General features: G+C 37.8%; 1 protein-coding gene across 1 annotated transcript; it reads right to left on the bottom strand.

Moving 5' to 3' along the window:
• Positions 1 to 102,413: 102,413 nt before the first annotated feature.
• TRHDE (thyrotropin releasing hormone degrading enzyme) lies at positions 102,414 to 366,230 on the bottom strand (the record flags this gene model as incomplete). Its single annotated transcript, XM_081330257.1, is given in 20 exon segments — positions 102,414 to 102,557; positions 106,767 to 106,848; positions 107,391 to 107,531; positions 108,036 to 108,203; positions 116,166 to 116,273; positions 116,881 to 116,978; positions 119,364 to 119,511; positions 126,097 to 126,152; positions 126,249 to 126,382; positions 154,906 to 154,994; positions 165,405 to 165,583; positions 168,547 to 168,612; positions 209,245 to 209,310; positions 232,897 to 233,034; positions 244,883 to 244,996; positions 249,703 to 249,857; positions 304,545 to 304,671; positions 358,469 to 358,742; positions 365,389 to 366,197; positions 366,201 to 366,230. Coding segments are annotated over 20 exon segments (3,126 nt in total).
• Between the last annotated feature and the right edge of the window lie 99,196 nt (positions 366,231 to 465,426).

Below are 465,426 nucleotides of genomic sequence, written 5' to 3'. Positions count from 1 at the left end.
GGACTAAAAGACTTTTTATTCTTATTGAAGATTTGGGTTTTTACTTATAAAAAAAGAAGTAAAATTGGAAAAGGACTATAAAAATCTTGGACTTAAAAAGAAATCCTAAATGGTATGGGTGACATCTTGTGGATAAACCTGATACTACATCCTGTTATTGTCTAAAAGAGACTTGGCTTGATGCCCAGACTATAGATAAGACTTTTGTAATGTTGGCTATCAGCTGTGAGAAGCCCAGCTGTGTTCTATACTCAGTGATACAATTATTCTCATTTTCTGATTGTAAAGCTTTTAATTCACACCATTAAGAGAATATGCAAGAAGATGAGGAACAGATTTTATTTATGTTAAAAGCAATTCATGAAACTATTCTTAAAGCCACTGATGAAATAAGAAACTACAGAAAAGAGCAAGATGTCAGCCCAGAGATACATAGCCAAACTTTGATTACAACCAAAGAATCAACTACACTAAATATAAGAAGTGGAGGAACCAAATATTATGATAAAATATTTAACTGATCAATAAACACAGTTAATGGAAAACCCAGAAAATAGATCAACAACACTGAAACTGGAAAAAAACTTTCTATACAAATCAGAAGAAACCTGAGGATCAAGAAGAAGAACAGCCTGAAGTGAAGACAAACATTTCAGGACAACTATGCCAAGAGAGAAAAATAGAGAGATGATTATTTATTTATTTATTTATTTATTTATTTATTTATTTATTTATTTATTTGTTTGTTTTTATATACCGCCCTTCTCCCGAGGGACTCGGGGCGGTGTACAGAGCAAGGTAAGTATACAGTTAACAATAGTAAAAAACAAATGAAACCCCAAGATCTATCAGGCCAGGCCGGCCTGCTGGAACAGGTAGGTTTTTAAGTCACGCCGGAAGGTGCGAAGGTCAGGGGCCATCCGGATTTCGGTAGACAAGCAGTTCCAGAGGGTTGGCGCACCCACTGAGAATGCTCTCCCCCTGGGGGCCACCAGCCGGCATTCTCTGACCGGTGGCACCCTGAGGAGGCCTTCTCTGTGGGAGCGCACAGGACGGAGGGGTGTTGACGCTGGCAGTAGGTGCTCCCGTAGGTAATCCGGACCCATGCCATGTGGGGCTTTGTATGTCATCACTAGCACCTTGAATTTCACTCGGAAGGCAACTGGAAGCCAATGCAGCTCACGGAGGAGAGGTGTGATATGGGAGTATCGGGAAGCCCCCAAAAGTGTTCGTGCAGCTGCACTCTGCACCAGCTGAAGCTTCCGAGTGGCTCTCAAGGGCAGCCCCATGTAGAGAGCGTTGCAGTAGTCAAGGCGAGAGGTCACAAGTGCATGGGTGACTGTACGTAAGGCATCCAGGTCCAGATAGGGTCGTAGTTGGCGCACCAGGCGAACCCGAGTGAAGGCCCCCCTGGTCACAGCTCCTATGTGATCTTCCAAGGATAGCTGTGAATCTAGGAGGACACCGAGGTTGCGGGCCCTATCAACAGGGGATAATAACTCACCCCCGATGTTGAGGGATGGAATGCTCTGAGTATCCTGGCATGCCGGTATGTACAGCCATTCAGTCTTGTCCGGGTTGAGTTGAAGCCTGTTCCTCCCCATCCATTCCCGAACCGCTTCCAGGCAATGGGACATTACGTCGAGGGCATCACTGATGCAGTTTGGAGTCGAGATGAAAAGCTGGGTGTCATCAGCATACTGATGGTACCCTACTCCAAAGCCACGAATGATCTCACCTAGCGGTTTAGTTAGTTCTTCCAAACAAATGGGGACTGGATAGCCTTTCTTACTTCAAACAATATATATAACAACAGAGGGAGATCTATTTGATGATTTGAAAGCACGTACATGGAAGGCAAGTTGGCAAAGAAAGAAAGCTAGAATAAGGCTGAAGAAAATTGGAGTTTTGATTTATAGTGAGGATTAAAATAGAATATACTCTATTTGACAAGATATGTATTTTGAATACTAGACTTTGTTACAAACTGAGATAAAGAAAGCTTTGGTTATTTTAAAAATTTGGAAGTATAAATATTAAAAGTTAAATTTGAATATTGATTTGTTTATAAAGGTTGAATGCAAAACTAATTTATATATATATATATATATATATATATATATATATATATATATATATATATATATATATATATATATATATATATATATATAAGTTTCCTCCGCACATGCATGCTAATCGTTTCCAACTCTAGGAGCCGGTGCTCATCTCCGTTTCAAAGCCGAAGAGCCAGCTCTTGTCCGAGGATGTCTCCGTGGTCATGTGGCTGACCTGACTAAATGCCAGAGGTGCACGGAACGCTTTTACCTTCCCACCGTAGTGGTCCCTATTTTTCTACTTGCATTTTTACGTGCTTTCAAACTGCTAGGTTGGCAGAAGCTGGGACGAGTAACAGGCGCTCACTCTGTTACGCGGCACTCAGGATTCAACCCGCCAAACTGCTGACCTTCTGATCGAAAAGCTCAGCATCCTAACCCACTAAGCCACCGCATCATATATATATATATATATATATATATATATATATATATATATATATATATATCCTAAAATATATTGATAAATGTAATAAACATATTTTACTTAGCTGATATAAATAAAAACTGTATTAGCTTAAATATGATATAGTAGACATTAAGAGAAAAAAGAGGAAGTATTTGATGTTGAAACAAGAGAAAATTTGGTTACTAAATTTAAGACATTTAAATTAATAGAAAATGAATGTTATATTGTATTATTAATTAGTTGATGTAAGATGGTTACAAATAGAATATATTCAAATAGGTCAGATGTGTATTCTGAATAATAGACTTTGTGATGAATTGTGATAAAGGGAACTTAGGTTACTTAAAACTTGGAAATTATAAATATTAAATGTTAAAGTTAAATATTAATGGGAAACTAAAAATTGGGGAAAACTAATTACGACATTGATTGTCTATAAAGACTGAATGTTAAAATAACAAGAATATGTATAAGCCAAAAAATATTGATAAATGTAAGAATGTCACTTTTAGAGACAGTAAATATTAAGGGGAAAAGAGAGGAAATATTCAGTGTAGTAGCTTGAGACTTGTACTAAAGATACTTGTATGCCGTAGTATTATTGATTAACTCAGCCGCCACGTTGCCTTTTTTTTTTACTTAAATGTAGAAATGGAAAATCAATAAAACATTTATAAAAAAATAAAACTAAAATGCATTCTTGGTAATCTACTCACCTAATAAAAATAAATAGAAATTGTCACTACAACAAAGATTGAAAGCATAGGAATGAAAGGGGGAGAAGAAAAACAATTATGGCACAGCTTCATAGTCCTTGCAGGCTAATTTGCAGCAACACATTTTGGCATCACTGAGGTTAGAGACAGATGTCTATAACTGAAAATCGTATATGAATTGTAGTTTACTTAAATATAATACTTGGGATAAAGTAAAATCTCCTCTCAAACTTAATTCTTGTCAATTCGATATCTCCCTATAGATTATTGGTAACAGTAGAGAAATATTTGCCAGGGTCTTAAAGGATGTTTTTTTGCAATTTAAACACCAAGGAAACCCTAGTTTGGACTAAAGGCAGAAAAAACAATTGGTATCCTTCAATTTTTGGATTTATTTTGGATTCCACAAATATACATGGAATTTCACACTTTACAGATATTGCATTACTTTCATATCACTAAGAATGAAAAAGAGCCCAAATCCTCATCTAACAGTAGGGCTTCAATTCTTTTTGCATCAATGGCTGCTATTGCAATAATGTGTAGTCATATCAAAAAATGTTATGACCTCATTTCCTTAGTTTTAAAAAATGCTAAAGCAAACTATAAATATGAGGAATTCTGGCATGTATTATTTTCCCATGTCTCCTATTGTTTGCAGCATTTGAAACAAGAGGAAGTCAGATTGAAAAGGAAGATATCCCTTCCTGTCTTTTTATCATCATACTGTGCTTAATTGATTTACAGTTGTCTGACTGCTTCTAAGTTATCCATGGGTGTTTTGCTTTATTCCATTATTGTTGGGGGGTTTAAAAGCAAAATATTGTATATCACTATTGGAACAATTTTTGCATAACTTGAAAATATGTTCAAGAAAGATCAATAAAGCACCAACATGCACACTGAGTTCCTAATTCACAGTAAGCTTTGCCTTGCCTAGCCATGGTTTGTTAATTAAGCCACAATTGGTTTATTCACAGACTGCATTGTGCCATAAACAAGATTTACAAACACAGTGATTGTATTTTATTTTATTTTATTTTATTTTATTTTATTTTAATTCCATTTATATCCCGCCCTTCTCCGAAGACTCAGGGCGGCTTACAAGCTTAGCAGTAGCCTTCATTCTATGTATATGCCTGCTTGATAGGGCTTCGCCCCCCCCAAGCGGCATTTTTACAAAGTCAGCTTAATTGCCCCCAACAATCTGGGTCCTCATTTTACCTACCTTGGAAGGATGGAAGGCTGAGTCAACCTTGAGCCTGGTGGGACTCGAACCTGCACTGATTGCAGGCAGCTGGTGTTACTTAAGGAGGCATCAGCCCACTGCTCCACCAAGGCTCTTAATGGAACATGCTATGCCAAACTAAGTGGTTTATTGCAATGTTTGAACTTATCCACGTAATTATTCATTGCTGTTTTTATTTTTTTTCTTAGATGTTCTGCTGAATATGTCCTACTTGTGTCTCTAGGGAAAAAGTACATAGATATAGCTATAGGAAAACTACTATTCAAATGTTATTATTTTGTCTTGTTTAGGTGAAATGCTTGTGTGTTCATTTAGTGCAGGGGTGTCAAACTGCCGGCCTGTGGGCCGGATGCGTCATGCGGAAGCCGTGCCCATCCCATTGCCGGCAATGGCAAAACCGTCCTGATACATTGTGCGATGTCATGTGACGTCACGAGTTTGACATGTCTGATTTAGTACATGAGTATTTTGTTTGAAAATACATTTTGCATCTGAGAGATGTAGCAAAAAATATTTTAAACTTTTTTGATGGGGGGAAAACAGCATTCTTTATTTATTCATGTCTACATTTTAGAGATGAACAACATAAGAAGGTAGGTCAATACTCACTGATTTTAACATGGAAGGAAGTTGTAACCTAATTAGATGCATTCTGATGAGTCTAGAAAATCCTGCAATGTGTGCAATTAATTTGTTCAATTTGTGTCTGGAGACTTTAAAATATACATGACTGAACAAAAGTTTAACCTTTTACATTGCATATTAAATGGAAATAATTAAGCCTTCTAGTAAATCACCATTTCTTTCTGCTTAATACAAATAATGTTTCTGATATTCAGCTCATGTATCTTACCGATTATCTGAGCCTGCTGCATTACTGAAAGCATTAAAGCAGTTCACCCCCTTTTATTTAGCAATTTGCACACCGTAATGGATATAGTTTAAATCACTATGTGGAAACATGAAAGGACCCGGAACTAAAAAGGAAGGTATTGTAATATTTTGCTATCTCACCTTATCATTTGCTAAAATGTTTATTTCTACTACAACTTTGCCCAGTAAGAAAACCACATATAGGGAGGCAATAGAAGCAGTGATAGTTGGAGAGTTATAATATAAAGCAGGGGTCTCCAAACTTGCCAACTTTAAGACTTGTGAACTTCAACTGCTAGATATTGCTGGCTGGGGAATTCTGGAAGTTGAAGTCCATAAGTCGTAATGTTACCAAGTTTGGAGACCCCAGATTTAAAGGATAGAAATGTTAAGACAGCTGAAAAGTTGCTGGACAATACTATACATTATCTTTGTCCTAACCCAGTTCAGATTGTTAACTTGCAGGATATTCAGCCATAACTCTTTGAAAAGTCTGCTGCTCCCCAAGCAGACATTGAGTTCCTTCAGGAAAATGATTTCAACCTCAGGATGGAAAGTATTGCATATGATTGAAGAGATTCAGGTAGAACAATTAGCCTTAAAATTTGCAATAAAGATATTGAAGTGGTGGATATTTCTGCTTTTAGGATCAGCCATCTACAGTAAAGAAACAAGCAGTCAAAAATACACCACAGACTAGCACTAGGTAGAGCAGATATGAAGTCCCTGGAAAAGATATTTAAATGTCATGAAGTATCTATATCTACAAAGATAAGAATCATGTAAGTCATGGAATTCCCTGTGATACTGTATGGGAGGAAAAATTGGATTTTAAAGCAAGATAGAAAGTACTGACATTTCTGAACTTTGGTGTTGGCAAAGACTCCTGAGAATACTATGGACAGCAAAGGAAACAAACAAATGGATCATCAAACAAATCAACCAAGAGTCCTCACTCAAGACACAAATGACCAGGTTCAGATTTTCCTACTTTAGCCACATCATTTGAAGACGTAGGCCTCTGGAGAAGGTTCTGATGCTGGAAAAACTGGAAGGAAATAGGGGAAGAGGACAAGCAGCAGCAAAGTGGACAGACTCAGTTACAGTAACAAGAATGTTGGAAGACGCAGTTAGGAATAAGAACATCATAAAAATAAAACCTATCTATGTTGTTGATAGGAGTTGAAAATATCTTGATGGTACATAATCATTATCGCATGACTCTAACTGTCCATTTAAATAATAATGATAATCAATTCCTATAAGACTAATGATTCTTCTTCATCATCATCCTAACATTTCCACAGATGCAAGAGAAAATTTGCTTTTCAGGTCAACAAATACCATTGCACATGATTGAACACAACAACTAAGTAAAACAATATAATTTTCATGTTGAATTAACTATATCCTGCCACCTTTGCTTTGGTCTTCTGTGTGGTGATTGCCATTAATGTTAAAGTGATAGGGACTGAAAGTGTGAGATGCTACTCATAAAACAGATTAATGAATAGTGAATTATTTAATAGCCTAAAATATAGTCAAGGTTTCTATTGGAATTGGACATTTTACTGCTTGAGCAATGTTTAATGTTCTGGGCACATATGTCTAGATATATAATCAAGTATGTTTTTAATGCAGATAGATAAATTATTTGCAGCATTAACACCCCAGATCTGATATTCATTTTGATTAAAAGGAAATATTACAAATGCTGTGTGATCATTGTCTTTGTTATTGTTAATACACATGGCAAACACATTTAAGAACAGAGTTCTGTTATGTGTCTGAGAAATATTGTGAAAGTGGAAGATAAAGAGATTCAATTTATCTAAGAAAAGGCAACCCACTCCAGGTATGAAAGACATTTCATCTCAACTAATCACTATTAATGAGACTGGGAAGTTATTCTTGGGATTTCTCCCTGACTAGCATTAAAGAAACTAAAATCTGTGTCATTCTTGTTTATTTGGTTTTGCCAGCTGTCTGAGGCCTAAATTATCAAACTAGAGCTAAATGTAGAAGCATCCTATTTCTCACTGTTATTAATGCATGGACCAATAAAGGAGACCTATTCAAGTAGGACATACAGGCCATAGCCATCTATGCTTTCCTGTTACCGATATTTCAAATTCATTATTAGTTCTGAATTCACTAATGGCTGTTTTAGCACCCAACACACTAAACTTGGAAAAAAGTTTTCTGATGATAAGTGTGGTAGGTTCTGGACACAGCAATTTAAGAAAGATGTTGATGAATAATACTGGATGGAATTACTATAAAGATAATAAAGGACCTAGAAAACAACTTGAGTTCATTTTTTCTCTTCTGTAAATATAAAATCTATTCAATTGAGTCCAGCTCTTTAATAATATATGGAAGTATGGAAGTATTTTGCTATTCTCTTCTTCTGGAAAGGTTTCACCACCAATACCACCACCATCTGCCACCCCAAAAATGTGTGTTTGACACTGATGCTCTGATATTTCCAGGTGATCTCACAATCAAGTATTAACCAAATTTGAATTTTTTAACTCTTCTGTGGATGCTGCAACTTAGCTGTGCTCTTTTTTGCATAAATAAAAAATGCCATATATTCCAAAAAATATAAAGAACTAACAGGTTGACAAAGTACTTGTCTGACTGACTAATGTGACAGAGTCTATGAAATTGATATATTAAAATCCGCTCAGTTTAAATTCAGGGATCTATATCTAAATACCTATTTTACATTATTTTTCCCTTTCAGACATATATCCAATAATGACATCCAACACTGTTTATAATTTATATCACAAATTTTTTGATTGAATCAATTACTTTGATCCTTGAATAGGTCCAAATTTAAAGACATCTTTCTATTTCAAATTTCTTTTAAACATTACAGTCCTTTATCTGAAAATATAATAACACTGGAAGGTTTCTCCTCCTCCTCCTGTTATCCTTCTTATTACAGTCTTAAACTGGGCAAATACATTGAGGAGATAGCTGATGCTCCTACAGAAAGTGATCTAATCATAAGCAAGTAAGCTTGATGTTGAGTTTACAAATTAGGAGTTCTTATATTGAGCTTCTAAATTCCAGACTTCAGTTACATTCTATAACATCTTTAACATAGTAATTAGTAGCAGCATTGATGGATAGGCATATTTCTTTTTCTTTAGTCAATAGATTCCAAACAATGGCCTCATTATTGTATGAGAATTGCACAATTGAAAGCTTCCTTTATGCCAAAGGACTTAACATGCAGTTTTAGCTAATATTTGTTGAATGTTCCTAGATAAATTACTACACTGTATATTAATCTGTCATATTGTTTGAATTACCTTTCAACATTTCACCCACCATCTCATCACTATTCCCTTAACTGTGCATTAAAGAACTTTGAAGGGCTTCATTTGTTAAAGTTTTATGAAAAGAAAAATAAATATAATGAACAAGCTAATTGCAGTCTACCCCACTGCATACCTTAGGAACAGAGCGAATATTAAGGAAATACTAAATGAATACCAAAGGAGAAAGTTTTATGTATAATTACAATTAATGTAATTAAAAATTTACTGTTACTATGGGAACATTGATCTATGAAGATAAACAGAAAGATATTCAATTAAAAGCAATGAAGTTAGAATTTACACAGTTCTAAAATAAGGTCATAATGCAGCCATCTATTCTTATCTCTGCACATTATTAATACAATCCCGTGTATAATTATTCAGGAGTAATGGCCATGTACTCAATTTCCAGGTAAGTGTGCATGAGACTAAAGACCTGACTTTCCATAAAGAGATTAAAGGATGATTTAACTGTTCCACTATAGGCTTAGTTATAAACATCCACAAAAAAGTTGAACATTTGATTTATAAATATTAAGGATCATTTGGGGGGAAAAATCAGTGTTACCAGATGAAGCTTTGCTTGGTATATTGTGACATGGTTAAGGAGTTTTCATGAAAAAAGATGGAACATGATTAAATGAAAAGCATTATGTTATGGTAATTATCTAATTTTGTGACTATCAAGTGACAATTGATAGTTCAGAATTTGTTTTCAGAAATGCTAGTTTACAGAGAAGATATCTGTTTTTATTAGGGCTAGGTAATATTTTCATTTGGTGGCAATATGTTGAGAAACATATGATAAATAGGATTGAAGTAAATAGTGAATGAGACAGAGTCCAAAGTGGTTTAGCCATTCTCTACTGACATCATTATTATAGCATACCTTCTCTTGTCAGGTAGCTTTTACCAGAGATATGAACTAATATCCAGATGGGGAGGTGGCTTGAAATTAGATTAAAGGCTACATTAAATAAATTTGAAAGTTCTATGTTGACCTAAGGTCCTTATTGTCGAGTGCTGTTTATATAGCTAAAGTAAAGACTGGAGACAAATCCAGTATGTTGTATAATATACAGGCTACCTTAATCTACTTACTACTGTGCTGATTAATCAATCATATGGGGTTGTTGAAATTACAACAATTGGGTGATTCTTTCTGAATGTTCTCCCTCCCACCCACCCCCCATTTTGTTCTGAAGGCTGCCTGTTGAAAACTACTATGCAGATTTATTGGGTTCCACTTTCTATTACAGATATATGGCTGTAGTACATACATGCATACATGGCTGTAATACACAGACCACAACCTCCCCTCCCAAAGAAAACATGCAGACATCTGGCCAAGAAACATAACCAAATATCCCCTAAAAAGTCACGTCAACAAACATACCTGAGATAAATATAAAAGCACCCCAGACTGCACCCCCCCAAAAAAGTAAGGTGAGCATTGGTAATAAGAGATTCTATTCTCAAAGGAACAGAATTATCTATCTGCAGACCAGATATACAATCTAGGGAGGTATCTTGTCTTCCTGGAGTGAAAATCAAAGATGTGGCTGAGAACCTAACCAAAATAATTAGGCCCACATATTACCACCCTTTCCTCCTCCTTCACACTGGGATGAATGACACAACAAAAAACCTGAGTACAACACTGAGAGACTATAAGCAACTAGGCAATAAAATTAAGAAGCTAGAAGCACAAGTAGTGTTCTCATCAGTACTCCCAATGAAAGGACAACACCCATTGAGGAAAAAAAGAATTCTAGAAATAAACCACTGGCTAAAGGGTTGGTGTCATCAATAAAACTTTGGTTTCCTGGACCATGGACTGCATTTCCTATGTGAAGGACTGTTGGTGAGGGATGGGCTGCATCTCACGAAAACAGGGGATTCCCACAAACAGGCATAAAAGTCTTAAATCTTTATATACAAATGCTCAAAGCTTGGAGAACAAACAGGGTGAACTAGAAGCAATAGTGCATGAGGGTAGCTATGACATAGCTGGAATTACAGAAACCTGATGGGACAAAACCCATGACTGGAATGTACTATTGGATGCATACAAATTGTTCAAAAGAAACAGATCTACAAAAAGAGGAGGGCGTGTTGCACTATATGTAAGAGAACACTACATATCTACAGAAATGCACATGATCAAAGATAAAATGTATATGGGTCATAAAAGGGGGAAAAGTGACATTGCTATAGGTGTATATTAGAGGCCACCCAAGCAATCAGAAGAAATAGATGAACTCTTTGCCAACTAGTTAATAAACATATATATGGAGCATACCACAGTAGTAATGTGAGACTTCAATTATCCAGATATCAACTGGGCAGCAAACTCTGCAGCGAGTGGGAGATCAAACAGATTCCTAACCAACCTAGCCAACAACTTTGTCATCTAAAATGTGGAGGAGGGAACTAGAAGTAAAGCTGTATTGGACCTAATTCTTACTAATAGAGAAGACGTGATAGAGGGAGTTGAAGTTCCTGGAACCTTGGGTGAAAGTGACCACATCATACTGGAATTCAATATAAGGCAAACATAAGCAGTGTTTTAATCCAACCAGTGTCTTAAACTTCAAAAGAGCTGATTTTAACAAACTAAGAGAGAACCTTGGAAATATTCCATGGATGAAAATCCTAAAGGGAAAAACAACCCAAGAAGCATGGGAACCTGAAAAATGTGATCATGAAAGCCCAGGCCAGCACAATACTACTGAAAAAGAAAAACAAGGAATTCAAGAAGAAACCAGCATGGCTGCACAAAGATCTCTCTGACAAACTGAAAGACAAAAAGGATAAGTACAAAAAATGGAAAGAGGGACACATAACTAAGGCTAATTATCAGCAGATAGCCAGAACATGAAAAGATAAAGCCAGGAAAGCAAAAGGATCAGAATGAACAAAGACTTGCAACAGAAATCAAGGATAATATAAAAAAAGTTTCTTTCAACATATTAATAACAAGAAAAAAGTCAAGGAAACTATAGGTCCACTAAAGAGAGAAGATGACAAGGAAATACAGGCAGCAGGGAAAAAGCAGAGCTGCTTAACTCATTCCTTGCATCAGTTTTCACACAAAAAGAAATTATAGCCCAACATACCAAAAAACTACCACAGAAGACTAACTAGAAACAAAAGTTAAAATAAGCAAGAAAACGGTAAGAGAACACCTGTCTGGTTTTGATTAATATAAATCACCAGAGTTCTGAAGGAGCTGACAGATGTTATCTCAGAACCGTTGCACCATATCTTTCAAAAATCCTGGAGCACCAGGGAAGTACCTGAGGATTGGAAAAGAGCTGAAGTGGTTCCCATCTTCAAGAAACGGAGAAAAAAAACAGACCCAGGGAAGTACAGACCAATCAGTCTAACATCAATACCTGGGAAGATCCTGGAAAAGATAATCAAAAAACAGATCTGCGTACAACTAGAAGCAAACAAAGTTATAACTAGTAGTCAGTTTTTAACTGTTTGTTAAAAACAGATCATGCCAAATCAATCTTATTTCATTCTGTGATATAGTGACTGAAGTAGTAGACTAGCAAAACGCTGTGCACATAGTATACTTAGATTTCAGAAAAGCATTTGACAAAGTAGACCACAACCTACAGCTTTACAAGCTAGAAAAAGATGGAATTGAAAACATCACCACCAGATGGATTTGTTGCTGGCTGACAAACCATACTTAACAAGTAGTCCTCAAGGGTACTATATCCACATGGAGAGAAGTAAGCACTGGGGTACCACAAGGCCCCATTTTAGGCCCAGTCCTCTTCAATATCTTCATATATGGTTTACATGAAGGAATAGAAGGGGAACTCTTCAAATTTGCAGATGACACTAAACTGGCAGGAATAGCTAACACCCCAGAAGACAAACTCAGGATCAAAAAAGATCTTGACAAACTTGAACAAGGGACCCTATCCAGCAAAATGAATTTGTTAATGTGAAGAAAAGCAAAGTTTTACATTTAGGCAGGGAAAATCAAAGGTATAAGTACAGATTAGGTGAGACCTGGCTCAAAAACAGTAACTGTGAGAAGGACCTTGGAGTCCTAGTGGATGATCACTTGACTATGAGCCAGCAGTGTGCAGCAGCAGTCAAAAAGGCTAATCCAATCCTGGGTTGTATAAAGAGAGGCATAGAATCAAGATCATGCGAAGTATTAGTACTGCTTTATAAAACCCTAGAATAGTGCAACCAATTTTGGTCACCATACTACAAAAAAGATGTTGAGACTTTGGAAAAGGTTCAGAGAAGAGCAACTAAAATGTTCAAAGGTCAGGAGAGTAAAACACATGAAGAACGGCTGCAGGACTTGGGTTTAGACAGTGATTTATCTGAAATGATATAGGTTCTCCTGCTTGAGCAGGGGGCTGGACTAGAAGACCTCCAAGGTTCCTTCCAGCTCTACTGTATTCTATTCTACATCAGTGGTAATGACAGGGATATTGTGTAAGAACTCTTAAGTCCATTCAAGAGGTCTTTGATGTACGGGAATTCCCTTCCCTTTTGAATGAAGTGATATGATTTTTTTTTTCCTTCATGCTCCTAAGATTCTTAGGAAGTTGATCTAGGAACTTAAAATATGAACTATTAGAATGTACAGTGCATCAAAAAATGGATGAGAAGAAAGATATTTTAAGATAGTGGCAAAGTGAGGGAACTAAAAGAGCTATAAAAAGGTGACTGAAAAAAGGAAGGAACTAGATAATGCAAAAGTGGAGAAGGAAATCAGAGGGCCTGAGGATAGAAAATAGGTAAAGGTAAAGGTAAAGGTTCCCCCGCACATGCGTGCTAGTCGTTTTCGACTCTAGGGGCCGGTGCTCATCTCCGTTTCAAAGCTGAAGAGCCAGCACTTGTCCGAGGACGTCTCCGTGGTCATGTGGCCGGCATGACTAGACACCAAAGGAGCACGGAACGCTGTTACCTTCCCACCGTAGTGGTCCCTATTTTTCTACTTGCATTTTTACATGCTTTCAAATTGCTAGGTTGGCAGAAGCTGGGACGAGTAACAGGTGCTCACTCTGCTATGCGGTACTCGGGATTCGACCCGCCAAACTGCCGACCTTCCGATCGACAGACTCAGCATCCTAACCCACTGAAAATAGAATTCTTTAAATACATTTTCTCATTCTGGATCAGTCCAGTTGTATAGAATTCAAATCCCATCTATTACTGCAAATTTGGAAGATGAACTCCAGTCTGGTTTTAGAGAATAACAGAATAACGGAGTTGGAAGGGACCTTGGCGGTCTTCTAGTCCAACACCCTGCAGAAGCAGGAGACCCTGTGCCATTCCCAAGTGACTGCCCAGATTTTACAGAAAGAAATAGAAAAATAGAAATAGGGGAAAAATATAGCTATCTGACCTAACAAGACACAAAGCAAACAAAAATAGAAAAGGGTAATACTATCTGGATATGTCACATATTTATCACATGTCACATAGATAAATCTACATTAAGGGGAAAATGATTAACTATTATAAAATATAATAAAATGAAAAGCATATCTGATGTTTTTGATATGTTAACATTATTGCTAATGTTAATTGTCACATTATCATCTTTAACACTAAATACATTAAAATATGTTATTGATTCATGGGACCTTGTCATATAATTCACTGACCCTTCAAATTGCCCAAAGAAAAATTATGATATGGATCTTTCTGAGTACATTCTTTGGAATTTCCAGTAACCTCTAAATAAGTTTTTTTGATAAATTGGTTTTAATTTAAATTTACTGGAGTGAAGACTTGGAACTATTGACAGACCTTTGTCATGTGTCCCAATTATTTAATCCATGAGCCATAACTGTCCCAAGGTCAACTTTTTAAATATTATTTTTTTATGTAAAAAGGATGACGGTTTAATTTCAAACACTGATTCCATCAAATATAATAAGAGGTCAGGTTTCTCAGACAGAGCCAAAGCATCTGGTTCCCATTGAGATGGTAAAATATGCTTAAGTTGCATATATTACCAATGTTGTGAATTAGGGAGACAAAATTTCACTTGAAGTTGAGGGGGAAAACCCCTTTAAAATAGTTGCTAGCAAACTAAGTGATTCAAAGTATGCATTCCAAATTCCACCCACAGCTTCTAATAGAACATTTTCATACACTATTCCTTAAAGTTAAATATTAATGAGTCTTGACATCAAAGCATAATCCCAAAGATGCTTTTTCACGAGGCAACTGGACTTTCTTTCTTTTTTCCTTTGAAGACATTTTGGTTCTCATCCAAAATGAGAAGCTTCTTCAACTCTGAGTGCATAGTTAAATGTCTATGGAGATTCTCAGTCATCCAGATCATAGTTATCCCAGACGATGTCTTTTCACGAGCCAACTGGATTTTCTTGTTTTTTCTATGAAGACGTTTCACTTCTAAAGAAGCTTCTTGGATGAGAAGTGAAACTTCTTCAAAGAAAAAACAAGAAAGTCCAGTTGCTTCATGAAAAAGTATCTTTGGGATAACTATGATCTGGATGAGTGAGAATCTCCATAGACATCAAAGCATAATCTAAAACCCAACAAGGCCCAAATGTATTAGTTGTTCACAAACCCAGGAATGAAATATCCTTTCTACTACATATATCAACCTAAGCAATTGCTAGGATCTTAATGGAATTATATTAAAACTCTCCAACCCAGTCCTAAAGGTTGATGTTCAATTAAATGCATCAAAATCTTAATTTCATTATGGATGGAGGTCATTACTAAGTATTAGTAGTATAATTGATCAATATAAACCCAATGAAAATCCAGCAAAGTAAAATCACAATCCACAATAGATAATCTTAATTTGGCTAATGAATCAATCCAATTTAGCATTTATCCAAAGGAAGTATTTATTTGGGATTAACATTGGAATATCTCTTAATATATAAATTAGTCTTGGAGCAATATCAATTTAATTAAATTTACCCCAACCAACTTAATCAGATTTTGATCTATTAATAGCATTAAAGGCAATTTTATCCAAATTTGTTAGCATACTTAATTCATACTTACATTCCTACAAATATTTTAGGAATATAAAGCCCTAGATATTTAATGTAATCTGCAGGATTACAAACCTAAATCTTTACATTGAGCTATTGAAATTTCAGAGACTAAAGCAATAAAAAAGACTTATCCCAATCAATTTTATATCCCAAACACTTATCAACATATTGAATCCACTCATATAACATTTGACAGTAAATTATTATAATTAACTAAAATTACTAAAATATCATTTGCATACAATTTATAATCAAAAGCTGCCAACATGATTTCAGTAATAGCACTAGATTGCCTAACAGAAATTTCTATTTCTATTCACTTCCATTAGAGTGAATTATACAAAGTGTAAATAAATATGATTTGATTAATTGCTGCTATTTTCTCTCTTGGTTGACTTTAAAATTTATAAAATAGTGAGCTCACATAGCTTGTATCTAATATGCTTTCATAGATATATACTTTTACTAGACTTATTGAAGATTGGTATGGAATTTTGTAGCACAAATCCCAGCAAATGCTTTAAAATGCTTTAAATTGCATATTTCTCATTACTTGGGCAGTAATAAAGTATAGTATATTAACTGTCATGGACTAATGCACCTTACACTGTGTGCATATGTTCATATTAAAAAAGATGAGGTTTAATTACATAATGGCCATGTGCTTAAAAAACCCCAAAAGAACATCTGGGAGACCAGAGAGGGACTAAAGAAAGAATCATAAAGTTTGACTAGACATTATTGGAGTTTTGATTCCAATTAGGAAATGCTACTCTTGATAAAAGGCAGTGCATTGACTTAATATTCATGAAACTACCTACAAGAAATTGTACAGCAATATGCAAGGTAGTGTACAAAGCAAACTTTGCAATTCCATTCTTGATTCTTGGGAATTGTAGTCTCTCACAGTGCTTCAATAAGGAGATTCAGATCCTATTAAAACTAACCACAAGGAGAGATTCAGAAATGATAAAATGAAGTATTGCTGTAAGCAGAAGTAGTCGACATATAGAAAGCAAAATTTGAAGTTAAGAGCCTTTTTAATCCATTGAAGCTCTCGATGTGTTTGGTCAAGTAAAAAATTCACTAGTCAAACTCAATTTCTGTTGATTACATGCATGTAGTTCTCTTAGAAACAGTGAAGAAATGACTTGCCATTGTTGTCTTTCAGATTATTTTATCAACTTTCCAGTCTAATGTATATCTCTACTCAAGTATTAATTGAGTTCTATCCTCAATCTTATGGAAGGATCTTATGGATAAATGAAACTTTCTACTACAGTAATTTGTACTCTACCCATAAAATGTTACTCAGATGGTATAGGACTTAACTCTGCAGTGTCTAAATATGAGTAAAGTCTCTTTGAGTTCTGCATAAATTATAGTGATTAGGATGAAATGTTTGTCGAACCTCTGGTTTGCCTACAGCTGTAAAATGGATGTCTGGAGGACGGCTCCTGTCTTCCACGTCCAGATTCGCATCGCTGGGGGGTCCTAGAGGGACCGAAGAGTTGCCCTGGCGGGGTGTCCAGACAGAAGGGGCCTTTGCAGAAATGCGGGGGCAGCAACCCCCTTGTTAGTGCCTGCATTCCCTTTGTACCGGTGGATGAATGACTGACCATAGGAATATGGCCAGCTCCTAAGCTGCAGACAGCCAAAGTCAAAGTTAACATCAGGCAACATTAAAGCAGTGTGGAAGAGTCGAGGGTAAGAATCCTCTCTTGTACCTCAATCAGCTCTTTTTCACCAAATTAAGCTGCTAAGTACTTTTCCCCCTGTGGAGAGGGAGGGGGAATTTAATCCTCCCTTTGAAAGGCAGTGAACAAATTCAGGGGTGTTTTTTGGAAACAAAAAAAACATTTAAAGAAGAAATAACAAAAGAAAAGGACTCTTAAGGTACTTGGAGGACACCCAGTGGCTAAATTTGAAATTGCAATTCTGGGGTTAAAGAGTAACCTTGAATACCAGGTGTGAGGGTCTACAATGGAAGATATTCAAAAACAAATTCATGCTCTGTGGGAAATATCCTACCAAACTTATCAGCTTCTTTCTACAGCTGGCGATGAAATAAGAGCCTTTGGAAAAGAGTTAGAAAGTATTTTGATGAAGCAAGCTCAAATTCAGACTGTGATTACAACTAATATCTTATTGGGACAGGACTCAATAGAAGAAATTGAACAATTAAATACATTGGCAGAAGAATTAAATAGTCAACAAATACAGGTTTCTAAAGATGGTGATAGAGAAAATATGGAAGGATGTTTACTTGGACCAGGACAATTGTATCAAGAGGTGAAAATAATAAGATTTGGTGCTATTGGCAGATTCTTTAATTCTTCAAAGGTGAAGATTGGAGGTCCACCTCAATATGATACAGTAATACAAGAATGCTTTGATGATCCGGAGGCAAAGAAGCATAAAATGACATGGCAAAGGAACAAAGCAAGAATAAGATTGAAGAAATATGAACGTTTTTAAGAGGCATGAAATAGATAATATTAAAATAGACAGGATGGTACTGGGATTACGAGAATGATTTGATGAGTAGATAAAAATATTGATTACCCAACAAAAATAATAAAAATAAAAAATAAAATACAAATGTATGAATATTAACATTGAAATATTGAGTTTTTTAAAATGATATGGGTTAAGATGTATATATGCTAAGAATGATAGAATGTAGTTAGTATATTTGGATGCAGAGATATGAAGGATGTATTGAATGTTAAAATGGAACAAATTTTGGTTAATGTTTAATATGTGGAAACTATAAATGAGAAACAAGAATATTTTATTGTCCTCCTCCTTTTTCTTTTTTTCCTCCTTCTTTCTTTTTTTCTTTTTTCTTTCTTTTTTTTCTCTTTTTCTCTTTTTTTTCTCCTTGCGATTTGTATCTTAATGACTACTATTTAAAATATTGTAAAATTGATTTAGATATGGAAATGAGATAAATGAGAACTGGATTACATTATTAAGTATTGAAGAGAATTGTATAAAGGAAAAAGAGGTTATTTAGTAATATGAAATCGAAATCTTAAGTTTTAATTTTAATATTAATGTAAAATTAAAGCTAGAAAAATAGATAAGGTGTTTGATGTTTTAAAGATGGAATGTTAAAATATGAAATATAGACTTCCGGGTGGCAAGGCTCTGTCGATGGCGGTCGTTTCGAACGTCAGCCCTGTTGTTTTCCGTTGAATTGTGAAAACAGCGACAATCAGCTAGCTGTTTCACGGTTTGGGAAACCCCCCATCAGGAGAAGAGGGGAGGGTGAGCATTCAGGTAGGGGTAGAGCTCCCCTAGACCCCCAGAATTATGAGAGCTCCCTCGGAGCCTGAATCAGCTCCGGACTCGGAGACTCCTCTGTTCTAAAGCTTTGGAACAGAGCAGGATGCTGCAACCATCCCTGCAATCAACATTGTACTTTGGATTACTTGGATGCAGGCAGAGCTGTGCAGGAGAATATTAAAATAGCAAGTATATGATCTTTAACTCTGGGATAAAAGAGAGGAAGGAAGATGGCGCGGGAGTGAAGTGCCAGAGAGAACGGTGAAGATTTAAAGGACAAAGGAAATAAAATAAAATAAAAGACTGAGTGGAAAGAAGAAATTGGGTTATAAAGTGACTTTGTGCAAAATATTTGAAACTGGTTTAAAAGTGACTTGAAGATTTGGATATTTGACTGGGAAGTAATAAAGTTGCAATTTGGGTGGAAAAGTGAAAGTGAGAAATAAAAGTTAATTGGGTATTAAAATGGCTTCTAAACCATCCAGAGTTTCTACTTTGAGAAGTGTGGGCGCATCACCAACTCAGCAACAATCTGTATTACAGACTTTGATGCCAGCCCCTGCAGCACCTACACCTGCATTGACATGAAAGATGATTTGGAATTGAGAGATGTTTGGAGAGAACAAAACTTGGAAGAAAAAGACTTTACTTTTTTTTCTGATAGACATCAATCTTTTTCCAGGATTGATTTTGTATTAACCACTAATGATTTTTTTTCCTAGGGTCAAGAGGATTAAGATATGTCCAAGAATTCTGTCAGATCATAGTCCAGTATGGATGGAATTGGACAAGCAGGGAGAAAATAGGAGATATTGGAGGTTAAATGAAAATTTATTTAGATATGAAGAAAATGTGGAAGAATGTAAAAATATATGAAATTTTTTTTAATATAAATATGCATAAGGGTACTCCTATTGAAATGGTTTGGGATGCAAGTAAAGCTTATATGAGAGGAGTGCTAATATATTTGAATAATAAATATAGACGTAGACTGGAATATAAGCGCAAAGAGTTAGAGGAGGAAATAAAGATTAAAGAGAAGGCTTTTATTTTGAACCCGTCTGATAAGAGTTTGAAAGAAGCAATTAATTTGTTAAGAGGGCAGTTTAATATGCTGATGGCAGATCAAGTGGCAACTAATTTACGGTATGTCAAACATAATACTTTTTGTAATACTAATAAGCCAGGTAGGTGGTTAGCTTATTTGTTAAGGAAAAAACAAAAGTCACGTAATATAGATAAGATAGAATATAAGGGAAAAGAGGTGTTTCAGCAAAATTTTATTAAAAAGGCTTTTGTTGAATTTTATTCTAAATTATATGCTAGGGATATTGTTCAAGGTTTAGATATAGATAGATATTTGCAAGAAGTGAATATCCCTGTACTTACACAAGAGCAAAGTGAAGGGATGAATCAATTGATAAAAGCTGAAGAAATTATTTTAGCAATTAAACAATTAAAAGTGGCAAAAGCACCTGGAACAGATGGATTGACTGCCATTTATTATAAAAATTTACAGTTAGAAATGGTGGAACCTTTAAAAGAATTATTTAGAACAATTCAATCTGGAGGAGAAGTGCCTCTATCATGGAAAACAGCTTTTATATCGTTGATTCCAAAGGAAGATCAAGATCTTACTCAAACTAAAAATTATAGACCAATATTGCTTTTAAATGCTGATTATAAGATATTTGCTAAAATTTTAGCAAATAGATTAATGAAGGTTATGCAGCAAATGATTCATAGTGACCAAACAGTATTTATAAGTGGTAGACAAATGAAAAATAAACATATTGTAGATTTATTGGAATTTTTGGAGAGAAATAATCAAGTCTCTGCAGCGCTGATCTTTTTGGATGCTGAAAAGGCCTTTGATAAATTGAATTGGCAATTTTTATTTAAAGTATTAGAGAAGATGGAGTTTGGGGATAGGTTTTTACAACCTATTAGAGCAATATATCAGAAGCAAACAGCTCAAATAATAATTAATGGTAGTTTGACAGAAGCATGCAATATTGAAAAGGGTACAAGACAGGGGTGTCCGTTGTCACCTTTGTTGTTTGTTTTAACATTGGAAATATTATTGATTAAGATACGTGATTCAAACAAAATCAAGGGAATTAAAATAAAAGACCAAGATTACAGACTGAGAGCGTTTGCGGATGACTTGGTTATTACATTAAGCCAACCAACACAATTGGTTACAGATCTAATGGATATAATTTTGCAATATGTACAAGTTTCTGGATTTAAGGTAAATAGGCAAAAAACTAAAATATTGTCTAAAAATATGACTATAGAACAAAAGAAAGTTCTAGGAAAATTAACCAGATTTGAAATAGTTAAAAAGATTAAATATTTGGGGGTATATCTTTCAGTTTCAAATGTGAAATTATATAAAAATAATTATGAATTGTTATGGTTAAAAGTACAAAAAGAGTTAGATAGTTGGAGAAAATTACAATTGTCTTTATTGGGAAGAATTGCAGCTGTGAAAATGAATGTTTTACCAAAATTTTCATTTTTGTTTCAAATGATACCTATACTTTAAAAAGATTCAAATTTGGAGGAATGGCAGAAAGGTATTAATAAATTTATATGGGCAGGAAAAAGACCAAGAGTAAAATTCAAGATAATGCAAGATATACGTGAAAGAGGTGGTCTTAAAATGCCCAACTTTAAATTATATTATGAGGCTACGGCTTTATTGTCAATTAGTAATTGGTTTAATTTAACAGAAGGAAGACTATTGAATATTGAGGGATGTGATTTATTATATGGTTGGCATGCATATCTATTGTATGATAAAAAGGTGGATAATGTTTTTAAGACACACATATTAAGATATGCCCTGCTGCGAGTTTGGAAAAAAATCGACATAAGTTAAATTATAAAATACCAATCTGGGCTATACCTAAACATGTGATAGAAAATATAAGTGTGGGATTTAAACATGATGTGATTACTTATAGAGAAATTCTTAGGTTGGAAAGGAATGTATGGCAATTAAATCCATTTAATATTTTGAAAGAAGAAAAGATAGTACAAACTTGGTTTCAGTATGGCGAGATACAAGCTAGATGGAAAGAAGATCAGAAAATTGGCATTTCAACAACAGATGAAAATCTGGTAAAACAAATCAGAGATCAAAGTCAAGCGCATATAAGAAGGATATATAATGCATTGATAGAAATAGATTCAGAAACAGAACTTGTTAAAGATTGTATAATAAAATGGGCCCAGAATTTTCAGGAGCCAATAATGATGGATACTTGGGAAAAAGTCTGGGTCAGGAATGTAAAATTTACGCAGGCACAAAATTTAAGAGAGAACTTTTATAAAATGTTTTATAGATGACATTTAGATCCTAAAAAATTAGCATGTATGTATCCAAATTATCAGCCTAAATTTTGGAGGTGTGGTTGTGTTGACGCAACGTATTATCATATATGGTGGACTTGTAAAAAAGTTAAAGCTTTTTGGATTAAAATTTGGTGGAATATGCAGAAGATAAGGTTTTCTCCACAGTTATTTCTGTTGGGTATTATTACAGACTGTACTGTGATAGAGACTAAATTGATGTTGAATTTAATAACGGCAGCAAGGCTTTTGGTATCGCAATATTGGAAGAAAGAGGAACTGCCTACTATAGAGGAATGGACTTTGAAAGTTTCAAACTTGGCAGAAACATATCAGATACATATCAGAGTGGAGAAGATGGATTGATTATATTCAGAATAAATATGGGACTAAAAAGTTTCATTTAGCATATGAATGAGTATTAGTATAATTATTAGATTTATAAGAAGTATTATTATTTAATCATGTTTAAAGGGAGTTAAAGTGCGATAAGATTTAAAGTGTATTTACTGTTTGATAGATTATTTTAGCTTAAGTTTATTAGGGGTAATACCCTGTATTCAGCTCTGGGAAGTCGGGGGGGAGGGGGAGGGAGGGAAAATTGGGTGGGGGAGGGGGAGGGAAGGAGTTTATGTTTAAAATGTATTGTAAAACTTTTCAATAAAAAATATGAAATATATTAAAAGATTGATGGATATACATTCAAAAAATAAAATAAAATAAACTATTAAGTGATTGATGGATAGCAATCAGAAATATGTTAATTTAGATAAGAGATAATATATATCAAAGAAAAAAGAGAGAGGAAGTGTTGGCTATAATAATGTGGAGATTTGTAATAATATGTATCTGTCTGAAACGGAACTATTGTAACTCGGGCACCACATTGCTTTTTAAAGATATTATTGTAAACATTGAAAAATTAATAAAATATTATAAAAAAAGGATGAAATGTTTGTCAAAAGTCACAAGAGCAGCTGCAAACTTAATTGCAGTTGTTTATATTTGGTGGCTCAGTGGGTTAGGACACTGAGCTTGTCGATCAGAAGGTCGGCAGTTTGGTGGATCAAATCCCGAGTGCCGCGTAGCAGAGTGAGCGCCTGTTACTTGTCCCAGCTTCTGCCCACCTAGCAGTTCGAAAGCACGAAAAAATGCAAGTAGAAAAATAGGGACCACTACGGTGGGAAGGTAACAGCGTTCCGTGCTAGTCATGCCGGCCACATGACCACGGAGACGTCCTCGGACAAGCGCTGGCTCTTCGGCTTTGAAACGGAGATGAGCACCGGCCCCTAGAGTCGGAAACGACTAGCACGCATGTGCGGGGGAACCTTTACCTTTACCTTTATATTTGGAATATCTATGAGCTTGTTTTACATGAACTTTGTACCTTATATGTTATTATTACTTAATCCTCATGTTTTTGAAATGTGAAAAATTACATGAAGTACTACTTGACAAGGGACGCGGTGGCTCAGTGGGTTAGGACGCTGAGCTTGTTGATCAGAAGGTCGGCAGTTTGGCGGGTCGAATCCCGAGTGCTGCGTAGCAGAGTCAGCGCCTGCTACTCGTCCCAGCTTCTGCCAACCTAGCAGTTCGAAAGCATGTCAAAATGCAAGTAGAAAAATAGGGACCACTACGGTGCGCCTTTGGCGTCTAGTCATGCCAGCCACATGACCACGGAGACATCCTCGGACAAGCGCTGGCTCTTCGGCTTTGAAATGGAGATGAGCTCCGGCCCCTAGAGTCGGAAACGACTAGCACGCACGTGCAGGGGAACCTTTACCTTTACCTTACTACTTGACAACTGACCATTTATGGGATTTTGCTACCATGATTAGTATGAAAGAAAAAAGCCTCTCAGAAGAAAGCTGCAGAAAGGGTTACCTCTCAACATAACAGGTGTATTCAACTTTATTAATAAGATAGAGGAACCTTAAGTCATCACATGCATAATAAAAGCATATTTGTACATATTTCATGTTTTCAAAAATTCTATGCCTTACGAGCATGATATTTCACATTTGTTTGCTGTTTCAAACCAATTATCCTAGAGTTGCCCTTGCTTCCCTCTTTAAAGACATCTCCTGATCTTCACTTTGTTCTCTATTAGTCATGCTACACATGCTGGGCAGGCAGATCAGAACATAAATTGAAAGGCACATGTATTCCAGAATCATTTCTCCATCAATGGTTAGCTATTGGATATTCCTGGGAGTCACCCCAAGAAAGCTAGCAGAGTTCTAAACACTTGGTATTCATGGTGTATTCTTTCTAAATCAAATGGATGAAGATGTCCTATTAAGCTACTATACAGAGATTTCAAGGGTTCAGAGTTTATCATAGACCTGTGTGCTCTCATTCAGAGCAGAGATAAGTGATTATGCAAAAATGTCCTTATTATATTATTATCTGAATAATCCAAATTACTGGTTATTAAAATAGATTACAATACAAATGTTTAAATTTTAAAAAGTGCACACACAAAGAGTGGATTAGCAAGTGACTTCCAGGGTCTGTTTGAATTAATCCTCATGCTATGATTTTATTTGGAAAGATGAGTCCTCTTTTACATAACAATGCTTTATTTCTGAGCCCTGACAATTATTCATGACATTTGGTCTCTTCCTTTTTATATATATATACTTATCTCAGAGAAAGAAATGGAGGAGGGAGGAATATGGCAGAAGTCAAAGCAGGAAATATAACTGCAAATTTGAAATACATTTTAAAAGCAGGAGTTTAAGATAAATGTTTAAACTTTCCAGAACAGTATTAAAGAATAAAATAAGCCTAACATAATTAAAATATCTTCTGCATCCGTCCTTTTAAGAAAGTTTTCAAGCAGAACTACAATCTGGTTTTGGTAGTTTACTAGCAAATGAAAAAATGAGATTAAACCTGAGAACAATAGGCTCAGTGAATCACTAAGTTTTGTTTTGTGTAATATAAATCATACTTATTTTGGCTAGAATGTGCCACTTCCTGTAAATTTACTGCATTAACTTTGACTTTACCTGGATTCTACTAGATCAGTATCTAGTGTGTGAGGTATGCAAGAAATGTATATGTTATAATTTTTCATAATATAGATTACTTTATAAAAAACTATTTAGAGCCAGTATTTTAAGACAGGGGTCCCCAACCCCCAGTCCATGGACCAGCACCAGTCCGCGGCATGCCCAAAACTGGTCTGCGCAAACAAGCAAAGCTCCATCTGTGGCATGCAGCCAACCACACCCTTTCTGGTCTGGAGAAAACCTCTCTCCATAGAACCAGTGCCTGGTGCCCAAAAGGTTGGGAACCACTCTTTTAAGGTATTATCATATAGCCAAAGTGCAGCCATATTTAACCTTGCTAAAGTGATGACATATACAACTTTTGGTTTGGAGCAGGCATTAGTTACATTGTATAGATAGGCAAGGGAACAGAGTTGAAACATTTGTATCATCCAGCTTAGACAAACAGGCTGTCATTGTGAGCTGAGTCGGTTGAATGTCGCAAACATGAAAAGGGAAAGATAAAGGTAAAACAAAGTGTAATTATTAATTGTACAGCTGAAGTGTCTAATAATTTTACTAGGCAGTCGGAAAGCATGTGACCAGAGTGGACCTATCAACTGGGTCTGGAAAAGAAGGATGTGGCGTATGCTACAGGACAGGTTTAAAAGTTATGTTTGTGATATGTTGACTGATATGTTTCTGAAACCTGGAAAGGTGGGAGCGTAGAACATATTAGGGATCAATCTGGGATCCTATACATACAAAGAGAGCAATAGTGTGATACTGTATGTGTTGGATGTCTTGTAGACAGGGAAAAATCAAGTCATGGGCAATAAGGCCAATAAGAGGAACAAGGCATCTGTGGAGACTAACCTTAAGATTCCCCCAGAAAGGCCCTTAGGGCAAATGTTGGCAGGATGGAATGGAGTGGTCTATAAACCATACACTCGAGGTAAAAATAAAAATATTATGATAAAGTGTTGTTGTTTTACTCGGCCAGGATGCCTAATTTGGCAAGATGCACTATATTGGCCCACATTTGAAAGCAGTAATTTAGAAGAATATGTAATTAAGGAATTAAGGAAAAACCAGTTATGAGAAATAAGAGTCGTAAAGGACTAACACAAGAAAGCCCATTGGGATAAATGCTAGTAAGATGGGATGGACCCACCTGGGAAAATACACCCGGGATAAGAATAAAGGTACCATGACTCAATATTGCTATTTTGTGTGGCTAAGAAATCCTATTAAAAGGCACTAGTGCATTTTAGCCAAAATATGGAAGTTTTGAAGATTGGCTATGTCAAGCACTAAACATATATGTTAATAATAGAAATTATATGCCTATTAGATCCCATGCAGTATATTTGTAGTTAAGGAAAAGAAAAATAGTTTATGTTTGTTAGAGGAGTGTGGGGGTAGTGTATATGTGTGTTTATGTTGTGTCTAATAATAACAATAAAAAGGCCTTATTTAAAAGCAAACAAAAAAGTTTGGAAAAATGGAGATCATTGGCTAGTGGTTTGCCAGGAGAAAGCACGAAATGAATTTTTTGTACGTGAAATTGTTTATACAAGCAGTTTGAAAGGAGTGCAAATGTATGAGTATGCTGATGTATAAATGCTTGTGGGAAACCCCAAACCTCAGGCTTTGAAAGAAACAGTAAATTGCAGATGTTTGTTGTGAGCAAGTAAGTGGAAGGGCAATAGCAAGTGTTTGCATGAGAAAAGTCCCCTGGAAGATGTAGGAGAGAAATTCATGTGTTTTTTAAATTTCTTTTCTTTCTTCTCCTTTGCTGGCTATAGGAATTAGGAGTTAAATATTTGAGTCATTTGATTAGCGAAGGGAGCACAACCTGTTTTGGTCCTGACAATGGGCCACAATTTGAATCCAGCCAATTTTTGGCATCAGAGAGGGACCCAGGAGTCCCGTTTAAACATGAGGGCTTGAAGGTGATTGATTTACAAACTAAGTTTAGACCCGACTTAGAAGTTATCATCATCATCATCATCATCATCATCAGACCAGCACCTGCAACATAACACCCCAGACTTAACAATTGTCGATAAGAAAGACAAAATGTCTGGACAGTGGACGTGGCAGTGCCTGGAGACAGCAGAATAGATGAGAAAGAACTGGAGAAGATAACAAAATACAAAGACCTAATAACAGAAATAGAAAGACTGTGACAAAGGCAAACAAGGGCAGTACCAATAGTAATAGGCACCTTGGGTGCAATCCCAAAACAACTAGAGCACCACTTGAACACCATTGGCATTGACAAATTTGCCATTAGTCAATTGCAAAAAACGGCCTTACTAGGAACTGCTTCAATCCTGCAACAATATCTGTAATACCATCAAACATCCACATCTGCCTATCCCAGGACCTTGGTAAGGAATAGATAGGTAGACAAAAATGCCAAATCCAGTCTGAACATCTGGCTGACTGTGTGAATAATAATAATAATAATAATAATAATAATAATAATAATAATAATAATAATAATAATAATAATAATAATAATAATAATAATAATAATAATAATAATAATAATAATAATAATAATAATAATAATAATAATAATAATAATAAAGTTGGGAGGGACCTTGGAGGCCATCTACTCCAACCCCCCTGCTCAGGCAGGAAACCCTATACCATTTCAGACAAATGGCTGTCCAGCCTCTTCTTAAAAACTTCCAGTGTTGGAGCATTCACAGCTTCTGGAGGCAGGTTGTTCCACTCGTTAATTGTTCTAACTGTCAGGAAGTTTCTCCTTAGTTCTAGGTTGATTCTCTCTTTGGTTAGTTTCCATCCATTGTTTCTTGTCTTGCCTTCAGGTGCTTTGGAGAATAGCTTGACTCCCTCTTCTTTGTGGCAACTCCTGAGATATTGGAACACTGCTATCAGGTCACCCCTTGTCATTCTTTTCATTCAACTAAACATACCCAATTCCAGCAACTGTTTCTTATATGTTTTAGCCTCCAGTCCCCTAATCATCTTTGTTGCTCTTCTCTGTACTGTTCTAGAGTCTTAACATCTTTTTTACACCATGGTGACCAAACCTGGATGCAGTATTCCAAGTGTGGCCTTACCAAGGCATTGTAAAGTAGTATTAACACTTCACGTGATCTTGATTCTATCCCTCTGTTAATGCAACCTAGCACTGTGTTGGCTTTTTTGGCAGCTGAGGCACACTGCTGGATCATATTTAAGTGATTGTCCATTAGGACTCCAAGATCCCTCTCACAGTTACTACTGTTGAGCAAGGTACCACCTATACTATACCTGTGCATTTGGTTTTTCTTGCCTAAATATAGAACCTTACTTTTTTCACCATTGAATTTCATTTTGTTAAATAATGCCCAATGTTCAAGTCTGTCAAGATCCTTCTGTATCTTAAGCCTATCCAGAAGAGTGTTGCCTATTCCTTCCAGCTTGGTGTCGTCTGCAAATTTGATGAATTCCCCATCTATCCCCTCATCCAAATCATTGATGAAAATGTTGAAGAGCACTGGGCCCAGAACAGAGCCCTGGGGCACCCCACTACACACTTCCCTCCATGTAGATGCAGTTCCATTGAGGACCACATGCTGAGTATTGCCGGTCAGACAGCTATGAATCCATCTGGTGGTGATGCTATCTAACCCACATTTTTCTATCTTATCAAGTAGTAGGTTGTGGTCTACTTTATCAAATTCCTTACTGAAGTCCAAGTAAATTATATGCACAGCATTCCTCTGGTCCACTAGGATGTGTGAGGGTAAAAGATTGAATAGATGGAGAATTTTGGCAGAGAAAGGATTAATTAATAGTAAGGGTCAGGAATTGGTACATGTTCAGTTGATAAAAGACATGTTGAAAGCAGCAGTTTTACTGTTTAAATTAGCTATAACACATGAAGAAGGACATCAAAGAGTTAAAATATTTTGAGGAGAAAATAGTGGATAAAGAAGCTGAAAATGCAGCAGAGGGCGAGAGAGTGGAACAAATAATGTATTTATTCCCAACTTTGGAATTAGTTGAAAATCCTGTATTTAGTGTGAAGGAGAGAAAAGAATTAAAACAATGGGGGTATACAAAAAACCTTCAAAGTGGTAAATACTTATTGCCTGATAGAAGACAAATGCTGAATAAATCAATAGCCAGGAAAGTTTTAAATACTTTACATCAGAGTAGTTATTGGGGAACTCAGGCAATGGCTGATTTGTTTTTGAAGGATTATGGATGCCCAGGAATATATACCTTGGCAAAACAACAATGTGAACAATGCATGACCTGCAAAAAGGTTAATAAACAAGGATTGAGAAAACAAACCTTAGGAGAAAGACCTGCCTTGAGACCATTTAAAAATATTCACGTGGATTACACTGAATTGCCTTTGGTGAGAAGAGTGAAATACCTGTTGGTAATAATAGACCATCTGACAGGGTAGGTTAAAGCTTTCCCACGCTCACAGGCCAAGTAAAATTTTGTTGATCCCAAGATATAGAATAATAGAGAATGTAGGTAGTGATTCAGGCACACATTTAGCAGGAAAAGTGCTTTAAATGGTTATGCGAACATTGGAAATCCCTTAGCATCACCATTGTGCCTGGTGAGCAACAAGTTCAACTAGAGAGCAAATGAAACCCTAAAAAAAACCTTGTCAAAGCTAATGTTGGAATTAAACCTACCCTGGACTAAGCTGTTACCATTAGCACTGTTAAGAATGTGAACATAGCCCTGAAAGGACATTGGGCTTTCACCCTATGAAGTAGCCTATATGGGAAGGGATTCTGGATTTCCAACTATAGAAACTAAAGATAAAGTGTTAAGAAATTATGTACTTGGGATGTTTTCTGCTTTGTCTCTTCTCAGGAAGCAAGGGCTGCCAACCCAGACACCTCTATTGGAGCTTACAGTTCACAAGTTCCAGCCTGGTGTTTGGGTTCTGATAAAAACTGGCATGAAGAAAAACTTACTCCAGCCTGGAATAGTTGCTACCAAGTCCTCCTGACAATTGAAACAGCAATTTGAACAAAAGAAAAAGAGTGGACACATTCACCAAAAACATGGAAAGCGATTCTTAGAGAAGACCCACTGCGAATAAAAATTACCAAGAATTGTTGAGGTTATTGTGGTATGAAGACATAATAGCCTGGGTTTTGCTTGTGATTTTTCTCATTGCAGGAATAGCAGCGTTTTGGCTTTTCCGGTCCCAATGGTGGCCTATCTTGTAATATTCAAAGGTTCCAGAAGAAGCTGTGGAACTCTGCACCCTACATGATGTGTTGGTTTTGTGATTGCAACTGCATCACTGAATGTTCTTGTTGCCATCACTATTGTGATTGTGGACCAATCTGTCCCTGTGAAGAACTATATAGTAATAGTGGAAGATTGGTTATAAATGTGTAGAGGTCTGACACCAAAAGAGACTCTTTATCTCACATACCCAATTATAGAGGAAATTGATAGAATGGATCAGTTTAATGTGTATGTTGTATATATGAGAATAATCTTTTATTTCACTGCTTCTCAGTACAGGACAGACTAATCAAACATATATTGGGACAATCAAGGTAAGGGATGAGGTTTTGTATCAGGTTATCTTTAGTACTGTCAATATCACATTTCAGATTGATGCTTGTAAGGTTGTAGCATGTGCAGTAGAATGGGAAAAGAAGTATGCTAGTAGTGATAAATATATTTGTATATTGACACAAAACCACCTAGACCCTTGGGGTTTCAAAAATGGAAACATTTGCCCAGGAAGGAGTAATGTGTGGTGGATGACTAATGGTTGGTACTCTCATTGGACCAAAGATAAGAAAGAGAGAAAATATTTAGAAGTAATGAAAAATATTGTGAATTCTAATTGTAATATTGGATATTGTAATAAGGTATTCATTAACATTAAAAATTTAACAAGAGAAGGGGGAATGATTAATAGAACATATGGAATGGGAATTGATGTCAGTGGAACTGATCCATTGGGACATTTTAGGATAGAGGTAACTCCTATTGCACTGAAACAAATAAAACACTATCAGGAAATAGAAACATTAGAAAAAGTAATTAAAAAGAAATGGGCAGGTGAAATTGAGACAGCAGGATCATGGGGAACAAATGTGTATCTACATAATATGAGAACTCATGCTAAACTTTTAAATAAGAATAAATGCTGGATATGTCAACACTTTCTTTCTTGTGGACAAGAAGGAAAGATATGGGAAGGCATACCACTGCCCTTAATAAAACTGAGGAATGTTAGCACAACCATCAGGGCAATTAAAATATTATAAACTCAATACCCTTATTGAATATCGATAATCTGAAGGCTGAACTTTGTGTAAGAAATAATAAAACTAAAGGTATAAAAGTGGGGTAATATTCTCATTGTGATCAAATTGTAGTTATCGCAACAAAACCAATCAGCTAATTGGAACAATGGTGAATCAACAATATGACTACAGGAGCCTGGATTATGGTTTCTCTGTGGGCATAAAGGTTAAAAGCAGCTGCCACGCAACTAGTCAGGAGTGTGTACCTTGGGTTTGGTAACTGCCAGTATCTGCGTATTTGAAATTTTACCACAAGGTTAAAACAGGATACTGTACATCAAGAAAGTACAGAAAGAGAAACTTGGAAAAGAACAATATTATTCATATATGGGGCAGGTGTTAATTATGCTAATATAGTAAGACTCAGCATTTGGACTGAGAGTATGTTTAGTGACACCATAAAGGTATTAAATCAACTAAATAAAGAACAAGGAGAAATAAGAGATGTTCTTTTTCAAAATAGAGAAGCCTTAGATGCGTTATTGGCTGAAAAGGTTTGTGTGTGTGGTAGTAAAAAGTCATTGCTCCATTTATATTTCAGACTATCAGCCTAATATTAATAAAACTATACATAAAATAAAAGAAGCAATAGCTAGAAAAAGCAGTAGGGTAAAGAACAGTGGGAGCAACCTTGGAACCCATTTAGCTTTATTAACAATTGGTTCCCTAATCTTGGGGAATGGGCCAGAAATGTGTTTCTATGCTTTTTATTACTATTAGTAATTTTCATTGTATGTTGCTGTTGTATACAATGAACCACAATCTGGTTTTGGTAGTTTACTAGCAAGTGAAAAAAATGAGATTAAACCTGAGAACAATAGGCTCAGTGAAGCACTAAGTTTTGTTTTGTGTAATATAACTCATACATATTTTGGCTGGAATGTGCCACTTCTTGTAAATTTACTGCATTAACTTTGACTTTACCTGGATTCTACTCGATCAGTATCTGGTGTGTGAGGTATGCAAGAAATGTATATGTTATAATTTTTCATAATATAGATTAGCTTATGTTTTATAAAAACTATTTAGAACCAGTATTTTAAGACAGGGGTCCCCAACCCCCAGTCCATGGACCAGCACCAGTCCGCGGCATGCCCAAAACTGGTCTGCGCAAACAAGCAAAGCCTCATCTGTGGCATGCAGCCAACACATGAAACCACACCCACTCTGGTCCATGGAAAAACCTCTCTCCATGGAACCAGTCCCTGGTGCCCAGTAGGTTGGGAATCACTGTTTTAAGGTATTATCATATAGCCAAAGCACAGCCATATTTAACCTTGCTAAAGTGATGACATGTACAACTTTTGGTTTGGAGCAGGCATTAGTTACATTGTATAGATAGGCAAGGGAACATTTGTACCATCCAGCTTAGACAAATAGGCTGTTATTGTGAGCTGAGTTGATTGAATGTCACAAACATGAAAAGCGAAAGATGGTAAAACAAAGGGTAATTATTAATTGTACAGCTGAAGTGTCTAATAATTTTACTAGGCAGTCGGAAAGCATGTGACCAGACTGGATCTATCAACTGGGTCTGGAAAAGAAGGATGTGGCATATGCTACAGCAGAGGTCCCCAACCTTTTGGGCACCAAGGACCGGTTCTGTGGAGAGAGGTTTTTCCACAGACCAGAGGGGGCATGGTTTCGTGTGTTGTCTGCATCCAGCAAATGCAGCTTTGCTTGTTTGTGCGAACTGGTTTCTGGCATGCTGCAGACCGGTGCTGGTCCATGGACCAGGGGTTGGGGACCCCCCACCCCGCTACAGGACAGATATAAAAGTTTATGCTGAACTAATTTGGGTGTGATCTCTGGAATTGTATTTGCCAGGATCCACCAGCCTTTGCAAATCCTTCAATATTTTATTCCTAACTAGTGCAAACACAACCTCATTAGTCATGGTTATGTGATAGGCTGAGGAGACCAAAGTGGATATTTTACCTGACACAATAGGAATTACCTTATTTTATCTGGCAGATTAGGGATTATTTTTAGAGCTATATGAAACTCTGTGTCTCTGTGATCAGCAAAAACAGGGAAGAAACATCAAAACAACAGCCAACATTGTACACACTCATCAGGTTTCTAGAGAGTACAGTTGAGTACAGTTTCTAGAAAACCTGATAAGCCCCTGTTGTATCAGAATGTTGGACTAAATTGGTTTTTAGTTCAAACCACCAAGGCAAACTTCAAATGACCTACTTCTCCAATGGACACATGCTGATAAAATTCAGTAGCATGGAACTATTTCTAAAATAGTAACTATGAGGAACAAGTATAGAAATGATAAAACAGTGCCAATTTATTAGTGATGGATCCTTTTCCTGTTTCCAGAACAAGACTTTTCTGAGGTTAGACAACCTGAGGTTAGACAAAAGCATGTTCTACTGGAGATCATGGATTCTTATAAAAACATTAGCTGCCAAAAGAGCAGCAAGGACTAGGAAGGCAAGAACAAATAAACAGCAGGAAGCTGGTAGTGAGTCACTCTAGCATGAGGCATTCAGTGAAATCCCCTCAGGGGCTCCTTGTGAAACAACATCTCCAGAGAAAGAACCATATCAGACAAAGCTATTCTGCTAATATGCAGAACAAGGCCCTATTATGGCATGCTTTTATTCCTTCCTATGGTATGAAGAGACCTTACCTCATTAGGATATGCATACTGAATATCCACGAGAGAAGGCAAACAAAGTAAAATTCAAGGCAAATATCTTTATGATTCAAATTCTTTCACTGAGCTGTTTTTGGCAATGTTCCCAGAGCTTCTTGGTTTATACATTAGGAGCTGCATATTGCATCCACTTAAAGGCCTTTTTATGTACTGTTGTTCTTTTTACTACTGTATCTTCTTTCTGAAGCACTGTGGGGGAAAAAAACATTTATTCTCATTGCTTCCATACCTATTAATTAACTATTGAATAATGACAGCAGAAGAGTTTGCTGGGAGGAAAAATACACCATTCCATCCATTAGCCGTTGGAGCATTATTAACACTGGGAACAAGACAACCTTGATAAAGCTTTTAAGTCCAAAAGCAACAGTTTGTAACATGTTACCGAAAGAGGGAAGCACTCCTACAGTACTCCCCAGTTTGGGCAATTGGAAAAATCATCTTTAATTAACAAAATGGCATGCAGATTATAGACCTTTAGTGCCTGTTACTTTCATATACAATGAACTGTTACATGTTTAGAGTTTTCATTCAGAAGAAGTACATTATAAAACTTGTTAGCCCAAGTAAAGTATCCTTCCTTAGAGCAGCCACATCTTGGGGAAGATTCATGCAACTATAGCCCTGGCTACCTGGTCAGGTGTATACATATACAACAAACTGAAACCTTTAGTCAAGTAGGTTTAGCACCAACAAAATAAAACCTGAGTAAACATTGTAAGATTTAGGCCATATCCCCAAAGCCTTGATTTGATCAAAAAACAAATTATCTGTATTTTTATATTGGAATAAATTGCGTAACTTAAATAAAATTGTTTTCAGTAAACAGAAGCATGACTTCATTTTGCCCTTCCTGTTTTATAATTAACACTTATTATAATTTTTTTCAGATTTTTAATACTGAAGACGTTAAACAAAATATTTATCACACGGTGAATCAGTAACCTTAGTATAGCATAGGAAATACTTTCTGCCTGGTTATTACATGTTTGAATTAAAGCATGTCCTATTGGAGATCATGGGTTATTATAAAAACATTAGTGCATGTTGCTATCAGGTCAATAAACATTTCTACACAGTGTAATGTGCTAAATAACTAATTCTGGTAACAAATTGCTATACATATATATTGTAAGTTCAAAGACTGTAGAAACTAGGTGGAGGGCCTCAGTATGTATGTAATTTCAAGCAGACAATAAGAAAAATACCTGTGTGCAGCGTAGTGGACCAAGAACATGTCAATTACTATGAGCTATTATTTAACTAAGGTTAAAATAGTGCCTATTATATTAGTTTTGGCAGTTTAATGAGATCCTGGGATGGAAAATATAGAATATCTCTTTTTATATATCTCAATCTATGCTTTATAAACATTCCATTAGTCTCCATTCATTTCAAGGAGGCGTCCATCTGAGTCCAAAATTCTGTTAAAACTGAATGGAACTTTATTAAGGAATAATGAATTTAACCATATATGAAATTATGGATAGCATGTGTGGTTTTTGTTTTTTTACATATTACTATAACAGACTGAGATCCATGAAGCCTTCCAAAGAGGGTAGTGCTTTTATTGATTCTAATCACCAAAGTTTCATTGCTTGTAAATGATCTCTGATCTTCAAGAATAATTTCAGATGAATGAGGACACAGCCTCGTGTTGTAAAAAGAATGAAACTGACATAGAGTTATTTGCATATTCTTTCTATTGTCATGGAGAATTTTTATTATAGAATTATGATTGATACGTATGCAGTTCAGTGTTATTCTCAGAATTCTGTTGAGCATTATATGGTAGATCAATTTCCTATATCGTCAGCTGAGTGCTATTTAGTTTCATTATTCTATGATTATATGAAATATAAACAAAAAAGGTAATGCAGTTAGCTAAGGATATTGTGTACATAATCATCTATTAATCTCTATTTCTTTGTTTATGCTACAATTAAACTAGGTTATCTGTCCCATCTGATCTTTTAAAAGATATTTCATATAATTTACAAAATGCACCTTGGGTCTTAGCAGCATGAAAGAAATAGAGCCAAATATCATCTGCTATAGCCAATAAGACAATCTCTGCTGTCAGGTTATCCCAGGTCTAGATGTTCTGGAAAAGTACTTCTAAATAAAGGCTGACGAAATATCTCTTCTTTGTCTTCTTTGCAATAGGGCAGGACTAACATGAGTGGTGCTGTGGACTGTAAAACTGGCAATGGAATATTATGATCTGGCTTGTATAAAAATCTTATGAAATATTATAAAGAACCCAAGCCTACAGGCAGCTTTCATCTGCATGGACTGCTCAGGCAGCCTTTCTCTCTTAATAATAATTGCTGTTCAGAGTGCTTGAACTTTGGGACAGGGCTAACCAAAGTACAGCAGGATAACAGACACTGATAACAGACATTGTGAAGCTTTGGGTTGTTTTCTGTTTCTTGAGAACAGAATAAAAATCTCCCTTGAAGTTTCACCTTCTTATTATTTTTCTAAGTATGTGGACTCTGTATAGGCAATACAAGTCAACATGGTGGCTGCAGTGCCTGTTTAACACCCTGCCCCCTTTTATGGACATTACTACTTGCTGGGAGAAACAGAAAAGTCAATATCTAACACACACACACACACACACACACACACACACACACACACACCTGATTTTGCCATTCTTTGGAGGAAAATTATTTACTAAGAGGTCTTTATATGTCTGCTGAAGCTTCTCTGTGCAGTAATAAGGGAATTCAGGAGGAGTTCAGGCAACATTTTAATTCACACAGTGCCCCTTCAGATAGGGGGTCTTTCTGGTGCATGTATTCATCTTCAGCATATGGAGAATAAATAGCAATATACCATTTCTTTTTTTTTTCTCTCCTCACAGGTAGAGATGACATATTATTAAATGTTTCAAGTGATATCTCAAGAGTAGGAGAATGAGTTTACCATACAGGATATTTTTCAACTTTCTTACAAAATCTTGTGCCACAATGAATGTAAATGTTTTAGTATTTAACTGAAGACATCTTGGTGATTGATTAATCTTTTACTAAAACATGTACGATATCAGTTAGAGAACAGAATGACACACTGGGGAAATGTAAGATTGACTCTTAGGTCAACTATAAAATTCCCTTCATAATTTTGGGCCAGGAACTACTTCTCAGTCCAGGTTTCATCATAAAAATGTGATGAAATGTGTCCTGGCATGAATTTTTTGGAGAAGTAATGGGAAGAAGGGAAAGGTGGACTTTCTATGTTTGAGTTTTACAAGTCTCCCAAGGCAAGGGTATTTATTCCACTGTTTGAACTGAGATTCATTAAATATATATGAATTAATATAACAGTACAAAGCTACATTATGATATGATTTAGAAGGAATGGGACAAAACTGTCAATTTTGCCCCTCTGAGTATTCTCTAAGATGTATTTGTATTTGTTTACACATTTCCAAATCAATGAGCAGGGAATTTGCTAGCCACTAGTTGTATACTTTTTCAAATATGGAATCAATACATGTCACTGATGTTTATGTCATTTTAAGCAATATGACATAGTGCAATAAAATTACATTATGATTTAGACTCCTGGGGCAAATTTTGTCAATTTTTCCTCCTCTAAATATTCTGTAAAATGTATTTGTGCATGGTGATCCATATCTAAGGAATTTGCTACACATCTCTGATCTAATCTTCTAAATAATCAGTGCTTATCACTGATTGTTTATGTCATTTTAATAATGTATTTTGGAGATGTTCAGAAGAAATATTTTATCTTGAACATTGGGCTCTATACATACTTTGTGTCAATGCTGCAAACATTGACATGTTTTTGCACTGACAATATAAGAGGCAGCCTTTTGCTTTAACTGTTTGGCTTTGAATCACAAAAGCGCGGGAGGAATTTAACCTGGATGTTTTGATATGATAAGGGATAGCACGCTTCAGAAGGGAAGTGAAATTTCATGTATTAAACTAATTGGTGAATGTGATTAAGGGAGGGAAATTCTGTATGATATGATGGGTTAAGGGGAGGAGAATTCAGATTCTGGCATCCATCCATGAGTGCCGATGCTCCATTCTCATTATTATAGACTTTTTTAGAATAGACAATCATGCAGTGTTCTTTGATCTGTCTCATTAATCGGAACCATGACATCATGCCAGAATCTTCTTTCTTTCAAACATCCCGGGGGTTCCTGAGCCCCCGCTGCTGTCTCTAGTAAAGGAGACAAGCTGGCAAAGATTCAGGGAAGACTCTTCATCATGGGAAGAGGAAGCCTGGCTGCTGATGAAATCTCAGAGGAGGGAGTAATAGATGGCTTGCTGTGGGAAGATGAATTTGGGCAGATCTCCAAACCTCAGCAGCTAAGTGAGCCTATCTGGTCGTCAGGCTGGAACCACTCCATCGGAGACTACAGATGCCTTGAGACTGCACTGCCAGAGTCTTCAAAAGCAGAATGGTGGAGAGCTACCAGACCATCTACCACTGAGAATTTGGGTGAGTGGAAAATCCTGTCTGCAGACCAGGCAGCCTGCCAGCCCCAGGAGTCCCCTGCCAGGCCCTCCAGACCCACAGAGACAGAAGACCCCAGCCTGGGGCCTCTATAGCAATGGGAGGTTGGGGAACCACCATAAGTGAAAGGCCAACAACCTCTGAGCTTGCTACAGCTAATAGAGGCCTTGCAACAGCTGGGGGTGGTGCAGAAGCCTGGAGATCAAAAGCTGGTGGGAGGACAAAAACAATAGCAGGGCCTGAACGTGTATGCTCTAAACCAAGTATGCTCTCATCTGAATCACTGGGCCTATCTCTATCCGGAACCAGGTGCTATGGTCTATGTCAGGGGTCAGCAACCTGAAACAGTGAAAGAGCCACTCGGAACCGGTTCCCTCACAAAAGGAAAAACTGGGAGCCGCAAAAAAGGTGTGCACATGCATGTACATGCACGCATGCGCAGAACAGGGTTTGACTGAAGAGTGGAGCCAAGGCGAGATATGCACCTACCCTGCATATTTGAATTGATTGGTTGAACTTTTTTAGTCCCACTTTTTTTTTTTGGACTGCACATGGCAGAGGACTGGAAGCCGCAGGAGATGGCTGAAAGAGCCGCATGCGGCTCCGGAGCCGCGGGTTGCAGACCTGTGGTCTATGTGATTGCATCCAGCCTAGAGGGAGAAGCATCCAAATGGTTACATAATTTATATAATGAGCAAGCCCCTGAATTGGAGGACCCCCACCTCTTCCTCCTAGGGCTGAGAGAGAGATTTGAGGACCCATTCATTGCCCTCAAAGCAGAAGAACAAATTCACAAGATAAAACAAGCTGGTCGGCCTGCCCTGGAGTATGTGCGGGAGTTTCGCAAAATAGCCGGTCGGATAGGGAGATGGCCTGAGCAATCCATAATTCATCATTGCAGGGAAGGGTTGGACAACCACCTTTCTCAGGCCTGCATATACCGAGCTGTACCTGACCAATTGCAAGAATGGTACCAGGCAGGGGTAAGATTAGATCAGACATGTCAAACACAAGACCCAGGGGCCAGATCCAGGCCGCGAAGTAGTTTCATGTGGCCCATGAAGCCATCCTGGAAACAGTGAGGGAATGGCCCCAGCTGTCTTGGCCTTGGCCCAGGCCAGCCGGGAGCCAATGTACAATTTTGTGGTGGCCATCTATGCTGAAACACATTCAGTCTTAGCTCCACAAGGCCATCTGTAAACAGCGAAGGACCAGCCCCTGCCACATCAGCCCTGGCCCCTGGGCATGCGCTGGGGAGGTATCACCCTTTGTGAGGAATGAAGAAATGCACCATCACATGGAAGTGGCCAGCACATGGCCCTGCCTACTTTGGGCAGGCTAGGGGATGGGCAGCATTGCACTTCTCTTCAGATTCATGCCACCTGGCTCAGCCTTTCGGCACTGTGAGGAGAGTGCCCTGCTGCCTGCCAAAACCAGGCAGACTGGGGGCTAGGCAGCATTGCACAGGTAACATCGACTCTCATGCTGCTCATGGCATCCCCTCCCCCAGAGCCCACAAAGCCGGATATGTGAAGTAGGTGAGGGCCATGTGCTGGCCACTTCTAGGCGATGGTGCATTTCTTCATTCATCACAAAGGATGACACTTCCCCAGGTGCGTTTCTTGCCTGTTTTTCTCCCTCCCACATCTCAAATATTTTCCCACCACTCGAAGGAAGGAAGGAAGGAAGGAAGGAAGGAAGGAAGGAAGGAAGGAGAGGGTGGGTCTAAGGAAAGTCCTGCCTTAGTCCTTCCCTACTGCCCTTTCACCATCCCCTTGCCCCCTCCTCCTAGCCTATCCTGGGGGGGTCTCCCATCCTATTGCTAAGGAATATTTGGATACAAAGCCAAGTCTCCTTACATGGAGAGAGGTGGGCCTCCCTCTTGACTTTGCTCTTGTACCCATCATGAGCAACCTGGCTAAGGAGAGCAAGCACAGCAGTAGCAGCCTTAAGGAGGAGGTAAGTGCAGCTGGGCACCTCCTTGGAGAAGTGGGGCTCAGCTTAGTGCCATGGGTGCTTGAGGCCTTGGCTGGGCATTTGACCTCCATGCCACCATCCAGCCCCCCCCCACATGGCCTGAGAGGAACAGTGAGGCTCCTTCAGTGGACCATGCCTTGGCATTTGCCCAGGTCCCATCTCCTTCTGCCAGAGACCCTCAGATCTGTCCCACTCCTGCCCTTGACCCGAATGATATAGAGCTGGCCATGCCCACCCAGTAGGCCACATGCACTCCAACATGCCCACCCAATAGGCCACACTCCCCCTGCCCCCCCGAGGGCAACCACAATGCTGATACGGCCCTCAGTGAAATTGAGTTTGACACCCCTGGATTAGATGTTCAGCTTGCCCGCTATAAGAAGCCTCTCCAACCTGAAGCCGAGCTGAGGTCAGAACAACCTGAATGGCAATCATCCCCACGAAAATCTCCAGCTACTGTGATGGCTGAAAGACCCAAGCCACCCGGAGAAGTATAAGGGCAGAAAGTTGTGCTTCTAGTTTATTATTTTTAGTAATTTGTAGCTTGGTCTCTTTGCTGTGGGTGGCTAAAACTAATTTTTTCCAATTTTTATGATTCCTGACTGGTCAGCAGTTCTTAAGTGACTTACAAAATAAGCTACTCTTTGACTGAAGAGGGAGTTAAGAAGATGGAGGAGCAAATTATTTGAGATGTATTTGAAAAATCTTTAAATAAAATCCATCAGTTCATACCGATAGCTATGCTCTAAGGATACTAAAAAGACTTTCAAACTACTTCAGAGAGGCAAACGTGTAGAAAGTTACCAAACCACTGAGTCAATTTCACAAGTAGCTGACAATGTAGAGGAGTCAACTGCAATTTTGGAATATAAATCTGACACAAATTTTTATTATGATGGTTTAAATATAAAGCTCCAAACAGAATTGAAAGAAAAACTCCAAGAAAATTTCCAACTTTTAAAAGGACAAGTTTGGGACTTTTTCCTCATGAATATTAACCAGGTTGACAAATCCTTGAGAAAAAAAGAAGTGTCGGGCCTGGCATGCCCGACATTCAGAGGGGCCGCGGAGCGACTCGCCAGGCCCCGAAAACCACCGCCGGCACCCGCGGAGCACCCTGCCAGGCCCCGAAAACCACCGCCGGCGCCCGCGTCTGCCTGGAAGGCCGAGACAATGCTCGGCCGTCGCCTCGCCTCAGCAACCGCTCGCCCAACGCCCGGGGAAGCCGCGAAGCGTCCTACCGGGCTCCAGGGACTCCCGCCGGCTTCTTCTTCTCTCTGATGAGATGCCGCGCTCCGGAGGCGGTCGCCGGCGTCCACGCCGACCGGGGAAAGAAGCGGCTGAGAAGATAGCGCAGCGGCAGGCCGCCTACCAGCTGGGGAGGCCGCGGACCAGCCTGCCGGTTCCCGGAAGCGACCAACGAGTCGGGGAGGAGCACGGCTGGCGTGTACGGCCATGGAGCGGCAAGCTGGCCTTCGGGGGCTGGAGGGGAGGGTGTGAATGCCGACGCGGCCTGACAGCCTCCGAGGCCGACCAGAGGGCCAGGGAGCGGCTGTACGGTGGGGCGGGCGGTGGACTCCCAGCACTCAAGCGGCAGGACAAGGACGGGCGCCAGGATGGCTCAGGGGGTGGTGGAGACTGCCGGCGGGTCGGGGAGGAGCTCAGGACACAACTCACGGCGGACTGGAGAGCTGACGGGGGAGATGAAAACATGCGGAGCTCTGGGGAAAAGGAGGGTGGTTTGGGCTGGGGGGTGGCTTACCGGCTGCAATGGTGGTGGGGCGGGTGCCAAAGGGTGGGAACCGTGGGAGGCGGTGGTTAAGTAGGATGTGGGCGTGGTGGAATAATTAAGGGTGTGGTGGAGGGTGTCGGCTTTGCCGGCTATTTAGCAGCGATGATTATGCTGTAGAATCAACGCTGACTTCGTCTGTCTTCGAGCAACTGTTTACGAGGCTAATAAACGTGGCTTAGGAGAACCAGCTCCCGTTCCGGATTCATTCTTTTTGGTGGCTCGTCGGACGGGGCCTGAAAGTAAGTTTCATGGAGGACAGCGGTGAAGAATGGAGCTACTCCACCGCCCCGGGCAGCCGTACCATGGAGGTTCTCAGAGAGCGGTTCGGGGAAGTGAGGGGTCGGGAGCCTGGGTTCTGGCCTGTTCCAGATGAGTCAGACCGGGGGCAGTGGTCCCTCTCAGGTGGCCCCGCTCGGCGGTCTAGCCCGCCCCGCTTCCGTATGGACAGCCCGAGGTACCAGGGCCCGGTCCGTCAACCTGAGGTTCACAGAGGTCCCGGGGTCCCGGCTCCCGCAACGGCAGTACCAAGCGGCACGGCTCCTTGGGATAGTGTGGCCGGAAGACCAAGACAACAGCCGTCACGACCAGATGGGGGGGTACCAGGCCAGGGGATGCCGCTGGGTCCTTGGGGTCCAGGGCTGGCGTGGGGCCCACCGCCCCTGACCGCGGTCTATGATGGTCATCCAGACCGCCTGGCAATGTTTCTGGGCCAGGTAATTAACCATATGGACCAGTACGGGCCAGCCTACACGTCGCAGTGGGCGATGGTAGTGGCCGTGACGGCGTGTCTACAAGGAGAGGCCGCGGCCTGGGCGGCCGACCTATACGGCGATCATGCCCGTGAGCTCGGGGACCTTGGTCTTTTCCTGGAGGCTCTACGGGCCCGTTTTGAGGATATCTCACGGGTGCTCCGCGCCGAGGCCGAGGTGTTGGATCTGCGCCAGCAAGGAAAACCGGCGGTGTGTTATGTTGGGGAGTTCCGGAAGGTGGCCGGGAGGCTACGGTCCTGGCCAGAACGCCTTCTTGTGCATCACTTCAAGGCTGGGCTAGACAGTGCCTTGCGGCGAGCTTGCGTGGTAAGGGGGGTGCCGGCCCGTCTGCAGGACTGGTTCCGGGTGGCTGTTGAGTTGGACATTGGCTTACAGGATACTCGAGGAAGGTCTGAGGGGGTGACCGGGACCCGGCGGCCGGTCGAAAGGGCGAAGGTGGAGGAGCGGCCTGGCTTGCCAGCGACCAAAGCCCCCTCTGTACTGCCACCACGGCCTGGTATTAGGTGTTTTCGGTGTGACCAGCCGGGTCATCGGGCGGCTGAATGCCTGCTTCCGCCGGCCCGAATGGTTCCCCCTGCGACCTCGACACGGGCTTTGCCTGCTAGGAAGACCTCGGAGCGGTCCCGAACTGCTTATCAGGCAGCTGATGACACTCGTCGGGTGACGACTCCTCCCTTGGCGACCGGACCCGTACCCGCCCAGCCCACGCCGACAGAATACCTTGAGGATCTGGAGTTGGAGGAGGATCCAATGGTAAGCGCCCCGGTGTGTCCCTTCGTGTTCCCAGTGGTACTGGTGAGCCCCATGTCTGGGCAGAGACGGGCGGTTAGGGCTTTGATCGATTCAGGGAGCACCCGGTGTCTTATCAACCAGAAAACAGCGGCCACAGTGGGTATCCGGTTGCAACGCCTGGTAACCCCCCTTCGCTTCCAGCAAGTGGATGGGTCGCTCCTGGGGGGGCTCCTATCACTCATGTTACCGAACCAGTCCGGCTGGAATTGGGGGCCCACTGGGAGACTTTGCGCTTTGTTGTGGTGCCCTCTATGACTGAAGCTGTTATCCTGGGCCTTACGTGGCTTGACAAATGGGGCCCCACGATTTGGTGGGAGGGGGGTTGTCATCTTCGGGTGGGTCTGGGCCCCGAGCCCCCTCTCCACCATTCCTTCCTGGGGCCGGAGGACACGGGGACGCGGGAGAAGGCTTGCGGGGTCATGGATGACCTGAAGGTGCATGTACCCCGAGTTTACTCCGACTTAATGGACGTCTTCGATGAGCGGGAGTGCGATTCGTTACCACCCCACCGGCCGACGGGTTTTGCCATCGAGTTCGAACCTGGTGCCAGACTGCCTAAGCCCCGTATGTACGCCATGTCCCCGAAGGAGATGCAGGAGTTACGGCGGTACATAGATCAAAACTTGGAGAGAGGGTTTATCCAACCAGCACGGTCTCGGGTGGCGGCGCCAGTGCTCTTTCGCGAAAAGAAGGATGGGGGCTTGCGCTTGTGTGTGGACTACCGAGGGGTTAACGCGGTGTGCGTGGAGCACCTCTATCCCCTTCCTTTGATGAAGGACCTGTTGGCCCATTTGGCAACAGGCCGGGTATTTACCAAGTTGGACCTGAGGGAAGCCTACTACCGGGTGAGTGTCAGAGCCGGGGACGAGTGGAAGACTGCGTTTAATTGTCCCCTTGGTAGTTTCCAGTTCCGAGTGATGCCGTTTGGCCTACAGGGAGCTCCAGCTGTATTCATGCAATTGATCAACCAGGTCCTGCATGAATTCCTGTACCGGGGAGTTTTAGTGTACTTAGACGACATCCTGATTTACTCGGACACATTGGAGGAGCATGTACTCCTTGTGCGCCAGGTGTTGACAAGACTGCGGGAAGCGCAGCTCTATGTTAAACTGTCCAAGTGTGAGTTCCATAGGGCCCAGCTGGACTACCTTGGGTATCGTATATCGGCGGCAGGTGTGGAGATGGATCCTAGAAAGGTACACGCCATTCAACAGTGGCAGGCTCCGCGGACTCGTCGACAGTTGCAAAGTTTCCTTGGCTTTGCCAACTTCTACAGACAGTTCATCCCACGCTTCGCGGCCATCGCCCTGCCGTTAACAGATCTTCTTCGCACACGACAATTAAAGACACGCCCGCGTCCAGGGCTTAAATTGGAGTGGTCCACAGCGTGTCAGCGGGCATTCGAGGAATTGAAGTCCCTCTTCGCTAAAGAGCCCATTTTGCGACACCCCGACCCCGAACTGGCTTATGTCGTACAGGCGGATGCGAGCGATGTTGCTCTTGGGGCCGTCCTTCTTCAGCGGAGCAGTTCTGGGGTTCTGCAGCCGTGTGCTTATGCCTCCAAGAAACTGACTCCTACTGAACGGGCCTGGGCGGTGTGGGAGAAGGAGGCTTTTGCGGTCCGTTGGGCTTTGGAGACCTGGCGACACCTCCTGGAAGGGGCCTCCCGTCCATTTGAACTGTGGACGGACCATAAAAACCTGGAGGCCCTACAGACCCCTCGCCGCCTGTCGCCTAAGCATGTCCGCTGGGCATTATACTTCCGACGCTTCCGGTTTGTGTTGAAGTATGTGCCGGGGGGTCGGAACTTTTTGGCGGATGCTTTATCCCGCATGCCACAATTTGACAGCAAGAGGGAGGAGGTGGTGCAGGCACTCATCCCGACACTGGTGGAGGAGGGGGTTGGTTCAGGGAGTGCTGGACAGGTGACGGAGGAGAATTTGAACCAGGCCATTCAAAGGGCCCTGCAGGAGGACACCTGGTTACGGAGTAATCCGGGACTATTAACTATGCGGGACGGCCTGGCGTGGCATGGAACACGACTGTATGTACCTGAAACTGTGCGGCCACGCGTTCTGCATGGCTGTCACGACACCAAACAGGCGGGACATTTCGGGTTTGTGAAAACCTTACATCTGGCACGTCGTCAATTCTGGTGGCCCCGCATGAAGAGTGACATCGAGGAGTATGTGCGGCGTTGCCATGTTTGTGCCACTACAAAACCCCAAGTAGGGAAGCCTTTGGGGCTGTTGCAGCAGGTAGCTGACCCGACTCGGCCATGGCAAGACATCGCCATGGACTTCGTTATGGACCTCCCAGAGAGCAAGGGTCACACCGTTATTTGGACAGTGGTCGACCTGTTTTCCAAGCAGGCACATTTTGTCCCGTGTAAGGGGTTGCCATCAGCTCGTCGGCTGGCTTGGCTGTTTCTCACGCAAGTATACCGACTGCATGGAGTGCCGCGGCGTGTGATCTCAGACAGAGGGGTGCAGTTCACAGCTCGGTTTTGGAGAGAGTTCCTGCATCATATCGGCTCGTCGCAGGGGCTGAGTACGGCCTATCACTCCAGCACCAACGGGGCCGCAGAACGAGCCAACGCTGCCGTTGAACGCTATCTACGGAGCTACGTTTCTTTTCGGCAGACGGACTGGGTAGACCTGTTAGCGCTTGCTGAAGTGGCGTACAATAATGCGGTTCATAGCAGTACTGGCTTCTCTCCATATCGGGTGGTCACCGGTCACGAATTTGTCCCCTTCGCTGAATGCCTCCAGGAGGAGGGGTCTCCATGCTCACCGCAGGACTGGATGCGACAAATCACGGCCGCCTGGGGGGCGGCGAAGGAAGCATTGGACCGGTCTGCCGTGGCGAACAAAGCACAGGCGGACAAGAAACGAAAACCCTTTGTTACACCACGGGTGGGGGACCTGGTTTACTTGTCCACCAAGTACTTACGGTTACAGGTCCCGTGCCGCAAGCTAGGACCCAAGTACCTCGGGCCGTTCCGGGTGGTGCAGGTGGTAAACCCGGTGACGGTGCGACTGCGGTTGCCAAAGTTCTTGGGTAAGGTCCACCCGGTGTTCCATAGTAGCCTGCTGAAACCTGCTCCAGCGGCTACCGCAGCGGCAGGGGAGGGGGGTCCCGGACCAGTTCACGCTGATCAGTATGAGGTGCAGGAGGTGTTGGACTCCAGGGTGCGGAGGGGCGCCATACAGTATCTCCTTCGGTGGAAGGGGTATCCGGTGGAGGAGGCAACGTGGGTGTCGCGGGAAGACGTCCATGCTCCACGTTTAGTCCGGGCATTCCACCGTGCCCACCCTAGCAGACCGGGAGGTAGGGAACAAGGGGGGGTATGTGGAGTGAATGATTCTGTAACATTGTTCTCTACATCTGCAGGAGGACCCTTGGTAGGGGGGGCGGCATGTCGGGCCTGGCATGCCCGACATTCAGAGGGGCTGCGGAGCGACTCGCCAGGCCCCGAAAACCACCGCCGGCGCCCGCGTCTGCCTGGAAGGCCAAGACAATGCTCGGCCGTCGCCTCGCCTCAGCAACCGCCCGCCCAACGCCCGGGGAAGCCGCAAAGCGTCCTACCGGGCTCCAGGGACTCCCGCCGGCTTCTTCTTCTCTCTGATGAGATGCCGCGCTCCGGAGGCGGTTGCCGACGTCCACGCCGACCGGGGAAAGAAGCGGCTGAGAAGATAGCGCAGCGGCAGGCCGCCTACCAGCTGGGGAGGCCGCGGACCAGCCTGCCGGTTCCCGGAAGCGACCAACGAGTCGGGGAGGAGCGCGGCTGGCGTGTACGGCCATGGAGCGGCCAGCTGGCCTTCGGGGGCTGGAGGGGAGGGTGTGAATGCCGACGCAGCCTGACAGCCTCCGAGGCCGACCAGAGGGCCAGGGAGCGGCTGTACGGTGGGGCGGGCGGTGGACTCCCAGCACTCAAGCGGCAGGACAAGGACGGGCGCCAGGATGGCTCAGGGGGTGGTGGAGACTGCCGGCGGGTCGGGGAGGAGCTCAGGACACAACTCACGGCGGACTGGAGAGCTGACGGGGGAGATGAAAACATGCGGAGCTCTGGGGAAAAGGAGGGTGGTTTGGGCTGGGGGGTGGCTTACCGGCTGCAATGGTGGTGGGGCGGGTGCCAAAGGGTGGGAACCGTGGGAGGCGGTGGTTAAGTAGGATGTGGGCGTGGTGGAATAATTAAGGGTGTGGTGGAGGGTGTCGGCTTTGCCGGCTATTTAGCAGCGATGATTATGCTGTAGAATCAACGCTGACTTCGTCTGTCTTCGAGCAACTGTTTATGAGGCTAATAAACGTGGCTTAGGAGAACCAGCTCCCGTTCCGGATTCATTCTTTTTGGTGGCTCGTCGGACGGGGCCTGAAAAGAAGTTTATAGCTATTTGACAAATATTCCAGAGAAGAAAAAGATTTTATTCCATGAAGACAAGCTGGAAGGAGTGACTTAAACTTAATGAGTCCATTGAAATTAGGATGGATTTTCATTGGTCTGATATTTGTAATTGAAAGAAAGTCTTAATCTAAAGTTTGAAAATGTATTTTTTCTTTATATATAATGTTTAAGTAATTTATAAAGTTTGTAAAATATTATTGAAAGTATATTTGAAAATATCTATGTTAAGAGAAAGTTAAAGGAAAAGATATATTAGCTTAAAGAAAAATCTAGAGCTTTAAAAAGGATGTATACAAGAAGGGAAAAAATTATTCCATGAGGGTTAATTTGGAAGGAGTGATCTGAATTTAATGAGTTAATTGGAGTTAGTTGGAATTTCATTGGTCTGAAAGTGAACTTTAAGGTTTGTATGCTAAAAAGAAGTTTAAGAAGATGTGTTAGAATATTTTAATTTTAGAAATGTTTTAAAGAAAAGCTTAGTGTTTTAAAATGAATGAAAAAAATATTTCTCCCTTTAAGGTCAAAGAATCTGAAAGAATACAGTGAATTTTGTTAATACAAATGGTGATAGTTTATCAAGATTATAAAATGCAAGTAGAAATACATATTATTTCAAGAGCCAGGAAATTGATTGTTCTATTCAAAGAGGAGAATATACTTATGTTTATTTGGATGTCACTTTTAGATTTTGTGCTTGTGATGAAAAAAGTGAAACTTTCACTTTGGTTTTGCTGATTAGTTTCATTGTTATAAAAATGGCTAGTTATATACTAATGTGTAAAAGTAAAAACTTGACGTTGTAATGTTATCTTGTACTGTGCTAAAAAGATTCAGAAGTCAATGCCTTTTTCTTTCTTCCCCTGTACCTCATATTTTCTTTCCCCCTTTCTTTTTTCTTCCCTTAATTTCCTATCTTTATTTTTCTTTGTATTTTATAGACTGCTAAAACAATAAAACTTTTATACAAAAAGAAGAAAAAAGGAAGGCCCCCACTGTAATATACTTACTGAACAAATGAAAACTAATGTACACACATCCAGTTTCCTATATCCTATAAACTAACCCTTTCTTCTCCTTTAGTGAACTTGTCTACTAGAACATAACAGTTTTGCCTTCTTGTTGTAAGGAACTTGGCACATATTTTCTGAAAAATTAAATAAAGGGAAAATTCAGCCAAATTTCCTGAAACAGCTAATTGGAAACCAGTGCAATAAATATGTAACAGGAGGTTAGAAAGGGATTCAGAAATTCTGAATGGCATTTGGGCAGGCCCTGTTGTTCCTTCAAAATAGCAGCAGTCATTCTAGCTCCCTTGAGTAACTAATAGCTTTTTATGAGGATCACAGGGGAAGAATTTTCTAGGAAGGGAAGATATGGAAATGGACACTTACAAAATAGAACCCACTCTTTAAATTTAATTTACTAATTAATGCAAAACAAAGTGTCTCTCTCAGAAATCCATTTAACAGAACTTTCTCAGTAAACTGAAAAGCTGAATAATGCATATTGGCACTTAATATTGTACCCAGAGGAACTCAGTTACGTATACCAAACATATTGCTAAGGCATAGTTGAATTTGTTCAATAAACTTCACACAATGTACTAAGGCATAGTACATTGGTAGACAAATGGAAATGCATTGGTTCATCCAACACAACTGAGATGTACACATTGGCTCAAAACTTTCTATATGTTTAAAATATGATTTTAACATCTATCTCATTCAAACATGGTATTCTATGTATTGTACTCAGAACAAGAATTTTATCCAGAGAGCAAGAATCCAAATAGGTATCTTTAAGATAAAGCTTTAACTTGCATTTTGAGTTGTGAGTTATTATTATTCAAATCATAATAATTAGGATTTCACAATTTGTGCACAAAATCCCTCAAAATATCTGCCATGAGTACTCTTATGTCTGTTTAATGAAAAAGAATTATCTGATATTTCATAATAAATCTTACAGGCTACAAAAATTAATCCCCATAATACTGAGGAAATTGCAAAGGCAGAGACATTAAAAGTTAGAACCTATGGTATGGCTCTGATTGAAGTTGTGTGCCACAAGATTTTCTTGGAATCACTTGAAAGAAATCAGTGGCCTTTGAATATAAATTCCTGACAGGAAACTAAGATTAAGGAAATGCTGAAGGCATCAGATACTAAAGCTCCTACTACAAGCCATACTCTAAATTTTGACTTCCTGTCATATAAAGAAAGCATTTCAAGACATGGCAACCATCCATTCTGCTAGCTATAAGTTAACCAATAAATTGCTCAGAGAAAGAAAATGTCTGAAATGCTGAAGGGTTATATCAACACAAGAGCCCATGTGAGGTTTTAAAATGTGCCAAGGTTTCAAACTGTTCATTTTCTACATTCCAAGGGATGTTTTCACCTGAACAAAAATAGAAAACAAATGGGATTTACATACAAATGAAGAAGGCATACAAGGATTAGGGATTAAGCTCCAGACAAGTCTCAGAATTTTGCTAGGGATTTTGAGCACATTTCTCCCAAAGAATTGAGGTGGAAAAAAATTCTTCTAAAATTTCTGTTTGCTAACAGTGCATTGCACACACACATACACACAGAGACACAAAAAAAGGCCTTTCAACTATTTTCCAAAGCCCTCTGTAACCAAGCAGCTCAGAATTTGCAGTTTACCCAAAGGGAATATGGCTCTAGCAGAAAAGATTTCCTATCTCGCGTATGAGATAGTAATCATATGTGTTAGTTGGTACCTGACCATTACTCAATACTAGATCGGAGAATGTTCTGTTTTTTTTAAAAAAAAAAACACCATAATATTTTAAAATATGTATAGAATAAATTTTAAAGAGAAAAAATGCAAAAACAAGAACTGGAAATTGAATTGTTAACTACCAACCATAATAGTAATTTTCAGATACTGCTAGACCTTTCTAAAATTGCATTATACCAATTGAAAAATTGTGTTGGAGTAGTTGTAACAAAACATATGTCAAATTGTTTCAAAATTCCTAATGTGTCCATTAGCACAAAAACATTGATGACCCATAATTATAGAAATGGGTTTTCTATAGAAATATTTAACATAGACTAGGCCAGACATGTCAAACTCATGACGTCACATGACATCGTGAGACATATCGGGACTGTTTTGCCATTGCTGGCAATAGGGTAGGCGTGGCTTCTGGATAACGCATCCGGCCCACGGCCTGGAAGTTTGACACCCCTGGACAAGGCAATCCGTGCCCCACTGGCTCATCCTTCCAGAGATATTTTCTTACCTAAACAGAGGAGCAGAATGAACATGGGTGGGCAAAAAAGCATGAACAAATCCGAATTCCTGCTGGCTTCCCAACTGACATTCTTGTGGAAAGCTGGAAATCATTCCCCCTCAGCTTGCTCACAGAACCACCTACCATTTTGCTGGGGGAAGGGGGACTCAAAGGGAGTCATGGACCATGAGAAAAACTGCACTCCTGTTCCCCATCCTGGCATATCCTCTAGGACCCTCCTTCCTCCAGTTAAGAAAACAGCTCATCCATTGACTGCCTGCACTCCCCAACCAGCCATAACTCACCAGCAATCATCCAAGTTGCTCCCTTGTCTTTTCCATTTTCAGCCTCATTTCCAAGGTAGCCAATCACTGCTTGCCTGTCAGATCTTGATACCTGTCCTGTCCCAGGCCAAGCACTTTACTAAATGCTTTTTACAAAGTAAGTAAACAAGCAATTATGAATGCATGCACATACACAAATACACACATGCAGTAGGAAGAAAAGTCTCTCCAAAGTTTGGCAGAAGAGTGGTCAGGTTGAGGATCAAAACTTTGTAGAGGCTTCATCAGCTGATCTGGTTCTAGAGTCAAGGTCATGAAATTCGCAGGTTAGGAGTCAAGCCACATGGAGTAGGAATTATCAGATGGTTGTCATTAATGGAGAGGCTTGAGCTTGCTGCTAGTCTTAAACAAAAGAAAACCAGGTATTGGTCATTTGGGAGGGCAAGTTTCCTTCCTTGGAAGCAGCTTTGCAGGGGGTGAAAGTTCAGACTTTTCATTTTTGGAGACTAATAGCAGCTATGTCTGCTGGACACCAGACAGCTATCTCCTCTGCCTGTTCAACCAGTTTGTTTGATAATTTTGGAGCTGGCTGCTCAATCAATTTCCTCCTCTGGGTCTGTGCATACCATTACACCACCAGCTAATTGGGTACTTGGGCTAGAGGGAGGCAGGAAAGAGGGTAGGGATACAACCTGGCCATCTTTGCTTGTGCCATGCAATCTACAGGTTTCTGGAAAGTGTAGTCAGAAGGAGCAGTAATGCAAAGTGACCACCCCAAATTTCATTCCCAAGGAGTTGGGACTCCCAGCATTTTGTACATTTAGACCATTTAACTTATCTTGGTTCAGTAATTGTTGCTCTATACAGTTCCAATTTCGTCCAATTGAAGGTTACAAAGTTATGAGAGTTTTAATATATAATGTTAGAAAAATTTGTACTTAATATTAAGAATTTGGCAACTGCATACAGTCTTGGGATGGTTTCTGTTTAAGACAGGTAGTCAAAAATACAACCATTCATGACCCTTGTCTGCTGTACAAATATAAAACTTGGGAGTTGTAGAATTGATATTTGCTATATATTCAAATACTAACCAGGAATGCATCTATCAGTTTTGCTTTTATTCTCTTGAGATTTTTATCTTTCCTTACATTAGTATATAACAGTAAAAATGCACATTTTGTGCACCTATATATATTTTACACAAAAAATATTGAAATTATTTCTGCTATGTTTTTGTTATATTGTTTTATTTATGTATCTCACTAATGTATGCAGTTTTCTGCATACTTTCTGCAATGCACACACTTTTATTCACATGTATTGCTTGAAAATCTGCACTGGAAAAACAAGAACACACATTCATTTTTAGGAAGAGATTGAAATGAATTCATTTTAAAATGCAAACTGAATGTATGTTTTCCCTATACATTGTATATAATAGCATATTCTGATCTCCAACGTGTGGCATACTTTAACACAGTACATTTTACCAATTATAAACCTGTCACTAGAGTAAATAAGATGTTCTGGGAAATTGTATCCTCAAAAATTGTGTAACTAGCTATAAAAATGAAAGATTGATAGTTTGTATGTGAGCAAAATGCAATAAAATTTTATAACATGATATGATCTCAAATGACTACAAAGAGAGATGAGTGAGACAACAGAGACAGATAGGTGCATTAGCTAATATCCATACTATTCAAAAGTAAAAACAGAAAAAGTCACAATGATCCAGTAATTAAATATTCCACTTCAGAGGATTGGACCAAAATGCACATAATCTTGTCATACAGCCAGCCCCACTTAATTACTTGAATTCTGTAACTTAGGAGAAGTCATACAAAGACCACATCTGTGCGTAGATGGTGCACCATTGGCTTGAAAAGATGTTCTATAATTTTGCAAATTCTGAAGGAATACATGCTGAAATTGAAGATTTCCATTTATCTGGTTGACACAAACATATGTTCAATTACCTAAACTTTGATCAAAATACTATATCTAAAAGAGTAAACCATAGGCATAATTTATGGCTGCAGTTGCAGAATTAGGGAAAGAAATTTAAAGGGACTTCATTTTTTTCAAATCTGAATTATAGATGATTAATTTTCAGGTACTGTTGATCTACAGTTCTCATCATCCCTCCTTTATTAACTGTGCTTGCTGGGACTAACAATTGTTAGAGTTCAAAAACATTTGACAAGTCATACTGTTTCTGTGCATGAATTATTATCACTCATTTCCCTGGACATAAAGATGAACCAAGACATACTGTATATGCTGCTATCCAAAAGATTTACAGTAGCCTGTATTTTATTTTCATTCTCCAGGTCAATGGAGATTCAAAAGGTACTGTGTGTCCTGAATGATTGGTATTATTTTGACAGTTGTATAAGGCTTTTTAATGCCTAATTACCACAATGTTTGGCCCAAACAGTGTGTTTAATAGCCAAAAATCCATCCTCCAGGAATAATAATAATAATAATAATAATAATAATAATAATAATAATAATAATAATAATAATAATAATAATAATAATAATAATAATAATAATAATAATAATAATAATAATAAGTTGGAAGGGACCTTGGAGGTCATCTAGTCCAACCCCCTGCTAAGGCAGGAAACCCTATACCATTTCAGACAAATGGCTGTCCAGTCTCTTCTTAAAAACCTCCAGTGTTGGAGCATTCACCACTACTTCTGGAGGCAGGTTGTTCCACTGGTTAGTTGTTCTAACTGTCAGGAAGTTTCTCCTTAGTTCTAGGTTGCTTCTCTCCTTGACTAGTTTCCATCCATTGCTTCTTGTCCTGCTTTCAGGTGCTTTCGAGAATAGCTTGGCTCCCTCTTCTTTCTGGCGGCCCCTGAGATATTGGAACACTGCTATCATGTCACCCCTCACCCTTCTCTTCATTAAACTACACATACCCAATTCCAGCAACCGTTCCCTATATGTTTTAGCCTCCAGTCCCCCAATCATCTTTGTTGCTCTTCTCTGTACTCTTGCATTGGATATTACAAAGAATGGAAGAATACTCATGCCTCTGTCTATTCATTCTTCCTGTTTGGTCAAGTTGCAGAGTTTCCTAAAACATGCATACAAAACAGAGGGGTTGATTGACTGTGAAAGGTCATGAACCTCCTGAACTTCAGCCTGATATGTGAAGATACATGTTGAGAAGGACCTTATCAGTGCTAAGTAACCTAAGCTGGTGTTTTTGCTAGAAATATCATTTCCTATGTATAAGCAATGCTTCATTTTGTCTGTAAGCATTTCTCTTTTAAGTTTTAGTGATATTTATCTCATTGATTGGAATCCACACAAAATGAATTTATTCTCACATCACACCTTTATTGTTATTTTTTGGGGGGGAGGAAAAGGAATAATATTGGGTAATATTGCCAAAAGTTTCTGTTGTGTAGTGAGTTGTTCGCACAGGAAAGGAGATGAGGCAAGTGAGTTCAGCAAAGTTCATGGTTTATTGCTTGCAGGATCTGAACTGAGAATTGGGCTGCAGCCTGCAGCAATTTATAGCCTGGCCCCTAGGCAGCAGCCAATAGGTTTGAAGCAACCCATTGCCGCCTCGGGGCAGCCAATAGCAGCTCTGGAGACTGGGAGTCTGAGCTGCTGGAGAGCTGTTAGCTGCTCCAGCTAACCACATGGTGTTACAACTGAGCCCAATACATAACACCCCTCCCCTCTTAGAACAGACAACATCATAGCAATAATTTGGCAACGATACAAGTTACAAGACTTAACATAATAGCAACTGTTAGCAACAATACAGATTACAAGGTTTAATATTATAGCATCAGTTAGCCAGAATGAATAGATTTCCATTAACCGCACACTACACAGTTACATCATAGCTCCATTATAGTTCAGTACAGTGACAACTCAACAGTACAGACAACATTATAGTTCATTTACTTCACAACATAATCAGCTAGATAAGAAGGAGGCTTGCGTGCCCTTGTGGAACACCTCAGGGTTCCAGTCACTTTCTGGTCTACCAGATTACCCATCGGGCCAGGTAGACTGTTGTCCCTTGATGCACTTGAGTCAAAGGAATTAGATACTCTCTGGCTGGCCTCTCCAGGTTGGCCCACCCCAGAGTCAGACTGATCAGCAGAGTTGGCACAGCGGTTGTTAAAATCCTGTTGGCTTGCTCCATCAGGGGATCCATTTTGCACTTCTGGACTCCCGTCCTCTATGCCCAGTTCCTCATTGCTCGTGAGGGAATAGTCTTGAGAGTTCCTATATGGGCTGGCTTGGCTGCAAGTTTGGGGACTTTGGGAGGGACTGATGACACAGTCCTCGCTTAGTGGCCATTCTGGAAACCATTTTCTGAGTTGATCAATGTGGTGACTGACAACCCGCCCTCCCTCCAGCACCACTTCGTAAGAAAGGGGACCAGATGATTTGGTAATTTTACCAGGAACCCACAGATTCCCATGACCATAGTTTCTGGCCCATACCCAATCGCCCACTTGCAGACCCTTGGGGGTTTTGGTCGAGAGGCTTCTGATGCCACTCTATCTGGATGCAACCTGTCCAGTTTAGTGATCAGTTGCCTCCCCCAACAAAGTTCTGCAGGACTTTTGCCTGTAGCAGTGCATGGCGTAGAATGCTGGCAGAGTAAAAAATCTGCCAGTCTGTGATGCCAGGCCCCTGTTACTATGCATTTAAGTGATTCCTTCGTGGTCCTTACCATACGATCTGCTTGACTATTAGAAGACGAGTGAAAGGGGGCAGATGTTGCATGTCTGATGAGATTTGCTCTTAGCAAGGCCTGAAATTCAGCAGCAGTGAATTGAGCCCCATTGTCTGAAACTAAGACATCTGGCAACCCATGTGTGGCAAAGAGTTTTCTCAGCACCTGGATGGTCCTAGCAGTAGTCATGTTAGCAACTGGGATTACTTCAAGCCATTTAGAGTGGCTGTCTACCACTATGAGGAAGAGCTGTCCCTGAAAGGGCCCAGCATCATCTATCTGAATTCTAGACCAGGGAGTGTGCGTTTCCTCCCACCTGTGAACTGGAGCGTGTGGCATTTCAGGCCTCGATTCCTGGCATGTATAAAATCCATGTACCTGTGCCTCAATGTCCTTGTCTAAGCCAGGCCACCAAAAGTAGCTTCTTGCCAAAGCTTTCATTCTGACAATGCCTGGATGGCCTTCATGTAGTGACTGTAAAACTCTATCTCTCAGTGAAGAGGGGATCATGACTCTGTTCCCCCAAAGGACACACCCCTTGTGAGCTGATAGCTCACGTCTTCTAACATAGTAACTCTGGAACTCAGAGCCTGGGCTTTTATCTAACCACCCCGTGTGTACCCATAAAAGCACTCTACTACATAAGTGTTTTGTGTGTAGCTGTTTCTGCAGCTATGTCCCCAGCGTGGAGGGGAAATTCTGGCAGGTCCTGAATGGACAGAATTCTGGCCACAGGGGCCGGGTCTGGTTCCGTTAGTGGCAGTGGGAGTCTGCTCAGGCCATCAGCATGGCCCATTTCTTTGCCGGGTTTGTGAACCAGCTTAAATGTGTATGCAGATAATAAAATAGACCATCTCAACATTCTTGGGGAAAGTATGTGGGGAGTTTGTTTGTCTGTTGTGAAGAGTCCCAACAGTGGTTTGTGGTCTGTGAAGACCGTGAAGTCCCTGCCATATAAATAGTCATGGAATTTTTTTATTTCTGCTACAATGGCTAATGCCTCTTTGTCAATTTGAGCATAGTTATGCTCAGCAGAGGACAGTGTCCTTGAATAAAATGCAATAGGGACTTGTGTTCCATTCTTTTCTAAATGACTCAAGACTGCCCCCACCCCATAAGGAGATGCATCACATACTAAACAGACTGGTTTAGACTCCCTAAAATGAGTTACAGTAGATTTAACTGACAATAGTGCCTTTAGGTCCTGGAAACTTTTCTCATGAATGCTAGTCCATTTCCATGGAGCTTTCTTATCTAAGAGCCTGTGAATGCAGCCTTGTTAGGCAGAAATGCATGGTAGAAGTTGAGGAGGCCCAAGAATGCTTGTAACTCTCCTTTGGATTTAGGACTAGGAGCCAATTTAATGGCCTTCACTTTGGATTCAGCAGGGTGAATGCCGTTAGCATTCTTCTTAAGCTCAGCATAGGAGACTTACTCCAGCGGCATCGGGGCAAAGAGATTTTCAGCCAGGTCGAATGTGGCTGGGCCGCACACAAAGAGCAGCGTGGCGGCCTTCAGTCCATCTTCTGAGACCTGGTTTGCCCGGAGGTAGTTTTCTACCTGGGACAAGTAGGATGGCCATCCCTCTGGATGCTTGATATCGAACTCGCGCAGCCTTCTGACCTTTGGCATTCTTCTGGTCTTCTTGGCTGGTTCCTGAGTCTTCTGATCCTGCTTCTCCAAGGCCCAGGGTTGATCCACTGAGCACGTGGTTGTTAGCGTGTCTGGCTAGCCAACTGTAGGGGGGAAAATGCCTTTTCCCACCAGGCGTGCTCTGTCTCTCCCCTAGTGAACTTCAGCTCTTTTGGAGAAGCAGGATCCCATCCTTGTCGCCAGTGTTCTGTAGTGAGTTCTTCGCACAGGAAAGGAGACAAGGCAAGTGAGTTCAGCAAAGTTCATGGTTTATTGCTTGCAGGATCTGAACTGAGAATTGGGCTGCAGCCTGCAGCAATTTATAGCCTGGCCCCTAGGCGGCAGCCAATAGATTTAAAGCAACCCATTGCCACCTAGGGGCAGCCAATAGCAGCTCTGGAGACGGGAAGTCTGAGCTTCTGGAGAGCCATTAGTTGCTCCAGCTAACCACGTGGTGTTACAACTGAGCCCAATACATAACAGTTTCTATGTTCAGTGTTGCCATTTCATTTGCCATTTCATTCAAGGAACAACCTTTAGATTTCTGCTAATTGTGTGCTTTTAGAACAATTAACCGTAGAAGAATGTTAGTGTATTTCTCATTACGTGGCACTTTATCCCATTTTTTTTATATGAAACACTACAGACTCATAAACTGGCTTTTAAAAAATCAGTATCAAATTCTTCTCAGTGTAGCCAATTTGCCTTATAATTGCTGTTTACAAAGCTAGAAATTATTCCCTTGCAATCTAATAAAATTCATAGACAGACAGAGTATACAGCACAGATTTTTAATCTTTTATCACCATTTCTATGCTAGTGTATTATCAGAAGTGAATAGTTGGACATGCCTTTCAGATTATTGTTATTTATTATTTCCACATACTGCAGTCCTTCCATTTCAAGCCTCAATATGTTTCACACTTTCTGGTTTAAACAATCATAGACTGTCAGCTGTTGCTTTAATAGCAATAAGCTCCCATCAGATAGAAAAGAATTGTTGATGAATGTATATACAAGAATCTTCTTGAAAGCAACCCTCCTTAAAATATAGAATATTCCCAGAATGAATCTATCCCACTCTCATGTCATGCCTCCTCTTGATTTTTAGTCTCTGTTTAATTCTTACTAATTTTAACCATGCTTTTTTAATGAGCCGTCCAGAGTCACTTCAGCAGTGATATAAGTAGAATTTATTTAAATTTATTAAATAAATAAACATGAAACTATCTTGATGGTTAATAGAAAGGCTTCATGAATATAATGCTTCCATAAGGAAATGTCAAGAGAAACAAGTTCCCTAATCTACTTGAGAGAAACCACCAGGGAAGGAATTTTCAGTATATTTTCCCAGTCATTTAGAATATCTATTTTTGTGTATTTGGAATACTTATTTAGGACATGGATGACATTTGAAAGGCAGTGTGGCATGTTATCTAACATTTTGAAAGTGGAAAAAACTGAACATTTTCTCTTTTTCCTATGTAAAAAAATAAAGCATGATGCACTGGATTTTTTGACAGGTGACTATCAAGACTTCATACAGATGATATAGCAACAATGGAGCTCTTGATGAAGCTTACTAGCAAATAATCAAAAACTGCTGAGAGGCCATGAATGATATGTGACACTTCCTTATATATCATTTTTATGTTGTCTCATTCCCTGGAATGAATACTAGCCTGATTGAGACTATGTACTAACTTCATCTCACCATTACTACAAATATACCCAAGATGCACAGGACAATTCTACACCTCCCTAATGCTTACAGATGCTACTCTTGCTACAACATACTGTATAATGTTGCCTAGTTCTGCACAGAAGCACTTAAAAAAACTGTCAAATGATGACCTGTGTCATAAGCTAGTTTTAATTGGTACATAGTTTGTTATTCAAGAAAGCTCTCTGCTATGACAGATTTACTTTGCCATATACTAACTTTTATGTATTCTTACATCCATCTAATATTCCTTTCCCTCTTTTTAGATATTTTAGACTCTTATTTTTATATATACTATTATATTTTTAGCTATTTTAAAATTAGACTCTGATGTACCATACACATACACATAGATATAAACATACATATATACATACAGTATACATTAGCTTTCTTAAAATTACAAATTGTTTGTAACCCACCCTCCTTGCGCTGGTCTATGAAATAAAGATTTGATTTGAGGAAGCTTGATTGGCAGTGGTGGGGATGCTCCAATTTCTATTAAAATCCCATTCTAGAAGGATGTGTAGAAAAATAAAATCAAGTGCAGAAGAAAGAATGGACAATAATGATTCCTTATGTAAACACCCTTTGTTCAAATGGTTTTTCTGCAATTAACATTGTGCATAGACAAATATTCCTGTGGCATGCTCTGCCCAATCTTCTAGAAAAGGCTTTTTCAGAGGCAGGAAAAAGAGTGGGCTGTCACCTTTTCCTCCATGGACTAAATATCGGTAGATATTATTGTTAAATAGCGGGTTCTTTGACACAGGAATGAAGACGCGATAGGGAGTACAGGGTAACTCATCCTTTATTTCGTGCTGTGACTGTACTGAGGGAAATGGCTGCAACCAGCCGCAATATATAGTCTAGCCCCTAGGCAGCAGCCAATAGGTTTGAATCAACCATTGCTGCCTGGAGATAGCCAATTGTAGCACAGGAGACTAGTCTGGGTTTCTGGAGAGCCGTTCTGTTCTACAAGCTTATCAATTTCGGAATCAATTTTATGTTTTAAGGCAAAGGGGACCCTATGAGGCTTAACCCTGATTGGAACTACATTGGGATCTAGCTTAAAAGAAATAGGTGGGCCTGTGTACGTTCCAAGGGTTGAATCAAAAACATCCGCATATTCCTGACGCGAGGTCTGCAGTTTGTGTCCGGTTTATGCCAGTAATCTGAATACCTAAGGCATCAAACCAATCAAGTCCAATGAGACTCGTTCTCTGGCCCCCTACTACAATTACATCTGGGTGCCCCAAAAACCCTTTAAGCTTTACCAACAAAGTGGCTTCTCCCTTAACTTTAATGTGAGCATTTTGGAAATCCATTAGGATTATATCTGAGGGTCTTAGTTTGGCCCAATTGTTACTGCGCCTACACATGAAGTTAAAAGTTTCTTGAGAAATGATTGAGACTGCAGAGCTAGAGTCCAATTCCATCTTACAAGGAACTCCTTGTAGCTCTACCATGAGCTTAAGTTTGGGTTTGAGGGGGTGTGGAGCCCCAGTACGGCATACGCTTCTGCAGCTTCTGAAAATCTCCACACTAACTGGACCCTGTGCCCCAGTACCTCTTCTAGTCAGTTCTTCCAACTGGTGTTTGGGTGGCCGGTCTCTCTGGCAGGCTCTGCAAACCACTGCGATGTGTCGTGTCCTTCTGCAAGCTCTACACATAGCTGAACGAAATCTGCAATTGGCATGAAGATGATTGCCGCCGCACCCCTTACATCTCAGTAAGAAAACTGCCTTGTAACTGTCCTCTCTCTTCAGGCTGTTGCAGTGTTGTGTGTTGGCTTGCTTTTGGAGTCGGTTGATTTCAGGTTCTTCTTCCTTGGAAGATCCTCCGGTGCATTTGGCATCCTCAAGGTGGACCGTTTTTTCGAACTTTGTCGATTTGGCGGGCTGTACTGTCTCAACTGTGCCCCCGGCAGCTTCGTTGGCCATCACCTCATTCTGTGCTTCAGAAAACATTAAATTTGGCCTAGCAAATAGTCTCTGCTGAAACGTTCTGTCCCAAAGGTCGCAGACGAGCCGGTCTTGTAATCGCTGTTCTAAATTTGAAAATTTGCATAGGTGTGCAGCCTGCCTTAGGCCTGCTATGAATTCTGAAGCTGACTCTCCAGGTAGCTGCACTCTTTGGTCAAACTTGAACCTCCAAGCCATTTCAAACATCTTGAGCTGGAAGTACCCAGTTAGCTTCTTTTTGAGATCTGCGTAGGAGACCGCTTCGATTGGTGTTGGCGTGAAAAGGTTTTCGGCCAAATCAAAGGTTGCTGGGCTGCACACACAGACTAGTGTTGCAGCCTCCAGTCCTTCTTCCGTGATCTGATTGGCTCTAAGGTAGTTTTCTACTTGCGATAAATATGATGGCCATTCGTCCGGGTGTTTCACGTCGAATTCTCGCAGTTTTCCGACCTTCGGCATTCTTTCTTTCTAGTTCCTGCGCTCTTCCGTATCCTGCTTCCAGGCTCAGGGAATGAGTCCACTGAGCATGAGGTTGCTAGTGTAGCTTGCTAGCCAACCTTGAGGGGGCGGAAATGCCTCTTCCCTCTGGCAAGTGCTGCCTTTCCCTCGCAGACTTCAGCTCTTATTCAGTGAAGCAGGATCCCATCCTCATTGCCACTGTTAAATAACGGGTTCTTTCATGCAGGAATGAAGATGCGAAACGGAGTACAGGGTAACTCATTGTTTATTTCATGCTGTGACTGTAGTGAGGGAAATGGCTGCAACCAGCCGCAATATATAGTCTAGCCCCTAGGCAGCAGCCAATAGGTTTGAATCAACCATTGCCACCTGGAGATAGCCAATTGCAGCACAGGAGACTTGTAGTCTGGGTTGCTGGAGAGCCATTAGCTGCTCCAGCAACCCATGTGGTATTCCCTCAAAAGCCCAGTATATAACATTATTATATCCTTTTCATAATTTAAGCTACGTGACAGTGAGATGTCAGCTGACAGGGTATTCTTCTATTTTTGATTATGGCATGATCAAACATGATAGGACAATAAATGGAACCAATTTCACAGAACAAAAGATGCAGACAAGCTTTTCTCCCTTGGGGAAATTGGACTTTATTTCATCTCATTCAAGCTTTCTGCTGTATGTAGAATTTCTTCATTCTATTGCAAACTCTTTAGCTTGTCACTTCTACATGTTATACAACTGCTTTTAAATAACTTGCATAGGGAATGTATGGAGGAAGGAGGCAAATCAGAGGTATAATTAGAACTGAGGAGTACGACTTCTTTCATAATGTGTGGCAGTCATAGTGATCCAAATAGTTTGCTAAGAGCAACCCAAAATGAAAAGAATGGGGATAAAAGAGGGACAGATCCACTCTTTCTGCTCCGATAATGGAATGATTAGAAATGGAGTCTGAACAGCTTTGAAAGTGCAGCTCTTTTATTTAGATGATTGAGGTTAGTTCATATCAAACCTTTCAAACAAGACAATTAATTTCTCATTCTTATAAAAGAAAAACGTGACAGTGAACAAAAGAACAGTACAATACAAAAATCATGTAACAGTGGGAGATCACATAAAGGGAAACTCTTGCTCTCTCAGGATCACTGAAACATAGATGTCTTTTACCCAGTAATTACCTGGATATAACTGATGGGCTGAATGTGTGCTCTGAATACATATTGGGAAAGTATGTATGGCTAGTGAGGAATACTAATGGACAGTGCTTTTTTTGTAAAAGAAAAAAGGTGCCGGAACTCACACATGTCATACAACCCGCCTTGCCTACACTATAAGCTTCCATCCAAAAAAGGTGCCGGAACTCCGTTCTGAGCGTTCTATGAGAAAAAAAGCCCTGCAATGGAAGAAAAAAAACAGAGCTATTCTCTAATAGTTAATGTATCCTATATAAAGTTTCCATTATGTTGTCTGTGATCATATTAATATATATCAGAATTTAGCATTCCCCAACTATTTATATGAGTTATATACATATGAATTTTATATGTATATAGTTCTTCAGGTTTTTTTAAATTAGTTGATGCTATTTTCTTATTTTATTTCATCCTACAGTTGTGTAAATCACATTGGAATCTTCATTAGTTCTCAAAAAACCGTATTAAAACGAGTATATGAAAAATATTAAGAAAATAGCATCAAATGACAATAAAACTGTGCAATTAAAATTATCAATTATCATTGCACATGAATAGAAAAACAGCAATAACAAGTAAGCAGGATGAGAAAGCAGTCAGAGTTTATTTTTGTCTCACCTTTTTCTATAATTGTCCTTCCTAACAAAGTGGCCTCTGAATTCCAAACAAGGAGAGCTTTAGGTGAGAAAGAAAGCAACTGCATCCCACCAATTACAAAAGGTATCTTTTTTCAGAACAGCTTACATGCAGTGACAATACCTTTAACACCATCAAACAACCACATTTGCCTATCCCAGGTCATTGGGAAAGCCTTGATAGATGAATAAAAATTTCAAATCCAGTGTAAACATCTGGCTGATTGTGTGATAAACAAAAATAATTTATTTATTTATTTATTTATTGAATTTGTATACCGCCCTATTCCCATAGGACTTTTATAATAATATAATAATAATATGCCTTGGTGGAGCAGTGGGCTGATGCCTCCTTAAGTAACACCAGCTGCCTGCAATTAGTGCAGGTTCGCATCCCACCAGGCTCAAGGTTGACTCAGCCTTCCATCCTTCCGAGGTAGGTAAAATGAGGACCCAGATTGTTGGGGGCAATAAGCTGACTTTGTAATAATGCCGTTTGGGGTGTGTGTGAAAGCCCTAACAAGCAGGCATATACATAGAATGAAGGCTACTGCTAAGCTTGTAAGCCGCCCTGAGTCTTCGGAGAAGGGCGGGATATAAATGTAATAAAAATAAAAAAATAAATAAAAAAATAATAATATATTTATAATAATTATAATAATATAATTGTAATAAAAGACAAATACAAAATGAATCAAACCAATGCTATTTCCTTTACATACACAAGCATTCTTTCCTGCATCTCTGGGCTAGCAGGGCTCACACACACATAAACAAGGTCAAGGCATTCATTTTGATTAATTCTCTAGATTTACCATGGGATTGCTTTGTTTGTGTCTGAGGTCTTGCAGTCCAATAACTTTCCTATTTATCATGATCTAAAGAAATTAATCTCAACAGATCTAGTAACATTCCCTGTTGCCTTTTTATATTATTCCCAGGTCAGAATTAAGCATGCTTCATAGGTTTAAGTTCCTGCGTGATTTCCATTGCAGCTATATGATTACTATTTAGCAACTCTTGGCATGATCTAAGTTGCACTTTAGTTATTCTAATAATATAATCAGCTGTTTCAGACTTCATTGAGATTACCTTTGGCATGGCACAGAAAGTTGAGAATAGAGTCTATGGTACTCATGACCATATAATAATCTTACAGTGAGTAATTTTATTTGTAAAAAGCAGATATGTTGTACTTTAACTCAATTGAGGCTTGAGGTTCTCTGTTTCATTCACATTAAGGAAAACAACACACTCAAGTTTCAATAATTTTTTTTTAATTCCATTTATATCCCGCCCTTCTCCGAAGACTCACAAAATAGCAACATGGAGATGGTACCCAGAAAAGAATCCAGAAAACGTGGAATTACAGGTAGTCCTTAACTTATGACCACAATTGAGCTCAAAATTTCTGTTGCTAAGCAAGACAGTTATTAAGTGAAGGTGCAGTGGTTAGAATGCAGTATTGCAGGCTGATTCCACCCACTGCCAGGAATTCCGAGATTGATAAAATGAGGATCTAGATTTTGGGGGGCAATATGTTGACTCTATAAAACATTAGAAACTGCTGTAAAGCAGTTTGAAGAGGTATATAAGTGCTATTGCTATTGCTAAGTGACTTGTGTCCCATTTTATCACTTTTCTTGCCAGAGTTGTTAAGTGACACACTTAATTTGTTAAGTTAGTAACATGGTACTTAAGTGAGTCTGGCTTCCCCATTGTTTTTGCTTGTCAGACAATCACAAAAGGTGATCATATAACCCTGGGTCACTGCAACAGTCATAAATACATGCCAGTTGCCAAGCATCCAAATTTTGATCACATGACCATGGGGATGATGCAACAGTCATAAGTGTGAAAAACAGTCATAAATCATAAACTTATTCTAAGTTTATACAGTCACTAAACAAATGGTTGTAAGTCGAGGAGTACTCTGTATTGGTTTGTTGATATTAAAATGAACATAATTCCTAGCAGACAGATAGATCTTTTAAGAGTTCTGTGTTCCAATGTGAAGAGAAGACCAAAGCTGAAATGCCTATTGGAAGCAATCAGATGGAAGTCAAAGAGACATCTAGAGCAGACTCACTGAAATAGTTGGAGCTGAAATGTTCACTATCCCTGATGGTGCCTTTTCCAGACTTCTAGCTGAGGGGCTCTACACTGTATATATGGTAAATTGTGTGTTGGGAGAAATAAAACACTACTCCCAAGCAAGAACCAAGATGCCTCTAGGCCACTTCAGACAGCGGGCTGGGAGCAAGAGAGAGATGATAGGGGACTTCAAAAATATTTGATAAACATGATAGACATGAGGACCTGTCCTTTAAAAATGCTTGATCAAACATGTTCACTTTGTGGGCATCAGGATTGGAAGATGAGCCCACAATGTCTGTAACCAAGAACCAGTAAGCAAGGATCATATCTGAAGATACTGTAGATACTGTAGAGAAAGAAATATTTTGGGAATATTAAAAGGCAGAATATTATATTTCCCAAAAGGATCTTAAAGGCAGAAAACCAGGCCCAGTTTTTCTTAATAGCCCCCAGTAGAAACTCAGGAAACCACCTTTTAGAAATGCAGATTTGATAATCCCATTCAGCCCCATTCATGAGCAAATACTACCAGGAAGAAGCCCATTCAAGACAATATTTTGAAATCCCTTGCAGCAAAACTGATAGCTAACAATAGCAGAGTGATAGAATTAGAACCAACAATCCCTCATCCAAGAAATCCAACACAGGAAGTAAGCCGTCAGCTACAGCCCTAGGGAACCAGGAAATGACCTTTGGGACATAATAGGATTAACCCACCAATACCAGAAAGGCACACTGAACCTCAGGTTAAAGTTCATGCCACAGAAACAGGAACTCCAAACACAAAAGCCCAAGAAGGTATAAAAACCCACCACTCCCAGGAACATGTGGTCAGCTGCTCCAGAGTCTCATGTCTTATAGTTCTGCTCTTCAACAAACTCCAACCTACTTTCTAAAGCAGTCTCCATTTTGTTTATTCCTGGCTTGGACTGGACCCTGATGAAGACTTTTTCTTTCTACAATTGAGTACTTTTTATGTAAGTCTGTTAATATTATATAACCAGACCTAAAGTTCTATCATCACTATCTCCTTCCTAAAGTTTTTTTTTAGGGGTGTGGCTGCCAGAAGAGAATCTTTTACTAGATGGAAGTCCTCTTAATAACCCAGAAATATTACATGAATGGAAGCTTTCCTGGGCAGTTCTCTTTAGTTGTTGCAAACTGTTATCCATCCAAGCCAGAAATACTAACAATTTTCCAGCTTTGAAATGGAAGAAAAACAAATAGGAGTGAGCTTGGAATTTGGAAGGTATAAAACTTTGTAATTTGAAGTTTAGAAGAGAATTTTACATTTAAAAAAGGAAGAAAAGGTTTGGATGAATTTGTTGTCTTTTACAAGATAGAAGGTATTGCTGGGAAGCTAAAAATGATGAGTGGCTTATTTATTTATTTTTATTTATTTATTTATTTGATGCCCATCTCAAAACTAGGTCCTTAAATTTCATAGGAAGTCGTCTATCGCTTCTGGTATGACTGACACACTGAAGGTCATCAGGTATAATTCACATTTTAAAAAAATGCTCCCCTTCACATTGGCTTCACAAAGGTTTCAGATAGATGATTGATTTCCCTGGATCAGTAGTTTCATTAATAGGTTGCTCTCTCCTGTACAAAAACTTTAGGTGCCTTCCAATGAAAATGAAATCAAGTCACTACATTAAAGAAAAACTCTCAGTACGTATCAGTTTTCTCTCTGTAATGTCATCACACTGAAAGTTCTAGTTGGAACAGTTGCTTCTTCTCTTCCAGAAACATCAATGGCTATGAAACAAACATGGGTTTGTCTAGCCAAGTGTACAGTCAGGCAATCCAAGCAGTGTGTGTTGAGATATGAGTCATCCTTGTGAAATGGCTAACATTTGCTCAAATAACATGTTCTATGGAGTTCAGGAAATGACATAGAAACTTAGTTTATAGCTTTCTTTCAAGAAGAAGAAGAAGAAGAAGAAGAAGAAGAAGAAGAAGAAGAAGAAGAAGAAGAAGAAGAAGAAGAAGAAGAAGAAGAAGAAGAAGAAGAAGAAGAAGAAGAAGAAGAAGAAGAAGAAGAAGAAGAAGAAGAAGAAGAAGAAGAAAGAAAGAAAGAAAGAAAGAAAGAAAGAAAGAAAGAAAGAAAGAAAGAAAGAAAGAAAGAAAGAAAGAAAGAAAGAAAGAAAGAAAGAAAGAAAGAAAAATGTGTGGAGCCTTCTTGACCAAACCTATGACTGTTTTAACTATTTCTCATGACTATTTCAGAGGAAATGCAAGTTGGTCCCTGGGAAGAAAAGATATTTTAAGTACTGATGGGTTCTGATTGCTTATCCACCCACCTGCTGAGACACAAATGAAAGATGATGAGCATGACAGTGTCCAGCACTTTCAAGGAAGGGTAAGGTAGAAACAGCAATTCTTAGGTGTAAGAGACAACTTTGCAGCCTGCTTTCAAGAGATTATGAATGTCACATGGCAGAATGATACGGGTGGCATATAAATTAAATTTAATAAATATAGTTAAAGATATCAAAATATTCAGCAAAAATGTTGAAATCCCTTCTACCAAATGTTGACAGTGGCTGCCAATAGATATAAAGGAGTTTTTTTTTAATTATTTACTTGTAAATATATATTGCACCATCTGTATTCATGGTGACTTAAATACAAGAAAGCCCTGTCTTCATTCCCCCCAAAAGATAAAAATAGACTAGGACTACAAATCTGGGGTAAATATGAATGGCAATATGTGGCATCTAAACTAGGAAACTCTGACAGATGCCACTGTTTTAAATCCACTTGCATTTAAAGATTACTTCTGACTTCATTATGTGCTTGATGTATTGTTTTGGATTCTGGTAAAATGAAATACAAGTAGACAAAGACATGTGATTGGGGAGCAGAATTTGGGAATGGGAACAGAAAACCAATGCTTGGCTCAAAATTTCTCCATTGTTTTCATGACAATTCTTGTTCAGTGAGATTATTCATTTTATTCAATTTCTATAGCCACCCGTTTCAGATAGGTGGCTTTGGGTGACAAAAAAACAACAATAAAATCAGTTAAAACCAGGTATAAATATTATATATAGTATATGTATAAAATGTGTGTATATCTATATGTGTATGTATAGGTATGTATATGTATGTATATCTATATGAGATAATTAGATAGATAGATAGATAGATAGATAGATAGATAGATAGATAGATAGATAGATAGATAGATAGATAGATAGATAATTATGACCATAGATGTCAACAAAATCTATGTATAAAATCTATTTATTGTATCTAAATATAAAAATAATATATTATATATCATTATAATGAAAGGATTTGGGATTCTGGCATTACCATTTGCCATAAATAGTTGAGACCTATTTGTAAGAATGTCACATTGAAAGATGTTCTTAAAGCAATGCTCCACAAAAAGCGTAATATGGCATAAGTCATAAATCTTGTAATGCACTTCTAAAGTTTTAATTCCAGTGACATCAGCTAATTAAGAATGGTGTCATCTCATATTACAGCTCTGATTGCATACTGAGTTATTTTGTTTTTAACTGTGCAGACAGAGTAATCATTCATTTCTTCTTTTCAGGAATGCTGCTAAGGCTTTAGCAATATAAAACATGTTCACCTCTGCTGTAAGTCATAGATATGTTGCTTTGGATGCAAGTCTTCTGTCATTTTTCAGTTGTAACAATAAAATGGATGTAAAGAGGGAGAATAAATCTGATCTGCTGAATTTGCATCCAAGAAAATTGTCTTAAAATATGAACAAATATCATTGGTTCTCCTTTGTTGTATTACAGTTTCTGTTTATGCATTGTTTTTAATGGAATCCCTTTTTTCTGGTATGCCGGAACCAACTTAAAAGAGAGGAACAGAGAAATTGTAGGAAAAAATATGTAAGTCAATAAATAGATATTTAAGAAGGTGAACAATTCCTGTTCATACACTCATCTCTCTATGAGAGTGTAAATGATTGAGATTGTTTTTGGGAACTATTGGGCTCATTCTGTGATGAGTTCTTAACGATTGTTGTTCTATAATACATGAAGCTTTTCTTTTTTAAAAAATAGAAAGATTGTCTTTTTCCTCAGATAAAATAGCCCATGCTGTTTACGCTTTTCTGGACTATAGAATTTTGGTTTGAATCTTTAATTTGCCTCCTGTGAATTGAAGGCTTTCATTCCACTCAAGCATTCATGGAAAAATGGGGTGAGGGAGCTTTTTTTTATGCCATTACTTCCCTCCTTATGTAGCTTTTTATATGGTCTCTCCTGCCAAAATGCCTTGGAAGACTCTTTAGAGCCATGTGATGTAACAATGGAAGCTTGCAATGTGGATCTGCCAAAGAAAATACAAAGTCGGGGTTCACTAAAGGAATGTTCATGTTGATAAGAATAAAGCCTGAATCCAATCCATTGTTGCCAGATTACATTTCATGCATTTTTTTCTCTCCTCCAGTGTGGATATTCATATGCAGAGACAGAAAGAAGCACTTTATGTTCAAGATGTGCAACTATATTATTTGTAGTTGTTGTTTGGTACTTGACCTTATAAAACATTGTTCATTATGTGTTCAAAATAACAATAAATAATTCAATATTTTTTCCTAGGCAAGTTATTATCTGTAAAGATGTATTTTTCAAGATAGCTTTTAATATAAAAATTGTATAGCTGCCACATATATTATTAATAGGTGTCCCCAAAAATGTCAGTGTCATGGAATATTATTGAGGTAACATATTAAAATCCAGATGCAAAAGACTACACCAAACCAGGGCATGCAGGTATACTTACATTCCTTAAGTCAATTCTTTCCTATTGAAATAAAAGCTTTTTAACCCTGCTGAATTCATTTGGAAGATTGGCTTAACCTTATCAACTGCTCCTTGTTGTATATGTTTTGGGTTTGAAAGAGCTTGGGTGCAAGAGACATGAAATTCTCTTTAATTAGAAAAATAAATATATTTGCAATTTGCTGTTCCTTTTTATGGAAGTACTAATTATAGCTATAGTGGCAAGGTTAATTAGACTAAAGAATGGTATAAATGCCAAAAATAGTAACATTACTTTTCACCTGTTATGATTTAACTACAAAGTAAAGGATGTGGCCATGGCCATCTGTGACCCAAATTTCAGGAACAAGATGGTCAGTTGCCCTGCAGCTGCCAAGACAGAACAAGACACAAAAAGATCAGAGCTATCCTGGTGAATTTTTATTAATATTCTTTTATTAATCTTTATTAATACTATTGCTTCAGAAATAAATTTAGTACTTGACAGTTTCAGTAAGAAGTTGAGGATTCTTTCTATATATGGATAAAGTAAAGGCTAGTTCAGTTAACTACTGTAAGAAGTCAGCACTCCCCACCCTCACAGAGAAGGAAATATTTTGAGGGATATTAAAAAAAAGACAGAATATTATATCTCCCCAAAGGAATAATGGAGGAGAATCTTAGGGGAGACAGAAACAGTCCAGGTTTCCCCAGGCAGAAACTGAGCAGGCTAGCTTTTAGAAATGCAGATTTGGGGGCATCTGTCCATAGGGTTGCGATGGGTCGGACACGACTTCACAACTAACAACAACAACAACAACATTCATAAGCAAAATGCCTTCACCCACAGCTCCAGAGAAGGTTTGAGCTGATGGGATTAGAAAAACAAAGACTCCAAGGACAGGAACATGACCTTTAGGATATAATAGGATTAACCCACCACCATTAGAATACTAAAACGGCACACTCAAGCTCAGGTCAAAGCACTCAGAGAGGAACACACATTTCAAATACAAAATCCAAGAAGTATAAAAGCCCATCTATTCCAACTCCATTTTGTCAGTTGTCCCAGAACCACATGCTGCTGGTGGTTCTGTTCATCATCAAACCTTTTTTCCAAACAGCCTGCCTCCATTTATTTCCAGCATCTTAGCCTCCATTTTATTTCCAGCATCTTAGCCTCCATTTTATTTACTCCCGGCTTGGACTAGACCTGATGATTTTTCTTTCAACACTATTTTTGCATGACAATATCCCTTATTATGTAAAAGCTGGTTATTTAATTGTTTAATGTTATAGAATACTCTTAAACACATAAGCAGAAGTCATCAAGGGAAGAAAAGTTTAGATATATGGAAGCTTATGGTGTCAACAGATTCTTGTGGTTTCATGTGAATCAGCTGTAATAAGCAGTCTTTTGCAATTACAGGTCTTTTAAATGTCATGTCAATTACATTCAAAATGATATTTTGAAATCTTGAGAATGACTAATTTAAAAAAGAATCTTGTGTTAGTTATGACAAGAGAAGAAAAAGACCTTTTACTTTGCATACCATCTTTTATGAAATGTGTTCTATACCTTGAACTTTTATCTTTATCTTCTTTATCTTTATTAGACTTATATACCGCCCTTCTCCCGTAGGACTCAGGACGGTTCACAAGGTTTTTAAAATAACAATACAACAATTACAAAAATTAAGAACAGTTAAAATGATTACATTTAGACCTTGAATAAATATAAAAAATATAAAACCCCAATTTTAGAGGTGAGTGAGTGAAATTAACTTGGTCATAATGCACAAAGTGAATTGATATTCAGCTTACAATGATAATTATTAAAAACTGTATACATTTAAATATTCTAAAAGGAATTTTAAGAACCATATGATTTTGATAAAAATGGGATCCCTGCTCTATCTGAATCCAAATTAATAAAACTAATTCATTGCTTAATCAACTTTAATTAAATATTCTCTAAAACTAAAGAAGGGCAGGTCAAATATTATTTATTTATCCAACACAAACTAACTGTGTGTCTGAGCATTCGTGCACAATCATGTACAGCAGAAAACCATTTTCATTGAGAGAGTTCCTGTAAGTGACCTTCCTGAAGCAGATTTTCTAATAGCCAATTTATATAGTTGCTTTAAACTGAGCTTCAGCTATTATTCAGAAAGAACACTGACATTCATAAAGACTGGGACGGCTGGACGATGGTTCAATATACCATTAGTTCTATTTAAACTTGGGTTGCAGTCAGGTGAGCCAAAGCTCATAAAGGATTATGTCTTTTAAAACAAATTTGTTAGTCAGAAAAGGTGCTATCAGACTCCTGATTTTTCAGGACCACATTCTGCCTCCTACAAAGTCAGATGCCATTAAAATCAATAAAATTGGCAAGATTTCTTCAAATCCTTTTCACAGAAGAGAATGATTACAGTTTATTCCTCATTGCACTCTCCCACTTATGAATCATCACATTATTGTTTTCCTTTTAGTGCCTGCCATGCATCAATAGTCATAATGGATGGCGATAGATACAGAACTGAAATTTAAGTATAACTCAGCAATTAAAATGCTCAGCTGGTCTTTGTTCCTTTAGTCCCCAATGGATAAAATCCTGTTCATTAATCTACATGTTGATTACTGCTTCTGTGTCATATTGATTTGAATTTCATAGCCCTTGCTTGCAACAGCATTTCATTGCTATGATACCTACTCAGCTTTGAATACCAGATTAATAAATACTAAACTCTTGTCCCAAGAAAAGATACAACTGTTTTTAAACTGAGTTAAATGTGTTGTTTAATTTAAATTGAAATTTAATACAGGTAATATTTCACCTCTAAATCTATTTCACTTGTAAGAATATTAGAAAAAATAAATAGGAAAGAAAAATAATTTGAAAGCAATGAGACTTTAAGGTGACATTTGAGTAGAAATATGTCAGCTGTAGTAATCAAATTACTGAAATATTTTATTTCATTAAACACAATCAGGTTTAGGACTAATTGTTCAATGACTTCAATGCCACTTCTCTGTGGAAGATGTATATGTGTGTGTGTGTATATATATATATAAACATATATATATATGTTTCAAATGTTAACTATTTAGATTACCTTGCTAGGCCCCAAACATGGGGCAAATCTTTATTTCCTGTTTTCAGCCTATCTTGAAGGCCATCGAACAGGCTATAGTCACACCGGACAGTTCATATATTTGTGTAAATTACTAACAAAGAATTAAAGGGAAACTGAAATGCATTTCTGACTCTTTAGTCTTCATCAGTCAGCTATACCCTTCTGAGATTCGAACCTGGGCTGATTGTATATTAGGCAGTGTTATTTGCCTCTTAAGCCACAAGGTCTCTCTCGCTCTGTTAGCTTTTTTTGCAAGGGAAGATATGTTTCAAATGTTAACTATTTAGATTACCTTGCTAGGCCCCAAACATGGGGCAAATCTTTATTTCCTGTGTGTGTGTGTGTGTGTGTGTGTGTGTGTGTGTGTGTGTGTGTGTGAATTTTAGATTGCTAACAAAGAATTAAAGGGAGCAATCTAAAATTTTTGTTAGCAATCTAAAATTTACACAAATATGAGCTGTCACTGTTGTGACTACTGCCTGTGGATGGCCTTCGGTTAGGCCGAAACAGGAAATAAAGATTTGTCCCATGTTTGGGGCCTAGCAAGGTAATCTAAATAGTTAACAAGCATTTAACATACACACACACACACACACACACACACACACACGTGCTAAATTGTACAAACTATCTCTAAACATATTAAAATAAACAGTCCTACCCCTGTTTCTAACAAGTGAATTTTCAAGTCACCACACCCTGACCTATAAGGACCCGCCTCAATTAGATCTCCCAGGAAAGCAGAACTGTTGAAACAGGCATTGTTTCAAAAGGAACTTTTATTGAGAGTTAATGATAGCAGGAGACCAAAGCAAGGTCTGAATAATTCACATGTGAAAGGTTATATCACAATGCTCCTCCCAGTGTCCAACCGTCCGGTTGAAATCCAGCCAATCCATAGATGCCAGGTTGTTTTGAGAACCTGGTGATTTAACACCCAACTCAAGGTCTCTCATGGTTTCATTTCCCAATGGTCTCAGGCTCTGTTGTCTGGAGATAAGGCAGATGTGTTCAGGTCACATTCCTTTCTCACAAAGGGAGAACATTTCAAACAGGACAGAGCAGAGCAAGACAAATACATTCCCCAGGCAAACAGGCCCCCTCTCACCAGAATGGAACATCCCAAAAAAGTATACACAGGCACAGCAATAACATGAAGGCAAACTAATTGGAGTGGTCTGACAGAACCATTAACATTTAGACAAAACATGTCTAAATAAGCAAACATTTGCCATTACTGCCATGAGGTAGGATTCATTAGTACCATACTTTCTTTAAGTCTTGCTGGTTATATCAGATGCAGGAAAAAAATATTGGGTAAGGAAGCCAGATCATCTCAATGACTTGGAATGGTATGAGATTTGGGTACCTCTTGGAAGAAGTTTATTTTTGCTGTCATTTCAGAAGAATATGAAAGTGAAAAAAATGTTTGTCTATTCTTTCATTATGTTCTAAATACACAAAATACATTGACAACATCCAAAATACAGAGACACCATTATTGTGAGGGTAGCAATATTTATTCTTATTAGTCATAGTCTGCTGAGATTAAAATAATCTTGTGATGGGTTAAGGGACAGAAACATAACCAAGACTCTGTTTTTCCATGTATGTTTTTATGTCTCTCTGTATGCTATTAAGCAAAATCTTGGCAATTCTAAAAAAAAGTAGCAAGGAATTCATAGTGTGCAACCAAAGTTACTGAAATCTTTCCATTATGCATGGAAAACAAGGAAGAAGCCAAGAAATAGAAATAAATCTAGCACATATTGGCTTTTCAAATATCTGAATTTAAAAGGAGTTCACCACTGGCAAGTGAGTTTGAGTATGTATAGAGCATTTATTTCATTTTCTTTAAATTATGCTGCATCTCTTTGATTTGTAATGATTTTTTAAACCTTGATTTTTTTTCCCTTTACATTATTTCTTTAGTTTTTTTAAGGGGGGGGGGTCTGAATATATATATCTATGTTATGTTCTTTGCTTTGAAAATCAGTAAATTCATAGGATAAACAAACTGACAAAGTCCTCTTGCTGTTTGATAGAGAAGCCAGTCAGTGTGAGTTAATTGCTTAGACCATGCCACACAGAAAGCAGCATTAATAAATGGGGTATACTGGCTTGTATGAAGGACACATGTGAGTTTTATGCTTTGGTGTACAGTGCATTAATCTATCTTGAACCCACTCTTGCCATTTATATATCTTGTGCAAGTAAATTTCTGTTTTGTCTCCCTTTACAGAATAATTTGACCAAAATTTAAACTCAAGGATTGAAATAATGAGGACTTACCATCCACCAATGTGACATTGAAATTGGCTTATCAGTTACAGGGAACAACTAGAAAATCTGATAGAATGATAGTGTGATAAAAAAAGGAACTACAGACTGCCCAGAGGGGTTTTAGCAAATTTTTAGTGAATAAAAGCTAAAAAAACTCAGTCTAGCAAGAATGGAATCTCTTTAAAGATGAGGTGGCTGATAAATAAAATAATAATCATTAAAAAAAATCACAATATTTTTGGGGGAGAGGGAAACTTAACCATAACTTCACCACCTCTCCAGTGACCCTTTGGTCACTTCTGATACCCTTCCCTTAGACTCTGTTGTACGGATGCTAGAAAGAAGCAACTCTGCTGTTAGTGCAGAATTGCAGGACAAATCCCTGAAATCAGATATGTCATTGTAAAGTCAGAGCACTCTCTTTCAAGCTACAGAGGGGCAGTATGGAGACTTCAATAGCTCTGTGCTGCCCTTCCTGAGAATTGTACAACCTAGATATGCCTCTGTAGTCACCTGTGTTGTGTTCAGGATGCAAACAAAAAGAAGGTAGCATTGTTAAAAATAGTTTGAAGTAGTGACACTAGAATATGCAGGCCATCTAGAGTAGCAGAGATAATTCTTATAAATTGCCAATTTCAACATGAAATGCACAATTGGCATTATTCTCCCTCCAAACAAATTTAAAGTGTTACTTCATTATTTATTCTGCATGGCTCCAGTCAAAGTACTACTTGTTACTTTTAAAACTATACGCAGCATAGCACTAGGCTACATCAGACAATGCTTGGGCATCAAGGTGATCCAGTTGTAATACTTGTCACCCCATTTGATCAGCAGGGTGAATAGATGACCTGGCTGGCTAGACTGGTGTCTTCTCCTTCATCATCACTCGAAGTGCACTCCTCCCAAAGCTGTATACTCAGTGGAAATGAACAACCATCCCACCTAGATGGAATATACTGTTCTTTGGGCAAACAATGCCTTGGCGGAACTATATCTGCCCATCATCCAATCATGGAGAAAGGTCTTGAACATTCCCTTTGCCTTTTCAGGCTTTTGGGGTGTGGAAGAGTCAGTAGATCTTATATTAACCTCCACTTTATGGAACACTCTCCCTCTGGAAATACACGTAGCTACCACTTTGCTGCAATTACAGAAACAGATAAAAAGAAATTAATTTCAATGTGCTTTTGGACCCAGCTAATGGACGTGGGTGCCTGTTGGGTTTTATTTGGGATCTGTTTTTTGTGATTCTTTTTGGGGTTTTGCATTGTTTTGATTGATTTACTTATTATTCCAATTTGTTATAGTGGTTAATACTATTTTTTTTAGTTAATGTTGCAATAGAACCCAGAGTGCTTTGGGTGGATTATGAGCATAATATATTTCTTTCAAGAATTCCCTGTGTTTTATTCTTGTCCTGATATTATATCTCTTTTCCAGCTGTGATTCTACATTCTGTTTTTAATATTTCTTCAGATTGAATATAGTTAATTTGTATTTTAAATCTTTCTTCAACTGATTTTTTTTCCTGTTAAATCTCTTGTTATTTCTGAATGTCCTGGAGTTCCCATCAAATATGCTGATGTCTCCCTACTGTTTCTCAGTAATTGTACTGGCTACAGTCCTTTTGGTGATCAGGACTTGAATTCACAAGGAAGATTAATATGGGTATTCTGAAATTCTTAAATATTGTCTTAAAACACTGATGGAATTTCAACCATTTATCCTACAATGAAGTGTTCTGAAGTTATCATTATTTTTTCTTTTTTTTTTTAATTCCATTTATATCCCGCCCTTCTCCGAAGACTCAGGGCGGCTTACAAGCTTAGCAGTAGCCTTCATTCTATGTATATGCCTGCTTATTAGGGCTTTCACACACACCCCAAGTGGCATTATTACAAAGTCAGCTTAATTGCCCCCAACAATCTGGGTCCTTATTTTACCTACCTCGGAAGGATGGAAGGCTGAGTCAACCTTGAGCCTGGTGGGATGCGAACCTGCACTAATTGCAGGCAGCTGGTGTTACTTAAGGAGGCATTTTAACTTTTTTTGGCAATATTGTTAATTGTTATCAATTTATCTGTTGTTCACTATATATTAAAAAAGCAAGTAGGGTTCAGTGCAGTTAACAACAAAAGAACCACCACTTATAACTACAAGCAACACATACAAAACTGATCAATCACAGTTGTGTTCATGTAAGAAGCACCAAGGTGTTTCAAGGCTGAAAAGTTAGTCAGTGACATCAGTTTTGTCGGGGGAAACCTGGTTGGGGGCTCCTTTGATATGCCCATTAATGTGCCCACTGAACTGGTAGCTATCTATTTATTGGCAATTGCACATTATCGAAATGCTAGATGGTCAGGAGCTAGAATGAATGAATGACAGAGTTCATCCCATAACATAACAGCCCCCGAGTCTCAATCATGGGCTTACTGATCATCAACATAGTGTCCTAACCACGTGAGCCATTGTGCTCCATTAATTGATCAAATAAATCATGAAATGTTTAGAAACTGTTACCATATGAAGCAATAGGCTTCATCAGCCAAAAGCAATATTTTGAACCAACTTCTGAGGCTAAAAGTACTATTGCAGTTCCTCTAATTCCTCTATTTTTTTAAAAAAGGGGGGGTATAATCTCACTTAAGAACCAAGCCACTTTATTATGTAGCAGCTGCAGCCACCAGACCAAACATAATAACAGCTCGATAAAGTGGATTACAGTCATCTAAATAAGAACAAAAGAACATATAAATATTTTGCTATGCTGGCATTCTGTGTCACACAATAGCCTGCCAGATGTATTTAAGCCATAACAGGAGAATGATGGTCCTCTTCCAAGGGTTGTTCCCTAGCAGCTGATATTTTAGATTTGCTCACTGTGATTCAGCAAGTAGTACAGTAACTCATATTAGCTACTGGTAACCCACCCAGCAGTGGGTTTGTCTGCTCTATCATAAAAACATCATAGCTCAGAGTTCAGCAGTCTCCAAGATCATGTGCTCCAAAGTATCTCTAGCCATCCTATATGATCTGGAAGAAAGGCCTTGCTAAGCTAATAGTCTCTTTTCCAAAACAATCCCATATACAGGAATCCCAGAACAGGACAATTGTACCCCTCCTATGGAACAGTGTACCCCACATAAAAGAACCTCCCTCCCTGCTACAGTTCTGGGAAGAAGTGTAAACCTGGAAGAGAGCTTTTGAAAGATATTTAGTTTTCTCCATGACAATCCTCTGCTAGTTAACGCTATTGTAAGACATATTCACTGTTGCAGTTTTTATGTTTTTAATCCTTATTTTCTGTTGTATGTTGCGTGGAGGTAGTTTGGAACAGAGTAGCACAGAAATGCCAGAATCAATAAATAAAATAGATAGATAATAGATAAATGATAGATAGATAGATAGATAGATAGATAGATAGATAGATAGATAGATAGATAGATAGATATAGCAATAACACTTAAACTTATATACCACTTCAGAGTGCTTTACAGCCCTCTCTAAGCACTTTACAGAGTCAGCATATTGCCCCAACAATCTGGCTCCTCATTTTATCAACCTCAGAAGGATGGAAGGCTGAGTCAACCTTAAGCCAATCAGGATTGAACTGCTGGCAGTTGGCAGAATTAGCCTGCAATACTACATTCTAACCACTGCACCACCATGGCTACATGAGTAGATAACAGAGAGATGACAGATAATAGATCCATAATCTTTGTCAGATCTTATAATAAAAAATTCTGAGCACAGGGTTACAATGTATGGACTAGAGTGGATGTACCATGATCACACAGAAGTGGGCACAGCTGGCATAAGAGGCTAGGAGGTTTCTTTATGAGGAAGATTATTAGATTACAATGTGTAATCCAGAAGCAATCCAAAACTATATAGTATTAAACTACATTATAGATGTAATGTATAGATAAATGATTCTGAATATGTGCTTCAGACCTTGTGCAAAAATTGCACCTCTTTAATATCCATAAAGTATAACCTCTTTTTTCAGGCTTTTATTGAACCTGAATAAAAAGAGAGAGATAATGAACTTTTTGTCGAAGCAAAAATCAAAGCATTTCCCATATCATTTTTAGGTACGACATTTCTAATATCTATTCCTTCTTCTAGAGCAGGGGTCAGCAACCTGAAACAGTGAAAGAGCCACTCGGAACTGGTTCCCTCACAAAAGGAAAAGCTGGGAGCCGCAAAAAATGTGTGCGCATGTGCGTACATGCGCGCATGCGCAGAACAGGGTTTGACTGAAGAGTGGAGCCAAGGCGAGATATGCACTTACCCTGCATATTTGAATTGATTGGTTGAACTTTTTTAGTCCCACTTTTTTTTTTGGACTGCACATGGCAGAGGACTGGGAGCCACAGGAGACAGCTGAAAGAGCCGCATGTGGCTCCGGAGCCGTGGGTTGCAGACCTGTGTTTTAGAGTGTTAGCTTTAGAAATGCTGAAAAGGCTACAAAGAAATTCAAGTTTATAACATATGAAACATTATAAAGATTAAATAATTATTTATATGAAGAGATGATGAAGTAAATGGCAACTTGATGTGAGATTTACACCATAAAGATACAAGAATAGTAATAAAAAAATATATAAATTATTGCATTAAAACAGCTCCCTAAAGAATACATATTTTCATACCATTTACTGTATAGTCTCAAGATCTTAATTCTACCACAATCAAACTACTGTATTTATGTATTTCCTGTGAAAAACACTGCCATATTTTATATTTCATAGATAGTTACATTTTATAATTTAAAATGAGTCAAATTTCATTATCACCATATTAACTTTTTATTTATAATAATTGTAGCATTGATGTACCAGCTGTACTTGATTATTCTACCATATTCAGCATCTCAAATTTATAAGAAAATCAGAAAAACGTTTAGGCTCCTAATTTTTGAAGCTCCTAAACATTTGATTCTGGCTTCAAGATATATGAAAATATACATACATAAAACACAATTGTGCTCAATTGTGAAGTCAGAGTTTGCTTTCAAGGCTGAATGCAACATATGGCTTCCTATGTTGTTTAAACAGAGCCAGTGGCATCTGCAGCAAACTGAGATGAGGACTATATGATGGTATAACCATGGAAATGCTGCAATTACATCTTTGTGGCATTTGCATTATTAGGTCACAATGCAAAGTGTCATAATTTGGGAAGGAAGGAAGGAAGGAAGGAAGGAAGGAAGGAAGGAAGGAAGGAAGGAAGGAAGGAAGGAAGGAAGGAAGGAAGGAAGGAAGGAAGGTTGTTTTTGTTAGCAAAAACTGTAGAATGGAGCAGAATGAAGAATGAAACCAAAAGCAGGTTTAATGCCTTTACCTTATTGACAGCGTAGCTAAAGCTGTAAACAAGCTGGAGGTTTAGTACTTTGCTGTCAGTTTCTCAGTAGGATAATATTAATAGAAAATTTCTGTTTCTGTAATCTTATGTCTCTGAATACACAGCTGACTTCAAATTTGTATAACACCATGTTCAATATTTCCCGTTTTCTGATTTTGATCTTTTGTTTTCTAATTTTGTTGAGACAATAGGATAAGATGTACTATAATAGTACTTTCCTGCTCTGTATTTTTTTAATATTTTCAGATTTCACAATAGATTGATTCCTATAATTTTCCAAAGTTCAGAATTACCATTAAAAACAAGTAATACAATCAAATGTGTATATGTCTGTGCAGGGCTTTTTTTTGTCATAGAACGCCCAGAACGGAGTTACGGCACCTTTTTTGGATGGAACCTTGTAGGATAGGCAAGGTGGGTTGTATGATGTGTTCCAGCACTTTTTTTTTTACAAAAAAATCACTGTGTCTGTGTGATTCCTTGAATTACGTTTTTCAGAATACCTGAATTAATCCCAGACTGTATAGTTCTATACTTTTGTAAGTTTGTAAGGAACAAAGTGAGACCAGAAATAATTAATACCATATAAGTTCTACCTCTACAACATTCCAATGGACATGGGAAAAATATATTTATTTTGCAAAATAAAATACATTTTATAATTTCTAAGGTCCAAATGCTGGATACAAGATTGCAAGAACCAAGAGATTGTGTTAGATCAATAAGATCTCTCAAGAGTTTTGTAGGGGTTTTTTTGTCTATGTGTGGGGAAAACATTTATAGGATGCTCAGCACTCTGGTAAAGTTACCAATCCTTGCATTAATTTGCCCTAAATTAATGTCTTATCTAGTCATTCCTGCCAAAATAAATGTATTAAGTATTAGCAGCCTAGTTCCACAGCATAAGCACTGCACTGATACCCTGTTTATATAAACAACTTAAGGTATTTATTAACAGAATTGTTTACAAGAGGGAATAAAAAACTTTTTTCAAGTAATGGATTGAAATAGCTTGAACAGTATGCCAATTATTGTTCCAATTACTTAAGAGAATCTTCCTCAGAAAATAACATCTCAATGGCTTTTATCACAAATTGGATTTCCTTAATATTCTTCTTTAGCTGAATCTCATGTAGCCCAAACAGATGCTGGATGCATCAATCTATCTCTGCTTTCTTCCTCTTTTCTTACCTCTGGATTCCAAGACAATTGTGTTTCTAGGTCTCGTTTTGCCAAAATTAGCTTTATGCTACTGATCTGAAGATCACTACTATGTCCCTGTTTCTATCTATACTACAGCCTTTGCATCTTTTTCCAGTAGGCTTCCCCAAGTCCTGAATATTGTCTTAGCTCATAGCTCTGAGCAAATTCCTTACAAACTTGAATAACACAGTATGAAACAAACTTCTCAGTTGTTTCTTTTTAAGGGTCCTTTGTAGCAGTCACTATCCAAGTAAACCCTTGTGTAAAAATCCTGACCATAACCTGTGACCAGTCTTTCCTTCTGGCCTTTTTAAATATATCACCTATTCATTTTAATTCAACTCAAAGCCATTCTTGAACTGTAGACAAAACAGTTACTGCCTGTAACTATCTTTGGACTGAATATAAAAAAAAATAGTTCTCTGGTATATTCAGTTGTATTATAACCTCACTTAGAGGTTATTCTCAAAATAGTGGAATATACAAATACAGCGTTTTAAATAGGGTCAAAATTAAGAGTTCCTTTTGATTACACTAAGTTACTAAACTGGAGTATATCTGCCATATGTAAAAGAATCAGGGTCCTAGAACATTTAGAAATATTTATATATTTTGTACAGAGGTATATGTCTTCCTTTGTTGTGAAACTATTTACAGTGGTTTGAAATGAAGTGGACCAATTGTGTATTGTGTGTTTGCTATTTACAATTGTGTATTATGTGTTTGCTGGAGGAACCAACTCACATTGTTTCAGAACTTCGTTAAAGTTTCAGTTATGACACTTTCTCTCCATTTATAATTTCCATTTATAATACATAGTAGAAAAAGCAATGCAACAGCCTCATTTGCTAACAAATTAAAAAAGGAGCACTTTTTCCAGAGTCATTGTGGTATTTGTCCCCTCCTCATGTGCACATGGCAATACAGTATTATAGATTTTATTTATATTACAGTTACAGATGATTTGGTAATGGATTGTATATTGCAAAATATTAAAATAAAAATTACATTTTGTATCGATACAATTTATGACTTGTTCCTACCAGAAAAAAGTAATTAACGTCAGTAAAGGTGCTTAATAATGCATAATTCTTAATATTTCAAAAATCTAATTATATACATACATATATACACCTACATCATATACTTTTGGGATAAACAATGTTATGAAAACCTAGAAAAAAGACTATCAATATCATGTAAAAGAATTTATATGTTTGAGAAAAAGGAAATGCATTTAAACCTACTTCACACAAATATAATTCACTAATTCTCTCCATACCTTTTCATTCTTGCAAGCCACACTTGCTTTCACCATAAGCATATACCACTTTTTTAAAAAAAAGTTTTCATTAATCTGTTTTTTGGCAATCTCATCCACTTCACAGAACTACAGTTTTCCCCCTTTTCCTTCACACAATTCACTCTGCTTCATATAATTGCTTTGTGATTGAATTCTCATATTCTTTTTTCTATGTAACAAAATCACGTCAATGGATTTTTTTTCAATATACTGGTCTTTTACCTTTGTATTCAATCCACAAGCATCCCTCATCTAACTCTTATTTTACCACATGCACTTTTCAAAGTAACCTATTTCTATAGCATTCAACTTCTTTTTATGTTTCTCCTCTCATACACAACTATCATTTCCTTATAGGTCTTATACATATCTATTTTAGTTTCTTTCAATAAACATTAATTCATCGCAGCAGATGCCATATATTCCCCTACTTTTCTACCAGTATTTAGATACCTTAAAGCATCTTCTCCCATTTTCCTCTGTGTGTGTGTGTGTGTGTGTGTGTGTGTGTGTGTGTGTGTCCTACAAAATGCCTGAAATGCAATTATCTTGGGCCTTTAGAAGTTGTGAACCAAGAGCTTTCTGAAGGAAGTTGAATATTTATGGTGGCAAACTAGCCCTACCCACCAAATGTGCTGGATTACAAACCTTACAATTTCCAATTAGCAAGTTTTAGAATTGTAAATCAAAACACCTTGATTAGGGTAAGGCTGATAGAATAGAACTATCATCTAGCATGGAAATGTCTGATACTAGTCCCCCTGGGAATGTAAACACCAGCTAATAAAAGTTCAGTAGTGCAAGCAAAAATTCATAGATGTGGTATTTTTCCTGAACCACTAAGGTAAAAAAAAAAGATCTTTTCCAAGACTCTCCTGAAACTAGCTTCCTTCTTTGACAGAAATGAAAAATTGGAAAGTTATATCCAGATCTGAAACAGCTCCAGATCTGTTTTCATTTTCTGACTATGTCAAAGATGAAGGGGATTTGTGATCATCTTTGTCCATCATAATCTCTTTGCTACTTTCAGTGTTGGAACAGATGAGGATAGACAAAGAAATGTCTATGGCTGCTTGACAGAAGTATCTTAGTTTAGTTCTCTTCCATTCAGGGAAGATCTTTCTTTTGATCCCCAGAGAGCACTAACTAAAATAGCCTGTCTCGAAGACATCTTCCCATAAGGCTATAGGATACGCAACCTTAGAAATCTGTGAAAACTTAAGAAGTAAGAGGAACCATTCATAGAACTCAAAAGCAGCAAAAACAAAAACAAAAAAACACCAAACCCACCAAACCCTGTATTCTTTCCACGTATACAGTAGAATTTATACAACTATGGAATTATGCAGCCCAGAACTGTGTACCCAAAAATAAGTCTCACAAATGTTTGTTCTCTTGTTGATAAACTAGCATATATTGACTATATTCACTACAACCTGTTTTAGTTAGAAATTGACCTTGAACTACATATTTAACTGAATGGGCCCTATTATTTTACCATTCTATCCTTGTCACCAGTCTATGGATTTTTTTTCCCTATTAAATATTTTGTGCTTTTATCTTATGTCAACTCAGAAAACATGAGACTAATGCTTTGCCCTGATACATTTAATAGTATTGAACCAAGGTTCATGGGTCCCTTCACAGTTAGAGGTTGCTGATGGAATAAGTAAGCTGATAAATACATTTAAAGAAGATAAAAAAGATTCGATGATTAAACAATAAATGGCTAAACAAAAGAAAATATATTGGCTATGGAAGCTATCTAACACATCAGGAGTGGGATTACAGACTAACACTCAGAAAAGAATCCCCCCCCCAATTTCCTCATGAAAGGTCAAATAAAAGTGTTCTGCACACGTTCTAAACATTTGAATGAAGGTCATAGTATAACTTGCTCTGTGGGTGTGTGGGTGTGGGTGTGGGTTTATACATGAATTATGAATGAATCTCTATGTTGAATATAATTTATAAATTAAAAATTAGCAGAACACTTGCATGTAATTAAAAAATCTAATATCTTAGTTAACTTTTATTTGTAATATTTTAAATAAATGATATGTGTGCTAAGCTAGTCTGTTCAATGGCTAATTTACCGTATTTTCCGGCGTATAAGACGACCCCCATTTCCTGTTAAATTATAGGGTTTGGGCTATACTCACCGTATAAGACTACCCCTCTTCCAACACACACCAAATAAAAATTAAAAAACATCAGATTTGATTTTTAATATGGTATTTTTAATTCAAATGCTTATGACATGCAGGTACTTAGTAGGAAAACTGTCACTTATAAACATAAGGCTGTTTGTCATCAAACATGTAAACATAAAACAGTGAAAGTGGATTAAACTTTTCCTAATTCACTATAAAGCTTTCCCTGCACAGACCAAATGGGAGATCCACTCCAGGTTTTCCAGCCAGCCCACCTGTTCTGTACCAGCCTACTACCGGCCCTGCAGATAAGGCAGGGACAACCCCTTTACAAGAAGGCAAGAGGCTGGAACTAAGCCTGCTAAATTTATGGACACAAAAGCAAACAGAGCAAAACAAGACACAAACCATGAAACAGGAGCTATTCAAACGGTTGCCTTCAGCAAACCAGCCCTCCCACACATTCCCCTTTTAAACAGTTCAGGGCGTGGCTTCTCTCTGCCTCCTTCCGAGGTGCCCCATTGCCTTCCTCTGTTGTCAGGCTCACACAGCTGGGTCTGCGTCGTAACCAGATAGGAGGGGCCTGGCTGAGGGCTCTGTGGAGCCTCAATACTATCCTCAGCAAGCTCTCCAACACCCCCCTCCTCCTCCTCTGAATCGTCCGACCCAACTGCCGAACCCACAGGCTGACCCTGAATCACAACACCACCCAGTTCCTGAGTCAAATGTGTCCTTAGAGCTAAGCAGCTGCTCTGGCTGCTGCATTCCCCACCTGCCTTTCAAGTTGGGATAGACTGCAGCTGCTCTTCAACTTTAGAAGGAAAGATGCCCAGACCCCAGCCTGTAAAAAAATCACAGACTGCAGCTTCTTCTCCAATTGGTCCCGCTTTCCCTGCACAGACCAAATGGGAGATCCGCTCCAGGTTTTCCAGCCAGCCCTGTCCCTAAAGTTTCAGCACCCAGCGTATAAGACGACCCCTGACTTTTGAGAAGATTTTCATGGATTAAAAAGTCGTCTTATATGCCAGAAAATACGGTAACTCTTATGCATTCCTTTGAAGTACATAAAGTGAACTATACATGGGACATTGAGATTTCATTCCATCAAAATCTGAATAATAATGTTCTAATTGCACTCTAGATTTGCTTTTTTTAAAAAAAAATTACAGGTAGTTTTCGACTTGCAATAGTTCATTTAGTGACCATTCAAAGTTACAATGAAATTGAAAAAACTGACTTATGACTGTTTTTTCACACTTATGACCATTGTAGAATCTCCACAGTCATGTGTTCAAAATTTGGACAATTGGCAACTGATTCAAATTTAAGATGGCTGCAGTGTCTCGGGGTCGTGTGATCACCTTTTGTGACCTTCTGACAAGAAAAGTCAATGGGGAAGCCTTAGATTCACTTAACAACTGTGCTACTAACTTAACAACTGCAGTGATTTACTTAGCAACTGTGACAAGAAAGGTTGTAAAAGGGGGCAAAATTCATTTAACAAATGTTTCACTGAGCAACAAAAAATTTGGGCTCAATTGTGGTTATAAGTCAAGGACTACCTGTACTGACCATTCAGTTAAAGAGATGAGTTGGTTTGCTATAACCTCTTGATAAACCTTATCTGGTTCCTGCCAAGCAATGTATTCTTCTCCATATGTTTCCCAACTGAGTAATCTGTTCTCAAATTTTATTTAATCAGAGCCCCAAGCTGAGAAGTTCTTTTTCTTAACCAGAAATTTCCGTGATGCTCTTTTTCTGTCCACCAGACATATTCTTATTTCCCAACTATCTTTAGTGCCTTTATCATAAAGACTTCAGAAAAGGAAAGTGACACATTTTTTATCACCCGAATAAGAGAGAAGCTGACTCAAGGAACTCAGATTTCTAAACTCATCCGCTTTTGTTAGTTCACTCTCCCCTCTAAGAAAGAAAGAAAGATGAATTTTTTTAGAGGAAACGAATATGTAATTTTGAAATTTGAAATATGTGATATAAAATGCATAGCATGTTTCGGGAATATGCTACTGTGTGATTTTAAAATGTAAGTTGTGCAAAATCAAGATATCTGATTATTATTTTTTTATTTTAATTCCATTTATATCCCGCCCTTCTCCGAAGACTCAGGGCGGCTTACAAGCTTAGCAGTAGCCTTCATTCTATGTATATGCCTGCTTATTAGGGCTTTCACACACACCCCAAGCGGCATTATTACAAAGTCAGCTTATTGCCCCCAACAATCTGGGTCCTCATTTTACCTACCTCGGAAGGATGGAAGGCTGAGTCAACCTTGAGCCTGGTGGGATGCGAACCTGCACTAATTGCAGGCAGCTGGTGTTACTTAAGGAGGCATTAGCCCACTGCTCCACCAAGGCTCCTTTTATATATAATATATATATAAAATATTATATTATATATATTATATATAATATATTATATTGAATTATTGTGAATTAATCCAAGATTTTTTCAGAGCTCAGCTGTGTTTTATCATAAATTCAGTTCTTCAGTTACTTCCAAAAATGTTTCATTGAGATATAAATGAAACCTGAAAGTTGAGAACAAGAATAATATAGGAAAAGACTATAGAATGCATTTATAGAATTTGTTGAAGCTAGTTTATTTGCTAGTCAATAAAATTCCCCACTGGTTATCTGGATTATATTTTCTTAATCAGTAATACTTTTCTTCTATTTTTTCCCCCTGACAAAACTGATAAGATCTAGTTAATATTATTTTGCACAGAAGGAAAGAAAAAGGAAAGGAAGATAGAGACAAAATGAATAGTTAGGATTTCTACTGATCTGTACAAGTGACATTAGCTCAGCTTCCTTTTATATTATTTGTTACCGTAATTATAAAAACATGTAGAAATTGGCACTACACAATCCTAAGGTAAGAAAGTCTGGCACAATCAATCCAAACCTTATCCTGTTTTTTACATAACTATTTAAAAAGATATTTTTTTGTTAATAGTGTTCTATATAAGTATTCTTCTATTTTGTTATTGTATATTGCTAAGCATTATACAGATAGGAAAACATATTTATCATATATTTTTAATTTCTTCTGAGAATTGAAAACCTATTTTTATTATGTAAATCATATAGATTCTTAGGAATGTAAATATTATGTTTATACTATATCTGTTAAATGTAATATTTATTTATTTAATTAGATTTATATACCGACCTTTCCCATAGATATTATATACGTATAATGTAAAATATATATGTTTACATAGACTGTCAAAATATTTAATAACTAATAACTAATTTGGTGCATTGCTTTCCTTTGATAATTTGGGTTTAGACATGCAATAACAGGGCAATTTTTTCTTACCCTCATAACCTTTGTAGATAAATTTTAAAAATGCATCCAGTTGGCTCATTGAATTCATCATTTCAGACTGACTCATTAATCTCTTTTTCCTCTTTGGAAAGATAATCTGCATTTAGTGACTGTGTTATACAATCTATAGCAAATTAGGAAGAATTTTCCCACTCACAGAAGGGCAGCACTGTAGTATATCACTAGATTTATCTATGCATTCAGAATCTCATTTTTAAGATGCTAAAAGTGTTTCCAATTACTAGTGTAGTAAAGCTTTACAGCACCATTTCCATTTGTTCAGAATTAGAAGATTTAAAAAAAAAAACAGTTCTACTTGCCAAGTTCTAAGGAGCAGTTAGTGACATAAAAAGCTAAATAAGACTATAAATTAAAATTAAAAGGCACATGTAATATTTTCTTATCAATAATTACTTAACCAAAACCATTTTTTGACAATAACCACATTCAGATGGTGCTGTAAAATTAGATTGCCTATTTTTCTTTCTTGGCATGGTGCTACTTAAAGGTAGTTGGAAAGAAATTGAGTCTGCCTTTGATGTACATTCAGTGTTTGCCAAGTTTCGCCAATAAATGCTAAGGATACTATAAATACTCAGAAGACTATTACTAGACTGTGGCCTCCTTTATATATCGTAACCTAGGTTTATGCTGCCATTCCATATAGTATACTTAATTACTGCTTCTCCTCAGTCCAAAGTGGGTGAGACATAGACATTTTTCAACTGCCCGCTCCCAAGTCATCCATTTGGCTTCTGTGTAAGGAAAGACAAGAAGCTGGGACATTCTGCTCTCACTGCATGATCTTAACCACTTCAACATAGTGGTGGCAGCATGGCCATTCATGGTGAAATGTCAAAATTGTAAGATGGAGATTATGGTGTCATGGTTCAAGTCAAATCTCTTCTATACTTATGCATACTCTCTTTCATATTTTGACGCACACCCCTCCCAGGGATACCAGTGCCCATTAATATTTATGCACTTTGATATATGAAATTGTGGAGACAATATAATTTACTGACTGACAGCTTATTTCTCTATCAGAGAACTCACCACATCTTTCAACTGCTCCTCTGTTTTGTTGATGAACAGAAAAACAGTTGCAATAATGTTTCAGATTCTGCAAAGCCAGAAAGTCCACTGTGAAATGCTTTTGAATCTTTTCATTGCCAAGACTAAGTTGAAGCCAGTTAAACAGACAACAATTTAGGAGCATCTAATAAGTTATTATTCCAGAAAAAGTAAGAAGTCATTCTGAAAGAATTCCACTGATTGAAGTAAATATAAAAGTCCTATTTACAATTAAATCAACAGGTCGGACACCTGTCTCTTTTAGATAAGAAGTCTGATTTTCATCTGTCTCTTATTCTGGCAACAGGCAGGTTTGATATTGGATTGTTTTCTTCAGATCATGTGAGAAAATTTCCAAATTTCTATAGCTTCAGCAACATTAGAGTAGCCCAGTTCAGTATACAAATGGTTGGCAATCCACAGCCATTTGATGATGTTACTGTAAGGATCAGAACTGAAATTTTCTAGCACATTTTCCAGAGGTTGAAGGGTGGAATAGGAATGGAACTAGAAATGAATAGCTCTGGAAGTTAAATCATTCTGATTTTTTCTGTCCCTTACATATTGTAAGGTTGTTTTGTGGGTTCTTGGATTTAAGGGAAAGGAAGCGAGCAATTATGAAGACAGCCCCAGAGAGAAATTTGTGGAACTTTTATACTAGTTTAATCATTATTTACCAAATATTATCTTGCAATTTCATGTATGACTTCTTAAATGATTGGATAGTATTGCTCAATTTGCAAGTTTCAGAAAAGTTCATCATTCATTATTACAAATAAATCATGTTTAATTTTATTGATACCAGTGGAATTGTAAGTTAATTGCCCCATGATTTTAGGATTTGACAAATTTAGATTTGGATGAGCTTTTAACTGGTACCCAGAGGTGTAATTATTAATCACCTGTAATTATACAAGTGATAGGATTAGCAAAGAAAAGCTCTTGTTGATTTCAGCTTCAGCTTTTTAATAACCATATCCATATAATTATAATAACATAAGAAGTGAATTTTAAAAAGTTGAACTACAGAAGCAGATAAATAAAAATAACTTTTTATGGCATTAGATTGAACCCAAATAAGTGAATCAAAAGTCCATTTTTTTAATATAACAAAGTGTGCTTCTCATATATTTATGGGCATCTTCTTTTGTGAAGTAAATCATTATTATACATAATATAGCTATTTGGAATTTTTCTTGCTAGAATCAAGAATATAGCAAATAACTGAACTAGTAACAAACAGTCAGCACTAGCAGTTTTGCACTGAATGAAATACCATAATATACACTAGATAATGCAATGGTTTCTTATATACTTCACATCCTCCGCTTTTCTTTGTCAATATTTTTACAATAAATAGGTAAAATGATTACAATGGAGGAGTGATCTTTATGAAAAGGCACTTTAATTTTTCAAGCTTTTCTATTTACAGTGACAGAGCAAGACTAAAAGCCTTTGTTTTTTAACATTTATGTACATCAGTGATAAACATATTTCATATATACCAGATTGGGTAATGGTATATGACATTGCAAATATTTACTTTGGCCCCTAGCAAATGCCATTCAATGGCATGGATAAGCTACATATGCTACACAAAAGCATTTGAAATCGGAACAGCTGAAAGATTATGGATGGTAGAAACTGATTGGGACTGTCTAAAGGGTGCACTATACAAAAGGAAATGTTAATTTCTGATCTCTCTGGTTAAAAGTGCAGCAGATAATGGAAAAGATATCTGGAATAATTAAACAGACTGTTGGGTATAACAGTTTCTCTATAACCAGAGTGTATTTTCAACTAGTGGTTTAGTGACAGTAGGGCATATAGGTTGATATTCAAATGTAGCTTTTCAATTAATAAGAAATACTATTGTCTGAAATAGAGAAGTTCTTCTAGGTGACCATTTTGGATCTTTGTTTTCAAGGGAGAACAAACTTTGATAATCACTGTAGCCCAATTTTTCTTTTCCAATTATCATAGACAATCTAATTTACATATTATCTAAATCAGGGGGCTTTGTAGGAAGTTAATATAATTCTCTGGTCTAAAATTCCAATTCCAATGGTTCCATTAAATAAAAATAAATTTCACTGAGATCAGCAGCCCACTTCCAATGTGGCTGTTTGGATTTTGGATCACTGCATATTAATGCAGGATTCTAATGAAAAAAGTATTAAATGTGATCAGCTTTTTATTCATGAGGTGTAATCCTACACATTTTTTTTAAAAAAAACAACAATTCCATTGCATTCACTGGGGCTTATTTTTTACTAAGTATGTTTAGACTTCCAGCTTGAAAGATTTTATAATAATAAGATACGACCACAGAACAATTCATAAAAAGGATCTGGGATTGGAAAGATATTGTTTCCTGAAGCCTTTTTTTCCCCAGTTCATCACAGAACTTCAATACTTTTTTTCACTTAGGAAAGTATCTATTTAGCTGGAAAAACTTTAGTTCTATGTGACTATAGGTGAGTAGGTAGTAAAGGTAAAGGTAAAGGTTCCCCCGCACATGCGTGCTAGTCGTTTTCAACTCTAGGGGCCGGTGCTCATTTCTGTTTCAAAGCCGAAGAGCCAGCGCTTGTCCGAGGACGTCTCCATGGTCATGTGGCCGGCATGACTAGATGCCAAAGGTGCACGGAATGCTGTTACCTTCCCATCGTAGTGGTCCCTATTTTTCTACTTGCATTTTTACATGCTTTTGAACTTCTAGGTTGGCAGAAGCTGGGACAAGTAACAGGCGCTCACTCTGTTACGTGGCACTCAGGATTCGACCCGCCAAACTGCCGACCTTCTGATCGACAAGCTCAGCGTCCTAACCCACTGAGCCACCGCGTCCCTTTGAGTAGGTAGATGTATGCTTAATATTAAGAACATCTAAAAAACCCCTGGAATACAAATTAATATAATTTATCACAGAAAAATCTAACATCAAAAGAAGTACTCCACTGTTTTTTTAAAGTTTTTTTATGGTGCATTCATCTGGAGTTATGAAAGTATTATCTTTAATAAAAATGAAACAAACTGGGGTGGTATTTATCATGGATTTGTCTCAATATATCAGAAAATTAAGACAATGGTGTACTGTACAAAATTTTATTATTAGAGACAAAATTCAAATTTTAGTTAAAATACAGAGAGTAGTTTCTCATTTAGGAAAAAAATAGTAAATCCTTGATTAGTATGGAATAAAAATACATACTGGTTCAATATTTATGAAATAGGTTTAAAGGCATATCATAGAAAAATATTTGCAGTAAACAGTAATACAAACTCATATTTTATTTGGTCAATGCTTTGAATTGCTTGCTGAACCTTTTCCCAGTAATATTAACTACAAATGTATTTATTCTTATCCCAAGTTAAGAATACTAAAGAAGTAAATGAACATAATCAAGTGATTTAAAAAGAAATGTGTAGTCTTGAGAAATGAGAAAGCCCTAATCTATTAAACAATAAACCTGCAGATATGCCTTTGGACCTGAAAACAGATCATTTCTTGTGGATCACATTCAACAACTAAAATTATGCTAAATCAGCACAACATTTAAACATACACTGCCATTAGAATATCTATACTATGTATGTGCTTATCTTCTGCAGTATTTATCAAAATATAATTGACATTGTTTTCCCAGGAAGGATGGATTTAAACATGAGGTTTCTTCAACAAGAACCTTGAATAATTGTTTGACAACAATCCCTATTAGCCATGATGTTTGCAAAGAACTGCAAAGACTTATTAGGCAGAATCACAAGACAAATAAAAAGAAAAAAGTGATGCTTAAACAAAGCAACTCAGATGAAAATATATATTTACTAGGGTCTGGAATAAGAATGCCTTAGACACACTGGATCTTTGTTAAACTTATTTTTAGCATCTCCCATTTGCAGATGGTTCTGAATCACACATCAGAATTTCTGAAACAGAGCATCTATATAAGTATAATCTGAACTATTCTGAACATGCAACATTTCTTAATACTATAAGACTTTCTAATATGTTTAGTACTGGGGAAAATTCTCATTACTGCATAGTTATCTAATCAGTATTCATCTGAATGAAACTTCTTAGATAAACCACATATACTTTAAAAATGTATGCAAAACAAAATAATAAATCATTAAAATATATTGCAATTCAAATATGTACAGAATTACCAGCTCTATTATTAGGCCCATTTATTTAAAATACTTCTTTTTATTGTGGCCTTTATATTTATTAGATACAATATATTTTATTATCAATTCGTTAATGTTGCTGCCCCATGTAGACCATCTCAATCTAAATCTTACTCATGGTGGTCAGAAAGTCAGATATATGAATAATATGGCACATATTACTATTTGGGTTCCATAATGGTTGAACGTGGTGCTGGAAAAGGAGAATTACAACTGGTCCTCAAAGTTGTGACCATTGTGGCATCATCACAATCACATGATTACAATTCATGTGCTTGATAACCCGTGTGCACTTACCATGGTTACAGTGTCCCATGATCATAGGACCACCATTTGTAATCTTTCAGGCCAGTTTCCAACAAAATCAATGGGGAAGCAACCAGAAAGTTCCAAGTTATGGTCATATTACATCATGTCCAAAGACTGTGGATGATAAGCTTAACAACTGCAGCCAGAACTAATGTAAATTGGTGGTCATGTGATGTTTTACTTTATGACTGTGTCACTTAGCAATATTATTGCTGGTCCCAATTGCTGTTGATAAGTATGATTATGAATAAAAGTATACAAAGAGAAAAAAGTAAATCTCATGTGCACAATTTTGGATTCCATATTGTTGTGATGCTATTGTCCACTCAAATATTTGCTGATAAGGATACACCAAAAGTATATTTTATATGCAATTTAGTCAGTATTGTTATGTGGAATATACAGAATGGATTGTTACTGGCAGTGGCAATGTTTATTTCTTCCCCAAGTTCTCTATGTTGCCTCATCATTCCATGTGCTTGTGTGTGTCTGTTTATGTTCCTGGAAGGGAAAACAAAAGAGTATATAATCGAGCAGAGTCACCCAAGGCATGCTGCCCAAATAAAGCAAGCAGGTATCTGTAGTGGACAGCACTGGCATAGGAAAAAGACTGGAGGTGGATGCAACAAAGGTATCGTTTCATATTGCATGGGATAAAACAGTGGAAAACCACTGATGCTGTTTACCAAGCAAATTACACCAATAGATAAAATAAGTGATTGGCAATATAGAGCTGGATTATGGGCCACTCAGGTTGGATGACACTCAATGTGCATTTGAGGAAGAGCTGAGTATGTTTCAGAGTAGTAATGGTAATTATCATGCAACTAGATTATAAAGCATTCTTGATATCTAGTAGCTGATGCAACCATGCAGAAAAAGAACATTTGAAACTGCAAAGACAAAATTATAGTGGGAATGTGGAATCTAAGAGACATGAACTTGACTCAACACAGTAAAAAAATGAGAAATTTTAATGATTCACTGATATACTTCCCATATCAGTAAAATGAAATGGACTGGAATTATATACTTTCAGTTAAAAGATCAAGCTATAACTAGGATATGAAAAACAGAAAGAATAGCATGCCTTTTGTTGTTACGAAGGAAATAGCAAAGTCATTACTTAAATCCATTGCAGTCAATGATCCAATCAAATGTGAGGAACATCCAAAGTACCCTAGAAACCATTTTCTAGATATACTAGGTAGTTTTAAAAAAGGCCAAGAAGATATATTATTATTAAAGCATGGTGGATAATTGAGAAAGATAAAGAAGAGCAAAACTATATCAGTGTCATTCATTATGTACCTTATGTCAAACAGTGGAACAATCTTAGGAAAATGGAAATCCCAGAACCTGTCATTGTTGTTATGCAAAACATATACAAAGAAAAGGAAACCACAGTAAGATGTAACATGATAAAACTGATTAGCCCCAAGTTGGCAAAGGGGTGAAACAAGGCTATGCACTCATTCATTTATTCAATATATATGCTAATATTTACCAAGGAAAGATAGATTGGAAGAATATCAGTGTGATTTAAAACTGGAGGAAAAACATCAAGCACCAAGTACCCTGATAGTTGAAAGTGAAAATGAAAATGTAAGCTCTAGTAATAAAAGTCAAGTAGAGTAAAAATGCAACTGTGATGAAAAGAAGATCAAACCAATGACAAAATTTAGAGCAATCAACATTAAAGTTGACAATGAAAACATTGAAGTGGTGGATATCTTCATTATTGATCAACTATCAATAGTTTAAAAAAAACAGCAGTTGAGAAATACCACAGAGACTAGCAACTGGTAAGAAAGCAATGAAAAACCTGGAAAAAATGTTCAGGTACAGGGAAATGCAGAATCATGCAGGCAATGATTTTTTCCTGTGATATCTAATGAAAGTGAAATTTGGACTTTGAAGAATCAGGATGGAAAGAGTATGGATACTTTTGAACTTTGTTGTTGGAGAAAACACTTTTAACATTGACAGCCAAGAAAACAAAGATCAAAAAACAAACCAAGAATTTTCACTTGAAGCCCAAATAACCAGGCTTAAATTAACATATTTTATAACAAAAACCCAGCTCCCTGAGGGCCCAAAATGATGAGAAAGGTGGAAGGAAAGTGGACAATCAGCAGCAAGATATACTTGATTATAACAGCAATGAATGTAGTGTTGAGAGGTCTGAAGCCCCAGGCTGGGGAGAGAGCATGCTGGAGAAGATCTATCTTAATGGTCACATCAAGTTGATACTGACAAGTTAGCAAATTATCATCCTATTCTTTTTTCCCAATATTGGCCAGAATATGAGGGTTTTTTTTCAGATTCTATTACGATGGATTATAATGAAAAACAGCATTTGCATCTCTCTGAATATGTATATATCTGCTCTGCTTCAGTAACTGCATATTTTCAGATTTTTTTTCACCATTCAGTTTTTTTGAATGTGGTACAGATAGGTTAGTTAATGGCTTAATGAGGGTCATCTAAGAAAAGTTGTGATGGAAAAGAGATTTAAAATAAGAATTTTCTAAATATAAGTATAAATCAGTTATCTTAATGAGTGAATTGAGATTAGGTTTCATAAAAATATGAATCCTTTTATCATGTATATTTTGAAATATGAACTTTGTCCCAAACAGAATTACATAGTGTTTTAATTTGAACTGGTACTTAATAAAGGTATTTCTTCAGAATGTATAGAGAGAAGCCAAACATTTTCCACCCACAGTGAAGGCAACAAATATACAAAAGCAAGCATACAAATAAAATCTATTTTCAAATGAAATGGCTATCTCTAGTTGAACGTATAAGATAAAAAAAATGGTATAATGACACAACATTCCCAGTTTAATGTATGAAGAGACTTCATCAAGTTGCTCTTATTGCTAATACTGCATTCTATTATATTCCAGGTTTTAATAGCATGAAGTATCATACTTATATCTGAAACTTTATTGAGTACACAATTTTTTAAAATATCGCCTGCCTTCATCCACATGTAAGTGAAATATCAAAACTTAAAACATATTAAAATAGTAGGCAAATTATATGCTCGTTGGTGATCTGAATTAGCAAATATGAATTTGTGATAAGTCACTAAGTATAATAGAGGAGCAGTAGAGCACCACACTTGCTATGACTTACAAATACAATAAAACCATTATGCACTGAGAATGTGTAACACAGTGGAGGATTGGCAATGTAAAGCAAGACATGAAGGCTTGCCAGCTACCTGGTTCTCTGAAGGAGACCTCTGAGACCATGTAAGAAAGAAATCAAATCTTACTCTCAAATTTGCACGTTCTCTGAAATACCAGGAACAGCAATGTTATCATTTTATAGACTTACAATTCAAGCAATCTTCTAGCCTTTCCCAGTTGAATGTCCTCTACAGTCTAGAGGCCTTGTATTTCAATGCTAACAATCCACAGCAGGTTGAAGCCCAACCAATTTGGAAGGCACCAAGTTGGGGGGGAAATGGACTATGGCAAACTAACATAAATGAAGACTTGCATGTTTTATATTGTGCTTTACATCTATTCCATGGCAATGAATAGTACAAAAATAGTTACTGCATAGTTTAATTTAGGAACATTTGGATAATGGTTTTCTGTATCCACTTAAGTATTAAGAAATCTGACAAGAAATACCAACATAATACTTTAAGGAAACATACAGTGGAATGCTTGTTGTCAAAGAGCCCATAGAGAGTATTTAGGGTACACCTCAATTAGTAAATCAAATAAAATTCAAGTTCAGATTAGCTATTTGATTATTTCATTTTTTCATGATTTTTGAAATGCCACTACTTTTTTATTTTTTACTATTTTGTGCACTAAGGAAAACAGAAGGTTTAAAGTACATTTCAGGCATAGATTTAAATATTAAATTAATAATATTTAACCCTGAAAATGTTTACTTTCTAAAAATAAGAACAGTGGAATACATAAAATGGAATAAAAGCAATCAGCAAATTATACACAGGCATCTGAATAAATACTTCTAACATTTTTTACATACTCACTGGAAAAGTCAGATGCTTGTGATAACTAACTTTCATAAAGAGAAGATTAAAACAACACCCCCCCTCACCCCAGCCCAACTAGCAAGAAATGTAAAAAACTCAGAATATTTTAAGAACTTAAACTTGGCTATTGTGCACTTAACATTTGATAGTATATTATCTTTTTCATAATCATGGTTCCTTCTAATAGCAAGAAATTACCAAATGCATCTGCAAAGCAATGCTTTAGATTTGGCCTAGATTTACTGTAAAGGATATAAAAACATTCTTCCATAATGAAGTGTCCCAAAAGCATGATGGTTTGTAGGCTACATTAACTAATCTTAGGAGGCATTATAAAATAGCTTTCACACTATAAAACTTTGTCCCCCGTAATAAACTCTTCTTTATCCTACATTGGCCCTATAACTTATTTTCCTTCAAAAAGAAAAAAAGTTTTCTTCTTTCCCACTATAGTTTTGTGGTTTCTCTTCTTGGATTTTAGAATGAAGACATTATAAGAACAAGTTTCTGTGAAATTGACACAAATCTTCTTAAATAATCTTTGGAACTAATCCAAACAACCTGCTATGTGTTAGATGCTTTGATTCTTCTTATCATAGAATGTATGAATTGGATGGGAACTGACAAGTCTTCTATTCTAATCCTCATTCATTTCAAGAATCTGCTAATCATCTTTGAGAGAAGGCTGGGAGACCACAATTTTAAAAGACAGACTGTTCCATTGCTTAACTGTTTTTACTGTCAGGAACTTGCTCCTAATACTTTCTGACAAGATGAAAGGTTGTATGGCTTTAGTGCATCTAGGAGCAGCTCCTTAGCAACATAAAACAGCAAAAATGAAATATCTATTTTAATTCTTGTTTTTATAAAGCCCTAAAGAGCTGTTGGAGCATTAAGAATATGGTAAACTTCTATATTTAACTTAGTATTACTTCATGATAAACTAAAGCAAAGTGAGATGTTGCAGAACTACAACTTAAAGATTTAATATAACAAAATAATCTATAGTCACTATAGGCAATTTTTCATGAACATTTATAGAAAATCCTGTAAATTTGATTTTTTCCCCCTGCCACTAGGAACTGTCCAATAAAAAATGCAACTGTTTCATTTACTGGTTTATCGCAAACTCCCACATATGTGTGTGTGTGTGTGTGTGTGTGTGTGTGTGTGTGTGTGTGTGTGTGTATTCCATATTATTCCATGTTAGGGTGGGAGCACAAAGATCATAAACAACTAAACATAACAAAAAGCAGAAAAAACCTCTAAGTTTGTAGGTTATAGTCATTAATTTGTTATTTTCTTCCATTAAAAGACACTGAAGAATACCACTTCCCTGTGATGAAGAATATGATAAATTATAAGAAGTGCTGCATTCCAGCTATGTTGTTATTTGGTAAATCTTTATAGAAATTCTAAATAAGGAAAAAAACATTCATGCTACTCTCAAATAATGTTTTATGTTAAATGGGAATAATTTTTAATAATCGTATTGATGCCTTTGAATTGCATTAGGAAATGTCTTAGCTAAAAAATTTTTTTAAAGTGAAATAGAAGCAAAGGATTATTTTTCAACTTTGAGCCTTATCAATTGCTCAAATGTCATTCATTTCATTGCATTTTAATTGGCTATTTGTGAAGAAACAAAATGCTCATACTGACAAGGATGGGGTTGGGGGAATCGGTGTTCCTTAAAATTTAAACATTACCTAGGAAGACCTTTTAATTCACACGATTTTCCAGTTTTCCCCTGGTTTTGTTCTGTTTTCTCTCACTTTATTTTTCTATCATATATGCAACTATCAAATAATAGTATAACATGTACTGAATATTTTTGCTGAAAAGACATAATGCAAAAGACTGTTTTTTTTACTCTACCCCCACCCACCCCCAAATGTACAAACTAGCTGTTGTAAACTAGCTTATGAAGGCAAATCTATCAACAGATGATGAGCAGTGGATAAATTTATTTTTTTAAAATAATAAGTTACTGCAAAAATATTCTGCCTCTAAATACATACGTATTCATGATTTAAAAAGAGGAATCTTTGGATTGTAATTTATATTACTGTTTACAACTCAAACAAGGAGTATCATTGAAAGAGTAACTTAAATAGAATTTAAATGTTGATTGAACTGGCTGGTACCATGGAAAGGGGAGATGTTATCAATTGTTCATTTGTATCTTTAACGTCTTTCTTTCCATCCTACCTTGTTGTTACGTCACTGATTGTCATAAGAGTCTTTGTGCTTTTGCATAATGCCCATCTTTGATGCAACAGAAATTCACATACAAAACATGGACATCTGAAGTAAGCATGCTGAAATACAGGCAGGAACCATAAAACCATGCACAATTATTCTCGGGGGTTTTCTCCAACAAAACTGACATTAACATTTACATGCACCACTTAATATCACACTTGGCCATGAAATAGTGGGGATGGGATTCATGACCATTCCTCTTGGTCGGTATTTTTATTTTGGCCCCTAATCATTTAACAGTTCTGAGGAATTTGGTGCAAAAATATAATATATCTCTATTTAATCGTCCTTCCAATTTGAACTTGTCTTTGCCAGATTTCTAGTCAATTTTCTGAAAGTTCCCACTGTGCTCCTCCTGTTGCAAAACTTGTACTAGGTCTTTGCCAGAAACACAGATTAGTGTGCAAGTGTTTTTCTCAGCCACTGAAATAATTCTTCTTTGTAAATCATCTGCCACCGGACATTCGCTTCCACTGTTTCCACAGCTCGAGAGAAAGAGGCAGCAGATCTCTCCTCATAATTCTTTACAAATTTCTTTAGCTGGAAATAGAATGTAATGGTTAATTAAGATACCACTGAAGGGAAAAAATGAAGTTTATATAATTTAAAAACTTAGGAAAAAAGGTCTATGTTTGCTACTGAAGTTCATGCAATATTTTGCAGATTGAAAAATATAATAAAGCAACAAACTGCAACTGCCTGAAATGGTGTTGCAAAATACTAATGTCCCACTAATGCCCCAGTACTAACATCATTTCTTCTATCTCCCTTGTAATCCAGGTGCTTTATGACAGGGGTCCCCAAGCCCCAGACTGCAGTCCACTATCAGTCCTTGAGCCTTTCGGAACCGGACTGCAGAATTGGTGGGTGCATGCATGCACATCCCCATTTGTGCAAGCAGCAGGCAAGCATGTGCATGCTACATTTGCACAAGCAGCAGGCACACATGCCCACTGCTCACACAAATGGAGCTGCACATGTGCTTGCCGGGCATTTGTGTGGAACCATCCTCACCCCCCTCCCACTGGTCCACAAACCTGGACAGGCTGGGGAAGTCTTCTTTATGGTGTAGACAGCTAGTCTCTTATCACATTTTATTCTTACATAGATATCTAACCATAGAAAAATTAGAAATACATCTAATGTAATTTTAGCTCACATTAAGCTACAACATTTACATTTTTCCCTGAAGAGTTTTTCTTTATTAAATATGGTAAAATATATTAAATTAGCATTAATTAGAGTTGATTATTTTTTTAAACCCCTTCATGGATTACTGTCTTGTCATGGTGAAGGAGCTTGTGTAATTCAATAAAGCTATGCCGTGCAGGGCCACTCAAGACGGAAAGGTCATAGCAGAGAGTTCTGACAAAACGTGATCCACTGGAGAAGGAAATGGCAGGCCACTCCAGTATCTTTGCCATGAAAACCCTATGGACAGTACCAAAAGGCAAAATGATATGATGCTGGAAGATGAGCCCCTCAGGTCAGAAGGCATCCAATATGCTACTGGGGAAGAGCAGAGGGATAGTACTAGTAGCGCCAGAAAGAATGAAGCAACTGGGCCAAAGCCGAAAGGATGCTCAGCTGTGGAAGTATCTGGTGGTAAAAGGAAAGTCTGATGCTGTAAAGATTTTTTCTCCATAGGAACCTGGAATGTAAGATCCATGAATCAAGGAAAGCTGGACGTGGTCAAACAAGAGATGACAAGACTGAACATCAACATCTTAGGAATCAACAAACTAAAATGAAAAGGAATGGGTGAATTTAATTCAGATGACCATCAGGTATACAGTACTACTGCGGGCAAGAATCCATCAGAAGAAATGGAGTAGCCTTCATAGTCAATAAAAGAGTAGGAAAAGCAATACTGGGATACAATCCCCCAAATGACAGAATGATCTCAGTTTGAATCCAAGACAAACCATTTAATATCACAGTAGTCGAAGTCTATGCCTCAACCACCAGTGCTGAAGAGGATGAAATTGACTGGTTCTATGAAGCCCTACAGAACCTTATAGAACTAACACCAAAAAATGATGTGCTTATCATCATGGGGGATTGGAATGCTAAAGTAGGAAGCCAAAAGATAACCGGAATAACAGGCAAGTTTGGCCTTGGAGTACAAAATGAAGCAGGGCACAGGCTGATGGAATTTTTTCAAGAGAATATGATGGTCATAGCAAACACTCTTTTCCAAAAACCCAAGAGACGGCTCTACACATGGACATCACCAGACGGTCAACACAGAAATCAGATTGACTATATCCTCTGCAGCCAAAGATGGAGAAGCTCTATACAGTCAGTAAAAACAAGACCAGGAGCTGACTGTGGCTCAGACCATGAGCTTCTCGTTGCAAAATTTAGGCTTAAACTGAAGAAAGTAGGGAAAAGCACTAGGCCACTCTGGTATGAACTACGTAAATCATATCATTGACGAATATACAGTAGAGGTGACAAATAGATTTAAGGAATTAGATCTGATAGACAGAGTGCCTGAAGAACTATGGACAGAGGTTCGCAACATTGTACAAGAGGTAGCAACTAAAACCATCCAAAAAAAAAAGAAATGCAAGAAAGCAAAATGGCTGTTGAGGAAGCTTTGCAAATAGCTGAGGAAAGGAGGGAAGCAAAAGGCAAGGGAGAAAAAGAAAGATACACCCAATTGAATGCAGAATTCCAGAGAATAGCTAGAAGAGATAAGAATGCCTTCTTAAATGAACAGTGCAAAGAAATAGAAGAAAACAATAGAACAGGGAGGACCAGAGATCTTTTCAAGAAAATTGGAGAGATGAAGGGAACATTTAATGCAAAAATGGGCATGATAAAGGACCAAAATGGCAGGGACCTAACAGAGGCAGAAGAGATTAAGAAGAGGTAGAAAAATTGCACAGAAGAACTATACAAGAACGAGCTTAACGTCCCTGATAACCACAATGAGGTGGTCACTGACCTCGAGCCAGACATCCTAGAATGTGAAGTGAAGTGGGCCTTAGGAAAGCTGAGCAACAACAAAGCTAGTGGAGGTGACAGTATTCCAGCTGAGCTATTCAAAATCTTAAAAGACGATGCAGTAAAAGTGCTACACTCAATTTGCCAACAAATTTTGAAAACTCAAAGTGGCCACAGGATTGGAAAAGATCAGTTTACATTCCAATTCCAAAGAAAGGCAGTGCCAAAGAATGTTCAAACTATCACACCATTGCACCATTGCACTTCACATGCTAGTAAAGTTATGCTTAAAATCCTACAAGCTAGACTCCAGCAGTATGTGGATCGAGAACTACCAGAAGTACAGGCAGGATTCCAAAGAGGCAGAGGAACTAGAGATCAAATTGCCAACATACGCTGTGTCATGGAGAAAGCTAGGGAGTTCCAGAAAAACATCTACTTCTGCTTCATTGACTATGCTAAAGCATTTGATTGTGTGGATCAAAACAAACTGTGGCAAGTTCTTAAAGAGATGGGCGTACCAGACCATCTTATTTGTCTCTTGAGAAACCTATATGCGGATCAAGAAGCAACAGTGATAACTGGACACGGAACCACTGATTGGTTCCAAATTGGGAAAGGAATCTGGAAAGGCTGTATACTGTCGCCCTGCCTATTTAACTTATATGCAGAGCAAATCATGAGAAAGGCAGGGTTTATAGCTAAATGAATCAAAAGTTGGAATTAAGATTGCTGGAAGAAATATCAAGAACCTAAGACATGCAGATGATACCACTCTAATGGCAGAAAGTGAAGAGGAACTAAAGAGCCTCCTGATGCGGGTGAAGAAGGAGAGTGCAATAGTTGGCTTGAAACTTAAAATTAAGAAAACCAAGATCATGGCATCTGGCCCTCTCAATTTCTCACAAATAGATTGGGGGGAAATGGAGGTAGTGAGAGATTTTATTTTCCTGGGCTCCAAGATCACCGTAGACGGGGACTGCAGCCAAGAAATTAAAAGATGCTTGCTCCTGGGGAGGAAAGCCATGGCAAATCTAGCACACTAAAAAGCAGAGACATCACCCTACCAACAAAACTGTGTATACTCAAGGCTATGGTCTTCCCATTTGCAATGTGTGGCTGTGAAAGTTGGACCATAAGAAAGCCTGAGCGCCAAAGAATTGAGGCCTTTGAACTATGGTGCTGGAGAAGATTCCTGCAAGTGTCTTGGACTGCAAGGCATTCAAACTGGTCAGTCCTAGAGGAGATCAACCCTGACTGCTCTTTAGAAGGAGAATGAGGTTGCTGGATGGAGTCATTGAAGCAGTAGGCGTGAGCCTAAATAGACTCCAGAAGATGGTAGAGGACAGGAAGCCCTGGAGGAACGTTGTCCATGGCGTTGCGATGGGTCGGACACGACTTTGCAACTAACAACAACAATTTTTTAAACATTTTATCATAAAATAATTAGAGTTCATTTACATGTTGGAGGGGCTGTTCAAGCACTATAAAGACAATAATGTTCTTGGATTTAATATTTTAAATTCATATTATACTGCAAATAGTAGTTTTACATTGAACTTATTTAAAATGTCATAAAATATGTTTGGCACTTTCTCTCTCTTTCTCAATATAAAAAAGATTGTCTTTTCCTTAAATGTGAATGCAGCATTCAGGTGACATCATTTATAGAAGCTGAAATACATACATGTTATAGGAAAAATGAATAAGCTTCAGGTTTTTTAGGTAGCACACACTGAAGAAAGTGAAAAAGAGTAAAAAAAATAGCTGCAAGTACTGAGCTTGCATAATATTTACCTCATTCAGTTCACTCTCTGTATTAAGAAATTCTGTGACTCCACTTATCAGTTTTGAATTCATAAATAACGCTTCTCCATATCTTCATCACCAGATTAAAAATATAAATACAGAGCATACTAAGTGGCAATGATTTTGAAATCATATATTATAAACAATACTACTATTACAGTCATGCAACCAGTTACAGGTTCTGTTCCATAATCTCTGGAAATATTACATCCTGTGGTCTACGATCAATATCAATCATACTGCACTGAAGCCACATTAATGTAGTGAAAATAGTCATATTTTTATTCAAATTAAAATTCAATTCTGTATATTGCATCAGGAAAAATAAGGAAAAGTACATTTCAGGCAAGGTGAAATTAGCATTCCATGCATGAGTAAAACTGCAGGAAATTAGATCAAGGCCATTATTAAAGATAGTTACATGGTGTTTTATCTAAACATTTACAGCAACAAAGAAGCAAATATCTCTTGAAATACACAGACACACACACACACACAAGCGGTCTTTTCTCAGTTTTTATGGCTATTTAACTATGTACGCCCTTAAATTATTGGTATTGTAAAGTTTAAATATACGGGAGATGAAGCATACAGTTTATCAAAACATTTTACCTTGCATTCAGTATTTTCCACTTTTCTCTAAAAAATTTCCAAGCAAGATCTCTTCCATGTGGATTTCTAGCTACATGGATTATGACATCAATTGCATCCTGATCCAGGACAACTTCTGAATTAAGAGACAGGTTAAGAAGCCTTGAATAATAGGAGAAAGGGGAAAATGTTTAGCTTTTACTAACATAAATATCTCAGCTTCATGCCATTCAACATCTTGGGATCCTTGACAAAGGTCAGACATTGCTACATTCTAATTGAAAGCCAATGTGGCACTTCCAAAATATGTTTGTAAAATACAGAAAATAAGCTAAATCTACACTCAACAGATATTTGCTAAAAATTAAAATTAATTTATTGTAGGCTTCATGAATGCTACTCAGAGGTTATATTTTTCTAAAGTAATTTTCAAGTTAATATAAACAAATGAATTGGAATAAATGCTAAGCACATACAGTATTAAAAACTTTCTCACAGATCTGATTTTCAGAAGAAAATGAGTAAGAAGAAAAACTTTAAAATGGACATACATAAGCGAAAAATATTTAATATTTGGGACAATATTCAGACCACAAATGTTATTACTTTTACTGATACAAGACTGAGTTTGAAAAAAAACAGGAAATATAGATTAAATGAGCATACCTGTTTAACAAATTTCTGTCATCACTACAGGTTAAGGCTTCTAATAATATTTTCTTCTCTGACACTGCTGTAGTTGAGTGGAATTTCATCCAGATGAATTCCCATACGTCTTCATCCATCAGTGAAACTCCTGTGCAGTAGACGATGTCTCTTACATTTGGTGGTATTCTTCAAAAGAACATATAAAAACCACAACAATATTGTATTTCTAATATACTCATGAGACAAAACACACATTATAGTTCTGTATCACTAATAGTTGCCCTGAAGATGAAGACAATCTATATGTTATGCTGGAGTGCCAACTCTCAAGTGTAGTGTTTTTTTTTAAAAAAAATCTTAAAATGTAGACAGAGGAAAAGAATAAATATAGAATAATATGGAGGGAACGGATGATATGTAATTTCTAGAGTGGGAATACCCTGAATAAAATTCTCTCCTCAAACTATTATCTGTGTAAGTGAAAAATTAATACTCAATTTTTGTATTTTTTTTGAAACTGCTAAGCAGCCTTGACAGGATAGGAAGGAGTTCTGAGAAGATTCAGATTGGCCTATGAAAAGGCAGATTTACTTTTTAAATAACTACATTAAATACATGAGGACCACAACTGAATGACCTCATTGCATAATGTCTAAAGTAGGTGAGAAGACCAAGCAGGCTAAGCTGACAGAACTTACCTATTATCATTTTCTCTTCCCACAGAGGATAGGAAGAACAAGTCTCTGCTACTGTGTCAGGATAAATTAGGACTACTCATTTCTCAGTTTTTGTTATGATGGAAAAGAATAACTATTAATTTACTATTAATAAATCTCTATAATGAAAGTAAGCTTCTATGTTTATTTCTGATTGTTGCAAGAGTTCTGGATGGCTTACAAGAATGTAGATAAACATTTACAATGCTAAAGCCATTAAAAATTCTAAGGGAACATTAAACTCAATGCCAAAAATATTAAGGATTTAAAACTCAAAGAATGCCAAAATTAAAAAGATTTAGGGCCCATTTTGAACTTTTATAAGGTTCAAAACTCCAATGACAATTTATTCCATAGAATGGGAACAAATGCTTTGATATTAAGCAGATCTGTATCAGAACCTTCAGGATTTGACTTCATTGAGGACCAAAAGTGTGAGATGAATTATACAGAAGTAAGCGGTCTTGCAATAATTTGTCTTAAATTATGTAAAGTTTTAAAGTAAATACTTTGAGCAAAGCCCAGAGATCTGTGCAAATCTGATTTGTCAAGAATCTTGATCAGAGTTTCAAGCTTTCAGCCTATCAAATAATGTTTAGCTACCTACAACAATGCATAAATATATTCTTGGCTGACAAAGTCTTCCTAAAAGAAATCAGGATTGCACTATGCTTATTTCAGTGAGTGTACAAAAGGACTAGCATTGATGATGACTAGTTTGGGTAATGAAACATCTGTAAGAAAACAACCAAGCTCAGAGAGCACCAAGAATCCCTCATTTCAGCCCTGAGCTACAAATATTCTCCTTTCTTAATAGAAAACACCTCACTTACCATAGATACAGCAGAGTAACTGCCTGAACATAATGGGCAGATAGAAAAATTTGAAACAAGTGGCCTCACACATAACCAGACTGTATAACATGTTTTTATAGGTGATGACCAGCACTTTGACCTTCACTCAAAAGTCAGTTGGTAGCCAATGTAGCTCATACAACAATGATGATACATGGATGTCATTGAGAATTCTTGCTACTGCTTGTGCCACTGCATTTTAACCAGCTTTAGTTTTCAGATGTTCAATCCCATATAGAGTGCATTGCAATAGTCCAGATGCAAGATGTGAATAAAGAACTGCAGGGTCTTAAAGTTGAGGAAGAGATACAAATGGCACACAAAATGAACTTGGAAAAGAGCCTCCTGGACATGGCTGCCACCTGATCTTCATACAACATCATGATGTAACAATTGTCATCCTATTTAATTTTTATGAATAAACCACTACAAACTAGATCTATCTCTTTAAGATTTACTTGATATATTTTTCAAAATGATTAGGATATATTTTGCTACATCTAGAAATAACAAAGCAATTAATCAAAATACAGAATGCTAAACAAGCAGAGTATATTGCATACAGCAATCTTTATGGAGGGAATGGAAACCTTAATGAAGAGGTTGTGATAGACAAGGAAAAGGGAGACAGCTTTGATAAAGCTTTTTTTAAAAAAATTCCATTTATATCCCGCCCTTCTCCGAAGACTCAGGGTGGCTTACAAGCTTAGCAGTAAGTCCCGGTCTTATTTTATTTTAATTTTTTTGTCTCCAAAAGAGGCACCAGGTCTTTTTTTCAGGGGGTGGTCTTTTCCACTCACCTCCTGCACAGCCCCGCCCAGCTGGCCCAATTCTTCTGTGGCCAAAGGAGCAGCTTCATTCTGCAGCTAGGAATGGAGCTCCGGCCTGCATTTCAAAGTCAAAGGCCTTTCTGGAAGTCCACTGCAGATGAGAATGGAGCTACGGATTCAATGCATAGCTTGGTTCTTGGCTGCATTGGCCTTCCAAAAGGCCTCTGACAGCAAAATGCAGGCCTGGGGAATGCCACAGAAGACGTGGGTCGGCAAGGAGATGCTTGGCTGCAAGGTAAGTGGGTGCAGGGTGCATGTGGCAGTCCACCCCCTCCACCCCTGCCCTAGCTTGATTTTTAGGGGTGTGCCTCACCCCAAAACTAGGGCTTAATTTTGGGATAGGGCTTATATAAGGCCCACTCCCAAAAATCAAGCTAAGGCTTATTTTTGGGGTAGGTGTTACTTTCGCGGAAACACAGTATGTGCGTCTCTGAACAATTTTATTAATATTTTTAAATGTAAAGATAAAAGCTAATACAAAACAATATAAAAGAAGGAAAAAGAAGAAGAAATAAATCAAAGCAGCAGCAAAAGTGCAAGAAAAGAAAAAAAGGTTGAAGAAAAATACAAATGAAAGAAAAAAGATATAAAGTGGCTTCTACTAGTCCTCAATGAAGTTGTAAATACAAATACGTTTTAATCCCTCTCTCTAGAACAAGGGTGTCAAACTGCCGGCCCGTGGGCCGGACGTGTCACGCAGAAGCCACACTGACCCCATTGCCAGCAATGGCAAAACTGTCCCGATACGTTGTGTGACATCACGTGACATCACAAGTTTGACATGTCTGCTCTAGAATTACATTATATTAGTCTTCTTTCTGTAATCTATCCAGCCTATACATAATAAATCACGTTCATTTTTTCATTTTAATGCAAAAAATCTGTAAGAAGCTTTCATTTACCAATAAATGTAGATTTTTTCCCCTCCAATCAAATAAGTCAATTTATCCATGTCAGTAAAATCTCTCAATTTAACCAACCAATCATCCCTAGTGGGTAGTACTGAATCTTTCCACCTCTGTGTATACTGTATATTGATCTCGGTGAAGTAATCATATACTAAAAAAAATCTTTCCTGTCTTTTTTCTGTTTATTCATTAATCCTAGAAGGAAAAATTCTGGTTTAAATTGAATATTGATCTTTAAAATACTCTGTTTCAAACTATATATTTGAATTCAACCCTTTTAGCTTTTTTACATGTCCACCAAGAATGTACATGTAAAAATATTGTTCACATTTCCAACTTTCATTTAAGTCTGTTCACTCATTCTAAGTAATTTCTCAGGTATGATATACCAATGATAAGCAGATATACAGTTCTAGGCTGAAAAAGTTGAGGGATCTTCTAAGTTAATTTTTCCCATAGCAAATTCACTGCTAGGGAAGAGAATGTTTGCCATAATTTATGTCCTCCTGGACAGCTATATGAAAGTGTGATTTAAGCATTAATGCTACTCAATTAAAGTAGTTGTTATGTTAAAATCCTCCTCTAATTCATTCACTTTTTAAAACTATGATGAATACTTCACAATTATTAAACTTCTGAAAGCGTGATTTGAAATAGTTTTATTTGAACAGTATTGTGAATTTGTTTGACCTTATTTATCTTGCTTAAGAACCATGGTAAAAAAAAATTGTTTTAAATGTGGCCGCTGATTAAAAATTAAATGCATGTAGAAAATATTAAAAAATAGATGGAATAATAATAAAATGCTCTTGCAGTGAAATCTATTTTTCCAGTGATTTATAATGCAGCTTTACAAAGTGCTAGAAATAATCTTTTGAGTTATAATTAATTAGTACAGGCTTGTTCTTTTAAGTATTAACAAATGGAAATGCATTTATAAAATAGCCCCTTAATTATTTATCTGCTAGGCAAATAGTGTTCTAATTTCTTAAAATGTAATTAGATGCAGTTTAGGCTGTTCTTTGATTTATTGATGTGCTTCAAATTCTTTATGGAAACCTTTAAGAAAGAAAATTAATCAGATGTCCAGTTCATTTTAAGAGTATAATTCAAGCTTATTTTTCTTGGTGTCCCTAATAGCAGAATTGTTTCATATACTGTAATGCTCTTATACAAATGGTTACGGTTATTATGGTTGATTGTAGAGTAGGAGGCTAATGTATTTTATATCTGTATCTATACTAAAGAAAACTGAAGTTATTCTCCCTCCTTTTCCTCCCCCCCTTCTTTTTCTATTTCTTTGCACTCCTGAGTTTGCTTTTTACCTTTTGCTTTTAACCTCTTTTCCCTAACCCCTCCATTCATTGTGTATATGTGTATGTGTACGTGTATGTATGTATGTATGTATGCATGCATGCATGCATGTACTGTATGTATTGTGTATAACTTTGACAACCAGGATTTTATCACTGTATTAGGCATGCCATATTGAGGATTTGGAATAGTTATAAAAAAGTAAGGTTGACTCCCCAAATTCATTTATGGTTGTCACCACAGGAAGCTTTTTTTAGAAGAGAAATGATATTTACATTTGGTAGTTGATAATCTGTTGACTTCTACTAATTTATTGATTTATTTGGAAGGAGAACCTAAATTGAAATCAAGAGAAGAATTGGAGGGTCATAGTTGTCCTGCTACCACTTTTAACTGTCTGGTCACTTCCTAAGTTTCTTTCTTTGATCATTAAGCCACTGGAGGCTCTTCTCTCTCCTTTCTGATCATTCCTTAGGCAGCATCCCCTAAGGTAGGAGTGTCAAACTTGCAACATCACATGATGTGTCACGACGTATTGTGACTTTTTTGCCATTGCCGGCAATGGGGTGGGTGCGGTTTTGCTATGATGCATCCGGCCCGTGGGCCGACAGTTTGACACCCCTGCCCTAAGGTTATCCACTCATTCTATTACTGTATTCTTACTAAGACAAAAATCAATGAAATTATCAATGGTAATTTGTTGAAATGACATTAAGTTTAATCTTATAATACAGGTAATCCTTGAGTTATGATCATTAGTTCAGCAAACATTTGAGGTTACATGGTGCTGAAGGAGGGGATTTATGACCAGTCTTTGAACTTCAATATGACTTTGGGGTTTTGGGGAATGGAAGGAAATGTTTGGGAAGCACTGATTTAGACCATCAAGTACAATAGCCTGCTCTGTGCAGAAGTCCATGATGGGAGCATTCTTGTGATTTGATTCTACTTTCAAGCTGGATTTTTTTGCGGGGGGGATGCTGACACAGACTTAAATGATACCATAACTAAATGAAATAGTTATTTTGATAATGAAAGAAAGAACATTTCTTTGTATGTCATTGAAAATACTTCATCCCTATTCAAATTTTCTCTCAGTACCTCCTTATAATACTACATTTGTATTTGGGAGACCTTACATTTATTGTGTGCTTTAAAAAAAACTATTTATTGTGCTTTATAAACTAGAATAAGGATTAAATGAATTTACCTTTAGATGGAACTTTGGAAAAACTAGTGGATTTTAAAACAGTTTTTTTCCCCAGAACAGATGCACTGCAAAGGTTAAAGAAGTTCAATGAAATTGTAATATCCAATACAATTTGTTTGATGTTTGGGTCTACTTCTACACCTCCTGCCAACATCAAATTAATATGTAAAAAGATTACTTGAATTATATACAATGTTTTTCCATTTCCTTATACGTGATTGTTTTAACATTGTACAGCTATCGTGATACACATAGGAGGAAAAGTAATATGCTGCAAAGATTACAAATGTCCATTACAACTTTGTCCACAGAATAATTTTTGAACTGGTCCTATTGAAACACAATCCCATTGTTATGCATATTACACAACTGTAAAATAATCTGTAAACAGAAAAAAGCCTTCTTTGCTTATCTGAATTACACAGAACACAACCCTTCCCATAAGCCTGGGGAGAATAATAGAGGCAATCTATGCTATACAAGCAAAATTACAGAAAATTTCATATGAAAAGACTAAAGTTCATGCAACTGAACTCCTGTATCATATAAAGAAGTACTAAAATATATTCTGTATGAAACAATAATTAATTTACTTACCTTGCATATATTGATGGCAATGTTGATGAACTTGAGGGAAAGACTTTTCCACTATTGTCAGTGGATAATTCTTTGCACACAAACCATATCATATTGCATCCTACACATTCTTATATTTCCAAAAAGAAGTTATAGAGAAGTGCATAGTTACTGTTTTCCTTTTCACACCATTATCTTTGTGTCCTTATCTTGTTCATTTGTTTTCTGTCATATGGATACTGTACATCCTTATAGTATCCTTTATCTCTCTTTCCATGAAGTTTTATTTTCTGCTTCCATTACCATAATCATTTGTGACAGCAAATAGGTGCAGTCTCAGTACTGCCATTGTTTTATCTCATAACATTTATTTAACTTTTCCTGTAGATTTAGTTATAGTGGCTTGTGTTATATGAACTGTATTGTAACAGGCTATAGTTGTTGTTGTTGTTAGTTACGAAGTCATGTCTGACCCATCGCAACCCCATGGACAATGTTCCTCCAGGCCTTCCTGTCCTCTACCATCTTCTGGAGTCCATTTAAGTTCACGCCTACTGCTTCAGTGATTCCATCCAGCCACCTCATTCTCTGTTGTCCCTTCATTCTATTGCCCTCAACCTTTCCCAGCATTAGGCTCTTCTCCAGTGAGTCCTTCCTTCTCATTAGGTGGCCAAAGTATTTGAGTTTTAGCTTCAGGATCTGGCCTTCTAAAGAGCAGTCAGGGTTGATCTCCTCTAGGACTGACCGGTTTGAATGCCTTGCAGTCCAAGGGACTCGCAGGAGTCTTCTCCAGCACCGTAGTTCAAAGGCCTCAATTCTTTGGTGCTCAGCCTTTCTTATGGTCCAACTTTCACAGCCATAGATTGCAACTGGGAAAACCATGGCCTTGACTATACACACTTTTGTTGACAGGGTGATGTCTCTGCTTTTAGTGTGCTGTCTAGATTTGTCATGGCTTTCCTCCCCAGGAGCAAGCGTCTTTTAATTTCTTGGCTGCAGTCCCCATCTGCGGTGATCTTGGAGCCCAGGAAAATAAAATCTATCACTACCTCCATTTCTTCCCCATCTATTTGTGAGGAATTGAGAGGTACAGATGCCATGATCTTGGTTTTCTTAATGTTTCAAGCCACCTTTTGCACTCTCCTTCTTCACCCGCATCAAGAAGCTCTTTAGTTCCTCTTCACTTTCTGCCATTAGAGTGGAATCATCTGCATGTCTTAGGTTGTTGGTATTTCTCCCGGCAATCTTAATTCCAACTTTTGATTCATCTAGCCCTGCCTTTCTCATGTTTTGAGTTCATGGGTCTACTTGGGTCACCAAGATGCTGCAGGTTATAAAGTGGCTTAACAAAGATCTAGAGGTGGTGGAAATCTAAAAGCGAATGTGGTCGAGCCAGCTTAGAGCACTTTGGAAAAATTGTACGGTGGCTTTCGGAGTGGATAAAATAATTTTTTCTCTTCCATCATTGCAGCTGCTGGAAGGCCTGCCTGCACCCTGATTTTGCATCAGTATTAATACCATGGGAGGTGGTACTTTAACACTTGTGTTAAGATTCTCAGCAACAACTCCTTCTCTCTCTCTCTCTCTCTCTCCTCACACACCATTTTTCTTGCACAAAATATCTTCCTTCCAACTATTATTAATATGCATGCATGAGCACACAACTCTGTAGTAAAATTAATTTTGGATGAAACAATCTTTACAGGGAAAAGGAGTAATGTGGGATGTCATTTTTTTTACCTGTTTCTATTGCTGGAGATCCAGTCAGAGATTAGAGTTGCAGCCTGCTGGTGGCAATGCTTGTTACCAAAGCTGCATGCCAGCATGATCACTTCACGGCGGAATTCCCTGTGTGTCCCAAACACAAACAAAACTAGCATTAACCTGATGTTAATAAATATATTCAGATTCTCAGGGGAAAATACACCACTGTTGCCAAGATCTAAACCAAAGTTTCTCAAACTTGGCAACTTTAAGATGTATATACTTCAACTCCCAGAATTCCCCAGCCTGCATGATTGGTTGAAGAATTCTGGGAGTTGAAACCCACATATCTAAAGTTGCCATGTTTGAGAAACACTATCTAAACTAATAAGGACATTCATATGAACTATGTTACAACAATTGTTCAATAATTGTTAAACAACAATAATCAATAATGAAGCAGACGTTCTGGTCATGAAGCACCTCCATCTATCAAAAGTTCTATTGTAAAATGCAGTCAGAATTAATTTACTATTAGAAACAATGATTCTTTGAAATTCTAGAAAAAAGAGGCAACATCATAATGGGGAATACACAATATGAATTTAGAAAATTCATTTAAATCTTCCAATGAGTTCATGTGCCAAATAAACAGAAGATATAAAAGTTAAATCTGATTACCACTTTGAATTAAGTTTAGAGGATTCAGTTCATTAAGGCTATTTTGCAATAATTTAAAAAATAGAATTACTCATGCTGGTAGGAAGCTTGAACCAAAGATTTCTCCACATTATTTGTTGGCCATCCAAGCTTTAGATACATTGAAGCAACTTGTCTCAAAATGTACTCCTGAAATGCAAAAAATAATAATAACAATAATAAAAAATCTGCATTAAATATTTTCACAATCAATACAGATATTGCATCCTGTTCAAACCAAGCAAATGTATCACAGACTGCCTGCTCTCCCTTTAGAAAGAGTTACTTTAGTCTACTTTATGCATAAATTCCTTTCCTGCATGTTGAATTTTATTAATAAAAAGATGAAGGTCACATTTTATAACTGCTGTGATTGAGTGGGTTTCTTTTCCTGACCAAGACTACCTTAACATTCTATTCCCAGTATCACAGCTATCTTATGGGTCTTAAATTTTTCCAATTGGTTTTTCTCAATTCCTGGTTATTGCCACATTTAAAAATTACTCTTTTCAATTAGTATTATACATGAAGTGCTGTATTCTAGATATTGATCAGTTTCTACATCAACATCTCCTTAAAAATTATAATCATTTTTAGCGTGTTGGTTTTGTGCTCATATTACATTCAGGAAAGTCAGAAATTATAGTATTTGCAGTGCTCCCAATGCCTCACAGTGGCTACTCTTGTCATAACGTTGTTCATAGTCAGTTTGAGATATATATTTTTCTTCATTCACTAATTATGTGATCCATGGCTTCATCTTTTTCTTTACAAGGTCTGCATGTAATATTGGAATTTGGATTTTTGGTTTGATGATTATTATTACTACAACTTTCTGCAATAAATTTAATGTTCATGGTCAGACTGTTAAATCCATTCAAGATTTCAGAGGGTACAAAGTGCTGCAGAAAGAAAATAGAAAATGGAACAAATTTCTTGCTTCCTTTGTAGAAACTGAATTCCTTTCTAAAATAACTATCTTTAGAAAGGGCTTAACATTGGATCAAGTTTTCTAATTTCAGTATGAAAATACTTAAAAAGCTCCTGGTGCTTAAACATTTTAAATATTTGCTATTGCAGGCTATCCTTGACTTGGAAGTACATGTTTCAGTAATGTCCATTATTAAATATTTATAAGTGACAGATTTGGGCCACATATTGTGATGAAACTGATGGGTTTGTCTGTCTTTATAGGTGTAGATTTATAGGTAGAGTGGTGAAATCACTACAAAGACTCACCCAATTGATATAATATTGAATAATATGAGCTGCATATCAGGATTAGACAATTTAATGAGGTCTGCCTTTCAGTGTCCTTTTAAATTGTTGGCATTTTTAAATCAATGACAATGTGACAATTTTCTACTTTTGACTCTTTACGTTTTACATCATTATAATATATGGCTTTGTCATCAATAAGTCATACTGCAATTTTGTTATTACAACCAGCATGTTAAAAGCAAAATATAACTTTTAAAAAACATTTTGCATTATATTAATATAGTCTAAGAATGGATAATCTTTACATAGTTGCATAACTGAAGATGAAAAGACATAAGCAGACTTTGGCTGTAGACACTCTGGAGGAAAGTGATTATCTGGACACTTCTGAATCAGGTTTCAGACCAGGCTATAGTAGTGAGATGGCATTGATCACACAAGCTTTGCATGCAATTCTCATCCATTTTTCATTCCATTGATTATAGTATCCTTCTGGGGTGGCTTAGGGGATCTTAGGGACTAAGATTTACAGTTGTTCTCTTTTTTTGAGACTAGTTCTACTTAGTGTTGATGAAAGAGATCCTCCTCTAGAATGCTTCAGTGCTTTTGTCCAGTTCTGTTTAACATTAATATGAAATCACTTGGCTTAAGTCTTCTATAGGCATAAAATCATCAGAACATTGATGTTATTTAATTTACATCCCTGCCCTGAATTGTCCAGGTAATACTATCAAGATTCTTCCCCAAAATCTAGAGATTGCAAGGGTATGGATGGGGAGAGTGGGTAGAATAGTTTTTGGATTAATTTTAGAAAGACTGTGGCTGTGGATTTATAGGTCTCTTGGATCTGGAGATCTCCTAACTTTGACTCTAAAAATTGTGGCATTTACCCAGTTAAAGTTGGTGTGCAAAATCAAAAGGTTCTGCTCATGATCATCATACCTTAGTTACTTCCTATTTGGACTATTGCAATGTATTCTAAATAAAGTTCCCCTTGAGAACATTCAGAAGTTGCAACTGATCCAGAATGTAACAGCACATGGTTTTGTGTATAGCATAGTGTATTTATATTTATATAAATTTATATTCCAATAATTAGTTGTGAATGTCAACTTCTACTACGCATAGCTAGGACAGCTAATTTCAAAGGACAATAAGAAGATCCAAATTATCTAGAGGGTAGGGATTGCCTACTCCTGAACTCACTTGGAGTTCACCTTGATTGATATACAGTATTCTTGTAGGGAGGAGAACACGTTAGTGATTGATAAAAAGAAAGAGATGTACCGGTATGTTTTACTTTACTTTACTTACATTGAACATGTTGTAGTTTTCTGCGCGGTCCAGCAACTTATCTAGAGGATAAAGAGCTCGGCTAGCAGCATGCCAAGGTAGAAATTCCTTTTCCTTTGACAGGTATCTAATAATTTCAAGTGGAATATTCTGGGGCAAATATCCAGCCCTGTATAAAGATATTGTTATAATTATTGTTTGGGGTGAAAGTGCCTGATGAAGCTAGAAATATAGACTTGTCTGTCTCTCTATCTATCTATCTATGCAAAGGAAAAATTAGGATCATTTTTCATGTTATATAATAATGTTAATATTCTTGTTTAAAATTTTCAATTTGATAAGTGTCCATTCTCCAAAATAGTTTTCCTGCATTTATTATGATATGTTAGAAAAGGAAAATAGTATGCATTTAGTTATTATCCCCAGTTTCCTAATTATGTATGAAAACTTGCTTGAAGTTCAACCTTGCTCTATGATTTTCTGTAATAATCATAAAGATACCCTATGTTAGGGTTAGAGTTAGGATTGCTCAAAATAATAGAGTAATATATTTAAAATATATTAGGTAGCACCACTAAAAATATCAGGACAATTTTGGGTCATCTGTATGAGAAGAAAAAGAACTTTTTAAAATTTGTACAATTGTACAATTAAAACAAACACTGAAGAAAATAAATTTTAAAAACTATAATATGATGATCAATGTTTCAAGCTGGTCACTTAGAAAATGATGTTTATATTATTACAAATATTATTCTTAATGATAGATTTAAAAGATTAAATTGATTGTCCTTAATAGATTTAAGAGTCAATTACAGTTGCATATCCAATTTTAAACTGACATTTATATGTTTTGCAGCTGCATTCTCAGGTTGCATACTTATATACTTTGCTTACATACACTCAGAAACTGAGCTCACAAATATTTTCCAGAACATTGATTTTGCCCTCCTCAAAGTACCAAGTAGTAGTGCAATTGCCCAGGGACAGTCTGAATTTAATCCACTCTGAATTATTTCCTCATAAATCTAACAGCAGAAAATCCGTAAACCAAAACACTGGGGGAGAAAGTGGAGTGCAGCCTTTGTCTATGCTATCAAGTACACATTCCATACATCTGGTTGAATGCTGATATACATTTTCAGTGATACGGGCCTATGGATTTTCATGTGATTCAGAAGTTTTCACATTTGAGTTACTATTCATATATTTAGTCTAGATGTTTTTCTATACATACATTGATAAGTCTTTAAAACTGAGAATTGTTTTGGAATATTTGTATGGTATGCAAAATGATGGAAAATATGTTGACTTTCCACAGATTGCAGGTGAGATATCCAAGTGTTCATCTCTATGAAAACAGCACAGGTTGGAGTAACAGTTTTCAAAGTTTGATTATTTCAATAAAAAATCCTGTTGTCTTCAAACAGCTGTATTCAGAAATACTGTTTCCTTCCTTCCTTCCTTCCTTCCTTCCTTCCTTCCTCCCTCCCTCCCTCCCTCCCTCCCTCCCTTCCTTCCTTCCTTCCTTCCTTCCTTCCTTCCTTCCTTCCTTCCTTCCTTCCTTCCTTCCCTTGCCTAGTTGTTTTTTTCCTTTTTTCTTCTTTCCTTCCCAATGCAAACACATTTCCTTCTTTTGTGTTGCTCTTGCTGGAAAAAAAGAGAGGAGTATATATTCTCTGAGTGTGCATTCTTCCGTCGTCATGTGTGATAATGATTTGTTCATGACAGAGTAAATAACTGGATTATACTGAGGGCAGAGATCCAATCTGAGGATAAGATACTACTAAATACATGGACAATGTGTACTTTTCTAAAACTTGGAAGTAGAAAATGATATATGACAATGTTGTTGAGCTAGCCTTCCTACAGCCAAAGCTTGAGGCAAAAGACATACAGTAGGTCATTTAAGGCCCAAGCAGATTGTATTGCCTAATATTTTATTTAAGAATTTGGATTCCTAGGGATTAAAAGTGGAGCAATGTTGTAAGTGTTATTGTCTATTTGTTCTCTAAAATCCTGATTTTTCAATTTGTAAAATATTTTTACAACTTTTTACTATCCCTTCCTATGAACCCTTGCTTTTCCTCACAAAAGCATCCAATCTCCATAGATCAGTCTTTCCAATTTTCATGAATCAGATTAAATCTTGCAAGTGCTTTAATAAAAAAGTGACCCTGAAGAGGAGTGGTGGGAGCAACCAATTAAGAATAAAGATGAATTGTATAAACAAATGTTTAATACAATAAATAAATTTTAAATATGTTGCTGCTACAGTGACCATTCATATGCTTTTATCCAGAAAATGAAATCACTAGCATGCAAGGAAAGCAGATTCTTACCCTGCTACCTCCTCCTCATCAACCTCGAAGATAAATTATTCTGAAGCAATTAAACTCTTTTTTAAATAGTATCTTTCTATTTCTCTATCTCTTTATTTCTCTATCACATTTCTACCCTACTAGATTTTAAAAGAAAGGCCCTGGCACTTTCACAGTATAAATAATGTAGTTAAAGCATTTGCAGCACGAGTACAATCTAAAAACTTGAAAAATTCATAGCCCTAAAGAAGAGACAAAAGCAATAAGCAATGTAAGCAGAACCTCAAAAATATCATAGGTATAAAAACAAACATAATGATATACCAGGTCCGTTCCAAATATTTCTAAGGTTTAATTTAACAGAAAAATTATCTGCAAAGCTGAAATTCCTGCACTTGATCATATCCTCCTCCTGGAAAGGAATTTTAACTATGTTATCATGATTTTTTCAAGTTCTGGAGTGATATTTTGATAAACTGGAACTTTGCCTCCTGTTTTGATCCTTCTGTCTTGAGATCCTAGGAAAGTAATCTAGGACCTATATTATATACTAGTGGCTCTCAATCTGTGGTCTGTGGACCACTGGGGGAACCACAATGTCATGAAGGGAATCTGTGAAGACTTGAACAAATGTTATGATTTAAATCTTGAGTTACGTCCATGGCCCATTTCCACAAAAGGTATTTAAAGGGGGTCTGTGGTAAAGAAAAGGTTGAGAACCACTGTTATATATAAACCATCCTTCCTGAGGAATGTTTCATTCACCTGCTTGTAGGGGAATTCATGAAGTATTTCATTTAAAAACTCCCCCTTATGTTCAGCAAAATGCAAACTGCCAAATAGGAATACTAAAATATTGATGCAATTTAATTTTCATGTACTAATATGCAAATTCATATTATATCCTTATGAAATTTTACATTACCAGTATTAAACTAAAAATGTATTAAATTGACAAATCTGTCATATAAAAATCAACTGTTACCAAGTACACCATTTCCAATAATTGCAGAATAATTGAGTTCTATGTCTGCTGATTGCATTAGAAAGTCACTAAGAAACAATTTGTTCACATTTAATAGAAATAGCTATGAAATAATTGCTTACTAAATTAAGGCTATGTAAAATTTTAAACTATCCCTTAGGGTATAATTTTTATTAATATAACATACATTTAGGATAATATTAAGTTGCAGATTGAGAAGATAATGAATACTTTGTGGTATAGAAAAAGTATATGAATTTTAAAATAAATATTCTACACTTCAAAACAAAAATAAAATGGCCAATGTATGTTCAATTTTCCCTGTAAAGACAGCATAACATTTAATGCTCAAGTTGCACTGTGATGACAGTGAACTTTTTTTTTTTAAAAAAAAAAGTAGAAATATGTACTAAAAAGCAATATTAATTTCTGGTTTGATTAACTTTACCAGTATTCAAAGATTTGGAAGCCAAAAGAGTAAAAAAGTCACTGTGTTTAGTTTCTAATATTGTTGTTGTTAGTTGCGAAGTCATGTCCGACCCATCGTGACCCTATGGACAACGTTCCTCCAGACTTTCCTGTCCTCTACCATCTTCTGGAGTCCATTTAAGCTCACGCCTACTGCTTCAGTAACTCTATCCAGCCACTTCATTCTCTGTCGTCCCCTTCTTCTATTGCCCTCAATCTTTCCCAGCATTAGGCTCTTCTCCAGTGAGTCCTTCCTTCTCATTAGGTGGCCAAAGTATTTGAGTTTTAGCTTCAGGATCTGGCCTTCTACGGAGCAGTCAGGGTTGATCTTCTCTAGGACTGACCGGTTTGATCGGCTTGCAGTCCAAGTGACTCACAGGAGTCTTCTCCAGCACCATAGTTCAAAGGCCTCAATTCTTTGACGCTCAGCCTTTTTTATGGTCCAACTTTCACTGCCATACATTGCAACTGGGAAGACCATAGCCTTGACTATACGCACTTTTGTTGACAGGGTGATGTCTCTGCTTTTTAGTGTGCTGTCTAGATTTGCCATGGCTTTCCTCCTGAGGAGCAAGCGTCTTTTAATTTGTTGGCTAATTTCTAATATATTAAAGCACAAATAAATGCTTTGTTCTCTTTTATTATTTTTAAGTATTTCATGCAATACATTTCTGGATAGCATACTAAGCAATATAAAAATTAAATGAAATAAAATAACAATGCATTAACATTTACTAAAATGTGTGTATCAGGGGTCATGAGAAACAGAATACAATCATGAGATGTCAAATGCCATCATGAATCACATCCTTCAAGAATGTATCTAAATTAGAGTTTGATTAGCCATGATAACCGTTCCAGTAAAGAAACCATCTTTTTTCTGATTAATAATCAGTGAATATCCACAGAATACAGTAATTATTTTCTTCAATGAAATTTGGCAAAATAAACTAGGTGCTACATTAAAAAAATATAATTTATGTTTGTATAACTCTTAAGCATGGAGTGCAAAAAGTAATTTTTCTTTTCTCCTAAAGATAAAAGGTAAAGGTTCCCCCGCACATACGTGCTAGTCGTTTCCAACTCTAGGGGCCGGTGCTCATCTCCGTTTCAAAGCTGAAGAGCCAGTGCTTGTCTGAGGACATCACCGTGGTCATGTGGCCGGCATGACTAGACGCCAAAGGTGCACGGAATGCTGTTACCTTCCCACCGTAGTGGTCCCTATTTTTCTACTTGCATTTTTACGTGCTTTCGAACTGCTAAGTTGGCAGAAGCTGGGACGAGTAACAGGCGCTCACTCTGTTACGCGGCACTCGGGATTCGACCCGCCAAACTGCCGACCTTCTGATCGACAAGTTCAGCATCCTAACCCACTGAGCCACTGCGTCCCTTAAAGGTATGAGTCATCTCATAAAACAGACTGGCAGGAAATTTCATACAGATAAAAACACATTTTTATATAAAGTGTTAGATTCAGAGTGGAATCAACAACTATTGGACATGAAAACTAACATTCATGAGAAGCAAAAAGCACTGAAATGCATTATTACTTTCAAGTCAGATGGACAGTTCGGTATAGTGATTAAGGAATAAAGGCTGGAAACCAAGATACTGTGAGTTCTAGTCCTGCCTTAGCCATGAAACTGGCTGGGTGACTTTGGACCCAGTCTGTCTTTCTCAGCCCAATCCATCTACAGGGTTGTTGTTGTGGGGAAAATAAAAAAAAGGATGGGGTGTTATGTACATTAGCACCTTGAATTACTTATAAAATAATAAAGGTGGGATAAAAATCTAATAAGTAGGTAAGTCCTGCTTGCAGGCTTGCTTGAAAGAACTGGTGGTTGCCATGGGAAAGAAAATATTTAATCCAACAAGACTCTTCTATTGCTATGGTGAGTGCCCTTTATTGCCACAAATATGATAGTAGAGATCAAAGAAAGATGAGCAATAATAATGCCACTTATAATACATGTGCCCTCCCTTACTATAGTGGCCAGTAACCTTATTGCTTCTCCTAAGTTTTGTAACCTACTTTTTGTAGCTCATGCTATTTCCATTTCTTTCTCTTTTTTCCCTACATCATTTCCTCTTCAGGTAGGAAGTTTCAGGTTCACATTTACAGGTTACTGTAAACTTTTATCACTAACATTATGACATCTATTTTCATAAATTATAGTATTACTAATTGTTACATTGCAATTATTGTCATGCAAAACCTGCCACTTCTAAAATTAGTTTAGGTTCTTATTTACTGGTTAATACAAACAATGATGTTATGACAGCTACTTTCATAAATTGTTAGCAGTTTTTACTTTGCATTTATAGTTATGCAAAACCTGCCACATCAAAGAGCTTTTTTTCTCATAGAACGCTCAGAACGCTCAGAGTTCCGGCACCTCTTTTGGATGGAACCTTGTAGGGTAGGCAAGGCAGGTTGTATGACATGTGTGAGTTCCGGCACCTTTTTCTTTTACAAAAAAAGCACTGGCCACATCTAAAATTGGTTTTAATATCTGCATGTACATCCAAACCATTCCAGACTGGGTGAAAATATATGCATATCTTTTACTGTAAAATAAGACATTTTATCTGTAACAGAGCATTAAAAATTCTGAAGCTCAAAGGAGTTTTATTATTAAAAAAGACATGTTGCTCAAGGATCACTTTGAAAGGCAAATAATTCATTAGTGAATTGGGAACAGATTATTAATCTCAAAATACTAAACTGACCTTAAAAGAAATTAATCAAGCATCTGCATTCAGAAATACTCTCAGGTTTTTACTAGTCAGATATAGAGAAAACAGTATTGACAATCTTTTTTGTACTCTATCATGAAAAGACAGAAACCTGAAGAAATGGGATGAAAATTGGAAGTTTTAAAGCATCTTCAACTTCAAACTGCACAAGCACACTATGAAGGAAAATATATGAGGGCTGTAGGAATATGCATTAAGCTAGATTATCTACCAAAGAACATACCTGGCTAAATTGAATGCATCATCGATCAAACCTGCACGATTACTGACAGAGATTATCTATAAGGGTAGAGGAGAAAAATTAAAGACTTTAGGATGATAAAAAAAAACTGGAAGTGCTTCATGTATTCAGGCAAGAAAGTGAAATGAGCTTACTTTATGGTTTCTCATTAGTTGGTCAATTATCAATCTCCAGTTTCTAATGTCATAGTTAACCCTAAAGTAGCCAGCTTGATTGATGTTTCCAAGCAGCCAAGTACCTCCATTAAGATATGCAATTCTGTGATGTTCTGTAAACAAAGTAGAGTGGTAAGAGAAATCAAGTTATTTTTCAGAATGTTTTATATTTTAAAATAACTGATCACAGGGGGGAAAAACCCTACAAGATATTGCATAGGAAACAAAATAGCCCATTCTTTATAGGAGTAGTTGGTGTCATTATACTTTCTTATCTAATAAAGAATATGTCAAATATACAGCTATAAATTTATATAGCTATAAATTTCCTCAATTTACAGAGGAAATAAATAGGACAAGGTATATTGCTATAAAATGCAATTATCATGTGTATCCTTGATAAAACAACAAAACACTGAATTTTGCTGTTATCTGCTTCATTTTTCTCTTAAGAGTGATACCAATATGGTTCTTCTGCAGATTAATCTCTAAACAAGCATACCTGGATTTAGGACCTAATCTTAACATTCAGCCAAGATGTGATAAAGACTTTATAAGATAATGTGAATGAGTGAATATTATTTTACTAATATATTCCTTAGTGATGACATGCAGTATTATCATACCATGATGCTAGCCAGTTCTCAGAATTTTCCACAGAGGAGGTAAAAATGAAGTATTTTCATTGCACAGAGTATGTGCAAGTAATATTTATCAATCAAAAGTAGGACAGCCAAAGCTCATCTCATGATGATTTTATTACATTAAAAGGGATAAAGGCAGAGCCATCAATGCTTGTTTAACAATATAGTAGGAATCACAGCTTGGGCTGAAATATAACAATAAACCTAGATTATAAACAAGATGAAGTTATATTTATGATTTTTTTATTAAGATTATATTTGTATATATCACAAGTATTCTGTATGTAAATCTCATGAAATAAACACTTCTCTGAGCATTCACTGCATGCTTTCCGGAAGTTTTGAATGTAAGAAGGAATTTCACAGGAAGATTTTGAACACATCTCTTGATTCAGCTGACTTTATAGCAATATAGAACAACTTTCTCCTGTTTATTATTTTTAGTGAATAACAAAGAGTGGTGAATTATTTCTCACTTTTAACATTATGGTCTAAAACAGGGGTCCCCAACCCCCGGGTCCATGGACTGGTACCAGGCCGCAGCATGCCAGCAACTGGGCTGCACAAAGAAGCAAAGCCCCATCTGCAGGATGCAGGGAGCACACAAAACCACACCCGCTCTGGTCTAAGAAAAAACCTCTCTCCATGTAACTAGTCCCTGGTGCCCAAATGTTTGGGACCTCTGGTCTAAAAGAATCTAGCAGAGTCTCAACTCAATTTTTTTGCCTGAGCAAAAGTAACTTAAATCCAAAATTGTACTAGCTACTTTATGGTGGATCTAGGTGGGAGCATGAAACATAACAAACCTTCTTGTGAAAGACTTTCTTGTGAAAATGTTCATTTTTTAAAAAATTGTGATATTTTAAATCTAGAAAAACATATAGTTTATCTGATAGTAAGACTATTATAGCTACATGGCTCTGTTACTGGCCTGTAGATAAAGCAGATAAACAGTTCCCCACCCCAGGATATGTTATAAAGAGGTTGGTAATAAAAATCCTAAATTATTTTATGAATATTATTGCTCTGCTGTTCAGCAATTAACTATTTCTCTGCTTACAGAATAGTGCTTCTTCTGAAGTCAAATGTGCATGCTTAAGCTATTATTATGTTCGTAGTTACAACTAAGCTCCCCATAGAATCGATCCTTATGGTAGGAAAAGAAATAATTGGCAATCTCCCATAGCTAGCAAAATGTTGATCACCGTCTTAGGTCTTTCCCCTCTGCAATCTGCACAGATTTTCTTCAAACCATAGTCCTTTTCCCATTTTGCTGATTCTCATTTACCCAGGATTCTTATAAACTTTAGTGATTTTCAAATCACCCAGGACCTGCATATCTTCAGCAGTCTCAAACTGCCTATATCCCACTCTGCCCATTAACTATCTTCTCTTACTCCATTTCTCAGCCCAACAAAACTTCCTGCTAGCTCCTTAGTCCATTGCAACTTATTCCAACCAGTTTCCATGACAGACTCACTCTCTCTCTCTCTCTCTCTCTCTCTCATTGTCAAATGTCATGTGACTGATTTACAATTTTACTTCTGCCTTGTTGAAAGAATGCTGTGATAGTCATAAATACACTTGGTTGCAAAGCACATGAATGATCATGTGACTGCAGGACTCTTTTTTAATAATGTTTTATTAATTTTCTATTTTTACAGATCATAAGTGCTTAGTAAAACAGCATGTTGTCTGAGTAATAATACATATTAAATTCCTAATCTCTATCCCTTTTTTCCAGCCAATGATAAACTACATCTCATATTTAAAATTATTCTATGTCTTCTTTTTCTTTATCCTTCAATATCGATCTGTCCATTTCTACACAGTCTGGTGTTTTCTTGATCATGTCTTCTTCAGGTAGTGTTTATTTTTCCAGCACTAAGCAAATACAATTCTTACTACTATCAATACATGCAACATTAAGTATATACTTCCTCATCATATTTTTCTAATATTAGACCTAATAAAAATATTTCCAGTTTATAACATCCTTTTTAGCCAACTCATATCTCAATTGTATTTGCAACTGAGGACACCTTATTCAATCAATACCCTGTTCTTCCAACTCTTATTTCAATTTTGATTTCCCTTCAGTATTCAAAATATCTTTATAGGTTACAATTTTCTCAACATTTAGATGGGCAAAAGCTTCTCTTGTTAAAAGCCATCCTGATATTTTTTTATATTTCCCATACCATACAAAAGTGTACCATCCTAACTGTAAATCATATCCTTCTAAGTAAAATGATCTTTTTGTGTCTAACGGTTATCTATTTCTTTTCGCTGTGTTCACACACCTGTTTGGTAGTATAGGGCTCCCTCTAGTAGGTCAAGTCCTCTATTTTCTTTAATTCAACTCTAGCTTTCTTCTTTTGCCAGATAAATTTCCAAATCAGTCTATTTAAATCATCCCAAAAAAAAAATTCTCTGTTTTTATAGGTACTATTTGAAATAGGAAAAATCATTTAGGGGGAATTCAACCCATTTATATTCATTGAAAAACTCCAATTTTCCTTATTCTTCAGCTTCTCTTTTCATTTCTTATTTCCCAATTTCTAACGTTTCTCCTAAAAGCTCTATAATCCATTCTATAAAGTCTTCTTCCTTATCTTCAGTTATGTTCTGAAATCTTGAGGGATGGGATGCCTTTTCCATTTCCAGTATTGTCACTGAGTCTTCCAGGTTTTTTGATGTCTGCACCAGTCTGTGATTTTCCTCCCTTATATCCCCCATCTTTGAATCAATTTCCTCTGATTTGTCTTCTGTTTTCTGAATTCCTTGTTCATTCTCTATAGTTATTTTCTGAAGGTTTTCTAGTTGTTAGTTTAAGTTAAAAACTTATCCAGATTGCCTTTAGTCTCATCATAGTTTCTTCTTGAATCTTCTTTGTGTGAAACAATTGCCTCTTGAATTAATTGCAGTATAGATTGCATTTCCTTCTGGAAATTGTTAGCTTTTGCTCTCTGATATACCAAGCTGGGGGTTTCAGATCCTGGGGATGTTTTTGTTTTTTTACCAATTTTAGCTAGAGAATGGAGCACTCATTTTTGTTTCCACTCTCCAACTACTCTGTGAAATCTATTATATTCCCCAAGTGCTAACCTTATCTAACATGACCAATCATATATCTAGTACAACAATATATTAACTAAATTTAATAAGCTGTGAGTTAAGAAGGAGGTGGGTGGAGGAGGAAAGTAGCTGAGCCTCTGCTCATTGGACCTCCATTGCATTTAAACTGCCAGAGGTTGCTGGGAAAAGTTACAATACTGTGAATTAAGAAGGAGGTGGGTGGAGGAGGAAAGTAGCTGAGCCCCTGTTGATTGGAACTCCATTGCATTTAAACTGCCAGAGGTTGCTGGGAAAAGCTACAATACTATGAATTAAGAAAGAGTTGGGTGGAGGAGGAAAGTAGCTGAGCCCCTGCTGATTGGACCTCCATTGCATTTAAACTGCCAGAGGTTGTTGGGAAAAGCTACAATACTGTGAGCTAAGGTAGGTGGAGGAGGAAAGTAGTAGCCCACACACCTAATGGCATACAAATCATATAACTAAAAATAAAAAACAGCGGTGGTACATTCAGGACAAGTGCATCTGAGATTCCTTTCATCTCAGAATGTCTGGCTTAGTTCAGTGCAACACTTGTTTTGCAGCTGTCTTTCACAATACTCTTTTCAAACTGGGAAACTGTCCTATCTGTACACAAATCACTAGTCTACAAGGACAGATTATTTATCTAGGGTCTGTAATCTGTGCTCTTCAGACAGAAATTAGGTGTCCAGTTCAGCCTTTCTACTCTATTGAGCCTCTGCGCTATCAGCCTCCTCTACCACAAAGATCCTGCCAGAGAAGGGCAGTGTGGACAACCATGGGATCTGGCAGGGTGAGAGCTGTGAACCATAAACACAAAGCTTTCTTTGTGTTCCTGCATAACAGATACAGTGCCCTCACTGACCTTAGTAGGGACATTAAAAAGACAGGTCAAGGTAGTTGTCATGATAATTCAAATAAGCAGGGGATTGTGGTCTGAGATGAAGAACTTGTTTCTGACAGGGAGAAGTGCGAATCAGGTATTACATATCAGTCATGCAAGATGAGAAAGGTATCCAAAAAGAGAAGCCACCTTCTGGTTCATGATTCAATTTTAAGGGATGTAAATTTAGGAAAGGATACAGAGGTTTCAAAAGAAGTCAGGTGTCTTCCAGGTGCTACTGCCAGTAGGGACAAGAAGCGTATTTTTAAAATAGTCAAGAACACCAGCAAGGACTGTGATGTGGATGCTATTGTACATCTTAGCACTAATGATCTGTCCCAAAAAGATGTACTCTCTGTGCAGAATGATTTCCAGAGCTTGGGGCAGGAACTCAGCAGGATAGGCTGTAGACTGACTTTTTCAGAGGTTTTACCAGTGTATAAGGAGCAAAATGGAAAAGGTCGGCGTATAGGAGAACTCAATATGTGGCTAAAGGAGTGGTGTAAAGGGGAAGGCTTTGGTTATATTAGTCACGATGTCTGTAGCTGGTCCAATAAAAGGGAGAAAAAATGACATTGCCATAGGTGTATACCACAGGTCTGCAACCCATGGCTCCGGAGCCTCCTGCGGCTCTTTCAGCCGTCTCCTGCGGCTCCCAGTCCTCTGCCATGTACAGTCCCCCCAAAAAAAAAAGTGGGACTAAAAAAGTTCAACCAATCAATTCAAATATGCAGGGTAGGTGCATATCTCACCTTGGCTCCACTCTTCAGTCAAACCTTGTTCTGCGCATGCACGCATGTATGCGCATGTGCACACATTTTTTTGCAGCTCCCAGTTTTTCCTTTTGTGAGGGAACCGGTTCCGAGTGGCTCTTTCACTGTTTCAGGTTGCTGACCCCTGGTGTATACTATAGGCCACCCAACCAAACAGAGGAAATAGATGAACTTTTTGCTAGTCAGCTAACTAAGGTATGTAGGAAGCACATCACCATAGTAATGGGGGACTTTAATTACCCTGACATCAACTGGGAGACAAATTGTGCACCAAGTGGAAGATCAAACAGATTCCTGACAAACCTAGCAGACAACTTTGTCTCCCAAAAAGTAGAAAAGGGAACTAGGGGATTAGCCATATTGGATATAATCCTCACTAACAGAGATGAAATGATAGAAGGTGTTGAACCCACAGGAACCTTGGCGGGAAGTGATCATGCAATATTGGAATTCAACATTATGCAAGCACAAGTAATAGAACATAGTCAAACTAGAGTCTTGGACTTTAAGGGAGCTAATTTCAATAAACATAGAGAGAGCTTGGGAAGGATTCCATGGATGAGAATCCTCAAGGGGAAAACAGCTCAAGAAGCTTGGGAAATTTTGAAAAGTGAGATTATAAAAGCCCAGTCTAGCACAATACCAACAAAGAAGAAAAATAACAGCTCTCAAAAGAAACCAGCATGGCTGCATAAAGAACTCTCTGATAAACTGAAATCTAAAAAGGACAAGTATAAGAAGTGGAAAGAGGGACACATAACTAAGGCAGAATATCAGCAAATAGCCCATGCCTATAAAGATGAAGTGAGGAAAGCTAAGGCTCAAAATGAACTAAGGCTTGCAACCAAAGTCAAAAATAACAAAAAAAGCTTCTTCCATCATGTAAAAAACAAGAAAAAAGTTAAGGAAATGATTGGTCCATTTGTGGGGGAAAGTGGCAAGAAGGTGACAAGCAACAGGGAGAAAGCAGAACTATTTAACTTGTTTTTTGCATCATTACACAAAGGGAAAAAACAGTCCAACCCATCAAAAACAGTACCATAAAAAAGAGAATAGAAACACAAGTTAAAATAGGCAAGAAAATGGTAAGTAAGCACCTGTCCGCCCAAGACAGGTTCAAATCACCAGGACCAGATAGAGTACACCTCACAATTCTGAAGGAACTGGCAGATGTGATCTCAGAATCACTGAACTATGTCTTTCAAAGATCCTGGAGCACTGGGGAACTACCAGAGGACTGGAAAAAAAACTGATGTAGTTCCCATCTTCAAAAAAGGGGGGAAAATGGATCCAGGAAACTACAGACCTATCAGCCTGACCTCAATACCTAGGAAGATTCTAGAAAAGATAATCAAGCAATGAATCAGCAAACACCTAGAGGCAAACAAAGTTATTACCAAAAATCAAAATGGGTTTGTCAAAAACAGATCATGCCAGACAAATCCTACTGCACTCTTTGACCAGGTCACAAAATTAGTGGACCAGAGGAATGCTGTGGTTATATATTTTACCAAACATGTTGTTTGATAAAGTAAACCACAACCTACTACTTGATAAGATAGAAAAATGTGGGTTAGACAGCATCACCACCAGATGGTTTTGTAGCTGGCTGACCAGCCTTACTCAGCATGTGGTCCTCATTGGAACTGCATCTACATGGAGGGAAGTGTATAGTGGGGTGCCTCAGGGCTCTGTTCTGGGCCCAGTGCTCTTCAACATCTTCATCAATGATTTGGATGATGGGATAGATGGGGAACTCATCAAATTTGCAGATGACACCAAGCTGGCAGGAATAGGCAATACTCCAGAATATAGGCTTAAGTTACAGGAGGATCTGGACAGACTTGAACACTGGGCGCTATCTAAGAAAATGAAATTCAATGGTGAAAAAAGTAAGGTTCTACATTAAGGCAAGAAAAACCAAATGTACAGGTATGGTATAGATGGTACCTTGCTCAATAGTAGTAACTGTGAGAGGGATCTCGGAGTCCTAGTGGACAATCACTTAAATATGAGCCAGCAGTGTGCTGCAGCTGCCAAAAAAGCCAACACAGTGCTAGGCTGCATTAACAGAGGGATAGAATCAAGATCACGTGAAGTATTAATACCACTTTGCAATGCTTTGGTAAGGCCACACTTCGAATACTGCATCCAGCAACAAAGATGATTAGGGGACTGGAGGCTAAAACATACAAGGAACAGTTGCTGGAATTGGGTATGTCTAGTTTAATGAAGAGAAGGGCGAGGGGTGACATGATAGCAGTGTTCTAATATTTCAGGGGCTGCAACAAAGAAGAGGGAGTCAAGCTATTCTCCAACCACCTGAAGGCAGGACAAGAAGCAACTGATGGAAACTAATCAAGGAGAGAAGCAACCTAGAACTAAGGAGAAACTTCCTGACAGTTGGACTAAATGACCTCCAATGTCCTTATCATCATCATCATCATCATCATCATTATTATTATTATTATTATTATTATTATTATTATTATTATTATTATTATTATTATTATTATTATTATTATTATTATTATTATTATTATTTAAATTTAAATCATCTCATATAGTCAGCCATATTCTAGCCTCTTTGCAAGGGGGAACCATTTTTGCTAAACTTGATTTAGTGCAGGCGTATCAGCAACTGCCGGTAGATGAGGCCACAGCCGCAGCTCAAACAATAGTAAATCATAGAGGGGTATTCAAAGTCAAACGCTTGCTGTTTGGAGTCAGCGTTGCACCGGGTATTTTCCAAGGGATTATGGAACGCACACTTAAAGGGATTCAGGGTGTCTGTTCTTATTTTGATGATGTTCTCATTGCTGGGGAAACCCCAGAAGTATTGGCCAATAGGTTCAGGGCTGGGTCACAAAAGCTCCGTGATGCGGGCCTCAAGTTAAAGAAAAACAAATGTAGTATTGGGGTTTCTTCAACGGAATTCTTGGGGTTTCGTATCGATGCTAGTGGGATTCACCCCACTGAGACAAAAGTTAAAGCCATCAAAATGGCTCCTAGGCCAAAATCAAAAGCAGAACTGCAAGCATTTTTGGGCCTCCTGAATTTTTATCACACATTTCTACCTTATAAGGCTGCAATAGCTGAGCCCCTCCACAGGCTACTTGATAAAAAGCCCCTTGGATGTGGACTGACTTACATGCAAAAAGTTTCCAGGATCTCAAGGCCCTTCTTTCAGAAAAGTCCACTGTAACTCATTATATTGAGTCTAAACCTATATGTCTTGCATGTGATGCATCTCCCTACGGGGTGGGGGCAGTCTTAAGCCACATAGAGAAGAATGGGAAACAAGTTCCTATTGCATTCTATTCTAGAACCTTATCTGCTGCTGAGCATAATTATGCACAAATTGATAAAGAAGCCTTAGCCATAGTGGCTGGAGTCAAAAAAATTCATGATTATTTATATGGCAGGGATTTCACTGTCTTCACTGACCACAAACCCCTTTTGGGCCTATTCACCACAGATAAGCAAACTCCCCACATACTATCTCCAAGAATGCTGAGATGGTCTATATTTTTGTCTGCATACAAATTTAAGTTAGTTCACAAACCTGGGAAGGAAATGGGCCATGCAGATGGCCTCAGCAGACTACCACTGCCACTAATGGATCCTGATCCAGCCCCTGCTGCTAAAATATTGTCCATTCAGGACATGCCTGAGTTTCCCCTCCATGCTGGGGATATTGCTGCTGAGACTGCTACAGATAAAATTTTGAGCAGAGTACTGTCATGGGTATACACGGGCGGGTTGGAAAAAAGTCCAGGCCCTGATTTCCAAAGTTATTTTGTCAGAAGACATGAATTGTCTGCACATAAGGGCTGTATATTATGGGGCAACAGAGTCATTATCCCTACATCATTGAGGGACAGAGTCTTACATTCCTTACATGAAGGCCATCCAGGCATTGTACGGATGAAAGCCTTAGCTAGAAGCTACCTTTGGTGGCCTGGCCTGGATAAGGATGTAGAGGATCAAGTCCATGGTTGCTATACCTGCCAGAGGTCTAGGCCCAAAATGTCTCAGGCCCCAGTTCATACCCCCTGGTCTAAGGTTCATATTGACTACGCTGGGCCTTTCCAAGGACAGCTTTTTATGGTAGTAGTGGATAGCCACTCAAAATGGCTGGAAGTAGTTCCAGTCCCTAATATGATTACTGCTAGGACCATCCAGGTGCTGAGAAAGCTGTTTGCAACACATGGGTTGCCTGATGTTTTGGTTTCTGATAATGGGGCTCAATTCACTGTTGCTGATTTTCAGGCTTTTCTTAGAGCTAACCTCATCAGACATGCTACATCTGCATCATTTCACCCCTCTACAAATGGACAAGCCGAACGCATGGTGAGGACAACAAAGGAGGCACTCAAGTGCATCATCACAGGTGACTGGCATCACAGATTGCCAGATTTCTTGCTCTGTCCACACACTACACCCTGCACAGCTACAGGAAAAAGTCCTGCTGAGCTTTGTTGGGAAAGGTGCTTAATTACTAAACTGAACAGGTTGCATCCAGACAGAGTGGCATCTGAAGCCTCTAAACCAAAACCCCTAAAGTTGCAAACAGGTGATTGGGTTTGGGCCAGGAACTATGGGCCTGTAAACTTGTGGGTTCCTGGTCAGGTGATCAAAGAATCCAGACCCCTATCTTATAAAGTGGGGTTGGAGGGAGGGCGACTGGTCAGAAGACATATTGACCAACTTAGGAAAAGGTTTCCAGAATGGTCACTAAGTGAGGGCTATGATACAAGTCCCTCCCGAGGTCTTCAAGCTGGCTCCCAAGCCAGCTCACACCAGAACCACCAGGGTTTTCCTTTCTCAGTGGAACCTCATTCAGAAGAGGAACATGGCAGCTCAAAAGTGCAACATGGGACCCCTGACCAGGAGAACCAGCCGAATCTGAGTGACCTCTGTGCCTACTCTGCTAAACAGTCAGACTCTGGGGTGGGCCAACCTGGAGAGGCCAGCCAGAGCAATTTAACTCCCCTGGCCACAGGAGCACAAGGGGACATGAGTCTACCCAGCCCACTGGGTAAGCTGGTAGACCACAAAGTGACTGGAACCCCAAGGCATTCCTCCAGACCACATAAACCCCCAGCATATCTTACAGACTATGTTGTAAAATAAAGTGATGTGTAATGTATGACATTGTACCACTACATACAGAATTTGGGGGGGTAAAATGTAACTGCTGTCAAGCATGTTCACTGAGACGTTGTTTTATCTCTTTGTAGTATATTGCATGGACAAGCTATTCTTTAATCTCTTTGTAGTCCACTATACAAGGCACATCTGTAAAGGTCGCGTAATATCATTCTACTACCTTGGAATAACAAAGCATTACATTTATTATTGTTTATTTTCATTTTAGTATTTTGGTTGTTGGGAGTGATTATTAAGCCTTGACTATTGTCAAGGGTATTATAGCCTGATCTTAGGAGGGAGGAGTGTTATGTACTGGGCTTTTGGAATATCACCACGTGCGTTGCTGGAGAACTATTAGTTCTCAGACAGGACGTCTCCGGTCCTGAAATTGGTCAACTTTGGGTGGCAAACAGGGGTTCAATCCTATTGGTTGCTACCTTAGTGTCTGGCTATATATTGAGGCAGGGTGACTCCAATTCCTCATTACAGTACAGTTTCTGCTTAAATAAAGAATGAGTTTTTCTGTACTCATCTGCGTATCTTCGTTCCTGCTCATCAGAGCCCATGACATAATACTCACATCCAACAAATCACTAATGAGAGAAGCACATTTTCAGAGTGCAGCATTTGATCCACTTTATTTTAGAAGAGAAAGAAAGTATTTGTATTGTAGGAGCTCAGAAACAGGACTTGCTATCAGCAAAGCTTGGAATCTTACTAGTATCTTTTGAAACCCAAAATGATAGAGAGTCTGTTTCCCTCTGCCTCACTTCCTTCCCCTCTTCCTATTATCTCAGCTAGTCCTGCAATTTTATTTGTTTAAAAGTAATAAGAGGCAAACTACACGATCACATAAACAAAACATTTAGAATGATTAGCAAAAAATAAGATTTGGGGGAAAGGGGGAATCTTTTCAAGCAGCTATCAATATTTTTTCTCATTTTCTCTAAAAGAAAGGTTAGGGCCTTATTGTGTAGTGGGATCTTGGAAACATTAACCAGACCGAGTTAATGCAACAGGTTTATTTGCAGAATAACTGAACTGAACTCAACTGACAGACTGGCAGCTATTTATACGTGCCGCCAATCACGTATAAATGATTGCAGCAACCAATCAGATTCAAAGCTGGCGGCAACCAAATTCAAAGGTGGTTTCCCGCTCAAATATAAGCTTCAGTTTCCCTCCAAAACAGTTGGAGACACATTTAAATCAAACACATTAACCGTTAATATCAGTACATAACAGGCCTGAAAAAAGTTTTGCTCTCTTCTTGTTCCTTTCTTAATGTGTTGTTTTCATATCCTGCAATCATCTTCTCCATTGTTATCACTGGAGCTGTTTTGAAATTATTGATTCTAGTGTTGTTTTTGAAATAAGATGACTGATAGTTATCAGCATTTTCTAAAATTAGTCCGTTAATCTCTCTTTTTATTCTCAAGTCTTCTTTCGTAGTAGTTAAGTAATCCTAGTAAAGTCCATATGGAGAGAGACAGCCCAATTTCACCTACTGTATTACATGTGTAATTCAGTTTCTTCTATGCAAACCCATCTGAGACTCAATCCATTTGTCCTTTTGTGCTTCTTATATGCAGGGATTACTAGCACAAGTACCACTAGCCTAGGTGACAATTCTTATTGATCCACGCATCCATCCGCTGAGCAAGGATGTTTACTATTTATCTACTACTGGAGGATTTTTCCTCTTGCGAAATTTGGGATCAAATGTTTAATAAAAAAACCTCTCCCTTATATTTTTGTCTTATAAAAATTATGCTAATAATGAAAGAATTGGCTTTAAATGTAATATTTAAATAACATACTTATGTTTTATCTTTTCTTCTTTTTATCTCTGCAAGCACGAACTTGCAACTTCTGGACCAAATGATGCTCTCCTGCACACAAGTTTATGATTATGGTGAGTGGACCACATGTCAATGGGATTTGTTATCTGCAACAATATGGTTGTTAGAAAGATTCTGACTAACAAATGATATTCAATTCAAAATAGACAGAAAAGATTGGATGAATCCATAATTGCATCCATTTAGCAAATAGGAACAATAAATTATGAAAGCTGAGTTTGATACAAAAGTTATCAAAGTCACTCACCACAAAATATTCCCTCCTTTTTCCTACAAACTCTTCCATGTTCACACCCATCCCTACTTATTTGGGGCAGATTCTTTCCTTTTACTGCAACTCTTCAGGATCACATTTATGATTTTCAAAATGCTCCAAACATTTTGGGGGTCCCCATAACTTTCTGCTGTTAAAAGCTGTGAATCTCATTTGAACATTTAACATCAAACAGTGTAACCTTATATACATAAGAGGTATGGAGTTATAAACACCACCAACATCTTATCATCGCTATTGTCACTGTCATTACCATAATGGACAGAAGAATTTTTAAAAAGAAAAAAGAGGGGAAAATAGGAAAAAATCAATAATTTTCTCTGCTTCATATCTTTACTCTGAAGTAGCTTTTAATAATCAGCCTAATAAATTTTAATTTGCAATGTCAATATTATTTCTCACTTTAAATCTGCTTCACTCTAATGTATCAAAAATTTCCTTTTCAAAAGCAGTCAAAAAATAGAACACTTTATAGATAGTAAAACTCTTGATCTATAATTATCTAGAAGGGAATTCATAATATTATATTTAAAAGAATGTAAGAATATGAACATTTTAAGGGACTTAAGAGATTATCTGATTTAAGTTCCACCAAACTATTCCCAACAAAACTTTAGTGACAGGCTAATAGCGATTACCCTTAGGAAACTCCTCCTGATAGTCACCCTGAATTTTACAATTTTTAACCAGACCTTACCCTGCTCTCAGTCTCAACAAAAAATAATGTAGATATTTTTGTATGTTACAATGCAAGGTATTGGTAGACTGCTATTAGGGCAGTGCAATGCTTCAGATTTGCTCTGAAAAAAATTTCTGTGGAACACATGGGAACATGAAAGCAGCATCTGTTTGGGATTCAATAATGCAACCATATCCACTGCAGTCATGAGATCCTGGAAACGTATCCAGTTGCTTTAATGATAGGTATTACATTCATGCTTTAGGGTTTTTTTCCTGAAATAAGTTTTCCAAACTGAATCTAAAGTACTACAAAGCCTTGTTACAATTTTTCCCTTCTCTTTTCTTTCTTTCCTTTTCTTTTTTTGAAAGCTAATCACCAGCTTCAGTGATTCACTTAACAACTATGGCAAGAAAGGTCATAAAAGGGGGCAAAACTCACTTAACAACAGGCATTTGGGCTTGATTGTGGTCATAGGTTGAGGACTACCTGTACCAATAAAACTCTCACTGTCCTGGCCTTTAATTGCATAAAACAGTGCACCACCAGGCAGCAATTTTTGAACCAAGGTATCTCAAATAGGCCAACTTACAGAATCCATCCAAAATCTAGGATCAATTATGCCTGAGGCAATGAAATTTGGGGAAATTGTGGCTGCTTTAAGCTGCTTCTGCAATCATGTGATGCTCTTTTTGAAAATTTCATGACAGTTTCCCTACCATTCTTGGAATCCTTCACTGCCTCCCCCACCCAGCAGCAAGGAATTGACATCGTGTGGTACTTATGGAAGGAATAAGTATAAGATGTAAGAAGAAAGGCTTAAGTATTCTTATTGCTTTATGTGACCAGTCTTTGGCAAACAGACATGCACATGTATCTATGCTTCATCTTTGCTCCAAGGCACATACATAAGTTCTCCATCCTCCTATATTCCTTCACAACAACTCTGTGAGGCAGGTTGGGCTGAAAGTCACCAAGTGAGCTGCCATGGCTGCAGAGCGAATAGAAACTGGATCTGTCTAGTGTCAGTCATTATAGCTACTTTATCTTAGTTCTTCCTCATCCTGTTTCATTTTTTTCAACTGCTTCCTAAACTGAAACTGACTATAGTTCCTTTACTCATTATCCATAGAGACATTTCCCCCCCTCCTCCAAACATATAGCCTGCTTTTCAAAAAAAGACAGCTCTGCTCCTATTCTTATTACCATATCCAGGACATTTTTTGCCTACCCTATGGAGTTTTGCATGTCATGAGTACAATAAAATTAATATGAAGTATATAAGGGAGTAGTAGGGACGCGGTGGCTCAATGGGTTAGGACGCTGAGCTTGTCGATCAGAAGGTCGGAAGTTTGGCGGGTCGAATCCTGAGTGCTGCGTAACAGAGTGAGAGCCTGTTACTCGTCCCAGCTTCTGCCAACGTAGCAGTTCGAAAGCACGTAAAATTGCAAGTAGAAAAATAGGGACCACTACGGTGGGAAGGTAACAGCATTCCATGCACCTTTGGCGTCTAGTCATGCCGGCCACATGACCACGGAGACGTCCTCGGACAAGCGCTGGCTCTTCAGCTTTGAAACGAAGATGAGCACCAACCCCTAGAGTTGGAAACAACTAGCACGCATGTGCGGGGGAACCTTTACCTTATATAAGGGAGTATTAGCATTATGACCAACATGGGGTTGAAATCTGGCAAATTTGTGCCCACATCAGCATTGCTAAGCTGCCACCTAAAAGTTCATTAAACTAGTCCTGCCCAACCCTCCACAGGCCAGGTAGTCTGGTCCCACCATTAACTATCAAAGATCAGGTTGTTGTTGTTAGCTGCGAAGTCGTGTCCGACTCATCGCGACCCTATGGACAACATTCCTCCAGGCCTTCCTGTCTTCTACCATCTTCTGGAGTCCATTTAAGCTCACGCCTACTGCTTCAGTGACTCCATCCAGCCACCTCATTCTCTGTTGTCCCCTTCTTCTATTGTCCTCGATCTTTCCCAGCATTAGGCTCTTCTCCAGTGAGTCCTTCCTTCTCATTAGGTGGCCAAAGTATTTGAGTTTTAGCTTCAGGATCTGGCCTTCTAAAGAGCAGTCAGGGTTGATCTCCTCTAGGACTGACCGGTTTGATCGCCTTGCAGTCCAAGGGATTCGCAGGAGTCTTCTCCAGCACCATAGTTCAAAGGCCTCAATTCTTTGGCGCTCAGCCTTTCTTATGGTCCAACTTTCACTGCCATACATTGCAACTGGGAAGACCATAGCCTTGACTATACACACTTTTGTTGACAGGGTGATGTCTCTGCTTTTTAGTGTGCTGTCTAGATTTGCCATGGCTTTCCTCCCCAGGAGCAAGCGTCTTTTAATTTCTTGGCTACAGTCCCCATCTGCAGTGATCTTGGAGCCCAGGAAAACAAAATCTGTCACTACCTCCATTTCTTCCCCATCTATTTGCCAGGAATTGAGAGGGCCAGAGGCCATGATCTTGGTTTTCTTAATGTTAAGTTTCAACCCAAGTTTTGCACTCTCCTTCTTCACCCGCAACAAGAGGCTCTTTAGTTCTTCTTCACTTTCTGCCATTAGAGTGGTATCATCTGCGTATCTTAGGTTGTTGATATTTCTTCCAGCAATCTTAATTCCAACTTTTGATTCATCTAGCCCTGCCTTTCTCATGATGTGCTCTGCATATAAGTTAAACAGGCAGGGCGACAGTATACAGCCTTGCCGGACTCCTTTCCCAATTTTGAACCAATCAGTGGTTCCGTGTCCAGTTCTCACTGTTGCTTCTTGACCCGCATATAGGTTTCTCAAGAGACAAATAAGATGGTCTGGTACTCCCATCTCTTTAAGAACTTGCCACAGTTTGTTATGATCCACACAATCAAAGGCTTTAGCATAGTCAATGAAGCAGAAGTAGATGTTTTTCTGGAACTCCCTAGCTTTCTTCATGATCCAGCGTATGTTGGCAATTTGATCTCTAGTTCCTCTGCCTCTTCGAAATCCTGCCTGTACTTCTGGTAGTTCTCGATCCACATACTGCTGAAGTCTAGCTTGTAGGATTTTAAGCATGACTTTACTAGCATGAGAAATGAGTGCAATGGTGCGATAGTTTGAACATTCTTTGGCACTGCCTTTCTTTGGAATTGGAATGTAAACTGATCTTTTCCAATCCTGTGGCCACTGTTGAGTTTTCCAAATTTGCTGTCAAATTGAGTGTAGCACTTTTACTGCACTGTCTTTTAAGATTTTGAATAGCTCAGCTGGAATACTGTCACCTCCACTAGCTTTGTTGTTGCTCAGCTTTTCTAAGGCCCACTTCACTTCACATTCTAGGATGTCTGGCTCGAGGTCACTGACCACCTCATTGTGATTATCTGGAACGTTAAGCTCATTCTTGTATAGTTCTTCTGTGTAATTTTGCCACCTCTTCTTAATCTCTTCTGCCTCTGTTAGGTCCCTACCATTTTGGTCCTTTATCATGCCCATTTTTGCATGGAATGTTCCCTTCATCTCTCCAATTTTCTTGAAAAGATCTCTGGTCCTCCCTATTCTATTGTTTTCTTCTATTTCTTTGCACTGTTCATTTAAGAAGGCATTCTTATCTCTTCTAGCTATTCTCTGGAATTCTGCATTCAATTGGGCATATCTATGTTTTTCTCCCTTGCCTTTCGCTTTCCTCCTTTCCTCAGCTATTTGCAAAGCTTCCTCAGACAGCCATTTTGCTTTCTTGCATTTCTTTTTCTTTGGGATGGTTTTGGTTGCTACCTGTTGTACAATGTCGCAAACCTCTGTCCATAGTTCTTCAGGCACTCTGTCTATCAGATCTAATTCCTTAAATCTATTTGTCACCTCTACTGTATATTCAACAGGGATATGATTTAATTCATACCTGAGTGGCCTAGTGCTTTTCCCTACTTTCTTCAGTTTAAGCCTAAACTTTGCAAGGAGAAGCTCATGGTCTGAGCCACAGTCAGCTCCTGGTCTTGTTTTTACCGACTGTATAGAGCTTCTCCATCTTTGGCTGCAGAGCATATAGTCAATCTGATTTCTGTGTTGACCATCTGGTGATGTCCATGTGTAGAGCCGTCTCTTGGGTTGTTGGAAAAGAGTGTTTGCTATGACCATCGTATTCTCTTGACAAAATTCTATCAGCCTGTGCCCTGCTTCATTTTGTACTCCAAGGCCAAACTTGCTTGTTATTCCAGTTATCTTTTGGCTTCCTACTTTAGCATTCCAATCCCCCATGATGATAAGGACATCATTTTTTGGTGTTACTTCTATAAGGTGCTGTAGGGCTTCATAGAACCGGTCAATTTCATCCTCTTCAGCACTGGTGGTTGGGGCATAGACTTGGACTACTGTGATATTGAATGGTTTCCCTTGGATTCGAACTGAGATCATTCTGTCATTTTGAGGATTGTATCCCAGTATTGATTTTCCTACTCTTTTATTAACTATGAAGGCTACTCCATTTCTTCTGAGGGATTCTTGCCCGCAGTAGTATACCTGATGGTCATCTGAATTAAATTCACCCATTCCTGTCCATTTTAGTTCGCTGATACCTAAGATGTCGATGTTCAGTCTTGTCATCTCTTGTTTGACCACGTCTAGCTTTCCTTGATTCATGGATCTTACATTCCAGGTTCCTATGGAGAAAAAATCTTTACAGCATTGGACTTTCCTTTCACCACCAGACACATCCACAGCTGAGCGTCCTTTCGGCTTTGGCCCAGTCGCTTCATTCTTTCTTGCGCTACTAGTACTAGCCCTCTGCTCTTCCCCAGTAGCATATTGGACGCCTTCCGACCTGAGGGGCTCATCTTCCAGCGTCATATTGTTTTGCCTTTTGGTACTGTCCATAGGGTTTTCATGACAATGATACTGGAGTGGGTTGCCATTTCCTTCTCCAGTGGATCACGTTTTGTCAGAACTCTCAGCTATGACCTGTCCGTCTTGGGTGGCCCTGCACGGCATAGCTCATAGCTTCATTGAATTACGCAAGCCCCTTCGCCACGACAAGGCAGTAATCCATGAAGGGGAAAGATCAGGTAGACCAGTCCTATCCTATCCCTCTGGAGGCTGGGAAGAATGATCCCACCCACCACATTATATTGAAAGAATGAGGAAGTGGTTTGAAAATAATTTCAGAGTCCAATCATTCCTATGACAGCTTTCAATAATACTTTTCTCTCCTTTCTGGTGTGGGTTGGCATCATCAATTCCAAACCACAAGCTACTAAAGACTGTGTGTTGTTATGCATGTTGACTAATGAATCATAGGAATCAGTTAAATAATATTCTAAGAGAAGGATGCCTATTAGAACAATACATGTTTGACATGGCTGATAAGATTGAAACCAAGAGGTTGAGCCAAATGAGTCAAACAACCTGCAGATCAACAATATACAAAGGCCAGACTGATGTATTGGATTATTGTTATTATTGTTGTTGTTGTTATTTTGGAAACATCACAAGATGCATCATATTCTCTTCAACATTTGTTGTGGACCAAAACATATGATAGAAAGATGTCGAGATGCCATGATGTATATATGGAATTATGGCAAATTCACTTTTCATTACATTTACATGCAATCCAAACTGGCCATAAATGCAATAGCATTTGTTTTGAATCAGCAGCCAAATGATTGGGCAGATTTAATTGCAAGAGTATTCAACTTGAAGAGAAAGTTGTTCATATAGTACCTCACTGGAATACATGGTCTCTTTGGTATGAAGATTGTTTATGTACTAAGTGTGGCAGTGGCGTCTTCCTCATTTGTACTGTCTGTTGTGGCTTGATGAAATATACAAGCCAAGATGACAAGATGATACATTTGTGCAAGTTGAAATGCCAGACCCAAATGAAGATCCAAATCTCTATAAATTGATATCAAAACACCTGATCCATGGTTCATATTTCAGCAGAAAGAGTGTTGGAAGAAATGGTACATGCAGTAAGAGGTACCAAAGCCATTCAGTGAGCATACAATGTGTGGTGATCATTCATATGTAGAGGTGGGATTCAGCCGGTTCGCACCACTTCAGCAGAACCAGTAGCTAATTTTTTGTTGCCCAGGCCCAGAATGGACTTCCAGAAGCAGCATCCACATAGAGAACTGGTTGTTCACATATTTGAATCCCACCACTGTTCATATCCAATCTACAGGAGATGGTCTTCAGAAATGGGAGTATTTGAGAGACATCAAGCAGGACAATAGAGTCAAACTTTAATTTCTCAATGGGTAGTTTTGAAGGTTGTTATCTTCTCAATGTAAAAATATTCTCATTTGTCAAATCCATCAAATACGTCAAGTATACTATGAAAGGAAGAGGTCAGGCAACTTTTGCGCTGAATAGAAAAGATGAAAGACCATGCATTGCTTGACAGGCAGATATATTGGGCCCTCTGAAGCTGTTGTATTGAAACTTGGATTTCAAATTCATGAGAGGGAATCAGCTGCTGCTTGCTTTCAAGCGGACCTTCCTCAACAGCATCAAGTATTCTAAGAAAGTAATGCTGCTATGCAACAAATAACAATATAGCAAAAACTACTTTAACAGAATTCCTGGGTGCATGATCCATTTGCAAAATCACTGTACTATGTGGATAGTCCAAGATTCTACATTTGGACAAATAAGAGTTGGAAAAGAAGGAAGATTGGAAAAAGAGTGGAGAGTTCTCTAGAATTTTTGAAGCCAGGGCTCTTGGTTGAGTGTATACCATTTCTCCACAAAGTAATGACTTCTATTACTTGAGACTGCTTCTTCATCACATAAAGTGGCTAGTATCTCTGAAGATGCATAATGGACATAGTCTTCCATCATTCAAAGACATCTAATAAATACATAATTATTTAATGTTTTGCTTATTTTTCTTGACTGTGGAATCCAAGATGCCAAAGTCTACATCAGCATTCCAGTTTGTCAGTAGCAGTACCAGGACAATTGTAGCTTTGTTTCATAAAGTGATACACACTAAGGCAGATGTAAGCATGATTAGGTTATTCATGCATCAAAAACTTTTTTAAAAAAAAGCAACTTTCCCAAATATTCTTTTGTTATGAATCTTTTGAATGCAAGGAACCTTCCAGAAAAATGAACAAGATATCTTGCTATTTATCTACTGTACATTGCTCTTAGAGTTGCTCCTAGTAACATGTCTTCCCAAATTAATCCTTCAGCTACTAACAATCTATTAAGTTTCTCAAATTTACCTACTGTAGCTTGGATCAGCCTGGTATTCATGACATTCAAGCACATTAGCCAAACATTATAGCTAATGTACATACTATACTTATCCCTGCACACTATTTGAAATACACTGACTAGACTCTAATACCACTATTGCTCTGACTTTTATTGTACAAATTCGTGTGATTCCATGAATCTTTTCTCACTGTCTGCATATTGATTAGCATATAAATGAAGTAAAATGGAATTGCTCATGAATGAATAAAGCTTTCAAAATGAATTAGCTTTATTCCCAAATTGGTAATTTTCAATATATTTCCTTAGAAATATATATAATAGTTTATCAGCGACTGCTAGGTACTATTGGCTTATTTTTTATGATAGGATCAGTGAATCTGAATACAAAGAATGAATGTAAAAGATTGGTTTAAGCAAAGGAAGGTGTAGTCACATAGGTCCTCTTTTACACACACACACACACACACACACACACACACACAAAGACACACACATACACAAACTCAAACCCAAAGTAAAAAAAGTGGCTTCAACATCTAGCTCTGAATCAGTAAGTTATCTGGCTTGAAAATCTGAGCCAACTGTCAACGCTGCTAACATCAAATGTTCTTGCTTGACAAGAGATGAAGAAGCAGCTATTTCATATATTAAATTTGTGTATTGCTTTAAGAGATAAGGTTAACACTGGGAAGAGGGAGGAGGAAGATTGTACCACAAGGCCATCTGAAATTAAAGAAGATAAGAACATGGCGGGTTGTCTAACGGAAGAGAAACTAATTCTTTAAGTTAATTGGAGAATGTGACTAATGACAAAAATAGAAAGGTGGAGAATTGTATTTAATATATTGTGCAAGGGAGCGGAGATTTCAGGTTCCAGCTTCCTTCAAGCAAGCATTTGCCGGTGTATTGGGCTAATAAAGGACTTTTAAGGTAAACAATGCCTCAGAGTCACTTGAAAAGCTCATACATCGGAAATTTGACATCAAACTGGAATCCCCCTACTTTACAAACTAACTAGGGAGTCCCAACCTCCGGTCGCTGTCTCCAAATTTGGGAGACAGATTGGCAAGAGTTGGGGAAGATCCCATCATGGAGGAAGAAAAATTGCCTGAAGCCAGCTCCCCGGCAACAGCAGGCACCCCAGGGGGGGAGGGCCAGTGAAGAAGCCAGTAGGGAAAGAGTTTCAGCAATCCTCCCAGTTGGGAGCTAGACCCAAACAACCAGGAGAATTAGTCTGGTCATCAGAGTGGATTAAGCCCAGCAGAGACTCCAGGCGCCTTGGAGCGGCCTTGCCATCCCAAGGGCTTCAAAGGCAGAACAGGTGGGACGACAACAAAGAGAATCCTGCACATCATATTCCCCAGACTGGTGGGGACTGGCCTGGCCAGCTGAGATTGAATACTCGAGTGAGTGGAAATATACATCTGCAGCCCAAAGCCAATCAATGGACAATTTAGCAGAAAGGTTTGAAGAACTAGAAGTGCAGAACAGCTCCTGCCAAAAGAGGCCCCAGCCCCCTTTTCACAGAGCTAATGGCCCTCCAACCCCTGAAGTTCCCTGCTAGGGCCTCCAGTCCAACAGAAGAAGAGGAACTAAGGCCCCCTAAGCAGTGGGGAGTGTGGCAGCCCCCACAGAAGGGGCAGCAACCTCGGAGCCTAAATCAGCTGATAGAGGCCTTGCAAAAGATTGGGGTGTTGCAGAAACCTGGAGAGCAACAGCCAATTGGGGGACGACAGTCCCAAGGAGACTGGTCACCACTCCTGAGTGCCAAGAAACCACTGAGGGGTCCGCAAGTGAGGGAGGCACCACAGCATTTGAGACTAACACGTCTCTTAGTAGATCAGCAGCAAAGGGCACCACTATTCCCTACAGCCAAAATCCAGAGTAGACAATAGCAACCCCGTCTGTCCAACAACCACTGAGGGGCCTACAACAGCAGGTGGTGCCACAACGTCCCGCCAACCAACTGCACCCTCCCCTCCGACAAGCAAAGCAGGGGAGGCAGCAGCAGGGCCCAAACGGGCAATCCCTGGGCCTACAGCAGCACCAATGGGGTAGACAGCATCTGGGGGTCCAACAGCAGCAGTGGGGGCCCTGGCAGCCATTGAATCAACAACCAGGAAGGAGCCAGCAGCAACTAGGGGCACAACAACAGCAGTGGGGGCCCCAGCAGCCATTGAACCAACAACCAGGGTGGGGCCAGCAGCAATGGGGGTCCCAGCAAGCAATAATGAGCCCACCCTTCAGAGCAATCTTCGATAGGGACCCAGAGAAACTGATTTTCTTCCTCAGCCAAGTACGCTCTCACTTGAATCACTGGGCTCACCTCTACCCGGACCCAGGTGTGATGGTCAATGTGATTGCGTCCAGCCTAGAGGGAGAAGCATCCGAATGGTTGAACAATTTATATAATGAGCAGGCCCCTGAATTGGAGGACCTCCACCTTTTCCTCCTGGGGCTGAGGGAAAGATCTGAGGACCCATTCATTGCCCTCAAAGCAGAAGAACAAATCCATAAGCTGGCCGGCCTGCCCTAGAGTACATCCGGGAGTTTCTAAAGCTGGCCGGCCAGATAGAGAGATGGCATGAGCAATCAATAATTCATCTTTTTAGAGAAGGGTTAGATGACCACCTTTCTCAGGCATGTATCTAACAAGCTGTGCCCGACCAGCTGCATGAATGGTACCAGGCACCGGTGAAATTAAATGTCCAGCTCACCCGCTATAAAAAGCCTCTCCCACCTGAAGCTGCGCCAAAGCCAGGACCCAGATGGCTACCACCCTCCCCAAAACCCCAAACTACTGCTACTGCCAAAAGACCTAGACCACTTACAGGTCTGCCAATCAAGTGCTTTTGATGTGGACAGCAGGGACATCGAGCAGTGAACTGCCCAGTTCCTTACCTGCAACAGCAGAGTAGACCAGAACCAACAACAAGGAAGAGATCCACACAGCAGCCACCAAGAGAAAAGTCCAACTGGGCTACCCAGGAGCCCGTTACCCAGGTTACGTCCCCCACCCAGGAGGACGCTGTCCCACCGACTGGACCTGCCTCCACTTTACCCAGCTTTGACAGCAACGATGAAGGAGAGAATGTCCCGATGGTGAGTCGACACATCCTACCTTTTTTATTGCCTGCTAAACTCATGATCCCTAAGTCAGGGGCACAAGTAGACCTGAAAGTGCTAGTTGATACTGGCTACTCCCAATGCATCATTAGCCTGTCATGTGCCTTGAGACTGGGCATACAGGCTAAGCTGCTCTCCAAACCTGTGAGGTTTGCGCACGCCGATGGCTCCCTAATGGGAGGGACTTTAGTCACGCAATTAACGGAGCCCTTACGCCTGGAAATAGGCGAGCACTGGGAGTTTATTCACTTCCTGGTAGCTCCAAAAATGTCTGAGATCCTAGGACTAGCCTGGCTAGACAAATGGATCCCCCCATTGATTCAACAGATGTTACAGGAGTATTTAGCCCACCCAATGAGGGAGCACACATGGCTGCCTTACGGCCACCCGGTGAGCCGCTCATTCCCAGCAAGTACCAGGACATAGCGGAGGCATTTAGTGAGAAAGAATGTGAAACCTTGCCTCCTCATTATCCCAATGATCGTTCCATTGAGCTGTTACCAGGGGCCAAACTCCCCCGACCAAGAATGTACATTATGTCCCCCCTTGAAATGGAGGAGATGCAGTGATATGTGGCTACAAACCTAGTGAGGGGATTCATCGAGCGGATCAAGTCAACCATGGGTGCCCCTGTGTTGTTCAAAGAGAAAAAGGATGGGTCTCTTCATCTCTGTGTAGATTATAAGAGCCTTAACGCTGTGAGTGTGGAAAATAAATACCCTCTCCCCCTCCTGAAAGACTTACTAATCCACCTGGCGAAGGGGAGTGTCTTCACTAAATTAGACCTGAGAGAAGCTTATTACCGAGTAAGACTAAAGGAGGGGGTGAGTGGAAGACAGCCTTCAACTGCCCCTTGGGAAGCTACCAGTTCAAAGTCATGCCATTTGGACTGCAGAGGGCCCCAGCTGTATTTATGCAGTTGATCAATGAGGTCTTACATGATCACCTATACAAAGGGGTCCTGGTATACCTTGATGACATCCTGATATACAGTATGAATATGACTGACCACACAAAACTGGTCAGGGAAGTGTTAAAGAAATTATTGAATGCCAAACGTTATATCAAATTGTCGAAATGTGAATTTCACCAAACCCGATTAGATTATCTTGGCTATAGAATTTCCAGTGAGGGTATTGAAATGGACCCAGCCAAAGTAAAAACCATAATTCAATGGCAGCCCCCAAAGACCTGCAAACAGCTCCAGAGCTTCTTAGGGCTTGCCAACTTCTACCGTCAATTTATCCCCTCTTTTGCCAAGATTGCTCTACCTCTTACAGAACTACTCAAAACGGGGAAAGAAGGGGGAAAACCATGACCTGGCCAACCACTAGCATGGACTATGAGTTGTCAGAAAGCTTTTGAGAATTTAAAAAGACTATTTGCGGCTGAACTAGTCCTAAAGCACCCCTGCCCAGGGGAGCCCTTCATAATTCAGGCAGACGCCAGCGATGTGGCAGTCAGAGCAGTGTTATTGCAAAAGAATAAAAGTGGGGTCCTGCAACCTTGTGCTTACACCTCTAAGAAATTTACTGAAAGCGAGAGGAGATGGACAGTCTGGGAGAAGGAGGCCTTCACTATTAGGTGGGGGCTATTAAACTGGCGGCACTACTTAGAAGGGAGCAAGGTGCTTTTTGAAGTAAGGACAGATCACAAAAATTTAGAGGCACTAAAAACTCCCCGCAAATTGTCCCCAAAACAAGTACGATGGGCACAGTACTTCAACCATTTTAACTTTACTCTAAAGTACATACCTGGAAGAAAAAACTTCCTAGCTGATGCACTCTCCCGATTGCCACAGTACAAAAGTGAATGTGAAGAAGTTCACAAGGCAATTATCACACCTCACAGGACCCCTAATCCTGATGACCCCGGGGTAAAGAAAATAAAGCGAGAACTCCTCACTGATCAATAGTTTAAAGACAATCAGACATCCCTAACATGCAGGGATGGTCTGGCTTACAAGGGGGGAAAATTGTACTTGCCTGAAGCTCTTCGTCTTAATGCCCTCAAACACAGCTATGATGTCAAACAGGCTGGACATTTCGGATATCTAAAAACTCTACATCTCACTTGCCAGCAATTTTGGTGGCCAGGACTAAAATGATACATAGAAAACTATGTCAAAAGCTGTACTGTATGTGCCACCATGAAAAGAATCCCAGGAAAGACCCCTGGGTTACTGCAACCAGTGGACGAACCTTCTCAACCATGGGAAGAAATAGTTATGGACTTTATAGTAGACCTACCTAACACTAGAGGAAATACTGTCATTTGGACTGTGATAGACCTATTTTAAAAACAGGCTCATTTTATCACCTGCAAAGGACTTCCATCGGCTCAACGCCTGACTAAGTTGTACCTAAAACATAACTACTGACTACATGGTGTCCCTAAGCAAATAATTTCAGACAGAAGGGTGAAGTTCACAGCAAAATTTTGGAGAAACTTTCTTAAATTAATTGGATCATCTCAAGGCCTATCAACTGCTTTTCACCCGGCTACTAATGGAGCCACAGAATCTGCCAACAAAATGGTGGAACAATAACTTAGATGCTATGTCTCTTACTAACAAACAAACTGGACTGACCTCCTCCCTTTCGCAAAGGTGGCTTACAATAATTCAGTACATAGCAGCACTGGCTACACTCCTTTCCTTGTAGCCACAGGGAAAGAATTCAACCCCATACCAGAAAACCCTCAGTATTTTTTTTTAATCCCATTTATATCCCGCCCTTCTCCAAAGACTCAGGGCAGCTTACAATTTAAAGCACAAATCAATGTGCTTAGCAATAGCCTTCATTCTATGTATATGCCTGCTTATTAGGGCTTTCGCCCACCCCCCAGCGGCATTATTACAAAGTCAGCTTATTGCCCCCAACAATCTGGGTCCTCATTTTACCTACCTCGGAAGGATGGAAGGCTGAGTCAACCTTGAGCCTGGTGGGATGTGAACCTGCACCAATTGCAGACAGCTGGTGTTACTTAAGGAGGCATTAGCCCACTGCTCCACCAAGTTACCCTCCACTTCCCAGACTCTTGATCATTGGGTGAGGGGTTGGGAAGAAGTTTGGGAAAATACAAAGGTGGCCTTAAAGAAGACTTTTGAGACCTATAAAAAGCAAGCTGACAAAAAGAGAGCTCCCCAAAGAACATTCCAAGTTGGGGAAAAGGTTTATTTGTCGACTAAATACTTATGCCTTAAACTATTCAATAAGAAGTTAGGACCAAAATTCTTGGGGCCTTTCCCCATTGTGAGAATCATTAACCCAGTCACAGTGGAATTGAAACTCCCCAGATATTTGGGGAAAATTCACCTGGTTTTCCATTGCAACTTACTAAAACTTTTTCGGGCCTCCACTTTAAGACCTCCCTCTAAAAAGGCACCTGGACCCCTAGTACTAGCGTGTCAGACCCATTATGAAGTGAAACATATTTTTGACTCTAGAATTTTTAAGGGAAAATTGCAGTACGTAGTACAATGGAAGGCGTACCCATTGTCTGAAGCCATTTGGGTGAAATCTAGTGATGTGAAAGCTGACAGGCTTATCAAAAGGTTTTATGAGAAACACCCCAACAAACCAAAAACCATCTCCTAATTTGTGTTTTGTTTACATTACAGGATATGTCCTTTTTGTAAGGGGGGCCGGATATCAACACTGCTAACATTGAATGCTCTTGCTTGACAAGAGATGAAGAAGCAGCTATTTCATATGTTAAACTTGTGTGTTGCTTTCAGAGATAAGGTTAAGGCTGGGAGGAGGGAGGAGGAAGATTGTACCTCAAGGCCGTTTGAAATTAAAGAAGATAAGAACTTGGCAGGTGGTCTAACAGAAGAGAAACTAATTCTTTAAATTAATTGGAGAATGTGACTAATGACAAAAATAGAAAGGTGGAGAATTGTATTTAATATATTGTGCAAGGGGGCAGAGATTTCAGATTCCAGCTTCCTTCGAGCAAGCATTTGCTGGAGTATTGGGCTAATAAAGAAGTTTTAAGGTAAACAATGCCTCAGAGTCACTTGAAAATCTCATATGTCGGAAACCTGACACCAACTATGTCTAATGCCAAAACTTTTCCTTATGTAATTATGCTTATTTAAAAGAACAAATACTCTACAGTATATGTACCTTTCCCAAGCACCATGTTCTAAGATCTTACAACTGTTAAAGAACAAAAGGGAAAGAAAGCCACAAGTTTTTGATTGCTTTCATATAATCACAGCAAAGAACAATATTATAATAATTTCTCTATGATATAGGTTCATTTTGTCTTCTTTTCACAGGTAGGGCAAGGACTTCTTTCCTTTTTTATGTCTTGCCATTCAAGCAGACTGTGCCAATTCAGAAATGATCTACTGCATGCTTAGGAGAATAAGTGAGAAAAACACCTAAGAGAAACAGCATACAGCCCTTGCTAGATAAGTTTCCTGTCTACTTCGCTCCAATTCGAAAGCAGTTTACTGAGACTCCAAGTGACTTGGAAGTAATTTCTACTAGAATTGTATGGGGGGGGAGGGAACTAAAAAAAATGGTGGTGGCAGAAGCTTAAAAAAACAAGACTAAAAGAAACCCTTTCTGCTAACATCAGCAAAGGACTTACAGTAGAATCATAATTTCTTTATAATTTTCTTGGGTTAGTTATAAACTAGATATATTTTTATAAATTTATCACAATGATTGAATATATGTAAACAAATAAATACTCCCAATCTTGTGTTAAAAAATAGATATTTCATAATATTCTCATTTTTCCAATTTTTATTATGGGGAAAAAAAATCTTGAGATTCATTTTTTACAACACATTTTTCCAAAACAAAATCTATGTTTAGCAATGCTAATCATTTTTCTAAAATCCAGAAATAGTTCTTCTAAGATGAAGAAAGAGTTCATAAAAACACATGAATGCATTATGAGATTCAACTGGGAGGAAAGTTTTCATTTACCTGATTTGTTAGATACCCATATAATTGCCTCTGATGAGATGTGGCTTGTATTTCCTACTGCAATTGTTAATGGTATCTGCCACAAGTAGCTGCAAGACAAAGGAGTGGATTCTAAGAATAAAAATACTGAAATGATTCTTCTCACTTAACAGCAATCAGGGATAATATCAAAGGAATCAAACATGTACAATAAGGGAGCAAATATTTTGATTCTAACATGTTACTTTGTTTCTAAAATCAATTTGTGAATGGCAACAAAGAAGTCAGTCAGTCATCTGTCAAAAACTACATTTTCCTTTTTTAAAACAAAATGTACTATCATTGCATGATATTTTCTGATTAGATAAAATAACAAAACAGAAAAGACAGCAACCAAAATAACAGCTCTGCCCCCATGACAAAGTATAATTTGAAGAGAACAGGCTTTGGCAATAGTGTATTTTTTTGGTTTCAGTAACACTATGCCTTTTTCATAATGCTATCATTAAAAACATCCTGTCAAAATCCCTCTATAATTACTCATATATCAGTACAGGTAGTCCTTGACTTGCAACTATTCATGAAGTGATTGTTCAAAGTTACTACTCATCCTCTTCACAACCTGTTTTCCTTGTTACCTTCTGGGAGGAGGCTTCATGGTATCCGTAGCAGAACATCCAGATTCAACCATAGTTTCATTCCATACAGCATTAACCTTGTGAACTCTCAGGATTCCTCCTTCCATTATAGATTCAAGATGGACAGTATTTAATATTTTATTGCTATGTATATGTGGGGGTGTGGGTCTATACATATGTTGTTTATAGTATGATTTAGGTGTGTATCATGTATGTGTTTCACTTTGAAAGCGGGCAACTAAATTTCATTTTTGATGTGTGCCATTGTGCCCACATTAAAAAAATGACAATTAAAATTATCTTATCTTATCTTATCTTATCTTATCTTATCTTATCTTATCTTATCTTATCTTATCTTATCTTATCTTATCTTATCTTATCTACAACAGCACTGAAAAAAGTGACTTATGACCATTTTTCAGAGTTACGACCTTTGCAACAGCCCCATGATCATGTGATCAAAATTTAGATGCTTGGCAACTGGTTCGTATTTATGACCATTGCTGGATCCCAAGGCCATGTGATCACCTTTTGTGACCTTCTGACAAGTAAACTCGAAGGGGAAGCCAGATTCATTTAACTATGTTACTAACTTTTTTTGAAGATACGAATCATGTCAGTTCTTTTCCAGTCCTCTGCTATTTCCCTGGTGCTCCGGGATCTTTGAAAGATATGGCTCAGTGGTTCCAGCTCCTTCAGAACTCTGGGATATAATCCATCTGGTCCTGGTGATTTGAACTCAACTAGGGCAGACAGGTATTGTCTTATCATTTTCTTGCCTGTTTTGCAAATCTGTCTTTTATGATTCTGTTTTTGATAGGTTTGGCTATTTTTTCTTTTTGCGTGAAGACAGATGCAAATAATGAATCAGGCAGCTCTGCCTTCTTCCTGCTGCCCATCTTCTCCCATTAGTTGACCAATTGTTTCCTTCACTTTTTTCTTGTTTTTTATATGCTGAAAGAAATTTGTTTTATTATTTTTGATTTTTGTTGCAAGTCTTAGTTCATTCTGAGCCTTAGCCTTCCTGACTTGATCTTTGCAGGTTTGAGTTATATGCTGATATTCTGCCTTGGTTATATCCCTCTTTCCATTTTTTTCTTTTACTTGTTGTTTTTGTCTTTCAGTGTATGAAATAATTCTTTATGTAGCCATGACAATTTCTTCTTTGATTTCTTATTTTTCTTTTTCAGTGGCATTGTGCTAGATTGGGCTTTTATAATCATATTTTTCAGAATTTCCAAAGCTTCTTGAGTTATTTTCCCCTTTAAGATTTTCATCCATAGAATCCTTCCCAAAATCAAAGTTTCTTGAAATCAGCTCTTTTAAAGTCTAAGACATTAGCTTGATTTTGTCCTATTGCTTTATATCTGCATTATATTGAATTCCAATAAGACATGGTCACTCTTGCCCAAAGTTCCTGCAACTTCAGTCCCTCTATCATTTCTTCTCTGTTAATTTAATTTAATTTAATTTATTATCATTTCTATAATTTCTTATTATATTTCTATAATAAGAATGAAGTCACATAGCTGATTCTCTAGTACCTTCCTCTGCCTTTTAGATGACAAAATTGTCATCTAGGCTCATCAGGAACATGTTTGATATCCCATTTGATGCAGAATTTGTCTCCCAATTGATGTCCGTGTGATTAAAGTTCTCCATTACTACTGTGATGTATTTCCTACATACATTAGTTAACTGATTAGCAAAAAATTCATCTATTTTTTCTGTATGGTTGGGTGGCCTGTAGGATACACCTATGGCAATGTCATTCTTTTTTCCTTTTATATTAATTCATATGCATTCAAGGAGGCTTTTATCCTTGGTTTTATGCATTTCTGTAGAGGTATAGTGATTTTTTATATAGAATGCAACTGTGTCAGTGATTAGGCCTTTGCTAGAGGAGATAGCTGATTTGAGCAACTATAAAGATTATTTAGCAATTATAAAAGTGTATTCAGTATGCTGGATAGAAGAGCTGGATTTAAAATAATGCTTCTTCAAAATTTACATAATTATTTCAAAATATTCCTGTGGAAATGTCAGTTAATGTAATAACCAATTCATTTCATGTGATCCAGAATCAACTTCAAAATTAATTGCTATTAAACAAAGAAAAATAATGAATGTTATAGCTGGAAAGTAAATTATTTTATAAAAAGATTATCTTGGTATGGCATTTACTGATAAGTACTGATGCACACATGTAACATCTTATTTTCTGAGATGAATATTATAGAAATTCTCTATCTGGGCCAATCCTTCGAACTGGCTTTGGCAGAATTCTCAACATGCATTTTTGATAATTTTTTAAGAAATGGCTAAAGAAATCGCTATAAATATGCATTTTTGTAATGTGTGAATCAGAAGATATGGCTTATAGCTGATTATAACTATATTAGTAAAGTGGCTTGAAAATATACATTAAAAACACAGGCATAATTACTAAACCTGACATTCACATAGTTATTTGCAATCCTTATTGTTTACTTCCTTCTATTCCTTCTAAAAATAAATCAGGCTGTTGCATCTAGGCAATACTCCGATGACAGAAAACAAACATGATTAGAACAGTATATTTTAGAATAGGATTATTTCAAGGCTCTTCAAAAAACAATTATTAAAAAAACAGAATTGTCATTCTTACAATACTATGTATCCCTGAATTTATAAATAATTTACAATCGTAACATAATACAACAGACCCAATAAAATAGTATGAAAATAGACAAAGCATTCCATTTTATACTTTGGGATTTATGTCTGGTCTGCATGTATATGTCATATAAAAGGATATCAACCTGTCCATTCCCATGACCTAGTAAATAGTGACATAAATGGGGAAAGGAACCCAATGTAACAGTGAGGCTTTCATTCCATGTGGTCACTCTACTTCAGTTGCAATTATATTAACATTCGTATGGTGTGTACATGATTTGTTTAGACTTAAGACAAATGTTTTCTATATTTATTCTAGTTACAAACATTTTGCCAATGGCCAAATATGAATAAATAGTGGCACTGGGTACCTCTGCAAACACTGACATCTATTATGTATAGGTGCCCTTGCTGATTTTGACAACTCTAATGATATTGAGTCATTAGCTCCTGGGTTCAAAGAGGTAAGAAATTCAGTTATGATTTACTACTGACTCCCAATTCTGACTACAAGAACCATAGAATTAATAAAGGAAAATATCTGTAGCTCAGAGTTGAAATGAGGGGGCCTGGGTTGCTGTCTGAGCTTGGTGCTCAGAATTATAGAATTATGGTGTATGATAAACAAGCAAATATTTGTACAAAAGCAAATACTTTTTCTATGGTGCCATCATTCCTTCTGCAATGATGGACTGAAACAAGCGACTGATATTTCAGACAGAGCCCTTCAAACAGTTACTCATCCTCTTGTCACCTCACAACTAGCGTACAGTATTGCAATGTGCTGTATGAGAGGTTGCTCTTGAAGATCATCTGAAAGCATAGCTGGTACAAAATGCAGCACTGCAAACAATAGTAACAGGGTTGTGGTAAGCCCATCTGTCACTACTGTTACATTGGTGTTTGCCAATTAGCTTCCAGGTGCAATTCAAAATACTCTTATCTATAAAGCCCTTTATAGCTCAGGGACCACTGATCTCCAACTATTTCTGCCTGGCCAGTATGTGGGCTTGGCAGAGTGGGAATGCTCCAGGTTTTTTCTATTACATGATGTCACCTTATGGGACCAAGGAAGCTTGCCTTCTCTATTGTGACCCCTATCCTCTGGAACAACATCTCCCTAGAGATAGGGGTGGTATGTTCCCTTCTGGGGTCCTAAACTGTCCTTAAGAGTTATTGTAATGTGTTGGTAGGGCAAACCTGGTTTGTCATGTTTGTTTGAGTTCAGAATGCCTGTGATGTTGTATTTTTTATCTGCTTTTATTGTTTTTGTATTCGTAAACCACCTACAGTCTGAGGGGGTTTGCGGCTATAATACATTTAAGTAAATAAATAATATTTGGTTTGTCTTGGCAAATGGAAAGCTAATTCTTCTTTGAACAGCTGTAAACTTTGGACATCTTAGAGGCAAAATATTTTCCAATAATAAAATTATAATTGGTAAGGATCCATTAATCTTCCCTGGGCAGTGGGCCAAGTTGTTGGATGAGCCCATAATGATATTGTGATTGCATGTGTCTGAGCCATTCTGAATGCAATGTGCTGTTTTAAAATACTTTTTATCTATGGGTTTATAAATTGTCTGGTAGCCAACCAGAGTCATGTGTCAAGTGGACAGGCATGCACATTTTAAAAAAATAAATGTTAATAAAATCTGAAATTAAATTTGCTCTGAATAGTAGTTAATACATCTGACTAACAGATACTACAGACAAAATAGAATAGAAAAAGTATTACATAACCAGTAGGTATTTAAATTATTATCTATATATTTGTTAGATTTAATAATTTGTGCTCATTAATTGCTTAGATTTGTGGATTTTCCCAGAAACTCCAATTTTTGTTTTGTTTTGTTTTGTTTTATCCCATTTATATCCCGCCCTTCTCCAAAGACTCAGGGCGGCTTACAATCTAAAGCACAAATCAAATGTGCTTAGCAATAGCCTTCATTCTATGTATATGCCTGCTATTAGGGCTTTCAGCCCCCCCCCAAGCGGCATTTTTACAAAGTCAGCTTATTGCCCCCAACAATCTGGGTCCTCATTTTACCTACCTTGGAAGGATGGAAGGCTGAGTCAACCTTGAGCCTGTTGGGATGTGAACCTGCACTAATTGCAGGCAGCTGGTGTTACTTAAGGAGGCATTAACCCACTGCTCCACCAAGGCTCTTTTGCATTTAACTCTGTGGTTTTTAGTTTTGTATTGTTATTATTGTATTTTATGCTGTGTTTAGGGACGCGGTGGCTCAGTGGGTTTGTTTTTTTTTTGTTTTTTAATATATTTTATTGATTTTTTGCAATAGCAATCTTTAGTGATTAATAAACAGCATGTTGTCTGGGTTCATATATTTAAAAACAATCAATAATAATTATTTTCTATAATTCCATAATCAATATATTAATTAATGATATAGTTCCTTGATCTTCTCTTCTTCCAGTACTATTCTCCTTTGTCAATATTAAACAGATATAATTCGTAATACTTTCAATACATACAAAGCTGGATATAAACATTTTTCTTGTATTTGTACAAATAACAATAACATTAACATATAACATCTTTTTTGATGGCCTTATATTTCAATTGTATCTGTAAAAGTCATCTTAATAAGTCACTATGTGTCCTGTTTTCAAGATTATCATGTAAGCTTGTTTTCCCCTCAGTATTCAAACCATTCTTATCAGTCGTAATTTTCTCATAATTAATTACCTTTAAATATCCAAACTTTTCATTCACATATACTATCCCAATATTTTTACATTTCATATATTATAAAGAGTACTATGCTACTTATATATCTTATCCCACTTACTACAGGGCCCCTTTATCTCCAAAATAAATCTGTTCTTTTAACCATATTCAAACAAGCATTTAATCATATAGTACTCCATCTGGTAAGTTGAATCAAATCTCTTGAATCTAACTCTAGCCTTCTTCTTTTGCCAAGTAGCTTTCTGAGTCAGTATGTTCTTGCTTCCTGTATTTTTGTGAGTGTTGTTGGGAATGGGAAAGACAAGTTAAGTGGGATGTATGGTTTTTGTCTCCCAAACTCTAATGATTCTCCTGGCAACTCTATAATCCATTTTGTTGGATCTTCTTTCTTAACCTCAAATTTGTTTTGAAGTCCTGAAAGATAAAGTATCTTTTCCATTTTCATTGTTGTGGCAATTTTCTTTTGTTTGTATTAAGCCATAGTTCTCTTCATTTATAGCTTTCCTATTTGGGATATTTCCCTCTGGTTTATGTTCTGTTATCTGATTTGTTTGTTCATTATTGTCATTTTCTGAGAGTTTTTTACTTGTAAATTTAGGTTGAAGATGTGCTCATTTATGTCATCGAAGTTGTTTTTGATCTCATCATGGTTTGAAACAATTGTCATTTGAATCCGGCACAGTACTGCATACATTTCCTCCTGGAAAATATTTGCCTTGTCTTGTAGTGTTACTCCTGAAGATCTCTGATGTTCTAGGCTGGGGCCTTTAGAAGGGAATATTAGGTGTGATTTCCTGTCACTTTTAGATAGGTATGCAACATCCATTTTGTCTCCCCCCTCCAGTCTTTCACCAATACCATAGTCTCTATGATTAGCCTCATAAAAGCAGCCAATCTTAAAATCCAAACAATCAAATCTTATATAGTTATCTTTATGTATGGTTTTTGTAATCCAATGTGTTTCCAATTGTCAAAGCACCATCGAAAGCAGTATTTTATAACAGTTCTTCTGTTCAGGGGTCTTACAATTATCAAGCAGCCAAAACTGAAGTCCAGAATGTTTAGCCACCTAAGAGCTTTTCAGTAAATTCCTTCCTAGAAGATTAGCCAAAAGTCAAGGTTTTTCTTTCTCAAACAATTCTTCAGCTTAGAGATCATAGCTCAGTAAGTATTTATAATCCCAGAAGGTCAACCATTTTTAAACAAATGTGGTTCTCACTCTGTAGTAGACGGCCCAGTGTATTTTCTTTTCTCTGTTCCCAGCTGTTCTTTATTTGGCTAAAAGTCTTTGAGGTTCAAAGGAACAAGTTTTTCTCTATTTCTGGGCATCTTGCCAATTTCTGAGTCAATGCAGCTGTAGTTTTATGTTCTAATCCTCCACTAGATGTCAGTAGCTATTCATTTTCCAACTTTTAAGACAAAGAATTATTTTCTTATAATTTCATCAGTACTCTTTCAGTTGTGGAATCTTAACAGTTTTCATAATTTTCAGATTTATCCAGACTGTAGTAGTATTAATTTCATTTCAATATATTTCTATCCCACTTCCATCTATGGAAGGGTGAGGGTGTAGTCCCCTCCCTTCTCACTTTCTGAGGATTCTTTGCTTGTTGGGGATCTTTTCCAGGAAATCAGTTACAAAATAGGAGAGAGAAGATCTATATTCTCACCCAGTTCCAAGCACGCTGCTCACCGTTGTTCTGGTTTGTTCTTTTGGACTTCGGCTGCGGGTAGCTTGGGCTAAGTCCGCAAGGTGTGACTAGCCTTTCTCCTGTCGGGTTGGAGGGTTTCCCCCAGATCAAACAGATTGACCTCCATCATTCCAAAATCAGCAGGAGGCCCCTCCTTCTTTGTCACCTCTCCAGGACTACTTTTGACCCATTTAGGGTCCCCTGGCGAAACCAGCCATGGGGTGCGGAGTCCCGCAATCCCTCAGCCATGTCGCTAAGATGCAAGACCGGAAGTCCCAGAAACTCCAATTATGGTTGCTGTCCTCTGGGATGGCCTTGTTCCACCCAAGACAATTTTGGCAATATTATCCTGCCTTTTTTTAATTCCACAAAACATCTAATAATATCAAAGTACACTAGATTGCAAAGAGAGTCAGGACAACGGATTATTATCACTAGTATTTCTGTTTATTAATGTAGCAACATCTATGCTGCCCCAAATTATTGGTGAAGAAAAGCTCAGAAAATTATAGGTTTCAAAATTACTTTGTGTTGAAATTGGGCAATGAGTGTTGCATTTTAGAAATAGGTCCCAAAATTATATCCTATTTAATTTAAATTTGTTCATACCCACTACTCTAAGCAATAATGATTGCAAATGAATGTTTTGAAATTATTTTTTTAGTCCTATTCCATTTCCTGTTTTACATTCATCTCTAACATTCTGTATATTTATGAAAATAAAAGGGCATGGGTAAAACACGGAACATTTATTTTTAATTGCATTAGATTTCTCTGTTAAATTTAAACAAGCCACCTAGGGTCATCAAGAGCTGGACAGCATATAAGTTTAATATATTAGAATTAGGGGGGGAAATAGTCAGGACTGATATTGGGAATGGCCTTTTAAAACATGGGAAGATTGGCAGTGATTAATTGGTTCATTTTTCACAAAATCAAAATTCATAGCAGGTATAGCCCAGTAGTTTGGAGTTTTCTTATGCCAATCATTTAAGAATATCTACCAACTCTTTCTTGCATGAAATGGTGCTGTGACTAACCAAATAACAGTGTTAAATAAAATAAATGAAGTAGCATTGTCACTATCATGCTAACAACATAGGTATCAGAACATATGTACTTGTGGAAAGAAATGGAAACAGCTAATGACAGCCCCATTTTGTTTCATTACAAGGGAATTAGTAAAATGGATAGCAAATGATGGAAATGTACATGGAAAAATGGCTCACACAGAGGAAAGTCCTTGCATAATCACTTTGGTTTCCTCTTTGTTCTAATCTTGGGGAAAAAATCACTCATGTTTTTATAAAAAGGTAACGGTAAAGGTTCCCCCGCACATGCATGCTAGTCGTTTCTGACTCTAGGGGCCGGGCCTCATCTCCATTTCAAAGCCAAAGAGCCAGCGCTTGTCCGAGGATGTTTCCGTGGTCATGTGGCCGGCATGACTGGATGCCAAAGGCACACGGAATGCTGTTACCTACCCACTGTAGTGGTCCCTATTTTTCTACTTGCATTTTTATGTGCTTTCGAACTGCTAGGTTGGCAGAAGCTTTGATGAGTAACAGGCGCTCACTCTGCTACACGGCACTCAAGATTCGACCCACCAAACTGCCAACCTTCTGATCGACAAGCTCGGCGTCCTAACCCACCGAGCCACTGCGTCCCTTTTGTTCTAATCTTGGGGAAAAATCACTCATGTTGTTATACATATCTGTATGTATATAGCAATTTTACATCTTGAATTTAAACAGCAATTTCTGGGGCAATCCCTTACCTTACTACAAGCAAGAAAACAATTGCTCTTCTAGTAGTTATTTAGTACAGTAATTAATACTGGTAGGTATGCAAATAGCCTTAATAGAAAGATCAAAATTGCTGTACCAGCTACTCCGGTCATCAAGGTATTAAGGTTTTGTTAAAGTAGTGAATGTTGAATTGCTTCCTTATGCAATTCATACAAAAAGTGGAATGGAGATTAAAGGTTGAGGATTCCTTCTGCCTATTATCTTCCTACCTTTCCTTCCTTTCCCACTCATGATCTACTTCCAAGCTTATGTATTGAATTGAATGAATGCACTACTGCTGTATTCATAGAGTTCTACAGTTCTGGCAAAATTATAAAATACAATACAATTCCTTGGAAATTTGAATTCCATGATTCATTAAGTTCCAGTATAAGTAATTAAATACACATTTAAAAAAACAATGAGGGAAGTAAACAGATTGAGACAGTAGCAGATGGGAAGGAAAGTTTTAAGCATACTTTGCCCCTGCGATCTCAGTGCCTTCCCCCAGTTGCTATTAATGTTCATGCAGATGATGCCATCTGCATTAGACAAGATAGTTCTATTAATTTCTATAGACTTCCACATTTATGTGTACCATATTAACATATAAGGTTTCTCATAATTAAGTCACCCTATTAGTGGATTTGGAGTTGTTTATAAATTATATACCTCTGCTAAATTAAATGTAAGAAGGATTTCCTTTTCTGATTTAGTATTTAATTATTCTTCCCCAGTGAAAGCCCACTGATGTAAAAAAAAACATAAAGATGACTGAATACATTTAAACTACCTATTATCGAAAATTTCCAGATATAAATTTAAGTCTCTATCTGCAACTTTCTAAATGTGTCGATTCTGACAATACTATTTCAATATTTTAAGATAATGCTTATAAATAATGTTCTTTAAAAATAGCAAAGGCATACTGTGGTGTCACTGCAATAGTCACAAATCTTTATTTAACCACATGAAGATATTTCTCCTTCTCTAGCAGTAGTACTAAAACAATTGTAAAATGTAGAAAATGTAAATACCTGTTGTTTCTCAAACTGGGATCTTTATCAAGGTCATAAACAAAATGATCTTGAGAGATTGTTATAATATTGTTTGTATTTTCATTTCTCTTGATAGTGATAACAGGGTAACCCATCTGGAGTGTCCACTGATCCATTACTTCTTGGATATTCACAAATTTCCCAATCTTCTTAAGTGCCTTCAAAACAAATAAAAAAATATAAAACTCCTTTCTGAAATGATATTATCATGTTCTCTCTTTTAGTAAAAGGGTTCAGGGGGTATTCATTAATGTATTCATAATTTTATATGAAGTTTTTTTAATCTATGCAGATATATTATGTTTGTTTAAATTCTATGTAACAGTACCACTACTGTCTATTCTGATATCACAGTTTAGAAATACATTCCACTAAGTTCAATGTGTTAGCACTCAATTCAGCATAGAATTCCATCTGAGGAATTCCAATCATAAAATATAATAGAAAGAAAGTTATTTTTCCACTTGCTTTATCACAGAAGTAGAGAGTCTGTGTCCTTCCGGATGCTGTTAAATTACTTTTGATTCCCAGCTACTTTGTCATTGGCTATGCTGACTGGGGCTGTTAGAAACTATAGTTCACCAATATCTGAAGTACATACCTTCTCTAATTCTACTTGATGGCTGTTAATTTTAATTGCAACATTAACTTTAGATGGAAAATTAAAACAGAATAGCAATACTAACAATTTTAGCCATCACTTTAGATTTATACTAAGGTGTAAAACTCTAAGTAAAATCATCTTAACAAGGCAGGTTAATGCTGATGCAACCTTTACGTTCAGTGAAAGCAGTTGACTTTTATTGAAAGAGCAAATTATTACAAAATAATAATTTCACAATACTTTCCTAATTCCTGTACCTGGTTAATTCTGCTGTTTGAAGTTGATCCACATTATTATAGTTAGCAAAAATGCCACTTATTTAAAGAAGTGACTTCCCTATAGAGGACCCATGATTTTTATGTATGGTCCTATTGTGTGTGCAATCTCAGAAGAAGCCTGTATGGAAATTACCAGGACTAGGGTTTCCTTGGCTGTGGCTGTAACACTGTAGCATTCCCTTTAACTTTCAGTTCTGTCTGTCAATTCTTAAGGTCTCAAAACCTTAGAAACTTATTTTTCCCCCACATCCATTTCTTCCATAGTATTTGACACTATTAATGGAGATATGGATAGAAGAGGTATTTCAAATCCACCAATAGCCCTTGTTCTAATAGGCATTTGTTCTTTGCTTCAATTTGATTGAATGGCACCTATCATGTATAGTACATTTCTATTGTTTGCTTTGTTTAAATATATATATGATTGTTAACAGTCTCTTTTTGTGTTGACTTTCCTATACCCCACCAGAGTTTGGATTAGGAATAAATTTATTTATTTTATGGAATTCATACTTTGCCTCAGTCCAACTGAATTCTAGCCAGTTCTTCACTAAAAAACCACCACCACAACAATTCTATCATGCAAAATAATATAGTAAATAAAATAAATAAAACCTACTTTTAAATTGATGGCTTTACAATCAGCCCTAAAAGGCACTGTGTAAAAGCCACATTTTTATGCATTTTCATGGACTTCTCAAGAGCTTCAGAGACGAAGTTGAGACATGCCTATAGAGAACTGATAAATCTCCTAGTAGGTAGGACTCTGAATATATGTTCTTAGACTAATTGAGTTAGGTGGGCAGATTTTACCAGGAATAAATCAAAGATCTCAGAGAACAAAGGTAATGCTCCCTCCAAGTCCACAGGACTTCCATGAAAGAGATCAATACAGTTTCTGTCCCATGCCCTGGAATTCCAGATCCAACTGATAAATTTTCTCCAATAACTATATTTTCTCCATAATTCTCCATAAGAGCCTTGGTGGAGCAGTGGGCTAATGTCTCCCTAAGTAACACCAGCTGCCTGCAATTAGTGCAGGTTCACATCCCACCAGGCTCAAGGTTGACTCAGCCTTCCATCCTTCCGAGGTAGGTAAAATGAGGACCCAGATTGTTGGGGGCAATAAGCTGACTTTGTAATAATGCCGCTTGGGGGGGGGGGGCGAAAGCCCTAATAAGCAGGCATATACATAGAATGAAGGCTATTGCTAAGCACATTGATTTGTGCTTCTTAGATTGTAAGCTGCCCTGAGTCTTCGGAGAAGGGTGGGATATAAATGGGATTAAAATAAAAATAAAAAAATAAAAAAAAATTCCCCAAGAAGGCAAGATTGGAGAATGGATGGAAATTGTTCATTTTCACTACATGATAGCATGGCTTCCTGAAAAATCAATAGAACAACCCCACTCTCAAGGAGCTGAAACTTCCCCTTTCTCCATGACTATATTCTTAATCTCCTCCCTGGCTGTTTTTATCTGCCCGATGGGACTGGGGTGCAATGCACAAATAGAAGGACTAGATCACAGAGAATCCTGTCCATTTGCTAGAGATTTGCAGTCCCCAAATAATCCTACAGGACATGATGTTTCTTGCTGCAATAGATTCTAATGCAGATTCCATTTCTAATTTATCTTACTTCAGTTAAAATATATGCTATAGGCTCTAGATAAATTCCAATTTGCTGATTCTAGTAAAATAATTTCTTTCAGGAGAGGACAAGCAGAAGAGCAAATCCCTCTTTCAACATCCTCAACATGTATTTAAAATCTGCACAAGAATGTTGGAGACTTCAAGAAGCAAATTTCAGGAAGGAGAAATTAGGAGAGAAACGTTTCTATGAGCTTCTGCAGCTTGTGTGACACTGCTTTCTGCCTCTATGTTATCAATATTATCAATTAGTGCCAAATTAATTGTGCACTTCTGTGAACACTGAACCTGTAGATTGAACTATTTTTCATGTTCTATATCTGAACATCACAATTTTTAAAATCAATGATAGCTTAGTCATCCTGAATTTTTTTTACTTCTAAGGGCAAAGAGTAAGGGAATGTGCTAGTAAGATGAACAGATTTTGAGGTCCATATTTAAGCCTTTTTAAGCACCATTTTTAAAACTTTTCTTCAGTGTATCACTTTTAATATACAGTATTTACATATATAAGCCCCAAAGCCAAGTAATAAACATTAGCCCTCAAAATAAATTACACTTGACCATGAAATATGTTTAATGGTTATACCTCTGACAGTGTATTCCATAGGTCCTCCCTTGCAGCATTGCCATACTTGTAAATTGTTAAATAATCCTAAAAATACATACATACATAAATACATGAAAAATAAATATATGCTGTATAACTTCCATACCAGTTTAGACATACATTTATAATATTTATATTATATATCCATGCTTAGTATATATACATTTAGAACATTTTAAAGTTAGTTTTCAGTATGTAATAAAAGTACCAATAATCAACATTCCAAATTTTTATTCTATAAATCATAGATACATGGATGGACAATGCAGACTCATTGTGGTCTTTGCAAACCTGCAGCCCCCAGATATCTGTAACAGTTGTTACTTAGCTATAATTTCTGATGTATTAGAAAAGGAAAATTATTAAATACATATGAGAGTAATATTAACATATTCATTTTTAAAGATAACAATGAAACAAAATTAGTTTTGTTTGAGCTCTATTTCATATGCGCCAAAGCTGAATATGGTCCTCAGCCCAGAAAAGTCCTTCAATCCTGCTAATGAACTTTTATTTTCTTACATTCAAATATATTTTCCACTTTAATTTCTTATCTACTTTACACTTTTTAATCTTTGTTTCTAGCAAATCTTACAACAGTCAGAAACAGTTCCAAAAGTAAGTATTACTTATTATTTTAGCAGATCATTCTATGATTACTTTTGAGAAATACAGACACTGTTAATACCAAGATTTATTATTAAACATTGCCCTTATTTTTTCAAACCAAAACTTCCAATCTAATGTACTGTTACAAGTATATTGTTTCCCTTTGGGATTAAAGACTAAAGAATGCCATCAAACTACATTATACACATTTTAGATTGAAGATTTACTTTATGTTAAGAAACAGCCCAGATTGAGATTCAAGGTACTGGTAACGGTATTTAAAGCACTCCATGGCATGGGGCCGGAGTACCTCAGGGAACATCTGCTGCCGGCATCAAGCTCCCTGCGCCCTGTGCGTTCCCACAGAGAGGGCCTCCTCAGGGTGCCACCGATCAGAGAATGCCGATTGGTGGCCCCCAGGGGGAGATCCTTCTCTGTGGGCGCTCCGGAGCTGTGGAATCAGCTACCGGTTGAGCTCCGGATGGCGCCCGATCTTCGCTCCTTTCGTCGCGATCTCAAGACATTTCTGTTTGTACAAGCCGGCCTAGCCTGAGGGGGAGTGTTGGGGTTATTTTATTTTTCGTTTTTTAACTTTTCTGGGGGTTTTTAGTGTTGTATTTATATTGTTTTTAACTAGGGCAATTTGTTTAATCTTATTTTAATGTTTGTATTCGCTATTTTATTCTGCCCTGTGAACCGCCCTGAGTCCTCAGGGAGAAGGGCGGTATATAAATGTTATTAAATTAAATTAAATTAAATTAACCCAGTGCACTTCAAACTATACAACTATGTTATGTAGCAGTATCATTCTGATATCAATCTCTATTTATTTTATGGAGCTTCAATTCTCCCTCCCAATATAACCTAACAATATACTAGTTCTGAATGATTTAATTTAATATTCTTGAGTAGCATAGAGCAGAATATTTAATATTCCAGATGTTCTTGGGCTGCAATTCCCCAAAGCTCCAGCCAGAATGCCAAAGTCCAGGAACTGTAATTTAGTATAATTTGGAAAGCCACATGTTCAATCCCCTACAAATAGAATTCTAAATTAAATCCACAGTAATAACTTTAGCATAAAATCAAAACCATTAAAATGCATTGCATTATGAAATGGGAAATAGAATTCCTTTGAATCTGTTATCACTTCAGGTAAATGGTAGGTGACAAGCTTTCATGTGCTGCAAAATAATAAAACTGGAAAAAATGTGTTGATAATATTGTGTTCAGTATTATGCAAGTTGTGAAGTAGGTGCTTCAGTAATTAGGTGATTATATACACAAATTGATATACAAATTGTAAATGCTTATGACAGCTTTAGCTTTAAATATACCATCCTATTTTGTAAGAAGCAGCAACACCCATAAAAACACATATAGAAAAGTAATGTAGAGACTTTGAGTCACAAGTACAATGCAGCTTTAACAATATAATGAAAATAAATGGCACATATTTTCCTTAATAATACTGGCCTTCCCTTTGTTTAAAAATAACAAATCATGAAATTGGATAAATAATCGATATAATCTGAAGCAGTGGACTGGTTACTTAATAAATCAAATTATAATACCACAATATTTAGATGAGTTGGTCTTACATAAAATCAGCCATACCCCTTGTGTAATATACCTTTTGCTAACTCATGGAAGCTGATAATGCTGGGTTTGATTAAAAGAATACTCATGATGGATTTTAAAAATATTTTTTAAAAATTTAATTTTTTAAATTTACAGTAAATTTTTAAATTTAAAAATTTGAAATATCATATAAATGTTCATTGTTTCATTAAGAACTGTGGTTGATAAAAGACTATGTGATCCTGGTAGAGACAGAATCTAAACTCAATTCCATAATAAATCATTTACCAAATTTATTTTATAATACACACTGTATGCTGAAGAAGAGGGGTTACAAACAGGAAAAGAGGTTCTATGTGTGGAATTCAACAAGCTCAGATATCAGTTGTCAGCTGCAACCAAGTTAATGTGCAACTTCCAATTGTGTACACCAATTCTGAAGAGAAAAGTACAGTCCTATTTAGCACCAAAGAGGGAATTACTCAGTATTGTCAGGGCTGAGCCTGTTCATCCTCCTGTAGACCATAGAGATTCAAGACATAAGGATAGCTTCAACTGACTGGGCAAGGGCTGAGATATATAACTTGTTATAATCAACATATTAATTATACTGGACCACACTCTGCAACCTTTTGTAGTTGCTAAAAAGGAGGGATGGGAGTTTCAAGCTTGAGGTATATGTCATAGGAGCAGATTTCTGCCCCTCCATCAACACAGTTTGTATCCAATCTCAGAGAAAAGAGGAGAACCAGAAAAATACCATGCCTCCCACTCCTAATCTTTGTAAGCAGTCCAGAAGAATACCATTGAAAGATACCAAGACATTAAGAAGAACCAGGACAGTTGCAATTCTGTGCAATTTTTTCCAAGGTTCACCAACAAGCACAAACCAATGCTGCCTCAGAACTATGACTTGTTCTGAAACAAAATTTTATGGAAATTAGGAAAGATAAAGAGATAGAAACCTGGAAAGATAAAGAGATAGAAACCTGTTTAGGTTTCAAAAATCTCAAAAATACATTGGGTAAGGACTAGGTCCTATATAGCGAGCTGAAATTTTGAGATGAAATGTTAATTATGATGTCACAGTGTTAAAGAAGCCATTTGAATCACAACATTCCAACACAATTTAATTTTTTGCAGCCTCCATTGAGAATTCCTAGGGCAAGTGATCCCTCCAAAGCACCGGCTAATCCTTAAACTGATCTTTAAAGACATTTCAGCAGCCATGTTTGCAGCTCTTTACATTTTTATCCATTTGTTTTCAACAGTATATCCTATTCTTGGTAAATGTCAAACAATTCTCCTCCTCTGTCAGGTAATTATTTATGGGGGAAAATATTGCTATCGGAAAGAAATGAATTTTCCCACCAAATCTGGACAGAGTATAATATCTCTCAGAGATTTATGAAGGTCTGTCTTAAAATCAAAGCAAGTTCTGTGCTGCCAATTTACTTCCATGATTAGTGTATTACTAGTGCTGGTAGACTCTTGAACTTTAGATTTATACTTCCTTATTATACAAAATAGTAGGTATGAAGCATACCCAACATTTTGTCTTTCAAGGCAATGAATATTATTTAAAATTTGCACTAGAAATTCAGATTGGGTTAATACACATGTATCAACCACATGTTTGATTCTTAACTTTCAAAATCTGCAATTTTAGTAAAAACATGAGCTGTTCAAAGGAAAAATAATATAAAAATAGATGCATGGAACTATACCACAATACAAAAAACCCCTATTCAATGTAAGATTTTCTCCTATTTAATAGTTTCTAGGGCTAGGTGGCTCATTCCACATTCTGCTTTCAAAAATAAGCAGGCTGAGAACTTAACAATTGTAAGAATGCCACCTCCTGCTCTAGGTATTTCTGGGCAATGTTGAATATTTAAAAAGCAGCATGTACTATATACCTCTTCCCAACCATTTCATAGCAATTGTCTTGTTGCAGGAAAAAATAAGCAAAGAAACTTAATGTATTTCTCAAAACCTAACTTATCCAAGCAGGTATTATGTAGAAAAGTACTGTACTTTTTATTATGATCACTTATAAATTATTTTACCCTGTATTCTGCTATGCTTTTTAATGCTCTATATTGTTTTAAATATTTTATATTATATTTCACATTTTCATATAGGAAGATGCTTACAATTTACAGAAATTGTAAATAGCAGCAACAATTTAATGTAGCCTTTAATATGGACCCACAACAACAAAAACAGTTCTCAAAATAAAAGGTGATCAGCACTAAGAAAGGAACTTTTCAAAATAGTTCCTGTTGGTTTAGTTCAAATTTAATAGTGTATAATCATATTAATAGTTATATATTTATACATTTATTTGAAGCTGTTTCTTGATTAATTTAGTGTAAAAATAAGATAAAAGAAATCTGCAACAGTTCCATTTTAAAAAATCTTTAAATATTTATTCTTCTAATGTATCTAAGATGTACACCTTTAAAAGAAGTTACAGTACAATCATAAACATGCAGAAATAAGCCTTGAGCTTAATATTTATTTATTTATTTATTTATTTATTTATTTATTTATTTGTTTGTTTGTTTGTTTGTTTGTTTTTATATACCGCCCTTCTCCCGAGGGACTCGGGGCGGTGTACAGAGTAAGGTAGGTATACAGTTAAACAATAGTAAAAAACAATAGTAAAAAACAAATGAAACCCCAAGAGCTATCAGGCCAGGCCGGACTGCTGGAACAGGTAAGTTTTTAAGTCGCGCCGGAAGGTGCGAAGGTCGGGGGCCATCCGGATTTCGGTAGGCAAGCAGTTCCAGAGGGTTGGCGCACCCACTGAGAATGCCCTCCCCCTGGGGGCCACCAGCCGGCATTCTTTGAGCGGTGGCACCCTGAGGAGGCCCTCTCTGTGGGAGCGCACAGGACGGAGGGGTGTTGACGTTGGCAGAAGGTGCTCCCGTAGGTAATCCGGACCCATGCTATGTAGGGCTTTGTATGTCATTGTTAGCACCTTGAATTTCACTCGGAAGGCAACCGGAAGCCAGTGCAGCTCACGGAGGAGAGGTGTGATATGGGAGTATCGGGAGGCCCCCAAAAGTGTTCGTGCAGCTGTACTCTGCACCAGTTGAAGCTTCCGAGTGGCTCTCAAGGGCAGCCCCATGTAGAGAGCGTTACAGTAGTCAAGGCGGGAGGTCACAAGTGCATGGGTGACTGTACGTAAGGCATCCAGGTCCAGATAAGGTCGTAGTTGGCGCACCAGTCGAACCCGAGTGAAGGCCCCCTTGGTCACAGCTCCTATGTGATCTTCCAAGGATAGCTGTGAGTCTAGGAGGACACCCAGGTTGCGGGCCCTATCAACAGGGGGTAATAGCTCATCCCCAATGTTAAGGGATGGAAAGTTCTGAGTATCCTGGCATGCCGGTATGTACAGCCATTCAGTCTTGTCCGGGTTGAGTTGAAGCCTGTTCCTCCCCATCCATTCCCGGACCGCTTCCAGGCAATGGGACATCACGTCGAGGGCATCACTGATGCTGTTTGGAGTTGAGATGAAAAGCTGGGTGTCATCAGCATACTGATGGTACCTGCTTTAGCAAGTAAGCAGGCGAGACAGCGAGTTAACAGTTTAACTCTTTATTCTGAACCAGGCAACAAACATAAGAACATGACATCTATTTATACTGGCAGCTGTCGGCAGTTTGACCAATCAGGGGTGAGTTCGTTCCCGCGCCGTTTGTTTCCGCCAATCGGGGCCGTCAGGGTTTGACAGCTCGGAGCTGTCATCGGTAGCGCGTGTTGAGCTGTCAGTCGGTTGGCGCTTGCGCAGTTCGGCCCGGCAGCTTTGACAGCTGTCAAAGCTGCCGCGGTTTTTACCTCAGCCCTATTACTTCTATTATAACACACTGTGTAAATATATAACAACGAGTAAATACACAACACCCCTTACCCCTCCCTCTGATTGAGTTGATGTTTCCCCAACTGTTTCTTTTTCGGGTATCCCCATTCGAAGTCTTTTAGGTAGGTGGGAGGTCTTTTTATTCTTTCGGAGCGTCGGGGGGTTGTCTCGGTTGATTGTTCCCTTTCCCCAGGGGCTTCTGGCTGAGGGGGCAGGGGGCCTGGCTCTGAAGGTTCCGCGTCACTTGGGGCGGGGTGTTGAAGAGGTATGCTCCGATCGGGGGAGTTTTGGCGTGCAGGACTCTGCGGCGGTGCTTCTGTCAGCATTTCGTCGTTACCCCTTTCCCCCATGTTTTGAGGACTGCGACGCCGAAGTTGGTCGATGTGTCTGCGGATATGGATATTATGTCCAATGTCTATGATGTATGATAGGGGGCCCGTTTGTTCAATGACCACCCCCTGTGTCCATTTGTTGCCCCCCCCCGTAATTCCTCGCCCAGACAGCTTGCCCTGTGTTAAGAGCTCTATGTTGCAGGGGTGGTTCTGGGTCTGGAGAGGATCTGTCAGGATGTAGACGGTCTAGTCTGGTAGTTAATCTTTTGCCCCAGCGGAGCTCCGCTGGGGACTTCCCAGTAGTTGTGTATGGGGTGGTGTGTTGGGATAAAAGGAATTGAGCCAGTCTTCGGTGCCAATTCCCGGAGATAATTTTCCGCAGTGCCTCTTTGGTTGATTTCACCATCACCTCTGCCAAGCCGTTCGACGATGGGTGAAAGGGAGCCGTGGTGGTGTGTCTAATAGAGTTCGCCGTTGTGAAATTCTGGAATTCGTAGGAGGTAAATTGGGGGCCGTTATCGGAAACTATAACATCTGGAAGCCCATGTGTTGCGAGTAACCCTCTTAAAACTTGTATTGTGGCAGATGAAGTTGTGCTAGCGACTGGTGCCACCTCTAGCCATTTCGAATAGCTATCCACGACTATTAAGAATGACTGTCCCTGGAATGGACCTGCATAATCTATATGGATACGAGACCAGGGTGTCTTTGTAGTTTCCCATCTGTGTATGGGAGCATGAGGCTGGGCGGCTCTAACAAGTTGGCAGGAATAGCAGCCGGCTACATGTGTTTCAATCTGCTTATCCAATCCTGGCCACCAGACATAGCTCCTGGCTAGAGCCTTCATTTTGACGGTCCCAGGGTGCCCTTCGTGGAGGCTCTCTAACACCTTGAGTCTGTGTTTGTCGGGTATGATTACCCTGCTGCCCCATAAAAGACGTCCCTGATGGGTGGATAATTCTTTTTGCTTTAAAATATAAGGTTGGAATTCTGGGTCTGGGGGTGTGTATTGCCAGCCAGACGTGACAAAGCCTAAGATTCTGCCTAAAATTTTGTCTGCAGCAGTGGCTGCAGAGATGTCTTTAACAGATAATGGGCATTCTGGCAGGTCTGAGATAGCCAGTATTCTTCCAGCTGGTGCTGGGTCTGGGCCGACTATCGGTTGGGGAAGCCTGCTAAGGCCATCAGCATGGCCCATGGATTTCCCTGGCTTGTATTCTAAATTATATGAATAGGCTGACAGGAAGGTAGACCATCTCAGGATGCGGGGAGATAATATTTGTGGTGTTAGTTTATTTACTGTAAAAAGTCCTAACAGGGGTTTATGGTCAGTAAAGATGGTAAAGGATCGGCCGTATAGGTAGTCATGAAATTTTTTTACGCTAGCTACTATAGCTAACGCCTCCTTGTCAATCTGAGCGTAATTTCGCTCAGGTTTTGACAGCGTTCTGGAATAGAACGCTACAGGTGTCTGTTTTCCATCTTTAGTTAAGTGGCTTAGGACTGCTCCGATGCCATAGGGGGAGGCATCGCAAGCCAGACATAAGGGCAGCTGTTCGTTATACAGGGCTACTGTTGTATTGCTGGAGAGTAAGTTTTTTAATAGATTAAAACTTTTATCATGCTCGGATGACCAAGTCCAGGGTTTGCCTTTGTCTAATAGCCTATGTAAAGGTTCAGCAATGGAGGCTTTATGAGGCAGGAAGGTATGATAAAAGTTAACTAACCCTAGGAAGGCTTGAAGTTCTTGTTTATTTTTAGGAGTTGGTGCTGTTTTAATAGCTTTTATTTTTGTTTCAGTGGGGTGAATTCCTTTAGCGTCTATTTTAAACCCTAAGAACTCTGTTGAGGGCACCCCGATGGAGCATTTGTCCCGTTTTAGTTTGAGACCAGCCTCCCTGAACCTAAGGAGCACCTTTGTTAATTTGTCAGCTAGGTCTGTTTCTGATTCCCCTGCAATTAGGACGTCGTCGAAATATGGACAGACCCCGGGGATCCCTTTAAGTGTTTTTTCCATGATTTCCTGGAAGATCCCCGGGGCTGCAGAGATGCCGAATTGAAGGCGGTTGATTTTAAAAGCTCCCTTGTGGGTGACGATTGTCTGAGCTAAAGCGGTGTCAGGGGTGACAGGCAGCTGTAAATACGCCTGCGCCAAGTCCAACTTGGCAAATATGGCGCCTGACTTAATGGCCGCGAGGATGTCTTTGACAGCCGGGACCGGGTAGGCATGTGCATTTAGTGCGAGGTTGAGGGTCGCTTTATAATCGGCACATAATCTAATTTGGCCATTTGGCTTAACTGGGGTCACTATGGGTGTCTCCCACTCCGCCCCTTCAACAGGTTCTAGGACTCCTAAGGTAGTTAATCGGTCTAGCTCAGCTTCTATTTTCTCCCTCAAGGCGAAGGGAACTCTTCTTGCCTTGATCCTGATAGGCATTATATTCGGGTTTAGTTTAAGTGATACGGGCGGTCCAGTGTACTTCCCTAGCGAGCTGTCAAAGACGTCCGCGAATTGAAGGCAGACGGATTCTAACTTTGACAGCTGAATGGCGTTGACACCTGTCAACGCTATCCCTAGTGCCTCAAACCAGTCTAGACCTAACAGGCTGATTCTGTTTTCTTGGGTCACAAGAATAGGGAGGGATCCTTTAAATTGTTTGAACTCCACGGGAACGGAAGCTTTTCCCCGGAGTTTAATGGGCGTTTTCTGGAAGTCAGCTAGGCGGAGTTTGGTGGGTCGAAGGGCGGGCCGTTTTCTACTTCGGTTACAAATGTCCCTGTAAGTTTGCCACGAAATGAGTGAGACGGAGGACCCAGAGTCCACTTCCATCTCACAGGGAATTCCCTGAATCAGGACGTCCACCTTAATTTTGGGCTTAAGAGTGCTGTGGACTGTATATTTTTCCGCCCTTCCCCTTACGTTAAGCACTAGGTTTCTGGGACTGTGCCTGGCTCTGGGTGTGTGTAGGGTCATACCTGCGGTTGTAACCTCCAGTTCGTGTAGATTTTCTCGGCTCCGGCTGCAGCACACGGCTTTGAGGTGACCTGTCTTCCCGCACCCGTGGCATTTGGCACTGCGGAACCGGCACGTTGCTCTCGGGTGGCTTCCGCCGCAGCTGGCACACTTAGCCCTGTTAGGTTGGAAGTTAGTGCCCCTCTGATTGTTGGCAGGCCCCCCCTGTAGTTGCGTTGCAGCTTGATCTTTTCGAACCGCCGCTGTACCGCATCGATGTCCATAGAGACGTCGTCATCTTCGGGACCGCTGAACCCGCCGTCCTCCTGGTGCACGGACCCACTGGGCCCGCTGTCAGGTAGACGTCGGTTGTCACCGTGGCTGTCCTCGTATGCTATGACTTCCCTCGCCACATTGGTCATTGACATTTCTGGCTTGGCGATCAGCTTCTTCCTCAGCCGTTCGTCTTTGAGCCCTATGACGATCTGGTCCCGGATTCGGTCTTCTAGGTCCGGGAACCGACACCGTCGTGCGGCGTGTCTGACCCGGGTTATGAAGTCGTTTGCTGGCTCGTCAGGAAGCTGTAGTTTCTGGGCGAAATTTACTCTCCAGAAGAGTTCTGACTTGAGGGGCATGAAGTATTTGCTCAGCCCCTCGGTCAGGTCGGCGTAGGAGATGGTGGCGATCAGCTCAGGGTTGAAGATTCCTACAGCGGCATCATATACGGCGGGCCCGCTGAGCCAGAGGAGGGCGGCTGCCTTGGCCCGGTCGTCCGTAATCTTCTTAAGCACCAGGTATCCTTCTACCTGGCCCAGATGAGACTCCCAGCCTTCCGGGTGGCGGGTATTGAATTCTCGGATGTGGCCATGGTTCGTCATGCTGTCTATAACTGTGGGTGCCGTTGCTTGCTTTAAGGAAAGTTCGGCTTTCGAGTGACTTCAGCAAGTGACCAGCTCGGCTAAGGGAAAAAATCTCTTCTCCCCTTAGGTAGTGACTTCAGCTTAGGCAAGCAGGCATCCCACCCTCGTCGCCAGTGCTTTAGCAAGTAAGCAGGCGAGACAGCGAGTTAACAGTTTAACTCTTTATTCTGAACCAGGCAACAAACATAAGAACATGACATCTATTTATACTGGCAGCTGTCGGCAGTTTGACCAATCAGGGGTGAGTTCGTTCCCGCGCCGTTTGTTTCCGCCAATCGGGGCTGTCAGGGTTTGACAGCTCGGAGCTGTCATCGGTAGCGCGTGTTGAGCTGTCAGTCGGTTGGCGCTTGCGCAGTTCGGCCCGGCAGCTTTGACAGCTGTCAAAGCTGCCACGGTTTTTACCTCAGCCCTATTACTTCTATTATAACACACTGTGTAAATATATAACAACAGTACCCTACTCCAAAACCACGAATGATCTCACCTAGCGGTTTCATGTAGATGTTGAACAGGAGAGGCGAGAGAACCGACCCCTGAGGGACTCCACAAACGAGAGGCCTCGGAGTCGACCTCTGTCCTCCTGCCAACATCGACTGCGAGCGTCCCAGGAGAAAGGAGGAGAACCACCGCAGAACCGTGCCTCCCACTCCCAATCCCCTGAGGCGCCGCAGCAAGATACCATGGTCGATGGTATCGAAAGCCGCCGAAAGGTCTAATAAGACTAGGACAGAGGAATGGCCCCTGTCCCGGGCCCTCCAGAGATCATTCATCAGAGCGACCAATGCCGTCTCCGTGCTGTAGCCCGGCCTGAAGCCCGATTGGCACGGGTCTAGATAATGACGCTGGAAGATGAGCCCCTCAGGTCGGAAGGCGTCCAATATGCTACTGAGGAAGAGCAGAGGGCTAGTACTAGTAGCGCCAGAAAGAATGAAGCGACTGGGCCAAAGCCGAAAGGACGCTCAGCTGTGGATATGTCTGGTGGTGAAAGGAAAGTCCGATGCTGTAAAGATTTTTTCTCCATAGGAACCTGGAATGTAAGATCCATGAATCAAGGCAAGCTGGACGTGGTCAAACAAGAGATGACAAGACTGAACATCGACATCTTAGGTATCAGCGAACTAAAATGGACAGGAATGGGTGAAATTAATTCAGATGACCATCAGGTATACTACTGCGGGCAAGAATCCCTCAGAAGAAATGGAGTAGCCTTTATAGTCAATAAAAGAATAGGAAAAGTAATACTGGGATACAATCCTCAAAATGACAGAATGATCTCAGTTCGAATCCAAGGCAAACCATTCAATATCACAGTAGTCCAAGTCTATGCCCCAACCACCGGTGCTGAAGAGGATGAAATTGACCTGTTATATGAAGCCCTACAGCACCTTATAGAACTAACACCAAAAAATGATGTCCTTATCATCATGGGGGATTGGAATGCTAAAGTAGGAAGCCAAAAGATAACCGGAATAACAGGCAAGTTTGGCCTTGGAGTACAAAATGAAGCAGGGCACAGGCTGATAGAATTTTGTCAAGAGAATACGATGGTCATAGCAAACACTCTTTTCCAACAACCCAAGAGATGGCTCTACACATGGACATCACCAGACGGTCAACACAGAAATCAGATTGACTATGTGCTCTGCAGCCAAAGATGGAGAAGCTCTATACAATCAGTAAAAACAAGACCAGGAGCTTCTCCTTGCAAAGTTTAGGCTTAAACTGAAGAAAGTAGGGAAAAGCACTAGGCCAGTCAGGTATGAATTAAATTATATCCCTGTTGAATATACAGTAGAGGTGACAAATAGATTTAAGGAATTAGATCTGATAGACAGAGTGCCTGAAGAACTATGGACGGAGGTTTGCAACATTGTACAAGAGGTAGCAACCAAAACCATCCCAAAGAAAAAGAAATGCAAGAAAGCAAAATGGCTGTCTGAGGAAGCTTTGCAAATAGCTGAGGAAAGGAGGGAAGCGAAAGGCAAGGGAGAAAAAGAAAGATACGCCCAATTGAATGCAGAATTCCAGAGAAAAGCTAGAAGAGATAAGAATGCCTTCTTAAATGAACAGTGCAAAGAAATAGAAGAAAACAATAGAATAGGGAGGACCAGAGATCTTTTCAAGAAAATTGGAGAGATGAAGCATGATAAAGGACCAAAATGGCAGGGACCTAACAGAGGCAGAAGAGATTAAGAAGAGATGGCAAAATTACACAGAAGAACTATACAAGAATGAGCTTAACGTCCCTGATAATCACAATGAGTTGGTCACTGACCTCGAGCCAGACATCCTAGAATGTGAAGTGAAGTGGGCCTTAGAAAAGCTGAGCAACAACAAAGCTAGTGGAGGTGACAGTATTCCAGCTGAACTATTCAAAATCTTAAAAGACGATGCAGTAAAAGTGCTACACTCAATTTGCCAGCAAATTTGGAAAACTCAAGAGTGGCCACAGGATTGGAAAAGATCAGTTTACATTCCAATTCCAAAGAAAGGCAGTGCCAAAGAATGTTCAAACTATCGCACCATTGCACTCATTTCTCATGCTAGTAAAGTTATGCTTAAAATCCTACAAGCTAGACTCCAGCAGTATGTGGATCGAGAACTACCAGAAGTACAGGCAGGATTTCGAAGAGGCAGAGGAACTAGAGATCAAATTGCCAACATACGCTGGATCATGGAGAAAGCTAGAGAGTTCCAGAAAAACATCTACTTCTGCTTCATTGACTATGCTAAAGCCTTTGATTGTGTGGATCATAACAAACTGTGGCAAGTCCTTAAAGAGATGGGAGTACCAGACCATCTTATTTGTCTCTTGAGAAACCTATATGCGGGCCAAGAAGCAACAGTGAGAACTGGACACGGAACCACTGATTGGTTCAAAATTGGGAAAGGAGTCCGGCAAGGCTGTATACTGTCGCCCTGCCTATTTAACTTATATGCAGAGCACATCATGAGAAAGGCAGGGCTAGATGAATCAAAAGTTGGAATTAAGATTGCGGGAAGAAATATCAACAACCTAAGATATGCAGATGATACCACTCTAATGGCAGAAAGTGAAGAAGAACTAAAGAGCCTCTTGTTGCGGGTGAAGAAGGAGAGTGCAAACGTTGGGTTGAAACTAAACATTAAGAAAACCAAGATCATGGCATCAGGCCCTCTCAATTCCTGGCAAATAGATGGGGAAGAAATGGAGGTAGTGACAGATTTTATTTTCCTGGGCTCCAAGATCACTGCAGATGGGGACTGTAGTCAAGAAATTAAAAGACGCTTGCTCCTCGGGAGGAAAGCCATGGCAAATCTAGACAGCACACTAAAAAGCAGAGACATCACCCTGTCAACAAAAGTGCGTATAGTCAAGGCTATGGTCTTCCCAGTTGCAATGTATGGCAGTGAAAGTTGGACCATAAGAAAGGCTGAGCGCCAAAGAATTGAGGCCTTTGAACTCTGGTGCTGGAGAAGACTCCTGCGAGTCCCTTGGACTGCAAGGCGATCAAACCGGTCAGTCCTAGAGGACATCAACCCTGACTGCTCTTTAGAAGGCCAGATCCTGAAGCTAAAACTCAAATACTTTGGCCACCTAATGAGAAGGAAGGACTCACTGGAGAAGAGCCTAATGCTGGGAAAGATTGAGGGCAAGAGAAGAAGGGGACGACAGAGAAGGAGGTGGCTGGATGGAGTTACTGAAGCAGTAGGCGTGAGCTTAAATGGACTCCAGAAGATGGTAGAGGACAGGAAAGCCTGGAGGAACATTGTCCATAGGGTCGCGATGGGTCGGACACGACTTCGCAACTAACAACAACAACAACAAGATAATCCGCTTCCTCCAGGACCTGAGGAAGCTGATGCGCCACCACACTCTCAACAACCTTCGCAAGGAAGCGAAGGTTGGAGACTGGACGAAAGTTATTCAATGAAGCTGGGTCTATGGTGGGCTTCTTGAGGAGAGGTCTCACCACCTCTTCAAGGAGGCGGGGAAGTGACCCTCACTCAGAGAAGCAGAGATGACTGCCTGAAACCAGCCTCGTGTCCCCTCTCGAGCTGCATAAGCCAGCCAGGAAGGGCACGGGTCCAGTAAGCATGTGGAGGAGCTCAACCTCCTCATAATCCTGTCCACTTCCATTGGAGTCACAGGATCAAATTCCTCCCAGATGACGTCGACAAGACTGTCCATGTCCTGTTACTCAGACTCTGCCCAGTTGGAGTCCAGGCCGGTTCGAATCCGAGCGATTTTGTCCAACAGATATTGACCAAATTCCTCGGCTCGACCCTGTAAGGGTTCCTCCCTCACCTCTTGGTTCAGAAGGGAGCGAGTCACTCTGAACAGGGCAGCCGGGCGATTATCTGCGGACGTGATGAGGGTGGAAAAATAATTGGATCTCGCCACCCTTATCGCTGCGAGATAAGACCTGGTGAGGATTCTTAGTCGCAACCGGTCGGATTTGGATCGACTGGATCTCCAACGGCTTTCTCCCTAGGGACAACTATTAATAATATTTCCAATTAGTTTCAAGACATATCTAAGCAATGTAAGGGGGCAGCAGGACTTGAGTCACATATATAATATATCTCTGTTAACAACCCTGCAAAACAAACAAACAAAACAGGTAAGTTGCTGCAAATGGTTCATATTTCAACTACTATCTAAAGATTATTTCAGCATATATACTTGAATGAAATGTTTTTCATGCCTAAGGTATGATCTCTACAGCTGTATACCAAGATAATTATTTGTAATCAAAGTTGCAATGGAAAATCAAGCTCTTGAAGTGCAAAATTAATACCAATTTCATTCCACCTCCAGAGATTTGAATCACAACAGATCTCCAGTTGGCGTAAATGACTAAATGGTAACTAAATAAACCTAGGAATATTTTATTCCTACTTCAGTTGTTGAAAACATTGTTAATGAACAATTCCATATCTGGAAAAGTCTCATTACTTATGGATGTAAGTAAGCTATCCCTCTGTTCCTTCTTATTCCTCTATGAAATTTTATACAGCATGGGAGGGGGGATAACTTTCTTGAAGGAGAATGATAGAGATTCTTCTTTGTTTTCAGTTTAGAAAATAAATCAGATATTTGTGATAAACCTGCCTTTTGTGATGGAATGTAGTAGGATGGATTTTCAGGAGGAAGGGGATGCATTCCTGAGGAATAAGACACAGCTCAGTCCAGATATTTTGTATGCAAAAAAAGAGGATGAAGACATCCCCTCCTTAATAGTTCTTAGAGTATATGGTAGATGCAGAGAGTAGAGTACTTCAGTCTGGCAAGATTGTTATCAGGCCCGAAACACAAGAATGACACAAGATGGTTTTCCAAGCTGAGATCTACACCTATAGACAGATTCTATACAAATACAAAACACATTTCATCTATTTGGGCTTTTCACCATGGAGTCAGTGTATGAAATGGTTTAGGACAGGGATCCCCAACCTCCAAGTCACAGTCCACTACTGGGCCATGAGCCTTATGGAACCAGGCCATGGAACAAGGCCCACTTGCATGAGGAGCAGCCAAGCGTATGAGCTCTATTTGCGTGAGCAATGGGCACACATGCCCACCTCTCTCACCAATGGAGCTGCTCGCATGCGCACGCTTGCCAGCTACTCATGCCAAACCATCCCCTCTCCACCCCACCACCCATCCTCAAAGCCAGAAAGGTTCAGGAACTCTGGTTTGGGAGACACTGTTGTATCATACTGAAACCATGAGTTTGTCACTGATATCATTTAACAACAAGCAGTTCCATTATTTAAAAAATAATAAATAGCAGGTTTAAAGAGTCCAGTCTGATAGAAATAAAATAGGCTTTGCCTCAATTTGGATCAAGGCCCCAGTGCTTAATTTGAATCTAAACTGAAAGTTTTCATTCATAGCTGGGGAGAATTTTTACAGTCCAACTGGAGCTATGAGATCAAAAATCAAGATCAAGGAGATACGGGCTAAAGGGATTCAGTACTGATGAAAACCATAATTAAGATCACTATTTATACTTCACAAGTCACTCACATCAGTATTAATTGCATGCCTTACATCATATTTGTTTTTATTCTAAATTGTAATCAGAATAGATAAACATAAAAACCACCTACTGCTATTATAAATAAGTGCTGCTTATTTTTCCTTATAGACTTGCCATATAAATTTTAGTCCCTTCAACAGGCATAGAGCTGCAATTTAGCAGGCCACCTGTGAATAGTTTACTTAGCACTTATATGCATTTTGAGCTGGATATCAGAAGACCAGGGTTTCAGAAGATGACAGATTAATGACGTGTGAGAACATGTAGGATTTTTTGAGGCTGTGATATCTATGGTAGTTAACAAGGTCCTTTGTGGAAGGCCAAATCTTAGCTACTTACAAATTAGATAGTATTCTTCTTAAATGTGTAAATGTATTTTTTGGAGGAAGTTCTAATGCTGCTTGCCTTGAAGGAAGGAAAGTATGGTCCCTTCTCAAAAATCTATCTTTGGCCATCTGATTTGGTCATCTTACCAGCTGGTATATATGAAATATACCATAATATATTTCATATATTATGATATGCACATACAATATATATATTATATGTAGCAACATGAAATACTTTAAAAGTACAGGGGAAGTATTTTATGAATGAAAATTAACATAAAAATGTAATAATATGGTGCTAAATACCATTATAAATGTTCTGTCACAGCACACCTCTGTTTAAAAGAATCAGTGATGTAATTAAATAATTTTTCCCTGCATCTTGATTTGAAAAATATCAAAAAGTTTCTGAACAGCATTGGAAATTAGTTGTCTAATCTAGCCATATTAGATTAGTTGTCTAATCTAGCCAACACTACAGTGTTATTTTAGGTTTATAAAACCCTAGTAAGACCACACATGGAATACTGCGGTCCATTTTGGTTACCACACTACAAAAAAGATGTTGAGACTTTGGAAAAAGTTCAGAGAAGAGCAACTAAAATGATCAAAGGCCTGGAGACTAAAACATATGAAGAACAGCTGCAGGACTTTAGTTTGGCTAGTCTAAAGAAAAGAAGAAGTAGGGGTTACATGATATCAATATTCCAGTATTTGAGGGCCTGCCACAAAGAAGAAGGGGTCAAATTATTCTCCAAAGTACCAGAGATTGGAAACTGACCAAAGAGGGAAGCAACCTGGAATTAAGGAGAAATTTCATAACAGTGAGGACAATTAACCAGTGAAACAGCTTGCCCTCAGAAATTGTGGACACTCTATCACTGGAGGTTTTTAAGAAGAGACTTATCTGAAATGGTATAGGTTCTCCTGCTTGAGCAGGGGGCTGGACTAGAAGACCTCTAAGGTCCTTTTCAGCTCTATTCTATTCTATTCTATTCTATTCTATTCTATTCTATTCTATTCTATTCTATTCTATTCTATTCTATTCTATTCTATTCTATTCTATTCTATTCTATTCGCCTTGAATGATTAACAAAACCAAACTAATTAATGTAAAATATGAGAAATTATTCAATGACTCTTGGTTTGAAAAAATTATCTTTATGTTTCTTAGTTCAGAACTGAATCAGTTGATTCACATATCTTAAAATCTATTAGCCTGGAACTAATGGCTGAAGCATCTAATATAAATTGGGAATATATTTCAGAATGTGCTTCAGAATAATTTTCAAAACATAGAAGTTCCTCAAGAGAGAAATGTTTGGGGAAACAACTCGCTTGTAATGTAATCTGATACATCTTTATTCATAAATTCTATGGCAAACTACTTAGATAAGTGAATATGAGAATATATAGGGATTTTGAAAATTGTTTTTTAATTAATATATAAAATTTTAGTTATTAATAAAATGCAAATACTCCAAACACTTTAAAATTTGATAGTTACCTTCATGTGTTTCAAATTGAAACTCAATTATACTGGAAATTGTAAATAAATCACTAGTAATTTCAGATTGCCTTGCAAGCCCGATGTTTAACAGCTCTATATGTGAGTAGGCTATTTTAGCCCCTTGCACTACACTGTGCACATTCATCCATACACATATTAGTCCAATCACCACACACCAGTACCGGGAGCTCAGAGCCGCTGCGTGTGAACGCGCCGCCATCTTGTGAAGAAAAAAAAGAAGGCATAATCAAGTGGTAAAAATAAATCGGATCTTCCAATCAATTGGTTTTTTTCTGTGTATGAGTAACATAAGAAGCCTTGGTGGAGCAGTGGGCTAATGCCTCCTTAAGTAACACCAGCTGCCTGCAATTAGTGCAGGTTCGCATCCCACCAGGCTCAAGGTTGACTCAGCCTTCCATCCTTCCGAGGTAGGTAAAATGAGGACCCAGATTGTTGGGGGCAATAAGCTGACTTTGTAATAATGCCGCTTGGGGGGGGGTGAAAGCCCTAATAAGCAGGCATATACATAGAAGGAAGGCTACTGCTAAGCTTGTAAGCCGCCCTGAGTCTTCGGAGAAGGGCGGGATATAAATGGAATTAAAATAAAAAAAAATAAAAAAATAAAGAAACTGTCTTAAAGTATAATTGCAGAAGTACTACACTATTTTTTTAAAAAATCAGCCAAATTTCAGTACTAAATGTTATATTGTACAATAAGCATTCGCTCTGCATTATACAATGTTGGCATGAAATAGAACTGTTTTTAGACAATGAAAGATACATAAAAAGAAGATCTTGTGCTCTGCCTTTCTCTTAACCTCCATCTTCTACGTTTCTGCATATTTGATGAAAACCTGAATTGATTATTAATTAATGTTAATTGACAAATTAACATTATGTGTGCATGTATTCCACATGACTGGAAGCTCTAATATAGGAGTTTCTGTCTCCATATGAAAAGATTTCACTTCTTGGCCAAATAGTCTAGAATGTGAAGGAGTTAGCAGTTCCATTTTCTTGGAAGCAGCACTATTATACAAAGCTCGGTTTCCTACTTTGTAAAACTGTTTGCAAGTATAAGAGAAAACTACAAAGTAGTTGAAATATCACAATTATTATAAATACGTTGATCACCTAAAAACAAATAAACAAACGAGTTCCTGAAAATAATTCTAACAATATGTGGCTGACTCATCAAATAAGCTATTACCCTGGAGTTAAAAATAACTGTTATGAGTCACAGCATAATGGTAACTATAAACAGACTAGGTTAAAACATAATAATTGTAATTTTCTAAATCCATCATGACAGTGACCACCTCCCTTTACTGTTTTTTTTTCTGGACTAGCCCTTGATCAAATTGTCTAGTTAATGCCAAAAATAATAAGGGCACTGTTGGAACTAGAATTAGCTAGAATTAGCCATAGCATTCAATGGATCATAAAGCAAACACAAAGAATACAACTATCAGTAACCTTAGAAAAGACCTCCAGGTTTTGGGAATGCCTATCATCAACTGAATCCAGCAGAGACAATAGTCATGGGTACTATTTTTATAAGCATTATCTAGACATTATTAGGTAATACTTTCCTAACATACTAGAGAGAGCCAGTTTAGTGTATGGACTATAAAGACACTAGCCTAGAAACTGAGAGGTTATGAGTCCTTCTCCTGCCTTAAGCATGGAAAACAGTTGGGTGACTTTCCACCCTGGATTCTATCTCAGCCATAGGAAGAAGGCAAGGGCAAACCACTTCCAAAAATATTGGCCAAAACCTCAAGACTGACTCAAGCACACACACACAAAACCCAGTACAAAAAGATCTGTCTCTACCACTTGAAACTCTGGTTTCATCAGGATATCTGAAAGGGTACATATTGAAAAGAGGGGGGAAAGCTTTTAGCCAAGAAATTGTGACCAAATAAAACAAAGATAACACAACCACCTTATTTGGAAGCTAATTGTTGCTTGTTGTGAAGGAAAACAATGCTTGAAAGCTAGAACTTCAACTGCCGTACAGTTCCATAGTACACCTTTTAGCTCTCCCCTTTCTATTTGTCACACAAGACTTTTTTCATAATATTCCTACCTAAATTCATGTCTTCTACTTAGAGATTCTTCAATTAATAAACCAACTGAAAAGTGCCCAATGGTACCAGAGTTACTGAAGGGAAAAGGCTGATTGATGAGTTCCTGTCTTGACCTCTTTCTTTATACATATTCACAATAATTTCAAAATTCAGGTTTCTGGATCCAATCAACAATTTCTACTCAATCAGCCACCCCCAATGGGGCCCTAGTCCAAATGGCAGAGTCAAGTTTTTAGTCTCTTCCAGAAGGAAAGAAATGTGGGGGCAGACCTCACCTCCAATGTGAATATATTCGAGAGAGTAGAGACCACACCAAAAGAGGTTCTTCATTTGGATTCTGCCAGCTGAATTTTTTTTGGCAGTAACCCAACTTGGAGATTGCTGGGTTGACTGGAACTGAGAAACTGTTGTACAACAGCTTGTAACTGATGAACAAGCAGAACAAATAGAAGGGCAGATCTACAATGGATTATTATGCTATCTTACAAATAGGCAAAACCAACCATATACATTGCCTTTGTTGGCTTTAAATCAGCCTCTGATTCTATTACAAAGGACAGGTTCTGATCAAAGCTGTCTCTCAAATATAATAATGGGCAGCTACTCTTCTTAACTGCAATGCTGCATCAAGTATAGTCACTCAGATTACATATGACAGAATTATCTACCTTAATGCAGACATTTCAACCAAATGTGTGAAACTGAGTCATAGCTCCCTTGTCATTTAGTTTCTATAAGAATTCAGTGTTTACTGCCTTAATCATAGGGAATTCTATCTTTAAATTCTGTGGTGAGCATTTGCCAATGCTATTTATTGCTGAAGTTGCAGTAATTATTTCACTTATACAGGTAAATTTTGGGAGAAGTCTGTAGGCCTTAGTGGAATTCTATAAGGAGGAACAGTATAAAATCAAATACTCTTTTTTTAATTGCAAATTTTATTATTTAAAACTTTGGACAAAGTGTTAATGGTCTGAAATTCCTTCTTGTCTACATCATTTTTGTATTTTATACACATATATACATTTTATGTACATATCATTTATATACAGTTATACAATATTCGATCTTATCAACCATCTTATTCTAATAATGTGTGAAATCAACATCCTGTATATCTTTATTTAGACCTTCCTTTCTGTTCCCACCACAGGTAAAACTTATTCCAAATTTTGTAGTAATCTGACTGATCTTTATTTTTAATTTCCATAGTTAACTTGTCCATTTCTGCGCACGCCCAAATTTTATTTATCACTTCACTCTCGTCAGGTATTTCACTATTTTTCCATTTCTGGGCGAATGTCATTCTTGCTGCCATGATGATGTGTATCCTTATATATAACTCTTCTTTGGTATATTTCTCTGTTATTATGCCAAATAGGAAAAATTCTGGTCTATAATCTACTCTCCGTCCTGATATTTCTTCTATCCATATCCATATCCTTTGCCAATACTTTTGCATCTTATTGCAGGACCACCAAACATGAAAATAAATACCTATTTCTTTGGAACATTTCCAACAGCTAGGGGATATAGTTTTGTACATCTTAGCTAATCGAGCTGGAGGGAGATACCACCAGTAGAACATTTTATATAAATTTTCTTTATAAGCTAAGGCCAGCGTTATCTTTTTATTTCTATCCCAGAGAGTTTGCTATATATCAAGATCGATACCGTGTCCCAAATTTTTAGCCCATATCAGCATTGGTTCTTTAACTTGTTCCTCAATCATTTTATACCCCAATAGCAGACTATACAATTTCCTTATTTATTTCTCATCTGGCCCCAATAAGATTTTATCCAATGCAGTTTCTTGAATATTTATCCCCCACTCTTTCTTATCTTTCCCATATCATGTTTGTATCTGTAAGTAAGCCCACCATTCCAATTTTATCCCTTGTTGTTCTAGTTCCTATCTGGATTTCAATTCTCCCACATCATTCATAATATCTTTGTATGAGATGCTATTTTCCAAATTGAACAAGTTTGGATAAACTATTGCCTCCAGGGTGGACAGCCATACTTGTACTTTAATGTAATTTTGTTTTCTAATTTTATTCCAAATTTTGAGTAGCGCTTTTCTAATCCAATGTTTTTGAAAATGTTGCTATAGCCCTTGTTTTTCATTCCATAGGAATGCCTGCCAGCCTAATTGCAAGTCATGGCTTTCTAAAATTAATAATCTTTTATTCTTTAAAATTATCCATTCTCTAATCCAGGTTAGGGCCGCTGCATGGTAGTATGTTACCCAGTCCGGTAGTCCTAAACCCCCATTTTCTTTGGCATCCTGCAAATGTTTCATTTTAATCCTCGGGTTTTTCCCTTGCCATATAAAATTTAGTGTCAGTTTGTTCAGGTTCCCGAAATTTTTTTGATCTAGTTGTATAGGAATATTTTGGAACAGGAATAGGATTTGAGGTAGTACATTCATTTTTACGACAGCAATTCTCCCTAACAGTGAAAGACTCAAGTTTCCCCATCTTTCCAGGTCTTCTTTTATTTGTTTCACTATTTTGTCATAATTGTCTTCTTTGATTGAAGTATATCTGGCCGTAATAGTAATTCCTAGATATTTTATCTTTTTTAACTATTTCTATATCCATAATCCTAGCCAAATTTTATTTCTGTTTATTCGTCATATTTTTAACAATCATTTTAGTTTTACCCTTATTTATTTTAAGCCCAGCAGCTTCACCATATTTATCTAGTTCTTCCAACAGTTTCGGTCCCGATTGTTGTGGATCTTCCATAATAAAGACCAAATCATCCGCGAATGCTTGAAATTTAAAAATTTCTTTTTTAATTTCTAATCCTTTTATATTCGGTTCATTTCTAATTATCCTCGTTAGGACCTCTAGCGTCAGTATAAATAATAATGGGGATAGAAGGCATCCTTGTCGTGTTCCTTTTTGTATTTGAAATTTCCTGGTAACTTCCCCATTTATTATTATTTTGGCTTCCTGATTAGAATATATTGCCATAATTATGTTTATAAATTTTTCACCCATGTCCATATACCTAAGCTGTTGATATATAAATAACCACTTAACATTATCAAAGGCCTTCTGAGCGTCTAAAAATAGAAACGCCATTTGTTGTCCACTATGTATTTCATAGTATTCTAGCATGTCCAATATTATCTTAATGTTGTGTTTAGTTTGTCTTTTGGGTAAAAATCCATTCTGATCCACATGTATAAAATCTTTTAAAAATCTTTTTAATCGCTCAGCTATAATTGTTGTAAATATCTTGTAGTCAGACTTAAGTAAGGATATAGGTCTATAATTTTGGATTGATGTATGGTCCGTGTTATCTTTTGGGATCAGAACAATATTCTCCTCTGACCACGTCTTTGGAATTTTTGCTTCATCCAGGACCGCGTTGAACACATTTAATAAAGGTTGTCCTAAGATGTTTTGTTGTTCCTTGTAGATTTCTGTTGGAAGACCATCAGGGCCGGGGCTTTATTATTTTTTTGTTTATTAATGGCCGTAATCACCTCTGTCATCCTAATTTCTTCATTCAACATATTTTTGATTTCATCTGTAACTTTTGGTAGTATTGCTGTTTTGAAACATTCTGTTCTGTACCAGCCTGCTACCGGCCCTGCAGAAAAGGCAGGGACAACCCCTTTACAAACGGCAAGAGACTGGAATTAAGCCTGCCAAATTTATTAAGATCAAACAGAGCAAAACAAGATACCAACCATGAAACAGGAGCTATGAAACAGGAACTAATCAAGCGGTTGCCTTCAGCAAACCAGCCCTCCCAGCTGGTTTTATACAGTTCAGGGCGTGGCTTCTCTCTGCCTCCTTCCGAGGTGCCCCATTGCCTTCCTCTGTTTACTCCTGATTGACTGCCTCCTGCGTCGGGCATCCTTGAACAGGGCCAGCTGTGGGTCATCTTCATCCACGCTGTCAGGCTCACACAGCTGGGTCTCCGTCATGACCAGGTGGGAGGGGCCTGGCTGAGGGCTCTCATCAGCAAGAACTTCAACCCCCTCAGCAAGCTCTTCAACACCCCCCTCCTCCTCCTCTGAGTCGTCCAACCCAACTGCCGAACCCACAGGCTGACCCTGAATCACAACACATTCCTCTGCTTTCTCTTCGTTTTCCTGGTTATCTTCCTTGTATAATTTCTCATAGAATTCCTGGCCTATAATTTTTTTTCTCCTCTTCTTGATAGCGTATTCTCCCTTTGTCATCTCTTAATTTACTAATCCAACTTTTCTCCTTCTGTTTTTTCAATTTGTGTGCAAGCCATCAACCAGGTATGTTTGCATTTTCGAAGAAGTTCTGTTTTATACGTCTTATCTGTTGTGCTAATTTTTCTTTTTCTAAAATGTTAAGTTTGTGTTTAATTAAGTCCATTTGTCATTTTACATTCTTTTTTGTGGTTCTTGTTGGAGTATTGTTTCTAATCTTTTGTATTCCCCTTCTAACATTTTCTGTTGTTGCTTTTTCTCCTTATTCTTTTTCACTATATATGCTATAGCTACACCCCTCATAATTGCCTTAGCAGTGTCCCAATGATTTTGGACAGAGGTGTCTTCAGTTTTATTTTCTTTAAAAAAGAAGTCCAATTCCCTCTCCATCTTTAGTCTGAAGTCATCTTCTTTTAATATTGATCTTTGTATAGTCTATCTAGATGTTTTTCTAGACCCTTTCCAGCTAAATTTCACAGGCTTGTGGTCTGCCCAGGTGCTTGTCTTTATACACAGATCTTCAACTTCAGAGTTAATTTCCCTTGACATCCACACCATGTCGAACCTAGACCACGAGCTATGTCGATTAGAGTAGTATGTATACTGCCTTGCCTCACGATTCCTTTCTCTCCATATATCCTGAATGTTTAGTTCTTTGGCCAATTTGAAAAAGGATCTTGGTAGTGTTCTTCTTTTCCTTTTCCTAGTCTTATTATCCTTGTAATCCAAATTATTATTGATAATAGCACTGAAGTCTCCTAGCACACAGATCTCATCGTAATTTGTATCACGTATCTTATTATATAACGTTTTGAAAAACTGTTTTTGATTTCCATTCGGGGCATATATTTCTACTATCGCTACTTTCCTATGGTTTATTTCTACCTCTACTATCAATATCAATACAGGGTCAATTTAATATTTTTTAATTTGGTTTTTTAACTTTTGTATGGTGGATTTTTTAATTTCCTGTAAACCGCCCTGAGTCCTCAGGGAATAGGGCGGTATATAAATGTAACTAAATAAAATAAATAAATAAATAAATATTCTACCTTCTTTATCTTTATAAACTTGTTTAGCTACCAGTTTCTCATTCACATATAATACCACCCCCCTCTTTTTTCTTGATCTAATGATACAAATATATTTCCTAGTTTTGGCTGATCTTACAGATGTTTTTGTTGTTCTTTTATATGAACTTCCTGAATTGCTATTATATCTAGTTTTTCACAAATAAGTTTATTAAAAATTTTCCATCTTTTCATTGGCGAATTTAAACCATTGATATTCAGTGACAGAATCCTGCATTCTTCTCGCTTTACTTAGTTATATCTGGGTCTTGTGCTTCTCGTTGTACGGATCTCTTTTGTTTCTTTGTCTCTGCCTTCATATTTCTCTGTAGTCTCTCCAGATTTGTTTCCTCTATCCTCTGTTCCTAGTACCTTCCCTTCTATAGCCATCTGTCTTGCATCCCTTTCTCTTATTTCCCCTCCATCTTGGTCTTCTACTTCATCATTATTAAAATGGAGCTTATAAAAATTTTCTGCCTTGTCTATCAAATCTAATCTATATTTTCTATCTTGCCACGTGAATAGGATGCCTTCTGGAGTTAGACATCTAAAGTTCACATTGTACCTAATCAGTTTCAATGTCAGAAATTGGTAGCCTCGTCTCAAGTCTCTCATTCTTTTAGGTATTTGTTTGAGAATTGTTATTTGTTGTCCTCCATAATCTAGCAGCTCCTCTCTTGATCTATGTAGTAGTTCATCCCGGGTCGATTTTTTAACCAATCTCACATGCACTTCTTTCGGAAGATTACCGTATATACTTGAGTATAAGCCGACTCGAGTATAAGCCGAGACCCCCAATTTCACCCCCCAAAACTGGAAAAAGTTATTGACTCGAGTATATGCCGATCCGCCGTTCTGCAAGCCTGAATACACAGGAATACCCTGTGTGGCCGCGGCTCGTCGGCAGGTCTCCGTTCCTCCTGCCGACCTTTGGGGAGGTTTGGGCGCCTCCCCAAACCTCCCCAAACGTCGGCAGGTCTCCGTTCCTCCTGCCGACCTTTGGGGAGGTTTGGGCGCCTCCCCAAACCTCCCCAAACCTCGGCAGGTCTCCGTTCCTCCTGCCGACCTTTGGGGAGGTTTGGGCGCCTCCCCAAACCTCCCCAAACCTCGGCAAGTCTCCGTTCCTCCTGCCGACCTTTGGGGAGGTTTGGGCGCCTCCCCAAACCTCGGCAGGTCTCCGTTCCTCCGCGCAGACCTGCCGACCTTTGGGGAGGTTTGGGCGCCTCCCCAAACGTCCCCAAACCTCGGCAGGTCTCCGTTCCTGTTTGGGGAGGTTTGGGCGCCTCCCCAAACCTCGGCAGGTCTCCGTTCCTCCGCGCAGACCTGCCGACGTTTGGGGAGGTTTGGGCGCCTCCCCAAACCTCCCCAAACCTCGGCAGGTCTCCGTTCCTGTTTGGGGAGGTTTGGGCGCCTCCCCAAACCTCCCCAAACCTCGGCAGGTCTCCGTTCCTCCGCGCAGACCTGCCGACCTTTGGGGAGGTTTGGGCGCCTCCCCAAACGTCCCCAAACCTCGGCAGGTCTCCGTTCCTGTTTGGGGAGGTTTGGGCGCCTCCCCAAACCTCCCCAAACCTCGGCAGGTCTCCGTTCCTCCGCGCAGACCTGCCGACCTTTGGGGAGGTTTGGGCGCCTCCCCAAACGTCCCCAAACCTCGGCAGGTCTCCGTTCCTGTTTGGGGAGGTTTGGGCGCCTCCCCAAACCTCCCCAAACCTCGGCAGGTCTCCGTTCCTCCGCGCAGACCTGCCGACCTTTGGGGAGGTTTGGGCGCCTCCCCAAACGTCCCCAAACCTCGGCAGGTCTCCGTTCCTGTTTGGGGAGGTTTGGGCGCCTCCCCAAACGTCCCCAAACCTCGGCAGGTCTCCGTTCCTCCGCGCAGACCTGCCGACGTTTGGGGAGGTTTGGGGAGGCGCCCAAACCTCCCCAAAGGTCGGCAGGAAGAACGGAGACCTGCCGAGGTTTGGGGAGGTTTGGGGAGGCGCCCAAACCTCCCCAAAGGTCGGCAGGTCTGCGCGGAGGAACGGAGACCTGCCGAGGTTTGGGGACGTTTGGGGAGGCGCCCAAACCTCCCCAAACAGGAACGGAGACCTGCCGAGGTTTGGGGACGTTTGGGGAGGCGCCCAAACCTCCCCAAAGGTCGGCAGGTCTGCGCGGAGGAACGGAGACCTGCCGAGGTTTGGGGAGGTTTGGGGAGGCGCCCAAACCTCCCCAAACAGGAACGGAGACCTGCCGAGGTTTGGGGAGGCGCCCAAACCTCCCCAAAGGTCGGCAGGAGGAACGGAGACCTGCCGAGGTTTGGGGAGGCGCCCAAACCTCCCCAAAGGTCGGCAGGAGGAACGGAGACCTGGGGAGGTTTGGGGAGGCGCCCAAACCTCCCCAAAGGTCGGCAGGAGGAACGGAGACCTGCCGAGGTTTGGGGAGGCGCCCAAACCTCCCCAAAGGTCGGCAGGAGGAACGGAGACCTGCCGAGGTTTGGGGAGGCGCCCAAACCTCCCCAAAGGTCGGCAGGAGGAACGGAGACCTGCCGAGGTTTGGGGAGGCGCCCAAACCTCCCCAAAGGTCGGCAGGAGGAACGGAGACCTGCCGAGGTTTGGGGAGGTTTGGGGAGGCGCCCAAACCTCCCCAAAGGTCGGCAGGAGGAACGGAGACCTGCCGACGTTTGGGGAGATTTGGGGAGGCGCCCAAACCTCCCCAAACGTCGGCAGGTCTGCGCGGAGGAACGGAGACCTGCCGAGGTTTGGGGAGGCGCCCAAACCTCCCCAAACGTCGGCAAGTCTCCGTTCCTCCGCGCCCTGCCTGCCTGCTTCTTTCCGCTGCGGAAAGAAGCAGGCAGGCAAGGCGCGGAGTTTGGGGAGGTGCGCGCGCACCTCCCCAAACCTCCCCAAACTTCGGCAGGTCTCGGACGGCGGTGGCTTGGGAGAGGTGCGGGCGATCCCGGAAGCACCAAAGCCTCGGCCGCGCACAAGTCCTCGGTAAGTTTTTTTTGTTGACTGGAGTATAAGCCGAAGTGGAATTTTTCAGCCCAAAAAGTGGGCTGAAAAATTCGGCTTATACTCAAGTATATACGGTATGTTTCCTCGCATAATTAGTTTGGACCCTGTATGTCTCATCTATTTCTGCCAACATTTCATCTTTTCCTATGCCTAGTGCTTTCGCCATTAAGTCCACCATCATGTCCGGCAAGTCTTCACCTTTTTTTTCCTTAATATTTTGAAAGCACAGATAGTGGGTGGCTTTCTCTGCTTCCAGGAAGATCACTGTTGTTTCGAGCTCTCTGTTTGCCCAGATTAGAGTTTCACTTAAGTCCTCTACTTTCTTCTCCTCCTTCTCCATTCTTACTTCCATTTCCTGTAATCTTTGCTCATTTTTTATTAATTGTTGTTGAATCACCTCAAATTTACCGTCAATCACTTGTATTTTTTCCTTGAGCTCACCAGTATCATTTCTCACTTGGCCTATCTCTTTCTTCATCTCTTTTTTCATCTCTTCATGGTTCCTAGTCATAGCTTCTTGCATATTTTGCAAAAGTGCTTGTAGATCTTTAAGAGAGTTTGACCTTTCCCTTTGTAGCATGTCGTCAATGGACTTCTGACTAGAAGGGCTTGAAGACATCCCTAACCCCTGTGGCACTGCCCTCTTTCCTGCACTGATCTTTGTTAAGTTCAGTATACTCGTCATATTTAACCAGATTTTTATAAAAATACTCTTTATGGGGTATTTCCACCTTCTTTTCTCCCCTCTATCTCCCTCCACCACAACCTTCTTATCTATTTCCTAATTTGGGGGAGATCAACAGCCACCCTACCCTCTATCTCTAATCTATTGTAACTCGCATAATATCGATAAATTCAACCAAACCCCTAAGACATTGCTCAGTTAATATCACTCTTTACAAATACTTATTTCCTTTAACCTTAAATAACCCTTTATCAGTATATCAATTAAATTAAATATATGTATATATGTATATATATATATATATATATGTGTGTGTGTGTGTGTGTGTGTGTGTGTGTGTGTCAAATGTTAACTATTTAGATTACCTTGCTAGGCCCCAAACACGGGGCAAATCTTTATTTCCTGTTTTCAGCCTATCTTAAAGGCCATCGAACAGGCTGTAGTCATACCGCACAGTTCATATATTTGTGTAAATTACTAACAAAGAATTAAGGGAGACTGAAATGCATATCTCCCCTTGCAGAAAGCTAACAGAGCGAGAGAGATCCTGTGGCTCAAGAGGTAAATACACTGCCTAATGTGCAATCAGCCCAGGTTCGAATCTCAGAAGGGTTTGGCTGACTGATGAAAACTAATGAGTTAGAAATGCATTTCAGTCTCCCTTAATTCTTTGTTAGTAATTTACACACACACACACACACACACACACACACACACACACACACACACACACATATATATATATATATATATATATATATATATATATATATATATATATATACAGTATATATATCTTTAACAATCAAGTGATTAATTAATTAGCTAATTATTTCAATTCTATTAAGTTATCCAATTATAGCAGTCAACAATTGCAGCAATATAGTTGTTTCACGAATATAGCAAGCAGTCAGTCTATATATTTATATTTATGTGGTCTTTTTATCTATATTTATATATCACCTTTATCTTCCTGTCCCATCAAAGTCACTTTCCTTTTTGATTATAAAAGGAGGGGCAGGGCCAGCTGTCAGAGCAGGCGGCTGTGTGAATGGGCTTCTCCATATCACACAGCCTCTCACCTAGTGTCTGCGGGGGCTCCTCGGATCCATAGGAGGTCCTGGAGGGACAGCCGAAGTTACGGGCATCCCGGAGAACCTTCATGAGCGGCGGCCCATGTTGGAGATCCAGAGAAAACCCGATGCAAGTGGACCAGGGAGAAGGAGGCCAGTAATGGCTGACAGGAAAATCTGACAGAGGGACGGAACTAGCATCGACCTAGTCGAACAATGGTGTATCGGATCTGACAAAAAGTAATTCCAAAATTTTATATTTAAAAAGTGAAAGGGAGAGCTTTTGAAATAGATGCTGGCTAGAAGAGGGTGCCTTACCAAGAGGGAGCGAGTGGCGAGAGAAGCGACAAGGGATAAGGCGGTAGGAGAGAGCGACAAGAGGAGGAAGCCAGGAAGTTAGAAGATCATAAACTAGCCATGAGACCAGGTGAACAGACAGAAAGGTAACAGGAAAAGATATGTTTTTGAGTCTTGGAGACTGAATTTTTGGAAAAACGAGTGTGGACTATAAGTAGAAGGAAAATGAATCGTTTGGACAGACTTTGAACTTTTGATTTATAAGACACAAGAGTATAACGGATCCAAGATGGAGAAAGTGACACAGCAACTTTAGGACTGCAGTTCGGATAGTGAGACTATTATTGGCCATTGGCTGAAGAAGAAGATATGAAAGGAGCTACAAATCCGGAGTTGGAAATTTATAATCAAAATTTATAAAATCAAATACTCTAAGACCAAAATTATGGTTTTCTTAAGAATAACAGAATAACAGAGGTGGAAGGGACCTTGAAGGTCTTTTAATCCAACCCCCAGCTCAAGCAGGAGACTCCATACCATTTTAGATAAGTGGTTGTCCAATCTCTTCTTAAAAACCTCCAGTGATGGAGCACCCACAACTTCTAAAAGTAACCCCTTCCACTGATTAATTGTTCTAACTGTCAGGAAACTTCTCTTATTTCTAGGTTGGTCCTCTCCTTAATTAGTTTCCATCCATTGTTTCTTGTTTTGCCTTCAAAACAAGAAGGTACTTTGGAGAATAGGTTGCCCACCTTTTTTTGTGACAGCCCCTTAGATATTGCAACACTGTCATATCACTCAAGTTTTTCTTTTCATCACTAGATGCACCCTATTCTTGCAACCGTTCTTCATATATTTTAGCCTCCAGTCCCTTAATCATCTTTGTTGCTCATCTTGCTCTCTAAAGTGTCAACATCCTTTTTGTATTACGAACAAAACTGGATACAGTATTCCAAGTGTGGTCTCACCAAGGCATTATAACATGGTACTAACACTTCATATGATCTTGATTCTATGCCTCTGCTAATGCAGCCTAGGACTCTGTTACCATTTTTGGCAGCTATGGAACACTGCTGGCTGGGAAGACCTGGACACCACAAACATCAATGGAAAATTGTTAATAATGATCTTAAATAAGTGTCAGCTTTGGCATAATTTTCAAGATTCCAAGCTTGGCAGGAGGAAATAAAGCTATTTCTGCCAAAGTCAACAATAGTGTCAAGGCAATTTTGTGCTTTTTCCAGTCCAAGGGAGGCAGATGTATACCTGTCACCATCAAGATACAGTCACAGAAATCCTAAAATATCTTTTATGGGTCACTTTAGTTAAAATGCTTCCAAGCACCTTGCTCTGAATGGCTTTAGATGCTTGTATCTTTTCTGGATTTATTGGCAGTTTCTTTTTTCTTTTTTTAAATTATGTGCATATGTGTTTTTCCGCTGCTTTTATCATTTCATTTTATTTTTACTATTGGTTATTGTGTTTTAGTTTAATTTGAAGCTATGCAGAGTAAAACTCCAAATAAATAAGAACCTAAACTAATCCAGCTGTACAAGAAAAAGTATCTTATGGATTCTAGGCACTTCTTGCAGGGGAAAATCCATCTGAAAGTCTTCTGTTCATTAGTTTGCATCAATTAAATATTTCCCCAGCTACTAGGATTTATTGGCAGTTTCTTTTTTCTTTTTTTAAATTATGTGCATATGTGTTTTTCCGCTGCTTTTATCATTTCATTTTATTTTTACTATTGGTTATTGTGTTTTAGTTTAATTTGAAGCTATGCAGAGTAAAACTCCAAATAAATAAGAACCTAAACTAATCCAGCTGTACAAGAAAAAGTATCTTATGGATTCTAGGCACTTCTTGCAGGGGAAAATCCATCTGAAAGTCTTCTGTTCATTAGTTTGCATCAATTAAATATTTCCCCAGCTACTAGGATAACTGAAAAACAAATCCCAAACAGCTATATTAACAGAGAATATTGTGTTGGGTTATTTTATTGCCAGAACTTTAAATTTCTGAGTAATACCAAAGATAAAAAGTGCTTGGGATAATATACACAGTGCAACCTAAAATACAAAAGTTGTAAATTTATCAAAGAGACAGGAGGTCCCACAGTAAATGAATGTAAACTGCTGATGATGCACTAAATCAGAATGAGTGATGAAAACAAATTTAGCAGCAACTGCAATTCAGAATGATACACATATTTATGATCAATGAGCTGCTAAATGGTAAATGAAGTATAATACTGAGAAGCTCACAGAAATGTACATTGGCTTAAAAATTATCAAACCATATAAAAGTTAAAAACAAACAGATGTAAAAAACATCACAGACGACAGAATACATGAGATATCTCTATTAAAGTATTTCATTTCAAGTGGGACATGAGTACTTTTTTTAAAAAAGTGTAATAAATGTTTACATTTGTGAATATAAGCATAGAGAGAAGAATTGCAAAGAATTCCTAATGATTTCTTTTGTTTCCTATTTCTTTGATAATGACATATGAGTGCTTTCAAGGAAAACATATTGATTGACTGATTATGTTCCATCAAGTTCTTGTTGACTTGCAGTGATCACATAGATATATTTTTCTCCATGATGATGTGTCCCCAACCTGCTCTTTCAAGTTTTGTTTTCTTGGCTGTCCATGGTATTCTGGGAGTCTTCTGTAACCCCAAGGTTCAAAAGCATCAATACTGTCCTGCTCATTCAAAGTCTATCTCTTGTTTCCATAGACTATTAGAGGAAATACTATGGCTAGCATGGTTCTGATCTCTGTAAGTATAGACACATCATGATATTTAAGTATCTTTTCCATGGCTGCCCTACCCTGTGCTTGTCTGCAGCACATTTCTTAACTGCTTGTTCCTTTACTGTTGATGCTTGAGCTTAAAAGGCAGAACTATGCTATATTCACTTCCATTTCTAAGACTGACTGTCTACTTGTTATCATTAATTAGATCTTCTATATATTTAATTTTACTATTTTTTTCACAGTACTATTTGACTTTAAATATTAAGGCTTGCAGATCCTTTGCATCAGGATAGTGTCATCAGCATAGTGCAGATAATAGATGTTTCTTCATCCAGTTTTAAAAGTGTGATCACCTTTTTCTAATCCAGCTTTCCTTAATATATATTTAGCTTGTAGGTTGAATAAATAAGGGGAGAGTATAGAACCTTTTTTCACTGTGTTACTAACCTAGAGCTAGTCTGTTTCACTATACTATAGTTTCCTGACCATTATATAAGTTTCTCATGAGGACCATAATATATTTTGGGATTCTTATTAACTTGGGCACTTTCAGCTTGACATGATCAACACAAACAAAAATCTTTCTGTAATTGATGAAGTCCATCATGATATTTTAAAAAAAAATATCATCAGCAATAATGTCTTGTGTTCCTCAAGCTAGCAGCTTTTTTTCCATGTAGGTCTCTAATCCCTGTTGAATGACCCTAAGCATTATTTTGCTAGCATGGGAACGTAAGGATATTGTATGATATTTTGCACATCCTGTTAAGTCTCCTTTTTTGGGCTTTGGAATGTACTGTATATTAACCTCTCCCAATTAGATGGCCACTGTTTATTTTCCAGATTTGCTATCTTCAGTTCTTGTAGCTTTCTGATTAATTTCAAAAGTCCTAATCTAACTTCATTTTCTTATATTAGACATTCTTGTAACTAGGGAAGAGCTTCCAAGGCATCTTGAATGTTGACCTCTTCATGTACAGTGTTCAGTATATGCCTTCCATTTTCCTTTGATCTCCAATCTCTCCATTGAAAACCTTTTGTTGTTGTTAGTTGCGAAGTCGTGTCCGCAACTTTTAGCATATGAATTTAAGGCTGGAACTACCTTCTGAGTTCAGAGATCTTTTGAAAGACTTTCCTACTTTTCTGTATCTGTCTCCATCTTGAATGTCTTTACAGATGTTGTAATCTTATCTCTTCTAACAAAATTTATTTTGGGGCGAGGTTGGCTTTCTTTCTTTGCTTCCACCCCAACTATTACTATATCCATGTTTAGTGGCATTGTTTTGATTCTTTGATGACAGTGTCTGCTATGAAAATCATTGGGGTGTCAAGAATTGATAAATTGGTTCCTGCTTCATTTTGATTTCCTAAGCCATACAGTTCAACTACATTTTCCTCTTTCATATTTCCAACTTTGGTATTCCAATTTCTAATCATAAGCAGTAAATCTCCACTTGCATGCTATCTATTACAAATCTAACTATAAAACTCATCAATCTCCTCTTATTCTGAACTCATGGTTTCTTCCTTTCTAACCACTAGACCAAATTGGCTCATTCACTTGCTCGCTCTATCTATCTATCTATCTATCTATCTATCTATCTATCTATCTATCTATCTATCTATCTATCTACCTACCTACCTCATAAATTTATAAGGCTGCATATCATTTTGAAAAACTAAGAAAACTTTACTATGGTAATTAAATTTTGACAGAAAGCCTATACACCTATCAAGCTATAGCCTATATATTTTTTTTAAAAAGAAAGACCATACAATGTGGTAGAATACATGGAACCTGAATGATATCTACACTCTTATTAGTAGACAGAAAGAAAGGGATTGTTGGAACAAAGAACATGAGACCTAGGTGATTAAAAAATATCTCTGAATAGCACTAAAAGGAATTTGAGGCAAGTAGCTCATGTTAAACAGGAATATAAAGAAGTCAAAAAAGAGAATCTACATTAATCTATATTTCTATTGTCGTTAAAAACCAGTGGTTGAAAAAGTTCAGTGAGACAAAACATAGAGAAGCAGATCTTCCAACATGATGTTATCTTTTCTTTGAGCATGCCGTAAGACATGTGCACATTTATTATTCATAATTGCATCTTACTTTATCTTAAATACTTCAAAATGTCATTATTTAGTGATACTATAAAAACAGTTTTTAGCCTCTGTTTGTCTATATTAAGTAATATAATTGAATGCTCTATCATAGGACATTTGTAGCTAAGTGCAGGTTTCAGTTTCTACCTTATATTTGTCTATATTCATTTCTTTGAAATACAGTCAGGTAATCCTTAGTCTTCTATAATCCTTACTAATTTTTAATTACAGATACACTTTATTATCTTAAACTGGGTACTGGGTTAAATCAAATATGTACACTTATGAACCATGTCAGGATATAGACATATTGAAGAAAGTTAAAGAAATAGTATTTTTAATTATTTCAGATTCAACTTTGTTTCAAAAATGAATCAATCAACCATTTCTGAATATCTGGGTGGAATATGCTCCCTGGAGATGATGTCTGTCATTGCTATACTAAATGCATCTTTTTTAATAATGCACTTAATATGCTTATTTAAGTTTTGCTTTATATTTTAACTCTCAGTTTATTGGGTGAAAATAGACTAACCATATTAATATATGCCCTGATCCCAGATGGAGTTTATTTAAATTTCAGATTGAAAGCTTACTAAAAACAGATAAGATTGATTGCCCTTTCCATCTAACCATAATTGTATTTCAGGTGAACATCAATTTACTTTAAAGGACACCTCTAAGTAACAGAGTGCATCATACATAATTCATAAATCACAGCTGTCTGTTATATGATTTACTTTAAAAGATTTTAAAGGAATAGAGTTGCATTGGTTTTTTTTTGTTTTTCCTTGGCTTGTTTGCTTTTAAATTGTTTTAAAAACATTAATTTGTTTGGAATTATTGAAGTCTTTATCTTGACAGAGGAAAAAAATAAATATTCTCTATTCACAGTTTCTTTCTTTTCATCAGGTGTGCCAGATATGCTGATTATTAATTTTTCAAACATAATTAATACAAATGAATCATGCTAATAAAGGTATAAATGAAGTGTTAAGTACTATTGTATCAATTTTATGATACTTTCCAAAGTGTAAGTTCACTATTGATTTTTTTTCAGAAGGTTAAGTTTGGGTCTTGATTTTTTGCAGTACTGTATTCCATTTTTGTTTTAGTTTGGAAAATAAAAATCCACATTCAAACTCTGCTCCCACAATTTAAAAAAAAACATTTTTACTGTTAGATGAGTTAGTAATCTGCAGTTAGATTCATAGTCTAAGACTGATAGAAACTTAATAATTCAAGACCTAACAAGGACCTAAGAATTATTAAGGTAGTGTCTAAGAATATAGGTGGTATTATTATTATTTGCTTTACATTATTTTACAAATATATACCTATATGCAGACTTCAGAGTCTGAAATTCACCAACCTGAATCTCTTCCATGGCCCAATAGGAATAACTTCAGATGAGTAAGTTAGTTTAAAATCTATTATTATTTAACCAGTTGTACTTTAAAATACTTGACCTACAGCAAATGTTCTAGGGATGCACAATATATTCTTATTTACTTTGTCCGTGCTATGCAATAATTCTGTCACAAAATTCTGCATTTTGCTTTACAAATGCTTACTAATTCTTTATTTAAAAAACATTTAGATGAGATATATTATGATTTCTGCACTATTTTCAAAAGAAGTACCTTCTACTGATGGTTTTGGAAAAAATCCAAGTGTAATTGGATAGGTTAGGTCAGAAATCTTAGGATCCTAACTATATTAAACCCATGACGAAAAAGAAGCAAGGCCTCTTTAAGGAAAAGGTGGAAGAGTCAGGATCAGAAAAAGGAAAGAAGGCGAGGTTGTCAGAATACAAGCTAACTTGAGGGCTAATCCACATGGAGCCCCATTTCTATCTGTCCTGTTTGCCATCGTTCACTCCCTAGAGACTAAAATGGACAATGTGAAATTTGAGCGGGCCCCGAACAAGGAGTATATATCAGAGGTGGTGACCCTTTGGGAGCTGTATGCAACGAAATTTCATTTTGATGTATGCCGACTGGTGTACATTCAAAGTGAAAATAAAGTTATTATTTAGACATATAATTAATTTTCTCACTATAGACAATATAATAACCATAAAGTCCAAAATGGGATACATATAATAACACCCCCACCCCACCCCTACCAAAGCTCTCCTGGCTATAGAGAACTGGAAGAACTTTGGATGCAATAGCTGTTCCAGCAGAAAATCAATACACATCAAAATATCCACTTAATGGATAAGGAGGTATAATTGTCAAATTTAAGTAGTTCTAACATTTGGGTCGATCAGAAGGTCGGCAGTTTGGTGGATCGAATCCCGAGTGCCGTGTAACAGAGTGAGTGCCTGTTACTCGTCCCAGCTTCTGCCAACCTAGCAGTTCGAAAGTACGTAAAAATGCAAATAGAAAAATAGGGACCACTACGGTGAGAAGGCAACAGCGTTCTGTGTGCCTTTGGCGTCTAGTCATGCCGGCCACATGACCACGGAGATGTCCTCAGACAAGCGCTGGCTCTTTGGCTTTGAAACAGAGATGAGCACCGGCCCCTAGAGTCAGAAATGATTAGCACGCACGTGCGGGGGAATCTTTACCTTTACCTTTAACATTTGGGTTAAGAATACACCATTCTATACTTTGCTTATTTACAGGTACCAGCCTTAAATAAATATAAAAATACAGGTAATCCCTGGGTTATGAATGGTCCCTTAGTGAATATTTAAAGTTACGCGATAAGCGTAACTAGTGTTTACAAAAAAAGTGCTGAAATCATGAATGTTGCCACACCATGGCAGTCATTTACCCTTTTGAACAACTGCAGAGGCACTGCAAAATTAATCCTGGCTATTCACCCCGTCTCATGCCCCGGGTCTCCCTAGGCACTAGGTCTATGGATACTCATATTGTGAAGATCTAGAGAGTCTTTACTTTCTTAGTTGTTTCGCTGCTTCAGGACCTTGGTGTGTTTGCAGAGAATGGAGGCCTAAAGTACTGCAAGATCTCGCGAGGTCAGTGGCACGAGATCTCATGCTACTGATCTCATGTGATCTCATAGTACTTTGGCTTCTGTTCTCTGCAAACAGAGGCCTGGACGATATCTGTGGCAAAAGGCTTTGCAAATGGAGGTAAAGGCTGAAACATTGAAGTCTTCAGTTAGTTTGCAAAGCCTTTTTTGCCAACTTTGCCAAAAAGCCTCTGCCTTTGAGAAAAGAGTCCCAAGTCCCAAGTTTCACAGAACAGAGCTCTGGAGCCTTGTGGCCGCCACCCTAAGTTCAATTCTAGATGGTAGAAGCCTGGAAGCCTTCAATGCCCAGAATGGACCTCCAGAGCCATGTGGCCACTGTCTCTAACCTCCATTCTGGATGTCAGAGCCTCTGCTGCTCAGAACGGAGGTCGGGGGTGGCAGCCATGTGGCTCCAGAGGTCCATTCTGGGTGGCGGAAGCCTCCTCCAGTATAAACACTTTTCAGCCAGAGGCTGAGAGCTTCTGGGAGCCATGATCTCTTGCTCAGGCACCCATCCACTTTTGCAGAGAATGGGTGTTTGACTTCCCATGAGATCAAGGCATCCAGAAGCTTCCAGGCTCTGCATGAAACACAATTTCATTGCCCCAAACCTCCCATTGGCGTGCAAACACTTTCCCACACTGAGCCTGGGAGTCTTGGAGGAGACTCAGAAGTGGACAGCAGCCCAATGAGTCAGAAAAGCCAAGCAGGGCGTGCTCATCCTCCTCTCCCTCTGCTCTCATGGGGAGCAGACAAAGAAACAAGCTAGAGAGGAGGTAGGTCTTCATGATGTAAGTGACCCGGCGTGGCAAGGAGAGCAATTGTGGGGCCCCAGGTGAGGGAGAATGAGGTATTTCAGTGGTTCAGGGGAGGCCTTGGGTAGTCTGAAGCAGGTGGCCCATTCCATCACTAGCCCCTCCATTGTCTTCTCCACCCTGAGATACCTCATGTTCACTTAACAAGCTGTGCATTTGCCCACACATTAAATTAGCAAATGCGTGGGTGATAGTAGGGAGTGATCACATTCAAGGTATGAGATTCATTCCCATGAATCCTTGAGTTATGAATGGAATGGGCAGGTTCCATTCCATTTGTAACTCAAGGACTATGTCAATGCTGCAAACATTTACATGTTTTTGCACTGTCAATATAAGAGACAGCCTGTTATTTTAATTGCTTCATTTGGGAGGGAGGAATCACCCAGAAGTTGTGATAAGATTGCAAGCCTGCGTACAGAATGGTAAATGAAACCTCATATGTAAAACTAATTGGATAATGTGATTTATGACGTGTAGATAAGGGCAGGGAATGTGTGTGTGTTATGATGGGTTTGGGGGAGGAGATTTCAGATTCTGGCATCCCTCCATGAGTGCCAATGTTTCGTTTCATTACTAATACTTTTTAGATAAATAATACGCCTGCAATTTGTTTGATTTGTCTCATTCATCGGAACCATGACAGACTACCTGTAATCCATTACTGTGCAATGTGCAACAAAATTGTAATTATCTACATATCATCTACAGTTTCTTATCACATCATGCCCAATAATATATGGGTCTATACAACAACTTATCTCCCTGTATTTATCTTTATTTTATTCTACTTTATCTTCCAAACAGTAATGAGCCAGTATATTACCATTTTAAAACAATTTTCTTAACATTAATTGCTACAGAACACAGAATGTTTTAAAGGACAGAAGATTCCATAGGCCTTCTCTAATGTCTTATTTATTTATTTTGTGCTTATGTTTTTTCTTCCTGATCTTGTAATAATACTCTGCATTAAACCATATAAGTTCAATAATAATTTCTTTTTAACGGTAAACAAATTTTTGGAATCTCTTCAGTTATGCCTAAAACTATATAGTTAATCTTTGCTTAATAATTTTATGTGAGATTGCTATTATTAATAGGGAATTCTGCATTTTTATATATGTTCTTCTATTAAGATAGAAATATCACTGAACAAATCCTTTATGTTTATCCGTTCCCTTAAAGTGACATACTGTAAAAATGCTCATGTAAATTAAACACTCATACAAATTAGATGCCACAAAATGTGCTCAAAAGGTGGAAAAAACACACCCATTTGACCCTTGGAAAACTACACATAAAGCTTCATTTTCTACATGATGCAATATTAATGTAACACAACCTTGTTTTTCTCCTATTAATCAAGTCTTTAAAATTGACAGAAACTTGTACAATAGAAATACAATGGCATAAATGCAAAGATAAGCAAATAAGAAATGAAAAATAAATGTTTCTACATACTTGTAGGCCCATCTGAAATACTGAGTGACCCATAAAATTAGCCAGCATTCGAATTAAAGCTGCACCCTGCAAACACAATTAAAAAAAAAGAGTTGTTATCCAAGCAGTTTCATGGTAATACATGAAATTTATAATTATTCCAGTATTTATTTCAGAATAATTATAGGTTTATTATTAATTACATTTAGAATTATCCCTCAAAAGTATTTGACTTAAACATTTTAGAAGCTATATGCTTCATTATAAGCTTTGTTGGGGGGAAAAACAGAAACAAAAATGAAGTTATGAACATACAGAAATGGGATTATTTTCAAACAGAGCTACTAAACTTATACCTTACTGATTTGAGTGCAACAACATAAACAGTATGTTATAAAAGCACAATATTTCTCTTCCCCACTATTGATTGTTCATAAGCATATCTTTGAATGAAATAATTTAAGTATCACACATTGAGATTTAATGCATAAGAAAGGCAACTAGTTCTACAAGAGTAATCAGTACAAATGAAATACTGTTGTTCAGATTTAAAACACTGTAAGTCCAGGATTTTTTTATGGTTGAACAAGCACCCAGAAATTTAATTTTAGACATACAAATATATGTTTGGACAAAACATATGTCCTCTTTTAGTGCATCTCATGATTGCCAGTGATTCTAATTTAACAGGAAACGTACATACTCACAGCTTAGTTGGAGTTATGGTTAAAGATATGGATGAATAACCTTTTGCTCTGGATAGAATGAAGTTTCAAATGGGTGAAGCAATTTCAAGTAAGATCAGTGTGAAGTCATTTTCTCTGAATTTTAAGATAAGATTCTTTAAAAAAAATCATGCTAAATCTATTTTAGAGCTTATATTACAGTTTTCACTAATTATGTTTTACCATGTTGATAAATACTGCATTTGGCATTTACTCTTCATATTTAATATATATCTATAAGTGTCAATATATATCCAAGGCTGCAATTCTAAGATGTATTTGAATGGGAAAATAGCAAGAATTTTAATGAAACTTCAGAATTTATCAATGCAATTTACAGTAGGCATAGGTAACCAGGAATAATCAAAATATTTTGGATTATTGTGCCTATATTATATAATTTTATTCTAGAGGACATTTGCTAGCCTCCATGCTGCCATTTTAAATGGCTTGTTTATACATCTGCATGTTTCTAGAAGCCCAATGGCTCTCCGATGATTAGGCTAGACTTTAAGACTGATTTTTTGAAATGAATTGTTAAAAATAACTTGCAATAGAGATTTGTGATTTATGGTCCCTTCCAGTGATGATGATGGCATATAGAAGATTCTAGGTCAGAATGAGAGAGATGCAAATAATAAAGAATATGAAGTAATGAATGAAATGAATAGTTGTGTGTAAAAATATGAGGGAGGAAGGATATATCAGGTCTGAAGAAGATTAGTCTAATCTTATGAATTAATGTTGATTAACACATACAGAGAACTGAATATTTAGGCTTAATTATTTAATTAAAGAGCTCAAATATGTAGTGTCACCTAATTTATTAGGAGCTCATTTGACAGTAGGAATTCATAGGGTCTGATGGTGCCATAAATTTAATGGAAAGTATGCAAGAGTTTATAAAAACCAAAATCTGAGAAATGCAATGTGGTATTATGCTGGGGACAAAATATGCAGGTCCTTTCTCCTTAGTTATGAGAAATGTTTCAGCCATGTTTCCTTTTCTTTTTTCTTGCCTTTTAATTTCTTTATCTTACTATTTCCTACTCCCCTTCTGCAGTCTGTATTTCAATGCTTTACTCCCAAAGGGAATAGCATGATGAATGCATTATATATCAAACATGTTGAAATTCTGAATATTTTTCTCCATATCAAACCCACTAATTTTATAAACTTAACATCCTATAAATATTCTATGTGTTTTATTACATTAAAATAATATCTGCCTTATTTCATGTCACAAAGCATTCTCCAAGTCCTGAAGATGGGTAGAATTTGTAATTACTAATACTCTCCTCCATAAAGTTTGGTGAAGTCACAATAGCCACTAAGGCTACCACTCCATGGATCAGAGGATAACACAGCCTGGAGCTGCTGAGCCATAGGTATATGCAGGGCTTTTTTTCTCATAGAACGCTTAGAACGGAGTTCCGGCACCTTTTTTGGATGGAACCTTGTAGGGTAGGCAAGGTGAGTTGTATGACATATGTGAGTTCCGGCACCTTTTTCTTTTACAAAAAAAGCACTGGGTATATGTATAGTATAGTTTTCTCTTTCTTACTCTAGTCATAGCATTCTCTTACTATTTGTATTTTTCAACCTAGAGCAACACCAAAGCAATATGTGACTATTCTTTCATTTCTACTAAAATTGTATAAATAAAATGTTAAGTAAAATTGTATAATTTTATAGTTTGGAATAAAAAATTTTTTTTTTGGAAACTCATACTGCCCTATGGTTGAAACACATTTTTTTTAAAAAAGGGCAATAGTTGCAAAAGACACATACAAGAACCTTTATGTTATGTTTGCCCTTCAAATAACAAGCAACAAACAATACTCAAATCTCTATTACAAATTAAAAATTTGTTGACATAGGCAGACACAGCTGGATGCCAATATGAAATTTAGCTTATTAGGAAATTCACAGCATGAATTACCATTAGAGAACAAACTATGTCAAGCTTGGATCATAAAATGACACTTAAAATACTCTCATAAAAAGAGGAGAATAAATTTGAAGTGCTCTTGTGAATTGCCTTAAGATATATTTTGGCCTATTTTAATTTTAAACAAATACACCAGGAAGCTTCAATAGTTCCAATGTGAATTCCACATAATATATTTGAATTCTGATGTTTAAAGTGATAGCAGTTTGAAGCTACAATACTAAATATAATAATTCTTACTGAAGTGTGGACTTCAACTCCCAGAAATCCCAAGTTAGCATACACACATATTAAAATTGCTGAGGTTGAGAAACATTGCTCTAAAGCAAACTCCCATAAACTAGCGTTCTCTAGAAGTGCTAGACTACCTGCGAGAATTCTCAGCCAATATGAACAGTAATTATGACAGAAAAAATCTCTGAGAATTATAGTTCCAGTTTATCTGAGATAGTTATTAGGAACAATAATTAGGAAAAGTCAGAAAACCCTATATGTTTCGAATAGGACTTGTATAGGTACAAATTAATAGGGAAAATGAGATTAGAAGCAGGTGTTGATTTTCTTGCAGTACATTACAAACATCTTAAAGCAGCAATATCTTTTCCTGGGCCTGTGCAATTATTGCACAATGATAGGAAATGGTTTTGTAATGCCTTTGAAAACTTTTTTTGCCTTTATAATTCTAATCTTTGCACAGCCCCAGTATCCAACTAAAATAGTATGACTGAAGGAAGAAAAAAGTGTGCTTTACTATTAGTTTTGTGACTTTACAATAAATACATAGGGTAAATTTCTTGATAAGAAAACATTAGAAAGCAGATAGTTTTCTTTTAAAGCAGTACTTTATGTTTACATCCCTCTGTCTACATTAGATTTTTAACAAATGGAAATTTGGACAAGCACTGAAAACAAAAAAAGGGGAGAGTATCTCAAGTGCCAGTAGAATATTTCATTACATAGAAATATAATAGCTTTTTGTAAGATTCCTTTATCAAGAGCACTGTACTTATTAGCTAAAATATTTTAGTTCAAAGTCTATACAGTAATTTCCTATTGGCACTTAGTGTATATTAGCTCTTTAATTATCATACTTTATTGCAACTCTTACTTAAGTTACAAAGTCATTGATTTGATCTCTTATCTGCCTTAGCCACATGCTAAAGATTTTAAGGAGTTTAAAAGAAGACTGTAAAAAAAAATTACTCCTTAGGCACACACCATAAATCTGAATTTCTCATGTGTCAGAATGAAGTTTTAAGCACAAGCCAGAAATGAAGAATTTGAAGAATATCATGCAGTCTCTTCTGACTCTGGGGAGAATGGAAATACTCATCAATACAGTCTCCTAATCTGAATTAGGCATTTACAAAGATAACTGAGTTTGTAGTCTTCCAGGTATGCTTACTGCTAACAAAAAGGCCCTTATCCTCACAATAGAGTGCATGGATGAATTTATTATTACAGTAAATAAAATGTTTGCATGTTTTTCCTGAAATGTATACTTATAACACTAGGAACTCTGTCAATATTTCACAAAATGATAGAAGCTTCCTTCTATCTTCCTTCTATTCCTTTGCTGGAATAGTTAAAGAGAATGGTTTGTGATTTATCTGAGAAAATGTTGAGAAATCCATCATATAGAGAATGAAAAAAAAATGCAACTTTGCCTCCTGGTACAGTTTACAGTACTAAACAATTTATCTCTGGGATAATTTAATTTAATTTAATTTAATTTAATAATATTTGTATACCGCCCTTCTCCCTGAGGACTCAGGGCGGTTCACAGGGCAGAATAAAATACTAAATACAAACATTAAAAAAAGATTAAATGGTTGCCCAAGTTAAAACAATTGGAATAGAATTCTAAAACACCAAGTTAAAATTAAGACACCAAAAATAAAAAACCCCACCAATCCCCATCAGGCTAGGCCGGCTTGTACAAATAGAAACGTCTTGAGATCGCGACGAAAGGAGCGAAGATCGGGCGCCATCCGGAGCTCTACCGGTAGCTGATTCCACAGCTCCGGAGCGCCCACAGAGAAGGATCTCCCCCTGGGGGCCACCAATCGGCATTCTCTGATCGGTGGCACCCTGAGGAGGCCCTCTCTGTGGGAACGCACAGGGCGCAGGGAGCTTGATGCCGGCAGCAGATGTTCCCTAAGGTAGTACGGCCCCATGCCATGGAGGGCTTTAAACACCGTTACCAGTACCTTGAATCTCACCCGGAAGACAACTGGCAACCAATGCAGCTCACGGAGCAGAGGTGTAACGTGGGAGTATCGGGAGACTCCCAACACAACTCTCGCGGCTGCATTCTGTACCAGTTGGAGCTTCCGGGTGGTCCTCAAGGGCAGCCCCATGTAGAGAGCGTTGCAGTAGTCCAGACGAGAGGACACGAGCGCATGAGTGACCGTGCATAAATCATCCCGGCTAAGATAGGGCCGCAACTGGCGCACCAGGCGAACCTGGGCGAAGGCCCCCCTAGTCACAGCTCCTATATGGTCTTCCAAAGTGAGCCGTGAATCTAGGAGGACTCCTAAGTTGCGAGCCCTATCTACGGGGGGTAATAGTTCACCCCCCATAGCCAGAGGTGGAATGTCCGAATAAACACGGGATGAAGGTATGCAAAGCCACTCAGTCTTGTCGGGGTTGAGCTGAAGTCTGTTCCTCCCCATCCAGACCCGAACCGCCTCCAGGCAACGGGACATCACGTTGAGGGCATCACTGGGGTGGTTTGGGGTCGAAAGGAAAAGTTGGGTATCATCAGCGTACTGATGATACCCAACTCCAAAGCCACGAATGATCTCACCAAGCGGTTTCATGTAGATGTTGAACAGGAGAGGCGAGAGGACCGACCCCTGAGGAACTCCACAAATGAGAGACCTCGCGGTCGACCTCTGCCCTCCTGCCAACACCGACTGCGAACGTCCCTGGAGATAGGAGGAGAACCACTGTAAGACTGTGCCTCCCACTCCCAATCCCCTGAGACGCCGCAGCAAGATACCATGGTCGATGGTATCGAAAGCCGCCGAGAGGTCTAATAGGACTAGAACAGAGGAATATCCCCTGTCCCGAGCCCTCCAGAGATCATTCACCAGCACGACCAATGCCGTCTCCGTGCTGTGCCCGGGCCTGAAACCCGATTGGTACGGGTCTAGATAATCCGCTTCATCCAGGACCAGAGGGAGCTGATGCGCCACCACACTCTCAACAACCTTCGCAAGAAAGCGAAGGTTGGAGACAGGACGAAAGTTGTTCAATACAGCTGGGTCCAAGGCAGGCTTCTTGAGGAGAGGCCTCACCACCGCCTCTTTCAAGACGGCGGGGAAGCTACCCTCACTCAGAGAAGCCGATATAACTGCCTGGAACCAGCTGCGTGTCCTCTCCCGGGCTGAATAGACCAGCCAGGAAGGGCAGGGGTCCAATAAACATGTGGTGGTGCTCAGCCTCCCCATGATCCTGTCCACTTCCTCCAGAGTCACAGAATCAAACTCCTCCCAGGTGATATCGACAAGACCGCCCGTGTCCTGATCGTCAGACTCTGCCCAGTCAGAGTCCAGACCGGTCCGAATCCGAGCGATTTTGTCCGACAGATGTTGGTTAAACTCCTCGGCACGACCCTGCAAGGGATCCTCCCTCACCTCCTGATTTAGGAGGGAGCGAGTCACCCTAAACAGGGCGGCCGGGCGATTATCTGCGGACGCGATAAGGGTGGCGAAGTGGTTAGACCTCGCCTCCCTTATCGCAGCGAGATAAGACCTAATGTAGGCTCTTAGTCGCAATCGGTCGGATTCGGATCGGCTGGACCTCCAACCGCTCTCTAGGCCCTGTCTCCGACGCTTCATCTCCCGGAGCTCCGCAGAGAACCATGGAGCTCGACGGGATCTGCACCGGGTCAGGGGCCGCAGGGGTACAACTCGGTCAAGAGCCTCAGTGGCCGTCCTTTCCCAGGCTTCCACTAAGGCATCTGCCGAGCTGTGAGCAAGGGAGGCAGGTGGGGACCCCAGCGCTGCCTGGAACCTCTGGGGATCCATTAAGCGTCTGGGGCGGTACCATTTAATTGGTTCCAAACACCCACGGCGGGGGGTGGCAAAACGGAAGACTAGCCGCAGGAGATGATGATCGGTCCATGACAGGGGCATAATAATTGGAGAGCCCCCACCAAGATCATCTAACCACCGTCCAGATAAGAAAACTAAGTCAAGGGTGTGGCCTCCCTCATGAGTCGGTCCCGAAATTACTTGCGTCAGGTCCATGGCCGTCATGGAAGCCATGAACTCCCGAGCCAACTCAGATGATCCTCCCAGCGATGGTAGGTTGAAGTCCCCCAAAACTATAAGTTTTGGGAACTCAACCACCAGCCCAGAGAGGACATCGAGCAGCTCGGGCAGGGCTGCTGCTGCGTGACTAGGTGAAAGGTACACCAGCAGCAAGCCCAACTGCGCACCAGGGCCGCATCTCAGAAAGAGAGACTCACACCCGACTATCTGAGGAACAGTGGCCTCCCGCGGACACAAGGTCTCCCTCATAACAACAGCCACACCCCCACCCCTACCCTGAGCCCGAGGCCGGTGCAGCACACGGAAACCTGGTGGGCAAAGGTCAACCAGAGGAATCCCGCCCTCTGGGCCCAACCAAGTCTCCGTGATGCAAGCCAGGTCCGCCTGCTCACCCTCGACCAGATCACGGACGAGAGGAGCCTTATTAGAGACAGACCTGGCGTTCAAATACACCAGCCGGAGCTCAGGGGGCTGCACACCCTCACTCCCGGGACCTTGGGGTAGAGCCAGAGGGTCGGAGTGCCCCACCGCTTGTAAGCAGCGGAGAGGCCTTCCCTGAGATCGATACGGCCCTCTGCTCCTACATCTGCTGCCATTCCCTGATGTCGTGGGAATAGGTAGCCCCACGACCAGCCCTGGAGCCCCGGAGGTAACCGACCCCCGCTCCTCCCCCCTGCGATCTACATCGGCACTAGCCAGAACAGCGGTAGTTGGATAGCCCCCCTTATCCAAACAACCAAAAGAACCCTCCCGCCTCCCTAACTCCCTAAAAAATTTTGACAGAAAAATAATCAGGGGCCTCTTATTAGGTCTACGCCGAGGGCCCCTACCCGTGCCCAGCCAACTCTCAGGGTCCCAGCAAATGGGCCCTTCCTCGAGGTTATAATCGGCTGGCAAGGCGGGTCGCACCCAGGAGGGGGGAGCACCCCTGAGGGCGAACAAGTCCATGGAAGAATATTTAAAGGAAGGCATAAATAGCAGTCCGGATCGCAGGCAGTCCATAGATAATCGTCCATGAGGAGGATCTATTCAGAGAAGGTGTCCCAGGCCTCCGTCCAGCCGCTGCCACTCAGCTGGATAAACCCCCCGGGCAGGCCTACCACCGTCCTCTCACGACGGCCACAGAGCCAATTCTCGGGGGGATGGAAGTCTGGAGCAACCGCACTGGGTATGGCATGCCCCATAGAGCTCTCACCTCTAGGGGCAGCAGATGTAGATTCGGCCATCCTCTCACAATGGCTAATACCCAGAGTTCTCTGTCTTTTGGGGTGTAAAGGGCAGTGCGCAGTCGATTGTAAGAGCAGAAATAACAAACCATCATAGTCAATTCTGCTAACGGCCAAGTCCCCCGTTGTCCCGTTATTTCCAGAGGTTGTAACTGACCACCACTCCATGGGCCCTCAGTTCCATAATTATTAGGGCCTTCCAGACTGTGGTCAACAAGGATTGACTCCCCCAGGTCCATTAAATTCCCCGGAGCCCCCTCAAAATCCCGAGACACCAGCCAGATCACAACAAGTGTGTTGGGGGGCGCCGGTCTTCCAGAGTCCTTCGAAATGACCCAGGTCCACAAGGCTCCACTGGGCTCCACCGGGATCCACCAGCTAGCCCAGGAACCTTCAGGGCCATCAGGAACAATGGGGGTGCCAACCCATCTGGGATGTGCAGAACCAACCGGGGGACCGGCGAACCGGCCATAACGCCATCGCTGAGTCATCGAAACCGCTGCCGCTGGGCCGCTGTGGACACCGCCACCGCCATCACCGTAGCCACCAAAACGCCGCCAAAGCCGCAAACAATCCGGGAAGAGCCACCGCCCCCGCCGATGAAAAACGGGCCGAAAAGGCCCAGGCGGCAGCAGGACAAACGGTCCGGTAGAAGCAGGCCAGACCACAACAATCGATGGTAAAGTAGCCCGAAAACGGCCCGGGAACAACGCCGCCGCCGCCGCCGTCGTCGTCGCCATTAGGATAACCAAAAGCGTCGTCGATGCAGGCAAAAAGCAGGCAAAAAGCAGAGGCAGGCAGATCGAAAAAGAAGCGATAGAAAAGGCGGGCCAAAGCAGCTCGCAAACAGCTCCGTCGCCGCCGCCGCAACACCGCCGCCGCCAGCCGCCGGGAACTTCAAACGCCGCCGAAGAAGCCGCCGAAGAAGCCAAGACTGCCCGACATAGCCGGAGACTCCGCGACAACCAGCTGAGCAGGTAGCAAACCGGCAGCCCAGCGAAACGCCGGTCAAGCTGGTAAAGACCTAACCAACTGCAGAGTTCATCGCTGCCACACTTCCCCCAACCCAGGGCATAAAAGAAAAAGCCCTGAGGGGCTCCTAAGACGCCTATCTTCTCGGACCTGCAGAGCTCAACCTCACACGGCCGCCCGCACGTCCGCCATCTTAGTAATCAGGTTTTCAGTAATCTTCTTTTTTTTGACATAGATGTTGACATGCTAAAGAGGAAATAAATCTTTGAGAAAATGATCAGATGAAAAAACTTCATGAATACAATCTGACAGTATATCTGGAGGAAACAAGTCCATATTTTATATTTATATATAATGCTTGTAAAAGATAAACTCCTCTAGGACAGTACAATTATTAAAGTTACAAGCAATGAGTTCAGCTATATATATATTGTAAGAACGTAGGCAATGCAAAATTTCATAGTTCTCAGTGTAATATGAAGTTACTTAAGTTGACCATATCAGGAAAAGATCTTATCTTCTTTAAGCGTATGGAGTATACAATCTACATAGTGATCATTACTAACTGTCTTTTTTTTCTAGACCTGTACATGTCATCTATTAACATTAGATAATTTCTATATGTTGTGGCAGGGATGGTATTGGATCAATTTACAACTTCTTCATGGATAATTTCCATTATACAATCCTGCCAAAGCTCTTAGAAGCTGACTGTGAGATCGTAATCATGACTGTTTTCTTCAGAATAATGAGGCATGACCCCATCTGTGTTGCACTGTGTCCAACCACTAGGAGAATACAACAACTGTCAATTCCTCACCCCTGAATTATAGTACCTTCCTTAGTAATAAAATCCCTTTGCACCAGTGCAATACAAAAAGGGTAAAATATGTAGTGCTATTCGCCCCCACTTCCCCTCCCCACCATGTTTTCAGTTCACTCAATGTGTATTTCTCTAGCTATTTTATAACAAATGTGTTAGTATGAGGGAAAACTACCTAGTTATCAAGACATAATTCATCCTGCTGATAAATCCCCCCTGAAAGCCCGGGGATAGCATGACACAATAAATTTTCAGGCATTTTCCCCATGTATGGCTACAATGGGAAAGCATAGTCTCACTATGCGTGGGGGTCAGTGTGAGGAAAATGACTCATTTGAGTCCAGGCTAAGAGTTATACAAGTTTGGTATGTGTTACTTATATAAGTAGGGAAAATCAAGCTGAGCAGCTATAAGGATTAAAGGGATGACAAGAAACTTAACATCTACTGGAAAATTCTGAGGTAGAAGATGGGAGGTAGCATGAGAAAAGAGCTTCTGAGTATAAGAAAATAATTCATTCCTAAGTCTTGTTGAGCTCTAACACTGTAGATCGCAAAATTGAACATGTTTGCAAGGTGAGTTGTGCTGTGTCCAAAAGGGAAGAAAATTGCCACAATTGTGCAGGAGAACGACAATACATAGAATGAAGGCTATTGCTAAGCTTGTAAGCCGCCCTGAGTCTTCGGAGAAGGGCGGGATATAAATGGAATTAAAATAAATAAAAATAAATAAATAAATAAATCTGTGAACAAAGTAAGGTAACACCAATGCCAGAATAGTGCAAATGCCATGCATGGAGGGCATAAAAGCTGAAAACTGCAGGGCATAAAGCACTTCATATGTCAAATGCTATTTTCAGAGATGGCAAATTACACATTAATGTATGTTTAACTATATTTTAATGTTGTTAGCATTAATCATATTATCTACAATAATAAAATTTGTGATGGGAGATACCATGACATTATAAAGATAATTGTTCCCTCGGGCATTTCCTCCTTCATCCTTAATTACTAAAGTTCTGAAAGAAAAAATAGAGAATGAGAGAAATATACATATCTTGTATCTCCACATACTGTAGTTTCATGTGGACAAAAGTACAAGAGATTAATATAATCAAAATACCAGAGATTTATTCGAAGACTATTTATAATAGTGGATATTACACTTAGGGAAAACTAGTTAAAATATTTATCCAATGTTGATTACTAAAACTAATAATTCATTTTCTAAAAAAACATTGAAAATGTAAGGATATTTGGTAGTAACATTGTAAAAACCCATTTTTAAAAAAAAAATCTACTAGTGATTACTCTGTCATTTAATTATCTGGTATCCTTACATTTCATGGCTGTGGCTGGCATCTTCAATGGCAAAGTAATTTGATCTGTATAGCACTTTCAGTGCTCATAGGCAATTGTGCAGGAACTGAGTGAGGTCTTGTTATTTGTAACAAAATTAACCTCTAATTGGATAGTATCACCAGAATTCTGTAAAAATAGTTTTAGTTTAGTTGAATTTAGGTGAATTTGTAATTGGTCTAATTTGAACATGCTCCAAAGGAGCTAATTCTTTATTGAACTGTTTTTAAAATATATCCTACTTCTTATTCTTTCGGGTAAGACTGCTGAAGATTCTATATCATGTGAGTTAATTAGGAACTGTTTTATCCTGGGGTGATCTAAAGCTGGAAGCTAGGCTTTGTTAACTTTTTAGAATCTCTTCCTTCTTGTTAAAGTTGCTGGGATGTTTATAAATCTTCATAGTTTCTCTATGCAGTCATACAAGTTGATTTTACATGTATGCTAATATTTATGTCTCTGTAAATGAAATCTTATGCCCTTCATATAGGACAGGGTAAATGGATTGAATCCTTAATATACATTGACATAAATTCAATGTAAGGTTGTAAAAATGCAGCAAGATATTTGACAATATAATTTGTAGGAAGGCCAATCATACTTAAAATCAGACATAAGTGAACAGATTTTTATGGATCCTTGATAAGCAATCTAAAAGAAGAATATAAAAAACTTAAATAGGACCTAACAATTGTTATGATAAACTAATTTTCTCAACAAAATCATCATCATTTTTACCTGAGATGCACTAAAGTCTTTGCAAAAGGGAACTCCTGCCACTACTTTTTGCATGGATTACTCTGGGGAATCAAAAAAGCAATCCAGAAATAGGAAATGTAAACTATTTCCATACTTGTGCCAAGAAATGTTTATGAATGTATTCATGAAGTCATCAGGAATTAAGTTTAATTTAAAGGAGACTTTCTATCAATTAGTAGCAATCTTCCAACTCCTTTTTCATGATGATCCACTTACAAATATAGTTTATTAACATAACTTATTCTTGTACATTTATATGAGTTTTATATAGATAATGGCAACAATACCTCTAAATTGGTTGAAACATAACATTCAAATGAAGCTTCAGATTGATGTACTTTGCTGTCAAACCTAAGATAAAATGTTCCCCCAGAGCTTTGCATCATAATGTTTTCCTACATAAATAGCCATGGAGAACATAAAATATAAAGGAGCAGTACAGGTTCACCCAGGTTTGCCTGGTGCGCCAGTTGCGGCCCTATCTAGACCGGGATGCCCTGCGTACGGTCACTCATGCGCTCGTGACCTCTCGTTTAGACTACTGCAACGCTCTCTACATGGGGCTGCCCTTGAAGACCACTCGGAGGCTCCAACTGGTGCAGAATGCAGCCGCGAGAGTTGTGTTGGGAGTCTCCCGATACTCCCATGTTACACCTCTGCTCCGTGAGCTGCATTGGCTTCCAGTTGTCTTCCGGGTGAGATTCAAGGTGCTGGTAATGGTCTGTAAAGCCCTACATGGCACGGGTCCGGAGTACCTTAGGGATCACCTGCTGCTGGCATCAACTTCCCTCCGCCCTGTCCGCTCCCACAGAGAGGGCCTCCTCAGGGTGCCACCGGTCAGAGAATGTCACCTGGTGGTCCCCAGGGAGAGGTCGTTCTCTGTGGGTGCACCGGATTTATGGAATCGTTTGCCGGTCGAGCTCCGGATGGCGCCCGACCTTCGCTCCTTCCGACGCGGTCTGAAGACCTACTTGTTCGAACAAGCCGGCCTGGCCTGATGGGTGCTGGGTGCTGGGTTTGGGTTTTATTATTGTTTTAATGTATTTTAACTTATTGTTGTAAGTTTTTGGGCATCTTGTTTAATCTCTTTTAATTTTTGTATTCTTGTATTTTTATATGTTTGCCCTGTTCACTGCCCTGAGTCCTTCGGGAGAAGGGTGGTATATGCTAAATATGCTAGAATATGCTAAAGCAGTAATAATGGACTGTTTTATTCAGGAATATTTTGCATGACCAAGACTAACATTCATGATAAACAGCATTTATTTTATAAAAAATAAGGAAAATGAATATTAGACTTAAAAGAACTAGAAATATAAAAGATATAGGCAGACATAGGAAAGAGAAATAACAACAACAACAACAACAACAACAACAACAATAATAATAATAATAATAATAATAATAATAATAATAATAATAATAATAATATAATAGTCAAAGAGTCAATGCAAAAGGAATACATCAGGAGAATCTGCAAAACATTAAAATCAAAGCTGAATGCTGGAAACATAACTACATGGGCAGTCCCAGTGATACGCTATCCAGCTGGAATTATCAACTGGACTTTGGCTGATCTGGAAAACCTAGACCAGAAAACGCGTAAACTTTTGAATATGCACCATGCTCTACATCCATGAAGTGACATCGACAGGTTGCACCTGCCAATAAAAATAGGGGGCAGAGGGCTATTGCAAATCCACCAAACTGTAAAAGAAGAAAAACAAAGTTTGAATGGCTATGTGAATCAAAGTACAGAAAAATTGCTGCAGGCTGTGAAAACAGAGAGCATTATAAAAATAACAGAAACAAAGGCAGAATATAAGGAAAAACAGCTGGATGACAGATTAAATAGATGAAAAACCAAAGCTTTGCATGGACAGCATTTGAAAAACACTGAAGGAAAATGTGATAACAACTTGGCATGGGCATGGCTTAAGATGGGAACCGTCAAGAAAGAAATGGAAGGCTTAATACTGGCTGCTCAAGAACAAGCACTACAAACTAATGTCATGAAAACAAAGATACAAAAATCCACTGACAATCCAAATTGCCAACTTTGCAACAACAAAGTTGAAACTATTTAACATCTAATATGTGAGTGCAGCAAAATCACGCAAACTGATTACAAAGCTAAATGTGACCGAATTGCTAAATTAATCCAGTGGGCATTGTATAAAAAATACGACTTGCCTGTGTCCAAAAAGTTGTGGGAACATAGGGTGGAAAAAGTTGTTGAGAATGAGAGTGTGAAGATCTTGTGGGACTTTTGAATACAGACAGATCACCATTTGGAACACAACACGCCAGATATCGCAGTTGTAGAGAATCAAAGCGTACAACTGATTGATATTGCTGTACCAGGAGATACCAGAGTCGAAGAAAAAGAACTGGGGAAAATTATGAAATATCGCGACCTGGCCATCGAAACTGTGCAATTATGGATGAAACATGTAACAGTGATACTCATTGTGATCGGGGCACTGGGAACTATGTCCAAAAACTTTGCAAAATACATGAAGAAACTGTCTTATCAAGTATTAGGTTGTAGTCTACTTTATCAAATGCCTTATTGAAGTCCAAGTAAATTATATCCACACCATTCCTCTGGTCCACTAATTTTGATACCTGGTCAAAGAGTGCAGTAAGATTTATCTGGCATGATCTGTTTTTGACAAACCCATGTTGGCTTTTAGTAATGACTTTGTTTGCCTCTAGGTGTTTGCTGATTCGTTGTTTGATTATCTTTCCCAGAATCTTCCCAGGTATTCAGGTCAGGCTGATAGGTCTGTAGTTTCCTGGATCCATTTTCCCCCTTTTTTTTTTTTATTGAAAAGTTTTAAAATACAATTTTCCTTTAAAAAACCCCCCTTCCCCCTCCCTCCTCCCCCCCTACCTCCCCCCTCCCTCCCTCCTCCCCCCCCCTGCCTCCCCCCCTCCCCCCCTCCCCCCCAACTTCCCAGAGCTGAATACAAGGTATATATATAAAAAGAGAAAGAGAAAAAGAAAAGAAAGGCAAACATAAGCAACCATGTACTAACAACTATAAATTCTAAAATCCATCACTCTCTAGCTTATATAGGATAAACCAAACCTTGGCAATATTAAATATATATAAAAAACTAAAATAAAAAAAATAAAAAAAACACTTTCTAGCTTATATAGAATAAGACAAACCTTAATAATATTAAATATACATTAAAAACAGGAAAAAGAACCCCAAAATAGAAAGAGAAAAAAAAGCAGAAAAAAAAGGAAAAAAGAATTATTCAAATACTATATAATACTTCTCAACCTATACTTGTCCTAAATAGACTCCATCCCTTTTTGTCCATTACATGATATAACGTTCTTACAAATAATCTTTCAAATTAACCAAGATCTTCGCCACCTCAACCAAATCAGAAAACTTTAAAGTCCACTCTTCTGTAATCAGCCGTTCCTCTTCCAGCACATCTATAATTATTCCAAACAATAAAAAAATTGCGAACAAAACTTTAACCTCCATTTGGAAATCTTCTATATATTCCACCAAACTTTAATCCAAAAAAACCTCACCCTTTCCACAAAACCACCACATATAAAAACTATATTACGTCTACACCCAAATCTTTTCCCACCTCCCATACTTGACTATGAATACGTTGTAGAAATTCCATAGACTTCTGCAAATCCTGCTATTTTCTCTTCTTAGCTCGTTTTGCAGCAGCACGCGTCACCCTCTGTTCTATTGAATCATCCGACGGAGTTGTATCTTGATCTCTTCCAACACCGTTGTCTTCTATCTGACCACCTTCGACCTCTTGATGCACTCCTTCTCCAGATCCCTTTTCAGCTTCCAGAGATGTTAATGGCGTTGCATTTAAAACATTATTGTAGAAATCACGCGCTTGCATCACAGTAACCAGACGGTACCTTTTACCTTCGTGCGTCACCATCAACCCAGCTGGGATCTCCCATCTAAACCTTATATCTCGTTGCTTGAGCTCTTGCACAAGGAATGTAAAATCCTTCCTTCTCCTTAAAATCTTTGGAGGAATTTCTTTTAAGACCAAAACTTCTTGATTAGCAATCACAACTTTAGTATCATAAGCAGCTCGTATAACTTCATCTCTAGTTTCCCTTTTTGCAAAATATACCACCACATCTCTAGGCAACTTTCTCTGTCTAGCAATCCATGAATTCACACGAAACACTTTATCCATGCCTCCTTTTATTTCAGATGCTGGCTGTTTCAACACTTCTTCAAAAGCCTCAGAAACCAGCTGCTTTAGATCTTCCTTAGTATTCTCCTTTAAGCCTCTAACTCTAATGGCAAACTGCATCTGGTAATATTGGGCAAGACTCAGTTCTTTTTCCACTTTATCTTCATTCTCCAATACTTTTGCTTCTAATATAGCATTCTTTTGAGTCAGATCTTCTAGCTTTTCCTCCAATTCTTCCACACAGCGAGCCACTTTACACACTGAAGACAAGATGTCTGCCTTCATCACTCTGAACTTCTGTTCCATCCTCTCCTCCATTCTCTCCTCCAATTTCTCCAATTTCTCCTCCATCTGCACAAATCTAGCATTAATTGATTCCAAAATTACCTGGGCGTGTTTTTCAAGAGCATCTTGTAAGTCCTTTGATGTCAATACATCAGGAGGATGCAGCGCCTGCAATAATGATTGTTGCACAGGAGAAGTTCCAGCACTCCGAAGAGTTTTAGGGGGTGGTTTAGCCGCCATCTTTTACCAAATGCGACGCACTTTCACTTCAGATTTATAATCCAAAAAAGGCCATCAAGCTGGAGAGTAAAATATCACCTTTTCCTCTTGTATCGCTCTGCCTGCTCCTTTAATCCATAGTCATTCCTTCAGGCAGGGGTGGTCGCAGACGCCTGGCTCTGCTCCAAGAATCAGGAGCAGAGGCGCCGGCCAGCTGGGAGCAGCCCAGGCTACGGGGGAGTTCAATCCTTCAGCCGCCCAAGCCATAAGCTCAGGCGGCCCTGGAGAACTCTACCCCTACCTGGGAGCTCGCCCCCTCCTCTTCTCCCGAGGAGGGGGCTTCAAATTCGCCCGAACAGCTGATCGGCGCTGTTTCGGGCGAAAAAACAACAGCTGAGCCGCGGGCAGCCCGGGAAGGCTGCCTCCGTTGCCGCGGAGCCACCGGAAGTCCCCCATTTTCCCCCTTTTTTGAAGATGGGAACTACATCAGCTCTTTTCCAGTCCTCTGGTAGTTCCCCAGTTCTCCAGGATCTTTGAAAGATATAGTTCAGCGGTTCTGAGATCACATCTGCCAGTTCCTTCAGAATTGTGGGATGTACTCCATCTGGTCCTGGTGATTTGAACTTTTCTTGGGTGGACAGGTGCTTACTTACCGTTTTCTTGCCTATCTTAACTTGTGTTTCTAATCTCTTTTTTACGGTACTGTTTTTGATGGGTTGGACTGTTTTTTCCCTTTGTGTAAAGACAGATGCAAAAAACAAGTTAAGTAGTTCTGTTTTCTCCCTGTTGCTTGTCACCTTAATGCCTCTTGCTCCCACTAATAGACTAATCATTTCCTTAACTTTTTTCTTGTTTTTCACATGTTGAAAAAGCTTTTTTTGTTATTTTTTTTTACTTTTGTCGCAAGCTTTAGTTCATTTTGAGCCTTAGCTTTCCTCACTTCATCTTTGCAGGCTCAAGCTATTTTCTGATATTCTGCCTTAGTTATGTGCCCCTGTTTCCACTTTTTATACTTGTCCTTTTTGTCTATCAATTTATCAGAGAGTTCTTTATGCAGCCATGCTGGTTTCTTTTGAGAGCTGTTATTTTTCTTCTTTGTTGGTATTGTGCTAGATTGGGCTTTTATAATCTCACTTTTCAAAATTTCCCAAGCTTCTTGAGCTGTTTTCCCCTTGAGGATTCTCATCCATGGAATCCTTCCCAAGCTCTCTCTAAATTTGTTGAAATTAGCTCTCTTAAAGTCCAAGACTTTACTTTGACTATGTTCTATTGCTTGTGCTTCCATAATGTTGAATTCCAATATTGCATGATCACTCCCCCTCCATGGTTTCTGTGGCTTCAACACCTTCTATCATTTCATCTCTGTTAGTGAGAATTAGGTCCAATATGGCTGATCCCCTAGTTCCCTTCTCTACTTTTTGGGAGACAAAGTTGTCTGCTAGGTTTGTCAGGAATCTATTTGATCTTCCACTTGGTGCAGAATTTGTCTCCCAATTGATGTCAAGGTGATTAAAGTCCCCCATTATTATTGTGATGTGCTTCCTACATACCTTAGTTAACTGACTAGCAAAAAGATCATCTATTTCCTTTGTTTGGTTGGGTTGCCTATAGTATACACCTATGGCATTGTCATTTTTTCTCCTTTTATATTGACCCAAATGCATTTCAAGATATTGTCATCATTATTGTGCTCTATTTCTGTAGAAATGTAGTTATTTCTTATAGCAAGAGCAACTCCACCTCCTCTTTTATTTGGCCGGTTTCTTTTAAATAATTTTAATCCCTCTAGTTGTGTGTTCCATTTGTGGGTTTCATCCTACCAAATTTCCATAATGGCAACAATATCATATCTGCCCTCATTTACCTGAATTTCTAATTCACCCTGTTTATTGCTCATACTCTGTGCATGTATAGACATTTGAGTCCTTTATGACTGACCCTGTGTTTACTTTCTACATAACCAGTGTGGTGCCTGAGTCCCCCTATTTTCTTACCACCTGTTTGATTAGTGTACTTGGTGTGGCACTCGCTATTAAAAGCTTGATTTTGCTTGACAGCAAGGTTGATATTCTTATACACACACACATCTATGTTACATGCACTGATAACCCTATAATTTTTAGATTGCCAAGGACAGGAATGTTCTGTGTCAATTAACTCACTGTCCCTTTTGTTCAGTTTAAATATTTCTCCAGAAAATCTGTGAATTTATTGCCAAGTAACTCAGTCCCTTTCTTGAATGGATGCAAACCATCTCTTTTGTACACTTTTTCATTGGACCAGCTGCAGACATCATAACTAATATAACCAAAGCTTTCCCCTTTACACCACTCCTTTAGCCACATATTAAATTCTGCTATACCCTGGCCTTTTCCATTTTGTTCCTTATAGACTGGTAAAACCTCTGAAAAAGTAAGCCTACAGCCTACCCTGCTAAATTCCTGCCCCAAGCTCTGGAAATCATTATGCACAGAGATTACATCTTTTTGGGACAGATCATTAGTGCCAAGATGTACAATAACATCCACATCACAGTCCTCACTGGCATCTTAAATATACGCTTCTTGTCCCTGCTGGCAGAAGCACCTGGAAGACACCTACCTCTTTCAAAACCTCTGTATTCTTTCCTAAATTTACAACCCTTATAATTGAATCAATAATCAAGAAACAGACTTATAGGAGTTTATTTTACACTAAAGTTTATTGTATTATAAATATGCCTATAATTATAAACAGATTTAAAAATTACAATGCCTTACATTTGGCAATGATCTTAAACTACCCAAATGGGCCATACTGGTTACCACTAGCATTTTAGATTGCATTCAGAAGTATACAGAAAGACAGGGCCCCATAGGAGAGGAATAACGGGCTCCGATTTATAAATGCTAGATAATCCACAGGCTGATCCAAAGAAGCTTTCATGTAGTTTTAAAGGTACTATCCCAAAATATCTCAAAGAGCTTTGCAGAAAGAATCAAAACAGTAAAAATGAAAAATGAGAGCAAAGATAGCTATTAAAAAAATAACTGAGGAAGGGTCATAGGTAATGTTACTAGATGTCCTCTGTCTGGCAGGCATAGGCTTAAAATCAAATATTGTCCTTCTTTTTGAGCATTTTTGTTTGTGTGTTTGTTTTGTTAATTTGGACAGTTTTCACAACAGTAGTCACTCAAGCTTTCATGTACTGTGACCTTGTAAACTGCTTCTTTTTTTGTCTATTAACAGACTCAATAGCCTAGATTTATGTTATTGAATTTATTTCCTGATTCCAACCATTGGTTTCAATCCATCGCCTTCAAAGCACACATGACATGTCGTACATTTCTATGGTGAAATTTGAAAAGTATGTCATCAATTCTATTTTATTAGTAGCATATGTTCTTTATCTGTTGGGAAAATAATGCAATTGCAAATATTGCAACCAGTCTTTTTAATGCTGGAAAAAGTAATTTTATATACATATTGGCCCAAGTACCTTTTTGGCGGGGAGGGGGAAGTTCATGGTAATTGTTACAGATGCCAAGAAAATTTAAGAGTTAGTGTGTCCTCCTTTTCCTGACTTCCTTTCCAGTTGTCCGTGTCCTCCTTTGCCTTTTCAGATATCTTGTAACCCTAATCATAGGACTCTTTAATGTGCCCAAAACTTTAAATGGTTAAAAAAAATATGTTTGACCTGAGGTAAATTACATTATTTCATTTACTATCATTAGCCATAAATGGAGCATGGAAAAACAATGCCAAAAGAATATTTCATCTAAATATTTATGACTCTTTTTGCATTATTAAAAACAATTTGAAAGCAGAATATATTCTTCTTGTGACTGTTTATTAGAAAGTTATTTGTAGCACATTAACCCAACTTACAACCAAAATGGGGTGAGGCAGAAAGATTGAGATAACCAAGCGAGTTTATCCAAAGTGACTCAACTTAGTATTTAGTGAATGAGGCATTTAGAAAGAAAGAATTTGTATACTTCTCTTTAAGTTGTCATATAAGAAAAACATGAAATAGGGGGGTATATTGTCTTGTTATTGACTAACCTGTAATCACAGCAGGTAGTGTTGTTAGAGTAACTTATCATATTATTTGGGGGATATTGAAGTAATATATTGCAGCTTTTCTAGTGCCCTTCATTAACTTTTTGTTCCAAAAATAGGAATGTTAAAAAAAAATTCTGGGGAGTGGTATGATATATCAGTTTTCAACCTTTGCTACCACTGCATGCAAATATCCACAATCCATCTCCCTCCTGGTACAAGTAGAACAGGGAACAGAATAGAACAAAACAAGCCTTAAACTGCTTTTCAGTCTATATTAACTCAAGGTCAGCAATGAATGTATTCTTCGGAAACTATGTAGATGCCTCAATGGTATATGCCATTTTCACAATAACATCTCACCCATGAAGAAGAATAATGGAGGGAAAAAGTAAATGACACTTTCAACCCCAAATTTGAAAACTTCTGCTCCATAGAAATTAACATATCATTCTTATATCTAGTTCCAATGCTTTTTAATCTTTATGGCAATAATGTACCAGGATTCCTATATGCTGCAGACAAAAGATTGATGATAAATTTATTAATATCCTATTATATGCTGATGACATGGTCCTAATAGCACATTCCCAAATAGGCCTGAGAAGACTGTTGCAAAAGCTAAATACCTACTGTCCTCTTAATTTTTTAACATCAATAAAACCAAACTTAAAGAGATGGTATTTAGCAAGCCTATTGAACAGGTTTTAACTTTTAGCTATTTAGAAGTGGATGCACATTGGGAATAATAAGAAAATATCAGCCTCTGAGGTCAGAGCAGAAACAGATATCTATTGTATTCCATACATAGTTATTTAATAATTAAAGTTTTCACATACTAGCAGAAGATCCATTTTATGGACCTTGAAAGACTTCCCTAAAGATGTTTAGCAGAACAAATAAGTATGGCTCAGACCAATTCCTAGATAACCCAATTTCCAAAGTTATTTTACCACAGGGGTTTTTTACACAGTATTTACTCTCAACAGCCTCCCAGGCAAGAGAAATTTTTAAACAGAGCGTCCTAGATATCTCTTAAACTGATATGGAGTTATTGGCTAAAAAAAAACCCTTTAAGTTGTTTGGCTAGGAACAAAACTATTATCCAATCTGAAAAATATATGTCAATGAGCTTGTCACAATTTTTAAGAAAGGCCTAATCTACAGAAGATTTGAGTTGTTGGATTCCATGGCCAAATATGGGTGCTTCCATGATTTGCCATATCATCAGAGGACTTACATAAGCAGTACCCCAGCCCTTGAAAACATTGCTCATGTTTTGTTCAACTGTCAATTATAAGCCCTCTTTAAGGTTAGATACTTATGATCCATCTTGGGAAGAACAGCCCACTGGGAACCAAATTACAGATTGCTCCAATGTATCTATTGTAAGCAGAATTGCTAAGTTTTTAATTAAGACAGTTAAGCTAAGAATCTGAAACATCAAAAAAATTGGGGTACCCTGCAAAGAAGATTCACTCATCTGACTGCTGATTCCTCATATTACCACATATGTTTTTTATCACTGTATTTTATCCTGGAATCATATCATGTATTTTATTTTTCTTTTATATTATTAATAAGGTCGCAAGACTAATCAATATTCTATTCTATTCTATTCTATTCTATTCTATTCTATTCTATTCTATTCTATTCTATTCTATTCTATTCTATTCTATTCTATTCTATTCTATTCTTTCTTAACTATTCACACTGTTATTTATTATATTTGTACAATCACACAAGTGTCCCAGCAGTTCATCTAAAGAAGGACAATAAAATATCCACAGTAAATTATAAATTGTCAAAATCAAATCCTGCAATTACCAATAAGACAACATCTGCTCAGGTTCTCCAAAACTCTAAATGTTTATAGAAAGCCAACTTTCTCGGGAAAGGCTATGTCATAGTATAGGTGCTCTTATAGGAAAGTTGAATTTACGAGTTTACACTATTCTTATCTCAGGAAACTGGGGCGACTACCAGATTCTCCTGGGACTAAGTCAGGAATGCTGAAATTAGTTTTTATAATAATGGACCACAAAATAAATTGCCCCTTTTACTATGCATTATTGGAACTTGTACTAAGGAAACAGTTTCTTTTTTGAATATATATTTAATCCTGTGCTAATGTATTTTAGAGTGTATGTGTGTGTGTGTTTTAGTTTGCAATATATTTTTGTACTTACCTACCAGTTTTATCACTTTTGCAGTGTGGGTGCTTTTGAATGGTTTCTGATAAAGCTAAAGTGGGGATAGTTTTCCTAAATAAAACTATACTTATTAACTGGTTGAAAGATTTAAAATAAGATATAAGATTATAAAGAATTAAAACTTTTTGACCTTAAGATAGAAATGAATTTTTTCATAGGGCTCAGAAAGCAATAAGTTAAAATGATTGTGCATGAGCCTTCAGTCAGGAATGACAATTCTTAATTTGATTAGCTATAATTACTGTAAAGTATGTTGCACTCATAACTAACTGTAGATACAAATGCACATTAATCTGAATACTAAAAGCAAATGGATCTGTAATAAACCTGGAGTTATTTATATTATTCAGGTCATTTCAGTATTTATGACTATTTTCAACTGCTTTGTAAATATAATGTTATTTTCAAGAGTCTCAGAGGAAACATCCTGTAATCTGTCTGGAATTTCTTTCATTGCCATCCTGATAAAAGTAGAATGGGGTATTAGTAGAACACAAAGGAGGGAGAGGAAATAATTAGTTGACAGCAGAACATGAAGGTAAAGAAACATTAAAATAAATGCCAGAAAAATCCCACAAATATACAACTTGTGTCTTTTTTCTTTTGTTCCTACCTTTTTATAGGCAATCCAGTCAAAGACTCGATCAATATCTGTGGCCTGCTGCACGTCTTGTGACACTGGATGTGAACTTGTCAGACCATCAAGTAACATGACTTCGTGTAAGACATCAGTCAGAAACCTCTGCTTCTCCTGAAAAGCAACAAAACATGATCATACATTTGTAGTGGGATGAAGAATGGAATTAAATACCAATATTTATACATTCCTTTTTACAAGATAATTTTACAGAGATATCCAGTGGATTTATGAGATTTTCCCCCCCATAGAGTTGTACATTATCATGATCATTTTCTGAGAAGAGATTAACTTCAATACTTCATGGCTCAAACAAAGTACTCTTATTTAGAAAGGAAAAAAAATAAAATATATTTTATTAATCACTACATTATTTGTACTTTTGAACTGATGTATATACCTAAATCTTCTGAGAACTTCACATGTTTCACAAATATATATATATTATAATATTGAACTACTTCATGACTTTGTATAGTACATGAAAAATAATATTTATTTATGTGCTGATATAAATTGTTCTCTGAAATATAAAATACTGTTCCATTTGTGATCCATTTGGAAATTCAGATTTTAGGTAAAAATTATCTGTGCTATCATGTTATGGTAAAGATGCCCTTGAATCACAATCAGTTCTTGGGAGACTATGCGGACATAGTGAAGTTTCATGATGATCTCACACCACCTTCTTCTGGCGTAACTTTTAACTTTCCTTTTAGTGTACATCCATGATGTTCCATGATATTTCCAATTGTATTACTAACAAGGCTTCCTGGTTATTTAGGGGCTTGCCATTTTACTTGAAAAAGCGGTCTAGAGTCTGCCACATTTCAAACTATACCATATTAAATTTATGATATTCTCATGCATACATCCAGACTTATAAGCAATCTCATCAGCTTTAATCTTGAATATAATAAAAATGTATTACCTTATCTTCATTCCATAATTATATGAAATTTTAAATTGAAAATTAAGAAGCACAGGCAAAACAGATATAAATAGGCTATTTAATTATGAATGTTTCCAAACAATAGAACTTCTAAAAGTCTACTAAAGGTGAAAGGTTCAAACTTGCAGTTATGTTATGGTTTACATTGGTATCTTCCATTTTACTGGAAATTTTCAAACATATGCTGGGTAATAATCTATTAGGAATGAGTCCTACAGTATGCAAGGGGTTTGGATTTGATGGTCTTTAGGTCCCTTCCAGTTCTATGATTCTAGACACTCCATCACAAGCCCCACACCATTAAAATCAGTTATTTATTGACACTGACAATTCACTTCTATTAAGAGGAAGGACTTCATTACTTAAAGAGATTGTTATATGCCATGTATGCAATCACACTGTTGATCTAAAGCCTGAGGTTTCATTTCCAGCTCAGACTGTCAAACAATTTGTCAAGACATAATGATTAAAAATAAAGCATTTTAGTATGATTAGTTGTAGAAGACACTTTTTGGTCAAAGAGTCTTGACATCATTGCTTTCTCCCTTTCATGGACAAATTTTATCACAAGAACAAAATATTCAAGAACTAATAGCCGTGCAGGGACCTTCTACTGCTTATACACCATTAATACTTAGAATATTGGAGAAGAGTCAAAAAATAAAGATAAACAGAGAATATTGTGTTTATTTTTAAAAAAAATTACATGTAAAAGAAAGTGTTTTACATGAAAGTGTTTTATTTCTTGGGGAAAGCAGAAAGAAACTAGCTTAGTTATGAACAATATACCTATCAATTATTCAAAGTAATTGGATTTTAATAAAAAGAAAGAAAGAAATGTGCTAGGAGAAGACACTAACAAAAGATCAATACAGAACTCCCATTTTGGTATATTAAATATTTAAAATCTTAAATGAGAAGGTGTTTCATTCTTATTACCTATTCTGGGGTGAGAATATCAATATACACCAATATGTTCTTGGTTTAGAAGTATCCTGAATGAAAATTGCAGCCATATATTAAAGTTTCATGGCAGAAGAAGGCAGTAAAACACGTTAGCTCTGTCTGAAAAACTAACTCATGGAACCCGTACAATAATGATATACTGAGATTTGCTACCCATTCATTACATTTTTAATTACCCAACATCTGGTGAGCCCTGCTATTTGCACATATTATTTGGTAGTTACATGTATTTTATACTAAACTCTTTTTATTTTACTGTTGTACTTTTTGCATTTTAAAACAATTAATAAACGATATAAATTCAGATAAAGCAAATAGGTATCACTGTTCTCTACATGCATATATCTGGCTAACAGTTATGCCCTTATATTTTCAAGAATTATGTACAAGCTATTTTATTTAAGCCTTGAAAATAAAACAGCAGCAATTAAAATTTATGTGGGCATGAGATGTTCATTTATAACTAGCAATTAAGTTAAAGGAGCTATATATGAATAAAAGGTACACTCAACTTATGTTCCTGTTTTCAGAAATATTTAAGTTTATACATATGATGAAAAGGAAGTCACTTCTCCTGGGTTTATAATACTGGTTGATATAAAAACAACCACTTAAAATAATTGGTATGATAATAATGCAATATTGAGACCGATTTAAGAAATAATTGTTCCAAAGTCTAATACTATCAGACATACGGTAAGCAATCTACCATCTCTGCATGTGGTCTCAGCATATGCAGCCCATAGAATCCTAAGGACCTCGCCCCGTGTTTTTTTCTTTTTCTGTTTTTCTTTCTTTTTTCACTATGCAACCAATCAGCAATTAGCTGATGTGTTTTCTCACTATCAGATGAAGTAATTTTGAATAATTGTTACAAAATGCCTGCAAAAAACAAAAGCTGAGAGGACACATGATAGCAGTTTTCAAATACAGGTAATCCTCAATTTACAACCATAATTGAGCCCCAGACTACTTTTGCTAAGTGAAACATTTATTTTGCCCCATTTTACAGCCTTTCTTGCCACAGTTGTTAAGTGAATCATTGAAGTTAAGTTAATAACACAATTGTTAAGTGAATCTGGCTTCCTCACTGACTTGGTCAGAAGGTCACAAAAGGGGTCACATCACCCCGGGACACTGCAACCATCATAAATATGAGTCAATTGCCAAGTGTCTGAATTTTGATCATGTGACCATGGGGATGTGCAATGGTCATAAGTGTGAAAAATGCTCATGTCACTTTTTCAGTGCCAATGTAATTTTGAACTGTCACTAAATGAACTGTTGTAAGACAAGGACTTCCTATATCTTAACTGACGACACATAAAATGGGAGTGAAGTTATTCTCTATTGCTGCAGAAAGAAGGACCGAGAACAGTGGGTTAAAACTAAAGAGCTCAAAATAGACATCAGGAAAAACATCCTGACAGTATAGGCTCATAACCAGTAAAACAAGTTGCCATATGAAGTGGTGACTTTTTCCCTGGAGATCTTTGATCAGAGACTGGATGCTCAACTATCAAAGACACTTTAGTGGGTACTGCACTTATGGAAGTCAAAGTTGATGAAATCTAAGATATTTTTTCCCTTTTGTGAACAATGAAGCACTACATGTATTACATATTCAGAACAAGTTAAGTCCATCACTACTAAATAACATGTTCTGCCTACCAGAGTCTACTACCTATTCTGCTGTGAAATGATTTCTTCCCAAGAACCACATATGAATGATTAGTGGAAAATGAGAGAATAATAATACTAGAATTTTCACATTATTGTGTACCGTATTTTCCAGTGTATAAGACGACTGGGCGTATAAGACGACCCCCTACATTTCCTGTTAAATTATAGTGTTTGGGCTATACTCGCCGTATAAGCGCACACCAAATAAAAATTAAAAAACATCAGATTTGATTTTAATATGGTAATTTTAATTCAAATGCTTATGACATGCAGGTGCTTAGTAGTAAAACTGTCACTTATAAACATAAGGCTGTCATCAAACATGTAAACATAAAACAGTGCAAGTGGATTAAACAAGAAGAAGAAGAAGAAGAAGAAGAAGAAGAAGAAGAAGAAGAAGAAGAAGAAGAAGAAGAAGAAGAAGAAGAAGAAGAAGAAGAAGAAGAAGAAGAAGAAGAAGAAGAAGAAGTAGTTGGAGGTCATCTAGTCCAACCCCCTGCTAAGGCAGGAAACCCTATACCATTTCAGACAAATGGCTGCCCAGTCTCTTCTTAAAAACTTCCAGTGTTGGAGCATTCACCACTTCTGGAGGCAGGTTGTTCCACTGGTTAATTGTTCTAACTGTCAGGAAGTTTCTCCTTAGTTCTAGGTTGCTTCTCTCCTTGACTAGTTTCCATCCTTTGCTTCTTGTCCTGCTTTCAGGTGCTTTGGAGAATAGCTTGGCTCCCTCTGCTTTGTGGCAGCCCCTGAGATATTGGATCACTGCTATCATGTCACCCCTCACGCTTCTCTTCGTTAAACTACACATTCAAGGTTGACTCAGCCTTCCATCCTTCCGAGGTAGGTAAAATGAGGACCCATATTGTTGGGGGCAATTAAGCTGACTTTGTAATAATGCCGCTTGGGAGGGGTGTGAAAGCCCTAATAAGCAGGCATATACATAGAATGAAGGCTACTGCTAAGCTTGTAAGCCGCCCTGAGTCTTCGGAGAAGGGCAGGATATAAATGGAATTAAAATAAAAAAAAAATACCCAATTCCAGCAACCGTTCCCTATTTTCCTAATTCACTTTTTCACTTTTCCTAATTCACTCTAAATCTTTCCCTGCACAGAGCCTTAAGTAACACCAGCTGCCTGCAATTAGTGCAGGTTCGCATCCCACCAGGCTCAAGGTTGACTCAGCTTTCCATCCTTCCAAGGTAGGTAAAATGAGGACCCAGATTGTTGGGGGCAATAAGCTGACTTTGTAATAATGCTGCTTGGGGGTGTGTGTGAAAGCCCTAATAAACAGGCATATACACAGAATGAAGCCTATTGCTAAGCACATTGATTTGTGCTTTAAATTGTAAGCCACCCTGAGTCTTTGGAGAAGGGCAGGATATAAATGGGATTTTAAAAAAAAAAAGACCAAATGGGAGATCCGCTCCAGGTTTTCCAGCCAGCCCGCCCAATTCCTGAGTCAAATGTGTCCTTAGAGCTAAGTCGCTGCTCTGGCTGCTGCCTTTCCCACCTGCCTTTCAAGTTGGGATATACTACAGCTGTTCTTCAACTTTAGAAGGAAAGACGCCCAGACCCCAGCCTGTAAAAAATCACAGACTGCAGCTTCTTCTCCAATTGGTCCCGCTTTCCCTGCGCAGACTAAATGGGAGATCCGCTCCAGGTTTTCCAGCCAGCCCTGTCCCTAAATTTTCAGCACCCGGCGTATAAGACGACCCCTGACTTTTGAGAAGATTTTCATGGGTTAAAAAGTAGTCTTATACACCGGAAAATACGGTATTATGAATTAAAAGCTCTTTATCTAGATCCTTAAACAAGAATAGTTACAGAAGGAATATTTCCTTTACAAGATTGAAAAGAAAGTCTCTACATTGCTTGAAAGCATGATGTTTATGTTAAAATAAAAGAAATATTTCCAAAATAATTCATTGAAATAATAAAATCAGTTGAGACAATCTTCAGTATCAGTTGCAAACTTTCATGCACTTTTATTATTTGAACTGTACATCTCACAAAATGTTATAGCATTTTAATGAAGATGATAAATATTTTAGTAGATAGTTTAAGGCAAGTAAAATCTACTTATAGTTTTAGTCATCTTTGTTTAAAATTCTATTCAGGAAGGAGATCAACAAATGAGACCATCCTCTTGGGTTCTGGGTTGTGTACGATGAGATACTTTAAAATACTTAGTTTAAGCAACCTTAGCTTAATGATGCTCAATTAATATTTATTTTTATGTTTATTAAATCCACTCAACTCTGTCTTTATAAAAAGAGAATGATTATGTGCAGTTATTTCAATTTTAAACTAGTTTCAGTTTTCCAGGAGAAACGATAGAATTGACTAGAGCATGGAGTACTATTCTGTGATGGATTGCTTTAATTCATTCCACAGAAGACTTAATTCAGGACTTAATCTTTGATTAAAAGTTTAGTTTTTCCAGCAACTTTATTAGATAAATCAAGGCAGGATATTTCAAGGGTGCTTGTTATGCTGAAATTTTTCCTCTTGATTCAGGTTTTTTTTCTACTTTTTCCTGAGAGAAGGCTACACTGTCAGTCTATATTGATAATTTTTGGACGTAAGCATGTTAGACACATTTTTATTAAAATATATTATCTCCATAAACTATGAATATTTTTTAAAGTGGCAGTTAAGGGAAAGTCACAGTAGCCTTCTTAAAAAAGATTAAGGGAGCAACAGGAGAATTCAATGCAACTGTCATCACTGATGTATTCTGTCTTGACTCATCCAATAAAGTTGTTAACAAAGCAAAACTTTTATGAGCAAAAGGGAGAAGGCCATTGAGTCCTTTTAAATGCTTTATCAGCACTGAGTGTGGTAATGCTTACTAAAGCATTTGACACTTGGTATTTTATGGATAAAAAGGGAAATCACTCACTAGCAATTCCCTTTGTCATAGTCTTCTCCACTGCATTTTACTAACACAGACATTCAAGGACAAAAATAATGTCAACTCCCCCTATGTGGAAGCAGAAAAAATAAAGAGCTATGGATACTATCTAGATAGGATTACATCCTATACTTCTATTAAAGCAATTTAAAGAAACTTAAAACAAAATACTCTGATTAAAAAAGATGAAAAGAAGGAAACTCTTTATATATTCTTTTTCAAACTGAAAAAATACCACAATTTACTGGTAGCACTAGTAGTTTCAATTTAGAAGTGCAAAACAATGGTTTCTTGAAATGTTATGCATATCTCCTAAAAATGTCTTCATTAGTGCATGTGACCATGTTTATCTACACATTAGGCACTGTTTAGAACAGCAAATTTCCACTTAATAATTTAGGATAACATACATCTAAATTTACAGCTAAAGCTAAAATTGTCAGGATTAGTACACTGAACAAACATGAAGGAAAAGTTATCACAAGTTTGTTGCATATTTGGTTCATCTGTCTACAAATAAATCACTTGGGATAATCATACTTGAGGAAAATTTGTTAGTGCATACCAAAAACATCAATAATCAGTTGAGCCAAGACTAGGCAAGAAAAATGCAAAAGAGTTTCCATTAAGCCATGTGAAAGGCAATAGAAAGAATCAGCTTTAAACTTAAGTGGGTGTGAAACCAAATTAATTATTTGAAGAGGTTTTAATCTTAGTGTGGAATAAAGGTTCTTTACAAGGTGTCCCACAATGAGTGTTTGGAAATCGTCAATCAAATTTGATCCAGCTAAGGAACAGTACAGTATATTCTTCATTGTGGAGACTTTAAGGAGAAAGTCTTAGAAATCCTTGAAGCAACTTAGTTATTTTTTATTTTAAAACTCTGATGATATGAAAAAGGAAAGATTGGGAACCTTACAACTAAGTAAAGTTTTCTCCTTTGACTCAATTCTCATTTAAAGGTAAGAAAAAATTCTTGTTTGTCAAACTGGCTTACTGTTATACCCAAATCTGCCCCTTGCAATAAAGCAAAGTTATCTGGAGTATCATTTATCGTGCACAGACAGATACTGACTTGAAAAAGTAGTAGAAGTATTTTAACCTGCATATATGCATATATTCATTGCTTTCTATCATTCTTACAGTATTTTCAAAGATCAATATCAATAATAAATAATAACAGCTATTCCATTTTTAGATATCAGAATAATCTTTTAACAAAAGAAACTTTCATCCCTGCTGAAATATTTCTAATCATAAAAATACACATAGATAATGCTATCCATTTTATGATATAAAACACAAAGTAGTAATAATCAGAAGTAATTGAAGGCCAACTTTGTACACACCATTTCATACACTGACTTTTGTTATTTAATCTTTCTGCCTTCTTTGAACTTCTCATCATTTTCACCCAATCACAATGTTCTCGACTTTTTACTTCCTGTCAACATATCTTTATTTTGTACTGGATACAATTCAGAATCCATTCACTTTTTATTGCTTTTGTTTCTTCATGCTCAGTTCTGAAATCTGAACTAGTCACATCTTAACTATCTTTCTTAATGGTGTAAGAAAGAAATGCTTTATTAATAATATATTACTTTTGCTGCACTGACGTACCTAGTGGGCAAAACAATCCCATAGACAAAGCCTATTCCCTATAACCTGTATATCTGAAGAGCCACTTGTTTCCAAGAATTTCTGCCCACCCACTATGTTCCAGCAGAATAGGTGTGTTCCATATCCCCTCCATTTATTGTCATCTTGTGGGACCAAGGAAATGTGCTTCTCTATTGCAGTAGAGATACTGCAACAGTATCCCTCAGAGAGAAAAATGGAGCTCTTTCCTAGGGTGCCAGAAAGCTCTGAAAACCTGGTTTTAGCCTCAAGCCTACAGTTGATGTTTGTTTTATCTACAGCCCTTGTTTTGTTTTGTTTTGTTGATTTTGTTATTTTAATCTGGGTTATCAGATTTTTAACTGTTTTAACTGTGTTTATGTTTTTTCTACTTTTCTATGCTGCCCAGAGTTCATTCGAAGTTGATGGCTAATAAATTGAATTAATTAAAAAATTAATAAGAATAATAGAAGCAGAGCTTTCCTTCAAGTCAAATAAAAGTAAAGTTATATCGGCTGATTACATACAAGACTTGGAACTTATTGAATGTGCAGGAAAAAAACATGAATATTGAAATAATATAATAAAAACAAGAACAGAATGCTGGCAAGAATGGGCATTATAGGGTCAATTTCTATATAAGATTGAGGGGAAAGTGTATAAAGATAAAACCTGGCAATGGCTTACAAATGGAACCAACCAAAAGCTTGATTTTGGTTGCTCAATAGCAAACTATGCAATCTAAGGCAATCAAGATCAGAATTTAAAAATTAGTAAATGATTACAGGTGCAAATTGTGCAAAAAGGTGGAAGAAACAGTAAATCTTACACTCAGTTTGTGCAGGAAGATTCCATAAATGGACTGTAAACAATTACATAATGCAGTTGCCAAAATGATTCATTAGAACATCTGTAGAAATTAACATGTGCCAGTAATGAAAAATATGTGGGAAAGTAGAGTTGAAAAACTGGTAAAAAATGAGCAAGATTTCGGAATGCAAACTGATAAAGCCTTGGCCCATAAAACACCAGATTTAACTGGTTGGGGGGAAAAAGTGTGAATAATTGATGTGGCAACACCTGGAGATAGTAGAATAGAGGACAAAGAATTGGAAAAGATTCAAAAGAAACAAAGTATAAAGATCTAAAAATCAAAACTGAAAGGTTATTGCATAAATTGACTAAGGTGGTCCCTATTATTGGCATGGGGTGCCATACCAAAAAATCTTGGATGGCACTTGGAAAATATACCTGTTGATATATGGCGCTTGCCTCCAGCAAGATTAGCAAAAACGTTTAAAAATGTATCAGGTAAATGTTGGAAATGTAAACATAATTTAAGTACGTATTATCATATCTGGTGGACATGTGACAAAGCAAAGGTCTGTTGGAAAAAAAATACATGCTTGGTTGGAAAGAATATTAGGAGAACATGTAGTATTTAATCCTGAATTCTTTTTATTAGGTATAGTACCAGAAAAGATTAACCAGCAAAACTTATATTTGGTTTTACATATTATAACCGCAGCAAGAATAAGCTATGCGCAATGTTGGAAGAATGAAAGAGTACCTTCAGAAGAAGAAGAAATAAAAAAGATACTGGAATGCGCGTAGATGGACAGATTAACTATGAGGCTCAAAGATAAAGAAACAGAATACTACCAAAGCTGGAATCCATTCTACAAATGGCTAGAAGAGAGAACCAAAGAGTAGGACTTGACTATGTATTAGCGTTTTTATGAACTCAGATCACACGCTGTTTGAAAAATTAATATATGTATGTAGAGGGGGGAAAAAACCAATAAAAAGCTTATTGTAAAAAAAAAAGAAAAATATACCTGTTGACAAAATTTTCGTATGTCAATTATAAAAGGCCATACATTATTATGTAATATTTCACTGTAATAAAATTATTGCAATCTATTAGATTCAGTTGCATTACACTTAGAAGAATGTGACCAAAATTTAAGAAGTGTCTTTTTTGTTGGGGGGCAGGAAAATACTTTCATGCCTTTTTTTTTGAGCTGTTCAAAAAAATGTACATTTGTAAAATCGTTGTCAGCTATGATAGAGGCTTAGTTTGCATTTTTATAGTAAAAGTATATCTGTAAAAATATAAAAAGACAAGGATGACAAACTGCAGAAAATTGAATTTGAACAATAAGTAATAGTATCCTTCAAACAAGATAATCTCTATGCACAAGTATTCTTAGGGAAATACAATGAGATGTTTAAAGTATCTATTTTATTTATCTGTAATCTTAAGAATCACAGAAATATAGTAGGTTAGAAGGTCCTCTGCTTTACATTATTATTTATGGGAGAAATGATCTTGAGTGTAGAAGTAGTTAATAATGAATTATAATATAATCTACATTATGATTTAAATAAAAATAGACATTTCTTTTATAATAAATGGGAAATTTCACTTATTATTTGGTATTTTTCCAGTGGTCCCAAATAACATGACATAAATCCACAGTACCAGACATTTGATCCATGTAGGTAGGTAGGTAGGTAGATTAGATAGATAGATAGATAGATAGATAGATAGATAGATAGATAGATAGATAGATAGATAGATACTGTAGATAATGCACTCCATATCCACACATCCAGACACATAAACATACACACATACTGAAAACTAAAGTGACATATCCATCAAGTCACCATAGGCAATGACACGATCTTACTTTTTTATTATATTTTTCTATATTAAAGGTAAAGTAAAGGTAAAGTTTTCCCCGCACATGCGTGCTAGTCGTTTCCGACTCTAGGGGCTGGTGCTCATCTCCGTTTCAAAGCCAAAGAGCCAGCGTTTGTCCGAGGAAGTCTCCGTGGTCATGTGGCCGGCATGACTAGATGCCAAAGGCGCACGGAACCAAAGGCGCACGGAACGCTTTTACCTTCCCTACTTGCATTTTTACGTGCTTTCGAACTGCTAGGTTGGCAGAAGCTGGGACAAGTAACAGGTGCTCACTCTGTTACGCGGCACTCGGGATTCGACCCGCCAAACTGCTGACCTTCTGATTGACAAGCTCAGCATCCTAACCCATATTAGCTCCAGTCAAACTGTGTATCTCCAAAACTATTGCAATTACACTTCCTAGAACTCATCATCATGGGCAATGAAGTAGATCTTACTTTTTTTACTATATTTTTCTATAATAGCTCCAGTCAAATTGTGATTCTCCAAATCTATTGATATTAGACTTCCCAGAACTTGTAGGGAGCATAACCAATGGAAAACTATCAAAGTTTTCCACTCTAGAAACAGTGGAAGTTGAAGTCTCAGCATCCACATAATACCAAGTTGAAGTATATTAACCTAGATAATCCACATAATACCAAGTTGAAGTATATTAACCAAGAGCCTTGGTGGAGCAGTGGGCTAATGCCTCCTTAAGTAACACCAGCTGCCTGCAATTAGTGCAGGTTCGAGTCCCACCAGGCTCAAGGTTGACTCAGCCTTCCATCCTTCTGAGGTAGGTAAAATGAGGACCCAGATTGTTGGGGGCAATAAGTTGACTTTGTAATAATGCTGCTTGGGGGGGGTGTGAAAGCCCTAACAAGCAGGCATATACATAGAATGAAGGCTACTGCTAAGCTTGTAAGCCGCCCTGAGTCTTCGGAGAAGGGCGGGATATAAATGTAATAAAAATAAAAATAAATAAAATAAATAAATCACAGGATATGCCGCTGCACACATACATTATGTGTGCTATATGCTTGAATTATAACTCCCTGAAGTGTGATCCTAACCAAGAGTATGAAAGGAAATTATCTTTTTAGCAGATTTTACATAATAAACCTTAATAAACTTACCAAATGCCAGCCTGGATAGAGATAGTCAGTTCCAACAAATTCAAAATAGTGAGCAAAGCCTTCTTTTAGCCACACATCTTCCCACCATACTGGAGTTACAAGATCACCAAACCACTGAAAAATAAATCCAGCTTGATTAAATTATTGTTTTTGTTTATAGTTTTCATTTCTGTACATTCCATTTCTATAATCAAGTGGAATGAATTCCTTGCAATGACACTGAACAGTAATTGTACAAAATGCTTAATTTTTTCTTATCTTGAAAGGTTATCAGGATAACTGCATCTTATAAAACTGTTAATTTATGTCCCTCACAATGTTGTTGTTAGTTGCAAAGTCATGTCCGACCCATCACGACCCCATGGACAACGTTCCTCCAGGCCTTCCTGTCCTCTACCATCTTCTGGAGTCCATTTAGTCTCACGCCTACTGCTTCAGTGACTCCATCCAGCCACCTCATTCTCTGTCGTCCCCTTCTTCTCTTGCCCTCAACCTTTCCCAGAATTAGGCTCTTCTCCAGTGAGTCCTTCCTTCTCATTAGGTGGCCAAAGTATTTGAGTTTCAACTTCAGGATCTGGCCTTCTAAAGAGCAGTCAGGGTTGATCTCCTCTAGGACTGACCGGTTTGAATGCCTTGCAGTTCAGGGGACTCGCAGGAGTCTTCTCCAGCACCATAGTTCAAAGGCCTCAATTCTTTGGCGCTCAGCCTTTCTTATGGTCCAATTTTCACAGTCATACATTGCAACTGGGAAGACCATAGCCTTGACTATACGCACTTTTGTTGGCAGGGTGATGTCTCTGCTTTTTAGTATGCTGTCTAGATTTGCCATAGCTTTCCTCCCCAGGAGCAAGCATCTTTTAATTCCTTGGCTGCAGTCCCCATCTGTGGTGATCTTGGAGCCCAGGAAAATAAAATCTGTCACTACCTCCATTTCTTCCCCATCTATTTGTGAGGAATTGAGAGGGCCGGATGCCATGATCTTCATTTTCTTAATGTTGAGTTTCAAGCCCACTTTTGCACTCTCCTTCTTCAACCTCATCAAGAGGCTCTTTAGTTCCTCTTCACTTTCTGCCATTAGAGTGGTATCATCTGCATGTCCCTTACAATAGAGATGGGCATTTATGAGGGATTGGAATCATATCTGAACTTTATGAAGAACCATAGGAGGCCATTTGGTAATACAATGATGATACCAGAATACCTATACCTGAAATTTTCTGATTAACTTTTGGGCAGGTTTGGGGGACAGCTAAGGGTAAGGGGAATAGAGGCCTCTGTGAGGCAAATAGGAAACATATGCAGGTCACAGGTTGCCCTCTCTTCCTTTCTAATATCAGTAAATACTAAATGATTTCAATATTTAAATCATTGGAAAGAAAGAACCATAATCATGTTTCATAAGGTTGTTTTTGGCCTCAACAGCAACACACTTAAATACTGCTTCTTTCTAATACCAGAAAAAGGTACTGCATAAGTCAAAATACAGCATATCAAAAGAATATGAATATCACATTGGAAACTTACCTAATGTACTGGGACCTGATGCAGACTTATGCATGCTTACAGTCATTGATTAATCATGACTAATTTGTTCACTGATATCATGGGATCTACCTCATCTAAAATAGGATTCAATTTATTATCAAATAATTATTCAAACATAAATTTCATTATGATTGCAATAAAATTAATGCTATTCTTTCTAAATAGTTATGGATTTGATGATTTGGGGGCTTGAGAGAGCTCTTTTATGCCACTTAAATAATCTAGGGATATTTTCTGTAAGCTTACAACAGCTGCACCTTGTAGAGCAGCATCCTCCTGGAGATTGGGATGCCCCTGAACTTCTTAGCCTTTTGATAAAGACCTCTCTGTTGAGCCAGGCATTTGGGCCAGGAGATTAGGCAAGCTCTGCTGATGATGTGCTCTTTATGATTATGATATGTTGCTTACCTCAGGCATCATGAATTATTGGCTATAGTAGTTGCTGTTTTAAAAAAATCCTTGTACACAGCCCAAAGTCACTGCTGTGAGATCAGCAGCCATATGCAGTAAATCATTTAAATAAGTAAAATAACTTTAACTAGTCATACAGGTTTGATCAGTGTGAATTGTTTCCTAGTTCTCTGCAGGATATTCTGAAGGGCTGTAAAAGGGAAGCAACTGGTTTTTCATTAGGGGAGGGCTAAGTAATTCCATTCTATTCCAGTGAATACATTGAATAAAAGCAGTTGTGCACTCATTGTGAAGGGCAAATATCTTTACTGTAGATGTGCAAGTAATGTTTTTTTCTTTAGAAAAACAACTTAACTCATATGTACATATGCACAAGCAATGAATAAATTAAACATGATTAATAAAACTGGCTTTCAGCCTATTTTGCAATTGAACCAAAGAAACTATTGATGCTTCATTTAAATAGACGCATGAATTAAAAGTACAGTTAATATAAAAACAAATTAGAACATCCAGGGAAAGTAACAAATTGAGAGATTGTCTTATGTTTTCCTATGTACTACTCCTATAAAGACTTAAATACATTTTGAATTATTTAAATTTGCTTAGTATTTAATATATTAAGATATATTTGGTAGATACTTATTTTAGAAATGCTTTCTAATGTCAAAAAAACTCATATGTATATATGTAATTATAAATGTTTGATATTTCTGATAAATTACTGGATAACATTTTCTGTGTTAAAGTATCAGAATATGATTAAGATATCCTGGTTGCTATTGGCCTACAACAATAATTACTAAGGGAGAAAGCTAAAATATAAAAAAAATGAGAGCTTTTTTAATTTTGTGAAAATGATAGCTGCAAAATAATAAAGAAGCAGTTTTATTGAGTTATATTTAATGTGCTGAGTGGGAACATGTATGGTACCAAATTACAAAGAGCCCTTAATCCGATAAATCAGCGAAATTCTATGGCTAATGAAAAGATCTAGTTATTACCCAATGGTTTATTTATTTATTTATTTATTTAATTGGATTTGTATACAGCCCTTTCCCAAAGGACTCAGGGTGGTTAACAGGGTAATTAAAACAAGAAATACAAAAATTAAAAACAATTAAAAAGATTATAACAGTCCCTGAAAAAGTAAAAACCCCCAATTAAAATTAGAATTAAAATTCTCAGCCTGGGCCAGAGAGCTTGAAGAGCCAGGTCTTCAGGTCCCGGCGGAATGAATGGAGGTCAGGGGCAGTCCTCAGCTCCACGGGCAGCTGGTTCCAGAGGGCAGGCGCACCCACGGAGAAGGCCCTCCCCCTGGGTGTTACCCGCCGGCAATCTTCCCTCTTATTTGTTTTCATCAGCTTATGGCCTAGAGGTTAAAACAACTGCCTAATGTGCAATCAGCCCAGGTTCGAATCTCAGAAGGGTATGGCTGACTGATGAAAACAAATAAGTTTGAAATGCATATCAGTCTCCCTTTAATTCTTTGTTAGCAATCTAAAATTTACACAAATATGAGCTGTCACTGTTGTGACTACTACCTGTGGATGGCCTTCGGTTAGGCCGAAACAGGAAATAAAGATTTTTCCCATGTTTGGGGCCTAGCAAGGTAATTGAAATAGTTAACAAGCATTTAACGTGTGTGTGTGTGTGTGTGTGTGTGTGTGTGTGTGTGTGTGTGTTAAATTAAGCATTCAGAATACACTTGCTTAGTCCCAGACATGGGACAAATCTTATTTCCTGTTTCAGCCCTAGCCCAAGGCCATCTACAGGCAGTAGCCACAGCATTTCTGTCCAGTTGTTGACCACCATATCTGAAGGATTCCGACTAATTAGAATAGTATTAAGAAATACAGTGACCAATACATAACCAATAGAAATCCCAAAGAAGGGAAAAAATAAACAGTGGCTGGGCTTTAAGTTCCAGCAAAAAAGAACTGTGGATCTATACTGTATTCTTGAAAAGGGAAGAATATGAAGGATATAATTGCACTCTTAAAATATCTGAGGGAAAGTCAGAAAAAGAGCAGATAATGTTTGTCCTTTATTATTCCAAGCTGAAAGATAATTGTAATTTTACTGTAGGAAGAAATGTTCCAGATTAATTTTAAGGAAAAAGTTCCTAATAGCAAGAGCATTGATGATTTCCCCTTCACTGGATCTCTTCAGGCTAAATATCAGGGATACTTTAATTGAGACACAACACGAAATACTGATACCTAAATAGTCTCCATCAGCACTGATATTTTTATATGCATTTGGACTTAACATAACTGAAAGCATGATGGGCTACTAAAACTATTTTATTACACAAACACATACACACACACTCTGACCAATGCTATGATCCGTTTTATCATTTGCCTGGTGCAAATCTGAGAAATTGGTAGATTATCTTGAAAAGCAAAGGCTAGCTCCAGTATCTGAAATCAATGTTAGGAATTTCAGGTTTACGGAAGCTCTTGCAGAGTTATTTGGAAGAGAGCTGTAAATAACTAATCAAAGGTAATGGAATATCACTTTGTATCTCTATCGTGATTCAACTCCTTTAAAAATGACCCTGTTAACTCTGTTTAAAGGGAAAATGCTGTTATTTTGTGTATATGGTTTAAAGAATTTATATGAAACAAAGGGTTTATGCATCAGCTTATTTATGAGTTCTCATTCAATTGAAGGTAGATTAAGATTTATTTCCAACTGATTTCAAAGAGTTAAATACACCTTAAATATATATCAAGAAATAAACAAGATTTAAAAGTGCTCAACTTAATTTCATCACTGTTTGTTCACATTAAAAATCTTGGAAAATATTTAAAATGTATTTCATTTATAAAATACTCAAGATATTGTTTTTCTCCTACCTGATGGCATAGTTCATGCACAATAACCATGGTGACATCCAGTAAATATGATATGGAAGAAATGCTTGAATCCAGGAGTATTCTTTGCTCCACAAAAACATTCAATCCCCAGTTCTCCATTGCAGCATAAGGATGCTTAGGTACAGCTAACAAATCTAGAAATAGAATGAAATGTACTTTAACAAGCTTGTGGGTTTTAAAACTCCCATTATTTAAAAACAATGGGACATGAAAACAATTCTGAAATGCAAGAATCGAAACATTAACATTCCTGAGCAATAACACAAACTTTATTTCATTAATTGTTTAGTATATATCATGTCTTAGGAATCAAAATATATTATTCTAGTGTTTCCCATCATTGGGACGGATCAGAACCTCATACTTCAGCAATAATATCTATATTAAAAGACATAATTTTAAGACAAAAAAGCAACTATTCATGTTTGTCCATATCAAAAATTTGGTTTTATTAGAATGAAGTTTGCTAATTAGAAGAGAAGGTATTACAGACTACTTACAGTAGTTGTTCCAAATCCACATGAGACTAAACACCAAAAATCTTGAACTCAAAGCTAGCGTGGCAGTTTAAAGATTTAGCCAATGAGATTATTAAATTGCATTATTTTTCTTGTGTATATTTCTACAATTTGTAGTCTTTTGCATATAAGTTATATAAGCTATTTCCATAACTTTCCATTTGTTCATGAGAATCACGTCTAAAATATAAACAATGTGCTTGGCAGGCTTTATACTTAAAACATTTGGATAGTTGTTTTATTTTGCTTGCATTGCATATTATCATGCACACAAAGGCATTAATATTATTCACTAATGGAAATATCTTACTACTAGTTGCATGTTTGTGTGAATAGTGTAGTGTATTTAATCATTATTGGGAATTCAGATTTGTTAGTACACAAGAGCAGCTTAGTTTATAAAATGCATACTTTGTGGTTTTGTGTATATTTACATATGTATTATATATATTTTGCGTAAAATACATAACGGGAAAATAATTTTCTATCAGCAAGCAATGGGAGATCATGTTAAATTCCCCAAATATTTTTAAGCTGACCATTTGCCTAACTGATGGAATGTATATACAAATGTATTTTTAAAAAATAATTACTCTTACATTCTATATAAAGAAAACATGAGAAAACATTTGGGTTTTTAAATGTTGTGATAGGCATTCTGCACTGGGATAAGAAGTGACCAGCTAGGCGGTCAGAAAGCATGTGACCAGACTGGACCTATCAACTGGATTTGGAAAGGAAGAATGTGGAAATTCTACAGGACAGCTTATGCTAAACAAATCATAGGTGTGGCCTCTTGCTTGTATGTAGAGCGGTTCACCAGCCTTTGCAAACGCTTTAATAAAACTTGTTTTGTTTTTCTAACATCTTTTTTTTTTATTGAAAAGTTTTACAATACATTTTTTAAAAAGACAAATCCCCTCCTAACTCCCTCCCCTCTCCCCAAACCTCCCCAATTCTTCCCTCCCCTCCCCCTCCCCCTTCCCCGACTTCCCAGAGCTAAATACAGGGTATAAAAATACAAACAATCATAATCTACCTTATGCAAACAACAATAAAATATTAAATTCTATCGCACTTTAACTCTTATTAAAATAACTACAAGTAATTTATATATCACATCAATACTTATTCAAATGCTAGGTGAAACTTTTTAGTCCCATATTTTATTCTGGATATAATCAATCCATCTTCTCCACTCCACAATATATCTCTGTTGCGACTGGTCTTTCAAGTACACTGAGATCTTTGCCATTTCCGCCAAATTGGAAACTTTTAAAGTCCATTCTTCTATAGTCGGCAGTTCTTCCTTCTTCCAATATTGCACTACTAAAAGTCTCACTGCCGTAATTAAATTCAACATCAACTTAGTGTCCACAACAGTAGTATCTATAATAATGCCCAGTAGAAACAATTGCGGACAAAACTTTATCCTTTTCTTGAATATTTTTTGCATATTCTACCAAATTTTAATCCAAAAAGCTTTAACCTTTTTACAGGTCCACCATATATGAAAATACGTTGCATCTTCACCGCCACACCTCCAACATTTGGGCTGGCAGTTCGGATACATACTTGCTAATTTTTTTAGGATCTAAGTGCCACCTATAAAACATTTTATAAAAGTTCTTTCTTAAGTTTTGAGCCTGCGTAAATTTTACATTTCTCACCCAAATCTTTTCCCAAGTATCCATTGTAATGACTTCTTGAAAATTCTGAGCCCACTTTATCATACAGTCTTTAACAAGTTCTGTCTCTGAATCAATTTCTATCAATGCAAGATATATCCTTTTAATATATGCTTGACCTTGATCTCTAATTTGCTTTACCAAATTTTCATCAATCATTGAAAAACCAATTTTTTGGTCTTCCTTCCACCTGGCCTGTGCCCATACTGAAACCAAGTTTGTACAATCTTTTCTTCTCTTAAAATATTATATGGCTTTAATTGCCATACATTCCTTTCCAAACTTAAAATTTCCTTATATGTAGTCACATCATGTTTAAACCCAACATTTATATTTTCTATTGCATGTTTCGGTATTGCCCATATAGGTATCTTATAATTTAACTTGTGTCTATACTTTTTCCAAACTCGCAACAGAGCATACCTTAAAATATGTATCTTAAACACATTATCCACCTTCTTATCATACAATAAGTATGCATGCCATCCAAATAACAAATCATGGCCTTCAAGATTTAGTAATCTCTCTTGTGTTAAATTAAACCAATCACTTATCGCTGACAAAGCAGCAGCTTCATAATATAATTTAAAATTAGGCATTTTAAGACCACCTCTCTCACGCGTATCCTGCATAATCTTAAATTTAACTCGTGGCCTTTTCCCTGCCCAAACAAATTTATTAATACCTTTTTGCCATTCCTCCAAGTTTGTTTTTCTAACATCTTTGAAGTGGAATTTATTTTATTCTTAACAATCAGATGCTGATAAAGGGACAAATATGCTTCATATGTCAAACTGGCAAGATAGCCTTTGACTGCTATATTATAATCCAGGCCTGATTGCATGCACTGGCTTCATAATGTGAAAGGTGCAGAAAATTCTCAACTTCTGTTGCCTAATTTCCTTTTCTCATGAGAGAGAGAGAGAGAGAGAGAGAGAGAGAGAGAGAGAGAGAGAGAGAGAGAGAGAGAGAGAGAGAGAGAGAGAGAGAGAGAGAGAGAGTTTAGAATCGTTATTAAGGCACTAGGCTAGAAACAAGGAGACTCTGTGTGTTCTAGTCCCACCTTAGGCTGAAAGCTGGCTGGGTGGCTTTAGGCAAATCACTCTCTCACGGTCTAACTAAAAAAATAAAATGGGTACAAATGAGTATGTTAATATTCTAAGTGGTGAAGGATATTCATATCCACTTTGAACATATTTAAAAGAAAGAGGCTGGAGATTTTTAGTCTTGGCTAACCAGTCAGGTTATGGAACACTCCTATGTCTATTGCCCTTCCAAAAATAATGGCCAGTACCAGCATAAAATAAACAAAGAAAGTGGCATGCACAAATGATTGTTTAATAAGAAACCTAGGGTGTTTCAGACTAAATCTTCTTCACAGGCTATTTCCTCAAACTACTATACTATGTGAGAAAAATATTTATACCAATTCCAATGAAACTTGTTTGGTTTTATATTAAAACATTTTTCTTCATGTACTAAATGAGACACAGTGAGCCCAGCAGATATAGATATGTGATCATAGCTTAGTGAACAGAGAAAATGAGAAGGACCTGCTTAAGCTAAAATAACAGTCCATGAGAGGAAAGATATTTTATGAGTTGATATAGAGAAAAGAATAAAAATATTTAGAGTTCAATAAACTAGGCAATGTCAAAAGGAACAGTCATTTTCACAAAATTACATAGATAGCAATTTAGTTTAAGGAATATCTTATCCTCTGCTCCAAGGAAAAGCTTGACATGGAGGGAAAAATGGAATATATATTAAAACAAGCATAGTTAATGACAGGGTCTCCATTTAAAAAAAAGAATGCAAAGAGATCCAGGCAAATATAGGGGAACCCAGGTAAAGCTTGGGTAAACATAAAAATAAAATGGTATATTAAAAAGAAAAGCAAATCATCATGCAGAAAAATAAGGCTGGATTCTGAAAAGGTAAGCCCTGCATTATCCTTTTGATGCAAAAGAAAAATAAAAATTTTGAAGGGAGCAGAGCTGCTGCCATCAGCATTGGGAAACACTCTGCTTCATCTGACCTTGATGAGGAATACTTGCAATTTGTTTCAATCAATTATCTTCTTTCTCTATTTTATTCTTTTTCCTTTGTTTGCATTAAGTGTACTTTAATTGATTAATTTATTTTAATTTAAAAATGAATGGCAATCTAGCTTGTATATCTATTAAATGAGTAGCTGTAATTGAAAACCATATTGTGTAGTATCTGGATAAACAGTTATAGAATTAGGAAGAGAAGCTGTGGTTTGTAGTTTTTGTATCTCAAAGTTGATGCTATTCTACTCCTGTTTTCAGATATCAGTTTGTCTTTCCACAGTCTGTCAGCTTATAACTCAAGACCAATAAATCATTATTTTCCAAAATAAAGAATAAAAACTGATTTTTAGACCACTGAGAGTCTGAAAAAGCATTAAAATGCAGTCTGCATAATATCAGTTATCATGTTGTTAATCTCTGTAAATGTTTGCTTCAATTTATTTAATTATAATAATTTTTTGCATTAAAAAAAACCTCCTGCATTTGCAAATTTTTATATAGCTGTGGAACAGATGGTACCTTATGTAAGGCATGCATGTTTCCAATCTCCTATTTTAGAGCTTCATTGTTGTTGTTGTTGTTGTTTTGGACTTAGAAAGTCTGTTGGGACATATAGATAGGATCTTGTAACATCTCATGATCTTGCTATAAACAGGAAGTGAGCTTCTTTACCCCATCCCTTGTCAAGCTTCCTTGTTCTAAAGTTGGCAGAGCAGAGAAATAACTTTATACAGCTTAACTAGATTGCTAGGCCTGGACTCAAGTCAGCATCAGTGTAACACAGCAAGAAAAAAAATCTTTATTGAAAATTAGAATGAAGCCATATTAAACAGCTGATTGTCCTCTGTCAGCATGATGATAAAGTTCACTCTAAATCATGGGTCTTCAAACTCGGCCCTTTTATGACTCATGGACTTCAACTCCCAGAAGTTGAAGGAATTCTGGGAGTTGAAGTCCATGAGTCATAAAAGGGCCGAGTTTGAAGACCCATGCTCTAAATCATGGCAGATTAAACCACTGCTTACTGGTCCTGCTTTACTGGTCACATTTCAAAGAACTATTTCACCTACACTTCATCACTTTCTAACCAACAGTCATAGGTTTATCCTCTGAGAATGACTATGTCTCAGTTTACCACTCCCCCTGTGACTATATCTGAAGGTGCTCTGAATCAGTCATGCTGTTGTATTATCACATACAACCCTATCACATACTTTGACAACAGCAGCACATAAGGAATATATGCTATAACTGAATTATGCGCCTTCCCTGGAAGTAACATTTCAAATATTATTTAATGTAATTACTGGAAGGAATCTTAAATGTTGTCAGGAGAGTGGGGGGGGTCTATGATGACATATAAGAGAAATCATAATACTGAATCTTACTCAATACTTCTAAGCTACAAATACATTTTATTTTGAAGCCATTCTTTCTGGAATAAACAAGTAGAACAGAAATGAATAAACTGATGAAGAAGAAAAGTCAGTTATCAACATAAAGTACAAGTAAATGTGAAATAACTCTCACACTGAAAAGCATCTAAGAGTTCCATAATAAACCTTGAATTCCAGGATTTTAACAATGATGTTTTTAATGGTACAGTTGTTTTACTAAAACAAATTGGTAGAAATTCAATCTCAAGAGTTTTCTTTGAATAAGAATGTACTGATTGATACTTGAAATGATTTGGTAATCTTAAAAGCTTAAACATAGTCTGTAGTTTATTGGTATGATAAAATATTTTATTGAAATATTCATGTCTATTTCTGTAAATTAAAAATCATGTCTTGTTTTTATGTTTAATATGCAATCTAGGTACTCCTTTGTGCTACAACAGTGGTGGGCAATAATCTTGATCCTGCAAATTTTCTACAAAGCAACACACAATTTAAAAGTATATATGGTGTGTCGGATGGCAGGAAACATTTCTCCATGTACGTCTTTCATCAAAAACTTCTTTTTTTTCCAAAGCCTCCTTTTCTCCTAGCAGGGATTCCCCTAATCTTGGAATCTAGCCAAAAGAAAAGTATATAATGAAAATTTGCAAAATGAGCAAGCAGTTCCTCTGATTCATCTATGCTGCCTCTCCAATGTTCTATCCACTTATCTGACACTTTCCAGATGTGCTGTGACTTTATCTGTCCTGGAATTTTGGAAGTCTTTACTCTGAAAAACCTGGCAATGGAAGACCATCACTGGAAACTAACAGTAAAGCCAGGTCTGTACATTCAGGTACTCCTAAGTTTGACCCTTACTCTGTGAGACAGTCCCTACTAACATTATTACAAACAGTATCAAAACTGAAATACAGCAGTTTGGTGTTAATTACTTTATTCCACCTTCTGCAACAAATGTTTGCTTAATATCAATTGAAATAAATGTGGTTTTTTTTTCTAAAGACAATGTTAGAGACATGTAAAAGTTAAAAAGATAGAAAATGAGTCTCAATGGTGACCCATGCCCTCATTGCTCCCCATTTGGACTAGAGTAGTAGGATCTGTATTGGATTGCCTTTACCAGCCCCCTGGAAGTTACAACTGGTCCGGACCCAGGCATTGGCTGGCACATGCTAGCAGCAGCACACACCTTCCTAGGGTGAATTGCCAAGTACAATTCAACCACACAGACACATAGAAAGCAAGAGAGTTTCTGAAAATTATTACAAACTTATTTTTGAGACCTTTGGAAGAGAAATATTATTATCAGTTTTGGGGTCATGAATTAGTTGGAGTTGTCTTTGTTCTTGTTTATAATCAGGATTTCAAAAGCATTGTTGATGTTTTAGTACTGCTCCTTTCTGCAAATGTATTGGGAACCAGTGAAAGTCTTTCATGCCAGAAAGTAAGTAAATTAGTTTATAATTTATCCAGTAAATAAATAAAATAAAGGAAACAAATAAAGGGAAATAATGTCAAAAGAGTCAACATTAATTACTTAATCCATTTGGATTAATAATATTTATAGTACATTAGATCTAGGACATTAAATATTTTTAAAAGGCTTTTTTATTTGTTTATATCTGGTAATTATTTATATATCTGTAATATTTTTAAAACAATTCATGAACTTATTTTTTTCACTGAAATTAATTTATAACAATATTTTTTTAAAAAAATAAAAGCAATACCTGAAAGAATCTGTCCAAATTGATTCATGGTTTTTTTTGCAAGGGCAAGTATCATTCAGGAAATTTCTACTGTGGAATTATATTGAAATACTTCCATATAAGCATTTTGTTTCTGTTACATTGCTTCTGATACAAGAACCAGAAACTGATTATAGATCTTTTCCAATAGATAGATAGATAGATAGATAGATAGATAGATAGATAGATAGATAGATAGATAGATAGATAGATAGATATAGATATAGATATAGATATAGATATAGATATAGATATAGATATAGATATAGATATAGATATATAGAGATAGAGATAGAGATAGAGATAGAGATAGAGATAGATAGATAGATAGATAGATAGATAGATAGATAGATAGATAGATAGATAGATAGATAGATAGATAGATAGATAGATATATGGTAAAACAGAAAATGATCACAAACATCTATCTCATTGTGAAAATTCCTATATTTAATTACATTGCCAAGATTTATGAGTTGCATGTAAAGACTAGATCTTAAACTTTAAGTCCTTTGAGTTAATATAAATATAAAAAGTTCAATATATCCATAAAGATCCACTTCTAAAAATAAGTGAAATAAATATATTTTAACTTATAAAAGTTCTCTGTTTAAAAGTACTATTTAAGGAAAGTGTTGGAAGTCTTAAGGAAAGATCCATACATCAGATTAATTTTAAAAGTATAAAACAAAATAACGAATACAACCTTTCAAAATATAGAAGGCATATTCTGCTATTTTAAAATATTGCAGGTAAGGATGAAGTTACATTTTAGATATATATTTGCATTACATCTGAACATTTTATTTTGGTTACTAGACTCTAGAATAATAAACAATTACAAAATTCACGTTTGAAGATTCTTTTTGCAGACTGATGTAATCAGTCATATTACAGCAAACTGTAGATATATGTAAGACTTTTTACTGCATTACAAAGGATAATCAAAGAAAAATAGAATGATTTGTTTTTAAAAAAGAGAATTCAAAGCTATTTTACTGGAGCAAAAACAAAAAAAGTCTTCTTTAACATTCTCTTTTCCATCAGCTTTTTTGATTATATCATAGCTTGTGACTTCACATTTTAAAATGATAGAAGGGGGAAAAAGATACAGATTGGAGTATTTTGTTCTTTTGCTTAATCAATTCATGTGGTTCGTTTTACTATGCAATCCTCACTTTTCTTGAAGAAAATCATGCTAATTATTTAAAGGATGTGCTACTAAAACAAGAATATTAAGCCAGTCTGCTATATATGTCACAGCAAGATAGAAGGAAGCACAAACATAAAAAAGTTTCTGTGGTTCTGTAAATATTGTAGCCAGAGATGGGGGAATTTCAGTTCTTTAAAAAAACTAGAAGTATAAAGATATATATATATGAAGTGATACCACATGCCTTTATCATATGTGTTTGTGTGTGTGTGTGTGTGTAATTTTAAAAGAAAATAAAAATTAATATAAATGAGAAAAAGAAAAGAAAGAAATCAAAATGAAACCTAAAATGCAAGAAAAGAAGTAAATGAAAAATAGGAAAAAACCCTTTCATTCTTTGCACATACAATAATCTCAATGCAATTATCATGCACAAAAACAAAGTTCTAAGTTTTTTTTTCTGATTGTTCATCAATCCCAAAAGAAAACCTCTGGTTCCAGTGGTACATTAATATTTAAAAACCTCTGAATCTATCCCTTCTTATTGTTCATGTTTCTAAGATAAATTTGAAGTGCTTTTATATATTCTAGACAATTTCTCTGGTGACAAATACCATTGGTACACCATTTTATAAAAAAACCTTTTAAGATTATAACATAATGCAAATTTCAATAATTTTAGTAGCACAATTTCCCATTGTTCCATCTGTATATTAACAACAAAATATTTTAGGCAACTTTATTATGTTTTGATGGTGAACTTTTGCATCCTTTACAAAGCACAGAAAAAATGTCAGAGAGCTAGAAAGAGTTCAGTATGGTACTGTTACCTAAAGAGGACAAGATTTGACTTTACAAGAAACTATAAATCGATATCATTATTGAACAAACGTTGTTCAAAACCCTTTTAACTGATAGACTAAAAATAATTTTGTAAGAATTTATTCATGAGGAGCAATGTAGGTTTTTTACCTAAAAAACCCTTTATGTTAGAAATGTGTTAGACATTCTGAAAAAAATAGAATAACATAATGAAAAACAAACCACACAGATTTTTCTTAGATGCAGAGGGAAGGCCTTCGACAATTTGAATTGGGCTTTCTTATTCAAGGTTTTGGAAGATATAAATTTTGGAAAGAATTTTGTAAAATGGGTAAGATTATTTTATACTTCACAGAAAGCACAAATAATTGTTAATGGAGACCTAACAAAATCATTTGAGATACAAAAACATGTGGTATAATTTCAGTGAAATTTGGTTAATCATCAAAATCTTCACTATTAAAATGCTCCTGCTTTCTGGGCAGGGATGTGCCTCATTCACAGCTACTACTGCTTGAAGGCACTTCAACCTTCAGATAGAAGTAACCAACCTAGATCCCCTCATCTCCCCACTCCCATTTTATCAAAGGAACATTACTATTTATGATTCTACCTTCACATAGTTGTATTTAACATATTTTAACTTCTTCAAAGAAGAAGAATCAACAGGATAGATCTGCAAGTGGTAGAAAATTGCTTTAAAAATATTCCTGTCTTCCTCTGCAGCTTGCTCAGTCAAGAGGAAGGTCAACACATCAAGTCAACAAACATGCTGCTATTCATAAATTCAGCAGAATCTTCGCTGAAATCCAGTTATGTGGCTCCCTGAGCCCAACCTTCTGTGAACCAAAGGATCACATTGATTTACCAAAGGTTTCTTCTCCCTAAAATAAGCTTTAGGGAGTTTATTTTATTTTATGGAGCTTAAATAAGCGTTCAGTTTTTAATTTGATTTTTCTGTAAAGATTAACAGTTTTCCAAATGTACCCAACTTCATATTATATTCAAAATGAAATAAAATTCTTTAAGATGAAGTCCATGTGGCATACAATGTCCATGTACGTATTTTAGCATGATGCCATTACCTTGAAGCTATCTCTAATACTTATGAATTATCACTGTCTGCAATCTTATAACCTCATAAGTAATGCTTTATTCACACATATTAGACACTCACAGTTTTATTCCGTAAAAATAAATTCAGTCATTTCAGTTGCTTTTGCAGCTAATGTTGCAAAAAGCAATATCATAAATCCAGAAAGTAAACTCAAAAAATCATAAACTTAAGCTAGAATAATTACATATTCAAACTGGACAATAGCAAATACTGTGGAAACACTACATTACTGGCAACAACATATTCAAACTGATCAAAGGTCAATGGCTGAATAAATTAACATGTATAAAATTCTGAGTTAATCTATGACTATTGCTTGATAAAGGATCTTAACTAGTATAGAATTAAGTTCTTTCTCAGCATATTCCTAAGCAAATCAAACAATTCTGGGCAAGGTCATCCATTGTTCTGGATATAGTCTGCAATCTTTTTATAGATTCTGTGCCATGTTTGCATTAAAATCAGTATTAGAGCACTGGTAGTACTTTGGGTTTGTATACAGAGTACAGTATTTTAACTTCAGCACATGACAACTGCAGCTACAGACAACAAATATGGACGACTCCAGAATGAATGGAAGACTCCTCGTCCACCAGTGTAAAGAACTTTAAGCTTGAATGATATATACCTAATATTCATGCAAGATTTTAGTTTCTTATATTCTTAAATGCATGCACAGAAATATGTAGGCCTTATGTGATACCAGAAAAATAGAGAGAGACAATTAGGGAAGAAATAAATTGACTGGATTGCACAGAAGAAAGGGTGGGGGGGGAGAAAAACAAGAAGAAATGTTTTGCCTGTCAAAGAAGCAAATAAGAAAATTTTCCTGAGAATTGAAAAGATAATGCTAGAAGACTATGGAACTCTGAACTGGATGGGAAATGATCTATAGAACCTGAGACATAAACTGTAAAGATAAAAAATGTGGTGAGGATATCTGATAAATGAAGTATTGTTTATTTATGGTACCTCCAATAATTCTTTGATATTTAATAATTTACATGATATTATAACACAGTAAACAGTTAAAAAAATCATGGCTTGATTAAAAATGCTAATAAAATAAAAAATAGTTAAGAGGCAAAAATTGCAAAAAAAAATGCCAAAAACATCTTTGAACAGAAAGAAAAATGGAAAAAAGCAATAAGGTTTTAGGATGAAGAAAATGGGGCTTAAATTAAGAGATTTACTTGTATTATACAACGTTCTCCTGTAGCAGGTATTAATTTATGCAAGACATATTGGAATAACTCATGAACTCATGAGGGCCTATCTATTTACATAAGCATGAACATTAAGCCTTTCCCCTCACAATTATGGAGATACAAAACCAATAGAGTATCATGAAAAAAATTACTAGAGATAGAGTAAAATATTTATATAAATGAAACAAAATTCAGTTTGGTAAAATTTAATACACCTTCCTTATTGAATATTTGATTTTAAATTAGTGTAGCGTGGGATCCCTCTTTCCCTTTAACAATACAAAACTTGTTTGGACCACTATTGATAAATTTATTGTAAGAACAACTGAAAACAATATATTTGTTTTAAAAGAATGCTATTCTTACTTGACTGATATTTTAGTTCATACCCATTACCATTATCATATTTAGGGGCAGTATTGCAAGCACCAATTGGCAGCAATGTGTTTAATAGAATTTATTTATTATTCACCAAGTCTTGACTCACTGATTCTATAATCAGTTGCCCAAATGTGAAAAATAAGGTTGTTGTTGTTGTTGTTGTTGTTGTTGTTGTTGTTATAGAGTTGGAAAGGTTGGAGGTCTTTAGTCCAACCCCTGCTCAGGCAGGAAACCCTATACCATTTCAGACAGGTGTCATGAGGTTCAATGCTAACAGTATTGTTGAGCCCAGTAAACAATAGGTAGTTGCTACTTGAACAAAGCTTTTTGAATCAGTAGCAATTGTCATGTTATTTTTTCAGCTTTGTGTTTTATGTGCAAGTAGAGCCAATTGTCTTTTAGTGTTAGTACAGACTCCTGGTAGTAGCAAAAATATCAGAACTATGCACTTGAAGTATTATGTAGCAATAAAACTGAGGCTAGCTTACAACAAACTATCAGGACTAAAAGTCTATCTCACTGACTTAATAAGAAATTCAAGATAATCAGATTCTAAACAAGTACTAAAGATCAAGACCAATCCATTGTCATTTTGTTAAGCCAAATGCCAATATGCTTCAATTACGTGCACTCCGTTTTCCAACATCTTATTTCCACCATTGCACTCAAGTACAATGAAGCAGCCATCTCATTTAAATCATGAAGCATCCAATCTTACCAATCATGGCTGTATCTTATTATTAACTGTAAACTAAGTCTTCATTCATTCATCCCAAAAGTTAATATTAATGTTTAAAACAAATATAGGACAATATATTATTCCTTCATAAAATATTTTCACTATTAGATCAAAATGAAAGGTTAAAGGCGATATATCCAGCATCATACACTGTTATATTTTGCATACTTAATGATATCCCCACATGAACCTGCACTCATGTATATCTCTCCTAATTAACAGAATATCAAAATGATTTTACTAAGCAATGCTTCATTACATAAAGTATAAATTTCATAGTTTCTGATAGTTGGCATCTGATTGAAGAACAGTAATATGGTTGAAATTACAAATCTTTTAATTTTGTTTTATAATCTGTTAAATATTTATATTGCATTAATATATTTTGTTTAATAGATACCTTCTTCTGATTTAAAATGTGTAAGCTTAGCTTTTCATATACATGGCTTGTTAATATTTATGACAGAAGAATTCTAATTTATCTGCTTTTAATTCTACTATAGTTAAATATATAGTCATAAAAGCAGATCAGCATCAGCTTGTCTAATTTTGGTTTCACCTATATTATATCTATTAATAAATAATCAAGTAATAACCTCCATAAATTGTTAACATGATTCCTGAAACAGTTGTAGCCAGAATACAAAATATGAAACTATCAGAAGTTGATTTAAGAATTAGAAAATTCAACAGGAGAGAAAAATTGATTTTGTGCACCATATTTTTTAGTCTGTTTGCATTAAATTTCCCAACTTAAAAAAAGTCTGAAGGTGTATATTTATGTAATCCTGAAAGCCCTCCTAACTATCCACTAATCCATTTATACCACAGTCCGTTGATATATAGCGGCATCAATTGCAGAACAAGTATGGAGGTGGCTACTAGAAGACACAGCAGACATGAAAGGGAAAATTACTCACTGGTAAAGGAGTACGTTAAAATCCTCTGTCTTCTCCCATCCTGCTTACGCACTGCAGGAAGAGCCAGGAAAATTAAAGCAACAATGGGAAGCCAGGGAAACAATGGGGCAGGCTGGAAGAGGAAGAGATGAGGACACAGAATCAATTAAAGGAAAAGGAGGAGAAATGGTATAATCTGCCAAGATGCTGGCCTAGCAGCAAATACAAAACAGGACACATTCCTCCATATGAATTCCAGGCAGAGAAAATAAACAGCCATGAAATTAGAAGTAGGAAAGAAAAGTGAAGAAGTGATTAACCAAATTGAACACAAAGCCAGAAGGGCACTGTTGCCGCCATTCTCTTGTTACTAGGAGACTACCAAGTCCCAGTCCATCCCATAATATCAGTTCAATAATAAGAATATTGGTGCTCTCTGAGCTTGGTTGTTTTCCTGCAGGTGTTTTATTACCAAAACTGGGTAACATCATCAGTGCTAGTAGGGAAAGACTCCTCCTTTCAGTTCTAAGCTACAAATATTCAGCTTTATCAGTAATACAACAGTGTTTCCTGCATTCCCCTTAACAATGGAGCTCAGCCAAACCAAGGCTATAAGACAATTTAGCTGGTTAATGGATGAGCAAATATCATGGGAATCAGGTGCTATAGCTATCAGCTAGCAAAAGAGTAAACAGCCTGAAGTTGAAGAACATACAGTAGACAAGAACTTCTTTTTGCCTGTTTTCCAAAATCTTCTCTTAATTTTCCTAGCCAGCCCTGAAGAAAGCTCAAGGTACAGCAGTAATTGATTTATCTTTGCAACAGGAAAGAACAGACACTCAACTAAAAATATAAAAGAATAAAGGAATATAAATATGGAGTTTCTTTCCCAGTAGGTCCTCTACTTCCTTTTATTTTATTTTATTTTATTATTTTATTATTTTATTTTATTTTATTATTTTATTTTTTTATTTTATTTTTTTTATTTTATTTTATTATTTTATTTTATTTTATTTTATTTTATTTTATGAAAGAGAAAAATCTGAGGTTTCGAGAGGCATATTTTTGGGCAATTTAGAAATAGGAATAAATAAGAATAGTAGAACAGCATGAGTCATCCAACACAAAGATGCTTAGATAGCACTAAGGTAGATATAAAGGGTGGACCAGTGAAAATATTATATCTTTTCCTACAATATCTAAATGAGAAGAAGCTAAGTTGTAATATTCATACAATATTCTTATTACCTTACCAAAGATATGTGAGAAGTCAGCCCCCCCCCCAGAGAAGGAAATATTAAAAGGGCAGAAAACTATATTTCCTCAAAGGATTCTAGAGGCAGAAAAGCATGCCCAGTTTTTCTTAGTAGGCCCAAGTCTCCCTCCCCCCAAGTAGAAACCAGCTCTATAGAAATGCAGATGTAAATCCAGGAAGGTTGGAGCTAGAAGATTAAGAAGACAAAGACCTAAAATCTACATACCCCACCCAAAGTCTAAGACAGGACATAATAAGATTAAATCACAGATGCCAAAGGGACACAGGTCAAAATACATCACACAGGAAATACAAAGCCTCAAAACAGGAACAGGAAACAACTCCAAACAAAAGGCTCCAGAGGGTATAAAAGCCCACTCCCTACATGTGCTCACCCCTTTCTTCCAGAGCCATCTTCCTGTCTGGCTCTCCTCTTCAATAAACTGCAACCTTCTTTCTAAAGCAGTCGCCATGTTGTTTATCCCCGGCTTGGACTGAACCATGATGAAGACTTTTCCTTCATCACACATTTTGAAGTGATTAAATGATATGTGCTTGCTTTTGTTCCCCATCATATGCAAATCAATTCAGTTTTGTTCTGATGTCAAAATTTGTTTGTTGGTAGCATTTGTCAACACATTTTGTTTCTTTACAAAATTGAATTATACCTCCTTTAGCTATCTAGCATAAAAATCCACATACAATGATAGTTAATTTTTTAGATTCTAACAATACAATTTGCCTAATGGTGTCTTTTTCAGGATTTTTACAACTCCTTCAAAGAACTGAAAGAAGCATAGTCTTTATCAAGGAACAGAAACATAAATCTTTGGTTTATACTGATCTTTCAACACATTGTCATTCCTTGCTTTTGGGAACCTGCAGACTAATACCAACATATCAATAGTCAGACAAGAGATAAATTATTCTCAGATAAGGAAAACCAAACCTTTTAAAATAAAATGGGTATTTATCAGCATTTCATTACACTTATTTTATACATCAGTGTACTAACTATGGAATGACTTACTTCAAAATTTGTTCAACTTTCACAATAGCTTAAATCCATAAGAAACAAAAGGTATTTAAAAGGCTGAGAGAGAGAGAGAGAGAGAGAGAGAGAGAGAGAGAGAGAGAGAGAGAGAGAGAGAGAGAGAGAGAGAGAGACGAACTAGAAACATGATTGTGCCTTGTTAATTTAGTATATACAGCTATTGGACTAATAAACAAAGAAGCTTTAGATTCAACTGGTAGGACCATTTTATTAAGATTGGATCTATACTATTTCCTGCTGTTAGCCAGGTGCAATGAAAAAAATAAACAATTATCTTTGTTGAAATTCAACCACTGAAGGGGGAGTTTCTATGGTACATAGCAAATCATTAGCAATCTCAATCTCTTTCCTATATATATATATATATATATATATATATATATATATATATATATATATATATATATATATATATATATATATATATATATATATATATATACAGATACTCCAGATAATAAAAAAATGGATAAAACAGATCTATTGCACATCGGTAGCATAGCAACACGCTGAGTTGAGCCAAAATTAAGACTCAGTTGTCCATACCGTATATATCAGCATGCAGAAAAAAAGCAGCTTAGACACAGGTAGTGCCAAGATTTTTTTGTTGCTAAAGCTTGCAATGAAAATATTAGCTATCTTATTATATTACATGAGTCAGATACTATGATTTTATATTAAGTTATGGACTTAAGTATATTCTTATTTTAACCAAATAGTTTCATGAATATTACAACTTTATATTAATTAGATTATAATTATTTTATAAATTTTAGGCATTTTTATTTGATTATTATCATCTTAGTATTTGTACAGTAAAATGTCAGGATTACAATGATCTTAAATAGGGAAATAGCCTTTCCAAAACACTAGATTTTTCTGAGGTCTCTTATGTTTAGTATTTTGTTCTCTGTTCATATTATAGCAAAGAAGACATTATACTTTAAAGTCTGATTCTGAAACTGAGCGCAGATGAAAGATGGAAAATGTCTTTTCTATAAACAGAGATAAATCTGTTAACGCTCCACTTCTCATAATTCCCAGCCAGTACAACCAATGATTGTGGAATTGTCACCCAGGACCATTGGAGGAAGCACCAGTTAGGGAAAGTCTATCATAAAGTCAGAAGTAATACAGAAAAGGCACCTTCCTAAAAATAAAAGGCTGAGGCACTTAGGAAATTTAACTTTAGAAAAAGTAATAGTAAAAATAATAGAAAATTAGGATTAGCATAGGAAAGAAAGAAAATACTGTAGTCCCTTTTCATAGTAATTTTCTAAAGGTCAACTAAAGGAAATGACTTAGCTATTGGAAGTAGTTATTCATGTGTCACTTGGTTCATTATGTGAGGACTATATTCTATAGCAGAGAAAGAATAATACTTTTTGATGCCAATGGTTTGTTTATTTATTTGCTGGTTTTATAGGCTACACCAATCACAATAGACTCTGGGCAGCACATATACTCAATACAACAATTGGATAAAACCCAATATCTAAATATGCAATCTAAATACTCCAAGCACTGATATCCCAATTCTCATCTATACAACTGTTTAAAAGACCTAGACACAAATTCCACCTACCTTTCATGCCAGAACTGAGATTATAAGATAATAATCAGTTTACATCTTGATTCTTCCTGGGGAAGTGTGACCCCCCCATTCAGAATCACAGATAGAATTTCTTTGGAACCAAAAGTCTTCTTTACCCAACCCAGAGGTATTCCGCCTTGTTGGAACTGAGTTTAAACCTGTTCATCTTCATCCACATACCAATAACCTCCAAAGACAGATAAAGGACCTCAGTCACATCTTCTTTTTACCTCTCAGTGGAAACTGAGTATTAGCGGTATACTGATATTGTATACTCCATGACGGTGAATGACCTCACAAAAAGGTTTCATGTATATGTTAAACAGGAGGGGAACATTGTGGCATCCCACAGCAGAGGGCCTTAGGTTTCAACCTCTATCCAGCCAACAAATTCCCAGAGTTGTGTACAAGTGGACTGCCATAAAAAATGAAATTATAAACAAAATAAATAAATAAATGGAAAATTATTACCATTCTTGAAGCTGATGGGAAAATAAGATGAACACTTCATATGCAAACCAGCACAGTCACTATGACCTGTATATAGTGTAAAATAAGGGCCTGAAGATCTGGCTCTAACAGTTGGCTTGGGGCCACAACAGGGGAGCATCACATTGCAGATGATAGATGGTTTAAGAGGAGATCCCACCTTCTCCCTGCATATCCTGCTCCCCCACCATCTTTTAACTGTGATCTTACTCTAATTGTAAGGCTGTTTTATTGTTTTTAGAAATATTTATGTGTTATGATTTAAAAACTTTTAATGTTGTAAGCCAGGCATGTCAAACTCATGACATCACATGATGTTGCACGATGTATTGTGACTTTTTCCCCATTGCCAGCAATGGTGTAGGCATGGTTTTGGTGTGACACATCCGGCCTGTGGGCTGGCAGTTTGACATGCCTGTTGTAAGCCATTCAGAGCCACCCCAAGGCAAGATGGACAGCAAATTAATAAATAAAATATAGAACATTCTGTTAAATCACTGAGATTCACTTGGCTATTAATGTAGTATTATTTCTTTCTCACTACTTTTCTTCCTTTTGGAGAGCATATTCCCATGTGAATGGAATGTATACATCTTTGTAAAATATGTTATAATAACGTAGTTAAAAATGATTGGTCATTGTCTTAACTCAGATAGATAGATAGATAGATAGATAGATAGATAGATAGATAGATAGATAGAAAGAAAGATAGATAGATAGATAGATTTTTATTGTCATTTTTTACTGTGGGCACATTGGCACACATTAAAAATGAAATTTTGTTGCTTGCTCTCAAAAGCGTACACATACATAGCACACATTTAAACATGCTATATACAACATATGTATAAACTTACACTCTTACACATAAATAACATATATTAATCACTGTCAATCTTGAATAAACAACAGAAAGAGGAAGCTTTAGAGTTCACAAGTTTAATACTCTATGGAACAAAACTGTGACTGAATCTGTATGTTCTGCTTCGGATACCATCAAGCTTCCTCCCAGAAGATAACAAGGAAAGCAGGTTGTGAAGAGGATATGTAGTGTCCCAGACAATGTTGCGGACCCTGCTCAAGCAACGCTTATATGCTATTTCCTGGATGGAAGGGAGGGAACTGCCAATAATCTTTTCAGCCATCCTCACCACTTTCTGCACCGCCTTCCTGTCTGAAGCAATGATGCTTCCAAACCAGACTGTAATAGGATACTCTCAGTCGTCCCTCTGCAGAACGTGGTAAGGACAGGGGAAGGAAGATATACTTTTCTCATGTGACACAGAAAATTCAGGCACTGCTGTGCTCACTTTACCAATATCTCGCTGTTGAGCAACCAAGCCAGCCTACTTGTTAACTGCACACCCAGAAATTCAATCCTAGAAACCATCTGCACAGGTAATCATTAATACACAGATGAATGTAGCTGTGCCTGCCTTTTTGGAAATCAACAATGATCTCTTTGGTTTTACCAATGTTTAAAACCAGGCTGTTTTTCTTACACCAGTTCACAAAACCTCAAACTCCATGCGGTAAGCACCCTCATTGTCATCTTGACTAAGGCCCACTACTGTTGTATCTTCCTCATACTTCACAATATGGTTGGTAGCAAACCTAGCATAACAGTCATGGGTCAACAGGGTGTACAGCAGCGGACTTAGGACACAGCGCTGAGAAGAACCTGTGCTCAAGAAAATGGTGTTAGAAATATTTGTTCCAGCTCACACATACAGGGGCCTGTCAATGAGAAAATTAAGGATCCAGTTGCACAAAGAAGTGTTTAAGGCTAAAAGGTCCAGTTTGTCTTCTAGATGCTGGGGAATGATTGTATTAAATGCAGAACTGAAATCAACAAACAGCATATGCACATGAGTATTTCTTTCCTCTAAATCAGGGGTTCCCAACCAGGGGTGTGAGATGATATTCCAGGGGGTGCGAAAACTCGGGTTTTCAAAATTATAGTACATATGCATAATTTGTTGCCATTATTTTGAACTTTTGTAAGGGGTGCAAGAAGCGTTCTAGGGGTGCGGGATATAGAAAAGGTTGGGAACCACTGCTCTAAGTGCTCCAAACTCAGATGGAGAACAAAAGAAATAGCTTCCTCTACATGGATGAATTTGGATGGATTTTCAGTATTTATGCTCTGAGACTATATATAAAATCTCTCTCTCTCTCTCTCTCTCTCTCTCTCTCTCTCTCTCTCTCTCTCTCTCTCTCTCTCTCTCTCTGTGTGTGTGTGTGTGTGTGTGTGCGTGCATGCATGCATGTATGTGTATGTAAAACATCTGGAAATTTTCACCAATTAAAAAAAAGTGAAGAGATGCAAGCTACAAGTGAGCATTGATATCCCAGAGAATCCTGTCTACTTCTTTAGGCTCAAGCTAAATCCAGATAACTATCAGATAGACTCCATCAAATCTGTTGTTCAATCTCCCAAGTTAGTATCTAACTCCAAGCAAGTCTGAGCAAATTCTTTCATGTACAGTAGTGGCCAAAATTGTGGAAACCTTTTGGGAAAAGTGTACATTTGAGGTTTCATGGCTAATAACACCACTTTTTTGGAGTAGTACCATAAAATCAGGGCTTTTTTGTCATAGAACACTCAGAATAGAATTCTGGCACCTTTTTGGGATGGAACCTTGTAGGGTAGGCAAGGTGGGTTGTATGACATGTGTGAGTTCCGGCACCTTTTTCTTTTACAAAAAAAAACACTGCATAAAATTATATATCAATGGGAATACAATTTAATCAAGAATGTAATGCAACAAAGTTTGTTCAATTATCTGTATTCTATGAAAAGTTATAGCCAAATAACCAGAAAAAGGAAGCACAACTTGCTTAGGTTGATATCAGGTAGCTTTCCATCATCTGATTATAGCCAATGAGCATAAGTGTTTAGAGAGCCAATCAGGTGTTATCTTGTTTTGGCAATGAGCTAATCAGATCACAGTAGGATTCAGTTACTGATGTCATGTATTGAAGATGAGAGGAGGACATTTGTCAGTGTGTTATGTGATCACTATAAAGTTGGTTGGGTTTTTTGTGTTCTTTCATTTAGTGAGCTTGTAAATGATAATAAAATTAAAGTAATGGTTCAAAGAGTTGACTGGTCACCCAGAAAACAATGTAAAATAGTATTATTAAGTGAACAAGGCTACAGTTATAAAGAAATTAGAAGAAAAATTGGTGGAAACTTAACCAAAGATGGCATTTCTAAGTTTTTGAAGTAGTATAAGGAGACTCAGTCACTACAAAACCACACTGGTAAAGGCAGGAAAAGGTGCACAACAGCAAGTGATGATAGAAGAATTAAGAGACTGTGCCTACGTGACAGAAGAAAATCATCTGGGTGCATACAAGATGAAATGGCACAATGCAATGTGAAGTTGAGTGCAGGGACTGTTCGGCGCAGACTGTAGGAATTTGGCCTAAAATCTAGAATTCTACGAAAAAAGCCACTTTTATCTCTCAAACAAAGGTTAAAAAGACTAAACTGGGCTAAAACCCATGTTACCTGGACAGAGGAACAATGGAACAGTGTTATTTGGAGTGATGAGACCAAGATCCCCGTTTGGTAGTGATGGCATAAAATACATAAGGAGAAGAATTGGAGAAGATTTGCATCCTGATTGCATTCCATGTACTGTGAAACACCCAGTCAGTGTTATAATATGGGGTTGTATGACATCAAAAGTTCTGGGCAGAATTTGTGTGATTAATGGGACTACAAATGGCCAAAAATACATTAATGAAATACTTGAGCCCAAACTGAGGGTGTAAGTACAATTTGTTACAAGTATGAATCTCTCCAAAATAAGCTCTCTATAACATAAAAAGTGCTAAACAAAAAAGTAAAAATGTAGCTTTGAATAGGTAGGCTTCACTTGAAATCTGGAGTGACTTTTTACCTTGAATCACCTTGTTTCAAGGAACCGGTCAAAATTTGTTATAACTTTTCCAGTCCTTATCTTTCTTCAGACACATCATGCAACACCCAGTTCTCTGTGAAAGGCTTTAACACTGGAGAAGGTGAAAGGAAACAGAATAGGAGGATCAGCAGAAAGGTGGATAGACACAGTGATGATGTTTGCCCCTTAGAAATTCTGAAAAACCAGGTTAGGGACATGTAGAAAATCTATATAGTCATTAAAAGTCAACAATGACTTGATGACAGGCAATCAATCACTGTGATTGGGCAGATTTCTGAAATATGTGAAAGGGAATTTATGCAAGTTTTTGCCTTTGCACAAGAAGTGAAACACCATGTCTGCCAGAACTTTTTGGTTACTGTATTGTACCATCTTTTTCCTATTCCACTGAGAGCATTTTTAAAATTTAAAATTTAATTTTATATGAAGTCACAAAACGTTTGGAGAAAATACAGGGAGATGATTTAAAGAAAAAATGAATTTTCATTCCAAGGTAATATTTAGCTATGTTCTCAAGCAGTTGCAGTGACCAATGGAAAGATTTATAATATGATGCTTAAGCTTCTTCACCAGTCTCAGTCTTCTTCCCCTTCTGGTGTTAAGAGGAATGGGAGAAAGTTTAGCTCTGATGTACAGTATTTCTAATTCTATGACTTGAATCTTACCAATGTTGCAGAAGCCTGAATAACCAAGTGTTGTACCAATTATATCATCAACTGTAAGCAACCACATCGTTATTAACATGCTGTCCTTATCCTCTAATATGGCACGGGTTGATCAGCATACAAAATAGGATAAGAAGAACTGGGTATGCTGTATATGACAGAATATAACAAAGAGAAAGAGAATGATTAAAAATGTTTTGGCTCCTACTTACTAAGTTTTTTAAAAGGCATTTAATCTGACTGTAACTTATTTCTGTTTGGCATTATATTTAGAATCTTTGCTGCAAGACTGCACACTTCCCAATATTCACTAGCAACTGTGCATCAGTATACTGTATATTGAAATTATAGGGCTGCTTTTGCTAATCTTTGGCTATGATCTCCTAGGAAATAAAATATGATCTTGGAAAGCAGGGTCCTTATATCCTATATTGCATGATAAACATAAATTGATATGATGAATCAAAGGACCAATTTGAAGATTTTTTTTTGTTTTTCTTTTCATTAATTCACTTCTGTTTGTTAATTTTGTATATCAGAAAAGCTTAATTATAGGAGTACTGCAACACTTTCATATGTTTGGCTCTACCTCACTGAACCAATGAGAATAACACTTTTCGTGAACAGAAAGAAGCAGTAGATTTAAAAAAAGGAATGAAGAAATAAAAATAAGAGAAATCAAGTGATATGGAATTTATATTTTTAGAGTAGCAAAGAAACGTGGAAGGGTACAGAATATGTTTGCATATATTTTATTCAGACAACCCTAACTATAAATCCAAATGGAGTACAGACTTCTTAGCAATATTGCCCAATATTGCCTTGCATGTGAGCAGAGAAGGGGCAATGCCATTCATTAAAAAATAAAAGGATAAACTGCATCAGGAAGAAGTCAGAAAGCTCATTTACAAGCACATGAAACTTTCACCTATTGCAGCATGGATATTTTATAAGCCTCTCTTAAAACATGCACCTTCACTTAGAAATAACTCTCCCTGTGTTCAGTGGTGTTTACTCCCAGTTACAGGTTAACAAGATTGAAAAAATGCAGAACTCCATAAAAACAGGCATGAATATTTTTTTAATTTTCTACCGAAAGCATACAAAACATCACATATCATGCAGAATTCCTCCATATGCATTCTGACACATTCATGAACCCTCTGCCTATCAAGTAGGTAGAAACAACTTAATTTTAAATGGAACTGAATTATATTCAACCATTTTCCTAATTTACATCCAATGAATACAGGTTAGAGAAGATACCATGATATTAACATCTAATTTTTACTAGCCTGTGACACAATGTGAAATAACTGTTTAAATTATTTGGAACAATTTTAGTGGGGGGAAAGCCTCACTGCATTTTTCATTATTATTGAAGATATGAAGATATGAAGATCTTTACTATACAAATAATTTCCTGGGACATCTTCATTATATTCAGTTCAATTATATATATATTTTTCTCCAGAATTGAGTTGCTTTAAAGGAAACGAGAGATAGTTATTGCCTTGCCCAATCATATAACATATCCATTCTTAAAATAATACTGAAACACAATATAAGCATTTCTGGGTTTACTTTTATTTTAAAAACCTTTTATTATGATTAAGAACAAAAGAACTCAAGATAGCTCAAAACAGAAGAATCAAGCCTTACTTCAAAAACAAGGATGGGGAAGAAATGTTTTTACTTCCAACCACATTTTGGAAACTTGCAGTGTTGCCTGCCAATTATGCCTGTCCATTATCTAACCACCAGCTCCTTGAGACATATGACCTTTCCTCCCTCTCCTGCAGTTCCCAGGGAACAAGGAACTGTTCCTATATATCAGCAGTCCAGTGAAAACATCTCCCAGACTGTCCTTCCTCCAAGAGAAACTACTGCAAAGCAAAAATGTATTTATTTTAACCTGGTGCTTTCGTATCAGACCCTATCTGTCTACACAGTATGTGTATGCATGAATGCTTGAGTGTGCTGCAAAAGATCTGACAGTGGTAGTAATAACACTTATTATGTATTTCTTTGGATGTGTTTCTCATTCTAGATATGTGTCTAATATGCATAATTATACTGTTTTTGTGTGTACTGATATATTGTACAGAGATTTTGCACAGATGTATGGATAAGTGCATTGTACATGTGTACCATGGGTGATGCTTCCCCTTCACTAGGGTTGAGGAAAGAAATTTCAAATTTTCCCTGTCTTCACTGTAAAATTTCTGGCTTTGACAAGGCAGCAATTATATCCTCTTTCCACTCCTCCACTTTATTTCTTGTAGTATTTTATTAGTGCTGTGCTGACTTACACTTCACAAAGGTTTAACACTTGTGATGGTAGATAAATATATGGTTTAATCTCAACACTCATATATTTAAATATTGTGAGAAATAACTAAAGATTTTCTGTGTAAAAGCAGTTCTACCGCAGAGGGAAAGAAAAATGAAGAATGAAGAGTTCTGCGAATTGTTGGATGTAAAACTGCAATTCAAATATATAAAGCATTCCTACTTCTTTGTTCAGAAAGATTTATCTTGACATGCTTCCAATGATTTATACAGAAATAAGTCCTTACAGTTTCCCAATCTTTTCAAATGTATGAAGTTGATCATTTAAGTATGGGCCCAAATCATTTGCATTATGCCAAGAGTAAGTCAATGTTCATTTCACCAGGAAGGGCCAGTTAAATCTACTGACAATTGTGAGTAATGCTGGTAATTCTACTAGCCACTGAATAGTTTATATTGGTAATTTTAGAAATAATGATACTAAATATACGAAATACTGGCTGAGGATGTCCCAAAGGTAAGTGGACTTCCTTGGGGGATTTTTGTCCTTCTTTTTCCTTCGTTTCTTCTCATCCAAGAAGCTTCTTCAGTTCAGTTCATTTTCAAGGGAAAAAAACCAAAAAAGTCCAGTTGCCTTTTGAAAAATACCTGTAGTATAACCATGATTTGGATGATTGAGAATCTCTGTAGACATTCAGCTGTTGATGTCTTTGCCCCTAAAAAACTATGTATAACAATAAGACAATATGTCCACCTCGTTGTGAGAACTATTAAATCTCCAAAATTAACTACTTCTACACATCAGTGTCTCTTAAAGTATGTATCATAGAGCACCATTTCAAGGAATGCTGTATTCTGCAAGATCCTCTAAAACAATTCATATATCACATAATGGAAGTGATACTATAACTTGCAAGTTTCTATAAAAAAATAACTTAAGCCTATTTGCTAAGCTGCTATTATGAATATAGGATTGTGCAGATCTTTGTCAAGTTGATTTGAAACATCATTTTCAAATATTACTGTGCTTCAAGTGAGGAAATAAATGTCCTGATTAAACCCTGCATATTATACTGATGAATTATGCAATTACTCAAAACAACATACAGTATCTGGTCACTTCATTATGATGTCCTCTAAATCTATGCAGAATTTCCTACTTAAAGTGCTGTGAAAGAGCCCTACTCTATGTGTTATACACTATTCCATCAGTAAGGCAACACAGAGGCAGTGAAGAGCTTTACATAACCAGTAAGATAACTACATCTTCTGTCTGTAGCCAACTAATAACAAGAAGTCTCACCAAATAACTATATTAATGCTTATCCCAAATTCCTTTCTACAGAAACACCCTTAAGCCTCAGCTTATATTTACATGTTCACAACTCTTGTGTGCTTATATCAGTCAGTAAGAATCTTGCCAAGATCCTAGATGGAATCAGCAACTCCACATATGAGGGACAGGCCCTAAACATAGGACAGTGCTCTGTCTTGGCTTGATTGTCAATTAGAATCACCTAGTGGTTGATCTACTCACAGCTCACTTCCACAATTGCATGTTCATGATATATATTTTTGGTTGTTAGAAGATAGGACCATTGCATTTTGGTTTTGTGCAGCCCCTCTTCAGGTTTCTATATGTAATATGTACTTGTGTCTATGTATAGGTGTGGGTGTTAGGTACATATATACTGCACATATACATGGTCCTCCAATGGGACTAAACCACCCTACTTGCTCCAGGGGAAGGAGGGCACTCACTGCTGAAGGTGGTTGATAGAGTAAAATCTCATGTTCATGCCATCTATCTCCTTGGTTCCAGGTTTTGGATAGTTTTTAGAATTTTAATTGTTTTTATATTTATATTTTCATTGTTGTAAGCTACCCAGAGTTGCATTATTGGGTAGATGAGTGGCACATAAACAAATATGTGTGCTCTCTCTCTCTCTCTCTCTCTCTCTCTCTCTCTCTCTCTCTGTGTGTGTGTGTGTGTGTGTGTGTGTCTGTGTGTGTGTGTGTGTGTGTGTGTGTGTAGCAAACAGTTGTAAGTATTGCTCATAAAGATTGTTCCTCCTCAAGCCCATCCTAATCCTGGTAATGAGTCAGCATAATTGAAAAGTACAGACATCATGGACAAATTGCTATTGCTTCTGAATATTTTAAACACCTGCAGAAGCTGCTCTAGAAGATGTTGCCTTCAGTCAGTTAAACCCCAAACCCTTATCTCACATAAATGGCAACTTGAAAAACTATAATAGCTTATTCATTAGAAAATATCAATGGACTGTGGAGAAGCATGGCATAGGGCCAGGTTCTTTGAGGTCCTGTTTATCCCTCCTTTGGAAGGAATGGCATACTGCAAGTTCCATTTTATATGACCTAGGAGGAGAGCTTTTTCTATGGAAGCGCCCGCCCTTTGGAACATCATTCTCCCCGAGTTCTGATTGGCATCAACCTTGCTGGGCTTCCAGAGGTGCCTAAAAATATGGCTTAACCATCAGGCCTGGATATCTGGCAACATGGGTATTGAGCCTTCAAACGTCTGTATTGCTTGGAAAGTTGGAGCAATGTCCTGCAATTTATAGGGGATTTTAATAGTGTTTTAATGTTTTTAATTATTTTTACAGTTATTTTTTGGTGATTTCATTGCTTTGAGTTTTTCAAATTAAAGTGTCCATCCAGTGAGATCAGTAGACAAATCAACAGAGCCAATTCCATTCTCAAGGAGAATCTACTAAAAGATAGGTCATAGAAACAGAACAACAGAACATCACTGATTGTCACTACATCTCAAACCACTCAAATGCATTAATAATAAGTTATACAGATACTGAGAATCAGTTTGGTGTAGTGTTAAGGCCCTCAGGCTAGAAACTGAGAGGTCATGAGTTCTAGTTCTACCTTAGGGTGAGCTTGAGCCAGTCACTCTCTCTCAACCCTCTCAGAAGGAGGCCGTGGCAAATCACTTCTTAAAACCTTGCCAAGAAAACCGCACGGACTTCTCCAGGCAGGCTCTGAGAATCAGACATGACTGAATTAAAGAAAAAAAATAAATACTGTGCAACGTTGCACTACCTGGATGGCATTGTATCAAACTACAACCCAAACTGAAGCAGATTCTCACAAGAAACAAGAAATAATGGGACAAAGATGCCAACATGAGACCCAAACTCTACAATAAACCCAGATTTCTACTCTCCCCCCCCAAATCTATATCAACAGTGCCATCTCACAAGTACACAGGATTAGAGTTGTTTTCATATGCTTTGCCTCCAATGTGACATATGCCAACATCTGCTAGCAATGCCCTTCTGAATTCTACAAAGGAAAATGGAGTAAACTTTATACAAGTTTTACATCAGAACTCAGAGCAAGGACAAAGTAATATCAGAGCATTTCAACCTTCCGGAACACTCCATGACAGACGGTTTGGCGACAGCTTTGAAAAAGTGGGACTTTAACAGCACTATCAAGCAAGAAGTTATTGAACTTACATACATCAAAAGGTGACAGGTAATTTCAGAAAGTGTCACCAAACACAATGGGTTTTTAACACATTGTAATTGTTAATTGATAAGGTACTTGTAATCTGTCTCATGTGTAACCCACATCTACATAACCAACCTACCTTCCCCTCTTCCTCCTCACCCCAATTTAAATCCTACATTAATCTAGCTACAATACATACATGATGAAGTGAACTGCAATTCATGAAAGCTTATGCCTTTTAATAAACAGTATTATTTAGAAAAGCTGCTATGCTATTCCTAATTCTCTGTAATTCATTCTCGAGGGATGAACGGATGCATGGTTGGAAGATCATATCAGTCTGGAAAAGGGCTATCTAAGTGGTCACTAATATGATGCCATCTTAATAGCACATAAACAAATTATTTGTATTTTTATGGTGAAATGTATTTGTAATAAATCAGATCACAAATGATTAGTAAAATAATCTGTTTATGTAGGGCAGTGCTACTTAAGCTTTTTTCTCTCAGGACATCTTCCCACTTTTGAAAATTATGGACAACCCCAAAGAACTTTTGTTTGTATGGATTTTATTTATCTGTATATACCATATTAAAAATTAAAATTGACACATTTGCCACCACTACCACTTTTCATGATTGTTTGATGGTATTTTAGTATTCATTATTCTTCAACGTAGGCTCACAAATAATTTTGATTTTGCAAAAAAAAAACACCTCAGACCACATTTTGAGAAACAGTATCTAGGGTAAACCCACTACAATTATTGAAACTTTTTAAATATTGCTACCAGTTCTTTCTACTCCCTTGAGGGAAATGAAAACAACTAGTAGAACTGGAAACAGCAAAGTGGAAGGGCCCTATTTTCCAATCATTTTGCTCCCAGTCTGTGCCTGAGAAAAGGAAGAGGGGATGACCATAACTTAACTCTTCTGTCTAATTTCATAGAATATGTAATATCAGGATGGACATTACGTTAACTTACAACAAGCCATAAAAAGAAATTGTCCCAGTCCCAGATGACACAGTTATGATGAACCAGATCTAAACTGAATTATTGAAGCAAATATTCTCAGACCAAAGCTTTCTACCACAATTTTTAAAAAGAGATTTCAGAAGTTTCCAAGTGTATTTCTGCAGTACTGAATAGTCTGTGGAATTGATTTCTGGATAAATATATTCAGAGATGTTAAGTACAACAGTGTGAAATATAGACTCAATCTTCTTTTCATCAAGGAAAACAGAAGGTCTTTAACATAATATTGCAACTTAATAACTTCCCATGTGGCAATTTTTACCATATCAGGAACAATGCATTTGTAGAATCTTGTCAAAAGCTGCAGCTTACCATCCCAGCCAAATATCACTCAAGAAATACGCACCATTTCAGGAGTATTTGAAATAAACTCCTCTGTAATAAGATGCCTGTGGGAACTGATTGTTAACAAACTGAATATATGAGTTTGCTTTTGATTCTCATGCTGAAGAGGTTTGCAAAGACTACATTATTGTTGTTTCAGTAGCAGGCAACTGAAAATAATTGGCACCACTTCAAAGAACATACAGAAATTTTATGATAGAAAACATTGTGTACTACCAAAGTAGTCTTTATGTTAAATAGCATCAAGCTGTGAAATGTACTTTTGATTACGTTTCAGTCATGCTATCAGAGTTTGTGCATGGCACACTTTACACTTTAAACTATCCCAGAGGAACTATTTTCTGGGCATGCATACATATGCCTGGAACATCTCAGTATAGTTTGAAAGCAACAGCAAGGAGCCTTTGGTTGCCTGCCACTTGTGGCTTTAAGGAACACAGTTCCAGGGAGGGTGCATTACTTATATCTTGCAGAATGATGCACAGACTTAATAAATGAAATGGAATCTGCTTGCCTATAAATAAATTTATATACCCAGGCCCCTTATTTTCTAGTCTAATGAAAAGGACTAGTGGTGATATGATAGCACTGTTCCAATATTTGAGGGGCTCCTACAAAGACAAGGGGGTTAAACTGTTTTCCAAAGGACCAAAAAGCAAGACAAGAAACAATGGATGGAAACTATCCAGGGAGAGAAGCAACCTAGATCTAAGGAGAAATTTCCTAACAGTAAGAGCAATCAACAAATGGAACAGCTTGCCTTCAGAAGTTGTGGGTGCTCCACCACTGGAGTCTTTCAAAAAGAGACTCAACAACCATTTGTCTGAAATAGTGGAGGGTCTCCTGCTCAAGCAGGGGGTTGGACTAGAAGACCTCCAAGGTCCCTTCCAACTCTATTATTCTATGTTCTGTGTTTTTACAAGCCACTGTTTCACCCATTTATTGCAAAACAGGAGACAATAAGCAATCTGTGCTTCACCCTGCTATGTTAACTTTTCAGTTTATCAGGAGAAGCTACCTGGACACTGTTAGTGAAAGCCCAAAGCCACTCATATATATATGTTCCACCATGGAAAAAGGAGGAAAGAAGATGTATGCATGGTAAACTTTAATAAGATTTCCTTTGGAGCTGGAACTGAGCCAAATCGTCTGTGGAGTTAATACATTGACTTTCCAACATAGCCAGAAGCCCAAAACATCCGGGCAATTTGCAAAGGCAGGACAGAACTCAAATTGCTGCATTTTTTGCATGTGGAAAAGAACTTAGACACAATAGAGGCCAGATAACAAATGTTGATTGAATTTGCTTTTTTTAAGCTTTTCCTTCCTCACTGTTCTTGCTTTTGCATCACATATTTTAAATGGAAAACCTCTACATCAACCTTTCTCAACTTTCTGAGCCTGAAGGAACTCTTGAAATATTTTTCAGGCCTCAAGGAACCCCTGCACATCCAGGCTCTAATATAGACCAGGTTACAAAATTATTATATTCATTTCATGTGTAAGTTTGTATATATGCATTAACAGTGTTCTTAAAGTAAAAATAAAGAATGAAACTTAACTCTTTAATGTGAAATCCAAGCTCGTTTTTTTCTGCAACAATTCTGGTTCAAACTTGAGATAAAGACACACAGATTTCATCTTCAACTGAAATAAGATGATTTCTGTCTTTGCTTTTGAAGCATGGTAAATAAGAAAAACACGCAGATGAGTGAAACTCATCTTGAATGTACAATCAGACTGCAACTCACAAAGTTCTTTCTCCTCTTTCAAATTAAGTTTGCAGGCTGATCAGAGGATGGAGAAAGGATCCCTCATCCAGTCATATATTTGTGGTGAAAGGGGGGAAAGTATTAATTAATTTTGTTCTGTACTTCCAGAAAGCTTTTAATTAGATTTGGGACTTTCTGATATCTTTTTCTCTCTCTCAAGCCCAAACAGCAGTGCAAACATTCAATATTTCCTTTTGCAAGATGATTTTTCCCCCCCCAAACATTCAGGTTTCTTTTAAATTCAATAATTTTGTCACTTAAAGTCAAAACATTTTCTTCAGTGCCTTGCAGAAACTTGTTCAGCTTCTTCCTGTGATGAAAGATGTCTGCTAAGTATGCTTATTTCTGCAACCATTCTCCATCTTCAAGCACTCAGCAAAATGTGGAATACTATTTTCTTGAAATTGCAATTCTGCCTTCAGCTCAAACACCCTGTTGAGAACTCTACCTCTGCTGAGCCACTATATTTCTATGTGTAACAGGAGACCTATGTGCTCTTTGTCCAGATTTTCAGTTTTTGAACATTCTTGAGTCTTGTTTAATAAAGTTAATCATTTTTTTAAGATGATCCACAACTTTTATCATTTTGTCTCCAAGAGATTTTGAAACCAACACCTCTCCATGAAGAAATTAATGTATAGTGACATCAGGATTTTCTTTTCTTACACGAGAGTTGAAATCTCTGATTGAGCCAACAACTATTGGAGCAGCATCATTAACAGATGCCAACACAGTTCCTCCAAGACAGATTTTTTGTTGCCAGATAGGAAAACAAAACATTAAATATATCCTGGCCTTTGTATATTTATTGTAGTTCTCTTGAATTTCATCATCATTTACAAATCTTACAAATTTGCAATAGTGGCGAATGTAATCTTACAAATGCCATAACGTGACCTTTATTGGTGAAATCGGTTAACTCATCAACTTGGTTAGAAAAGCTGTTGTTCTTCTTCACCTTATCATAAAAAACCTCATTAGCATCATGTGACATGTCATCAATACGCCAATTTATTGTACTTTCTGACATTGGAACCTTTTCAGTTTTTTGTACTGCATCTGGTCCTAGCATTTTTTTTCCACTATCATTTTTCATCCACAAGATTATGTACTTTCTCACCCAAAGTGTGACTTTTCTTTTGCAATGTAATAAGTTCTGCTACTAATTAACTTGCTTCTTGGGCTTTTTAAAACTTCATTTTATTAACAAAAGCTTTACTTTGCATGTTCTGTGATTCCAATAGCCGTCTAAAGTAATCAGAACTTTGTCATGTGGCTGTTGATCTGTAGTTATGGGTATTTTTAATTTTGCTGAAGTCTTGGCTGCATTTGTAAGTTGTTTTTCGTAGATGATACACAATGGAATAGGACAACTTGGATCACCAAGCCATGTAAATATCATTGATAAATTGTTTTCATTACAAAGATGGATTTTTTTTCCAAAAAAAATGTTGATGTACCACTGCAGGGAAATGTCTAAGATTTAAATAGTTCATTATAATTATCATTATTACATTTATTGATATTGTCCATTCTAGACTCCTGCTGTTCTTTCATACACTTCCTTTTCAAAAATCACCACTTTGGACCCTCAAACATGACTGGAAAAAAATGTCTGTGACATATATTTAAAAAAGAGAATAAAATAACTACTGCAGGGAAATAGGGAGGGAGAAACTGATGTTAAAGATGTTAATTTCTTGAAGAATGAGCTTCTCTCTCCTCTTCAATATATTCTTCCATTCCTGTGTTGTGACCCGGGTCGCATAGGCAGATGCAGGCTTCAATAAAGTCTTTATTGCTCTGCTATCCCATGACAAATGGCCAGCAAAGCTCTGCCCCAAACTTTCCCAAAGGTAGCCACCCACAGTTAGAGGATTCTGAGTCCACAAGGCAGGGTCCATAGTCCATAAACAAGATTCAGAGACCACAGAGCAGAAACACAATCAGAAGTGAAAGAAGCAAAGCTTTTCAAAGTAAGGGGAAGTATGTGCCAAAGTAAATAACTGTTCCCAACACCCTCCCCTGGCCTCTGGTTAAATCAGTTCAAGCAAGTTGACCACTTCTAGAGGGGCCTGGGAGAGCTTTCTCCTCAGCTCCTGGTCTCTCCAGACTTTCCAGGGGAGACATGTCATCACCGTGGGATGGTCTCGGTTCCAACTCCTCCTCCTCCTCTGAACCAGGATCCAATGGGGCCATGACATCCTGTAATCTAGTTTTTAACTTGTTTTCAATGGTCTCTCCTATCTCACATCAAAAACTAAGAATGATTCAACCAAATAAGCACAATCATACATTATCAATTGGATGTTTTTGTACCCAATTGAGTTAGTTTTGGAAATCAGATACAAAAAAAACATTTTGTGTTTGTGGATTGTAATTTTGGGGACTATTTTAAGATATTTATAAGTTTGTGTACAGTTTTTAAGCATTATATCAAACTCTCGTGAATGATAAATTGCAAAATGCATTGCAGAAATGCAGACAACACCAGCACGCGGAGTTGGGTCAGCTGGCTTCCTCCCTTTTCCCTGCTCCATCAGTATCTCGCTTCCTCAAATCCAGCTTCTTATTTCTCATTTCCCCTTCTCTCCCAAGGACTTCTTTGCAAAACAAGAGAGGTGATGATGCCTTGCAATCTCAAAAACTCCCCCCAATATGAAACCTCGACTTCTCCTGAAATCTTGGCACCATGATCCTACATACTCCCCACCACCATCACCATTTTCTCTTTGCCTGCCTCCTTCCCCCATGATCACCTTTGTGAGTAGCTCCTGCTATAGCTAGTGCCCAGGCTAGGCCAGCTCCATAACTCCTACATGCATCCTGAGATGAAGGGCCCCCCACCTCAAGCCATTGTACCTGCAGGAGAGCCTTGCTACATGTTCTCTTTCCACCTGCTGCTCCTCACTCCTCTCCTTCTCTCTTCTAGCTTGGCCTATTCCTCAACTCATGCTAACTTTTTCCTTGGATTCTCATACATAATCTCCAGCCTTACCTGGAGTTTATGCACTCTCCAGTGGGCCACTGGAGTATTGGAGGTTGAAGTATTTTGTTTGTTCTCTGCTTTTTTAAATAAATCAGGATCTTCCAGAGAACCCTAGTGACCTCTCATGAAACCCTAAGGTTAAAAACTCTCCTCAAAGTGACAAATACCTTGTTTTAGTGATACTCAGCATCTATATTTTTAAGTATACCACTTAAGTATACAGTTGAAAAAAATTGGACAATATATTATTTAAATAAAACAGTTTATTAAACAGTGAAAACCTTTCAAATTTGTAAATGGCTATTTTGTTGACCTATAAGGATTCTGTCTTAATGTATTTCAAAATATATTTTTCTTCATAGTTAATGTAAGAGAAAGAACAGGATAAAATAGCTTTAATATAAAATAGATATTCTAACATATTCTACTGACTGTTTTCTCTTTTATCCTATTATATTAAAACCCAATTGAATTGTTAATATATTTTAATCCTAGGGAATAACTAGCTCAAAGAATAAAGAATTCTTGCACATCAAGAATAATCAGAGGGAACCCAATATTCATAATTCAGTCCATCCAAAACATATTGTCCCAATAGATAAAGCTGCTTACCATAAGAATGATTATTTTGGTGTTTACTTATAGAATTGTTAGAAAGTAAAATGTTATTCTTTAATAAGTAATATTTCTTATAATCATTACCATCTTTATGAATGAAGATTTATTGACACATGAATAGTTTTGGGAACTTCATAATAAAGTCCACATTCTTAATAAAGAATGGACTTAGTAAGGAATTTTTTTAATTCCATTGATTTAACCATGTCCTTAACACTCTCTTGCTGAAATCAATGGCATTTAAAGATATTTTACCTTCAGCTGAACCATGTGTAGTCTACTATAGAAAGTGTCCTCTCACACTGTATTGTGGTTTGGTATACTGGCTTGACAGCTGCGGATAGGAAGATATTACAGAAGGTGGTGAGCACAGCACAAAACATCATGGGCTGTCCCCTGACACCACTGTATGACATTGCCAGGGCCCGCTGCCTTGGAATAGTGAGGAAAATTCTCAGGGACAACTCACACCCTGGTCGGTACCTCTTTATTCTCCTGCCATCAGGTAGGAGATATAGAAGTATAGCCAGCCGCACCAACAGGCTGAAAAACAGCTTCTATCCATGGGCTGTCAAGCTCCTGAATGGGAAACAACTCTATGTATGAGACTTGCGAGGCCGGCGCATTGTGCAATTAGCTCACATGGTGTAACAAGATGGTGGGTTTGTTGTCACTGTGAGTTGTGGGGGGGCACAAAGGGAGGCTCAGCCAATCTCATTGTATATATGTTGTAAAGGTAAAGGTAAAGGTTCCCCCACACATGCATGCTAGTCATTTCCAACTCTAGGGGCCGGTGCTCATCTCCGTTTCAAAGCCGAAGAGCCAGTGCTTGTCCGAGGACATCTCCGTGGTCATGTGGCCAGCATGACTAGATGCCAAAGGCACACAGAACACTGTTACCTTCCCACCGTAGTGGTCCCTATTTTTCTACTTGCATTTTTACGTGCTTTCGAGCTGCTAGGTTGGCAGAAGCTGGGACAAGTAACAGGTGCTCACTCTGCTACACGGCACTCGGGATTCGACCCGCCAAACTGCCAACAAGCTCAGCATCCTAACCCACTGAGCCACTGCATCCCTCATGTTGTACTTTGATAATAAAGGTTCATTCATTCATTCATTCATTCATTCATTCATTCATTCATTCATTCATTTAAATAATCTTTATGTATTTCTCCAGGATCCTGGACTAGTATATTTTTTTAAAAAAACACAATAAAAAAGAAATAATGACAGTGGGGACTGGAATGCAGTATTGGTACTGAACACTGAACAGGCTGTGCATTCCTGACTTCCTTGACCCATTTATGATATCACTGAAAGAGGGGGACTTACTTGATGCCCAGCTCGTAAGTACAACATGAATGAATGAACCTTTATTGTCAAAGTACAACCATGTATACAATGAGATTGGCTGAGCCTCCCTTCGTGCCCCCACTCCCAACTTACAGTGACACAGTCCCTGCCACACTTGCCTCGGATTGTTGTCTGCTAAGTGGTTCTCCACCTTGTGTTTGTATTGCTGTTTCACCATCCTAATGCCTCTTCTGAGATTTGCCCTGGCCTCTCTGTATGTGTCCCTGTCCCCTGCCTTAAAGGCAGAATCCCGGGCTTTCAGGAGTGTTCGTATCTCTGCAGTCATCCAGGGTTTACAGTTCCCGTAAACTCTAATGGACTTTTCTGTTGTTACACTATCAGTGCATGTTCTAATATAAGAGAGTATGGCATCTGTGTATGCATTCAGGTCTTGATCTTCGAATACACTCCAGTCAGTGGTTTCAAAGCAGTCCTGAAACTGACTGAGAGCACCCACTGGCCAGGTTTTGACCCTTTTCATGACTGCCTGAGTTCTTTTCCTGAGAGGGACATACTTTGGGCACAACAGGAGTGAAAGATGGTCGGATGTACCCAGGTGGGGGAGAGCGAATGCTCTGTATGCCTGTTTCAGATTAGAGTACACATGGTCTAAAGTGTTCTTCCCTCTGGTGGGAACTTGCACATACTGTACAAACTTGGGGAGAACTGTCTTCAGACAAGCTTGATTGAAGTCCCCAGCCACGACAAGAGCGCCCTCTTGAGTTTGCTGCTGCCTGGTGATGATGTCATACAGCTTGGAAAGTGCCGTGCTGACATTGGCATCAGGTAGAACATAAACAGCTGTAATAATTACCACAGTAATTTCTCTAGGCAAATAAAAAGGCCTACATATGACAGTCATAAGTTCCACATCTGGGGAACAATACGTGTAAACTAATCTGCTGTTGGCACACCAGTCACAATGTATATACACACAGAGTCCTCCTCCTTTGCTCTTACCGGAGCCTTTATCTCTGTCAGAGCGGTGAATGACTTGGCTTGTCAGCTTCACTGCTACATTCAGTACATCTGGATGTAGCCAGGTCTCTGTGACAAGCATCACACAACATTCACGGAGAAGCCTGCTTGCTGCCAACTGCAACTGTAATTCGTCAATTTTATGGATGAGGGATCTGGCATTGCTCAAGAAAAGACTCGGCAATGCTGGTCTATGAGGCTGCTTTCTAAGCCGATTCAGTATCCCAGCCCTGCAGCCATGTTTTTGTTTTTGCTCCTTTCTCTTTCGCTTACGTCGTCTCCTCCCCAGCCCGAAGACAATCCATGGAGATCCTGGAGGCCTCACTATACAGTTCGGTATGTTATGGGACTGCTGAAAATCACTGGTAATTCCAGATTGCCTTGTAAGCCCAATGTTTAGCAGCTGTATACGTGTGTAGGCTAATTTAGCCCCTTGCACTACACTGTGCACACTCATCCATACACACATTAATCCAATCACCACACACCAGTACTGGGAGCTCAGGGCCGCTGCATGTGAACACGCCACCATCTTGTGGGAAAAAGAGATCACAGTGAGACAAGGCCATGTGATCTCAATTCCAAGTGTTTCCTGCTAACTTCCCACAAGCAAAGTCCTGGAGAAGTTAGAAAGTTGAAGTATTAGTCTATTTCCATCTTCTCACAGCCAATTACAGTGTCTCCACTGAATCATATTCAATCAGATTCTTATACAGTACATTTATGAGATTTAGTTAATAGAATAGATGAAAACCTAGTATGTAAGTTACATTATATAGATAATGGGTGTTTTGTATAAACTAGTTACATTGCCATTAAGGTCGCTTTCTCTAGGAAGTAACTAGATATTTGTTTTTTTTAAAAAGATAAGTTTTCCCCCCAAATAAGTATCTAATTCAGTTTCAGTGCCTACAAGATAAATTTTCATACAGCTTGTTAATTATCTAAACATTAAACATTTCAGGAGAATTAGGCAGAAAGAAAGTGTTTTATCAGAAAAACCAGGTATCGTTTGTAAATCACCACTAAATTTTTAAATACATGAATATTATTATTTGAAGTATTGATACTCAACTTTTCACTAATGATCTCATACTTTTGCAAAGTAAAGTAACAAAACATGAATTAAAAAGAAAAATAAACCAAATTAAAATTCCTTTTAAAAAGGGAATAATTGAAAATATATACACATGATCCTCATGTGAAACACAAATATATAATTGCAATATTTCCATCCACAAAGATATTTCTACAGTTATGCTGTTCTATGACCATAATAAACATTTGAGTTGATCCAGAGTTGACAAAAAAAAGTAAGCACTATTCACACAGGTTAAAAAAAGTAAATATTTCCTCATTGTAGATTTTTTCAGAGCTCTCTAATTCTTGGGTTAATTTTTCAGCCAGGCAATTTTCATTCAAAAGCAAGTTTGAATAAACTGCAATCTTGCACTTTTAAATACACTTATGCAACAGAATATAAATTTCACTTTCCTAGTGTTTTTCAGCAACTTTTTTCAGTGTTATAATGGAGGTCAGCAACCTTCTCAACAAACAAGTACCATCATATATTTTCATAAGGACATATAGCCAAATTTTGCAAGTTTCATATCCATCTTTAGTTTTAAAAATAATAAAACAAAGATCACTGTATGCTATCTGATGTATTACAACCATTGTGAACCCCCTCCTCACCCCATTATAAAACTTCAGCAAAACAGAAAGGATACACAGAGAGTATAGATGAAAACTCATTTTAAAACCTTTGAGAAATGTAAGGTAATAAGATGTCTGGAAATCATGCCCAGTAACTTTATGCCACAAAAGAAATCTAATAGCTATAAAATCTCTTCTAAAGGGCAGATCCACAATATGATACAGTTTTATAAGACAGTAGGCAATTATTCAAATACCTTAATCCCAAAGCACTAATAACTTTAAAGTTAAAAAAAAGCACTCAGAAGTCAGAGTTAAGAAATTTAGATAGATCTTTAAACATTATTGAGAAGTGATTACTCTACAACAATGTCTCCTGACCTGGAGTTCCCCATTTATGCTGAATTTAATTCTCATAATTCCCAATGAACATGGCCAAACTAAGAAAAGAATAATAATGGCAAATGAAATGGGGGGAGGGAGGGCATGAGACTATGAGGTACAATTGAATAATCAAACTATTTTTAAAAGAAATGAAAACTCATTAAAAAACTGAACCATAGCTCTCTGATCATGTTTAATGTCTATCTTTTTTGGATTGAGTTTCAATTTGTTGGTGTTCTAAAATCTGTGTTTAGCTGTAGAAGACCAGATTCAGCAATTCTGTTATTGCAAATAGGTGAGCAAAAAATGGCCAGGTGACTTTGAACTAGTCACTCTTCCTCAGCACAACCTACCTCACAGGATGGTTGTTGTAGTGAAAATAGCAGCAGGAAGAAGTGTTGGTATGTTTGTGGCATTGAGTTATAAATAAAAAAGAGAGATAAAAATCTAAAAAAATAAATATACAAATTAGAGGAGTTTGCTGAAGTTTTTAAAAATATGTAACTTTTCCAGAAATTATTTTTTGGGGAAAAATTGAATTTTAGACATTTTACTGATCTAACTTAATTTTGCCATTTCAAAACTATACAATGCAGCATCTTGTTTGGTACTTTTATTTCACATGTATTAAACATACATAGTGTTTGGTTCCCCTTCGTGGATTACTGCCTTGTCGTGGTGAAGGGGCTTGCGTAATTCATTGAAGCTATGAGCTATGCCATGTGGGGCCACCCAAGACGGACAGGTCATAGCAGAGAGTTCTGACAAAACATGATCCACTGGAGAAGGAAATGGCAACCCACTCCAGTATCTTTACCATGAAAACCCCATGGACAGTACCCAAAGGAAAAAAGATATGACGCTGGAAGATGAGCCCCTCAGGTTGGAAGGCATCCAATATGCTACTGGGGAAGAGCAGAGGGCTAGTACTAGTAGTGCCAGAAAGAATGAAGCGACTAGGCCAAAGCCAAAAGGACGCTCAGCTGTGAATATATCTGGTGGTGAAAGGAAAGTCCGATGCTGCAAAGATTTTTTCTCCATAAGAACCTGGAATGTAAGATCCATGAATCAAGGAAAACTGGATGTGGTCAAACAAGAGATGACAAGACTGAACATCGACATCTTAGGAATCAGCGAACTAAAATGGACAGGAATGGGTGAATTTAATTCAGATGACCATCAGGTATATTACTGCGGGCAAGAATCCCTCAGAAGAAATGGAGTAGCTTTCATAGTCAATAAAAGAGTAGGAAAAGCAATACTGGGATATAATCCCCCAAATGACAGAATGATCTCAGTTCAAATCCAAGGCAAACCATTCAATATCACAGTATTCCAAGTCGATGGCCCAACCACCAGTGCTGAAGAGGATGAAATTGACCGGTTCTATGAAGCCCTACAGCACCTTATAGAACTAACATCAAAAAATGATGTCCTTATCATGGGGGATTGGAATGCTAAAGTAGGAAGCCAAAAGATAACCGGAATAACAGGCAAGTTTGGCCTTGGAGTACAAAATGAAGCAGGGCACAGGCTGATAGAATTTTGTCAAGAGAATACGATGGTCATAGCAAACACTCTTTTCCAACAACCCAAGAGACGGCTCTACACATGGACATCACCAGACGGTCAACACAGAAATCAGATTGACTATGTGCTCTGCAGCCAAAGATGAAGAAGCCCTATACAGTCAGTAAAAACAAGACCAGGAGCTGACTGTGGCTCAGACCATGAGCTTCTTGTTGCAAAGTTTAGGCTTAAACTGAAGAAAGTAGGGAAAAGCACTAGGCCACTCAGGTATGAATTAAATCATATCCCTGATGAATATACAGTAGAGGTGACAAATAAATTTAAGGAATTACATCTGATAGACAGAGTGCCTGAAGATCTATGGATGTAGGTTCACAACATTGTACAAGAGGTAGGAACTAAAACCACCCCAAAGAAAAAGAAATGCAAGAAAGCAAAATGGCTGTCTGAGGAAGCTTTGCAAATAGCTGAGGAAATAAGGGAAGCAAAAGGCAAGGGAGGAAAAGAAAGATACATCCAACTGAATGCAGAATTCCAGAGAATAGCTAAAAGAGATAAAATGCCTTCTTAAATGAACAGTGCAAAGAAATAGAAGAAAACAATAGAATAGGGAGGACCAGAGATCTCTTCAAGAAAATTGGAGAGATGAAGGGAACGTTTCATTTAAAAATGGGCATGATAAAGGACCAAAATGGCACGGACCTAACAGAGGGCAGAAGAGATTAAGAAGAGGTGGCAAAATTACACAGAAGGGCCTTCTCAGGATACCGCCGGTTAGGGAATGCCAGCGGGTTATTCCTAGGGGAAGAGCGTTCTCTGTGGGCGCGCCTGTCCTCTGGAATGATCTACCTGTGGAACTTAGGACCGCCCCCGATCTGCGTTAGGACCTGAAAACCTGGTTTTTCGATCTATCAGGCCTGGACTGAAGGGGTTTTAGCTTTTTAAATGTTTTAATTGGGCTTAATTAATTTAATGTATTTTAATTCTACATTATTTTTATATTGTATTTTATTCTGCCCTGTAAACCGCCCTGAGTCCTTCGGGAATAGGGCGGTATAGAAATTTAATTAAAATAAAATAAAAAATAAAACATCATCCAACCATATGGGCCAGCTCTAGACTAAGGCAGAATGAGCAACAGCCTAGAGGTGCCAGACTCATGAACATTATCACCATGACTGACCTTACACTTCAGCTCTATATTTGTATATACAGGTAACAGCAATATAATTAGTTAGGCTACTTTGATCAATTGTTGACATATTATACAAATGTTGCCAGGAAATGTAGGCTTCTATCAGAGATTGCAGAATTCTATCAGGTAAAAGATAAGTTATAAAAAAATATCAGAACTGTCTGGCATATTTATTTTAAAAAGAAAGTTTTTCTTTGAGTATATCTACAATATAGACAAAACAAGAAGCCATCGTCATATCTTCTCAACTGGACTCATTTTGTATAAACAGATGTATTCAGGAAATGGAATGTTATAACCTTTTCCCTTAGGTAACCTGACGGAAAAATGTTGATATAATTCACTATAAAGGCTGTTTGTTCTTTCAGAACAATGACATCAGAGAGATAATTTGCCAGTAGAAAATCTAAATTAATTAACTAACAGTGCTTAAATCCTTTTGGAGTTAATATCTTGACACACTTAAAGTCATTTTATTTCTATGAAATCCCATTGAAACTAAGTATTGAAAGAGAACCCATAATAAGACTTTTCTTTCAGAGATATCCTCCATTTGCACTGAAAGTCAAAAAGTAGAATTCATGAAACAAGATAGACTGGATTAAAAATTAATTTCAGCACAACATGAAATAAACAAACACAAGCTTGAGACATGAGCCAAACCCCCAGTGTGCTGTTCTATTCAGTACACTTTTTAATAATTAGTACTTCTGCTCCTGTAGCCTTCTGACTTGGTAATGACCAAAGAGCTACTATAAGGACATCCTCTAATATTATAAATTCTTGTAAAGAGGAAATATCTTCTCCAGTATGTTCTAGAACAATAACATCTCTACTCTTACAAACTTTCCTTTTAAAAAAAATTATCTTTAATAATCAGATACTATCTATCCATCAGCATCTTTTAGAATACCAATTAGAGGAATTTAAAGATATTTGGGAAGATTTTCCTTGTTTTTCCATCTTCTGTGTTTTTACAGGTGTTATTTTATTTGTCTCTTCTATGAGGTCTCTGAAATTCCTTATTACGTTCCTTACTCAGATGTTTCTACTTTTGGTTTCTTCTCTTCTTAGCAATTTCCATTACTGTATTTGTTCTAATCTTCATTTTGCTTTCTTCTGTTTCTAGGTCTTTTGAAGTCTTTTTTCACATTTCTACTTAACAATTTCATTTGTTCTGATTCCCTACCAATAAGGTTCAGGATTTCCAAGCAATTTCTGATGTACTTCTTGAAAATGGTGGACATTGTATATACTCAAGATCATATCATGGGAACTATTAGCCTTTGTTCAGTTGTTTTAATTTGACTTGCACATGATTATGATCTTTTCATTACTCAGCCCCTGGTTCCATCTTTTCTATTAAAACTCAGTTCTTCCACCTGCTTATACCAATAATATAGTTAATTTGATTTCTTGGTCCTTAGTCTGGTGATGTCCATGTATATAAATGTCATTTTCATTGTTTGATATAGTAAAAAGACATAGGATTGGCAGAAGTTGCTAAGCATTCTTCTGCTTCATTTTTATTTCCTAAGCATACAGTCCAAATATATTTTTCTCCATACTGTTTTCAAGTTTGGCAACAAGCAGCACAATTTAAGATTGACTTCAGATTGAAATCAATTAGTTGAATTTGAGTCTGTGACTAGTATAAAAGAAACATTGTTCTGGTAGTTTGATTATTCAGAGAAGATGAATAAAGTTCTAGTCACAGAACAATTACATGAAGGAAAAGTGAATATTGTTGAAAGAAAGTGGAAGATTGAGAAAGTTGTGTTTGCATGTGATCCTCTTCTCATTCCTTTTCTGCATATTAAGTAGCTTTGCTTACTCCAAAAGAGAATAGTGCAATGCTGTGATGAAAATGCAAAAGCAATAAGCTTTAGGCTGGTATAATTTTTCTATTAATATTAGATATTAGTAAAGTAAAGGTAAAGGTTTCCCTGCACATGCGTGCTAGTCATTTCCAACTATAGGGGCCAGTGCTCATCTCCGTTTCAAAGCTGAAGAGCCAGCGCTTGTCTGAGGACGCCTCCGTAGTCATGTGGCCAGCATGACTAAATGCCAAAGGCGCGCGGAACGCTGTTACCTTCCCACCGTAGTGGTCCCTATTTTTCTACTTGCATTTTTTACGTGCTTTTGAAATGCTAGGTTGGCAGAAGCTGGGATGAGTAACAGGCACTCGGGATTCGACCCGCCAAACTGCCGACCATCTGATCGACAAGCTCAGCATCCTAACCCACTGAGCCACCACGTCCCTTGGGGATATTAGATATTACTGCACTATAAATTGTATGAACAAAAACCAAATGATGATTTTATACTAAATCATACCCACTGAGAATTATAGAGCATACATAAAGATTTGTTCTGCTTCAGATACAGAGCCTTATTTTGGAACATTTTAGATATCTTGCTTTCTCTACCAATAGTAATAATAAAACCCAAACTCAACTTTTTACTGTTCAATATCTCATCAGAATTGTGATGTTAGGTTTAAGCTTCTAGATATGTAGGCACTGAAACTGCTTCAGATGTGCTGGAGTAGTTTCTTTCCTACAATCATCTTAATCAAAGAGCCCAAATAAAGCTTTGCCCTGATCAAAAAAATAAAGCATCAATTTAAAGTATATAGAATCCTTCCACACCCCAAATTAGACTTTTCTGTTACAGTTACCATGAATAAGTATCAAACTGGATTTACAGGGTAAATTTTAAATTCACCACATAACCCCCCACCCACCCACCCACCCAAAAGCTCTTGGGCACTCAAAGGCCATTTCAATATTTTTTTTCAGTTCAGGCTTTTATCCAAAGCAGTTATGTGAATATTAATTCTTTATCGGAGTCCTTTGTAAACCATATTTCAATTGAAAAGATGGATTGCTTTTAAAAAATGCAATACTAATTAATTTTAAAAGAAATACACTCTCTGATCTCAGACTTCCATAACCTGAAAGACAGAATCCAAATAAAGAGAAGAAGAAATACGAAGAGAAGTAAAGTCAGGTAGTTGTTACAGTTCTTCTAATGAACTCTGCTGGGGCAGAAACTATTCAAAGAGAAGAAAACCAAAGATACCAGGTCATTCAGCAATGGAATAGCCTCATATTTCATTGCTTCCTCTACTGTAGTCTGAAGAAACTACTGCTGCTTGTTACCTGTTAATGGCAGAAAGGTAATCTCTATTGAGATAATGAAATTTCCTGTTTTCTTCTTATACCTGTGTTGCCCCCTGAGGGAACCAATACTGAAAATTTGAAATCATACATTATGATGCGGTGGTCAGACACATTTTTTGGCCTTTCTTTCAATTTCAATTTTTTGGCCTTTCCACCATGAATATAATGTCTGTGATTATGACATCACGAGAGGAGGTGGAACGGATACTTCCATCCTTTTTTCAGGCTTTGGGAGGTTTAAACAAAAAAGATGGATTAAGCCTAGCAAACACTTTATCCAACTATTTTTCTTATTTGACTGCCAACTGCTTTAACGCTGAGTTTCTGAATGCAAATAATGTTATTAACAGATTTATAGAATTCTACAAACATTTACTATGCTTAATTCCTATTCCACTCTTTTATACTTATTATATCACTAAAAAAAGTGTGCTGTAAAGACCGAGGTTTTAAAAGTTAACTGATATACAAAATGAAAATACCTAATTTCCTATGGATTTTTATTCAGTTGCATTATAAATGAAAGTTTTCAGTTCATTTTTATTACTGAATGAAAACAATTCCTACATACCCTTGTATATTGTATTGTTATAACCATCCAGAGTCCCTGGGAGTTGGATGGCATATCATATTTAATAAATGTTTGTTTTAGAATTATGAAACTGAAGTTCACCTTCACAACTCAGATTTAATATAACCTTCATAGTGCATAAATAATTTGAAAAGATATATTACATACAATCTATAAAAATGCTTTATAACACAAGCTCAAACAACTATTAATTTAAGCTGTGGTACTGTACTGTATGATCAAATGTTTGGACCAAATGCATTAAACACATGCATTATGCAAACTTACAATTGGTTATTCATTTGCAACATTCGTAAGAAATATTTGTAAAACTTGTTATATTTCTTTATTATCTCAAAAGTGCATCTAGTCTTTATCAGGTATCTAGGGAAAACATGGATTGTTTTCAAAAAGGGACATGGCACCAGCCAATTGATACAGAAGAAAGAAACAACAGAATGGCTTAGTTGTGGTGGTTTGAGATTTAATAAAATAATGAAAGAAACTGAGAAAAATAAAACAAATAGGTTCAGATCAGAAAGCTTAGAAGAGAAGGTGGACAAAATAGTGAGATAAGGTGCCTGTCAGATGCAAAAGACCAAGTCCACACATGAAAGTCCAATTAAACTGATTCATTACTGAACAGTTTATGCACAGGAATCCTTTCAACTAACATTTAGCATCTACATGGAGTCAGAGTAGGGTCAACTGGATTCAAGGGGAGAGTTGGACTTAATCCACTTCTGGCTACCAAGGGATTCTAGGCTGATCCCTCTTTTAACTCAGCCTCCAGGTTTTGCCACCTGTTCCCCTACAGTGCCTGCAGTAAAGGTAAAATGCTGGTAAAGTCTTCATGGAAACCAAGTGGAGGAGAAAAGTGAGGAACATGTATCTATGTGAAAAGAAACCAGCCAGAAACTTTCTAGAAAGAACTCTAAATCAACTAAACAACTTATGTAACAATCTATATAGAAGCTATATATTGTACATACTGCACGATTTCTTAACCTTTAGACTGAATTTGCCAACACTGATTTGGAATTTCACAGTTATACTCAGATTGCCTATTGGAGTCTTGATACTTAGACTTATGATACTGCTACTGTCTCATATCCTGCAGCTCAGAAAAAAGTAAAGCCAGATTTACAGTAAAGCAAGTGCAACCATTAGAAGAATTCCTGATTTATGACTGAGTTGTTTGCTTCCTGCTGGAGCATAGTTAGGCTGTGCAGTTCAGAGAAAAGTGAGAGATGAATGGAATATTTATTCTGAAGGAAGGATAAACGTTCAAGATACCTCAGATGTCAAGCTGACAGGCAATTTGGAGCATCAGAACAAACCACAACTGTCAATATACTGTGTGATAAGAATGCAATAGGTCAAATTGCTGGTAAACCTCATAATAGCAGTAGTCAGTAGCAAGACTGCAGAGGATTTGAAAATTTATTTTCCATCTACACGTAGATGTGTTAGCAGTCAAGGCACACATCAGGAAGTGAGGTATGAAAGGAATACCTCTAGTGAGTTAATCTTAAATTAACCAGAAGTGGAGGGATTCAGTAGGAAAAAACATGATGGGCAGCTGACTGACGTGTTCACCCAGAAAAGTGGGATCTACTTATTAGCAGAATGTAGTATACAAATGTCTGAAACATATAAAATTATGGCAATGGTAGGAAAGTTTAAGCTCAAGTAGAATCTATCATTGCTCTTTTGAATTGCTTGGTTGTTTGTTTGCCTGTAACAATGTAAAGCAGACTTTTCTTTTTGCCTCAGTTGCAGAATAGCAGACAAAAGCAATGTCTTAATTCAAAGCGTGAGAACTTATGAATTGAAAAACTTGTGAGAAAAGAAAGGAAATCTTTACATAATTTACCCAGGAGCCATGATACTACAGGAGAAGCAATCTGAGTTCCTGCAGATACTACTATGTTAGGGCAAGGAACCTGCCAAACGATTCTATAGGTCTAGAAGGTTAATGGAGCTTTTTATATATAAATATTTTATATTTTTATATTTAGAGAACAGGAAAGCCTGGAGGAACGTTGTCCATAGGGTCGCGATGGGTCGGACATGACTTCGCAACTAACAACAACATTTTATTAATTTTCTAGTTTTACAATCATAAATACTTAATGAACAACATGTTGTCTGGGTCCATTAGTAATTCAGTGGTACATATTAATTTCTTCAATCTAGGCCTAATATTACACCATCCAATGCTTTCTCTTCTTCCAGTATTACACGTTTTCTCACACTAGGCAAATACAATTCTTATTGTTGTTAATACATATACAATTGAATATCAACATCTTTGTTACATTTCCCTAATAATATCAATAATGTCAGTTTAAAATATCTTTTAACCAAAATATATCTTAATTGCATTTGCACTTAATATCATTTGTTCAATTAATATCCTGTTTTTCCCACTTTTTTAAAAAAAATAATTTCCCATCAGTGTTCAAAATGTCTCTATCGCTTATAATTTCTTATAATAAGTTATATTTGGGTAACCAAAAGCTTCCCTTACCCAAACCTTCTTAGCATTTTCATATTTCCGTTCTCATACCAAAATATAATATTCTAGTTACACATCCTATCTTTCTAGTTATAATAATACTATTTCTAACCATTATCTATTCTCAGCCATGTTCAAACATCTGATTGGTAATATAACATCCCCTCTAATAGGTCAAAGCTTCTGTTTCCTTCAGTCTTGCTCTAGCTTTCTTTCTTTGCCAACTAACTTTCCAAGTCAATGCATTTGAATCATCAAGTAATTCTTCCTCTATTTTTGTGTATATTGTTTGGAATATGAAAAACAATTTGATTAAAGTATCAGCCCATTGATATTCATTAAACAGCCTCCCTCCTTCTCCAATTCCCACAATTCTCCTAATGGCTCTATCTTCCATTCAGTCAGCTCTTCTTGTTTATCCTCAAGTGTGTTCTGAGATCTTGACAGGTAAGATATTTTTTCCATTTCTGATATTATTGGTACGTCTACGTTTGTCTGAGTCTGACTGTTAGTTCCTTTCTTTAGGTCCTCCATCTTTGGGTCTACTTCCTCTGATTTTCCTTCTATTTTCTGGGTTGCTAGTTCCTTCTTTGTACTCATTTTCTGAGTTTGTAGATTTAGATTTAAAAAATGTTTTTTTATCTCCTTTGTGTTATTTTTAGTCTCATCATGAGCTAAGGCAATTGTCTCTTGTATTGACTTTGACATAGAAAGAATTTATTTCTGAAATTTATCAACATTTTCTTGTTGGTATGTCAAGCTGAGGACTTTGGGAACAGGTGTTAGGGATGGTTTTTTTACCATATGAAGCTAAGTATGGAACGTCCATTTTGTTTTTTTATGTAGTCTTTATAGTCCAATCTATTTAGGGATTTAAAAAGTTTCAGTCAATTGTCATTTGAACTCTAAATTATCCAGCCCACCTCTCAGTCCATCCTTAAGTCTCCACTCAGGAAATATAAGTAAAGTTCCAATTTTTCAAAATTTTCTGTCCAATGAAAAACATCCTTTCTGTCCAGAGAGAAAAGAGCAATTAAAAATTCTTCATCAATCAAAGGTTTATAGTCCAAAGTATTCCATCATCTCAATCAATAATGCATGTTTCTTCTATAGGGTAATAGCTCCATTACACAGATCTAGAAGTCAGTTAGTATTTAAATTTGTAGTCCAGGCAGGCCAGTTTCTCTGCCACACAAATAAGCAGCCCAAGAGGTTTTCCCACCCTTTTCCCAGCTGCAGTCTTCAAAAGTGAAAGTTTCTGAAACCACAAGAGTCTTACTGAAGACTCAGTCTGGGCTTCCAGCCAAGTTTGCTTTGGCCATAATAAATTGTAGTGCTGTAGCTCATCACTAGATTTCATTGACACCATCTTCCAGCTTTTTACATCCAAACCTATATTACAAGCTTTTTAAGTCTCTTTAAAAAATAATAATCTCAAAAGCATTTTCAGTCCCCAAATTTCAAATGTGTGTGTGTGTGTGTGTGTGTGTGTGTGTGTGTGTGTGTTGATTCCAAATTAATCTTGTAATTTTCTCGGTTTCCCACCAAGCATTTAATTTGCCACTTTTCTTTTCCTGAGGGGATGGGGTGAAAATTCCCCTTCCCTCTCTCATTGAGGAGGATTCTTTGCTTTGGGCAGTTTTCTCCCAGGAAAAAGTTTTAAAGTCATAAAGAGAGGATAGGGTCTTACCCAGTTCCATCCACGTTGCTCAAAAGTTCCTGGTTAATGCTTATTTTCTTCGGTTGTCAGCAGCTTCTGACTGGCCACACAAATGTAGCCAGTCTTTCCCCCACTAGTTTGGAGGGATTCCTCAGATCAAATGGAAGGCCACCACCCTCCCGCAATCAACAAGGGTCCCCTCCTTCTCTGTTGCCTCTTCCAGGCAACTTTCGACCCGTTTTAGGGTCCCCAGTGGGGCAAAATCAAACACAGAAGACAGAGTCCTGTTTTCCTGTGCCCGTCACACCGTGAAGTCAAACCAGAATTCAAGGTTAATGGAGCTTTGTGCAGGCTCATAACTCATGGTTTTTAAATAACAAGATTGTAATAAAGCATTTTCTCCAAGAAAGGAAAAATAAGGGATAATATGTCAAATACATACATTATTTAAAAATACAAATATACTAACTTAAGTTGCTAACCTGAGTGACTAGAAGCAGAAGAATAATGATTTATTCCTTATGTCATTTGAATTCATTGTATAATTTAAATTCTTCTCTAACAACTCCACAAATGTCCCACTCATATCCCTTTTTTGGACCAACTTATAACCTCAAAAAACAATTTCTACTGTTGGAAAGTTGGATAATATATGTAAACGCATCTACTGAAAAACAGGACATATATTTCTTTGGTAAATTTCCATGAAATTCTATATCTGTAAGAATTAACATTGACACTTGTCAGTTATGGTACTTCTACTAAAAATAAAAACCCACTAGATTACATATCCTGAATGAAACTTTAAATTTACATGCATATGGAAAATATTAATGGCAGAAAGCATTTTAAATCAATCTGACTAACAAGCGCTAATTGTCCATTAGGTTTGAAAGTACCAGAAGTGACCTTAAGTAATATCTAGGATATTAATTTTTAAACAGTGTAAATCCCACTGTTCATGGACTTTTTTCAAATGGCCATCTGTCATCAACTTATCTCTCCATAATTCTAATTCTGAAATTTCACTGGGTCTTCATCTTGGCCAGATTGAATGCATCACCCTCCCCAGTCTGGTGGGCACAATATAAAACCTTCTTCAGCAACATTTATGCCCCTGTGGAGATGGTTATATGGAATCCCTCAGCCAGATGCTCCTTTGTTGCTCTTTGTAAGTACCAGAAAATACTAAAAACAAATACCATTTGGATTAGAAAGGAAAAGTTGTTATAGAAACTGAAGCAAGAATGTAGACATTTCAGTTAACACTGAACATATATGAAATAAAATTTCATTTTCATCCTGGATCCATGGTACTTATTGAAGAATAGCCTCACCATGCCATGAATAACTTAGAAAAATACATCCCCTTCAGTGCAGTATAATGATATCACTGGTGGTGTATTGGCCTACTGCCAATCTCTTTGCCTAGCATGAAATAAAGCAGCAATAGCTGCCATTCTTATTATTTGAAACCACTGCAGATGTGGAAGGGAGAACTCAATCTTTCCCCAGGACAGCATGAAAATATTCTGTACAAAAACAGGAGGGTTTATCAGCCTGGCTAACTATGCATAGGTATAGCTTTGTATAAGGGAATACAGTGATATTTCCTCTTAAAACAAAAGAAAATATCAAGTGAGATATTAGCCTGGAGACTCTTTTGATATTTGATACTGCACCCACAAGCATGGAGTCCACAACTGAACTGTGAATATAGAAAGGATGTGGCCTTCTCAACCTATATATTTCACCTTTTCCTAAAAACTGTGAGATCTCCCATCACTTTATCCAAACCATAGTTTAGAGGACATTATTTTAGACATTCTTAAAGTTCTACCTGAACTAAGTTAATAGTCCTTAGATATCAGGGTTTAGAGCTGTAGTCATTATTTCCCATCAGAATCTGACATCCAGAAGTCATAATAATTTCTGCTCAAGAAGAGAAGTTATTAAGTTAACAAAAAGGCAATCACCAGCAGCCTTACATGAAAGTGTTACTCTCCTAAATCAAGGGTGAGCACTCAAATATTGAAGAATAAAAGAACTCTAATGAAGACAATCTTTGGTTCAAATACTTCCAAAGATTTGGTCAGTTTTTACTTTAAGCACTTAACCCACTCGGAGTAGCTAAAGCATTTCCAGAATATTCTCAAGAGACCACAGACACTCTAGCAATATATCGTTTTAGTCATTCATCAAAGCTACACAGATTTCAAATTAACCTTTCAACCCATCACTTTGTTCACATGTCTGAATTTTCAGAACAGATACTGTTTTATCTAATTATACTTAAATACTTAAATAAAATATAAGTGCACTTTTATTCTTTCATATGTTGGGAGTGTTCTATTCATGATGGGGTAGTGAAGGAATCACACACATGCTTTGTTAAATTGAAAAAACCTGAGTAGCAGTGTTTTGTACATACAAAATAATTATATATGCAGACAGTCATACGTAGGACTACCAAAGAGCAAGAAGCCATAAAAGATAATTTGATAAGTACAGTATTTTCATTAGTCAAATTTTAAATAAACACTTTATGACAAGTATTATAACAAATACTGATATAAAACATGCTAGTTAGTATATCGTTATGCAATTTCACATTTATTTATTTAGAATAAATAAATTCCACCCTGCCAGCTTTCACTACTCCGCATGCAAATTTTTGAAAATTCCACATGCATACTGCAAATAATGAAAATTCATGATAATCTACTGACTTTCTACATATAAATATAGAATATTTACATTAAGTAATCATTTATCGTTAATTTATTGAGACTGCTATTGTTTCTAGCCTTTCCTTTTAACACTACCTAAATATCTTTTTGATACAAAATTCAGAAGTGAATTACATCATTTCATTTTTGCTTATAGAGAAATGTTGTGAATGGTTTGGAAGCTTCAATAATTAAAATTCCTATTTTCAAATCACATTACTTTCATATGATGTTATTCAATTTGGAAAAAAATGAATATTTCATTCTTCTCAGATAAATTGTTTTTATTTTAACCACATTGAAATTACTATGCCACACAGGCAGAGAAATTACTCTGAAACTGTAAACTGCACCACTGCTTCCTACATACTTATTTAAGAAAATACTGTAGAAGGACACAAGAAGAAATAGTGATGAAATATAAATGATTGAAAAAAGTTACTCTGAAACTGTAAACCTCACCACTGCGTCTTACATACTTAAGAAAAAGAGGAGGACACAAGAAAAAATACTGATGAAATATAAATGACTGGGGGGAAAAATCAACATCCAAAAAGGATCATTACTGCAATCTCCAGACCAGAAATAATTTATTAAATCTTGATTGCCATATGTACTCATGAAGAAAGTTTATTTTTTCCCAAGTTGGTGTCCTTGGTTTGTTTAAGATGACAATTCTATGTCAAATATCTAGACTACTCCAGGTTGGAGGAACATGCTTTATGAAGTTTTTCAAATTGCCATTTTCCAAGCTTATTCTTTAAAACTTTGAAATTATATTTTGAATTCATACTTGAACATTTTTTACAAGACAAGCATTTTGAACTAGTTTGAAGATGACTTCTTGAACTTCATTACAATTTTAATGAAGTTCAAGAAGTCAACTTAAAACGAGTAAAATATATTTTGACTATGCTAGACAATAATTTAAGCGCAGGATCTTTGCACCAAATATATATACTGTATAACAAAAAGAATTTCTGCCATAGTGTGGTATTAAAAGCAAGAATCAGAAATCCTGACAGCCAATTTCGAATCATGTCCTAAATAAAAATGTATTTGTATTTGTTATGTATATGAATTTGTTATGCAGAAAATGTACAATGCAAGTGCCTTGAAAAACACATTAAACAAATAATATAACTTGATGCTAAAGTAATGCAATTGCAGTAGTTATAATTTCTAGATAGTATGCCTAGGAATCACAGTCCCAAAACAGCTGGAAGATCCCGGGGAAAGATTGTCTAGAGAATATACTGAAAGATTATATTTAATTGAATCATAAAAAATGAAACAGTTGCATTTATTCTACTAGTCTTCCAAACTTCTAAAGTTCTAAATATAAGTTTCTTTCTGCAAATTACAAAGATAATATGTTTTATTTTTAGCTTTCTGACATTGCTAGTAGATTTTTCTGCCTAATGTTATGACAAAAGTTTATGAAAACTTAAGCACAATACAAATGACAAAGCAGTAAACCACATCTTATAAAATGATTAACTGTCCATTTGCAACATTACCAGTCAGAGTAACGTCTGCCACAACATTACTCATAAGTTAAGAATGGTGGTACCTTGCAGATATGTGCTTTAAAAAAGGAAGGTTTGAAGTTAAAATCCCTAGGGTTGAGCATTAGAGTATAGTATTGTAGGTCTGCTAATAATACGTTTCCTAGATCTTGGCCCCATAGATTCCAAAACAAGTGAAGATCCAAACACTATACTTTGACTTTCTTCAACCTAGAACAACAGTAATCCATTTTATTCTTCTTGAAAAGCTCAGTTTTAACTGGAAAAACCTACCTAATTTTGGCAAGGAATAGGGTATTTTGAAGTAATCTTCATAGAACTCAATTAATCTCCGTGTAATGTTTAAAGCATAGTCCCCGGATCCTCTTCTAATGGCATCAGGTCTTGCATACAATCGTACCTGTTGGAAACAAAAAAAAACAAAATAAAAGCTCAGTCATTATATTTTCAGGATTGCTGAAGTGATCAAAGCATTGGTTGTATGTGTATGTGTATGTGTGTGTATGTGTAAGTGTAGGTGTAGGTGTAGGTGTATGCATATGTGTACATTCTGTCATAATTCTATCATATCAGGATAGATTATTTAATTGTAATAATACATTTTCACAATTAAATGTAAACAACATTAAAATTGCCCACTATAAGAACTGTAGTAATATATTATATACTGTAATATATCCTGCCAATTACACAGATTTTGATTTATGTTTTATGAAATATGAATATTGCTTACATTTTTTTTGAAAAGCACAAATTTTTAGTATAATGGGGTTTTGTCCTCTGTAAGGAAGTCAAAGTGGCTTAATAGGAGAGAAGATCCTGGTAAATTAGAAGCACCAATCAAGCTTTGATATTAATAAGAGACCAATTCAATATTATAATTAGTCATCCATTCCTTGTAATGGTTCTTTTTGATGAGCAAAATAAGCTATCTGAGACCAGAAGTCCTCAACCTTTTGGGCACCAGGGACCGGTTCCATAGAGAGAGGTTTTTCCATGGACCGGAGGATATGTGGTTTTGTGTGCTGCCTGCATCTCACGGATGGGGCTTTGCTTGTTTGTGTGTGCCAGTTGCTGGCATGCCATGGCCCAGTACTAGTCCATGGACTGAGGGTTGGGGACCCCCATCTTAGACAACTAAAAGTTTATATATGTACAACATAATATTCCTAAAGTCTATCAAATGCTATTCCAGACTCTTCCTTCTTCTCAAAATGAGGTCAATCTACTAAATCTATTTATTTTTTTCATATAATTTAGATCTTGACAATACATTCACTTGTAATATTTCAGATGTAACTGTTGCATGAATTACCAAAATGGAACAATTACTCATTTATTTGAGACCTACATCTTTTCATTACAAAGATCCTGTGTCCAAACCAAAACACCATTGTTCTAACTTATGCTATTATGCACAAGCATGTTATCATTTGCTGTCAAATTAACCCCTATTTTCTTGGCTTGTGATGAAAAATAAAGAAGGTAACTTAACAGAAATTGATAACCATTATTTTGGAGAGAGACTGGCCAAGCCGGGGGGTGGGGTTAGGGGTTGGTGGGAAATGGAGACTTAGTTTGGAATGTCTTTGTAGGCACAAGCAAACTTTTACCTCACCCACTTGAATACTATTGAATCTTATCTAGTCTGGCCCAGGTGCAAACCACCAATCTGAGAAAGTTCCTGTGTTATAAAGTAAAAATAAAGGTTTCCCTGTCCAGTCCAGGGAAAGTGTAGATCTCCCATTTCTTGGCCAAGGGAGCCAACCTTGTCGGAAGACATTTCTGGATGACTATACACTGAAGCACCCAGAACACTGTTATCTTCCCACAAAAGTGGTATCTATTTATCTAGTCACATTTGCATGCTTTCCAATTGCTAGGTGGGTAGTAGCTGGGTCAAGTAACAGGAGCTCAACTCATTGTGCAGCGCTTGGGTCTCAAACCTGGGCTGTCAGCTTTCCAACTGACAAGCTCAGCATCATTAACTGCTGAGCCATCATGCCCCCCCCTCCTTTGTGTGTTATAAAATAGTAAACTGAACCCTTCAGAAATGGATCTGATTGTTTGTACCTGACACATTAAGTCCAAAAGTAGATGCTAGCTTATTAGTATGGATCCAAAACCTATCTTTAAATATTGGCTTCAAACTCTGGGCTGTTAGATGAATAAGCTGCAACCATCCAGTTTGAGTATAATTTGAAGATGTTATAGTTTGGTAACAGCCTGATTAATTTGATTGCTTTTCCTTTTAGATGGAGATACATAGAAGTGATTAGATAACAAACAGAAAACAATTTACTTGAAAATAAAAAACAAGTATGGATGGCTGTAGAAATTGAGTGAATGAAGAAGGAAGGAAGGAAGGAAGGAAGGAAGGAAGGAAGGAAGGAAGGAAGGAAGGAAGGAAGGAAGGAAGGAAGGAAGGAAACAATGATTCTTTAAAATGGTTTGTCACCTTTTAGAAATAGAGTAGAACTTTTATATGAGTGTGCAGGCAAGCATTATCATGAACCAACAGCCCACCGGAAGTCAGTATGCCCAAATGCTTGTTATGGATGGCTCGTCTGAGTTTTTGTAACGTTTCATAATGTTTCACAATAGACTTCTGAATTAATGCTTGAACCACGTTCCATGAACTTCACTAGCAGTTCTTCTTTGGAATCTTCACATTTGGCAGGATTTTCTATGGCACCACTTCTGGTGTGGTGTTGGATCACGATAATGCTCATCTGGACACTGCTAGATGCACCCAATAACTTTTGAAGCAGTTCCATTGGGATGTTTTTGATCACACACACCCCACCATAGCCCAGATTTGGCGCTGAGTGACTACTAAGGAATTTCAAACCATGTAAGACGTTATGACATGTGCCTTAATTTGAATGGTAATTATGTCAAAAAGTAATGTAATATTGTAGTTTTCTAATGTGTATAATAAAAGTTCTGTATCTGCGAGTATCTGTCATTGATAACCAAATGAATTGCCCTTGGGGAAAAAAACCAGATAGGATCGGGAACTTAGTAGACACTAAGTTCTACTAGTTCTACTAGTGCCTGGGTACACACTGGTGACTATTGGTGCCATTTTAACTACTTTTGGTCTAAAATATTTCATACATTTATTGTTAGAAACAGAAAAATGGGCTGGAAAATTTTCTACAGAAAATTTACTAGTATCAAAACTTTCCTTGGAATATTTCCCCCTTCAGATTAAGTTGGCACTTTCAAAGCTTTATGCGGTGTTACTCTTTTTTTTTTTACTGTTGCTCAGTATTCTTTACAACTTTCTGACAAAATCTTTTTTTATTGCATCAAAACCTTTTTAAAAATGTACTGTTCAAACCTCTTAAATAAACTAGTTTTAATTTCTTCATATTAAATAATATGACAATTTACAAATTATACTGTAGATATTGAAATGTATATACAAATTTGTATCTCTCACCTGTATGGGAATATTTTCCAATCTAATTTACACCTTTGAATAGAAATATATTGGAAGGGCTATTTGATCAGTTCAAAGGCCTTTGCCAGTTCTTAATGAACAACCAGGTGTCTACATTATAAACAAGATAAGAAGGCAGTAGCTTTCTTGGAATATTAACAATAGCAGCAGCAGAAATGTTAGAAATGCTTCCTTAGATTTAAGGGGTGGGCACTGTCACAAACTAGAAACTATTAATGGTTTCATTCTCTATTAATTCATCTAATCAGCTGAAAACAGGTGAATTAACACAATATCTGATGCAGTGAATTTTAGTTTTACCATATGCTGAATAAAAAGAATGCTACTTCTTGTCAGTCCTGAATCTCTATGCATTTAACTTCAAGGGATGATCTCAAATTCTAATTCTGACAGAGGGAGGTGATTTTTCATGGCATGCATAACTTTAAATATCTTTACAACATTCACACATTGCCCAATTTTTTCCTAAGAAAGAAATTCTAAACTATTTCTTCATAAGGGAACTATTCTTCTCCCCTACTAATTTTACCTGCCCTTTCTAGCTTTCCAATATTATTTCTTAATGATATTAGAAAATGGAGAAACTGCAAATATCCAGACTGTCATTAGGCAGCATCAGTGAATTTTCTGTTTCTGTAGTGATTGTCCTAGATTTTTGCAGCCCAGGTATACGAATCTAAAGCAAACCACAGCAGAAAAGTATATAAGGTCATTTTTATATCGGCATTATTACATTTGTATTCTACTGTGTTTCTCAAAAGTAAGACCTACCCTGAAAATAAGCCCTAACTTTATTTTTGGGGGTAGGCCTAATATGAGGCCTACGCCCAAAATAAGCTGTAGTTTGGGGGCGGGGTGCACACCTAAAAAGCAAGCTAGGGCGGGGTGGGGAGAGGTGGAGGTGGAGCTGCCCCACATGCCATGCATCCACTTACTGTGATAGCCAGGCCTCCCATGAACTGACACCTGCCTCTCCTCACTGGCCCACTTCTTTTACGGCTTCCCCCAGCCTGCATTTTGTTGTCAGAGGCCTTTCCAGAAGGCCTCTGACAGCAAAATGCAGGCCGGAGCTCCATTCTCAGCTGCAGAGGCATTTCTATGCTGCCCCACGAGGTGAGTAGAAAAGACACCCCACCTCACCCCAGAAATAAGACCTAGTGTCTCTTTTGGAGTCTTAGCTACCCAGGGTCTTATTTTCGGAGAAACATGGTATTTCCTAATTATTCGAAGCAAGAATTTGTGGGATTTTTTTAATATTAGCTTTTTACTTGGTTGACATTTTATAGTATTATCTTCCATTATTTCTTATCCCTTTCTTGATCCATTGCCAACTCATTTGTTGTTTCTTTGTTTGAGAATTAAAGGACAATCAATGAGTATACAGCCAATGTGAGTGACAACCAAAAGTCAAAAAGCAGAATATGGATCCATACTTTCCTCTTTAAAAATCTGCATTACTGAACATCAAAATGCCTGTTAAAAGTGCCATAAATCAAGTTCAAAATTATCACTGGATTATCTGAGTGCCTACTACCCTTTGCTACAGCTTCTTTGAGTGTACTATAAGCCAAGGAACTTGCCAAGGAATGTGAGACTTTGTGCTATATGCCTACCAAACTCTGTTATCCTTGTGACCAGTGATAACCACAGTTCGCAATTGTATAGATAATGGAAAAGGCCAAAGAATACCAAATACTTTATTGACTGCAGAAGGACTATTGTGTCAACTATATCAAACTGTGAAATATCATTATTATAATAGAAATCCCAGAACATCTTATTGCCCTCTCGTGTCAAGTGAGGTTAGGAAGGTCAAGAGACAGGCACTCCAAGGATTCCAGGAATGGTCTTTATTGTAATAAGGTAATAACAGGATCTTGAAAGCCTATTCAAGTTTTTTCTGCCCCATCTTGGAATAAACAGTCAAAGTCAGGTTACTTTGAGTTTCTTCCTCATGGTTTCTCCTTTTGCAGAACTGTATAATCTTTTTTGACAGTCTCCCCTTCCTTTACTACTTTGAAGGTTAGAACTATACTTCTTTACATCATGAGAATTGTCTACCCAGGATAGGGAGCTGCAGTCCAGATGGAACATAGCAAAACAAACAGACTCCAAATTATCAAAAGAGTGAAACAAGGCTGCATTTTTTATTTATTTATTTATATGTTCTATACATGGAACATACCATGAGAGAGACTGAATTAGAAGAATAGCAAAAGGAAACCAATGTGTATTTCAATGACTGAAAAAAACCCAAACCTTTTGATTGCACCAAACATGTCAAGGTGTACAATGTCCTTAGGAAAATGAGAATTCCAAAACATTTTGTTGTCTCAAATGAAATTTCTGCACAGAAAACCATAGTCCAGGTAAAACATGGTGAAACAGATCGACTCCAAGTTGGCAAATGAAAGAGACAAAGCTCTATATTTCTTATGCTATTCAATCTGTATGTTGAATATATAATAAGAGAATCTAGGTTCGAAGAAGATGAGCATAGTTTTAAAATTGGAGAAAGAAACATCAATAACCTGTACTATGCTGATGATACTACTCCAAAGCCAAATGCAAAGGCTTTCCAAGTTTCAGTAATAAAAATCAGCATCCTGGGGAAGAAATTGGACAATGATTAAATAGAAAAAAAGATCAAAACAAAGACAAAACAGCAACCAACCTTGGATAACACAGTGAAGACTTTGATAAATTGTAGTTAGTTTATCTTTTGCCAACATATAAAAAGTCATGGTAATAAATAGCATAAAAACAAAAATACCATCCCTGGGTGAAGGGAGGATAAAATTGAGCAATTGGGACAAATCTCTGGTCCCCTGTGAGCCCCAGGCCTGGCAGCATAATCAGGATTTGAGGGCTTTATGAAAAATAAAAACAGATGGGAGTAATCTAATTTCAAGGAGACCACAGCAGAAAAGGCTTGTTTCCAGGACCCATCAGACATACCATGTTTCCCCGAAAATAAGACCCGGTCTTATATATATATAGCCTCCAAAAGAGGCAGTAGGTCTTATTTTGGGGGGATGTCTTTTTTCCTGACACCTGTCTTGCCTCGAAGTGACAGCACCAACAGCCCCATCCAGCAGGAAGCTGCATGGCTACCAGCACACTTCTGCAGCCACTCACACTCACAGCAGGAGGCCGCATGGCCTGCCACACCATGCAGCCACCACAAGGTGAGGCAAGTGGAGGAGGGGGTGGAGCTGCCCCAAGAATCCAGTAGGTGCCCAAACACTTTTCCCCTGAACAGAGATCTGATGGAGACTGAAAACTTTGTCTGCTTGCAAATGGGACACTTGGAGATGGAGCTAATTGCTCCGTTTCAAAGCACCCCATTCGTAAGCAGACAGAGCTTCCAGTCTCAGTCAGATCTCTGTTAGGGAGAAAAGTGTTTGGGCACCTATGGGGCACTTGGGAACAGGTCAAATTGCTTTATTCCCAAGTACTCCATAGGCACCCAAGCACTTCTTCCCTGCCTATGCCTTCACTCTGTACCAACTCTGTGCCAAGGGGCTGGCAGGCTACACTGCTGCTGGACACCATCAGCCCACACACACTCACTACCATTTGTGCTGGCCACACATCACCCAGGCTTATTTTTGGGGTAGGGCTTATATTAGGCCTATCCCCAAAAATCAGGCTAGGGCTTATTTTCGGAGTGGGTTTTATTTTCAGGGAAACAGGGTAGCAAATATCTGCAGCACACCTTCTCTATGAGATTTGATGGGATAGTCTGATGTAATGAGATAGATAATCCCATGCCATGAAGGGCTTTAAAAGTTAAAAAGCACCTTGAATTGGATCCAGAAGTTAATTGGCAGATGTAGCCTGCAGAGCAGAAGTGTAACATGCATTGCCCTAACAGTACATATAATTGAGCATGCCACCTCATTCTGTACTAGCTGATGTTTCTAAATATTGTTCAGGGGCAGTCCTATGCAGGCACATTGTAGTAATCCAATCTCCAGACATGAATGACAGTAAGCAGAGCCGGCTGATCCAGGAAGAAGCACAGCTGGCAGGAGTTCTGTCTAGGAGGGTCTCCAGATTGCACACTGGGCCTATCTGGAGTAGTGCAACCCCATCCAGCATCAAAGATGGCATGGTCCTGAAATCAGTGGGCCCTGAAAACTAAAGCCAATCAGTCTTGCCAGGGTTCAGCTGAAGCTAGTTGTTCCCCATCCAGACCCTCACAGCCTCCAGACATCAGGATAAAATGTTCCTGACATCACTTAATTTGCCAGAGGTGGAGATATATAATTGGATTTCATCAGTACATAGTTCAGACATGTCAAACTCATGACGTCACGTGACATTGTGCAACGTATCAGGAGAGTTTTGCTATTTCCGGCAATGGGGTGGGCGCGGCTGCCAGATGACACGTCCGGCCCATGGGCCAGCATTGACACCCCTGACATAGATGATACCTCAATTCATAGTGATGGATGAGTTCATCCAGCAACCTCATGTAAATATTAAAAGGAGAGGAGAAAGCACCAAGCACCAAGCCCTATGGCCAAGGGCAAGACTTTTCCTTCCTAATCACCACCAACTAGAATGAACTCTAAAGGTAGAAGGTGCTGTCCACCTCCAACTCTCTGAGCCAATCCAGAAAAAATACCATGTAGTATTTTTTAAGTTGATAAGATATTTTGTACAATTTATCCATCCCCCCCCAAAAGAAAAATTAGTAGTGTCAATGGAACCATATTTAGTTCCTCCACTTCTTAGAAGTTTTCCCTTTTGTAGTTAAAAGTGATTGTACTAGACCTTCCTAGCATTTGCCATTTTCATGTATGCTAAATGTAACAGCATTATGATCATTGTTTTCTTGCAATTTCATAACACTTCCTTCATACACTAGTTCATGGCCACAACTCGAGGCTAAATCTAGGATTGTCTCCTCTCAGGTTGATTTCAACACAACTGTTTTAAGAAACAAGCATTTAAGTTATCTATAAATGGGGTTTCTTTGTTGGGGCTTGGGTCAATCTATGTAAGGATAATGGTAGTCCTCATTTATTACAAAATTTCTCCTTTGATACCTCCCTGATTACTTTTGCCATTACAAGATAATTCTCAACATTTTGATCAAGCGGATGATAGACCAGCCATAAAGCTAGTTTACATTTGAGGCAAATACTATACTGCCACCTTTAGTGAATCTATGGTGGATTCTTGTCTTTGAATATTTTCTAGTATATTAGATTATATAACCTTCTTTGAGACCTGAATATTTTTATTTTGAATGGAGGGATGATGGGCCATGAGACACCTTTTAGGGACCTTTTGAAAATGCTAATTTATTTTTATTTATTTTAATCCCATTTATATCCCGCCCTTCTCCGAAGACTCAGGGCGGCTTACAATTTAAGCACAAACCAATGTGCTTAGCAATAGCCTTCATTCTATGTATATGCCTGCTTATTAGGGCTTTCAGTTCAGCCCTAAAATATTCAGACACAAGAATGTTGATTAAACTGTAAAAGTATACTGTCAAAAACAGCTCTGGGAAACAAAGCCAAAAGAAAATAACAGGGAAAATGACACATCAAATGAAACCTTTATTCCAGGGGTCCCCAACACCCTTGAGCCATTCAGAACTGGGCCACGGAAGTTATGGGCAAGCATGCAAGTATGCACACACACGTGCACATCCCCTCTCCCCCCGCCATACCGGTCCACAGTGTCAGGAAGGTTGAGGAACTCTGCTTTATTCCACCACCCACCACCTCTTCCATCCTTTATCTTCTCAGTACACCATGATCCTTGTATTATTATTATCTCATGCTTATTATCTCATGCTATCAATCTAATTACTTCATCTTCTCTGACCTCTCTAATCACATGGCAAATCACATTCTTTTTTTTATTTATTTAAAGAAAATTTATATGTCTGCCCAACTCTGGGAAGCTTACAAAGATAAAAATCTTATATAAAAAAAATAAAAAGCAACGACCTCCTCCACTTCCCCAGTGACACACACACATATACACACATTGTGTGTGTATGTATGTGTGTCTGTTTGTGTGTGTGTGTGTGAAGGTAGGTAGGTAGGTAGACAGGCAGGCAGGCAGGTAGGTAGATACTACTGTATCCAATATATATTCTAACTGGCATATATCTCCAGTACCATTGTTGGGAGAATAAACACATCTATGACACATATACCCATCAACTTCAGTTTCAACAATCTCTGATCTGCCAGGCAAATCTCAAAATAGAGATACAAAAAAAGCCACTTAAACTTTCTCCGCCCTCATTTGACATTTAGGCTGAAATTGGTTAAGAGTGCCTCTCTGGCACTGGCAAAAAACACATAAAACAGAATACCCTCAAAATAAGGCTTTCATCACATTACTACATCCCACTCAGAACCTCTCATAAAAATCATCTAGGAGACGATCAAACATATCTAAGATCTTCATGCCCCACAGAGCAAGGGACAATTTTCCTTCCCAGACCTCCCACGTCCACAGGAAAGAAACATCTTAAATTTACATGTCTAAAATGCCTCACATCAAAGGCCATAGCTTAATGATGAAACCCCATCATTACTATGCTGTAAGTATGTCTACTCGTAGCTTTCTAAAATTTGTTCCGTAGCTTTGATTGCTGTATTCTATGTTAATGTGGTCAAAAAGATTACCCAATTCTTCAGGCAGCCATACAGTCTGTTTATTTGTGACATAGCTCATAATCAGACCAAGAAAATTCTTATAAGTTTAAGTTAAGTTTAAGTTTATTAGATTTATATACCTCCCTTTTCCCATAGGACTCATAACATCACAATAAACAGTTTGTGCCTTAATGGACAGGTTTTGGTGGTCTCCGTTATTAAATGAATCTTAGGGAGGAACATTTTTCCAAAAATACCTATACACCATGTTCTTTTTCAAATATTGTTGGCAAACCTTTTTTTAAACCACATGTCTCCTTTTCCATCTCCTAACTCTCATAGTCACCTGTCTTCTTCTGATATCTTCTTTCTTCAAGGCCATTCCTTTCCCTGATAACATTACTGGCAATGGGGCAAGCCGTTAAAACCCAAGAGATCTAATTTACACATTTCTCTTGCTTACTAAACATGATCAGCTCAGATGGGACTTCGACTTCAAGCAATGGAAGGATACCATTGCACTGAACACAGCGTGTACATCTATGGAATAAACTGAAAAGTGACCCTGTTGATTTTTCTCTACCTTCATATGAATTACTGTTGATAACTAGGTTTTGTTCTTCAGAAAATGTCCAAACTGAAAAATAGTGTCTGCAATATACTTTGACAAAGCAGAGGCCACTAGATTTTTCTTAGTCACTAAACTCAACTTAAGCTTTATTTCTAGAGATAGGAGGTTAATGTGCTCTCCCCTTTTTCCCCTCCTTGATCATGTTTGTGTCCTTTTCTCTCACTCTGGTCATACATCTGCACCCTGTGCTAGTAATTACAAGTGCAGAAGGTCAGACGTAGATCAGAGTTATTTATGGCATCTAAAAGTATCACCAGACTGCAGGAATGGGACAGACCATGTAAAACAAACAAGTTCAGAAGCCAAGGTTCCATGCTGACAAATCCAAAATCTAGGAATCAGAACAGGATTACTGTCTTATACCAATCTAAAAATCAGTCAGGTAATAAGAAGCAGCAAGATTCAAGAGATCAGATCTAATTTAGGAAAGCTGTTTGCCAACAAAAGTCTGATTTCCAAAACGTTCTTTTATAGCAGTGACTTGAGTATTTCTATTTTCCCTGAGAAACAACTCTTTCTTTTGAAGTGATTCATTGAATATTGCCCTCAGGGGATATCTACGTATGTTTAATTGCTTGAACTTTCTAAATAGCAAAGGCTTTTCTCTCAAACTGTAGGCTGTATAACTCAGCTTGCTTCTGCAGTAGGCAGCTGCTTATCTGATTGCTCTGGACTTAGGAGCTAAGATATAGGTATCTAAGATGTAGATATCCAGCCCATGGGTACTTGAAGTCAGAGCTTGTCAGTCTCTGCTTATTCAAAGTCTAACTCATCAGCCATGCAAATAACACTACACTCTTCCCAAAGACTTCTAGCTAGGACTGAGCTGGTAGTTGAACAATATGATTCTATGCACTAGCAAATCAATTGTAAATAGCTGTAGCCATGATCTTGACTCTCAGACAATGGGTTTAACATGCAAGCAAACTTTCATTCCTTTAGCCAGAAAAAAAGTCTCACACATTCAGTCAAAGAACACTTCTTAAATACAATCGTTCAACTCCATAAATTTGCCAACTTTTTTGCAAACCATGTTTTTGCCTTCTTAGTCACTTGTTCTGCCACAAGGTTCTAGCTACTATTGTCTGAAGAATACTGGCAGATTATCAGTCCAAACAAATACTTAAGTCCAGACACCATGTAGATAAGGGATGCACAATTTCTGACAGCTTAGATATCAGGTTTTGCATAGTATGTTATGGGGCAAAACTGGACAAGGATAGACTTCATTTTGGAAAGCTTATATTTTGCTCAATTTCCCCTAAACTCCAAAAAGGTAAATAGGGATTCAAATTTGGAGTTGAGCCACTCTTTATCTTTGTCATAGCCCATGATATCCATTTATAATATCAACAGATAACATTAGAATTTGAATAATATTATCAGGGCATATATGTAAGGGCAGAAAGTAAGATTAATAAAAATATTTTTGAAGAAAAAGATCCCATCCTCTTCTTTCATATTGATTTCCTCTCCACCAATTCCATCCCAGTTTATACAGTCTCAAAAAAAAGTTTAACTTATTTGTAAAATTTGGCAGGAACTAAGGAGAAGACACAGAAAGATGACTGTGAATTCTGTAATCATTTATTTATATTTAAAATGAGGGATGTACTGTATTTATATATTGTTTCTGCTCTTCTGTGTGGAGTTAAAATGTAATCAAATGAACCTAAAGCCAACTCTGCCTGTAACTACCTGCCTTAGTTACAGTTGCTATGGGAATGAAGATTCAGGTTGACAACTTTTAAAATAAATTAATAAATAAACAGAAAGAGGTCAGTGGCTGGCAGCTGGATATTAATTGTAGGAAGACCAGAAATAAGAAATGAAGGAAACAGAGCTGAAAGCTAAGGCTGTATTGATGGAAGTGATGTGTTCTATAATTAAAAGAGTGGTTTTATAAGTAACCTTGCTTCCTGAAATCATCAAAAGAAGGTGCTGTTTAGAGTCATCAGTCATTACAAATAAGATACCAGAAGTTCTACATCCTTTCAGCTGTGGTACCAAATGCCTTGCTGATTTGGAAGGGAGAAAAGTATGCTATTTCAGGGAGTTTATGTTTGAGACTGCTGCTTTGGGATTTTAAGTAATCCATCATATTTATTTATTTTTCTTTTTGTGATCTCATAATGTGGAATTTTGTAATATTTTGTAATATTTTAGAGTATAAGCTACATTATGTTTTTAAGAGAAACATTATTCTACAGAAAAAATTGAAGTTGGAAAAAAAAAAATAAACTAAATAGTGTGTGTGTGTGTGCGTTGCTATTTTATAAACAAAATCTCAGAATAACAGCAGATAAAATGTTGTTAGGATGTTTAAATGACTACTAGTGTGACAGACCAGAATAACAGAGTCAGAAAGGACATTGGAGATCTTCTAGTCCAATCCCCTGCTCAAGCAGGAAACCTGACACAATTCTAGACAAGTGGTTGTCCAATCTCTTCTTAGAAACCTCCAATGATGGACCAACAACTTCTGAATACAAGCCGTTCCAGTGATTAATTGTTCTGTCAGGAATTTTCTCCTTAGTTCTAGGCTGATTCTCTTCTGGATTAGTTTCCATCCATTGCTTCTTGTTCTGCCTTCAGGTGCTTTGGAGAGTAGGTTGACCCCCTCTTCTCTGTAACACTATCATGTTACCCCTAGTCCTTCTTTTCATTAAACTAGACATACCCAATTCCTGCAACCATTCTTCATATTTTTTAACCTCCTTTAACCTTTCTAGTTAAATGTTCTAGTGCTGTTTATAACAACTACACTGGTTACAAAATCATCATCAAATTGATCACCTAGGATCTGTACTAGCACAGCAATAACTTGTTGATAGGTGAGAACAATGTTAGCTATGATATTCCTATACAGTGAATGCTGCATCAACTGCCATATTTTCTAAGCAAATCCAAAAAAGGTATATAAAGCCCTTCCATGACTTTTGTCCTTGTTACCTACAGGCATTCCCTGGTTTATGTAATCACCAACCTACATTAACTCAAAATCAAAAGTGTACAGTAAAGATGTCAATATTCAATATACCATAGAAGGTATTAGCTATGTACAAGAACCTCTAATAGTAAAGGTTGAAGTTAAATCAGTACTCCAGTCAGTGGGTAGTGGGTAGGCTATAGAAATTGGTGGAATATTCATGGAAATAAGGCAAGCATCAGAATAAGAATCAGTAAAAGTACTAACCAAGCTGTACCACTAAATCGGGAGATTGATACAGAGGTTAGTAAACTGAAGGAGTACAATCTACATTCCAATACTAAAAAAAGCAAACTATCAGAGCATGCAAACTATCATGCATGCAAACTATCATGGTAACCAAATAAACTTCAAGATTATCTAATAGTCAGAACCCTACATGGTAATAGGAGAGGCAGAAACATTATTTCTAATGCATGCTGTATAATTGAAAAAGTAAAAGAATATGAAAAATAAGTCAATATATAATTCATTGATTATAGAAAGGCCCTTGATTTGGTTGCTCATGTTTAGATGTAGATGTCTGAGATCTCTTTGCCCTCATGCAAAATACACATTTCCACAGAACTTGGTGAACCAGATTGGCTCCAGGTTGACAAACAAGTGAGACAAGATATACATACTCTTCCCCTTATTTATTCAACCTATTCGCTGAATATATTAAGAGAAGATAGATTGGAAGAAGATCTGCAAGGTTTTAAAACTGGAGGAAGAAACATCAATAATCTGTGCTATGCTGGTGACACTACTCTGATAGCCAAAATGTAAAAGATCTGCAAATTGTAGGAATAAAAAACAAGAACCACAGTAAAAACGTAAAATTAGAATTAAATTTAAAGACCAAACTAATGAGAACACATAGTGCAAACAGTTTTAGAACTGATAGCAAAGATATAGCAATAGTAGGTAGCTTCTGTCTTTTAAGATCAATCATCAACAATAAAGAAACAAACAGTCAAGAAATGTGCCAAAGACTAGAACTTAGCAGAGTATTTGTAAAGGCCTTTGAAAAGATATTAAGATGCCATGATTCCATACTATAAAGATCATAATAGTGCACATAACAGTATTCCCTGTAACAGTCTATAGAAGTAAATACCGTATATGACTTTGATGATGCAGGGTATAAAAATTATTGACACCTGCTCAAATGATCATCATTTAGACCACAGGTATGCAACCCACGGCTCCGGAGCCGCATGCGGCTTTTTCAGCCGTCTCCTGCGGCTCCCAGTCCTCTGCCATGTGCAGTCCAAAAAAAAAAAGTGGGACTAAAAAAGTTCAACCAATCAATTCAAATATGCACGGTAGGTGCATATCTCTCCTTGGCTCCACTCTTCAGTCAAACCCTGTTCTGCGCATGCACGCATGTATGCGCATGTGCACACATTTTTTGCGGCTCCCAGTTTTTCCTTTAGTGAGGGAACCGGTTCCGAGTGGCTCTTTCACTGTTTCAGGTTGCTGACCCCTGCTTTAGACAATTATCAGCTCTTTGGAGAAGCTCAAATGCTGGGAAAGGTGAAAGGAAAAAGGATGACCAGCAGAAAGATGGATAGATTCTATTATAGTAATGATGGGTGCACATGACCCACAGACTGGGAAGCCCTGACATAGTGTATATTCATTAGGAGAACCATGCCAGAATGGGAAGGTTGTTAATAATGATAGAAATAATCCATCTATTGTACGATTTCCTTTTGATTTTCAAGTGTAACCAGGTCTATTTCTATGTTCCATCTTAATAAGCAGATGTTAGCCCTCCCAGGTAAAACAGGAAACACAACCAGATGAGTCCCAAAGGTGCTTTTTTCATGAGGCAACTGGACTTTCTTGTGTTTTTTTTTCCTTTGAAGACGTTTCGCTTCTCATCCAAGAAACGTCTTCAGCTCTGACTGGATGGTGGGGAACAGCAAGATTTATACTCCTCGCAGATAACTGGTCATTTGCATTCTTTTAAAAGAGTGCCATTCCCCACCATCCAGTCAGAGCTGAAGAAGCTTCTTGGATGAGAAGCAAAAAATCTTCCAATTAAAAAAAAAAGAAAGTCCAGTTGCCTCATAAAAAAGCACCTTTGGGACAACCATGACCTGGATGACTGAGAATCTCCATAGACAATCGGATGAGCTAATTCTACTTTATTGTGAGACTACATTAACAGAATCTTGCCTAACTGAAAGTACAAATCTCTTCCCATGAATTTCAACTGCCTGATCCACTAGGGTGGGTCTTTATCTGGCCATTAAGCATATCTCTTCTCTCATTGTTTACTAGCTATCATCTCTTACCTTCATTCCTCAAGGTCACTCTTACATGCCATTACATCAATGCAGCAATTTACATCGACACATCATTTCAGTCATGCTATATGTTCAGAATCAATAAGAACAATTTTATGCGTAAGAAAGTAGTGGATTACAATGCTTACCAAGGTTGAATAAGCAAGTAATTGACTTGTGGTAGAAATGTAATTGAATAATACAAGAATGTTATTTATTTTGTTTGGTTTTATTTTACTTAACAGTAACAACTGTGTAAGCAAAGATACATGATCCACATTAGGAGTGCATGTAGTCCTCATTTACCAACCACAACTGGGACCAGCAACTTTGCCACTAAGCAATGCAATCAGAAAGTGAAACATCTCATGACAACACCCGTGTTTCAATAACAGTTTCAACAGCTGTTATTAAGCAAACCCACTGCAGTCATTGAGGGCAATGTCACTTGACCATGGCTTGCAACTTCCTGCTGGCTTCCCCACTAAAACTGTGCCTGTCAGATGCTGGTTTTGAAAGTTGCAAATGAGTATCATCACATAACACAGGATGCTGCAACTGTTATAAATGCACAATGTTTGCAAAGCACCCAAATCGTAATCATGTCACTGTAGGGATGCTGTCTACCAAGTTTGAGGATTAGTCATAAATCTTTTTTTAGCACTGTTGTAACTTTGAACAGCTGTAAAATGAGCATTTGGTAAGTTAAGCACTATCTATAACTATAATTTATATAGAATGATGGAGCTGTGTTTCTGCATTTAATGCTTCTTGTAATATTTGCCCCTCCCTTCCACAAAATTCTTGGGTTCAGTTCAATAGCTAGGACTTAGGGGAGAGGCAGTTCATAAAGGGATGGATAAACTGTCCTATCAGCACTAAGGGGAGAAATATAGCATGCATGCCAACATAATTGAGCAAACTATTCTACCAAATAATTGAACTAATGATAAACCCTGGGGTCCAATTCCAGATCCCTTAATAATACTTAGCATTGATACAGTTCACATATATTACCTCACTAATTCTTAAAAGCATCATGAGATAAGCCAAAACTACTATCTTCAAATAACGGTGTAGAAGCTAAGGAATAACTTGGATACTCACAGAATGATTATCATGAGTTTATGCTTTCATTTTCCCCAGGCCCTGAAGATCACCTTGGGCATGCAGGCAAAAGAAGCATGATACCCAAATACTATTCTGAATAAAGCTGCACTCTCTGAAGAACCTGATATATTTCATATAATAATGTTCTGTACCAGCCTGCTACCGGCCCTGCAGAAAAGGCAGGGACAACCCCTTTTACAAGAAGGCAAGAGGCTGGAACTAAGCCTACCAAATTTATGGATACAAAAGCAAACAAGACACGAACCATGAAACAGGAGCTATTCAAACGGTTGCCTTCAGCAAACCAGCCCTCCCACGCATTCCCCTTTTATACAGTTCAGGGCGTGGCTTCTCTCTGCCTCCTTCCGAGGTGCCCCATTGCCTTCCTCTGTTTACTCCTGATTGACTGCCTCCTGCGTCGGGCGTCCTTGAACAGGGCCAGCTGTGGGTCATCTTCATCCACGCTGTCAGGCTCACACAGCTGGGTCTGCGTCGTGACCAGGTGGGAGGGGCCTGGCTGAGGGCTCTCATCAGCAAGCTCTCCAACCCCCTCAGCAAGCTCTTCAACACCCCCCTCCTCCTCTGAGTCGTCCGACCCAACTGCCAAACCCACAGGCTGACCCTGAATCACAACAAATAATTCCATTTGGAAATTAAACCCTGTTGTTTTCTAAAATGTATTTTAAGTAAAGGTAAAGGTAAAGGTTCCCCCGCACATGCGTGCTAGTCGTTTCCAACTCTAGGGGCCGGTGCTCATCTCCGTTTCAAAGCTGAAGAGCCAGCGCTTGTCTGAGGACGTCTCCGTGGTCATGTGGCCGGCATGACTAGATGCCAAAGGTGCACGGAACGCTGTTACCTTCCCACCGTAGTGGTCCCTATTTTTCTACTTGCATTTTTACGTGCTTTCGAACTGCTAGGTTGGCAGAAGCTGGGACGAGTAACAGGCACTCACTCTGTTACGCGGCACTCGGGATTCGATCTGCCAAACTGCCGACCTTCTGATTGACAAGCTCAGCGTCCTAACCCACTGAGCCACCACGTCCCTTGTGTATTTTAAGTACTAAGTAATAATTGGCTCCAATATGCTACAAAATAAAATAGCTAGTTCTGTCATCATACTGCTTAAAATAAATAAAGTTCTTGGCACATCGGCTGGATGCCAGAAGATATCCTAGAACAGCAGTGTCAAACTGCTGGCCTGTGGGCTGGACACATCATGAGGAAACCACGCCCAACCCATTGCAATGGGGAAAAAGTTCTGATACGTTGTGCGATGTCACATGACATCACAAGTTTGACATGTTTGTCCTAGAAGAACAGTTAAAGAGTATAAGAAATAATTTGCTTCAATTACAAATTTAAAAAAGTTACCAATGAAGGAGAATATTTGTAGCTCAGGGTTGAAATGAGGGGTCCGTGGTGCTCTCTGAGCTTGCTTGTTTTCTTGCAGACATTTCATTACCCAAACTAGGTAACATCATCAATGCTAGTAAGGAGTGCTGTTTACTAGCACTGATGATGTTATTTAGTTTGGGTAATGAAATGTCTGCAAGTAAACAAGCAAGCTCAGAGAGCACCATGGACCCCTCAAAAAAAAGTTAATCTAATGCTACTTATAACTTTATTTTATAATAGCTTTTCTATATAATAAGAAACATTGTTATTACAGAATATATTTCATTGTAGGCAGTGATTTTTTTGTAAGAAAAAAACTGCTTGAACTCAGCTCCCCTCACCCCCCACCAGGCCATTCCTTGCAACCTTTCGCTCCCCTCCTGAGCAGGACTGCCATACTAAGATGGATGGGATGGGCAGGGATGAAACTATGAAACAACTCAGGAACTGATGAAACAAGAATAATACTGTGTGTCTAAGCATATTCATGCAACAGCGTCCCTTCTCAAACAACACTACAACTCCTGGCAGACTTTGCTGGTTATTTACACCCACTGAGCCAAATGGAAGACGGAGGTGGGCAGGGTTGCTGCTGTCGCTATAGTGATGTTCTACAATGGGCCATGAGTCAGTCGGGGGACGCTTGGAGTTTATGTGCTGCCAAGGGCTGGTCTAAGAGAGCAGTCAGTGTCGGGCCTTTGGCCTGTGTGGCCAGCTAACCTGATTGATGGTTCGAGGGTGAGAGGGGACCACAGGGAACAACCACAGCATCTTCTAGAGACCCTCCTTTCCCTCCCCATTTTCCTTACTTCCTCCGGGCTGGGGTTCTCGGTCAGACACTCTCCTCACACAAGGTCCAGCCATGTCCGGGCTGCTGGGGAAGTTCTTTGGGATCAGCCCAGTGGAGAAAGGCAGCAGAAAGGGGCCTTCTCCCCAGGAGGCCATCCAGAGGTTTAAAGATACCGAGGACATGCTGAGTAAAAAAAAAAGGAGTTGCTAACCTGTTTTCCAGCTCTGGCGTGTTTCTCTTCTGCTGCAGGGAAACGGAGTTTGTGGGACTAAAAAAAGTTCAGTCAGACCTTCCAACTCCTTGTGAGATCTTTTTTTTTTTAACAAGAAGTTGTAAGGTCTGACTGAACTTTTTTCAGTTTCACAAATTCCATTGAAAAAAAGGTGCCAGAATGCCATTCCATGCATTCTATGACAAAAAAAGCCCGGGTTGTAGGAATATACTTCTAATCATATATAGATAAAGAAACAACATTAATAAACCCCATAGGCATATAAAAGCATCAGGCCCAGACAAGATAATTTCTTCTTGCTTGGAAGCTTGTGCTGATCAATTGGCACCCATCTTCACCCGAATCTTTAATAAATCACTAGAGATGTGCTATGTTCCTTCTTGCTTCAAATGCTCTACTATCATCCCAGTGCCAAAGAAACCCTCCCTCAAAGAACTGAATGACTACAGACAGGTTGCTCTGACATCCATAGTTATAAAAACCTTTGAAAGGTTAGTGCTGGCCCACCTGAAAACCATCACAGATCTGCTGTTAGACCCCTTTCAATTTGCTTACCAAACAAATAGATCAGCAGATGATGCTGTTAATATGGCTCTGAACTACATTCTACAACATCTTGAATCTCAAAAGACCTATACAAGAGACCTTTTTGTAGATTTCAGTTCAGCTTTCAATACCATCATTCCAGATATTCTTCTCACTAAACTAAATCAGATAGCTGTGCCCGACCACACCTGTAAGTGGATCATAAGCTTTCTAACAGATAGGAAGCAGCAAGTGAAGCTAGGCAAAATCACATCGGATACAATTATCACAGGGGTCCCCCAAGGCTGTGTACTCTCTCCACTTCTCTATATATACCAATGACTGCATCTCAAAAGATCCCTCTGTTCTGAACTTTGCAGATGATACAACAGTGATTGGCCTCATTCGAGATAACAACGAATTGGCATACAGATGGGAGGTTGAACAACTAGCCTTGTGGTGCGGCCGGAACAATCTTGAACTGAACACACTCAAAACTGTAGAAATGGCAATAGACTTTAGGAGAAACTGTACTATTCTACAACCTCTTACAATACTAGACAACACAGTATCAACAGTAGAGACCTTCAGGTTTCTAGGTTCTATAATACCTCAAGATTTAAAATGGACACATAACATCAGAAATGTAATCAAAAAAGCACAACAAAGAATGTTCTTCCTGCACCAACTCAGAAAGCTCAGACTGTCCAAGGAGCTGCTGATACAGTTCTACAAAGGAATTATTGAGTCTGTCATTTGCACCTCTATAACTGTCTGGTCTAGAACTGTAACCAAACAAGACAGACACGGACTTCAACAAATAGTTAGAACTTCAGAAAAAACAATTGCTACCAGCCTGCCTTCCATTGAGGACCTGTGTACTGCACAAGCAAGAAAGAGGGCTATGAAAATATCTACAGACCCCTCACATCCTGGACATAAACTATTTCAACTTCTTCTCTCAAAACAATGCTATAGGGCACTGCACAGCAGAAAGACTAGACATAAGGACAGGTTTTTTCCCACGCAGTCACTCTGCTTAACTAAGTTCTACAACACTGTCATATACTTAGTAAAGCTGTATTAATATGATACTCCTCATCTTTCCTATTACCTATCCTTATCTTATGACTATAATTTTGCTGCTTGTATCTTACAATTTATATTGGGGGTTTGTACCCTAGTATGATTTATGTTGTTTGCTTAGCTAGTACCCTATGACTATCACTAAGTGTTGCATCTTAAGATTTATGATGAAGTATATTTCACAAGCAGCAGAGATGATACTCCCCTTCATGGATTACTGCCTTGTCATGGCGAACAGGCTTGTGTAATTCAATGAAGCTATGAGCTATGCCGTGCAGGGACACCCAAGACAGACAGGTCATAGCAGAGAGTTCTGACAAAACATGATCCACTGGAGAAGGGAATGGCAACCACTCCAGTATCTTTGCCATGAAAACCCCATGGACAGTACCCAAAGGCAAAAAGATATGACGCTGGAAGATGAGCCCCTCAGGTCGGAAGGTGTCCAATATGCTACTGGGGAAGAGCAGAGGGCAAGTACTAGTAGCACCAGAAAGAATGAAGCGACTGGGCCAAAGCCAAAAGGATGCTCAGCTGTGGATATATCTGGTGGGGAAAGGAAAGTCCGATGCTGTAAAGATGTTTTTCTCCATAGGAACCTGGAATGTAAGATCCATGAATCAAGAAAAGCTGGACGTGGTCAAACAAGAGATGACAAGACTGAACATCAACATCTTAGGAATCAGTGAACTAAAATGGAAAGGAATGGGTGAATTTAATTCAGATGACCATCAGGTATACTACTGCAGGCAAGAATCCCTCAGAAGAAATGGAGTACCCTTCATAGTCAATAAAAGACTAGGAAAAGCAATACTGGGATACAATCCCCAAAATGACAGAATGATCTCAGTTCGAATCCAAGGAAAACCATTCAATATCACAGTAGTCCAGGTCTATACCCCAACTACCGGTGCTGAAGAGGATGAAATTGACCGGTTCTATGAAGCCCTACAGCACCTTATAGAACTAACACCAAAAAATGATGTGCTTATCATCATGGGGGATTGGAATGCTAAAGTAGGAAGCCAAAAGATAACCGGAATAACAGGCAAGTTTGGCCTTGGAGTACAAAATGAAGCAGGGCACAGGATAATAGAATTTTGTCAAGAGAATACGATGGTGATAGCAAACACTCTTTTCCAACAACCCAAGAGACGGCTCTACACATGGACATCACCAGACGGTCAACACAAAAATCAGATTGACTATGTGCTCTGCAGCCAAAGATGGAGAAGCTCTATACAGTCAGTAAAAACAAGACCAGGAGCTGACTGTGGCTCAGACCATGAGCTTCTCCTTGCAAAGTTTAGGCTTAAACTGAAGAAAGTAGGGAAAAGCACTAGGCCACTCTGGTATGAATTAAATCATATCCCTGTTGAATATACAGTAGAGGTGACAAATAGATTTAAGGAATTAGATCTGATAGACAGAGTGCCTGAAGAACTATGGACAGAGGTTCACAACATTGTACAAGTGATAGCAACTAAAACTATCCCAAAGAAAAAGAAATGCAAGAAAGCAAAATGGCTGTCTGAGGAAGCTTTGCAAATAGCTGACGAAAGGAGGGAAGCGAAAAACAAGGGAGAAAAAGAAAGATACTCCCAACTGAATGCAGAATTCCAGAGAATAGTTAGAAGAGATAAGAATGCCTTCTTAAATGAACAGTCCAAAGAAATGGAAGAAAACAATAGAATAGGGAGGACCAGAGATCTCTTCAAGAAAATTGGAGAGATGAAGGGAAAGTTTCATGCAAAAATGGGCATATAAAGGACCAAAATGGCAGGGACCTAACATAGGCAGAAGAGATTAAGAAGAGGTGGCATAATTACACAAGAACGAGCTTAACGTCCCTGATAACCACGATGAGGTGGTCACTGACCTCGAGCCAGACATCCTAGAATGTGAAGTGAAGTGGGCCTTAGAAAAGCTGAGCAACAACAAAGCTAGTGGAGGTGACAGCATTCTAGCTGAGCCATTCAAAATCTTGAAAGACGATGCAGTAAAAGTATTACACTCAATTTGCCAGCAAATTTGGAAAACTGAACAGTGGCCACAGGATTGGAAAAGATCAGTTTACATTCCAATTTCAAAGAAAGGCAGTGCCAAAGAATGTTCAAACTATCGCAACATTGCACTCATTTCACATGCTAGTAAAGTTATGCTTAAAATTCTACAAGCTAGACTCCAGCAGTATGTGGATCGAGAACTACCAGAAGTACAGGTAGGATTTTGAAGAGGCAGAGGAACTAGAGATCAAATTGCCAACATACGCTGGATCAAAAAACTTATATGCAGAGCACATCATGAGAAAGGCAGGGCTAGATGAATCAAAAGTTGGAATTAAGATTTCCGGGAGAAATATCAACAACCTAAGGTATGCAGATGATACCACTCTAATGACAGAAAGTGAAGAAGAACTAAAGAGCCTCTTGTTGCAGGTGAAGAAGGAGAGTGCAAAAGTTGGGTTAAAACTTAACATTAAGAAAACCAAGATCATGGCATCTGGCCCTCTCAATTCCTGGCAAATAGATGAGGAAGAATAGAGGTAGTGACAGATTTTATTTTCCTAGGCTCCAAGATCACTGCAGATGGGGACTGTAGCCAAGAAATTAAAAGACGCTTGCTCCTGGGGCGGAAAGCCATGGTAAATCTAGACAACACACTAAAAAGCAGAGACATCACCCTGTCAACAAAAGTGCGTATAGTCAAGGCTGTGGTCTTCCCAGTTGCAATGTATGGCAGTGAAAGTTGGACCATAAGAAACGCTGAGCGCCAAAGAATTGAGGCCTTTGAACTATGGTGCTGGAGAAGACTCCTGCAAGTCCCTTGGACTGCAAGGCAATCAAACCGGTCAGTCCTAGAGGAGATCAACCATGACTGCTCTTTAGAAGGCCAGATCCTGAAGTTGAAATTCAAATACTTTGGCCACCTAATGAGAAGGAAGGACTCACTGGAGAAAAGCCTAATGCTGGGAAAGGTTGAGGGCGAGAGAAGAAGGGGACGACAGAGAATGAGGTGGCTGGATGGAATCACTGAAGCAGTAGGCGTGAGCTTAAATGGACTCCAGAAGATGGTAGAGGACAGGAAGGCCTGGAGGAACATTGTCCATGGGGTCACAATGGGTCGGACAAGACTTCGCAGCTAACAACAACAACAAGAGATGATACTAAGGAGGTTGATGGTAGCTGGGCTTTATGCCCAAATGAACAAAACTTCCCCAGACAAGGAAGAAGCTGTGTGATTGCCCATCTGTGCTCCAGGCAGTTGCTCCTCAAGAAAAGACCAGAAACATCTGAAAATATTGTCAGCTACTCTCAAGAAGAGTGCCAGGACCCAGTGAAGGTACCATCAAGCTCAAAACCTCACACAGAGACCATTAATGGACACCAGGCTCAGTGAATCTACTTTCTAACATACATGTTTGGGAACAAGAATTTACAATAAAGTCCTTTGATAGAACAGATGAACAGATACCAGCCAAGTGAGTGGATCTTCAATTCATGGAAAGTATTAAAAGAGACAAAGAATAAAAGCAAAAGGCATCTGTAATTGTATTGCCAAGTGTCAGGCAATGGCTAGATGCTAAATAATTGGCTCTTTGAGGATCCAGAGACAATGAATATACCAGTAAGAAAAGAGATTTTAAATTCTATTATTAACCTTAGCAAACAGATTTAAACAGAAATACAAAAACATAAGATACATTGTATGGAACCATGGGCAGACATACAACAAAACAGCCAAAGTTACATAGCACTCAGAACTTAAATCTATACTGAAGTTCAAAGCAAAAAGGACAATAACAGGGTTTTACCAAAACTAGGTACCAAAACCCTTAAGACCTTGTTTCTGTGGTAATAAGATTGTAGGACCTGACCTTGACTGGATGGTGCTTTTGTTTATCATGCAAACTGGCAGAGCTCTAAGATGAACAGGAGAGTTTGGAAACTATACAAATATGCTAATGCTAACCCAAATATTGAGGATTTTCTATAGCTTCTTCCCATTTTCCTTTTTTATCAAGTAAGAATGAAAAACAAGTAGGTTAAACATTATTATAATTCAGAATGAACCCTAAACTCAAAAGAGAAAAAAACATGTCCCATTGAGCATGGCAAGGAGAGTTATGTTGAGATTATTGCAATATAATAATTGTAAAGTAGTTTTAGTATTGCAACCTGTAACCATCAAGACAGAATCAATATTACTATTCATCACAATATCTTGGAAAGCTATTTTTGACTAAAAATCTTTGTAAAACAATCTGAAAACAAAATTGTTTTCTGATTGCGTTATAAGGATGGAGTGTAAATACATTGCTATTTCAGCACATGGAAGCCATAATAATTCACTAATGCAGTAAATGAACTATGTCTAGATTGACTGGAATTCCTTTGTTATCGCTACAGTAACTTTGGCATGCCACTCTCTTTAAAACAATTTAATATGATTCAGTTGCTTACAGACTTGATCTCATGCCCAATTATATGAGTTTAAAAAAACTACTTTGAAAAAAGGTACATAAAAATTCCTAACAGAATTATTATTACATCACTATAAATTTGTGTATAGACTGTGTTGGCATCTTATTCTGAATGGTTACTTCATTGGGAATAATCCACATTAGCGGAAGCAGAGAGCCTGGCTTCTTGAGACTAGAATCTGTCAGGCACACAATTATGGTAGAAAAAGCAAAGTCCATTAACTATGAAATATGGAAACAACCAAAAGGAGGAAAAATGCCCATTTGTTCAGGCTCCTACAAAAAGAAGTCCATTATAGGAGGAAGCATACTAATAGGTGATCTGATTGCAAGGCTGTGAATTTCCTCCCTTAAATTCATTTCAGAAATGATCATCAACATTTTTAAAGTTATATAATTGAACGAAGAACATCATAGCAGGAAGGAAGATAACAAAAATGATGCCTTGCACTCATACCCAAAGTTTTTGCTTGCCTAAGGAAATCTAAAGTCTCTAGGCAATGAATCACATCAACTAAGGGAAGGGAAAAATGACTCCCAGGCACTTGTAGAAAGACTTCTAAAAAGAAACTTCACAAAGGCAAATTAAGACTCTAAGATTATAAATATGAAGGGGAAATGAGAAGACTGAATCAATTAGAGTGTTATTCATATCTTAGGACTCCCTTCTGAAAAGAGATCAAGGCCTAAATTAGGGATCAAAATGATTAATTGACTAACCAGCAGCCAACAGAGTTACATATAAAGTGGCAGATTTATACACACAGTGAATCCAAACTGACAAAACAGAGATTCTGCATTGCAAAAAATGAAAACATTACATACAAGTAGAAAGGCAAAATCTCCCTCTGTGAGGGAGATGGGTGGTTTTTAAATATAATATATAAATAAAAGTATAAATAGACAAAATTTATAAGCAAGCTTTTAAATATTTTTGAATAATGTTCAAAGAAAACATTAATGCAACTGAATGGTTGCAGTTTAAATTGGAAGATGTATGCTTCCTTTCCAATATAAGAAATGTTTAAAAATTGAAATGTTTAAATGGTGGAATACAATTAAAGCATGCTTTATTATTTAAATTATATTTCCAGTCAGAAAACCTTCACTACTTGTAATATATTTCCTATTAGAATTTTTTAAAATTCATCAATTCTCTATTGGGGTTACCTATCTCAAGCAAGCGTGTTTCAGATCCAATATGTGTTCCCTCTGTTGGCTGGTATTTCATGGAACAACACTTTTTCATGGAACAACACTTCCATTTTTTCCACTTTTTCTGTATGTTAGCCAACTGAATTTAAGAAAAGAGGCATTAAGTCCATTATGGAGAAATCATGGTTAAAAAAAAGCACTGGAATTTTGTCAATGCTTCCAAACATTCTTAACTCAAGGATCTGTTTTTCTGAGTCCATACACTTCCACTGAATGTAGGAAATAATGTTGTTTTTTTAAAACAATATTTCTCATCCTTGGCAACCTGAAGTTGTTTGGTCTTCAGCTTCCAGAATTACCTACCCAGCATGCAAGTTGCCAAGGTTTAGAAACACTGCTTTAAGAAGCAGCCAATAGGCACAGGGAGGCTGCCTTCATTAGGCATGAAGCGTCTGGGCTCAAATGTATCCAAACATTTCATAGGTGTAAGGTTAGCTTAAAAACAGGCTTTATTAATTTTTTTAAAAGTTCAGAACATTTGGAAAAATCAAATCATTTCATTTTAGGGATATTCAAACTGTTTTGTGCATAAAACAGCTGGTTTTTGACAATCTGCATCTGAATGGATCATGTTTCAGATGTTCAAACAGATTGTTCTGTTTAGGTTTTGTTTTTTGTTTTTTTGTAGATTCAGACTTAAATGCAGTTGTTCCAGGCAGAGATGAGGGTTGGCTAAGAGTGGGAGGAAAGGTGCTGGGATTGATGGGATAAGCAAGTCGGTGGAGATGATGTGGTGGGAGCCTGTATTTTACTCCACAGATCTTCTGATATGAAGCAGGTATACAGGCCAGTATATCAGCAGTGGCGTCTAAGACTGAAGCAAGGGAAGGCAATGGGAAGATTGAAGGTGAATGGGTTGATGGATTACATTATGCAGAGAAATAATGGAAGCTGAGAGAAGGCAGAAAGGGGAGGAAGGAAAGAGCAGAAGGAACGACAGATGCTAGGAAGATAGGTGTGAGACAAACCAGTGCACAGGCTAGGAGAAAAAAGAAGGGATGGAGATGGTGGTGGGATTCAGTCAGTTCGCACCATTTCGGGAGAAACGGTAGCTAATTTTTTGTTGCCCAGGCTCAGAATGGACTTCCAGAAGTGGCATCAACACAGAGAACTGGTTGTTCACATATTTGAATCCCACCTGGATGGAGAGGGTGACAGGCACCAGACCTACAGTAGCATACAGTATTTGCTTCACATAATCACTCCAGAATCCCTAAAGATTTTGTTTCAACTAAAAGCAAGAACAATCAAAGCATTCTGGTTTTTGCTTCTACTAAACTGTGACTAATTTGAAGCTATTCAGCAGAATTTATTTATTATGAAATAATACTCATTTTCCATTTTATGCACATTTACACTTTTTTTCACACTCTAAGCTGATAAAAATCCTTCTGGTTTTTATTCATTATAATTATATTATTAAACATGATACATCTCTGACTACCAAAATGTCTCAGTAGTATACAATAAAAAGAAATTTAGTCAAAATTGAAATAACCACAAAGAATTTTCAATCACAGATTATCATCCCTGCAGTCACCAACCACATGTGAATCTCCACAGAAGCCCTCAGTAAAAGTGAATGTTCATTCAAAAGGAGGCATTTCCTCAATAGTCTGGACCTTAGTATGGTCAGACTTTATTAATGATCAGCAATTTGCATTTCATGCAGAATTTGCACTGTGCAGTGCAATGCTGTAAGAACAAGTGGAACATGTTTTTTCTTGGACCAACATGGATGCCAAGTTTTGTACAGTGAAAATTTTCAAATTAGACACAAAGATAGTCTCAGTACAAGCTTGGAGTTTACTAACATGTCCATCAAAGTTTTACAGTCATTGTCTTATAAAAAGGGTACAACTGCATACCACCAAATTTTATAGAAGACACTTCAGCTACTTTTCTCAATCTAGAAAAACTAAAGAAAGATTTAAGTCTAAAAACACTAACAAGTCAGGTACCCATGAATGAAAAATGTTATCCCATTCAAGACTAGCAAATCTTCTACCTCTTTAGAATTCACAGTGAGACATCCATATTGTGTAGATTCATTTTCAATTTGTTGTCCATCTACAAGCCAATACTAACTTGCATTCAGGAAAGTCACATCATTTCCTTAAAAAAAAGTCACATGAAATAGATTGGGTGCCTCAAGTATACAAAGTACCCAACTCCAGACTTCTACTATCTTCCATTCTGAAGATATCTTGATGCCACCTGAACTCTGAAAGATAGGAGCAAAACCACAGCAGCGTCATTCTACCTATTTCTAAAATCTTTGGGAATAACTGGCATATAAATAAAGCTAATAATAAATAAATTTCAAAAACTCTCAGGCAATCTAGAAAGATACTGTTGGCAGTGGTATCAAAAACCATTGAGAGATCAAGGAGAATCAGCAGTCATAAAAGCAGGGCTTTTTTTCTCATAGAACGTTCAGAACGGAGTTCCGGCACCTTTTTTGGATGGAACCTTGTAGGGTAGGCAAGGTGAGTTGTATGACATGTGTGAGTTCCGGCACCTGTTTCTTTTACAAAAAAAGCACTGCATAAAGCTATTCTCTCAGGCTCCACAAAAATATTAACAAACAGGCTAATAAGAATCTTAACCCTTAGACTGCTCCGAAATAATTTTGAAATACATCAAAATCCTTCCTCTGCACTGCCAGAAGCTGAGCAGCCAGCCACTCATCATTTTAATCAATTCTGGTGAACTATAACTATCCATGTCATAGAGATTCATTCATTTATTTCATTATTTATTTATATCCTGCCTTTATTTTCACAAATAATTCAAGGCAGCAAACATATCTAACACACGTTTTCCTCTTATTTTGACCACAACAACAACCCTGTGAGGTGAGGTGAGCTGAGAGAGTGACCAATCCAAAATCACCCAGCTGGCTTTCACGGTTAAGGCCGGACTTGAACTCATGGTTACTTGCTTTCTAGCCTGGTGCCTTAACAACTGGGTCAAACTGGCTCCAGTTTCAGATCCATCCCTAAAAAGGGGACTACTTGCCTCTTTTACCTAGGAAGGCTTTGTCCTCCTTGAGAGATCATTTTATAATGTCAACTAAGGCATCTCTAATAACTTGTCAGCTAGACGTTACATATCAAGTTGGGCAAGGATCCAGGCAACAAGCAATAAAATAAATTGCTCTAAGCATCTGGCCATACTCTTGACTCCCTCTCTTCTCAGAATCAGGAGTCAGACAATTTGCCTAAATTAGGTCCAAAACAAAAAGAGGAAGGGCGAGAAAAAGAAGAGGCCTTCAGCATCAGCACTTCTAATAATGTAAAAAAGCCCCATCCAAGGGAGGGAGTAAGACAGATATCTTCTCCATGTTGAGCAAATGTTCAATTCTGATAGTACAGAATAGGGGGGAGGGGTCAGAACACTCACATGGAAGGGTGTTTTATGACAAAGTCACATCCTCCACATCAGATCAGAGAATTCTGTATGCACTCCTGACAGTTTCAGAGGGTTGGTTTATTAGGAAATCAAAGATGGGACTTGTTGGATACTGGGTTTGTCGCTTCAATGATGAGACGAGGCTAGTGAGTTCAGCAAAGATCATTGTTTATTGCTTGCAGGATCTGAACTGAGAAACAGGGGTGCGAATCCAAAAATTTATACCCTGGCCTCTAGGTGGCGGCCAATAGGTTTAAAGCAACCTATTGCTGCCCTAGAGGTAGCCAATGGCGGCGCTGGAGACAGGTTGTCTGAGGAGCTGGGAGCCGTTAGCCAGCTTCCTTGCTTAAGCAACCTTTCAGCAATTAACCCACATGGTGTTCCCTTAACAAGACAAAGCCCAATACATTACACCTCTCCCCCCTAGAATGTACAAACATTATAATAACAAAAGGAAAATGATTACAGCAATACAAGTTTACAAAGGTACAACAATAGTGTGCAATTACATGTTTTTCCTCCTGGCTAATACAGATGCAGACAACATTATAGCTTCATTATTTCTGAACAAAATCTTGTAGATATGCAGGAGGCTTGCAAACCCTTGTGGAATGCCTGGGGGACCCAGGCACTTCCTGGTCTACCAGCTTACCCAACGGGCTGGGTAGACCAGTGTTTTTAAGTCCAAGTGAGTCTGGTTGACTCGGAATTCTCTGGCTGGCCCTTCCATGTTGACCCACCCCAGAGTCAGCACAGTGGCTGTAGTTTTCTGGTTGGCTTGCTCCGTCAGGGGACCTGTGTTGCACTCCTGGGCTTTCCTCCCCTACAGCCACCTCCCCGTTGCTCTGGCTGCTTGGACCCTCAGAGCCTATGGATTGATTGGCCTGGCTGCCGGTTTGCGATCCATGGAAAGGACCTGGGACGAAGTGCTCGCTTTGTGGCCACTCTGGAAAACACTTTCTAAGCTGATCGATATGGCGACAGACAACTCACCCGCCCTCTAGGCCCACTTCGTATGATAGAGGGCCTGACGTTTTGGTGATCTTCCCTGGCACCCACAAGTTCCCATGCCCATAGTTCCTGGCCCACACCCCATCACCCACTTGCAGCCTCCTCGGGGGTTTTGGGTGAGAGGCCTCAGCTGCCACCCAGTCTGGATGCAGCCTGTCCAGCTTTGTGATTAGGCGCCTCCCCCAGTGCAGCTCTGCTGGGCTTTTCCCTGTTGCCGTGCATGGCATGGAATGTTGACAGAGCAAAAAGTCGGCCAGTCTGTGGTGCCAGTCCCCAGTCACTATACGCCTCAATGACTCTTTTGTGGTGTGAACCATACATTCGGCTTCACCATTAGTAGATGGGTGAAATGGAGCCGATCTCACATGCCTCATGAGGTTTGCCCTAAGGAACACCTGAAATTCGGCCACAGTAAATTGGGCCCTGTTATCAGACACTACAACGTCTGGCAGCCCGTGCATTGCAAAGAGTTTCCTAAGCACCTGGATGGTCCTAGCAGTAGTCATATTTCCGATTGGTATAACTTCTAGCCATTTAGAGTGGCTGTCGACCACTATAAGAAAGAGCTGTCCCTGAAAGGGCCCAGCGAATTCTATATGAATCCTAGACCAGGGAGTGTGTGTCTCCTCCCACCTATGAACTGGAGCGTGCGGCATTTCAGGCCTTGATTGCTGGCATGTATAACACCCATTGACCTGGGTCTCAATGGCTTTATCTAATCCTGGCCACCATAAATAGCTTCTTGCCAAAGCTTTCATGCGAACAATACCCGGATGACCTTCATGAAGGGATTGCAATACCCTGTCTCTTAGTGAGGTAGGAACTATGACCCTGTTCCCCCAAAGAATACAAACCTTATGAGCTGAGAGTTCATGTCTCCTTGTAAAATAGCTCTGAAATTCAGGACCTGGGCTTTTATCCAGCCACCCTGTGTGTACCCAAGATAGCACTCTACTTAGAGTCTTGTCTGCTGCTGTTTCTGCAGCTATTTTCCCTCACGTGGAGGGGAAACTCCGGCAAGTCCTGAATGGACAAAACACGGGCCGCTGGGGCTGCATCTGGTTTGATTTGAGGCAGTGGAAGCCTGCGCAGGCCATCTGCATGGCCCATATCCTTGCCAGGTTTGTGAATTTTTCCCAACATGATGTTCTCCAGGTACTTTAAACAACACTACTATACCTACAGTACATGCACAATGATTTCTTTGAATTTCTTTGTGCACCATAGTTTTGTGTGGAATGAAAACTGATCTATGCATCTCCCATTGAATTTTGCCCTTCACAGGATTCTGTACTTCTGATAAAATTGATTTGTTAACACAGCAAATCTTTGTAGATATGTTTGTGTAGGTATGAATAATTAACGATAAGATCAAAGCACCTAGTTAATATTTCCAGTGTTTGGAATGTTCAGTACTGATCTTGTTTGCCCACCAGAATTCTTAAAACGTCGACAATATTAATATGTTTTTTTTAAAAACCGTTTTGTTTTGTCTTTGTTTTAGAGAGTCCTGACACCTGGCTAACAGCAGAGATTAACATATAGTAGTGAAAAGTAATGAGCACTCGGTATAATAGGTTGGTAGGGAGTCTATAGAGATATTAAAAATATTTTACTTCTATCAATAATATTTGTAGATATCAGAATTAGGTTTAATATTAGAAACTGCATAAAATACAGTTAAGCAATCTTTAAAAACCGGGGGGGAGGGGGGGAGAGGCATGAAAAGAGAAAGGCTTTCACATTTTACTCAAATTTAGGCACAATCTTAATATGGTACAGCTAAGTATTCAGGGGGCACCACTGAAAAGGTCCTGCTTCTAATGCTTAAAGAATTACTTGCAATGGGACTAAAATGCAGGTTTCCAAATCTAATCCTCATATAATGATTCTGAAATTTGAAAAATTTATCTGGAAATTTAAATCACATACACTTCTATAGTGACATCAGTATGAGGTGAGCATATCATGTTTAATTAGGTTTCGAAACTTCAAAAAACTTTAACATTACAACACAGTTTTTATATATTGTACCTCAAAGTCAAATATTAACATTTGGAAATTTGTTCAAAAGCTCATAAACTTTATAGTTATATCTACTGATTAATAATTGAACTGGTCATCATCTATTTATTTCTGCAGGCAAGTCAAGGTACTTTCACCTGCATTAAAATTGTGTTAGATGAAGAGCTAGATAAACTTTTAAATTATTATGAAACACTCTTTGCTGTGAGTAGCCAATGTGAGCCAATGTTGTCATCCCTCAAAAATGCATTCCTTAGGGATAAATATGAGAGCTGATTTTTTTATAAGGAAAACAAAAGAAAAAACCTTCTGCAGATATTTTACTGCTATCAAAATTTGACTATATTGTGCTGCATATAAATGGGGAAAATAGCAGCTGCTGGCCTTTTTATATTTGCAGTTTAAATAGTGACATTGTAATTATTGTATATAACATATGAGATATATTTATGTAATTTACAAAATGCTAGATTACAAAATCTACCACTTTATAAATGACCTTACAAATACGTTGTTTAAATAAAATAAAACAAAATCATATTAAAATATTTAAACAAACTTTAAATACATTTATAATGAAAGCAAGCTGTTACTATATTTACTTCCATCATTTGCAGAAGATATTTGAACAGAAGTGTTAAAAGAACCAATTTCTTTCTCAAAGATTACGGAAAAGGACACTTACTCCCAGAGATTCTATGGACTCCAAGTTTGTCCAGAAGCTGAAAAATCATCTCTATACAGAAAGCAAATGATACTTTCTGAGGAAATATTTTAAATTATTGACTACTTTAAGAAATAATTTACAAATCAGTTGTAAGAGGGGGGGAAACAGAAGAGAGATCAGAAACCTCTTTAATTTTATGTTCCTAAACAAGAAGTGGGAAGTGACTCCTGAAATGTTCAGAGAAATCAATATGGTTACAGAATAATTATTGCACTGGTTCCTGCTCAATTACTTCTTTTTCAATGTACTTAAGTTAACTCCTTCACCCATCAGGGGGAATGTGAGAAGGAAGAAGGTTGGAACAGCTTGTTCATTAATAGCTATTTTGCATGATAGACATACCAAAGGATAACTTATCATGGTTATTTTATAGCTCCCCAATCTTGCCCTTCAGATGTGTAGACTACAGTAATTCTCAGAATTTCTCAGCAAGCATAGCCATTACAGACTGTTATGCAAATTGAAGTCTGCACATTTGGAAAACAATATTGAAAAAAGCAATCCAGTGCTCGTAATGCATTCAGTTACATACTGACCACTCAGGCTGCATTCTTACAATAAGCATGAGTAAAACATGGTTGGCTAGTTTTTAGTTTATTTGTCCTACAAACTTAGCCAATTTAACCATTACTCTTCTCCCGTACCTATTCATTCACTAGTGACATTTAGTTATTAAGTCACCTCATAGATGTCTTTCCTTTGTATTCTGTCAACTAGTTCCTTTATGACAGAGGCTAAAGGGTTCTGGAAGTCACTCTAGAGAAGGGACTTATTAGAGAGCACACATGAAACTAGCAACAACATCTTCAAAGAAATTAAATGAAATTAAATTAAATTAATGCCTCCTTAAGTAACACCAGCTGCCTGCAATTAGTGCAGGTTCGAGTCCCACCAGGTTCAAGGTTGACTCAGCCTTCCATCCTTCCGAGGTAGGTAAAATGAGGACCCAGATTGTTGGGGGCAATAAGCTGACTTTGTAATAATGCCGCTTGGGGGCCCCCGAAAGCCCTAATAAGCAGACATATACATAGAATCAGGGCTTTTTTTGTCATAGAACGCTCAGAACGGAGTTCCAGCACCTTTTTTGGATGGAACCTTGTAGGGTAGGCAAGGCAGTTTTATGACGTGTGAGTTCCGGCACCTTTTTCTTTTACAAAAAAAGCACTGCATAGAATGAAGGCTATTGCTAAGCACATTGATTTGTGCTTTAGATTGTAAGCCGCCCTGAGTCTTCGGAGAAGGGCGGGATATAAATGGGATTTTAAAAAGAAGAAGAAGAAAACAACATACCCTTCCTAGATATCCTGAATGAATGAATCAACAGAGGAAGTGATGGCAAATTAGTAATACAAGTCTATCATAAAACTACCCACACCAACCAGGTACTCCACTAGTAAAGTAACAACCCAACTTCCCACAAGAGAAGGTGTGTAGTTCACCTTCCAATGACCTGACCTGATATAATCTCCCCATCACAAGACCCATTAATAGGGCTATTGTTGAGCCATTTCACTGGTCCCATGGGTTCCCCAGAACATTAATAGGGATGTTAATGTTTTAACGCACTTCAGGGGAAAGAATATTCTATAAATTGAGAGCCTCCAAAGAGAATTGTTATTATTTATTATTTCATTGTCTAAGATCACCATCAAGACTATATAAGACACTAAAATATTAAATGTCTTTAGTATTTAGTAAAATATTAAATATGGTCAAGACTATTGCATTATTACTTTATTGTTTATAAAATAACAATAAATCTCTTTCTCAGAAGTAAAGTTGCTGAAATTCTTAGAGTTGATATTAATCTAGTCAAATCATTTAAGAACATACTCATACAAACATTTTCTACTTTTTTATCTAAATTATTGTTGGTTCATGTAGAATTTTCAATTGAATGTATTTTGTCATATTTTCTTTTTGATATCTTATTCCATAATGCCTCACAGGTTTGCAGCCAAAGCTTTTCCCAAGACATGGATTTCTGTTTATTTTTAGATCTTCTGCTCCCATTAACTAAATCCAGCTGCCATAAATTCATTTTGCTCAGAGAATAAATGCTGCATATTTCTAGGCAAAACCAGTTATATTCCAGAAATTTTCAGTGTAACATAGGCTTTTTTCATAGAAATCACAGGTCAATATTAATCAATGATTAACCATTAAAATGCCAAAGATGAGTAAGATATTTTTATAACATGTACTATGGAATTTATTAAAAAGTCGTTCAAAAATTTGAATTAGTTATGCTAATATTATTAACAGAAATTCTTGTCAGCATCATTGTATTCAAAAATTTATAGAACAGTATTAAAAAAATTAAGCATTTATTGAATTTTCACTATTTGTTCTAATTTATTTCTAAAAATTGAATCTATTTAATTATCAATTATTGTCAGTTGTGTTCTGCTTTTTATTTTTATCATATTGCTATATTAGTTGATTCATGTTTGATTTTCTAACAATGCATTTAAAAAGCATTACCCAGTTCTTTCATGTCTTTAGATTATTATGCAGAATGCTTTTTACAGTTTTAATTCCTAACCGTAAACTCCATCAGTTTATTTTCATCCTCCTTCTCAACAGAAATATACAGACAATATTTGCATGGCAAAATAAAAAAAAATCAATAGACCAACACTTTATATTAACCTCTTTCCTGGCCTTAATACTTTTAAATATTGCTTCAGGTATTTCAGGAAAGTCTTCAGGTACTGACAAATGTATCAGTGGCCAGACAATAATCCCACAGGAGGAAGTTGTGTAATGACAGTGAGACTCCTGAGAAGACCTTTGAAGTTTCTTCAAAGTCTGCATTAAAAGCAAGCATCTCCTTCTAACAAACTTTGGAAATAAATATGTGGAAGAGAATGGCCATTTTAAACATTGAAATAGCAAGGTGCTGGTGATGACCTATAAAGCCCTACATGGCATGGGTCCGGATTACCTACGGCAGCACCTGCTGCCGGCGTCAACCTCCCTCCGTCCAGTGTGCTCCCACAGAGAGGGCCTCCTCAGGGTGCCTCTGATCAGAGAATGTCGACTGGTGGCCCCCAGGGGAGGGCGTTCTCTGTGGGCACGCCAGACCTGTGGAACCGCTTGCCGGTTGAGCTCTGGATGGCCCCCGACCTTCGCTCCTTCCAACGGGATCTAAAAACCTATTTATTTGAACAAGCTGGCCTCGTCTGATGGGTTCGGGGTTTGGGTTTTAACATGGCTTTTAACTATTGTATTATATCGGGCATAATTATTTAATCCTTTTTAACTTTTGTACTTTGTATTTTGATATTTATTGCCCTGTACACTGCCCTGAGTCCTCCGGGAGAAGGGCGGTATAAAAATTTAATAAATATAAATATAAATATTTCAAATTGTATTCAGAAGCTGCTGACCAATGCAGATAAGTAAGAAGTAAATATGTTCTCTCCTGCTTAACTAAACTAACTGCAGCTTCCAATCTATGTTTCAGGAGTCTCCATGTACACATGAACTGCAATATTTTTTTTAAAAAAAGTGGCTGTTATAGGTTAATGGTAGTAAATCTGTATTTTATAAAAAGAAATGCTGCTGATATTCTTAGGGTAAAATGGAATTGAAAATGGAAGATGGAATTGCTCAGTAATAAAGCTCTAATTATATACCGGTAAGCTTCTGATTACACTGTTTCTTTTTGCTAGCTTCTACTGCGTTGTCTTGCATCTTGATCCCTTATTCCAGAACTCTTGGAATATCAAATTAAGTTTTGGATTATATTTTTAACCAGTGCTTTTTTTGTAAAAGAAAAAGGTGTCGGAACTCACACATGTCATACAACCCACCTTGCCTACCCTACAAGGTTCCATCCAAAAAAGGTGCTGGAACTCCGTTCTGGGCGTTCTATGCCCTGCTTTTAATTAGTTTTTGTTGTCTGAATATGTGAGTCTTCAACACCACTTTCTGTTCTTGATTTCACATTTGGATCCTGATCCTACTGATATATTGTTGTGAGACTTTGTTTTCGATTATGGTCTGATTACAGATTGACATGAGTTTAGTCATTGCTTCATTCAGAAACATCATAAACTTGCTTGTCCCCACACAGGAATCTATCAAAGCATGAGTTACAGTACTGTGGTAAGATTTGCATTAAAAAAAGCAGTGGGAGATACATTGGAAGGTGTAATTTCCCAGGGCAGGAATGCCATCTAGCATCAAGCTTGAAAAATGCAAGACAAGCTTGAAAAATGCAAGACAAGGTGTTATGCCTACTGTGGGGTAGGCATAACAAAGAAGCACTGAATTTAAACTGCAATGGGTATAAGGACTGCACCCTTACATTGACAGAGAGCAGTCAAGTGCTTTAAGTAGATTTATTCCAACATGCAATAAAGATTCTTACCTAGCCATGCTCCATCAACCATGTGGGTAGCTTCTGCTAGGTTAGAGCCAGCAAACTGCCATCAATGCACCTTATAAAGCATATTCCTAACTATCTACACAACAGCAACCCTCCAAATCATATCTAAATCCTTTCCTATATGACTAAATCCTTTCCTTCATATATGACTAATCTTCTGGTTAATTGATTCTTGCCCATCAGGTTTTACATGAAAGTTCACAAAAAGCTGAGTCTATCACTGTTAGGAATTATCAACACATCTTGAATAGAATACCTTATGCCCTTATTTCTAAAATGTCTTTATTCAATTAGTACTAAAAAAAAATAACAAATTTTGATGACTATAGGGCCAGGTTAGCAAGAAACCTTAAGATCACAAATACAATTAAGAGGGGGGAAATGAACATGCGCACATATTTAAAAATAAATCTATTGTATACTTATTGAGAATGACAAGAAACTATATCCAGTTCTACAAGACAAATACCGGTAGTACTTATTTGAAAATTCAGTTTTACTTTGAGTGAAAGTTGTTTATAATATTCTGAAAAATTTCTCTTAGATAAATAATATTTTTCCAAGACACAGTTTTTCCACCCACTTCTTTTTATAGTGGCCGACAAATAATTATAACAGCCACTATAACATACAATATATTTCTTCAACAGATGAACAATGCACTAAGACTGTATTTGTATTTCCTTTGAGCTTCTCTCTTCCCATAGATGTTTCATTTCCAGATAAGTAACATCATCAGTGCATGGAAGAGTATATTTAGGTTGTGCCATTCTTACATGCATAGATATCACTTTCTGATGATGTTGTAAAGATATCTATTGCACTGAAAAATGTTATATTGACATGTGTTTTCGTTTGTTTGTTTGGAGTTCTGGGTCTATTCAAACAACCAACAGGTAAATAATCCATGAAAAAAGGTATAGTTATCATATATTAAAACCTACAAAATCTATTCTAAGTATCCTTAGCAAATCCAATACCTAAAATAGATAAAACAAGAGTGATCTACAATATAGCATATAAGGGCTGTGAAAATCACTATATGTGGCAAACAAGTCAAAAACTGAGAGAACAGATCCATGAACATGAGGGCCTGAGGATCTTACCTATTAATTTATTAGGAAACCATTGGGGTCTTTTGCAAGTGAGCCATGAATTAGCTTCAACGAAATCCACTCCATCTTAATCATTCTATTTGTGCTTTTGCTGAAATTAGCAGTCAGTCAGCATCTGCTCTGGCATCTGTTAATAAAGAGCTAAGGGGAGTGACCATTACTAGAACAAGGAAAGATAACATGACATTTAACTTAGTTGTGGTCAAGAATGTCCTAGCAAAGATCCAGAGGTAAAAAAGTTTATCATTAGGATGTTTTTAAAAAAAAACACCCAAAGGTGGAGAGATGAGCTAAATAAATGCACCCCTCATGCTTATTATGGGTTCTTATTATGGGTCCTAATCTGCACAAGTGATGAAAAATCAGGAAATTATGTGGGTTTATGATATAAAAGAGCGTGACTTGGACTTGGGTCCCAAGCATTCCTCTCTTTAATGCTGTGCAGAAATAAAATGTCTAACCCCACTTTCCTCGACTCGGCATGATTATTGGCTTATCGTACCAGGTAAAATGAACAAGTATTGAGCTGGGTCAACATTACTCACTTATTAACCAATAAATACTCAGATAATGTAGGAATCAACACTAGAATCAAAGAAGAAGCAACACCTCACCAAAAAAGCAATTTTGAAAAGAAATATAACAATAAAATCTGGTAGGACAAGCTGCCACATATTAACAGCCAACAAATTCCACTCCTCTATTTACTGATATTATCTACTGTGGTGATGAATATTTACAGGAAGAGAAGCAAGCTAAAGTACCCAACAGTTCAACCGGCAGCTACTTTAGGTAAAGGTAAAGGTTCCCCCGCACTTGCGTGCTAGTCGTTTCCGACTCTAGGGGCCGGTGCTCATCTCCGTTTCAAAGCCGAAGAGCCAGCGTTTGTCCGAGGACGTCTCCGTGGTCATGTGGCCGGCATGACTAGACGCCAAAGGCGCACGGAACGCTGTTACCTTCCCACCGTAGTGGTCCCTATTTTTCTACTTGCATTTTTACGTGCTTTCGAACTGCTAGGTGGGCAGAAGCTGGGACAAGTAACAGGCGCTCACTCTGTTACGCTACCTTAAATGTTCTTGTATTCTGCAGATGTGAGCCTCTCCAAGCAATTAGGCACAAATGTACAGATAATAATAATAATAATAATAATAATAATAATAATAATAATAATAATAATAATAATAATAATAATAATAATAATAATAATAATAAAGTTGGAAGGGACCTTGGAGGTCATCTAGTCCAACCCCCTGCTCAGGCAGGAAACCTTATACCATTTCAGGCAAATGGCTGTCCAGTCTCTTCTTAAAAACCTCCAGTGTTGGAGCATTCACCACCTCTGGAGGCAGGTTGTTCCACTGGTTAATTGTTCTGTCAGGAAGTTTCTCCTTAGTTCTAGGTTGCTTCTCTCCTTGACTAGTTTCCATCCATTGCTTCTTGTCCTGCTTTCGGGTGCTTTGGAGAATAGCTTGGCTCCCTCTTCTTTGTGGCAGCCCCCAAGATATTGGAACACTGCTATCATGTCACCCCTCACTCTTCTCTTCGTTAAACTACACATACCCAATTCCAGCAACTGTTCCCTATATGTTTTAGCCTCCAGCCCCCTAATCATCTTTGTTGCTCTTCTCTGTACCCTTTCTAGAGTCTCGACATCTTTCTGCATAATGTACCTGGAAAATAAAAAGTATTTTTATTGTTGGCTTCTAACCCAAATACCTGCCCCTGCTGTCAAAGATACACCCATTCCTATAGCTTACAGAAGTACCATTCGGAAAAGGCATGTATGTGTGTGTGTGTACACATTCAGGAAGATCATATTTTTGTATTTTTTTCTGAATATTTTTAGCAGTTTTCACTGGCACAGTTTCCGAAGCATACCTACTTTCTGGTCCTGAGGACAAGATAAGCTAATTCCTTACAGTGTTTGGCATTTTAATTCAGGGTTCTGCCATCAGTGAACATAAATATATCACCCAAGTGATATATATATTATCAACTAGATACATGCAAGCTTTGTGTTTCTATTTTCCTTTCGGTATCCATTATTTAAACAAAGACAATTTCTAACATTGCTATTGCTGGGATTATGCATTCTCTTAAAGATGCTTCTATACCATGTAGAAATATGGAAATTCTCAGACATACAGGTCATGGTTGTCCCAAAGGTGCTTTTTCAGGAGGCAACTGGACTTTGTTTTTCTTTGAAGACATTTCGTTTCATGCAAGAAGCTTCTTCAGCTCTGACTGGATGGTGAGGAATGGAAGGATTTATATTCCTTACAGACAGCTGGCCATTTGCATTCTTTAGCTATGAACACCTTCAAATGGTGCAGGAGTGTGAACAGATTTCCAGAAAACATTGTAGACTACAGGAACCATTTGCACTTCAGTTTGAGACGCAGACAACACAGAGTCATCCCCCAAAGGCCTGCACCTGTCTTCAACAGTGAAGGGATACAGGGCAGAATACATCCTGCAGCCAAGAAGGCTGCACACACATTTGCACTACTCAGGTGACCCTGAGGACACAAATAAACCTCCAAATGGCCTCAATGACTCTCTAAAAGAATGCAAATGCCCAGCTGTCTGCAAGGAATATAAATTCTTCCATTCCCCACCATCCAGTCAGAGCTGAAGAAGCTTCTTGAATGAGAAGAAAAATGTCTTAAAGAAAAACAAGGAAGTCCAGTTGCCTCCTGAAAAAGCACCTTTGGGACAACCATTTTTTATTCTCAGTATCTTTATATGACAGGGATGGCTGGCTTCCTCATGTGAAAATGGAACTTCTGTGAGTCTATAAACTACATCAAACAGTGGAGGCTTTATTTCTATGTACATGTAAATGTAATTAATGCTTTGAGTGTTCTTTTTATGAAGCACTGCAAATAATGACTACTTTAGTCACTGCATCCCATTTAATTTCAACCCTGCCTATTCTGGCCCCAAAAAATTTAAAAATAGTTGGCTGTAAAAGATGATATGGGGGGCAGAGCAGTAAAATAACAGGCTTAAATTAACATTAAAGTGTTGGACATTCATTTACAGATACACTGGTTTTACTGGTTTTCTTTGATGTAGGCACAGTCCCGGATTTAGTGACAGTCAAATTATCACTTCTCAGCTGTGCTCCCAGTCACTTGTTTCTCATTAAGAGGGCCTACAAGCCTTCTCTCCAACTACCTTCAGCCATCCTGTTGAATACCTTGTCAACAGGCACAAAAGGAATTGGCTATTATTTATCAAATGAAACCCATCACTTTAAGGGAATGTGTCATTTCATTTTCAGTTATTTTCTTTGTTCTTGATAGCTTTTCTTTTTGATTCCCAGTATTTAAGAAGCAGATTAGTAAATTTAACTTCAAAACTGCAGTAATATTATTTAAAGTGTAATAACTGCCAAAGTCACTGTTCTCCTTTTACAAGGACTGTGAACAAAATTATAGATAATGTATTTATCTTAACTTTGTAAAAGCAGTGCTAACATTCACCTAACCCTTAAAATCTGGCCTACAATGTCCACATCAACCTTCTTCTGGTAAATACTATATCTGTTATTCAAACTATTGCCAGCAAGTATAAGATAGCCTGCCATGAGAGTACATGCATAAGAAAACATTGGCCTGATGATAGGTATTCACTCCAGTACAGGAATAAGTTCACCTTTCTATGAACCTGGGATAAGATTCCTCCAAATGTTTTCATTTAACATTGTATTTCCTTTACAGAAAGTACTTTTAGCCTTATGCTTGTAAATTATTCCCAAGGGCATTCTGATCCAGTAAATAAAGATTTTTAGGAAACAAATCACTTGCATCCCATTACTGGGTTCAAAGATTTTTTTAAAAAAATTCAAGTTTCAGACTTCAAAGCATTTTTTTCATAAAATGCATATTAGGTACTAATCATTATACAAAAGGATCAGAATCACAGATGAAAGTAGACAAAACATTATTTTAAACTTTATGCTTAAGAAATTACCTTCCGTGAACTTATTTTAAAAGATTATATCAGAACTTTTTAAAAATGACTTTCTGACAAATTACATATTGTAATTCACCCAACTACCGTAATTCTAGGAAATGCCAGAGATGAATACCCAAGGAGTTTTTTCTAATTCCTTGCAGCTCAATAATATCAGTGTATATATAAAGTTCACAGATATTTTAAAACATACACACACAAAAACATTCCCCAGAAGACTCTGCTAATGGAAAAGATATTTCAAGATTCAGCCACCAGGTTGCAGGATATTTCAAGCATGCAAACATACTAGGTTTTTTTCCCTGACTAAAAACAAGTATTATACAAAGTAAAATCTGTCTGAGAGTAACATAATCCCTTGTGGAAGTATTCATATAAGCAAGACAAAGAGATGTCTTTCCATAGGCTCCAAATTATTTGTTGCCAATGAAAAATTAATTCTTTAGAACTGCACATCTAACTTCAAGACATGATCTCTAGGACTGGTTGTTCAGTGCTTTCCTACTTTCCTGCAGTTTTTCTTTTCCTTATATGAAGGCCCTCTCTTCTTTCATCTTTTCAGCAATCTTGCCTCTCATCAACTACCTTGTTATAGCAGCTTGCTAACTCTCCAGTTCCAACTTTCTGGAATAAGTCCACAGTCAGTTCCACAGGCAACCATTCCCTGAAAATAATTCTTCCCTACCTGATGTTATTCCACTGTTGCAGAACTGGAAATATTGAAAACAATATTAATTTAAAAGAAACATTGTGAGTATTGCATTCAAATTATCAATAGCATGCAAGTCACTATGATTACAGATATCCCCAACCTACATCCAGTCAATTTTAACTGTTTCAAGTTAGGATGGCTGCATGGCAGGCAGATCACCTTCACAACCTGTCACCACTTTCCACAGTCATGTGACTGCGATATATGATGGTTTTTGCTAGTTTCCAACAAAAAATGCCTATTCAAATGAATGGGTTCAAATAATAATAACAACAACAACAACAACGCTGGAAGGGACCTTGTAGGTCATCTAGTCCAACCCCCTGCTCAGGCAGGAAACCCTATACCATTTCAGACAAATGGCTGTCCAGTCTCTTCTTAAAAACTTCCAGTGTTGGAGCATTCACCGCTTCTGGAGGCAGGTTGTTTCACTGGTTAATTGTTCTAACTGTCAGAAAATTTCTCCTTAGTTCCAGGTTGCTTCTCTCCTTGATTAGTTTCCATCTGTTGCTTCTTGTCCTGCCTTCAGGTGCTTTGGAGAATAGCTTGACTCCCTCTTCTTTCTGGCAACCTCTAAGATATTAGAACATTGCTATTATGTCACCCCTGGTCCTTCTCTTCATTAGACATACCCAATTCCAGCAACCGTTCCTTATATGTTTTAGCCTCCAAACCTCTAATCATCTTTGTTGCTCTTCTCTGCACTCTTTCTAGATTGTTACATTAACAACCACCACAAAAAAGGCCAGAAAAAATTAATTCTGGTCACATGGGCGACTCAACTTATAAATGTAATAATTTATACCTGGATTTATCATCTCAATTACAGTTGTAAGTTGAGGACTACCTGCATCAGTCACATGATTAATATATGTAAAATTATGCAGTAGATTGAAGTTTCAGCTACCATTTCTATGCATTTACCATACTTTCTATTTAAAACAATTTATAGGCAATGGTTTATATGTGGCACCTAACATTTCCATTAAATGTCATTCAATTCATAGAGATGCAGAAAATTTATATTACATTTATGCATTTGAATAATGTGATCACAACTGCTGACTGAGGATTTTTTATTTTATTTTGGGGGGAGTAAGCACCATACATGGACAGTATTTTCCTACTGCCTTCAGCTTGCAAATTCAAATTACTGGTTAATAACTGCTGACTGTATGCTTGCAATTCATGGGTTTTAGCATACATTTTCTGCCGATTCATTTGCAAAATTGAAGTTATCTATTGTTAACACACAGTCTTTTGCTTACTAAAAATAGTACGAAAAAAATTATTTGTTCTTGAGTAGTAAGAGCAATGTTATGTTTCATGTAGAGTCAGGTAAAATAATTCAAAATCAGTAAGATAGAATAGCAAATTTAAAGAAAAAAGATTTTATCAGATTAAAAATTAATAATTCTTTTAATGCTATTCTTCTGGTCTTCAACCATTGAAATCTACTCAAGATGTCAAAGAGCAAGGTGCTTATCACTTGCAAAATCATATTAAAATGCAACTATTTAAAACATTCATTTATTTTAAAAAGCACATTTAAGAATTATGTATTTAAAGCATCAATCAGAGAGTGTCCTGAACATTTTCCTCATTAGTTTGAAATCATACCCACTTATATTCATGTTCAAGATACAAACTTGTAGACACATAGACATCTGGAATTCTACTGGATGAAAACATAAGAAATGAAATGCAATCCCCAAAAGCCATAGATTAAAATAGGCCACTGTTTTCTACCCATTTCAGACACCTCTCTCCATTAAAATTGTTCTACACATTAATATGTAACTTGTAATTTGTAAAATATACCAGGGAATTTAGATGCTTATGTGTTACATGATAACTCACTTCAATGAATCTTTTTAAAGTCTTCATCATCTTAATTGGAATTTCAACAACATGTTACTATTACTTCATAAACAATATTTTTTTCACTCTGCAAAATTGAATTAAACAGACACAACCACTTTGGGGCTAATTTAGCTTCAGAAAAATAACATGATCAAAGATTTTAATTGCTTTAAGCAAGCAAGCAATTAAAATGTCTAAGATGTAGTTATTCTATATTAATTAATCAAATTTATATTTTACTTTTGTTCCAAAAACTCAATTTTGTTTTACAGAGTTATCCCTTTATCCAAAAATAGCTTTGGCTGAAAGAGACCAAAACCCAGCACAATGAATTTTATCCCAGGTCTTAGTCACAATTAATTTTTGCTACTATATTCCTAGAGTACTGAAACAAAGATACATTTTAAAAACAACAGTACTTGCGGATATAATCACTAATTTATAAAAACAACAGTTTTATTCCTCAGGGTGTTCTTTATGACTTAAAGCTTTGACAGAAAAGATAGCTTTATATCAAAATTCAAAAATAGTTGGTAATTTTTTAATGATTTCAGAATCTTTTTAAGTACCAGAATGGTTTCACCAGTGTCTAAAATTCTAAATATATCTAAAGGAAAGCAGTAATGAACTTCTGCAGAATAGATCATACCCACAATGAACTACAGTTACATGCAGACCTGCTTAACTCATAGTAAATGGTAAAGGTAAAGGTAAAGGTTCCCCCGCACATGCGTGCTAGTTGTTTCCGACTCTAGGGGCCGGTGCTCATCTCCGTTTCAAAGCCGAAGAGCCAGCGCTTGTCCGAGGATGTCTCCGTGGTCATGTGGCCGGCATGACTAGACGCCAAAGGCACACGGAACGCTGTTACCTTCCCACCGTAGTGGTCCCTATTTTTCTACTTGCATTTTTACGTGCTTTCGAACTGCTAGGTTGGCAGAAGCTGGGACGAGTAACAGGCGCTCACTCTGCTACGCGGCACTCGGGATTCGACCCGCCAAACTGCCGACCTTCTGATCGACAAGCTCAGCGTCCTAACCCACTGAGCCACCGTGTCCCTTTGTAGGTCATTACCTAAATGGTAATGACCTACAAAGCCCTACATGGCATGGGTCCGGAGTACCTTAGGGAGCACCTGCTGCCGGCATCAACTTCCCTCCGCCCAGTGCGCTCCCACAGAGAGGGCCTCCTCAAGGTGCCACTGGTCAGAGAATGCCGACTGGTGGCCCCCAGGGGGAGGGCGTTCTCTGTGGGCGCGCCAGACCTTTGGAACCGTCTACCGGTTGAGCTCCAGATGGCTCCCGACCTTCGCTCCTTCCGACGTGATCTAAAAACTTGTTTGAACAAGCCGGCCTGGTCTGATGGGTTTGGGTTTTAATTATTGTTTTTAAGTAATTTATTTATTGTATTTGGGCACTATGGTTTAATCTGTTTTTAATTTTTGTATTTTGGTATTTATTGCCCTGTTCACTGCCCTGAGTCCTTCGGGAGAAGGGCGGTATACAAATTAAATTAAATTAAATAAATAAATAAATAAATAAATGTTTATTCTACTGTCCAATAGCCAGTTGAGTACCATTAGGTTGTTTTAATGATCAAGCAGTAAACATAATAAACAAAGAGCTCAAAAGTGCACTGAAGTGATATAAATTATAAGAGAAGGTATACTAAACATTGTTTCTGAAGACAGGAACTCTGAAAGAGACCCTTTATCATGCTAGCTAGAATATAGCACCTTCTCATTTAAGTCTTTGCTAAACTTCCCTATCATCCTGGCCTCTATTGGCTTTTTTTCCATAAGTGAGAGGGGATGATCTAATTTAGTACCTGGAGATCCATAGAACATTCCTGGGAAAGTGCCTTTTTGTGGCATCTAGCAATTCATCCTCCCTTTTGTAGAGTTATATATCTGTTCATTACAGCAGTAAGGTTAAGATAAACAATATAAGTCTGGAACAGCAGGTCTGTGTGAATCAAGGTCAGTACAAGGTAAGGTTATTAAAGGGTAATCAAAATAAATACAGAGTGCGAAGATAAGCAAATAAGATAATATGGAGTGATATAGAGTTTTTAAAGTATCAGGGGAAAAGTGGATCACACCAGTATCCCTCCTAGCTATATTTTCCTGCATGAATAGTACAACGTTCATTTGCATTTAAAATAGTTTATTATATCAATATATATATAATAGTGTTAACACTGCTAAAGACAGTTATTTTTTAAATCGGCAAAAATATCTACAGAAACTAAAAACTAGTACTGCATAAATATATGTTTTATTGGCACACAGTATTATACAATATAGAGCTGAAGTGCAAAATATCTACAATCAGCTCCAAAATACATAGTGACAATTGTTCAGTAAATCTGAATAACAAATGAACTGGAAGCAAAATGTGAGCTGCTTATAGATACTCCAGGAATGACAAAGAGGTTAAACAAACTGTTCACTTGCAATTATTCCCTTGGAATTCAAAGCAAACCATTGAAAAGCCAAAGAAAATAAGGTTCATTCCCCAAAGCTACCATAATATTTTAGTCAAAAATAAACTTAGACTGTGCCATAGCTTAAAGTCTTTTTATTATTTTAGATTACATTAGAATTTTATCTTCCATGTGGATTTTTACTTTTCAATCTAGGAATTGAACAGTGGTTTCAAAGCCTGAATCTATTTTTCAAAGAATAGCTTATTACAATGATTGCCCAGTCTACCCCTGAATAGTATGGCAAAGTCAATATAAGATGACACACTTTGAAAAGATTCTTCTTTCCTCATTACAGAAAACTTAGGACAAGTAAGTCAATACTGTGGAAAATACACAAAGATGATTGATCTACAACTCTAAAAGTATCAACCTAAGAATTCCTGCAGCCCTAATACACCAACAGTGTGTGTGTGTGTGTGTGTGAGTGTGTGTGTGTGTGTGTGTGTGTGTGTGTGTGCGTGTGTGCGCACGCGCACGCGTGCGCATGCACATGTGTATGTGTATACTATGGAATAGCTAATACAACAATATATATGTGCAATGGTTAAGATCTTAACATTAAGGCTCAAATCTACTATTACTGCCAAAGCTTACTGGCAAATATTGGGCAAAACATATTCTCAACCTATCCAACCTATCTTTCAGGATTGTATGCCATTTTCATAACCTGAAGGAAAGGCAAGACAGAAAAAAATATAAGGCAAGGGATGTGAGAAGCAAATAGAAAAACTGAACAGTTCTTCCATCAAGTCTTACTTTTCAAATAAGGTTCCTTAACTGACATATATCAGCAAAGACCAGTTCTGTATAACTGGGTAGTTCACCTTGCAAATATTAATTTTGCACTTTTGCATTGTCAGCATGTAAGCTTCCTTGGGAATAAGGTAGCACCCATGTTGCATCACATCAAGGACCATTCAAGCCAGCATTTTGTCTCCATAGTAACCAAACAGATACCTAGGATAAGGCTACAAGCAGAAAATTAACCTTTCCCACTGATGGTCCCCCAAAATAATACCAACAGGCATACTGTTTCTGATACAGGAGATAATATAGAACTATTATGATATATAGAGTAACCATAAACTTTTCCAATCCAATCTATTCAAGGAATGCATTGTAGAAGTTAATTCCACAATGTAACTTGTCTTTTTTAAATGCTAAACAAAATCTTATAAGTCACACTCTACATATACCCACAAAGTAATGAGTTTAAATCTCCCTAGTACTTGATAATAGCCAATCGTATATATCTGTCCCTGGTGAATAAAACAATGCTGTGAGCATTGTCAGTGCCCAAAGACTGTGATGGCCTGGTGGGGGAACAACAGGTTTCAGTTGAACCCTGGCAAGTGGCTTTGTATTTGGGGACTTTCCAATTCTAGCACTACGCCAGCTTTGGTGCTGGATGGGGTGGCACTATCCCAGACAGAACTGGGGAGTTCTCCTGGACTCATGACTCCTGCTCAAAGAGTAGGTAGTAGTTGTTTCTTGGAGGGCCTTTGCACAGCTTTGTATTGTGTCAGTTGTTTAGATGGGAGGGGACTACCCACTGTCATTCATTCCCTGGTAAACTCCTGATCAGATTTCTGTAATCTTTTGAAGTGTATCCAGAAGCTTCAGCAGTGTATAATTCAGCACTGCAGCCAGTTATGTGTGATCCTAGTATGGCATGTTACACCTCTGCTCTGTGGGCTACATTGGTTGCCAATTTGGTTCTGGGTCCAAATCAAGATGCTGCTTTTATATCTTTAAATCTCTTCATGACATGTTCATGAAGTTCATCTGTGGGACCGTCTTCCATAGATGGGAGGTTTGTTCCACAGATTTGCTGTTTTACCAGATCTGAATTAAACTATGAGTTCCAGAAGGTAGCTCTTCTCTGCCATGGTGCCTGCCTTATGGAATCTTCTCTTACCAGAAGTGATATTAACTCTATTACATTCCAGAGCCCCCTCAAAACATCACTATGCCTTCAGGCACAGAGTTCCTAGGGGATCAGGGAATTCTGATGATGGCTCTCATCTTCTCCTGTTTTTATGGTTTTTATACTTGATATAATTGAAATGTTATATATTTATTGCTATTTTTATCAAGTATATATTAGAGCCCAGAGTCACTTTCTTGTGAGATAAGCATCAATACAAATTTCACAAATAAATAAAATTACAGATTCCGATTGAAGCATCACCAAATGGTATATCTCCTCTTAAACTATAACATTCCTCCTTCCTTCCTGCTTGATGAATGTGTGCACTTACAGTGAAAACTGTAGCATCTCCATGCTGCCAGTACACAGAATAGTTGCATATGGTATTATAACAACTTCTCTGAGTGAAAGACCATTAAAATAAATGCTGTTAATCTATAGCATTATGCTAGTGTATCATTGCTCTTTACTTAATGGATTTGAGATTTATTCAGGTGTAAATCATTATGTATTATTCTGATTCAGGGAAAGCACAGTCCAATCAAGCTGTACGCTCAATTTTTTAAGAAAAGTATTTTTTTTCTCTCATTTGAAAGACCTCTAGGAGCCAGAAATATCTGTAGGAAATGCAATTATCCACATATCTTTTGAAGAAAGAGATCAGGTAAAATAAGGTCACCAAATGAGGTTGCTGCACTATAACCACTAAATATACTCTCAACTGATAATTCATTCTTCAAGTCAATGCAATGAAGAAAGTCAGTAAATTATACAGCTCTGAAGTCATGTATCAAAATGTTGCAGTCAGTTACTTTTCAAACAGAAAAACAGTAAACAAAATTGTGATTTGGTTTTAGGGAGCTTCAGATGAAAGCTAAGTAATATAATTCAAAAACTGCAGTGTACCTTTCTGAGAATTATGTCAGGGAAACAATTCCTACTTTCACAATATTTGCTGTGAAGAGAGGGAAAATACATATTATACTTTTGCAATCAGTTGATTTTAAGATAACTGTCAGTGGGCTGATCTTTAGTCAAACAAATACATTAAACCTGAAATTGAAACATTGTTACTAGCAGATCCCACTGAACAAAATGAAATAAAAGTTATGCATTATATCTGCAGAAGTCTCTCCAACTTGCTTTGAAGTACAATTTACACTACCAAAATCACAGGACAAGACAGTGTGTATGCCATTGCATAAAAATAAATGGGTATTTTTCCCAGGAGCACGTAATATTACAGTTGAAATCTCTGTCCAGGTCAGTCATATAGTCCCAATCTAATTTAACCTGTTTGCTGCAAATATATGGTATATGAACCCTTGCATATGCAAACTTGAACTCCCTAGATGAGGTGTGACATAACCAATGTAAAAATTAAGAGTATGCAGGAAACAGAAAATCTGTTTTGTTTTGAAACTAGAATACAGTATCAGAAGTTCTGCCAAACAATTTCAATTGTTTGACTGTTGTAGAGTTTAGGTAAAATCAAAACTAAATGGGTCCCTTAGTAGCTTCCACTGAGGCTTATTCCAATGGCCCAACCACTTTTTCTCCACACCTTTTCAGTGCCTCCTCTTCCCTACTTCCCTTCAGCTGCCTTCCAGATATCCCAGCACAGCATATTCCTCAGACTATCTACATTACTCATGTGGAACACAGACCAAGCCCTTTGAGTTTTCTTAATCTCTGAAATAAATGGAGAACATACTGTGGAATATAGCCAACACTCCTTTGTACCCATGCAGGAGAGAAGGCGCTAGAATGAGCAAGGGGTGGACAGGTCAGCCAGTGAAATATGTTGTGCTATCAGACTAGTGGTGGCAATGGAGGGAGAAGGTAAAGGATGATGTTGGGAAGATTTGGAAATGGAGCACATGAATTAATGTCCACATCAAGACATTAATAGTGGCTGAGAGGACATTGGATAGATGGGAAAAATCAGTGAAGTATGCTGTTCTCAGTGCATGGACCAAATAAGTGCTTTGATTCGGTACAGATCACATGAAAACAGCTGTATAATGCACATAATTGTCTGTACACAGAATAGTTTACATTTCCTGTAAAAATGTAAACAGATGAAAAAACCCTCTGATTTAGTCTTTTATTTGTAATTTTATTACCACCACAAATTATTTGGAGTAAACAAAAGAACATTTTTCCCATTTAACTTTCAACAGGGATGTGAATTGGCAGGAAGTTTTGTTTTAAATCATCTATTTAGCTGGCAGGATTGCCTGTATATATTTTTAGTTTATCACATAGTTACGTATATGATATTTTTACACAAAAGAAAACTGACATCAGTAGACTTTCATTAATATATCGTGTGTAGCTTTCTGCCAATACTATAAACCACAAGTGAATATCTCCTTCAGCTGGAATACCAAGTGAAAGCTATGATGAAAAAATTAAATGGGTGAGGTACAATATAAATGTAAATGAAATATTTCCCCACAAACATGTATATGCTGCTAACATACATTATAAAACCTACTCATCAATGATGTAAAAATATGGCTGAAAATCCAATCAGGAATCTTGTATTCTTTACTAAGCATATTTCTATAGACATAATAGAATGGACCCATAGAAATATTTGGTGAGAAAATTATTAAAAATCTCATCCTGGGATAGAAATGTTAATTATGTTAATAGTAGAACTTTTGAAGGTAATAATTGCAACAGAAAATAAATTTAGGTGGTCAATTCTAGCAATAGTTAATATCTTTTTGAGACAACTATGTTGATGTTTCTTTTTCACAATCAGCTTCAAATATTAAAGCCCTTTATTCAGAAAATAGAATGGCTTAATTAGAAGACCACAAAGCATTTGATGACTCCGGATTGCTTTACATAATTTATAGTTAATTCCACTGTTAATCTTAAGAAAAAATATTAGCCTTAAGTAGGCTGATATTTGAATTCCAAACTCTAGCAATGTATAATTCAAGCACTGTCAGAAATATCTTTAAAATCACTGTTTACAGTGATACCTTGATACTCAACTGCTTTGAAACTCATTGAATTTGATGCAGAAAATTTGTCCCGGTACTTGTCAGTTGTTTGGTACTCGATGCACAAATTAAAACTTGTTGACTCATCACATTAGTCCTTATGGGGAAAAATTGTTTGATACTTAGCATTTTTGCTGTTCATCACACCTTCCAGAACCAATTAACGATGAGTACCAAGGTACCACTGTACTTGAAAAAAAGGGAAAAAACCATTCATTACTAACTAAACATCCATGAGAAAACCTGCTTTTGAAAGATGGCATACAAAATTTGAAAATAAAGTAAGCAAAGAAGGATGCAGTTCAATACCTAAGATCTTAATAAGAACAGTTCCTTTCACTAATTTTTGTAGATGATGCTAGCTGCCGAGAACTGCCAGATTTCCACAGGTTATAAATTAAATAAATAAATGCAAATAAATAAAATAATCTATGTATATTAAAAGCTGCAACAAGTCCTTAAAGATGAATCAACAGCCCAATCCTATATTTTATTTACTGATTCTGAAAGATTAAGCAAGTATTCCAGGCTATCGGTATAAGGTGATAATTGGATGTTTATAAATTAAAAGAAATGGTCATTAGCCAAAGAGACATTGCTGAATAACTAAACAGTTTTATCTGAACATATCCTGTTCATTCCCAAAATGTTTCCCAATGAAATTATGTAGACTAAGCAATACTTACTACAACACCATTGTTTGTGGTAGTCTCACGATATGTAAAATTGCAAACAGCCCAAGCTAAGTAATATGTGGACATGAGTGGAGTCTGTGCAAAGTGATCCGTAACCCATCCATCTTCTTCAGAAACAGAAGTTTCCACTGGCATATTGGATAAAGATAAATAAGTTGCTTGATGTTTGATGCTGATTTTAAATGTGGCCTTGTAGATAGGCTCATCAAAGCAAGGAAAGGCTTTTCTGGCATGTGTAGGTGAAAACTGTGTAACTGCAAGAAACCTAGAAGGAAAAAAAATGTTTTTATTCAGAATTGGATGCAAAAAAAAGTAACATATTACAATGCAAAAGAGGGCCAGTTTGGACTTAGTGGTTAAGAAACTAGGCTAGAAACCAGAAGCCTGTAAATTCTATTCCTGCTTTAAATTGGCTGAGTGATGTTGGGCCAGTCGCTCACACTCTCTCTGCCCACAATATCAGACTTGAGTGATAATCGGTCAATTTCTGCCAGTCAACTCCCAATGGAGCAACACTTGGTTGATCTGAAAAAAGGATCAACTTGCAGGAAATTTGCAATAAAAAAGAGCAACAGCAAAGTCATTGTGAAGCTTTGTCAACATTTTTTCCCCTTTGGATTAAAGTTATTTGGTTTTGAATGACCTTTCATTGTGTATAACTAGAATTATTATAGCCATATCTGTATTTATAGGGTTTTTTTATAAAAAAACATGTTTTCTTGAATTTGAGAAAGTGTTTGAAAGAGCAATAATATGCAACATAAAACCAAAATTACATTTAACACTAGAGAAAATATTTATCTGATAATTCTATCAATATGGTTTTTAAAAGCCCTTGGGGTAACTTACAAAATGCTGCAACCTATAGCAGAATTTTAGACAGGAATAAATTCAGGAAAAATAAAAGCAAGTTAACTATAGTTTACAATTATATTAATGATAGAATTACGTTTGGGGAATTCTGTAGGAAAATAATAATGCACTCTGATTTCATAATGCTCTATAGTTGCTTTCTCACCTAAGAATACTTGATGCCTTCAATTCAGTGTTGACTTCTGACAACTGTCTGAACAAGTGCCTGCAGTTTACCTGGCAAGATTTCATTAATGGTTTGCCATTGCACTGCTTCTTAGAACTGTGTATGTGTGATTGGCCCAAGGTCACCCAGTTGGCTTTGTGGTTAAAGACAGGACTAGAACTCATGGTCTCCTGGTTTCTAGCCTGATTCTGTAACCACTATGCCAAACTGGTTCTCATAAGAATACTTTGGAAACTGATGTTTTTACAAGCAAAGTTTCAGTAATATTACCAATTTAAGGTATTTGCTAGATGCCAATCTTGCCCCATCAGTAATAATTCCCTGATATTTTACTATGTGTAGCATTTTTCAAATAGAAATATTAAGAAAAACTTTGTCAAATATATATATAATCATTGCCTTAATTCAAAGAACATTATGTACAATAAATTTGGGCTACCTTTTCCCTCTTTATTTGCCCATTAAAAAAAGGACTGAAAACCTCTACTTTTGGTTTTGAATATATTGCAATTCCAAATTACAAAACAAACCAGAAACAAGGATTGCTTTCAGTGCCAGGATTGCTAACTAAACATCAACTTCCCATCGTCCTGTGTGTTCCCACAGGGAGGGCCTTCTCAGGGTTCCGCCAGTTAAGGAATGCCAGCGGGTTATTCCCAGGGGAAGGGCGTTCTCTGTGGCTGCGCCGGCCCTATGGAACCAACTGCCCACGGAACTTAGGATTGCCTCCGACCTTCATTCATTTCGCCCGGACCTGAAAACCTGGCTCTTCGAGCTGTCTGGCCCAGACTGAGGGGTTTTTAACTTTTAATTGGATTTTAGACTTAATTTTTAGGGCTTAAATTTAATTACTGTTTTAACTGATTTTAACTTTTGTATTTTATGTTTTAATTGCCTTGTAAACCGCCCTGAGTCCTATGGGAATAGGGCGGTATATAAACTCAATAAATAATAATAATAATAAAAAAGTAAAGCAGGTTGGTTGTAATGGGATATTGCAAATTAGTCAGTCAAATCAGTCAGCATCGGAAATAAAAATAATCTCATTATCAAACCTGCAGAGAGAAAGAGAAAAGGAACATGGAATCCCATGGCCATACTATAGCATTTTGTTTGTACTTGGCTTTATCTAATTCCAGTGGAAAAATACATGTTTAATGATGGAAGGGTGGTGAATGTTTAAAAATCATTGGAAATTAATCCCCATTCTATATGTTGACATGCCCACACATTTATTATTCATATTGTAACAACAGCTAAGACTCTGACTGCTTGTTTTACTTAGTTGAAGGATTTTAAACCTCCATTTTATTTCTGTATAATTTTTGTATTTCTTTTTCATCCAGGAAGAAAAAACTCTGTATAAAAGAGCTACAAAGCTGGTGGAAGTTTTGAAATTTTGATCGATTTCTTTTAACCATACATTTGCATGAGACTTAGGCAAAACATGATTTTAATTTATATTGGTGTATATGTCTGACAATATTTTCTATAGTCTTCACAGACCAAATATTACTACTATTTTTCAAATAAATGCACATAACTTTGACAAATGAAACGGCTCTATTAAAACAACACTTTTAAAAGTTTGATCATTTCTACAATATTTATATTTCTGTAATCATTTCACTGAAAATTCAAGACATGTTCTAAATTATTAGATGTTTAAATAAATACTAAGTCCCACTTGTTATCTTATTAATGCCTCTTCATGTTCCCAGACTACTTTTTTAAAAAAAATCAAGTTTCTTGTATTTTAACTGAGTAATATTTATTTAGTATTTAGTTCTTCAATTTGGCATAATCTCAAAACCCTCATTAAAAAGAATTATTAAAATTCCTACAAAAAAGCTAAATCATTACGCTGACTTTAAAAATTCATTGTGATAAATTGAAACATACATGATAGTTGAAAATATATATTCTAAAAATGATTAATGATATAATTATTTCAAATTAAAACATGTCAAAGCTTACCCACCAGGTTTGTGACAACTAGTGGTTCTGTGTAATTCCAAACTGCTGAGGCCAGAATATCTGGAGCAAAATTAATTGCAGAACTAAATTTTCAGTCAGAGTGGATGAACTGATGTGTGCATTCTTTAGATTCACAATAAGTATCAGAAGGACCAAATTGAAAAGTTGCTTTTTAAAAATTATTTATAGATGATGTTGACCTGGTGATAATTTCTCCCTCATGAAAGATTTGCAAATGCGATTCTTAGCCCTCAAATACTAAATTATATGTGTGAGAGATCAATCATATCTTTGTATTAACTTCACCAAGCATAAATAATTATGTTCTAACACATTGTGCTCTATGTGCTGAATATAAATGAAATGCAGTAAAAGCTTATTTCTATATTCTGATATTTGTTGAAAGTAAAGATGACTTAGAGGATTAAAATGTATTCATAGCTAGTGGGCCTTGTGGGGAACTTAATAACATGGTGGTTTTAATATATTAGAAAGCATATCTTGACTTTCAAGTCATTTATTAGAGCAATGCAAATAGAAGTCTGTGATCCTGCATATGCTTTGCTTAAACTTCAGAATTTACACACATATTAGCTGATAAAAGGATTAAATCCCAAATGTATAATTATGGGGATGAAATACTTACAGGATGGCTTTCTTAAATGCAGATGACAGTAATTTGTACCTATTTTAATTCTACCTTTTCTATTAAAAAGGCAGACATGTTTCCCAAAACATACTACTAGGAATTAGTTTTGAAAAGTAACAAAGCTGTTAGGATTGAAACAATTGTTTTATTCTAAATATATACAAAATCAGATACCCAGTTCATTTTTAGGACAATCTGTATATGATGTCCCTTAAAATAGCTTTAGGTCAATGAACAATGTATATATAGTACAATGTATAATATAGTACAATGACAACTAAAATCACTTTTATTGTAGTATTTTGATTTTACTTTAGACCATCAAAGATTAAATATTTTAGAAATATTTATGGTATTTGCTGATAGTCAAGAGATTTGCCCTGTCTTCCTTTATCTATCTTTATCACTTTTATGTAAAACTTAGGATTACAAAACTGTTGGATCAAATGAACAGATAAAGGAAATATATGTCTGCTAAAGTTAATTAAATATAAACAAGTCAAAGGATATACCTGCTTGGGAGCCATTATTTATCATTAGGCTATTGTGCAAAGAATGTTGACTGATATTTGAATGATGATTACTAATTTTCTTAACTGCTACATAATCCCATGAAAACTCTGAAATCATTTAAATTACAGGTCATCCTGTTTCCAACTGTTATAGGGTTGCCAAACTTTCAGGCAATTTTTTTCCACAGAAATGTATTCTAGATCATGATTGCCAAATAAAGTTCTGATATTTCAAAAAGAAAACATTAAACAATCCAATGAGGTCTATAGTTCAAAAATACTTTACTTCTCTCTCAGAAATGTACAAAGTGCTTGATCCTCTCAATGTGAGATTAAGTATTGATCTGTTGACTTAAATAGAGCTGGACCAATTTACAGCAATTTAAAATTTTGTTTTGTGCAATCCTTTGATAACAGAACAATTCTATAGCAGAAGAAGAAAATGCCACAGTATCCATTGAAGATTATTTGTAGATAAATGGGTACAAAACTGCAACATAAATGTATAATCAGTAAACAACTATGTGAATAGATAATATATCAAAAACTATTGGTATTATTTCTTCTATGTGTGCATACACTTACACTTCTTTGTAATTATTATATTATTGCATGTGCATTGATTACTTATAATTTTGCTACAGCCTTTCAATTACTTCTTTGAACTTGCCATTTGTTTCTAATGTTTTATTGTAATTTCTTGTTTTCATAGTTGTAGCTTCCAGAGTCCACATCCACAGAGTTTGGTAGTAAACAAGTTTAATAAATTATTATTATATAGCTTAGAAAGGAAATTTGCCTCAAATTATATTTCTCTGTGAAGATACATTAGAAAGCATATTGTAACTATAACATCTTTTATTAAAGCAATCAAAATTGAAGTCTGTGATCCTGCATATACTTGCTGCATGAAGTGTAGCGATAATATCCTTTCAACGGATCCTTATGCTGAAAAATCATTTCACACATTTTGAGGAAAGTTATATATACAGAATGTTGGCATAATTAAGGTGAAGGCATTCTCACTTTTTGGATGGCAATGATTTAAGTAAACTAGTTGCTCAAGAGAAACTCTCAAATTATGAGGTGTACAGAATAAAATTAAGGTTAGATTTTCAATGATGTTCAGTATGAAAATAAATTCATTCTATATTTCTGATAACAAAGTTATTTTAAATTTAGGTTCTGCTTGCTTTAAGTTAAAGCTTTCTTTAAGGAATTAGGGCTGGGCTTTGATCTTTGATCTGCTGAACAAAAAACCTAAACCTGTTCTTAACAGACCTGGTCTATAATGTGGTTGAAAAGGGAAGTGAACTATTTAAGAGTGATCTCTTCTTACTGTAGCATTAGTGGTTTAAAATCATAACAAGGAAAGGAGTGATTTACTCTATTTGAAATTCTACTTCTGAAGCTTCCCCTTCATTGTTTCTGCTCTCCCAGCAAATCCATGTTTACTATCAAGCTGGTCTAAACCACCACCCCTAACTGTAAAATATTTATACAAACTTGCTCTAAAATTCTCAACAGGTTTACTAAAGTCCTTTGCAGCCCAATCAAATGTACAACAAAATATTTCCTCAATATTCTGTAGATGGTACTCTAAATCCTTCTCAGTAAGAGAAGCTTCTTTAAATTCTATAAAACTAAGTTCCTTTTATCTCAATTTTTATGCTTGCTGATGTAAACAAATGCATATGGAACAATGCCAAGTTAAAAAGAATTGACTAATTTCTCTTACAGCAACAGTAACCAATTTGCAGCCTTCAGATACTTTTTATTGGTATTCTATCAGTGAGCTGAAAAACCAAAACATTGGGAAGACACCAGGTTGCCTATCCCGTCTTGGACCTTATGTTGAGTTGCAGGAAATAGTAGCTAGTCAAATACAGCTCTTACAGATTTGAATAACACTTGCAAATGATTCTGTTAACATCCCAGGGTCAATTACTGTTACAAGCTATGAGTAGTAAAATCCATTTCCCTACCAAGGACACAGTTGGGGGAAAAAACTAATGAAGTACAATGAATTGTTCCCCTTTTTCCTAGGGTTGCCACACAGGATTCGGATAGGTTTGCCTTTTTGTGAAATGAAACCAAGAATAAATGCAGGGAGACCCCATTGTGCAGATATAGGTATAGCAGAATAAAATTACATTGCTATTAGTAATGTTATAGTAAGAAAAGATCTCTCTTAACTGCATTTCAGAATTAAAGAAAGAAGTGCTGTTCTAAGATATTCAGCCTTAAAATACTCTATATTTGCATTATTCTGCTTCTTTTATCTGGTTCTCTTTGAACAGGAAAGTTGATACACACTTTAAGCCAGTAAATAAGCTGCAAGTGGAAGGACAGTTAAATTCCAAATTTAATTGATCAGATCCTGACTAAGTAAAATCTGAACTTTGCTGGAGGTACAGCATAGAGTTTAAGTAAGGTCAGATGGAAACTTCTGCAGAAGTTTAATTCAAATAGATTTAACTCCATTTCTGACACTTCAGGAGATGTATTAAACAGGCTTATAAAATCTTTTATGTTCTATGATAAAATGTTAAACTAAAAAATAAAGTTTTGAGGTGTTGGGGAGTTAAACTTTTGGTCAACATGAGTATGTATTAACAGAAATGGTAACCTTACCCAGGAATTTTCAGGAAGAACTCGTCATTCTGACTTTGCACAATAAAGAAAGGAAAGAGGATAAAGAAAAGGCAAGCATGGAAAGGAGATCGATACCTACCTTCTTTCCCCGTAGAGGACATAAGAGCTGCGGAAGAATCCCAATAGCTCGTTCTCGATCGGAGCGTTGTAGAGGATCTTGAGGTTGTAACTTCTCTGTTCCTCTAAGCTCCGATTGAGGACTATCACAAAGACCTGGGTCTGTGGATAAAGGAAGAAGCTGGAGACGTTCAAGGCACCGGCCAGCCGGTCCTCAGCCACGCGGACTGCTTCGATGTGCACGCGGTGGGCGTGGAGAACGATGTAACGGGTGGCGTTGAGACACTCGACTTGCACGTTGACCTCGCCGCTGAAGGTGAAGTTCTCCATGAAGACGCTCAGCATCAGGTTGTAGTGGAGGGGGCGCAGGTGTCCGGGAAGGCGCAGCTGGGTCCAAGGCTGCTGCTCCCGCCGCCTCGGCCACTCCTCTTCCACCCCTTCCCCTCTAGCAGCTTCCAGCGCCACTGTCTCTTCCCCTGCACTTCCAGCGGTTTCCCCGGCGCTTTTCTGATTCAAGCGGGCACTTCCTGCTGGGGCTGCGGCTGCAGCCGCCGCCGGGACACTCCGGTTGCCCGCCCTGCCTCCTGGGCCGTCAGATGCGGTGCCGCTGCTGCACTCCTCGATGCGCACGCTGAGCAGCACTGCGATCATGGTGACCACCAGCAGGGCCAAGATGGAGATGGCGAAGCCCATCACCAGGCGCTTGTGCACCGTTATATGTCGCTCGGTGGTGCGGGGTCGAGCGGCCCCCGCGTCTGCCCACTGGCCCGAGAGCCCCCTGCCGCCGTTCCTCAGAGCAGCGTCCTCCTCGACCATCCTGGGTACGAAGGATCAGCTCTTCTGACGCTTCTCGGCCAGGAACATCAAAGTAGCGCCACCCTTGGCTCCTCCCGCAGGGTTGCCACCGTCCCCTGCCGGGGCCAGCAACGCATGGGAGACCGCCGAGCGGAACCGGGAGCGGCGGGAAAGACGGGGGAAGCACCCAGCAGAGCAGAAGCCCCCCGCTTCTCTTCTTGCCGCCTCCCCGCCTCTTTCTGCCGCAGCCGCTGCGGGTGTCACTTTGCGAGGAACCCTTCGCGCTCCCTAGGAGCAGCCCCGGCGGCCGAAGGAAAGCTCGCCGCCCGGTGTGGGAGGAAGGCGGGAGGAGGAGCCGCGGAGAACGGCTGGGGCAGCGAGGGCTTCAGGCGCCGGGCTTTCTCTTCTAGACTGGCTGTGAGCCGTTTCCCAGTCAGGGCTGGAAGGAGCGGATCTCGTGCGGGTCCAGCGCAAAGAGCCGAGAGCTCCGGTTGGCCGCGTCCTCGCTCTCCACAGGCTACTTATGCGCTCCCTCAAACTCGCCGCGCCACAAACTCTCCTCCCACTCAGCCCCTCTCGACTTAAAGGGTCCGCGGTTTGCTTCGCCGGCGCCCATTTTCGCCTCGACGGCTCAGGCGCTCCCAAGGGAAAGAAGAGCCCGAGGCGAAAGGGATCTTGGCGAGGAGGAGGAAGACGAACCAGGAGCTGACTTTTCAGTTCCGCGCAGCTTCGGCTTCTGTTGCGCCGGCAGGCACCGTTGTGCACACTTCGGCAGAGGCTCTGTAAGCGGAGAGTCTGTAACCTGCGCGTCTCTGTGAGCGCGCGAAGCTTGACTGGGCTGCCTGGGCACGTCACGGGTTCGGAGTCCGTGGCTTGGAAACAACCCCCGGACTCCTGAAGGGAACTCGTCGACAGAAGAAGTCGGAGCAGGTCGGTCGTGGCCGCCGAACCTGAATGGCACAACTACATTATTCTGAAAAGGTCTGGCTGAGAGACTTGGGAAAGTCCCAGGAGGCAGAGCAAGGAGGGACAGGTTAGGGAGGGTAGACCGAAATCGGCGCGCGACCGGCCAGCTGGCGTTTAGCTCCTCTCGCACACTACAGAAGATAGGCGCGCACACACATCGTGCAGCAACCACCAATAAGGTCTATGGAACTATCCGTGGCACTGACTCTTTTTGAGCGGGCGGGGAGGGGGGGTGACACGTACCACGGTTTACTTGAAAATGCGTTTGTCGGAAGAGGTGCAGAGGGCGAGCAAGGCTTGACGCTGGTGGGACAAACCTTGAGCGAGTGCCACATCATAAATTTGCTCCGTCGCGAGATCCCCCCCCCTTTACACACACACAGACACACACACACACAAATGTTCAGTATGCATTCACAGGCATGCATGTTCAGCATGCATCTACATGCATGCACATATGTTCAGCATGCATACACACATGCATGCATGTTATCCTTCTATCATCTGTCTGTCTGTCTGTCTGTCTGTCTATCCTGAACGTGTATACTTTATAAGTTAAATCTATAGGCTCTGTTCAAAGCAATGCCTTTACCCAGGAATTGAATCTTTCCTATGGTCTCTGAGTATTTGTTCACAAGTTTTGTCCTGAATAATCAATATAATGCAATAAGAAATTAGCTCCCATCCTAAGAGGTGAAGAATACTTCCTATTTTTACCTTTTAACATGTGAATGTGCTCTTCAGTGCAAACTGACTCAGAAGCAGCCATGCCATGGAGTGTAACTCTGCCAATATCTTTATGCTGCCAGAAATACAATTTGCACTGAGTCAGAATATATATCTTATTAATAAAAGTACTTTTCTTACTATTTAGAGATATTAGAATGGGCAAAGTTAAACCTGAATAGAATATATTATTACTTAAATATCACCCTAATCCATAACATACCATATTTACCATATTTGGTCAACAAAACATATTAGCAATGTGGTTTATAAACCCAACTTCATGCTTAGCACCTGTGTAAATGGATATTAAAGTCAACTCACCAAAGCTTAAAAGAAACAATAGTTTAATATGTTGCGTGAACCAACCAAGACATCTGAAGCTTGCCAGACAAGTATCTTAATAATAGTAACAATATTCCTCAATTGACAGGTATGTTCCTGATTCTCATGGTAGTTTGTTTTCAGTGAGCACTTCAACATTAACATGGAGAACAATCTTGCATATCCTGCTGGAACTCATAAGTGATATCCCAAGTCTATTGTCTTTAATGCTATTTGTAAATGAATAAGCAGGATGTAAAATAAATATTCATTGCAATCAGTACATCCAGCATTGGAGTCCCCAAATATAAAAGCTTAATAACAAAGAACAATATTTAAGGGAACTAGTACTATACCAATGAAATTTTGATGGTAAAAGGGCAACCAAATTACTTCATAGCCCATTATTCTTTTCGTAAGTATTAGACCTCTTGAACTGGTTATTTAATTTATATGCAGGAGCTAGCTAAGTGTTTTTTAAAGGTGAAAGTGAAGTCTTCAAATTGACCTGTCAGATATGTTTTTAGTCAGATAACTTTAACTGAGCAGCTGTCTATGAAATGTGTAAGCAATTCACTACAGCAGCCCCTACAAATCTGAAATTATGACAAAGATAATTTGTATCACAAAGTACTTGTGATTCTAGAGAAATTCATACAGTAGTTCCCTATTAAGCAATCAATGCAGAATCAACCTTTTATAATAAATGTACTTTTATTGTGATGGGAAGGAGCTTACATAGTAAAAGCCAGTGGTCAGTTATTTTGGTCTAATAATGTGCCTTTAGCTGGATTGAAAAAATGTTTACAAAAGTTTGCAAACCCAAATGTAAAAACCTTCTTCAGTCATGATAAGCTGACATAGGCACTAAACATACATTTCCAAGTCCTTAATAACAGCTGCAAAAAAAGCAAAACTAAAAATGAAAGGTAGGAGAAGAAGGTAGGAAAAATTCAGTCTAAGTCTGCAGAAGAATTTGTGCATGTTCTGAAATACCTCTCTGGAAAACTGACCCAAAACTGAACCAAGAATGTATGAAGAAAATGCCTCTATTCTAGTAAATGAAGAAAATGCTTCTTCGTAAAACAAAGCAAAGTTCTCTTTCAAGCATTATAGACACAAGATTCATTTACAAATTATTTCATCATCCCTAGGTCTATATTTTAACCCTGGCTACATTCCAGTTTCATATTTAGTAAATACATTGTTTTTTAATTAATTTTGTTACTATCATCTCAATGTACATTATATTTTCAAAGATCTGATGTTATGCTTTCCTATCTGGAGGACCATTTGCAGTCTAAAATAGATGCAGAAGCAACAGGGAGATAAATATAAATAAACACAGCATATGAAAGCAAGTGCAAAACAAGTTACTTTCTTATTGTATGTTCATTGGGATACAATAAGGTAATAGAACAATACTCCGAGGATGGTAAGGAAATAATTAGTTTTGAAAGGTGTGTTAAAATATAAAATCTGAATTGTGACATTCTTGGAGGGAATTCAACACACAGGGATCAGCAAAGGGAATAGAATTGTTTTATAGAGCAGGCATACTTTGTAAGACTCCAGGATAGTGAACCTGGATGGACCAGGATGAAAGTACAGAGAGGTAAGGAGTAGAGAGCCCATGAAGCTTTGAAGATAAGGACAGAAAGCTTAATGAGGATGGATGATTGAAAAAGGAATGGTTTGAGAGATATGGTCAAGAATTGTAAGTAAAGTGCTATAAGGTTATAAGAATATAGAGGAGTCAATACAAGTACAAAGAGAAGGATACTTCAAAGGATATTCATTGTTACAGTTATTTGGAATAAATGTATATTTCTTTTAGTGAAAAAGCAATTCTTCAAAAACAAGTGGGTGGGCAAAGATGCAAATATAATTTCATGTGGTACACATTTAATTAATAAATACAGATAATGTAAATTCTCCTGAGTCATGTACTGAACATTTTTCTTTTTTAGTACCTGAAGAGTTATAATTCCTTAACCTTTGGAGTTTTCTGGGAGTTATACCCAAAATTTCCAGGAGCTAAATAAAATTCTGATGGTTCAAATTATGCACCCATAATTTGAGTTATAGATTTTTCTTTACCTTATATTTATATGAATTTTCCAGATTTTTGTCCTTGTTCTACAGTCCAAATTTATCCTAAAAAGTAAATTTAAAAATATGTTTTATGCATTGAAGTAATATTTGATTATTTTACACTAGCTACAAAATTATAGAACATATGGAAAAGAATATTCCATGGTTGTTACTGTTGTTTTATATTTAAATGCCACCTGGGCATTTTGCTGGGCATTTTGCTGTTCAAGTAATTAGTGGAAATATATGGCTAGAATGGAAATTTCTGTGAAATAGTTATGTTTGTTTGGATGCTTTCAAATATTTTATTACAGGTTTTCAAGTATTCATTATGGAAATAACCATCTATGCAATATTTATGAACTACAGAAATTCATATACAAAATTCCACAAAATATCTTTCAAGAACAGTTCAGTGTTAAGCTTCCATATTATAACTACACATGTCTCAATGATTCTGTAATCTAGACCCATTTAAAACATTTATATTCAGATTTTCTGTAGAAACTCTGCAAGAGAGTTGCTACCATGTCATGCAATTGGTTGGGGTAGAAATCACTATTTTTCCAATTTTGGCATTATTTTTTTAAAAGTCATCCTAGGAATTCAGAGTTAGGAATGCAAACACAATCTTATCATTCACCACTTTGCTATCACTTTGACATTTTATCAATTTTGATAGAGGCAATAGTAACTATAGAGCAACTGAGAGAAATCTGCTACATCAAATTAGTATGCCTTTTAACCACACTAATTAAATATTATCAGCAAACTATTTCCTAGGAAGTGTACTAATACTATTAATGTAAATAAATACAATTAGAATACTTCTAATTATGCCTTCCTTATGGGATCTGAGTTGGCCATTTTAAGAAAGATCTGGGGAAGTTCAATCATAATCTGATCCAACAATTTCTTTCATTAAGGAAGTTTCTACATATACCATTAGAATTATTCTTTTGTGAATTTAGGATTGCAGCATGCATGGGAGAGGATCAAAACGCTATGGGATGATTGCTTTATATTCTGCAAGTCTTGGAGTATTTTATTTACTGTGATAAGTTCATAATTAAATCACTGAACATATTGACCTCTGTGATGCTGCTGCAAGATAAAGGTCCAAGTCTGTTATTTTATTATAGTTTAAAATTCTGGGCCTTCAATATGTTGTATGTGTGTGATTACTTTTGGGAGCTGCAGGGCTTCACATGCTTTAAAACATCATTCCTCCTAGATAAGACTTTTAGAACACAGCTGGACTCATTTCAGATAATGTGATTCCTATTTTATGTAAAAATGCAGAAGTAAATTAGACCAGCAACATAAGACTGATTTTCTTTTTGTTAAGATGAAATTATTTTGTTATGGTGAAATTATTTGCCATTTATTTTTTTTTAAAAAAAACCTGATAAAATAGAGTTTTTAACTATAAACCAGATAGATGGGATAATTCATTTATGGGGATGAACCTATCTCAATTAAGAATTATAACATATATTTTCAGGGATAGATAATTGTAATATTTATACTCCATTTTTCTGTTTTATGAGTGATTTCTGACATTTTAATATAATTCTGTGCCTTTTTCCATGTTAGTTGTAGGGATATCTAAATTTGATGATGATGTCTTTCTCCATGTAGTTGCAGGAAGAGAATAAAGAGTCCCAACTCCTACAACTTTTAAAGGTTCATAACATGCTGATTTCTGCCCATTTCATTTATCTAGTACTGTGCTTCCCTGAAAAATAAGACCCGGTCTTATTTTTTTTCCCTCCAAAAGAGGCATTAGGTCTTATTTTCGGGGGATGTCTTTTCCACTGTCTCACCTCACAGCAGCGGCACCAACAGCCCCATCCAGAAGGAACCCACGTGGCTGCCGCTGGCCCACTTCTTCTGTAGCTGCTCACTGCCACTCACATGCGTCATCCCCAGCCTCCATTTTGCCAGCAGAGGCCTTCAGGAAAGGCCTCTCCAGACCAAACCAGAGCTCCAGGATGATGCCTCTGCAAGCCTTTGGCAGCGAAATGGAGGCCAGTGGGCGACACACATGTCACCCTGGAGATCTGTTCTGGGCTGTAAGCTTCTTCAGGATGGGGCTGTTGGTGCTGCTGCCACGAGGCGAGGTATTGGGGCATGGGAGGCCTGGCTGTGGTGGTCCTGAGATAGGCAGGTGCAGGGTGCATGGGTCAGCTGCAACCCCCACCCCAGCTGAGCTTGAGTTTTATGAGTGAGCCTCACCCCATCTCATGCAACCAGACAGTGGGATGGAGTGGGGTTTATTTTGGGGAGAGGGTAGGGCTTATATTAGGCACACATATAAAAAACGAGCTAGGGTTTATTTTCGAGGTAGGTCTTATTTTTGGGAAAACATGATAGCTGCTACCATTTGTAAAATAATAATTGATCTTTTTACTCTACACATAGCTACATTTATTTTGCCCTAATGAAAAATGACAATATGTGCATGTGTGCGTGCACGTGCATGTATGTGTGTATGTAGATGTAGATGTATACATGCATGTTTTTAAAAGAGAATTTAAATTCTCTTTTAAATTCTGGACAATTCTGGACAGCCATCTGTCTGAAATGGTATATGGCCTCCTGCTTGAGTAGGGGATTGGACTAGAGGACCTCCAAGGTTCATTCCAGCTCTATTCTGATTGATTGAAATAAAATAGGACACTGGAACACAGTTATGGCACAATGGAAAACTGATTTACTGAACAGAAATGTTAGATTAGAAAATATTTTTTTTTAATTTTAGTGCTTTAGTCGTAACACCATTACACTGAAGTCAATGATTTTAATCTCTCAGGAAAGCTGTATAATCCTCTGGGTCCACTTTGTTTAGTGTAGGCTGCATCCTATCATCATTTGAAAATAAGCCATATTAAGTTCAATGGGATTTATGTCTAAGCAACCATGTGTAATATTATTCAGGCAATCAAAGATTCCTTACATTCTATTGTAGCTAAAGTGTTAACTTTAGTAAACTTAAAATATATAGAGTAAAAGATTAGTTAGATAAAAGCTGAATTATGGATTTGATATAAGCAAATCATAACAGGATTGCAATACTAGTAATTACTATTTTAAAGAAAATCAGTTTTTAATCCTTATTTCATATTTTACATTATATCTTGCAGCAGGAAAACTATTATGAATTTCATTTTGATCACAGTAAGATCAAAATTCTGAATCAAATATTGATGATACAGATTTCTTATTTTTAAAAAGTATTTCGATTAGAACAAAAATTAATAGAAGATGCTTGAAATTAACAGTTGATTCATAATATGGTCTTTTTTAAAATTAGAAAAAATGTCTCTTTTCTCTCTAGTGCCATCTTGTGGGTCAATAGCAAAAAGAAAGTATGAAGATTTCTTATGCAATATATAGTGAGTATATGGTATATTACTGCAATGACTGAAAAAAAGTAGAATGAGATTGCAATATTCACTGATTTTCTTTTTTATATAACTTTATTGAATTTTAGAAAAGTAGAAAGTTAAAAGATAAACAAAAAAAGGATTTAAAGAAAAAAATCAGAGAAGAAAAAGTGAAGATGCAAGAAAGTAAAAGAAGGAAAAATAGAAAAAAAATGACTTCAACTTTCTTTGGTACAGATATAAGTAAAAATGTATCAAACTCTTACTACAAGAGTACTTTAATATTAACATTCATCTACATTATTTCCATAATGCCATATAATTCCAATAAATAAATCCCAAAATTATCTTTTCTTTTCTTTCAGTTTCTCACAAAAAGGCCAAAAGTGGTTTCTAAGTAGAAATAAAATTTGTCAAAAACTTTTCTTTCATCAAGGCTTTCAATATCCCATCTCTGTCAATTCCACCAGCCAATTCCACCAGATTTACTGATTTCATAGAAAAACTCAGCAGAAAAGTATTCATGCCTACCAATAAGCATGAATCTTTTATAATAATTATTATATCTTAGTACCAATTGATTAAATTGCAAAAGATAATAAGCCATCTTTTATAAACATCGAGTCAGAGCTGAAGAAGCTTCTTGGATGAGTGTATTACTTAAAGCAAAATACTATTGTAGGAAAACTAGTTTTTTCTCAAATAATTTATTTTAAATGCAATGGTCATCTTAGGATATAGCAATGGGATTCTTTAAATTTATATCCGAACTTCCTTTTCGATATGGGATAATTTTAAACTTAGAGTCGTCTCCTTTTCAATTATTTATGAATACACATTGTAAACTGCTAAATCACTGTTTCTGTTTTGTATGACTATTGGTTAAAAGATGTATTCTTTTGAATTTTAATACGGTTACTGCATTTTTAAAAATTCTTTTCATGTATAATTACCCACCGTTATTTTTTATAAAGGTCTTTGGTGATTTACCTGAAGTCCCCAAAAATTCTTTGGCTATCACAAGCAAGAAAAAGACATGCTTATGCTCATACGTCTGAAAACATAATTGGCACAAAACCTTGGGGCACAAAGTCTGCACTAACTGGTTCATGATAAAGCAAACAACCAGAAGAAGCTTTTTGTTTGATATAGGTCTCACAGTCTCACAAACTATGTGAAATATATATAAGAAACAATAATTTCTGTACTTTAGTGAGTCATGAAGGAATCCAAATGTTTATTGTTATCCTACCTGCAACATCTTCTCTACCTTGTTAAACTCACAAAAGATTACACACCACACAGATGCTTATCCATTTTGTGTATTAAAATTAAAAATGTAGAGAAAATTTAGCCAATATCTAATTAAGAAGGTAAATGTCTTTCCCCTAATCGTGTAATCCTGAATCCTCCGTAGTTTCTGCAGTAAAAAATTATTAGTGGAATTATTGGCTAGAGCATATGAATAATATGATAATTTACTATATTATTGGGATTTCTAGATCCAGAATGTGTAAGAAGTCATAATACTCATAAGCAGGACAAGAAGCAACGGATGGAAACTAGTCAAGGAGAGAAGCAACCTAGAACTAAGGAAAAACTTCCTGACAGTTAGAACAATTAACCAGTGGAACAACCTGCCTCTAGAGGTGGTCAATGCTCCAACACTGGCGGTTTTTAAGAAGAGACTGGACAGCCATTTGCCTGAAATGATATAAGGTTTCCTGCCTGAACAGGGGGTTGGACTAGATGACCTCCAAGGTCCCTTCCAACTTATTATTATTATTATTATTATTATTATTATTATTATTATTATTATTATTATTATTATTATTATTATTATTATTATTATCATTATTATCATTATTATTATTATTATTATTATTATTATTATTATTATTATTATTATTATTATTATTATTATTATTATTATTATGCCATACAATACTTTGTTAATGTTTGGTTGGCATTAAATATAATAGAATTGTAAGTATGTCATTATCCTTAGAATATCACAGCAAGAAAGCAATGGCAAGTAATATTGGTATCATTTACTTCTGTTGTAAGAAGCTGATATAGTCACTAGGATACTATATTTTTTTAAAAAAATTACCTCTTTATTATTTTCATTACCATTGTGGAGGGTGAAATCCCATTGTCCCCTCTTCTGCTATTCCTTAAAAAATAACAACAATCAGAATACATTTTTTAACTACTAACGCTAAGCTAACAACAAAGGTATACATAGTGGATGCCATTAATTACTTTAAAAAAGTATCAAAAATTATAAACAGTTTTCCATCTATAAAAACATATAGATCCTTTTGTACAAAAATTGTACCACTCCAGTTTGCTTTATAGGATTTATAGTAAATGCCCTGAAAGTTAATTATGATTTCTTCTGAAGCACAAATATTTATTTACCCAGTTTGCCTTTCCAAATTGATTCCTAGAGTATATATTGTCCCAAAGTGAATTATGAGATATGCCTGTGTAATTACTCCATCATAAATATTGTAACTAAAAAAGTCATGTTATTCTTTATTGCAGACATAATACCACTTCTTGAACCAAAAGGCAGCTGTACATAAAGCTGGTGTGACATGTGGAGCCCTCACTTATACCTATATGCAAATGTAATGACCAGAGTTGCATACATTTTGCATTCTTTCTTTAATCAAGGAAAACTTCCTGCCAGATGGAAGCAAGGTGGACTGTGATAAAAGAGAGACAGATGTGAACAATCTCCTTAAGTTTAAACCTAAATTGGATAACTCTTAAAATTTCTCCAGACTGCTGAATATTAATTACAAATTTCAGTGGGAGGGCAAGCCCGGAAAGAAATAGTCCAGATTGTTTAGCAATGTGATCCGCATGGATAATTAAATGTCTGAACACAAAAAGAACATACTCAGAAGTAGCCAAATGTCAGTACCACTCTTCCCTCTTCCCTACTTTCAGGTGAAGTTTCTGAAAATGGTTGAAATTCCTGAGTAAAGGATCATACTTAAGAGATCGCCATCTTAAAAGATCATTTCTTGTAAAATGTGTATGTTCCACTGAAGGGAGGTAATATTTTAAAACCCAGATAACATTAATATAGAGCAGGGGTGTCAAACTCAATTTCATTGAGGGCTGCATCAGCTTTGTGGTTGCCCTCAGGGGGCCAGGTGGGTATGGCCTGGGTGGGCGTGGCCTAGTGGGTGGGCGTGGCTAGAGTGTGTATGGCCTACTGGGTAGGCGTGGCCAGCTCTACATCATTCGCATCAAGGGTGCCTATGGGGGCCTGGGCAGGAGTGGGACAGATCTGAGGGTCTCTGGCAGAAGGAGGGTCTCTGGGCCAGGGCCAAGGCAGTGGGGGCCATTCCCTCACTGTTCCCAAGATGGCTTCACGGGCCGCATGAAATCACTTCGCGGGCCGGATCTGGCCACCGGGCCTTGTGTTTGACATGTCTGATATAGAGTACAGCTTTATCTAGGCTGGATTAAAACTTTTGTGTGTCATTGCTGATACTGGTATTTTGGAAAGCCAGATCCAATAAGTCTAGAGTAGGAAATCTGAATCCACATAGTGAGGTGTCAAACCTTTTGTCTCACCTTCATTTAGAGCTTTATTGTTTGGGTATGTAAAACAGTACAGCTTTATCTAGGCTGGATTAAAACTTTTGTGTGTCATTGCTGATACTGGTATTTTGGAAAGCCAGATCCAATAAGTCTAGAGTAGGAAATCTGAATCCACATAGTGAGGTGTCAAACCTTTTGTCTCACCTTCATTTAGAGCTTTATTGTTTGGGTATGTAAAACAATTTTCCTACCGCCCCCCCCCCAAAAGTATTTAAACTTCCATTAATCTTTGTTTTTACATTATACTAACTAAGCACATAAAAGGCTAGAGTTTGGATTTGCTTAGGCTAAATAGGGCAGACAAGTTGGTGCTCCATGAAGGCAGTCAGACTTCCTGCCAGCTCTGAACCTTCTCAGCTGTGGCGCCTGTTTATGAGGCAACTCTGGGGAAGGGAGGTGACCTTCGGTAACACTGCAGGAAGAGTCGCTCATCTTTCTTTTTAGTGTGAAGCCAGCTCGCTCTCCTATAGTGCATCTTGGGAAGCACACGAGCAGAGCTGGTAAATTGGCAGCCAAACTCCTATTCTGCAATAACATCGTGGTCTCCTAGCTAATGTAACAATGCCATATACTAATAATAATAATATGCTAAATACACCTGGAATGAGCAACACACGCATACATACGTACATATATAAAGCAAGCAGCTGGGATGGTTTACAATACAATATCTGATGAATGTATACACCTTTTTTCAAGTATGTATCAGATTGTGATTGTAAAAACCCATTCTTCCTTTTTTGACACACATTATCCCGAGGATGCCTCTGCTTCACCACCCACTATTTATTTTCCTGACTTTCTTCCACTCCAATCCAGAACTGCTCCATATGTTCCATAGGATACATGCTTGTGTTCTCTCTCTCTCTCTCTCTCTCTCTCTCTCTCTCTCTCTCACACACACACACACACACACACACACACATATTCTGGCCTAGTGAGAAGACTATATATTGAATGAACAAATAACCAATAAAAAAGGATGGCACTTCAATTGCATGTATGTGGTTACTATCTCAGCTTCTTTCTTCCCCTTCCTGCAAACACCCTTGGATTGAAATGTTAATGATCCATAACTTTTTTTTTTCTTTCTAAAACTAATTTATACCATGTTTACCATTCATTTTCCATGGTTATGCTCCTATAAACCATTTGGAACAAAAATGGCTAGGGAACAAGTAAATGGATCTTTAAAGATAATATAATGGAATGTATAATAGAAGTCATTTCTAAGGGGGCAGAAGACTTAAGACTTTCTGGGAATTTCAGAAACTTTTGGAGCATGATTCTGTTTACTGAAATTGATTTAAAGTAATCCAGTTACATGATAAATCATGATATTTGCTCTCTCTTGTTTTGCAAGTGTGTGTGCCTAGATTTTCAATTGCTTTCCATATATATCTTAAGAGGTATATACAGAGAAGTATACTCAGCTGTGAAGTTATAATCACAGAACACACTTGTTCCAAAGTAGGATTAGACAACCTAGTACACTTTACCAATTTCCATCATCCCTTGTCAGTTTTATAGCAAATGTGGGTTTCTTGTGTTAGTTGAACTGTCAGGTAGGTCAGATTATGAAATCAACTCCATCAGAAGGCTAAAACTACTGTGCTTTTATTGAGATTGTACAATTATAGAATCTTGGAAATCTGCAAGATTTCTGCCTCCTCCTTCTTACAGTTTAATAAATAGGAAGGTTCTGATCCATTTCTGAATGTTTTCCAAACCTTCTAGACATACAAAAATATTTTAGCCCCTTTTGCCTAGGCAACAACCATTTCTGCATGTTTTCATCAATGTCATTTTCTTTACTTGTTACATGAACCTTGCTTACCTAAAAAGGCTTGATGAATTTCAGCATATACTGTCTATATTCTTTAAAAAGCCTTATCTCTTGTGGCCAACTACCAAGCCTCATTTTGCAGGGGCAGCTGGAAATGGTGTATGAAATGAAGATCTTAGGAACCATGTAGATAAATATGAGAAAAGATGTTTTAGGCAATCTGGCTGTATGACACTTAAGCCTTAAAAAATAAAATCAGCTCTTTGAATTGAGTTCAAAACAGTCAGCCAGTACAGATTGCAAAGTGTTGCATAGGACAATTGTAACCACTATTCTCTGCAGTACAGCTGTTCTCTTTGGAACTAATTGCACTTTCCAAAAACATTTTCAGAGGCAGTTATAAAGCACTGCAAAAATGCCAGAGTGTAAATAATAACTGCAAGAAAAACATACATAATATATATTAAAGTAGCCTATATTGAGAACACTATATGTATGTGAGAGCAATCACAATAATATTAAGTTTCCACTTCACACAATTGCACTACTGAAACCAGAGTCAATAACCTACTTAGAGATGAATTCCTAATAACCAATCAGTTATATGATACAGTAAACTGGAAAGTGCCTCAAACCAGTTTTAGACAGGTTTGAAGGAAGTAAGATAAGTTAGTACTCAAAAGTCCTTGGTATACTTGAGATGCAATCTATACATGCAGATGACCTAATGACACAGAACTATGCATGATTAGGAATAATGCAATGAAGCTAATGTATGTTGCATAAAGCTTTCTATAAAGCTGGAGAGCTTGATGTACCTCACTCTGGCTGCCTTATTTTACCACTGTGGAAGGATCAATTCATGTCAGGTGGCCATTTCCATACAAATGATCCAATACCGTGTTGGTAATACAATTAACATGGCTACCTCTCTAGTCAATATTACCCTGGGAATAAACAGAAAAATAAATCCTTTCAACAGTAGGCAAGCATACAATTGTATGAATTCAGTAACCGATAGATACTAATTTTCTTTTTTGTCTTCTAGGCAGAAAATCAAAACCATTTAAACAAAAGAATGTGTTTTAAATCAATGTAAATTGATAAGATGCAAACATTCTTGGTAGTAGCATGTGGGTATGTAGACAACATCTGTTCTTATTTTGTAAATATCATGGAATTTAATGGATCACTATAAGACCTGGTTGTAGATTTCTTCCCATCATTAAGTTATACTTTTCAATTTTCTGATAGCTAAATTTTAAAAATTAGATTAAATGCATTTTTTCACATTGTAGTCAAATGTGTACAGAGCATACTTCATTAACTAAATAAGGCTAACTGAAATAAATATTTTTAAGATGGAAAAATTAGTCAGTTCACTTTGCATTTCACACACACAGAGAGACAGAGAGACACACACACACACACATTAGACCAGTGTTTCTCAACCTTGGCAACTTTAAGATATGTGGACTTCAAATCCCAGAATTCCCTAGTGAGCCAAAATTCTGGTAGTTGAAGTCCATACATCTTAAAGGAAGTCCATACATCTTAAAGGATTGAGAAACACTGCATTAGACAAGCTGGTATATTTTTGTGCAACACAACAACAGAAAACGAAATGGCTATAACCAAACAAACCACTGGGGATCTCAAAAGTGACCACCCTTAAGACAAATGATTACAAGTAGTTTTTTCAACCCAAACCTGAGTTAATATCATTTAGGGGTGAAATTGAGAAATGGTTTCACATTGTATGTGTTTAAACAATTCCAGGATAGCTACATCTCATATATTTGTTAATTATCAACAGGATATTCTGTCTCTCATTTTTCCTTTCATCATTTATATCTTTAATTCTCTCTTCCTCCTTTGCTACAGCACTAGAAATGTATATCTGATCAAAGAAGATTATGGTGCACAAAAGCTTGGGTTGTTTGGGGGTTTTTTCTGTTTGTTTTTAATTTTTGATAAAAAGTATATCAGTATAAAGAGTATTTAGCTTGTATGTGAATTTGCTATGTTGTAAAATATCCATTGAAGGAAAAATACAGCATTGTACTTATACAGGGAAAGCTATCTGCCTTTTTTCCCATTGAAAGCAATGACATTACCAGAAGAAAAAATTGAGTAGCTGGATCCCACAGTTTCACCAAGTGCCATACTCAAAGAAAATGTGTATATGTGGAGCACCAGAAATAAAATATATTGTACTTGTCTTATTTAACAGCCAACTATATGGCCCAGCAAGAGCCCTGTATTTACAGACATTACTTGCAGAACCACTCATTGGGACTGCAATTAAAAAAAACAACCTCTTATTTTCTGCAGGGCAAAAAAAAATACCTACATGTGCTTAATAGAACTGCTAAACCTATTGTCAGGGCTATAGTTAGGAGAACACATTTTATAGAACATACTGAGGTAGCATGTGATGCTTTCAGCTAAATACACACCATTTTGTATTTTTGCTCTCATTTCTACTTTTCTTTTCTAGTTTACCTTATATTATTTATCTCACTCAATTTAATCTTTTCTTTCTTTATTTTATCTTGTATTACTTCATTTTATCTTACTCTATTTTTCTGAAGCTGAGATTCATTGTTTTTTAATATGCTCAGTTGACTAATCAAAAAAATTAATATCCTGCTAAATTCAGTATAAACTCAGCTGTTGTGATTTGGATCCAGTTCAGATGGCCTCACCTGCCTGTTTCAATATTATCCCTCCAGACATGTAGAGGAAATGATGGGGAGGAGGGCAATGTGCCTTCGAATCAGTGTTGATTCTGACAATTGTCTGGACCAACCCATACAGTTATCTTAACAAGTTATTACAAGTGGCTTGACATCACTTGCTTCCTAAGGTTGGCTATGATCGCCCAGCTGGTTTCATGCCTAAGGCTATACAAGAACTCATAGTTTCCTACTTTCTAGTCTGATGCCTTAACCATGACATCAAACTGACTCCTACAGACTTGCAGTAACCTTCACAGTTTTCAGAAGGTAATAGCCTCTCCCTGTGCCAGCAGGGAATTTCTGTATGCAAAGACTTTGTTCCAGTGCTGAACAGCCATTCAATATTCTGTGAACTAATTTCTCAAGTGAATTGCAATATTATCAAGAATCCAATGGATACCCTGCTCAGTTTTCTTCAACAGAGCAGTAGTAAAAGGAAACTGAGACAACTATCATTTATTTTACTTTTCCCTTAATTGAATTTTTTTCCACTTATTTTTCTTCCAAATGAGCCTTTTATGATTTGGGGAACATGATAAGCTAGTCATTCAACCTTCTTAAAACCAAGGGAACCAATCTGGTATTCTCTTCATAACCTATATACAAAAGCAGTGTGCATCAGAGAGTAATAGGTACTGTTTTGTTGCTGTTCTTTTCACTATGTTAAAGAATAGTATACTTTTCCAATTTATCTGTGGTGAATGTCGGAAAATGACAGCAATATTTGTATTTTGCCTCATGTAAAGTGAACAATTATGACTCACTGGATGATTTATTTCTTTTTCCTCTACTGACTCTGATCTTGCTGTGCTAGTATAGTTTTAAAATATAGCTATATGGAAACCAGCTGTTTGACTTTCAGGAAATATTAATTTGATTTTGACCCAAGTTATAAACCCTGTTTTATATTTTCACAGAGCAGAAAGAATAAGTGACAAATCTGTGGTCTTGAGGATAGCACAATAGTGCCACCTAAGCATTTAGTATATTGACCTCATGATGAGAGGTCTGAATAGTCAAAAATATTCTCTTATTTTCTGGCTTCCGGTTTGCGTGCACAACGCTGGCAGATGTGCCTGGAGAAGCTCTCTCCCCGCCGTCCGGTCTTTCTCTCTCGGAGGACCCTGCAAAAGGTTAAAAGTCACCCTGGAGGAGCGATCACTGTGAGGAGGCTCTCTCTGTGATCACGGAAGGGCAGGAGCCCTCCGTTTGATCTGGAGTTACTTCTCTGGCCCAAAGAAGAAGAGATCAGCTATTAAAATGGCCAATCACTAAGCCGTTCCCTGCCGAAAGCCAAAATTACTACCAAGCACAGTGAAGCAATCTGGAGGATTTGGGTGAGACCTTACCCTTCTTACTTCCCTAATTACTTCCCTGTGGGACTTTCTTGAAAATCTTTTTCCCCCTTCCTGAAAGATTGGTGACTGCTTATTTGGGGATTTACAACCTTAAAGCCTCAAAAGAAATCAAATGACTAAGCTAAATAACTAAGCAACCTTATTTGTACCTCTGAATTTTTTGGGCCACTGAAAAGTTTTTATTGCTTATTTTTACGGGGACCTACTACCCTATTTACTAGTAAAAATGAATTAATTGGATAAAAGACTTATATTATATTAGTCTGCAAAAGGATTGTACATGCTATTAAGGACATCTTGTGGTGAAATGTGGTATAGCAAGAAACCTTTTTTTATTCTGAGATTTGGCTCTAACAGATTTGTCCTTGACATTATTTTTAAAGATAAAAATTGGGAACACCTGGCACTGAAAATAACTTTTAGGAATAGTGGAGGTGGAAATTTATTGACTTTTATTAAAATAGCCTCCACTAAAGGCCTATATATAAAATACTAAAGAAATGGAAGAATATATTCCACCACTTGACTATAAACTCATACTTCATACAATTTTGGCAATGACTTCAGAAATAAAAGCCAGACAAATCTGACAGCACAAACTCACCAAACGAGACTCTTACTTCAATTGATGAACTGACAATCCAAAAATGAACAGAGGATGGGGAATTTAACAACAAAACAGGGGACTTTAAAGTACAACAAGTACAATCTACTGAGAGCCTTGATGCCCAAACATTGATTTCAACTATAAAACCTACAATCCAACAAGCAACAGAAGCTGAAGAAAGCAATACTAAAATGGAGGATGCCAAAGGCCTTCAAATACAGTACACCAAAACTTCAACCAACCAAAGAATAGCTACAACACCAGACATGACCTCTTACCTAAGCCGGATGGATTTGAAAGAAGAAGAAGACCAGATTGAATTAATGACAACTGCACTATCGGATTTCCTGGAATGAAAATTTAATGATTACAAAGGGTTCACTCTCTATGAAAAATTGATAACTGGATGGTCTCCCTGGATTCACACAACATGCGTAGGAAGAAAGGGAGACACATTTGAGAAGCTAAAGGCAATGATATGAAAGCCTCCTAGCACAAGAAGAAAGCTAGAATTAGATTTAAGGAAAAAAATGAACTTTTCTTCTTTTTCTGTTGTAAGTGTTGGGATTTGCAATAATAAAGCTTAAATTTTTCTCTCAACAGGCCAAGGAGAACTGTTAAAAGATATAAACTGAGTGTATATTTAGGATCTAGATTTTTAAGGGAATGAAAAATAGCTACAAACAAGAAAACATACCAGTACTTTGTTAACTATAGATGAATTATAAGGATGACAAATAGAATATGTATGTACTTCAGACATGATAATTACTATATAATGAAATGGGTTAGCTATCAGAACATAACTTTGAATTATATTATAGAATTTGCAATGATATAATAAAAATATTATTTTAAAAACTGATGAACTACTAAGATGATAAAGAGAATATATTTGTTGTAATGATAGAGCTAAAAAAATTTCTTAATGGGCTAAGGAGAATCTTTAAAAGATACATATTGATTTTATACTTAACTTTTAGACCTTTAAAGGAAAGGAAAGTTAACTATTAGAATTGACTTATATTACAGAATTTTGAAGGAGACAACAAAAGATATTTTTTCAATAATTGGTGAACTATTAAGATGTTAAATAGAATAAATTTGTTTAACATAAGAATGCACTGAAATGAACAATATATGTATTTTAGACATGATAACTACTATATAAGGAAATGGGGGGAATGTGGGCTACCCAAAAATTAAGTTTTCTTTTATATATTATAGGCTAGTTTGGAATATCTTACTCCAGTTAGGTAAAACTTAAAAACAGGACATGGATATGTATATGTGAAAATATATTGAAAATTGTTCTAACTGATTGTGTTTCAATTAGAAATGTATTAATTTGATTAATTTGACTACGGTATCATAACTAAGGAAATTGGAGAGGGCATTCTTGTTGAAGTAACTTGACCTATTTACAAATGACTTTGTTATTTGCTACTGTTTACTTTTAACTACCCAACCACCATATTGCTTCATAAATACCTGGATGTAAAACTAAAAAATCAATAAAACTTCTATTAAAAAAATATTCTCTTATTTTCTCAAAATGCTTCTCCCACATAATTTTTTAAAGGATGAGGGAAGCCTAGCTTCCATGGTATCTTCCACCATAGAAACCCACTTGGTGACTTTAGGCTGATCATTTTCTATTAGCCCAATCTACCTCCAAAGGTTGTTTTTGTGAAAAAAAAAGTTTCCTGTGAGGAATGACAAGCCCCACACAGAACAAAAGACACTGTACCCAAAAGGCAGCTAGATGCAGGGTCCAGACTGCCAAAATGTCTCTCAGGAGCAAAGAGAGATCACACATATATACATCACACATATATATTCCAGGAAGTTGAGTTGTTTTGTATGTGTGAGTAGATGGCAAAAACTGATTATTTTTTGGTAATTTGCAAAGAGCTGTAATTCCACTGTACTCAGAAGCATTACTGTAGCCTTTTATGGACTTAAGGTTCAACCAAACCTCATCTTTTTAATCCCTTTGGAATTTATTTATTTTTCTTTTAATGCTTGCTCAAGATTGAAAATGAGAGCTAGCATCAAGCTAGTCCTGTTTTAGGCACAAAGCCAGCCAGCTGACTTGGGCAAATCACTTTCTCTCAGCCCTAGCAAGGAGACAATGGCAAACTACTTCTGAAAAACCTTGCCAAGAAAATTACAGGCTCTTTCCAGGAAGTCCAAGAGTTTAATGTGGTTGAATGGAAGGAAAATAAAAGATTGAAAGCCTTCAGAACTGAAAGTCTGGTTTGCTGCGTGAGTTCTTCAATCCAATAAGAAAGAAAATTATAAATTTAAATTTTTCTAAGGATTTTTTTGGAGGGGGCAGGGATATACAGCAAAAGGGTGATTGCAGTATTAATTTTGGAAAGTTTAAAATGGATTAAGAGCTTCTGGTAGATTCCGGTTAAAGAAATATTTGAAGTTAATTAAAATGTTCTTTTCGCACAGGAAATGCCTTTGATTATAACAAAATAACTCATAACATGACTTTGAAGGTTGGATACTAGGAGTACATAAAGAAAATAAATGATTTCTACTTTAAAGGATATTATTGACAAATGAGCTAAAGATGTAATTATAAAGTTATCTGTTACTATTGGAAGCTAATAATTATGGGGAGCAAGTTCTTTAAAAAAAAACCTGAAACTTATTTGATTAAAACTTCAATCAAATCATTGAAACTTATTTGCTGATTAAGATGGGGTAATAAAAAGATATGATTGTAGAGAATGTGTGATATACGGAATGAAGGGGAAACTGTTTTTATTTATTTATTTTTTCTTTTAAGAGATTGTGATAAATTGCTAATGTTGATTATACTTGCTGGGGAGGCAAGGGGAAAGATTTCTTCTTTTTTCTTTCCTTTTTTGCATTTTTTATTTTTTTTATTATTCATTTTATACCCTTTTATAATACAGACTGTGTTAATTTTACTTGTATAATATAATCTTTAATAAAATTATTAGTAAAAGGAAAAAAGAAAAATTGCAGGATGAACTGTGTTGTACGGGGCTTTGAACTACTGGAAAAAGATGATAATCATTAGTAAAAATGGGTTCCTACGACATCAGAAAATGACCCTTTTCCTTGACTGATGAAGCATTAATTTCCTTAAAAGGCTACTCTATGTTTACAAAAAGAAGATAGTGCTCAGAGAGAAAATGAAGACAAAAGTAGCAAAGCTATTTGTTTAACTGTATTCCACCAGGGAATCCAAATTATCTCTTTCCATATTTTTCTACAGTTAACGTGTATTGAAAGCCAAGATTTTATGAAGGTTGTTCAATTAGACCAGGGGTGTCAAACTGCTGGTCCACGGGCCAGACGTGTCACACAGAAGCTGTGCCCATCCCCATTGCCGGCAATGGCAAAACCGTCCTCATACGTTGCACAACGAGTTTGACATGTCTGAATTAGACTGACTGCCTTTATTTTATCAGAATTCTGTGTGTAATTCCTTTCTTTTTGCCTTCTCTTCTTTTTGCTGTATTCACCTATTCCAATAAAAGTCTATTTTATTAAAAAAGACTCCATTGCTTTAATAGTAGAATTTTTCATTAAAAGCATCAAGGTTGCATAGTTACACTGATGACTGATGGATCCTATTTTCCCAAGCCAACAATGCAGATTTGTTAAATTTTCACCTTATTTTCTATTTTATGTAATGTTGGGTTTAAAAGGCAGTTGTTTGAAAGAATAGCTCAGAATTGTCCAGCTAGACAGACTAGATTGCATCCGGAGATCCAGCTTGACTATTGGCAACCTACTATAATTAGCTTTTACTAGAGAGTCATTAGAAGTGGGACAAGATGACTCAGTCAGATGTTAAAACTACTAACCCTTAATCAGGGATTGACCAATGGAAGCAAAAAAACATTTAGTCTTGGTCACTATCAGATACAATCCTTACACTATGTATTGAGGAGCCAGTCAGAACATAAAAAAAAATCCTACAAAGCAGTGTTTAACAATTCCCATTTCACCCAATATGACAGAGTTTCCACAGTCTTAGAAATTACAACTTTCTTCTTGAGTAGGTACTGTGGAGTAGGTGCTAGAGGAACATTGTGAGGCCTACATTCATTTCAATTACACTGAGTTACACTAACAGCAGGCTCCAAACTGTTTCAGAATGCTGCCATGTATTCAGTACAATTTGGCTATTACATATCAGTTTCTAATATTTGAAAGTAATTTAATAGTGAATCTCTTAGAAAAAAGAAAAAAGTGAACTGAATATAGGGAAAATATTTTAATATGCCATTGATCAATATGTATGAATTAATTCAAGTAGCAAATCCACTCTGTTCTAATACAAGAGAGAGATGAAGAATAACTTATTTTATTTTCAGACATATATGTGTTTTATTTTGTTTTTAACTATCTGACTCCTTAAATACAGGAATAAATAGGCAGATGTAATAGAAATAATGCATATAATATTCTTCAATTTATATTTGGTAAGACAAGATGATAGACATAATAAGATAAACAATATACAGTATTAACGTTTGGGGGCTAACACTTCAGAAGAAAACAGAAGAATTGCATAAAAGTAACTCTCCATAAAAGTAATTATATTTGGAAAAATATGTCAAGGAGACTGTCAGAATCCATTTCTATTTCATTTCTAACTCTCTGTCTGTGCAAACCCAAATCTCACCTCCCCCCCCCCTTGGATTCTGCCATTCCCAAGGAGGAAAGGGAATAAACAGGGGAGTTCATTGCCTCCATTTCCTCCCTTTAGATGTAACTTTTTGTTTATCTAGCCTGCCTATTGGCCATAGCAAAAAGATCAATGAAGGGAATCCTCTCTCTCTGATCTACAAGCAACTAAGAAAGGGGGTGGGGAAATTCTGGTTTGTGTCTCCAGATGGAATGTGGAGGGGAGGGAATAATTGTGCTGCGAATGGACTGATGGTTCTCCCTTTCCCACGAGGGGTTTGACACCTGAGACTTGACTGATCCAGGACTAACCAAATGGACTGAGGGGTGGGGTTTTGCTCGGGGGACACTTTAAAAATATCTATCTGTGAGAAGATGTTTCAGATCCTGTCTATTATACCTTCTATCATTCATGTCTTAGTAAAAGTTCCTGCTTGGACAATCTTGCTTCCAAGAGTCTTTCTTTCTTAAGATGTGGATTGGAGTGGGTTCTGACAGAGACACTTTTATCTTTATTCACTTTACTTTTCTGCATGCAAGGTTTGGATTGCTGTTACCATTTTTTTTCTTGTACAAGATGTACTATAAAGAATGTATGAATTCTACTGTATGTTGTATGTTGAATTTTCAACAAGTAGTTCATCATGCTTACAAAGTAGACAAAGGTCAGCTTGAAAAGCTAAAAACTGAATGGAAAAGTAAATTTTACCTCTTGGGTTTCTGACAGATGTCATTTTGTGACTAACCAATTCCATCATATTAGCAATTTTCTTATTGGGCAATATCCTCGTGGCAGGTATCAAATTGCCAAATGTGCTTGATTATCATACTCAAAGCTACTGCAAGTCTTTCAGATCTGCCATCTTTTATCCCCAAAAGGTACTCTAGTGGAAACGTTGCTGTCAAATTCATTTATAGTATTTACAGGAATGTTTCAGACATTACAGTATATCCACATATTTCACTACTTTACATTACAGCTGGGCACTAAAATGATGAAACTTTTCCCATACTGAAAAGAGTAATATAGTCCTGAATCATAAGAAAAGTCTATTTTCCTTTGAAAAATGGAGAAAGCTCAACCAGAATCCCATTCTCTGATATCTATAGATTACTTTTATCTATTTTAAGAAAGCACATCATTACATGCACATCAACCTAGTGTACAGCATAAGGAGCACAAATGATAGTACCTCCCCATCTTGCTATGAGAATTTATTCACAAGAATGTATATAATATTAAATGCAGCCACTGATCCATGCAGCAAGAAGAGTATAATGGAAATATAAACATTTCCCATGAATTCCTGGAACCTTTGTGCAATCTTATGCATTCTTTTTTTTTAGAAAATTTTATTAAATGTATATTTAAAAACAAAAGTGGACATGATTCAACTTCCCTTGCTACAACACTACTATTAGTATTACCTTATGTTACAGAAAGAAAAAACAAAAACTTAAAATACATTCTATGACAGGACAGAGTATAACAAACTGTACATATAACATCTGTCAATTTTTTGGTAAACTGTCTTTCAGTCGTCAGCGTTATATTTACATATCTTTCAGTTGTGTCCTGATATAGGTGCTAATAAGAAGTCCTTACGTTATCAACTAATCAAACAATAGTCATCTCAGCTATCCTCCTTATCTCTAACCAATCGTACAAATTTTGCCAAATTTCATAATACTCTGTTTCAGTCTAATTTTTAATCTCTAGGGTTAACCTGTCCATTTCGGCGCAGGATAAAATTTTATCTATTATTTCTTCTTCAGTGGGTGTTTCCTTTCTTTTCCATTTTTGGGCATATGCCAATCTTGCTGTGGTTAAAATATGCATTCTTGATGTAGTCCAATAAAGTTTACTTTGAAAGAGTTTCCAGACTTCAGGCAGAAATGTTTACTATCATCTGGTACTCTTTAATTGCAGCCTTCTATGTAAACCATGAGCTGTATCACTGAACTAAGGACATTTTTACGTCTATGACTTATAAAAATGACAGGAGTTATATATTGCTAGAATCTTCGGACTGTCTGACCTCTGTGCAGCTGATTCTATATTTTTCAATATTGTTGCCAGATAGAAAATTTGAACAGGATAGTAGATTCAGGAGTACTGCAATTGACTGGCAAACCTTATTTTGCTGGCAAATTCGTGATCTGTCATCATGCAAAGGACAGGTGGTAGACAGAGATGGAGAGAAACAAAAAGAGATTTAAAAAATCATGTTATTTCTACAAAGCTAACTGAACTAAGAATTACAACACACCTCAACATCCTTGGATTCATATTACTGAATTCTTATGTGGGGGAAAAGCTGTTTGTGACAGGCCTAGTGGGAAATTAACTGTAAAGAGCATCAAAATATATTGGAAGATCTTCAAATAGAAGAATGAATGAATCATCCAACCTCATGCTACTGCAATAGAGAAGACAGAGTTCTCCACAAAAAACAATTTTCAAGTTACTGATACTGATTTCTCTTTACAACAGTGCAATTACATTACCATTTAATATAACAAATGTTACCAGCATTGTATTAGTAATTAATAAATCAAACCATAAGTAAAAATAGCTTCACTTAAGGAATCATTAATATGTCTGGAAGATGGGGTGAGACAGACACTACATAAGAAAAGGATTACACTTCCAAACAAGCCACATTGCTGAGTTTCCTGAAGGTACTAATTTTTTAAATGAAAAATAAAGCATAGTGATAAAATCCATAAAGCTGGACATATTTTGTTCCAGTCCTAAAGCACATGCCAGGGGCTATATAACTATATTTTCAGCATTATTTGTCAGCAATATTCTGATATGATTTCTATTTAAGCATTGCTTTGGGGAAATTCCAGTAGTATGTGGGTAAGCAAATATAAGAGTTTGTTTCTGAAGAAAGCTGTGTTATTTATTTAAGAGACATAGCAATAAGAATCAAGAATTTTGGAATTAGGATTATAGAGCTCCTTGCCAACTGGTGAAAAGTCATCTGCAGTGTATGAAACATATGATCAGTGTAGTAAGATTCACAGGAAAAGTTCCATAGGATCAATCTTAACTATCATGAAACCCCAAAGTGAATCTACTTTCTATGGTTGAAGGAACATGATTTAATCAAGAGATTGTAATTGTCTTTTAGGAAAAATTGTCTACACCTCTTTTTCATCCTAAAAAGGGAGTATATAAGGTTCTAATGAAAAGTACAGAGTTAGAAAGTATCTATCTATCTATCTATCTATCTATCTATCTATCTATCTATCTATCTATCTATCTATCTATCTATCTATCTATCTATCTACCGGTATCTATCTATCCTATCCACACTAATCTAGTGAATCCCAATATACCAGATGTTAAAAATCTTTTCAGACCCTAGATGCTCTCCAAACACAAAGAAAATTAAAAATGACCAAAATCTCACAAGATTTATGTAATATTGTTGTTGTTGTTGTTGTTAGTTGCGAAGTTGTGTCCGACCCATCGCGACCCTATGGACAACGTTCCTCCAGGCCTTCCTGTCCTCTACCATCTTCTGGAGTCCATTTAAGCTCACGCCTACTGCTTCAGTGACTCCATCCAGCCACCTCATTCTCTGTCGTCCCCTTCTTCTATTGCCCTCAATCTTTCCCAGCATTAGGCTCTTCTCCAGTGAGTCCTTCCTTCTCATTAGGTGGCCAAAGTATTTGAGTTTTATCTTCAGGATCTGGCCTTCTAAAGAGCAATCAGGGTTGATCTCCTCTAGGACTGACCGGTTTGATCACCTTGCAGTCCAAGGGACTCGCAGGAGTCTTCTCCAGCACCATAGTTCAAAGGCTTCAATTCTTTGGCGCTCAGCCTTTCTTATGGTCCAACTTTCACTGCCATACATTGCAACTGGGAAGACCATAGCCTTGACTATATGCACTTTTGTTGACAGGGTGATGTCTCTGCTTTTTAGTGTGCTGTCCAGATTTGCCATTGCTTTCCTCCCGAGGAGCAAGCGTCTTTTAATTTCTTGGCTACAGTCCCCATCTGCAGTGATCTTGGAGCCCAGGAAAATAAAATCTGTCACTACCTCCATTTCTTCCCCATCTATTTGCTAGGAATTGAGAGGGCCAGATGCCATGGTCTTGGTTTTCTTAATGTTTAGTTTCAACCCAAGTTTTGCACTCTCCTTCTTCATTCGCAACAAGAGTAATATTACCTTCAAAATTTCATAAAATAATGCAGAAATTATATAAAATGCTCATGTGTTGTGGGTGGCATTTTAGGTATATTGTCATATCATATGCTAACATTGAGGAGCCCTGGTGGCACAGTGGTTAGAATGTAGTATTGCTGGCTAACTCTGCCCACAGCCTGGAGTTCAATGCTGACCAGCTCAAGGTTGACTCAGTTTTCCATCTTTCCAAGGTTAGTAAAATGGGGGCCCAGATTTTGGGGGCAATTTGTTGATATTTGCAAACCATTCAGAGAGTGCTGTAAAGCAATGTGGGGCAGTATATAAGTGATATGATGATATGATATGATATGATATGATATGATATGATATGATATGATATGATATGATATGATATGATATTCCTGTAATATAATAATGTCCTGTTTTATGCCATTTATTTCTTTTTTCTGTTTCTTCTATCTGTCCACAGTATGAAATTTATTTATGGAAACTAAAATGTTGGCACACACAGGCCTTCTAATATTCCCAATAGCTTGTCATGATCAATATAATCAAAAGCTTTCTTGTAGTCAATAAAACAGATGTAGATATTCTTTTGATATTCCTGACATTTTTCCACGATCCAGCACATATTTGCAATATGGTCACAAGCGCCATGACTCCTGAACATCTGGAAATTATCTTTTTATGGTCGACACCAGATGTTGATGCGTGATTTTAAGGAGAATCTTGCTAGAGTGAGGGCTGAGAGCTATTGTGTGGTAAGCATGTCCTAATAAATGATTCTAATGGTTAGCATTTGTGATGTCATTTTCATAGTCAAGTAAGTGTATAGGCATAAGTTATGTAATATGATATACATACATGCAACAGCAATACAGTAAAATATTTTTCAGATGTCATCTATAAATAAATAAATGTTGCAAAAAGAAACATCAGAACACATCTCTTTTTGTCTCTATTCTTTTTCTCTTTACCAGCCAGTTGCAAAACACTTTCTTTCTTTCCTTTAATCAAAAAGAGTTTGGAAGCACTGCAGGGAAAACAATTCTTGTGTCCAGCAAGTTTTTTTCTGTGTAGAGAGAGAACATTCTTTTAAAGAAAAGGAGGAAGGAGGCAGGACAGAATATATTTTTGTTTATAATGTATTTGGATACCTTCCAATCCAAGGGACCTTCCCTGAAAGTCTAGCTCTACTAGCACCATTGTTACTAAATATTAAGAGGGAAATATTTTAAATGTGGATCCAGTTGTAGAGGAAGTAAGACTGCTAGACCAATTTGCCAGTTTCCAAACTCTCAGGCCAGAAGGCTTGCCAGAATGGAGAGGGATGAACAAGTGCAATTATCCTAGAGCAATTATCCTAGTTTGTTTCTTTTTTAGACCACCATAATAAAATAATTTATTTTATTTGTTATTGGCTGCCCATCTTATCACAAGATAAATATTAGCAAAATATAAACAAAACAAGACTGATACACTTCATACATGGTAATAATGTATGAATTAACATATATTTTCCCACCCCTATAGCTGCAATGTCATAAAATACATAGGGCTCATTTTCAAAAATACATTGTTTATTATTGTTTCTTGGGGGTGAGGGTTATGAATAAGATAAAATACTGTTGCTAACCACTTTCTGGCAATCTATAGTTTACAGTTTTTGTAATGTTTTACAACCATTTCAACTCTCATCCAGATATATGGAGGAGAGCTGTGGCATAGACCAGGGCTTTTCAACCAGTGGTACACGTACCACTAGTGGTACGTGAGTACCTGGCTGGTGGTATGCGGCGTTGTCTTCCTCCCCCATCCTCCCCCCACCTCCTCCTCCGTCCCCCGCACTCCACTCCTTCCCCACTCACTTGCTGCCGGAAAGCATGTTGCTTGGCAGCAGCCTGCAGGAGCCCAACAGAGGGCGTGTGCAGGCACAGAGCAAGGCCCTGCCCTCCCTAGGGCCTTGTTGTGCAGCAACCGGATTGACTTCTGATTGGCACTTCTTTGGGGCACACATGGCCGGGAAGGTGCGTCGGAGTCCCAGGTACCGGGAAGGCGATTGGCCTGCTCCTCCCCCATTGCCCACCAGCCCCGGGAGAGCCCTGCATGAGCGCCTCGCTGGCCGCCAAACCCTGCCTTTCGAGCAGGAGTGGCCTTGCCCTAGTTGCCCTTGGCTGCCTCCGCGGGTGCCACTCTAGCGTGGAGAGGGGGAGGCTGGTCCCCGTTTTGGCCTGCCAGCCCCAGGAGAGCCCTGCGTGAGTGCCTCACCAGCCACCGAACCCTGCCTTTCAAGCAGGAGCAGCTGTCAAGCCCCAGGCTTGACAATCAACCAAGGGGGGGATCCGCACAGCAACCCAGCTACCTGGCCTGTCAGCCGCTCATTGCTCCACCGATTAGCTGGGAGGCTGAGACTCTGGATTTGAGCTGCCGACCAGAGGAGAAGCTGGGACTCTGGATCCCACGCCACCGGCCAGCTGCAAGTCCCGGCGGGTGGCCCTGATGCCGCTGAACAGCACAGGTGGTTTCTGAGTGGCACCAGCTTCTGAGCAGGCAAGGGCAGCCTCCAAGCGCCCTGTGTGGGTGGCTTCCAAGCCGCACCGGCCTCTGAGTGGGCACAGGTGACTTCAATGCGCCCCATGTGGGCGGCCTCCAAGTGCCCCGCACAGGTGGTTTCCGAGCGGTGGAGGCTTCTGAGCAGCTGCGTCTGGCTTCCGATGTGCCCTGTTGGTTTTTTTGAATTAGCTGTTTTAGATTCTAAAAGTTTAGTTCCTAAAGAAGGAACCTTGTAAATAATTGTAATGTCCTCCTCTAGTGCAGGGTAGGCAACCTTGGCTCTTTTATGACCCAAGGACTTCAACTCCCAGAATTCCTGAGCCAGCATGGCTCAGCTTGGAAATTTCTCTCTTTCCCCTCAGCATGCCTGTCTCAGGATTTCTGGGAGTTGAAGTCCACGAGTCATAAAAAAGAGCCAAGATTGCCTACTCCTAAAGCCAATAGAGGGAGGGGGGTTTTTTGCAAAAAAAATGGTGCCGGAACGCTGTTCTGAGCGTTCTATGAGAAAAAAAGCCCTGGCCTTATCCTAAAAGTGGTACAATGAGTGAAAAGGTTGAAAAGCCCTGGAATAGACAATAGCATAGTTGTAATTCATGTCCAGTTATGAGCCACAGCTGTTTTCCTTAGTTCCTATATTCTCAAGTGTAATTTTTAATCTTGTCTTGCATAAATGCTGCAAAGAGAACATTCTTCTACTTTCCTGTCAACAGTTTCTAGCAACTGGACACCTGTGCCATATCACATCTCACTGCTTATAGCTATTATGAGTCCCAGATTAAAATACTCCTTAAATTGTATATAACTACAACCATTGGCATGGCACTACTTGGTAATCTTATATGCTTGCTACTTTAATAAAATACAAAGCAATAATACAAATTAAAAGCTTTCATATTCAAACTTTATTGAAATTTCAGCTTAATCATATAGTTCAATAGAAAAGACAAAGTGTATATCATGTTTTTGGTCAACTCAAGCATTTGGATAATGCTTTTTAGTAAGATTTTTAAAAAGTAATCAATTTTATTTGTATAATATGACATACAATGGTCTATGCTAAAGATAAGGACACAATGTCACTCAGTGTTGGCTGGTATACCACAGATAAAACTGAAGCATATATTTACTCCCTATGAGGTTATGCTGTTCTCTATAAACCAGAAACTCTAATTTAGAGAGTGCCTTGAAAATCAATATGCTATTTCCACATTTCACCATCTAGGACAGACATGTCAAACTCGCTACATCACATGATGTCGCGAGACGTATCTGGACTGTTTTGCCATTGCCAGCAGTGGGGTGGGTGTGGCTTCTGGATGACATGTCTGGCCCACAGGCCGGCAGTTTAACATCCCTCATTTAGGAGATTCTTGGAATATTGGAGGGATGGATGAAGGGATGGATGGAAGGATGGGTGGAGGGAGGGAGGGAGGGAGGGATAGACAAATGGATGGCTTTTGCTGCCAAGACTTATACTTACTATTTTTTTCAATCTGCAGAAGTCTCAGTTAATACAGCAGTGATGAAGTAATATTGCTAGAATAGTCAGAACCAGAATTTTGGACCCTGGTGGTATTTAGGGATCCTATTTCCTGTGTACTTGTATATCAAAAGAGTTACAATAAACATAATTCAGTAAGTACAATGCTAAATTGCAATATTTACTTTTAAAATATTCATTACAAAGAGAGGAAAGAGAAATGAAAAAATACAATAGTGATCCTTAAATTCACACACAGAAAATCTACATTAAGAAATACATAAAACCATAAAAGTGGATACCCCATGGATGAACATTTTCTAGAAAACAGGTTGATCAGAGAGATAAGATTAAAATGAATATTACCCAATTGCAAACACAACACATTATTTTACAGTTAGATAAAAACATGGAGTCACAGGTTCCAATCTAACAGCACACGGTTACTCTTGATCCGAGAACTGGTAATAGCATTAGTTCTATACCACAGATGATGCCATGCTTATGTATCACTCAGAGGGGTCTAGAAGCCATGTTGCTCTCAGAGGGGAAGCAGGTGAATGGCAGGACCAGCATGGCTCCTCTGATTGCGGGGCAGAGCCTGGCATGGGACAGCACAACACAGCCCCTGCAATCGCCCATCACACACTACCCCCCTGAGAGCAACATGGCTGCTGCCTGCCACCCATCTGATTGGCTGGTGACTAACTGTCCCGTGCAGCCAAAAGCCCAGGACAAAGGGGGGCTCAGTGAATGGGCTGGGCTGAAGGGCACGAGGTGGAGGACCAGGGGCCCATTGGCCATGGAGAATGGGCGGGGCAGCCTAGCCGAGGAGGAAAGACTGCAGGCAAATGGGCGGAGGTGGGACTCTCAAGGCGAAGGAAGCGTGGCCAGGGGTAGGAGCCTAAAAGTCCCATTCCACACTCAGCGGGGGATCAAGATAGAAGCATGTAGGATCATTATTCTTCTGTGTATTTATGTTTCTAATTAAGTTACTGCTCTGATACTGCATACATATGCATAGCTGAACTGAAATCTTACTTATCTTATTCTGATCAATGTTGTTATATAGGTAGTCCTCGACCTACAGCAGTCCATGTAGTGACCGTTCAAAGTTACAACAGCACTAAAAATGTGACCTATGACCATTTTTCACAGTTACAACCTTTGCAGCAGCCTCATGATCATGTGATCAAAATTCAGATGCTTGGCAACTGGTTCATATTTATGACGATTCCAGTGTCCCAAGATCATGTGATCACCTTTTGCAACCTTCTGTCAAGCTAAGTCAATGGGAAAGCCTGATTCACTTAACAACCAAATTACTAACTTATCAACTGCAGTGATTCACTTAACAACTGAAGCAAAGAAAGATCATAAAATGGGGCAAAACTCACTTTAAAAAAGTAATTTTGGGCTCAATTGTGGTCATAAGTCAAGGACTACCTGTATTTCTCCCCACATGTCACATTTGCACTATTCTTTGACAACGTAGCATGCCATCAACGGTGCTGGACAGCTTTGTTGATTAACTTTGCATCTCCGCAGTGGTTGTGATAGGTCTGAATCACAATCACTGAAAACCATTCCATGAGCATGAATTCCCATTTCATCTCCTCTCACTATTCTCACCTTGTTTCCCCAATCTTGCCACATGCAGTATTGAAAGACCTTGATATCACACACAATTTCAAAACAGTAGTGGGGCAGCTTTCAAGTTACTGTAATATTGACTTTTGAAGATTTGATGAAAAGAGCTGGTAGTTGCATCTTAACCCCATGGTAGGAGGTTATAACCCTCCCTATACTTACTGTCCTACACAGTGAGATAAAAGAAAATTGAAAAAAATGACAGACAAGTAATTATTAGATAAACAAATATTTGCCTTATTACTATCTTGAATAAATTACACTTTAGTGATATCTAACCAACACTTCAGTATTTATATATTTTTTCATACTGATAGAAGAATAAGATCATGTAAAATTTACCTTTCCGTTCTTGGAACTGAGCTACATAGAATCTGTTAGAACAGGCATTGTAATTACTGCTACAAAATGTCAATTTACTTTTAGAAGAAAAAGCAACTTTTAAAAATCCTGACGAACAGAACAAACCCATTTTTTCATTGTCCCATGGATATAAAACTGGCATTGTTTAAAATAATCTTTCCTGACAAAATACAGATTAAAGGAAAGTAAACACATCCTTAATCATAACCTGTCTAATAAAAATACCTGTATGGTCTTATGAACTGCTGTTCATACTGTAGCACAGAACTGAGTTATTCTGAAGGACAATAATGGACAGGTGCCCCTATTTAAGAAGTGCTTTAGTCACAAGCCCTTGCTTTCTGAAGTCTGGAAAGGATCTCAGTTCAGCTCAGGACATTTTGGAAACATTTTGGACTAGATTTTGGTTCTGGAAATATATACTGTTCTGCCTCCCCAAAGATTCTCAGTGGGGAAAATTCTCCATGTTCTTGAGCAAAATGGGTGACATTTATTTTATTTATTTATTTTAATCCCATTTATATCCCGCCCTTCTCCGAAGACTCAGGGCGGCTTACAATTTAAGCACAAACCAATGTGCTTAGCAATAGCCTTCATTCTATGTATATGCCTGCTTATTAGGGCTTTCGGGGGGGCCCAAGCGGCATTACTACAAAGTCAGCTTATTGCCCCCAACAATACATACCAACAGAAACAGCAAACTATTGATCAGAACCTGCTTTTAAATATAAGGTCACCTAGAACTAACAACCCTAATTACATTATCAATATTTAAAAGTTATACAATAATATATCAAGAGTAATTGAGCTAATTCACTCCTCCAGAGGTTATTTCCATTTCATTGACCAGCTATTTTTCACACAACTCTCTATTGACTGATAGAGTGATTGATTGATCAAATTTATATGCTGCTTATATCACTGAATAAGTGACTCTGAGTGGCTAATAAGTAAAAAGAAGACCAAAAAAATCCTTACAAATATATACAAAATTAAAAAGACTGAGCGAGCCTCCTCAAACCCACCAACCATTCCCAGGGTTGTGTATCACCACTTGGATTCCCATGGTAGTTAGCAGAGCCAGATCCTTCTCTGAGTGCAAGATGTTCCTTAGGGTGGGGACAATGGCAGAAAATAATCTCTTCCTAAACCCCACCCGACAAAATTCTTTAGCCGATAGAACTCTTTTTTTTATTGAAAAGTTTTACAATAAATTTTTTTAAAAAGACAAAACCCCTCCCAAGCCCCTCCCCTCTCCCCAACCCTCCCCAACACCTACCTCCCTTCCCCCTCCCCCCTCCCCAACTTCCCAGAGCTCAATACAGGGTATAAAAATACAAGCAATCATAGTCTACCTTATGCAAACAACAATAAAATATTAAATCTATCGCACTTTAACTCTTATAAAATAACTACAAGCAATATAAATATCACATCAGTACTTATGCTAGATGAAACTTTTTAGTCCGATATTTATTCTGGATATAATCAATCCATCTTCTCCACACCACAATATATCTCTTTTGCGACTGGTCTTTCAAGTACGCTGAGATCTTTGCCATTTCCACCAGATTGGAAACTTTTAAAGTCCATTCTTCTATAGTCGGCAGTTCTTCCTTCTTCCAATATTGCCCTACTAAAAGTCTCGCTGCCGTAATTAAATTCAGCATCAGCTTAGTGTCCACAACAGTAGTATCAGTAATAATGCCCAGTAAAAACAGTTGCGGACAAAACTTTATCCTTTTCTTGAATATCTTTTGCCTGTTCCACCAAATTTTAATCCAAAAAGCTTTAACCTTTTTACAGGTCCACCATATATGAAAATACGTTGCATCTTCACCACCACACCTCCAACATTTGGGCTGGCAGTTCGGATACATACTTGTTAATTTTTTAGGATCTAAGTGCCACCTATAAAACATTTTATAAAAGTTCTCTCTTAAGTTTAGCCGATAGAACTCTTAACATGCCTTTCCTCCCAGGCCATAAGGGACAGGTGATGTAATTGGAATGAGATGGCTTTTAGGTAACTTGGACCCATGCCATATTCTTTCTTTATTAGTAGCAATACCTTACCTGCATCAAAGATACAGTACTCTGAATAGCAGTAAAGCATCTGCTATTACTAAATTTTCCCATAATCAAAATCATAAGTGCAATTGAATCAGAATGTAATGCTGATTCTCAAACTCTTCCATTACTTCCTTATTTCCATGGCCAGAACACTTGCTTATAGGAATGTCTTAAAATAATTTATAGGGTTATAAGTAGCTTTTGAAACCTTTGGGTGTGATGTTCAAGCCTAGTCAAATTTGATTTCCAAATTATACTTTTTACTATAATAGAAGGGAGGAATTTATTATTCATTTCAAATTAAATTCTATCATTTTTCTCCACGCAAGTTCTTTTTCATACATCAGAGTAAATGGCATAAAGATGAAGCATGAATATATGTTTCTCATAAATGTTCAAAGAGGTCAGTAGCCCTATTTTTTCTATACCTTTCAAGTTGCTTATTCTTTCTTATCACAAATCTGTCTTCAAGCATCTGTTCAAGAGTTCCAGAGCTTTCCTCAACATCAAAATATGTAAATAGGAGGTAAAGTGATTATCATCAGAATATTATTGATATATCAGCTCAAGGTTATTATATGGTTTGTAGTTAGATCATTTTATGAGGAATTCTGAATACTGGAAAGCATTCAACAAATGATATATAATATTATGCCTTGGCAGGGTGAATCTTAGTTTGGTCTAGGATGCTCACAGTTTCCCAGGTGAAACTATGGTTCATATATATATGAAAAGGAAGAAGGAAACAAAAAATCCAGAATACATCTCTCCAGCAATGAACACCCAAAAAAGCAAAGATTAACACCAGACAGACAATCAAACAGAACATAGTACACTAATCAAGGACCTACCAAGGAGAAAATCATATCCTTACCAACATTGGCAGGGCAGTGTAATGTAATCAGGGAGCTAACCCCTCACTCAGCAACAATGATGATGTTACCTAGTCAGGTAATGAAACATCTGCAAGCAAACAACCAAGCTCAGAAAGCACCAAGGACTACACAGTGCACCGTGAGCTAAATATATTCTCTTTTACTAGAACTTGATAGTTTTCACATTTATTTTCTATGCAATAGAAGGAAACAGAAGAAGAGGCAATAAACTGGATGTACTTAGTAGATGTTGTAGTTGTAAATATTGCTAGTAGCTGACAACAAACAAATGGAATTTATCTTTTAATATAAAAATATATTAAAAACTCATTTTCCATTTAAAAGTGTCAACATCCATCTAAATGTTTCATATAATAGTTTTTAAATCAGGTTTAGGCTCTAGATTATTTCATTCTCTTAATTTGGCACAAGAAAAAAAACACCAAAATTCTATTTTCCAAAAACATTATACCACAGTTTTTAAATGATATAATCATTAAAAGAGGTATGAAAATGTGAAGTATCCTGAGAGTTATATTTATTCTGAAATTGTTTATCCTATACTAAATGCAAGTGTAAAAACTTCCATCTATCAATATTTAAATAAGCTTTCTTAAATATCAAATTCATACTTACTATAATCATTTAAGAAATGCCATGTGGGATAAGAATACCTAAATGATTATTAAATTAATACATACAAAATTATACTTCTTAATATATACATAAACAAATGCTTTGCCTATTGGCATCAGTTCCAACTTCAAGCACATTATAAAGCTTCTCACAATTCACTCAAATGCTAATAAATCAAGAGTATCAGAACCAGAATTAAAGTATGAGGGTCACAAGGAAATAATAAAATATCTTCAGTTTATAATCCATCTATTTTAACAAATTATGTAAAAAATAAAGATTCTAAATAAATATAAAACATTAAAGGGAAAGTGATACCTGTTCTTGTTCACATAGAATGAAAAAGGGAAATGAGGACTTCTGGTTTTTGTGCTGTAGCGCATGACTGTGGGATTGCGAAGCTTCGCATCCCACGTCTGTTTTTGTCTGCCAGGGGACCTTAAATGGGTCTGAAGTCACCCCAGAGAGGTGGCAAAGGAAGAGGGGCACCCCATTGATAATGGAATAGTGGCAGCCATTTCATTTCAATCCAGGGAAAGCCCTCTGACCCGACAGGAGAAAGGCTAGCTGCATGCCAGCATCTAGCCCAAGCTACCTGCAGCTGAAGACCAAGAGCACTAGCCAGAACAACGGTGAACAGCATGCTTGGAATTGATGAGAGTATTTGATCTTCTCTCCTTTATTTTGCAACTAAGTCCCTGGGAAAGATCCCCAAAGCAAGAAAACCTCTGAAAGTGAGGCAAGGGGACTACATTCCCATTCCCCCATAGAAGGAAGCGGCGAATTAACCTTTAAGGAGGAAGGAAACATATTGAAATTAAATTTAAAATACTACAATCTGATCAAACCTAGAAGCTAAAACAAACTGCTAAGATTATATATTCTAAAGGATTTTGATGAAATTATAAAAAAGAGAAATAATAAGAATAATTACTTTTCTGAAAGAGCTGGAAAACAAATATTTGCTGACATCTAGTGAACCCCCACTTAGATTAGCTCCACCCTTTTGGAATTCTGAAAATTCCTTGAGACCAGCGACTCCCAGAGAAGTGGACATATGCTCAAATGGTTCCATTGCTAGATGCCTATTCTTATTTTACCTTTGACAAGGGTTTGCTTATTTGTTTTTGTAATATTTATTCTTTAATCTGGATTTTATATATTTTATATTTCTTCGGTTTTTCGTTTCTTGTTATTTGATTGTTTTGTGAGATGGGCATATAAAAATTTAATTAATAAATAATTCACGATAAGACAGGAGAGACAGGAAGACCCACTCAAATTCTTAGCCATTACTTCACTGCTCTGTGCATTGAACAAATTAACATTAACCACAAGAACACACAAATAGGATGAAATAAAATCCATTACTGATGACCAGGAATGGATGACAAGCACATTGAAAATAACATTTTCTTTTAGTGAAAATCTCATCCAAACTTCAATGTCTTTTTGTAAGACGGGGTTTTTATAAGATGTCAATTGCTTGAATCAACATTCTCGACTAGTCATTGTAACTTCAACTTTGAATCTATATTCTCCATCACAACATCAAACAAAGAAGATTCTGCATTTCAAAGCATTCATCAAGAGTGATCAAGCACAGCAGAAATATATTTCACATTCCCTCACTGTCTCACAAAACAACTGTGACAGGAGTTTTGAACTAGAATTTATCACATGGGATGCAATATGAATTCCCCTGGGAAAGTATATAACAATCTCAGATTTGGAGATATTCAGCTTTCCTCATTTATATAACAAAGTGGAAGTAATGTCATGCTCAGTTTGTCTCACATTACTAGCACCAACTCACGCTTAATTCCAACATGCAGCATTATTAAGCTGCTGATAGGGACCCATTCTCTAGCAGGGCTCTCCGAGAAGCTATTTTGTGGAGGTCATAATTAGGTAAGTGTAAAATATATGAATACAGAGAAGACAAACCCTTAAGCTTTCAAAAGTTAGTGAATATTTTAACCAAGATGCAAGCTTTCATAGAAAATTTGACTTTTGGATATTTCTGTCCTTATAATGAGGGGGAAAGGAATAGGAGAAGTTTTATTTTTTTCTCATAAGCAGATCAAAGTGGGAAGCTGTGAGCAGCAGTATCCTAGCTGAGAGAAAGAAGGCAAAGATATATAAAAGAAAAAAGAAAAAGAACTACTCTGTTTGCAATCTCTCTTTCTAATGCTTTCAAATAGAGAAATCCTGAGCTGGGTCTGCAACATCTTGCTCACTTCCTCACAGTGGCAAAGGGAAGTGTCATAAGTGGACACAGGTAATTGAACAAGTAGGCAAGAGAGTTCCTACCTGTGTTTTCCCCCATTTTATTCTGAAACACGACAGAAAGAAGCAGTTTCAGCTAAACATTATCAGAAGAGTCGAGCAGTTTAGTTTTCCTTGCTAATTGTTTTGCATCCTTCCGTGAACAGCTCCCTTGTTCTCTAGCCAAGTGTAGCAGAGCAAAACCTTTTTGCACTTTCCCATTTTTTTGTTCTATATTTGCATTTGTTTTTAAAAGCATTCTAAAAAGCAAATCTTAATTCAAATGAAGTGTGCCTTATTAGTTCCACCCCTGTTTGGTCAAAGGAGAAGGCTTAGGAAATTAATTGACATTATACCACTTACTTTCAAACTGAAGAGCTCATAATTCTCTGGCAAGTAAATCTTTGATTTTCTTTCTTCTGATTAACTTCAACCCATAATACCTTCAGGTCATTTAGCTGCATGTCTCATGATGTGCCTTGTTCTGTTTCAGTGAAACTTTCCCCAATTTTCTCCTAATTGATGAAAACAATTCAGTATGTGTTATCAATCATCCTTACTCTGAGTAGTCTAGTCCATTTTCAATAGCCACTGGATAGTAATTTAATCTATTTTTACTATTATAACACATTTAGTTATTAGCTGGAATTTATTTTATTTTTATTTATTTTAATTCCATTTATATCCCGCCCTTCTCCGAAGACTCAGGGCGGCTTACAAACTTAGCAGTAGCCTTCATTCTGTGTATATGCCTGCTTATTAGGGCTTTCACACACACCCCAAGCGGCATTATTACAAAGTCAGCTTAATTGCCCCCAACAATCTGGGTCCTCATTTTACCTACCTCGGAAGGATGGAAGGCTGAGTCAACCTTGAGCCTGGTGGGATGCGAACCTGCACTAATTGCAGGCAGCCGGTGTTACTTAAGGAGGCATTAGCCCACTGCTCCACCAAGGCTCTTTTTAATTTCCAACTTCTTTGCCCATCCTCTTCCCATGAAAAGCTAACCAAACCCGATTCTCATATCTTATCAGCCAAAGTGTAAAGCAGAATTATTTTTTAAAAAACTAGAGAATTCATTTAGATTAATCTCCCTCTTCCCAGCCCTTACTCCATAGTTCACAGATTTGAAAACACGTGCTTAAACAGCACCAAAGGTGGGTACAGGCACTCCTCAACTTACAACAATTCATTTAGTGACCATTCAAAGTTACAGCATCACTAAAAAAAGTGACTTATGACCATATTTCACATTGCAGCATCCCCAGGGTCACATGATCCAAATTCAGACATTTGGCAATCAGTTCATATTTATGACAGTTGCCGTGTCCTGGGAGTCATGTGATGCCCTTTTGACTAGCATAGACAATGGGGAAGCCAGATTCGCGTAACAACTCTGTCACTAATTTAACAACTGCAGTGATTCACTTAACTGCGGCAAGAAATGTCATAAAATGGGGCAAAATTCACTTAAGAAATGTCTCATTTAGCAACAGGGCTCAGTTTTGCTCAGCAATTTGGGGCTCAATTGCGGTCGTATATCTGTAGGCTTGTCATAGGGGAATTCTTTCCTGTTTCTCTTGGGAAAAATATTTACCTGACCGCACAATATAACTATACAATGCTGGACTACCTTTTTTTTAAAAAAAATTAACAATTGCAAGAAATCTTGTGGGAAAATAAGGAAGGGGGAAAAAGAATGTTCACTGATTGCATCTGTAGGTTACAGTAGTTTTTTTCTTTCTACCTGTCATCCTTAAATGGGAAACTACTTTCACAGGGATTTTGTTCATTTTCAGTAAAAATAATAAACTTCTGAAAGGCTCTTCTTTAAAAAAAAAAAGACAGTTTGCCCTAAATTCACAAGCACATGCATGGGACTGCAAAACATGGGACCTGCAGCTGCATGCAGCCACATAGTATAGTTTTTTAATAATAATAATAATAATAATAATAATAATAATAATAATAATAATAATAATAATAATAATAATAATAATAATAATATAAAGTTGGAAGGGACCTTGGAGGTCATTTAGTCCAACCCCCTGCTCAGGCAGGAAACCCTATACCATTTCAGGCAAATGGCTGTCCAGTCTCTTCTTCAAAACCTCCAGTGTTGGAGCATTCACCACCTCTGGAGGCAGGTTGTTCCACTGGTTAATTGTTCTAACTGTCAGGAAGTTTCTCCTTAGTTCTAGGTTGCTTCTCTCCTTGACTAGTTTCCATCCGTTGCTTCTTGTCCTGCTTTCAGGTGCTTTGGAGAATAGCTTGACTCCCTCTTCTTTGTGGTAGCCCCTGAGATATTGGAACACTGCTATCATGTCACCCCTCACCCTTCTCTCTCTCTCTCTCTCCTGCTCTGAGTAGTTCAGATCTTGCTGCCCATTTTTGACCACAAAAGAACGGCTACTCCACACCTATCATTCCTCCCCGGTCCTATCAGTGAAGGAAGCGGTGCTCCAAAGGGAAGTCTGCCAAGATCCCATTCAAGACAACAAATAATTTCAGCATAAATAAAATTAGTTTTAAAAATATTCCCCTTCATAACTATCTTTGAAACATTTGTCACGTACCATATAAGGCATTGTAGAAACAGGATCCATATGGAAAGAGAATTGAAATCCAAACACGAGAACTTATAAAACATCTTTTGAAGTACAACAGCAATTTCAGTGTACTTGCAAAGCGACGAAAAGTTCTCTATGCCTTCCATTTACTTTTTTAAAAAAATGTGCGGTTAATCTCATGTTGTCTTGCTTTTGCATCCTAAAATATAAGATAAAGATATTACAATTTCTGCTTTTACTGACCCTTATAATGTGCAAAACACATGTCATTAAAAAAAGTTCAAGAATAACAAGCAACAAAGCTGAAGACACAAAGGTTTCAGTTAATGGCACATATGATTCCAGTTGCTCAATTTCTCAAAAACGTATTATAAAATATATTGGGGGAAAACTAACCAAGTGTTTCATTTATAGAGTTTGTAATTACAACTCTCAGACTTATTTATCCAAATGGTTTTATTTCCCTTCTGCAAAGAAAATATTAGACTGTTTTGTACTATGCAACAGAGTTTATATCTGGAAGGTTAGTTTGACAAAAAAATTCAGTATGAAATAGTAAATAATACAAAGAAAGTCATTTTCCAATTCATTTTATTTTTCTTCATATGTTCAGAGTTAAATTATGAACTCATACAAATATATTGATTTAGAATATAGTACATTAGGTAGCATATATCTTTCCAAACAGACAGAATATGCTGTTTCTTGAAAAAGTAAATCCTAGTATGGATGTTTTGTTAAAAAGTAATAATCATGCTTTCAGAGTAAACAGGCCACAGGAGCCTAAATTATTCTGTGGGAGAGGAAAGTCTTCCAATTATTTACTTACTGTATATGCCATCAACACTGGGAATCATGCAGTGTACATTGAAGTTTATCCATATTTATTACCATTTTATAAGTAGTTTCATGATGAGATGTACCAATATAAGATAACCAGATTGTTTTTTAATTATGTAATTTTAATAATGTTTAATACAATATACTGTACATTAAAGCATCCCAATGATAAGAACACAGAAAGTATGGAAATATATGGATTTTCCCACATAAAATTGCCAAAGCATATTCACAAGAAAAAATTAAAATATGCCTCCTGGAAGTTATTCATCCATATATATTTTTTCAATTAAGTTAAGTGCCACCTATAGAACATTTTATATAATTTTTTTGTGAGTAGCTGCCCTCTTTCCCATAGGTTTTGCCATTTTTCTAACTCTACATTGTGCCCAAAGTTTTTTGCCCAAGTTATCATTGATTCTTTAACTTGTTCATCTTCCATCTTTAAATTTAACAAAAAGCTGTACAGTTTCTTAATCAATTTGTCATCTGATGACAATAGTATCTGGTCTAATATTGTCTGGTCTTTGTAAAAACCATATGTTTTTGCATCTTTCTCATATCTCATTTGTATTTGTAGGTGTGGCCACCATGATAGCTCAATGCCCTGTTCTTCCAATTCTCGTTTAGTTTGTACTGTCCCATCAGTATTCAAAATATCTTTATAAGTCACAAGTTTCTCATAATTGATTAAGTTTGGGTGTATACCATCCTGGTATTTTCATGTAAGTTCTTGATTTTACCTTTTCCCATGTCAAAAGCAGTGCATTTCTTACATAGTGGTTTTGAAAGTATTTGTGAATTTTGTTCTTCCCATACCATAGGAAAGCATGCCATCCAAGTTGTAGGTCATGCCCTTCAATGTATAATATTTATTTCTTTATTTCTAAGAGTTATCCATTCTTTTAAATTGTTTAAATTTATGTCAACACAAATAAAATGTGGCTGATAAAAGAAAATATAAGATTAGAAAATTAGAAGATGGCTATGACCAAAAATTGGAGTTACTGGATTCCCATCATAAAGCTAACATACTACTGGAGTATTTTTAGGACAAACTGAAGTGCAAAAAAATGTACTGTATTAACAAACATTGCTAGAGTTCATTACTGTGGATTTTTTAAGTGAGTATATTTAGATTTGAAATTTTCTCTACAATACCAAAGTTAATTCAAAGCAACAAGTCTGTTTCTTGCCATCTTTACTTTCTTAATATATTAAACTTGCATCTTGCTTCTTATATTCCATTGAATCTGGATGTCGGGGCAGCCCAAATTTATTCTGAGTGACTGAAAGAGGAATTTATTGAATTTAGGCTCATTTCTTGGAGGAAAGATAGGTTTTCATGGCCCCACTGATTTAACTTAATGGCATAAACCCAGCAAAATGTAACAAAACCATGCCATGGAATAGCAAATGTCAACAAGAGAAATTATTTTCTGATTTGTCATTACTGAACTGTCCAATCTCATAATGTAATTAGAGACCACACAGAAGAATTACAAAAACAAGAAGCTGCAGTCAGCACATCACTATGGAAGCTTAATTTCAACAGGGTAAACAAGTGACAAAGCACTATAGCCATAGTTGGGACAGATAGCTTTTGCATAATTCCCCGATTGATTGAAAAGCTTTTTGAGAAGATAAAACCCTAAAGCAACATAGGAGAAAATAAACCTCATTTATCTGAAACTTCAGCTAGAGTTCAGATTAGGCCTGTTGATAAACAGTAGAAAAATGCAAGCAATACATAGAATATAATATGTCCTCTGTATCCAAGAGTTCCTTTGCCTTGTAATCAAAATGTACAAAATTATGTTCTGAGAAGGTTAGATCTTTCTATTGAAAGGAAAAATGTTGTTAAAACGTTGCAAAACATATTAAAACATGATACCATATGAACTTGCTTTTAGATATACTAAAGAACAAAATACAAGAAAAACAAGAAAAACCAGGTGTCAAATCCAACTATATCCATCCAGCTATACAATCTCCCAGGCAATACAATCCCATGGGGGGAGGGGAGCCAGAAGTAGATGGTTTTCTGGAAATTTAAGTGGTCAGGGGCCTGAGAAGGATATCCCATGGGGCAGGAGCCACTACAGAAAAGCATGGCTTTTCTACTAGAAAGCAATATTTGAGGAAGGGACCTGTAGTGTGCCCACTCTATCAGATCTAGTGGAATGGGCAAATACCCTTAGGGAGAGATAGTCCCTCAAATAACCTGACACTGTTCCAGATAAGTACTTAAACATCTTTGAATTGCACTCAGAAAGAAACTAGAACCCAGGTCAGTTTCCACAGCAGCAATGTAATATAGATAAACTGAGAGGCAGTTGTTAATTTTTCAAGGGCAGTCCCAACAGCACTTAGCAATAGCACTTAGACTTATATACCATTTCACAGTGTTTACAGCCCTCTCTAAGTGTTTTACAGAGCCAGCATATTGCCCTCAACAATCTGGATCCCCATTTTACTGATTTCCTAAGGATTAAATGTTGAGTCAACCTTGAGCTGGTGAGAATCAAACTGCTGACATCAGCAGAATTAGCCTGCAATACTCCATTCTAGCCACTGCACTACCATGACTCTTAGATACAATCAAGAAGATTAGGAAAAGTCTTTTTCTACCTTGTAATGGTCAGGTGGATTTTATGGCCCAATAGTAGCCCCACCTCTAATAATAGAAATATTAAGCTAATAGAAAGTAGCTGAAGTAGGCCGGTCATTATTCTTTCTACTCTACTGATGTCCTCAACAGCATTAATAAAACAGTACATTTTAATTTCATTTCAATAACTTGTTTTCAGTAATGAAACTAGATTGTGACAGTTATATCCAACTTATAAGAATTTGTCTATGGGAAGCAGAAAGAAAGGAAGCCCAAATCAGGTTAATGGATATAAATTATACACATAGAATACATTACAAACACCATATCTTAAAAAATAAGGTCAGATTTCAAATATTCCTTCTGCATCAATTATTTAGAACAGACCAGAAGAGTGTATTGAAATAATCCAGGGTCTTCAAACTTGGCCCTTTTATGACTTGTGGACTTCAACTTCCAGAATTCCTCAGCCAGTCCATAAGTCATAAAAGGGCCACATTTGAAGACCCCTGAAATAATCCAACTGGGAAGTGACCAAAGAAAGGTCTTTTGATCCAGGAATGGGTGCAAATGGCACACAAGGCATATCTGTGCAAAGGCCCCCCTAACCATGGCTGCTAGCTGCTCCTCAAGGAGTACAGGAGGACTTCCAAATTCAACACCATCTCTCTCTGGATAAGTGTTACTCCAATGAGAGTAAAAGATAATCCATCAAAAGTCCCAGGGGTCCAAAACCCCAAAACACATTCCATTATGCTAGAGTTGAACTGTAGCCAGTTACTCCCCATCCAGACCTTCACAGCCTCCAGGCACTGGATCACTACTGAAATGGCAGTACCTGACTGGCTAGGAGTGGAGATGTACAATTGGCTATGATTGCATAGAAAGGACACTGCATCTCATTCTGTTCAATAACCTAAACCCGCAGTTTTATGTAGATGTTAAGAGGGAGTGGTGAGAGATCAAAACCCTGGGGCATCCCTCATTGTAAGAGCCTAGAGCTGGGTTCTTCCCTCCCATTAGCACTAACTGGTACCAGCCACAGTGGAAGGAAAGAACTGTAAAACAGTGCCTTCCACCTCCAAGCCCCACAACCAGTTTAGAAGAATACCATGGTTGATGGTATTGAAATCTACTAAGAGATCCAGGAGGCCAAGGACAATTGAACTACCTCCATCCCAAGACCTCAAAAAGTCATACACAAGTGTGACCAATGTCACCTCCATACCTTAATGCTATCTTAAATTAAAAAAAGACCCTAATGTTATACATATGTAACTGAGACAAATATGTGTTAACATTAACACATTAATTTATGAATAATTAATATTTGTCAAAATCAATAAAATGTCAAGATCTTAGCTCCATACTTTAAGATCTCAATTTTTACAACAATTTATATCAGTTTAATACAGAACACAGAAGAGACTCCCTTTGTGTGAACTGAAGAAGTTTCTTGGATGAGAGGTAAAACGTCTTCAAGGAAAAACAAAGTCTTTGAAAAAGTACCTTTGGGACTCCCTTTGTGTGTGTGTTTTTAAAGTATCAGAGTGGATTGTTTATTTCCACTTTGATGAGTTTTTTTCCTTCATCATATAAAACAATTTTAGTTTTAGCCATCCATAATTTTCTTCCTACTTTTAAATTAAAATACCAAGAAAGAAAGTTGTTTCATTTATGCTATCAATTGGGTATAGGCAGAACTGAATGTTACAATAAAGCTAATTTAGTTTTTAATTATATGCCTTGTCCTAGTTCATTAGCTGTATACTATTGAGGTGCAACAAAGGTAAGTGATTCATTGCTGACACATGGCGTTTCATGAGCAGTCATTAATTAGCAGTCTAACACTTGGATACAAATTGGTGAGGAGCATCAGCAAATAAAACTTTAATCAGTTCTCTCCTCCCCCATTCTTAGATATTTTCAGCACCTGAACTTCCATTCAGATTCAATCTTCATCAGAGTAATAAAAACCAAAAACAAAAGAACCATACTTTCAGCTGCTATACATACATCAGCATTTCTCAATTGATTTTTCTGGAATTAAGCAGAAATGTATCAAATAAGCCAGCTCTATAGAAATAAATAAAAGAGACAAGCTAAGTGAAACCTCAAGAAAGGCCAGCCTGTCAACAAGAATTCAGGATGAAAATGGAAAGTCATCATGCACATTCCTTAATAAGGAATATAAAGTGACTCCACTGGCAAACAAGGATGTCAAATATCAAATGTCTTTCTGCATATAGGATGTCCTTGCACACCACATTTTCTTAAATGAGTTGCTTTTATAAAGTATAACTTTCTTTTTAATAGATTTCAGCCCATTAGTCCATGTAGCAAATCTATACCCCCCATATAGTTATTATATCTACAGTATCTATCACCTATCATCTATCCATCTATCTCAGAGGTGTCAAACTGCCGGCCTGCGGGCCAGATGCATCATCAGGAAACTGCGCCCACCCCATTGCCAGCAAGGGAGAAATAGCTCCAATACGTTGCATGATGTCACGTGACATTGCAAGTTTGACATCTCTGATCTATCTCATCTTCAGCCAGATTTCAGGTTGTTTTCACTGTTGATCCTAAGACAGGGGTGTCAAACTCACAATGTCGCATGACGTGTTGAGATGTATCATGACTTTTTTTGCCATTGCCGGCAATGGGATGGGTGCAGTTTCGCTATGATGCATCCAGCCCACAGGCCAGCAGTTTGACACCTCTGTCCTAAGACGTTTCTTCTGCTAATAAGTTGAAAGCTATTCTCCTTACTATAATATAATAAAGAAGAATTTTCCCTTTCCTTCGAGATGGCTTTTTGGATATTGGTCTTTAGTCATTGTTTTACTATGGTATTTATGCTACAGTTAGTCCTCAGTTAATGACTACATGTTCAGCAACCATTCAAAGTTGCAGTGGCACTGAACAAGTGATATTTGCAACCAGTGTTCAAAGATCTGGCCATTACAGCACTCCTGCAGTCACATGATTTCAATTGGGGTGCTTAGCAACTGGTATACACTTCCAAGCATTGCAGCATTTCAAGTCACATTATCACCATTTGCAACCTTCTCTGCCAGCTTCCTACAAGTAAAATCAATGGGGAAGCTGGCAAGGAAGGTCACAAGTTGTTTCCATAATTTGCTCCATTGTTTTTTCTCCTATGAAGCACTGCAGAACTCCCTCCCTCCCTGCACTCACACAGTGCCACAGTACCCATCTCCCACCCACCTGCAGTGGTGAACCAGCCAGGACTTGCAATTTCCTACCAGTTTCTCCAATGACATTGCTTGTGGATAGCTGACAGGAAGTCCCAAGTTATGTGAAGTCCTTGCTTAACAACCCATAATCCTCACTTAAAGACAACAATGGGAAGTGCCATGATTGCTATTGCTAAGTACTACAGTCACCTGATATAACTTAGCAATGGAAATTCCAGCCCTAATTACCACTGTTAAGTGAGGACTACTGTAATTCCCAGAGAAGCAAGAATTTAAAATAATTATATGGTATAGCATGCACATATTGTGCCATGCAAACTGATCAGCATGGGCAAGTACTGTATGTAAATACCAGTAAGAAGACAACAAATATAATACATTTCATATTTTCTGGCCAAGAAAAGGAAATGGAATCTTTGTATGAACCATTTGTATGAGAAAGAGGTGAGCAGTCTTTTGATGGCCAAGTTCTGCATTTAAATATTTCTGAGTGGGCCTACATTGGATGATTCATATGTGGACAAAAATTGTAGATTGGAAAACTTGTTTTTAAATAGTGATATTTTTGTTTTATAGTGTATTTCTCAGCCATTCTCCACTTCTGAATGACAGAAAGACATTTAGAAATGATTGCAGAAAGTCCCCAACTTTCAGCATTCATGACCACAGGAAGTTCTAAGGGCCACCATAAAGGAACTCATGATTCGCCTTCAGCTCTGATCTAAAAGTTCCCTTGAGTTTTATTCAAACCAATAACTTGGAGAAAAGCAAGAAGCTTGGATATTCCCTTTGGGGGGGGAACCCAAGGGCTACCCATCTATACATATTAATTTGGATGCACTGATGCATTTCCTTGCATTGAGTTTAAAGAGAATGCTTATATCAATGAATATTCCAAATTGACTGGGTTTTAAAGAAAACAGTTTGCTTATAGATCAGTTAGGATAAGAGTCTGAAGACTAAAACTTCATCTTGTAGTTGTTCTGCATGTTTGTTTTAATAAAAGTAAAGTTCCTGCAAGTGTTTTCCTCCCCATGATTTAAGGGAGATTGCCATTTCCAAAATTGGACATCCCCGCCTTAGTTACTTTTTAATAAGGCTTTAATTTCTAGGTAATTAGTTCAAAATCTTGCCCACAATATTATTGTCATCATATGAAGTGATGCCTTCCATTCATCTTTTGTGCAAGCAACTGTTTATCATTATCTCTGTGGGCATCATTTGACATTTATAGCGCCAAACAAAAAAAACCTAACAGCCACAACTACACTGGTTCCTTGGACTCAAAGATACACCTCAGAGACAGAAATCCACTTAAGTACATAGCTCAACTCCCATGATTTCAATCAAATCACATTAAAGCTTTAAAGATTCACATGAGGAAGCTTGCATAGCAACAATTTGTATTTTCTTTGCATGTGCCCTAGCACCATTCACACCCCTTCTTTTTCTAACTGAGTATATTTGAAGACCTTGAATTTTTAAATTTAAAAAGTGGTAACTATTGTAAATATAGAAAAAAAACCTGTTTTCTCCAGTATATAATGTCCCTCAATTTATGCTTGCTTCTGCAGTTTTAAAAGCATGGTAACAGGTAGATGTCATTGTTTACTTCCTTAATATAAAAATTAATTCTGTGCACAGCTATCACTGAGTTCTTTTTAAATAACTGAAACAAGTGTGTTTGAATCCAGCACAGTTCATGGGGCATATAAGGCATTGATAGGGGGAAATCATTAGTTATTGTGCTAAAAAGCGTAAGGACTATGGTCAGCTCTTTAATTACCACAAAGAAATAGAGATCACTTGAGTTTGCTAGAACCATAGAACACTGTAATTAAAACAGAACTGAGATAGCACTTAATTTATTTGATACATTACAAAAACAACATGGCACACCTTGACAGGTACAACTTTCCATGCTTTGAGGGTAAACATCTTAACCATTTCATTGATGAGAAGAAGTAAAGAAATGTCTGCATTTCAATCAGCCAATTCCACTAAAACAATTGGCACAACTTTATTTTCTCTATTCAGCCTCAAGCAGAAAACAGCTGGCACTGCCAGTTTTCATTCTAGAGACCATCAAAGGTCAAAATGGCAATATCAAGAGATCAGTGTTTGTAAGTAGCAGTGCCAAGATGAAATGTAGGGAAAGCATTCTCAGTATATACAGTACAGCTGACAAATAAGACAGCATATCCACCAAGGCTGAGTAAACAAAGATGACAGCTAATTGCCTCCTGGTCCTGGACTGATAATAGGTTGGAAAAATTCTTCAGATGTATATCCCATATTTTCCCCAGGAACTTAACATGGCTAACATAAAGATCACCCTTTATTCCTAGAGAGATAAATTGAGCTAAGAGTCACCTAGTGAGTTTTCATGGTATCAGATGATCTTTCCAAGTTTCTGTTGCTATCTCCTTTTCCTCTTTTCCATGACTTTATATTGAGAGAGGTAGAATTTATGCTGTTGCTTTTTCTTGCTAGGTTGTTTATTTTTTTTTTCTAATTAACAAATGATATTTTCAAATATTTGTCATATTTTAAAGGAATTCATAGATCCGCACTTTTCTGCTTAGGATTATACTTTGAAACGTGCTTGCATCCATTTTTATTTCATGTTATTATGACTTAATCATCTGCTTTTTAAAAAGCTATAATTGCCATTTGTTTTAATAGATTGTATGGCCTTTGAAAGATAGGATAAAAAAACACAGAACAGAAATAATCTTTTTTCTCTTCCTCTCTCTCTTACTGGCTGTGAATCCATGAAATGTCACAGAAACATGGTTGCACACCAAGTTTATGCTTATAAAGCTGAATTCAAATAAGCGTGCAGGTTAAATCCGATGTCTAGCAACCTGTGATTTGTAGCTAAAACAGCTGAACGTATTGTGATTCAGACCAAATTTTAACTCTCTCCCTAACAATTACTGGCCAATACATGCCATCACTTGTGGTTCCAAGCCATATGGCAGTTTTCTTGGGATCCAACTTTGCTCTGTAATTTGTGCAAATGGATGTTCTTGTTAGGGAAAAAAAATTCTCTGGCCAACTATGGCATTAATGCTGAGGAGAGAAAGGGGTGAAAAAAATCACTGGAAATAGGTAGAAGGTGAAAAAGACAAAGATACCAGGAAGCTGTTTTCTGATGAATGCTGCTTTTCATCACCAAGTATTCCAAAATACATTTTTTTAAAAAAATGAATATTAGAAACTGGGACTTATTTCACATCACATGTGCTTTAATTCTTATACAATTTGTAGAAATACTTTTATTTATTGCTTTGTTTAAATGATGGCAGTACATTGCTGCTTATGAAAAATTCTAATGGAAAGTACAATTAACGGACCTCATAGTTAAAGAAACTAATTTAAGGATAAATTCCTGAGCTTTAAACAATAGCATTTTAGTTTAGAAACTGGGCTCCTAAATTTCCAAAATTAGTAGAAAGCATTTGATATAATTATATATCTATATTTGAAGAATTATTGTCCTTCCAAAACTCAAATATTCTGTTTAGTTTTTCAGAAGAACACAACTCCAAAACATCACTTTCAAAATCCTCCTATTTCCCTCCCATGGATAAACTTAGAATTCAATTTAAATAATTTAAATAATTATTAATAATGATTAATTTAAATAATTTAATAAATCAGTAATGTAAATAAACAATGTAAGAAAGCATTGTTATTGACATTTCCAAATCTTTTTTTATTGAAAATTTTTATAAAAGTTACACTATTATCCAATCCCCAACCCACCCCTAAACCCCCCTCCCCCTTCCCCACTTCCCAAAGCTGATTACAGGGTTACAAATATATAATAATCCTAATCTAACTAACATTAACCAACTATATAAATAACCAAATACATAATGCACTTTAACCCACCTATAACATAATTACAAACAATCTAAAAGTATCCAACTTATACTAATACAATAATAATACTGTATTATATATATTATTATAACTAATAATGAAAACTCATAAATGTTCCTCTCCACGGAAATCTTTAGTAAAAGGCGAAAGATTTATACGATCTGAAGAGAAACCAGAGTATGACATTTCCAAATCTTTAAGAAAAGAACACTTTTCTATAAGGAAGCAGTATAGAAGAGAAAATAGATCTTTATATGGCTGCATAGATTACAGCAACCTTCCCTATATGAGACTCGGCTTCTAGCTTTTCAGCAATATGCTGAATAATGAAAGTTGTATTCTAGCTTGACTGGATTACATTTTACATTCAGTGTCTGTACAATTTCTTCATACTGAATCAGTGGGACGTAAGTTGCTCTCACTTGTAGTTCTTTTGCTTACTAGAGCAGTGAGTTTGACAGGCAAAAGGACAAATAATTATCTTTGTCTATTATTATTATTGTTATTGTTGTTGTTATTATTATTATAGTTGAGAGGAAGTTTGGCATCTGAGCTAATAATTCCAAAATTCAAGCTCTTTTAAACTACTCACATACCATTAGGTATTGCTTTATTTCAAGTCAGCATGGCTTAATAGATTTGTTCACATTGATTGCATAATAAAAAGTATTTTGAGAATGTTGTCAAGATACAAGATTTACAGAATGTGCTTATTATGCTAATATGCAAAAGCATTTTTGTCTGTAAAAAGATAGGCTATTAAAATATAATCTGATAGAGACATCCAGAAGAGACAGAACATGGTTGAATGGAAAAGATAAGAAAGAACCATAACTCATGCTCCATCTTTCTTTTATAAAATAATGGTGAAAATCAAACTCTATATGATTTAACATTCAACAACTGTGCGTGTTAAAATGTATATTAGCTGTTGATTGCTCAGAAAGGAATAAATGTGATGTTTAATTCTATTTTTTAAAAATATGAGCACATACTATATAAGCTATTCTGTAGGTACTTTTCAACAGATAAAATACATAAAATAAGTATACACAGACCAGACCAGTAGTGCCTATGATCAGGTTAAGGGCTACTACACTAGGGGTATTTGTATAAAGTGTATGCCCAAATTTAAATGTAATATCTCTCTCTCTCTCTCTCTCTCTCTCTCTCTCTCTCTCTCTCTCTCTCTCTCTCTCTCTCTCTCTCTCTCTCTCTCTCTCTCTGTGTGTGTGTGTGTGTGTGTGTGTATGCACGAACTAGTGAGCTTTTCATTTTCCTTTTTAATGCTCAGAATTCAAGACACTTTTAGACATTTAATATTTTAGAGCAAATCTGTGTAGAATCTTTTACCATGCAGTTCAGTAACTACTTTAAATGGACATCTAAAAGACATATGTAAGATTTGTCCATTTGCTGAGGAACAAGACTATGTCATCTTCTCTCTGCAAAAAAATGGAGAAATTATACAATATTTTGTTATACTATATTTCAAACAAATCATTGGAAGAAGTAAATTTGAAAACTGAGAAGAGAAAATGGAGTAAGAGGTCAGAAGCATAAGTATTGCCTCCTCCTGTAGCATTTCTATTTTGTGAGAAGGGACAAAGAAAAACTGAAAAATAAATCAATAATTTTCCCTTTCAATAGTTTCCTTCTTCTAGCAACCCTTTGACACTATGTTTTCCTGGAATTCTCCTCTGAAGCTTATTCTACCTTATTTTATCTTTGTAGGTCTCTCCTTGACTAGTTCAACCGACCACAAAGAAAGATCTTAAATATGTCTTACACAGGAATGATCAGCTCTTCAATAACGCTCTTTGGTTAATTGCCTTTTTTCTGGTGCATGGCAGACTACCAGTTTAACTGACTTGGTGTCCTTGAGATGTATGTGAAAAATCTGCTAGCATAAAAGAACTGCTCTTCTCAAGCTAAATGCAACAGCAAAGTCATCAGAATCAACAACTTGAAATTGTACCATTGGCATGAAGGGTACTGTTTTGTACTGGGTTCGTTGCGCAGCAATGAAGACGAGGCAAGTGAGCAGCACTGGAGATGGGTTGTCTGAGGAGCTGGGAGCCATTAGCTAGCTTCCCTGCTCAAACAGCCTTCCAGCAATTACCACGTGGTGTTCTCTTAACAAAGCAAGCCCAATACATTACACCCCTCCCCCCTAGAACGAACAACATTATAGCAACAACAGAAAGTAATTACAGCAATAAAAATTACAAAGGTTTAACAATGGTGTGAAAACAGGTTTCCGTTTAGCAGCTCGATAAGGCACTTACAACATCATAGCTTCATTGTTCAGGACATTCTTGTAGGTCAACAGGCATTACAAAAAGGTACATACAACATTATAGCTTTATTATTTCAGGACATAATCTTGCAGATAAGCAGGAGGTTTGTGAGCCCTTGTGGAACACCTGGGGGACCAAGGCACTTCCTGGTCTATCAGCTTGCCCACCGGGCTGGGTAGACCAGTGTATCTTAGTTCACGCGAATCAGGATGGCTCGGTGCTCTCTGGTTGGCCTTTCCAGGTTGGCCCACCCCAGAGTCAGTTTGTTCAGCAGAGTTAGCACAGCAGCTGTATAACTCAGGTTGGCTTTCTCCATCAGGGGACCCATGTTGCATTTCCAGGCTCCCCCCCTCTATGGCCAACTCCCCATTGCTTTGGCTGTTTAAGCCTTCAGAGTCTATGTCTGGATCGGCCTGGCTGCTAGTTTGCGGCCCTTGGTAAGGACTTATGATGAAGTCCTTGCTTTGTGGCCATTCTGGGAAACGCTTCCTAAGCTGATTGATGTGGCGCTGGACAACTCGCCCCCCCCTCTAGGCCCACTTCACAGGAGAGAGGGCCTGATGTTTTAGTGATTTTTCCTGGCACCCACAAATTCCCATGCCCATAGTTCCTAGCCCACACCCCGTCGCCCACTTGCAGCCCCCTCGGGGGTTTTGGGTGAGAGGATTCTGCTGCCACCCGGTCTGGATGCAACCTGTCTAGTTTCATGATCAGTCGCCTCCCCCAGCGCAGCTCTGCTGGGCTTTTTCCTGTAGCCGTGGATGGCGTGGAATGTTGGCAAAGCAAAAATCTGCCAGTCTGTTGTGCCAGTCCCCAGTCACTATATGTGCTTCAGTGACTCTTTTGTGGTGCAAACCATGCGTTCGGCTTGACCATTAGTAGAAGGGTGAAATGGGGCCGACATTGCATGCCTAATTAGGTTCGCTCTCAGAAATGCCTGAAATTCTGCCTCAGTAAATTGGGCTCTGTTGTCGGATACTACGATGTCTGGCAGCCCGTACGTGGCAAAGAGTTTCCTAAGCACCTGGATGGTTCCAGCAGCAGTCATGTTTGCAACTGGTAATACTTCAAGCCATTTAGAGTGGCTGTCGACCACTATAAGGAAGAGCTGTCCCTGAAAGGGCTCAGCAAAGTCTATGTGAATTCTAGACCAGGGAGTGTGAGTCTCCTCCCACCTGTGAACTGGAGCATGCAGCATTTCAGGCCTTGATTGCTGGCATGTATAACATCCATGCACCTGGGCCTCAATGGCCTTATCTAATCCTGGCTACCATAAGTAGCTTCTAGCTAAAGCTTTCATATGGACAATACCCAGATGGCCTTCATGCAGTGATTGTAAAACCCTGTCTCTTAGTGAGGTAGGAACTATGACCCTGTTCCTTCAAAGAATACAACCCTTGTGAGCTGATAGCTCATGTCTTCTTGTAAAAAAAAAACTCTGAAATTCAGGTCCTGGGCTTTTATCCAGCCACCCTCTGTGTACCCAAGAAAACACTCTACTTAGTGTCTTGTCAGCCGCCGTTTCTGCAGCTATGTCCCCTGCATGGAGGGGAAACTCTGGCAAGTCCTGAATGGACAAAACATGGGCCACTGGGGCTGGATCTGGTTCGATTTGCGGTAGTGGAAGCCTGCTCAGGCTGTCTGCATGGCCCATCTCTTTGCCGGGTTTGTGAATCAGCTTAAATGTATAAGCCGATAAAAAAATAGACCATCTCAGCATTCTAGGGGATAATGTGGGGTGTCTGTTTGTCGGTTGAATAACCCCAATAGTGGTTTGTGGTCTGTGAAGACCATGAAGTCCCTGCCATATAAGTAGTTGTGGAATTTTTTAATTCCAGCTACTCTTTGTCAATCTGAGCATAATTACACTCAGCAGAGGACTGTGTCCTCGAATAAAAAGCAATGGGAACTTGAGTTCCATCTTTCTCTAAGTGACTCAAGACTGCACCCACCCCGTATGGGGATGCATCACATGCTAAGCAAACTGGTTTTGACTCTTTGAAATGAGTGATAGTGGAACTGACCAATAGAAGTGCCTTCAGGTCCTGAAAACCTTTTTCGTGAATGCTAGTCCACTTCCAAGAAGCATTTTTATCTAGGAGCCTGTGAAGTGGCTCTGCCACTGTGGCCTTGTTAGGAAGGAACACGTGGTAGAAGTTGAAAAGGCCCAAGAATGCTTGCAGCTCTCCTTTTGTTTTAGGGCTAAGTGCCATCTGAATGGCTTTCACTTTGGACTCAGTGGGGTGGATGCCATCAGCATCAATGCAAAACCCCAAAAATTCGGTTGAAGGGACTCCAATACTGCACTTGCTCTTTTTTAGGTTGAGGCCTGCTTCATGCAGCCTCTGCAGGACGGCTCTGAGCGTCCTTGCTAGCACCTCTGTGGATTCTCCAGCAATAAACACTTCATCAAAATAGGGGCAAACCCCCAGAATGCCCTTGAGTGTGTGTTCCATGATTCCCTGAAAAATGCCTGGGGCTACACTGACCCCAAATTGCAGGCGCTTAACTTTGAATGCCCCCCTGTGGGTTACAATTGTCTGTGTTGCAGCTGTGGCCTCATCAACAGGTAGTTGCTGATAGTCCTGCGCCAAATCTAATTTTGCAAAAGTCGTGCCACCCTGCAAGGGTGCCAGGATGTGGCTCACTACTGAAACTGGGTATGCGTGCTGTTTCAGGGCCCGGTTAATTGTGCATTTATAATCTGCGCAGATTCTGACTTCCCTGTTGGCTATGAGTGGTGTTACAATAGGAGTTTCCCACTCCCCACCATCTACTGGTTGCAAAACGCCCTGTTCAACAAGTTTGTCTAGTTCCGTGTCTATTTTGTGCTTGAGAGCAAATGGGACCCTACGAGGCTTAATCCTGACTGGTACTACATTTGGGTCTAGTTTGAATGCTATTGGCGGGCCCGTGTAAGTTCCTAGAGCTGAATCAAATACTTCTGTGAATTCCTCGCAAACTGTCACTAGACTCGTGACTTGTGTCCAGTTGATTCCGGTTACTAGGATGCCTAGCGCATCAAACCAATTGAGTCCAATTAGGCTTGTTCTCTGGCCCCCTACTACGACAACATCCAGGTGCCTTGAAAACCCCTTAAATTTAATGGCCAAGGTGGCTTCACCCTTCACTGTGACTCTGGCATTCTGAAAATCTGTTAGAATTATGTCAGAGGGCCTCAGCTTAGCCCACCTCTTACTGTGAATACAAATGAAACTACATGTTTCAAGGGAAATAATGGAAACGGTGGAGCCTGTGTCCAGCTCCATCTTACAGGGGACCCTTTGCAGCTCCACCTGCAGTCTATACTTGGGCTTAATCAGGTGGCAGGCCCCGGTACGGCAGACGCTTCTGCGGCTTGAGCAAAACCCCACACTGTATGGCCCCGGGGTCCCGGTACCTCTCCTGGTTGGATCTTCTGACTGGCGATTTGCTGGCCGGTCCCTCTGGCGACCTCTGCAGATGGATGCGATGTGGTCGGTTTTTTCTGCAGGCCCGGCACGTGGCTGTCTGGAACCTGCAGTCCAAGCGTTGGTGGCAGCCACCACAACCTGGACATCAAGTCAAGGGATCTGCCTTGTACATAGTCTCTTGTTGCTTCCTGCTGCAGTGCTGTTGGTCGGGTTGTCTGTGCAACTTGTTGACTTCAGTGTCTTCTTCGGGGCCTTCTGTGAGTTCTGCATCCTCATGGTGGACAGCTTCTTCATCTTGCGTTGTTTTGGTGGGCTGGATAGCTCAGACGGCTCCTCCAGTGGCTTCATCTACCATGACTTCCTTCTGGGCATCCGAAAATGATAGGACCTCTCTGGCAAACAGTTTCTGCTGTAGCTCTCGGTTGCAGAGGCCACAGACGAGCCGGTCTCGAAGTCTCTCTTCGACGTCTGAGAATTGGCACAGGCATGCAACCTGCCTCAAGGCCACGATGTACTCGGATGCGGTCTCTCCCGGTTGCTGTATTCTTTGCTTGAAGGGGTAGCGCCATGCAATCACTGACATCTTTGGTTGGAAATCTTCTCTGAGCTTCTTCTTCAATTCTGCGTAGGAGATGGACTCCAATGGTGTTGGCGTGAACAGGTTCTCTGCTAGATCGAACATCGCTGGGCTGCACACACAGAGTAGCATGGCGGCCTTCAGTCCGTCCTCTGCGACCTGGTTCACCCAAAGGTAGTTCAGGTAAAGGTAGAGGGCCATTCTTCTGGTTGCTTGATGTTAAATTCTTGCAGCCTTCTGACCGTGGGCATTCTGCTGGTCTTCATGGCTGGATCTCAGCATCTTTGAATCCTGCCTCTCCGTTGCCCAGGGACTGGTCTTCTGAGCGTGTGGTCACTAGCATGGCTTAGCTAGCCAACCGTGGGGGGGGATTGCTTTTCCCACCAGGCGTGCGCTGCCTCTCCCCTAGTGATCAGCTTTGATGGAGAAGCAGGATCCCACCTTTGTCGCCAGTGTTGTGTACTGGGTTCGTTGTGCAGGAATGAAGACGAGGCAAATGAGTTTAGCAAAGATCATGGTTTATTGCATGCAGGATCTGAACTGGAGAACAGGGCTGCAGATGCAGCAATTTATACCCCTGGTCCCGAGGTGGCAGCCAATAGGTATGAAGCAACCTATTGCCGCCCTAGGGGCAACAAAGAGCAGCACTGGAGACGGGTTGTCTGAGGAGCTGGGAGCCGTTAGCTAGCTTCCCTGCTCAAACAGCCTTCCAGCAATTACCATGTGGTGTTCTCTTAACAAAGCAAGCCCAATACATTACAGGTACAATTTGTGCTTTGTTTGTTTGTTTGTTCATCCCATGTAAGAAACAGGAAAAAAATGTAGGCCCACCAAATTTCTTTCACTTTTCTACCATATTATCTAGCTCAAGTTTCTGCAGTTGCTGTCATACATTTAACCCAAATGACTTATTATGACTGAATACTTTTTTATAAAATGTTACTGAACACTCCACACCTATGGTGAGCTATCACTTTTCTTCCTTGTGCAGACTTTTTTCCCCCTTAATGTTGTTATCTAGCAGGCAGAATTCAAAAGATGCAGCAAAAGAAGAGACAACAATTGAATCTGTGGCTATTGAATTTCTGTCATTCTTTCATTAAAGGCATAAAGACTATTTCATGGAAATAAAGGATGGCAACAGTTTCATTCAGAGACTTTCAATAAGTTATTCCAGATTCATCAGGGTAAGAAGGTGAAAATTAAAATACTCCTTTAATAGATTAGGACTGTTAAACACTGCAGTAATTTGAAAACTAAATGTCAGAAAAAGCATACTCTTAAATTAATATTTTCAACAGTTTAAGGAAGTAAACAATATCATTCTATGTTATGAACTAATGCAAAGTCAGACATCTGCCATAACCAACAATGAGTCCAAAATGACAATCAATGATAAATTGAGCACAATGATGTAATCATTATGTCATTGTGTGTGTGCTATAATTTTAGCATCACTGCTGTTTGACACAGATACCTCTGCATAATCACTGTTTTCATGCTATTATGGACTGAATCAATGGATGTATTTTCAAGCACAGAAATAAAGCTTGATTGTATCCTGTGTATATAATATTCGAGCTACAATTATACCCATAATGTCTTCTATTTGTCTGGTTCCAATATCTAATTAAAAATAAGAGGAGATAAATAAGTTCTTTTATGAATACCACAAGGGATCTTATTTAAGTGTATTAATTTATTAAATTTATATGGCTGTCCATCTCAGATAGATAGACAGACAGACAGACAGATAGACAAATAGACAGATGGATGGATGGATGGACGGACAGACAGACAGACATGCAGACAGGCAGATAGATAGATAGATAGATAGATAGATAGATAGATAGATAGATAGATAGATAGATAGATAGATAGTCATGCTAGACTGCCTAAATCTTTTTTTGAAATGAAGGATGACTTGGAACTGCGAGATATTTGGCGTGAGAGACACTTGCAGGAAAAGGATTATACTTTTTATTCTGATAGACATCAATCTTTTTCGAGGATTGATTTTATTTTGGTGACTAATGACTTTTTTTTGAGGACTAAAAAGGTGAAGATTTGTGCAAGAACTATCTCTGATCATAGTCCAGTTTGGTTAGAGATTGATAAGGAGAAAAGAGACAGGCGCTCGTGGCGCGTAAATGAGAATTTGTTTAGAAATCAGAGAAATGTGGAAGAATGTAAACAGCGGATGAAGGATTTTTTTGAAACTAATATGAACAAAGGTACCTCTATGGATATGGTGTGGTATGCTAGCAAGGCCTACATGAGAGGGGTGTTGATATATATGAATAATAAACATAGACGTGCTGTGGAAGCTAGGAGGAAAGAACTGGAGAATGAAATAAAGGAAAAAGAAAAGGCTTTGATTTTGAACTCAAAGGATGTGAAAACTAAGGAGGCTATTAAATTGTTAAGAGGACAATTTGATAAATTAATGGCTGACCAAGTGGCAACCAATTTGCGGTTTGCCAGGCATAATACTTTTTGCAACGCTAATAAACCAGGAAGATGGTTAGCTTATAGATTGAGGAAAAAACAAAGGGCTTCTAATATAGACAAGATTGAGCATAAAGGAAGGGTTGTGTTTCAACAGGACCTTATTAAGGACGCTTTTGTGGATTTTTATTCTAAATTATATGCTAAGGAGAAAATTAATGAAAAAGACATTGATATATATTTGGAAAATGCTAGCATTCCGGTTCTTACGCAAGAACAAAAAGAAGGGATTAATCAATTGATTACAGAAGAGGAAATTGTTAAAGCAATTAAGGAATTGAAGGTGGATAAAGCACCAGGTACAGATGGTTTGACTGCGGCCTATTACAAAAATCTACAAATAGAGATGATAAAACCGTTAAAGGAACTGTTCCAGACAATCCAGAGGGGGGGAAAGGTGCCACCGTCTTGGAGAACAGCTTTTATTTCCTTGATTCCGAAGGAAGACCAAGATGCTACTCAAGTTAAAAATTATAGACCGATATCGCTTTTAAATACAGATTACAAGATATTTGCTAAGGTTTTGGCTAATAGATTGATGAGGGTTCTGCAACAGGTGATTCATGGGGACCAAACGGGGTTTATTAGTGGTAGGCAAATGAAAAATAATGTGAGGCATATAGTTGATGTGTTAGAGTTTTTGGAAAGGAACAACCAGATCTCTGCGGCGCTAATTTTCTTAGATGCTGAAAAAGCTTTTGATCAATTGAATTGGCAATTTTTGTTAAAAGTTTTAGACAAAATGGATTTTGGGGAAAAATTTTTGCAACCAATTAGGGCATTATATCAAAAACAAACTGCCCGAATTTTAGTTAATAATAGCTTGACAGAAGCATGTAATATTGAGAAGGGCACAAGGCAAGGCTGTCTGTTATCGCCCTTGTTATTTGTGTTAACATTAGAGATATTATTGGTTAAAATACGGAATTCGGAAAAAATTAAGGGGATACAAATTAGAGATCAGGATTATAGATTGAGAGCATTCGCAGATGATTTGGTTGTTACAGTGACCCAGCCAGAGAACTCTGTTGTGGACCTGATGGAGATAATAACACAATATGGGAAGGTTTCTGGATTTAAAGTTAATACACAGAAAACCAAAATTTTGGTCAGAAATATGACAGTTTCGCAAAAGGCTCTTTTAGAAGGACTAACTGGATTTGAGATTGTTAAAAGGGTTAAATATTTGGGGGTGTTTTTGTCGCCCTCTAATACAAAGTTATATAAAAATAATTATGAAAAGCTATGGGGGAAAATTCAAAAAGAATTGAAGAATTGGGAAAAATTGCAATTGTCTTTGTTGGGACGGATTGCAGCAGTGAAAATGAATGTCCTGCCTAAATTTTTATTTCTATTTCAAATGATACCGATTCTTAAGAAAGATTCTAATTTGGAGGAGTGGCAGCGAGGTATCAATAAATTTGTGTGGGCAGGGAAAAAGCCACGAGTTAAACTTAAGATTATGCAGGATACTCGTGAGAGAGGTGGGCTTAAAATGCCCAATCTTAAACTATATTATGAAGCTGCTGCATTAGTAGGAATAAGTGATTGGATTAATTTGACACAGAAGAGATTATTAAATCTTGAGGGCCATGATTTGTTGTTTGGCTGGCATGCATATTTGTTGTATGACAAGAAGGTAGACAATGTGTTTAGAGTGCATATTTTAAGGCAGGCATTGCTGAGAGTTTGGAAGAAGTACAGACATAAGCTAGATTGCAAGATACCACTGTGGGCAATTCCAAAACATGCAATAGAAAATATACATGCTGGTTTCAAACATGATGTGACTACGTACAAGGAGATCCTAAGTTTGGAAAGAAATGTATGGTGTTTGAAATCATATAGTCTCTTGCGAGAAGAGAAGGTTGTTCAAAACTGGTTCCAATATACTCAGTTACGGGCCAGGTGGAAAGAAGATCAGAAAAATGGTTTTACAATGACTGATGAAAATTTGATAAAGCAAATTAGAAATCAGGGACCGGCACATATTAAACGGATATATCTTGCATTGATAGAAATTGACTCAGAAACAGAACTTGTTAAAGACTGTATGATAAAATGGGCCCAGAATATTCAAGAAGTTATTACAATGGACACGTGGGAAAAGATCTGGGTGAGGAACGTAAAATTTACACAAGCTCAAAATTTAAGAGAAAACTTTTACAAAATGTTTTATAGATGGCATTTAGATCCCAAAAAGCTCGCAAGTATGTATCCGAATTATCAGCCTAAATGTTGGAGGTGCGGTGATGAAGATGCAACATATTTTCATATATGGTGGACATGTAAAAAGGTTAAGGCCTTTTGGATAAAAGTTTGGTGGAACATGCAGAAGATTTTTAAACAGAGGATAAAGTTTTGTCCGCAACTTTTTTTGTTGGGAATAATTACAGATGCTACAGTTGTGGACACTAAGTTGATGTTGAATTTAATTACGGCAGCAAGACTCTTGATAGGTCAGTATTGGAAGAAAGAGGAATTGCCGTCTATAGAAGAGTGGACTTTAAAGGTTTCCGACCTGGCAGAGATGGCAAAGATTTCGGCCTATTTGAAAGATCACTCGCAAGAACGCTATATTATGGAATGGAGAAAATGGATTGAGTTTATCCAGAATAAGTATAGGGTTAAGAAATTTTATGTAGCATTTGAATAAGTCTTCTTTCTTTTTTCTTCTTTTTTTTTCTTTTAGTTTTTTTTATATATATATTTAATATTACTAAGGTTTGTTTTATCCTATATAAGCTAGAGAGTGATGGATTTTAGAGCTTATAGTTGTTAGTATATGATTGTTTATGATTGGTTTTCTTTTATATATACCTTGTATTTAGCTCTGGGAAGTCGGGGGGGAGGGGGGGAGGGGGGAGAGGTTGGGGGGGAGGGTGAAGGGAGGGGGAGGGGGGTTTTAAAGAAAAATTGTATGTTAAAACTTTTCAATAAAAAAAAGATAGATAGATAGATAGATAGATAGATAGATAGATAGATAGATAGATAGATAGATAGATAGATAAAAACAGATATAGATAAGACCATGGGGAAAATGGACCAGCATCCTATACACAGTGTAATTATCTTGCAGAATCCTGTTTTCCTTGATATTTCCCCAAGCATGTTAGAAGGAGCATGTTTTGAGAGTTTTCCTAAATGCCACATGGTTGTCAAGTCTCTTTTTGAAAGACTCCAGTGATGGAGAACCCACAACTTCTGAAGGCAAGTTGTTCCATTGGTTGATTCTCTCACCATTAGAAAATTTCTCCTTAGTTCTAGGTTGCTTCTCTCCTTGGTTAGTTTCCATCCATTGTTTCTTGTCTTGCTTTTTGATGCTTTGGAAAATAGCTTGACTCCCTTGTCTTTGTAGGAGCCGTTCAAATACTGGAAAACTGCTATCTTGTCTCCCCTAGTCCTTCTTTTCAATAGACTAGACAGACCCAATTCCTTTAACCATTCTTTGTATGATTTAGCCTCCCACACCCTAATCATTTTGTTGCTCTTCTCTGCACTCTTTCCAGAGTCTCAATATCTTTTTTATAGAGTGTCAACATCTTTTTTTGTTTAAATATAAAAAATATATATATTATATTTATTTATATTCTTCCCTATTGTCCAGAGAGAGAAAGATAACAAAGGGGAGAAATATTTTCAGTTTTGCAAGATTCCATTAAGGTAACCTTAAAGTATTCCTGTTTGTATTTCTTTTGTGAACTATCTCGCAGAGCTAATAATATGGTTCTCATCATTAAAAGAAGGCAATCCAAACGTAGTCAAATATTTCCACTAAATGTATCTATCAACTTTAAAATGTGCGTGGTTGCAGCCATCTTTTTCCTTCTCAATCCTAGTTGCCACATAACATGGAGGGAGGTGGTTTGCCAGGTGTTGCACTAGACAAAACAGACTTTCTCTCTCTGACTTTCTCTCATGGGAACCAAGGTCATTGGCTGCTCCCAAGACTGCAGGCTGGGCGTTTCATGAAAAGCCCACCAACAAGTTGAGTGGGGAAATGTAGTTGCTTGCATAGCTCTGGGGGTGGGATTTCTTAACTTTGTATTGCAGAATTGTTATGCATCTCTTCAGACTTGGTTTCACTTTTGAAGTGCCGATACTCTGTATCAATAAACATGTTCTTTGAGGAATTTGCAAGCCTTGGAGTTCTGCTTTATTTGTCTCTGTTGATCAGAACCGTGACAGTATCAAAAGCTGTTTTCACATTCAAAAAGGCTCTAGATGTTCGTTTTAGTGTTTTTAAATGCATATCAAGAATGCCAATTAGTAATCTAATAATATTACATTAGAGTAGACATTAACTTCCCTGACTGCGGGAAAAGAAAAATCATCTGCTAAATTTGTTTGAAATCTGATCACACCTGGAAAAAAATGTGCCACTGCAAATGATATGCTGTAAATTTTACCTGACATTCAAATAGTTATCCACAGTATAGTGGAGGATATAAAGTAATCTGCTTGAGAGATGTGTCCAAAGGAAACCTTTTTCTCATCTTCATCACAGAAATCATCACCTGAAGTATTTAATAGAAAATATTGATGACCTTTAATTAATGAAACAAAGGTTGAATTTTAGATGATGAAAGGTTCATTTCGAGAAAAAATGAAGAATTTGAAGGGAAAAAATCTAGTAAAGATTAATCTTAAAGCTCTATTATGATTTGCAGTTGTTGCATAAGAAATATTGTGTGGGTAAAAAAAAATAGTTAAGAATCAACACATCCTTCAGCAACTGAAAAAAATCAAATCAAAAATCAAATCAAATCAAGGAGGGATTGGATATTTCAGCAGAACACTAGTCTGAATGTCCAAATCAAACTAAAGTATTTACAGACTAGAATGATAACTCCTGTGGTGGTGTAGTGGTTAAATTGAAGTATTGCAAGGTAACTCTGCCCAGAGCCAGGAGTTTGATTCTCAACGGCTCAAGGTTGACTCAGCCTTCCATTCTTCCATCCTTCAGTAAAACAAGGACCCAGACTATTGGGGACAATATGCTGCATCTGTAAACCTCTTAGAGGACTGTAAAGCACTGTGAAGCGGTATATAAGTCTAAATGCTATGGCTATTGCTTTTCTTGCTATGGCTTCCACAGTCTCAGGGTCTGAATATAATTGGAAATCTGTGGAGGTATCTCAGACATGCAGTGTATGCAAGGTGATCCAAGAGCACACTACAAGAGCAAGACTGTTAACTGACTACAAAAAGCAGGTGGAAGCTGCAATTTTTGCCAAAATGTTAACAAAATATGATTCAAAGGAATTCCAAACATTTGCACATGCCATATTCAGTTTTCTTATTTTACATCTGTAAACAACTTTAGAGAAATAATAAGTATGCACTCAAATTTAGAGAAACAGTTCGTGTAGAAGTTATGTCATCTTCTTTTCATTTAGGGATTCATTGACGTTAATTTGACCAGGTGTGCTTAAACATCTGAACGCAAAGTTAGGGTTTTGAGCATTTTTTCACTTTCGCTGTGTAGGTGATATTTTATATCCCTTATTTAATCACAATACTGCCTCACCTAAATTTAATTCTTGTTCATGGAATATGAAATAGCTCAGTTGGGTGGGTATGTAGTTACTTTTAAATCCTTTACAGAAGTGTATATGTATATGTGTATGTCTGTGTATATTGTATATAAACACACACATTCCAATTTCATCTGCCATATTGATCCCTAATTGGATGGATTCTTATACTTTATGTACTGAACATATTACTACTATATCTAAATCTCCAACTAATATTAGCAGTTAGTAAACGAGTACCTCATTTTTTTCTACAAAGTATTTACTATTTTTACTATTGTACACCATCCAGAGTCACTTCTCATGAGATGGAATATACAATAAATAAATAAATAAATAAATAATAAAGGACCAATTTTTGTAAAGCAAATGCAACAAGTATTTGAAGAGTTTTTCCTATAAATAGATATTCTGTGAATGTTCTTTGGGATGTTCTTAATGCACTTACTACGTATATATTTGTGGATAGATTTTTTTTTAAAAAAAATCTAATAATCTTTCACATTGTTTTGCTTGTAAAAATTGTCTTATGCAGTATTTAATGGTCAACTATACATTAAATATTTCTATAACATGCAGAACCAAACAAGCACTAAGGGATTTCCCCTCCCCCCATTTAGCTTTATTTCATCCCTTTTTCTTTGCAGCATACAACATTTTGCTTTCAGTTTATATCTACCTTTCTTTTACTTTTTTCAATTAAAACTCCTTCAGAGATCATTACAGTTATTCAGCTACATGATGCAGAGTTTAGAAGTACAAGAAGTTATTTTGGGTGACTTCATTCCTTTAGAGAAAGAGAAAAGCTATTTCTGTAACTCCAAACACAACCTTTATCTCACTGAATATCAAATCTATAGTTATTGCCTTGAACCTAGAAAAATAGAACAGTGAAATTGCTTCAACAATACCATTCAAGAAAGTTTTATTCTGCCTCTCTGTGCTTGCATTTTATTGTCTTCTAGAATGGTAAATGTATTCTTAGGGAAAGAATTAATCACTAAGATTTATTATGGTATTTCACACTAACGTTTAATTCAGATATAATCTTAGATACTCAGACCTGAGTAAAGAGAATACATTTCTATTTAGTAAACAGTATAGTTTATTTATTATTGAAGGGGCTACCCTGTCTTGGTTGTAAACAAGACAAATTCCATTTAATTTAATGATCAGACTAAGTCAAATGTATAATTAAATCCATACAAATATCATAAAAAATAGACAAAATTGTTCAATGATTGAACATTTGATAGGAAAAAAAAACAATTGCAATGAATCTGGTGTCAGCTGATGCGCAAGGCTACTTTTCTCCCAGATCTGACATAAAACCTGGATAGAAGAAGAGTTATTAAATCAACATGCCATTCTATGTAGTAGGGCCAGCACAAAAACACATGAGGAACTGCTTCCATTTCTTCCACAAGCATGGCCAGAGTTCTTCTTGGGCAGGGAAGTTATTAAATCTAGTTTGTAATAATGAAGATGGCAAAACATTATACAGTAGCATGTGAAGGAAATTCTTCCATAAGATTGGCAGACAATATTTTCTTAATGCTTAGCATAGGAGAATAGTCTCCCGAACAGGCCCACTACAAACGTGGGCGGCATTCCATTTAAGTTGTTCTGGATGCTAAGTGCCCTTTGTTTTAATTAATACACGGTTCTTCAGGGCCAGGCCAAGAGAACAGGAATCAATATCTAGGCAAAAGGGGCTGAAGCATTTTTAAAGTACAAAAATGTGAGATAACATTTGGAAGTGACTCAGGCAAACATCTCCCTAGTTCACTGAACCATACAGAGGAGATATACAGCATCATCAGATTAACAAGATTGTGTCATAATTGTAGCCTTCCTGTGGTGGCCTACACCAAGCCAAAAATTCTGGCTCATAATCAGTAGACTCTAAACCTATGATGTCCCATGAAGGCATAACATTGTCTTACAGGATCAAGAAGTCTAAAGTGTTCCAAACGCTGCCCCCCCCCAAGCCATTTAAACCAGCATTTCAGTCACCAAAAACTGCATACAGATTTCTGGAGATTAGACCAGATTTTAGTTTCAGAAAGGGCAATGATATACAGTAGGATGTTTAGAATACAGGTCTCAGGAATTTAGATAGTACTGCCTTATTTGGAATTTAGTCTTTACAGGAGCAAATTTGTCACCGTAAAGCAAGTAATGATGACCTTGATTCTGAATATTTTTGTAAGAGCAAGGAAGTGTTGGTTGCAGTTATGATCAGAAAAATTGTATGTGAGAGTTTTTGAGTCCTCTCTTGACCTCCCTACTACGGTTGACTGATGGTTAGAAATATAAACCCATGTTTAAAGACCTTAATGTGATTGATGCCAGAGCCATTAATATTCTAGGAGTAGTTATGAATAACAGGCCTTTCAGAAAAGATAACTACTTTAATGATATTTTAGTTAATAGCTAGCTGCTCCTCACTGCAATATTGGGCCAGGGCACAAAGGCTCCATTTCAGGCCTACATATTAAAGAAAAGATTGCAGCGCTGTCAGCATATAGAAGGATGAAGATAGGTCTATCACTTAACATTTGAACATAAATTATAGGTGACAAGTACTCTGAAGTTCCATATTGGAGACTCATTGTACTGTTTTTTCATGTGATTTCATGAAAAGAAACTGCAGCATCAATCAAAGAAAGAGCCAGCCAATTCCTCCCAGAGCCTGACTCCAGGGATTGAATTAAAGGCTGCCTTTAGGTCAGTAAAGGCCACTTAATGGACCATTCATGGGTGATTTATATTTTTTTTCTAGTGAATGGTGAAGCCCTAATCAAATTTCAAATGACCTTTCCTAGATCTGGCTTGTTCCTATTGAGATGGCATCCTTCACTATCCAATCTAGACATTTTCCATGGAGGTGTTCAGAATACAGCTTGCTAATTATACCCAACAACTCAGTGGGGTGAAAGTTAGCTGGCTTTTAATTGGTTCCATTTTGATATTTATTTATTTATTTGGTTATATTTATATGCCATCCATCTCACAGACAAATGAGTCTTAATACACTGAGATTTGCTTCATCTGTTCCAAACTTTAGGACTCTGGGAAAGTGGAATCATGGTATCAAGCTCACCATTCCATTTTGTTTTTAGCACTTCAGCATGAAATGGATAAACATGGGAAATGGATGCAATATTGCTTCTAATCCATATAAAAGAAAATCTGAGAATTGAGTTAATACCTAAACTACTCTTTCTTAAGCTGGTGTTTTCAGATGTGCTGGAAATACAACTCCTAGAACTTGCCAGGCCAACAACCCAAACCATGGATATAAGTATACTTTGAAATTTATACACACATATAAACAAAATCAGGACTCTATCTTTCAAAAATGATTTGCAAGAAGTGCTTCAAGCCTCATACAAATGTAATTCTTTTCAGCTAGCTTTTAAACTGAGCCTGAGAAAATAAAACTTATGGATAAAAATGTTTGTTTAGACATATATGAATATAAAATATTACAAAAAGCAGACCCTCCACTATTTCTGAAGCTGCATTGTTTCTTATTTATGTCTTGCTGCAGACATTAACAAATTGTCCTAATTCTTCATTTTTGGAGCATGAAAAAACATTGCTTGAAAGTATACATGCTAAAACAAACTAAAATGGGAATGCTTTAATATACAAAAATAAATGTTAGTTTTAGCTATCATCCCATTTTGAAGAAGTACTATTGTTTAAAAAACAACAACATTCAGAGACTAAATATACAGCTGAACTCAGAAAGATGAGGACCAACCCACTGTCCTAAGTAGCTAGTGTTAGGAACTGTCCGTGCCAGATGTATCAGACCATAAAGCAAACAATGTGGGTTATTTTAAAGCTTTCTGCTTTATAATTTCATAATATATTTTCCCTTTGAGCTGTTATTATAATATAGGAACCTGGAAAATCAAACTAGACATCAGTACCTTCACTATATTTAGTAATTCGAAGTGAGATTCATAATCAAGAAAAGGACTTCTGCTATGACAGATAGGAGGGCAGTCATCCAAAACCAGAGCCCCTTAATATTGCTCCCTCTTGGCAAGAGTACCTCAAGTTTCATTTCTTTGAACTCAGCACATTTATTTCTTTTTCCATAACAAAAAACACCAAGAGGCTATCCAATCACATCTTCAGGAAGAAATTTATTTCTTTGTCACATGCATTGGACCAGTGCAAGATCTGGGCTGCAGATATCCAGATAATAGCAAGGAACACGTATCTTCTGCATCTCTTGCTGTCATTCAGTAGATAGATGGATTTTTGCAGCCCAGTTCTGGTAGTCCTAGTTATACTGGGTCCAAGAGAAAGATCTCAGGAGGTGGTAGGTAAAGAGATAAGACAAAGTAATTCAAAAATTCATAGATTGAAATTTATTATTCATAGACTTCTAAAGGAATTTCAAAGTATTATGTTGACAACACATCTATATGGTACGCAACTGTTTTAATTCCAGTACCATATCTAATCAGTTTGAGGACCAAACAGTATAAAATATGTTTTGTTTTGTTTTTCTTGACCTAGTTCACACTCTTTCCACCCAGGCTGTACTAGCTGTTAAACAATGGATTGATTTGTACCTTGGTATTCTCTCAAGATGATCAGATCAGTATTTTAACTTTATAGCAAAGCGGCTTCCTGTCATGAAGAATGAAGATTTAAGACAAGAGTGGGCAACATTTCCATAGCCAGGAAATATAACATTTTAGGGGAAAAGTTGTAAAATGTATCAAGTTGCATGATATTTGTAGGCAGGACTGAGATTTTCTAGTTTTGTTTTGTTTTTGAAGGTTCAGGGATTTGTTCTTTGATTTTTAAATTGTTAAAAAAAACCTGTTTTAGGGCTTACATTATAGTTTCTTTTCCTGCATCAAAACAGAGAACTGCTTGTGTTTAGTTTCATAGTATAATTCAACTGCATTTATATTTTCAGAAGATCAATATTTTCATACCTGAATTTTTTAAATTTAATGTATAGCTAATGATACCCTCAGTTTTTATAAATTAACCTAATGATCTTATAAAATGATTGAAACTGAAATAATAATAAGCACCAATCTTAAAAGATAGATTTTTGAAAAATTAATCTTGGCAAGTTTTCAAATTTAACAAACTGCTGTGTGAAGAGTTATCTCCTTTTATCTATCCTGAATGTCCTACTATTCATCTTAATTAGAGAGCCCTATTGTCTAACATAGTGAAATAGAGAGGGGGAAAGATCCCATTTATTGTCTCCTCTTGTATTCTTTTTTTAAAATATATTTTATTAATTTTTTACAATAATATTCTTTAGTGCTTAGTAAACAGCATGTTGTCTGCATTCATATGTTTTAAAAAAATCAGTAATAATTAATTTCTATGGTTCCATAATCAATATATTAATGATATATTTCTCTGATCTTCTCTTCATCCAATAATATTCTTCTTTCATCAAGATTAAGCAAGTATTATTCTTAAAATTCAATACATATAAAGTTAAATATAAACCTTTTTCTTGTGTTTATACAAATAACACTAACATCAGCATATAGCATCTTTTCTTATCAATAAATATTTCAATTGTGTTTATAAAAGTCATCTTGTTAGGTCACTATATGTCCTGTTTCAAGATTTTTATTTAAGCTTAATTTCCCCTTTGTATTCAAACCATTCTTATCAGTCATAATTTTTCAAAGTTAATAACCTTTAAATATCCAATCTTTTCATTCACGTGCACCATCCCAATATTTTTTCATTTATTATATTATAGAAATAAGATATAATAATATATCTTATCTGTCTTACTGTGAGACCCCTTTATATCCATAATTTATCTATTCTTTTAACCTTATTCAACTGTGCTCATTTATGCCATCAAAGTTGTTTTTAATCTCATCATGATTTGAAATCATTGTCATTTGAATCTGTCACAGCGTTGCACACATTTCCTCCTGGAAATTATTTGCCTTGTCTTGAAGTGTTGCTCCTGCAGATATCTGATGTTCCATGCTGGGTTCTTCAGAAGGGATATTAGATATAGTTTCCTGCCACTTTTAGATAGGTATTCAACATCCATTTTATCTTCCCCTTCCAGATGTTCTTTCACCAATACCATAGACTCTGTGTTTAGTCTTTTAAACCAGCCAGTCTTGAATTCCAAACAACAAAATCTTATATAGTTCTTATCTTTCTATATAGTTTTTTATAATCCAATGTGTTTCCAATTATCAAAGCACCACTGAAAGCAGTATTTTATAACAGTTCTTCTGTTCAGGGGTCTTACAATTTATCTACCAGCCAAAGTTGCAGTCCAGAATGTTTGACTATCCAGTAAAATTCCCCCCTAGAAGATTAGCCAATAGTCAATGTTTTTTTTTCCTGCAGACAATTCTTGAGCTTAAAGATCACAACTCGCTAAATATTTATAATCTCAGAAGGTCAGCAGTTTTTAAAACAAATATAATTCTCAGTCTGTAGTATATGGCCCAGTTTGTTTTCTTTCCTTGTTCCCAACTGTTTTCTATTTGGCTGAAGGTCACTAAGGTTCAAGGGAACAGATTATTCTTTGTTTCTGGGCATCTTGCCAATTTTGAGTCAGTGTTGCTCCACTAGATATCAGTAGTCATTCATTTTCCAACTTTTGAAACAAAGAATTATTTTTTTATAATTTCATCAAAACTCTTTCAGATGTAAAATCTTAATGGTTTTCTTAATTTTCAGATTTATCCAGACTGTAATATTGTTAATTTCATTTCAATATATTTCTTTTCCCCTGTAAAAATTAAATCGCTGCTTCCATCTATGGAAGGATGGAGATTTCTTGCTTTGGGGATCTTTTCCAGGGAATCAATTGCAGAATAGAAGAGAGATGATCGATATTCTCACCAAGTTCCAAGCATGCTGTTCACCATTGTTCTGGTTTGTGCTTTTGGACTTCGGCTGCTGGTAGCTTGGGCTAGACACTAATGTGCAGCTAGCCTTTCTCCTGTCAGGTTGGAGGGTTTCCCCTGGATCAAATGGATTGACCGCTGTCATTCCACGATCATCAGGGTGCCCCTCCTTCTTCATCACCTCTCTGGGGTGACTTTCAACCCATTTATGGTCACCTGGCAGGGCATAACCCGTGGGATGCAGAACTCCACAATCCCTTGGCTATGTCGCTACGAGGACTTCCGGTTCCTCTTGTCTATTCTTTGTAACCACTACTATGTTCTCTCTTACTGTATTCTAAACTGTCTGGATCCAGTGTGTAATCCTGTTTAACCCAGCAAATTCTTTAGCCACTTAACTTGTCTTTTATCTTTTCAGCTCTACATAAACTTCTTATGAGAAATGTTTACCTAATGTATTCCAGGTTCAATTGCACCATAAATTTAAATTATTTTTAAATTATTATTTTTAATTTATTTTGCTAATTATCTTTAACATAGAGTTTGTCTCATTCACAGCAGTTCAATAGCAGATTATTGTTTTCATAAAGTTTTACAATGGTACCTCAGTACTCATCATTAATTGGTTCCAAGAGGCATGTCAAGTATTAAAAAAGGATGAGTGTCAAATAAACCATATGACTTATCATGTGACCCTCTATTTCACTCAGGAAGAACTTCCTGACTGTCCTTTTCTATGTCAGTGACCTTCTCAGTATGGTCAACTTCCTGTCCACCCTCAGTAGCCTTACCCCCTCTTCCTTCTGCTGTAACCTTCCTGGCATGGCCAACTTCCTGCCCCTTCTCTGTGGCTATCCCTCTTTTCCTTTTGCAGTGCGTCAAGAACCAAACAAACAATGAGTACCAGGACAACATTTCTGCATCAAAATGTGTTGAGTACCAAATTTGATGAGTTTTGAAGCAGTCATGTATTGAGGTACCACTATACTACAGTATAAGATAACTTTCCTGGCAAGTCACTCATCAGACCTCTCCCAGAATGTAATAGTGTGGTTTTGTCCTAATGTATGACATTTTGCATTTGTTTAAACAGAACTGCATTTGTAATTTTGGTGTTCATTACAGAGATGCTTTCTTTGGGGATCTTACTATCTTGGTTTGCTTTTACCATTTTAAATAAGTGGTGTTGTCAGTAAATGTGATCACTTCATGCTCACACATAACTCCAGATTATTTATAATCAACTTGAAAGGTTCATGATTTGCATCCTTCCAGGTAATAAATAGCTGTTCATTCCTATGCTTTAGAAATCTAACTTCTTTTCACATATTCTATGATTGCTAGTTTTGCTCAGGAATCACTAATGAACATCTTTTGGTTAAAACAAAAAGTTTGAAAACCCTTAAAATATACCTGTTTGTTAAAACCTTTCCAAATTTCTAAAGGTTTAATGAAACAGAACTATGTTGATCCTTCTTTTGTGAGACTCATCTCAATCTGTTGTATACTTTAGCACTAATATTGCTTTCTACTAAGTTATTCAGAACAGCTATTGAACTTGCAAGCTTCTCTGTATTGCCAGGTTTCTTTAAATGTTTTCTTGTTATAGATGGGACCTTGGCATGTTATAAAGGACCAACCTTTAAAGCCATATTTGTTTCTAAAAATGTCTCTTAGAAAAATTACAATGCTGGAGCAGTTAAAGCCCAATGCTTCTTTGAACATATGCTAAAAAAAGCCCAAAGATAAAAGATAAATAAAAGTCACAAAGCAAATACCACAATTTATCTTCAAATTAAAGGTTATATTTCACTAAAATTTTGTGAAGTGATTGAGACTGTTTCTGTCATGTATTGGTGTAAAATACTTGGAAACCGTTATTGTTAGTTAACTACCATGTCTGTTTAAACTCCAGACTGCTTGTCTTCAGAGTTGTTACTTGTGTTTTGAGTGGGAACAACAGCTTTAATTCCATTGGCTGCCGCCTAGCAGTGGTCTGTATAAATAGAAGCTTATTGGCAGTTCGTGCCACTTCTGTGTTAACTTAATAAACGTGTTGTTGCTTTTCACTGTCGCCTCATCAATGCCTCACCGATCCCAATACTTAACAGTTTCAAAGGTGAAATATTCCTTCTAATCCTAAAAGACTGAGAATTCTTCATTTTCCAATTTCTTTAAGTGAGATTGATCATTTCTTATTTGTTCATTATGGGGATTTATATCCTGCTTTCTGACATCGGACAATGCTGTAAAGTTTATCAAGCCTAGAAGAGTCAATGTGATTAGTAGAACCTATAAGAGTTAGCAAAGATTTTTAACACTGGCATTCCTTCAGATTCTTGCCTTAAAAGCACAGCCAGCTTCTCATCCCACCTTTGTGCAACACTAAACTTACTGGATTTTGAAAACATGTTATGGATATTCCGCCAGAATAGTAGTCAAGGGAAGAGTTTACCCATTCACAAAATAACTGCTGCAATGCACAGAAAAGTAATGTCTCCTCTGAGTATATCTTAATTCCTGGCATCTTTATGAAAATATTCATGTAGCTTCTTAACATCAGTGTGGAAGTGATTGGCCATTGCTTTCTTTCAGGATTTGTTTTCACTTCCCAACTTAGCCTATAACCTTGCTATACTCTGGAGGATTCTCATACATTTTTTCCTCTATATAATCATGTCTGATTCTTGAAAATTGCCTAGCCAAGTCTAAACCTGCTTAGCTTCCAAGCCCAGGAAGTTGCTGCCACCTGCTGAGAAAATGAATAGACATAGCTAGTAAAAATGCTTATTTACTAAAGGGTAGACAAATAAAGGAGATCCACGCTGCTATCTTTTGAGCCCCTCCCAAACTGTTCATTTGCACTTAATAAAGCACCTCGTTTCAGATAAGCAGAGATCTATGCTAGATTTTATTCAGCAGAACTCAACATTTGTAATGATAAGTGTTTTATAAAGCATTTAATTAGATCCTGATTCTTAAATCAAGCAAACTAGGTTAGCAGATTACAAGAATATGATTATAATTTTTATCTGTACAAAGACGTAGATTGGAACTTAAGATCTGGGCAGAAAAGTTATGTATTAATTTCTAGTACACTATCTAAACAAATCGAATTGGATAGAAATTGGAAGGTTCACCCAAGGCAATCATCAAAATATACCTACTTGCAAGGTTGCTCAAGTCTAAATAACTAAGTACCTTTGAGGGGGGGAAAGCTTATCTTTGCTTCTGAGATACGTGTGGCATCTGGTTCCTTTTTGTGTAGTGTCTGAGCACAATGTCAATGTCAGTTCCATTTCTTATCACTGTCAGATAAGAAACAAATGAAAGTCAGTCACTGAAAATAATGCAGCCACATCCACAATGTTGCAGCCTTTGATATCCCATAAACATTGTAACACCTTCTTGGCCACCAAAAAAATATTTCCAATGTTGAAGGGAATGAAAAGTTTCTTATTTTATTATTATTTTTTTACATTGTTATACTGCCAAAATCCAAAGACACCTGGTGCTATAAAATTACCTAATGACATAGTTTGTAAACATGAGCAAAGCTTGCTGATTTCCAAAAAAGCTAGCTGTGAAGCTCAAGCAATGGAGGTAGTTTTTCATGGCAGTGGGCAAGTGTTCTGGTATACAGGAGCCTCTGGAGAGTAACTGTTCCATCTCCTAAAAGCTTTGCATTGTCAAGCTACCTCTGTAACAGGGCCCTGGGTACCTATCTGGCAGCTGTCCAAGCGACCTCAAACAGAAAGCACTTTGTGAGTCTTGTTGACAATTTGGGCAAGGAAAGAAAGTATAGAAAAAGATTAACAAAAGGACACTGTCTATGCTCTAGGACTGATATCGCTGGAGCCAAAGCAAGTCTCATTTGTCTCAACTGGCCAGTATTGATATTTTTTGCTTTCAGTATTAATTGTTGGACTATTACTGAGATCTATATAAGTCTTTAAGAAGCCCTGAGGCAGAACATTCATTTTACCACTTTCTTTTTGTCACATTTCCTTCTAACTTCATCCCATAACAAGATATATTTTTTCTCAGTTATTCATGTCTATTAGTCTTTGGCCTAGTAGGCATATGAGGGGAAAATTATGAAATAAATCAGGGAGGGTATAGGTAGTCCTCATCTTACAACCAGTCTCTAAGTGACCTTGTGAAATTACAATGGAGCCCCCCAAAGCTACTTAGGACTAGTTTCAAAGTTATGGCTACTGTGGCACCCCTGTGGATATATGCACAAAATTCAGACACATTTTTCCTTACAACTGACCACAGGGGCATTGCAGTGCCCCCTCCCAGGACTTGGCCTGTTTCCCACCCCATTGAGTCTCACCCTCTCCTCCCCATCCCCATCACTGATTCCACACTTTGGGAGCGCTCAAGGGCTTGTGTTGGGGAAGGAGGGCAGGACAGTCCACTATTCATCCTCCCTAGGGTGCATGGCTTAGTCCTGGAGGCAGTCACCATTTTGGAGTAGCCATATTGCAACTATTTCAAACAATAGTGCCCGCTTCCAGGACCAAGCCACACAGCCTAGGGTGCTGAGGGGTGGAGCAGTCTGCCTTCCTTCCCCAACATGAGATCTTCCAAAGGTAAGTGTGCAACCAGGTATGTAGGGTGAGGAGAAGGGGTAGGATCTGCTGGAGGGGAAGCAGGCCCAGGGCGACCAAGTGTAATGTATTGGCTCAACTGTTGATATCACTTGCTTAATGTGTGACCTTAATTGCTGTATTTAAGTGTAGGATTGCTTAACGGTTTCTGTTACTCCAACCCAGACTGTCTGTCTCCAAGCTGATAACTATGTTTGGGGCGGGAAACTGTTACTTTAAACCTATTGGTTGCCGCCTAGAGGTGAACCGTATATATAGCTATTCAGCAGCCTTTAGGGCTGCTTCTGTTGTGAGTTAATAAACATGCTTGCTGTTTCAACACTCTGCCTCATCAATGCCTAACTGAACTAAGAACATAACAGTGGAGATGAAGGTGGGATGTGCTGCTTGAACATGAGAGCCTGAAGTCACTAGGGGTGAGGCCAGCACAGCGCCTGGCAGGAACTATGTTCCCCCCCCCTCGGTCTGCCAGCAAGCCACACTGGAGACCACCTCACCCTAAGGATCCGTCCTAGGGCCTGCACAGAAGCCAGCAGCACATGGCATTGTGATCAAGAAGAATTCGACGTAGCGCATCCCAAGAGGTGGAGTTCTTACATCTCTTGCATTGAGAATTACCTCTGCGCTAACCAGGTTAGCAAAGATGGGTTGAAGGCCGCAACACTCTTGTGCATGTGCGGCCCAGCTACCTTCAACATAGCTGAGAACCTAGTTGCCCCTGCTCCGCTCAAGTTGGTCACCTACACAGATCTCAAGAAGAAGCTCCGGGACCACTTCGAGCTCAAATTATCCATCATAGCATGGAGGCATTCATTTGAACAGTGGGAGCAACAGCCCGGTGAGTCTGCATCTGAATTCATAGCCGCTCTTTGGCAAGTGTCTCGGCTTTGCAATTTTGTGGACTTGGAGGAAAGACTGAGGGACCGTTTAGTCTGCGGACTACGAAATAGAGAGCTCCAGCAAAAACTGTTCACAAAGGAGACCCTCTCAGTACAAGAGGCCTTGAAGGAGGTCATGGCTTACGAAGCCACCAGAGGGGCCGTTAAAGCATTACGGCCCTCCAAAAGCATGTCCAGCACCGAAACCATCCACCACGAGGATGCCGAGCATACAGAAGACCCCAATTTGGACTTCGAAGTCGACCAGCTACAGAAGCAACCAGAGAAGGCACCATGGCCAGCTGAGAAGGCAGTTCCTTTCCTTAGATGCATGGGCTGCGGAGGCCGCCATTGCCACTCGGGATGCCGGTTCCGAACAGCAAAGTACCAGGCATGTGGCAAACCAGGCCACATTGCCACCATCTGCCGAGGTCGCCAGAGGGATGGTCCACCAGAAGATGCTTTCAGGAGAGGTACCAGGACCCCAGGGCAACACCGAGTAGGATTCTGCTCCAGCCAGAGGAGCGTGTTTTGCACTGGTGCCCATTGCCCCTTAAGCAGAAACTTACACTCAAGGTCAAGCTTCAGGGAGTTCCATGCAACATGGAACTGGACACAGGCTTAGCCCTGTTTATCATTTCCCAAGGGACATTCAGGCACATTTGCAATCGCAGCAACAGACGGGCCAAACTCCGGCCGTCTAATCTACTCCTCACAGACTTCCAAAACTCCTGTCAAAGGCAAAGCCAAACTTCTGGTAAAATTCAAGGGTTTTGAGGGTCCACTGGATGTAGTGGTAGAAGGCCAACGCACGAGCCTCATCGGCCTTGATTGGTTTAATGCATTGGGCATTCAAGTAACCAGCATTCACAGGACAAAAGCAGCAGACCTGTCTTCAGTCTGCCAAGAGTTCACTGATGTTTTCAGCTCAACTCTAGGGGAGTACAAGGGTCCTCCTATCACCCTCAAGCTTGATCCTATGGTGACCCCAATACGGATCAAGCCTCATAGAGTGCCTTTCACCCTCAGACCCAAAACTGACACAGAGCTGGACAAGCTGGTGAGACAAGGGGTATTGCAGTAGGGTGTGGGAGACCCCAATAGTAATGCCACTTAAGGCCAATGGAGAGGTGCACATATGCACTGATTATAAGTGCACTATCAACAGGGCACTTCAACAACACGCATATCCAGTGCCAGTAGTCAGCCATATTTTGGCGTCACTGCAAGGAGGCTGCATGTTTGCCAAATTAGATTTGCCGCAGGCCTACCAGCAACTGTCAATGGATGAGGCCACAGGAGTAGCCCAGACTATTGTCACCTATAGGGGGGCCTTCAAGGTTAAGCATCTACAGTTTGGGGTGAGTGTAGCCCCAGGGCTTTTCCAGGGAGTGATGGAGTGCACACTCAAGGGCATTCCAAGGGTATGCCCCTATTTTGATGATGTCCTCATAGCTGGGGAATCAGTGGAGATTCTGGCTGAATGGCTTAAAGCTTTCCTTCAGCGGTTCCGTGACGAGGGACTTAAATTAAAAAGGAAAAGTGTAAGATTGGGGTAGAGTCAACCGAGTTCCTTGGTTTCCACATCAATGCCGAAGGCATTCATCTGGCGGACTCCAAGCTAAAAGCAATCCAGCAGGCCCAAGTCTGAAGTCCAAGGGAGAGCTTCAGGCCTTTCTGGGCCTTTTGAATTTTTACAATGCCTTCTTCCCACAGCAGGCTGCATTGGCAGACCCTTTACACCAGATCTTGGATAAAAAGGCTCAGTGGCAGTGAACCAGCATCCACAAGAGAAGTTTCAAGGCAGTCAAATCACTGCTGTCTTTGAACTCAGTCCTCACTTATTTTAATGAGAAGCTGCCTGTCTGCATTGTGTGTGATGCATCCCCGTATGGGGTCAGGGCTGTGTTGAGCCACTTAATGGCTGATGGGAGGCAGAGTCCCATCGCTTATTATTCTAGGAAGCTGTTGTCTGCAGAGCGCAACTACGCGCAAATTGACAAGGAGGCCTTGGCCATTGTGGCCGGAGTAAAAAAGTTCCATGACTACTTGTATGGCTACCAGTTCACGGTCTTCACAGACCACAAGCCACTTCTAGGGTTGTTCACCACGAACAAACAGACACCTCAGATTCTGTCTCCTTGAATGCTGAGGTGATCTATCTTTCTTTCAGCCTACAGCTACAGGCTGATTCACAAATCAGGCAGGGAAATGGGCCATGCAGACAGCCTTAGCAGGTTTCCCCTGCCACATGTAGAACCAGATCCTGCTCCGGCTGCACGTATCCTGGCTATCCAGGATTTTCTAGAGTCTCTCCTTCATACTGGGGATGTGGCTGCTGAGACAGCCACTGACAAAATGCTTAGCCGCATGTTTAATTGGGTGAACATAGGAGGTCTGGACAAATGTCCAGGGCCAAAATTTCAGAGTTTCTTTATGAGGAAAGATGAGCTGTCAGCTCATAAAGGGTGCATCCTTTGGGGGAATCTTTAAGCTCTTTAAGGCTCAGGGTTTTAGAGTCTTTGCACGAGGGACATCCAGGAATAGTCCAGATGAAAGCACTCGCGAGGAGCTACCTTTGGTGGCCAGGGCTAGATAAAGCTATTGAGGCCCAAGTACATGACTGCTACACTTGCCAGCAATCAAGGCCCAAGATGCCGCAAGCCCCTGTCCACCGATGGGAGGACACCTACCCACCGTGGTCAAGAATCCACATTGATTTCACAAGCCCCTTTCAGGGACAGCTGTTCCTAATCATGGTGGACAGTCACTCTAAATGGTTAGAGGTCGCACCAGTTCCAACTATGACTACTGCCAGGACCATCCAGGAACTGTGCAGGATCTTTGCAACGCACAGGTTACCAGACCTGTTGGTTTCAGACAATGGACCCCAATTCACCACTGCAGAATTCCAGTCCTTCCTCAGGGCTAATCTAATAAGGCATGCCACTTCAGCTCCCTTTCACCTGGCCTTGAACGGCCAAGCGGAATGCATGGTCCACACAACCAAGGAATCTCTGAAGCAGATCGTCACAGAGGATTGGCACCACAGACTGACAGACTTTTTACTCTGCCAACACACAACTCCCTGCACCGCCATGGGAAGAAGCTCAGCCGAACTCAGATGGGGCGACGCTTGATCACCAAACTGGACCGGCTACACCCCGACTGAGTTGCCTCAGACATAGCACAGCCAAAGTCACCATGAAATTTGCAAGCTGGTGACTAGGTTTGAGCCTGGAATTATGGGCAAGGAACTTTGTGGGTGGTAGCCGTGGTGTCATGGCCACTCTCTTACGAGTTGGTCCTGGAAGATGGGTGAGTCATTTGCCAGCACATTCACCAGCTGCATCGGAGACTAGCAAACCAGTTGCTGGCTCAGGACTCTCAAGAGGGCCACCTGCAGGGGTGGTGTGACAATGGCCCAACAGAGGAGCTTGCACACTCTGACAGGAATCTCTGCCGAGGAGACGGGGGAATGGCCATAGATGAGTTCTCCCCGGACACACAATCCGCATCCGCTGAGCAAAACTGGCAAACAGTGCCGAATGCCAGCCCGGCAGACTTTGCTTCACAAAAGGACTTTGGCTTGGGCCTACCAGAATAAACAAGCCAAAGGGACTCGAGTCAACCCGAATCCACCAGGCTTCAGAGTCCTGGTCTACCCAACCTGGCAGGTGAGCGGGTAGACTGGGAGGCTTCAGCAACCTCTAGACTTTTGGGTCAGTCACAAAGGCTACCTAAGTATTTGCAGGACTATGTCAAGAATTTGAGTGTTCAAGCTATCTAGGGGGAAGGGGTGTAATGTATTGGCCTCTACTGTTGATATAACTTGCTTAATGTGTGACCTTAATGGCTGAATTTAAGTGTAGGATTGCTTAACAGTTTCTGTTACTACAGCCCAGACTGTCTGTTTCCAAGCTGATAATTATGTTTGGGGCGGGAAACTGTTGTGAGTTAATAAACATGCTTGCTGTTTCAACACTGCCTCGTCAAGGCCTAACCGAACTAAGAACATAACAGCAAGGATCCTGAGGGCCAGGAAACAGAACACAGAGTACTTCATGGAGTGGGGGAGGCCTTGGGAAGTCCTGGAGAAGGTGGGGGGCCGCACTAGGCCTCCCAGGGCCTCCTCCACTCCCAAGGCATCCTGCACTCTGCTTAGCCCACAAAATGGCTTAAAGGGGTGGAGCTCATCAAGCAAGGTGATCATATGAATGCCTCACTTAATGACCATTATGATTTGCAACTGTAATAGGCAGACTCCATTGCAGTCATAAATTAGGGACTATCTGTATTTTATCAGATAGCTTAATGCTATTATTACACTATAAAACAAGGAGCTTAATCTCAAACAGGAGTCAGAAACCTTGTCAAAATGCTAGTATCATATGAAACAATTTGTTCACATCTTTAGTTTTGCTTAGCCCATTAATTCTATACTGTAGCTAAAAAAAATGTTCTCCCAATACTTAATATCTCTCAAAATTCATTTATCACTTCCTTCCTGCAAACCTGGAGACATTTACCTTACAGAGTTAATGGACTCCTTTTGGTCCAGGATTACTTTTTTAATGGGAAAATTGAGCAGGCAGGAGGAAAAAGAGAAAGTAGATGTTGCTTTGTGAAATGGAGCATTATAACAGTGTTTATGTAATACTGTGAATATCGAATTTTCTACCTCTTTCTATTTTCTGTTTGTTTATATTAAAAGAGAGGCTATAGAGAAAAGGTTTCATGCAATATTTCCATTCTAGAATGCTTAAAAATATCATCTGTAGCTCTTTTCAGCTTTACAAAGCTGACATTAAAAATGAAAATACTGTCCAGCCACCTTATTGTACAAATGGATTAAAATGTCAGCCCAGTGTTTAAAAGTTGTCAAATTTGCCAGCTCATATTTCCATGATTCCCAGTGTATGTCTGCTGTTTAAAGCCAATAGGTAAGGCCATGAAAGCAAAAATTATAAAATCCCTTGCCTATCCAAACCAAGAATACTCTAGTTGAGTCATGCCCTGGCTAGTACAGACGTTTTTCCAAAATGGGACCTCTTCAGAATGTCAAAGAGCTGCAAGTTCATTAGTTTCCTGCATCTTTAAGTTCCCCTTTCCATGTGCTTAATCATATGCATAGCCTATCACTTGAGGATGGATATCACTGACTATGTAATTAAGCTCTGCTGCTTTGCACAAACATCAAGAGTGCTCTTATATAGAGTGTTGAACTATTGGTTCCATTTTGCTAGTCAGAAGCAGTTCCTCAAATGGGGAAAAGAGCATTTCTACCCTTACTGAATATGTTTGAGAATAAAACTGGTCAGAATTTGATACAAAGAATGTGCTCTGTCACTACACCATAAATTGGACTAGTATATAACTGTATAAATGCTACAATCATGGTATAAAAGGTAAAGGTAAAGGTTCCCCCGCACATGCGTGCTACTCGTTTCCGACTCTAGGGGCCGGTGCTCATCTCCGTTTCAAAGCCGAAGAGCCAGCGTTTGTCCGAGGACGTCTCCGTGGTCATGTGGCCAGCATGACTAGACGCCAAAGGCGCACGGAACGCTGTTACCTTCCCACCGTAGTGGTCCCTATTTTTCTACTTGCATGGTATAAATCATGGTATAAATATTATATCATGGTATAAATAATAAATAAATAATATAAATATAAATAATATATATAATAATATAATAACATAAATAATAAATAAATAATATTATATCATGGTATAAATATTTCTAAACACATTCTTCCAAAAATGCCTTTATAAACATTTTATCCTGAAATACATATATTAATACCTATTTCATAATAGGTTTGAGCAGAGAACTGGTTGGAGAATGGCAAATACCTCAACAAATATAATCCATATTAAAGTTCTATGTTAAATTCTCATATTATTCTGGAAATCTGAGAGGTCAGTTCACTTTGAAATGTGGGACAAATTATTTCTCAACCACTGATGATTTCTTTTCTCCTAACTGAGCCAGTAGAATTGCAGTGGTCTATAAATATGAGTTGATGAATGTTTTTCTTTTACTTTTTAAAAAATGAAGTTAAAAATCTCAATTTATTCCTAAAACAAAAATAATTTTAAAAACCTTTCATTTTTCTCTTTTTCTCTTTCATTGAATTGAATAATTTCAATATTGTCTGGGTGTACATTGGAATAAACCCTGAATTCTTTAATCAAAATAAACTGTACTTGGTTGAATATACACAACAGGCCAAATCACAATCAAGCAAACTGGATTTAGTGGTTTGTGTGTACAGATGCAATGTGGAACATAACAGGGATGTCACAGAGGAGTAAGGAGACAATTGTCCTTCTTAAAAAATATAGGTCACATTTGGCAAGTGTGAGACAATATTGTTGAAAAACTTTTACATGTTCAGATTTTTACATGTTGAAATATTGTTTCAACATGTAAAAAACAAGACAAAATTCAAGGAAATGATTGGTCCATTAATGGGAGAAATTAGCAATAAGGTGACAAGCAACAGGGAGAAAGCAGAACTGCTTAACTCATTTTTTGCATCCGTCTTTACACAAAAGGAAAAAACAGTCCAACCGATCAAAAACAGTACCGTAAAAAACAATTAGAAACACGTTAAAATAGGCAAGAAAATGGTAAGTGAGCACCTGTCCACCCTAAACAAGTTCAAATCACCAGGACCAGATGGATTATTCCCCAAGGTTCCGAAGGAACTGGCAGGCAGTATCTCAGAATGACTGAACTATATCTTTCAAAGATCCTGGAGCACCAACGAGCTAATCCAACGTAATTTTTAAAGAAACTTGCACTATTTTTCAGATACCATATAGATACAAAAAACTCTTGACATTAAAAAAATATTTTTGTTCATTTTTGATGGGACAAAGGTTTAAAATCCTAAATAAATTTTGTGTGGGTTATAGATACTTGACTTCCTTGTATCTTTGTTTGCTGTTTCGGTCTGAAATGACTTCTTTATAGCAGAACCAATTATTACTTTAAAGAGAATAACCCATTATTTCAGGACAAGTAACTTGTTTCCATGTCTAGAAACTGGCAAATAAGTTACAACCCAGGCTGCTACAGCAGAACTGAAATGAACTATTTCAAGGCAATTTTTACATAACTGATCGGGCTTTGCAGTGAAATGCTGAGTAGAATATGCACTCACCTTGCCTAGCTAAACTTTTTCTCCCAAAGTACATGTCTGATTTGGGAAGCTTAAACTTTCGTAGTTCCATGGATAATGATCAATCAGATTTAATTATGAGAAAAAATTCATCTGCATTGATCCTAAGGAATAAATTCTGCTACCCAAGCATATTCAACCTGTTTTTAGTTGTGGATAGATTTACCAATAACTGGCCTCATTAGCCATTCATTGGAAGCAGGGAACTGGAATGGAAAATAAGTCTTCACTAGTTTGAAAATGTTAGGGATGGATGCTTCCAGGGCCCACATAATTAACTAAAGTTAATAGAACAAAGTGACCACAACAGTACCTTTAAGGGAATAATTGTCAGACATGTCTAACTACTTGGTGAAGTATATATTTTCATACTCAAATATGGAGATATTAAGTCCTGCTGTAAAAAGTTTGCTTAAGCAGGAATGAAAGAGCTAATTGAATAGTAGGCAACTGCTGGTTATCCAGACATAACTGAATTACAATTCCTGAAGCCTCTATCAGCATGGCCAATAGTGAAGGATGCGAAGACTCACAGTTCTGGTAGCAGTGGTCCAAAACCACACAGTCTGCATTCAGCATCATGTTTTATTATTTATAAAATGCAGGTGAGGTCAAGTGCCTTCTAAAAGAAAGGGGGGAGAGAAAGAAGTAACTTAGAGTGAAATGTTCACAATTCCTGATGGCAGGGCAGAGGGCATTTTTCCAGCCCCCTCACTACCCTGAATGCACAACTATTAGCAACTTCTGAAGGATCACAGGGATTTATTTTAGATCTTTAATCAATTAGAGAAAAACATCTTGGAAGAATACAGAAGTAAATCACTTCTGTTTGTTAGGAGCCAAAGCTGGCTTGGGAAAACTATTGTCTTAAGGAAAATCGCCTTCTCTGCATAACAAGCGAAATCCTGGATGTTTCAGATGCAAAGAATGTGGAGGGCAAAAACCTATTTGTGAAGGACTATAAAAGACTATGATATTAAAGAAAAACTTTGATTTGAGATAATAACCTCTAGATTTTATTTTCCTTGGCTCCAAGATCACCGCAGATGGGGACTGCAGCCAAGAAATTAAAAGACGCTTGCTCCTGGGGAGGAAAACTATGGCAAATCTAGACAGCATACTAAAAAGCAGAGACATCACCCTGCCAACAAAAGTGTGTATAGTCAAGGCCATGGTTTTCCCAGTTGCAATGTATGGCTGTGAAAGTTGGACCATAAGAAAGGCTGAGTGCCAAAGAATTGAGGCCTTTGAACTATGGTGCTGGAGAAGACTCCTGTGAGTCCCTTGGACTGCAAGGCATTCAAACTGGTCAGTCCTAAAGGAAATCAACCCTGACTGCTCTTTAGAAGGCCAGATCCTGAAGTTGAAACTCAAATACTTTGGCCACCTAATGAGAAGGAAGGACTCACTGGAGAAGAGCCTAATGCTGGGAAAGATTGAGGGCAATAGAAGAAGGGGACGACAGAGAATGAGGTGGCTGGATGGAGTCACTGAAGCAATAGGCGTGAGCTTAAATGGACTTCAGAAGATGGTAGAGGAAAGGAAGGCCTGGAGGAACGTTGTCCATGGGGTCGCAATGGGTCAGACATGACTTCACAACTAACAACAACAACAAATGCTTAAATTTTGAAGAAACTTTGTTCTTCTAGTAAAAAAGTGAAGTTCTGGCCAACAATGGGAGTATTAAGTTTCTGCATACTATGCATACTAATACTAGGCATTAACTATATCTGGCATGAAAAGCAGGTACCCGGCTGACTTACTGAGCAGTGTTTCCTACATACAACATTCTGTACTCTCCAGCAACTGACATCAAAGTCTATGTCTTGGAAAACTCTCACACATATCCCACACAGAGAGCTTTCACATGCTCAGGGATGCTTAATGAAAGTCCCAGTTGAAAACAAGCACAATAAGAAATGCATAACTTGTGTGTCAGAAAGCTGGAGGTAATACTAACCCCAACTGGTGCTTCCAAGTTTGAAGGGTCTTTGGTTTCTGAGCTTAGCTCAGGGGTGTCAAACTGCCAGTCCGCGGGCCGGACGCGTCGCAACGAAACCGTGCCCACCCCATTGCCAGCAATGGGGAAAAAGCTCTGATACGTCGCGCGACGTCACGTGACATCACGAGTTTGACATGTCTGGCTTAGCTGTTTTCTTGCAAATATTTCACTACCCAAAAAATAATCCCACCCATACCAATCAACTCTTCTATTACCAAAGTAATAGCCCAATCCACATGAGCCACACACGCCAATTAAGGCCCTCCAAAACATCCTAAGTAAACCAAAAGACCCAGCAGCCCTAGAAGAAAAAACAGGAGTCATCTACAAAACAAAAGAGTAACAGAACACAACCATGAGCACTAACTAGCAGTCTGAAGACATGATTGAAACTCTTTAATTTCAAACATATGGACAGACTGAACTGTAGTTCCACTTGAGAAACCATGACCATCCTAGACCAAACCAAGTTCCAAAAATTCCTGGAAGCCTGACATTCTGACAAATTGATCAATAGACACATAGACATGAACAACTTCTACATGCTGTGCAAAAGAAACAATCAACAAGCCAAAAAGGAAACAAAAAGACTAAAATACCTCATCAATGCCCTATCAGACCAACAATTAAGAAGCAAACAATACTCCAATCGCGGAACTGCCAATCAAGCTAACAGTAAACAGCTCAACCAAAGAACCACCAGCACCACGCCCACCAACAATGACAGGGCAAGCCACTAGAATATAAACTGAGAGAAAACCCCCACTGCCTACTAGCACTGCTAATGTTGCCTAGTTTGGGTAGTGAAATGTTTGCAAGAAAACAGCCAAGTTCAGAGAGCACCAAGGATCCCTCCATTTCAACCCTGAGCTACGAATATTCTCCTTTACCATTTCCCAAGTTTGCTGGATGATAGAGGTTTTGCCCAAGTCCAAGAAAAAGTACCATACTTTAGATTTTTGAACAAACATTTTGTAAAAGTAAGAAACAATTTAATGAAAATGATTTCACTGTTGCCTCTGGAGTTGCTATCATACTATCCTATATCTCTATCAAGTCAGTGACTGTACACAAGAAAAACAGGCAGACAAACTATTATTTTAACTAGGGTAAAAAAAATAGGTCTATTAGCAACTATTTGCTTTTGATCTGGCTCAAAATTAAGCTATGCTCCAATAGAGGAGAATGTGAATTCAAAGGAAAGTAGAGTAAGAAAGTAAAACTGTTTGTGTGTGTGATTGACACCTGAGCTAATTTTTTTAAAAAATACAGGGGAATAATTTGGTTAAGACTGAACATATACAGGATTTGGAATTTATTTATTTACTTATTTTCCTTAGATCATACATGGAAATGAACTGGAGCCAACCAATGTTTTATGCTATTAGATAAATAAAAGCAATGAAAGCAGTACACATCATTCTTTTTTTCTGAAAACGTAAAGAGTGCATCCTTTTTGATAATATATATCCGAATAATATTATTTTAGACTTCATACAGCTGTAAATATTGCAATTCTTTATATTCATTAAAGTTAGGAACATTTCCTACTTTCAAGAAAAACAAATGCTAGTCGTATCTCATACTTGTAAAGAATCCATTCTAAGTTAGGCACTAAATAAATTAATCTGAGCCTGAAGGCCAATTTCAAAAGCTAGATCACTACAGCTAAGTGAAACACCTTAGATAAATGTAGCCTATTTCCGAGACTGCAATTTGATAATCCTTTAATTATGCCAAATAAATTTGTCAGTTAAGAAGACTAATAAATGATTAGTTTTAATTTGTTAATGAAAACTCTAAACAGATATTATAGGTCACATAATACTGAGTCCTGAACAAATGGTATAGCTGGGTGGAATATGTTTTAATGTTCTTTTAATCTTCTGAAAGTCACAGGAGATGGTGAGGTGATGACACCAAATAAGAGGGGCCACTATTTTTAGCACTTTAGACAGTGGTGGGATTCAGCCAGTTCCCACCACTTTGGCAGAACTGGTAGCTAATTTTTTGTTGCCCAGGTCCAGAATGGACTTCTGGAAGCAGCATCCACACAGAGAACTGGTTGTTCACATATTTGAATCCCACCACTGACTTTAGAATGAGGATTTTAAATAGTGTAAAAATTCTGGAAGCTAAATCCACCAATTTTACTGCTTGACCTAGACAAAAAAATATAAAACTGTGTGACTGAAAATTACCATTTGCCACTAGCTTTCAGTAATAAATCCTTTGCATTCCAAACTTTTCTTGCTTCAATCCCCTTTCCCTAAGCCATATTTTTGTCATATCATAGTTTGGAATGTGCATTGCCAAAATGGCATCCAGTTTGTCCTTAATTAAATGACAATCTAGTCCACAGGTGTCAAACTCGATTGCATCACGTGACGTATCATGACGTATCATGACATTTTTGCCTTTGCGGAGCTGGGGTGGCATAGCCTGCACATGATGCATCTGGCCCATAGGCTGCCAGTTTAACACCCCTGATCTAGTCTCTGGATGAATGTTTCATCCAACAATACAAAACTAAAATAAAAGCAGTCATCTGACACATCCTTGTAATATTTTAATTTTTGTAATACAATCGAACTGTCTAAGTTTTAGTAGTAAAAAGTCTTCATCCTTTTCACATATGCCCTTATTAGAGGAACAATGTTACGCCTTACAATGGGCAATTTGAAATCTGAAGCTGCCTATAATTCAGCAGCTGGTCCTTAAACCATACAAAGAATGACTTTTGAGTTCCGGAATATTGATTTGTTCTGAAGGGCATGGACACTTTTAGAATAAATCCTGACATAATTGTTAGCACATAATGCTTACAAAGAGGAAGAAATTATACAGAAAATGTGCTTGTTGCTATTGTTTTTGACACTGTTTTTTGGCTGCTTCATTTTTTAAATCCTTTGGTGTATGATTACCTGGCAAATTCAAGTGAATTTGTCATTTCTCTTACAGTATTTTGTTGAGATCCAGTGAAGTTTTGACAAGCAACAATTTCCAGCTGAAATGCCAAAAGAGAATTATTAGGTTTCTTTTAAGCAGGAATTCATAAAACCTCTGGCTGATACTCATTTACTACTCTTAAGTGGCTACTAATGTCATCAAGAAATCTAGAGCTGAGGACTACAGAATTTCTTCAGCCTTCTCATTTTATTTGTTCATCTATCGCTGTTGCTGCTGCTATGTTTCGTACCCTTCTTGTTCCTCAGAAAATAGAAAGAAGTAAGATAGGGTAACAAGATAGTTCAAACCATTTCCCATGTAGTCACATGAGTATACAACCAGATGCACAGGAGATAATCCTGAAAATTGGAACTGCTTTGTCACACAGCTTTCTACATATCAAAAACAGGACCTTGGCTATGTGGAAAAGCCTGGTCCAGCTCACAATGGTTCAATGGTTCAAAGGATAATTTTCAGGAAGATCCCCACAGATGTTTTTGACTAGTTGCTGTTTTTCTCAGCCCAACAGAATTGTTCCTCATGGAAAAGTCAGGATATGAATTCACTAGTAATAATGCAATAATAACAACTGAATGGCTAACATAATTAGGTGCCCTGTTTGCCAGTCTTGATTTTTCTCACAATTTTTCTGCTTCACTGGGATTCACTTGTTTTGCACTGTCTTGCCTACTTCTTGTAACAAAGTTTATCAATACATGATGTAAAATGTTTCATTTTCAGCCAGTTTATGACACAGCAGAGGCATGGTGGTTCAGTAGCTTAAAAGATTCCAGAGAAGGTCTATACTTCAGCAGTTCAAGCCCGACCCCGTATGATGGAGTGAGCTCCCGACATTTTCCTCAGCTGCTGCCAGCCTAGCAGTTATATAAATAGATAACACTTCAGTGGGAAGGTAACAGGGCTCCATGTTTCACCACATGCTCCACATTGTGGCATGATGTCATGCTGGCCACATGAACATGGAAACATCTTCAGCACTGGCTCAATGGTCTAGAACAGGTATGTCAAACTGCCAGGGGCCAGATGCGTCATGCTGAAACCGCGCCCACCCCATTGCCAGCAACGGGGAAAAAGTCCCGATACGTCATGTGATGTCATGTGACATTGCGAGTTTGACATGCCTGGTGTAGAAACAGAGATGAGAACTGCCCCCTAAAGTTGGCTATGACTAGCGGAGTAAAACCTGCAGGGACTCCTTTACTTTTTACTCTTACTGCCCAACTTGATGCTGATTTTTGGCAAAGAGAGAATGAGTGGCCTAAGATCATACAACTGGTTTCTGTATTTAAGGGAGGACTAGAATCTGGGACACCCTCCTTCTAGTGCAGCACCTTAACCATTATACTATGCTGGGTATCTCCTCTTGCCAATATAATTTAATAAAGTACTAAGAAAGCTGCATATGAACCAGGGTGTTATGGCAACAGGATCTTTCGCAGAGGAGTGCATAACTAGATCTCATGGCTTTCTAGGGAGACTTTATTAACCAAATGGATTTGACTACTTTCTTGCAAACAATGGAAGCTGCCATAAACTGTTGTTCCATTTAGCTGGCAATGTTCTATTGTGAGTGGCAACAGGCTAGTTTGGAGCCTTTCCAGCCCTATGCAGTGTTTTTTATTTGCTGTTTCTAAAACTAGTACAAACCAAAACTGTGAGGCTGGGGAACAGATGTGCTACTTGATTCAATCTGATTCTTGAAGCTGGGAATTCAGTTAGGGATGCCCTGAGGCATGCAGCCACCTCGGTGGGTACATAAATCCCAAACAGAGTGCAAGAAATCACATATGTTAAGCATTTTCTTCAAATAGCCATACTGCTGGTTCAGGAATTTCTCCCAGAAGCATCAATATATCTACAATGCTTTGCTGTATGAAATTTCTTTATGATTCTTACTGGTCATTGGGATATGAGCAATTTCCTTTTTCTGAGACTCCCAAATCCAAAGAAATATGTGGCCACAGTAACCATCAGGCCCTGAATTGTTATAATGAGAACAATCATGTTGTTATTCTGTTTTAATTATTTGCAGTTTAAGAAGCACATTCTTGCCTAAGCCATGTTCAGTGCCTTTTAAAGAGATTTTGCAGTTGTTATTTTGTCTGTTAACTGCTTTAAGAAGTTACTTATTACTGATATCTTTGGATTGAAGAAACTTCCAAAAAGCGATTTGTATTACATTGGAGATTTTCTTTCCATCCTGGAGGAAAGAAGCTTTGAGTAAGTTTAAAGATAAACAAGAGAAACTTTCATTTTTTGGAAAACAGCAGAAATGAAACTAGAATGTTGATTTTGAAAAATTAAGCTAGATGGACTTGAAAGAATATTTCCTGTGGGCTGTTTAAAAATTTATAAAATAATATAAGATGTTTTTGAAATTAATGGTAAGAAATCCTCTCATGGAAAAGTTTTGTTGACTAGAAAATAAACAGATGATAAGAGTGGATTTGAAGGCTGCCCACAGGGCATCAGAAAGGGAAAAAAATCCCTCTTTCTCAAGGACCATAGACACATTGATACAAGGAGCAATATTATTCCTTGACTATAGAAGAAATTAAGGCTGTTTGAGGACAATTTACTCAGAAGTTACTTAAAATATTTTGTGGCACTATAACAGAGGATATACAGTAGAAGAAACAACAAATTTTATTGGATAAAAAGGGAAATTAATTTGACTGTGGATTTGGAGTTTAAAAAATAATGGATTGTGCAAATGATACAAAAAAAGATGTAGAACCGGAAAATGATATCAATGTGGATTTACGAATGAAACCAGTAGATGTTTTAATAATTAAAGGGGACATAGAAATGATAAATCAGAAGAGTGACTTGGAAAGACCTCTTATTTTAGATTCCCAAAAGGAATTTGTGGAAGAGAAATTTGTCTGAGAAGAGACAAAGAGGAACTGCTCAAGCTGTTCCAGAAAGGAGATAAAGCTGATAGGAAATCATCTTGTGGGACCCTACTTGATGGGACTAAAGATCAAACATTTTTAAATATGGAAAAACTTATAAACAGAATCTGTTTGATAAGGTTTATATATAGGTAAAGGTAAAGGTTCCCCCGCACATGTGTGCTAGTCGTTTCCGACTCTAGGGGCCGGTGCTCATCTCCGTTTCAAAGCCGAAGAGCCAGCGCTTGTTGAGGACGTCTCCGTGGTCATGTGGCTGGCATGACTGGATGCCAAAGGCGCACGGAATGCTGTTACCTTCCCACCGTAGTGGTCCCTATTTTTCTACTTGCATTTTTACATGCTTTCAAGCTGCTAGGTTGGCAGAAGCTGGGACGAGTAGCAGGCACTCACTCTGCTACGTGGCACTCGGGATTCGACCCGCCAAACTGCCGACCTTCTGATCGACAAGCTCAGCGTCTTAACCCACTGAGCCACCGCGTCCCTCTAAGGTTTATATATATACATACACAAATACATACATATAAACATAAACATACTGATTTCTGGTAGCTATTAATGGGCTTTAAAGATTTGTTTTTAAGTGGGGGAGAAAGAAAACAAAGAGAAAATGGTAACTTTTGGATTATAAAATTAAATGTTTTGATTAAGATTAAAATTTAAAGTGGAACTTAAGAACTTTTGCTGAATAGGATTAAATTATGTATTTTTTTCTAATTTGACAATTGATAAGGTACAGGAAGACTTTTTTTAATTGAAATACTGGAGAAGGTGTTACATTGGCCAAATTGTTTATATTTTTCTGGAGAAAAGAGGAAATCAAGTTTATGTATCTTCTTTCTTTTTTTCTGATTTCTTTTTCTTTCAGTTTTCTTCTTTTTAATTGTTTTATTAGTTTATAGTATACAATACAAAGAAAATACAAAAGTAAATATTGGGAAAGATAGGAAAGAGGAAAGGGAATAGAAAAATGAGGGAACGGAAGAGAAAAAAAGAGAAAAAGACATTGATTTCTGACTTCCTTTGGTGTAGTAAAATAGAATATCAACATCAAACCTCAACTTTTTACTTTTACAAAATAGTGTAAACTAGCCATTTTGATAACAACGTTCAGTTTTCTTCTTTACTTTTTATATTTTCTGTATTAGTTTTTTTAATCTTTATATTTCTAAACTTTAATAAAATTATTTTAAGAAAATGAAATTAAAAAAGCAAATGTAGCCTGTTCTCCAAGTTAAGAGACATAGCAAACATTTCTAAATACCAAGAGTATCTATTTTTCCCCAATTGTGAATTATAGCAAGAATAGGAGCAAGGATTGTTGTTGCAATAATTTTATTTGTTGGGTAAAGGAACATTGCATCTGCACTGACAACCTTCTAACATAAGGATGAATAATTAAAGGGGTGTGAGCTGATTTTTAAAATTCCATGTCATTTCATAAAGGCCAATGCTAGATTAATAAATTAGCAGTTTAATCAGCCCTCTTAAATCTGCAGGAGAAAAATATCCAAGTCTGAATCCAGTCCAAATCATAAAGCACTCCATTTGGATCATAAATGTATATAAGCCTTCTCCCACATAACAAACAAACAAATGCCAAAAAAAGACAAAATTTTTGAGGCTGCTGAGGGAGAACTGCTTTATGCAAAGTCCCATTTCTTTGGAACACAGTTGAAGGCTAATCATTTTTGTTTAAGTTAAGGTCTACTCTTGATTTTTGAACAGCATAGTGATAGCTACATCCCATAAAGCAAGCGGATCCACACATCATTCAACTATAGTGATAATCAAATGTGATTAAAATGTTTAATATAATTATTCCACATTTACTTTGTCAATTTCTCCTTCTGAAAATATTCTAAAGCAATTTACATCATCTGCAATCCATGACTATTTTTCAAAGGGTTCATGGGGCTTCATGCTGCTACTAACAATGGCAATTGCTTTGGTTTTAAGTAGTGTTACCATCACACTTGTTTCATTAATCACTATTTTATTCAGCTCATATCCATTATTGAAGAATATTTATCTTTGGAGTGTTTTCCACCCAAGGCAACCTAAAATATTTTAAACAAAATATTTGTATTTCGAATAACCAAATGGACATACAGAAATGGTTTCATATGTATGTGTTTCGCTTTGAGAGCGGGTAACTAAATTTCATTTTTGATGTGTGCCATTGTGCCCACAGTAAAAAAAAATGAGAATAAAGGATATCTTATCTTATCTATCTTATCTTCATATTACCAAATTGGCAGTCTTCCTAGATGTTAAGTTTAGGATAATGCTACCTTTGTCTTTTTTCTTTGTTAGTATGTTTACATTCAGCATATTACACAAAGACTCATTCCTGTATGACTAAATAGTTCCATAAATTTTAGTAATTCCAAATTACTCCAAGTTATTCTAAATTATTCCTTGAAAGTATTAGTTATTGGGACTTTCTTCTCATAAACATGACTTGCCCAGGCTTGCTTTCATCTCATGCATTACAGTTGCTATGACAGTAGTAAGACTTCCATTCTTAGAGATTATTTGTGAAGAATCAGAATGCAAGTTTCCATTGGTCAGGAAAAATCTGAACCCTATATGTGTAGCAGAAAGACATCTAGAAAACTTCCATGTAAAAAGATTCAGCTAATATAGCAAGGGATACACAATGACCCCAGAGTCTTGCAAGCAAGGAGAAATGATGACATGATTTCCATAGCTAATTTAGAATTACCATTTTGCTCCCAGAGATGAATAGAGTTAGTGATTAATTTGTCACATTCAATTGCAAATTAAGATTTGAATTTTTAAAAGCTGTTTGTAATCAAAGCTTGTCTCTGTTTAGAGCTAATCACACATAACACACACAACTATCATCAATTATAACTCTTGATTATGGGATACAGTTAAAAGGAAGTTCCAAACAATACATTATGTATCTGCTATTTAGTGAAGATTATGTCTCATTAAATGTTCCACTAAAGCATCATATCTATAGACATATTTTAATATCTCCTTTAATCTATCAGCCAGCAGAGTATGAGATAGGATTATAATTATATACTCAGAAGCCTATGTCAAAGCCCTAAGTTATTTGCAACCTAAACCCCTTCTCAGCCATCCTCCAAGGTATGAAGAATAAGCCCAAATATTTACATGACTGAGTAAAATCCATAAAATACTATTAAAATTATGTGTATACAGAAAAAAAGTGTGACCTTTACCTTATAATCACTATGTTACCCTATACAGACTCAGATTTATTTTCCCTTATGATGCTGAAGAAACTACCAATCAATTAAGGTAAAGGTAATGACAAAACTCAGAAAGAGGGTGACAGGGCAATAAGAAATAATTACATCATTTTTTATTCCCATGTTTTAGTGCATTCCTATAGGTATAGAAAACAAGTCTATGTTCATTGTGGAAAAATAAAAATATACAGTCTATTGCTTTTTGGCAAAGAAATCCAGCAACTTAAAGAAAATAGATAACATTCTATCAAGATATGGTTCCACATATCTTGACTATCCAATTCTTGCTGACTTCATTGCAAAGCATTGACTGAGTTGATGGGAAGGTTATTTACATGTAAATTATCACTTGAAGCTAAAGTCATCAAGTGCTGAATAACTGCCTGAACCAGGTTATTATGGTGTGAATTGCTGACTATACTGTATGTGGGAGTTGCTACTTTACTTGTTTCTAGATAAAGTTGTGTTTCTTTCTCTTTTTGATTTTAGAACTGCTTCAGATCTAGCTCTTTGCCTGAAGTTCCAACAGCATCCATTGCAACAAATGTCTTTTAGTTCCAGATAGCTCTAGAGGAGACTGCCCCTAGCTTTATCAGTGGGGTCCTTGGTGCACTCTGAGCTTATTTGTTTTCTTGCAGATCTTTCATTACCAAACTAGGTAAAATCATCAGTTACCAGAAAGGGTAGCACTATTACCAACTAACTAATTTTATTAAAAGGTATAACCTTTTATGAGCTGCAGTTCACTTCATCATCTGAGTGCCTAGACTATTCTAGTATTTAATTTGGGGTGAGGTGGGACAGAAAAGGAGGAAAAGATTAGTCATGCAGATGCAGAATGCATTACTAATACTTATCAATTAACAATTGTAATGTGCTTAAAACTCAGAGTGTTGTTGGGAAAGCTAACCTTCTGAAATTTCCTGAAACTATACAATGTATGTGAGTTCAACAATTTCTCACTCAGTGGTGGAAATAGAGTATTTTTTTCAAAACATTAATTTGGATTGCTATTAAATAACCTGGGAGGCTGAAGTGTTTAAATAGTACTTTATCTGCAATAATGGCGAATATCTGTAGCTCAGGTATAGGATGAGGGTGAAGGTTTGTTCTATGAGCTTATGGGTTGGTTTCCAAACATTTTGTTACCAGGCTAGGAATCCCTAACGCCACTGAAGATGTTATCTAGCAAATATTGCATTGGAGGTAGACTAAAGGGAGGCACCTGTAAACTTCTGTTATTACTTTTGGGAGCCCATGATGGTATTGTTGGAGAAAAGTAGACATCAGTACCTGTCATCATTGTTTCTTGCTGCTTGTGAGAATCTACTTCAGGTTAGGTCACTGGTTGGCAACCTTGGCTCTTTTATAACTTGTGGACTTCAACTCCCAGAATTCCTGAACCAGTTGAAGTCCACGAGTCATAAAAGATCCAAGGTTGCCTACCCCTGGGTTAGGTGATTACATGATTGCAAGTATGGGTCTGCCACTCAGAGTCTGAGATAGTACACTGTGGGAACAGCCAGAATTTGGCCTCCCAAGAATTTGGCCTCTCAGTCTTCAGCTTTCCCAAACCCCCTTATTGGCCTCCACGTGAGCTGCAGTGATGAGCATACTCTCCTGGCTCACACAGAAAGGCATGTGGGAGGTTTGGGAAATGCTATGATAAAGCTTTCACATATATCTTTTAGTATCTTGTTTTTGCAATGATCTCATAGGCACCTGAGAAGTTCTCACTATGTATCCAATTATCACTATGTATCCTATTTTGTATAGATTGATGGAGTTTTTGTAATGTTGGTATTCAGAAGAGGGAGGTGAATAAAAGTTCAGCGGGCAGTTGCTGAGGTGTTTTTTTGGTGAGACGAGGCTGCCTGGCTGGTTCAGAGCATCTCTATCGACCCGGGTCTGAATTCTTTACTGTACACTGCTTAGGGGTTTGTATGTGTGTTTGTGTGAGTGCGAACTCCTGTTGACTGCCTAGTTTTCTTGGCAAGATATTTTGGAAATGGTTTGCTATTGTCTGTTTCCTAGATTGAAAGAGAATGACTGTCCCAAGGTCACCTAGTTGGTTTCTTGCTTAAGGCAGGGCTTGTTCTGTACCAGCCTGCTACCGGCCTTGCAGAAAGGCAACCCCTGTACAAACGGTAGAGACTGGAAAACAACTGAGGCTGGAAGGCGTCTGCCAAGTTTAATTCACAAGCAAAACAACAGAACAAAACACCGGAACTGTGATCCTCAAACGGAGCGGTTGCTTTCAGCAACCAGCCCTTCCCCAAACACTCCCTTTATTAGAGTTCAGGGCGTGGCCTCCCTGTGCCTCCTTCCGAGGAGTCCCACAGCCTTTCTCTGCTTGTTCCTGCTTGACTGCCTCCTGCGTCGGGCGTCCTTGAACAGGGCCAGCTGTGGGTCATCATCATCCGCACTGTCGGGCTCGCGCAGCTGAGAAGAGGGCCCTGGCTGGGGGCTCTGCGAAGCCTCCAAGCCATCATCAGCAAGTTCGTCTTCAACACCCTCCTCCTCCCCCTCGTCTGAGTCATCCGAGACATCCGAGCCGGCTGCCGGACCCACAGGCTGGCCCTGAATCACAACACGGCTAGAATTTCAGTCACCCAGTTTCTAACCTGATGCCTCAACCAATAAAGCAAGCTGATTCTCACAATGGGGTATAGATTACTAATAATGTGTTGAGTTGTAGATGACAAGCTGTGGTGTTCTGTTATGCTATTTCTATATT

The sequence above is a fragment of the Vipera berus genome (assembly GCF_964194415.1).
Source record: "Vipera berus genome assembly, chromosome: 6".
Classification (NCBI taxonomy): Eukaryota; Metazoa; Chordata; class Lepidosauria; order Squamata; family Viperidae; genus Vipera; species Vipera berus.
Note: the sequence above shows the minus strand (reverse complement) of the source record. Positions and strands in the feature narration are given on the sequence as shown.